Source organism: Mesoplodon bidens, assembly GCF_964165515.1.
Source record: "Mesoplodon bidens genome assembly, chromosome: 4".
Taxonomy (NCBI): Eukaryota; Metazoa; Chordata; class Mammalia; order Artiodactyla; family Ziphiidae; genus Mesoplodon; species Mesoplodon bidens.
This window is the reverse complement of record NC_138160.1, coordinates 61,566,578-62,143,293: the sequence shown is the minus strand read 5'-3', so window position 1 is coordinate 62,143,293 and position 576,716 is coordinate 61,566,578. Positions and strand designations below refer to the sequence as shown.

General features: G+C 42.0%; 6 protein-coding genes across 6 annotated transcripts; 1 reads left to right on the top strand and 5 right to left on the bottom strand.

Annotated features, from left to right (window-relative positions):
* Positions 1 to 39,902: 39,902 nt before the first annotated feature.
* On the bottom strand, positions 39,903 to 53,739 carry CRHBP (corticotropin releasing hormone binding protein). Its single transcript, XM_081232864.1, has 7 exons — positions 53,466 to 53,739; positions 53,010 to 53,103; positions 52,587 to 52,744; positions 50,930 to 51,140; positions 49,069 to 49,217; positions 44,353 to 44,470; positions 39,903 to 40,627 (listed from the first exon to the last, which is right to left on the bottom strand). The coding sequence occupies exons 1-7, from the start codon at positions 53,544 to 53,546 to the stop codon at positions 40,470 to 40,472; spliced, it is 969 nt and encodes a 322-aa protein (XP_081088990.1). The 5' UTR covers positions 53,547 to 53,739; the 3' UTR covers positions 39,903 to 40,469.
* A 38,495-nt stretch (positions 53,740 to 92,234) lies between these two features.
* On the bottom strand, positions 92,235 to 94,604 carry S100Z (S100 calcium binding protein Z; the record flags this gene model as incomplete). Its single annotated transcript, XM_081230816.1, has 2 exons — positions 92,235 to 92,406; positions 94,464 to 94,604. 2 exons carry the CDS (start codon positions 94,602 to 94,604, stop codon positions 92,236 to 92,238), a joined length of 312 nt encoding a protein of 103 aa, XP_081086942.1. The 3' UTR covers position 92,235.
* A 26,987-nt stretch (positions 94,605 to 121,591) lies between these two features.
* Positions 121,592 to 134,174, bottom strand: F2RL1 (F2R like trypsin receptor 1). Its single transcript, XM_081230587.1, has 2 exons — positions 133,967 to 134,174; positions 121,592 to 123,772 (listed from the first exon to the last, which is right to left on the bottom strand). Exons 1-2 carry the CDS (start codon positions 134,046 to 134,048, stop codon positions 122,661 to 122,663), a joined length of 1,194 nt encoding a protein of 397 aa, XP_081086713.1. The 5' UTR covers positions 134,049 to 134,174; the 3' UTR covers positions 121,592 to 122,660.
* A 66,986-nt stretch (positions 134,175 to 201,160) lies between these two features.
* On the bottom strand, positions 201,161 to 222,071 carry F2R (coagulation factor II thrombin receptor). The gene is made up of 2 exons (XM_081232752.1): positions 221,772 to 222,071; positions 201,161 to 203,259 (listed from the first exon to the last, which is right to left on the bottom strand). Exons 1-2 carry the CDS (start codon positions 221,857 to 221,859, stop codon positions 202,064 to 202,066), a joined length of 1,284 nt encoding a protein of 427 aa, XP_081088878.1. The 5' UTR covers positions 221,860 to 222,071; the 3' UTR covers positions 201,161 to 202,063.
* A 10,857-nt stretch (positions 222,072 to 232,928) lies between these two features.
* Positions 232,929 to 526,363, bottom strand: IQGAP2 (IQ motif containing GTPase activating protein 2). Its single transcript, XM_081233018.1, has 36 exons — positions 526,037 to 526,363; positions 478,027 to 478,126; positions 378,076 to 378,232; positions 369,454 to 369,531; positions 365,714 to 365,790; positions 351,994 to 352,061; positions 351,552 to 351,665; positions 350,584 to 350,762; positions 348,239 to 348,326; positions 336,478 to 336,641; positions 333,278 to 333,438; positions 328,407 to 328,531; positions 320,698 to 320,861; positions 306,803 to 306,893; positions 301,088 to 301,255; positions 295,812 to 295,954; positions 293,588 to 293,758; positions 287,464 to 287,547; positions 286,267 to 286,338; positions 285,527 to 285,596; positions 281,722 to 281,930; positions 273,658 to 273,807; positions 270,436 to 270,599; positions 267,800 to 268,024; positions 266,430 to 266,570; positions 265,994 to 266,078; positions 265,115 to 265,347; positions 262,945 to 263,077; positions 256,005 to 256,107; positions 255,336 to 255,477; positions 245,494 to 245,581; positions 243,341 to 243,553; positions 241,142 to 241,302; positions 239,430 to 239,567; positions 238,254 to 238,362; positions 232,929 to 233,973 (listed from the first exon to the last, which is right to left on the bottom strand). The coding sequence occupies exons 1-36, from the start codon at positions 526,080 to 526,082 to the stop codon at positions 233,860 to 233,862; spliced, it is 4,728 nt and encodes a 1,575-aa protein (XP_081089144.1). The 5' UTR covers positions 526,083 to 526,363; the 3' UTR covers positions 232,929 to 233,859.
* Positions 310,412 to 318,155, top strand: F2RL2 (coagulation factor II thrombin receptor like 2). The gene is made up of 2 exons (XM_081233019.1): positions 310,412 to 310,606; positions 315,086 to 318,155. The coding sequence occupies exons 1-2, from the start codon at positions 310,534 to 310,536 to the stop codon at positions 316,156 to 316,158; spliced, it is 1,146 nt and encodes a 381-aa protein (XP_081089145.1). The 5' UTR covers positions 310,412 to 310,533; the 3' UTR covers positions 316,159 to 318,155.
* Positions 526,364 to 576,716: the final 50,353 nt, after the last annotated feature.

The following is a 576,716-nucleotide window of genomic DNA, read 5'->3' as shown; positions in this document are numbered from 1 at the left end:
CTACATAATGATCAAGGGATCAATCTAAGAAGAAGATATAACAATTGTAAATATTTATGCGCCCAACTTAGGAGCACCTCAATATATAATGCAAATGCTAACAGCCATAAAAGGGGAAATTGACAGTAACACAATCATAGTAGGGGATTTTAACACCCCACTTTCACCAATGGACAGATCATCCAAAATGAAAATAAATAAGGAAACACAAGCTTTAAAGCACACATTAGACAAGATGGACTTAATTGATATTTATTGGACATTCTATCAAAAACAACAATACACTTTCTTCTCAAGAGCTCATGGAACATTCCCCCGGATGGATCATATCTTGGGTCACAAATCAAGCCCTAGTAAATTTAAGACAATTGAAATTGTATCAAGTATCTTTTCCAGCAACAGTGCTATGAGACTAGATAACAATTACAGGAAAAAAACTGTAAAAAATACAAACATATGGAGGCTAAATAATACACATTAAATAACCAAGAGATCACTGAAGAGGTCAAAGAGGAAATTAAAAAATACCTAGAAACAAATGACAATGAAAATACGACGACCCAAAACCTATGGGATGTAGCAAAAGCAGTCCTAAGAGGGAAGTTTATAGCAATACAATACTACCTCAAGAAACAAGAAACATCTCAAATAAACAACCTAACCTTACACCTAAAGCAATTGGAGAAAGAGGAAGAAAAAATCTAAAGTTAGCAGAAGGAAAGAAATCTTAAAGATCAAATCAGAAATAAATGAAAAAGAAGATGGCAGAGTAGAAGGCCGTACTCTCACTCCATCTCGTGAGAATACCAGAATCACAACTACCTGCTGGATAGTCATTGACAGGAAGACACTGGAACTCACCAAAAAAGATACCCCACATCCAAAGACAAAGGAGAAGCCACAATGAGATGGTAGGAGGGGTGCAATCACAGTAAAATCAAATCCCATAACTGCTGGGTGGGTGACTCATAGACTGGAGAACACTTATACCACAGAAGTCCACCCGCTGGAGTGAAGGTTCTGAGCCCCACGTCAGGCTTCCCAACCTGGGGGTCTGGCAACGGGAGGAGGAATTCATAGAGAACCAGACTTTCAAGCCTAGTGGGATTTGATTGCAGGACTTCGACAGGACTGGGGGAAACAGAGACTCCACTCTTGGAGGGCACACACAAAGTAATGTGCGCATTGGGACCCAGGGGAAGGAGCAGTGACCTCCGGGGAGACTGAACCAGACCTAGCTGTTGGTGTTGGAGGGTCTCCTGCAGAGGTCGGGGGTGGTTGTGGCTCACCGTGAGGACAAGGACACGGGTAGCAGAAGTTGTGGGAAGTACTCCTTGGCGAGAGCCCTCCCAGAGCCTGTCATTAGCCCCATCAAAGAGCCCAGGTAGGCTCCAGTGTTGGGTTGCCTCAGGCCTAACAACCAACAGGGAGGGAACCCAGCCCCACCCATCAACAGTCAAGCAGATTAAACTTTTACTGAGCTCTTCCCACCAGAGCAACAGTCAGCTCTACCCACCACCAGTCCCTCCCATCAGGAAACTTACACAAGCCTCTTAGAGAGCCTCATCCATCAGAGGGCACAACCAAGAAGAACAATAATCCTACAGCCTGTGGAACAAAAACCACATTCACAGAAAGATAGACAAGATGAAAAGGCAGAGGGCTATGTACCAGATGAAGGAACAAGATAAAACCCCAGAAAAACAACAAAATGAAGTGGAGATAGGCAATCATCGAGAAAAAGAATTCAGAATAATGATAGTGAAGATGATCCAGGACCTCGGAAAAACAATGGAGGAAAAGATCGAGAAGATGCAAGAAATGTTTAACAAAGACCTAGAAGAATTAAAGAACAAACAAACAGGGTTTCCCTGGTGGCACAGTGGTTGAAAGTCCGCCTGCCGATGCAGGGGACACGGGTTCAGGCCCCGGTCCAGGAAAATCCCACATGCCACGGAGCGGCTGGGCCCGTGAGCCATGGCCACTGAGCCTGCGCATCCAGAGCCTGTGCTCTGCAACGGGAGAGGCCACAACAGTGAGAGGCCTGCGTACTACAAAAAAAAAAAAAGAACAAACAAACAAAGATGAACAATACAGTAACTGAAATGAAAACTACACTAGAAGGACTCAATAGCAGAATAACTGAGGCAGAAGAACGGATAAGTGACCTGGAAGACAGATGGTGGAATTCACTCCTGCAGAACAGAATAAAGAAAAAAGAATGAAAAGAAATGAAGACAGCCTAAGAGACCTCTGGGACAACATTAAATGCAACAACATTCACATTATGGGGTCCCAGAAGGAGAAGAGAGAGAGAAAGGACCCGAGAAAATATTTGAAGAGATTATAGTCGAAAACTTCCCTAACACAGGAAAGGAAATAGCCAGCCAAGTCCAGGAAGTGCAGCAAGTCCCCTACAGGATAAATCCAAGGAGAAACACGCCGAGACATATAGTAATCAAATTGGCAAAAATTAAAGACAAAGAAAAATTATTGAAAGCAGCAAGGAAAAATGGCAAATAATATACAAGGGAATTTCCATAAGGTTAACAGCTGATTTCTTAGCAGAAACTCTACAAGCCAGAAGGGAGTGGCATGATGCACTTAAAGTGATGAAAGGGTAGAACCTACAACCAAGATTACTCTACCCAGCAAGGATCTCATTCAGATTTAATGGAGAAATCAAAAGCTTTACCGACAAGCAAAAGCTAAGAGAATTCAGCACCACCAAACCAGCTCTACAACAAATGCTAAAGGAAATTCTCTAAGTGGGAAACACTAGAGAAGCAAAGGACCTACAAAAGCAAACCCAAAACAAATAAGAAAATGATCATAGGAACATACATAACGATAATTACCTTAAATGTCAATGGATTAAATGCCCCAACCAAAAGACACAGGCTTGCTGAATGGATACAAAAACAAGACCCATCTATATGCTGTCTACAAGAGACCCACTTCAGACCCGAGGACACATACAGACTGAAAGTGAGGGGATGGAAAAAAGATATTCCATGCAAATGGAAATCAAAAGAAAGCTGGAGTAGCTATACTCATATCAGATAAGATAGACTTTAAAATAAAGAACGTTACAAGAGACAAGGAAGGACACTACATAATGATCAAGGGATCAATGCAAGAAGCAGATATAACAAATATAAATATATATGCACCAACAGAGGAGCACCTCAATACATAAGGCAACTGGTAACAGCTATAAAGGAGGAAATCGACAGTAACACAATTATAGTGGGGGACTTTAACACCTCACTGACACCAATGGACAGATCATCCAAAATGAAAATAAAGAAGAAAACTGAACCTTTAAATGACACAATAGACCAGGTAGATTTAATTGATATTTATAGGACATTCCATCCAAAAACAGCAGATTGCACTTTCTTCTCAAGTACGCATGGAACATTCTCCAGGATAGATCATATCTTGGGTCTCAAATCAAGCCACAGTAAATTTAAGAAAACTGAAATCATATCCAGCATCTTTTCTGACCACAACGCTATGAGATTAGAAATTAATTACAGGGGAAAAAATGTAAAAAACAGAAGCACATGGAGGCTAAACAATACATTACTAAATAACCAATAGATCACTGAAGAAATCAAAGAGGAAATCAAAAAATACCTAGAGACAAATGACAATGAAAACACGACAATCCAAAACCTATGGGATGCAGCAAAAGCAGTTCTAAGAGGGAAGTTTATAGCTATACAAGCCTACCTCAAGAAACAAGAAAAATCTCTAATAAAGAATCTAACCTTACACCTAAAGGAACTAGAGAAAAAAGAACAAACAACACCCAAAGTTACCAGAAGGAAAGAAATCAAAGATCAGAGCAGAAATAAATGAAATAGAAACAAAGAAAACAATAGCAAAGATGAATAAAACTAAAAGCTGGTTCTTTGAGAAGATAAAAACAATTGATAGACCGTTAGCCAGACTCATCAAGAAAAAGAGGGAGAGGACTCCAATCAATAAAATTAGAAATGAAAAAGGAGAAGTTACAACAGACACCACAGAAATACAAAGCATCCTAAGAGACTACTACAAGCAACTCTATGCCAACAAAATGGACAACCTGGAAGAAACGGACAAATTCTTAGAAAGGTACAACCTTCAAAGACTGAACCAGGAAGAAACAGAAAATATGAACAGACCAATCACAAGTAATGAACTTGAAACTGTGATTAAAAATCTTCCAACAAACAAGTCCAGGACCAGATGGCTTCACAGGTGAATTCTATCAAACATTTAGAGAAGAGCTAACAGCCATCCTTCTCAAACTCTTCCAAAAAATTGCAGAGGGAGGAACACTCCCAAACTCATTCTATGAGGCCACCATCACCCTGATACCAAAACCAGACAAAGATACTACAAAAAAAGAAAATTACAGATCAATATCACTGATGAATATACATGCAAAAATCCTCAATAAAATACTAGCAAACAGAATCCAACAACACATTAAAAGGATGATACACCATGATCAAGTGGGATTTATTCCAGGGATGCAAGGATTCTTCAATATACGCAAATCAATCAATGTGATAAACCCTGTTAACAAATTGAAGAATAAAAACCATATGATCATCTCAATAGATGCAGAAAAAGCTTTTGACAAAATTCAGCACCCATTTATGATAAAAACTCTCCAGAAAGTGGGCATACAGGGAACCTACCTCAACTTAATAAAGGCCATATATGACAAACCCACAGCAAACATCATTTTAATGGTGAAAAACTGAAAGCATTTCCTCTAAGATCAGGAAGAAGACAAGGTTGCCCATTCCCACCACTATTATTAAACATAGTTTTGGAAGTCCCAGCCATGGCAATCAGAGAAGAAAAAGAAATTAAAGGAATACAAATTGGAAAAGCAGAAGTAAAACTGTCACTGTTTGCTGATGACATGATACTATACATACAGAATCCTATAGATGCCACCAGAAAACTACTAGAGCTAATCAATGAATTTGGTAAAGTTGCAGGATACAAAATTAATGCACAGAAATCTCTTGCATTCCTGTACACTAATGATGAAAAATCTGAAAGAGAAATTAATGAAACACTCCCATTTACCACTGCAACAAAAAGAATTAAATACCTAGAAATAATCCTACCTAAGGAGACAAAAGACCTGTATGCAGAAAACTATAAGACACTGATGAAAGAAATTAAAGATGATACCAACAGATGGAAAGATATACCATGTTCTTGGATTGGAAGAATCAATATTTTGAAAATGACTATACTACCCAAAGCAATCTACAGATTCAATGCAATCCCTATCAAATTACCAATGGCATTGTTTATGGAACTAGAAGAAAAAATCTTAAAATTTGTATGGAGACACAAAAGACCCCGAATAGCCAAAGCAGTCTTGAGGGAATAAAACGGAGCTGGAGGAATCAGACTCCCTGACTTCAGACTATACTACAAAGCTACAGTAATCAAGACAATATGGTACTGGCACAAAAACAGAAACATAGGTCAATGGAACAAGATAGAAAGCCCAGAGATAAACCCACGCACCTATGGTCAACCAATCTCTGACAAAGGAGGCAAAGATATACAATGGAGAAAAGACAGTCTATTCAATAAGTGGTGCTGGGAAAACTGGACAGCTACATGTAAAAGAATGAAATTAGAACACTCCCTAAAACCATACACAAAAATAAACTCAAAATGGATTCAAGACCTAAATGTAAGATCGGACACTATAAAACTCTTAGAGGAAAACATAGGCAGAACACTCTTTGACATGAATCACAGCAAGATCTTTTTTGATCCACCTCCTAGAGTAATGGAAATAAAAACAAAAATAAACAAATGGGACCTAATGAAACTTCAAAGCTTTGGCACAGCAAACAAAACCATAAACAAGACGAAAAGACAATCCTTAGAATGGAAGAAAATATTTGGAAACAAAGCAACTGACAAAGGATTGATCTCCCAAATATACAAGCAGCTCATGCAGCTCAATATCAAAAAAACAAACAACCCAATCCAAAAATGGGCAGAAGACTTAAACAGACATTTCTCCAAAGAAGACATACAGATTGCCAACAAACACATGAAAGGATGCTCAACATCACTAATCATTAGAGATATGCAAATCAAAACTGCAATGAGGTATCACCTCACACGGGTCAGAATGGCCATCATCAAAAAATCTACTAATGATAAATGCTGGAGAGGGTGTGGAGAAAAGGGAACCCTCTTACACTGTTGGTAGGAATGTAAATTGATACAGCCACTATGGAGAACAGTATGGAGGTTCCTTAAAAAACTAAAAATAGAACTACCATATGATCCAGAAATCCCACTATGGGACATATACCCTGAGAAAACCATAATTCAAAAAGAGTCATGTACCACAATGTTCACTGCAGCACTATTTACAATAGCCAGGACATGGAAGCAACCTAAGTGTCCGTTGACAGATGAATGGATAAAGAAGATGTGGCACATATATACAATGGTATATTACTCAGGCATAAAAAGAAACAAAATTGAGTTATTTTTAGTGAGGTGGATGGACATAGAGTCTGTCATACAGAGTGAAGTAAGTCAGAAAGAGAAAAACAAATACCATATGCTAACACATATATATGGAATCTAAAAAAAAAAAAAAAGGTTCTGGAGAACGTAGGGGCAGGACAGGAATAAAGACACAGACATAGAGAATGGACCTGAGGACACGGGGAGGGGGAAGGATAAACTGGGACGAAGTGAGAGAGTGGCATGGACATATATACACTACCAAATGTAAAATAGATAGCTAGTGGGAAGCAGCTGCGGAGCACAGGGAGATCAGCTCGGTGCTGTGGGACCACCTAGAGGGGGGATAGGGAGGGTGGTAGGGAGACGCAAGAGGGAGGGGATATGGGGATATATGTATACATATAGCTGATTCATTTTGTTATACAGCAGAAACGAATACAACATTGTAAAGCAATTATACTCCAATAAAGATTAAAAAAAAAAGTTGGTATAGGAATTGGGATGGTTCTGTCCCAAGAAACAATGACATTCCATTTTATGGGCTTCTTTCAGCAAGAAATTGTAAAATATCAACACTTTTTTTTTTTTTACTACTGTAAAACACCTGATACTAGATTAACAGTTATATAAAGATTTTCTTCACTTACCAAGAGAAATCTTACACCTGAGTCATAAATAACAGATAATGCATTTATTTTATACAGTTCAGTCTGCTCTAATGGCAAAGGAATTGGCAACATATTTCCAGTATTCTAATTCATCCTTGGTCGGTGAATCACAGCATTTTCTATGACACACTTGTTAGAAGCCTTTTCACTTCCTTAGGTCTTAATTACAGTAGCAGTACATAGCACTGGATCAAATTGAGTGCTCATATCTGATCTCAAGGTCTGTAAAATGTCAGAAACACAAGGTAATCATAGACCCGGTACTTTTCTTTAATATATTATGTGCCTATAGAATTAAATTCATAAAGTATGAATCAATGACCTCTACAGTTTTACTAAATACTTTGTGTCATTTCCTAAATGTTCTCAATTACGTTTTGCCTTTGGCTATTTCTTTTATTTGGTTTAGTGTGACCTGATCTTATTTGACTCTTGGTAATTGGATATCAAAATCCAGAAGGCCTGGGGCAAGCCATGTTTCAAGTACATGACTGCCATAATCCTCAACTCTTGACCTTAACTGTGTCTACGGGAAGATTTCTCTGTAACAGGGAGGGGGATGTGTGTAAGGGCTTATTGATGGTCACCATCACCAGCTCCACCCTGGCCTGGCTGTGGACCTGCAGTGAGGAAAACCGGAAGAGTTTGATTCCATCAACCAATGACTCAAAATAAGGTTTTGAGAATGTGCTTTATGGTTTTCTATGTAAAATGCTACACAGGCTAACTGATGATCTCTTTCAAAGAGGGGGGAGAAAAGGAAAGAAAAGCTAGTATGGAGCCATTAACATTTTTGAGCATTCTACAGAACTCCCATGTAACAAGGTTATCTTCATTTTTTGTCTTACTCGTTTGGACTGATTTCAGTTTCATCAGTGTTTCTTTACTGGTGTTCACTGTTTCATGTTTCTTTACAATTAACCTGGAGTTTGAAGACACTGCTATAGACAATGAATTCTAGTCAAATACCAGATGATATAGGAAGTGCTTGGTCATTTTAAAGTTTTAAATATATTCTCAGATACATTTTCATCCATACAGCAAAAGAATGAAGCAGATTTAATAAGTACAGTTTTCTTTATTGTATCCCACACAATTTTGTTAAGGATACAGAAAAGGTCCTGTGCAACCAGCCACCAGGAAATACTCTCAGGTCATGATGGAGTTAAGGGTTGCTGCAACCACATAAGACATTGTGAGGCTTCCCTGGTGGTGCAGTGGATAAGAATCCGCCTGCCAATGCAGGGGACACAGGTTCGTTTTCTGATCCGGGAAGATCCCACATGCCACGGAGCAACTAAGCCCGTGCGCCACAACTACTGAGCCTGCGCTCTAGAGCCCACGTGCCACAACTTCTGAAGCCCACGTACCTAGAGCTCGTGCTCCGCAACAAGAGAAGCCACTGCAGTGAGAAGCCCACGCACCACAACGAAGAGTAGCCCCCGCTCACCGCAACTAGAGAAAGCCCGCGTGCAGCAGTGAAGACCCAACACAGCCAAAAAAAAAAAAAAAAAAAGACATTGTGGGTCTCTTTGATGGGTGGGCCCCAAGCTAACAAGACAGCGGAAGCCAAGAAACAAGATTTTAGCAGCTTTGTGAAGACAAAAATTGGGAAGTAATACAAATGTAGAACTACAAACTACATCCATACCATGAAATGCTCTGCAGCTGTCAAATGGTAATACAGAGATATAGTGATTGTATTTAAGTGCATTTAGATTACATATTTTTAGTTTAAAATACCACTTTTTAGTTTTTTAGGTTTTTAGTTTAAAAGAATTATGTAGTAGGATCCCATTTCTATATATGTTTACATATGTATAGAAAATAGCCTGGATAGATAAACAGCATCATATGTATGGGTGTTATACATGGTTAAGAGATAATGGGTAATTTTCCTTTTTATTTTCACTTGAGTATAGTTCCTAGGTTTTTTTAATTAGCTTATATTAGTTAATAAAACTTTAAAGAAAGAAATGAAAAGAACAAGTACGTGGTACTCTAGGAATCTGAAAACTAACACTTAGTTCAGCCACCATTACTCACTCAAAAAACACTCAGCAAGTGTTTATTATCTTTCTACTATGTACACAGATCATTGCTATGTCCTGAGAGAGATTTAAATATATATGCTACTTCTCTACTGTCAAAGACTTAATTTTAGTAGCGGTAGAAGCACACATATAAGCAACCAAAATTAACTCAGAGGCAGAATGAAAGATACAGGAAAAGAACAAACAAGGTTCTGTGGGTAAACAGGGGCAGGAGGCAGCGAGTGCTGGCGAGACACTGACAACCACAAAACAGAGGATCAGAATGAGAAGGTGACCCGTTCATCTGTCAGGAGATGCTCTGGAGTGTGGCCACAGCACCACACCCAAGCCAAGCTGAGGATCTCCAATAGCAGAGCTAAATCCTGTCTTCTACTTAAATCAACTACAAACTTTATGCTCTCACTCCTCAACAGTTTTAGGCGTAAATTTATCACAGAAGAGCTCTTGTATTGCAGATGTCTGCCATTATGCATTCATCAGGAAATATATGGATGTATTGTCATTTAATGGACGAAATATATTTCTCATCACATGAGCCAAAATGCCCAGCTTATCATAAACAGTGGGGAGATGGCTAGCAAACAAGCTGCAAAGATGCATGGAAGACTAATTCAGGGACAAGAGAGCATGGCCACCAGCCTTGGGGAAGAAGGAAGATGAACTTTTTCATCCTGGGGATTCCATCTGGGATGAAGTGACTAAGAGCAAGAGGCAGTGACAATGAAAGACCAGTGACTGTTGATGAGGCACGGATCTCGCCACCAAATCACACCACTGACATCCCATCAGTGGACTAGTTGTTACTTAGTGGCACACATGCTGCATTCTTTCCCCTGCTTATCCAATTGTTTCATATGGAGACAAACCTTTTCTGCTCGATTTCAGACTCTGCTGCAAATTTTCCTCTGTCCTAGAGCTCAACTGCATGGTGAAAAAGAAGATGCAAATGGAATAGATGATTACCAAAATCGTCAGAGTCCAAAGGATTGTGATAATGAATGTTCTCTTACAAATAAATAGCTACAGGGATTAGCAGATGAGTGTGTTGGAGTATCAACAATGTTATAAGAACATCCAGTAACCACATCCTCGGCTCACCCTATGCTTGCTTTATTGCTCATCCTGCTCTCCTCAGTTAAGAGGTTCAGTAATCCTCTTTATCATTTTGCCAATGCTAAATGAATACATGTTTTGTGGTAAAACATCAGGACTGGGATCATTTTCTGATATGCATAATACTGAGTGGGATGGCAACTCTAGCAATTTATTCAAGGTTGAATTTTCCTGTTCCAAGGAATGAAACTAAATGGAATGGAGGTATGAACAGAAGAGCAGCTAAGAGTTGTGAATGCAGCACACCTAGGGTTTATTCCACAGTGCTGAGTCCTTTTCAATCACTAACAATAAACCTGTCCATTCTACTTACTTGGTGATGGATGTTAACTAGACTTACTGTGGTGATCATTTCACAGTATATACAAATATTGAGTCATTATGTTGTACACCTAAAATGAATATAATGTCGTATATCAATTATATCACAATGAAAAAAACACAGTTGTACTGTCTTACAGTTCTGTAGGTTAGAAGTCCAACGTGGGTCTCACTGGACTAAAATAAAGGTGTCGACAGGGTTGTTCCTTTCCGGAGATCCACGAGTACAGTCTATATTTCCTTGCCTTTTCCAGCTTCTAGAGGCGTTCCACATTCCTTGGCTTGTAGCCCCCTTACTCCACCTTCAAAGCCTGCAAGATTGCAAGATTGCATCTCTCTGACCATTCTGCCATAGTTGTGTCTTCTTCGCTCCACAGCCAGGAAAACGTCTCTGTTTCTAAGGACTCGTTGATTACACTGGGCTCACCTGGATGACCCAAAATACTCTCCCATCTCAAAGTCCTTAACCTTAATCATATGTGCAAAGCCTGTTTTTCCATGTAAAGCACCAATTTTTTCCTCTAATCCCTTTCTTTGCATTCCCATAGATTTAGTCTAGGTTCTTATCCCTTGACTTGGGTTTACAGCAATAATGTGCTAACTGCTCTCCTTGAAGGAATTTCTCCTCCACTTCAATCCATCCCATGCGCCAATTTCATATAGATCCTCTTAAAGCACCGTTAAAAGACAAAATTCGGAGCTTCTCTCGTGGCTCAGTGGTTGAGAGTCTGCCTGCCGATGCAGGGGATACGGGTTCGTGCCCCGGTCCGGGAAGATCCCACATGCCGCAGAGCGGCTGGGCCCGTGAGCCATGGCCGCTGAGCCTGTGCATCCGGAGCCTGTGCTCCGCAATGGGAGAGGCCACAACAGTGAGAGGCCCGCGTACCGCAAAAAAAAAAAAAAAAAAAAAAATTCAACTGAGTACATTTTAAAGATCTTATTGGCTTTATTCAGTGATTCATGAATTGGGCAGTATCCAATCTAACAGCTAGAAAGGAGCTCCCAGGAGCTGTACAAAATGAAAGACTTTTACAGGCAGAAGGCAGCAGGAACAAGGAAGTTATACTAGGCAAAAAAATCAGGTTGGTTGTTGCACGGGTACTCTCTTAGGGGATGGCAGGGGTCTATCAAGCTGAGGACCTAACTAGTGCTGATTAGGCAATTCCTGATTGATTGGTTAAATTCCATTGCTGGAATTTTTGCAGCTTTTCATATATATTCTGAATACACATAAAACATTTCTGAAAGGATACCCAAGAAACTGTCAATGGGCTGAGAAATGGAATGCAGTGGTGGGGATGGGCACAGATTGACTAGATGGGTGGGTAGAAAGGAAACTTTAATTTTTCCTATTTTATGCTTTTCAATATTCTTTGAGTTCTGACCATATCGATGCACTTCTTTTAAAATTTAAAACACTAGCAAAATAACTTTTATTTAAAAGGATACAGATTTTTGAAGAAAACTTAGGTACGCAGAGCAAACCTCATTACCATTGTTCCTCCACCCAAATACAACCACGATTCAGAGTGAGTAGAATGTTAATGACAGCAAAAGTCACACTGCCACTCTCCAGAAAAGTCTCTGAAAGTAAAAATGGTTAGATGCACCCATAACATTGTCCTCTAAAGTGCTCCAAGTGCTGGACAAACAGCTCCCACTGTGGGGCAGCAGGGAGATGAATACTTTTAGGTAATCAAAGAGAAAGAGACCATGTAACCCACTAAGTGCCTGTCCTGCCAGCTGCTGGCTGAGAAGGAGCGGTAGCAAAGAGGAGCAAGTCAGTCCCTACCTCATGGAATTAACACATTGCTTATTATTGAAATTAAGAAAATTGAGGGCTTCCCTGGTGGCGCAGTGGTTGAGAGTCCACCTGCCGACGCAGGGGACACGGGTTCATGCCCTGGTCCGGGAGGATCCCACATGCGGCTGAGCAGCTGGGCCCGTGAGCCATGGCCGCTGAGCCTGCGCGTCCGGAGCCTGTGCTCTGCAACGGGAGAGGCCGCAACAGTGAGAGGCCCGCCTACCGCAAAAAAAAAAAAAAAAAGAAAAAGAAAAAAGAAAATTGAATGATCGTGGGAAGAATGTTACATTTATAACCTAAGTAACATTTAGAGATCAGAGTCATAATGAATCAGTGCTTTTTTTCTCCTGGAAAAACAATGTGTAGATACCAATGGAAAAAAGTACTGTAAGATTTTAATTAACATTAAATTAATTAAATCCCAGGATCTGACTCTGGATTCAGATAAACAAGATTTAAATACAAATTCGGCCATCTTCCAGATGCATGGAGAAGTTTAGAGAAGTTATTTGACTTTTCTAAGCCTCAGTTTTCTCATCTGTGAAATGGAGACACAAGAAGTACCTACCACCTAAGGTGTTTGTGGGGACTAAAGGAGATAAATGAGTACAGTGTGTTGGGTGGGTATTCCAGGGACCCCATTCACCTGGCTCCCCAGGAACACCCAGGACGGTGGCTGGCATGGGAAGACCTCATTCACATTCATCAGCAAATGAATTAGACGACTGATACAACTTCAAACAATTTTTTTTTAATGTTGCAAGAAGGAACAGATAATTACAAAAGTTTGGAAACAACCCAAATGTCCACTGTTATGGCTAAACAAAGTATGGAATACTAGTAAATACGGATGCTCTGTGACTAGAGAAATAATGGGAGGTTGTCTGATCTGATATGGAAGGAGCCCTAGGACATAATATTAAAATGTGAAAAGGAGAAAAACAAAAACATATGTATTTGTATTTATTTCCATAAAAAACAATTTTACAAGGAATCTACTAGAAACTAATAAAAGTGGTTAGCCATGAGGATGGAGGATAAGAATTCAGTCAAAAGGGTGGTGAGATTGGGAGGACACTTTTACTGTATCTGTTTTTATGTATTTTTAAAATGTTGAACCATGTGAATGGACTCCATATTCAAAAATAAATGAAAAACTTAAAGAAACACATGGAGCTGGATTACTGTTGCTTATTCCAGTCAGTGCTACGGTGCAATGTTAGAGGGGGTTTTTGGTTTTGTTGTTTTTTGAGATTTTTTTTTTTTTCTTTTGTGGTACGCAGGCCTCTCACTGTTGTGGCCTCTCCCGTTCCGGAGTACAGGCTCCGGACGCGCAGGCTCAGCGGCCATGGCTCACGGGCCCAGCCGCTCCGCAGCATGTGGGATCCTCCCGGACAGGGGCACGAACCCGTGACCCCTGCATTGGCAGGCGGACTCTCAACCACTGCGCCACCAGGGAAGCCCGAGATTTATCTTTTTAAGAGTTCATTCAAGTTCAGAATTCAAACCGTGAAAGAGGTTTTGGTGAAAAATTTCCTCCCCACCTTAGCTACAGAGTTCCCCTTCCCTCAGGCAACCAATGTTTAAAAGATTCTTGAATATAATGGGAGTTTTTGGATATTTAGAATTTTAAAACATATTTGCTGCTATGATTTCAAGCAGGATTATGCAATCGTGGTTTCAGCAAGTCAGGACTCTCATTAAAAGCTAACTCTTTCATTAAACCGTCTTTTCTTGTATTGCAAATCAGATACCGTTGAGAGCACCTGACAACTGTAGGCAACACAAATGTGATGATGTTGGTAACAGGCGGCAAAGAGTGACCCCCATGGAGGTCGGTGGAATAAAGGAAATTGGCAGAAAATGCTCAAACTACGACAGCTATGCTCCTACCTCAGCAGACTTTGCTTGGTTCAAAGCCTTCAGGGGAGGGATCTGTGGCAAGAGGGCCATGAAGTCCAGAAGTTGCTGTGGAGTGCATCTTTGAGATAAAGTACAACTCCTCACCTCCCGGACCACAAACAGTTCAACACCCACACCCACACCCCACAACCCGAGCCTCTTCCCACCGATCTACCGACCTACCAGAGCAGTAAAAGGGTTTTCAAAGCAAAGGATCCGCACAGAGAAACTGGGTTGTTTAAATCAGTGCTTCTCAAAATGTGGTCCCTGGACCAGCAGCATCAACGTCACCTGGGAACTTGTTAGAAGTGCAGATTGTCAAGCTCCACCAGGACCTCCCAAATCAGAAACTCTGGGGGTAGGGGTGTTTTAACAAGCCTTTTGGATCATTCTGGTGCAGGCTACAGTTTGATAACCACTGGTTTAAATCAACATTTTCTCTTGGACCTAGAGATGATCAGACCAAGCTAAGTCAGAAAGAAAAAGACAAATACCATATGATATCACTTATATGTAGAATCTAAAATATGACACAAATGAACTTATCTATGAAACAGAAACAGACTCACAGACATAGAGAACAGACTTGTGGTTGCCAAGGGGGAGAGGGTTGGGGGAGGAGTGGAGTGGGAGTTTGGGATTAGCAGATGCAAACTATATACATAGAATGGATAAACAGCAAGGTCCTACTGTACAGCACAGGGAACTATATTCAATAGCCTGTAATAAACCATAAAGGAAAAGAATATGAAAAAGAATATATATGTATAACTGAATCACTTTGCTGTACAGAAGAAATTAATACAACATTGTAAATCAACTATACTTCAATAAACAAACAAACACACAAACAACAACAAAAAATTTTCTCCACTTCCCTGGAGTCAGGGGGGAGGGAAGTGGGAAGCTTGTGAAAAATGCATACTCCCAGGCCCACCTCAGAATCACTGACTCAAAATATTCCATGGAGAAGCTTCAGAATCTACTTCCAGTGATGACTGAGATACTGGCTTAAATGATTCCTATTACCAGCTGCATGATGTTAGGATAACAAATCTGCCTTACTCCCTGAACATATCAGATGTTTCTTTTTCTCAAAAGCAAACATCGAGGCTGGCCTTACAGCTCAAACAAGATTCTTTCAGACTATCTAATAAATAGCAGCCTCTTCAGGGACACGTTTGGCATCTCTGACCCCCAGCTGCGTGGTCATCTACATCTCAGAATCCTAATTTGACAGTAATCAGAATAAGGAAGTACAGATCCTTTGTTTTTTTTGCTGACACCCACTCCCATGATAAACTCATAGGTGGTCACCTACGACCCGCTCCCCACTGCTGTTACACAGGCGGAGTCCTAAGGAATGAGAACCGAGACAATGAATTTACGTAAAGGTAAAGGAGGGATTTGAAAATAAGGTGCAGCTTATTGCCCTGGATAACAGCAGACAGCTCTGAGGAGAGAAGCATGGAAGGCAAGTGTCACAATTTCCTGCATTGAGTCATATCCTGCAGGTGGTTGAGTGGTTGTATCACTCGGTTGCTTTAAAAGGAAGACAACTTTCTTATGCCCAATCCTCCATCCCAAACTCCTTCGTCCCCTGCCCTAGGGTGTGGGGACAGGCAAGGGGAAGTGTTGTTGGATGCATATTTTCTAGATCCTAGAACTGGGTAAGCACCACACTTTGAAGCTCTTTCCCTGGCAAAGCCCAAAGGGCTCACACTTGCATAGGAAAGCAGCTGGGAGAGGATGATGAAGCCCCAGGGAGTCAAACTCATCCCAGTTGGTGGTTGCAGTGAGTTAGCTCAGCCACAAGCTCAGAGGCAGGGGCGACCCAGTCCAGATGGCTGGAATACAGCATATTCAGAAAAATGGAGGACAGTAATTATTTAAAGAATAACTGGAATAATCAAAGTCTCCAGCAGTTTTCTCCCGAGTTCAGCTACACTTAAGAAGTCAGGGGGCTTCCCTGGTGGCGCAGTGGTTGAGAGTCCACCTGCTGATGAAGGGGACACGGGTTCGTGCCCCGGTCTGGGAAAATCCCACATGCCGCGGAGCGGCTGAGCCCGTGAGCCATGGCCGCTGGGCCTGCGTGTCCGGAGCCTGTGCTCCACAACAGGCGAGGCCACAACAGTGAGAGGCCTGCGTACCGTAAAAAAAAAAAAAAAAGTCAGACCCCAGATTGCTGGTCTGGAGCATGTGACCAGAGAGAGTCCAAGGACAACACTGTAGTCCTTGACAAACACAGGCACAAGACCATCACTGTAGCAGGAGAAGGGTCCACAACTGTTAAAATCAGCCAGTGTTTCTGGACAGCAATTGCCATCCAGTGTTTCCTTTTCATTGCACTGCTGACCACCACTCTGCAGTTGGGAAGTCTGGAGGCCTACTTATTCTCTGCACATTCTAGTACAGTCGGCTCCATTTAATAGCAGAAAGGAAAAAAGACATGATGGGGAAGACAGGGCAAGAATGTAATGGCCGGGCTTCCCTGGTGGCGCGGTGGTTGAGAGTCTGCCTGCCGATGCAGGGGACACGGGTTCGTGCCCCGGTCCGGGAAGATCCCACATGTCTCAGAGTGGCTGGGCCCGTGAGCCATGGCCGCTGAGCCTGCGTGTCTGGAGCCTGTGCTCTGCAACAGGAGGGAAGGGAGGCAGATGATGTGCGATCACTTGAGAAGGAGAAAAACCAAGAAGAATCTCAGCCTGCACCTTCTGAGGTGGGTGGTGTTTTGGACTTAAGATATCTTAGACCATTGTTTTTTAAAAATTCATATTTCCACACCACTTCATTGTAGGAGGGAAAAGGCTTTCAAGCTGAACATGGAGCCATATCATTGCAGACGTTTACCTGTTATATGCCTCAGGACCTCACCTCAGGCACATCCCATCTCAGGTTTCTCCAGTGCCGTTAGATGGTCAGGGAATTGGAGCAACTTTTTGGTAATACTTTTGTTGCCTCATTCTGTGTGGCTTCCCACATGTTACCCCTAAGAGGACTGAAAAAGCAAAAAGCATCTGAACAAAAAGGACAAAGGGTAGCTCCTTCTAAAATTAACATAAACTCCATGAGGACAACAATCTTAGTTTTGTTTATTAGACTGCTGTGGACTGAATGTTTGTGTTCTCCACCCCCTAATTCATATGTTGAAATCCTAACCCCCAAGGTGATAGTAGTAGGAGGTGAGGCCTTTGGGAGGTAAGTAGCTTATAAGGGCAAAGTCCTCATGATCGGGATGAGTACCCTTAGAAAAGAGACCCCAGAGACCTAGTTCACCCCTTCGTCCATGTGAGGTCATAGTGAAAAACAGGCCATCTGTGAGCCAGGAATTGGGGCCTCACCAGACATGGAATCTGCCACTGTTTTGATCTTGGACTTCCAGCCTCCAGAACTGTGAGAAATAGATTTCTATTGTTTATAAGCTATAAACATATGTTTATGATATTTTTGTTTTAGCAGCCCAAATGAACAAAGACATACATGATCCTCTGTGCCTAGAACAGTCCCTGACACATATTAGATGCTCTACAGGTATTTATTGTATAGAAAATGTTGATACCCTGGTAAAGCGTAGAAGCCAGCACTCCTCAAGGTCATTGACAAAGGGCTACAACGGGCTTTGTCCTACCATACTGATACCCATTTCATTTGTCCCACCAAGGAGGACCAACAAATGCTTACATCATTCATCTATTTGCTTGGGTTTCATGAAGTTTCTTTGCATTATTTTTCATCAGTTGTGTCAGGCTTTGTCACTACATATATGTTTTGCTTTATTGGCATTTTTATCCTTCATACTCGCTTCAGGAGCTGCCCAGAATTGCAGATGAATATCATGGAGCCCTGGGGAGTCAGGTGCCCACTCACATGCCCAGGAAACAGTAATAAGCTGAGGTAGGTGGTGTAGGCCTGGAAGGAACATTGACCATCACATAATCCAAAATCCCTGTTATACAGACAGGGACACTGAGATCCAGAAAAGAGAAACCATCTGCCTGGGCACCCACGGAGCATCCCACTTGTTCAGAAACATCTTGGATCACCAATATCATGGTGATTAGCATCAATCTTTGGCCTTCCAGAGTCACAGCTAAAAATATACGCTATTTGGGAAAGCTAATTGGAACTGGAATCCCTTAAACTCTTTGCTTCCCATGATAACTTTAGGGTGGGGCTTTAATGATAGGTTTTATTAATAAGTTTATCCAGTGAATTGGGAATGGGATGCAGGACAAATTAGTCCTAATGGGGGGGGGTCTTAATTCATTGAATAAGAAAAGGAAAGGTTAACTATCATTTTGAAGAGGCAGCATAGCACAGAGAGTAATGACTTTGGAGTCAGATAGCCTGAGTTCCAATCCCAGCCCTGCCACTCACTAGCTTGAGAGGGCTACTCAGTAGTTCCATGTCACAGTTTCCTTTATCTGTAAATAGAAGGCAGTGATAGTAGAGCCTGTTATATATAAAGAATTCAGGGCAGCACCTTATACCTACAAGTTCTCAGTATATAGAAATGATTGTTTTTTCTCTCCAGGTCTCTTCAGGTAAAACTTTGTTTACATTTGTCACTTATTTCCAGAATAAAACACATCCAGATCTGTGGTGCATGACCCATTCACCATGTCCAAATTTATTGTCTTTCTACTTAGACCAAGAGGGGAGGGATGGGGAAAGCTCCAGGGGAAAAAATGGTGCTAGGATGTTATGTATGGTGTTCACTCTAAGGGCAGACTTTGCAGAAGTGAAATTTACAGTTTGATAATGCCCCATTTTAATCTATTTGAGGATAGTTTAAAGAATCTGGATTCAGTATAGTGTTTATCATTATTGCTGTAGGTTTTCTGGGGGGTCTTCATCTAGAGAATATAAATATGGGGTGTCACAATACAACTGAGTGATTCAATTAAACAACTTTGTGGAACTCATATCAAATGCAAAGCAATCAGGTACAAAATTCTGAGGGACGTAAAGACAACTATGAAACAGTTCTCACTGTTGGGTTTAAACAATAAAGTCTATTGAACAAGATAGCTGAATGCATCTAATGACATTCCTGTATAAAAATAGGTGAGGAAGGGATCATTTATAAGAGTTTATCACATTGTCATTAATTCCCTCCAAATGCCTCTTATCTACTTCACCTCTAATGTCAAACGTTATCCTAAACAACCATCTCTGAGGTTCACTTTGCTGCAAATATCCTCTGGTGAACTAAGAAGTAAATTACAGGATCAGAGATAATTCTGAATGCCATTGAAAAGAAATGAAGGCTTATTTTCTGATGCAAAAAATAAAGTGACAGTTCCATAAAATAGAATATGTTCTCCTTCCAAGCTCACAAAGATATAGAGCTATAAAAGGAAAAACAATTTCATGTTAGCTCTCTGATGAATACCCAGTAAGATTTTATTTTAAATTTTGTTTCAGGAAATCTTTAAAGGATTGTACTGTCAATATTCACTTGGGAGTTTTACTGTAAACGTTAATTAGTTAACTCAAAACAAAAAGTAGCAATGTATAAAACTAGGGGAAATGCCTTTAAATGAAAAAGTTGCATTACCCATTATTATAATTTTTTCATGTTCTTCCTGCAGTATCAGTATTACACAATGCTGAGTTCTAAGCCTTCAGTGGTTAGCCCGTAGACTAGGAACTTTGGGGTTTTGAGTGCAAATTCCAGTTTGGTATTAACTCACTATCAAGCCTTCTACAAACCTCTCAATCTTGTGTTTGCTCATGTACTAAGTGGAGATACCCTAATTCTCCTGATTCATAGAGTCAAGTCCTTATACACCGTAGAGATTAAATGAAATAAGTTACATGAGAGTCTTTTATGGAATGTTAAAATAAATACAAACAGCAGTAATAAGTTACTATACCTATTAAAGCACAGCATGTGTGCTAAGCAACCTAAATCATACTAATACAGCATACATAAATATCATGCTACATTGAATAAAATATATCCAGAATATGATTCTGCCTGGCATTATGGCACCCAAAGAAAGTCCTGTTGACCCATATTATATAACTCATATTATATAACATGTTTAACTTCCTTTAATAATGAAATTCATAATTCAACATATATTACTGCAAGTCCTTCCTGTGACAAGATAGACAAGGTCCCTGTCCTCCTGAAGCTTACACCCTGGTGGCAATTCCCTGTATATTCATCCTTCTCAAGCTTGAATGTGACTATGAGTCATCTGAAAATTTGATTTAAAGGCAGATTCTGATTCACTGGGCCTGGGGTGGGACCTAAGGGCCTGCTGGTCCAAACCCCACTTTGGGTTGTAAGGAATTAGGTAGCCGATGTACTACTCTTCCAAGCAACATGATGCCTTAGCTAAATGCAAATGCCCTACTTCTTAAGAGAACAGCCCTTAAGGACTGACGATAATACTCAGAATACCAGGCAGCTGGTGGTGGCAGGGGAGGAGGAGACACGTATGAACACATGGACTTTCTGTGACCTCTCAGTAAGAGGGCTGGTTCAGAAGAAGCCCAGGAAGGCAAGCTCACATGCAGTGCTCTGATCCAAGTTTTCCATGAGGGAATCTGTACCCACAAGAAGTCTACCTTGATCAACAGGACTGATGATATACATCAGAGGTTTCCAACCCTGGTTGCAGATCTCCAGAGAAATCCTTGGTGTGGGTAGGAACCAGACATCAGTACTTTTGAAAGTTCCCCAAATGATTCTAATGTGCAGCCAGGATTGAGAGCCATTATCTTATAGGTAGTGGTTTTCAGAACAGTTAGTTCAGGAATTTTTATTATTTTCTTTAAAGACAAATTATTATAACTTATTTTTATAGATTTTGGTAAATCCTTTTATATACATACTTTGTAAATCAGGTCAACATTCTTTACACAGCATTTATCCTAATTTTTATTTTTATTTTATTTTATTTATTTATTTTTTTGCGGTACGCAGGCCTCTCACTGTTGTGGCCTCTCCTGTTGCACAGCACAGGCTCCGGACACGCAGGCTTAGCGTCCATGGCTCACTGGCCCAGCCGCTCCGCAACATGTGGGATCTTCCCAGACCGGGGCATGAACCTGTGTCCCCTGCATCGGCAGGCGGACTCTCAACCACTGCGCCACCAGGGAAGCCCTATCCTAATTTTTAGTTTGGAAAATATGACAACTATAGGGAGGAATAATATCTACAATATGAATGTAAACATTTAGTGTCATTTGCATATAAAGCTTTCTTTAAAACCTTTAAGGGACTGCCCTAGAGGTCTAGCAGTTAAGACTCCACACTCCCAATGCAGGGGGCCTGAGTTCAATCCCTGGTCAGGGAACTAGATCCCGCATGCAGCAACTAAAAAAAAAAAAAAAGATCCTGCATGCTGCAACTAAAGATCCCGCATGCCCCAACTAAAGATCTCACATGCCGCAACTAAGACCTGGCACAGCTAAATAAATAAATAAATATTAAAGAAAATAAATAAAATAAAACCTTTAAGAAGAAGACAATCACTGCAATAGAAAAATGGGCAAAAGAAATGAACAGGCAATTCAAAAAGGAAAAAGAAATGCATGTGACCAATAAGCAGCTTTTAAAGGTTTAACCTTATTAATAATTAAAGAGATGTAAATTAAAATAATGAGACTTATGAAAGGGAGCAAACAAAAAATTTGGAGGAAACAAACTACGGAAGGAGCTGAGAACTAAAAAAATAGTATTATTAATATAGCCTTAGAGAAGGAAGAAAAGATATTATACTCTTGAAACAAAAATAAACTAAGTAATGGGGCTTCCCTGGCAGTCCAGTGGTTAAGACTCTGTGCTTCCAATGCAGGGGGCACAGGTTTGATCTCTGGTCAGGGAAAGATCCCACATGCCACACGGCCAAGAAAAATAAAAATAAAAAATAGGGCTTCCCTGGTGACTCAGTGGTTGAGAATCTGCCTGCCAATGCAGGGGACACGGGTTTGAGCCCTGGTCTTGGAAGATCCCACATGCCGCAGAGCAACTAGTGCCGTGAGCCACAAATACTGAGCCTGCGCGTCTGGAGCCTGTGCTCCGCAATGAGAGGCCGCGATAGTGAGAGGCCTGCGCACCGCAATGAGGAGTGGCCCCCACTTGCCGCAACTAGAGAAAGCCCTCACACAGAAACGAAGAGCCAACACAGCCATGAATAAATAAATAAATAAATAAATAAATAAATAAATAAATTTTAAAAAATAATAAATAAAATAAAATAAAAAATAAAATAAAATAAGTAATTAAAGGTGTGCCTTATTCACAGCGTTACTTGTTAAAGTCTTCAGCCTCCATAGAATGCCCTGAGGCTGCCATGCTGTGAGGGGGCCCACGGGGAGAGGCCCTGGGACTACAAGTGAAGAGAGAGATGCCTGGCCAGTCCCCAGCTGCTCCACCCCCTGCTGTTCTAGCTCCAACTATCATCTGACTGCCACCGTAGGAAGACGCTGAGCTGCAACCTGGCAGTTGAGTCCTTCCCAAATCCTTTACACACAGAAACTGTGGGAGATAATATAATGATTATTATTGTTTTGGGGTGATTTTTAAGCCAGTGATAGACAAACAGAGAATTCAGTGGCTGGAAATTGAATGCTGCCATAACAAAACCCTAAAGCAAGTGGCATTGGCTTTGGGACTGGGCTGTGGGTGGAACCAGAAGGGCCTTGAGAAAATTTTTAGCAGAAATCTAAAAGCAAGAACCAAACCAGACCCACCCCACTGGGTGCTTCCCCAATGCCCGACCCACAGCAAGGAGAGTTAACAATATGATTATAATTATTGTTTTCAGCCAGTAAACATTGGGATGTTTTGTTACACAGCAATAGGTAACAAGGACACCTCACATCTGGTACCAAATTCTGGACCGATTACTGTTCGATAGGAGAAACAGAACCACAGTAGGGATTAGACATCAGGCAACGTGGGAGGTGGCTAAGCAGTCTTAGATGGACAGATGGACAAACTGGAACCTGTGAGAATAACCCAAAATTCAAAGATGACAACCTGAACACCACATCTGTCTCTCAATCTTAAAGATGCAGATAACCGGGCTTCCCTGGTGGCGCAGTGGTTGAGAGTCCGCCTGCCGATGCAGGGGATATGGGTTCGGGCCCCAGTCTGGGAAGATCCCACATGCCGTGGAGCGGCTGGGCCCGTGAGCCATGGCCGCTAAGCCTGCGCGTCTGGAGCCTGTGCTCCGCAACGGGAAAGGCCACAACAGTGAGAGGCCCGCGTACCACAAAAGAAAAAAGAAAAGAAAAAAAAAAAGATGCAGATAACCTTCAGGGTAAGTTCCTGCCCTTCAACACGGAGCTGCACGTACAACTGTCTCAGGGTTCACAGACGCGAAAGGAGCCAAAGTTGCTGAAGGCCATGTGTCACTCCACACTAACAAGTGAACCAGCAGATTGGTGACAGTTTGTGGGACCTGTAGCAGCACCTGGTCCCAGATCACCTCACAATGTAACAAAACAGCTGTAGCTGCTTTTCCACCATCCATCAGTTTCCACTCACATAAATTTCTCCTGTGACCAACTCTAACCAGGGCCATATGGCGAAGGAAATTCTGGGAAATATAGTTCCAGCTCACTTGACGCTGTACAAATGTACTACAGGGTCGACTAAATCAATATGGAAGCACACTTACTGACAAGGGAGATATTTACAAAATATAGTTTAGGAACAAAAGCAGATTAGAAAACAGAAAATATAGTGTGATCCCATCTTTAACACATTAATAATATTTGTAAATAAAGAAAAAGCCTGGAAGAATATTAGCAATATTAGTAATAATATTCATAGTTATTCCTGCATCAATGCTGTTATATGCTTTTATTTTCCTTTATTTTGCACACCTATTTTTCTTATCTGTTGATAATCAACCTGCATTATTTATGCTAATAAAAAAAAGTTTTTAAAGTGGTTTAAGATTAGCACAGCAGGGCTTCCCTGGTGGCGCAGAGGTTGAGAGTCCGCCTGCTGATGCAGGGGACGCAGGTTCGTGCCCCGGTCCAGGAAGATCCCACGTGCTGCGGAGCGGCTGGGCCCGTGAGCCTTGGCTGCTGAGCCTGCGCGTCCGGAGCCTGTGCTCCACAACGGGAGAAGCCGCAACAGTGAGAGGTCCGCGTACCGCAAAAAAAAAAAAAAAAAAAAAAAGATTAGCACAGCAGAAAGACATACACTCAGGATTGTTTTTTTGGAGTCACTTTAATCAACTGAAAACTCTGAAAGTCTATTTGAATGAATTTTGAGCTCAAACAACACACAAAAAAACCTTGATTATAAATTAGGAGAATCAATCTTCCTCAACACCAATAGCAGGTCTTTCTTCCAAAAACCTCCCTTGTCAGAAGCCGTTCATTTTTTTGGAAGCAAGGAAACCCAGCTAAAGTGTCAGAATTCCAAAGAGAGAGAGGGAGAGAGACAGAGTGAGCAACTAGGCATTCTTTATAGTTTAGGTGCAATTTCTGCAGCCCAGAGCTCAGGTGTCAACGTTTTCTTTCGTTTCTGTTCCATTCAGTTCCTTTTTTTTTCCTTTTTTCTTCTTTTACGATCAGCCATAGTCGGTGCTGGCTTCATTCTTTGTGCCAGAACTCTCTTCTGTTGTTGTTGTTTCGTTGTTTTAATTAGAAGAAAATGGAAATGTTATGATTTTAAGAGACAGAGAATGGCCACAGGGATTTTCTCTCCCTTTCTTCAGTGCCAAAAATGCCCGATGAGGCTGATATTTTTATCCTCTGCTTGAAGGTGAAACACCCCCATTAGCTCCATCTACACAGTAATAGTAATGGTTCCACCATATAAAGTTCTAACCCCACCGCAGACGGGGGGCCTTGCTAAATATGAAGCAGTTATAAAACTTTCTTTCCTCCACTGGATTGTATTGTATTTGAGAATGGGTGTGTGTCCTAGGGAGGGATGTGTGTGTGCCCGCATACAGGCACACACACACACATTTGCAGTCCCAGAGTTACACATTGAACACTCAAAAGAAAGCAGGGGCAGGTCCACAGCTTCCACAGGAAGGAGAGCTTGAATAAGTTTAATGTACCATTGCTCATTCTAGACGGTCCTGCTGGAAGCCCTTCCCCTATAGTATGCTTCCGGGCTGGATAATTCAGAATTAGGAGAAAACACAGCTAGGGATTATTATCATAAACTGTGGGGGAAGGGAAATCAGTCCTAGGGTGAAACCAATCCCTAATGGTAGTGCATGAGATTTCACAAGAGCTGGATGGCAGAGTTGAACTGTGGAGGTTTGGAGAAGATGCTCCCATACAAAGCCCTGACCTGAACCTTGAGTAAGGTGGGGAAATGGTGGAGCCCTATGAAGGCCTTAATTCTCAGAGATTTTTTCTTTAGAGTGTAGAAGAAGTCATACTTTCCACAGTTTTAAATTCTTTCCAGCATACCTTTTAATTCCTTTAATTTCCCTCACTGTGTTAGTTGCCTAGGGCAGCCATAGCAAGTACCCCAAACTGGGGGGCTTCAAACAATAGAAATTTATTCTCTAACAGCTCTGGAGGCTCGAACTCTGAAATCAAGGTACTGATATGGCCATGCTCTCTCTGAAGGCTCTAGGAGGGGAATCCTTCCTTGTCTTTTCCTAGCTTCTGGTGGTTGCCAGCAATCTTTGGAACTCCTCGACTTGTGGCTGCATCACTCCAGTCTCTGTCTCCAGTGTCACATGGCCTTCTCCCTGTGTGTCCTTTGCTCTTATAAGGACACCAGTGATTGGATTTAGGGTTCATCCTAACCTAATGTGACCTTGTCTTAATTAATTACATCTGCAAAAACTCTATTTCCAAATAAGATCCCATTCTGAGCTTCCTGGTAGACATGAATTCGGGGGTGGGGGAGACAGTATTTAACCTGCTACATGCAGGAAAATGTTCAGCTCAGTGTGGTGATGTTATGGAAGGAAGTAACAGAGAGAAGCAAGAGGGGAAGTGAGAGCCGCACCGCCCTCCTCACACATATCCTGCCAGGTATCAGATGGGACAGGAGTCCATGAGTCCCCTGGGCCACAACCAAAAGTGAAGTGAACAGGCGTGCGAGGAGGGGAGAGTGGCAGCCGCCAAGGTCGGGAAGATGCCTCAGAGAGACCCTAAGACAACCTTCCTCCCTTCCCCCACGCGAGGCTTTACCCACAAGCATAAGACAAGTTGCTGAAAGGGAAGTTGTGTGCCCTTCTTATTTTTCCATCTATAGTCAAAAGTCACTGAAGCAGAACAAATAATGAGTAGTTTCAAACAATTCAGAACAGCTAAATGTAGAAGCTTTTGTGTGTCGTTTGGGCTGTGGCTGCTGCTGAGTAGAGATAACTGAGAGGGTGGGTCTCCTTCTCAGGGAAAGTATATCAGATGTTTGGTTATAAATGGTCAGAAAGCATCCTTAACAAGACAGGGGTATCGATCAGGAAATAATTGTTTGCTGGAAGCAGTGCAGTCTTTTCCATGAGTAATTAAGATGGTGTCACTTGATACCAGCTCCAGGGAGAATCACTCTTCCCTTGCGGTGTCATTAACCTGGTGTCATGGCAACAAGCTGGTCATGGGTTCTCCCTCTGGTGCTTTCTTTTATTAATGTGTCTGCTGTTCACAAGTTACAGCTTGCTCCTTCCGTTGTGTTTCTCCAAACACAAGTGACAAGGAGGAAAAAAAGGGAGGTAGATTTTATTATTTAGCACAGGCCTCAAGAAAAGCAAAAACAAATAAACCAACTATTGGTAACCTTCCCCCATATAGGTCCCTATACCCTCATAATTCATGGACCAGTAACATCAGCATCTCTCAGGGACTGTTAGAAATTCAGAGTCTCAGATCCTACCCCAGAATCAGAATTTGACTTTTGATGCCCAGGAGATTCATATTCATGTTATACTTTAAGAAGCACTGCCAAATTTAACTTCCCTTCAAATAATAACACAGCCAGCAGCTGTGTACAAGGCGTTTCTCTTTTGAAACAACATTTTTTTATTAGCCTTGGCGGCCTGATAAGATTTCACAAAAAAAGTGGAAGAGTCACTGTTTTCTGCAGTTAAGAATAAGGCTTGCAATTTAGGCTAAATTTATCATAAGAAAATGTCTCCAGGCTGTGCCAGGTATTTTGTCCCCAGGCTTCTCTGGTACTTTGTCTAGATTAGGAGACCTGTCCCTCTGATTCTGAGCTCACCCAGTCAGCTCAGAGACTGCAATCTGTGAATCAGGAGCCATGTTCCAGAAGCACCAAATGGAGGAGGCTTTTGGCCTAGAAATACCGCCTGGAAACATTGCCAAAGAAAAGGCCAAAAGCAAGCTTTGTCTCTTTTAGTCAGGACACAAGGTCATGCCGTTGCTTCCTATTCATCACAGCAATGAATTTGTTGTCTAAACCTTGACACAAGTATCATTACGAAAATGTTTAGATAGCCAGAACACCACGTTTGAAGGACTTTCCTTCATTCCTGACATATGAAATACAACAAGCCAGACCTTACATGTAATGAAATGAAAAATGAGGAAATGACCCAGTACTTCCATTGAAAAGCAAATAATAAAAACAAACCCATTGAATTATCTATATATTTTTTCCCAGACTTTGGACTTTTTTATTTGGGAGGAGGGAGGATAGAACAGGATGGGTCGTAATGAAAGAGGTGAGATGGGACCGTAAAACAGACAGTATTTTAAAAATGATTGATAATTAGGAATGAGATGGGTCATCGTTGCCAAGAGTTAATATTTTTTAAATTAATTAATTAATTTTATTTTTTGGCTGCATTGGGTCTTTGTTGCTGTGTGGGCTTTCTCTAGTTGCGGTGAGCGTGGGCTACTCTTCCTTGTGGTATGTGGGCTTCTCACTGTGGTGGCTTCTCTTGTTGTGGAGCGTGGACTCTAGTTGCACAGGCTTCAGCAGTTGTGGCACACAGGCTTCAGTAGTTGTGACATACGGGCTCAGTAGTTGTGGCTTGCAGGCTCTAGAGCGCAGGCTCAGTAGTTGTGGCACATGGGCTTAGTTGCTCTGCAGCATGTGGGATCTTCCCGGACCAGGGCTTGAACCTGTGTCCTCTGCATTGGCAGGCAGATTCTTAACGACTGCACCACCAGGGAAGTCCCACCGAGAATTAACCTTGACCAAGGAATGTGAATTTCTTTCCATTATGGATGAGTAGCTGTATGACCTTGGGTAAGTATCTTAACCTTGTTCCTCCTCAGTTCCTTAATTTGTAAAATAAAGATAATAATACTACCTACCTCTCTGGATTGTTGTCAGGTTAAATTAGATAATAGATGTAAACCATTTCACGATGGCCAGTAGTAGGTAATAAACACTGAATAAATATTAGATTTACTATTGTAGAAAGATGACATCAATTCTGGAACTAAAAGAATGTGTGAGGGCAACAATTTGAGAATCAGTTAAATTAAAATCTACATAATAAAGAAATAAAATGAGGAATTGAAGTACTTCACCAGATTACTTAAGAAAAAACAAAACAAAACAAAATGACTACAACAGGAATTAGCAGATGAATCAGGCCCGAGAGAGTGACTTAGTCTGTTTTGACTGCTATAACAAAAGTACCAGTGCTGTAACAAAAGTACCATAGAGTAGGTGGCTTAGAAATAGCAAACGTTTATTTCTCACAGTTCTATAGTCTGGGAAGTCCAAGATCATAGCACTGGCAGACTCAGTGTCTAGTGAGGTCCCACTTACCAGATGTCCATCTTTTCTCTGTAACCTCACATGGCAGAAAGGGTAAGGGGCTTTCTTGGTCTTCTTTTATGAGAGCATTAATCCCAATCATCTCCCAAAGGCCTTACCTCAAAGTACCATCACACTGGGGATTCATTTCAACATATGAATTTGGGGAGATCACAAACATTCAATCCATAGCAGAGGGGTTACCCTGAATTACTACTTTGTTCACCTACATTCATTTAATTAATAGAAGTGATCAGTTATTCACAGCATCTTTATGAGATCACTTTTTGAAACAGTAATTTTCACGAGAACTATTTTAAAAATCTACAAAGTTGACATGATACTATATATAGAAAACTCTAAAACTACTAGAACTGATACATGAATTCAGCAAGGTAGCAGGATACAAGATTAACATACAGAAATTAGTTGCATTTCTTTACACTAACAGTGAAATAGGAGAAAGGGAACATTAAAAAAGCAATACCTTTTAAAATCACACCAAAAAAACAAACTTAGGAATAAACCTGACCAAGGAGGTGAAAGACTTATATGCTGAGAACTATAAAACATTAATATGGGAAATTAAAGATGATTCAAAGAAATGGAAAGATATCCCATGCTCTTGGATTGGAAATGTTAATATTGTTAAAATAGCAATAGTACCCAAAGCAATCCACAGATTTAATGCAATCCCTTTCAAATTACCCATGACATTTTTCATAGAACTAAAACAAATCATCTTAAAATTTATAGGGAACCATAAAAGACCCAGAACTGCCAAAGCAATCCTGAGGAAAAAGAACAAAGCAGGAAGCATAACCCTCCCAGACTTCAGACAATACTACAAAGCTACAGTAATCAAAACAGTGGGGTATTGGCACTAAAACAGACATACGGATCAATGGAACAGGACAGAGAGCCCAGAAATAAACCCACACACCTATGGTCAGTTAATCTTCAATAAAGGAGGCAAGAATATACAATGGAGAAAAAGTCTTTTCAGCAAGTGGTGCTGAGAAAGTTGGACAGCTGCATGTAAATCAATGAAGTTAGAACACACTCTCACACCATACACAAAAATAAACTCAAAATGCCTTAAAGACTTAAATATAAGACAAGATACCATAAATCTCCTAGAAGAGATCATAGGCAAAACATTCTCTGACATAAATCATACCAATGTTTTCTTAGGTCAGTCTCCCAAGGCAATAGAAATAAAAACAAAAACAAACAAACAGGACCTAATCAAACTTACAAGTTTTTGCACAGCAAAGGGAACCATAAACAAAAGGAAAAGACAACCTATGGAATGGGAAAAAATATCTGCAAATGATGTGACCAACAAGGGCTTAATTTCCAAAATGTACAAATAGCTCATACAACTCAACAAGAAAAAGACAAACAATCCAGTCAAAAAATGGGCAGAAGGCCTAAACAGACATTTCTCCAAAGAAGACATACAGATGGCTAATAGGCAAATGAAAAGATGCTCAACATTGCTAATTATTAGAGAAATGCAACTTAAAACTACAATGAGGTACCACCTCACACTGGTCAGAATGGCCATCATTAAAAAGTCTGTAGACTTTTTAATGATAGCCATCATTAATAAAGTCTGTTAGTATAGTCTGTTATTTGTAAATAACAAATGCTAGAGAGGGTGTGGAGAAAAGGGAACCCTTGTACACTGTTGGTGGGAATGTAAGTTGGTGCAGTCACTATGGGAAATGGTGTAGAGGTTCCTTAGAAAAGTAAAAATAGAATTACCATATGATTCATCAATCCCACTCCTGGGCATATATCCAGACAAAACTATAATTCAAAAAAGATACACGCAGCCTTATGATCAGAGCAGCACTATTCATAATAGCCAAGACATGGAAACAATCTAAAGTCTGTCTACAGATAAATGGATAAAGAAAATGTGGTACATATATACAATGGAATACTACTCAGACATAAAAAAGAACAAAATAATGCCACTTGCAGCAACATGGATGCAACTAGAGATTATCATACTAAGTGAAGTAAGTCAAAAAGAGAAAGACAAATATGATATGATATCATTTATATGTGGAATCTAAAATATGATGCAAATGAACCTATCTACAAAACAGAAACAGACTCACGGACATAGAGAACCTACTTGTGGCTGCCAAGGGGGAGGGAGTTGGGGGAGGGATGGAGTGGGAGGTTGGGGTTAGCAGATGTAAGCTTTTATATATAGAATGGATAAACAACAAGGTCCTACTGTATAGCACAGAGAACTATTTTCAATACCCTATGATAAACCATAATGGAAAAGAGTATAAAAAAAAGAATGTGTGCATATATATAACTGAATCACTTTGCTGTACAGCAGAAATTAACACAACATTGTAAATCAGCTATACTTCAATTTAAAAATGATAGAAAATAACAAAAAATATCTGCAAGGTATCTGAGAAACTTCATCATTTATAATGAGGAGAAACAAAGTGCCTACCTACCATCCAATGACCCTCTCAGATGTACACCAGTGTCTCCTATTCTGTCCTTCACACTTCTTAACTTCTTTCAGAGCTGATTTTCTCAGCTTGCCCAACCTTTTGAACCCATCCATTGAGCTTTATATTTTACTGACTTCATTTTTAAAATTTATTATATTTTTAAAAAACAAATCTTCTGAGCTTTTCCCCCCATAATGTTCTGCTCTTGCCCTTTACACAGTTATATTCCAGATGTTTCTGCAGCCCTGGGTAGAGCACATTTTATCAGTGACATGAGGAAACACATTGTTCATCCATGCACAAGGGAGTGCTTTCCAATTAAAGATGTCACTTTGAAAGTTTTCCAAATTGGTTTCATTGAGAAAAAAATGAAGGAGGCTAAAAGCCTTTCACCTGAAATTTGACATTAGCTGGAAAACCTTTGTTAATCATGAAGGTTAAGTTATAATATTTAATTAGTGCTGGTTATAAATAGAATATTGCTTGGAATTTATGTAGTCAAAATCTTAAGTTTCTGTGTAACTGTTGGCTGTTCTTTCTACAGTTCCTCCTAAAAATGGGACAATGAAATCCAGGAGCCATTTTTATTTTGGACTTCTTTTCCAGACATAGTTTGTTTGGGTGAGGGCTGTGTTTTATTTTGGCCCTTGCTACCTTCAACACCTGGTTCTCTGGTAAGTAGACCAAAGTGATGTGGGGAAGGTGCTAATGAATCTGCTGGCACCCACTCCTTTGCCCTTTTGTGCCCCTGTATATGAAGTCAGTGTGACTGTGAGAGGACTATGTAAGAGAGAAAAGATATAAGCACCTCAGACCCTTCATTAGTAAACAGGGATTTAGCAATAGCTTTGCTTACAGTCATTATGGCTGGATACAAGGGAAAAATTTTCAGGGGAAAAAAAAGTACTATTTAGAGAAACCCATAATTAGAAAACATACTGCACCCCAATGTTCACTGTAGCACTATTTATAATAGCCAAGACATGAAAGTAACCTAAGTGTCCATCTGGATAAAGAAGATATGGTAGGGCTTCCCTGGTGGTGCAGTGGTTGAGAGTCCGCCTGCCGATGCAGGGGACGCGGGTTTGTGCCCTGGTCCAGGAGGATCCCACATGCCGCGGAGCGGCTGGGCCCGTGAGCCATGGCTGCTGAGCCTGCGTGTCCGGAGCCTGTGCTCCGCAATGGGAGAGGCCACAACAGTGAGAGGCCCATGTACCGCAAAAAAAAAAAAAAAAAGAAGAAGATATGGTATACACACACACACACACACACACACACACATATATGCAATGGAATACTACTCAGCCATAAAAAGGAATAAAATAATGCCATTTGCAGCAACATGGATGGACCTAGAGATAATCATACTAAGTGAAGTAAGTCAGACAAAGACAAATATCATATGATATCACTTATATGTGGAATCTAAAAAAATTATGCAAATGAACTTATTTACAAAACAGAAACAGACTCACAGACTTAGAAAACAAACTTATAGTTACCAAAGAGGAAAGGTGAGGGGGAGGGATAAATTAGGAAGTTGGGATTAACAGATACACACTACTATATATAAAATACATAATCAACAAGGACCTACTGTATAACACAGGGAACTCTACTCAATATTCTGTAATAACCTATATGGGAAAAGAATCTGAAAAAGAATAGATATATGTATATGTATAACTGAATAACTTTTCTGTACACCTGAAACTAACACAACATTGTAAATCAACTATACTCCAATATAAAATAAAAATTTTTTTAAATAAAATAAATGAAAAAAAAAGTAGTATTTAGTGTGTTAGGGCTCTCCAGAGAAACAGAACCAATAGGATGTTCCCCCTCCCTCAGGGGACCTCCATCTTTTTCTCTTAAGAACTTCAACTGACTGGATGAGGTCATCCATATTACAGAGGAGAATCTACTTTACTCAAAGTTTACTGATTTAAATGTTAATCTCATTTAAAAAATACCTTCACAGCCACATCCTGACAAGCATTTAACCAAATACGTAACAGGGTACCATGGTCTAGCCAAGTTGACACATAAAATTAGCCATCACATTTAGCCATTCTGAGAATTGGAATTGGGATTGGGATTGATTTGTTATAATATCCTCAAATGCCCTAAAGTCACTTTGAATGGTGTGTTCAAAAGGAATAAGGACCAAAAAGTTTTCAATGTCACTATGCTGGCAGAAACTCTCTGTGAAAGCAGTGTTTCATACTTTATTCTAGTAACGGTCTCCAGGAGGGTGGTGCAATAGTAAAGTGGGCACGCTCTAATGTCAGATCACTGGAGTCTGCATTCTGGCTCTACTGCTTTCAGTAGATTTGACACGACTCACTTTTACTTCTCTCTGCTTCAGTTTCTCCCTCCATCTATAAAACGGAGATAGGTTTAAATGTCCTAACTCATGAGAAGTGTGTAGAACAGTGCAAGGAACATATTAAGTATTCAATAAATATTACCTTTTATTATTACTTGAATTAAGAATAAAGCCAAACATTTTCTTAACGTCTGCCCGTCTTAGAGATAGGGGTTTTTTTGGGGGGTTTGGTTTATTTGTTTTGTTTTTAAACCTGTAGCTTTACAGAAAGTTATACCAGCCTCACCCCTTCCTACCCTTACCCTGAGGTTGGCATTTCAGTGTCCCTTAAGGGGCACTCAATGTAAGCAAGTTGCTTTTCACTAGCAAGTCCAGGAGCGGGAAGAATCGTAGAGGCTCTTGTTAATAAGCCTGGACACGATGGGTGGAAGACTGGCTTTCACTGAGCAGATGGCAAGGTGGTGCTACGATACTATGAAATTTGCAAATGGACCACCACATTTCAATGAACTGATGAGTAAATACTGTAGCAGTAAGGCCATTTCAAGGAAGAAATATATATCAATAACAATTTGATGTTACAAAAACAACCAGCTATTTTATTTTTACAAATAAATTCTTTTCACTTAAAAGAACCATCTCTTAGTTCCTTTAAGTAGCACTTCTTTACAGCATTTAAGATGAAATTATATTACCAAAGTCTTGACCAATAAACAACTTTTCCAGGAAAGGGACACACATATATATAGCATCTGCCATGTACCTAGAATAGTGTTTGCCACTTCATGGAAACTATCACATTAAAAAGGTAGGTGCTCCTGTTTATACTTTGCATGTGAGAGAGGTGATGCTCAGAGAGGTGTGGTGACTTGCTCAAGGGCTCACAAATGGTTAGTGGTTGATAAATAAATTCAGCAAGGTAGCAGGATACAAGATTAAGATACAGAAATCGATTGCATTTCTTTACATCAACAATGAAATATCAGAAAGGGAATGTAAAATGTAAACAAAACAATACCTTTTAAAATTGTACCAAAGAATAAATAAATAAATAAAAACTTAGGAATAAACCTGACCAAAGAGGTGAAAGGCTTACATGTTGAGAACTACAAAACATTAATAAAGGGAAATTAAAGATGATTCAAAGAAATGGAAAGATATTCCATGCTCTTGGATTGGAAACAGTAATATTGTTAAGATGGCCATACTACCCAAAGCAACCTACAGATTTTATGTGATCCCTATCAAATTACCCATGACATTTTTCACAGAACTAAAACAAATCATCTTAAAATTTATAGGGAATGATAAAAGACCCAGAACTGCCAAAGCAATCCTGAGGAAAAAGAACAAAGCAGGAGGCATAACCCTCCCAGATTTCAGACAATATTACAAAGCTACAGTAATCAAAACAGTGTGATATTGGCACAAAAACAGACATACAGACATATGGATTAATGGAGCAGAATAGAGAGCCCAGAAATAAACCCACACACCTACAGTCAATTAATCTTCAACAAAGGAGGCAAGACTATACAATGGGAAAAAGACAGTCTAGCCAGCAAGTAGGTTGAGAAAGCTGGACAGCCGCACATAAATCAATGAAGTTAGAACACTCCCTCACATCATACACAAAAATAAATTCAAAAATGGCTTAAAGACTTAATAAGACATGACACCATAAAACTCCTAGAAGAGGTCATAGGCAAAACATACTCTGACATAAATCATACCAGTGTTTTCTTAGGTCAGTCTCTCAAGGCAATAGAAATAAAAACAAAATAAACAAATGGGACCTAATCAAGGGCTCACAGGTGGTTAGTGGCTGAATCAGAACTCAACCCCATGTCTGGTTCCGAAGTCTGGCTTCCTCCCCCTCCATTGTGACGCCTGTATTCATAGGACTAGATCTTGTCTCTAAAGCTGTATCTCTGGTCCCATCCATGCTACACAAGCAAGAGTGACTCCTGAGCTGGTCGCAGGCAAAACTGAGGAAGTGCCACAAAGTTTATCTTTGACAACAGCCAACTCCATTGCAAGTTTTCTTTTTGCCTCCCCTGCAAACTCTCAGCAAGGTGGTGGTTTCATCAGTTCCTGGCTGGCCTTCCCAGTAGCCTCAATGGTACGTTCCTCTGAGTCTATCTTCTTCTCAGTACCTCATACTCTTGATTTCACCCACCACAGTCTCCTTTATTCAAAGCTCACCTACTAATTCTATGTCCTGTAATAACGATTAGCGAAACCTTGTATAGTCTCATTAATTACTGACTTGAAGTCACTTCATTAACTAGTTACCTCTGTATGGTCTGAATGTTTTAATGCAATAAAGTACTCATGAATTACTTGCTTAATTAAAAATACATCTTAAAGAAAAAAAGAACAAGGATTATGAGGGTGTGAATTTTGGTGCTATTTTCTGTCAAGTGGGTCTTTCACTGTCCCTCAAATCACACCACATAGGCAGCCATCTACTTTGCTTGGCTTGGCTGGCTTGATCACCTCTGAATCATTAATAGCACAGGACACATTTTTTATATTTCAGAAAACTGGAGAGAGGAGGGGAGTTGGGAGGGGGGAGTCCATCTTCTTACTAGGAAACCCCAATATCTGATAACTCATCTAGTTACAAAAATCACAGTTCTGTCTAACTCATCCAGCTGTATGTCCTAGTATTGATATTAAGTCTTCTCCTTAAAGCACAAAACACTTCTCATTTTCAGTTTTTCAGCACAGAGGGATTGAGTACACTGTTGTTACCAAGAGCAAAACCCAGAGTCCAATTTGAAGACCCTGATTTTCACAACAATTTCTAACCCTCTAACCAAGCCTTCTTTCTCTTATCCATTTTTTCTTTCTCTGTACAGTTTGTCTTAACACATGAAGAAAATACTTTTAAACACAAAGAGAAAAATGGATGGTAATCTATTACAAATGACCTATTAAAACTGAGACCATTCAGTCTGCTTCTTTGTACAAAATTGCTTCTCTCTTCTGAAATACTCCACAGCACAGAGATGAGCGTATTCAGATATAATTTCATGTGATTACCCCATAAGAAGAGCTCGTATCCACAACTCTCTATCAGGTCTTGTTAAGCACGTAAACGAACTGCCTTCAAGTAGACCCTGTCCATCAAACCTTTATTTTTCTTTCATGAAGAGTCTACCTTGCAGGCAAACTCTGGTAATGTTGCCTCCCTATTAAAATAGCAAGAAAGGAAAGTTTGAAGTTGGGAGAGATCTGGAAGAATCTTTGTCACAAAAATTTGTCCTATGTCAAATATATTTCCTGAGGGGGAAAAAAAAAACTACAAAGCAGGATCCAGGCTCCTTGCATCCGATGGCTCTGTCTCCTTGTATGAACTTGGAATCCTCTGTTAGAACTTCAGTATCTTACCAACAGATGGGGGAAGAGAAAGAAAGTACAGAGGATCATATGAGGGTTGGGCATCATTTCTACTCACATTCCTTCAGTCAAAATTCAGTCACAGAAAACCTAACTGTAAGGGAGGTTGGAAGATGTAGTCTAGCTGCATACTTAGGAGGTAGAAGTATAACTTGTGGTGAACAAAATGCATTTCTATCTTATTCTCTTAACTGAAAGCAGCAGTGCCAGAAAGAGGGTGGAGATGAAGAAGACATGATGATTTAGATACTGGGAGAAAGTCCAATATCATAGGCAAACCAATGTATTCCACACATAATAGGCTGGAAGACAGTGGCAGAAGAGGCAGGCTTAGAGGAGATAGAAAAGTGTCCAGAGGATGGGATGGGCACAGTGACATAAAACCTATGAGCAAACATACTCATAATTTCAGACACGGAAGCAGCAGGAATTTGGGAATTCAGTGATCAGTAGTAGAGCCACGTCACTCATTTAGTATTTAGAAGATGTGGGGTTTGGAGTGGAGGATAAGATTAGGGTCAGATAAGAGCTAGGATGAAATAACCAAGAGCTAGGAATATTATAGAGATGGGGCCTGGGCACAAGGGTAGACAGTCAAGGCAGATCATTTGTGAAGTGACTCCTTCGTAACCAGCATGGTGGACAAGAGCTGTTCAAGTTCCTCCTGTCCGAGGTCAGCATTGGTCCTGGAGCAGTTCAGAGACTACAGATAGGGTCAGTTGGGAGGAGAGGCACATGGGAACCTGCTAAGCCCTGCCATGATATACCCTCAAATGTTACCAGTAACCTTACTGTGCTTCTGGGTCCCAGAAAACAACCCTAACTAACCCTATCTTCCTCACAATGTCCTGGGATGAAACAGGACAATTGAAGCAGTACAAACCCTTCAGAGCATAAAGCAAATGGCCCTCTCAGAGTAGGGAGGACCTGGGACAGCATATTTGCTTACAAGTGAGAAATAATAATAAAAGTGACAGCTGACATATACAAGACAGAGTTCTGGGGCTTTAAATACATTTAACCACTTAATCTTGCCAAAAATCTTTTTTCCTCCAATTTTACAGATTAAAAACTGAGCAATACAGACTTAGGAGTGACTTGCTCAAGTAAGTGGCAGAGCTGGGATTCAAAGAGGTCTGGCTACAGAATCCATCACCTTAGTTACTATGCATACTGACTTTTTTAGAAAGTCCAATTTGGCCAAAATTTCATATCACATTTTGCTTGCTTAAAGGAGGTGTCAGCAAAGACACTTTCTTGCACTTCCCTCCAGAGATCTCATCTACCATTTTGTTTCCAGAAAGCTGTCCTATCCTTTTGGAATGAAGACTAAGTCATGGATCTCCAAAGAATAAGTCACAGACAGTTCACTTCCTCTCAAAGAATGTACACTAATATGCAATAACAAGCTCTGAAGTCTCGTATATTACAAATAAATGACTGCAGAAGAAGAAGAAACCTTAGGGACCAGAGTCCCACCCCTTTTAGTGCAGAGAGGCTAAGTAGCTTGCAAAATGTCCCTTAGGAACAAAAGCAAGTTGTCCTAACTTCCATGGTAAAAACACTTGCCTCCTGACCTCAGACCACTTATTTTCTCTACTCAGCATAAGGGGATCATAAGGGTTAAGAACCAGAAACTTCAGATTGTGATATGTGACTGCATTAATTCTTTGGTTGCTAAGAGACTATGAAAAAGATAAAAGGGTTCAACTACACAGAATTTATTTTCTATAAAAGAAGAAATCCAGCATCTTATGTAACTAGTCAGGAATTATACAGCCGTGTGTTCAGACATTTATTCATTCATCCCAGCCTTTATCCCAGCCATTTATCCATCTATGCATTCAGGCATTTATTCATTCATTTGCTGAAGTATCCACTCATTCCAAAATACCTACTGAAACAAAATTTGTGCTCAATCCTGGGTATTTTTAGCACTTTCAGTCAACTATTTTTCTTTCTGCTTGGTTTTCAGATTTTGTTAACAAGCCCAGTGTATGGGATTCCAGTACATTCCATTATAAAATTATATTAAATACGTTTGGGGAATCAGAATCAAGCCATTAATTATGGAACAGTTTGCAGCTTCCATCCATTAATTCAAAGTAAAGAGGACTATTCACTTAGGAGTATTTCCTTTGTTCCTCAGGACCTCATTTTTGACCCCAAGGTGTCTTTTACAGACCACGTGCTTGGTCTCAAGCCAAATGTGGACAAAGCTCAGTCAACAGTAAACTGCCTTTAGTACGAAAAAAGTACTCAGGTTTCTGCAAATTGTGTCTATGAGAGTTTAAGGCCTTTGTTGTCCCTGTTGAAAAGTACACTCTTTACTGTGACAAAGACATGTATTCTCAGTTTTCTTGGAGGGCAGTGGAAGAGGGATCCCCACATCCTGCTTCCCTATCACCACCAATTGGTTAGTGTTGTTTGTTCAAACACTGCAATTTTACCTTCTGCCCTAAATAATCCTACTTAACGACCCAGGGTTCTTGGAGGTCTAAGAAGTCTAAAATGATTTAGTTCAGCATTTGGTGCTGTACCACCTGAGAACATTATTTTCTGATGGTAATAAGGGAAGGAACTACTCAGGAAAACAAAGCAGGATGTTGAGGTGCCAACATTCTGAATATGTTTATTCATGTTTGGATTTACGGATGCAAAGTGTTTTACATGCTACAAATGTTTGTTAAAAACAAGTTGTTACAAATCAATAAATAATACTAGCTACAACTATTCTCTACTATAAACAGAATAATAAGCAGAAAATAAATAGATGCAACTACTTTGGTACACACAGACATGCGTTTTCTGTCATAAAACTGATACGAACACTAACATTTTTATTTCTTTGTAGTATTTTCCCTTGAGATACAAGTTTTTATTGCACATTTCTTTGCACTTGTCTTACCAGTTCAGGTTGGTAGCATATCAAAGAATTACTGGAAACTGGTTTTCTACTGGGGTTGGGGCGGGGCTTATTTTCTGCTATGTGGTCATTTATATCTTACAAATGAAAAAGAAGCAAGGTACAAAAATTAGTGTGTGTGATATGTGCTCAAGGTTGGGAATACTGACTGGTATGAAAGGTTGTTAACTAGCTGCTCATCAAAATCATATATAACAGCCATTAAAAACTCCCTTAGGTAGCAGCATGGAAATCATTGCTTGGTTATTCAAAGAGTAGACAAACAGAATTCCTGGATACTGTTTCCATTCGGGTTTTCCAGTTCGTATGGTTCCAGCTGGCGGTATTCAAAAGTCACACGATTTACATGTTTTCCACTGGAGACCATGCGCACCACCGTGTTGTCACAGCCAATTTTCATCTGGGCTATAATTCATGGAAAAAGTAAAAGTTTCCCAGCAGGTTAGAAACGACACAGTCAAACCATTTCTGTCCACGAGATCATTTAAACACGAAGAAAGCAAGGGGATGTAGCTTCCTCTCACGTACTCAAACCAAGCATCTGCCATCAGCTGAAACGTGTTTGTTCTCATTCTTATAATGTACAGCTGACCTTGAACGACGTGTGGGGTGCGTGGGGCGTTAGGGGTGAGGACCCTCCCCACAGGCGAAAATCTGCATACAATTTATAGTCTGCCCTCCAGATCCACGGTTCCACATTCTCGGGTTCGACCAACCTAGGATCGTGTAGTACTGTAGTATCTACTATTGAAAAGAATCCGCCTATAAGTGGGCCCCCGCAGTTCAAACCACTGTTGTTCAAGGGTCAACTGTATAATTAATTGTAGAATAGTGAAATTAATTTCAGCCTTTCTCCTCATGTGCAAGAACACTGTTAGTCAGACAAAACTGGCTGCGAAGAGGTAAGAAGATACCTCCTTGTGCTTTTTTTTTTTTTTTTTTTTTTTGGCGCTACACGTGCCTCTCACTGTTGTGGACTCTCCCGTTACAGAGCGCAGGCTCCGGACGCGCAGGCTCCACGGCCATGGCTTTTTACGTTCTCCTACCTGCAAAGCTTTGGTGGTGAAGGCAGATGAAGGCAAGCATCCGACCTGCTGCACCTTTGCTCTAGTTGTGTCCTCAGTGGAGGCAGTGCTGCCCTCTAGGGACAGGTTGGAAATTTGCAGAGGCAGTTTTTGGTTATATCTGGGGGTGCAAGTGGCATTTAGTGGTCAGGGCTGAAGGATGGAGTGTATTGCGGGACATTTATGAAGACCAAAAATATCACCTATTTATTATTTTCTGAGCCTCAGTAATAATTCTGTTTTACATATAAACAAAAATATCATTTGCATGGTTTAGACATACACTAAGTATACTCATTTTTGTTCTATTGTTCACCTGTACTTTTTATCTCTAATTTTTTTCTGTACTTCTTATATGGAATGGCTTTTGATATCCTTACTTCTCTTAAATCCAATCTTATTCATTATTTTTATAAGCATCTGGCAACACTTATGTATCTTCTAATACAGATGTGCCTGAGCAGTTATATACTGAAACTGTGTGTGTGTGTTTAAGGCATTCTTCAAAAAATTTTTTTCAGCTTTATTGAGGTATAGTTGACAGAAATTGTATATATTTAAGTTGTACAACATGATGGTTTTATATAAATATACATTGTGAAATGATCACCATAATCAAGCTAATCAACATTCATTACCTCACATAGTTACTTTTTTTTTTTCTTTTCATTCCCCACTCCCCTCCCTTCTGGCAACCATCTGTTTGTTCTCTGTACCTGTTTCTGTTTTGTGAAACTCAGCATTTTTATTAAAACTTACTTTTATTTTATTTCTTCAGCCTCAATCTGGTTCCTGAGGCAAGATTTATCTGCCCTACAATAATCTTTTCTGCTGTTTTAATTTTCTCAATCTTTTTTTCCCCACGTTGTCTCTATAAGGCCTAAATTCTGAGAAATGTTATTAACCTTGTATAACAGGTACTTCACAAACATGCACCTGGGTTTAAATGAAGTAAAACAGCCAGATAGAGTTATTTAGGTAAAAGTCAATTTGGAGACATAATAAATATAAACCCTATAATTATTTTAATATAAGCACCAGGGAGTCTAGGCTAAGCTTCTATGAGGAAGTCCAAAGTTAATTTTTTTAATTTTTTAAAATAAATTCATTTGTTTTTTATTTATTTTTGGCTGTGTTGGGTCTTCCTTGCAGTACACAGGCTTCTCACTGCGGTGGCTTCTCTTGTTGTGGAGCACAGCTCCAGGCATGCAGGCTTCAGTAGTTGTGGTTCCCTGGCTCTAGAGCGCAGGCTCAGTAGTTTTGGTGTACAGGCTTAGTTGCTCCGCGGCATGTGGGATCTTCCGGGATCAGGGCTCGAACCCATCCCCTGCATTGGCAGGCGGATTCTTAACCACTGCGCCACCAGGGAAGTCCCCAATTTTCTTTAAATTGTTTGCAAGGCCATTCTTTTCTGATCTTACTCTGAACTTTAATCTATATAATGTGCCTTATTTCCTTTAGTTAATGCGCATATCATTTATTATTTGACATAATTCCTAATACAATCCATTGTAAAGGGCAGGATACCTAAGAGTTCTTCATTGTCTGAACGACTTAAGAGGGGCTCATGAAAACATAGTGAATTAAAGAAAAAAGTGAAGTCTAAAATGAACCAGTGAGTCAGATAATTCAAGCCTTCACATTATCTTAAGACTGGTTTCAATTATCTAGATAATACAGTCAAAAGTGGTTTTCTGGCCTTAGTCACACCCTTTGAAATCAAGTCATATAATTCATGTACCAAAATTACTATGGCTTCAATTATCTAAATTCTAAGGCATGAGTGTGCTTCAGTTCTTAATCTAATCTTTTTACCCAGCTCAAAGGCAGCTCCTCACAGGTGCTCTCCATCAGCCTGGAAGGATCCAGTGCCTCTGAGAGCACACACAAAGGGAGAGAAGCCATGATGCACTGGTTTAAACCAGGGCTCAAGTGTAAATTAGCATAAACTAACCCCCAAGCTTTTAGCAAAGTGGGTTTTTAGAAATCTTTTCCCTTTACCTGTGTACATTAATTCTATTTCAGAGAGATTTTGTTTATTAAGTTCCCAGCATTAGCTCAGAGAGAGAAAATACTGGTTGGCAGACCTGGCTTTAATTAAAACTGGTAACAGCTGATCAAAAGGCTGTCTGATTTGCAGCTTCATTATTTAGTTGGTTAGTGATGTGTGCTTACAAAAGAGGAAGGGGGATATGGTAAGGGATGAAAGACTGTTCTTCTGTTTGACTTCTGTCTCTTAAAAGATAATCACTGGTTCCTGCATCAGAGGTACAGATACAGGAGTGACCTTTACAGAAATGTTTTATGTAACCCTCTCCCTCCCCACTTGGATTTCGTTAATTAATTTGGTCACTAGTCGGCAATTCCCACCCTTCTCACCCCACCTGAGCATAATCAAATGGAAAAGCTTCACTGATCTATAACAAAGACCTGATTCTGTTTGGCGAGAACCAGATCTTTTATTACCCGTGACCACTTTTAGATCTCAGAATTTACCTCTGTTTTGCAGTGGTCTTTCAGAGGCTGGTTTTGCTGCTAGAAGTTGGGGAAATTCAGCAGTTCTGAGAATTTCTAATAAAGCGCATCACCTTCTAATGTATCAATATTTACTATGAGTAATACACACACATATACATATGTATGGTAAAGTTATTTAGATATTACTTCATTTTTATACTATTACTAATTGACGATACATCCACTATTTGAACTACGGTTTTCAGTCAGTAAAATCTTTAGTCTCGAGAGGAGGAAAGCAGGGACCTTCAAGAAGGTGGACAGAGCACAGAACCAAAAAGCTTTGTCTTTTTCATAGTCGTATCTAGGGCAAACCTTAAACACGCAACCTTGTTACTTCATAAGTTTTTCTCCCAGTGTCAGATATTGTGGTCATGCATTCTTGATACTGTGTCTAGGCTCAAATGCAAAATCCTGACACTTGCTCAATGTGCAAAATCGAAGTTTTTTTGGTGGAACTTGCCCTCCCATGTATAAAAAATTTGAGGCATTTTATTTAAGGAAACAATCTTAATAGGCACATAAATAATAATCAAAGAAATATCTTACCAGGGCCGTGAAAAGGATAGCAGAGATCAGCTAAAGGCATCATCTTGGAAGGGTCCAGTCCAGTTCCTCCCAGCAGCTCCACAAAATCTCCTATTCCCACACAACCTGCTGAGGACTTCTAAGAGAATAAAGCAGCAGAGGAAGATGTATTTAAACCAATTATGGAAGTCAAACCATTGGACCAATGGCAAGTTGGTGAATTCAGTCAGCTGTAGACATCCTGCAGTGCCATTTAATTTAACATCCAGAACTCCGGGAAGTAAAACTTTTTTTTTCCCGGTACGCGGGCGTCTCACTGTTGTGGCCTCTCCTGTTGTGGAGCACAGGATCCGGACGCGCAGGCTCAGCAGCCATAGCTCACAGGCCCAGCCGCTCCGCGGCATGTGGGATCCTCCCGGACCGGAGCACGAACCCGTCCGTGTTCCCTGCATCGGCAGGCGGACTCTCAACCACTGCGCCACCAGGGAAGCCCGGAAGTAAGATTTTTAAAGAAAAAAAAAATCATAGGAATTGCTTTTCTAAATCGGTTGACTAATCATTTTTTTAAAATGTATGTGCGGGCTTCCCTGGTGGCGCAGTGGTTGGGAGTCCGCCTGCCGATGCAGGGGGACATGGGTTCGTGCCCCGGTCTAGGAGGATCCCAGGTGCCGCGGAGAGCCATGGCTGCTGAGCTTGCGCGTCTAGAGCCTGTGCTCCGCAACGGGAGAAGGCACAACAGTGAGAGGCCCGTGTACCGCAAAAAAAAAAAAAAAAAAAAAGTAGGTGCATTTAAAAAAACATTTTTTTATAAGCTCAAGGACTAGAATTATGAAATTGGAATCTGTAAACTCCATATACAATATATGAAAATTGAATCTGGAAATGCTTTGCTTTTTAAATCATTTGGACATACACAATGAATTATTTGAGTTTCTTAATGCATGCAGTCAGACTTTTTATAAATAGGGCTTCCACATCAATTTTTTCTTCAACTTACCTATTTTCCTCTTTTTCTCCTTTTTTTCTTTTTTTGCGGTACACGGGCCTCTCACTGTTGTGGCCTCTCCCGTTGCGGAGCACAGGCTCCGGACGCGCAGGCTCAGCGGCCATGGCCCAAGGGCCCTGTCACTCCGCGGCACGTGGGATCCTCCCGGACCAGGGCACGAACCCGTGTCCCCCGCATCAGCAGGCGGACTCTCAACCACTGCGCCACCAGGGAAGCCCTCCTCTTCTTTTATAAAAGACTATTTCTGCTATTGAGACAATTCTTATCCTTTCTACTGATAAGGATTTAGACTAGTTATAAGAATATTAAAAAAAAAAGAAGAGACCCCTCATTTGGGGCTCAAATTAGCTAGAGTTACCATCAACTTTCTCCTTCCAACTAAAATAAACTTATTTCAAGCTACTCAAAATAAGTATGTAGTCTTAAGACTTTGTGTGATGCACTGTAACCCCCTTTTTCTGCTTCCTTTCATCTTTTCCACACTGTGTCATCCACAGCAATTCCTGTGCTTCACTTTCCCACGCAAACAAAGCAGACCCCCTCTCAGCCCCAAATGTCACAGTTTGGGCCGCCCATTTCCCGTGATCAGGGCTGGCCTTGTGATCATGCCACCCATGCCCACAGGGCTCACGCTTACAGGGCCTAGTGCTTGGCTTAATGCTCTGCTGTCACCAGTTTGAAATTCCTAATAATCTTAAAATAAGGCCCCTGTATTTTCATTTTGTACTGTCCCCCCATAAATTATACAGCCAGTTTTGCCTGTGATCCTCTTCTTCATTGAGACATAGCCGTCAAGAGGTCTAGCGGAATGTGGCAAGGTGCTTAGAAGCTAAACAGATAGACCATGCTACATAGGGACCAAAATATAAAACAGAGAATGTAAAACACACACACATAAGCACACACAGTCCAACATTTGGAAGATATTGAAGTGCAACTGGAACTAAACAACCAATAGAAAATAATACAACAGCAACTCTTTGACTAATGAAAGGAAGCAGGTGTGGGTATATATATTTAAAGCACCTACTCTGTGCTGGGTTCTATGCTTAGGTATTTTACACGTAATTTCATCAATGATGAAATAGAGGGTTAGTTAGCCCCACTGTGTACAGGGCTCATTTTCTCGTATGAAGAGTTGAATAAGCCATTTAGAGGTAAAGGGAAAAAAATGTGATTGCCTTTCCCTTGAGTAGAGGGTGTCCAGGGGGAACAGGTCTTAAGACTAAACATTCCACCTGGTTCTATAGGTTCCAAATTTCACAGGAGGAGGTGAAGGGGAAAAGGCAGGCTCAGGAGAGAGAAATGGGAAATAAGAAGTTGGGAAGAAATGGAAGCTAAAATGAAGGGAACAAAACCAAGAAACAAGGAGGTTGGGAGCACGTACTTTTTGGCGTTCAGTGACTTTTCTCTCCTCTTTCCAAACCTCTCAGCTGTTCTTATAAACAACGGCAGAAGCTGAGTTGTGTAGGGACCTCTGGGGTTCAGCTCCTCAACAGTGACCCCCGAGATTTCTTTGTTGAGGTTCTATCTCCCTGGACCAAGTCACTCCCATCTGTTGCCCAGACTATGACAATGGCCTTTTAGGTGCACTGCTGCACCACTCTGGCCCCTACAGCCCATTCATCATCATTCATGGAAGCCAGAATGACCTTTAGGTAATCGTCTCCTTCCCTTCGTGGACTTTGTCAATTACTTTGGTCATGAGGCCAGCAATTCCCAATCACTCTCACCCCACCTGAGCATAATCAAATGGATTATGTCACTTTCCTGCCTGAACCCCTTCCGTGGTTTCCCACTGAGAATAAACTCAAACTCTTTAATATGACCTGCTGGGCTCTCCACCCCCTTGGCCCTGCCTGTCTGCCTGATGCTGTATGATACCACTCCCCCTCTACTTTTCCTTCTTTCCATTTCTAGAACTCAGCAAGCCCATTCCTGCCTCTGAGCCTCTGCACTACTGTTGCTCTGTCCCCAGCTCTTCCTGTGGCTGCTGGCTCCTTCTTACCTATCACTGAAATCTCACTTTAAATGTCTCCTTCTCAAAAGATTTCTTTCTTGACCATCTCATCTCAAGTAGCTGCCTGCCCCTCACTCTACCCCCTTGTCCCCAGCCACCACTCTGCTTCATTTGCTGTAGGGCACTCACCACTATTTGGAATACATTATACTTTCACCTGTCTCATCCCACTAGAATACAGGTTCCATGTGAGTAGGGCCTGTTTTGTTCGTTGCTAATTTCCTGCATCTAGAAGAATGCCTTACACATGGTAAGCACTCAAAAAATATTTTGTAAAGCAATAGATACCTAGAACACTGCAGACTTCACATTTTTTAAGTGGTAAGCACCAAGATTACTCCTCATAGCCAAAAATAACTAAAGTGCAGATCTCTCAATCTATCACACTTACCATCTTCTATATTAAACATCAAGAATGACATACAGGAGGGAGGGAGATGCATGAGGGAAGGGATGTGGGAACAGATGTATATGTATGACTGATTCACTTTGTTATAAAGCAGAAACTAATAAAAAAAATAATATTTAAACAAAAAAAAAAGAATGACATACAAAAAATCTCAAGCCTAGGGCTTCCCTGGTGGCGCAGTGGTTGGGAGTCCGCCTGCCGATGCAGGGGACACGGGTTCATGCCCCGGTCCAGGAAGATCCCACATGCCGCGGAGCGGCTGGGCCCGTGAGCCGTGGCCACTGAGCCTGCGCGTCTGGAGCCTGTGCTCCTTAACGGGAGAGGCCACAACAGTGAGAGGCCCGCGTACCGCAAAAAAAAAAAAAAAAAAAAAAAAAATTTCAAGCCTATACGGCTAAACCAAAGACATCCACTTATCCTGGCCTTTATCAAAGGATTATTCTTCCACTAAGGTTCAACTTTAAAAAATAGGCACTGGCCTATGAATTTAGGGCTTAAAGGAAATTGGATTTACTGCTTTTCTCAGCCCTAGTCCTATTTATTTGGTTTTCACTGCAATCTTTCTGATGAGGAACTATGACTATCTTTGATGCCAGCAAATGCAAGGGCTGTCTTAACCTAGGCATATGAGAACATAAAAGGAAATGAGGATGACTCAAAGGAAACAAGCTACCAGTGCAAATAAATGTGGTCAAGCTCAGCATTAATTGTAAAATCCATACAGAAGTTCACGGGGGAAAAAGTTGATGGGGAGTCTCAGCTAATGTTTTGTTGCAAAATGTATGGAATTAAATGTAATTGAAAAAAAAAACGCTTCAGAACTTTACTGTATTTTGCAATATAAAAATCCAGTTTTGTATTTTATGCTATGCTTAGCATTCCTTCATAACACAGTCTGTCAATGAGATACTTCCTTCGTGTCAAAAGAAAATTCCAATAATCAGAAAAACAGCTGTGTAGATGACTCACACTAGGTTCTGCTAGGAGAGAATTTTTGTAAAAGAGGCAAGTACAAGAGAGTTCAATTGTAATTATATGTCACAACTTTGCCAACTGAAAACATTTCTAACATCACAAGAAAAGTATTCAAGTAGTCAGAAGAGGCACCTGAGTATGCAACTTGCAGCATAACGGAAATAGAAGAGGAGTTTATTAAAGCAGCGAGGGCAGGCTCGTGTTGAGATCTAACTGCCAAACAGAAGGACATACTACACCAGTTCATCCACATTTGCCCTGTATAGTTACTTTTGCTGATAAAGCTGAGGTCTTAGGAAGTGACTGGGAAGCAAATAAGCAACTCACCTTTAATTGCAGACCATTTAAGTGTCCCAGGGTGAGATCAGATATTTTGATCACCACAGGATAAATTATGGAGAAGCTGCAGTTGCGATGCTTATGTGGCACGACCAGAGTAAACCTTCCATTTGGGGTCTGGGAGATGACATTGCAGGCTTTGTAGAAAAACAAAATCACATTTTCACTGCTTGGTATGCTGGGCTTTTATAGAAATTTATCTCATCCTTATTCTAAGCTCCTATTCGTGGTCTAGGGGCTTGTGGCCCTGAAGAGAGTACTTATAACAAAGGTGATTTGGAGAAAGGAAGCAGTTGGGGAATAAAAAGCACCAGTGACGTATGGACATTGTCAGGAGGCCCTGACTGCAAGGGGGCTTCTAATCGTAATCTCAGGGGGTCACGTTGTTTATAACACTCACAAGACATAAATTAATAACCAACCAAACAATACTAGCTGGTAGAAGCTCTAGGAATAATAGTTCATTAACTAGGGTCCAAGTTCAAGCTGGGAGTCTGGAAGAATCAAGGCTTAAAGGTAAGGCCAGAACTCAAACCCTGTCTGTCTGAAACCTTTATTAACTGAACTTGGAGCTATATGCTACTTTTGAGATAATAAAGTGAGGAAACATTAAACTAGTTACAAAATAGGCTGAGAAAAATACAAAGCAGGCTTATGTCTGATAAATATTTCCTGGGTGTTAAGTGATAAGTTGACTAATAGGTAAATTTTAAATGTTTATCTACTCCCAAGACTTTCTGAAATTTTGTTTTGTATCTCAAGACTAGACTTACAATAAATTTATTCTTCTAGCTATGAAACTAGAAGCATCAGAGTTTGTACTTTTTTTGGCCAGTTATGGGACAAAAGTTTCTGATTGATCAGACTATGTCAGAACTACCTTTTGCTTCCATCTTATATTTTTAATTACACTTAATTTCAAAAAGAACTGAAATTCCTTGATGACTCTAGAAGGTTTCTGATTTCTAACCAAACAGGATATAGGAGAAACAGTTCCTGTTGTCCTCTAGTGTTATTCTGCTCCAGTCCTCAGAAACAGCCTTTTTGGGGGGCTTCTTTCAAAAAAATTTTTTTTGTTTTTTAAAAACAAAATTTGGGAGATCAGTCAGTACATTATTTTTTGGCAGATTAGGTAGGCCCCATTCTTCAACCACATGAAGTGTTAGTAACACTATCGTATGCAACCAAAAATGAATGTTTTCCTGATTTTTTATAAACATTTTCCTCTTAATGGGGAAGAAATAATAAACAGATGAATGAACTCATTCTGATTAAGATAATGTGTTTTAGGCCTGGGCTATTCAGCTTTATAGCATCTATTTGTGTATCCACAGAAATGAACTAAATTAGAGCAATGGGTTCAGACTCAGAAGGCAATGTTGAGGTCCTCTGGTCCAACCCTCTGCTCAGGGCATGAAATCTGTCTACACATCCCAGATATGTAGTCTTTCAGCCTTCACCTAAATATCTGTAAGACTGCAACTTCATATCTGATCCCTCAAGCTTATCCAGATCAATGGAATGACTTGGAGAGATTAAAGTTTGTCACTGAATACATTGCAGTAGCTCAGGAGATCAGAATAAGACTGGAGAAAAAAATAGAATTCTAGCCACCATAAATTAGTATCTTACCTAGCCTGGTAAATAAATTAAAAACTGATTTGATTTTCATAATAATGAATTGGAAATATCCTTTAGGTCATTTCTAATTACAAAAGAATTTCCATTCAAATCCTTCCTCACTTCAAACGTCTAAGTCTGTGCAATGATGCTACCCTTGAAAAGCAGAACTGACACTCTCTCCCCCCAAGTCCTGCCTTCCAACTAAGAAGACATGAAGTCCACTTACGAAAGAGGTTAGGATCTGTCTTTATGGTTAATGTGAACCCATTTCCTGGTTCATGGACCCGGAAGAAGATCATGGCCACGTTCTGGGAGGATCTGATGCTCCTTCTGCTAAGACCACTCTCACAGAAATCTATGTACCGCTCACTCATGGGGAGAGGGTGATCCTGGGAACTGGGGAACTTCTCCCCCTTGAGAATCCAACCATCAAATACCTTCCAACAAAAAATACAGACAAAGATGATCACTTTCATCAACTCCTGAAGTCATAGGTGTGTTGAAAAGGGGGAAAAGGTTATCCAGCCATGGGTCTCCGGTCATAAGTGAGGAATAGACAGCCTACACCCCCCTGCACACGTGCTTTCTATTTGTATATATTTTGACTGTGAGGGTTGTTTGCAAGTCGCATTATTATTTAATTATTGCCTTTTTCCCCTTTATAAACTCTAACATTTCCAAAGTAAATAAACTTTCTTATACTTTATCATTTCAGCCACCTTGGTAAGTGAAACTACAGACGGTATACATTTTTGTGTTGGTCATATTTTCCACACATCCTACTTTCAGAAGAATTCCACAGGAACATAATTTGGGTTTCAGTTTTTCTCTTTCCTCATTAAAATATGAACAAAATTTCTCAAAAATAGCAAGAGGAAAAACTGGAGCAGCAACTTTACCTCCCTGTGGATGGTTATACACACCCATTTTCCTCATTTTTTTACTCTTATCACATATTAAAATATCAAGAGCTACTTTAACACTTAGACGATAATGGCTGGTATGCAAGTTCGGAATTTTTTCCTTCACTTGTTGAAGTTTGTAGTTGGCTGGACAAAAGGTCAGAGTCTATTATTGACTTTACTCTTAAAATCACCACAGGTCTCCAATTTAATGAGTCCAACCTAGTTCACGTTAGTAAAATTACCAGCTACAGATCATTTCACCAGATCACTCCTCTTCTATTGCGACTGACAGGTTCCAAAATAATTCTACTTTGGGATTTTAATCATATTCATTTTAACTGAACTGGAGAAGTCCAGCAGCCATCCCAAGCTGACCCGTTAGACTCATGGAGAACTGGGAGTGGGGATGTTGTGAGGCTGGGGGACTTATCCACGCCTCCCACCTGCCTCAGACTAGATTCCTGCTCAGCAACCTTCCCTGCAGCCAGTGCCCTTCTGCTCCAAAATCAGGTCACCCAGGCATTGAAGACAGCGTCTGGGAGCCTGAAACAGCTCCACAGAGAGAGGGACCGGGAGGAGCGAGGCGGGCTCAGATCTCAGACATGTGAGGTCGCCTTCTAATCAGGACCTTGGGTTCAGCGGACCCGAGGGCTCGTACTAGTTGCTTTGTACCCCTTTTCAGCTGCTCCAGATTGCAACACAGTGGTTCGCGCCACGAGTTCTAGTCTTTGGAAGCGCCGGGGACCGAGAGCGCACAGGGATGAATTTAAACCACTGCAAGACCAAGGCACTCGCCCTTCTGGGAGTGGGGCGAAGGTTCGCGCTGCGCGGGGGTCCCGGACTGCGCCTCTCCCACTCCTGCACCAGCGCAGCATCTAATTACGAGCGTCGCCGGCTCTCCACGCTAGGGCGCAGCGTCCCGGCCATGACCCCTCCCTTGCCCCGCGGCTGGGGCTGCGCCTGGCGGGGGCGCCTCACCTTCAGGAAGTCCCCGCTCTCACAGTCGATGGAGACCAGTTCGTAGTGGATGGTGATAAACTCCTCGGGCTCTGCGATGAAGAAGGCGGCGCAGTGCAGCTGCGGCCGATCGGCGGTGAAGGTGAACTGGCCCTGGAGGCTCAGCATGTCCAGGCACCCTGGGGGGGTGGGAGGGCAGCGGGGTTGGAGGTCCCGGGTTGCAGCCACTGCGGCGGCACCCGGGGCAGCCCCTCTCCGCTCGCGCCCTGACTCCCAGCCTCGGCTGCGCCCCGCTCCCGTGCTCCGGGTGCGTCACCCCATCTCGCCCCAGTGCGCCTCCTCGGACTGACCCTTAGCGATGGGAATTGCGCCCCCCGCGGTCCTCAACAATCCCCACCTCCCCGCTGCCCGCGGACGGACGCCAGCCAGGCAGCCCCGACTCACGCATAGCGCGACGGTACAGCTGCTCCCCCGGCAGCTCCCGCTTCAGGTTGGCGCTTAAGAGTAGGAAAGGGTCGTGGTCCACAGCTTCCCGCAGCTGGCCAGGAAAATAGGTCAGTCCGCAAAAGTTCAAGGAGGGGGAAAGGGGACCAGAAGCAAGGCACCCTCCCTGCCCCGCGGCAAAGAGAATAAAGTGACCGGGTCAATGTCTCCCGGGTCCGGAGAAGACGGGAAGGTTCAGACCTTTCCCATCAGACCAGGGTATGCCCAGGGACCAGAGGGAAGGAGGAAGAGGCAGGAAGGAAGACCCAGGGGAAACCAGAGGAGAGAGGGGGCACAGTAAATGCGGAAGAAAGAGCTAACCACAACATGTCTGAGAGCAGAGGCAGCCTGCCCACCCCCCAAGGCTGGACACTCACCACAGGAAGGTGTGATGGGGTCAACTGGGAAATCGCTCACCTCCAGGTACCGGCTCTCCCCTCTTAGAGCCAGCAGGCAGATCAGAATGAAGTGACACTGAAGTTTGAAAGTGGGAGCCATGCCGGCCTTGCCTCTGCAGCTGGAGCTTTCTGCTCCGCAGGTCTGGGCTTTGCTTCCCACGCGCTCCCGCAGGCTGAGAGCTAGGAGCTGGTAGGGTCCCTTTGCTGGGTCTCTTTTATAGAGCAGTGAGGAGGGGAGGCTCTCTGCCCCTTAACTGATCTGAGCTCAGTAACCATGGGTTACTCTGTCTCAGTGACAAAGTGCTTGGTGATGACGAGGGTCCAGCTCTCAGCCGCAAACTTTCCGAGTGGTCCAGCGTTATTCACCGAGAATGATTTCAGACACTTACAACTTAGTGAATTAAAGTGTGGGAGAAAGAATGAAGCAAGGATAGAAAATAAGGGATGGCATTTTACTTGGCCTGCCACATGCTGAATTATCCTCTCCCATGGACATGCAGGGAATTTTTGGTTTTGCAAAGCCAAGTGACAGTGTTACACACAGGCATAAAATACCCAAACACACACCACCTTATCATACTGACTTGTCACATAACCTTAAATGGAACCATGTTGGAAATTGTCAGAGAATATACTATTCATGCAATTGCTCACGCCTCTCAGGAAGAAACTTGAGGCATTTTCAGCTCCAAAGAGAAGCTGATTTCGCAGACTATTGCAATCATGTAATTCAAGCTTTCTTTCTGTCCCTTGATCTTTGCTTTATCCTGGTCCAGTTTCTTGTAAGCTTTTCCTTAATAGAAAGCTAGCTCTGGAGTCCATGGACTCCTGGATTTCAGCCGAGCTCTGTCACATAGCCTGAATGTATATAGGATGGAGGACACACTCCTGGGCCAGCTAACCGTGGCCATGACCTTAACATCCATCTGAACCACTGAAAGATGGAGTCATTCCATTTCACACCTTCGAATACCTGGATTACTTTCATACTCTGGTAGAAGGACCTGCTGAGAAGCTTTATTAAAACGGCTCATCAGCGAATTTACAGGGCTAAACAAATGACTTAGCGATACAGGAATAAGTTAACCTTATCTTTGCTGATTAGATGAGAAGAGAATTGCTTCTCCTTTATGTCCAAAACTGTGGGAAATATGAAGATCTCCACTTTCAGTTTTCCCACCCCTCTCCAATCTCTGTGCTGAGCAAGGCCGCTACAAATCCTTAAAAAATCATATTTTTACTTCTGCCTGACAGAAAACATGGTTACTACCCATAGCTTTCTTTGCTATTAAAATTATTCCAAATAATAAGACCATCATATAGGGTTTTGACTCAAGGAAATAGTTCTATATTTAGTTTATAAATACTCAGAATGAAGCAGCCATTTGTCTAGTGGTGTCAGAACTTGATATTTTCATATTTAAGACAATTCTGAGCTCTGAAGGAGCTGCCTCTTAATTGTTTAACCTGGAGGCCTTCCTACCATAGTCCAACTTTGTAAACAGTCCTCAGACCACAGACAGCATGAGAGGAGAGGGCACCCAAATGTCATAAACACTGGCCACGATGTCCTTCTCCCCGTCCTGGGACTCTTTAGATGTCTGAATTTTAGAGGGGGTATAAAGAAACCTGAGAGGAATAAAAAAAAGAGAAAAACAAATGGCTTAACCTCAACTGCACACATGCCAGGCCTGTCTCCAGAAAGAGCTGGGATAAACGAGGGGAAACACGATGACAGAGGGGTAACACCCTATTTTACGAAACAATCCACAAACTATGGTAGAAAAAGAATTGCATTCCTACCAAATCCTAGGTGGGGATATTCATGTGTTCTTTTCACCAGTTTGGCAAATATCTACTAAGTCAGTGGAAACCGTGTTTTGTTTTGTTTTGTTTAAATAAGAGTAACTAAAGGATGAAAATTAGAACCTATAGGGGAATAACAAGAAGATGGAGTTGGAGGACAAAGAGAAGAAGGTAGCCATTCTCTGTGAGCAGAAGTATTAAAAGTGGGTGAGAGCATGGAAGAGCCATTTGGATTAGAAGAAAAAGTTTCTGGACAGTAACTAGGTCTATGTCTGGAGAAAAATTATTTTCATGGACCAATTTAGTCATTCAAACAATTAGCTTAATATTTGTTTAAACAAACTGATTATTTTGAAATACGTTCTGAGTTAACTCAGAGTCCCCAAGCATGCTGGTTGGAAATTATTCATACATTCACCTCCATTCTCTGCACGCATTTTAGTTTTTCTCCATGTTTTTCTAGACAGCCTCTCCCATACTGATGTTAATACAATCCCTGATCAGTATATTTTAGATCTTAAATTATTGTTAGGAAGGGTTAAGACATCCTTTTCATTAGGTAAGACATTTTTCCTCTCACAAAGCCCCAGAGCAAATTGTCACTGTGTTAAGCCTGAAGGTCAAGGTGACCACATGATACAAAGCCATATTCAATCCATGAACATGGCAGGGGTGGGATTTTAAAATTTTGCTGAGACTGAAGAGGTGCACATAGCCAACTTCTAAGCAGCAATAAAGAGGGACTTTGTTGTCATCCACAGGGCCTATGACGTGATTATGAGAGCCAAGTGCAAGTTTGTGGAGTCTGCCAAGGCTTACACACTGCGGTGTCTGAAGCAGAAAGGGGACAATGTAACCCCAAGTCTCTTTCTGCTCTAGAGTCTGTCTTAAGATTCCCTTAAGTATTCCCTACATATAATAGTACAATTTTTCCTTTGTTAATCACTTGAACAGAGAACATTAGCAACACCTGCTCTAGAAGATCTTCCTTTTCCTTTTCCCGAGTGGTATGTTGAAATGTTGGAAATGGGACATATGAGTGAGTTCTTTAAGAAATAAAGATGACTGAATATAGCCCATTGTAGTTAACCACCACCACCAAAAACTAGTTTTCAGTAAAGGGTCAAATGACCCACCACAATGGCACTAAAAAAAACTAAAAAAAAAAACTAGTTTTCCATTTCTTTCAAGATGACTTGCTGTTTGAATGAATTTGACTATTTTTTCAACGTAGCTAATTTTTTTTGGTTGATTTAAAGTTTTAATTTCTTTCTTCTGTGGGGGAGAGTCATCATTTGGATTAATTTAGATAACCCACAGTATCTGGTAAAAGAGGGAGTTAGCCTAGGAGAGAAATTCTTACCGATCTTTTTCTTTGTGGCGCTGCTGATTTATTTCAGGATGTTCTGCCAAATTTTCTTCAGTCCGAAATGAGGTTAATAACACCTGCAGAAAGGCTCCCTAAGCTCAACAGAATTTTGTAGTAACATGAAATCCTAACACTGGAAATCAGATTAATAAAATATCTTTACTCCCAACTGTCCATGGAACAAATGGTTACTCACAAGCTCCCTGGGTAACTAGTTAAGGACAGCATCAATACAACTCATCTTTCTAGATGTTCGCAACCTTAAGGACTTTTCTTTCAGTAAAATACTCCTGAAGATGATTTCTGTACTATGTCCTAATCAGGTATGCCTCCCAAAACCCTTTTTATTTTTATTTATTTTTATTTTTTAACATCTTTATTGGAGTATAATTGCTTTACAATGGTGTGTTAGTTTCTGCTTTATAACAAAGTGAATCAGCTATACATATACATATATCCCCATATCTCCTCCCTCTTGTGTCTCCCTCACACCCTCCCTATCCCACCCCTCTAGGTGGTCACAAAGCACCGAGCTGATCTCCCTGTGCTATGTGGCTGCTTCCCACTAGCTATCTATTTGACGTTTGGTAGTGTATATACGTAAATGCTGCTCTCTCACTTCGTCCCAGCTTACCCTTCCCCCTCCCAGTGTCCTTAAGTCCATTCTCTTAACGTAGTTATTTTTAATACATAAGTTTTCTTTTTCTGATGTGTTTGAGATCAGGAAGGAAGAAACTAAACTAGTTCCTTGGGGGAACTAGTATAACTTGGCCTTTGAATGAAACTCTCACATGTCAGTGACTTTCAACTCATATCCATTATCTCCCTTTAGATGTGGTTAAGACGACCAGCAGTCAATAGAGTTTAGGACTTTTGGGGGTTGCAAGTGACTGATAGCGAACTGGAACTGAAGGGGAAGTTATTATCAGGATGGCTGGCAGAATGCTTGAGCAGAAAACAGGAGTCAGGAGCTATTTCCCAGTCTCTCTGTCTCAGGCTGCCTTCTCCCAACATCTGTAGCTTTTGTGGTGGTAAACCAGGCACCGGTAATGCCTTAGCTTTACAAGTTACCCTTAGACAAATAAAAATACTCTGATCCAATGTACTCATAATCCCCAGTCCACAAACTTAGTGGGAAAAGGCTCAGAGGCCAGAGGATTGGATCCAGTCATTACATGACTGTTATCATGACAGCCATATGAATGCAGAAGGGAGAAGCGGTTCCCAGAAAAAAAAAGGAATGCTGGATTCACAAAATAATAGGTGTCTTCAAAATAGAGAAACAAAATAAAAACAAAAACCCTGGTTCAATGACTTCTTTGATCATAAGTTTTCTCACCTGTAAAATGGTGATCTACACTGGGAATTATTGTAGGCATACCTCATTTAATTGCACTTCACTTTATTGCACTTCACAGATATTGTATTTTTTACAAATCAAAGGTTTGTGGCAACCCTGCATTGTCAGACAGTTATTAGCCTTTTTCAGCAAGAAAGTTTTTTGGTTTTTTTGGCTGTGTTGGGTCTTTGTTGCTGTACGTGGGCTTTCTCTAGTTTCAAGAGCAGGGGCTACTCTTCATTGTGGTGCGTGGACTTCTCACTGCGGTGGCTTCTCTTGTTGCAGAGCATGGGCTCTAGGCACGTGGGTTCAGTATTGTGGCGCACGGGTTAGTTGCTTTGCGGCATGTGGGATCTTCCCCAACCGGGGCTCGAACCCGTGTCCCCTGCATTGGCAGGTGGACTCTCAACCACTGCGCCACCAGGGAAGCCCAAAGAAAGTATTTTTTAACTAAGCTCTGTACATTGTTTTTCAGACATAGTGCTACTGCACAGTTAATAAACTACGGTATAGTATAAACGTAACTTTTATATGCACTGGGAAACCAAAAAATTTTTATGACTCAATTTACTGCAATATTCACTTTATTGCAGTGGTCTGGAACTGAACCCCAATATCTCCGAGGTATGCCTGTATAGGAATTAAATATTATGTGCCCTTCAGAAAGGATAACCTTAAGTGTAGATATTATTAAATTATACCAATGATATTATATGTCTTTATCACTAGGGCTTTCCTTCTAATGATAATTTTATAAGAATGCATGTGTAGGATATGTTTTTATATTATTATTACATTAGAATGAATGACTTCATGTTAGAACATTAACAGACTTTAAAAGCCATAGTTAGACAAAGAGAGAAATAAGTTGAAATATACTACAGAACTGCATTTCAAAAACTAGCTAGGAATGGGCCCCATTAAAGATGGTGCATTATACTGGATAGTGGCTTAGCTGCAACAGAGAGAAAAATTGAAAGGTAGAGGGTAGAGAAATTGAGAAGATTGAGGAAAGGGGAAGGTTGAAGTTATAAAGCAGAAACAGAAGGTAAGATAATTAGGAACTACCCAAAGAGAATAATATTTGATTCCATATCAGGGATTATTGAATGACGTCCTCTGTTAAGCCTTAGGGATACTGGGAATAAGAAAGCAATGATTTGGCAAGACTTCCAAACAAACAGTGATGATGGGAGGAGAGAAGAGAGATTAAATGATGTGCCCAGATTATCACAATGAGTCAGAAACAAAGTCTAGGCTAAAAAGACCTCTCTCTATCCAGCCAGGTAATCAATCCTGCTTCAAAGACAGCAACCCTGTACATTCACCCCCCAAATTATATTTTAGGTTTTAAAATTACGAGCAGCAGAAAGTGAGATGGCACAGGCCAGAGCAAGATGCTGGCAGATTAATAACTGCGAAGGAGATTTGGGGTTGCTCATGTTTGTGCAACGGCATCCTTGACTTTGGAGTGACATTGTTATCTCAGCTCCCTTTGGGCTTACTCTAAAATATGCCATGACTAACATCTAGCCAGTAGATCATAATGAAATGCCATTTAGTAATCCCTCACTGCCTGCATCAAAGGGAAAAGTACAGCCGGGTCCAGAACTGGTGTGTTTGTCATTAGGTAGTGGTGACGCGCATGGGCACATAACATCAGCCTCTTCTCTGATGGAAGACAAAGGAAGTGTAAAGAGGCTCATTTCTTAGTGCCTTAGAATAGATCTAAAGGAGAAAAGTCTGCCAGTTACGTGGAGTGACACCAGAGGTTCTAAATAAGGAAAGCAATAGAGAAAAATGCAAGTGAGCAACGCAGCAGTGAGCTATCTGCCGTGCCTTCTTAGCTGAGTTTTATCGGACCCCTGGCAGCAGCCAGCCTGGTCCTCCCCTCTGCCAACCCTTCCTCCCTCCCTCTCTCCCTTGTTTTCCCCCCTCCCCTGCGTCCTTCCTTCCACACACTCTGAGCAACAGATTTAGCTGCTCTAGACTCATAACGTTTTATACATATACCTGAAAGCCCTTACCGTATTTTGTCACGACTTTTAGTATGTCTGTCTTCAACCCTAAAGGTAGGCTCCTGAAAGCCTGCTTCTGCATCTCATCCATCTCTATCCTCAGCAAGAGCACACACACACCCACACCTGGCACTCCTGGCACTCCTGGCTGGTACCTAAAGGCAGATGGCAAAAGGGGCTTCTGCTCTTCCCATTTAGTTACAAATTAAAGAACTGTCACCACTCAAATGTTAGCTCTCAACATTCAGCGATGTGACATCAACCAGGGAATGTGAAACCTGAGGAAAGGGTAGGGAGGAAGGGCTGAAACAGTTCCTGGAGTCGGCTCTGAAGACCACGGCCAGCTGTGTGGAGTGGCAGTGAGAAAAGTGGGGAGGAGTAAAGGGACAGGGCTGGGACTCAGGCAGGGCAGTTAGGGCACTCTGGGGCACAAAAACTCATCATCATGATAAATAGTATGATGCGGTAAAACTTAAAAGGAAAACTGATGCCAAAAAAAAAACCCCAGGATAAACAAAATATCAAAGTCTTAGATAAAGACACCAGTGGTCTTAGTGATTCTTCCTTTTGCTTCAGGCTCAGCACAGCACTGTGAAGCTCCACATAAGCAACACCCTGTGGGAGTAATCAAGGATTTCAGGGGTTTTATTCCGGTTTCCATGTGCAGTAGCTATAGGGTGGAAACAAAACGGCTCTGGATTAGGTATCCCAAGCCCCAGACCACTGACTGGCAACTTGGGCAAGTCATCACCACATCTCTAAGAGGGAGATGGGTGTAACTGTCAATGTCAGAGCAGGAAACAGATGGCAGCTCATAAGGGGGTAATTTGCGGAGCGTTTAATACAAGGACGGTACAAAGGTGTGGTCAGCGTGCAGGGAAATCACCAGGGTGCACTGTCCCAGGACTAATAGCAGGGAGGAGCTGTCGCCCAGCTTCCTGGGCCACAGGACTGGGAGGGGATATGGCCCGAACTTAGTGACATGCTTCTAATAAATTGGCAAAGTGACCATGAAATTTCTGAGGCTAAATTAGAAAAAGGCAACATGCCTTCAGCATGTGTTCTCTCCCTCTCCTGGGGTAGCCCTGAGATACCATGTAAGAAGTCCAGCTCCCATGAAGCTGCCATGCTGGAGTGACCATGTAGAGAGACCACACAGAGACAGAGGGAGACACCTGGGAGCCCCAGCTGTTTTAGTCCGCAGAGGTTTTGATCATCCCAGCCCAGGTCGTGGACATGTGGCTGAAGAAGCCCTAGAGGCAACTCCAGTTCTCAACCACCATTTGACTGCAAATCAGGGGAGACTCCAAGCCAGAACCACCCCATTGAGTATTTCCCAAATACCCAACACATAGGAACCATGAGAGATAATAAATGACTGTTATTTTCAGTCACTAAGTTTGGGAGTGATGTGTTATATAGGAAAAATAACCAATACTGGCCTGTCTTAGTTTGTTCTGGCTGCTATAATAGAATACCACAGACTGGGTGGCTTATAAACAGCAGAAATTTTTTTTTCATGGTTCTGGAGGCTGGAACTCCAAGGTCAAGGTGCTGGCAGATTCAGTGTCTGGTGGGGACCTACGTCCTGGTTCATAGACAGCTGTCTTCTTCCTCTGTCATCACATGGTGGAAGAGGCAAGGGAGTTCTCTGCAGTCTCTTTTGTAAGGACACTAATCCCACTTATGAGGGTTCTATCCTCATGACCTAATTACCTCCCAAAGCCCCCATCTTCAAATACCATCACATTAGGGATTAGGTTTCAACATATGAATTTTGGAGGGACACTAACATTCAGTCTATAGCAAGGCCCTTTCCATTTATAATCTATCAATACATTTTTTTTTTTTTTCGGTATGCGGGCCTCTCACTGTTGCGGCCTCTCCCGTTGCGGAGCACAGGCTCCGGATGCGCAGGCTCAGCGGCCATGGCTCACGGGCCCAGCCGCTCCGCGGCATATGGGATCCTCCCAGACCGGGGCACGAACCCATATCCCCTGCATCGGCAGGCGGACTCTCAACCACTGCGCCACCAGGGAGGCCCTATCAATACATTTTTGAGGCCTTGACTTGGGATCCCCAAGTGTCCCAGCTCTGTGACAGCCTTTGTCTTTGAAGCCCTTGAGCTGAATCACTATCTTCAAGGCACGCCCTTGTGCCCAGCTACTTCTAGACTGAGTCAACATCTGTAAAACCAAGCTGGCTGGTGCCAAGCTCAGCTTGTAGGGCATAGTGAGTGGCTGGACAGTAGATGCTAATCAGCCTTGGAGAGACTGAACCCTGTGCCTCAGCCCTGAAACCAGCTTGCTCTTATCAGATGGCTGTTGGAATTATGTATGAAGGATCAACAAACACTGCTCCCTCTAAAATGCTGACATTTTCCATTTTTAATCATTACTAATGTGCAAAGAGAACAAGATTCCTCTAAGTCATTTAAAGGGAAGGAGGCCATCTAATATTGAAGAAATCAGTTTTTGCCAATATAATAATTATACTGTAGATCCCATTCCTGCTTTTAAATCTCATGGTATAAAAACCGAACTGAACAGCTTTAGGTTAGAAAGTAAACATGCAGAGTTAACTGGAAGAGCTTTCAATGGCTAAAACTGGAACAATTTGAGTAGCAAAACAAATAAAGTATTATTGGATTATAACAGTGTACAAAATAAAGTTCCCTGAGTCCATATTGATATAAATAAATGATTGAAAAATTAATAAATGGGAAGAAGGGACGAATCTCCCATGCAGAAGCATTCCAAATAGTTTATGTCCATATGCTGCCATCAAGGAGAGGGAGCATAACTCCCCACTCCTTAAGTGTGGGCGGTGCATAGTGACTTCCTTCCAAAGAGTACAGTGTAGAAAGGAGATGGATGGAGAGTAACTTTAAAGTGGAGAAACCTGATAAACACTACCTCAGCCAATTCAAGGTCAACATCAAGAGTCATTTCATAAATCACATTGCTAGTACGTACCCTTGATATGATGTGATAAAAATGGCACTTTACCTCTGTGATCTTCCTCTCATAAACCCATAACCCAGTCTAATCATGAGTAAAACATTAGACAAATTTCAATAGACAGACATCCTTTGATATACCTGATCAGTACTCCTTGTAACTGTCAAGGTCATCAAAAACAAGGGAAGTCTGAGAAACTGTCACAGCCAAGAGGAGCCTAAGGAGAAATGACAGTTAAATGTAATGTGGTATCTTGGATGGGATCCAGGAACAGAAAAAGGACATTAAGCGAAAACCAAGGAAATATGAAAAAACTATGGACTTCGGTTAATAATAATGTATCAGAATTGGTTCATTAATTGTAACAAAGGTACCATACTAATGTAAGATGTAAATAATATAAGAAACTGTATGTGGGATATATGGGAGCTGTACTACCTGCTCAATTTTTCTGTAAATCCAAAAATGTTCTTAAAATATTATCTACTAATAATAAAATAAAATTTCTTTTAAAAAGTAAGCATTCATATATGGGATTTCTAGCATCAGAATATATTTGATATTTGCCAGGCAAGACCCAAAGAAATTTTATCTCCAACATTTATTGGTTCCTCCTTTCTGTCTCTTAGAAAATTGCCTCTTAATTCTATTCATCCCTGTTAAGTCTTGTTTTTCCCTCAGCTTCCTGTGCTCCTCTTGTTTCCACCTCCACCATCCTGCAGAAAGTCCCCTCATTTAGGTCACTCCTAATTTTTACATCTAAAGGTCACTTCCATTGTTCCTTGACATCTCTGCATTATTTGACATTTTCCCCTATTTTTCTTTTTGGAACTTTATTTTCTTTTGGTTTTAGGTAAACTTGATTTTTTAAGAGACAGATACCAATTCTGAAGACTTTGAAAAAAATGAGTTAAACCACAATGTTGTTTCATATTATTTCACCCTTTATATGATAGATGTAAATTTGCAGCACCAAACTCAAGAGTTGATTTTCTTTGTATTGTGTTGGCCCAAATGTTCATTTCGGTTTTTCCATAAGATTTCATGGAAAAACCCAAACAAACTTTTGGGCCAACCCAATATCTTAACCATTGGAAAGGCAGAGTCAAAGAAAAACTAAAAAGATTTTTCCTTACAAAATCTTTTTTCTTGGGGCTTCCCTGGTGGTGCAGTGGTTAAGAATCTGTCTGCCAATACAGGGGACACAGGTTCGAGCCCTGGTCCTGGACCAGGAGCAACTTAGTTGCCGTGGAGCAACTAAGCCCATGAGTCACAACTACTGAGCCTATTCTCTAGAGTCTGCGAGCCACACCTACTGAAGCCCGCTCACCTAGAGCCCATGCTCCACAACAAGAGAAGCCACTGCAATGAGAAGCCCACACACCACAATGAAGAGTAGCCCCCGCTCACCGCGACTAGAGAAAGCCCATGCACAGCAATGAAGACCCAATGCAGCCAAAAATAAATAAATAAAAATAAATCTCAAAAAAATTAAAATAAAAATTTTTTTCTCCCTAAATCTGAAATATATGATTCTAAAGAAGGAAATAATTTGTAATTGTCTGGGGGACATAATAATTTGCACTTAAAGTTATTGGCTATGCACATAGCACAGGAAGATCGGCTCGGTGCTTTGTGATCACCTAGAGGGGTGGGATGGAGGGGGTGGGAGGGAGATGCATGAGGGAGGGGATATGGGGATATGTGTGTGCATATGGCTGATTCGCTTTGTTATACAGCAGGAACTAATCCAACAATGTAAAGCTCCAATAAAGATGTTTAAAAAAAAAGTTATTGGCTATGTTTTAGGGCAGCAGCAGGATGTGGGAGACAAAGATATGTATCACAAGATTTCAGGTTTGATTTAGAATTCTTTTTGCATGATAAGCAAAGAAAGGTATAAAGGCACATTCTGTCAGTTTAAAGACATGAGATGCTGGAACAACTGGATATCTATATGGAAAAAAAAAAAACAACTAACTTGATCCCTACCTCACACCACACACAAAAGTTAATTTGAGATGGATCACAGACATAGACAGGAAAGCTAAAACCCTAAAGCATATAGAAGAAAACATGGGAAAATATTCTCGCAACCTTGGGATAGGCAAATATTTCTTAGGTTATAGAAAGCACTAACCATAAGAGAAAAACTGATAAGTTGAACTTCATTAAAATTAAACATTTCTGCTCATCAAAAGATACCATTAAGGGACTTCCCTGGAAGTCCAGTGGTTAAGATTTCGCCTTCCAATGCAGGGGGTGAGGGTTTGATCCCTGGTTGGGAGCTAAGATCCCACATGCCTCATGGCCAAAAAAACAAAATATAAAACAGAAGCAATATTGTAACAAATTCAATAAAGACTTTTTAAATGGTCCACATCAAAAAAAATCTTTTAAAAAAAAAGATACCATTAAGAAAATGCAAAGACAAGCCACAGAATGGGATAAAGTATTAACTCAGATATCTGACAAACCAATAATACAAAGAAAACAATTCTATTTATAAAATGGTCAAATGACATGAATAGGCACCTCACAAAGGAAGATCTATGTCACAAACAAGTGAGTGGGAAGATGCTCAACATCATTACTCATCAGGAAATGTGAAATAAAACTACAGTGAGGTACCACTTCACATCCATTGAAGGACTAAAATTTTTTAAACCTGACAACAACATTTTTTAAAATTGTAAAGGCAAATTGTAACATATTTATGTAATAGAAAAGTGCTCAGCAATAAAAAGAAAAGCTAAAAAGCTGATTCATGTATCAACATAGATGAATCTAAAAAACATTATGTAGAGGAAAAAAAGCCAGACACAACAAGAGTATAGGCTATCAAGTTTAATATAGGCAAAACTATTTTATGGTGATAGAAATCAGAGTAGTGTTTGTCTCTAGGGGTGGGGGATTGACCAGGCATGAGGAAGTTTCTTGGAGGGAAGAAAACGTTCTATATTTTGATTGGGATGGCAGTTACATGGTGTATATGTTTTCTCAAAACTCATCAAATTGTACAGTTAAGATCTGTATGTTTTATCATATATAAATTCTTCCTCAATTTTAAAAGTATTAGGGAATAAAAATCATGGAGAAAAAATGTGTAATATCTTTTAAATTTTGTTGAGAGCTATCTACAAACTTTTGTTCCCAGAGGAAGGCTGTTGTGGTGTGACTATGAGATCTAAGGTAGAATGAGAGAAAATTAGAAAGAGGAAATGGGAGATTAGAGGAAACAAAATAGGAATGAAAAGAAGAAAGAGGAAAAACACAGGGAGGGAAGAGGTCATGCTTTGCTCCCCCTTAGTCTTCATCCTAGAACTACCTTCTCGGGTAGCACCAACTTTTTTGAATTGTAAAATATGTAATACATAGAGAAGAGTGTATAAAATGTACATAGAGAGTCTAAGTAAGAATAATAAAATGTATTACCACCCATATTTCTACCACTTGGTTTAAGAAATTAAAACTACGAGGATTCTACCCCAGTTGCAGCCCCTTCCTCCCAATCATAGGGAGCAAGAGTATTCATTCCCTTACTTCTCTTTTGGTGATATCACCTACATATGTAAGCCTAAGTGATACACTGTTTAATTTTGAAATTTTGAGGCGCAAGCATAAATGTAGCCTGTAAAGAAGCCTCTTCCAGTCTCTTATCTGGAAGGGTAGGAATCTGGTTGCTGGTGTTCTGGAGCCAAGTGAAAAGACCTGGAAGGGCTCTGCATTCAGCATTTGGTGAGTATAAGATCTCTTCTTGTTCTGTTTTTGGTATGGTGCTCAGACTTCCACCTGGTGTCCACAGTACAGAGACCCTCTCCAGATAATAAATGTCTAAACTTCTGTGAGAGTGATGGGTAACAGGCTCTAGGGCTGAGGAATGATAAATGATGAGAAACTGTATTTGGAGATTCAGCAGCCTCTCAAATGGCTTTTCCCAGTGCTCCTTACTTGGTGCTCTCATCACCCATCCCCTCTACACTCAGTCCCAGCAGCAATCCCTGGGAGGATTTTGCAGCATAAAGCAGGTTGGTCCATAGCTTTCCCCACTGCTTGCTTTGAGATTAGGCCTTCTCTAGCCAATCAAAGCAGTTACCGTTCTTACATCTGCCTTCTAGCTTCCAAAGTGTGTGTGTTTTATAGGAAACTTAATGGAGTTTTGGGAGACAGTGAAATTGGATGCTAAGTTCAATCTTCCATCCTCACCTCCCAATTATAAAAAAAAAATTAATTTTTTTTCTGTACTACACACAAAATACATGTTCATGGTAAAAAAAATGTTTTAATATAGATAAATAAAAAGGAAAACCCATAAATCACCCTGAATCCTACCATGTAGATATAACTATGATTAAAATTTTGGTATTTATATTTCCAGAGAGATGTATACATAATTTTCCTTATAAAAAATAAATTATAAGGGAGGGTGGGAGGGAGATGCAAGAGGGAGGGGATATGGGAACATATGTATATGTATAACTGATGAATTTTCTTATAAAGCAGAAACTAACACACCATTGTTAAGCAATTATACTCCAATAAAGATTTAAAAAATAAATAAAAAAAATAAATTATAGAGCATATACTATTTTATGATATGATCTGCTGATGTCATATCACAAACATGTTTTTATGTTATTAAATATACTTTTCCCATATCATTTGAATGGTTGTATACATTCAACTGGCATGATATTTTATTTAACCAATACCCTGTTGGTGAACATTTCTATTATTTCCAATAATTTACTATTGCAATCAAACCAATGCATCATCTTAACCCCTTATTTTGATTCTCTAGACTTAAAGACTTAAATTGATCCTCACCATGGATTCTCAAAGGTGACATCTCTTTAAGTCTGGGATCAAGGATACATCAACAGACCAGGGAGAAGATAGTACGATTTATAGTACTGGAGGAAAGATAAATCAATTGCTTTCCATGAACACTCTGATGTCTTCTACAATACTCACTCACTGCCTTCTTTTCAACTTAGAAGAGAGTTTGAAAGAAAAGGAGTAGAAGCATGAGGCCAGACTAAGCCAAGTGGTTGCTTTATTTCTGAGATTGGGGTGGTGGATTTCAGGTTGCTACACATGGCAGCTCACAGCACATTATTCCTGTCTGTAAAGACCTCTGGGTATTCTGAGAGCAAGAAAGGTCAAATTAATCTCAGTGATGTGTCAAATTAGCAATCATATTAATTCCATATTGTCACCTGCTCTTTGGCAGGTTTGATAAGCCACATGTTAAATTGATTATGCAAATTATCTTAGGTAAATTAAAATATCTGTTCCACACATCACCAGATTTCAAGGTGAAAGTCTTTCTGAAGGTGAGTTTTCAGTCCCACACTAAACATGATGTCTCTTTTGGCTACATTATGCTTTGGTTTGCTAGCCTCTTAACTCATCATTGGTATCTTCCTTTTCTTATGCCACACATCAGGATGCTACATTTTCACAGTACTGATGATAAGCTGGTTTGTTTTTCATACATAATATACGTTGACATGATCCATAAAAATGGGAATGAAAAATATGGAATAACTACAAGAGATTTATCTTTTTCCTTCTTGAAAGGATAAGTCATAAGGTCATGAAACAGATATGGGTGGACACAATGGAAATCACTCCAGGAGACCCCACAGAATATGTAGGCTTTCAGAACTCTGAGAGTCTTGTTTACTTATTTCTCCCTTTTAGTGAGATGACCTAGCCTTGAGTTCATTATTATGGCTTCTTTTTCTCCGCCACCATCGTTTCTCAGTTCTATTTTCAATAAGGAAGAATGAAGGAATTCTCAAACTTTAGTTTTACATAAGAATCAACTCAGGAGCTTAGTAAAAATACAAAGATTATCATTTTGTAGGACTCGGGGTGGAGGTGTGGCCAGAAAGCTACATTTTTTAAGTGTGCAAGGTGATTCTGATGTAGTGGTCTATGGTCTGCATTTGGAGAAACACTTGTGTCAAGGATGGTTAAGAGCGTGGATCTCAGAGTGTGACATCGGATTTGAATTCTTCCTCTGCCACCTATTCCCCCTATGGCCCTGGGCAAGTTATTTAATATAAGTCTCTGTTCCCCAGTCTATAAAATGGGGATACTGATTAGCACATTGTACACCTTAAATTTACACTGCTATGTTGATGATATCTCAATAAAAATAATAATAAATAATAAAATTAAATTAAATAGGAATACTACAACATGGATGAAACTTGAAAACACTATGCTAAGTGAAATAAACCAGACACAAAAAGACAAGTATTATATGATTCCACTTATATGAGGTTCCTAGAATAGGGAAATGATAGAGACAGAAAGTAGAATGGTGGTTGACAGGGGCTGGGGGGAGGGGGAGGGAGGAGTTTTTGTTTCATGTGTTCAGAGTTGCAGGTTGGGAAGATGAACAAGTTCTGCAAATGGTTGGTGGGGATGGTGGCACAACAATGTGAATGTATGTAATATACTAAATTGTACACTTAAAAATGAAAAACTTCACATTACGTATATCTCACCACAATGAAAAGAAAGGTGTGGTCATAAGAGAATGAGAATAAATAAACTGACAAGTTGTATTATTAAAAAATGGGGTGAATCATTCCTGCTCCCTAAGGTTGCCGTGAATCAAGAGTGAGATAATGTTATGAACAGTGCTTACTTAATACAGGGCCTAGCATGTAGCAAAAGCTCAGCAGAGGGCGGTACCACCTGAGTGCTCCTTCCCATACATAGCAACAGGTCATACAGTGGGCTGAGCGGGGTGGGAGATGGGGTCGTTATATATCAAGGCTTATCAGGTGTCGCCCAGGCTTGATCAGGTCAGCGACGTCTCTGTTCTCTGGGGTGCGTTCAAACTGTCCAGGGGCCACCCCCACCTGCCCCAGTTCTACAACTGCTTCTGGAAGAGCCTATCTCACACCCTGTAGGGGTCTCCCTGCTCTTTGCCAAAGGAAACACAGCATCAGAACCACATTCTCCTCTCCAAGCCGTCCCTGGGGGAGGTGAGAATGCTACCCAGCAACGCAGCAGAGAATAGGAGAGGGGAAGCCTCACCCTGGGGACCCCACTGCCACCCGGCTCCTCGCCTGGCTTCTCTGAGTCATCCCAACAACGGTGCTGGTCTTGAGCTGCTGTTTGTTTTTTTTTTTTTAAATAACATTTTTATTGGAGTATAATTGCTTTACAATGGTGTTAGTTTCTGCTTTATAACAAAGTGAGTCAGTTATACATATACATATATCCCCAAATCTCTTCCCTCTTCCGTCTCCCTCCCACCCTCCCTATCCCACCCTTCTAGCTGGTCACAAATCACCGAGCTGATCACCCTGTGCTATGCGACTGCTTCCCACTAGCTATCTATTTTACATTTGGTAGTGTATATATGTCCATATATACACTACCACTCTCTCACTTTGTCCCAGCTTACCCTTCCCCCTCCCCCTATCCTCAAGTCCATTCTCTAGTAGGTCTGCGTCTTTATTCCCGTCTTGCCCCTAGGTTCTTCATGACCTTTTTCTTTTTTATTTTAGATTCCATATGTATGTGTTAGCATACGGTATTTGTTTTTCTCTTTTTGAGTTACTTCACTCTGTCTGACAGTCTCTAGGTCCATCCACCTCACTACAAATAACTCAATTTCATTTCCTTTTATGGCTGAGTAATATTCCATTGTATATCTGTGCCACATCTTCTTTATCCATTCATCCGATGATGGACACTTAGGTTGCTTCCATGTCCTGGCTATTGTACATAGAGCTGCAGTGAACACGGGGGTACACGACTCTTTCTGAATTGTGGTTTTCTCAGGGTATATGCCCAGTAGTGGGGTTGCTCTCACTTCACCTGTCTGTTCTGAGGCCCTCTCTTCCCTTCCTCCCCTTTGAGTCATCTCACTTCTATACAAAACTTAGCAAATTGTTGATTTTTTACAAAATACATGCTTAGACTTTCTTTTAAAGTAAACTCCCACAGTTGCAAACAGCAAGAACTAAGATTGTTGCACAAAATTAAATTTAAAGACAAAAGTGCCTCTTTGTTTTCCCTTGGATTTATTTTAACATTGATGAAGCAAATATAATTTTGATTTCTAATTAGTTTTAGCTCCCCCTGATAATAAGCCATTTTGTTTAAGTTTTAAATGTTACAAAAAATAATTAAAGGCTTTTCTTTTCCTGTTTTTTTTTAATTTTAATCTTTCTTCACAAACCTTACTGGCAAAAAATAAGTCTAGTTTCATTTAAGTTTTATTTTTAAAATGTTGATGAATAAATAAATAACTTTTCTTTGAAACAGGTAATGAAGTCATTCTTCTGTGGGATGTGGATCAGTGGGCTCAGTTTTCCTAACTTTACATTTTCCATTTCATAAGCAGTTTTCCCTTCTGTCCTGTCACTATAAGTGCACAAAATCTCATGTTGTTGATAGCCTAGGGGAAAGCTCAGAAAAACATTTATTTTCCAACTGAACAAAAATTATATCACTTAGGTTGTGCCTATAAGATATCAAAACAACTAGTCAGTCTTGCACAAAAACCAAACCACCAACAATGCCAAATCTCATATCAATTTGGTGGGGAGAAAAACAAAAGTTAACATTAAATGCTTGAATTTACAACCTATTGTTTTGAAATACACAGATGCAACACAAGTGACCTTTGAAAAACAGCTGAAATTGTGAAAAGATATATTGGGAGGATTTGGGGTATAAATTTTATATATACACAAATAATAAACAGGTTATTTTAGAAAAGTAAACACTACAGATAAATGAAAAAAGATCAAATAACTTACAATTTCACCTTCCAGGATTAACTACTGTTGTAGACTCTAATCCTATTCTATTCCTCTGTATCTTGCTCCATAGATATGTGTGAATGTGAGTGTGTACATACTGGCATCAAATTTTACCCTACACTACAAGTTAGGTGTACAAAAGAAAAAGGAGGAAAAGAAATTTTCTTTCTTCCCTATAAGTGATCTGATCTCATTCTCAAGACTTGCCTCTGGGAACTAGGCTTCCACAATCAGTGGCCTCTTAATTGCAACCCCAGCGTTCTCAGATTCCCTACCCATCTGGTCCTTTTTGCAGCACTTCTCCAATCCCTGCCAAGGCTCATTAGGAGGCGGGAAGTGAGGACATTTCCTATTATGGACTGAATATGTCCCTTCCAAATTTATATGTTGAAGCCCTAACCCCCACTGAGTTGGTATTGGGAGGTGGGGCCTTTGGGAGATAATTAGGTTTAGATGAGGTCATGAGGATGGGACCCCCATGATGGGATTAGTGTTCTTATAAGAAGAGGAAGAGAGACCAGAACTCACTCTCTCTCCCAGGCATGTAAGGACACAGTCAGAAGACGGATGTCTAGGAACCAGGAAGTAGGCCCACACGGGGAACACAATCTGCTCTCACCTTGATCTTGGACTTCCATCCTCCAGAACCATGAGAAATAAATGTCTGTTGTTTAAGCCACCCAGTCTGTGGTATTTTGTCATAGCAGCCTGAGCTAACTAAGACAACTCCAGATTCTACCTGTGCAACTCAGGGAAATTTATTCACATCCTTGTGCCTGGGGATAATCTGTGAAGTAGTGATAATCCTACCTAATTTTTGAGTTGTTGAGAGGATTAACTGAGATCATATACCAGAAGCTTTATATCTCTACCAGGTACAAAATAGAATTCAACAAACTTTACTTCCTGCCTCCACTTTTTTTCTGCATGGAGAAATAGACTCAAGTGTAGTTACAGACTGTGTGTTCCCTCTCTCAGGAGTTCATTGAATTGCCAAGGAGAGGCTCAGCACTTAACCATAAAGAGAATGAATCACTTTGTCTGACTTTAAGGTATCAATTTGTGTTTGGAGGGCTTTTCAAGCTCCCCACAAATCACTCTTCAAGAAATGCCATTGTCCCTGCAAGAAGCAAAAGTACTGAGTAAACTGGAGGTTTAATGGGCTCTATTACCTTACTCTTTATTTACAATTAGCAAGCCCATAGGTTTCAAATCCACATGTTTTAAAACTCTGACTTCAGAACAGTCTCTTGACTCCACCTCAAAACAAATGCCACATATCTATGTGCAAAAATACGTTAACATCAATTGAGTTTTATAAGCTTGGGGATTCTTTTATGACTCTAGGATAAATGCAGAAACCATAGGTTTAAACAACAACAACAACAATAACAAAAAGGAATGAATGTCTCTACCTTAAATTAACATCTTAGGCAGAAAACACATTAATAGAACTCAGTCTACAAGGTTTCTCTATCACAGATTACAAATAATCATTGAGTGGACCCAAAGGGGTCCCTTCAAGGCTAGTTCAGACTTTCTTTGCTTTTTTGAAAAGTGTGCAGACCTGTTCAGCATTCCCCTGGCTCCCCAACTTCAGGCATGGAAGTTCTTCACCCCATCCTAACTCTTCTGGACTTCTCCCGAATTAATTGAGGTGTCAATTTCCACAAAAAGTCTGCCAGGCTGTATTTTAAAAATATATTCCCCAGTGGACTCCTCAACTATCTCCCAGATGGGTAATATTTGCCAGGAAATTGCAGGACCACAAACCCCTTCTTCTCCCTGGATCCCCCGTTTACCTGAAGTAATGGTCAATTGCTCAAAAATATCAGCGGTGAGTCAGACCCAGCGATCAATAGAACAGAGCCCAAGGTATTACACAGAGTGATGACCTAAAGGTAAAGTTTAAGTAGCTCCAGCAGACATGCTAATCAGGCATTTTCAGAGCCTTCAGAACCAGGTGATGGTATCTTTTCTAGGGTGTCAGGAGCTCAATAAAGAGCTTCCTGGTGCAGAATGAACAGGACAGTTGATCCAAATTGCCTCCTGCCCTAAACAACCAAATCTTCAACTCTGTGGCCCTGAGGCCCACACTGCAAGATCTGTGCCTACTCACCATGGAAATTCAGTTAGATTGGGTTTTGATGTGCTTCACAGCTGAGTTCAGTCCTGGATCTGCTGTGCCCAGAGGCCCTCGGGTGTGTCACTTGTGTGGACCTCAGTTTCCTCCTCGGTTAAATGCAGATTTGCACTAGTCATGTCCCCAGATGTGCCCAAGCTCAAGACCCAGCAGAGAGTTTGTTCAACAGAGAGATCCCAGCCAGTGCTGGAAGAGTCCAGGCTGGGCCTCACAGATGACTCCGCTCTGCCCAGAGTTTAGGAAACACTGGATTTGGAGCTCGCTGGGTCTTCTCCAGCTCTTAGATTTCTGATTTTAAAACATAAAACTACTCTGGGTAGTAGAATGATGTCTTTACCACAAATGCCTTGCCCTGTTATAGGAAAAGTAGGCCAGCAGCGGGTACCAGGAGCATCTTAGGATGCTGACGCCCAAGATGGTTTTATTACCATTTGCTTCTTCACATAAAGGTTGACACGTGTCTCCTTTCCTTTCATCTGTTCCTGATAGCTCTCATTAATCATTAATCGCACGTCCTTCCTTCAGCAGCGGGGCGGGGGGGGATTAGTAATGAGGTTTCCAGGTGAGGTGGGCTCACACACACACCCACACACACACACGTCAAAGCCTCACTTGTGAATTTTTTTCAGCAAAGAAAAGCACAATATGCACCTTTCTTCTCTCTGCCATGTAAAAGTCTGGGATGGATAGATAACTCAAAGACCAACCTTTTTCTATGTGTTGGGAGCATTGTTCAGCCAGGAACTTTCATTCCACATCTGACCCCCTGTAATTTTCTCTCTGCAACATCCATCAACAAGGTTGATAGTAAGTTCCTCCTACGGTGGCTCAGACTCTAACAGTGAAGTAAACACAAGAGCCAGCCAAATAGTCAACTTCCAGCCCAGTAAGTGATGCTGGGAGTTTGCAGAGGGTTACAGAGCTCCATCTGGATATGAAAAGAGCCCTTGTTTGCAACGCAGCCTGAGCTGCTTCCACCTGCAAATCATCTTCTAGAATTTTGATGGGGAAGTGGAAGCTGTGTGTGGCTTTGACAGCTCGCTACTCTCTGCAGCGTAATTTGGAAAGAAAGCAGAGGCTCTAAGTAGCTTCCCCCGCCTGGCTCACACTTCCCCCATAAAGCCTCTGTTATTACTGTGTAAAATGTGTCAGGAGGGACAAAGGATTCTCTCCCCCACCCTGAAGATGCATTATCATTTTCAAAATGGGCTCAGAAGGCACAAGCACAACAACACTTACATTTAATTCTGCCAAGTAAAAGATTACTCGGGAAACAATCAAGTTCTAAAATTTCAGGCATCTTTTTGCTGCTTATATGTCCACCTTCTCTGCACAGGGAGATTATTGATGGCCCAGTTATAGTCCTTGTTCCTTTGCAATTGAAGGGCCAAAATGTTATCATTTATAGAGGTCCCTATTGTGTAAAAATGACAGTGGATTAGACCCTTTGTTTCAAAACAGAGGAGGCAGTTCTGACTCAGGTGCTTCTAAAGGGTATTGGAAATCAGTATAGATGGTGAGAGCATGGGAGGTGTTCTTCAATCCAGTTTCCATGGATCTTCGAACATCTATGTAATGTCAGCACTCCCTCCGGTCCCCATGTCCTCAGAGCAGAGAGGGCAGGGGTGTGGGATGGGAAACACACACACACACACACACACACACACACACAAACAGGCTTGGAGTCAGCCTGACCTCAGCTTGAACCCTGGCTTTGCAATGTATTAGCTATTTGATCCTGAGAAAATTGCTTTAGCATTTTGAGCCTCAGTTTCCTCACCTGTAAAGTGGGGATACTAAATCTTACTTCATAAGCTTGTTGAGAAGCTTACCACCGCTTGGGTAAGTCAAGGGGACAAGGCCTGACCTGAATGAAGGTTAGTCCTCAACTCCCAATTTGCCCCTTTCTATGTGTGTCATTTCACATGTTGAAACTCAAATCCTTGTCTCATGTCTTCTTTCTCCAAAACGCTCTTTGGATTTTCTTTCATAGTTTTCCAGCAGTTTTCTTCAAGAACCTAAGCTACCATTGGGATGGTCATTAGCTTCCTGAGCCTTTGAGTTGAATGATTTTGCAGGCAGCCCAGTTGTGTCTGAGAGAGGTTGTGGAGGCCTAGTTTGTTGCCAGGAAGGATCAAAATGTAAAGGGAATGATGGGGCAGGCTGACCTTTCGAGACTTGGAACTTTTCACCATTCACAGTACATTCAATACATCATTTTTGAGTATTTACTACATTCCAGACAGTAAACAAGGCCTACTTGGGTCTGCTCTCCTGGGGCTTGTAAGCCAGTAAGGAGAGACCCTTGTAGTCAATTTGGGCTCTAACAAGTACCATAGACTGGGGGCCTACACAGCCGATATTTATTTCTCACAGTTCTGGAGGCCAGAAGTCTGAGGTCAGGGTGCCAGCATGGTTGGGTTCTGGTGAGGGCCTTCTTTCTGGTTTACAGACATCTACCTTACTGTGTCCTCAGACAGCACAGAGAAAAAGAGATAATCTCTCTCCTGTTTCTTCTTACAAGGGCACTAATCCCATTCATGAGGGCTCCACCCTCATGACCTAATTACCTCCCAAAGACCCCATCTCCAAATACCATCATATGGTATGAGAGTAGGGCTTCAACATATGAATTTTGAGAGGACACAAACATTTAATCCATAGCAGACACTTAATGATCAAACCCATAAACCAGATAATTTCAAATACTAGAAGTTCAATGAAAATAAAACAAGAAAAAAGAACCAAGAATGACTGAGGGAGGGGTCCTTTAGATAAGAGATCAGAACGGCCCTCCTGAGGAGGCAATATCTGAACAGAGATGAGAAAGATGAGAAGGAGCCATCTCCATGAGGACCTGGGGCAGAGGGAGAGCACAGTTTGGCACCCTTGACTGCACACTTGAACCCAGAAAGTGGCCAGTGGGCTGAAGCTTTGGAGAACACGGTGTGAGTTGAGGGTGGAGAGGTAGGTAGAATGCCAAATCCCAAGTGCTTTGTAGGCCAGGATGAGGAACTTGGGCTTTAGAATACATCTCACCCAGAACTTCAGAAAAGACCTGAGGGATTCAAACTCCACTGAAAAAGGGACACGTAATTGCACATTTCATTTCTTGTGGGTCAGCATCTTTGCTTTGAGTCCTATTGTCTTGCTCTTACTACTATTAGTGTAAGAAGGAAGCAGCAGAAGTCTTAAAGCCATACACTCCTAAGAGAATCATAAACAGACTGAATGGGGTGGTTGTCCCAGCCACTAAGTGGTAAAGATACTGTCTTAACCCACAGAAAATGAAATCAATAATAAAACATTCAGAGGAACAACAACAGGAGATTAAAGACAGGAAGATGGGAGAGAGAAAACCTAATCCTTGTATTTACTATGAAAATTTATAAGGAAAAGCACAAACCAGATAGCTTTGCATCTCTTCAGGGGGAATATTTTCCTTTCTATTTTGAAAAGCTGTCTCTACTACCTTGATATGAAGAGAATGTCAGTCTTGTTTCATCAGCCTACTCTCTCTCCAGGCCCCCTCATCCAGCCCCTTCATCTTTCTCTTGTCCTAGGACCTACTTTGTCCTTTCTCCATCTCTGGCATTTAGCCTGTTCCTCAAATTCGGGTGTTAAGCTTTCTGCTTAGTTTTCTCTGGCGTCTCTCTCCCCAGCTCCAGAGTCCCTGACCAGATCATACAAATGAACTTATCTATGAAACAGAAACAGACTCACAGACATAGAGAACAGACTTGTGGCTGCCAAGGAGTGGGTGGAGTGGGGGAGGGATAGATTGGGAGTTTGGGATTAGCAGATGCAAACTATTAAATACAGAATGGATAAACAAGGTCCTACTATATACCACAGGGAACTATATTGAATACCCTGTGACTAAACCACAATGGAAAAGGATATGAAAAAGAATGTATATATATATGTATAACTGAATCACTTTGCTGTACAGTAGAAATACAACATTGTAAATCAACTATACTTCAATAAAATAAATTTTAAAAAATACTGTTGTACACTTGAAATATTGTAAATCAACTATACTTTAATAAAAAATAATTTAAAAAAAGATATTCGGGGCTTCCCTGGTGGCGCAGTGGTTGAGAGTCCGCCTGCCAATGCAGGGGACGCAGGTTCGTGCCCCGGTCCGGGAAGATCCCACATGCCGCGGAGCGGCTGGGCCCGTGAGCTATGGCCGCTGAGCCTGCGCGTCCAGAGCCTGTGATCCGCAATGGGAGAGGCCACAACAGAGAGAGGCCCACGTACCGCAAAAAAAATAAAAATAAAAATAAATAATAATAATAAATTAAAAAAAGATATTCAATTCTGTAAAAGGCAGCTGTTAAAAATAAATTCAGGGACCTACCTGGCAGTCCAGTGGTTAAGACTCTGCACTTCCAGTGCAGGGTTCGATCCCTGTTCGGGGAACTGAGATCCCACAGGCCATGCAGCATGGTCAAAAAAATTTAATAAAATTCTTGGACAAAAAATACTTATTGTTAAAAAATGCTAACCATCATCTCAGCCTTCAGCAAATCATAATCTTTTTGCTGGTGGAGGATCTTGCCTTGATGTTGGTGGCTGATGACTGATCAGGGTGGTGATTGCTGAAGGTTGGGGTGAGTGTGGCCATTTCTTAAATAAGACAGCCATGAAGTTTGCCACATAGCTTGATGGACTCCTCCTTTCACTAACGATTTCTCCGTAGCATGCGATGCTGTTTGATAGCATTTTACCCGCAGCAGAACTTCTTTCAAAACTGGAGTCAGTCCTCTCAAACCCTGAAGCTGCTTTATCAACTAAGTTTATGTTTTATTCTAAATCCTTTGTTGTCATTTCAACAATCTTCACAGCATCTTCACCAGGAGTAGATTCCATCTCAAGAAACCACTTTCTTTGCTCATCCATAAGAAGCAACTCCTCATCCCTTAAAATTTTCTCATGAGAGTACAGCAACTCAGTCACATCTTCAGGCTTCACATCTAATTCTAGTTCTCTTGCTATTTCCATAATATCTGCAGTGACTTCCTCTACTGAAGTCTTGAACCTCTCAAAGGCGTCCATGAGGGTTTGAATCAACTTTTTCCAACTCCTGTTAATGTTTATATTTTGACCTCTTCCCATGAATCATGAATGGTCAGAGTGGCATCTAGAATAGTGAATCCTTTCCAGAAGGTTTTCAATTGACTTTATCCAGATCCATCAGAGGAATCACTGTCTATGGCAGCTATAGCCTTATGACATGTATTTCTTAAATAATAAGACTTAAAGGTCAAAATTACTCTTTGATCCATAGGCTGCAGAATGGATGTTGTGTTAGAAGGCATGAAAACAACATGAATCTCATTGTACATCTTCATCAGAGCTGTTGGGTGACCAGGTGCATTGTCAATTAACAGTAATATTTTAAAAGTAATCTTTTTTTCTGCGCAGCAGATCTCAAGAATGGGCTTAAAATATCAGTAAACCATGTTGTAAGCAGATGTGCAGTCATTCAGGCTTAGTTCCATTTCTAGAGAACAGGCAAAATAGATTTAGCCTAACTCTTAAGGGCCCTAGGATTTTCAAAATAGTAAATGAGCATTGGCTTCAATTTAACATCACGAGCTATCTTAGCCCCAAACAAGAGAGTCAGCCTATCCTTTGAAGCTTTAAAGCCAGGCATTGACTTCTCTCTAGCTATGGAAGTCCTAATGGCATCTTCTTCAGTAGAAAGCTACTTTGTCTACATTGAAAATCTGTTGTGTAGCATAGCCACCTTCATTAATGATGTTAGCTAGATCTTTGGGATAACATGCTGCAGCTTCTACAACACTTGCTGCTTCACCTTGAGCTGTGTTATAGAGACAGCTTATTTCCTTAAACCTCATGAACCAACCTCTGCTGGCTTCAAACTTTTCTTCTGCAGCTTCCTCACCTCTCTCAGCCTTCATAGAAGCAAAGAGAGTTAGGGCCTTGCTCTGAATTAGGCTTTGGCTTAAGGAAATATTGTTTCCTTAAGGCTGGTTTGATCTTCTATCCAGACCACTAAAACTTTCTCCATATCAGCAATAAGGATGTTTCACTTTCTTATCACCTGTGTGTTCACTGGAGTAGCATTTTTAACTTCCATCAAGAATTTATCCTTTAGGGGCTTCCCTGGTGGCGCAGTGGTTGAGAGTCCGCCTGCCGATGCAGGGGACACAGGTTCGTGCCCCGGTCCAGGAAGATCCCACATACGGTGGAGCGGCTGGGCCCATGAGCCATGGCCGCTGGGCCTGTGCGTCCGGAGCCTGTGCTCCACAACGGGAGAGGCCACAACAGTGAGAGGCCCGCATACAGCAAAAAAAAAAACCCAAAAACAAAAAAGAATTTATCCTTTGCATTCACAACTTGGTTAACTGTTTGGTGCAGGAGGCCTAACTTTTGGCATATCTCAGCTTTCAACAAGCCTTTCTCACTAAGCTTAGCGTTTCTAGCTTTTGATTTCGAGTGAGAGATGTATGACTCTTCCTTTTACTTGAACACTTAAGGCCACTGTAGGGTTATTAATTGGTCTAATTTCAATATTGTTGTGTCTCAGGGAACAAGGAGGCCCAAGGAGAGGGAGAGAGACAGGGGAACGGCCAGTTGGTGGAGCAATCAGTACACACACAACATTTATTAAGTTCACCATCTTATAGAGGCACAGTTTGTGGTGCCTCAAAGTAATTACAATAATAACATCAAAGATCACTGATCACAGATCACCATAACAAATATAATAATAATGAGAGAGTTTGAAATATTATGAGAATTACCAAAATGTGACAAAGGGACATGAAATGAGCAAATGCTGTTGGAAAAATGGTCCTGCTGATAGACTTGCTCCATGCAGTTGCCACAAACCTTCAATTTGTCAAAAACACAATATCTGTGAAGCACAATAAAGTGCAATAAAGAAGGTATGTATGTAAATATATATTTATATGTGTATTTTATGTATAATTAAACTTTTTATTTTGAGATAATTACAGATTTATACAAATTGTGAGAAACCGATTTGATGCTTCTCTTTTCTAATGTAAGGGTTTGGTGCTATAAATTTCTCTTTCAGGACTTCTTATTTGTGTCCTATAAATTTGATACATTGTACTTTCATTTTCATTCAGTTCAGTGTATATTTTTAATTTTCCTGAAGACCTCCTCTTGGCCACATAGATTATTTAGAAGTATGTTGATTCCTTTCTCAGTGTTTGGAGAGTTTCATGTTATCTTTATGTGATGGATTTCTAGTTTGTTTCCATTGTGCTCAGGGAACCCTTCTCAGGATTTCAATGTGTTTAATTTTTTTTAATGGCCCAGTATATGGTCTGCCTTCGTATATGTTCCATTGGCACTTGAAAAGAATGTATTGTCTACTCTTTATGAGCAGAGTGTTCTATAAATGTCAATTAGATCCAGTTGGTTGGTGGTAGTGTTGATTTCTTCTATATCTTTGCTAATTTTCTGTCTACTTCTTCTATCAATTATTGAGAGAGGTGTGTTGAAGTCTTCGACTATAACTGTGAATTTGTCTATTTCTCCTTTTAGTACTATGAGTGTTTACTTCATAGATTTTGTAATTCTTGTTAGTACATATATATTTAGGATCGCTACATCTTCATGATAGATTGACTTTTTATCATTATGTAATTTCTCTCTCCATCTCTGGTAATTTTGTTTGCTCTGAAGTCTATTTTATCTGATATTAACATAGCCAATCTTGCTTTCTTTTATTAATGTTTGTTTGATATAACATTTCTGTCCTTTTACTTCAATCTATCTATAACATTACATTTGAAATGAGTTTCTTGTAGACAATATAGTTGGGCTATGTTTTTAATCCATTATGCTAATCTCTATGTTTTTGTTGTCATATTTAGACCATTTACATTTAATGTAATTATTGATATTAGGGCTTAAGTCTATCATTTTATTTTTTGTTTTCTGTTTGTTCACTGTGTTTTTAATTTCTCTGTTTTTCTTCTTCCTATATTTTTTGTGAGTTACTTGAATATTTTTTAGATTTCCATCTTGATTAACCTACAGTTTTTTGAGTATATCTTTTTTTATAGCTTTTTCAGTGATTGCTCTCAGTAGTTTATTCACTGCAAGAGCAAATCTAACTGTGCAGAAAATTATTATCACTACAATATAATATCTAATTTGTAAAATATGACTATCAAAACTTTTAATAATAAAGTTGTGACAATAATAATTACATTTTAAAATAAAAGCTTGAATTTTTTCTTTTATATTGGAAGTTCTCTTTCTATGGTGGTATTATTTAACTTTAGTCTCATCTTTGGCCAAATATTGAATTTAATGGTTGGCCATTTGACAACTCAAATATGTATTCAGTGGACCTCTAAAAGCTGCTATCAAAAAGAATGTGATAAAATAGAATAGCAAAACAATTTTGAAAAAGAAGTATAAAATTATAAGACTCAGACCATCTCATTTCAAGGCTTAATATAAAGCAAGTTATCAAGACCATATAGTATTAGGGAAAAGATAAGCAATAGAGCAACAGAAGAAAGTCCAGAAATAGACCCATGCATATGTAATCAAAGGCAGTTCAATGGGAAAAGGATAGTCTTTTCAACAAATATTACTGAAATAATTGAACATCCATGCCAAAAAATAAAAAAGAACTTCAATCCATATCTTCCACCATGTACAAAACTTAACACAAAATTTGTCATAAACCTAAATGTAGAATCTAACATTACAAAAATTTCTTAAAAATAAAAAAGAAGTAAAAGAACAAAATCTTTTTGACCTTGAGTTAAGCCAGGGTTTCTCAGCCTGAGCACTATTTACATTTTGGATTGGATAATTCTTGTGTGAGGGGCTGTTCTGTGCATTGTAGGATGTTTAGCAGCATCCTTAGTTCCACTAGACACGAGTAGCACCCCCACCCCCAGTCATAACAATCAAAAAAGTCTTCAGACATTGCCAAATATTCAGGATAGGTGTGTTGTCTCCCATTTGAAAACTACTGGTTTATGCAAAGTCTTCTTTGATACAATATCAAAAGCATGATCCATTAAAAAACAATGCTAGGGCTTCCTTGGTGGTGCAGTGGTTAAGAATCTGCCTGCCAATGCAGAGGAAATGGGTTCGAGCCCTGGTCTGGGTAGATCCCAGAGGCCGCGGAGCAACTAAGCCCATGTGCCACAACTACTGAACCTGAGCTCTAGAACCCGTGAGCCACAACTACTGAAGCCTGTGCACCTAGAGCCTGTGCTCCACAACAAGAGAAGCCACCACAATGAGAAGTCCATGCACCGCAACAAAGAGTAGCCCCTGCTCGCCTCAACTAGAGAAAGCCCTCACACAGCAATGAAGACCTAATGCAGCCAAAAATAAAAATTAAAAAAAAAAAGATAAATCTGACTTCTTCAAAGTTAAAAATTTCTGCTCTGTGAAAGACAATGTCAAGAGAATGAAAAGGGAGAAAATATTTGCATAACACATATTTGAAAAAGGTCTTATATTTAGGAAGTATAAAAATGGGTGAAGGTGGTCAAAAGGTAAAAACTTCCAGTTATAAAGGGGCTTCCCTGGTGGTGCAGTGGTTGGGGGTCCACCTGCTGATGTGGGGGACATGGGTTCATGCCCCGGTCTGGGAGGATCCCACATGCCGTGGAGCGGCTGGGCCCGTGAGCCATGGTCGCTGAGCCTGCGCCTCCGGAGCCTGTGCTCCGCAGGGGGAGAGGCCGTGACAGTGAGGGGCCCATGTACCACAAAAAATAAAAAAATAAAATAAATAAAATAAATAAGCCATAGTGACTATAGTTAATAATATTGTATTGTATATTTGAAAATCGCTAAGACAATAGATCTTAAAAGTTCTCATCACAAGAAAAGAATTTTGTGTAACTATGTATGGTAATATATGTTAACTAGACTTATTGTGGTGATCATTTTGCAATACATACAAATACAAAATCATTATGCTATACACTTAAAACTAACATAATGTCATATGTAAATTATACCTTAATTTTTTAAATTAAAATTTAAAAAGAACTTTTAAAACTCAAAAACTTAGGGGACTTCCCTGGTGATCCAGTGGTAAAGAATCCGCCTTGCAATGCAGGGGACGTGGGTTCGATCCCTGGTCAGGGAACTAAGATCCCACATGTTGCGGGGCAACTAAGCCCATGTACTACAACTACAGAGCTCGTGCGCCTAAACTAGAGCCTGCATGCTGCAAACTACGGAGCCCACGTGCTCTGGAACCCGCGCACCACAACTACAGAGCCCACGCGCCCTGGAGCCTCGTGCCACAACTAGAGAAGAGAAAACACTCATGCCACAACAAAAGATCCCGCATGCCTCAACGAAGATCCTGCATGCCACAACTAAGACCCAATGCAGCCAAAAATAAATAAAATAAATAATAAATAAATCTTTAAAATAAATAAATAAATAAAAACATAAACAACCCAACTTTTTTCATGGGCCAAAGACTTGAACAGATACTTCACCAGAGAAGACATATAGATGGCAAATATGCATATAAAAAATGTTCAACATCATTAGTTAATAAGGAAATGCAAATTAAAACCACAGGAGATCCCACTTCACAACTATTAGAAAGGTTAAAAATTTAAATCTCATAATACCTCACTACCCAGGAATCCCACGCTTAGGTACAAGCAAAATGAAAATTTATGTCCATAGAAAAACCTGTTCACCAATATTTATAGCAGATTTATTCACAGTCACTCAAAATTGGAAACAATCCAAATATCCTTCAGTTGGTGAATGAATAAACAAATCATGGTAGATTCATACAATGAAATACTGCTCAGCAATAAAAAGGAATAAACTATTGGAAACACACAATATCAGGGATGAATCTCAAACGTATTACACTAAGTGAAAAAAGCCAGACTCAAAGGCTATATACCACATGATTCCATTTATATGACCTGCTGGAAAATGCAATACTATAGAAACAAAAAAACTAATCAGTGGCATCCAGGAGCTGGGAGGGAGTAGTGGTGGTTGGGGTGGCGGTATGAGAAAAAAACAGCCTTTTTTTTCTTTTTTAAGGAAAAATCCAGGGATGTTTCTTGTGTGTTTTTAATTTATCTTCCCCTGAAAAAAAAATCTTTAATACAACCTAATGAATGAAATGTCAGATGCATCTGTGGCCAATATCAGTACACTTATATAAGTATATGTTAATGTTGTATGGAAAGAGCACCTCTAAAGTTGAAACTGCTTAGGTACATTTCAGGGGTTTTAAAATGTTCTTGGGCCTTAACTTTCAACTGTTCTTTGCTCATACTACGTGATATTTGATGACCAAATTTCTGTCACTTGGGAATTGCTAGCAGGGATGCTTGTCAATAACCCCTTTAAAAAGCTTGTTTCTTGCTTATCCCTGTGGAACTCCAGGGTCCAGCACATGATAATTTGCTCTCTGTCAACAAGGGGGCTCTGTTATTTGGTCAGTGCTATAACTGTCCAGTGGAAAGTCTTTATAATGGTGATGATGTGAACAAAGAAAATCCTTGGCACTCTCAAGATAGGTTCATGTCAAAGATCATGTGCTTAACTCTCTGATATGTTGGTGCTATGCTAGGTGCTAGGGTTAGAAAGACAAGTAAGACAATACAAAAGAGGACATTGTAAAAGGAAAGCGGGGCTGAGGAAGTGGTCTCAGACAAAAAGACATTTTAGTTGGTAAGAGGCGCATAAGGGAGGAATAAAGCATGTAAAGCCGGAGTAGTGGGAATCCTCTCATAAAAATAAATAACATCACTTTCTTCTGATTATTGTTCATTGCTGAAACATCAGAAATTAGATAAAATTATAAAGAAAACATCAAAATCACCTATAACGCCACCATCCACAGTAAATATTTCGGTAGGTTTCCTTCCAGGCTCTTTTCTAGGCATATACCCGGATGTTAGAATATTGGCTGAAGCCTCAAGATAATAGACACTACATTCCAAAGGAAAGTTGGAGAAACCTATGTAAAACTTGCAAAAGGTGATGGTAGAAACCCCGAGTGCACCCTTAGGTGATCATGCTCCTCCAGTGGGTGATCTATATCAAAGAAGATGAGGAGATGGGAATCCTAGAAGAGGATTCCAGGGAGAGGCCATTCAATTGCTGAGGCCTGCACTACTCTGGGGACCAGAAACCGCCTTCTTTCCTCCAGAGCTCAGGGGAAATCCTTTCCTCTGGGATAATTCCCCTTCTCCTGACATTTTCCTTGGAGACCTCTCACATAATGACCTTAATGGCTCAAGCTCTGGAAAACAAAAATTAGAAAAGGAAGTGGTTTTCAGGCAACTTTTGATTTCCAGGCCATCATAGGCCTTCCCTTTGTAAGGAAGTCTTTCTCCTCTTGATTGGAATAAAGAAAAATAAAAATTGCAACTAGAAACAAAGCAGTATCTTAAAAACTCACGCTATAGCACTTTTTTAAACCAAATTGGGACCATATCAGACACTGTTATTTAAAGTAAATATTATATACTAGGCACTTTCCATTATAGTCAATGGTCTTTGAAAACACATGTGTAATGACTGCATAGTGTTCCATTTCTTGAAAAGAAACTCTGAGAAAGTGGGAGAACTCAAGGGGAACAGTAGCCTCTTCTGGTGGCAGGTAGCCGGAGGCACCGACTTGAGAGAGAAGGTTGGATAAAACCCATGAGCTGCAGAATGAGGCTGGACCAGAAGCGCTCACGTGTCACCATTACCACCATCTTCACCCACATGGTTACCACTTATTGAGCACTTATTATGTTCCAGGCACTTGCTATCTTATTTTAACCACCAGAGTTCTAGTTCTGCAAGTTGAGGGTACATAATATCCATCGAGAGAGCTTGCTATCAATGCAAATGCTCACCTACCCCTTTCCTCCTTTCTGGTTCATTTGGACAGGGGTGGGGCTTAGGGATCCCAAAGATCAATATGTTCCTTGTCGACTGATATAGGTGAGCCACTAGAGTTGAGACATGCCAGAAAAATGAGGCTTAAAGAAGTTAAATAACTTGTCCAAGACCTTTGACCTTGAATCTGAGCAGGATCCTGTGGGGCCCTCCTGGATACAAAAGCCTTTCTGTGTCTACCCCCCTGCCCCATTTCTTATTTGCAGAATAAGAAGTTATGAAGCAACAGGACCTGTTGGAGAGAATGCCAGTGGTTTGGGGCACCCTAGAGTATGAGGTGTAGGAGAGCAGATTCAAACAGTGGCTAATCAGGGAAGTGAAGGAATGCAAAAACAAAGTAGCAAAAATCAAGAAACTACCACAGGATCCTGGTTCCTCCTCAAGGAATATATGTAACAATATCTTTGAGTTCTTCTGCAGAGCTAAGGCCCCCACCCAGGTAGAGGATGGTAACTTCAGGCTGAGCACAAGATTCCTGGAGCAACACCCTGTTACCTCACCACCAACCAATCAGAAGAAAGTCACACACCCTGCAGCCCTCACTCTAAATTTTGCATATAAAAGCTTGTCCTCAAAACCATTGGGGAGGTCGGGGTTTTTTAGAGCACCAGACACCCATTCTCCTTGCTTGGCGCTGCAATAAACTTTTCTCTGCTCCAAATTCTGACGTTTCTGTTTGGCCTCACTGTGCTTTGGGCACGTGAACTTGTGTTCAGTAACAACACAAGGCAATCCAGTGGCAGACTGTTCCTCCCCCTCCCCTGGGGCCTTAGGGGATGTTCCTTCCTGGTTGCTTCCACCTCTCCCCCAGCCCTCTCTGTGCCTAATGCTTTGTGTTGTCTTATATTCTTCCAAAAGGAGTATTCCCCAGCAAGAACTATTCTACAGGTGCCTGCTTCCAAAACAGCACCTCCATACTTTTGTTCCGACCCTTTCCTCTTCATCCTAGAGCCTAGATCATTTCTATCAGCACTGTCAACATCTAGGAGTTTCTTGGAAATGCAGAACCTCAGGCCCCAGCCCAGACCTACTGATGCAGAATCGGATCACCAGATGGTTCACACACATTAAAGTTGGAGCAGCCATTGTCCTGCACACTTCTCAGCCAGAAGTTGATCTGATTACTTGATTAAGCAAGTCACCATAAAAAGGAGTGATTTTCGGGCTTCCCTGGTGGCGCAGTGGTTGGGAGTCCGCCTGCCGATGCAGGGGACATTGGTTCGTGCCCCAGTCTGGGAGGATCCCACATGCCGCGGAGCGGCTGGGCCCGTGAGCCATGGCCGCTGAGCCTGCGCGTCCGGAGCCTGTGCTCCGCAACGGGAGAGGCCACAGCAGTGAGAGGCACGCATACCACAAAGAAAAAAAAAAAGGAGTGATTTTCAACCCTGTTTGCATTTAGAATCACCTGGTGCTCTTTTAAAAATGCTGATTCCTGGGTCCTGTTCCCAGACCAATTGAATCAGAATCTTAGTGGGGGTGGAGTTTATATTCATCTGTATTTTTATGCAATACCTTGAGTGAATGTAATGTGAAGTTAGAGTTCAAAACCACTCTTTTAAAGATTCAAATATTTTAGGGGGACATTTAGAAACATAAAAACTGCTCTAAGTAATAAGAAAAAAATACATAAAATCCTACAATGGTTTCTCATAACATTCAGGATAAATTTCAAATTTCTCACATTAACACCCAAGGCCCTTTCTGATTCTGAGCCCTGTCTACCTCTCCAGCCCCATTTCCTGCTCTCCCATACCCTAGGGTGCCCCAAACAACAGCATTCCCCCCAACATGTCCTGTTCTTTCATACCTGTATGACTTTGCCCAAGTTCTCTCTTTAATATCCTTGCCCCATTTCTTTGTCTCTGTAAAGCCTTCCTTAACCCCATGATTCTTAAGGAAAAACAAAATCTGTTTTCAAAATTAAAACTTAAGGTTTTTGTTTTTCTTTAATGCTTTCTAGCTGTTTGTATTGTCAGCCATATCTCAAGCCCAGGGCCCCAAGCAGACGTAGGCTATTGTCTTCCATAAGCCTTGTCTTCCAATAACCACATTGAGAAAATGTTAAACAACAGAATATGCTAATTTAGAGATGGCCCTTGAATATTGTTTAAAGCTGATTTAAGCTCCAGCAAATGCAAGGCCAGTGCCTCTGGGCAGAAGAAATAATCAATTTTGCCTCCTACAAACTTATTGTAAGTACCTAACACATACACACAAAAGAAAGCCTCTCCTTTACTAGAAAAGAGCTTTTGGTACATCATGTAATTCTTACTCATTTGAAATCTAATTTGACACATAAATTGCTTTTCCTAACTTTTCATCAATTTTTAGAAACACCATGAAATGAACATTGCTTTTCCATTTATTTCTCTCTGTTGAGAATGTCCTTCCTTGAATAGAACATGAGGAAATTTTTGGATTTACTTCTCATGATTTAGTGGCCCATTTTTCAATATGTAAACTTTGGACCAAATTAAATGAAAAGTTTAAAGGTCCCTGAGAAATAGTCAGACCTTCTCTTCCATAATTAATATGCCTGCTTATAAGAAAAGAGCCTAAACATCTATGAAAAAAGTGTTCAATATTTTCTTCTCATTTTTTCTTCCAACATTTTGACAGATAGGAGTAAATAAATACCAAGGGTATACACTTCTCTAGAATGTTCTGACCTCTAAATTCTCTCTGTCCTATCTGCTCAGAATGGGCTTAAAGGAAACAAACAAACAAACAAAAATCCTATTTAAAGAACAAAATGACAGGTCTTAGCACTAGAAAGTCAACAATTGGCAGATCCTTTTATTTGTTTATTAAATATTTACTGAGCACCTACTATCAGCCAGATAGGGAGATAGGCACCTCTGTAAGCAGAATCACTTTGATCAGGGTCCTTGATGTTACTGATGATCTCTACCCTGGCAAATCTAAAGGTCAGGTCTCTGCTCTCAACTTACTCCTCCTCTCAGTGGATTTCACCTTCTTTCCTTCTCCAGAGACTTTCTCCCCTAGGCTTCTGAAGTACTGCGCTTACCTGGTTTTCCTTCTACTCCCTGACTATGCCTTTGGTGTATCATTTGTTGGCTCCTCTTTCTGCTGAAAGCTAACTGTTGGACCTTTCTTCTTCTCTATCCACATTCTCATCCTAAGTGAGCTCCTCTAGACCTGTGGCTTAATACCATCTAGATGCTAATGACTCCCAAATCTGTATCTCCAGTTCCCTGTTTACCCTGAGCTCTGGACTAGATCATATATCCAACTGCACATATGATATCTCCACTTAGATATTCAATAGAGATTTCAAACAGAGCTATTCCCCTCAATGTCCCCACATAAAGCCCCTCCTACCCCAGTCTTTCCCATTTAGTAAACTGCATCATTTGCTTGACCAAAAATCTAAACGTTAGGGATTGCATTCAGCTGCATGTTAACAGAATCCACCTTAACCAGAGAGCAGGGTTTTTTTGTTTGTTTATTTTCATATAATAAGAGGACCAGAGGCAGGCAGACCAGAGCTGTGCACTGGTCCCCCTAAGCTAACAATGTCCCGGCTCCTTCTGTCATTTTTCTTCACCGTCCTCATGGTCGCAAGATGGCAGCCCCACCTCCAGCCTCACATTCACATGCCAATGGAAAGAAAAGGAAGGAATTAACAAGGTGAAAGGCACAGAGCCTATAAGGAAAGAGCAAAACACTCTCAGAAATTCCTAATAGATTTCTGCTTATCTCTCATTGCCTGGAACTGTTACAAGCTCTACCTCGGATACAAGAGAAGCTGGGAAATACGGCTTTTTAGCTAAGCACATTGCCACCCTGCACAAATCAGGGCTCTGATATATGGAAGAAAGGTAGAATGGACTCAGATAGGCAATAGCAGTACCCGTTCTATCGTCCTGGACTGCTCTCTTTTCCTACACTTGGTTACCAGTCCCTCAGCAAGTCCTATCACTCCCACCTCCAAAAGACAGCAAATTCAACTGCTTCTTTTCATCTCCATTGCTCAGACCCCGGCCGGAGATACCATCGTCTCTCCCTCAGACCACAGCATTCAGCCTCCTAGCAGGTCACCCTCTTCCACACTTGCCCTCTCTCTAGCCCTTTGTTCACACGGTGGCTGGGATAAGCACTTAAAATTATAAATATAATCACACCATTCCCTTTCTTAAATTCTCCAAAGCAGGGCTCCCCAACCCCCGGGCCGCGGACGGGGACCAGTTCGTGGCCTGCTAGGAACTGGTCCGCATAGCAGGAGGTGGGCAGCGGGCAAGCGAGGGAAGCTTCATCTGCCGCTCCCCATCGCTCGCATTTCCGCCTGAACCATCCCCCACCCGCCCCCACGCGCATCCCGTCTGTCCGTGGAAAACCTGTCTTCCAAAGAAACTGGTGCCAAAAAGGTTGGGGACCGCTGCAAAGGATCTGTCACAGTTTGGGTTTCCTCCAAGCAGACCCTGACACAAGTAGTTTGAGAGATGCAGGACACATGGGTGGGGCTTCACAGCGAGACCAGGAAGGGAAGGCAGCCCAGAGCAGGTGCGAGACCAAGGCCTCCTCCCCCAGGGGAAGCCCTGGGAAATGGCGTTAAGACACTTGCCTCAGAATCACCTGACCCCAGGGACAAGGAGGTATTTCTACACCAGCCCCTAAGGGTTGCTGGCCGCACTCTCTTGGCTTGAGCACCTAGTCCTGGACTTACCCCTTCCCTGAGCTAACTCACTGCAAAAGCCAGCACTTCCTTCCACTTATCAGCCTTTCTGCTTACAGACCCTCACAGCTTCGTCTTGAAGCAGAATCACAAGAGGTTGCAAGAGCCACTTTATTTCTTTAATAAGATAATTTCAAAGTACAATTTAAGGATGATGAATGTCTGAGAAATTTGCTGAGTTCTAGTCTCATTTGAAAGAGCTAAATTTCTGTGATGCTCTCTCTTTGACAGACAAAAAAAGTATATAACATCTTTACTTGAGATGAATAGATACACAATACTATATATAAAATAGATGAACAACAAGGACCCACTGTATAGCACAGGGAACTACTGTGTTGGGCAGAATGTTCATTCAGGTTTTTCTGTAGGATGATACGGAAAAACCTGAACAAACTTTTTGGCCAACCCAATGTATTCAATATCATGTAATACATTATAATGGAAAAAAATCTGAAAAAGAATAGATACCGAATCACTTTGATGTACACCTCAAGCTAACCCAACATTGTAAGCCAACTATTCTTCAATTAAAAAATATATATATATAGGAAAATTTCAAGGGCATATAAAATTTGGAATATTTATTTAAAGTCCATATACTAAGGTATGCATCATTTACTAATACTAGCAACGAATTAGATGTATATTATAGCTATAAATGGCATTACTATGACTATGGATCTGGAGGGTATAGATGAACAGTCGGTAAATCACTGTGGATATATTTCTGCCTTTAGATTAGCTTACTACTTGTCTTTCCTTTCTTCTTCAATTGTTCTACAAAGTAATCATTACAAGCAACCGTCAGAGCTGCCACCGTGACCACGAATTCATTAAAATCCACTTCAGTGTCCTTATTGGCATCCAGGTCCTGCATTATCTTATCAACCAACTCCTTTTGACACTAAAAGGAAAAAGAAAATTTCTAACTCCCAGGCTCTGAGGTTCGTAATGACAACTGAAATCGTATTTTCCTTTTATCTACATTAACGTTTGCATTTCCATTTTTAGCATCTAAAGCAATTTCCAAGAGCCTATTTGCAGGGAGGTTTGAACCAGGCACACATTCTAAATGAGTCTAGGCTTCTGCCCCCCCCCCCATATAATCCTCAGACCTAAACACCAAGAGGAGCAAACAGCAGCACATCAAAGTGAGCTGCTGATGATGAAAATGCATTTACTGAACAGGCTGAGGGCCAGGACCTGGGGAGGAAATCAGGGGGACATGAAAAGAAGGAAGCCTTGAAGCCAAAGGGGGATAGTGAGTGACTCTGCCATTTACCAACAATGGGACTTGGAGCAAATCACTTGACATTTTTAAATGTCCTAATTTATCAAATGAGGAAAAAAATATCTCCCACAAATCTGGGGGCTACTTCAACACGCTTTTATAAGTGTTTAGCACCACGTTGTTAGATTTAGCAAATAAAAATTCAGGATGCCCAATTAAATGTGGATTTCAGATGAGCAATGAATACTTTTTTTAGTATAACTATGTCCCAAATATTGCATGGGTCATATAATATTTTAGCTGGCAACCTGTTTTGTGTGTCGCAAAACAAAACAGAGGCACCCAATAAAGGGTAGATCTTATAAGGATGATCCCATTTTTTAGGTGGAAAGGAAAGCAAGGAGCCCATTGAGGAGATCAGGGTTCAGAAGGGGTGGGGCGGTGAAGCACCTACCTTTCCTATGATAAGAAGCTGATGAGAAATGTTTCCAAAAGTATAATTCACTTCCTCCAAGAACTCCCCATTGTCCTCTCATTAGCTGCCAACCATTAAATGGTTGGAAATTGAAATTGAATTGATCAAAATCAACTCAATCAAAAACAATTATAGGGCTTCCCTGGTGGCGCAGTGGTTGAGAGTCTGCCTGCCGATGCAGGGGATGCGGGTTTGTGCCCCGGTCTGGGAAGATCCCACATGCCGCGGAGCGGCTGGGCCCGTGAGCCATGGCCGCTGAGCCTGCGCGTCCGGAGCCTGTGCTCCGCAACGGGAGAGGCCACAACAGTGAGACGCCCGCGTACCGCAAAAAAAACACTTATACATTTCACTTGAATAAATCAATGTGCCAAGTGTGGCCTACCAAGTTTTTTATCCTAAATGTTATGTAATACAGTAGCCAAACTGAATTTGAAAAAGAAAAATGTTCTCAGGGACTCTTAAAATTACTGAAAAGGTATTGTATGTTAAAAATTTTTACTTTAAGCTTTTCCCATAGAGCGTGGAGATAAAAGAGTGTCATAATTATAATTACTATCGTCTTAACACAGGGTTTGGGCAGAATAACATCATGCCAGGCTATTACACGTGCTAAAATCAATTCAGGGCAACTCCAGAAACACAAGAGCGAGCATTTTCTTGAGCAGGCTCCAAACACTCCATTGTAAGGTTTCACGTGTGGTTTTATTGAACTTCTGGCTGTTTTGAGACGTCAATCTATTTGCTACCCAACTGGTCACTGGCCAGACACACCCTTTTGGTCAATCCCAATCAGCTTGTTCTTGGCTGACAAACTCACCTGGTATTTGTTATTCACTAGAAAATTTGCCATCCCATCATAAAGTACCCCAGGCTTCATTTCTGACCCCAAACATAATATTTGTTCATTTATAGACAGCAGGACAGAGCTCCAGGTATAACTTGTGTCACTAATTATAACTATAACTCCTAGTATAACTAGCTATACCTTTGCTGTACTACGACACTGAATAATTGATAAAAGCCTCAAATATAATTTCCAACACTGAAAACCCTAACCCTAGGCACTACAGAAAAGCGCACACGCCTACAGACACAGAAGACAAAGGTCTCTAGTGTTTGCTTCCCTGTATTTAGAATCTCGATAGGAATTATACAATGTGTGGCAGGACACAGGAGCTGGTGGTGTACATGGAAGCTATCCCTGAATGCGCACCGCATCCACCCTCGACTGGATGGGGAGAAAAGCCAGACTCACCGAGAGGAATTCTGTGAGGTCTCGCTGCAGGAGCATTTTCAGCTCCCCCGTGTTGACCTTGAACCTGTCCCCCTCCTTGCAGGAGTAGCGGTGGAAGATTCTAATCATGGTGTCCATGGCAATCTCCAGCTGGGTGGGCATGTGGGCAGCAGAAGGGACCACCCAAGGGCAGGCCACCAAAGCCAGGGAAAGAACATTTGTGAAGGATAAGTGGGTGGGGAAACATCAACGCCTTCATTAAAACGGAATATTGCCATCCCCAGGTCAGCCCACGCCCCAGGTGATGGTTGTTAAACCATGATAATCGTCAATTAACCAAGCATTCTGCCCATCCAGAGCAAGCCGCAGAGATCTTTGTGGGTGAGTTTTTCTCCTCCCTAATCCCCACTCCCCAACGATGGAGCCGGTTCAAAGTGTTTGGAAGTTAGTAATCAGACAACAAATACAGAGTCATGATAAACACAGATTAAAAATAAACAAAAAGAGGAAGGAAATACGTAACTTCATACCTGTTCAGCCAGTGCAGGGCTCTGTCAACAGGTGTTTACAATTAAACTATAAGCATATATACCCGGGGGTTTCACCCCAGCACTTTTGTTCCCAAGAAGATGAAAATTGGCAGAGACAAGAGGTTCAAGTGGAAGTAACTCTGAGTCTGTTTTTAATCACAAGAAGGAACAGGTGTGAGCTGCTGCCCCATGGGCCATCAAGGAAGGGCTGGCCCCCACTGTGTGCCCTGGAAGAGAAGGCAAAGAGGGAAAGAGAAGGCTTCGGTTACCCCTCATTACGGAGAGTGTGGGTACAAATGCAGTCAGTTGCTAGGAAGCTGATGACTGGGAAGAACTCTAAAAATAGAGGAGCAGAGAAGAAACACTGGTTCAAACTTGGAGACTCCTCAGCAAAGCCAACAGCAAGGTCAAGGGAATATGCTCAGAGCAGACTCGCTAAACTAACCCAATGGACAGTGAGTTGTGTAGCTGTTAAAAAAAAAAAAAAAAAAAAGAGGAAGCTCTCCACGTGCCAATTTAAGAAGGAACAAAGCAGCGACCCTGGGGGTGTAGGAAAGAAATAAAGCTAAGAATATATATGTGTATATATACTTGAATTTGTCTAAGGAATCACTGAAAGGTTACCAAACAAAGTAAAAAAAAAAAAAGAGTAGTAGCTATAAGGGCCAAGGTGGAAACAGAGCGGTTGGGAGTAAGATTTCTCATTTACCCCTTTTAAACTGATTTTAACTTCTTCAGTTATAGGACTGTATTGCCTAGTCAAAAACTAAAAAAATTGAAATCCATGGAATGAAGCCCTAGAAGCCATGCATGTAGGAATCCACAGCGGGGGATTTCTAAGTGAGAGAAACTTAACAAAGAATAAGTCACTGGAAAAACCAAAGCCAGAAACTGGCCGCTGTGCTTTAAATGCTGGCTGTGCTCTCAGGGCTGAACTTTAATTATATGGAAAGCAAACCAGTATCTCCTTTGTATTTCCTTTCCACAAGCCTGTTGGGATGTGTCCTCGACCAGCCTGCCTCCTCCATCTTACCACGAGGCAGCCTACTGGACCCTCCAGAGAGGTCCCCAGGGATGTCCTCAGCTTATACCTTAAGCCCAATTCTCAAAAATATTTTTAAATTGGTTTTTTTTATGATTAAAGGAGTATAGTGTGCATGGTAAAATAATATTTTAAATACTCAAGAGTATGAAATAAAAGTAAAATTCTCTCTCCACCATTCCCCACCCTCGTCCTTCTAGGTGAACATTTTCCTGCGTGAGAAGCAGGTCACGGTGGTAGAAAGTACGGACTGCCTGGCTCCAGCTCTCCCCTCTGCCCCTGTGTGATCCTGGGCTAGTCACCTACACTCTGTGTCTTCATTTCCCAATCTGTATCAACGGGATCACAGTAGTAGCTACCCAACAGAAAAGATTAAATGAGTTAAAATATGTGCCAGGAACACACTGAGTGCTTTGTATGTACCAGCTATTATTATCCTTACAGAAAAAAAAGGTATGTTTATCATTTATATAATTATATATAACATTACATATATATATATATCCTTAAATATATATATATCTGTAACAGCATCAACATGTGTGCACCTAGTTTTTTTAACTTCATATGAATCTTACTATATCAGCATATAGATCTACCCCATTCTTCACTGAAGTTGCATATTATTCCACTGGATGCATGTCCCTACGTATAGTCACGAAATATTTGTCAGGCACTGATGTTATGCCAGGTCCTGTGTAAATACAGGAGAAGAACGTTGCCCTAGCAAATCTCATTGCTATTTGTATTGGGGTTGTGTTAAGTATAGAGAATGCAGGGAATGCTGACGTCTTTTTTATGTAGGGTCTTCCCTCCAAGAACACCCCTATAGCTTTGTGAACACACTTTCCTGAGTCTCCCATTTCTGAATGCACTTTCTTCAACTCCTAAACGCTGGCGATTTCAGCTACTCCTATAATTTCAATCACTCCCCAGACCATATCTTTTGGCCCAGAGTTCTCTATTAAGCTCCAAAACCACTATCCAACCACCTGCTGGACCCCATTCCTACCAGAGTGTCCCACAAGCTTCTCAAACTTGGTTAGAACCAAAGCAAAACCCATGCCCTCTCCACACCCACACCTGCTCCTCCTGCTGTATTGACCAGCTCTGTCATCCAGCTGCTCCCATCACCCGGCATCTGGCACTATTTTTAAATATCAGTTGAACTGGGCTTCCCTGGTGGCGCAGTGGTTGAGAGTCCACCTGCCGATGCAGGGGACACGGGTTCGTGCCCCGGTCCGGGAAGATCCCACATGCCGCGGAGCGGCTGGGCCCGTGAGCCATGGCCACTGAGCCTGCGTGTCCGGAGCCTGTGCTCCGCAACGGGAAAGGCCACAGCAGTGAGAGGCCCGCGTACCGAAAAAAAAAAAAAAAAAAAAAAATCAGTTGAACTTATCCATTTCTCTCCATTCTTCACCACCTTCAGGACTTGGTAATTTTTGGTATCTATTACTGTGGTAGCTTCCTTACTGCTCTCTCTACTCACTATTCTCCTCCATTCTGAGCTCCATTTTGCTGTCAGAGTAGTTTATCTAAAACACAAATCAATACCCGCACTCCTGGGCATTCAAAGGTCTGACCTGCCTACAAACTGACCAAAATGTTGTGCTCTCTCATTCTTCCCTGCCTTGGTTATTCTGGGCCCACTGCCTGGAAGGCTAATTCTGTCTATTCCTCAAGGCTCAGTTCAAATATCTCCTCTTGGAAGTTTTCCTGCAAGCTTCCCCACTCCCCAACCTTCACCCTGATAGGTGCCCACCTCTGTTCTCACTTGTCCCCCAGAGCATTTCTTTTTCTTTTTTATCATTGCACTTATCACACATTCCTGTAATCACTTTTTTATTTCATCTGCCCACATACTCCCCACTCTCTAGACTTTGAATGGGTCCCCTGATGGCAGAATTGATATCTCATTCATCCTTGCACTCCACAGCATTTAGCACAGGGTCAAGCATGTGATGGAAATGCTTAGAAATCTTTGCTGATGGATGGATTAATGAACAAATGCCTCAGAGAGGGAAACTAAGCTCGCCAAAGAGTTGAGCCTTGTCTGGTTTAACTCTCCAAAGAATTATTTGATTGCCGTTATTCCACATACAAAATTTGCTTCATGAAAGAAAAGGAGACAGACAGACAACAGTCATTTAAAAGAATAGAAAGAGTGTGAATTTGGAACTATTTTCAGGTTAAGCTGCTGAAGTTATAAATGCACTAAAATGGGTAAGTCTTACAGAGTATGTGGGTCTCAGCAGTATTATATTTAAATCATGTTCAACAACAAATTAACTTCTTGGAAAATTCAGTTGGCAAGCAAAACTCTTAATAGATATTTAAAACTGTAATGCTGTAATCTGATTCGAGAGATGAGAATATGGCCTCTGTGTGCTTTTGCTCTTGGGGTTTAAAAGCAAGGTGGTTTCTGCTTGGTTTCTGCTTGGCTTTAGCAGAGCTAGATGTTTCCTTTGGTATGTGCTGCCCCTTGGTGTCAGGCTGCAGGACTGCATCTGGAAGTCCTCTAATTCCCAGAGTGTGCTTGATACTGTAAATCGAGCATGGTCCTTCTTCAGGAACTTGTCTGTGTTGTAAGCCAGCCCCAGCCTCTGCCCTCCAGGAGACTTTCAGAAACAAAGATAATGTCAATAGTCTCAAGAGGACCCTGTCAGGCCAGTGACACAAATTTACAGGTGACAGGAAATCCCAGGGCGGGCAGGGGAGACTTACCTGTTCATAGCCCAGAGGGGTCCTCCAGCAGCACCTTATTTGCTCTATGAGTCATTAATTACAGTTTTACTTTTCAATTTCTGGTGTGTGTCATAATCCTTAGGACTAAAAGCTATAACTTCACATACAAGATAGCATGCAAAGAATGAGAGAAATGGAAATATCAGATATGGGAGAGTTTAAAAGTAAGGACTATTGTAGAGAAAAAAAAGCTATTGAAAATCCACAAGTGGGAGGCAAAAAGAGCAGAGCTGTTGGAAAGTGGGGCTTTGGCCATGGAGGCTGAAAAAAAGGAAATATGTGAAAAATAAGCCATCAATATTACCTGGGATATGACTGACACCCTAAAGGTGCTTGAGCCTGCCACAGATTCCTAGGAGGGTCTGCCTCTGAGGCCAGGCCAGAGTCATACAGGAGGCTAAGCTGTCTCCTTCCAACATTTCCAGTTTTGTCTTTTTAAGTAACCTGGTTCAAATGTTCTGTCACTTTCATAACAATGACATGGGTGAGTCTAAAATAATTATATGGGGTAAGAGGGAGAGATTACAAAAGGGCAGGAAGAATCTTTTGGGCGTGATGAATATGTTCATTATCTTGATTGTGGTGATGATTTTACAGGTATATACATGTCAGAACTTAAAGTTTGCATTTCAAATACATGCAGTTTATTGTATGTCAATTATAACTCAATAAAGCACTTCAAAAAAAGAAAGAAAAAACTTTCCCAGAATCACATAAGTAGATTATAGCAAACTGAGATTCAAATCCATGTTTGTCCGACAAAAAAATTAAACCATGTAGCCATTTAAAAGTAGAATTATAAAGACTACAGAAATGCAAAAGAAAAAAAGACTACAGAGATGCAAAAAGAATTTTTTAGCAAAACAAGTGAAAATAGTAAAATAAAAATCATATGTATGCTACAATGGAAAATTTGTGTACATATAGAAAGAAGGAAAATGAAAATAGTTTTAATAGTTATTTAATAGAATTATGGATGATTTAAAAATTCTTTCTCAATAGATGCAGGAAAAGCATTTGATAAAATTCAACATCCATTCATGATAAAAACTGTTAGCAAAGTGGGTGTAAAGGGACCATACCTCAACATAATAAAAACTATTTATGACAAACCCACAGTCAACATAATACTCAATGGTGAAAAGCTGAAAGCCTTCCCCCTAAAATCTGGAACAAGCCAAGGATGCCCATTCTCGCCACTTCTATTCAGCATAGTATTGGAAGTCCTAGCCACAACAATCAGACAAGAAAAAGAAATAAAACGTATCTGAATTGGAAGGGAAGAGGTAAAATTGTCATTATATACAGGTGACATGATACTATATATAGAAAACTCTAAAGACTCCACACAAAAACTACTAGAACTGATAAATGAATTAAGCAGGGTAGCAGGATATAAGAGTATATACAGATATTGGTTGCGTTTCTTTACACTAACAATGAAATATCAGAAAGGGAAAGTAAAAAAACAATCCCTTTAAAAAATCACATCAAAAAATAATTAAATAAAATACTTAGGAATAAACATGAACAAGGAGGTGAAAGACACATGCTGAGAATTATAAAGCATTAATATAGGAAATTGAAGATGATTCAAAGAAATGGAAAGATATCCCATGCTCCTGGGTTGGAAGATTATTGTTAAAATGGCCATACTACCCAAAGCAAACTACAGATTCAATGCAATCCTTATCAAATTACCATGGCATTTTTCATAGAACTAGAACAAATAATCCTAAAATGATTTGTATGGAACCATAAAAGACCCAGAATTGCCAAAGCAATCCTGAGGAAAAGAACAAAGCAGGAAGCATAACCCTCCCAGACTTCAGACAATACTACAAAGCTACAGTAATCAAAACAGCATGGTAGGGCTTCCCTGGTGGTACAGTGGTTGAGAGTCTGCCTGCTGATGCAGGGGACACGGGTTCGTACCCTGGTCCGGGAGGATCCCACATGCCATGGAGCAGCTGGGCCCATGAGCCATGGCCGCTGAGCCTGCGCGTCTGGAGCCTGTGCTCTGCAATGGGAGAGGCCACAGCAGTGAGAGGCCCACGTACCGCAAAACAAAAAAACAAAAAAAACCCAGTATGGTATTGGCACAAAAACAGACATATGGATCAATGGAACAGAACAGAGAGCCCAGAAATAAACCCACACACCTATGGTCAATTAACCTTTGACAAAAGAGGCAAGAATATACAGTGGAGAAAAACAGTCTCAGCAAGTGTTGTTGGGAAAGCTGGACAGCTGCATGTAAATCAATGAAGTTAGAACACACCCTCACTTCATACACAAAATAAACTCAAAATGGCTTAAAATATAAGACATGACACCATAAAATTCCTAGAAGAGATCATAGGCAAAATATTCTCTGACATAAATCATACCAATGTTTTCCTAGGTCAGTCTCCCAAGGCAATAGAAATAAGAGCAAAAACAAACAAATGGGACCTAATCAAACCTATAAGCTATTGCACAGCAAAGGAAGCCATAAACAAAACTAGAAGACAACCTACGGACTGGAGAAAATGTTTGCAAATGATGTGACTGACAAGAGCTTTATTTGCAAAATACAGTAAGTCCCCTACATACAAACCTTCAAGTTGCGAACTTTCAAAGATATGAACATGCGTTCGCATGTCCAATCACGTAAGTTAGTTCACGTGTCTGGCGTACATAGGCATGTGCGTGCATCCTCTACAAGTGGTTGTGCTTTTGTGTACTTTATAGTACTGTATAGAGTACAGTAGTACGGTATCTTTATTTCAAGCCCTGATGTCTGGAGCAAGCGTAAAAGCAGCAGTGATGTAGCTGGTACTGCTAAGAAGTACCAAGTGATAATGAAGGAAACAAAAGTGAAAATAATTGAGAGAGTAGAGAGACAAGAGGAAGTAGTAACTGAAGAACCGAAGATATTCATGATGTAGGAAATGGCAAGGGGATTTTCTTTATTTGAGAAGGTACTGTTAGTTTTTGAGGCACAGGACCCGAATGTAGAATGTATATGAACCTACAGCAGCCATTCAGAATGCAATCCAGTGCTACCATGTCATCTATGACGAGAAAAAAAGAGCTACCACCCAGACGTCACTGGATCGTTTTTTCAAGAGGGTAGATAGAATTGAATCCAGCAAGGAACCAGAACCTGTACATCAGCGTCAGGCGTGAGTGAAATTACAGCTTGCCCTCCTTCTCCTATTGCTGACCATCCTTTGGCTCTACCATCTCCCACCTCCTCTCCCTTCTCCAGTCAGTAACTCTTCTTGCCTGTTCCCTTGATGCCAGCCCCTGTATGCCAGCTGTTATACTGTACTACTGTACTTTTCAAGGTACTGTACTGTAAGATTAAAAATGTTTTCTTTATTTTTTGTGTTTGTTTTTTATGTGCTATTTGTGTGAAAAGTATTATAAACTTATTACCGTACAGTATTATATAGCTGATTGTGTTAGTTGGGTACCTAGACTAACTTTGTTGGACTTAACGAACAAATTGGACTTATGAATGTGCTCTCAAAACAGAACTCGTTTGTGTGTAGTTGTCTTACTGTATACAAGCAGCCCATACAACTCAATAACAAAAAAACACAAACAACCCAATCAAAAAATGGGCAGAAGACCTAAACAGACATTTCTCCAGATGGTTAATAGGCACATGAAAAGATGCTCAACATCACTAATTATTAGAGAAATGCAAATCAAAACTGCAATGAGGTACCACTTCACACCAGTCAGAACGGCCATTCATTAAAAAGTCCACAGACAATAAATGCTGGAGAGGATGTGGAGAAAAGGGAACCCTTCTACACCGTTGGTGTGAATGTAAATTGGTGCAGCTACTATAGAGAACAATGTGGAGGTTCCTCAAAAACTAAAAAGAAAGTTGCCATATGACACAGCAATCCCACTCTTGGGCATATATATGGACAAAACTACAATTCAAAGAGATACATGCACCCCTATGTTCATAGCAGCACTATTTACAATAGCCAAGACATGGAAACAACCTAAATGTCCATCAACAGATGAATGGATAAAGAAGATAAGGGGGCTTCCCTGGTGGCGCAGTGGTTGAGAGTCTGCCTGCCAATGCAGGGGACACGGGTTCGTGCCCCAGTCCGGGAAGATCCCACGTGCCACAGAGTGGCTGGGCCCGTGAGCCATGGCCGCTGAGCCTGTGCTCTGCGACGGGAGAGGCCACAACAGTGAGAGGCCCGCGTACCACAAAAAAAAAAGAAGAAGATAAGGTACATATATAAAATGGAATATTACTCAGCCATTAAAAAGAATGAAATAATGCCATTTGCAGCAACATGGATGGACCTGGACATTATCATACTAAGGGAAGTAAGTCAGACAAAGAAAGACAAAATATCATATGGTATTGCTTATATGTGGAATCTAAAAAACAAAATGAAACAAATGAACTTATTTACAAAACAGAAACAGACTCACAGACTTAGAGAATGAACTTATGGTTACCAGGGGGAAGGGTGGGGAGGAGGGATAGATTGGGAATTTGGGATTGACATGTATACACTACTATATTTAAAATAGATAACCAACAAGGACCTACTGTATAGCACAGAGAATGCTGCTCAATATTCTGTAATAACCTAGATGGGAAAAGAATTTGAAAAAGAATAGATACATGTATATGTATAACTGAATCACTTTGCCGTACACCTGAAACTAACACAACATTGTTAATCAACTATGCTCCAATAAAAAATAAAAAAATTTTTTAAAGATGTGGTATAGGGCTTCCCTGGGTACAGTGGTTGAGAGTCCGCCTACCGATGCATGGGACACGGGTTCGTGCCCTGGTCTGGGAAGATCCCAAATGCCGCAGAGTGGCTGGGCCACGTGAGCCATGGCCACTGAGCCTGCACGTCCGGAGCCTGTGCTCCGCAACGGGAGAGGCCACAGCAGTGAGAGGCCCGCGTACCGCAAAAAAAAAAAAAAAAAAAAAAAATGATGTGGTATATATACACAATGGAATACTACTCAGCCATAAAAAGAATGAAATAATGCCATTTGCAGCAACATGGATGGACCTAGAGATTATCATATTAAGTGAAGTAAGTCAGAAAGAGAAAGACAAATACCATATGATATCACTTATATGTAGAATCTAAAATATGACACAAATGAACTTATCTACAAAACAGAAACAGACTCACAGACATAGAGAACAGACTTGTGGTTGCCAAAGGAGAGGGGGGCTGGGGGAGGAATGGACTGGGAGTTTAGGATTAGCAGATGCAAACTATTATGTATAGGATCGATAAACAACAAGGTCCTCCTATATAGCACAGGGAAATATATTCAATATTCTGTAATAAACCATAATAGAAAAGAATATGAAAATATATATATGTGTATAACTGAATCACTTTGCTATACAGCAGAAACTAACACAGCATTGTAAATCAACTATACTTCAATAAAACAAATTTTTAAAAACTTTTAATGTTGCTGTTAAATTGCTTTTTCAATTAAAACATCAATTGTAATTATACAGTGTTTAAAATTATAATCTATCTTCATATTAGGCAAGTCTTTATTTTATTTCATTTTATTTTAATATTTTTTATTTATTTATTTTGGCTACTCCAGGTGTTAGTTGCGGCATTCAGGATATCTTTTTTTAGCTGTGGCATGAGAACTCGTAGTTGCAGCATGCATGCAGGGTCTAGTTTCCCCACCAGGGATCAAACCCGGGGCCCCTGCATTGGGAGCGTGGAGTCTTACCCACTGGACCACCAGGGAAGTCCCTAGGCAAGTCTTTAAAGGTAAAGTGTTGAATTGTAAAATTAGCATATAAAATTCTAGATTCAAAATTATCATGTTATGTTTTTATACATGCATAAGAAAAGATAAAGGAAATATGCAAAAATGTTAACAGGTTTTTTTTAAGGTTTTTTTTTCTTTCTGCTTGTGTTATTCTTGGTTTTGGTAATTTTAAATCTTCAGTAATAGCCATACTTTACTTTCATAACAAAAAAATGAAGTGTTTTAAAAATCATAGAGTTGACAAAGCATTTGAACCACCCAAATACTGACTTGGCTATAATAGTCACAGACTTTCCTAAGGCACTTTCCAGTTTATAAAGCCCTTTTCACACACACAATTAGGTAGCAAGTATTTACCCAGTGCTGGATAGAGTCTGTAAGAGATTATATAATTCAAGACAAATACTCAAAATATTACTGAAAAATACATTACAGATTATTAAATACTAAACCAAACCTAAGGTACATGACCTAACTGGGCCTCCTTCTGCACTGGAGGGATATGACAACCTTGGGCTAAATGGCTCTGAAGCTCCTTTTCCTTTTAAAACAATTTTTATTCCAAAACTAGTTTAAGGTTCAACAGTGAGTGTGAGTGGGCTGGTGTGGGATTCCCATCCTTCAGGAAACAAGGTGACAATAAGGTGAGAGCAGAGGTCCCTGGAGTCACTTCAAAGAGAGCCACACTTCCTCTCCTCACCCTTGCTATCCAGAAAAACAGGTTTAGATACTTGGTCACACATTCTCACCAGGAAAGTCAGATGTCTCTGCCCCAACAATTACAGAAAGGAGAATTTCCCTTCTCTCTCCCTTAAATGATGTCCTTACACCCCTGAGTTCTCCGCTGAATTAAAGGCATTTATCTTGCCTTTTACCCACAGACTAAAGCTGAGCATCAAAAAGAAGAAGAATTCTAAAGGCAAGAGTTTGAATGTTCATTTCCTTTTCACAAGTCAAACATCTATTTTCCTGGCTGAAACGAGAAGATTTCTGCTATTTGCTCAAAAGAATCCAGTGGGTGGGAGGTAGGTGATATGGTGAAGTGGGTAGAAAAGACATTAAACCAGATTGGCCATGAGTCAGGGAACTGTTGAAGGTGAGTGCTGGGTACATGGAAGTTCTTTAGAGTATTCTACTTTCCTATTTTCTATGCACTTGAAATTTTCCTTAATAAAAAGTGCACACACACACACACACACACACACACACAATCCCCATCCCTGTCAGCATGAGAAAAAGTTTAACCAAACTGGAATTATCTCACCAGAGGAAAAGAAGTAACTTCATGGGATTGAGTATATGGAGGAATTTTGTTAGAGAAGAAGCTGCCACTTGCTTTTTGTCACTGATGCAATCAACTGAAGAAAAGTAACTTAAACGATATTAAAAGAATATTAAAAAAAAAACCTAACATGAAGGCTATTAAACACTGAGATAAATTACAGGAGAAGATAGCTAAGGAAATTCTTTCACTGCAAATAGAAAGTGAAACTGAGTTATTTATACTGCTGGCAAACAAGGAGAACATGAATGCTTGTTAGTTGCCCAAATTTATTCTTGGGCCAAACAAGGCAGCCTGAACCTTAGGCAGTCATGGTGACTATACTGAAAGCAAGCAGGTAGAATGTGTTTGGGCAAGTAGCATGCATCCATGCCACAGGCCTGAACCTTAGCTCAAGTTTATTGTCAGGACTAGCTATTAACAAGTCCAACAACTATACTTCCCTTGTCAGATAAAACCATACCCATTCTCTGCAAAGTTACAGTGGTAGCCAGCCTTCAAGGATCCTTGTCTCCTGGTACACACCTTTGTGTAGACTCTCCCCACACTGAATGGAGCAGACCCGTGTTACCAGTAGGATATTGTGTGCGACTGACAAGGCTAGGGCATAAAAGACACCATGGCTTCCACTTTACTTGCTCTTGGATCATGGGCTCTGGGGGAAGTCAGCTGCCATGTTGTGAGGATACTCAAGAAGCCCTATGGAGAGACCCATGTGGCAAAGAACTGACCAAGAGCCAGGACCAACCTGTCAGACATGTGATGAGCCCCCTTAGAAATGGGCCATCCACACCATCACCCTATTACCAAAACCAGACAAAGATGTCACAAAGAAAGAAAACTACAGGCCAATATCACTGATAAACATAGATACAAAAATCCTCAACCAAATACTAGCAAACAGAATCCAACAGCACACTAAAAGGATCATACGGGCTTCCCTGGTGGCACAGTGGTTGAGAGTCCGCCTGACGATGCAGGGGACACGGGTTTGTGCCCCGGACCGGGAAGATCCCACATGCCGTGGAGCGGCTGGGCCCATGAGCCATGGCTGCTGAGCCTGTGCGTCCGGAGCCTGTGCTCCGCGACGGGAGAGGCCACAACAGTGAGAGGCCCACGTAACGAAAAAAATAAAAGGATCATACACCATGATCAAGTGGGATTTATTCCAGGAATGCAAGGATTCTTCAATATATGCAAGTCAATCAATGTGATACACCATATTAACAAATTGAAGGAGAAAAACCATATGATCATCTCAGTAGATGCAGAAAAAGCTTTCAACAAAATTCAACACCCATTTATGATTAAAAAAAAAAAAACCTCCAGAAAGTAGGTATAGAGGGAACCTACCTCAACATAATAAAGGCCATATGTGACATATCCACAGCCAACACTGTTCTCAATGGTATAAAGCTGAAACCATTTCCATTAAGATCAGGAACAAGACAAGGTTGCCCACTCTCACCACTCTTATTCAACATAGTTTTGGAAGTTTTAGCCACAGCAACCAGAGAAGAAAAAGAAAAAAAAGGAATCCAAGTCAGAAAAGAAGAAGTAAAGCTGTCACTGTTTGCAGATGACATGATACTATACATACAGAATCCTGAAGATGCTACAAAAAAACTACTAGAGCTAATCAATGAATTTGGTAGAGTAGCAGGATACAAAATTAATGCACAGAAATCTCTTGCATTCCTATACACTAATGATAAAAATCTGAAAGAGAAACTAAGGAAACACTCCCATTTACCACTGCAACAAAAAGAATAAAATACCTAGGAATAAACCTACCTAAGGAGACAAAAGACCTGTATGCAGAAAACTATAAGACACTGATGAAAGAAATTAAAGATGATACAAATGGATGGAGAGGTATACCATGTTCTTGGATTGGAAGAATCAACATTGTGAAAATGACTATACTACTCAAAGCAATCTACAGATTCAATGCAATCCCTATCAAACTACCAATGGCATTTTTCACAGAACTAGAACAAAAAATTTCACAATTTGATTGGAAACACAAAAGACCCCAAATAGCCAAAGCAATCGTGAGAAAGAAAAACGGAGCTGGAGGAATCAGGCTCCCTGACTTCAGACTATACTACAAAGCTACAGTAATCAAGACAGTACTAGCACAAAAACAGAAATATAGAACAATGGAACAGGATAGAAAGCCCAGAGATAAACCCATGAATATATGGTCACCTTATTTTTGATAAAGGAGGAAAGAATATACAATGGAGAAAAGACAGCCTCTTCAATAAGTGGTGCTGGAAAAACTGGACAGCTACATGTAAAAGAATGAAACTAGAACACTCCCTACCACCATACACAAAAATAAACTCAAAATGGATTAAGGACCTAAATGTAAGGACAGAAACTATAAAACTCTTAGTAGAAAATATAAGCAGAACAATCTATGACATAAATCACAGCAAGAACCTTTTTGACCCACCCCCTGAGAAATGGAAATAAAGACAAAAATAAACAAATGGGACCTAATGAAACTTAAAAGCTTTTGCACAGCAAAGGAAACCATAAACAAGACACAAAGACAACCCTCAGGATGGGAGAAAATATTTGTCAATTGAAGCAACTGACAAAGGGTTAATCTCCAAAATATACAAGCAGCTCATGCAGCTCAATATCAAAAAAACAAACAACCCGGGCTTCCCTGGTGGCGCAGTGGTTGAGAGTCCGCCTGCCGATGCGGGGGACACGGGTTCGTGCCCTGGTTCGGGAGGATCCCACGTGCCGCGGAGCGGCTGGGACCGTGAGCCGTGGCCGCTGAGCCTGCGCGCCCGGAGCCTGTGCTTCGCAACGGGAGAGGCCACAACAGTGAGAGGCCCGCGCACCGCAAAAAAAAAAAAAAAAAAAAAAAAACCCAATCCAAAAATGGGCAGAAGACCTAAATAGACATTTCTCCAAAGAAGACATACAGATTGCCAACAAACACATGAAAGGATGCTCAACATCACTAATCATTAGAGAAATGCAAATCAAAACTGCAATGAGGTATCACCTCACACCAGTCAGAATAGCCATCATCAAAAAATCTACAAACAGGGCTTCCCTGGTGGCGCAGTGGTTGGGAGTCCGCCTGCCGATGCAGGGGACGCGGATTCGTGCCCCGGTCCGGGAGGATCCCACATGCCGCGGAGCGGCTGGGCCCGTGAGCCATGGCCGCTGGGCCTGCACGTCCGGAGCCTGTGCTCCGCAATGGGAGAGGCCACAACAGTGAGAGGCCCACGTACAGCAAAAAAAAAAAAAAAAAAAAAAAAAAAAATCTACAAACAGGGGCTTCCCTGGTGGCGCAGTGGTTGAGAGTCCGCCTGCCGATGCAGGGGACACGGGTTCGTTCCCCGGTCTGGGAAGATCCCACATGCTGCGGAGCGGCTGGGTCCATGCACCATGGCCGCTGAGCCTGCGCATCCGGAGCCTGTGGTCTGCAACGGGAGAGTCCACAGCAGTGAGAAGCCCGCATACCGCAAAAAAAAAAAAAAAATCTACAAACAATAAATGTTGGAGAGGGTGTGGAGAAAAGGGAACCCTCTTGCACTGTTAGTGGGAATGTAAATTGATACAGCCACTACGGAGAACAGTATGGAAGTTCCTTTAAAAACTAAAAACAGGACTACCATACAACCCAGCAATCCCACTACTGGGCATATACCCTGAGAAAACCATAATTCAAAAAGAGTCATGCACCCCAATGTTCATTGCAGCACTGTTTACAATAGCCAGGTCATGGAAGCAACCTAAATGCCCACTGACAGACAAATGGATAAAGAAGTTGTGGTACATATATACAATGGAATATTATTCAGCCATAAAAAGGAAAGAAATTGAGTTATTTGTTGAGACGTGGATGGATCTAGAGACTGTCATACGGAGTGAAGTAAGTCAGAGAGAAAAACAAATATCACATATTAATGCATGTATGTGGAACCTAGAAAAATGGTACAGATGAGTTGGTTTGCAGGGCAGAAGTTGAGACACAGATGTAGAGAACAAACGTATGGACACCAAGGGGGGAAAACCGCTGGGGGGTTGGGGATGGTGGTGTGCTGAATTGGGCAACTGGGACTGATGTGTATAAAATTGATAACTAATAAGAACCTGCTGTATAAAAAACAAAAAGACAAAAAAGAAAGCTAATAAAAAAATTAAAAAAGAAAAGAACGGTGACTGCTCCTTAGATCCAAATAATTGTTGCCACATTAGAATATGGCTCAGAGCTCCGAGAACTTCCAATATTTTTAGACAAAGCCAGAAATCCTAATTTTGGGGAACTCCTGGATTTTAAGACTACACTCCAAAAAAGCAAAATTCAAAAAGCCTGACCAAAAATAAACAGAGAAACATTAGACTGCAGGACAACACAAACAGTAGAGTTCAGCTCAATCCAGTCAGCTTGTGACTTCTGCTTTCTGCTGTGTATTTTGTATCACCCTCCCTCCTTCCTCAGTTTTACATTCTACTCTTGTTTTTCTTCTTTCACTTCTACTTAATTGATAATATTTGCCTCTACTTTATGTATCCTTATATATCACTTTAAATTCTACCTGGGACAGAGCAGAGTATCAATAAACTGACTACAGTACATCTCCCCTTAGACAGCACATAGGCATCTCAGGTGCCTTAGTCACACCAGATTGAATTGAACATTTTCACTCCCTTACCCCCTCATTCCTCCTCTGGAGGATCCAGACGGCCCCTCCTTTGTTTACTGTCTCAGTCAGCAGCAACACCCCCATTCACCTAATAGCATGAGCCAGAAACTTGAGTGTCATGCTGTTTCTGGTCCCTCCTCCTCTCATTCATTCATTGTTAGGCTTTACCTCCTGAGTCTCCCATCCCCTCCTCTCCAACCCTAGCACGGAGATTCAGGCCCTTGCCATTTCTGGCCTGAATTACTGTAAGAGACCAGACTCACCTCCTGCACCCACTTTACCTTTCTTCAAACTCAGCCTTCACCAGCTGCTGGGAGGCACACCTGACCGTCTCCCTACCTTAACCTCATGGAGGGTCCCCACAATTTCCAGGTTAAGCCTAAGCTCTGTGAGGTGCTCCTACCCATCTCACCTGCCCATCTGCCCCACACATAACACGCTGCTCCTGGGATGCTCAGTTACCCAGCTCAAGCATTAGTCCTTCAAGGAAGCCTCCCTGACACCCCTCAGCTCCCTCGAATGTTCAAGCCCTCCTAGTGTTCCCATATCACCTCATGCTTTCCCCTGTCCCTGCACAGGAACTGGATTAAAGGAAAATAATAGTAGCTAATATTAGCACATACTCTGGCCAAGTACCATTCTAGACAGTTTAAATGTATTCATGCATTTCATGCTCAGAAATCATATGAAGAATCACTAGCCCTGTCTTACAGCTCATTAATCGGAAGCACTGAGAAATCAGTAATTTTCCCAAAGTCACTGTTGGTGAAGTGAGGATTTGAACCCAGTTCATCTGGCTCCAGAGTACTTGCTCTTCACCACTGGGGGGCGCTGGTGGGGTGGGTCTATCTCAAGCAGTTTCGTGGGAGACTCAGAGCCTTCGCATTCTGTTTACTCAGAGATGTATGGGCTCTAAGTCATAAATTACAGCTCTGCCTGCTTTGTCTCCTGATAACAAACAACATACCTGCCACACCCTGAGTATGGACTCCACAGCCACAAAGACTTCCTGAGACCTGGATGATTCCCAGCCAGGGCTCCAGAATTAGCTCTCTGGAGGAAGCTTGTCATCTCCACTCCCTGAAATCAAGATAAGAGCATTCTCCTTACCTCATCTCCCCAGAAGGCAGCTTTAAGGTTAAAAAAAGAAAGAAAGAAAGAAAGAAAAAAGTGGAAGATTCTGGTTTCTAACTCTAGAGGTTGAAGTTCGAGGAAGGAGAACTCTGGGCCATAACGCAGGGGTTGGGTAGGACAAAAAAAAGGTCAGAGGGTGGTTACCATGGGGCTTCCTGGGTAAAAGGTGTCCTGATTACCTTGGCCACAAGGAGAAAGAAAGAAAGAGAGAGAGAGAGAGAGAGAAACACGAGGGAGGGGCTGATAGTGGCTCAGAGCCCTGGGCTTCTGATGGGCCCCTTGCCCTGCACAGTTAGTTTCCTTCTGGCTCCTGTGACCATCCTGGTCTCCTGCTTCACTCCCACGTCACCTCGAGACACTCAGGTGTCATATTCCTGTCCAAGCTGAAAGATCCAGAAGAATCTTCAAGGTGTGGCTTGGCCTCCCTAGATCTGCTCAGGAGATTTTATTTAATTTTGCTCATGCCTTCCCAGATGCCAGTTGAATACCACTCCCAAAAAGACGCAGAAGCCATTCATGCTTCTCCTCAGACCAGCAGCCCTGGGCCTAAGATGGCTCTTGGCCTAGAGAATCACCACTTGAAAGAAAAGAGAGGGGCAGACACAGGTCGGAAAGGGTCCAACACACACAAGAGTATCTTGAAAGAAAAAACTCCAGGATAGGCTCTGGAGACTGAAACATCTCTCTTTCTAAAATAACTATTCCAGCCCACCTGAAAAAAGAAAATTAAAAGCTCCAAACTGTAGATTTAAAGAATGATGGACATTCTGGGGAGGCCAGAATGAATGTGTGGGAGCAGAAGGTACATGTGAAACATCCACACTGTCAGTTAATGATGGGTCCTGTCAGAGTGGAATTCCCAGGCACAGCCAACCAGACATGGACAGTGGCCTGGGGCCTGCTCTTCCCTGTCCTTAGGAGCACATTAAGATCCCTACGTAGGGGCTTCCCTCATGGCGCAGTGGTTGAGAGCCCGCCTGCCGATGCAGGGGACACGGGTTCGTGCCCCGGTCCGGGAAGATCCCACATGCCACAGAGCAGCTAGGCCCGTGAGCTACGGCCGCTGAGCCTGCGTGTCCGGAGCCTGCGCGTCCGGAGCCCGTGCTCCGCAACGGGACACACCACAACAGTGAGAGGCCTGCGTACAGCAAAAAATAAAAAAAAAAATCCCTACATAGAAGAGCGAAGTGATAAGGATTTTAGTATTCCTAGTTGCTTCCCATAAAGTGCAAAATGAACGGATGTATAATCAGAGTTCTTAGGTCAAAAGAGCCTTTTCTTTCCCGCAGTAGGCTTTTTAAATTGCCAATGGAGTGCAGTTAGCAAAATCCAGACTGTGGGAAAATCTCCCAACAAATAACCTGTTTTTTCTTCAACAAATAAATTGCAAGAAGGAAAAAAAAAAAAAAGATAAATTAAGAGGCTTAAAAGACATTAATCAGTTGCAACGTGTGACCTTTATTTGGATTCTAGGGTTTTTTTTTTTAACTAAAAAAAAAAAACGGGCTTCCCTGGTGGCACAGTGGTTGAGAACCTGCCTGCTAATGCCGGGGACATGGGTTCGAGCCCTGGTCTGGGAGGATCCCACATGCCGCGGAGCAACTAGGCCCGTGAGCCACAACTACTGAGCCTGCGCGTCTGGAGCCTGTGCTCCGCAACAAGAGAGGCCGCGATAGTGAGAGGCCCGCGCACCGTGATGAAGAGTGGCCCCGGCTTGCCACAACTAGAGAAAGCCCTCGCACAGAAACGAAGACCCAACACAGCAAAAATAAATAAATAAATTAATAAACTCTTACCCCCAACATCTTCTTTAAAAAAAAAAAAACAAACAAAATGCATACACCCTTTAAAAAAAAAAAAACCCAGTATGACATTTGAGACAAGTAGAAATTTGAACATTGACAGGATAGTTGATATTAAAGAATTGCTTATATTTAAGGTATGATTTTTAAACGTCTTTTCTTTTAGAATCACTGAAACATTTACAAGTGAAATAATATGATTTCTGAGACTTGCTTCAGAATAAATGGGGCGGTGCTGAATGGGGCAGAATTGAAGGGTTGATGGTTGTTGGGACTGAGTGATGGGTACATGGACCTAGAGCTTCCTTATACAATTCAGTTATCTTCTGTGTGGGTACAAAATTCTCCATAATTATTAAATTTTTAAAAAGCAAAGAAAAAAAAGGATTCTAGTTTTAATGAACAGAAACTATCATTGGAATAAATATTATCATTTCCCTCCTTGCCCTGCAATTCTTTTTAAACCATAAATTCTGATAAATCAGCTATATTTTAAACAAAACCTCCCACCTACAAAAATCTTTAGTTGGAGGGAAAATTTGTCTTGTCACCAATAAGAACTAGATACAGTCCCCTCCAAGTGCCCAGGTAGCTTCTGAAAGAGCTCAGAACACAAGATGTTGGCTAAACTACTCTCTCGGGATTAGGTAATTAAGTCTAGCCAGTGCTACATAGAAGCTCTAATTAAACTCTTTTATGCACTGAAGTCATTCACCCCAGGCTACATGCTGAAGCTGGAGTAAGGTACTCAGATGACAGCCAAGACCTGGCGATGCTGAGAATTAATCCCTCATCTGCAGGTGAGCTGGCCAGGGCCCAGGGCTCAGACTCCAAGCTATTAGGTACCAGGTGGATGGGCTGCAGCCATGCCCTCCTATTCTCTGTGAAGGAATGATACAGGACTTTCTAGAACAAAGGAGGTCCCAAATGGAACAGGAGTTTTCTGCAACCCACCCAGAAGAATATTTAGGTTTCCTCTCAGAGACAATACAAAGAGAAATGGGACCAAATTTCCCCAAAGCTAGCACCTTTCAAGTGGCACTGCTTTCGTGGTGAAGATTGGCAGAAGAATATGCCCAAAGTAAGTAAAGGAGGAAAGACACTTTCTTTTCTCCCAAGGTGCTCATAGCTCTGCATGACCATTACACTCAAAATTTGTGAAGTTTAGATAGGCAAATATTTAAGACTGTGAAAACTCTGTGTTTAAAACAGTGTGAGGCAAAGACATTCACACACTGTTGACAAGGGTGTAAACGGGTATGCCATCTCAATAGGGCAATTAATCATGATCAAAATGATACATACCCTTTGACCCAGGAATTCTACTTCTAGAAATACAGTATATCCAAAGTCTCTCCCACCATCAGTATCTCTCTGCTCTCTACTGAATCACTCCCATCACCACATTCTAAAGATAACAGAGGGACTTCCCTGGTGGTCCAGTGGTTAAAACTACCCACTTCCACTTCAGGGGGGTGCAGATTCGACCCCTGGTCAGGGAACTAAGATCCTGCACACCACGTGGCGTGGCCAAAAAGTGTTTAAAAAAAAAAAGATAACAGAATCACTCTCAGTGCCTCTCTTGCCCCACATTCCTCTGCACCCTTTTGCAATTAAACTTGCTGTACGGGATTGTCAGGATTGTCTATCATCACTGCATTCACTTCCTTACTTCTCATTCTTTCTTGAAACTTCTGGCTTCCTCTCCCCACCACACCATAGAGACTGATGGTCTTGTCAAGGTCACCAACGTTTTCCATGTGATCAGATCCAATAGTCACTTCTCTGTTCTTATCTCACTTGACCTCTAGTAATATTTCCTGTGATTGACCCCTCTCTCCTTCATGACCTTGGATTCCCCCAAAACAGATTCTCTGGACTTTCTTTCTGCTCCAGTGGCCAGTCCTTCTCAGTCTCTTTTATTGGCTCCTTCTCTGCTTGAAAAGTTTTAAGTGTCAAAGGCCTTTGTCCCAGGCCCCCTTCTCTTCATCTATTCTCTTGCCTAGAATATCTAAGTCCTTTACTTTAAAAGTGCCAGTGATATGGCAAAGACTCAAATCTGGATCTCTCACACTGATCACTGAAAATTCCAGACTCAGATATCCAAATGTCCTACTCAACGGTTCTACTTGGATGTCTGACAGGCATCTCAAACTCAAGATGTCCTGGCCAAAACAGAACTCTTGACTTTCAAACTCCAAACTTGCTCACGCCTAATTATTTCATCATTATCCACTGAGAAAAAATCTAAGTATGATCTTAGATTCCTAGATTTCTCTTTTCCTCACATCTGTTGACTTTACCTTCAAAACGCAGCCCAAATTAGTTCCCTTCTCTCTATCATCACCCGAATTCAAGCTGACATCATCTCTTGCTTGTATTGCTGGAATTCCCTAATTGTTCTTGCTTCCCTCTTGCCCTTCTATCATCCATATCCTGTGGTAGCGAGTGACTATCAGTAAGACAATCCTATGGCATCCCACCTAGAAGGAAAGTCAAGCTCCTTACTCCCTTACAAATCCCTTCAGTTACCCAGCACCTGCCTGTCTCTCCAACCTATTTGTTCATACTCTTATTCCCCTCACCCATTCCCATGAAGCCCTTGCTTGGGATCCTCCCAGGGCTGGCTTTTTTGTCCTTTATATTGCAACTTAAATTTCACCTTCTTTGAAACCTTCCCTGAAACCCTAGCATTCTTAGCATTTGCCCTCTCTTAAAATTTACTACTAGTAGATATTTTTCTTATTTCTGGTCTCTGCCCAATCAGAAAGTCAACTCGGTGAGAACAGGGATCTTGTCTATTTTGTTCTCCACAATATCCCTCACTGCCTTGAGCATGACTTGGCACATAGTACATGGTGGAAGAAATGAAATTGAATGAACAAGTATGCAAAGATATAAAAAGATATTCACCCAAAGATTGTCTGAATAGCAATACAAGTATAGCAAAAAACTAGAAACAACCTAAGAGCTGGAGGATTCCTTATATAGTATATCCATACAATGGATACAACCATTTAAAATAATGAGGTCAATCTCTAAATGCCGATATGGAAATAATGTCCAAGATGTGTTCATATAAAGTGTGGTAGCCAGTCTCCAATATGGCCCTCAGTGATCCTCGACTTCTGCTATTTATGCTCTTATGTAGTCCCCTTCCAAAGTGAATTGGAGTTAGTCTGTGTGACCAGTAGAGTAAGGTGGAGATGATGGTGTGACTTCTGAGGCTAGGTTCTAAAGGTCATTGCAGGTCCTCCTTGCTCTCTAGATCACTCATTTTGGGGGAGGCCAACCTTCGTGTTATGAGATGACTTGAGCAGGCCTGTGGAGAAGCTCTCATAAAGAGGAACAAAGGCTTCCTGCCACCAGCCAGCATCAACGTGCCAGCCCTGTGAGGAAGCCACACAGGAAGTGGATCCTCCAGCCCCAGTCAAGCCTTCAGATGACTGCCACCTCGTGAGATCCCAAGCAAGAACCACATGGCTAAACTGCTCCTCAGTTCATGACCCACAGAAACTGCGCCAATTAGCAAATGTTTATTGTTACTTTAAGCCACTAAGTTTTGAGGAAATTGATTATGCATAAATAACATACATAGTATAACTCTTTTACTTTTAAAAAGCATATAGGTACTTATACTTATTCATGCATAAAAAATACCTCAAAGGATGCACAAAGGGAGTAACTAGGTTCTGATGTGAATGGGTCCACTTTTCAGTATATGCTCTTATATTCTCAGATTTATTTACAAGAACCACTTATTACTTTTATAATTTTTAGGTTTATTTTTTGAAAGGTTTAAGCATCACAATATTAAGAGAGAAGCCACAATAATGGCCCTTCCTAAGCCTTCTTGTCCTTTTGTTTTCCTTGACTTTCTCCCACTCTCAAGACCTGGCTTTAGAATAGGCTCTTCTTTAAAGGCTTTCCATTAACCCAAATACTGGAGGATTTTTTCTTAATATTGATTAATTTCACCAAGAACATTAATCCCACCGTTAGAATGTTGCTAATGTGGGAATCCTGATTTAAATTTGCATTTAATAAGGCAATAATGTTGCAATAACTGTGGGATGAATGAATGAACCACTCACACTTGCTGGGTGCTGATGGCTTAACTAGAGTTCGTGGAGCCCACAGGCTAGGGCTGTATTTTCTGCAGGAGGCGGTGCAGAACTGGTTGTGCCTAACTTCTCACCAATAAAGACAGACACTGGGAAATATTCCACAGACTGACCAACAGGTAGAGGCAAAGGCAGCTCATACCCAAACCACAGAATTCGTCACACTCTTCCTCAAAAAAAGGCATTTCCAAAGTGTGACCTGAGTAACTCCAATTATTTACATTTAAACAACCATCTCAGTGACATTCCAAGGCTTTGGATAAAATGGAGGACCAGAGGGTCCTCAGGGTCTGGTTTTTCCCCCTTCAGAATGAGGAGTGGGAATGGACTAGACACATGCCTTTGACTAGTGTGAAATCAGAAAGTTCGCTTTTTAAGACAACATCCAAGCTCTTCAGCAGACCCATGATTTTAATCGATGAGACCAGGGAACAGTATGATGAACTGTACCTTTGATTTGATAATACATTCCAGTCCTCCAAGGGCCTCCAGACGGTTAAAGCTACAGGAACAAAGTTGTAATCAGTAAACTGTGCATACTGATGAGATTATAGCCCTAGGATTTATGAAATCTTGATAACTGGGAAATTAATTACCTCTGAAACTCCTGCTACAAACAACTGAAATGACATACAGAGAAATGCCCAAACAACTCCAATCAAGTCAGTTTAACATGTGTTCCGCACAGTGGGACAATCCACATTCACTTTCAAATTAGGAGAGCTCTCCTTCAGTCAATGGAGCCAAAGGAGTGCAACATTCAAGTATTCAGATAGTTTAGAAAAATCAGAGCCACTAAGACTGGGGGCACAGAGTAAAGACAAGAACATCCAGGGCACTTCCAAGCTCAGGTTCAGAGTTCCTCCTCCCTCCCGTCAGGGGCCTGATTCAGGTAGAACAAGACCTTTGTGAGCCACTCCTCAAAGGCAAAAGAAACAAACATGATTGGAAAAGAATTTGCTTTAGCAAACAAACACTCATGATTCTATTTCTCAAATCTTTTTTTTTTACGCTTTTTAATGTAGATTCACAGACTTGGTGAAAATGAACCAAGAAAAATACTTCTTCGATAGGTAGTGATTAAGTTATGATCACCTGTGCACGGAATACTACCTAGGCACTGAAAATAATGAGGAAGATCCATATGAACTGATTTAGAAGTTGACATATACATGCACATATATGTATTTACACACATATATATTATTTTAAGAGTATAACATACATATAACATACATATTACATATATTTTCTATACATTATAAAAATTAGTTCCCTCTGAGAAATAAGAATGGGCATGAGTAGCAAAGAAGTAAATTTTTTTTATTTTATATATTTTTATTCAGTTTGATTTTTTTAACCATCAGCATGTATTATAAAAATGACTAATTAAGAAATAGCAGGGGGCTTCACTGGTGGCACAGTGGTTGAGAGTCCGCCTGCCAATGCAGGGGACACGGGTTCGTGCCCCGGTCCGGGAAGATCCCACATGCTGCGGAGTGGCTGGGCCTGTGAGCCATGGCCGCTGAGCCTGCGCGTCCGGAGCCTATGCTCCGCAACGGGAGAGGCCACAACAGTGAGAGGCCCACGTACCGCAAAAAAAAATAATAAATAATAATAAATAAGTAGCAGGGACTTCCCTGGTGGCGCGTGGTTAAGAATCCGCCTGCCAGTGCAGGGGACATGGGTTCGATCCCTTGTCTGGGAAGATCCCACATGCTGCGGAGCAACTAAGCCCGTGCACCACAACTACTGAGCCTGCGCTTTAGAGCCCATGTGCCACAACTACTGAGCCCACGTGCCACAACTACTGAAGCCCACATGCCTAGAGCCCGTGCTCCGCAACGAGAAGCCTGCGTACTGCACCGAAGAGTAGCCCCCACTCACCTCAACTAGAGAAAGCCCGCGCGCAAAAACAAAGATCCAACACAGCCAAAATAATTAATTAATTAATTAATTTTTAAAAATCACTTAAAAAATAGCAAATACCAAAAAAATGTTTTCCATGGGATGAGCCCACAGACCACCTGCAGGGCCCCTGAGAGCCATTTGTTTCTTCTCCCTTTTATCCTGTGTCCACCATCTTTTGCTTTCCCACCTATAAAATGGGAACCCCACTATGAGGCAGCCTGCTATGAGACTGAAAGCAGAGCCTGCAAGGAAGGCAGGGAGGGTGTATCTGGCACTGAAGTGAAAGGGGGCAAATCAGGAATGAGATCACATCAGTGGTTAGGGAGTAACAGTAATAATGCTACATAAAATTTATGAGCATATATGTGCCAAACATTTAATCCTAATAACTCTATAAGATACTATTATCCTCATTTTACAAATGAGGAAACTGAAGCACAGAGAAGCATCTTCCCTAAGTTAAACAAACAAAGAAATAATGGAGTCAGAATTCAGCCCTGCCTGGCAGCCACTAAGCTGTGCTGCTTCAGTACAAACTAAAATAACAATGAGATTTTTTCCTATCAGATTGGTAACATTTCAAAAGATTGATGGGGCTTCCCTGGTGGCGCAGTGGTTAAGAGTCTGCCTGCCGAAGCAGGGGACACGGGTTCGTGCCCCGGTCTGGAAGGATCCCACATGCCATGGAGTGGCTGGGCCCATAAGCCATGGCCGCTGAGCCTGTGTGTCCAGAGCCTGTGCCCTGCAACAGGAGAGGCCGCAACAGCGAGAGGCCCATGCACCGCAAAAAAAAAAAAAAAAAAAAAAAAAGGAAGATTGATGGATGAGCATTTCAGGAAATAGGTGCAAACATACATTTTGGTAGAAGTATAAATTACTGAAGGCCATTTGGCAAGCGTTACCTAAATTTTAAATGGGCATCGATAACTTTTGACCTGGTCATTCTACTTTCAGGACCTCATCCTACAGAAATACTCACAAAGATGTCTACACACAGATGTTCAATGAGACACTTTTTTTTTTTTTTAACTAGTTAATTAATTAATTAATTTTATTTTTGGCTGCGTTGGGTCTTTGTTGCTGTGCGCGGGCTTTCTCTAGTTGTGGTGAGCGGGGGCTACTCTTCACTGTGCGTGCAGGCGTCTCATTGTGGTGGCTTCTCTTGTTGGGGAGCACAGGCTCTAGGTGCGAGGGCTTCAGTAGTTATGGCACTCGGGCTCAGCAGTTGTGGCTCATGGGCTCTAGAGTACAGGCTCAGTAGTTGTGGCACGTGGGCTCAGTTGTTCTGTGGCACGTGGGATCTTCTCAGACCAGGGCTCGAACCCGTGTCCCCTGTACTGGCAGGCGGATTCTAAACCACTGCATCACCAGGGAAGCCCAGCACTGTTTTAAAAGAGGAAGAAAAAAAAACAGGGAGAGAGAGAAACAATTTCAGGAGCCATAGGTAGGAAATAACTAAATGACTAAAACGTCACAATATATCCAAAATATTAAGTAGTCTGTATCCTTTAAAAATGGAGGTCAATTCATAGATGCAGACGTGGAAAGAATTCTAAAATGTGGTTAAAAGAAAAACACTTATCACAGAGCAATGTGTATAATATGGCCCTATTTACATAAAAAATAAGATGTGAGACTCACTTACATTTCTTCTTAGAAGAATGATGCCTTTGCTTCCCTTCTCTCACTCCCTCCCTCGAAAACAAAAATGAAGGCAAAAGCCACATAATTCAGATATAAGTTGTAAAAAATCAGTCATGTGTTATTTATAAATCAATCATACAATAAAACAATTATTTTAAAAGGTCACAAATACACCAGTTGTATAAAGTCAGCTTGGAGTCAAGTACCTCTTTAAACACATTGCAAATCACTTCTATTTCAGAAGTTCTTTTCCAAACAGATGTGGTTCAAATCCAGTGACAGTTTTATAATTTCATATTTAATAACAAGTCAACAAAACTGGCAATAAAGAGTCCAACAATAATTTTTTAAAATACTAAGTGGTAAACACTATTCCTAGTTGTGAAACAATCTATTATTCAGACAACCTGAAGATTTTATTGAAGTCAGTAAAGAGTTACACAAGGGCTTCCTGGTGGCGCAATGGTTGAGAGTCCACCTGCCGATGCAGGGGACACAGGTTCGTGCCCTGGTCCGGGATGATCCCACATGCCACGGAGCGGCTGGGCCCGTGAGCCATGGCCACTGAGCCTGCGCGTCCAGAGCCTGTTCTCTGCAACGGGAGAGGCCACAACAGTGAGAGGCCCGCGTTCCGCAAAAAAAAAGAGTTACACAAAATTTATTTTTCTACATTTAAAATCCTTGCTGTATTTTCCTTGAAGTGGTAATGATATGCACAAAAGCTCAAAGGATTGATAAATAATTGAAAGTCTCAATGAGTCAACAAACAGAATTCATTATAAGCTGAACATAAAAGAGACACACAACATTCTTTTTGCTTCTCTTTTCAAAAACTGCCATGGCCCCTTGTCAAGTCGAAGCAGTACCCAGACCAATAGTTCCCAAAGTTTGGAGTGCATGAAAATCTTGTTAAAATGAAGGTTCCTGGGCCCTGTCCCCAGATTCTGAGCTCTGATTCCTGAGTATAATGAATCTGCATTTTTCAACAAGATCCACAAGGATTTTGATGAGGTGGTACAAGAACCCCACTGACCATTCAAAACTGTCCAGTCCTAACTTATTGCCATTGGTTGGAAACCTGATTCTAGGCAGCACCCTCACCTCTTTAGTTTCCTTATCCTTAAAGCCGGTCAATTGGACCAATCATCTCTGAGGGCCCTGAAGCCCTAACATGGTTGTGACTGACCCCAGATGTAAAATGTAGTTTTAGCTAAGAACTTAGTCTTCACGCCAATACTAGTCTTTGCAAATCACTGGGTTTCTGTCTTTTCTCCACCTTCTGAAAAGTCTGCTTCCATCAGTTCCGTTTCCAGGAGCACCTGAGTAGAGGAATTCTGAAACTGACATCTATGTTAATTTGGGGGACTTATCCTTATGCAAACAGGGAAGCTCCCAGCAATCCTGAGAGGTGTTGCATATACATGGTATGTGGTGAAACCCACTTGGTTGGGAAACAACAGAAGCATCCCCATAATGTTAATCAGGTTCCAAATCCCCGTACATAACTTCCACCGGAGGAGCTAGAAAACTCAATTGGTGGTTTTAACACTGGTTGAACTTGAAGAGTAAGAGCTGGATTTCCTAGAGAATTTAAGTGATGTGAGGGATACTTGCATCTGCTTTACAGTACGGACGCTCCGACAAAGCACAGCATTCTTTGCATGATCCCTGAAGTCTTGTGAAATGAAGTAATAGACAAAGGGGTCAATGCAGCTGTTGAGGGTGGAGAGGCAGAGGGCTACGATGTACAGGGCATAGACGTGGCTCTGGCCCCAGTTTTTAATCAGGAAGTAATGCACCACGAGCAGAAGGTTACTAGGAGTGAAGCAGATCAGGTACATGGCCAGGACAGTGACAATGAGCTTGATGGCTCTCTGCCTCTTCTTTCCTGAGTTTTTATCCAAGGCAGAAGATTGGAGGGTCCGGATCATCAGCACATAGGCAAAGGCCGTAAGGAAGGCTGGGAACAGAAAGACTCCGATGGCCAGAGAGAGGAAATAATTGAACATGTCCCCCACCAACACCTCCTTTGGCAAAACATCATGACAGGTCGTGATGTTAAGGGCTGGAATGTAGATGGCCTGCTTCACAGTGTATAAGGGGATAGTAACCAGCAGAATCAGCAGCCATATTCCCAGGGAGACACTGAGGGCAATGCTTGCCTTCTTCATGGGGTACACCATGGGGTTCACGATGACCCAGTATCTCTGCACACTGAGACAGGTCATGAAGAGGATGGAGCAGTACATGTTGCCATAGAAAAAGCCAATGAGTACCTTGCAGAGAGATTCCCCGTAAATCCAGTTGTTGCCATGGATGTGATAGGCAATCTTCAAAGGGAACCAGATAACAGAGAGGAGGTCCGCCAAGGCCAGGTTGGCCATGTAAATCACAGCAGGGTGCTTCTTCTTCGTTCGGAAAAGAAAGACCCACAGGGCCATGCCATTACTTGGTAAACCAACCGCAAATACGATCGTGTAGACAGTTGGAAGAAAGACAGTAGTCAGTTTTCCAGTGAGGACAGAGGCAGAAAACTCATCCACAGAAACGCCTGGTTCCACTGTTGCTCCTCTCCCAGTGATCTGAGGTGAGTTATCAACGTAACCAATGAGACTTCTTCCTTTAGAGGGTCTACTGGTTCCTGCGCAAGAAAGGCAAGGCAGACAAGGGTCATTACAGCAATCAATGTTTCCACAGAAATGCTGGTTTGTCCAAGTAAAATCACTTTAAAGAAAGACAGAAGGGCTGGTGGGAAGGTCACGGACAAGATGGTGCTGCTAAGCGCTACAGTTACCTGAACATTTGGGCAAAAGAGGAAAGGAGGAGAGCAGCTGAGGAGAAAAAGAAGCAGAATGAACTGAAAGGGATGGAGAGAGAACTGGCATGGATAGCACAGCATGTTATGGCAGCCCTGCCTTTCTCCAGAGCAGTGTAGTTGAAGAAAGCTTCCTGTGCTGTGCGAAAGAAGAGAAAGGAAAAAGACAGGAGGAGGAGTACACAAAATACTTATGGGTGCTTTCTTTGGGTGATGGAAATACTGGGATTTCTATGGTCTGGATTTGTTTGCTTGCTGCTTTTTTTTTTTTTTTTTACAGTAGGTATTTTTTATGGGAGGGCTGTGAAGTATGTGTAGAATATAACATTGATTTCTATGAATCTCAAAAAAAGTGACAGTATTTCCATTTATTTTTACAAACTGTCCACACTCATTAGTTCCTACCTGTTCTCATCATGGCCATCTATCTCCCTTGGGGCTATAAGACAGGATCCAGCCTGGCCTGTCACTCCCTAGCCCAAAGTCCAACACGGTGAGATTCCCAGGAGCACAGAGATAGTCCCTCTCCAGCCACAAGGACAGCCTCCGCCGTGGGCAGGGATCCCCCACTTCTGTGTGGGCTTCCTGGAGACCTTCCCATGGAAGCCAGAGGGCAGGCAAGCCTTCCGGCCTCAAGGTCACTGGACGGATAGGTACATGATTTCTGTTCAGACAAATCTGTATTCTGACTTTTAAGCAAGTAACATGGCAAGCTTTAACAATTTCCACTCTCATCCCCATATTATGAATTAAACTTTACAAATCACAAACCAATGGCATAGCCAGCCTATGCCAATGAAGTGCTCATGGACCTGCAGATGAACGTGAGGGACAACGTGAGGACATGGAAGGATCTGACTTTAATTCTGGGGAAGAGCAGTCCTTCACCATGGCACTACAGTATGCCAGGGAGGATGTTCAAACTACTCACAAGTTTATCTGATAATTTGTAGGTTTAGTCATCATTTTTTCCTCTCCTACCTTTGTGCCCGTGTTCAGCAGGATTATTCACTTCTCTTAAGGCTTCCCTACTAAGAAGTGACAGTGATTAGGGTAGGTGGAGGATGAAAGGGTGTAGAGATCAATACTTCACTTTTCATTTAGCAGAGTGGGTATCCCCCCAAAAGAGATGTCCGTGTCCTAATCCCTAGAATCTGTGATCCTTACCTTATTTAGAAAAAAGGGCTTTGTAGATGCAATTAGGATCTTGAGATGGGAAGATCATCCTGGATTATCCAGGTGGGCCCTAAATCCAATGACAATTGTCTTTATAAGAGAAAGGCAGAGGGAGATTTGAGAGAGAAAGAAGACAGAAAGGAGAAAGCAATGTGAAAATGGAGGCCGAGATTGGAGTAAAGCCAAGGAACAAGCTAAGGAATGCCAAGGAATACCAACAGCCACCAGTAGCTGGAGGAGGCATGGAACGGAGTCTCCCCTAGAGCCTTGAGAGGTGCCCACACTTGATTTCAGACTCTTGACCTCCAGAACTGTGAGAAAATAAGTTCTTACTAACTGAAAACAACAGCTCGTGGCAATTTGTTATGGCAGCCACAGGAAGTTAGTACACTTAGGAACAGACTCATCTCTTCTTCCAATTTCTTTTATAAGTTTTTCAAAAGAGCATGAATTATTTTTAAATTTAAAAATTAAAATAATATTCCTACATATTACAGTGTTCTTCAAAGCTTGACCATAACCCACAGTAAGAAACATATTCTATATGGTAACCCAGTTCTGATACATATAACCATAATGGAAAAAAAGTTTCACAAAATAATAATTAGCCTTATTGTGCAGGGTACACTCTAATACTTTCTGTTGTATTCTGTTCCGTTCTTATAAAATCCAGTCACCACCTTCTACATTGATTTCATGACCCACTTATACATGTTTTTCGCAACCAGTTTAGCAGAGTGACCGATGTTACACACCACAAGAGAATAGTAACGACATATTTATAGACTGGTAATGTCTGTGGAACTCGCTCCAGGAGCCAAAATGGCCAGAGTCGCTGTGTGAGATTACAGGTTTAATTCCAGGACTGTCCTAATTCCTTTACCCTTAATTCCTAATTTCCTTATCCCCATGGTCCCTGGCAGAGCCCTGGACCTAGCACCTGGGGTGGATTGAAAAGCTCAGCTAGCCCTACCGATGAAGGAAAGGAAGGAGAATCAAGAGCCCAGCTCATGTCTTTAGAACAGCTCTAGCCTGGCCCAGTTAGTACCCAAACCACACAGACGCCGGCAGGGGATTCCAGGAGTGCCCTGCAACAACCCTACAACCCCTTTTTTTTTTTTTTTTTTTTACTAAGCAAAGAACTTTATTAATCTTTGTTTCAAACTTTATTCCCAGGCTTCCTCAGCTTAATTAGCTGCAAAGAATGAATTGTATATAAGCAAAAACTGAAAAGAGCTGCAGTGTCCAGGGGCTTGGGCTTAAAAATATTAGAGATCTAGATTTTATCAGATCCATAAACAAAATTTTAAAAAGCAGTCACAATATAAAATAGCAGCTCCCAGTAACTTCTTCAAGATTTATCTTCTTCAGAAGTTGACTCAACTCAGTTTGCTTCATTTTTGGAAGCCTCATCAAAATTCTCCACAAGATCTGGAACTCCATCATCATCATCCTCTCCAGTAGCAAGTGGTGCTTTTCCATCCACAGATTGTTTGGGCAGAGCTTCAGCCAGTCTCCTTAAACTGGTCAGACTGTCTGCGCCAAGCTGGTTTAAGATGCTGGGTAGCATTTCTGTCAGCTGCTTTGTCTCAGCATGGCCTGTAATGGTGAAAGTGTTTGCTGCCAGAGATGCCTGAACTTTAGGGTTGCAAAATAAAACCACCTTAATACCAACAAGCACCCGCGTGTGTCCAGCGTTGCTTTCAACACTTCACGTGTATTAGCTTACTTCACTTTCACAACACCTTATGAGGAGGTACTATTATTAGAGCTGCATTTTCTAGATGCATAAACTGAAGCTTGAAAAAACGGAGTAACTTTTCCAAGGCTGAACAGTTGTTAGGTAGGGGAGTCAGGATTCAACCCAAGGCAGTCCGTTTCTAGACTCCCTGGTTCTAACCCCTAGATCACACTGAGCCTCGGAGACCGACGTGAGGTTACGCGCTGGAGTCTATTGAGACCAACCTAACCTGTGCGGATTCCACACGTTTGTTCTCAAACAGAATTTTTTTTTTTTTTTGCGGTACGCGGGCCTCTCACTGCTGTGGCCTCTCCCGTTGCGGAGCACAGGCTCCGGACGCGCAGGCTCAGCGGCCATGGATCACCGGCCCAGCCGCTACGCGGCATGTGGGATATTCCCGGACCGGGGTACGAACCCGTGTCCCCTGCATCGGCAGGCGGACTCTCAACCACTGCGCCACCAGGGAAGCCCCGAAAAGAAAATTTTAAATGTAAAACTTTACCATTTTAACACCCCCGCTTTGAACTAGCCCTTCCTCTAATAATTTATATATTTATTGGTATTAATATTAACATGTTCTGGAAGACTTTCAGAGGTGTAAGAGAATCCTATAAATTCTCCATTGGTTTGAAAAGCGGTTACCGGCTCTCTGGAGAGGCAGGTGTGGCAAAGATGGTGACTGGACAGTGGACCCCTGTTCTGAGGACTCTTCCATTCAGAGAGCTGGGACACCCAACCCAGAAACAGCCCACCAGAGACCAAGTCAATGAGTCAGACTGCGTTTCTGCAGAATGGAGCCACCAAGATTTTCTAATTACCACAAAAAGACTCAATTTTTTCCCTTGGTACCAAAACAAACCAAAAAAATTACATAACTTGCTTTATAAAAGGGAAGAAAATCTAAGCATTGATTGTCCGGAGTTACCCACATCACAAACATGATAACCAGACGTTATTTGCCTCCGAAGGGAAGAAGTACCTATGAAGTAATCTTGCAACAAACAAACGAACGAACGAACCCTCATCTGAACAAGCCCCTGGATTCAACTGCCAAATTAATAGAAATAAAGGGGACAATAGGACATGTTAAATAACATAAGAATGTCATCAGCAAAATCCAGGCTGTGGAAACTGCTGCAGGATAAGGACCTTATTTCTTCAAAATATAAATTACAAGGCAAAAACCAAGAAAGAGGTGTGGAGGTAGGGCTCATAAATTAAAAGGCTTATAAGACAATATTAACCTTATATAATGTGTGGACCCTATTTGGATCCTGATTCAAACAAACTATTAATATAGTATTTATGACACTTATGAAACAATTAGAAATATGAACACTGACTCAGTATTTGATTATATTACCCAATTTTTGTCAGTGGTTATTATGTGGTGATGTTTGAAAAGGAAATTGCCATCTTTTATGAATACATACTGAAATATTTTAAGATGAAATTATATGTGGATTTATTTCCAAATAACACAAGGAGGGGAACCCTCAGGTGCTGCTGGTGGGAATGTAAAGTGATGCAGTCACTGTGCAAAATAATTTGGCAGTTCCTGAAACGGCTCACCATAGAGTTGCCATATGACTCATCAATTCTTACTCCTAAGTATACACCCAGGACAAATTAAAACACGTGTTCATACAGAAACTTATACAGGAATGTTTGTAACAGCATTATTCATAAAAGCCCCAAAGAAGAAATAACAGAATGTCCATCAACTGATGAATGGGTAGACAAAATGTGGTATATGTATACAATGGAACATTATTTAGCAATAAAAGGAAATGAAGAACTGATACATGCTACAATACAGATGCACCTTGAAAAGGTTATGCTTTTGAAAGAAGTCAGTCACAAAGGAATATGTATTGTATGATTCCATTTATAATAAATGTCCTGAATAGGAAATCCATAGACAAAAAGTAGATTAGTGGTTGCCAGGAGCTGGGGAATGGGGCAAATTGGGGGGTGATGGCTAAGAGCGGGGGGGTGGGGAGTGGGATGTTCTTATGGGGTAATCAAAATATTCTAAAGTTGATTGTGGTAATGGATAGACAACTGTGAATACTCTAAAATGCACTGAATTGTAGACCTGGAATAGGTGAATTGTATGGTCTGCAAATTATATCTTAAAGCTGTTAAAGAATAACACAGGAAGGAGGGCAGGAAGGAGGCTGGGGCATCATTATTGAAGCTGAGTGAGAGGTACCTGGGATTCAGTGTAATATTCTACTTTCACATGTCTAAAGTTTTCCATAAAAATAAACTCATGCCAGGTCAGGAAGGTTCATGTAAAGACAGATAAAAATCTATTTTAAATTAGAGTACTAAAATAAAGGGGAGGCGGGGGAGAGCCAAGAAATACTACAAAAAGTTAGGGAAGGGTTCAAAGAGAGAGAGAGAGAAAGAAAAATTTCCTGAGAACATTCCAACATACGACCTTGAATGATCTCAATTTGAAATACCAGTCGTATTAGCTATGTTCATTGTACCAGTGACAGAGCACACGAGCAGCATGCTGCTTGGTATAACACTGGGCAGTTCTAACACTGGTAAAGGTCAAGATGCTGCTCAAAGTTCCCTGAAGCCCTTTCAGTACAGTGCACAGACTTTTACCTCATACAGCATCCTATCCCAGTCACCCCAACTCACAGAACTTGTCTACAACTGATGCTACTCCAGCTTCCGACTCTATAACCCATCTGTACACCAGACAAAATCATTTCTATTTTAGAGAGTGAAGATGAAGTTAAATGTACATATGAAGTTTAAACACATGTAAAAGGTTTAAACATACAAAAGCATTCTCCATTTGGGACCTGCAATCAACAATACTTGCCCAAGTACACAAGAATATGCACCCGCTGATGCTCAAGGCAGCATGCCCCCACCCCAATTACAAACAAACAGGAAATAAGCAACATTCATCAACCACCATTCCTAACTTACCATATCCTCAGCACAGTCCCTAGCATTAATAGCAGACACTACACTACTTAATAAGCATTGAAATGGAAAGATAGTCACAATATGTCCATTGAAAAAAAACAACTGGCAGAATAATATGCTTCCATCTATATAACAAAATTATAATTTGTTTGCAAATCTGAAGTCTAGAAAAATACCCACTAAACTATAAACAACAACCATCTCTATAGAGTAAAATGGATGGGGAGGGAAACTTACTTTTTTTACTTCACACCCCTCTATGTTGTTTGGATTACTTTTTCAAAGGAGTATAAATTGGTACAATCTATTTGGAGGGCAATTTGGCAAAAATATCAAAATTTTCAGTGGGCTTGCCCTATGACTCATCAATTTATTGCTAGGAATTTGTCCTGCACATATACTAGCTAAAGTGCACAAAAACACTATGTACGAGAATATTTACTAGAATATTGTTTACCATGGTAGAACAAAAATGGTAGTTTCAATGACCATCGAAAAACAAAAACGGCTAGTTCAATAATTTATGGCATTTATACAATGAATAATATTCCCTCTACACAAGTAAGGACAGATTTTTTTTTTATACTGACCATGAATAGATCTACTAGGTTAAAAAAAAAATAACTGTAGGACAGAATGTACTACAGTTAGCAAATGAAGAATGAAGTGAAGGGACTTGCCCAGAGTGACCTGGTGGTTGACGGCAGTTCAGCATTTAAGTCTGCTTAAGTAGACTTAATGTATGATCCTTCTATTGTTACAAAATACATATATTTCTGCATAGAGAAGTCTGTTGAGAGTGAAGAGGGGAGAGAAGGGGAGAGAAGAGGGGATGTTTCGCTTTCTTTTTAACTCTTCTGATTTGTACAATTTCGGGGACAAAATGCATGGAAAACTTCTAACTTTAAAAACGCTACCTGTTCTTTGTTATATTAAGCATCCACCTGTTGCCCACCCTCCCAACCAAAGCAAGTACAGAGCAGCTACTTTATTTGTTTAAACTCTCCTCTTGTGTTCTTTCCCCTACTATCCTGCTCACCCCGAATCTTCTTTTGCTCCGACCTTTGGGAGCACAGATCAAAAAAAATAAAAGCTTCAGTTGCTCGGTACCCCTTCTCGAGGTAAACTTTAGTCAACTTTCTCGTGTTCTTTCAGGATGAACTGTTTTCCTCTCAACACTTGTCCAGCTAATAAAACCATAAGAAACACAAACACAGACTTCACTAAAACATTGCCTATCAAGGTTAATTAGTAACTACAATGCCAGGAAGGTGACCAAACACAAATTTAAAGTCCCATCTTCATGTTCTATGTGTTCTCTCTTATTACAAAACACTGGAAATAGCCCATGTGTCTATCAATAGAGGACCAATTAAAAATTATGATACATCCATTGACAACATTTTAGAGTCATTAAAAATGTTTTATATTTACTGATATGCTACTGATGTTTATATAAACACATACTTGTACAAAAAAAATTTCTCTGTGAATATGTATTTTATGCACGGATGTATGAAAGCATGAGAAAGGCTAGAAACCAAAATGTCAGCAGTGCTTTGGATACTGAGGGTGATTTAATTAATACAACCCCTTTTTTGGACTCATTTTTCCTTTACAGTGATCACATACAGCTTGTATAATTAAAAACCAATTACAAAAAAAACACACGTTTCAGTCTCCAAAAGAAAAATGGAATGACTGCATTACAGGGGACTTCTCAGGTTCGTGACATGGTGGAAAGAAGTAAGTGCCTGAAAGAAGCAGACTTAAATGCTGAACTGCCATCAACCACCAGGTCACTCTGGGCAAGTCCCTTCACTTCATTCTTCATTTGCTATTTACTGAGGTCCTTTAGGGAATGAGACTGTGCTGGACCGTGGTGATGGAGGTGCCGCTAGGGGTCCCTGGCCTCCTGGAGTACGTGATCTGGTGGGGAGACAGATGAAACATATTTACAGAAATAACTATCGATTACTGTTGTGATCAGAAAGAAAGCAGAGGCTGATGGACAGTTTTCCTTGCCCCTCACTCAATTCAGTGGCCCGTATCTGTAAAACGAGAAGGTTACACTCTAGGCTGAGTTCCCTTCCATAAGGCAGTCTTTTGGGGAAAAACCTTGGGGAAGAAAAATCAAACCTAGGATGTGTCCTGCTGCAAACTGAGGGGCACACCTTAGGGTCGAACCGAAGAGGGTAAGCAAAGACAGTTGCTAAAGGGCAGAAACACTGGTGATGCCCTGTTTCTTAATCAAAATCAATCTAGCTTCAAGTTGTGAGGAAAGCTCCTAAAGTCTACCTAAAGTCTCGCTGTTACTTAACTGACCCTTTAGGACAGTTACCCTGCAAAGGAGTAAAAATATGTGGAGGGGAAAAAAAGTGCAATATTACATACTTCAGGTTAACAAGTAACTTGATTTTTGTTGTTGTTGTTAAGTCCCCCTTATACTTCAGGAATCCCCCCAGCTCCAGCCCCTCACTTTGTAAACAAGAACAAGCCAGACACTCGGGCAAGCTTCCTATAGGAACCATTTGAATCATAAAACAGATGAATCATCAACATCCACATATTTTTTTTAAAAAAATGTTTGCACATACTAAGCTTTGCTCCTAAATTTTAAGTTTATGTTTAAAACATAAGGGTAAACGGACATGCGTGCATCACAGTTTCAGTACTTTCTGTAAATAAATAAATGCCTTTATTCTTGTTTTTTTTAATTTTTAATACATCTTTATTGGAATATAATTGCTTCACAATACTGTGTTAGTTTCTGTTGCACAACAAAGAGAATCAGCCATATGCATACACATGTCCCCATATCCCCTCCCTCTTAAGCCTCCCTCCCACCGTCCCTATCCCATCCCTCTAGGTCATCGCAAAGCACCGAGCCGATCTCCCTGTGCTATGCGGCTGCTTCCCGCCAGCCAACTATTTTACATTCGGTAATGCTGTCAATAAAATGTGTACCAGGGGTGCAGTTTCCAAGTATCCACCAAAATACCCTTTGCTGTAACTCCAAAGGGAAAAGAATCACATTCTTCCGTCTAATTCAAATTCACAGTGACTTGCTCTTTTACAATGTCTTTATGAAGAGGATAAAAGTGAGAACCTGCCTTTTACAACAGGTCTGCAAATTTCGCAGGGAAATTAAAACTTCCCTTTTAAGGCTACCCTGGCTGCCCCAAACAGCGGGGCGTCCTTTAGCATCACAGCAGTGCCATACCAGGCTTAACAGCGCCTACGCCCTCGGAGGCCTGCTCAGCCCGGGAGGCTTCACCCGCAGCCGAACAAGTTCGAGCACACCCAGGGCAGCACACCCGTGGAACCCGGCTGCGGCGTACAAACTGGCACCTGAGCGCCGCCAGGGACGGCTCCCGTGCTGTTCCCTTCCTGGGGCGGGCAGCCTCCGGCCTACAGACCTGAGCCGCAGCCAGCATGGCACTGAAGGCCGGGGAAAACCAGGGCCGTAAGGTCACTTGGTCGAATTTTACAGGGTCGAAGAAGTTCCATTCACTTAATCCGCCCAACTGGCCTAAACCTCGGGGTGAGCGCTCGTCACCCCAAGAACCCAGCAGGGTCCGGCCCTGACTTCCACACCCCGGCTGTGCCCTGTGCCAGAGGAGCTGCAGGCCCCGGGGGCGTCTGGAACGCCGTGGGCCGACCCCAAAGAGTGGCCTCCAAAAGTTGAAGGAGGCTGCAAAAAGCGAGGCAGAAAGTTCCCAGGCCGCGGGCTCCCATCCACGCCACCCCGCTCTGAGCCATCAACTCGCTAACTCCGCGGGTCCCGCAGGACCAGCCCGGAAGAGTCTCAAGGGTGTGCGAAATGTTCCTTAAGGATTTTCGTGTTTGCGAAGAAACTCACCGGCGCCCGAGAGGCTAAGCCCTCTGGGTACTCCGTAGAAGCGAGCACTCCGCTCCCTCCCTTTCCCCTCCGTAGACTTCATTCTCTCCCGCTGGTCCCAGCCGGTTGCTCCCCGGGCGCAGGGATCCCCCTTCAAAGCCGCCGAGAGGAAACTGCGGGATGTCGGGAGGAGTTGGCGGCGGCGGCAGAACACCCTTCGCGCACCTGCCCCTCTTCCCCCACCTGCCCATGGTGCCCAGGACCCCCGCTCCATAGCCGCACGAGCTCTCCTTGGCCAATTTCTCACCTAGGACGGTGCGATTGCAGGAGGCAGAGGTCCCCATCAGGATGACGCCCCCCAGCAGCCACGCCGCGCTCAGGCTTCGCATCCTTCCAGCAGCCCTGACACCCGGCGGGCGGGGAATTCGCTGCCACCGATTCGAAACTCAGAGTCCCACTCACCGCTAGGAGAGAAAGCCACCCTCCCACCTGCCCCTAATTGGAGCCTCTGCGCACGCCTCCCCGGAGCTGGAAATGTTTCAGTGAAACTCGAGAAGCTCGACATACCTGCGCGACGCCACGCCCCGGGGCCGGAACGCAACGCTCGGCTCTGCGGTTCGAAGACCGGGCGTCCCGGCCCCGCCCCCGGCCGCCGCCCGCACGCTGTGGCCCCGCCTCCGCCGCCCCAGGTGCGCCAGCCGCTAAGGAGCTGTATCGGAATGCAAACGGCTGGAACGCTCAGATCGCAAGGCCGAAAACTACCGTTAACCTTTAATTCCTCCTAGGGAGCCAGCCAGCGTTGTTCATCCCTATCCCTCCCCTTTCCTAAATGGCAAAAAGCCAAGACCCGAGCTCGCTGCAGTTATCGTCGGTACTTGGTAGAGACTTCCCAGTGTCGTGGGCACTGTGGGATGAGGGGTGAGTTTCTAATCTGCATTGGCAGGATGGACATCTGCGGACACCCGCGAACGCGATGGGGAGCAGGAAGGGGTCCCGGCCAACCGGAGTAATCAGGGATCTGGGTTTAGGTTTCCACTCTGATGTTAACTAGCTGTGACCCCTAGTAATACTCTCACCCCCTTCTAGGCCCCTTTCCCAGTCTGTGAGGTGGTGAGGGAGAAAACATTTGTAACAGCTACTTGAAGTACCGCGTATAAATGATTTAGGAGCACAGTCTAGATTAATCCCAAAACAACCCGCGCAATAAGTTTAACTATTATTACCATTTTACAGATGAGGAAATGGAACTGAGAAAGGTTGGATAAATTGCCCACAGTCACACAGTTGGTAGACACAGTTTGTAAATGTTCATCACAAGAAAACTTTAGTCTGTGACTTCTGCTTTCTTCTATTAATCACTGCACTATAAATGCTCCCACCAGCATCTTTTCTGCATTGGGATCCCACAGTCCAAAGAAATATATAAGCAGTGTGTACACCTGTATGTATGTATGTATGCAGAAATATATAAGAGGGGGTGTGGGGAGAAGAAGTGGGAGACAGGATCGCTGCACAGGTCCTTCATTATATTGGTAATGTCTTTTTACTTGCTTTAAAAAGATAAAATAAAGTGTACTGTAATTCATTTAAACTCTTGGGTAGTGGAGGAGCAGAGAAGAGAAACGTGAGTGCTGTCCTGAGATACTTGAAGAGTTAGCATGTAGAAGAGGATTAGACATGTTTTGAGTAGCTCCAGAGAGCAGAACTAGGTAGTAGCCACAGTGGGGGGCTGGTTTCAGCTCAATGTAGAAAGAGATTTTTAACAGGGCTCGCTGGGGGAGTTCCCTGGTGGTCCAATGGTTAGGACTCGGCTCTTTCACTTCCGTGGCCCAGGTACAATCCCCGGTGGGGAAACTAAGATCCCCGAAAGCCACCAGGCATGGCCGTAAACAAACAAACAGCCCCCTGCTGTAAATAAATAAATAAGTAAAAAAATAAATAAAAACAGGGCCCCCTGGTCCCAGTCCTGGGGGCTGCCTGGTGAGGTTAAGGGCTGGGTCACTGCAGGGCTTACAGCAAAGGACCAGGGCATCCGTCCTGCAGGTTGGAGAGGGAATTCCCTCCCAGGATCAGGGGTCAGATTGGGTGAGTCCAGGTAGCCTCTTGAGGGGCTTGAGTCCTGGGAGTCCATGATTCTTCCTTGAAGACCAAAGTTTGCTGAGTCAGTTGCCAGTGACCATGATTATTTATTGAACAGCCATAAACTGAATGGCCACCATCTTGGCCCTGTGAGTTTCTAGGATGGAGCTTACCTCTGATAAAGGCCCTGTGTCATGTGTGTGACCTCTTGCTGAACCTACCATGGGACCAATTAACAAACCAATGGGGGTCCCAGATAATTCAGGCAGACAAAATTGTATAAAATGTCATGTTAGCCAGTTGTTTCAACCATATCCCCAATAAGATATTTCCCCAAATTAACGTAAGTGGAGGGTTAGCATTCTGCCTCTTCCCTCTGCCCTGACAGAGCTCACAGGAGCAGGAAAGTAAATGGTTGAAAAGGAAGAGAAGCAAATGGCTCTGGATGTGCCATGAGTGTGGAATAATTGCTCCCTGAATAAGAGGAGTGGACTGCTTCCACAGAAAAGAGGGGCCAGGGAAAAGCTGTCCAGTGAATGAGATCATTCTTTTTAACGGGTGCCTTTCAGTAGCCCCATCTCTTAAGAATCTCTCATTGCTATGTCTGGAGTTCTTTTGGAAATGTGGTAAGAGTGTAGCTTTTGAGATTGTATAACCCTGTGGGCAAATTCTGGCCTTCCCCCTTCCTAACATCTGTGTGACTTGAGAGAAATTACTACTTACCCTCTCGAAGCTTTAAGTTCCTTACCTATAAAATGGAGTCAAGGGAATTTCCTGGTGGTCCAGTGGTTAGGACTCCGTGCTCTCACTGCCGAGGGCCCAGGTTCAATCCCTGGTCAGGGAACTAAGATCCCACAAGCCTTGTGGTGCGAAAAAGAAAAAAAATGGAGTCGATATTTTTTTAGTTGAGATGTGCCTGAGGATAAAATAAACTGTGATTGTGTTTTTGTTTCCTTCCTTTCTCTCAGGAGTCTTCTTTACACCCCCTACCTGCACCTCAGCTCTCAGGATGCTGTGTCCCAGAATCACACCCCTGGGCCCTCTTTTTCTCCCTGGAAAAGTTGCCTTCTAGAAGCAGCACCAGGGCCTTCCTCATCCTGTCCAGGAGACAGTTCTCCTGACGGGGATCAGGTCACTACTGAGGGTCCTTCAATAGGGAAGATACTCAATCCCAAGACATCCCTTCAATCTTTCCAAGCCTCCATTTCATCAGCTGTTATATGTAACTATTACGTCTATAATCTGGGGATGATAATAGTACCTTTCTTATAGGCTGGTTATGAAGATTCAGTTTGCTAAATGTCCATAAAGTACTTCTTAGCACAGTTCCTCACATATAGTAAATAAGAAATGGTAGCAACTATAGAATGACTGCCCCAAGGGGCAATCTTCCTCTTTCCAGAGAACAATGCATCAACATCCAGCTGTTTTCACTTAAATTTTTATTAGTATTTTATGGAACTATGCCTTGAATCATCAAAATTTCCAAGAAAATATTTTATTGAACAATGCCATGAGTTAATGATCTCAAGAATGCGGTTTCTCCCAGTGGCCTGACTACATTCATTTGAGTCAGTTTGCAGATGTTTTCTTGTGACTTTGGGACTAGAGTATTTGTTTTTTAGATCTTGACTCCTTTGCCCTGAAGGGCTTGGGGTGTTTTATGGCCCTGTGGAACAGTACAGAGAAATAACCACAGGCAATTCCAGATAGTCTGGCTTTCAGGGATTGGGAACTTTGTGCAGTTTCTCACCCTCTACCGCTCTAAGGAAAATAAAGTAGGAACTGTGGGAGGCCAGACCCTGAGGGAAAAGCCATTTCATTCAATCCTTCCTACAGTCATTTATCAAACTCATCAAACTCTTTCTGGAGAAACACAGACTTAGTCCCCATGTCTGAGTAAAAAAAAAAGACTTAGTCCCTGAACTCTTGGGTCCCAGGCAAATATAGATGGAGGAAAAGTGACATTCATTTACTCATTCTGGACAAGGTTAGGAATGACCTTCACACGGTAAATCCTTTGATCAGTTCTCAGTCTTCATGTTACTCAACCCGACTGTGGAATTTGGCATAATTGACCTCACTCCCTTCTTGAATGCTATGTTCACCTGGCTTCCTGGACCACTCTTGTCCTGATTCTCCTCCTGATTCTCCTCCTGTCTCCCTGGCAACTCAGAAGGGGTTGGTTCTTTTCTGGTTCTCATTTACTGTCCTGAATTCTACACTCTAGGGTGCCTGTGGGTTTGTCCTTGGACTGCTTTTCAATATACACTCATTTCCTTTGGTCATCTAATCCAATCCTGTGGTTTTAAATACCATATTTGTGCTGACAACGTCCAAATTTGTATTTCTATCCCAGATTTCTCCTTTCCAGACACAACATATCCATTCAGCTACTCAACATCTCCACTTAGACATGACTGTAGGCATATCAAGCATAAGTTCAAAACTACATTTCTGACCCGCCCTGCCCCTCTCATAGTCTTCCCATCTCCTTAAATTGCAATTCCATCCCTCCAGTTGCTCAGATCAAAAATCTTGGAGTCAAAAACAAAACAAACAAACAAACAAAAAAAAATCTTGGAGACATCTGTGACTTCTTTCTCTTATATTCCACATCTGATCCATCAGCGAATCCGCCCTTGAAAATAGATCCAAAATACCACCCTGGTTCAAGTTACCATTATCTTTTGCCTAGATTATTGCAATAGCCTTGTGACTTGTCTCTCTCCTTTTACCCATAAGCCTCTACCCAGTCTTCTCTCAACATAGCAGTGAGACTGAACCTGTTAAGCTGTGCATCAGTTCAGGTCGCTTCCTCACTTAAAATACTGAAGTAACTCCCCACTTCCCTCTGCAGAGAAGCCAAAGCCTGTCAAAGGCTTACACATCCTGCCCTCCCCCACCTCCCATACACAACCCCCTTGACTTCATCTTTTCTGTTCCCCTCACTCATTCTGCTCCAGCCACACACACACCCTTGCCATACCTTTGCCTGGAATGCTTTTCCCTCGAACACCTACATAGTTTCAGTCTTCACTTCCTTCAGGTTTTTGCTAAAATGCTATCTTCCCAGTGGGGCCTTCTAAGACCTTATTTAAAATTATATTCCCATCCTACACTGTCCATCCTCCCTCTATGTTTTATTTTCCTCCATGGCATGGATTGCCAGATTGATATTCTACATGTATTTATTTATTATCTAGTTCCTCCACTGCAATGTAAGCTCCATGAGTACAGAGTTTTTTGGTTTTTTACTTTGTGGCATTTTTAAAAGTATTTAGAGAGTAACAGTATCTAGCACTGGCAACTGCCTCTGATATACTTATCTCTATAAGGTCTTAAATGTTATTATTTAAGTCCCAGTTTAAATCACTTTTCTGTGTGTGTGTGTTTTCTTGTATTTTTTTAATATAAATTTTATTTATTATCTAAGTCCCAGTTTAAATCACTTTTCTTTGTGTGTGTGTGTGTGTGTGTGTGTGTGTGTTTTCTTCAGCTGTTTCTTTAAATAAATTTTATTTATTTTATTTTGGGCTGCACTGGGTCTTTGTTCCTGCGTGTGGGCTTTCCTCTGGTTGCAGCAAGCAGGGGCTACTCTTTGTTGCGGTGCACAGGCTTCTCATTGCAGTGGCTTCTCTTGTTGCAGAGCACGGGCTCTAGGTGCACAGGCTTCAGTAGTCGTGGCATGCGGGCTCAGTAGTTGTGGCTCGCGGGCTCTACAGTGCAGGCTCAGTAGTTGTGGCGCACGGGCTTAGTTGCTCCGCGGCATGTGGGATCTTCCTGGACCAGGGCTCGAACCCATGGCCCCTGAATTGGCAGGTGGATTCTTAACCACTGCACCACCAGGGAAGCCCTAAATCACTTTTCTTAAAATGCAGAAAGGCAAATGTCTAAAGCACTGCAAAAGCCAACCTATAAAATGTAGAGGACAGATATTTTTATCTGTTTTGTCCACTGCTGTGTTCTCAGTGCTAGAACAATGCCTAGTCCATAGAACGAGATCAACAAATACTTGTGAATGAATTAATTCTTACATATTGTCCACCTACTATCTTTCACTCACTCTGCTAGAAGCTAGGATCACAAAGGTCCGTATCTCTACCTCCACTGTGTCATTGGTCAAATGTGAAGTGAGATGCGTAAGTCAAGTATTGAGGGGGAGGAGTCGGTGAGTGAAGCATCTTTGAAGGGCTACGCACACATGGAGAAAGGATGACGCTTACCTGGGGGAATCAGAAAAGGCTTCCTGAAGGAGGGGGCATCTGAAGAGGGCTTTGAAGGATGAATAGTTCGCCAGGTGATAAATAAATCTCCAGATAAATCTCCAAATCTTAGTTGCTTCACTGAAATAGATGTTTCTTTCTTACTCAAAGCCAAATCCAAGTATAAGTTTGGTGGAAGGTTCTCCTCCAGGTGGGGATAAATGAGCCAGGCTTCTCCCAACTTGGGGCTCTGCCATCTTCACCTCATGGCTTTCAAGGGCGCTACAGAAGGAAAGAGCAGGAAGGATTCTGCATATACGGTTTCCACAGCTCTGGCCTGAAAGTGGCGCACAATCATTTCTATATTCCATTGACCAGAACTCAGGCACATGGTCACAGCTCACTGCAAGGGAGACTACGTGCCCAGAAGGAAGGGGGAAAAAAGGAGTTCAGTGGACAGCTAGACAGTTTCTGTTATCCCAGGCATAATGGGGTAGAGACAGGCCCCCAAGAGAAAGCACGTTATGAAAGTGTGGTATGTTTGGGGAACACTGTGGTGGAAACCAAGAGAGTGTGAAGGAAAGTGGCCAGCGATAAAATTAGAAAGTAGGCAGAACTCACCTAGGAAGGGCCTCTGTTTACCATGAAAAAGCCCTTGGACTTTGGTCCTGAGGGCGTTGAAGGTTAAACCATCCTTTCTCAGCCCTATCTTCACATCACTGAAACTGACAGGGTGGCTTTGCTGGGGCCAAGAGAAAAGACTATATCAGGTAGGAGTCATAGGAGGAAGAAACAGGGAGAAGAAAATGGGAGGAGACGAGAGTCACTCCCACCACAAATGCCGCCGACATGAGCATCTCAGCCCACCAGTCAACCCGTCCCCATCTTTTTAATCACCATGTGGCATAATCATGGCTCTCATGCCTCAGCCCCGTCATGTGCTTGTTTCATTAAGTAATCACTGGCACAGATGCCATCACCGAGCTCTTCGTGAGGTATGGATGCCAGTTCTGCCCCCCCTCGAGTAACCCCTTTTCAGAACGTGAGGTAGGGCCGCCTTTCTCTGTTTACACTCTTCCCAGCAATGCATGGCCTAACGCCCCCTGCAGCCCTGTTTGAAAGCCTTGTAACATTTTTCCTTAAAGTTATTTCCCCCAATTGTTTGAATGGCAGAAACAAAAAAATCTAAAAAAAAAAAAAACCCGAAGATCATAAGCCTAAACAGTAGTTGGTGGCTAATGCCTAAAAATACTATCATTTGAAATTATTCCTTTGGGTCTGGCAAGCCTCTGGGAAGCCGAGACACCTGCATTACGGTTCCAATCTTTTGTCTCCTATCCCCCAGACACCCCCGTTTCACTGCCGCCGAGCTGAGAGATGCTGGGTGAGTGGGACACCCCTGGGGGCCTCCCTTCCTCATGCCCCAGGGCTTGTAAGGGCCCCTCCAGCTCTAATTGATGAGTTGAAGTAAACTAATGCTTCTGAGATGAGTGGAGAGAGTGGGGAGCGAGGGAGTCCAGCATGGGGCGACTCCAGGCTGATTGGGGGACCAGAGGGCAGTGCCAAGGACACACCTGCCACCTCAGCTCCTCTCCAGAGAGGCTCTTAGTGTCGGAAGGAGCCAGAGCTCCCCTGGTCTAACCACGAGGAGTGAAAACCACCAGCCCAATTTTAAAGAAGCCTAACTGCTGACTTTTCTTCTTACACTATCCTCTTTAGATAAGTGGCCAAAAAAAGAAAGAAAAAGACATTCAATCCCAGAATAGAGTTGTTTTCCAATTTGGTTGCTCATAGACTAGTTAGTTGTTCCCTCTTCTTTGTTTCCAGTCTCTACCACAAGCTCCACCCGCCACTTGCAGGGGCTCATTCTTAGAGCCTCATCTAAAGAAGAAATGCTTCTCTTTCCTGATTACGCATGCAACACATACTTATTAAGTTTATTGTAAAAAAGACTGGAAAATACAAAAAGAAGGGAGGAGAGGGAGGGAGGGAGGGGAAGAAGAAGGAAGGAAGGATCCAGAGATAACTGCTCTTAACAGCTGGACCTACGTCTTCCTAGTTAGAGCTATCTTTTGAAAAACCAGATTAAGATTACATTGCCTAACTGTTTTTTTAGTTTTCCCCACTTGACAACATAGGAACACCTTCCCAAAGTCTTAAATATTCTTCCACAGCACCATTTTTGGTTACCGTAGAATATTTCATCTTCTCAGTAGATCCTTATTTACCCTGTTATAGACTACCCATATTATTTTAGGGTTTTGTTGTTGTGTTTTAAATAACAGAGATAAACATATTCTGATACATACATTTTTTCCCTGCAGTCTCAGACTATTCTTTTGAGGCAAAATATTTTTATAGATGGGTGGATTTCCTACATCAAAAAAATTCTTTTGGGACTTCCCTGGTGGCACAGTGCTTAAGAATCCACCTGCCAATGCAGGGGACACGGGTTCGAGCCCTGGTCCGGGAAGATCCCACATGCCACGGAGCAACTAAGCCTGTGAGCCACAACTACTGAGCCTGCACTCTAGAGCCTGCGAGCCACAACCACTGAGCCCGCATGCTGTAACTACTGAAGCCCACGCACTTCAAGCCCGTGCTCCTCAACAAGAGAAGCCACTGCAATGAGAAGCCCCACGCACCACAATGAAGAGTAGCCCCTGCTCGCCACAATTAGAGAAAGCCTGCATGCAGCAACGAAGACCCAGTGCAGCCAAAAATAAATTAATAAATTTATTTTTTTTTAAATTCTGTTTATTTTAAAAGCTTTTAATGATTATTATCAGATTACCCTTCAGAAACAATGTACCAATTCATAGTCCCATCAGCACTGTATCTGTGTGTCCATCTCTTCACATCTTCACTGGAAGTGAGTGTTACTTTTTTAAAAATCTCTATTAATCTGGTCATCCTGCCCTGATTTTAATATTTATTCACTCAAGGAGCAGAGTAGGGGAAAGGATTGTTCATGGAGGTGAGAAGAACCTGAGAGATGGGGAGCTGTGATCCTAAAGCATAATCTAAGCACACAACCAGTCAATATTTGTACAAATTCTACGTAGATGCTTGTTTAGCAGAGTTACTTTACTATAATGAGTATATTGGCTGCAGTAGGAGACTTGCCTCAAAGTCCTTTGTACTTATTGGCTACAGGACAGAAAGTAAGCAAACAGTGAGGCCTCTCAGTCTCAGGTTTCTCTTATATGAAATAGCTGTTCAACCCACAGGGCGTTTGTGACAATGAAATAAGAAAATGTGCATAAAAGTCCTTTGGAAACCATGACAGCAGTAAACCTAGGCTGGGGATTCTTACTGTTGTTACCTCTAACCACAGTGAAAGATCATATTATACCTGACCTTAAATAAGTCATGTTGTTTTTAGACAAATCATCCCATAATCCCTAGCCAACTAAAGGTCTTGCCTCTACAACCCAGCAGGATTAGACCTTCGTCCTGGAGATGTGGCAGACTATACAGGTGAGAGGAAGAGACCTCAGAGCCACTTCCTAACAGCCCAGGATGTTACAGTTTCACAAAGTAACCAGGCGCATGAGACAGATGCACCTACAAAACCAGTCAGGGATGTTGGAGAAGGAACTGAGACCAGCGTGTGCCCTCATTCGGGGCTGTGAAAACGTGTGGTGGTACGAGGGGCCAAGCCCCACCAGCTAAGAAGAAGTTGTAGCCCTCAAGCAGGGCTAGACTGGAGGTCTATATGCTTGGTAGAGGCTGGTAGGAAGCTGCTGTTTGCCTGGGATCCCTGGCGAAACTGCAGAGACCCAAAGGCCTGTGGGAAGCTGGTGAGGAGAGCAAGGGGTTTGGAGAGCCAGGGGTGTTTGGATTTTCTATGAAAGACAAATGGCGGGACAGAGGCCCAGAGAGCCTGTGAGCCCAGAAAGTTATTTCCTGGCAGTTTAAGCACAGTTGGTGGGAACGTAGAGGGAGGAGGGCCTGGGAAATCTGGGGTTAGAGTGAGGCCATAATTCTCAGCTACTCGGGGAAGCAGAAACTAGTTTGGTCCTGCTGTTTAGCATTTGTGAGCTTGTCATTAGCATCTGAAGGTAGTGCCAGCAGAACACCCACAGAGCCTTTAGAGCTGTGCTCAGCCTGCTGGGCTGGACGGGGGCGGGGAGCCTAATTGCTCTGACGTCAGCCTGACTTCAAGAATCCAGTTACCTCCTGGACCCTAAGAAGGGGCTGAATCCAGTTGCTATCCCAGCTAAAGCCCAAAGTCATCCTATTTATAAAACTTCCCAAGTTCTTAGCTACTTCTATCTTTGGCCCAGTATACTGGGTTGGCCCAAAAGTTCGTTCGGGTGTTTCCATAACATCTTACGGAAACCCTGAACGAACATTTTGGCCAACTCAATAGAAAGCATAATAATTCGGGGAAGAAAAAAATTACTGTCATAGGAAATGTTCAATTATTACCTCACTTAACCCTCACTCCATCTTACAAAATAGAGACTAGTGTTGTCTTCTTGTCAGAAATAGGATGTTTCAGAAGCAGTTTCAGAAACAGATGCCAAACTCATAATCTGATAGCAGAGGCATCCCTAGTAACACTACACACTTGAGTTTCCAGAAGCTTCCCTGAGTTTTTTGCACTCTAATTAGAAATTAGGTGTTTATTTCTTAGGGGAAAAATCAGGCCAATTTTTGGCTTTGGAGCCCAAGGATGGCACGTAGGTGTGTCCAGGGATTCAGGTTTTGGTTCTCGAAGAACTGCAACCAGGCACTGAATGTGCAACTGTCTTGTCCTGCTCTTCCGAGAGGGAAAAAGATGGAGTGGACGAATATGGAGTTTAAAGCACAAAGAATCCCAGCTCCGTCCTGTCAGCTCTACAGACCCCAGTTATTTTGAAATGAAACTCACTTTAGAAATGCAAATGACTCACCATTTGGAGTTGGGGTTTCAGCGTCCACCAAGCTAACTGTGGCTTTGAAGACCTTTTGGGAGCTGGCTGTGTTCGCCCGGGAATACCTCCCTCCCGGGGATACCTCCCTCCCGGGGTTGCTGCTGGAGCCAGAGGAGATCGGGACAGTAAAAGGGCTTTTGGTAAAGTGTGAAGGAACATTCAATTTTATAGTGATAGTGTCGAGTCCTGACTATCTCGCAGCCCCTTGAACTAGCCAATGGAAGAGACAAGATTTTGCAAGGACTCTATGCCACTGCCCCTGGGTAGACAAAGTCTTGGTCTAGCGCTGCTTCTATTCTTTTTTTTTTTTTTTAGATTTTTTTGATGTGGACCATTTTTAAAGTCTTTATTGAATTTGTTGCAATATTGCTTCTGTTTTATGCTTTGGCTTTTTGGCCACGAGGCATGTGGGATCCTAGCTCCCTGACCAGGGATAAAACCTGCACGCCCTGCATTGGAAGGCGAAGTCTTAACCACTGGAGCGCCAGGGCGTCCCCTAGAACTGCTTCTGTTCTTAAAATCTATCTGATTTCCCATTTCTCCCTGCCCCTCCTCCCCGACAGCACCACAAAGACCGGGGCCTCTCTTGGGCAGGGTTCTCTGCTAGATTGAGTTAGCCCATGACACTGCAGCTGAACGGGTCGAAGAAAAAACATACCTGGGGCCCCCAACAGTAAAGCCATGTGAAAGCATCTGAGATGCTGTGCGGGGAGGAGGTGGAGAAGGCAACAGAGGAGAGAGCTGGGAGAGGAAGACGGGAAGAGAAGCCCAGAGTTCAAGATATCCTACAAGGGCCTGATGCAAACTGCTTACTGCTCCATGCCCAGCAGGCTCCCCAAACAGGCCTCAAGGAAGGTTTATCAGATGCTAAAATCCCTCATTTCCATTTCCAGAGGGAGTTTCATTTCTGAGTAACTGAGCTAGATAAAATAACTGAAAGGCAGCAGGGCCTCACCGGTTAAGAGCTAGGATTTCTGGGCAAAACTGCTTGGGTTTGAATCTTGACTTCACCTCTTATGAGCTGTGTGACCTTGGGCAAGGTAATTAACCTCTCTGTGCCTGAGTTTTTCTTATCTGTAAAGCAGGACTAATAGTAATAGCACTGGGTTCTTACATTACTGTACAAACTATGGGAGTTAATCTTTATCAAATAATTAGAACAGGTCCTGGCACATAGTTTCTTTAACGTTTTAAAATAGATATTATTATTATTATTATATTATTATTTTGGCCATGCCTAGTGGCTTGCAGGATCTGAGTTTCCTGACCAGGGATCGAACCCGTGCCCCACGCAGTGGAAGCGTGGAGTCCTAACCATTGGACCACCAGGCAAGTCCCCAAATAGATATTATTATTTTTTTATTTTTTTGCGGTACGCGGGCCTCTCACTGCTGTGGCCTCTCCCATTGCAGAGCACAGGCTCTGGATGCGCAGGCTCAGCAGCCATGGCTCATGGGCCCAGCCACTCCGTGGCATGTGGGATCTTCCTGGACTGGGGCACGAACCCGTGTCTCCTGCATCGGCAGGTGGACTCTCAACCACTGCGCCACCAGGGAAGCCCCCCAAATACATATTATTTTATTAATGGATCTCCCTGACTAGATATATGCTTTGAGAGGAAGGCCCTGTCTGGATTTGCTTATTGTACATCCAGTGCTTAGCGCAGCACATAGTAAACAGTCAACTCTCTGGATAAAGGGACCCTCTCAAACCCTTCCTAGACTCCCCACTACAGAGAAGGAAGGCTGCAGCTCCGGCTCCACCCACGCAAGCAATAAAAGGCACAGCTGCTAACAGTCAACGAAACCATAGTAACCCCTGGAGCTATGCCATGACACAGTTCCCTGTTCTCAGACCCCCGGACTTCTCCTTGTCTTCACCGCACAGGATGTAGGGCCCCGAACTTATTTACTTGGAGGAAGTGTTTGGTCTCTGAGTCGGGAGTGTCTGCCCAGGTTCAGGTGTGGGCCAAGTGTCCTCGGTCTCCCACACTCCCCTGGGGAAAACAGTCAGCATCCCAGATAGCACTGTGGCTTGTGGGCAGAGAGCCAGCCTCCTTCCCCTGCTCTCCAGGCACCTGATCCTTCTGCAGAGGCTTGGGCTGGACGCATGTGTAACAGAGAGCTGGCTCCAGCCCAAAGTTTCTTCCTGAAAATGCCGACATCTCCCCCTCAACTCACAAGGCAATCAGCATTTGCGGGACCCTGCTTGGCCCTCCCCAATGCAGAACTCTGGTGGGGACCAAAGTATAGTGATGTCAGTGATGTTCACTGAATCTAAGTCATCTATATCATATGTAGCGCCGAGAAAGAATAAAAACCAACAATGAAACACTCCATTGATTTTAAGATATACTCCAAGATATACTTCATAGAAGCTACAATATGAAAAAATTGCATTTTAGAATTGATGAAAACAGAGCACCATTACTACATGCAAACAGCAGGAAGAAAAGAGAAGCGATCAAAGAACATTCACATGTTCCACCAATGCATCTACGTGCCATGTTCTCTGCCCTCCCTCTTCTGACAGTGGGTGAACTGCCCATGCCCCCATCTACACCAACCCCTGCACCTATGAACTGGGTCCCATCCCCTCTCAACAACTTCAGGACACATCGCTCCAGCAATCCCCACTCCTCTCCTCTGCATATGGTTAATTTTTCCTCTCATTTGTTTCCACTGCCTAAAACTATGAAATAATGTCTTCCTTCTTGATCTCTCTCCAATTCCATTCTTGGCTGCATTCTACACAAAATTCTTTAAAAGAGATGTGCACTCTTACCTTGTCCTCTCCTCCCACGTGTTTCCTTGAACCCTGATGGGAACACCAGGCTTCCATCCCCATTGCTCCATCTAAACAGGTTTCTGTCTAGGTCCCCAGTGACCTTCCATTGCCAAATCCAAGGGCTGACCCTAGTCCTTAGCTTCCTCCTCTCTCAGCAGCAATTGGCTTCCAAGATGCTACTCTCTCCTGGTTCCCCTCCTCCCCTCCCTGGTCCTCCTCCATACACTGGCATTCCCTGAGGACCACACTTCTTTTCTACCTGCCCTCAATGCCCTGGTGATCTCACCCAGTCCCATGGCTTTAATTACCATCCTCACTTTAATAACTACGGTCCCCAGCTCTGGCCTCTCTTCTGAACTCAGGGCTTGAATCTCCTGATAGGCATCTCAAACTAATATGTCCAAAACCAAACTTTCGAATTCTAACCTCAAGAAATCTTCTCCATCTTAATTAGTAATTCTTTCCAGTTATTCTGGCCAAAAACCTTAGAATTCAAATCATCCTTGACTATTCATCCAATCCATCAACAAATCCTTTTGGATTTCAAAATCTCCAGAATAAGATCGCATCTCACAACTTCCGCTTGCTGCCACCCTAGCCCAAATCCCCATCCTCTTTTACCTGGGCTGTCGCAATAGTCTTCTACTGGTTTCCCTTTGGCCACTCTGTCTCCAGCATTCTATGTCCCACTCAAAAGCCAGAGTGATCCTTTAAAAGGACACCAGACCCTGAACTGTCTTTGTTCAAACTCTCCAAGGCTCCCGTCTCAGGCAGAGGAAAGCCCCTCCCGCGGGGTCTAGCTCCTGGCCTCTCCCCTCTCTTGGTTGGCTCCAGCCGCATGGGCCTCCTTGCTATTTCTAGCATACATTGAGCACTCTCCCACTTGGGTTTCTTCTTCCCCCACCATGATTGAGCCATGTACTCACCGCCTCACCCGCTGCAGGTCTTTGATCCACTGTCACTTTGTCATTGTGGCCTCCCCTGATGTCCTCCTCACAATGGCCCTCCCCAATGTCACCCTGTCCCCTACCCTGCTTTCTTTTCCTGTACATGTCACGCCCTCACATATCTATGTGTTGTTTGGGGGCTGTGACTGTGGCCCCCACTTGCACGTCAGCTCCATGAAGTCAGGAATTTTGTTCACCGCTGTATCCTCAGCACCTCGGACACCACGTGGCACATGGAGACGCTCCAAGAAGATTTACGGAGCGACTTCTGATGTTGAAGAAAACTTTCTTTATGCAGAAATGTTAGGAGCATGACTAGTTTTCCTATTTCTTTCTACAACTAGGTCACTGGGAGTTAAAAGAAAAGCGTATACAGAAGTGTTTCCTGGAAGTCGCCTGAAAACACAGAAAACAGCTGCCCTGTTAATCTTACAAAAGGATCATGTCTGAAAGCATCTGTTCATGGCCTGAGTGTGCTTGTGCAACAGAGGAGTCCGGCCAGGCTTCAGGGGGTCACTGAAATGACCAGAGGATATTGCAGCCAAGGATCTTCTTACCCTCCCCCGCCTACCCCCCCGACCCTTGCCCTCTTCGTCTCTGCCTATAGGGGCCTGACCATCCTTGCTCAACTTCTCTCTCCCTTTCCCCACCGGGTCTCCCTCTTTGCAACCTTGGCTCTTTACCAGACCCTTCTTAAGCCATTTATAAGCTTATGTGGCCCCATCTGGACCTGTCTGTCTCCTCCCCAACAAGCCCCTCCCCCCAACCAAGACTGTGAAGCATTTGAAGGCTGGGGTTGTGTCTGACTTATCTTTGTACCCCTAACACCTAACACAGTGCCTGGCATATTGTAGGTACTCGAGAAATGTTTGCTGAATGACTGAATGAACTCTCCACTGTTGACAGGCTGGCTTTTTCACAATTTCCCAGAGACAGGCTGAGCTTATTCTTGGCAAAGCTTTGCTCATGCCATGCTCTCCAACCAGTATTCCCTACCCTCTCATTTCTACACACACACACACACAGCTATCCTTTGATAGCTAACTCTTAGTTAAACAGAATATTTCAGCTCAAAAAGTATTCATTGTCTATTTACAACATTCTAATACTGTACTCAATGGTTGATAAATGTAAGTTGTGCTTGATTTATCGGCACAAGTTTCATCAAATACTATTTTCTTCATGAGGCCTTTCTTTATAATTCCAAGCAATGCACATCTGTCCCCTGTTGGCAGACACACTGCATGGAGGGTTGGTTTGAGAGAGGGGTCGTAAAGCACTGCCATGTGGTGATGCAGTGGAGTGTAAGGGCTGGGGTCAGACTTCCTGGTTCAAACCCAGGTTTCCTACTTACTAGCTGTCTGGCCTTGGCCCAATAACTGTCTATCTGAGCATCTGTTCCCTCATCTATAAAATAGGGATAATAATAAGCTCCTTCAGAGGGCTGTTGGGAAGATTTAATGAAAGCACACAGAAGAAAAGAAAAAAGAAAGCACATAGATCATGATCAATGAACAACAGCTGTTATTATCTCACAGTTTAAGCCTTTGATATGATTTACAACTTTATGTGGTGCTGTGTTTTATTTTCTAATTCCGTCATATATGTAAATTCTCTCTTAAATGACAGTTCAAGTTCCTGGAAGGCACGGATCATAAACAAATAGGCCTAGAATGAACAGAGAGGCATTAAGTTGTTCTAATTACGAGTTAATTCATGGTTCCCAAAGCTGTATCTTTTTTACTACTTGGCAGGTCATTTTCTCAGACTAGGGTTAGGGAAGAGACGTAGGCATTTCATATACGGTTTCATAAACAATTAGGTATTTGTAAGTCATCATAGCTGATGGGAGTGTGTTGTATGGGAGAGTGTAAAGGAACCCTTTGGCCCAGAGCTGCCTTCTTTTCCTAATCAGCTGGTATGATTAATTAGAAGCAACGCTACATAAGGCATAAGCCTACAAAAAGGCTCGGCCTTGGTTCTCCATGCTGGTTCTGCCTTTGTCTAGCTGTGTTACTTCGGGTAAGTTATTTAACCTCTGTTTCCTTATTTGCAGAGTGAAGATGATGATAATAGTCTCACCTCCTAGGGTTATGGTAAGAATTAAATATTAAGTGCCAGACACACAGTTAAGGGCTCAATATGTGATTATTTTTATGACAACTTCTTTGTTCATTTGCTCCAGTTCTGGGGCAGGTCTTAGGGCCGGGCCACCAGTGGATGTGTTTTAACACTTCCAGGCCACAGAAGGGACCTGTTTGAGTGTCACACAGGTGACAGAAGCTTGCTTTGTGCCAGGAGTATCCCCTTCCCTGAGGGAGTGCCCAGACATCCCCAACTACTCCTCCGTTGGGGGGTAGCTGGGGCACAAGAAAAAGCCAAACTTCTATTGCTATTATTTTATTTGCATTTCTCAAACTAACCTCGCATGGGAATCAGAATTTTATTTTTAATTTTTTTAATTATTTTTTTTTAGTTTCTTTTTTTTTTTTGAATTTATTTTCTATTATTTATTTTTGGATGCGTTGAGTCTTTGTTCCTGTGCACAGGCTTTCTCTAGTTGCTGTGAGCGGGGGCTACTCTTTGCTGCAGTGCTCGGGCTTCTCATTGCAGTGGCTTCTCTTGTTGCAGAGCACGGGCTCTAGGCTCACGGGCTTAGAAGTTGTGGCTTGTGGGCTCTAGAGCGCAGGCTCAGTAGTTGTGGCACACGGGCTTAGTTGCCCCATGGCACGTGGGATCTTCCTGGACCAGGGCTCGAACCTGTGTCCCCTGCATTGGCAGGCGGACTCTTAACCACTATGCCACCGGGGAAGTCCCGGGAATCAGAATTTTAGAGCAGCAAGAGCTCTTGGGGCATGATCTATGAGAGGTGATAAAGGCACAGGCATTGGGGTCAGACTGAAGCTAAGCTGGGAACCTGGCACTGACCATCCCCAGGGGGCGACCTTAGGTGAGGACCCAAGCTCTCTGGCTCCTGCTGTTCAGAGTGGGAGCTTGTTAGACATGCAGAATCTCAGATCTGCTGAATCAGGACCTGAATTTTAGCAAGATCCAAAGGCAGTTCATAGAACTTTAAGGTTTGCAAAGCTGTGATCTAACCCCTCACTCTTCTCTTCTATAAGACTGGGTGAACAGTTATTTGAGAAATGAATACCTTAGCACAATGCCTGTCAGAGTTATTAGCTATCTCTCTTTTATCCATAACATCCTTCAATTTCCCTTTTATAACATGCATCTTAATGGTTTATAATTGCCTGCTTAGCTGTCTCCTTCATCAGAATGGGGATTGTCAGATCAGAGAATGTATTTATTATGTTCACTGCTGTATGCTCAATGTCTGTCACTGAGTAAGAGCCATGCATTAAGGGACTGACTGACCAACTGAATGAATGAATGAGGTCCAGGACTATCTCCTGCCCATTCTCTGTGACACACCCAACTCAGGCACATTGCTTTACACTGTATGCTCAGTGACAATAAGCCAATGACCTTATCCAACCTCCTCATTTTATAGATGAAGAAACTGATGCTCAAAGTATGGGTTAAGTAACTTGCCTAGGGCACCCATATCTGTATGTTATCCCCCTCTGGGCACTAGCAAGTGCAGTCTTCTCTGTGACATCTTTATTTTAAACATCTCCCATATGTAACAGCTATCTAGATGACTATCCTTCTGACTTGGAGGGGGAGTGACTGCCTTCTTTTTTAGAACTAACATATTTAGAACTAATCCACTTGACAGATGGGTTGCTTTCTGTGGTTAAGAGAGGGATTTTATTAGGGCTGCCTACTTATTTATTTTCTATGTATTTATTCTAGATATATATGTATATATTGCTGTCTAGTGCAACAGCATTTCTATCATTTCTTTTCTTTTTTTTTTTTTTTTTGGCCAAGCCACACAGCTTTCAGGATCTTAGGTCCCTAACCAGGGATTGAATCTGGGCCTCCAGCAGTGGAAGCGCAGAGTCTTAACCACTGGACCACCAGGGAATTCCCCATCATTACTGTTTCTAAAACAGCAGAATATTGGATTGATATTGACTCAGCTTTGCTAAGCTGCTATCATTGCTTTCTCCTAATTTGCCTTTACGTTACTGTTATGCATTTACCCTCAGGTCTACCTTTGTAGAACAGTATTAATTCACCTATTAACTCACAAAATAAGGAAAACCCAACAACCAACGGTGGTAATACTGGTAAGCCCACTGCCCACTTAACCTTGAAATGTGGCACCAGAAGAATGTAGTTCTTCTACTTGCCGGTTATACACCAGATATTTAGGAGATCTCTACTATTTTGCCAGCATGTTATTGAATTCAGTGATCAGATTTCTTACATTATCCTTCTAAATTAAAAATAAATCAGTTCCTTGATTTTTTCATTTGTTTTTCCATTCACTAGGGGACCCAGGGGGAGAATAAAATATGGGGGCTCCAGGAAGGGAAGCTTCAGGGCAAGGGAAGGAGGAAGCAGATGGGAAAGAGGAAGAAGACAGGTGGGAATGAAGAAGATGAACCTGAAAGAGGAAGTTGAGGAGAATACAGGGAAAAGGCGATGAATGCAAAAGGTATAAGATTATTTTTATATAATTACTTAACCATGTACAGTATGCATAAAAAAGCCTGGAAGGAAATACACCAGTATGATAACCGTAGATCTCCACTCTTACCTGCTGTGTAACGTACAGTGTTCTAGGGCAGGCAAGGTGCCGTTCTCTACCCCATCCGCATCGGCTCGACCACATGGCTTGCTCTGGCCAATGGAGTGTGAGTGGCAGTTCCACTACACTAGCTTCAAGTGAAGACCTCAAGAGGCATCATGTTTTTCTTCTTACCCTCTTGCATTCTTGTGATCTCCCATGGGGAAAAAAATATCTCCTGGTAGGTGCTGGTCTGAGGAAAATGAGGAGACACATGCAGGTGATCAGACTTAAACCAACTCAGCCTGACCCCAAGCCCAGCCCAGCTCAGCTGAGAACCCAGAGCCTCACTGGACCCAGGAAAGAGAAAATTAATGTTTTTGCTGTTGACTGTTTAGATTGTGAAGTTGGCTGTTGTGTGGCAAAAACAGATTCATTCTGATCATCTCTGAATGATGGAATAGTTGATGGTTATTTTCTTCCTTATTATTTTCCGTATTTTCCAAGTATATTTGAATGAGCTTGCTTTACTTTTAGAGGAAAAGAATAAATAAAGCATGAGGAAACATGCATTTCCTACTAAGTCCTTCACTATTATAATACAAGATCAAACTTATCTGAACTGTACACACAAAGAACATAATTTATAAGACTGTTAAGGCAGCTTCAAAAACACCAGTATACTGATTCATATGCATTTTTCTCTCACATTCCTCTCTGCACAGTTAACAATGAAGTTCACATGTCTATTGTCTTAACATATATTCTTCGTGTTTTGAAAAGAGCAGCTGTTTCCGAGGTTGTGTTTTAGGATCTGATTACATCACACACAAAGGCAAGCTCAGGGGCCTGGGAGATCCTATTCGGTTTGAGAGAATTAACACAAAGCTAATTCTCTGTCAAGGGTTGAACCAACCCCTTCCTTTCCCATCATTCTTTTTTTTTTTTTTTTTTTTTTTTTTAAGTTTTGGCTGCACTGGGGCTTCACTGCTACTGGCAGACTTTCTCTAGTTGCGGCGAGCAGGGGCTACTTTTTGTTGTGGTGCGCAGGCTTCTCACTGCGGTGGCTTCTCTTGTTGCGGAGCACGGGCTCTATGTGCATGGGCTTTAGTAGTTGTGGCATGTGGGCTCAGTAGCTGTGGCTCGTGGGCTCTAGAGCGCAGGCTCAGTAGTTGTGGTGCACAGGCTTAATTGCTCTGCGGTATGCAGGATCTTCCTGGACCAGGGCTCAAACCCGTGTCCCCTGCATTGGCAGGTGGATTCTTAACCACTGTGCCACCAGGGAAGTCTCTCCCATCATTGCTTGGTCAGAATAATTTTTTTGCTTTACTGATTTTTCTCATTCATTATGGGATGTAGGGAGGCAAGAATAAAATAAAAGGGGCAAGGGGACTTCCCTGACGGTCCAGTGGTTAAGACTCTGCACTTCCACTGCAGGGGGTGTGTGTTCGATTCCTGGTCGGGTAACTAAGATCCTGCATGCCGGGCAGTGTGGCCAAAAATAAAAAATAAAATAAAAGAGTTGCTTTATAAGTGGTTTAAAAATAAATAAACAAATAAATAAAAAGGGGCAGGAAAGGAACCTCAAAGAACGTATGGAGGGGAAAGAGGAAGAAGACTGATGGGGATGAATAAAATGAATCAGAAAGAGGAAACTGATGAAAAGCAGAGAAGTGGGGAAACAAGGCAGTGGGTGAAATGGGAGGGGCTGGGGCTGCTGGAGGAGAACTAGTCAAAGTGGCTTCAGAAACTTGGTGTTGCTTGGTTCCTCACTGTCCATACCTGCACTCACTGTCCACATTTGCGCTAAGCCAGTGCCACAAAACCAAACTCTCCCTGACCTTCCAGCCCTCCCCAGCCTGACCCTCCCCTCTTTCCTCCAACAACTCACCTCTCCCACCTCTGGCCCCTGCATCCTGACTCAGTCATTCTGTGTCTGCCTTCCTGTGTTCTCGGTCACTTTGTTCTGCTTCCAAAATTCTCTCCAGTTCCTCTTGGTCCTTCCAAATTCTCACCATCCTTCAAGGCCCCATGCAAGCCACCTGCTCCCTGAAGCATTCCCAGCCCACACTGAGGTCACCCTTCTCTGAACTCTGGCCCAGGTCTCTCCCCTGAGCTCCAGCCTCATAAATCTGATCTCCCCCTCGGTGTCTAGTAGTATCTCAAATGTGTCTGACTTTTCCAAACCCTACATTAGGATGTAAGCTCTATGAGGCAGAGATTGGGTTTGGTTTGTTCATTGCTGTATCCCAGTGCCCAGAAGAGTGCTTGGCACCGAACAGGCACTCAATAACTATTAGTTGAATGCACCCTAGTGTTCATAGCAGCATTATTTACAATAGCCAAGATATGGAAGCAACCTAAGTGTCCATCAACAGATGAATGGGTAAAGAACATGTGGTATATACGTATACAATGGAATACTACTCAGCCATAAAAAAGAACAAAATTTTGCCATTTGCAGCATGGATGGACTTGGAGGGCATTATGCTAAGAGAAATAAGTCAGACAAAGAAAGACAAATACTGTATGATTTCACTTATATGTGGAATCTAAAAAATACAACAAACTATCGAATTTAACAAAAAAAGCATCAGACTCAGATATAGAGAAAAAATTAATGGTTAGCAGTGGGGAAAGGGAAGGGGAGGGGGCAATACAGGGATGGGGGAGTGGAAGGTAGAAACTATTGGGTGTAAGATAGGCTCAAAGATGTATTGTACAACACAGGGAATATAGCCAGTATTTTGTAATAACTGTAAATGGAAAGTAAGCTTTAAAAATTATATAAACATTTTTAAAAAATAAAAATAACTATTAGTTGAATAAATAAATGAACTCCTACAGCAGCAACAGCCAGGAGGACATAATTTGCTTCTATTGCATTGCATACTGATGTCGCTTGGCTGTCTAATTTTCCCAGCTGGCCTTTAGGATCAGGGATTCTATAGATTTCCTCTGGGTCTTTAGCACAAAGCTGTGCACATAGGTGATTTATTCACTGATTAAACAGCCAAGTCCCACAGCAGAACAAGCCCATGTCTAAAGCCACCTTTCTCAAAGCCTGGGAACCACATGCTAACTCATGAAAAGAATATATTTATTCCTATCCACAGATTTTTTAAAAAATTAATTACTTTATTTATTTATTTGGCTGTGTTGGATCTTCGTTGCTGTGCGCGGGCTTTCTTTAGTTGTGGCGAGCGGGGGCTACCCTTCACTGCAGTGCGCAGGCTTCTCATTGCAGTGGCTTCTCTTGTTGCGGAGCTTGGGCTCTAGGCGCATGGGCTTCAGTAGTTGTGGCGCACAGGATTAGTTGCTCCGCAGCATGTGGGATCTTCCCAGACCAGGGCTCGAACCCATGTCCCCTGCACTGGCAAGTGGATTCTTAACCACTGAGCCACCAGGCAAGTCCCTCCTATCTGCAGATTTTTAAGCACGTGGGGTTGAGCCCTGTATCAGGTCAGTATAATACTTTTTCATGTGTTTCATTCTCATCACTCTTTAATTGGGTATGTTTTATCTGTACATCTGGATGGGGAGCAGGCTCTGAGTCTTTTCCGACTCCTTTGCCCCCTGCAGTGGCCTGCCAGCACCACCTGAGCACGCAGAGGGAGCTCAATCCAGGCTGACCTTGATTGGAGACAAAGGCCTTTCAGTGCTTGAGTCCTGTTGCCTTGTAAGTCCCTGTGAGGCTGAAAGCAGGGGTTCTGATTGGCTGCCAGTGACATCACACTCCTGGCACCCTTCCTCCCCAGATGCACGTCTGCTTTACCTTAGTGCCCCATTTCACAACAGCAGAAAGACACAACAGGAAGCAAATGTCTAGAGCTGTTCCATCCACTCCAATTTCAGGGTTTTTCACAGCATCACTCTGACAAAAAAGCAGATCCACATCAGTTCCGTGGGCTACATGGGGAACTTTTTCCCACCAGAGTTATCGCTGTGGGTGGAGCAGACTTTGTGTTCTACCTTATTTGCTGTCTATATGGAACTGCTATTGGAATGACTAATAGTCACATCATCGTTATGTTAGGAAGCAATTATCGGGGGAAACCAAATTCATTTCCTGAGTCATCCAGTTTATTTAGCCTGCATCCCTCTCTCTCTCTCTCTTTTTAAAAAAATTATCTCAGCCGGAGAGAAGTACAAACTTCCTGGAGTACCTCCTGCTGTATTTGTCAGGAGATTATAATCCTGTTTAGATGGATTAGCAGACGTATTACTTCTGCCTGTGTTACTCAGTCTGTCCCATTCTAATCCTGAATTTATTTTCAAAAGACAAATGGTTTGCAGGATTAATTTCTTTGCCTTTCACTCCTTTGTGTGATAGATGACTAACGCTGCTGCATTCATTAGCTCACCAACGGCCTGGCTTGGTTTTTGCCTTTTTCTTTCCTTCGTTTCTTTTTTCTGTTTTCCTTCCTTCCTTCCTCCCTCCCTCCTTTCCTTCTTTCTTTTCTCCTTTCCTTCTTTTTCTTTTCCTCTCCTTTTCTTTTCTTTTCTCTCTCCTTTTCTTCCATTTTCTTTTAAAGAGATGAATATTTGTTTTAGAGATACGAATACTTTCATATCTTCTTCAAATCCTATATGAGTTTCCTGTGGCTGCTATAACAAATTACCACAAACTCGGAGGCTTAAAACAACAGAAATACATTCTCTCACAGTTGTGAAGGGCAAAAGCCTGAAATCAGTACCCCTTGCTGGAGATGAAGGTGTCGGCAGGACGGTTCCCCCTGAGGACGCTCTAGGAGAGAATCTGTTCCTTGTCTCCTCCAGCCCGTGGTGGCCAGTGGCATTCCCTGGTCTGTGCGCTCATCACTCCAGCCTCTGCCTCCATGGTCACATCACTGGCTCCTCTTCTGTAAGAGTCTCATCTCTCTCTGCCTCTCTTGTGTAAGGACACCTGTGATGGCATTGAGGGCCCACCTGGATAAAACGCAGGATAACTTCTCCATGGCAAGAACATTAACTTAATCACATCTGCCAAGACTCCCTTTCCTTAGAAAGTAACATTTACAAGTGTCAGGGGTTAAGGTCTGATATCTTGGGGGCCATTATTCAGCCCACCACACTTTCTGTTCCCTGCTTCCCACAACGCACAGAATAGTTTGTATCTACGTGAAAAGGTTGGTGGAGAAAGATAAGAAAGAGCAAATCTAGAGGAAGGAGAAGAGAGTTCAGTGTTTCCTTGCTTGCTAATTCCTTCCCGCGGTGCGGTGGCCCTCCTGGCATGGGTTCCAGCTTCCTACGGAAATGTGGGACAGTGGGAGGTACTCTACCCTGCGAGCTGGTGGGCGGAATGGTGGGAGGCCCAGCTAGTCCCTTTTCTTCTTCCTTGGCAGCCAGGGCACTGACGTATGACACAGGTTCATCCATCCAATCAGTTATTCTCACTCAGGGGCTCTGACTTTTGAGGGTGCGGCACAGGGATGTCTGGAGAACTGGAAATTCTTTTTTTTTTTTTTTAATTTTATTTATTTATTTATTTATGGCTGTGTTGGGTCTTCGTTTCTGTGCGAGGGCTTTCTCTAGTTGCGGCGAGCGGGGGCCACTCTTCATCACGGTGCGCGGGCCTCTCACTATCGCAGCCTCTCTTGTCACGGAGCACAGGCTCCAGGCGCGCAGGCTCAGTAGTTGTGGCTCACGGGCCTAGTTGCTCCGCGGCATGTGGGATCTTCCCAGACCAGGGCTCGAACCCGTGTGCCCTGCATTGGCAGGCAGATTCTCAACCACTGCGCCACCAGGGAAGCCCCTGGAGATTATTTCCAAGGCAGCAGCGTCAAGGGTCAGGAGCAGCGCCCACCAGCGTCCAGTGGCAGCAGTCTCCCTCCGGGCCTCCTGCTGCGGCAGGATCTGGCTGAGTTCTCCCTCCGCCTTTCACCTCCTGGGGTTCCTGCTCAGTTTTCCATCCGGGTTCTCCCACGGTCCTATCCATTCTGTGAGCTACTACTGAACACCCTGCATTTCTTTTCTGCTGAAGTGAGCCCAAGTTGGTCTCTGTTATTTGTAACCACATGCCCTCCCTGACTTAGAAACAGCCAGCTCCAAAGCTCTCTTTTTATAAAGGGTGGCAGCTCTTTCACTCAAGGGGAGGATTCTCACTTGAGGACAATGCAGGCAATGAGGGTAAGGGTCTGCGATGTCCATGGCAGGACTGTTGGGAGACACCCAAATGTCTGTGTGATAAAAAAAAAAGTGCCTTCATGTTATGAATTACTGTGCAGAATTTAAAAAGAAGGAAATGTGTACAGTTCTCAACTATTGGATTATGACCCTTTTAAAAAATATTGTAATGCCCTTTTTCCTATCCTGAAATGAAATTCATCAATAACTTACCTACTTATATAATTTTAAAAGGCCAATACAATATAAAGGGGGAATTATATATAATTATTTGTGTATAAAATAATATAAATTATTAAAGGAAATAACTTGTATATATAAATGTGGACTTCAACATGTAAATACATACGTATGACTACATCAGAGGACCCCACAAATTTACAACACAGAGAACTACATTCCAGTGAATGACAAATGCAGATTGCAGAAGGAGGCATAGAATACAATTAAATGCCTTCCAAAAAACAAGCTACAGATGCATATCTACCTACATGTCTATGTATGTACAGAAAGGGAACCAAGAAGAATAGAGTGCTGGGGGACTGGTGAGGAGGAATGAGGGACTTTCACATTTGTCCTCTATCTTTTTGTATCCTTTGTGTCTTTAATAAAATTAATGTGTTACTTTTGTCATTAAAAAAAAAAACAGAAAAGGAAAGAAGGTGATTAGAGTGGCATTGTGTGCCTCAAGCAGTGTGGAAAAGAGCCAGATCAGAGCAAGTGGAGAAGGGAAGGGCTGGGCTAGTTTGCAATGGAGATTCTGCAGCTCCAGGGAGGAGAACACTTTGATTGTTTTCTGTCGTGGTCATTAGAATGAGGTAGGCGATTAGTGGCCATGTGATCTTGTGCAAGGTCACCTGCCAGGTGTGCTATCCTGGGGTCACGGAGCTTCCTTCTTTATAGCGTCACAGCGTTGTGTTGCCGTTACTGCATACCTGGGTGGAAACACCTTACCTGTGGGGCTGGCAGCTGATGCCAAATAGCCAAGTATCCAGGTCGTCCTGCCGCCATCGCCCAGGGCTCTTTGACTGTAATTCACTTGCACTGTGGCAATCTTCGAGCCCAATACCTGGAGGGCCTTTATTCTTTGGTTTCTTCAACTGACATTAATTGGCTGCAAAGGTAAGTAGAACACTTAACTTGTTTGCTGAAATCCAAAAGCATTAGAAAAAGCATTGGGTTTAAATTCCTGCTCTACAACTTAACAAATATTCTCTGAGCTTTCCTTTCCTTGTCGGTAAAATGAGGAAAATATATTTACTTCCTAAGGTTTGTTAGGAGTAACAAAAAAGATAGTGTATGTCAAGCACAAATTTTAAAAATTGAAGAGGAATTTCAGCTGCTGGCCACCATGAGGAAGACAGAATCTGGAGCTTGAGTTCAGCCAGGTTAACTGCCCGCTAAACCAAACATCCAGAACCTCAGAGGAACATAACAGATCCGGAATCTTTACAATTCACAGTTGTATGGGTCTGGGTTCTCCAGAGAAACAGAACCAAGAGGATATGTAATGAGGAAATGGCTCACACAGTTATGGAGGCTGAGACGTCCCAAGATCTGCAGTCAACAAACTGAAGACCCAAGAAACCTGATGGTGGGAATTCCCTGGAGGTCCAGTGGTTAGGACTCGGCGCTTTCACTGCTGTGGCCCGGGTTCATTCCCTGGTCAGGGACTAAGAATACTGCAAGACATGTGGTGTGGCAAAAAAAAAAAAAAAAAAAAAAAAGTGCTGACGGTGTAGTTCCAGTCTGAGTGAGTCTGAAGGGCTGAGAATCAGGAGAGCTGATGGTGTCAGTTCGAATCTGAGTTTTGGGTCCAGAGGAGAAGACTGATGTCCCAGCTAGAAGACAATCATGGAGTGAATTCTGCCTTCCTCTGCCTTTTTGTTGTATTCACGCCTTCAATGAATTGCATGAGGGTCACTTACGCTGGGGAGGGCAATCTCCTGTACTCAGTCTATCCATTCAAATGTTAAACTCTTCCACAAACACCCTCAATAATGTTTAACCAAATATCTGGAACTCTGTGGCCCAGTCGAGCTGACACATAAAATTAACCATCACCACACTGCCTAGGATAAAATCCAGAATCTTTCAGCAGATGGGGGAGGGCAGGTAGGGGAGGTTTGTTACAATGAAGATCTTGGGTTTCACCTGTGACCTACTGAATCAGAATCGTTGTTTAAAGAAATCTGTGTTTTTAAGAAGTTCCCCAAAGGCTTCTGATTTACATTATAGTCAAAGTACTGCTGCTTTAGATTCTGACAAGATTTGGCAATATGGACCTAGCACCCAATCTGAAGGATGTTAGAATCACAGTAATAATCACAAGTGGTATATGGACCATTTTCAAGTGGGAACTGGGAGTATATGTGGGATATAAGTGTTGATCTACCACAGGGAAGAAACCAACCTGAGAGAGTAATGTTCCAGGGCACACTCCCTCACTCTCCTGCACTGTAGAGTAATTTCACAGACTTCTGTTCAGAGTCCAGATGACAAAGGACACTGCTGGATTGTCAGTGTTCTTGGGTGAGTCATTCTTGCTTGCAAATTCCTCTTCCTCCTCAAACCTGCTTCCTTCCACTTTCCTGAGGGTTGAGGGTGGTTTGTTTTTGTTTTTTGTTTAAATCATACTCACATTCCACAAATGGGGACCTTTTAATCTATTTTACTACCAAGATTTCCCTCTCCCCACCCACTTGTGTGTGTGTGTGTGTGTGTGTGTGTGTGTGTGTGTTTCTGAACTTTGGAAAGCTTTTATAAAATTCTCTGTGATGTAATAATCTTTTTTATTTCCCATAGTGAGTCCCGCCTTTAACTGTATACATATACTTATTTTTTTAAATGTATGTAAAACTGTTGATGTGTTATTTACCTATAAAAAATGCACATATGCAGTGTCATGAATTTTTACGAAGTGAGATTACACATATAACCAGAGTCCAAATCAAAAAGAGAACACCGTGGAATCTTGGAAGACCCCACCCCCAGGGTCTCTTCCAGTCATTGGTCTCCACAAGGGTAACAACTGTTTTAACTTCTAGGAGGAATGATTTGTTTTGTCTGTTTCTAACTTGCGAATTTTGTGTAAGTGGAATCATAGTCTCTGGCTTCTTCTGCTCCTTGTTTTGTTGGGAGACTCCCCCATGTGGTCGCTTGCAGTTATAGTTCCTTCCTTCTCACTGCCGTATACCATTCCATTTTGTGTATATACCACCAGTTATTTCTCCATCCTATTTTTAGTGGGCATTTGAGTTTCCAGTTTTTGGCTACTGCAAATAGTGGGAAGCATAGCTTTTATACTAAGTTGGGGTTTTAAGAGAGAGTTAGATTTTCAAGTTTAAAAAACAAATTCTGGGGCCTCCCTGGTGGCGCAGTGGTTGAGAGTCCGCCTGCCGATGCAGGGGATACGGGTTTGTGCCCCGGTCTGGGAGGATCCCATATGCCGCGGAGCGGCTGGGCCCGTGAGCCATGGCCTCTGGGCCTGCGCGTCCGGAGCCTGTGCTCCGCAACGGGAGAGGCCACAACAGTGAGAGGCCCGCATACCGCAAAAAGAAAAAAATAAATAAATAAATAAATTCTGCTTGTGGCAAATCATAGAAACAAATGAACATTCCACAGATTCCTCTGCTCACCCTGAAAATGGCTCCCAGCGTTGGAAGTCATGAAAGGAGAGGGAAAAAGAAAAGAAGTCCAGAGGAGAGAACGATTTACAGTTCCACCTGCCACCCCTATTTGCTTCTCCAAGGCAACTCCTTGCCCATCCTCCTAATTTAGCCTAAATCAGTAGCTTTTCAAAGCACCTGCTGGGCATCCAAATTGACCCATCTAGGGGCTCCATTGTTATCTGGCCAGCAGACCAAGAGAGGGGTGGGTCGTTGGCCACGTGTGAATGTTTTTAATCAGGTTGATGGAATTATGGGTATTTTAATTTTCTTCTTTTAGAATTCTCGAATTTTTTCAATCAGGAAAAAACTGATAAAGGTAACAAAAACAAAATAATGCTTTTCAAATGACACTCTCCACATTAGAGCCTGTAAGCCTGTAAGCACCAACTTACAGTTGCTCTGGAGTACAATTTTAGTGGCTAGATTGGAAAAACAAACAAGCCAACGCTTTTATTAAAACTATAAAGTGGGTACTGTGTGCCATTTAACTGCTAGGAGTCTGGGAAGTGTAGTCCTGGGCTGAGCAGCTACTTCCCAACCACAAATCAATCATTACGGAAGGTGAGAATGGATTTCAGCGGAAAAATGGCCTTGTAGGGCTTTGGCTTTAACTCTGAATGAGAGAAAAAGCCATTTGAGAATTGGTTGCAGACATTATATTTCACCCCTAAATACTTCAGCATGCATCTCCTAAAATAAGGACACTGTACATAACCACAGTATCATTATTAGAACATTAGCAATAATATTCAAATATCATTTAGTATCCAGTCCACATTCAAATTTTACCCAAATTGCTATATAAATAATTTTGGAAATCATATTTATTGATTAAAATATGTAAACAAATACACATGGTGATCCAAGTGGAGTCCCCTTTCTCCAGCCACTACCTTCACCTAGAGCCTTTTTAAAATTTTTCCCTTTGGAGTGCAGCCCAGGAAGATGCAGTTTGCCAGCAGGACAGTAGGGGGCCCCACATGCTCATTCTGCTCTTTGCCCACTCTGGTGATTTCCCTAGCTGGGAGTGGGTGTCCAGGAGTCTGGGTAATTCCCACTGTGTCACATGTGCATGGGTGACTTCAGGGTACACTCAGGACCCCACAATGTCACCAGTTTCCTTATGGGAAGTTATAAAGAATTCAAAGCAAAATTTATTTTTATTCCATTAAGAAGCCAGCACAAGCTATGCATCACTTTTTCTGGGTGATTTTCATAACTGTGCTGTGAAATCAAATAAGCAGAAAGCTATAATTTATTGACCTAAATACTTAAAGGCAATGACCATAGTAATTTCGAAGTTGGACATACAAGTCAAATTGCCAGTAGTTAGCCATAATTCAACCATTATATACAAATTTTCAAAGTAGGGAGGGGTGTGGCCAAGATGGTAGAATAGGAAGACCCTGAGCCCACCTACCCCCAGGACCACACAAAAATTACAACTGTTTACAGAGCAACTATCTATGAGAGCAACCTGAAGACTAGCAGAAAAGATTTTCCACAACTAAAGATAAAAAGGAGACACAACAAGACGGGTAGGAGGGGCAGAGACGTAGCATAGTCAAGACCCACACCTTCAAGTAGGCAACCCACAAACAGGAGGAAAATCACAACTTCAGAGGTTCTCTCCAAGGAGTGAAGGGTCCAAGCCCCACATTGGGCTCCCCAGTCTGGAGGTCCTGCACTGAAACGATGAGCCCCTAGAACATCTGGCTTTGAACGCCATCAGGGCTTATGTATGGGAGAGCCAGAGGAGTGTAGAAAACAGAAACTTTGCTCCTAAAGGGCATGTGCAAAATCTCACACACTCCAAGTCCCAGTGCAAAGGCAGTAGTTTGAAAGGACCCTGGGTCAGGCACACTTGCTTATCTTAGAGAGCCTCCCAGAGAGGCAGAAGGCAACAGGAACTTGCCATGAGGACACAGATGCTGGTGGCAGCAATCTGGGGAGCTTGTTCTACTACGAGGACACTGGTGCTGACAAGCAGTATTTTGGAGTCCCCCCTCCAGGGGCTTACCTGCCCACCAGTGGGCTGGTACCAGTCCCAGGACTCGCCGGGCCATGAAGCCAGCCATCCTGGGACCCAGCCCCACCCACCAAAGAGCGAGCAGCCACCTCATGAGGCAGGGCTACACAGCCAGCCCCACCTACTAGTGTCCCCACTGTAGTCAGCCCCACCATAACAGAAGGCCCACAGAGACCACATAGGGGACACTCTTGGAGCATTTAACTCTGGTGACCAGAGGAACGTGTGTTGATGGGCCCCATAGGATGTCTCTTACACAAGGCCACTTCTCCAAGTGGTTACATCTCCTGGAGATGTAACCAACCTACCTAATATATAAAAGTCAACACAGAGAATTGGCAAAATGAGGAGACAAAGGTGTATGTTCCAAAAGAAGGAACAAGACAAAATCACAGAAGAAGAACTAAGTGAAGTGGAAATAAGGAATCTAACTGATAAAGAGCTCAGGGTAATGGTCATAAAGATGCTCAATGAATTCGAGAGAAGAATGGATGAAGCACAGTGGGACTTTTAACCAAGAGTTAGAAAATATAAAGAAGAACCAAATAGAGGTGAAGAATACAATAACTGAAATAAAAAATACACGAGAAGGAATCAACAGTAGATCAAATGATACAGAGGAATGGATCAGCAAATTGGAAGATAGAGTAGTGGAAATCACCCAAGCTGAACAGAAGAAAGAAAAAAGAATTTTTAGAAATGAGGATAGTTTAAGAGACCTCTAGGACAACATCAAGCATACTAACATTCACATTATAGGTGTTGCAGAAGGAGAATAGAGAAGGAAAGGGGAAGAGAAATTATTTGGAGATGCAATAGCTGAAAATTTCCCTAACCTGTGGAAGGAAACAGACATCCAGGACCAGGAACCACAGAGAGTCCCAAATAAGAAAAACCTTAAGAGATACACACCAACACACATTATAATTAAAAGGCAAAAAATTAAAGATAAAGCGAGAGTATTAAAAGCAGCAAGAGCAAAGCAACTAGTTACATACAATGGAGTTCCTATAAGGCTATCAGTTGGCTTTTCAGCAGAACTTTGCAGGCCAGAAGGGAGTGAGTGGCATCATATATTCATAGTGATGAAAGGAAAAAACCTACTACCAAGAATATTCTACCTGGCAAGACTATCCTTCAGATTGGAAGGCGAGATAAAGAGTTTTATAGACAAGCAAAAGCTAAAAGAGTTCAGCACCATTAAAACAGCTTTACAAGGGCTTCCCTGGTGGCACAGTGGTTGAGAGTCTGCCTGCCATTGCAGGGGACACGGGTTCGTGCCCCGGTCTGGGAGGGTCCCACATGCCGCGGAGCAGCTGGGCCCGTGAGCCATGGCCGTTGGGCCTGCTCATCCGGAGCACAGGGAGAGGCCACAGCAGTGAGAGGCCCACATACCACAACAAAACAAAACACACACACACACACACAAAAACAGCTTTACAAGAAATGTTAAAGGGAGTTTTCCAAGTGGAAAAGACTCAAAACTAAAAATATAAAAATTATGAAAGGAAAAATCTCATTGGTAAAGGCAAACATACAGTAAAGGTAACAGATTGACCACTTATAAAGCCAGTAGGAAGGTTAAAATGCAAAAGTAATAAAAATCATCTATATCCACAATAAGTAGCTAAGGGATACATAAAACAAAGAGGTATAAAATATAATGAAAAACATTAAATGTTGGAGGGGGTGTAAAAATGCAGGGCTGGTAGAATGTATTCTAACTTAAAAGACCATCAACTTAAAATAATCATGTATATACATAGATTGCTTTATACAAGCCTCATGGTAACCACAAACCAAAAATCTATAATGGATACACACACAAAAAAGAGAAAGGAATTGAAACATAATACTAGAGATGGTCATCAAATTGAATGGGAAGAGAGCAAAAGAAGAAAGAAACAAAAAAGAACTACAGAAGCAACCCAAAAAACAATTAACAGAATGGCAATAAGTACATACCTATCAATAATTACTTTCAATGTAAATGACTAAATGTTCCAATCAAAAGCCACAGAGTGGCTGAATGGATTAAAAATATAAAACCCATATATATGCTGCCTACAAAAGACTCACTTCAGATCTTAAGACACAGCCTGAAAGTGAGAGGATAGAAAAAGGTATTCTATGCAAATGGAAACAAAAAGAAAGCTGAGTTGGCAATACTTATTTCAGACAAAATAGACTTTAAAACAAAGACTATAATAAGGGACAAATTAGGACATTACATAAGGATAAAGGGATCAATTCAACAAGAAGATATAACAATTGTAAATACCTATGCACCTAACATAGGAACATCTAAATATATAAAGCAAATATTAACAAACATAAAGGGAAAAACTGACAGTAACACAATAATAGTAGGGGAATTTAGCACCCTACTTATATCAATGGACAGAACATCCAGACAGAAAATCAATAAGGAAACACTGGCCTTAAATGACACATTAGACCAAATGGACTGTGTGTATGTGTGTGTGTGTGTGTGTGTGCATACATTCCACCCACAGGCAGGAGAATACACACCCATTTCAAGTGCACATGCAAGTATCTCCAGGGTAAAGGTAAACCACATGCTAGGCCACAAAACAAGTCTCAATAAATTTAAGAAGATTGAAATCATATCAAACATCTTTTTCAACCACAATGCTATGAGACTAAAAATCAACTACAGGGACTTCCCTGGTGGTCCAGTGGTAAAGAATCTGCTTTCTGATGCAAGGGATGAGGGTTCAATCCCTGGTCAGGGTACTAAGATCCCACATGCAGCGGGGCAACTAAGCCTGCGTGCTACAACTACTGAGCTTGCGTGCCTCAATGGGAGAGGCCGTGTGCCACAACTACAGAGCCCACATACCCTGGAGCCTGTGCGCCACAACTAGAGAGAGAAAATCTGCATGCCACAAATAGAGAGAAGCCAGCGTGCCACAATGAAGAGCCCGTGCCTCAATGAAAGATCCCCTGTGCCTCAATGAAGACCCCACATGCCACAACTAAGTCCCAATGCAGTCCCCCACAAAAAAAAATTATTAAAAAAAATCAACTACAGTTGACCCTTAAACAATGCAGGTTTGAACTGCATGATCCACTTACACATGTAGATATTTTTCAATAGTATATAGCACAGTGCTCCATGATCTGTGGTTGGTTGAATCTGCAGATGCAGAGGAACTGCAGATATGGAGGACTGACTATAAATTATACATGAATTAACTCCCATGTTGCTCAAGGGTCAACTGTACAAAAAAATAACTACAAAAAAACCACAAACATGAGGATGCTAACAATATGCTACTAAACAAACAATGGGCCACAGAGGGAATCAAAGAAGAAATTTTAAAATACCTGGAGACAAACAAAAATGGAAACACAATGATCCAATACCTATGGGACACAGCAAAAGCAGTTTTAAGAGGGAAGTTTATAGCGCTACAAGTCTACCTCAGGAAACAACAAAGATCTCAAATAAACAATCTAATCTTACATCTAAAGGAACTAGAAAAAGAAGAACAAACAAAACCCAAAGTTAGGAGAAGAAAAGAAATAATAAAGATCAGAGCAGAAATAAATGAAATAGGGCTTCCCTGGTGGTTCAGTGGTTAAGAATCCACCTGCTAATGCAGGGGACATGGGTTCAAGCCCTGGTCTGGGAAGATCCCACATGCCATGGAGCAACTAAGCCTGTGAACCACAACTACTGAGTCCATGTGCCACAGCTACTGAGCCTGCGCTCTAGAGCCCATGCTCCGCAACAAGAGAAGCCTCCACAATGAGAAGCCTGTGCACCGCAACAAAGAGTAGCCCCCACTCTCCGCAACTAGAGGAAGCCCACACACAGTAACAGAGACCCAATGCAGCCAAAAATAAATAAGTAAAATAAATAAATTTAAAAAAAGAAAGAAATGAAATAGAGACCAAAAAAATAGAAAAGATCAATGAAACTAAAAGCTGGTTCTTTGAAAAGATAAAGAAAATTGATAAACCTTTAGCCAGACTCATCTGTTTTTTAGCCAGAAAAAAAGAGAGGGCCCAAAGTAATAAAATCAGAAATGAAAGTGGAGAAGTTACAACCGATATCACAGAGATACAAAGGATCACAAGAGATTACTATGAACAATTATACACCTATAAAATGGACAACCTACTAGAAATTAATAAATCTCTAGAAACACACAATCTTCTAAGACTTAATCAGGAAGATATAGAAAATATGAGAAGACCAATTACCAATAATGAAATTGTATCAGTAACAAAAAATTTCCCAAGAACAAAAGTCCAGGACCAGATGGCTTCAAGGTAAATTCTACCAAACATTTAGAGAGGAGTTAATGCCTATCCTTCTCAAACTATTCAAAAAATTGCAGAGGAAGAACACTTCAAAATGCATTAAAAAAAATGCATTCTATGAGGCCAGCACCACCCTGATATCAAAACCAAAGATATCCTAAAAACACAAAAAATTATAGGCCAGTATCACTGATGAACATAGATGCAAAAACTCTCAACAAAATATTAGCAAACCAAATTCAACAGTACATTAAAAGAATCATACACCAACATCAGGTGGGATTTATACCAGAGATGCAAGAAGGATTCAATATCTGTAAATCAACAAGTGTGATACATCATATTAACAAACTGAAGAACAGAAATCATATGATCATCTCAATAGATGCAGAAAAAGCATTTGACAAAATTCCACATCCATTTATGATAAGAGTTCTCAACAAAGTGCATATAGAGGGAACATAACTCAACATAATATAGGTCATATATGACAAACCTACAGCCAACATCATACTCAATGGTGAAAAACTGAAATGATTTCCTATAAGATCAGGAAGAAGACAAGGATGCCCACTCTCGCCACATTTATTCAATATAGTACTGGAAGTAAGCCACAACTATCAGACAGGAAAAAGAAACAAAGGCATCAAAACTGGAAAAGAAGTAAAACTGTCAGTCTGGAAGGTGACATGATACTAAATACAGAAAATCCTAAAGATGCTACCAAAAAACTATTAGAATTAATATATACATTTAATGAAGTTGTAGGATACAAAATTAATAAGCAGAAATATGTTGCATTGCTATACACTAACAGTGAACTATCAGAGAAATTAAGAAAACAATCTCATTTAGAATTGCATCAAAAAAAAAAAAAAAGAAATACCTAGGAATAAATCTAACCAAGGAATTAAAAGACTTGTACTCAGGAAACTGTAAGACAGTGATAAAAGAAATTGAAGATGACACTAAAAAATCGAAAGATATACTGTGCTCATGGATTGGAAGAATTAATATTGTTAAAATGACCATACTCCCCAAGGCAAGCTACAGATTGAATGCAATCCCTATCAAAATGTGAATGGCATTTTTCACAGAACTAGAATAATTCTAAAATTTGTAAGGAAACACACACACACACACACACACACACACACACACACACACACACACACCCCTGAATAGCCAAAACAATCTTGAGAAAGAAAAACAAAGCTGGAAGTATCATGCTCCCTGATTTCAAACTATACTACAAAGCTACAGTAATCAAATCAGAATGGTACTGGCAGCCCATACTGCCACACACAGACACACAGATCAATGGAACAGAATAGACAGCTCAGAAATATATCCACACTTATATGGTCAATTAATCTATGACAAAGGAAGCAAGACTAATGGGGAAAAACCAGCCTCTTTAATAAATGGTGATGGGAAAACTGGAAAGCTGCATGCAAAAGAATCAAACTGGACTACTTTCTCATACCATAATCAAAAATAAAGTCAAAATAGATTAAAGACTTAAATGTAAGGCCTGAAACCATAAAACTCCTAGAAGAAAACATAGGCAGTATGCTCTTTGACATTAATCTTAGCAATATTTTTTTGGATATGTCTCCTCAGGCAAGGGAAACAAAAGCAAAAATAAACAAACGGGCCTACATTCAACTAAAAGGCTTTTGCACCATGAAGGAAACTATCAACAAGATGAAAGGCAACTTACAGAATTAGAGAAGATATCTGCAAATGATATGGCTGATAAGGGGTTAATATCCAAAATATACCAAGAGCATATACAAATCAACATCAAAAAAATAAACAACCTGATTTAAAAAATGGGCAGAGGACCTGAATAGACATTTTCCCAAAAGACTATAGATGGCCAACAAACACAGGAAAAAATACTCAATATCACTAATCATCAGGGAAATGCAAATCAAAACCACAATGAGATATCACCTCACATCTGTCACAATGGTTAGTATCAAAAAGACTGCAAATAGGGCTTCCCTGGTGGCACAGTGGTTGAGAATTCACCTGCCAATATAGGGGACATGGTTTTGATCCCTGGTACAGGAAGGTCCTACATGCCACGGAACAACTAAGCTCGCACACCACAACTACTGAGCCTGCACTCTAGAGCCCATGAGCCACAACTACTGAGCCCACAAACCAGAATTGCTGAAGCCCGAGAGCCTAGAGCCCATGCTCTGTAACAAGAGAAGCCACCACATGATAAGCCCGCACACCACAATGAAGAGCAGCCCCTGCTCGCTGCAACTAGAGAAAGCCTGGGCACAGCAACAAAGACCCAATGCAGCCAAAAATAAATAAATAAAATAAATAAAATTTTTAAAAAAGACTGCAAGTAACAAGTGTTAAGGAGGATGTTGAGAAAGGGATCCCTTGTGGACTGTTGGTGGGAATGTAAACTGGTGCAGCCACTATGGAAACAGTATGGAGTTTAAAAATAGAACTACCATATAATCTAGCAATTCCACTTCTGGGTATTTTTCTACAGAAAACAAAAATGCTAATTTAAAAAGATATATATACCCCTATGTTTATTTCAGCATTATTTACAATAGCCAAGATATGGATGTAATCTAAGTGTCCATCCATAGGTGAATGGATGAAAATGTGGTATATACACAATGGGATACTACTCAGCCATAAAAAAAAGAATGAAATCTTGTCATGTGTGACAACATGAATGGACCTAGAGGATATTATGCTAAGTGAAATAAGTCAGACACAGAAAGACAATACTGTATGATTTCACTTATATGTGGAATCTAAAAAACAAAACAAACAAACATAAAACAGAAACAGACTCATAGATACAGAGAACAAACTGGTAGTTTCTATAGGGGAAGTGGGTGGAGGGATGAGTGAAATAGGTGAGGGAGATTATGAAGTACAAACTTCCAGTTATAAAATAAGTCATGGGAATGTAATGTACATCATAGGGAATACAGTCAATAATATTGTGATAACTTTGTATGGTGACAGATGGTAACTAGACTTATTGTGGTGATCATTCTGTGATGTATACAAATGCCAAATCATTATGTAATACACCTGAAACTAATATAATATTGTAAGTCAATTATACTTCAAAGAAAATCAAAGTATACATGGACACAGTTAAAAGGGAAAAAACCCAAATACTAGTTAGAAAAGGTTTTAAGAAAAAGCAATTATTTTCCCTCTTTCCTATCTTTCCTCAGAGATGATCACTTTTTAACAATATCTGGTCTTAGTTTTTCTGGATGTTACCGCCATAAACTTCTATTTCTTGATTCTTCACTTTAGAAAGTCTCTACTGATTTCTAACAATGAGAGATTAGAATTTCATTCACTTATACTAAATTCACCTTTCCTTTCCCTCTCCTCAAATTTCATTGATAGCCATATTACTGTTTCAGATGATTTTAACTGGTTATTTTTATAATTCTAAATAATACACTTTAACTTCTATTTCTTATTCCATCCATTTAAGACTCAAACTCTAGACTCTCTACAATGTAGAATAAGAATATTAGCATCTCCACTCTCCCTCATCTTTCCACCTCTCAAACTCTGCCAGATGTATCTTCACTTTAACATGATCAAAGCTAATCACATTTTAATTCTGTTCTATAATCATCAAGTTATCCCTGTTAGGTAGCATTTAAAAACTGAGAATCAGTAAACCAATTATATTATTATGACTATGTATATATTGTTCACAGAAAAGCCAAGTTTCTTTGCTTTCAGCAATGATTGTTTCCTTCTCTCTAGATGCAATGGCATATTCCCTATGCCACTATGAGAGAATATATCTAGCATTGAGGCATAAATATTTTTTTGTTATACTCCATTATTGCTCAAGATCATGTTACAATTTAGTTTGCTTCATATTAGAATTATTAATCTCTTGTGCAGATTTTTTTTTTTGGAGTTTCTAACTGCATCTCTATGAAAGAAAAAAACATGTTTTTGCCACGAGTTTTTTTCCCTTAGCTTATTTTTATATATTGCTTGGAATCCACTCTTTTCTTCTTCTTCTTTTTTTTTTTTTTTTGTGGTACGCGGGCCTCTCACTGTTGTGGCCTCTCCCATTGCGGAGCACAGGCTCTGGATGCGTAGGCTCAGCGGCCATGGCTCATGGGCCTAGCCGCTCCGCGGCATATGGGATCTTCCCAGACCGGGGCACGAACCTGTGTCCCCTGCATCGGCAGGCGGACTCTCAACCACTGCGCCACCAGGGAAGCCCCAGTCTTTTCTTCTTGATGGTATTCTTGCAGCCCAAAGACTTTAAGAATTTGCATATCTCTAATCCTGGCTTGGTTCCTCCACTGCTTGTATCTCCTACATATTTTCCTATTTATTACTCCCCTTTTGCTGGAGAACATCCTCAAGTAACTTCTTAAGAAAGTGTAGGTAGTAAGTAAACTTAATCTGTCTTCTGAAAATGTCTTTATTTGCCTTAATTTTTAATATTTTTAAAAATTGATTAATTTATTATTTTATTTTTGGTTGCATTGGGTCTGTTGCTGTGCGCAGGCTTTCTCTAGTTGTGGCGAGCAGGGGCTACTCTTCATTGTGGTGCACGGGCTTTTCACTGTGGTGGCTTCTCTTGTTGTGGAGCACAGGCTCTAGGCTTGCAGGCTTCAGTAGTTGTGACACGCAGGCTCAGTAGTTGTGGCTCATGGGCTCTAGAGTGCAGGCTCAGTAGTTGTGGTGCACGGGCTAAGTTGCTCTGCGGCACGTGGGATCTTCCTGGACCAGGGCTCAAACCAGTGTCCCCTGCATTGGCAGGTGGATTCTTAACCACTGTGCCAGCAGGGAAGTCCAACTCTGTTTTGCTAAATACACAGAAACAAATGACGCCATATTTATACAGCAGTTTTGCAAACCTGACTAGGTCCTTTGGATATTTCAGAATTACGGAAGCATTAACTGATGATTAAGGCTGAAAAAGAAGTATACGAGGAGGGAGTGCCTCCCACAAGTCAGAGGATACACCCCTGATTATTTCTCAGAACAAGCATTTATTAATCTATAAGCTTCCTGGAATGGCACTATTTATAGAAAAACCATTGTTCCCCTTCCTGATAAGTCCATAATTTCCAAGAGTAAAACAGACACAAGCATTTATACTTACTACCAATAAACTGCAAAGCCAGTGAGGAATAAATAATGCCATAAATTAGCAAGGTCTTTACAAATCACAGGACCCTTTTATCCTTAATTCTAATAATTTGTTCGTTTGAACAGAAGTCTGTTTTAGTAAGGTAATCATGACTATAAAAAAGTGGCAATGTTTAGTCTCTCACAGAGACTACCTTTCTTGCAAGGACTGAGGATTGTTAGAATTTTCGTATTATTTAGGCATGGAATCTTATTTGAGATCAACGATTTTTGGCCATCATGTAACAGCTACAAATAATAGTATAAGAACTACAGATATTATAAAAGGTACGGAATAATAGTAGTCTGATGTCTTTAATATTAGCGAAGTCCACAGATGAATTACTTTTCTGTAAGAATACCTGAATATCATATTTTCATATTGATAATAATCTTTTAAAAATAATATAATACATGCATATTGAGGATGGTTGGAAGGACCACATTAATTGAGTTTGAGGCAAAGGCCACTGGGCCCACATTTCTCTGTTTTGTTTTTTTTTTAATATCTTTACTGGAGTATAATTGCTTTACAATGGTGTGTTAGTTTCTGCTGTATAACAAAGTGAATCAGCTATACATATACACTTATCCCCAAATCCCCTCCCTCTTGCGTCTCCCTCGCACCCTCCCTATTCCACCCCTCTAGGTAGTCACAAAGCACCGAGCTGATCTCCCTGTGCTATGCAGCTGCTTCCCACTAGCTAGCTATTTTACGTTTGGTAGTGTATATATGTCCATGCCACTCTCTCACTTCATCCGAGCTTACCTTTCCCCCTCCCCGTGTCCTCAAGTCCATTCTCTACGTCTGCGTCTTTATTCCTGTCCTGCCCCTAGGTTCTTCAGAACCTTTTTTTTTTTTTTTTTTTTAGATTCCATATATATGTGTTAGCATATGGTATTTGTTTTTCTCTTTCTGACTTACTTCACTCTGTATGACAGATTCTAGGTCCATCCAGCTCACTACAAGTAACTCAATTTCGTTTCTTTTTATGGGTGAGTAATATTCCATTGTATATATGTGCCACATCTTCTTTATCCATTCATCTGTCAGTGGACCCTTAGGTTGCTCCCATGTCCTGTGTATCGTAAATAGTACTGCCATGAACACTGTAGTACATGACTCTTTTTGAATTATGGTTTTTTCAGGGTATATGTCCAGTAGTGGGATTGATGGGTCATATAGTAGTTCTATTTGTAGTTTTTTAAGGAACCTCCATACTGTTCTACATAGTGGCTGTATCAATTTACATTCCCACCAACAGGGCAAGAGAGTTCATTTTTCTCCACACCCTCTACAGCATTTATTGTTTGTAGATTTTTTGATGATGGCCATTCTGACTGGTGCGAGGTAATACCTCATTGTAGTTCTTTTTTTTTTTTTTTTTTTTTTGCAGTATGCGGGCCTATCACTGTTGTGGCCTCTCCTGTTGCAGAGCACAGGCTCCAGACGCGCAGGCTCAGCAGCCATGGCTCATGGACCCAGTCGCTCCGCGGCACGTGGGATCTTCCCAGACCAAGGCACGAACCCGCGTCCCCTGCATTGGCAGGCGGACTCTCAACCACTGTGCCACCAGGGAAGCCCCCTCATTGCAGTTTTGATTTGTGCTTCTCTAATGATTAGTGATGTTGAGCATCTTTTCACGTGTTTGTTGGCAATCTGTATATCTTCTTTGGAGAAATGTCTATTTAGGTCTTCTGCCCATTTTTGGATTGGGTTTGTTCTTTTGATATTGAGCTGCACGAGCTCCCTGTATATTTTGGAGATTAATCCTTTGTCAGTTGCTTCATTGGCAAATATTTTCTCCCATCCTGAGGGTTGTCTTTTCATCTTGTTTATGGTTTCCTTTGCCATGTAAAAGATTTTAAGTTTCACTAGGTCCCATTTGTTTATTTTTATTTCCATTTCTCTAGGAGGTGGGTCAAAAAGGATGTTGCTGTGATTTATGTCATAGAGTGTTCTGCCTAGGTTTTCCTCTAAGAATTTTATAGTGTCTGGCCTTACATTTAGGTCTTTAGTCCATTTTGAGTTTATTTCTGTGTATGGTGTTAGGCAGTGTTCTAATTTCATTCTTTTACATGTAGCCGTCAGTTTACCCAGCACAACTTATTGAAGAGGCTGTCTTTTCTCCATTGTATATTCTTGCATCCTTTATCAAAGATAAGGTGACCATATGTGTGTGGGTATATCTCTGGGCTTTCTATCCTGTTCCATTGATCTATCTTTCTGTTTTTGTGCCAGTACCATACTGTCTTGATTACTGTAGCTTTGTAGTATAGTATGAAGTCAGGGAGCCTGATTCCTCCAGCTCCATTTTTCTTTCTCAAGATTGCTTTGGCGGGCTTCCCTGGTGGCGCAGTGGTTGAGAGTCCGCCTGCTAATGCAGGGGACACGGGTTCGTGCCCCGGTCCGGGAAGATCCCACGTGCCGCGGAGCGGCTTGGCCCGTGAGCCATGGCCGCTGAGCCCGCGCGTCCGGGGCCTGTGCTCCGCAACGGGAGAGGCCACAGCAGTGAGAGGCCCGCCTACCACAAAAAAAAAAAAAAAAAAAAAAAAAAAAAAAAGATTGCTTTGGCTATGCGGGGTCCTTTGTGTTTTCATACGAATTGTGAAATTTTTTGTTCTAATTCTGTGAAAAATGCCATTGGTAGTTTGATAGGGATTGCACTGAATCTGTAGATTGCTTTGGGTAGTATAGTCATTTTCACAATGTTGATTCTTCCAATCCAAGAACATGGTATACCTCTCCATCTGTTTGTATCATCTTTAATTTCTTTCATCAGTGTCTTATAGTTTTCTACATACAGGTCTTTTGTCTCCTTAGGTAGGTTTATTCCTAGGTATTTTATTCTTTTTGTTGCAATGGTAAATGGGAGTGTTTCCATAATTTCTCTTTCAGATTTTTCATCATTAGTGTATAGGAATTCAAGAGATTTCTGTGCATTAATTTTGTATCCTGCAACTTTACCAAATTAATTGATTAGCTCTAGTAGTTTTCTGGTAGCACCTTCAGGATTCTCTATGTATAGTGACATGTCATCTGCAAACAGTGACAGCTTTACTTCTTCTTTTCCGATTTGGATTCCTTTTATGTCTTTTTCTTCTCTCATTGCTGTGGCTAAAACTTTCAAAACTATGTTGAATAATAGCAGTGAGAGTGGGCAACCTTGTCTTGTTCCTGATCTTAGAGGAAATGGTTTTAGTTTTTCACTATTGAGAATGATGTTGGCTGTGGGTTTGTCATATATGGCCTTTATTATGTTGAATACCCTCTATACCTACTATACCTACTTTCTGGAAGGTTTTTATCATAAATGGGTGTTGAATTTTGTCAAAAGCTTTTTCTGCATCTATTGAGATGATCATATGGGTTTTATCCTTCAATTTGTTAATATGGTGTATCACATTGATTGATTTGCATGTATTGAAGAATCTTTCTATTCCTGGGATAAACCTCACTTGATCATGGTGTAAAATCCTTTCAATGTGCTGTTGGATTCTGTTTACTAGTATTTTGTTGAGGACTTTTGCAACTATGTTCATCAGTGGTATTGGTCTGTAGTTTTGTTTTTTTCTGTGACGTCTTTGTCTGGTTTTGGTATCAGGGTGATGGTGGCCTCATCGAATGAGTTTGGGAGTGTTTCTCCCTCTGCTATATTTTGGTAGAGTTTGAGAAGGATAGGTGTTAGCTGTTCTCTAAATGTTTGCTAGAATTCACCTGTGAAGCCATCTGGTCCTGGGCTTTTGTTTGTTGGAAGATTTTTAATCACAGTCTCAATTTCAGGGTTTGTGACTTGTCTCTTTATATTTTCTATTCTTCCTGGTTCAGTCTCAGAAGGTTGTGCTTTTCTAAGAATTTGTCCATTTCTTCCAGGTTGTCCATTTTATTGGCATAGAGTTGCTTGTAGTAATCTCTCATGATCCTTTGTATTTCTGCAGTGTCAGTTGTTACTTCTCCTTTTTCATTTCTAATTCTATTGATTTGAGTCTTCTCCCTTTTTTTGTTGATGAGTCTGGCTAAAGGTTTATCAATTTTGTTTATCTTCTCAAAGAACCAGCTTCTAGTTTTATTGATCTTTGTTATTGTTTCCTTCATTTCTTTTTCATTTATTTCTGATCTGATCTTTATGATTTCTTTCCTTCTGCTAATTTTGTGGGGTTTTCGTTCTTCTTTCTCTAATTGCTTTAGGTGTAAGGTTAGGTTGTTTGAGATGTTTCTTGTTTCTTAGGGTAGGATTTTATTACTATAAACTTCCCTCTTAGAACTGCTTTCACTGCATCCCATAGGTTTTGGGTCATCGTGTTTTCATTGTCATTTGTTTCTAGGTATTTTTTGATTTCCTCTTTGATTTCTTCAGTGATCTCTTCGTTATTTAGTAGTGTATTGTTTAGCCTCCATGTTTGTATTTTTTACAGTGTTTTTCCTGTAATTGATATCTAGTCTCACAGCGTTGTGGTCAGAAAAGATACTTGATATGATTTCAATTTTCTTAAATTTACCAAGGCTTGATTTGTGACCCAAGATATGGTCTATCCTGGAGAATGTTCCATGAGCACTTGAGAGGAAAGTGTATTCTGTTGTTTTTGGATGGAATGTCCTATAAATATCAATTAAGTCATCTTGTCTAATGTGTCATTTAAAGCTTGTGTTTCCTTATTTATTTTCATTTTGGATGATCTGTCCATTGGTGAAAGTGGGTTGTTAAAGTCTCCTACTATTATTGTGTTACTGTCCATTTCCTCTTTTATGGCTGTCAGCATTTGCCTTATGTATTGAGGTGCTCCTATGTTGGGCGCATAAATATTTACAATTGTTATATCTTCTTCTTGGATTGATCCCTTGATCATTATGTTGTGTCCTTCTTTGTCTCTTGTTCTAGTCTTTATCTTAAAGTCTATTTTGTCTGATATGAGAATTGATACTCCAGCTTTCTTTTTTTTTTTTTTTAGGTTGCTTCTCCCATTTACACTTGCCATTTTTTAAATTAGTTTCTGCTTTATAACAAAGTGAATCAGTTATACATATACATCTGTTCCCATATTCCTTCCCTCTTGTGTCTCCCTCCCTCCCACCCTCCCTATCCCACCCCTCCAGGCAGTCACAACTCCAGCTTTCTTTTGATTTCCATTTACATGGAATATCTTTTTCCATCCCCTCACTTTCAGTCTGTATGTGTCCCTGAAGTGGAGTTTCTTGTAGACAGCATATATACAGGTCTTGTTTTTGTATCCATTCGGCCAGTTTATGTCTTTTGGCTGGAGCATTTAATGCATTTATATTTAAGGTAATTATTGATATGTATGTTCCTATTAGCATTTTCTTAATTGTTTTGGGTTTGTTTTTGTAGGTCTTTTCATTCTCTTGTGTTTCCTGCCTAGAGAAGTTTCTTTAGCATTTGTTATAAAGCTGGTTTGGTGGTGCTGAATTCTCTTAGCTTTTGCTTGTCTGTAAGGGTTTTAATTTCTCTGTTGAATCTGAATGAGATCCTTGCTGTGTAGAGTAATCTTGGTTGTAGGTTTTTCCCTTTTATCACTTTAAATATGTCCTGCCACTCACTTCTGGCTTGCAGAGTTTCTCTTGAAAGATCAGCTGTTAACCTTATGGGGATTCCCTTGTATGTTATTTGTTGCTTTTCCCTCGCTGCTTTTAATATTTTTTCTTTGTACTTAATTTTTGATAGTTTGATTAATATGTGTTTGTTTTGTGTGTTGGTGTGTTTCTCCTTGGATTTATCCTGTATGGGATACTCTGCACTTCCTGGACTTGATTGAATATTTCCTTTCCCATATTAGGGAAGTTTTCAACTATAATCTTTTCAAATATTTTCTCAGTCCCTTTCTTTTTCTCTTCTTCTTCTGGAACCCCTATAATTCGAGGGTTGGTACATTTAATGTTGTCCCAGAGATCTCTGAGACTGTCCTCAATTCTTTTCATTCCTTTTTTGTTTTTACAGTACGTGGGCCTCTCACTGTCGTGGCCTCTCCCATTGCGGAACACAGGCTCTGGACGCGCAGGCTCAGCAGCAATGGCTCACGGGCCCAGCCGCTCCGCGGCATGTGGGATCTTCCCAGACTGGGGCACGAACCCACAGTCCCCTGCATCAGCAGGCAGACTCTCAACCACTGTGCCACCAGGGAAGACCCATTCTTTTTCTTTATTCTGCTCTGCAGTAGTTATTTCCACTATTTTATCTTCCAGGTCACTTATCCATTCTTCTGCCTCAGTTATTCTGCTATTGATCCCTTCTAGAGAATTTTTAACTTCATTTAATGTGCTGTTCATCATTGTTTGTTTGCTCTTTAGTTCTTCTAGGTCCTGGTTAAACCTTTCTTGTATTTCTCCATTCTATTTCCAAGACTTTGGATCATCTTTACTATCATTACTCTGAATTCTTTTTCAGGTAGACTGCCTATTTCCTCTTCGTTTGGTCTGGTGGGCTTTTACCTTGCTCCTTCATCTGCTACATATTTCTGTCTGCTCATTTTGCTTAACTTACTGTGTTTGGGGTCTCCTTTTTGCAGGCTGCAGGTTCGTAGTTCCCGTTGTTTTCGGTGTCTGCCCCCAGTGGGTAAGGTTGGTTCAGTGGGTTGTGTAGGCTTCCTGGTGGAGGGGACAGGTGCCTGTGTTCTGGTGGATGAGGCTGGATCTTGTCTTTCTGGTGGGCAGAACTGCATCCAGTGGTGTGTTTTGGGGTGTCTGTTAACTTAGTATGATTTTAGGCAGCCTCTCTGCTAATGGGTGGGGTTGTGTTCTTGTCTTGCTAGTTGTTTGGCATGGGGTGTCCAGCACTGGAGCTTGCTGGTCATTGAGTGGAGCTGGGTCTCAGCATTGAGATGGAGGCCTCTGGGAGAGTTCTCACCAACTGATATTATGTGGGGCCGGGAGGTTTCTGGTGGACCAATGTCCTGAACTCGGCTCTCCCACCTCAGATGCTCAGGCCTGATACCAGGCCAGAGCACCAAGACCCTGTCAGCCATACGGCCAGGTACGTGGGGAGTTTCTTGCCTTTTGGGAAGTCTGAGGTCTTCTGCCAGCGTTCAGAAGGTGTTCTGTAGGAGTTGTTCCACGTGTAGATGCGTTTTTGATGTATTTGTGGGGAGGAAGGTGATCTCATGTCTTACTCCTCTGCCATCTTGAAGGTCCTCCCTCTCTCTGTGTTTTGATTTGAGGCTCCAAACTGATTTTGGAGTCAATGAGAGAAGATCCAAGGGGAACTTAATGTGTAGATGATGAGATTACGCCAAATGATGCCAGGGCAAGCTGCATGAATGAAAGCTCTGACATGGTTCCAATAGAGGGCATGTTGGAGCCATGAGAGAGAACAGACTCACCACATGGCCCATGGCAATAGAGATGGGCTGAGCTCCAACAAGAACCTGTGCCATGGCAGCCAATACCCAGAACACTAGAGTTTGTCAAGAGTAGAGGCCCTGGGTCAGACATCCTGGGTTCAAAGCTTGACTCTGCCCCCTCTTACATGAATCTCCTCAGGAAATTAATCTAACCTCTCTGGGCCCATTGTCTGTCTCAGTAATATGGGAAAAATAGTAGTACTGTCTGCTGGAGCTATTGTGGGGTTCAATGAACAAAGTCATTTCAAGTACTTTGGCCAGGAACTTGCTCAGAAGATGTCGGCAATTATTATAATTACTACTCAAAGTGGAATTTTAGTTTCAATTAAAATCCACATCATCTGACACGTTACATCAATACTGTTAAATTGAATTTGGCTGTTTTAGTTTTATGTTTAATTTTTTTTATCATTGGATAACCATGAGATATTTATACTTACTTTTGTGAAAGTATTATTGTAATAAAAATAATTCCAGCCAACATTTTAGGTGCATGCTTTCCTCAAGGTTTTCTAGAAACTCTGGTCTATATGTATAACGTATTTTGTATATAGAAGAGACCTTGTTATTCTTTTCCTTTAAAATGTTTTTAGCAAGGAATTAGCCATTGCTGGGTTGTTATTTGAGGGAGCTTGTTTAGGGGATCAGGAAGTCGAGGGTAGTTCTGGGCATGGTGGGCAGCTGATGCTTGAAGCTCCCCTGATCCTGTCCCTGGTTGCATTTAACGGGGAGCAGGGAGAGCCACGGGGAATGGGGCCCTTGGTAGAAGACCAGACTTTGCATTGACAGTGACTGGGGTTGACCCCTTAGGACTGAGTGGGCACCCCTGAGATTCCTGGACCTATCCAGGGGAGGGACTGGGGAGGAAAGACAGACTTTCTCACTCCAAGTAGGGTGGGGCCACCAGGTCATATTAATTTAATTAGTAAATAAACACAGTGAAGTTGGACATAAATTATACATCCACTACGTTTTCTGTTGATGACCTTTCTTCCTTAGGAAGCTGAGTTGGAGAAAGGAAGGGGAGTTGTCCCAGAGGCTTAGCTGCACGACCACTACAACAGCGAGGACCCCTTCTGCACCTGGTGCTGCTACCTGGTGACGGAGGCGACACTGGTCCCATTCGCAAGTTCAAAGGCAGCAGTGCAGCCTCAGCCCTGCCCTGACCCAGCAGGGAACCCCGCCCTCTGTTATCCTTGCTAGACCCTTGTAACACTTCGCAATGTCACCATAAGTTAATTGGGACTGGCACCCATAAGGAAATTAGGATCGACACCCACAGGGGGTTCAAGTGAAATGGAAAAGCATGTTGCTTCTTTAAGAATGTGAAACATTGCATTGTCAAGAGGGGGAAAAATTGGGCTGAGTGATGAAGAAATTCTTTGAATTGTCTGGGGGAAAGACTCCTCTTTGTCAGTGGAAGGTAAAGCCCTATCAGATGCAGGTCAAGGAAGACAAGTGATATCAGCTTTGCTAAAGCTTGCTGGGTTTGGTGTGAAAAAACTGAACAACTGAAAATGGGCTGCGGTGCCCAGGTTTTAATACCTCGGGGTCACGTGCGTGTCTTTCTCCCTTTGGAGAATTCTGCTCTGCCCCGTGAGTGGATGAGCCGCTCCTTGGACAGTCAGTCACTCTTGTATTTCGTGTGGTGGCATCTTGGGTACTGCTTAGGTCTTAATAATGGAATGAGTGGCAATTTTGAAAGCTCATGTTCACTACGGCAGTCCTCAAGCAAGACTCACCCCTCCACACACACCCAGTGTGGCTCCAGAGCAACTCTAGAAAGGTCCTTTGTATGAGGAAAGAAAACCAAGTAGGTGAACATCAATCTCCCTGTCACCCTAGACGCACAAAATGAACAAACCCAGATTCTGGGTTTGAGAGAAAGCCAAGTGGCAGTTTGTGGGACAGAAATTCATGGCTTTAAAAGTAAATCTTGGCAGAGCTTTCTGTGTTAGCACTATCTTCCCTTGGCCTGAGACCGTCAGATGTGCAACTTGAAACTCTGCCCTTATCCTGTCACAAATCAGGTGGAGAGGGACTAAAAGCTCTGGTGATCAGTTTCAACAAAAGCTGCATAATAGTGGGAGATAGAGCTCTTCGGGGGTGTCACAAAGGAGATCGGATCTTGGGTTCTTTAGAGGCTTTGTCATTTGTTTCCCAGAGGAATAGACACCTTGAGAGTTTACCAAGTGCAAAGCGTGTGAAGTGTTTTATAAAACAAAACCTCCAGGCCCAGGTCTCATCTGTCAGGAGCTTAGTCTCACCTCACAAAGGTTGCTATCTTGCTCTCTTCCTCTCTCCCTTCCTTCTGTCTTTCTTTCCTTCCTGCCTCTCTTCCTTCCTTCCAGGTGGTTTTACAAGTCTTAGTGGAAGCGAGGAGGAGGATGAAATAAATCATATCCTTGAGTGGCTGGTTCTTGATCTGACCCTAAACCCTTTGCCTCTGAACTGGAGTGAGATGCAACCGACTTCTGGGTCATTCTGACACCAGTCATCTCATGGCCTCAATCATGGGCCTTTACAGAGATCCTCAGGCAGATAGATAGCACTTTAATTTAGTGTGCATATGCATGCACATACCAGCATTTAAGTGGTCGTCTCGTTCTATAGGCAGAAGGTAGTCTTCTTACTAGTGGGGTCTAAAAATTCAAATCACTAAGCTTTATCTGAAAACATAAAAACATGTAAGCCCAGGATTATTCTATTTGCTCAATTTTTTGTATTTTACTTTTTTTAAAAAATGTTGAAAGTGTAGTTTTAAAATGCCAGTTTAAAAAAGGCTTTGAAAACACAATTCTGGGGAGCTCCTGCTGCCAGTGGGAAGGTGGGTTAGCTTCTTTGAACATGGGCCCAGTTTTGTTTACAGGACAAGCATGGAATAGCGTGAACAACACTGGCCGAGAGCCAGCAGACCTGTCATGGCGGTGTATCTATCAATGATTGGTTACATGTGGCCTTGAATTGTCAAAACTCCCTATTAAAGGGGACTCTGCCCTAGTTGGTCTCTGAGGTCAGTCCTCTATCCTGAAAGAGGCAGGATTCTGGGAGAGGCTGACCACCTGCCATCTGGTGGACACTCATTACTACCACTGCTATGCTCAGTTGCTGCTGGGGAAGAATGAAGAGAGCAGGGGTGGACGGCGGTGCTCACCTCCAGACACCCACAAAACTGAATCCACATCCGACCTTGGCCCTCACACTTCACCTTCTTTTTCTGTTTGAAATGTATGGAAATGCCTGTTTGTGTAGTCATTCGACACAGCTCCTGTCTCTATCCTTGGCTTTGTGGGGCAGCAGCGTATTGGAAATCCTTGGCCTCCTTTTGTGCTTCTTTAAAGCTTGAAAACAATCACGACTGAAGCTCTATTTAGTCTTTCAAAGATGAAACTGGAAGAAAGCTACCAAAGTACAGCCTTTACATCTATTCAGTGCAACATCTAGAAGAACAGAGGACACCTCTTCTTTTTTCAAATCCAGGAAACTTCTTTCCCAGAAGTTTTTTGAATACCTCCCCTTGTGTGTCATTGGTCCAAATCAGGGCATGTATCCATTCCTGAATAACCTCAGGGTCCAGGGTACTGGATGACTTTTAGACTTATCAGGCCCACTCCAGGGGCTGGGGGTGGGGTCAGACTTCCTTGAAACACACAGGCTGCATGGGGCGGATACAGCTTCATAAAACAAGATAAAAATCAGAGAACTGTTAGGAAGAAAAAAAAGAAGAATGCATGTTGGGCTGGTGACCAAAAATATCCACTGTAATTTTCTTAGATCTCCTTGGAGAATTTTTTTTTTTTTTCATTATGCGGGCCTCTCACTGTTGTGGCCTCTCCCGTTGCGGAGCACAGGCTCTGGACGTGCAGGCTCAGCGGCCATGGCTCACGGGCCCAGGTGCTCCGCGGCATGTGGGATCTTCCCAGACCGGGGCACGAACCCGTGTCCCCTGCATCAGCAGGCTGACTCTCAACCACTGCACCACCAGGGAAGCCCCCTTGGAGAAAATTTTAACTGCTGTTTCTTATTCTATTGGGCACTAACAGTACTAAGTACTATTGTATCTTACTGTCTGCCAGGTGCTGTGTTTTACAGATATCTTCTTCTTTTAGTCCTCAAGACAGTGTGGTGAGTGCTGGGATTATGTTCCCTGTTTCATAAATTAGGATGTCAAGGCTCAATGACCTTCAGTGACTTGCCCCAAAACACTGGACTAGTCAAGATGGAGGTGAACATCAAAGTGTGGTTCCTGGGTGTGTGAAGAACGTTAACCGCTGCCCACACCGCTTCCCACGCGCACCTACAACCTGCCGAGCCTCCCAGCTCGTTGATTCTTCCCTGCTGTTTGGCCTTTACCTCAATTCCCCTTCAACACCCGCCCTCCTGTGGCCACGATGCCACGCTGTCATGTCCCCAAGCAGCTCCACCTCTGGAATTTGGAACTCTTGCCTTCTTTGTTCACATTCTCAGGTGTTTGGCTTTTTCCTTCCTGCTTCCTCATCAGAGCTCCTCTCTGACCCCGCTTTACCACCCATATCCCTTGTCTCCTGCCCATCTTCCTGGCCTGTCAGCCCCTCCTGCTTCTTTTCCTTCTCTAACTTGCTTGCACTCTATGGCGACCATCTCACTTAATGCTCTCATCAACCCCTCCATTTCCTCATACCCAGTCCACCCAGGGCCCCGGCCTGGCTAGTCCCCACTCAGGACTCCATCCTACCCCACATTCCCATGCTGGAGTTTCCTTCCTTTTTTTTTTTCGATACGCGGGCCTCTCACCGTTGTGGCCTCTCCCGTTGCGGAGCACAGGCTCCAGATGCGCAGGCTCAGCGGCCATGGCTCACGGGCCCAGCCGCTCCGCGGCATGTGGGATCTTCCCGGACCGGGGCACAAACCCACGTCCCCTGCATCGGCAGGTGGACTCTCAACCACTGCGCCACCAGGGAAGCCCTGGAGTTTCCTTCTTAATGCATTGGAAGAAAACTCCTAATTACTGTTTCCAGCCCCAGCTGGGCGCTTGGGGCCCTTTGTCAAGGAAGCCTGGTCCCCAGGCTCTCCACGGGCCCCTCCCCTGCCGCCGTCCCTCTCATAGATACATGACTACAGGAGGGTCCTCCTGTCCCACTGAGGAAGGGGCCCTCACGGGTAAGTCACCACCGAGCAGATGTGCCCCAGCCCCACACTCACACCGGGCAGGAGCTAGGCGGCAGCGTGACTGAGGAAAGGCCCGAGCCCGTGACGTTCGGGTGCTGCCCACTCAGGAACGTGGCAAGCAGATTCCGCGGTGGCGTGAAGGTGGAGTTTCCAGGAGAAACGACAAAACTAAAAACGAGGGGCTCCCCTGGTGGCGCAGTGGTTGAGAGTCCGCCTGCCGATGCAGGGGACACGGGTTCGTGCCCTGGTCCGGGACGATCCCACATGCCACGGAGCGGCTGGGCCCGTGAGCCATGGCCGCTGAGCCCGCGCGTCCAGAGCCTGTGCTCCGCAGCGGGAGAGACCACAGCAGTGAGAGGCCCACGTACCGCAAAAAAAAAAAAAAAACTAAAAACGAGGGGAGCCACCCCTACATTAGGTTACGAATCCCTGTGGCTGAGCTGATGGTGAAAGCTGTGAGGCTTGGAGCCAAAATGGGGCCCTGGGAGAGTCAGGAAACCAGAACAACCAGGAGTGAGGAGACCCGGAAGGGGAGGGAGGCGGTGGAGGCCCAGAGAAACTCTTGGAAGCAGAGCGGGACGCCTGCGGCATCTTCCCGGGCCGGGCCTGTGTGGGCGGATGCATTGGAGGGCAGGAGCAGACATATACTCCTTCCTCAGATCCCCTCTGTACTTCCTCAGGGCTTAACCTTTCCTCCTGCAGTCCTGCTATTTCCTCATTCCTTCAATCTTCCCTGCTTTCCTGGGTCTTCATTCCTTTTCTTTTCACAAACTGGTTGGGACCTTTTCCGTCCTAAAATACATTATAGTCTAAATTAGACTCTTTTTTTTTTTTTTTCGGGTACGTGGGCCTCTCACTGTTGTGGCCTCTCCCGTTGTGGAGCACAGGCTCCAGATGCACAGGCTCCAGACGCACAGGCTCAGCGGCCATGGCTCACGGGCCCAGCCGCTCCGCGGCATGTGGGATCTTCCCGGACCGGGGAACGAACCCATGTCCCCTGCATCGGCAGGCAGACTCTCAACCACTGCGCCACCAGGGAAGCCCAGACTCTGTCTCTTTTTCCAGTACCTCCTGTCCGTCCTTTCAGACGGGTCACCTTTTCTCCACCCTCACCTCCCCATTCCTACCTCCCATGCCCTGCTCTCATAGGTCCTGGGGGCATCATAACCCACGTTCCCTGGCCCAATGCATTGCCTTTTCCTGGATGGCATCCTGTCTGAGCCCTTAGAGCATTTGACACCCTCCCTTGAAACCTGTCTCCCTAGTCTTTATAACACTAGTGTCTTCTGGTTTGCCTGCTTCCTCACTGGCTATTGGTCTCCTCTATGGATTCTCCTTTTTCTTCTACTGGCCCTTAAATGCAAATGTCCCCCCACCCCCAATTCTGGCCCTGAAATTGTCTCTTTTTGCTCCACATTCTCCCCCAGTGCAATCTCATTCACGTCCATGGTTTTAACTCACCCATATGCAAATGACCCATGTGCTAATGAGATCCGTGTTTAAATTTCTTACATAAATAAAGAGTGTAAGAGTCTAGGTCTCATTTAAATGAATTCTTCTTGTGGCTGCCTGTGGAGTCTGCTCCCAGAGCCCACAGTCCCATCACTTGCTTTTCAGAGTTACCTCTAAAAACATATACACACTACTATATAGAAAATAGGTAAACAACAAGGACCTACCGGATAGCACAGGGAACTATATTCAATATCTTGTAATAACCTATAATGGAAAAGAATCTGGGAATTCCCTGGTGGTTCAGTGGTTAGGACTCTGTGCTTTCACTGCCAGGGCCTGGTTTCAATCCCTGGTTGGGGAACTAAGATTCCGCAAGCCACACAGCACAGCCAAAAAACCAAAACCAAAATCTGAAAAAATCAGTTATGTATATATAACTGAATCACTTTGCTATACACTTGAAACCAACACAACATTGTAAATTAACTATACTTCAATTAAAAAAAATTTTCAGGAGGGCTAAAATGAGTGTGGGGATTAATACAATGCAGCTGATGTTGTCAGTGCCCTGCTCACATTCCTTGAAGCTCACTGATTCATTATCCTCCTCTGGCTGACTTTCAACTGTCCACATCTGCACTGAGGATTTTTTCTGAAACCAGAAGGCCACTTTCCTGAATGTGGTCCTGCTCAGAAGTCAAAAAGTGACAGGGAATAAACACGCCCCCACCCTGGGAGCAGCGCTTAACAAATAACCCTCAGATGCTGGTATATGAATACATCAGCTCCCTTACCCCTCAAGCAGGATCATTTACACAGTCTCCCAGAGTTTCCCCAATGGTTTAAGCTCCAGGCACCCTCTGTGGTAACTAGGTTCACAGCGTGCCCTTCGGTGGCTGTTGTCTCATCCTCATCATTTCCCCACCTCCCTAGAGGTGCTCCCTGGACTTGCCAGATAAACCATTTGTACTTGCACCCTGTCTCAGGATCTGCCTCCGGAAAAATCTACACTAACGTAGAAAGGTAAGCTTCAATTATGTGAGCGTTCATGTATTTGAAACAAGACTTCTGCTCCAATATTGCTCAGAAATGAGGTGTACATCAAAAAACCACCCACCTTTTCCCTGGGTGTTCACATTCATTCACACACACACACGTATTTCTTCCCCTTCCCTTTCTCCTTCCCTCTTTCTTCCAGCAATTCAGCTCATAGACTACTTAGGGACAACCAGGCATTTTCCCTTGAATTCTCACAGCCCCCAAATCAAACAATATTTTTAAAAAAACAGTTAGGTCCACAGCATTCAGGTGTCTCCTAAGGCTTAGCAAACTGCCCTAAAAGCCTCAAGCTCCCTTTAAAAGAAAGCCTGCACAAACCTTCTCTGTGCGGAGTCTTCTTCTCCCGGCTCTGTGGATCCCGGCTTTCAGGTGTCAGCTGGATGGAGGTGAGAACCCCACGGCCCCTGCTGCTGAGCTGCCGGCTGCCCATCCCGGGGGTGGTGGGGCAGGGGGAGGGGAAGATGGGCAGCAGGAAGCTGCCAGGGATGAGCGCCCTTTAGGCCTGGGTCTGGTTCAGTGCTGCGGAAGCCTGGCTGGGCCCACTTGTCCCGTCTCAGGGACACGCAGCCGGTTACCATTCTGGAGAGAGGCTCGGGCATCTGCTGTGCTATGAATCTCTTCTTCCTCTCAGGGTGGCAGCCACAGTTGCCAGCAGAACAGGCAGTCTTCACAGCCTTTCCCAAACGTGCCTGGTCCTAAGAATCACCTGGAGCACGAGCTAAGCAGACAGCTTCCAGGTGCTGGCTCTGATTCCTGATTCAGCATCTCCAGAGTGATGCCCGGGGCTCTCCGTGCTTCACACGCCCCCCAGGTGATTCTCATGGGCGGGCACACTAGGGAAACAATGGAGAGGAGAGAGGCAGGGGCAGCTTCAAAGCAGATAGAACTCAGCTGGTCGGGTATGTATGTTCCCTAAGCTGACAGCCATTATATCCAGAAGGAATGGAAGTCATTGCTAGCATGGGGGCTTGCCAGGGCCTGCGACAGTTCTGAGAGCCCAAGAAAGCTCTAGTCCAAACAAGACATGCCTAAAGTGACCCTCATAGCCCAGGTGACCTTTTAAGTGGCATTTCCTCTTAGGTTTGCTGTAGAATAATGATTCCCAGTTGGCTAGGTAGTAGGAGTAAGAAGGCAGGAAGGACAGTCTATCAGAGACTGGAAAGGGTAGAGTTGAAGAGATATTCTTTTTTTTTTTTTTTTTTTTTGCGGTACGCGGGCCTCTCACTACTGTTGCCTCTCCCGTTGCGGAGCACAGGCTCCAGACGCGCAGGCTCAGCGGCCATGGCTCATGGGCCCAGCCACCCTGCAGCATGTGGGATCTTCCCAGACTGGGGCACGAACCCGTGTCCCCTGCATCGGCAGGCGGACTCTCAACCACTGCGCCACCAGGGAAGCCAGGGTTGTTTCCAGTTTTAAGGCTGCTATGAAAGAAGCTATTATAAACATTCTTGTTTAAGTCTTTGTGTGGAATATGTTTTCATTTTTCTTGAGCAAATACCTAGGAGTAGGATTGCAAGGTCATAAGGTAGGTGTGTGTTTAACTTTATTAAGAAACTGCTAAACTTTTTCCCAAAGAGATGGTGCCATTTTATATACATTTGCCACCAGCAAAATGTAGGAGAGTTTCAGCTGCTGCATACCCTTGTCAGGGCATCCTTCTTTCCATCTGAAAATTTCTCTGACGTCCTCCGGCTGAGTTCAGAGGGCCACCAGTGATGGATCCTAAACTATGCCTATACGCATCAGGGGCAAATATACAGGGAAAGGACAAAGTGGAGAGGAAAGATTTATACAGCATTATCTGTGTACGTTTATATGTATCTTAGAATATGGAGAGTGCTGGGAACCGCAACCTGATGTCAGTGGGCAACAATTTATAAAGAAAAGACCTGTCCCATCAAGTCCTAGTATATGGCCAAATCTTATCCTGTCCCGTCAAGTCCTAGTATATGGCCAAATCTTATCCTGTCCCGTCAAGTCCTAGTATATGGCCAAATCTTATCCTGTCCCGTCAAGTCCTAGTTTATGGCCAAATCTTATCCTGTCCCGTCAAGTCCTAGTATATGGCCAAATCTTATCTCCACACCTATAAAACAGGTTCCAACCTGTTACGTGCATAGCTAGACTCCATGAACTATAGCCTAGTCATGAAGTATCACCAAGTACTACCTCTCTTTTCCTATCAGAGAGAACTACTTCATTCTTCTGGTTACTACATGCCACCAGTGGGACTAAATGTGGTTAGGCCAAGAAATGTTAAATGTCTAAATAATTCCATATGCATATTTAAAGTGTTTGAAAATTCTAGTTAAAAGGTTATATATATTTTTTACATCTGAATGAGGCTACTGATAGCATCTGAGGCAGCTTTATCCTAAGAAAAAAAAAGTTTATTTATTAAAATAAGCAAAATAACAACTGAAATTAAGTTAAATGGGAAGGAGAAGCCAGTGTCACCCCTGACATTTTCTTCATAAATCTTTCTTAAGGGTCACTTTGCAAGCATGACTTCTCTGATTTTAAAAATCCAAAGATTAAAATCAGTACTGAAACACTAAAAATAATCTCAAAAAACATGTTGACACAGAAGGGTAAAAACCATACTTAATCACACGCTTTTCCTGAAGTGGCTTGTTGGTACCTCAGCACCCTTACTGGAGGAAGTCAGGTATTTAAGAGCATATCTTCAGTTGAAATGCTGCTCTTCCTTGGTAGGACTTGAAGCGTTATATTTCATGTTTCCTTAAACATTCCCCTAGGGTCAGTATTCATCTTTTCCACATTTCATGTATGACAGTGGTAAGACACACGCTGATGGAGCTGAGTCTAGGACCCAGGCCTTTGAGATATTTTTATAATCCTTCTGTTGACATTAAAAAAACATTTAAACAACTGAAAACCCTCAGAAATCATGGCTATGTTGTTATAAAAGTACAGTACTTGGATACTAAGCCATTTCTTTAAGGATCATTATTATAATGAGCTTTTGGACACTCAGTGCAGCAGATTACAATCACGGCCTCTATTCTTCATCATTTCCTACAGTTACGCCTTTGCCACGTGATGCTGAAATTCCTCTCACTAAAGAAACAGTGCATATTTCTCCATCCCCTTGAGTCTAGGATGGCCTTGTGTCTTGCTTTGGATGTGACTATTGTGTGAATGTACCAGTTCCGATCCTAGACCTCGAGATGTTCTTTGTGTTCTCTTGCTCCTCCGACATTGCCATGAGAATATGCCAGGACCATCATGCTTGAAGGTGAGAGACAGTGGAGCACATTAACTCACCCCAGTCAACCCAGTCGAGGCCTTCCTACATCAGCTAAGAGATGCCCAGACATGTCAGCAGAACTATCTGAGTACCCCAGAGCATGAGCAATAAATGTTTATTATTATGTGCCTCTGGGGTCTTGTGTGGTTTGTTACCAGTACCTGACTGGTATCTCTAAATCAACAGCAGTTTTTAAAACCCACAGATACAATTTAAAAATAAAATGGTCTCTTGGGACTTTCCTGGTGGTGCAGTGGTTAAGAATCCTCCTGCCAATGCAGGGGACACGGGTTCGATCCCTGGTCTGGGAAGATCCCACATGCCACGGAGCAACTAAGCCCGTGCGCCGCAACTACTGAGCCTGTGCTCTAGAGCCTGCAAGCCACAACTATGAGCCCACGCGTCGCAACTACTGAAGCCTGCGCGCTCTAGGGCTCACATGCCGCAACTACTGAGCCCGTGTGCTGCAACTACTGACGCCTGTGCACCTAGAACCTGTGCTCCGCAACAAGAGAAGCCACCGCAATGAGAAGCCCACACACCGCAATGAAGAGTAGCCCCCGTTCGCTGCAACTAGAGAAAGCCTGCGCGCAGCAATGAAGACCCAACATAGCCAAAATAAATAAATAAATAATTTTTAAAAATAAAAATAAAATGGCCTCCTGTATACTCTCCTTTTGCCCCCTAAAACAGAGAATAGGTTTCTAAATTAGTTTGTAAATATATCCAACACCACACTTAAGAAGCTGTTAACTGTGGTTACCTCTGAGGCAATGACAGGGGTTTGAGGGGAATTTTCCCTGGACCTCCTCTTGTTCTTTGGAAATGTGAACTACATGAGTGTTACCTATTCAAAAAAATGCACTAAAAATCCTACATGAACACAGAGCATTGAGTATCTCTACAGGAAGAGGCACACATTTCTGTACATACAGGCAAAGTTAATGACAGGGAAAATTATTTGTAAGGCTAAATCTTTTACCGGATATAGTCAGATACTTAGAGCCAATTATCTAGGGGGAAATATCTAGAGAATCTTGACATTCCAATAACTCTGTAGATAGATGTGCTAAGCTACAGTGTAATTCTGAAAAACGTTAGCATTTTAACAGCTACACTGGGGTTTCCTGCTTGCTGACCACAAAATATACTAGGTCAGAGATTATTTTAACCACTAGTTCTGTGGTTCTCAAAGTTTGTTGTGCATAAGGATCAACCCTGCCTCTTCTTTAAAATGTAAATGGTCCAGGTCCCATCACAGAGATTCTGATTGTAGGCGTGGGAGGGGGCCCAAAAATCTATATTATTACAAGCAGTTCAAATAATTTTCATGGACTTCATTTTGAGAAACACTCAGCATATTCACTACTGTGTGATTCTCATGCTGCCTTCATTGTACAAAAATAATGAGCCTGTGGGTGCCTGATTCATTCTCCATAAGTAGGTGGTCATTTAATTCAATAGCTATTAAAAAAAAAGGAATAAGTGAAATTCAGGACCCAAAAACTTGGGTCAAGGAAAGCAGAAGTAAGTTAAATAAATAAAGTCCCAATTGTTTAAAGGGAGCTTATGGAAGAATTAATCAAATTGTTCAAATAATAATAATATGTGGGTTACATACATAAATTCATTTTAAGAATAAGAAGACTAACATAATTATGCAACAAAATAAGTCAAAATAAAGTTATCGATGAGGAAAGATAAATTCCAGAGGAAAATAAATGTGCAGCCTCTTTTGGTGTAAATATAGTCTATCAGAGGAAAAAGTCCAGCTCTGGTTATGTGTGTTAACAAAATGCTGCAATGAACATTCTGGTAGCTTTGGGGGACAAATAAAGACATTGCTGGCTTCAGAGTCTGGCTAAAGACATTTTTATGTTTTCAAGTTTTGGAGAATTCTAGGGTTCCACAAGATAAGTATGGAAGAATTGTGAACATGTCAAATGTAGGTGTAGAATCATAGAATTTTCTAACACTTTCATCTCCTTCTTGAATAACATATTGAGGTGTGAAATACTAATTGTGGCTAGGAGATGGTCAAGAGTATTTGCTCGAAAATTATAGTAGATAAAAAAAAAAAGAAAGAAAGAAAAGTATAGTTGAGGAAGCTCTGTACACTTTTACACCTTGGGAAGAGAATAAAGAATGTGGTTATCGGGTTTGTTTTTCTGTTTGTTTGATTATCTGATTTTTGTTTTGTTTTAATGTGGATTGCTTTTTTGTTAGAGAAGTAGTACATACTCAGGAAAGAGGAAATCCATAAAAGGAAAAAAGTAGCCCAACTCTCCAAACACAAGTTTAAATGTTTGGTCATCAGCTTTTGCTAATAGATCTCACATGAATCTGTTTTTTCCTCCGATAGTGCTGGTTTCATACTGCATGTACATCACTGCATCTTGCTTTTAAAAAAATTAAGTATTATAAGCACTTCTCCGTGCCATTATATACAATTAATACGTATCATTTTAAATGGGTGTAATAGTCTTGGGAAAGCAGTCCTCTAGGGTTCAGCATCTAGAAGGTTTCCAGCCTTTAACTGATATGCAAATAAGGATGCTATTATAAACTAGAAGTCTATTATTTTTTTGTTACTTATAATTATTTCTTAAGGATAGCTTCCCAGAAGCAAACAACTGGGTCCAAGTTTGTGTACATTTTAAGGGTGACGACATTTTGTCAAATTGCTCTCCTAAAGCATGTCCATCAGAATTCTCTTACCCTTGCTGGTATTTATATTTTCCTTCCTTCCATGCTTCCTTTTATGGCTGTTTATGGCTATCATAGAAAAAAAAATCACTGCTAATTAGATAGGTGCCAGTGCTATCTTGTTTTAAATTGTAGCTATTTGATTACTGATGAGACCCAACATTTTTCCCATACAAATTATAATTCCTCTTTCACCATTTAGTATTTTTTTTAATCAACTTGTAAGAGGGCTTCTATAATGGAGAATTTACCCCAGATTTATTGTATGTGCCACAAATATACATTCTCAGAGTTGGCTTCCTAAATCTTTGTTTTCTCCTTTCTTCTTTGTTTTTCGTGACAGAGTCACGACTCCCCTCAGGATGACTCCTGGGCTGACTCATTTGCCTGAGGATTTCCAAAGCTGCTCATTCCAGCACCATCAAGATTGAAGTTCCTGATGCTGACTAGCACCCTTAGCATGTCCCTGAGGTCACTGTTTTTCAGCCAGACACAGAGATAAGAAACATATGCACATCTGCTTTCTGGTAGCCAGGCGCTGCTGCTATCTGCGGGGCACTATCTTTACAAAGGAGAGTTGGGTGGGGGGGAAGGTGTCGCCACTCTAAACGCCCAGCCTCTTATGAGATGGTTTTATGTATGAGATTAGAAACTTTTAAGCTATCTTTCCTCTTAGAAAAAAGCCCACGAGGAATGAGAATATACAGCAAGATAGATATCACCTAAGGCAAATTTTGATTAAGCACTTATCCTACTGCTACATTAAAAATTGCCCCAGAGAGTGATTTTAAGGATATGAGAATTGAATTTTCTGAGTGTCTGGACCTCTGAGCTGGCCCAGTTTTGCCTCAGGGTCATGTCTCAGGGCCCTGCTACTTAAAGTGTTCCAAGGACTGGCAATGTCAACATGGCCTGGGAACTTGTTAGACTCACAGCCCCATCCTAGACCTACTGCAACAGTCTGGAGTCTATCAAGACGCCCAGATAATCTGAATGCATGTTAAATTTGAGAGGCACTCTTAAAGCAGTGGTATCAACTCTGGCGTACACATCAGAATCTCATAAAGGGCTTGAATACAATATGGATGTCCAGGCCCAGCCCCCAAAGATTCTGATTCAGAGAGCAGGGACTGGGCATTAGAATTGTTTAGAAGCCCTCCTGTGATTCTATGTGCAGCCAGAGATGAGAACTGACTTAAAGTTTCCAAAAGTTCCTTCTAACAAGGCAGAATTGATAAACTCTCTAAAATTTGAAGTCTTCAAATTTCATGCTTCCTAACCATTACATTTTATGTTTAAACCCCAAAATCAGCTCCTGGAGGAGAGAGAAACACTGAAAAAAAATTTTTTTCTTTTACTTTGTTTTGGCCAGTTCCAAGAGTAACTAGGTATCTCATGATAAGAAATGAAACATCAAAAACACACAAAACAGGGACTTCCCTGGTGGTCCAGTGGTTAAGATTCCACACTTCCATTGCAGGGGGCATGGGTTCAATCCCTGGTTGGGGAACTAAGATCCTGCATGCCACGGCATGACCAAAAAAAAAAAAGTAAAGATTTGGGGCTTCCCTGGTGGTCCAGTGGTTAAGACACCGTGCTTCTACTGCAGGGGGCACGGGTTCGATCCTTGGCCTGGGAACTAAGATCCCACATGCTGCAGAGCCGAAAAACAGAAACAAAACAAAACAAAAACCACACACACACACAACTGAAGTTCTGCTGTTCAATGAATCTCAGTATTGACAATCCCCGCCTTAGTCATGTTCTCACTCCCCAGCATGGGTCGCACAGCAGCACACTAAAATGGCCCAATTCTGTGGTTATTAAGATGAGCACAACAGCCTGACTGGCTCTGCCACCCACCCCAACATCGTCAGGCTACTATAAATGCAGCTTTCAAAGCTAACTCTCTAGTGTTCATGAATCATTTCCTGACGTGATGACAAGCCAGCTGGGTAGAAACATACTATGTTATCTGAATTCAAGATGCTGCTGAATCTGACGTCTAGTTTTCTGTTTCCAGAAGACCAATGTGCAGTTCCCATGACAAGAAGCATGGCGTTTGCTGTTCTCTTAATAGAGATGCCACCACAGGTGGGTTGTAGCAGCTGGCTGAAAGCCAGGCCTCATGCAAAACTTTCCATTCACCAGGCCACACTGGACCTGCTGCCTGAAATCAACTTCTGTTACTCCAAGATAATGATCCCCTCAGCTGTGAGGCTGCCAGAAACCCAATACGGTGGCCCATAGCTGTGAACCAACTGTTTACCTCTTTGTTCTTTATCATATGACCAGTTTCCATGCTTCTTGAAGGTGACAAAGTTGAGAAATCTTGCATAAGACCAGTGTTCTCAAATTTTCTTGAGACCTTAATACACTTAAAAATGATTGAGAACACCTTAATACACTTAAAAATTATGAGGACCCCAAAGAGTTTTTGTTTATGCAGGTTATATCCAGTGGTGTGCTGGAATCAGCTTGTACCAGCTCATGAGAATTCAATATTCAGGAATTTTTCAAGCCAACTGTTAAACCATCAGAAGCTTGAAATTGGCAGCAGAGGTAATATTTACACCGTGGAAATTAGTAAATGCTACATATCAGAGCCTTTTTTCTTTTTCTGGAGATTGGGTTTAGCAGCAAACCCCTGCTTCTATTTACCATATTAGACATTAAAATGGAGAATATCTGAAAATATTTCTTTCAGTTAAAAATAACAATAAACCCATTACTCAGCCATAAAAATGAATGAAATCATACCATTTGCAGCAACGTGGATGAACCTAGAGATTATCATACCAAGTGAAGTCGGCCAAAGACAAATATATGATATCACTTACATGTGAAATCTAAAAAAAATGATACAAATGAACTTATTTACAAAACAGAAACAGACTCACAGACATAGAAAACAAACTTGTGGTTACCAAAGGGGAAGGAAGTTGGCGGGGTATAAATTAGGAGTTTGGGATTAGCAGATACAAGCTATTATACATAAAATAAATAACAAGGTCCTACTGTATAGCACAAGAAACTATATTCAATATCTTGTAATAACCTCTAGTGGAAAAAATCTGAAAAAGAATATATTAATATAAATATATGTATCAATATAACTGAATCACTTTGCTGTACACCAGAAACTAACACAACGTTGTTGATCAACTATACTTCAATAAAAAAACAAAAAATAATTAAAAAAAATGACAAATCCATTACATGTTAACAAAAATACCATATTTTTCACAAAGAAAAATTTCCCCCCAAACAGTGATTTCGTGAAGAGAATTACCTTGGTTTTTATTTTGGCAAATCTCTTTAATGGCTGGCTAAATGGAAGAGTCAGATTTTCATATCTGCTCCCGCATTCAGTCTGTTGTGCTACCACATGTCACTCGGCCTCTGGAAAACGCAGTTGTATACTCGTGAGAGAATCAGACCAAAACACTATCTTAGTCTTAAGAGAGTTCTGACCCCGTGCATCTCCTGAAAGGGTCTCAAGGACTCTGGGGATCATGGAATTGGAGCATTTCTCGTCTCTGCTCAGATCACAGCTTCCTTAACTGCACCTTCTCCACAAATCACACTCAGCTCATCCTGCAGTTCATTATTCTCCATGCACATTTGGTCTAGCAATTTTGAAAGGAACAGCCACACAGCTGGGCCAGTTCTGCCAGGAAACTACTATTGGTTACTTTCCCAGTAAATTTCATTATGGCACCTAGGTGAGAAGCTACTAGCGGAAGGAAGGTCCAGGCCTCAGGAAAAAAGCTTCATCATAAACGTTGCTTAAGTTTTTCCATTTGCTCTCAGAGCTCAAGACTTCCTGAAGGACATGCCAACATTTCTCTTAATTTCTTAAATTCAAAAGTATAACTTCAGGGCTTCCCTGGTGGCGCAGTGGTTGAGAGTCCGCCTGCCAATGCAGGGGACACGGGTTCGTGCCCCGGTCCGGGAAGATCCCACATGCTGTGGAGCGGCTGGGCCCGTGAGCCATGGCCGTTGAGCCTGCGCGTCCGGAGCCTGTGCTCCGCAACGGGAGAGGCCACAACAGTGAGAGGCCCACATACCGCCAAAACAAAACAAAAAAACAAAAAAAAAAAAACAAAAAAAGTATAACTTCAAATTTTCCATGTGTGTATTTAAGTCAAGAATTCCATTTCCTTTAAAATCCTATTTTTGACTTGGTGGAAAAAACATGGTTTTTTGTGTTAAGAAAATTTGTTTCTTGCTTTCAAACATATTTTGAAAAATAACAACAAAAGAGCTTAAAGGTCACTTTCTGTTTAGAGTGGGAATCCTATTTTTCTGGTGGTCATGAGCTGCGCTGACTTCATTCAATACATCCATTTCTGAAATACTGTGGAGACTCCAGGCCTCAGAAACTTAAGCTTGTGTGTTAACTTAAAAGTTCTGTGTGCTAACAGAATTCTTGTTCAGTTGAAATAACTTTTCTGCTGACTATGAACTTAGAAGAACATTATCAGAATTTTGGGTTGCTTTTCAGCTCTCAGAGGTACTTGTAACTTTGCTTTTAATTCCCCAACCTCTCTCTGCCCCAGGTAGTGTTAGATGGCAAAGAACTGTCACTCAAGGGTGGCCCTTCCTTGAGTTTCGACATATGTATCCTCTGACATTTAATTTGTTTCTCTTCACTAGGAAAGAACTGCAGAGTCAGAGATATAGAAAACAAACGTATAGTCACCAGAAGACGTGGGGGAGGAGGGATAAATTGGGAGATTGGGATTGACATATACACACGACTATATATAAAATAGGTAACTAATAAGGACCCACTGTATAGCACAAGGAACTCTACTCAATACTCTGTAATGGCCTATATGGGAAAAGAATCTAAAAAAGATAGGAACTTCCCTGGCAGTCCAGCGGTTAAGACTGTGGGCTTCCACTGCAGTGGGCACAGGTTCGAGCCCTGGCTGGGGAACTAAGGATCCCCCATGCCGCACAGTGTGGCCCAAAAAATAATAATAAATAAATAAATAAATAAATAAAGAGTAGATATATGTATATGTATAACTGATTCACTTCGCTGTACACTTGAAACAAACACAACATTGTAAATCAACTACTCTCCAATAAAACAAAAAACAAACAAAAAAACAACTGCAGACTCTATCCACGACACTCATAACCCAGGAATCTGAGCATGTTCTCAGTGACATAACCTTGAATTTTCCTAAGAAGGGATTTTTTAAAAAAGACACAGAAATCTAATCACCCAATGCCTTTGGTAGAGATTGTGCTTTTTTTTTTCTTCGAGTTTCATTCTCTGTGCCCCAAGAAGCTGACCTTTATGGGCTCCATCACCCAGGTTCCCTTGACCTCTGGGGGTAAGTTAAAACCAGGAGCAATGGGGAGGCACCAGCAAGAGATCAGAGGGTGGGGGGAGAGGAGGTCTGTGTATTCCCTCCTCCACTCATTTTAGGCCTGGGGTGGTAACAGCTTTCCCTAATTGCTAGTCCCTGGGGTGCTTCACCAGCTCCTGTTGGTTCCCTTAAGCCTGGCCATGCCTCTGCAAATCACCTCTTCATTAACCACTGTTCAGTTAAATCCTTAGACTGGCCTTCCTGACAGGCTCTAAAGATACAATAAAATCTTATTCCAAACAGATACCAAGCAAACTTTCAGGTTTATTAATAGAGGTTACATACAGTTTTTTAAAAAAGAACATAAAAACAGTGATGTAATATTTTATAAGTACATACTGATAATACAGTAATGAGTCTTATTAAGTCAGAGGTATTTTAATATAAACAGAATGAATGAACAATGACAGTATATCTCCACTAAGTTGGATAAAATGAATATCATAACTAAATTAATAAAAACAATGTTAGCTTCTACTTACAAGACATACTTTTATGTAAATCATTCTATGGCATTTGGAAACAATTTGCTCTTTTAAATAGGTAAGCACTTGCCTTACAACTTTCTACTCTTTTTGTTTGTTTAAAATGCCAACATTTTTTCATAAGGAAAAAAAGATATAATTCAATCTAATTTTCAAATTATTTTCTCAAATACATGAGGATATTCTGTACTTGATACTCATCATAGCTTGTAAAATCATCTCATTAACTCTTAAGAAAAGTGAATGGAAAATAGAGAATAATTTTCCTGGATTTCAAAGTCAATTCCATTTTCTTCTGCCATTTCTAATCCGACTGACATAATTAATGTTTAAAAAATCTGATTTGAGTAATTTATTGAACAAAACATTTGTAAATAGGGTCCAATTAAGACAGACTGAAGGACTTAATATTTTTTTATCCTTAGTTGACATTTTGGTTTATTTTTTTCAATCTCTTTTATGTAAAACTTTGTTTTCATGTTGATACATAGTCAGATTGGCGATCATATTACGCACCTTAATGGCTCTCATAAGGAGGCATGTAAATCATACATTTGTTGTTGTAGATGGTAAGGTAAATACTTTTTTGTCAGGGACTAAGTAGAATCCTCGGGTTATTTGCTTTTTTAACATTTTCTTTTTAACTCACTGTCGGTCCCTTTTCCTAAGTTAACAGCTTTTTGTATATGCTGCTATTCAGGTTACTAGAGCAGGTGTCCATTTTACTTGCCATCAACTGACCGCTGCTGTTATAACTGCTGGGATCTGCACTTTCTTTACAGCATAAGATACTGTAGAGGTACCTCTGGCACTCAGAGGAAGCATAGTAGTAAATCAAGGGGTCAATGCAACAGCTTATGCTGCTGACACAGACACACAGGAGGTAGGCAAAGTAGGCAGCCTCTGGCATGGAATTATGGGAAAGGAATGCGTAATGTAGAATCAGCAGGACGTTTGTGGGTCCAAAGCAAAGGACAAAGATGCAGAAAACAACAGCTGACAAGAACAAAGCCCGGGACTTCTTGCTCTGGTTGGCAACCGCAGAAGAGCTAAGAGACCGGATGATAGACACGTAACAGACTGTGGAAATGATCAACGGCACAAAAAAGAAGACTGCAGAGAAGGCCGAGAAGTAATATGAGTAGTAGCCTTCGAGCAGCGTTTGGTTGAGCACATCGTGACAGGTGGTTATGTTGAGCCCCGGGACCTGGGTGGCCTGCTCCTTGAGGAGCAGAGGTATCACCCCCGCGATGGCCATGGCCCAGATGGCCAGACAGGTAAAGGAAGCCCTCCCCAGAGTACGCCAGGAGAGTGACTGCATGGGGTATACCACAGCCAGGAACCGATCAATGCTGATGACCGTCATGAGCATGATAGAGGCATACATGTTACAGTAGAACGCAGCGGTGATGAAGCGGCACATGGCAGACCCAAATCTCCAGTCACTTCCGGAGAAGTAGTAGCTGATCTTAAATGGGAGCACAGACACAAAGAGCACGTCTGCCATGGCCAGGTGCAGCATGTACACCACGGCGGGCTTCTTGATCTTCATCTTCAAGACGAACACGATGATGGCCATGATGTTTAGAGGAAGGCTTACGAGGAACACGCCGGTGTAGATGGAGGGGATAAAGACAGTCAACCAGGTGCCGGTCAGATATCCTGAGGCATCTTTTGAGATGAACACGGGGGGTAATTTTTGAGGAGGACTGCTTCTATTGCCGGAGCTTAATCTGTCTTCTGTGAATTCACTTTCATTTTGGTCCTCATCCTCCTTCAGTGGGATTGGTTCAAATATATCATTGGGATTCCTGAGAAAAAATGTCCGGGGACCCAGAGTATCATTTGTTGCTTCTGACTCTGAAAAGTAAAAATTTTTAAATGAATTAAAAAGGCAAAAGAGACAAGGAGAGAGTACACTTTACTTTTGCTTTTTGTCTTCTTCCTAGGAGAGTGGGTGGTACAGAGCAGGTGATACACAAGGGGATCACAGACTTTATCAGGGAATTAGCTAACTCAAAGTAGTGTACCACATTTTGTTCTGGCACAGCAAACCCTTTTCAAACGCTGCTCCTCAGAGATATGGGGCGAACGATACGCTTTCAGAGATCTGCAGACATCAGGAAAGGCTGAGGACGCGATGTGAAAGAAAAGAGCCGTGACTTCTTTTCTATACGAGCCACTGTCTATATAAACAAATCACTCCCAGGCTATGTGACTTCTCTTTCGTCCGTATGTCTGCATGTATACATTTTCTCCATTTAGCTTGTGGCCACCCCTTGAAATCCATTCTTCCTTGTGGAAAAATCCACATGGAAAGTTGAGGGAACATCTTAAAGGTTACGGAGCTACAGGTGAACTTGAGTAGGACCGAGGGCACCCATTTCCATGACCGTTATCCACGTGACAGTAGCTTTCCTTTACTAGCTTCAGTTTGTTTACACAGTAGAACATCCCAAATCTCCCGTCATGTTTGGGTCCAAGCCACAGTCTCAGGTTATCGTCCAATGTAACCACAAGGTACCTACCACACCGTCATCTTCCTGTCTCCTTCCTTAGCGGGCCAGTGGAGCAGATGTCCTAGGCCAGTGGCCTTCCTCAGCTCAGTTCCAAAATGCCACATGCATGCAGGCAGATGCCAGGCCAACCAGGCTCTTTTGAGTATCAACCAGAAGTCAGTTGCAAACGTCCTTCTTTTACTACCCTCCTCCACCAAAAACATCCATTTGAAATGTTCATCAAAGAAATGCAGCACTTAGATGCTGGAACTCAACCAGCTTTTCCTTCGCAGGAGCTTTGCTAACGTTCTGTCACTGAGGAGACTCAGACAGAGAGCTTTTGCTAGGCCTTGGCAAGCTGAGGAGCGGGGAGAGAAACCACAGGGGGAAAAGGATGAGGTTTCTATCCCTGGAGGCATTGGCCACAAAGGCTGGATACACACGTCACTCAGAAGTGATGTTAGAGGAATGAAAACTGGCTGGAAATTGGGTAAGTACAGTGGATTTTTAAGCTTTCAGTTTTATTTTTCAGTAGTGGAACCTTCCTACCAACAAAAACTTACACAGAGAGGCATAATGCAATAAAAGAGATAGTTCTGCTTCTGTAACGTCCTACCAGACCGTAGACAAAAATTACAAAAAATTACAAACTCTGGATCCCTTTCCTCCCCCAAATCAATGACCTGAAGTTATTTAGGCTCACAGGGTCATGTCAGGGAGGAGAGGGATGGATCTTCAAGGAAAGGATGGCAACCGGTGGGTTTCTTGTTTTCAGTGGCTTTTAGCTTGAGAGAAGGCCAAAGTCAGTGCCACAAAAGATGGTTGAAACTCAGATAGAAAACCCATAGTCTCTATTGCCTGAAGAACCAGAGGACAGAGTTCAGGGCAACTACAATCACTGGAAAGTGAGGAGAGAATCCCAGAAAAGAAAAATTCGGAGAGGGATGGAGAGCGCAACAAATTCCAGTGGAAATTCTGCCCCAGGCTTGGGTTGACTATAGAACCTGCGCACTAAAGGAAGATGTGAAGCAGCTCGGCTAGAGTTAACACATTTTTGACTGGAGATGTATTTTGGCCACAGGTGTTAGTTTCTGCAAAAATCCCCGGGTCAATAATGTGTTAAAAGAACGGAAGTGTTATTTGAACTTCTTGCTCAAGAGGAAACGTTTGCAGTTTGAGTTCAACCAAATTAACTGCCTGTTAAAGCAAAAACACCAACATTCTTTGGAGAAATAAAACAAAATCTTGAGTCTTTACAGTAGGATAATGTCCAGCAAACAATTCAAAATCATTCGATATAAAGGGAATCAGGAAAGTGTGACCCAGTCTCAAGAGAAAAGGACAATCAATGGAAACCAATCCCAAGATGACCCGTATGTTGGAATTAGCAGATAAGGATTTTAAAGGGTATGTTGCAACTATGCTCAATGAAGGGAAGAAAAAGATTTCATTGAAATGAATGAAAAAATAGAAGATAGCAACGAAACCAACCAATGGAAATTCTAGAGCTAGAAAATAAAATACAATAAATTGGCATCTATTTCCAAAATGAAAAGCAAACCTAGAGTAGCACCAACCGATACACAGTAGAACAGGGCCTGACTGTGAAAGCTTGAGGTCAGATGACCTCAGCAAGAGCATGAGTGGGTCCCCTGAGGGTAAAGGGGTAATCTGGCAGATTTGTCACAGGGGAAGAACAAAAAATCTTCAGTGATCTGTATCACTTTCACAGACGTAAAGAACAAATGTATGGGGCTTCCCTGGTGGCGCAGTGGTTGAGAGTCCACCTGCCGATGCAGGGGGACACGGGTTCGTGCCCTGGTCCGGGAAGATCCCGCATGCCGCGCAGCGGCTGGGCCCGTGAGCCATGGCCGCTAAGCCTGCGCTCCGCAACGGGAGAGGCCACAACAGTGAGAGGCCCACATACCACAAAAAAAAAAAAAAAAAGAACAAATGTATGAATACCAAGGGGGGAAGGCAGGGATGGGATGAATTGGGAGATTGGGATTGACATATATACACTATTGATACTATGTATAAAATAGATAACTAATGAGAACCTGCTGTATAGCACAGGGAACTCTACTCAATGCTCTGTGGTGTCCTAAATGGGAAGGAAATCCAAAACAGTGGGAATATATGTATACATATAGCTGATTCACTTTGCTGTACAGCAGAAACTAACACAACATTGTAAAGCAACTATACTCCAATAAAAATTAATAAAAAACAAATCTGCAGTGATGAGCCTCTGAGTACACATATACAGCTAGATTGTTCCCCAAGGGTAGGAAACTGTTCCTATTTAACTCTGAGTGTCCAGTACCCTGCCCCAAATGTGGTAGGTATGGACCTTAAGTTGGCTTTTAATCACAGATTTGCATTCTAATACTGGCTCTACCAGGAGTCACTTAACTGCTCTGAACTCAGTCTCAGAATCATTAAAATGGGATCCCAATACCTGTCTGGCCTACAAATCTGGCAGCCAGGAGTATCACATGTTAAATAGGATATATGTTCACTTTGTAAACTTCAAAAATTAATCAGTGTAAGAAATTATTATTCTTCCCCTATCACTTCAATGTGGTTTGCTTTTTGCTCATCCTCAATCATTTTAAATTATAATGGAATCTGCTCCTCTTCCCTTCCTAAACATTTAGCACTGTTTGGTTTATCAACCTTTTCCCGAAGTATCGCTTCCTTCCCCTTTCGAAGCATCTATTTCACTCTGTGCACCTTGATACAGTCACATGAGGGCCTGACCCTGGTACAACGGCCCCTGTGGGAAGTGAGGCTACCCTCGAGGTCAAGAATGTGTGGGAAGCGGAAGAAAAGAATGAATGAGTTCTGGCATTTTAAGGCCACAAAGATATGTGTCCTCAAAAATGCCGACCCACAGGAACCTTAAAACAACATGACTTTCTGCTGTAGCTTGGGGACCTGGCCAGAATGAGGACTCCTGTCACGCATGGAAGGGAGAAAAGTGCAGGCACGCATGTGTGCACACACACGTGAGCATCAGGGCATGACCTAGAGTAGTGACACCTCTTGAAAACTACTGAACACTCATAACTAAGCTCTTAGATGCCATCACTTGGTCTGAAAATTAAACTCTCATTAGGCTTTACTCTGTATTTAGTACTTTGGGAATGAGTATTTGTTTTCAAAAATTGCTTCCCTGGCTAGGCCTTCTTGGGCAGTATGGTGTTTATGACAGAAACATTATACCCACTGGAACATGACATTTTATAGGCTGGAGCCCAAGAGGAATGTATAATCCCTTGATTAAATATCATTACCTAAGGTATCACATTTTCTTGCCACCATAGGTTTGATATTTTGGCTTTTATGGGATTACAGAATGTCAGCAAATTTTGTTTGTTTGTTTAACTATATACCAACATCAAAGAAAGAACGAAACCAATTCCAGGTGACTAGATAAATCCAACTAGCTCAAGCCCCTTAGGTTGAAATTTGAGTTTGGGTATCTTGCTTTTCCTTTAGTCCTAGCCCAACTCATAGGTCAAGGAGAAAGGGCCTGTCAGCATACAAAAAGCTCTTGTAACCCATCTGTGTTTTTATTCTTAAGTTATGGTTAAAAAAAAAAAAAACAACAACTAAGTCAGGTCCTAAAATTGGTTCTCATACTTGTTGCTAAGTTTCACTTAATTTAGGTTTCTCTAAAATGGCTCTAGAGTAATTTTGTTGTTGACCATAGCGTATTGCTAATGAGCTTAAATGTGGACTCTAACTCTGAAGATTTTAAAAAATTAGTTAGTCAGGCACAGTGCTTTTTCTGACTTTGACGAGATCTGGCCTTGGAAGCAGAGTGGTGACCAGATACTCTCTTAAGGTCCCATGTGATCCTGGAAGTTATACCATTTCATCCTCCCACAACATGCCAGCCTTGGTTCTGACTCAGAGCACTGGCCTATAAGGCTCATGCTTTTTGGGAATTAAGAAAGCAGAAGTCCCAGGACCTCACCTACATTCACACACAGAGCAGGAGAGATGTACCCTGCATTTCTCCACGAGTAACTCAACACTACAGGTTAAAGAGAAATAAAGAGGACGATGGAAAAATGATGGAAACATACTAACTCCAAGCAGAAAACAGCAACATTACAGGAATACTCCACTGTCTCAAATGCAGTCGCACACCATGAAAAGAAATGCTCCTTAAAGAAATGGCTGGTTCCAGATCTGGGGGGAAGAAAGACACAAGAGGAGTCTTGAACGTCTTCAAAGAATATTCGGGTCAGGTCAGAAAGACTCTGAAGTTGATCCAAAGAGAGCTCCCCATTGGCCAAAAATCATTAAAAGAATAATGATGGAAATGAATGGAAACACTGGAAATATGTCATATTTGTTAAGATCTATGAGTTCATAACGATGCTCAAAGGAAAATAAAACCTTTTTTGTCACTTTTGGAGGAAATGTGGGGACCCAGTCTGAAAATTGGTAAATAAAGGCAAGATTCAAGCATTTATCTTGCCTTTTCTATAAACAAAATATTTCAGGGAAACCAAATAGTCAATGAAGGAAATTTCTATTTTACAAAATAATTCCAGCTCATAAACACAGAAACAGTAACAGATGTAGAAACGCATCTTAAAGCTCTTAGTGAAATAAGATTTAGTACAATGGTCATCAGTTGTTGCTAAAAACGTTAGGTGAAAGGATAGGTGATAGGGAACTTTCTAAAAACTGGATCACCTGACAACACCTGAGTCCAATGAGTAACCTTAAAATCTCAAAAAGAGAGACAATCTTGAGGTGATGAAACAGGTGTGTACACAGCACCACTGCTCAGGTCATCTTGCAGAAAAACAAACTTGGCTCAGGTTAAGCCTCCAGATGGACCACATTACAGAAACACAGAGGACAGAAAGGTATGTTGAACACCCCTACAAGATGCAGCTGGCCAGATCCAGAAAAGTCTAGAAGACGAATGACCTTGTTTCTCTGACAAACAGCCTTGAAAATGGAGGAGAGGGAAAACCATTACAGACTAAAAGATTTAAGAGACACATCTACCTAATGCAACAGTGGGCCTCGTTTGATCCTGATTCAAATAAATCAACTGCAAAAAGCATTTATGAGACAACCAGTAAAATGTGAACACCGACTGAATAGTACGATATTAAGAAATTGTCCATTTTTTAGGTGTTATAATGGTATTGTGGTTATGAGAAGAAAAGAGTTCTTATTTCTAAGATACATACTGATGCATTTATGGATAAAATGATACAATATCTTGGATTTGCTTTAAAATTGTCCACTTGGGGAGATGGAAAGTGAGGGTACAGATAAAACAACATATGGGGGTAATTATACTGTCCACTTTTGGTATGTTTGAAAATTTCCATAATGAAAAGTAAAAAAAAAAAAGAGAGAAAAAGAAGAAAAAGAAAAGCAAATATTTTATGCACATTTACTTGCCACTAAAAACTAAGGAAAACAGATCCACCAGAGGGGAGACAGCAGAAGCAAGAAGAACTACAATCCTGCAGCCTGTGGAACAAAAACCGCATTCACAGAAAGATAGACAAGATGAAAAGGCAGAGGGCTATAGACCAGATGAAGGAACAAGATAAAACCCCAGAAAAACAACTCAGTGAAGTGGAGATAGGCAACCTTCCAGAAAAAGAATTCAGAATAATGATAGTGAAGATGATCCAGGACCTCGGAAAAACAATGGAGGAAAAGATCGAGAAGGTGCAAGAAATGTTTAACAAAGACCTAGAAGAATTAAAGAACAAACAAACAGAGATAAACAATACAATAACTGAAATGAAAACTACACTAGAAGGAATCAATAGCAGAATAATTGAGGCACAAGAACAGATAAGTGACCTGGAAGACAGAATGGTGGAATTCACTGCTGCGGAAGAGAATAAAGAAAAAAGAATGAAAAGAAATGAAGACAGCCTAAGAGACCTCTGGGACAACATTAAACACAACAACATTCACATTATAGGGGTCCCAGAAGGAGAAGAGAGAGAGAAAGGACCAGAGAAAATATTTGAAGAGATTATGGTCGAAAACTTCCCTAACATGGGAAAGGAAATAGCCACCCAAGTCCAAGAAGTGCAGCGAGTCCCATACAGGATAAACCCTAGGAGAAACATGCCGAGACACATAGTAATCAAATTGACAAAAATTAAAGACAAAGAAAAATTATTGAAAGCAGCAAGGGAAAAACGACAAATAACATACAAGGGAACTCCCATAAGGTTAACAGCTGATTCCTCAGCAAAAATTCTACAAGCCAGAAGGGAGCGCCATGATATACTTAAAGTGATGAAAGGAAAGAACCTACAACCAAGATTACTCTACCTGGCAAGGATCTCATTCAGATTCGATGGAGAAATCAAAAGCTTTACAGACAAGCAAAAGCTAAGAGAATTCAGCACCACAAAACCAGCTCTACAACAAATGCTAAAGGAACTGCTCTAACTGGGAAACACAACAGAAGAAAAGGACCTACAACAACAAACCCAAAACAATTAAGAAAATGGTCATAGGAACATGCATATCGATAATTACCTTCAACGTGAATGGATTAAATGCTCCAACCAAAAGACACAGGCTTGCTGAATGGCTACAAAAACAAGACCCATATATATGCTGTGTACAAGAGACCCACCTCAGACTTAGGGACACATTCAGACTGAAAGTGAGAGGATGGAAAAAGATATTCCATGCAAATGGAAATCAAAAGAAAGCTGGAGTAGCAATACTCATATCCGATAAAATAGACTTTAAAATAAAGAATGTTACAAGAGACAAGGAAGGACACTACATAATGATCAAGGGATCAATCCAAGAAGAAGATATAAAAATTATAAATATATACGCACCCAACATAGGAGCACCTCAATACATAAGGCAACTGCTAACAGCTATAAAAGAGGAATTCGGGCTTCCCTGGTGGCGCAGTGGTTGAGAATCCGTCTGCGGATGCAGGGGATACGGGTTCGTGCCCCGGTCCGGGAAGATCCCACATGCCGCGGAGCGGCTGGGCCCGTGAGCCATGGCTGCTGAGCCTGAGCGTCCGGAGCCTGTGCTCCACAACGGGAGAGGCCACAGCAGTGAGAGGCCCGCGTACCGCAAAAAAAAAAAAAAAAAAAAAAAAAAAAGAGGAATTCGACAGTAACACAATAATACTGGGGGACTTTAACACCTCACTTACACCAATGGACAGATGATCCAAACAGAAAATTAATAAGGAAGCAGAAGCTTTAAATGACACAATAGACTAAATAGATTTAATTGATATTTAAAGGACATTCCACCCAAAAACAGCAGATTACACTTTCTTCTCAAGTGCGCACGGAGCATTCTCCAGGATAGATCACATCTTGGGTCACAAATCAAGCCTCAGTAAATTTATGAAAATTGAAATCATATCAAGCATCTTTTCTGACCACAACGCTATGAGATTAGAAATGAATTACAGGGAAAAAAAGTAAAAAACACAAACACATGGAGGCTAAGCAATACGTTACTAAATAACCAAGAGATCACTGAAGAAATCAAAAAATACCTAGAGACAAATGACAATGAAAGCACGACAATCCAAAACCTATGGGATGCAGCAAAAGCAGTTCTAAGAGGGAAGTTTAGAGCTATAAAAGCCTACCTTAAGAAAAAGAAAAATTTCAAATAAACAATCTAACCTTACACCTAAAGGAACTAGAGAAAGAAGAACAAACAAAACCCAAAGTTAGCAGAAAGAAAGAAATCATAAAGATCAGAGCAGAAATAAATGAAATAGAAACAAAGAAAACAATAGCAAAGATCAGTAAAACTAAACGCTGTTTTTTTTTTTTTTTTGCGTTACGTGGGCCTCTCACTGTTGTGGCCTCTCCCGTTGCGGAGCACAGGCTCCGGACACGCAGGCCCAGCGGCCATGGCTCACAGGCCCAGCCGCTCCGCGGCATGTGGGATCTCCCCGGACCAGGGCACGAACCCGTGTCCCCTGCATCGGCAGGCGGACTCTCAACCACTGCGCCACCAGGGAAGCCCCTACACGCTGTTTTTTTGAGAAGATAAACATAATTGATAAACCATTAGCCAGACTCATCAAGAAAAAGAAGGAGGGGACTCAAATCAATAAAATTAGAAATGCAAAAGGAGAAGTTACAACAGACACCGCAGAAATACAAAGCATCCTAAGAGACTACTACAAGCAACACTATGCCAATAAAATGGACAACCTGGAAGAAATGGACAAATTCTTAGAAAGGTATAACCTTCCAAGACTGAACCAGGAAGTAATAGAAAATATGAACAGACTAAACAGAAGTAATGAAATTGAAACTGTAATTAAAAACCTCCCAACAAACAAAAGTCCAGGACCAGATGGCTTCACAGGTGAATTCTATCAAACACTTAGAGAAGAGCTAACACCCATCTTTCTCAAACTCTTCCCAAAAACTGCAGAGGAAGAAGCACTCCCAAACTCATTCTATGAGGCCACCATCACCCTGATACCAAAACCAGACAAAGGTACTACAAAAAAAGAAAATTATGGATCAGTATCACTGATGAATATAGATGCAAAAATCCTCAACAAAATACTAGCAAACAGAATCCAACAACACATTAAAAGGATCATACACCATGATCAAGTGGGATTTTTCCCAGGGATGCAAGGATTCTTCAATATATGCAAATCAATCAATGTGATACACCATACTAACAAATTGAAGAAAAAAACCCATATGATCATCTCAAAAGATGCAGAGAAAGCTTTTGACAAAATTCAACACCCATTTATGATAAAAACTCTTGAGAAAGTGGACAGAGAGGGAACCTACCTCAACATAATAAAGGTCATATACGACAAACCCACAGCAAACATCAGTCTCAATGGTGAAAAACTGAAAGCATTTCCTCTAACATCAGGAACAAGACAAGGTTGTCCACTCTCAACCATTATTATTCAACATAGTTTTGGAAGTCCTAGCCATGGCAATCAGAGAAGAAAAACAAGTAAAAGGAATACAAACTGGAAAAGAAGAAGTAAAACTGTCACTGTTTGCAGATGACATGATACTATACATACAGAATCCTAAAGATGCCAACAGAAAACTACTAGAGCTGATCAATGAATTTGGTAAAGTTGCAGGATACAAAATTAATGCACAGAAATCTCTTGTATTCCTACACACTAATGATGAAAAATCTGAAAGAGAAATTAAGGAAACACTCCCATTTATCATTGCAACAAAAAGAATAAAATACCTAGGAATAAGCCTACCTAAGGAGACAAAAGACCTGTATGCAGAAAACTATAAGACACTGATGAAATAAATTAAGGATGATACCAACAGATGGAGATATATACCATGTTCTTGGATTGGAAGAATCAACATTGTGAAAATGACTATACTACCCAAAGCAATCTACAGATTCAATGCAATGCCCATCAAATTACCAATGGCATTTTTTATGGAACTAGAACAAAAAATCTTAAAATCTGTATGGAGACACAAAAGACCCCGAATAGCCAAAGCAGCCTTGAAGGAAAAAAACAGAGCTGGAGGAATCAGACTCCCAGTCTTCAGACTATACTACAAAGCTACAGTAATCAAGACAATATGGTACTGGCACAAAAACAGAAACATAGATCAATAGAGCAAGATAGAAATCCCAGAGATAAACCCACGCACCTATGGTCAACTAATCTATGACAAAGGAGGCAAGGATATACAATGGAGAAAAGACAGTCTCTTCAATAAGTGGTGCTGGGAAAACTGGACAGCTACATGTAAAAGAATGCAATTAGAACACTCCCTAACACCATACACAAAAATAAACTCAAAATGGATTAGAGAGGGCTTCCATGGTGGTGCAGGGGTTGGGAGTCTGCCTGCTGGTGCAGGGGGTGCAGGTTCGTTCCCCGGTCTGGGAGGATCCCACATGCCGTGGAGCGGCTGGGCCCGTGAGCCATGGCCGCTGAGCCTGCGCGTCCGGAGCCTGTGCTCTGCAGCGGGAGAGGCCGCGACAGTGAGAGGCCTGCGTACCACAAAAAAAAAAAAAAAAAAAAAAAATGGATTAGAGACCTAAATGTAAGACGGGACACTATAAAACTCCTAGAGGAAAACAGGAAGAACACTCTTTGACATAAATCACAGCAAGATCTTTTTTCATCCATCTCCTAGAGTAATGGAAATAAAAAGAAAAATAAATGGTACCTAATGAAACTTAAAAGCTTTTGCACAGCAAACGAAACCATAAATAAGATGAAAAGATAACCCTCACAATGGGAGAAAATATTTGCAAACAAATCAACAGACAAAGGATTAATCTCCAAAATACATAAACAGCTCATGCAGCTCAATATTAAAAAAACAAACAACCCAATCCAAAAATGGGCAGAAGACCTAAATAGACATTTCTCGAAAGAAGACATACAGATGGCCAAGAAGCACATGAAAAGCTGCTCAACATCACTACTTATTAGAGAAATGCAAATCAAAACTACAATGAGATATCACCTCACACCAGTTAGAATGGGCTTCATCAGAAAATCTACAAACAAGAAATGCTGGAGAGGGTGTGGAGAAAAGGGAACCCTCTTGCACTGTTGGTGGGAATGTAAATTAATACAGCTACTATGGAGAACAGTATGGAGGTTCCTTAAAAAACTAAATCTAGAATTACCATATGATCCTGCAATCCCACTACTGGGCATATACCCAGAGAAAACCACAATTCAAAAAGACACATGTGCCCCAACGTTCATTGCAGCACTATTTACAATAGTCAGGTCATGGAAGAAACCTAAATGCCCGTCGACAGATGAATGGGTAAAGAAGATGTGGTACATATATAAAAGGGAATATTACTCAGCCATAAAAAGGAACGAAATTGGGTCATTTGTAGAGATGTGGATGGATCTAGAGACTGTCATACAGAGTGAAGTATGTCAGAAAGAGAAAAACAGATATCGTATATTAACGCATATATGTGGAACCTAGAAAAATGGTACAGGTGAAGCAGTTTGCAGGGCCGAAAATAGAGACACAGATGTAGAGAACAAACGTATGAACACCAAGTGGGTAAAGCAGCAGGGGGGTGGGGATTGTGGTGTGATGAATTGGGAGATTGGTATTGACATGTATACACTGACATGTATAAAATTGATGACTAATAAGAACCTGCTGTATAAAAAATAAGTAAAATAAAATTCAAAAATTAAAAAGAAAAAAAGATTGAACGTAGAACAATTGGAGGGATAAAAAACAAACAAAACAAGGAAACAAAAAAAACTAAGGACAACAGTTTTTGCTTTTGTTTTTCCTTTGTCTTAGTTTTGAGGGGGAAAAAGTTCTTGAATGTTTGTGTGAACGTAGTTTTACACTGAGAGAATTCATTTGATACCAACTCCTCCAAGGTTTTTCTGGAATATGGAGGAGTTGGTGTATGAAGAACACTTAACATTTGTTGACCACCTACTATGTGCCAGGTACTTCGCTTAACTTACCTCATGTAACTGTAACATTTTTACGAGATAAGCATTATAACCCCCATTTTATGGACAACATGGAGGCACAGAGAGGCTAAGTAACTAATCCAACGTCACACAGCTAGGAAGTGAAGGAGCTGGGATCTGAATCCAGATCTGCCTGGTTCTAAAGCTCATACCCTTTGAACCACACCACCTTACCCTGTCTCTTTAAAAAAGTTGTGAATTCAGGACCTCCTCCTAAAAGAGTACTACTTTTTTTTCTCTAAGCATTTCACCAAACGAATCTACCCACCCTTTTGAACTATAGCAGGCAGGACATGGCCATGTGAATGTATAAGTTCAGTTGATGATGTGAACAGCTGTTGCTTGGGAATCAGGAGTCCTGCTGACCTTGGTGACACACCAGCCACATGCCAACAACCCAGTCCTCACAGGACAGATGTAGTAAAGAGATGTTCAAAGACTAAACAGAGAAACAAATTTCTAAAATATTGTCCCAGTTGCAGCAGAGTAAGAGCAAGTAAGTGAACAAAAACCTCTTACGGAAAAGCCAGAATTAAAGGTAGAATAAGGTAAACACTGGCTGCAGAGTGAAGAAGAGATCGCCAGTATCTGAGGTTGCTTCTCCTCCCATCCCACCTTCTGGAGCAGGGACTCCACAGGGAGCATAGGAAAGCAAACCGGGGGGTAAGCTGGGAGAGCAGAGGTTACAGGAAGTAAAGGCTACCAGAAAATGTAAATGTCAGTGCACCCAAGGCCATTGCAGGCACTCAGAAGTGTGTGGGTCCCCTCCTGAAGGCCAGGGCCTGACTCGTGGGGTCAGAACACTAGCAGGCCTCTCTGGGAAGGACTCTGATTCCCTGGCTCTCCCGCTTCCTCCAGGCCTGTTCTCCAGCCAGAGTTACAGGCCCTGAGCCCAGTGTCCTGGGAACACTGCTCTCTACTCTCCAAGACGCGCTGAAAGGAAAACTAATTCACAGTAAAGGATGTTTTTAATCACCAATTCTCCCGGAACCAAGCTGTCTCCACGCTCCAACCCCACCCAAGTTCTACTGAGGTTTGTAAACCTGAACTCAAACAAATTATGTTCTAGATATGATAGAAACCATCATAAACAGCACTTCCTGGAAAGCAGCTCTTCTTGTAAAGCCAAAAAGTACTTCAGTTCTGCTAACTGCAGAACAGTGCACTGCACCTGCTGCACTAGGTGTTTTTTTTTTTTTTTTTTTTTTTTTTTTTTTGCGGTACGCGGGCCTCTCACTGTTGTGGCCTCTCCCGTTGCGGAGCACAGGCTCCGGACGCGCAGGCTCAGCGGCCATGGCTCACGGGCCCAGCCGCTCCGCGGCATGTGGGATCTTCCCGGACCGGGGCACAAACCCGTGTCCCCTGCATCGGCAGGCGGACTCTCAACCACTGTGCCACCAGGGAAGCCCTGCACTAGGTTTTAAATGATGGCAGAGAATTGACAGTGCTTATGAAATCAATTTACTGTAATAAGATTTTTAAAAGATAGAATAGTGTAGAAAATATTGGCATGCATAGCATGTGGTAAAGGTGAGTACTGGCTGGTAAAACTTTTGTTTCTATACACTATACACTATGATTGCCCACGGATATTTATTGCACACATAAGCAGCAACTGTGTCATCATGTAAAGCGTATTTCTTACAGTTCTTACTGCTGGTTAGCAAAAAAGAAAATACTGGAAAGCACTCCTTTAATATACCATAATACCTGACTTCTAATCCACCACAGACTTGAAATATAAATAGATGAGATTAGATTATGTCCTTTCCTAAAGTTCAATACATGTGTTTTGAAGTGCAAATTTCATATTATTCCTGTTATTTCCAACAGCAGGTTCTTTTGAAAGCAAATAAACGTATAAAGGCCGGTAATGGCCTTTTACGTGGCAAAACATCATTGGATGCCTTGGGATGGAGGAAAAGGAGGCGTAACTTAGTGGGTTTTTCCAAGCCTCATCCCAAGGTCAATGTGGGAGAGAGTGTCTGGGGGAGGCTCAATCTAGAGAGTTATCTACTCTGACAGTTTTAGGCATAAGCATGAGAGGGTGAAAGGCAGCATGAAAGAAATCACAAAATAGGGAAACAAACAGAAAATGCTCAGTGTTGAAACTGTGAGCCCTTGATACTAGCAACACAGTCAAAAGTAAACCAAGGCCGTGGTTCCTAATGATGCTTCTGGGGTTTCTGTGAGTATCCCATAGTAAAGGGGATATAGTTCCCCAGATACAAAAGACCACACATTGTATGATTCCATTCATATGAAATATGGAGAAGAGGTAAACCCAGAGAAACAATAAGCAAATTGGTAGCTGCCAGGGGTTGTGGGTAGGGAGGATGAGGGCTGAGTGCTTGATGGGGACCGGGTTTCCTTTTGAGGTGATGAAAATGTTTTGGAACTAGATAGAGGTGGTAGGTGTACAACATTGTAAATGTATTAAATACCACTAAATTGTATACTTAAAAATGGTTAATTTGGGCTTCCCTGGTTGAGAGTCCGCCTGCCGATGCAGGGGACACAGGTTCGTGCCCCAGTCCGGGAAGATCCCACATGCCGCGGAGCGGCTGGGCCCGTGAGCCATGGCTGCTGAGCTTGCGCGTCCAGAGCCTGTGCTCCACAACGGGAGAGGCCACAACAGTGAGAGGCCCACGTACCGCAGGAAAAAAAAAAAAAAAAGGTTAATTTTATGCTATGTAGATTTCACCTCAGTTTTAATTAATTGAGTTTTATATTTATAGAGTTTATTTTGATATTAATTTTATTTCCCATTTTGATTCTCTTCATTTCTTTCTGTGGATTCAAACTGCCATCTAGTGTCAATTCCTAACTCCAACATAGCTTCCTTCTATGCCCCTCCTTTGCACTGTTATTGTCAAATATGTTACATTTCTAGGTCATATGCTCAATAGTACAATTTTATATTGTTTTATACAATTATTTTTCTTTAATTCTTTTTGTCACAATTTAATCTTTTTACTTTTTCATACCATTTTTAAAGGTTACTTTCCATTTACAATTATTATAAAATATTGGCTATATGCCCTGTGTAGAAAAGTACTTGCTGATTCATAAGAAATTTGACTTTCAGAGGTTTTTGATTGGCTTAAAGCAGCATCACTGTCCAGTTTTGTGTCTTTTGTTGGGCTGAAGACCACAACCTCTCAGTAACAGCCAATTAGTTGGCACATCCATGATAGGGATCAAATTCGTAGACTGCCTTATCATCTGCTTCAGAAAGTAAATGGCAGGATACCACAATCCATGCATCCATGTTTACTAAACACCTCTGTGCATGAGCTCCCAAGCCACGGGGGCACAGACTTTGCCTTCCAAGGGTTCTGGGAAGCACAGCAGGATTACTTCTCTGCTGTCGGCCAGGGTGCGGGGGTGGGGGGGTGTCTGGATGGCTTCCTCTCTACATTGGGTGGTAGAGAAAGCTTGCACTTAGGAAAGAAAGGCCTGTGATCAAATCCCAGTTCCACTTAATTGCACTTGTGACTTAACCTCAGTTTCCTTACGTGTAGAATGGGGATGACATCTACTCAAAGGGTGGCTAGAGGAATAAGTATAGTAGTGTATGTCGTGTACCTAAGCAGGGTGTTGGCTGTAGTAGGTTCTTGATATCAGGTGGCTGTTTTTAATTAAATGTGAACACGTGGGGTGTGGGAAGGGCATTTTGGCCAGAGGGAGTGGCCAGGGGACAGAAGCCAGAGAAAGTTCTACCTTGGAAGTTGAACTAGAGGATGGGGGCCGGGTGAAGTACAGGTTATGTAACAGGTTATGTAATAGGGGAGGCTCTGTAATAAGGGAGGCTGGACAAGGCTAGGGACCCAACCTGCAAGGGAAGGGGCACCTCCCTCTATGCTAGGGAATTGAGCTTGACCCTGTGGGTAGGAAGGCAGTACACAGAATCTCCCATCCAACCCCCTCTGCCACAGTCACCGTCAGCTGTTCTGGTACCTTTCACTCTCCAGATCTTTATAGAATTTATGAACATCACCTCTAGGACACTGACGCTCTTTGATGAAAGCATCTCACTTAAATTGCCTGGACAAAGGAATGTAAACTGGTTAATGAACTTAGGAATTTCTCAACAAGTATCTGCTGAGTGAACATCTGTTCTAGACTACACAGGGATAAACGGAGGTTTATAACCTTAGCCTGGGAGATGACATACTCACAAAGTGACAATGCAGGAAATGCCAAAATGAGTGGGGGGACAAAAAGCCCGAGAGTGCTTCAAGAAAGCTCACACTGGTGGGCAGGGCCAGTCCTGGAGGCATTTCCTACAGCTGGGGTCTCTCAGCTCCTCACATCGCATAGAGCTGGTTAAGACAGACATTGTTTAGAATTGCGGGTGCTAATAAAAATTGCGGTGATAATAAAAAGCAGACCTATTTTTGGTTGATTTTATTAGTGATTTAAAACTCCAAAGACAAAGCCCCACTTATTCCTTGCATCCAGGACCCCCTCCTCCATTTGGAATTTAGGTGCATCATCTCTGAGACTTAATTTCAGAATCAGCAAAAGGGGGTAAACATTTGAGAGGGTGAAATGAGATAACGTGAACTGAAAATGCCTCCGGGCCCAGGGTTTGACCCAGAATATGGCACTTTTTTTTTTTCTCAGAATATGACACAACATGAGTTCCTTTTCTTCTCTCATCCTCTTTTCTTCTCTCCCTCCCAAAGTGGTCCCAGAACCCAGTGTAGATAAACCAGCCAATGTCATTCAGTTCTCTTTCTGCCTGTGCCAGCTCTGTGCAGCCTAGCACGCCCCACTCGGGGTGACGAAAAAGTAAGAAGTGTGGCAGAAACAGCAGTCTTGACTTCTCTAGCTAACACAGGCCAAAAATCTTTGGGTTCCTATGTGGGCCTCTTAGTGTTCCTAAAAGCATCACCTCAAAACTCACCCTGAGCAAACATGGAGAGCAGGGAAAATGCTGTCTCTTGTCACCTCTTAATCTCCATACGCCTACACTCCTTCTGGTGTGAAAACAATAGAGTACACAGTCTTTCACAGATAATAAGAAAAACAGCTAGAATTTGTTTCTAAGTGAAAAAAAGGGGGCTGAAAGCTTACAAAGTACTATTGCTACAAAGAACTAAAAACATTCCCCCCCCCCTTTTTTTTTTTTTTTTGCGGTACGCAGGCCTCTCACTGTTGTGGCCTCTCCCGTTGCAGAGCACAGGCTCCGGACGCGCAGGCTCAGCGGCCATGGCTCACGGGCCCAGCCGCTCCGCAGCATGTGGAATCCTCCCGGACCAGGGCACGAACCCGTATCCCCTGCATCGGCAGGCGGACTCTCAACCACTGCGCCACCAGGGAAGCGCCCCCGGCCCTTTTTAACTAGGGTTTTTACAGGCTAAAAGCAACTTCTCCGCCCTGCCTTTTTAAGAGCAAGAGGTTGGAAAATATACTTATTTGCTCAAGCAGTCCGATACTTAAAAATACACACTATTAGTAATGAATGTATTCCAGGTGAGAAACCTCCTGCTCCCAGCAGATCAGAAACTGAAATGGTTTCATCCCATAGTGTCTGAGGGAGCCGGATTCTGAGGAGGGGATCTCTTTCCTCAACTCACTTGGAAGCTTGGAAGACTGGGTTCTAGAGAACAAACAAACAAAGCCAGCTTGGAAGACTGGGTTCTAGAGAACAAACAAACAAAGCCAGCTTGGAAGACTGGGTTCTAGAGAACAAACAAACAAAGCCTCCCAAGCGCTGCCACCGCCTCGTGGCTAGCCTGTTAGCACCCAACATCCCGCACCATGACCGCCTCCTGCACACAAGGCCTGTGGTTTTCTACTAAGCGGGCCAAGGCACTAAGCTTTTCTCTACACCACTTTCCTGGCCTGCAAACTGTGCAAGAAAAACAATTCCAACAAGACAAAACTTCAGCGGGAGCGGTTCTCGACCGTGTCTTGAAAAACCCGGAACGTTTATTGGTGAAGCAACGTGAAACCCTTTCTTTATGGGGTGGTCCTGGGAGAAACAGGCCACACAATGACAACAAATACAACGAGGTCCCGCAGGCTTCCCCAAGAAAATCCGACCCCGCTCCTCCTCCATATCCAAAACCCTGCCGCGGGGCCGGCTGCATCCTCCAAAACCCAGTGCAAAGGGGCATCAGCTGAGCCCGCAGCGGGGTGGGACGGGCACCCCACCTGGATATGAGTTGGGGAGACTCCGATCTCAGCCCGAACGCCCGTCTGGCTCCCGAGGGACGCTGTGGCAGAAGGCGCAGTCAGGGGCACCCACTAGGTCCCGGAGCAGCAGCGTCCCTCCTCCTCCCGCCCCATCCCCGAGGAGGCCCGGGCTGCGGGGCTGGGGGTGGGGACAGGGAGGGAATGCCGGGGGCAACTCTCACCTGGTTTGGGGCCTCGGGCGCGGGCCGACAGCAAGGGGCCGCATAGACTGAGCCCCGCGGCGACGAGCAGCAGCCACCGCGGCCCCATTGTCCGGAGGCTCGGGGCGCTCGGCGCGGTCGGTGCGGCGCTGCTCCGGGAGACGGGCCCCGCCGCCGGGAGGCTCGGGCTGCACGCTCTGTCCCTCCACGCCCTCCTCGCGCAGAGCCTTGAGGGCGGCAGGGGCGGGCAGACACAGCGCTAGCCGCTGGGCAGGAGGAGGCTGCTCGGCGTGTCTGCCGGCGCTGGTCAGGACAAGGGGCGCTGGGCGCGGGCGGGGGCGGGCTGCGCGGCCGCCGGGCCGGAAAGGGCGCCCCCTGGCGGCGAGTGTGCGCCTCGACGCGGCCGCCCCCCGCCAGTCAGTCTGCTGTCGCCAGGCCACCCACGGGGCTCGGCGACCTAGCCGGCTCTCTCTCCCAGTACTCCGCCCGCCCCGCGCGCGCCCCGGCTGCTAGACACTGCCCCGCACCTGAGACGTTGTTTCCTTGGCCTTCGCCTTGGACCCGCGAAGCTACCAGTAACTTAGTCTGTTGGGAACCTTTGCTCTCAGGGAGCAAAGACTTTGGCAGAGAACCTCCGATCAGGGATGCGCCCCTCCCTGCCCTCGGGCCGGACCTCAGGCCGAGCAATGCGCCGCATTTGAAAATTCGGCGTTCAGCTACAAGTTTGAAAGTGACTTGTGTTTTTGTAATTTGGGGATAGTGGATTTAAAAGTTTATACTGTAGAGACAGGGTTTCCTGCTGAAGAGAAGGGGCTCTTAGCTTTCAACAGAATTCTTGATGTTTCTTACTCGCTTCCCTTTGTTTCGCTACTTAGATATTTCATACGTCGGGCACTTATTTCTTCGACACAATGACTGCGAGTGGATACAATCATCCGGTACCAAGAACAGGTTCTCCGCGTTCGCACTCGGGCACGGCTGCAACTTTCTCCCTCTATCTAGAGCTCTCAGCCGCGCTGCGCATCCACCTGCGCGGCCTTTTCCGGAAGGCGGGCGGGCTGGGCTTTCCCCGCGCGCCGGGCAGTACTCGGGCGCCTCCTGCGAGCGGGATGCCCGGAGGGCGAAGTGCCCAGGTAACTCACACTTTCTGGACGCTACGACCCGAGTTTAATGGAGTTCGGCCAAATTCAAGTCAAGAGGGGGAGGGCACTCGAGCCTCTGGCTGAGGGCCCCCTGGGGGACAGCGCGGCTGAGGCTCCGCGGGGAGGAGCCCGCAGATTATTTTGTTTAGAGAGAATATCTAGTGAGCGCGTCTTTCAGACCGCAAAGGGAAATGGGTCCCCTCAACGGGCCGTTTCTGGGAAAGTTTACCCGCAGCCCCTTCTCCTCCCAGATGTCGGGGTGTGTTCTGCACCCTGGGTCTGATAAACTGCTATTGAGAGTCACTGGTCAGGTTTCTAAGCTTTTTAAAAAGGGAATTTCGCGCAGTATCATTTCCCAAGGAGAGCCCTGACACTTAAACCAGTGGAGAAAATACAGCAGAGACCATCTCGTTCATCCCTGTATTCCCCCTCATCATCCTCAGAGCACAGCATCTTGTTGTACATAGAAGTTGCTCAGTAAATTACCGAATAACCCAATTCATTAACGCTATTTAAAAAAAAATTTCTTATTCAATTCTCGGAGGAAAACATATCCAAGAGTAGATGTGAATCATTAAAATTAGATAGTTCTCCATTCTCTATCAACATACTATTTATTTTTTTATCAACCCTAAGACGCCATTGATTTCAAAACGTCACTTTGATTTATGTACCACAAGCAAGAAAAACAATGGTGCCAATTAAACTGTGACATACCATTGCTTGTAAGATGCATCTCAATTGCAGGACTGTTTAAACACGAAGAAAGGCCATCTCAGAATCCATCAAATACAGGGGAAAATATAAAAGTAATTAATATATGTGGCAAAATATTGTAACAGTTCAAGGATATAAAATGAAAAGTAAAAGTATCTTCAGCCTTCCCTTCTAAGAACCACATCTGCTTGATGACCACTGTTAAAATTTTCTGTCCATCATTCAAGAAATTGTAATCACATACAAGTATATATGTATGTATAGCCTTAAGAATGGAGTACTCTGACTATACTTTTAAATTTTATCTGTTTCATTGCTGGAAAATGTTTTAACCATTTTCTAAAACTGTGAAGTGTAAAAGGAATTTTTTTTTTTGCTTCATTATTAGAACAGAATGTACCTCTAGTGACAAAAAGAGGGCTGCTGAAAGAATGAAATGCTTAAATTCTTTGTACACATTAACTAAAGTATCCATTATAGTGGGGCTGCAATACACAGAACAAAGGAGGAGAGTGGAACAGAATGAGGTATTTCTTCCTCACTTTAGTGTTCTCTAAAGTTTGTGGATTGCTAGTTGAGCAGCCACTAGAAAGTGAACTTACCTTCAAAAACAGTGGTGTTACATGAAAGGATGCTCAACATCACTAATCATTAGAGAAATGCAAATAAAAACTACAATGAGGTATCACCTCACACCAGTCAGAATGGCCATCATCAGAAAATCTACAAACAATAAATGCTGGAGAGGTATGGAGAAAAGGGAACCCTCTTGCCCTATTGGTGGGAATGTAAAATGATACAGCCACTGTGAAAAACAGTATGGAGGTTCCTTAAAAAACTAAAAATAGAACTACCATACGACCCAGCAATCCCACTACTGGGCATATACCCTGAGAAAACCATAATTCAAAAAGAGTCATGTACCACAATGTTCATTGCAGCTCTATTTACAACAGCCAGGACACGGAAGCAACCTAAGTGTCCATCAACAGATGAATGGATAAAGAAGATGTGGCACATATATACAATGGAATATTACTCAGCCATAAAAAGAAATGAAATTTAGTTATTTGTAGTGAGGTGGAGGGACCTAGAGACTGTCATACAGAGTGAAGTAAGTCAGAAAGAGAAAGACAAATACCGTATGCTAACACATATATATGGAATTGGAAAAAAAAAAGTTTCTGAAGAACCTAGGGGCAGGACAGGAATAAAGACGCAGATGTAGAAAATGGACTTGAGGACAGGGGGAGGGGGAAGGGTAAGCTGGGATGAAGTGAGAGAGTGGCATGGACTTATATACTACCAAATATAAAATAGATAGCTAGTGGGAAGCAGCCGCATATCACAGGGAAATCAGCTCAGTGCTTTGTGACCACCTAGAGGGGTGGGATAGGGAGGGTGGAAAGGAGAGGCAAGAGGGAGGAGATATGCGGATATATGTATATGTATAGCTGATTCACTTTGTTATACAGCAGAAACGAACACACCATTGTAAAGCAATTATACTCTAATAAAGGTGTTATAAAACAAAAAAACAAAACAGTGGTTTTGACTTTTAACATGCACAAGTGCAGATTCCCGGGCTCCATCCAAGACCTATAACATCAGATTCTACACTTTTACAAGCACCCTCAGGTGATGGTAATGTCTGAGGGTTTCCAGACCAAAGTTTTGAGTAACAATATTCTAAGACAGGGTTCTCAAACTTTAGCATGGATCAGAATCCCTGGGAAGACTTGTTAAATCCCAGTGCTAAGCTCCATTTCCGGAGTTCCTGATTCAGTGGGTCTGGGAAATGGACTGAAAATTTGCATTTTTAACCAGATCCCAGGTGATGCTGAGGCTGCTGGGGACACATTTTGAAAACCACTGCTTTGAGAGGGAAAAAGAACTGGATTCCATATAGTTTGTATTGCTTTTCTTTAAATGACACAATATTTCAAGCATAGAAAACTACAGAGCCTAATATAACACCCATGGCATTTAATTATATATATATATATATATAAATTTTTAAGCTTTTTCATTTCCCTTTTCTGATTCCATTCTTTTTACCTGCCTGGAAGAGTAACTTTCTCATCCATGTTTTTGTACTTTTAGTTTAGTACATTTGTGTTTCCCTCAATTTTTTTTTCTTAGTATTGTTTTGTGTGTTTTAAATATTTACACAAAGAGTAATATACTCTAAGAATACTTTTGCAGTTTGCATTTTTTTAGATTTACCTGTTTGATACCTGTATATCTAAAATTTTTAAACTATAGTATTGATATTTCTTTGTATTATATAACCACATTTTATTCTTCTAAAGGTATCTATTTTATCTGTAGTTTTGGCCTCACTCTTATTCCTAATATACCTTATTTTTACTTTTTTTCCCCTTTGATGAATCTGGCCAAAGGTTGGAAATGACCTTTTTTTTTTTTTTTTGCGGTACGTGGGCCTCTCACCGCTGCAGCCTCTCCCGCCGCGGAGCCCAGGCTCCGGACGCACAGGCTCAGCGGCCACAGCTCACAGGCCCAGCCGCTCCACTGCATGTGGGATCCTCCCGGACCGGGTCACGAACCCGTGTCCCCTGCATCAGCAGGCAGACCCTCATCCACTGCGCCACCAGGGAATCTCTGGAAATGACCATTTTTTAATGCTCACCTTTTTGTTTTGTTGCTTTTATTGCTTAATTTTAGTGTCCTTAATTTTCACACAGGTTTTTAAAATTTTCCTTCTTTCTACTTTCTTTGGATTTACTCTTAATTATCCTAACCTTTTGAACTGATTGCTTAGCTTAATTTTCACTTCTTCTCCCTGAAATGACCACTTTGGCTACATTTTGCAAGTTTTGATATGTTCAGATATGCAATTCAGGCCTAAATATTTTGTCAACTTCATTCTATCTTCTTCCATCTGTAAGTTATTGGAAGTTTTGACTGGCTTTTTTGTGATTAATTTCCAATGTTGTGTTATGGTCTGTTGGTGATGTTCTGTTTTCTCTACAAAAGTTCCTGTAATATTTGTGTGCTCTTTAGGGCTTCTTGAAAAAGATATCAATCTCTCTACTTCTTTTGTTCCATGTTACCCATACCAAAACCTTTTTTGTTGCTGGTTTTAAAGCAAATACGTGCAGGTTCCCTGGAGTAGAAAATTGACCCAACCAGAGATGGCTACCTAACATGTCAATATCCCTTGGAAATGAAATCTCATCATTGCAGTGTCATTCATATTGGAACCACTTAATAACTGGTTCCCAGTTTTCATTTCCCCTGTTTGAACTTGTCTGGCACCAAAATGAGTCACTAGCTATCCTCTCATAGTGTTTTTGGTATTTAGTAGTGTTTTAAAACAAATGTACTAACCAAATGGTGAAAGTTTTAATCCCAAGATCCTATGAAAGCAGTTTTGTTTAAACCCATTAGATGACTTACCTGCTTCAGCTATTCCAGTTACTCCTACCCTGATTGGAGCCCTCTGAGGACAACACTATATCCCAAAAACTTGCCTTAGTAATTTCCTTTTGGAAGCTAACGGTGGTGATATCCAGGCTTCTATGAAATGAAATCAAGTTGTATTCAAATTAGGTGTGCTATTCTCCAGATTTTGTGCAGATATCTCTATAGTTTTTTTTAAATAAATTTTATTTATTTATTTATTTATTGGCCACGTTGGGTCTTCGTTGCTGCGCTTTCTCTAATTGCGGTGAGCGGGGTCTACCCTTTGTTGCGGTGCAGGGGCTTCTCATTGCGGTGGATTCTCTTTGTTTCAGAGCACAGGCTCTAGGCGCACAGGCTCAGTAGTTGTGGCTTGCGGACTCTAGAGCGCAGGCTCAGTAGTTGTGGTGCATGGGCTTAGTTGCTCCGTGGCATGTGGGATCTTCCCGGACCAGGGCTTGAACCCGTGTCCCCTGCACTAGCAGGCAGAGTCTTAACCACTGTGCCACCAGGGAAGCCCCTCTACATTTGTTTTTAAAGCAAACAGTAGATCTGTAATCACAGTACAAGCTAACCAACAAAAGTCCTGTTTCCACCTTTTGTTGATACAAACCTGCATCGGTATTTTGGGTTTAGAAGTAAAGTTAAACTTTTATAATAGGTCAACAATGCTTTTCCACTAATTATACCATGGACAGAATGGTAGACTATCCCTGTGTTTTGGTGTGCTAGTAAAAGGTCAAATCCAGTATCTGTTAAAAAGCAAACAATAGAAACTTGTTCAAGTTATATAAGGTGAACTCAATATCTTTCACTTCTCATATCTTTTCATTTCCCTTTTGTATTAGTGAGGATTCTCTAGAGAAACAGAACCAATAGGATACAGAGAGACGTATGTAAGAGGAGACATTATTGAAACTGGCTCACATGGTTATGGAAGCCAAGAAGTCCCAACATGATCTGCTGTCTGCAAGCTGGTGACCAGGAAAGCAGTGGTATAATTCAATGAGTCCAAAGGCTTGAGAACCAGGGCAAGTGATGGTATAGCTCCCAGTCTGAGACTGAAGGCCTGAGAACTGGGGGACTACTGGTGTTAAGTCCCAGAGTCTGAAGGCTTGAGAATCAGAAGTTCTGATGTCACAGAGTAGGAGAAGACAGATGTTCCAGCTCAAGAAGAGAGAAAGAGAATTCCCCCTGCCTACACCTTTTTGTTCTTTTTGGGCCCTCAACAGATTGGATTATGCTTGTCCACACTGGTAAGGTTAATCTTTACTCAGTCTGCAGATTCAAATGCTTATCTACTCTGGAAATACCCTCACAGATATACTCAGAAATAGTATCTTATTAGCTATCTGGGCATCCCTTTGCCAGGTCATGTTGACACATAAAATTAACCATCACACCTTCCAATATATTTTAGCTAAGAGATGTTATACTCTGAGGAAACAACAGTGAGGCAACCTAGACAATCTGTACGAGCTATTTTATTTGAAGAGAGCATATGCACTGTTAAACTGAGACAATCAGTAACTGTCCCATTTATACAAGGGCCAAAAGCCATACTGGGACTCCTGAGAGGTGGTGGTGGTCTCTCTCCTTCTCAACCCCCTGGCAGGATCCAATGCTGGGTTTCTACCTCCCCACCATTTTCAAGTCACTGCCAGGCTCTGGACATACAGCAGTGACTGTAACAGTCTCTGTCCTCTGGAGCTTAGAGGATGACTTAGAAGGCTCTATTTTAACCTGTTACTAAGTCCTGGTTTCAGTAATAGAGGCAATGGATTTTTCAAAAAGCTGATCAGCAGTTAGACCACCCAGTACTCACCAGAATTTCTCAAAATAGAGACAACTTCCACCATTCAGAGTTCTGTGGTTTGCCTCTTGGAATGTTGAGGAGTACCACAAACCCCTACTTAACCACCGTCCAAGTTGTAAAAATTATGTCATGAACAGCACCTCTAATTAGTGCTGACCACACACACATACACCAACATATACATCATGGTTCTGGTCTTTCAGTGACATAAGGGAGATGTGTGTTAAAAATCAAAATTCAGTTGAGTAAATTTGAAGATCTAATTGGCTTTATTGAAAGATGCAAGAATCAGGCATCATCCCACGTAACAACTAGAAAGGCACACTGAGGGGGTTTTTATAGGCTGGTGGAGGGTGGGGAAAGAAGCCCTAAGCAAAAGAAAAGAAAGGATTTGTTTCAAGCCAGGCCATCTTCTTTTGGGGGAAGGGAACTGCAGGGGTCTTTATAATGCAGATTAGCTCAATAGTGTTGATCCAGAAATTTAAGAGTGACTGTTTTAAAGGTCACATTTCTGGGCGGGGTTAAAACTACAATCAAGTCTTGCTTTGCTGTGATTGGGGTGGAGAGCGAGAATGAGTCCATTTTGGGCTTGTAATTTTTTTTTTTTTAACGTATGTCATGTCAGACAGTGATCTCACTGATTTGGTCTCTTTCTTCATCACAAACTTCCAGAATATTAAAGTATGCAAAGGCTTGCTTTCTCTTGGAAATCACTAGAGCACGTTCTTTGAGAGTAGTTAGAGCCCTGTTAAGTCCTTTTTGCCTTTTTAAGTTCCAGGTGCTAAAAAGTGGAGTTTGGGGCAGGCATGGACCCCCTCAGCGTTCCAGACCAAAAATCATTTTTGTTACAGTGGAAACATGATCAAACATACATCAAAATACAGGAGTCAGCTATGCAAAAATGAAGTTAGTGTTTCAATTGCTACGTGTTTTAAAAAGCAAAACCATTTTTTCCCCTTCTTCCTATGAGTAAGAAAAGCTACGAGCCCTGGGGAGGAAGCTGGTGAACGGTAGCAGAATATGCCACCCCAAAATATGCCTCCTTCTCTGGGTCACTCATTCATCCATGTCCGTTAAAGATCCCAAAAAAGAAGCGGTTGGTAATATCTTCAACAATAACCTCATCTTGGGGGTCAACAGAGAGAAAACATTTCACAGCTTTCCTTGAGGATGATAGATCTTTCTCCATAAAAATAACACTCAAGCATGTCACTCAGTGTTGGAGTAAGTTAAGACGAGCCCCCCCCTTTTTTTCCAGATAAACAAAAACTGAGACAATTTATTGTTAGCCATCTTACATACTAAAGAAGTTCTTCAGTCTGAAAGAGAGTGACCCTAGACAGAATCCAAAAAAAGACAAAGTATCAGTAAAGGTAATTTAAGACAAGCCCCTTTTTGAGAGGCTGTGAAAGGTTGGCTTTTACCTCCAAACATCTTTCTGTAATTTTGGCTCTTCCTGTACACTTCCACTAAAAGTCTTTCCTAGAGCATGAAGAAGGAAGCTTAATGTAACTCCTACCTCGTACCAGTTCCTGTTCCTCACCTAATGCTAGCTGTAGGGTACAGGGAGGTTTATTCTCAAGGTGAAGCTTTACTGTATGTTTATTTGATTCCTTTTACAGAAGCCTGTAGTAAGGGTAATGCATTAAGAAAAAAAACCACACACACACACACACAACCCCCCCATCTACAAACTGCTGAGAAGACAACACTATTTCAAGGTATTTACTTCTGTCAAAAATCTGTATAAGCCTGAAACAATCATTAAAGTATCAGATTCTACTCTTTTAAAATTTGAATTTTCCAAATTCTGTCGGGCTTACCTTCAAGTTTAGTGTGCCAGGTGAGCATAAGCGAACTGTTTCTGAATACTGGGTAACCTCCATGGAAAATAAAGCCTGTTGAATGAATGAACAGAATACAAAGTGTTGGGGTGAGGGGGTTCCAGCCCGAGAGTCTGGATTACTGTTGTGGCAGAGACAGCTGATTGGTCCCCAGGTATCACTGTTCCCTTTCTTTACAAATAGAACCACCTCCCTCTCTACCCCTGGGTTTTAATTGGGCGCATGACTTAGCTAGGAACTTTACTTCCCAGCCTCTCTTGAAGCTAGTCATGGCCATGTAACTACGTTTTTTTTTTTTTTAATTTACGTATTTTATTTTTGGCTGTGTTGGGTCTTCGTTGCTGTGCGTGGGCTTTCTCTAGTTGTGGCGAGCGGGGGCTACTCTTCTTTGCGGTGCATGGGCTTCTCACTGCAGTGGCTTCTCTTGTTGAGGAGAACGGCCTCTAGGCGTGTGGGCTTCAGTAGTTGTGGCACATGGGCTCAGCAGTTGTGGCTCATGGGCTCTAGAGCACAGGCTTAGCAGTTGTGGCACACGGTCTTAGTTGCTCGGCGGCATGTGGGATCTTCCTGGACCAGGGCTTGAACCCGTGTCCCATTGGCAGATGGATTCTTAACCACTGTGCCACCAGGGAAGCCCCATGGACCTAAGTTTTGACCAAAGGACTGTAAGCAGAAATAACATATGGAGCTTGAAACAAAACGACTTGCCCCGGACTTCTTTCCCCCTTCCTGCCAGCCAGGAATCAGTGACAAGGACAGAGCCAACTGGCCAGCTTGGATCCCTGGTAACTTGTGGGATTGCTCACCTACCTTTGAGAAAACAGACTTCTACCTTGTGTCAGCCACAGGGTTTTGGATCTCTTGGTCCCAGCAGCTCACTCTTGAAGGGGAAAATTTGCCATCCCCACAACATGCCTCTCTGGTAGAAGGATTACTTTGAGCTGGTTATTTTTGAAAAACAGCAGATATAGAAGCTCTGAAAACCAAGTAAAGTTACACTCTTTTAAAAGACATGTACGTTTATAAGGGAAATCTCCATTCGTTAAGCGTGTTTCCTTCTCTGAACAAGGAAGAGAAGAGTGACTAAATCTCTAGAAACTCTTATCAGTGGAAAAGGCAGAGACTGAAATCGGCATAACTATACCCGCATTTACTCTGCTTTGCCTGATTACCTCCCCTAACTGCTCCCCCCATCGTCTTTTGCCTTTAGCTGGAGATGGTATTTAATAAGGTGGTGGCCTGGGCCATTTGGGTGAGCAGGCAAAGCACAGTAAGTGAGGGTATAGTTAGGCAGATAGTTCCTGTGTGTCTCCCATGTATATAGGAGGTATATGTGTTATTAAACCTCTGTTTTTCTCCTGTTAATCTATCTTTTATTATGGGGGGGGGAGGTCTCAGCCAAGAACTTAGAAGGGTAGAGGGAAAATTACTTTTCCTCCCCATAAACTATACGCTAGTGGCATAGCTGTAGATGTTGACCCTTAAACAGTGTGAGGGTTAGAAGTGCCACCCCACACACACAGTCAAAAATCTGAGTATAATTTTTTTTTAAAGAATTTATTTTTTATTTATTTTTGGCTGTGTTGGGTCTTCCTTGCTGCGCACGGGCTTTCTCTAGTTGCGGCGAGCGGGGGCTACTCTTCGTTGCAGTGTGCAGGCTTCTCACTGCGGTGGCTTCTCTTGCTGCAGAGCATGGGCTTAGTTGCTCCGCAGCATGTGGGATCTTCCCCGACCAGGGCTAGAACCCGTGTCCCCTGCACTGGCAGGTGGATTCTTAACCACCACGCCACCAGGGAAGTCCTGATTGTAACTTTTGACTCTCCTAAAACTTAACTACTAATAGCTTACTGTTGACCTAAAGTCTTAACCAATAACAAACTCTTAACATATATTTTGTATGTTATATGTACTATGTACTGTATTCTTACAATAAAGTAAGCTACAGAAAAGAAAAGGTTATTAAGAAAATCATAAGAATACATTTACAGTACTGCACTGTATTTATCAATACTGTAAGTTCATGTCATCTGTTTATAAAACAAATCTGCCAGTACCTACATTAATACTGTCTTATATGATATAAAACACTGTAGATCTTATACATATTATTAATGCCAGATATCAAAAATAAAAAGATGTGGAAAAGAAATTCATGTTTTTTTTACAGTTATTTATTGAAAAAAATTCATGTGTAAGTAGACCCATACAGATCAAACCCATGTTGTTCAAGGGTCAACTGTACTTCTTTTCCCCAAAAGTCCCACTAAGAACCTTCTCCTACCCACTAAATGATTTGGAGTTATTCAGACAGAAGTCAAATTAATGTAATTCAGTAATATTTATTTTACATAAAACAATTTTCAAAGAATACATTTAAAAACCATCCAGATACTGATTTTATTGCATTACAAAAAATTGAGAGGCACAATTGAAATATTCAAATAAATTGTGAGGGGTGGAGGTGGGGTGAGGCCTATGATCTCTATCCACCTTGTTCCTTAGTCACTGAGAGGCTCTGGGTCCAAGAGTCTCTACCATGAGGCAGTAGTGCACTTCATTTACCAGGAATAAATCACATAAAATATATACTTTTATACAGAAAGTGTTATTGTACGGTCACTTTCAATTACTTATAAAAACTTCACTTTGAATTGCACAAAAGTTTTCTTTAAAATCGATAACTCCCAGAAGGTGGGGCTTAGAACCAAGTATCTCTCTAAATAACTCATTACAAATAATTCAGGTTCCATTTCTCCACAGATCAAAAAAAAAAAAAAAAAAAAACCTATGAAGACTTACAGTATTCAAATGGGACATTTAAAAAAAATTTTATAGGAAAATAGGTTTACACATTTGTCCCTAATCAGCTAAAGTTATTTTCTCCCTACTTTAAAACAAATCACAGAATATCCAAAGTTTTAAATCAGAGTACCTGCACCACAGTATAATGTGGCAGTGTTTACGTTAATTCATTTTGTGTATCATTCTACTGCAGTATCGGATTATCAAAAAGGCACATGGGTACATTCTTCGCAACAGTTTTGGTCTTTAAAAAAAAATCACACGTTTATAAGCAGTGATTTCAATCATGTTTAAAAACAAAAATACTAAACAGATTCACTTCCTAATCCAGATGATACAGAATCCATGAGATTTCTTCAGGCACTTCACTTCCCATAGAATTTCTTGTTCAGCAGGTATATGAGAAGGTTTACATTCACTTTAACCTTATCAAACATTTTCATCACAGCTACTCCTTCATACTGCATCTGAAGTAAATCCTGAAATTGTAAGGAACATCAATCACATCTCCAATTTGACATTTCCCACATTTAAAACACATTCTAGAAGACTGTTGACAACAATAAGATTCGGTTGACCTAAGGACCTCGGTGGGGATTCTTATACTTCAGTGTGAATTAGAATCACCTGGTTTAAAAACACAGGCCAGGGCTTCCCTGATGGCGCAGTGGTTGAACGTCCGCCTGCCGATGCAGGGGGCAGGGGTTCGTGCCCCGGTCCGGGAAGATCCCACATGCCGCAGAGCGGCTGGGCCCGTGAGCCATGGCCGCTGAGCCTGCGCGTCCGGAGCCTGTGTTCCGCAACGGGAGAGGCCCCAACAGTGAGAGGCCCGCATACCGCAAACAAAAAAAACAAAAAAAAAAAACACAGGCCAGTTAAAACAGATTGCTGGGCCCTACCCCCAGGAATCTCTGATTCTGGATCTCTGGGGTGGGTCCCAAGAACTGGCATTTTAACAAGTTCCCAAGGGATGATGATATGGTTGGTCTGGGTGCCATAGTTTGAGAATCACTCACCTTGATGAAAGAAAACAGATTTTTAGAATTGATAAGGACTTTATGAGAGAAAACCATTACCGTTAATATTAGACATATAATTAAAAATTTAATTATAATTGAAAAACTCAAGACACAAATGTTACAGCAAGATGAGGTATATCCTTTAGAAGAGCCAGGGTTTTCTAAAGTGGATGAAAAAGAATATTAGAACTCCTATTTTTATTTTTTCCTCATTTCTTAAGCATGTACATTTTCCATGTATTTTATAAAGTAGATTTTGAGTAAAGTGCCAAGAGCATGTATACTTTATAAATAAATAAATATAGAGAAATACGGAGAAATGATCTATTTACTGAGGAAAACTATGAGATTGAAATTTGGAGACCAGTGTACAAAGCAACTCCTTCCGATCTAGACTACTTCTGTTCCTGTATTCTGTTCCTCATTCTCAAGTAAGTTTATCATTCTGTTTCATTGCTGCTGTATAAACAAAGAAAAATTAATAAAATTTCCTTTGTTTATAAATTAATAACTGGCTCACACCAGCCAAATGCATGAGACTAAGCAGTAACATTTTACAACAACACAGGACAGGGGGGCTTCCCAGATAGAAGATATCATTCCTGAACTGCCCTAGACTCATACCCAGGTCGCATTTTCCTGTTTCTAGCTCTGGAAATTTCTTGCTTCTCGATGATAATGCCTTGTGTCTATAACAAGCAAGGCCACCTGCAGAAGTTGGAGTCTTCTTTGAGAGAACTTGGGCTCTTGCCAGCTTCCTGCTCTACTTTCTCAATTATCTCCAACTGCACTCAACTAAACCCCTCCATTATTTAGATATGCTTCTGGGATGGAAATTCCACAGGGAAGTGAAGTTCTTTCATCAAGAATGGTTTTGCCTATTAAAGCGTAGTGGAGATTCACTTTTCCTTTGGGAAAGGCAACATCTGTCAAAGACTCTTGGAAAAGAATGAAGCCAATATGGTTCAATTGAGGAGGAATCATGTATGGAGGGGAATTAGCTGGGTCCCCCATGGGGAACAGAGGAACTCTGATTGCACCTGCGGTTGAAAGACCAGATTTTAGTCTTATCTCCACTATTTGCTATCTTACAACCTTGCAACATCATATAACTTCTCTGAGGTTCTGTTTCCTTGTGTGTAAATTGGGGCTGACACTGCCAACCCCATAGGCGTGTTACTGGGCATATGAGATCAAGAAGTCTGCAAACACTTTGTAAGCCACTCGTGTCTGGTCAGGAACAACTGGAATCCTGTGAGAGAGGCAGTAGTGTAGAGAGATGAAGAGTTTGGATCCCAGCGGCCCTTCCGTAACATGCTCTCTGAATCCCAGTTCTTCATCTGGGAAAGGAAGAATACCGAGACTGCAGCCCTCCATAAACACTGGCCATTATTTATATAAGCAGCACATCTTCACGTAACTCACACCTTCCTGTTATGTATATGGCTACAGGATATAATTAGGATATCATCTTCAGGAACTGAGCAAAGAGTGGCCTGAAGAAAACCTAGAAGCATAATGTTAGAAGAAATCTCCCTTTTTGTCCTCTTAGAAACAAAGTCCTTGGCTCACACTAAAGACCTGGCCGTCACATTTCTCTTTGGTAATTTGCTTCATATTAGGACTGTCTGAAAGCCATAAATTGTGTGAAAAGATAAGTCTGACTTTATGTCTGACAGCTATTATATGCAGGGCTGGCTCTGTGGGCATTCGACCTGTGCATGGTCCCATGATTAGAAGAAGGGCCCTGCACTTAGTTTAATGCTCTGCTGTCATCATCTTGAAATTCTCACCAATTTCGAGTAAGGGGCTCTGCATTTTCATTTTGCACTGAGCCCTGCAAATTATGTAGCTGGTCCTGATGATATGTCAATGACTGAAAAAAATCTGGAGCATAAGAGCCACCTGCATACAGCTAAGGAGTAACATTTTACAATTGTGTGTCTAAATGAATGGTGTGAACAGCTAATCCTACTATGAAACTTTTAACAAAGGAGCAAGTGAAGCTTGGTGTTTGCATAGTGTTAAAAGGAAGCCCTGTGGAATTCCTGAGGCCTCTCTAAACAGGTGTCTCCTGGTCACTTGTGATTCATCTGTTGTTCAGTTGCTGTTTATTGGGCTTGGATCATTTCCTTCTTGGCAATCACATGATATGTTTTTGCTACAGAAGAATCACTAACCAAGGCATATCACCACAAGCACACTCTTTTCTCTTCCCATATTTATCTAAGTATTCCACAGAGTAACTCAAGACTTTCAGTTAAATTTTTAGATGGATACATTTAGTGACAGTTAAAATAAACAAGAAAATAATACCGTTAAGTATACTTTTCATAATTACATAATATCTTCAATTTTCTCTTTTAACTCTAATTTACTCCATTATCTCAGTGTCTTTATAAAACCCATTTAGCTCTCTCTCTTTTTTTTTTAGGCTTATAAGGAATGCTACACAGAAAAGAAGGGCCCTGGTATTTTATCCCATGGGTTAGGGGTGGAGGTGTAACTGCACTGATCTCAGCCACAGGCTAGGGAGGCAGTGAGGCTGGAACTTACACCATTCCCAGTGGCTTATCATGATGTTCCATGTAGATACATGCAGAATACCTGGGAACAGTTTTACAAGTAGTTGGGGGCCCAGGTAAATAGGTGTTATTTCCATTTAAAAACTCAATCATATCAAAAAAGAAAACTCAATCACATCTCTAAATTGATTCTGTGCAAGGATTAACTTGGGAGTAGATAAACATTTACTTGCACCCTCCCTCCTTTTTTTTGGTGGCACGTAAACTGTTTTCTCAGTTTCTGCTCAAGTATATTTGGCTTAAATGTGGTTCTTATGAGAAAATAGCAGTAATTCTGACTACAAACACCATTTTTCTATTTACAGATATCTGTTTTGCACAATGTCTTTCTTTCTTGTGATCCCAAATAGTTAACAAAGAAATTTAAGAAACTGATGCAAAAATAATTCTAGGAAGGAGAAAGGGAAGAAGGAGAAATGAGATCCAGAAAGTTCCAACCCTGGGTATATGCTATCTTAGGAAGAAATGCAATTTCCTAAGAAAAGGAAACTTTCCAACCTTTACTTAATAGCTCTGAATACTTTTACATATACTATTCTTTTCTCTAAGCTTCAAAATGAAAACATAGCTTAGAAAAACTCACTGCTATGGTTTACCATTTAAAAGCAGTTTAAGTTCCAATAATTTGGAAAATCATAGCTTTAAAAAAATCATCAACACTTAAAGTAATACTGGCAAATAAGGCTGGCACGGTTCTCCTGTTAAATTTCATTGTTGTCATGAAGAATGCAAGCCAGGGGCTTCCCTGGTGGCACAGTGGTTAAGAATCTGCCTGCCAACGCAGGGGACATGGGTTCGAGTCCTGGTGCGGGAAGATGCCACATGCCGCGGAGCAACTAACGTCGTGTGCCACAACTGTGCTCTAGGGCCTGTGAGCCACAAGTACTGAGCCCATGTGCCACAACTACTGAAGCCTGAACGCCTAGAGTCCATGCTCTGCAGCAAGAAAAGCCACCGCAATGAGAAGCCTGCACACTGCAACAAAGAGTAGCCCCCGCTCACCGCAACTAGAGAAAGCCCGCGCGCAGCAACGAAGACCCAATGCAGCCAAATAAAAATAAATTAAAAAAAAAAAAAAAAAAGAATGCAGGCCAGGGAAGCCAAGAAGGACCCCCACTATAAAACTCACCCCAATCTGCAGGAATCCCAGCTTACCTGAATATTGAGCTGCACCTTTTCCATCTCAACACCCAGGAATTTTGATCTGACATCGAAGATGCCCACATCTTCAGTAGATGAGATATCAAATGTAACATTTTTAAACCTAGTGGAGAAAGGACCATTCACACATGTGGAACTGCAAATATACGCTTAAAGCTGAAACAAATTAATGGACTCCTAAGTTACCATTCCTAGTGAACAGCCTGCTGGGAAAATTCTAAGGAAGTTACCCCAAATCTCCCACCATCAGTCCCCAGTTTGGCTCCCTGGAAATAGGTTTGATGGCTCGTGTTGAGATCTGCAGCCCACAGAGCACTGAAGTAGGTGCTTTGTTCCAAAAGAAATGCAAAATATTGTCCTTGCTCTTAAACAGCATCATATACAGTTGAAATTATGTGAGATTCACAGAACTATAAATGTTGACTTATACTGCTGACAGGCCAGTTGAGCATTTTAGACGATTAGTTTTACAGCAACTTCAAAGGGGAAGAAGCATTTTCTCTGAGTTGGTCTCCGTCAAGAGAAGGTTGGATGGGATAAATGCAAGAGAAGCCAGGCCTTGGAGGAGGCCGGAGTTACAGAGGAGTACACGCAGTGAGTCTGGCTTCCTCCAACGGAAAAGGGAGGGATGGAGCACAGGACTTACAGTCCTTTTAAAATGGCGAACCCATTTAGTGCCTGGTGTGGGGCTCAGAGGAGGGTTTCTCCTCCACCTCAAATACACACAGTAGTAGCACACTGCTGGAGTGGCTCTGACCCAGGCATCAGCACACAGTCCGTGGCTTTCAAATCGGAGAGGTACCGTTTTGCAACTGTAAACAACTCTCACTGAGCAAGACCAAAAGGCAGCTTTTCTTTCTCACTGCCATGACTCAGTTCTTTTGGAGGGAGAGGCGAGGCTGGCAAATCCCAACATGCTGGCTAAGCCACGGGAAGTACAATCACTCGGTCAGCACTTAGTCTGACCAGCAACACCAGATGCTCCAGGCCTTATGGGAAGACTAGAGATTACAATACATGTGTTTTCTCCTGTCATCTGTAAGCAAGGGGAAGCCCTGACAGACCAAGTGAAGCCTCCTTCAAAGGCCACAGGAAACTGAGTGGGAGTCAGATTTGATGGGAGGGATTAGAGGGCGGGTGTGCTTTGTGCAGATTTTCGGTGCCACTCACTGGTTTATCTGAAGATCGTCTACGCCCAGGAGGACACCCTTCTCATGCAGCTTTGCTGCGGTGTACCTCACCGGCTTCGCTCGCTTTGTCCCTTTGGGTTCTCCTTTTCCATCAAGTTTAATTGATCTCCGAGTATTTCTGACAAAACAAGAACAGACCATCCGTCGTGAAGATGGCAAACTCAGACGTTCCTGGCCGTGCAATCACCAGCACAGAGGGCACACCACTGTCCACACCTGGCCCCCACTATATGGAACTTGGGCAACTTTATATTGTGTGATAGTCGGCGACAACCTTCCCGGTGCAGTGCAATCTCACTACTGAACTGTTTAAGGAAAAGCTATTTTCGATGCGACTCAAGTTTGAATTACAGACTAATATGTTTCATAAAACTTGTACTTTGCTGTCTCAGGCATACTGAACCATGTGGCTCGATTAAGTCATTTCACAAGCAGCTTAGGTGTCATAACATAAACTGCGTACACACTCCTAAAGAAAGGTATCACTAGGAGTGCTTTAATTGATTTAACAAATAGTACGTGGCCATCCCTGTTCCAAGTGCTTTCTAAATACTGCCTCACATTTACAAAATTAACCTTGCCATAGTGTTTTGAAATAAATTCCTTTCTTCTGTATCATTTCATTTAGCTCCCATAACAACACTTGTAAGGCTGGTACTCCCAATTCCCTCTTAAAGATGAGAAAATTGAGGCTTCAGAGATCACTGGACTGGTTCAAGATCACACAATGTAAGAGAGAATCCCAATCTAGCTCACCTGACTGCAGAGGTTGTAAAATGCCTTGTCGGAGTTGCAATAAATACGTAAAGAAAACCCCTGACAAGCTTATTTCTACTAAATATTAGCTTTACCAACTTTTTTCCTCCCAGGAATAGCATAAAGGTAATTTACAGGCTGCAAGCAAATGAATTAAAATTCAGAACTAGTGCAGCACAGATAAATGAGATTTAAATTTGGTTATATTCCTTCATCAAATCTATGATTAATGCAATTGATTTTTCCATATAGCACCATTTCCTAGTGTCAATTTGACACTACAAGGGTTACATAAAAATACTGAATTATGTATTTAAATGGGTAATTAAAATTTGATTAGTATTGACCTTAGTCTATTGATAAGAGTAATTATGAGCAAAGAATACTCATTAAAAGTAGCTATATTGTGAAAAAAAAATCTATGATATGTATGCTAATGGATAATAGAGAACTGACAAATTTTGTCTTTTGTGTAAGTAATTTTTAAAACAAGTAATTTAAAATCATTAAGCTGTGCTGTGCAATAGCAAATACCTGGTGTTACCTAACATTTTCAAGTATATAGAAACTGTTTATTGTTAACATCCCCAAGGGTAGCTTTTTCTTTTTTTTTTTAATAATAGTGTTTAAAACACACCTTTGACTAAAAAAGAAGGAATAATGAAAGTGCTTCCCCAAGTGTTTAAAGCTACTTGTTTGAAACACAACAGGGTAAACTACTTTAATGCCAATGTTAACAGAGAACTAACATGTTTCTAAATTCACTCCTGACTTCTTAGCTCACAGTGGCAAACCATAAAATTGAGATTCTAGCTTTTGGTTATATAATAAAGCAAAAGTTTGCTACCACACCCAACCCGACAGCCCAGGATTGGAAAAGACTGGATACCCCATATATATCATGACATTACAAAAGAATATATGACTTCAACTTACTTTCTCTTTAAGTTGTCTAAACAAGTCTTTATGTAGGTGTCGTAATAGTTAATTTGCTCTTCATAAAATGCTGCCTTCTTGTTAAGTGCATTCAGGGTCTGTTGAAGTTTTTCCAATTCAGCTTTTCGAAGCTGACGATGGATTCTTTGATTTCGAATATCCTAAAATAACAAGGAAAGGCCATGGTATGAAATTTAAGCAGGAGTTTGCTTTATGATATTGCCCATTTGGGACAAGAGGAGTATCTAGTACTAAATCACTATTTGTGACTGCTGGAGTTTACTTTAGTCACCTCATTTTAAACCCTCAACACCAAAGTGTTCCCCTTTTCCTTTAGATCTGGGAGTGTCTGTATTTCATTTTAAGAGAGGTGCTAAGGTGGATGGAAAAGCAGAGAAGCAATTTGAGATTAATCGTACAAGGAGAAATAGTGTTTTTAAAAGGGCACAAGGAAGACTTTAGCAGGAGAAAATTTCTTCAGAATAGTTTAAACATTCTACTTTGAAGAATACTTTACCCTGAAAAGGGTTACATTTCATCATTACGTTCATTTTCTTTTTTTTTTTTTTGGCAGCCCCATACGGCTTGTGGGAATCTCAGTTTCCCAACCAGGGATCAAACCTGGGCCCTCGGCAATGAAAGTGCAGAATGCCTAACCACTGGACTGCCAGAGAATCCCCTATTTTAGAAATTAAAAAAACAAAACACTTTTTAATCTGAAAAATATTTCTCAAGATTTGCAAAAACAACTGGGGTCTCAAGGCTCATTGAAAAAATTCAACATGGATAACTATTACTTGGATTTAAATAGAGTTCCTAGAACATAAAGTTGACCAAGCTGCTTACAGCTTATAAGAGATATGTTATATTTAAACTTACAGACACACAATTCTTTTTTTTTGTAATTCTAATTGGTAAATTAAAAAAATGTTTCATTTAAGAAAATGGTGCCTGTTTAATATTAGTTTTCCTTTGTGGACAGTTAAAAAACATTCCTCTAGGAATCCAAAGACAGACAAAGACATCCTTCTTAAGTAAAAATTCTTCATTAAGTAGAATCTTTGGGGGGATGCCTTCATGATAGCTTTTTTCTTTTTCCAGACAAAAGCATCAATTTCTCTACTACACATTCCCTAAGAGATATCTTTTCCACCCCAGAGCTATAGAAAAAAACGTTACTTCCCTTGAGTCACTCAGGCTGGGAGGAATAAGCCTACTGCCAAAACTGACCATAACTTTCTGTGGAAGAATGAAGCTGAGCGCATTTCCCTCCGAGAAGTTAAGAAAATTTATTTTTTTCTGATCATGTAACTGTCCTTAACCTCCAGACCCATTTTAATTTGCATGTTTGGATAAAAAGAATGAAAAAAAAATTTTTTTTAACCCAAAATATATACTTCCTTATCTTTGGCAAACAGATCTAGCCTTTTCCTGTGATGTTTCCTTGCACTAATTTGATATCCTTTTCTCAGGAAGTTTCTCAACTGTCAAAATACAGGAGGAGAAAACAGAAACTAACTTTTAAGTCTGAACTGCATTCAGGCTAAACTGCTTAGAGGAAAATTCTCAGGGACACAGAGGTACCATCTCAGTGGCAGGTCCCATGGGCAACTGGGTTATATGACAACTAACAACTCAAGAGAGAACTCTCCTAAAAGGGTCACTTTTTTTTTTTTTTTCTTTTTGCGGTACGCGGGCCTCTCACTGTTGTGTCCTCTCCCGTTGCGGAGCACAGGCTCCGGATGCGCAGGCTCAGTGGCCATGGCTCACGGGCCCAGCCGCGCCACGGGCCCAGCCGCTCCGCGGCATATGGGATCCTCCCAGACCGGGGCACGAACCCGTATCCCCTGCATCGGCAGGCGGACTCTCAACCACTGCGCCACCAGGGAGGCCCAAGGGTCACTTTTAAAACTAGTAGGTATTGTTTAAAGCAATAGATGAAACTTGTCTATTACATTTCCTAAGCATTTATGGCTGGTGTGTTTCAACTCTTCTAATGACTTGGGGGAGTTGTGATTATTCTCTATGAAAAGTCATCAACTTCTCTGAAACCTAAAAAATCTGTAATATTGAGGAGGACAGGAACCATATGTGTATAACTATGAATTCCTCATGTCACCTCAGAGTCCCAGCATGTGTGTGACCAATGATTAACACATGTCTGCTAAGCAAAGGAGAAAGAATACTCTTTCCAACAACCTTGGCAATCTCATTGAGAATGTCTTGGTATTTATTTTTGGATGACACGTGTCCAGTCTGTTCCAATGTCCGAAGATTCCTCTGGATTTTCCTCTTCTTCTGCTCAAGGGGCAGCTGTGCATCTTCAACCATAGCCTGGCTATGCTTCATGTCTTCGGGAGTCCTGGAATCTAAAACTGCACGGTTCACCATGTCTGCGGCATGATCTAACTCCTGGAAAGGGAATATCAAGATGTTGATTTATCTCTGATGCCCTAATCTCAGATTCAGAAGCTGTACAAGGCAAGTTAATATCAAAATGAAAGAGGTCCTCGAGCCAAGGTCCAGAGACAGAATTACAATACGTTCTTCATGGGTTTTGAAGTAGGTCTTTGGGAAGTAATTACTTTGTTTTTCTGAGAAACATAGCAGTGGTGGCAGGCCTACTTTGAGCGAAATTCTAAATAGCTACTTTATTGCTAAGATGACAAGTTACCTTAGTAATGGACATATTATCAGGGATAACTGATACTTTATAATTCTCTGGATGGAAAGATATCAGTTTTGGATAGGAGAGTCCAGATGAGGAAACTAAAACTACATTATCCATTAAAACGTGGCCATGAGAACCCTGAACTAAACTCTAACATCAGCCATATTTACAGAGATTCATAAGCTGTAAAGGCTTTGTTCTGGTAAGGGAATCATTCTCAAACCTCCGACTCTGAAAAACCTGCAGGGTTTCTTTGAACCAAAGGAAATTAAGAGTATTCTAGCACAAAATAGTTTCCAAATAAATGATAAGTAAATAAATGAATCAAGACAGTTTGGATAGTTTGTTCAAAAAACCAGTAATAACAAGAGACTGGTGATCTTCCCATGTCACAGTGCCAGACAACTGATTGACACTGTAGACAAAGTCTAAGAATATAAATGACAGATCAACTTTATGGACACAGTAACAGTAAACCAGGTCAGCAGTAAACAGTAACAGTAGCAGCCAATATTGTTGAGAACTTAATATGTATCAGATATTATTCTACCCACTTAACATGTTTTAACTGAGTTATTCCTGAATTGGGTACTATTATTATTATTCCCTTTTTGCAGTTGAGGAAATCAAGGCATGGAAATATTTCTAAGTGCCTAGAGTTACAGAGCTAGGAGTTACAGAGCTATACTTGATCTCGGAAGTCTGCACTCTTAGTGATTAAGCTACATTTGGGGAAAAATAAAATATTCATTAAGAATTAAAATTCTCATACTCAGTTAGTAAAATATTCTACCCACCTTGTTTAAAAATATTCACACATTAACATCAGATAACTTGACATTATATATATATATATATATATATATATATATATATATATATACTTTTATTAAAAACTGTGACAGAATGATTTCTTGGCAACTAATTAAATTAAGAATGATTCAGGAAATTACATGTAGCCCAGCTAAGAGTAACTAAATAGATAATTTTTTTAGCGTTTGTTTAGGGAGTGGCAATTATTGAAACTAAAGCAATGTCATTGAAATTAATTCAGAACGAACTAAATAATGATGCACTTTCAAGGAAGCTGATAAAAAGATTATTGCAAGATTGTTATTAAAGTTTAATAAACTTTAGTTATTTACACCAGGATAATGGTGCTCTGACCTAATGGACTCAAGACGTTTGCTTCCGAAGCATTTGGAAAACAGTTTTAATGTGTGGGACATTTCTTCATTTCTTCAAGTTAGCAAAAACATAAAATATGAAAGGTATTTTTCTATATCCTGTCGACCAGAACAATCTCTTAAGTGACTTATCTGCCCATCCACTGCAATGAATACAGTCTTCATTTTTAAGTAGTCCATTCTTCTTTTCCTTTGTTTCCTACACTCACTGTTCAAAGTTTACAATGAACATTCAGAGGCTTTGAAAGACCCAGAACTATCTTCCTAGTCTAGGACAAAATTATTCAGCATAAATTCAGTGCTGCATTTTTCTATTTCATTACATTGATATTCCATGGATTTTACATATAGCTGAACTCGGTTGAATTCCTTACTTCCAAACCGTGTCAGATACAGTTTCTCTGAGATAACAGTAAACATGTGGCACAAAGATTTGTTAACAAAATCAATTCATATCAAAGGTACTTATTATTTTACACTTTGAGGCCAATTACCTGTTTTGTACTTGCTGGTGTCTCTAAGATTTCTGACAGTGTGCTCCCTGGTTGGTTCCGGATCACATCAATGATCAGCTTTTTGGTCCTTACAAAATATAGAAAGGAGAGACAGGCTTTCAGACAGCAGTCCTAATGCACAAAAATCTGCGTCTCCCAAGGGAGTGAACGAGCACCTACAGAGATGAAGCCTCAAAGAGAATCCCTTAAAATAAAGCCATCTCACAGAACTTCACCACGTCTGCTTTAAGGCTCCCCAAAGTTTGTGAATGCTTCATAATCAAAGTCTGGGTTTTATATGCTTGATGTTGTCAGATTATAGTGTCAGTATCATGGGCACAAGTATGTCATAAGATTCCTTATCTAAGTACCTGTTCTTCTTTTTTAGACTGAGACTACTTTTTGACGAGAAGGAAGGATAATTTGGCCCGTGACTGTGGAGGGTGTAGGAAAGGTCCCCCTTTCGTAACTTTAGTAACATTTAAACTTCTGAGCCTGTTGAAAACATCATAAGCCTTTAGGAGCCAGAGAAGCTGTTGGCTTTCCTGCTCTGAGAAGGTTATGAAACACTGTGAAGGCCAGTGGGAGCCCAAGTCCTGTGTGGGCTGTGGAGGCTTTGGTTGCTGGATGACACAGCAGCCAGGAGGATGGGTGTTTGGGACGAACCCATCGGGTGGAAGAGAACTGAAGAGCTGCTCGGTAACAAGAGCTGGAAAACCCCTCTGTTAGTGCTAAAACCATCTATTTTTTTTCATATGTGTTCTTTAGGGTAATCAGCCACCCTTTACTAATTAAAGATCAGGTTATGGAACTATGTAAAAAGATTTTAACATAAAAGGCAAATGGTCAAGTGTGCTCCCTTTTACATAAGCGGGAACATTATTGGACATTGAGTCCCTTCAAAAAAAAAAAAAGTGGGGGGGGGAACATAAACAGAAGTTGCCTTAAATTACAAACAGGTCTAACCAACAACCTCTGAAGTTTCAGTCTCATTGCGTTGAACCTCAGTTCTTTCCAAGGCATTACATGTTATCACTGGATGATGAACTTCTTCCTCAACTACAGCAGAAAATGTTCACATGGCATGAAAATTGGAAAATGAAAATAAAACATTGCTTATGTTTTGAAGCATTGGGGTGACTGCTCCCAAAGGACAAGAGGAAAGAAACTTTCAAAGAGAATTCCAGATATATTATTTTTGCAAACAGGATAAAATCCAATAAACCATCTGTAACCATTCTTTTTCTCCTTTCTGATTTATTTCAGGTCTGTATGAGAAGAATGATCACAACCATTTCCTCTGGCCCATGACCCTTCGCTGCTGGGGATTTACAGGCTGTCTGGGAATGCACAGAGAAATGCTCCCCCAAGAGTCAGAGGTGGGCACACAGCTCATTACAGCCACGTGGGAGACGGCCCTGTTCCTGAGGCTTAGAGAGCCAAGTATCTATCGTTTCTGTCCCACACATCTCCCTCCTCCAATCATCATTATAAATGCATTAAGCTGGAACATCGAGTTAAAAATAAAAGCTCTGGGTGATTTTAACAAATGTAAATACAGTGACTGTCTCTTATTTGAACTAATATTCTAGGAATGACTGACGATATATGCTTCCAGGAAACTCCCAGCTCGACTCTTTAGAGACGCTATCTGATGACCAAAATGACCAAGGTCACTCAAGTATGCCCTGTTAGGGACAAAGAATGTTTATTTGTTCAGGAGTGGCTGGAGGACAAACTGCTCACACAGCCTTTCTCTTGAAATTCTACTTTATGTCAGGCCTCCGCTGGAACCCACTGCCAAAGTTCTACCCCAGACATCTTACATGTAAATAACCATCCAGTTTCATGACAGGGAATTCAGTACCTCACCCTGTGGCATGCCTAATGGTTAAGAGCACTGAGTTAGACAGATCTAAGGTTGAATCAGGGTTCCTGTTGCTTACTAGGTGTGTGGACTTGTGCAAATTATAAAGTCCCTAGAGTGGGTTTCTTTTTTTTTTTTTTTTTTTTCCATTTAGGTAATGGGAATCTCTCAGGACTGAATGAAAGATGCATGTAAAGCCTCTCTCTAGGGTCTGACATGTGGTCAGCACTCCCATGGTCACTAAAGCTGTGTTGCCCAAGATGGCATCCACTGGTCAGTAGGTGGCCAGTGGGCACTTGAGACATGGCTGGTTCAAACTGAGATAAGCATTAAGGGCAAAACACACACCAGAATTGGAAGGCTCAGTATAAAAAAAGGAAAGTACCATGTATCATTAACAATTTTTTTACACTGATTCCATATTGAAATGACAACATTTGGGATACATTGGGGTAAATAAATACATTAGAATTAATTTCACCTGTTTCTTTTAAAAATGTGACTTCCAGAAAATCTTAAAGTAACTGTGTGGCTGACGTTTAATCTCTTTTGGCGAGCATAGCACTGGAACAGCCCATTCTTAAATGGGAAGCCCACTCTGAGAGGCCTGCCTTCCAGTACGGCCCACTCACTGGACCCAGTGAATCACAGGACATCAGCACTGAGGGGGACCTTGGGCAACAGTCCAATCCCTGATTTTACAAATGAGTCAGCTAAGACCTAAGAGGTTCAATCGTTATAGAAGGTCACATCCTATTTTCTAGAGTTGCAGGAAACAAGTCGATTTCCCCTTCCTCATCATCAGCCCCTCATCAACCTGCAGAGTGCCAGAATTGTGTCTCCATCCCCTCTTCTCTTTTTTCCAAGTGAAACCCCTCAGTTCCTGAAACCTCTTCACAATAGGAGTTAAAGAGAGTTTCCAGTCCTGCCCACATTTCAGTTTGCCAATGACTTTAAGACATGTCCCCTCCCCCACCTTAATGCAAACACAATAGTCTAGATATGGTCTGACCAGCATAAATCAACTGGTTCAAGTTTTGGCCCCATGGCTGTTCATATAATAGGTAAGACAGGCTGGCCAAACTCTGCCACCCTCCCTGAATTAGGAAAGTTAAGAAAAAAAGAAATACACCAGGGAGTTTCTTCATCATAGCTCTGCTCAAATCCCATGGCCAATGAATGAGACCGCCTGGTGCTTGTAAACTGGTGTGGTCCCTCAGGTTTGGCCATTGTACTCAAAGGGTGTCTGTTATCACATTCTGACCAGGACCATTCCTGAGCCTCCCCCTCTGCCATCTGCCTTACAGTGTGCCCAAGGTTGAAAAGGAATTGGTGTTTGTGGAAGCTAAAAAATATTTCCAGGGCTTCCCTGGTGGCGCAGTGGTTGAGAGTCCGCCTGCCGATGCAGGGGACACGGGTTCGTGCCCCGGTCCGGGAAGATCCCACATGCCGCGGAGCGGCTGGGCCCGTGAGCCATGGCTGCTGAGCCTGCGCGTCTGGAGCCTGTGCTCCGCAACGGGAGAGGCCACAGCAGTGAGAGGCCCGTGTACCACACACACACACACACAAATATATATATATATTTCCAATTGTTTAAAATTCTAATAACATGATTATACATTTTTATCACCAGACCTCGAATATCTCCTTAGCCATTTACTGCTCAGACCAGCTTGGACTAAAAGCAAGAAAATCTTGCAACTGGGATGATAGGTGCCTAAACTGAATTATGTGATAGGAAAAAAATTCTTAAGAGATGACGACTTAAGCACTCAGGCAGCTAAGTATGAATAAAAGCCATCTATAATGCCGTCTACTTACACACATACTTTCATAGAAAAGCAAGCTTAATAAAGGCCAAAAGGATCACATACTATAAGTTGAATCATAAGTTATAATGAGATTTTCTTTTCTTTTTTTTTAGTTTATTTATTATTTTTGGCTGCATTGGGTCTTTGTTGCTGTGCGCGGGCTTTCTCTAGTTGCGGCAAGTGGGGACTACTCTTCTTTGTGGTGCACGGGCTTCTCATTGCAGTGGCTTCGCTTGTTGCAGAGCACGGGCTCTAGGCATGCGGGCTCCAGTAGCTGTGGCTCGCAGGCTTCAGTAGTTGTGGCTCGCGGGCTCTAGAGCGCAGGCTCAGTAGTTGTGGCACACGGGCTTATTTGCTCCACGGCATGTGGGATCTTCCCGGACCAGGGCTCGAACCCGTGTCCCCTGCATTGGCAGGCGGATTCTTAACCACTGCACCATCAGGGAAGCCCAAGAGAGATTTTCAATTGTACAGTTCTTTATAATTTATAAGGTGTCACTGTGTGACTTCATCATTTACTCACCAGAGTCCTCCCTTTCCCATCATCTCCCCTCGTCTCCATTTGATGGATGAGGAAACAAATGGGGAAGTGATTTGCTCAGAGTCCAATGGCTAATGTGTGAGATTGGGGCTGTAATCCCAGGTCTCCCTAGGACTCCTCAACCAGGCTTTTTTGTTCATTTGCCCTTTTAGTACCACCATGCTTGGTAGAATTAGCAAAATGGCAATAGCCCAAACCAAGGCTCCCTATTCCATAAAGATATGGAAAGGAAACAGAAATAGAATGTTTCTTCCTATTCCACCATGTGCCTTCATGTCCCTTACTCTATGTCATTCCTTCTCTGTGGCCTGGGAAGCAATGCCCCAGCATCAGGTATACAATAACTGCTCTGCTATCATTCTTATTGTTTATTCTATGATCCCTAAGAGTGCAAAGGACAGTGACCTTGCCCTCAAGTTGTAAAACCTTGTGATCAAGAGTGTAGGCCCGGAAAGGTTTAAGACTGTCTGGATTTGAACCTATGCCCCACTTACTAGCTATACTACCAGGAAAGGGTTTTGTCTGTTCTGTGCCTAGTTTCCTCTTACATAAAACCCAGGTAATAACCTCTACCTCTTGGAATTGCTGAGAGTATTACATGACTCACGCCTGTTGTTATGTTATACATGTTGTTATCTGTTATTATCTATATCCATATCCGTAGGACAGTCCCTGGTACATGGTAAGCACTACATAGGTGTTTGGTATTATTATCATCTTCATCCTCATCTAATTATTAAGAATTATGACACTAGCATGGAATTAAGTTTACAAGCATAAGGATTAACAGTGCCTTATTCAGGGACCCTCATGAAGATGAATTACTCATCCCTGGAAAGCTAGTGATTTTGCAATTAATAATAAGGGGGGCATTTTGAAAGTTAAAAACACAACCTATTTAACAAGGAGGCAAAATAGTTTTTTGATAGAGAAAAGCCAGTTATTTTTATCTCCAACAGCTCTGCATTCCATGACTGTCCACTTCTTAGTAACTTTTGAAAGGCACTGTCTGATTTCAGTTAAATTTGGTTCTCTAATGAAGAGTCTCAAGAACTATATTTTATGTTTGAGTTAGGAATTTGGTTTATTAGCTTGGAAGAAAGTCACCCCCATAAGTTCCAAGCATCTATCAATGGAATATCAATGGCCTATGAATTTAAAGCATGTCAGTGCCCATCTACTTGCTTTCCATAATTTTAGAATTTAATTTCCTCACCTCAGAGATAAAGACTCAGACTAGATGGTCTCCAAGCTCCTTGTCAATGACACATTTTATAATTATCTGTTAGTATCAAGATTTTGAAATATATACTTAGGGTATAATGTATTTGGAAGGAAGGCTAGCCTAACATCATGGAGCGAACTCTACTGACTGTTTTGGGCAATACCCAAATTCCACTTTTGGAGAAGGCTACTTGGTCAGTCTTCATTTCAAGTTGTTATCCACGATGATCCGCTGGGCTGCTTAGTGAAGGGCTCTGCTAACAGCAGGATATCGAAGTATGCCCAGAGGAAGGCTTTCTAGACCCCAGAGGGCTATGAAAGTGGTAAATTATTGAATCTATTAAAACATTGGCCCAATAGCCTTTTTTATATAAATGGAAAAGTTGATCCTACAGTTCACATGGAATTGCAAGGAGCCCCAAGTAGCCAAAAGAATCTTGAAAAAGAACAACTTGGAAGACTCATACTTCCCAATTTCAAAACTTACTACAAAGCTACAGTGATAAATGCAGTGTGGTACTAGCATAAGGATAGGCATATAATCAATGGAATAGAATTTAGAGTCTAGTAAACCATACATGTATGGTAGATTGGCTTTTGACAAGAGTGTCTAGACCATCTAATGGAGAAAGAATAGTCTCTTTAAGAAATGGTGGTGGAAAACTGGGCACCCACATGCAAAAGAATAACGTTGGACCCCGACCTTCCACCATACACAAAAATTAGCTCAAAAGGGATCACAGACCTAAACATAAAAGCTGAAACTATAGAACACTTTAGAAAAAAAACACAGGAGTAAATCCTCATGATCTTGGATTGAGCAATGAATTCTTATATATGACACCAAAAGCATAAGAAACAACAGCAAAAAATAGATAAACTGCATTTCATTAAGTTAAAAAACGTTTCTACAGAAAAGGATATTACCAAGAGAATAAAAAGACAGCCCTGAAATAATGTCATTTGCAGCAACATGGATACAACTAGAGAGTATCATACTAAGTGACATAGAAAGAGAAAGACAAATACCATATGATATCACATATTTGGAATCTAAAACATGACACAAATGAACCTATCTATGAAACAGAAACAGAATCACAGACATAGAGAACAGACTGGTGGTTGCCGGAGCAGGGGGGTGGGGGGGCTGGGGGAGGGATGGAGTGGGAGGTTGGGAGCAGATATAAGCTTTAATATATAGAATGGATAAACAACAAGGTCCTACTGTATAGCATAAAGAACTATATTCAATAGCCTATGATAAACCATAATGGAAAAATATATTAAAAAGAAGAATGTACATATATAACTGAATTACTTTGCTGTACAGAAGTAATTAACACAACATTGTAAATCAACTATACTTCAATAATAAAAAGACAACCCATAGAAGGGGTGAAAATATTTGCAAATCATATATATGATAGGGGTTTGCCATCCAGAACATATAAAGAACTCTTACAACTCTGCAACAAAAAGACAAACAATCCAACTAAAAAATGGGCAGAAGACTTGAATAGACATTTCTACAAAGAAGACAGGCTGACAAGCACATGGAAACATTATTAATTATTAATCATTAGGGAAACATTATTAATCATTAGGGAAATGCAAATCAAAACCACAATGAGATACTACTTCATACTACTAGGATGGCTATAACAACAAAATAAACAAAACAGAAAATAAATTTTGGTGAATTATGGAAAAATTGAAACTCTCATACTTTGTTGGTAGGAATATAAAATGGTGCAGCCACTGTGGAAAAAGGTCTGGCAGTTCCTCAAAACAGAATTACCATATGACCCAGCAATTCCACTCCTAGGTGTATACCCCAAAGAACTGAAAACAGTATTCAAATAAAAAGATGTATATAAATGCTTACAGTAGTACTATTCACTACAGCCAAAAGGTAGCAACAACCCAAATGTCCATGATAAATGTGGCATGTCCATACAATGGAATGTTATTCAGTCAAAAATATGCTGAATAAGAGAAGCCAGACACAAAAGGCCACATATTGTATGATTGCATTATATGAAATTTCCAGAATAGGCAAGTTCATAGAGGGTCATTGGGGAATGACTGCTTAATGGATACAGGGTTACTTTTGGGGTGATAACAATGTTCTGGAACTAGATAGTTGTGATGCTTGCACAACATTCTGGATGTACTAAGTGCCACTGAATTGTATACTTTATTATTTTATTTATTTATTTATTTATTTATTTATTTATTTATTTATTTATTTATTTATTTTGCGGTACGCGGGCCTCTCACTGTTGTGGCCTCTCCCGTTGAGGAGCACAGGCTCCACACAGGCAGGCTCAGCGGCCATGGCTCACGGGCCCAGCCGCTCCGCGGCATGTGGGATCTTCCCGGACCTGGGCACGAACCTGTGTCCCCTGCATCAGCAAGCGGACTCTCAACCACTGCGCCACCAGGGAAGCCCTGCATTGTATACTTTAAAAGGTTAGATTGGTAAATTTTATGTTGTGTGTATTTTACTACAAAATACAAGAGTAAGTAAATAAATAAATAAAACCACTGGCTGGCTCTACTTGGAATGGTGATTAAAGAAGTAGACAGTACTTTTTTCTAGCATACAGTGGGGAGGGAGCCACACAAGGGCTGAGGCAAGTAGGACAATGCACCAGGCCTTCCTGGCTAAGAGGCATTCATTGCTGCCCAACACACCTGACTTTCATGGTTTTGCTTTTGAAATGTGCACTCCAAAAATTCACAGAACCATGGAGATTCAGATTCAGAAATAAGTATAAATATACACGATGTTCAGACTATTTGATATTTTAGACTACCCAAATCATGATCTCCATTCATTAATGCAGACATTTGAGCTGACTGCATTTAGAAAATGGTGTTCAAGTAACAGACAAAATTAATTATGAAAACATTTCCTCCTCTTACTTCTAAAGGACAAAGCTTATGAGATCACAGGATAACTGGCCTAATTTAATTTGCATGGTGGAGCCACAGGATCTGTATTTCCAGTTACCTTTGTAATTGGCGCATGCTCAGAGGAACCCAGGGAGCAGCTTCCACAGTTTTTCCCCTTTTTTCTGTTGCCCTGTCCTGAGCTCAGTCTCTGCAAGATCAATCTGACTTCATCATCAGTAGTTTAAAGGAACTGCCCTCAACTCTTATGAAGTCACATTTGTGTAGGAGTCCTGCAGCTTGTCTTGGGTCCCTCAGGTGAGCTGTGCTCTCCATCAGACTGCAGACCCCCAGAAGGCAGGGACCCTTAATGGCTTGCTCACCACTGTGTCCTCAGCCTCAAGACAAGTGCCATGGACACAGAGTAGATACTCAAGTATTCGGCTACGTGAACAAACAGATCCTTAGAGATAATCGGAGCACAAAATAAACAAGCCTAGTAGACGAAGCACATATGTACATACTGCAACATAGCACACTAAGTTTTTTTTTTTTTTTTTTGCCATTTTCATGGGATTGAGTATCTTGAAAAAATCAACTAGAAATGAGTACTGTCTAAAGCATGTCAGTGGCAGAACAGAAAGCTTCTGTCGCAAATGAAAACAACCTCAGAGTTCAGGGCCTGTACCTTGGAAGTCATGTGTGAAGTATTGTTTAAATATTTATTTATTTTCTTTTCTCCCCATTTCCCATTTCCATTCTCCACCTCACCCCAATGTACAACTGTTCTAATGTGCTAATACGAATCCTTTTGGTTATATTAGTTCTTAAAAACTGTATTGTTTGGTGAGCACCTGCCTTTAGTTTATGGCGTTTCAATTTATGGTGATGGATCATTCTTTCTTACCCTGTATATAAAGGACCGATGTGGAATGTCCACGAGGCCTTGACAGAAAAAGTACAGTATTAACTAAAAGTTGGAAAGCTTCGTTTGAAATCTTTGAGAACAAGAAATTGAGTATAAATAAAATCAAAGTTGGTCAAGATATCCAGGCTTAGTTTAGTAGGCAAGGTGTCTAATAAATCAGATGATAGCATTATGTCTTATCGTGTGTGCCTTTTACGTTAACATTTTATACCAGAAAATAAATTAGGTTCAAGGTATTTCCTTGACTATTCTTTTGACCACTGAAACAGATATTTCCTTTCAGCTACCTGAGGTCTTTCACCAGCTGCGTTAATCATTTCTTAAAGGAAAGGAATCAAATTACTACAAGGAAAACTACAAAACAAGATAGGCTTTAAGAAAGTATCATGATATTTAGTTCCCTCTTAAATTACAAAGAGTCTACTATTCTTTAGTTAGATGTTTGATGGATAAACATAATGTATTTCAATATTTAGATATTTTTAAATGGATTATTTGAGGAATTCGCCTTATTTGAATTTGCATGGTTTAAGATGCAGAATTGGAGACATGCTCTTTAAGCCCCAGACTTACTTGATCATGAGGCTTTGGCCATCTATAGCTTCACCATCCCCTAGGTCGTACTTGCTGGTCAGGAAAAGGGAAATCTCAGTCTTTGCAAGCTGATTTAGTGTGTTTACCTTGTCAGGGTCACTGGGGTCAACAGCTCCTTCCCCTGTAGAATAAAATATTGTTATTTTTCCAATTCACTGCTTGTGACAGTGGCATCAACAATGTAAGATAAAGGTTCTGTAGGAAACATGGGCTCAGTAGCTGAACAGGAGATCATGGTCCTCAGAAGAAAACACATTCCAATACACTTTAAAAAATCTCTGAATTAAACATTAAAATAGCATAGGACATCAATATTCAAAATTTGAAAAAAATTACTAAAAGAGAGAACTGTTAATAAAAGACACCACTGGAGAACATAGCAAGGAACGTCTAATAAATTTCGCTCTTTTTCTTTCTTTATGGTTGACAAATCCTTTTTGATGTATCTAGAGCTTCAAGAGTATCAAATTGTTTGATAATCTAGCACACTAAGAATTACAGAATCCTTCATGTAGGAAGGGGCTAGTGTAGTTATCCTTTAAATAAACTTAAGTATTAAATTAAAAAGATTTTTTGATCTAGGATAGGAAAACCAACCAACCATCCAACCAACCAATCAAATACAAACCAGAGGGAAGAAGCCCTTACCAAGAAAAGATTCCACATTAGGTACCTCTCCCAGCAATTCCAAAAGTTCATTCAGTAAGTCATTTTTTTCAGGGGCAATCGCATCCTGGTGTTCCAACAGGAGCTTTATATAGAAAGCAACACACATACAAAAATAAAAGTCAGTTCTCAATGGCTACCATATTTACATAGTTCCCTTCCCAGTTTTTCATGATAACTTTTTCCTGATATTGTTTGAACCTTAAATACAAGTCTGACATATATTAAAATTAGAGACCACAGAGAGACACAGCTTGCATTTTATCTTAGAGGCAAGTGTCCACTCTTCATCAAGAAACTGTAGTTTTGTGAAAGGTGTTCATAAACACTCTTTCAGCAAGATCTTGCAAGATCTGCCAAGAGGCAGCCTTCTTCCACCTAAATCCTGTGCTCCCTCCATTTTATACAAAAGTCAAAGTTGAGGGATAAATTAGGAGTTTGGGATTAACATATACACGCTACTATATATAAAATAGATAACCAACAAGGACCTACTGTACAGCACAGGGAACTATACTCAATATTTTGTAATAACCTATAAGGGAAAAGAATCTGAAAGACTACATATATAGTAGTCTGAATCACTTTTCTGTACACCTGAAACTAACACAGCATTGTAAATCAACGACATCAATAAAAAAGCAAAAAAAAAGTCAAAGTTGGCGAAAGAGTCTAAAACAACACAGAAGTCTCTTGGTTAATACAGTAGCAAACTATAAGGGCATTTCCATATCTCTTCAGAGAAAAATTATTCAGTAATCAAACACTGTATATTTTTTCAAATCACCACTATTAGCTATTTCAATCTGTCTGGCATTGAAGATCTTTCATGGGTATGGATGGCAGAAATGCCCATATGATTCCTTGGCCTGAGACCTAGATGTACCAGCTGGTTCTTCCTTTCAGAATTCCAAAAATGGATTAAGGGGAACACTGCTGGGTGTTTGCCAGGTCTTAGAGGAAACATAGTAACTCTGGGGGCACAGCTATGAAAACACAGCTGCTCTTGTTTTCATTTAGAGTTAAATTAAAACAATGTTTCCAATGTGTGGGACTGGTATCCCTGGTGATGGGAAATCTAATTTTAGTTGTTTTGAGTAACTAACTTACAAAACACTGAATCATATAATAAAATTAGTCTTTTCCATTTTTAATCTCTTTTTTCTCAACAGCTTTATTGAGATACAATTAACACACCATCAAATCCACGCATTTAAAACCTATGATAATGACGGTTTTTAGTATATTCAAAACTTGTGTAACCATCACCACTATCTAATTTCAGGATATTTTCATCACCTTAAAAGAAACTGTGTACCCATTAGCTGTCACTCCCCAGTATTACCCCTTCCTCCTGGAAGCCATTAATGTCCTTTCTGTCTCTATAGATTTAGCTGTTCTGGATGCTTCACATGAGTGGACTCATACAATGTGTGTCCTTTTGTGACTGGTTTCTCTCACTGAGCATGATGGTTTCAAGGTTCATCCATGTTGTAGTATGCATTTGTTCCTCTTTATCCCCCAAAAATGTTTCCATTATATGGATATATCGCACTTCATTCATCTTTTGATGGACATTTGTTTCCAGTTTTTGGCTATTATGAATATGCTGCTGTGAACAGTCATGGACCAGTTTTTTTGTGCACATGTTTTCATTTTTCTTGAGCCCATATCTAGGAATTGCTTCATCACATAGTAACTCTGTTTAACATTTAGGATTGCCAAACTGATTTCCTAAGTGGCTGGACCATTTTGCATCTCCACCAGCAGTATATGAGAGTTTCAGTCATTCTACATCCTTGCCAACATTTATTATTACATGACTTTTTAATTCTAGCTATCCTAGTGGGCGTGAAGTTATCTCATTTTGGTTTTGATTTGCATTCCCTGATGACTAATAATGATGAGCATCTTTTCATGTGCTTATTGGCTATTGTATATTTTCCTTGGAGAAATCTCTATTCAGATCGCTTGCCCATTTAAAAATTTTATTTTTATGTTTTTATTTTTAATTGTAGTAAAATACACATCATAAAACCTACCATCTTAACCATTTTTTTTTTTTTTTTGTGGTACGCAGGCCTCTCACTGTTGTGGCCTCTCCTGTTGCAGAGCACAGGCTCCGGACGCGCAGGCTCAGTGGCCATGGCTCACGGACCCAGCCGCTCCGCGGCATGTGGGATCTTCGCAGACCGGGGCACGAACCCGTGTCCCCTGCATCGGCAGGCGGACTCTCAACCACTGTGCCACCAGGGAAGCCCCATCTTAACCATTTTTAAGTGTATAGTTCAGTAGTGTTAAGTACATTAACATTATTGTGCAACCAATCTATATAACTCTTCCATTTGGCAAAACGAAAACTCTGTATCCATTCTGCAACAACTCCTCATTCCACCATTGTACTTTCTTCTCTCTGAATCTGACTACTCTGGGTACCTCATATAAGTGGAATCATACAGTATTTGTCTTTCTGCGTCTGGTTTATTTCACTTGGCATAAGATCCTCAAGGATCAGCCATGTTGTAGCATGTATCAGAATTTCCTTCCTGTTTAAGGCTGAATAATATTCCATTGTATGTCTGTACCACATTTTGTTTATCCAATCATCTGTCGAGGGACACTTGGTTATTTCCACCTTTCGGCTACTGTACGATGAATGCTGAAATGAACAGGAGGGTACAAATGTCTCTTTGACTCTTTTTATTGAGTATATACCCTGAAGTGAATCTGTTTTTAATTTTTTTGAGAAACTATCATACTGTTTTCCATAGCAGCTGTACCATTTAACATTCCCACTAATAGTATAAAAGGGTTCTAACTTCTCTATATCTTTGCTAACACATTTTCCGGTTTTTGTTTTTGTTTTTATAGTAGCCGCCATAATGGGTGTAAGGTGGTATCTCGTGTTTTTATTTTTTTATTTTTCCAAACCAAATGATAGATTTATAGGCTGTCTCTATTATACAATGAGGCAAAATCATTGTGGTTTTGATTTGGATTTCCCTAGTCATTAGTGATATTGAGCATCTTTTCATGTGCTTGTCAGCCATTTCTAAATCTTCTTTGGAGAAATGTCTATTCAGGTCTGTAGCTCACTTTAAAATTGGGCTGCTTTTTGTTGTTGTCAAATTGTGAGAATTCTTTACATATTCTGGATATTAACCCTTTATCAGATACAGTATATGATTTGCAAATATTTCTTCCATTCTGTAGGTTGCCTTTTCACTGTGTTCACTGTGTCATTTGATGTACAGTTGTCCATTTTTAAATCGGATTATTTATCTCACCATGGAGTTGTAGGTTTTCTTTATGTATTCTGGATCCAAGTCCTTTAACAGATACATTATCTGCAATTATTCTCTCTCATTCCCTTGGTTGTCTTTTCTTGATGGCAATGTCTACAGCACAAAAATTTCCAACTTTGAGGAGGTTCAATTTATCTGTTTTTTTGTTTTGGTTTTTTTTCCTTTTGTGGCTTGTACATTTGGTGTCATATCTAAGAAACCATTGCCTAATCCAAGGTCACAGAGATTTACTCCTATGTTTTCTTCTAAGAGTTTTATAATTTTAGCTCTTATATTTAGGTCTCTGATCCATTTTGAGTTCATTTTTGTATAGGGTGGAAGGAAAGGGTACAACTTCATTCTTGGCATGTGGATTTCCAGTTGTCCCAGAACCATTTGTTGAAGAGACTATTCTTTGCCCACTGAACTGTTTTGGTTCCTTGTCAAAAACAAATTGACCACAGATTTGAAGGTTTCTAGACTCTCAGTTCTATCTCATTGACTGGTATGTCTATCCTTATGCCAGTACAACACTGCCTTGATTACTTCCTTTTCCATTCTCTTTTTTTTTTCTTCGATACGCAGGCTTCTCACTGTTGTGGCCTCTTCCATTGCGGAGCACAGGGTCCGGACGCGCAGGCTCAGCGGCCATGGCATACGGGCCCAGCCGCTCCGTGGCATGTGGGATCTTCCCAGACCAGGGCACGAACCCGTGTCCCCTGCATCGGCAGGCGGACTCTCAACCACTGTGCCACCAGGGAAGCCCTCCATTCTCTTTTAATCTTTAAGATTAGTGAAGGAGAGAGTTATCTGTTTAATGCTGAATTTTCCCTAACATTCCCTGATACTTACAAATTGGGTTTTTAAGAGAGGGAGAGGGGGCCTCAGATGCATAGCTTCAAGGAAGCAACTATATTCAACTACTTTTAAAGTTCTGTCCATTGTAAGACATGCTAGTTTTTCTACTATGGTTAGATTTAAAGAAAGATGTTATATAAATAACACAGATGACAGAAAGACACGGTGAAATCTGGAAGTAGTACACAGGATATTTTGGGGTAAGGTAAGTCAGAGACAAGAACAAAATAAGCAAGATGGATAAATTTATGTTCCAGTTCTCTGAAGAGATGGGACAGCTGATGGGCTGCTGTCTCTGGAAGGGATGATTTAGGCAGCCAGCTTCTACTCTTTATTCCGATAATGACAGAACATCAAAATTTCCTGAAACTGTCTCCTTAAAGAGCTAATGTTCTACATGTTCCTTAGAGAACAAGGGACAAGTATGCGGCCACAGGAGTGGCAAGTCGTGGTGCTGCCGTGCTTGTGTCTGCATGTAGACACCTCCTCACTTGAGACAGACAGTAAACAAGGACAGTCTTTCCCTGCAATTACATTTCTCCCATGTTATTACATCTGCTTCCAACATCACACATGATGGAATTCCAAACGGGTTACAAGTTATGTTTCCCAGGATTGGATTCTGTTTTCAACTCTTGTTAACAAAAGGAACAGACTATTTCTCCTTGAAGAGTAACAGTCTAAATTAATACAGTAACATTGTCTCTCAGCTCTCCTTGGGAAAGAATCCCTCACTTTTCCTGCATGTGGCTATTGCCCTCAGCACATGTGCAGCCAATGTGTGGACATCTTTTTGAAATGAAAAATGTGCCATAAAAAATAGATAAATGGGTTGTGGCTCAACTATGAATGAGTCTACTTGTTCATTAGAAAATTATTTTTGCAAGTGGTGCATATACTGGATGTGATTGCTTGGTGATTTGGGGTGTTTATATATAGGGAAAACAAGTATAGCCTCTTTATTTAATCAACACACTCACTCCCCCCTCAGCTGGTCATTCAGATCTGCTTTTGTTTAGGGTCACTCAAAACACTGACGGAGGGCTTCCCTGGTGGCGCAGTGGTTGAGAGTCCGCCTGCCGATGCAGGGGACACAGGTTCATGCCCCGGTCCGGGAAGATCCCATGTGCTGCGGAGAGGCTGGGCCCGTGAGCCGTGGCCGCTGAGTCTGTGCGTCCGGAGCCTGTGCTCCGCAACGGGAGAGGCCACAACAGTGAGAGGCCCGCGTACCTCAAAAAAAAAAAAAAAAAAAAAAAAAAAAGAAAACACTGATGGAGATCTTGTTGCAAATGTCAAGGAGGTTCCCTGTCCCAACCCTGAAAGAGGGAAATCAAAAGTAGATCCAATCTTTCTTTCCAACTCATATTTAAAGTTTAGTTACTTAGGGGCTTCCCTGGTGGCGCAGTGGTTGAGAATCTGCCTGCCAATGCAGGGGACACGGGTTCGAGCCCTGCTCTGGGAGGATCCCACATGCCGTGAGGCGGCTGGCCCTGTGAGCCACAATTACTGAGCCTGCGCTCCACAATAAGAGAGGCCGTGATAGTGAGAGACCCTTGCACTGCGATGAAGAGTGGCCCCCACTTGCCGCAACTAGAGAAAGCCCTCGCACAGAAACGAAGACCCAACACAGCCATAAATAAATAAATAAATAAATAAATAAATAAAATTTAAAAATAAAATAAAATAAAGTTTAGTTACTTAAAAGAGTTTAATAATGAAGACTGAAATTTTGAGCAGCCAATTTTGCCGCTTGTTAGTATATCTGGTTTGGTGGGGGGAGGAGCTGGCCCTTTAAGAGCTGTGTATTTGCCGTGCTTTCCGCCAGTTGTGTGTATCATTTGAAGCTGGGTCCATCCTTAACCAGGGCTTCTTGAGCGTCAGTGTGTATCTGAGTCACCTGGGATCTTGTGAGAATGCAGGTTCTGATTTTGGAGGTCTTGGGCGGATTTCTCGCATGTCCTCAGGACTTAGCTTGGAGTAGTCATGTCCAGAAGTGTTCTTGAGAAGGTTATGCTTTAAGAACCTAGCTGGTTCGGGAAATAAGCTCTGGTCTTAAGCAAACAAACAAAGACCCTCACCATGCCGAGAAAACTGCCCTGCCCTCAAAATGCACCTAATACAGGCTAATGGTTGATGGTGGTGATGTCTGCACGTGAACCAGAGGGAGACATTATGACATAGCAGACTGACAGTGCCTGGTTCTAAGAAATGGGGTTTTCCAGAACAACAGAAGCGATTCTTTGTAGGCGGCTATTGCTGGGGTGTGGGGTGTATGTCTTCTTTTCCCCAACCTGGAGCAGCCTGTTAATCCCGTCCCTCTTTATGTCCCAACATTAGAAGAGAGGGAGCATTCTCATTTTCCCAGAAAATTACGAGAAATGCGAAGAGAATTCTTGAAAGGGGGAGAGACCGACTCTGGGGTCCAGGCAGTGTGACCCTGGTGGGTGGAGAAAATAGCAGGGCTGCCCGGGTTCGGGACTTAAACTGCACATTCACCACCTGACTGTAACTGGATCACGGAAGAAATAAACTTTCCTTGCTTGAGAGACGGAGTTTTCCTAAGGCACAAGAGTCAGGGAATACATGTATCATGTCAAAAGTAAACTTTTCCTGTTCGGGAAAAGGAGATTAGTCAATGAATAAGGGTCAAATTTTTTTTAGGTTGAGAACATAAGTAGGAGCACATGCTTACAGTAACACCCTGTAGAAACTAAACATTTTCAAGAGCAGACGTTTGAACCCCGTGTCCATTGCTAAGACCCTCCTCCAACCTCTCTTACTGAATGTGTGCTGATGATTTCTTCAATTGAAATATAAATGACTGGTTTGCTGACTGTCACCACATCTGTGTATTTATCCATATTAAACTTTTCTTCTGGTTCAGGGACATTACATGCTTCTTTGAAATATTTCCTAAAAAAGGAAAAAAAACCAAAAGTCTTAAGACAGAGTCAAATTTGTGAATAAAATGACTTTATCAAAATGGTGAGGAAATCTTCAGTGATGGCTAGTGCTTTGTTTTCTACTGCACACCTCAGGGGACCTGTTCCAGCACCTTCCAAGGCAGGCTCTGGACCTCGAAGCCGAGTCCATGTTTCCGGATGTTGGACCCAGGTCCTCAGAAAGGAACAGACAGAGCATTTAGGGCCTCAGGCCCTGTGACTGACCCAAGGTAATCAAACTATGGGCAAGTCATTTAAAAAATATGATTTTAAAAATGCCCCCTGAAATCTACACAAAAATGTCAGTACTGATGTTCCCTGATCTAAGAATCAAGTCTTCGTAGAGAAAACAATCCAAAAAGCAATTAGTCAAATTTGCTACTTTAATTGGCACAAACTCCTGGGGATTTCAACACCCTTTCAGAGTTTCTGTTACCAATTTGACAAAAATTCAAGTTAAGCCTACTCTACTCTTAGTTGATCCAGACAGCAGTTGCTGGCTGGAAAGGCTGTTAAGACCAGACACACAGATACATACAAGGCTCCCTTCCACCAGTGCTCAGACTCTAAAAAGTCTGCTATTTTAAGCTACAGCAGATTTCAACAGAGAGATGGAGAAATGCCAGGTGTGCTGCGATCATGGTTTAGGAGGGATTCTTTGCACAGGTAGAGTGGATATTTTATTCTATAAATTTGCAAATGTTTCATATGCCTGAAATCATCCTTGGTGTATCTCCTAAGGGCACCCAAGGCTTGTACACCAGAAAGACCTGTGCCTTCCCACCCCAAGGCCGGGGCAGGGTAAATGGCAGGCAGCCATGTTCCAACATGACAACTGGCCTTCCTGCACTTTTTTAGTTATAATTTTTCATGGTTGCTGAGGAACACAAAGGATTAATATGAGTGGAAGAGAAAAAAAATAGATGAATATAAGAGATGAGGGGAGGCTTTTGGTTTTATTTCCTTTTAAATGAAGAAGAGTTGGAAACTTAGATGTTTGGTAGGAATAATCTGAGAAAAAAGGAAGTAAAAAGAGGCTCTAATAGCAGATAAGGATTTGTGAGAAATGGACGTAACTTTTTTAGTCAGTGAGGAGACCTAAAATTAGCAGCTTGAGAAAATCAAGAGTTCCCATAGTAAGAGGCTTTGGGGAAAATTTCTCACAAGAGGCCACAAATTCCAGAAAGAGATTAATGATCATGAACTATCTTTGTCAACAGATAAATCACTAATCTAGAGGAAAACTGAGGAATGGGAAATTATCATTTTCCAAGTGAGGCGTGAAAGAGGCCACATAGATGTCATACTTGTATGACTGGCTGAATGGCAGAAAAGAGAAAGCGAACGCCAAGATGAACGTGCTTCCTCAGAGAGCTTCAGGGTGAGTGAATCTTCCTGCTAGATTCATCCTCCTCCCGTATCCCCGTGGAATGATTAATGATACAATTTGGAGAGCTTATAAAGTCAATAGACTTTAAGTCTTACATGTATATTTAAGAGATGTTCGAGAACAGAACAGAACATATTCACACACAATCCTCAACAAACATAGAAGCTGGATTCTCCCAACCATCCCAAACCAAATACTCAGTTTCCTACTATTGTTTGATGCAGACAAGGCAAGTTTTTCCTGAAGGGACAAAATGATACTCTCTTTTTAAGTTCAGAAAAGCAGAAGTTAGTTATTTTGATTTCTTTAATTCTAAGTACTACAAGCCTATAGCGTACCAAGAAGATTAAATATTTCTTCTTGTCAATAGCAGAAATCATACACATGGGGATGACTCAATGTAACAGGGGCACTGGGGGTGGTGGGGGGATGGGGAACACCAGACAGAAGTAACCGGCCTGCTCGGCCTCCCTCCTCTTTTCCCACAGCAACAAGCAGTACAAGAAATGCATGCAGCCCCCTGAGGTTCCTGCCCCTAAGCCCAGCTCTGGGCACTGAACACACATTCCTCTTGCCCATCATCCTGCAAGTTTCTCCAAAGGTAACGATACCTCTCACCTGAACTCCTGATACGTCTCTGATAAATAAGTGTTCATAGATGAGAGATGCTCATTTTCTCCTTCAAAGAGCTTGTTGGAGGCTGCATGCTGAAGGACCTTGGCCACTGATCCCAAGTTTCTCCTCTGGTCGGAATTTATCTGACCTCCGGCTGTCATGTCGATGATATCAAAGCCATCTGGGGCGACGATGGCTGGGTTCATGTACCGATAGTACAGGAGATTTCCAACAATCTGGAGGGATGTAGAAGAAAAGACTATTTTTGAGAGAGAAAACTCAAAAGAGTTTGGAGGGTTTTTTAAAAGTTAATATTAACTGACATTTCCTGAGACAGCAAATCATTCTCCGACCTGAATCTTAACAAGGAGTTAAGTAAAGGTAGTAAATATAATCACACATTACTAATATAGTTAAAATTATTTTTGGTGAAAATATGCTACTGTCCCCCCCAAATTCTCTAATATAAAGAGCCTCAATAATGTATAAGAGCTCCCAATTAACCTCATAACAATAATCTTGAGAGCCATTAGAACAGAAGAATTGTAGCTTATTATAAAAAGTCATACAGGGCTTCCCTGGTGGTGCAGTGGTTGAGAGTCCACCTGCCGATGCAGGGGACACAGGTTCGTGCCCCGGTCTGGGAAGATCCCACATGCCGTGGAGCGGCTGGGCCTGTGAGCCATGGCCGATGGGCCTGCAGGTCCGGAGCCTGTGCTCCGTGATGGGAGAGGCCACGACAGTGAGAGGCCCGCGTACCGCAAAAAAAAAAAAAAAAAAAAAAAAGTCATACAAGGGGAAAAATTTTACAAAATGGTGTGTTGGTAATTTTGGCTCCTACCCCCAAGAGAAGCTATGGTGAGATCACCCTTGAAAATCTACCTTTAATAGCTCATCTTCTGTTGCATCGGGAAATTTCTCACGGATCGAATTCTTCAGTACTTTGGCTATATACCTCAATCCATAACTACATGGAAAACAGATGACAAAAGAAAATAATGGAAAAAGGCTAAGTGAGGAAGAAACACACAGCAATTGTTCCAGTCAACTAAAGCCAAGCAGTTTTCCTAAAAATTAAACACAAAATGAGATGGTAACGGAATCACAGGACTGCCACGGATGATCATACCTGAGCGCTGTTTTGTACTGTTCCCTCTTTGGAGAACAGTTATGAAGTTAAAGTGCAAATGTTGGCAAACTTTTAAACTAGTAAATGCAATATGAGGAAAACTCCTATCTTCACTACAGGGGTTTATTTTACATAGTATTTCAAGAACTTCTAGCGAAGAAAGTTAAAGCTGCTACATATACAACTTACGGCAGTAGATCAAGGGAAGAAATGATAGAATTCAGGACTTTGTCGGTGACCCTTCTCAGGTTCTCGATGGATGCCTCCAGTTTGTTTTTCACTTCTGGGTATGTCAGAGCTTGTTCTGTGGTCACATCGTAAGGCAGGTTGCTGAAACCACAATGAGGGCTTCTGATTAATTGGGGGCTTAGGTACAAGCATGTGTATCCTTGCCACATTGGTTCTACCATCAAGCTTTGTATCGTGAAGTAGAGTTTGCCCACCAACTCCAATGATAAAATGTTTGCTTGGGGCAGGGGAGAACCCACATGGAACCTTCTGCCACCAGGACAGTAGGGTGACTCCAGGCTCTCCATTTGGGCTCTTCTGGCAAACTAACAGGCAGACCCAGGTAATGTAGACCCAGCTAACTTTCTCTCTCTCCCCCTCTCTCTTTTAAATTATAAAGAGCAGTATGTTCTTTACAGAAAAATTTGCATATAAGCCAACAAGAAAACAATACTGACCCCAGAGACAACTACTTTTCCTTATTTTAGTGTATAACTTTCTGGTTCTCTGCTACGCATGTGTGTATATGGGTGTAATGCAGTTCGTGTCTATACACATCCTGTATAGATCCTACGTGTGTGTATATACATGCATTTTTTTTGATGCAGAAAATGAGTCACTGTACCAAACTACAACCAAGAACTATGTTATGAACAGTTTACCCAGGCAACAAATATATTTCTATACCACCATTCCAAATAGTTACTTACTACTCGATTATGTTATATAAACATTTATTTAACAGATTCCCCAAAGCTAAATATTTTGACCTTCCCCAACTTTTGTGATTACAAACAGTGCTGTGATAACCACCCATGTAATTCTCTGTGCATATCTTAATGATTTCACATGGCGTCCTTTTGCAGGAAATTAAAAGCTGGGATTGCTTGGATCAACAGACCGCTACCTAGAATAAGCCAATCCCACCTGGCTTGTTGAGGCTTACATGTTCAAGTTACTCACTTGGTAATTGTAAAAAAAAAAAAATGTAGGTATTATCAGGTGAAGAGGTCTATGTCTAGGTCTAGGCCTAGGTTTAGAAATAGCAAAGAAAAACGAAGGGAGAGAACTACAGAAATTGTGGCTTTGGGAATCAACTGGTACCGAAATCTGAAAATACCATGTACTGCTTAAGATGAGCAAGAGTCCAAGAATGTGGCCTGCATGGGTATGTTAAGGGAGGTAACAACATCTTAGATTGAAAACTGACTGTGCACAGTGAATTTTGTTCTTTTAACAGAGCTTAACAGAGTTTAAGAGTATGTATAAATATACACATAAAAATGATTGTAAAACATGACTGAAAACCAGCATCGCCCAGGCTTTGCTACCTGGCTTCTCCAGTCTGTGTTTCTAGTTGGTTCACCCAGGCCTTGTACACGTCGACGGGGCTTGTGTTGATGATCAGGGATTTGTCATCAATGATCTCTTTCACCACCGGAGCCAGAAGCTGGCGCAGTGTGTTCTGTCCACGGGCACCTCTGTTGAAGCTGACGACCATCTTGATGACTGTAGGGTTCCCAGTAACTATGTCCTGGACCTGGTCCACCTTTGACCTAAAAAAGGCCCAGACCAAACAAAATGGTTTGCCTCTATGGATAGAGTTTTAAACAGTGTATATTCTCTCTGGCGGGCAAGGGCTTTGGGGGGCTGTATTTTTCTCCATTGAAGATCAAAGACGGTGTGATTTAAATGGAAGCTATCTCCCATCTCTATTTGGTGAGCACACCTGAGCCAAAGGAGACTTCTGGTGGACATGGCCCACATGCTGTCTTTTGTAATACAACCTCTGAGTCTGAAACTTGTGGGAAGTTAAGGCAAAGCTTTCTCTCTAAGTATGACCATTCTATCTGCCTCCATCACTAGACAACATGCCTGACCTATTTGGCCAAAGGTTTGCAGTGGTAACAGGGCCTGTAGAGCAGGAGCTACAATGCATGTCCTGATTCTAATTTATCAGGGCTATTGGAAGACTGACTGTCCATTAATAAAGTGGGTCTCAGAATCCCCCATTTATTATTTTTATTTTAAAAAAAAGGAAGCTATCATTTGTAAGATGACTTATTCAAGAAATTTAAGAATCTAAAAATAATTTCTCAGCTTTAATTCCAATCTAGAAGGCAGGAATGAACTAAAAATGGACCTAGACTAATAGTAATACCGGGTGACGGTATACAAGTTAGGATGCTCCCTGTCTCTTTCCTTGGAGTTAGCCTTGAATTTCCAATATTCTGCTGGATATTGGAAATATTTCACCCACATGTTCTACACCTAAAACTCAAACTCAGTGTTGAAAATCGAATCTGTGCCTTTTTCCTATGCATGCCCCCGCCCCCCACCATTTCCCTGAACTGTGTAGCTCCAATTCACCCTGCTCATATGTGGCTAACAGATCAATCTTCTAAAATCTCAATGTGGTCACGTCAAAAACCTTGCACACCTTCCCAGAAAGTAAAAAGAGCCTCAGCACTTGGGCCTATACTCAATGTCTCCCATGATCTGGCCCAACCTTACTTTCCTGGTGGTCACTAATTAAGTCACCTCTTGGCTAGACTAATCTCCTATCTTTCTTGCCCCTTGGCCCATACTGTTTCTATCACCATAGTGCCTTATTTCCCTTTTCCATTTCTTTTTATAAAAACTGTAGATAGGGCTTCCCTGGTGGCGCAGTGGTTGAGAGTCCGCCTGCCGATGCAGGGGACACGGGTTCGTGCCCCGGTCCGGGAGGAACCCACATGCCACGGAGCAGCTGGGCCTGTGAGCCATGGCCACTGAGCCTGCACGTCCGGAGCCTGTACTCCGCAACGGGAGAGGCCACAACAGTGAGAGGCCGGTGTACCGCAAACAAAACAAAAGAAAACAAAAAAAAGCCAAAAAAAAAAAAACAAACCTGCAGATATTCTTCAAGGTTTCGGGTCAACTCCTTTCTCTTCCATACAATCTTTATCGATTGACTGTATTGGCACTTTTCTTTCCATCCCTCTGCTCTGTTACACTGTGCTTATCATTCACTTAGTACTTACCTTATTCTACTGCATAGCATTGCTATTTCTCATGAATCCTATTTCTCATGCTGCCTTATAGACAGCATGAGGGCAGAGGTGCCTGGCTAATAGCTTCAGAGACCTATAGGATTAGCATCGTTTAAGGGATCCAGAAGTAAGGAAGGCAGTTAAGATCCATCTAGTTGGCTAAAGGCATTTCTCATGGGTTCCCCCTCCCCAATTCATTATAGCTGCCTACATATTTTTTACATTAACTGAGTAAAAAATAAATTAGCAGCGGCTTAAATTCCAGTAAGAAGGAAAAACTATTTAGCAGAGATCATTATCCTCATCTGTTTATGGCTTTACTACTCACATAATTTTAATTAGGTTTTTTCACTGACTTTTTCTTAATATAAATTTATTTATTTTATTCATTTTTGGCTGCATTGGGTCTTTGTTGCTGTGCACGAGGTTTCTCTAGTTGCAGTGAGCGGGAGCTACTCTTCGTTGCTGTGCACGGGCTTCTCATTGCGGTGGCTTCTCTTGTCGCAGAGCACGAGGTGCATGGGCTTCAGTAGTTGTGGCATGCAGGCTCTAGAGCACAGGCTCAGCAGTTGTGGTGCACAGGCGTAGCTGCTCCACGGTATGCAGGATCCCGGACCAGGGCTCGAACCCGTGTCCCCTGCATTGGCAGGAGGATTCTTAACCACTGCGCCACCAGGGAAGCCCTCACTGACTTTCAAAGAGCTTTGTACACTTGCAAAATCAAGAGTGAATTTAGCATTAGAAAACATATCACTGCTGGGAGAAAGCTGTACCTGAATATATCTATGATGATGTGGCAATTTCTCAAGAAATTTGATAATTTTAATATGTATAAATAACTTATAAGAATAACTTTAAAATTATTTTAGTAAATCAGAGATAGCCACCACTAACAAAAGGTATTGGTATTTTTACATATATACTTATATACATACTTTATTTCTTCCTCCAGAGCAGTTTTAAAAAGCTTGAGGAGTAGATATTCTTCCCGTTGATTGGAAGCATAATTGTATAGGGTGAAAATAACAGTATCCATAAATTTAGTTGACTTGTTCTGTGGCATCTGGAAAATCAGCTTAGCGAGGTACAGAGGATTTGTCTGAAGGAAAGTGAGAAGAAGAAACACCCCCCCCCCACAAAACTATATGTTAATATATTATTAAAAGCAGAGAGGAGTCCCCAGTTCCTTGCACTTTAATGACTTATTATGTATAAAGCATATAGAAGAGTATCTGGCACATATTAAGACTTTAAAAGGTAGCAGGTAATACCAATACTAAACTATAGGAAGTTATACTAGAAAGTTACGGTAGGATTTAAATTTTATATACTATATCATGACATATTTAATGGAGTATAATTGTATTATGTACACTCTACACCATTTGGAGCCACACAGTAATATTTATTGCAGAAACACAGGAGGCGGGGGGTGGCTGATAGATCTGGTATCCGAAGAGACTGGCAAGAAGGGACCAAGGGCTGAGCCAGATAGACTGTCCTAGAAGGACTGATGAATGAATAGAAGGAAACACATCCCATATTCTGAGACAAGAAAGAAAAAGAAAAGGATACATTTATATGTGGAGACAGTGGGATGGCCATGATGTTTTAGAAAGCACGAGAAGGTAGGAGTGAGGCAGGGAGGCTGAACAGAGGGGTGAAGGTCAGGATAGTTCATGGGGGAAGTGCCAGAAGAACCTGACAAGAAGCCCATATGCTTAGTGTGGGAAAAGAATCACCCCAGAAGGCTAAGATAAAAAGAAGAGAAGAGAGAGGGGGGTGGCTGTTAGACCTCGTATCTGAAGAGAGAATCTCTTTATGTTAAAAAAGAATTTAAAGATGGACAAGAATTTTTAAAAATTGACATGTAGCTCAGCTTAGGATGGAGTTCAAGAGATGTAGCACCAGTCTTCGTGGTAATGTGGTTTTTCTGAAGGAGTTACACCAGATGGAGGTTAGAAGAAAAAATATAAGATTAAGGTGACAGAGAAATTTGATAGTCCTACTCTTCGTCTTCCTTCCGATGAGAAAAGAAAATTTTCCATACATGGAAACCAGTATTTAAGAGTCTCAAGCAGTTTGGCTTTAAAAATTTTAAGAAAACCCTAATTCTAGTTTAGTTTACCACTTAGATTTAACTTTCAAGCTCATAATGACTGGCTGAAATTTTATGAATAAGCAGCTCAGGACAACCTTTTTCTTAGCATTCTGGGGTGATTCTTTTCCCACACTAAGCATATTGGCTTTTGAGAAAGGAAAATTACTCTAAAGCCGAAGAAGCCTCATTCCTCTCAGATGACCTAAAAACTTTAAATTTAGGCTCATACAGAAGAGAAAAGCCCATAGCAAAACCTATACTAGCTGACCTGCTACTTTGGCTAAGAATTTCCAAAGGCGAAAGGGATCCACGCCGTTTGCTTTTCTATAGCTTCCTCATTGGTCTTGGGTTAATGTCTCCAAAGCAGACAGGAGAAAAGGTGAAGAAAAATAAATGATTTTTTTGACACTTCACTCAGTACAACTGATATATTCGGTCATGATCTGGTTCTATCAGTTTTGGATCGTTTAGGGAATAAACCTTGTGGAATTATTCTAAACACGCTCCTATGCTTTTTCTCCTTCCCATTAATGAGCCTCCACTTACGTAACAGGGTAAACTATACAAATCTTAGGCCAGTGACTAAATTTTCACCTTCCTAAATGACACAAATTCTATCAAAATCCAACAAAAGAAAACTAAATCCTAAAGAAGCTTCATACACTTGGAAGTTCATGGATGTCAAAAATGATAAATGTGAGAACCTACTGTGTAGCACAGGGAACTCTACTCAATGCTCTGTGGTGACCTAAATGGGAAGGAAATCCAAAAAAGAGGGGATATATGTATACGTATAGCTGATTCACTTTGCTGTACAGTAGAAACTAACAACGTTGTAAAGTAGCTATACTCCAATAAAAATTAATTAAAAAAAAGATAAATGCTTAAAATTAAATTTCTAACTGGTGGATGCCTATTAACCTAATTTCAGCAGACAAAAAACCTTCCCTGCCTAGCGCGAGCCCCCTTTCTTTCTGGAAAGGAAGCTGTTGTTAAGCATTGGATTCCATGGACAATTCTGTTTTAACATTCTTCCTTCTATGCTGCCACATGGTGGACATCTGGAGTACTACACCTGTTCTCCACTCTTAAGTAGAGAATTCTCAACTCCACCAAAATTAACATCTCTTCTCTCAACGGGGCTAGCCACACCTCATTTATATTTTGGGTAATGTGTTCTCTGTGCACCTAATGCCAGCGACGTCCTCAAGCAAAGATTCAAGCATCTCCACGCCTTGACGGATTCACGGCCACCAGCAGCGGCCCCAGGGTCACCTGACTTTCAAGGAAGAACTGCTGATCCGCCTTTTTTGGGAAAGTTTTCCTGCCGAGGGGAGGCTTTGTTTCAATCTCTCACTATCGCTCACTGTTTCCTCTGGGACTAATTGTACGTGCTGGTGGGCGGATGAGGTTGATCAATGGTCAAACAAACAAAAAACTAGTCCACCAGACAGAATCCAGCCGTAACCAGTTCAGCTTAGTTCTCACCCACACTATTGAAGCAATGGAAAATTACTGTTCACTTAGATCACAGTCATGCCATGGAAATAATGAAATAAAAAAGGCATCCCATTTCCCTAATCCAAACTCTCTGGCTCCTTCCTCAAAAGAAAGGCAGTCTGGTTCTGGTACAGATCTGTTTTTCATACAGTTACTTTAATTTTTTCATGTTTGACAGCATCTGCTTATGTTATTATTAGATTTATACTGTTTCTGCCGATAACTGCAGTATAATGTAGTCATGAAGAGCGTGGCTGAAGTTTTAAGTCAAACTGCCAGGGTCCCGATACCCTTGCTTTACCATTTACTGGCTGTGTCTCAGTTTTCTCACATGTAATACAGGAATATCAGTAAATTATTTTTTGATGGTTCCCAGGGTTGTACTAAGAATTAAAATGAGATAATGTATATAAAGCACCTAGAATAGCACTTGGTACTTAACAGTGCTCAGAACATGTAAACTATTATAGCCTTAGCATGGAACAAGATCTACTGTAAAACACCAACAGGGACACAGCATTTACCTAAAACTCACAGTGAAAGAAATTGTTCTCACCTGTAAAAGATAAAAAAGCTGCTGATATGTTTCCAGTGTTTTTCTTCTCTCCTTACTCAAACTTTTGATCCCTTGGTTGTCAGTGTTATTCAGTATTTGCATTTCTCCACCTTTTTTCTTATTCAGTTTCGTTCTGTGTGAAATTACATCCTGGAAAAAATTTTTATGAAATTACTACTTTTTATGCTGGTACTCTTTACCTCCTTCCTTCTCAGACACCCTGACACACACAGTTGGAAAGATTAATTTTCCACATTTCCTTCACGAAGAAACAAACGGACAGAGAATGTTAAAGAAATTAAGAAAATCCAAATTGCAGGTGAGTTTGGCTTTTGTAATATTTGTTCTCCAAAGCTGTACGCATTTGTTCTTAGGATGTAATGTAGGTCCGAAGACAATTCAATAGGGAGAGGATAATCTTTTCAAAAAATGATGCTGGGACAACTGGATATCCAGGTTCAAAAGAAAGAAGTCAGACCTCATCCCATAAACAAAAATTAACTCAAAAGAGATCAAAGAACTAAATGTAGGAGCTAAAACTATAAAACTCTTGTAAGAAAACCTAGGCAAAAATATCTGTTACCCTGGATTAAGCAATGGTTTCTTTTAGGGTTGTGTGTGTGATAATTTATTTAATCATATTCCTTTTGATAGACAGTTAGTTTCTTTAAATTTTATTACTATTTCAGAGTGTGTAGGGAGCCTTCTTGTACATACATCTTTGTGCATGTAGATAATGGTTTCTTACATACGACACCAAAAGCACTAGCAACAAAAGAAAAAAATAAAGTGGACTTCATAAAAATTAAAACCTTTGTGCTTCAAAGTACATTATCAATAAAGAAAACCCATAGAATGAGAGAAAATATTTGCAAATCATTCATTAGATAAGGGACTTGTATCCACAATACACTATAAAGAACTCCTACATCTCAAAAATAAAAAGACAAATAACCCAATTAAAAAATGGGCAAAGGATGTGAACAGACATTTTCCCAAAGAAGACCTACAAATGGCTAATAAGCACATAAAGAGATGCTCAACATTAACAGTTATTTGGCAGTTCCTCAGAAGTTAAACACAGGACCCTGCAACTTCACTGTTAGGTAAATACTGAAGAGAACTGAAAACATATGTCCACAGAAAAACATGTACATGAATGCTCATAGCAGAATTACTCATAACAGCTGAAAAGAGGGAACAACTCAAGTGTCCATCAACTGATAAATGGGCAAACAAAATGTGGTGTATCCACACAATGGAATGTTATTTATCAGTAAAGAGGAATGAAGTACTGATTTATGCTACTCCAAAATAGTGAGCTTTAAAAACACTACACTAAGTGAAAGAAGCTGGTCACAACAGATGACATATTGTGTGACTCTATTAATATGAAATATCCAGAACAGGCAAATCTATCAAGATAGAAAGTATACCAAAGGTTGCTGTGGCTGGGGGTTGGAGTGAATAGGTAATGACTGTTCATGAATATGGCTATTTTTTCCACTGAAATATTATTCATTTACTATACAGTTCATCCTTTTAAAGAGTACAATTCCGTGGTGTCCTATCTAGTCACAAGGTTGTGCAACTGTCACCACAATCTAATTCCAGAACAGTTTCTTTGGGGTTTCTTTTTGGGGTGATGAAATGTTCTAGAGTCAGACAGAAGTGGTAGTTGTACAATTTGGGGAATATACTAAACACGACTAAACTGTAACTTTTAAAAGAATGAATTATACCTTTTGAAACTACAGAAGCACTTGCAAAAAATATGCAATGTAGAAATTAGAAATGGAAGCGCAAGAGGGAGGGGATATGGGAACGTATGTATATGTATAACTGATTCACTTTGTTATACAGCAGAAAAAAAAAAAAGAAAGAAAGAAATGGAAGCGAAGAGAAGCCTCTAAATATTTAACAAAGTTAAGGGTTTTTCCTCCCAATCATGCTCCTTTAACTATTTACAGGGAAATGTGGAAAACGTGTGGCTGGAAACATTGTCAAGAGGTCACTGAGGCTGCTGTGTCCCCTTCAGGGGCTTAAAGGCTCATGAACCAGAGTAGATCGTTTAGATAAGGATCTACCAAACATTTTTACGGAAACCCACAGTAAAAAATACATTTTATGTCTTTTATTGGCAAACTTACCCACACACACTATACGAAAGGATGCTTATTCTTACTACTGGGACACACTCTGATCGCTTCAACTTGCTTTTATTCTATTCCATTTTTAAAATCTGCTGAAGTGATACACTAAATTGATTTCATGACTCACTAATGGCACGTGACTTACATGAAAGCCACAGCTCTAGAATGCCTCCTTTGCCACCGAACACTGGGTCACTGTCCCAGAGCATAGGTGGCAAGAAAGCTGTTTTTCCTAAAACTTCTTCCATCTGCTTCCCTGAGCTCTTAGCCCAGCCTCCACATGAGGACTCTGTTTGCAGCCAGTATCAGGATTCTCCACCACCAGTCCCGAGGGGGGCCCTCCGGGCATCTCAGGCACTACCATGCTTTGCTGTGCATGCACTGCTACCCATCTTGCATCCTGGGCCCTTCTCCACCAAATGCCAGTAGGGACTCCTGTCATTTTGACAACAAAAAATGTGCCTGTCCCCATTTCCAATTATCCCTGTGGATGAGAACCACTGTACAGGACAAGCTCCAAATCTATTCACCCCCCAGCACCCCCTTCTCCGATAGCTGGGGTCAGCTCATAGGTAGGGGAAAAAAAACCCCAAACAACCCTTGGAGCGTTGAGATTAGATAGTTCTATGTGGTTACATCCATTGCCTTCAAGGTCTATGAATTTATTCTTCTTTATTCTCAGCTTAGAGAGGGGTAACTTGACTTAATCCTTTACTTCTGTTCCCCTAATTGTTTATGTGGGGAAAGAGGAGGAATTTGATTTTCATTTCTACAAAAATTTTAAGAAGGCGACACTTCCCCCCTTATTTCACAAATATATAAATCACATTCAAGATGAAGAAAGGAAGCGTAGTTACCTCCAGACGGAGGTTCAGGAGAAGTCTAGGCAGGCGGTGGCCTGATACCTGTATCTTCTATAAGAAGTCCTAAGACATCACTAGACTAACTGGCTTACGGTTCCATTTAACCCAGGTTTCTCCTCTTCAGATAACTGGTGATGTGTAGAGATTCAATTCCCCCAAATACATGGAATAAATTAATTATCTTGATTTTAAATATACGGAAGAAAAAAAAATCTTGGTACTTAACCTCCCCATCACTGGCCCCCCTCACCCCCGATGTCCCCCAACTACTTGCAATGGAAATAGCTCTGGAAACTGGAGACTATTCCTTTGTTATGCTGCAGACTTCATCTTTAGGGTAATGTTTTTGACATATACAGAAGAGAACAGAGGGTGGGGTGGTAAGCAAACTCTAGGGCAGAACCAAGTTCCTTCGCATTATTAACAGATTTGGTGAAGACAGCACAGGAAGAGCACTGGAGGAAGGGAAAGAGCGGAGTCAAATGCTGAGCCCTGGAGGGGAAGTGGGAGGGAGAGGAGAGCCAGCAGCTGTGCCACGGGAACCGTCTGTCTGCTGGAGATCCAAGTACAGAGCAGCACGCTTCAACGGGATAAGCCCTTCTTCTGTCTTCCCTGTGAAATTACACCTGGCTCACAAAAGCTCTGGTGTGAATGGAGGTTTGCCTTGGAAAGCTTGAAGAAGGGGACAAAGGCCAACCCAGACAGGGGTTCCAAAGAGAGGCATATGCTTTTTACTAATAGAAATCTCATGTCCTCTATTCTTTTTTTTTTTTGCGGTACGCAGGCCTCTCACTCTTGTGGCCTCTCCCGTTGCGGAGCACAGGCTCCGGACGTGCAGGCTCAGCGGCCATGGCTCACGGGCCCAGCCGCTCCGCGGTATGTGGGATCTTCCCAGACCGGGGCATGAACCCGTGTCCCCTGCATCGTCAGGCGGACTCTCAACCACTGCGCCACCAGGGAAGCCCCAAGAGGCATATGCTTTTTATTAATAGAAATCTCATGTCCTCTATTCTTTTTTTTGTTTTGTTTTTGCGGTACGCAGGCCTCTCACTCTTGTGGCCTCTCCCGTTGCAGAGCACAGGCTCTGGACGCGCAAGCCCAGCGGCCATGGCTCACGGGACCAGCCGCTCCGCGGCATGTGGGATCTTTCCCGACCGGGGCACGAACCCGTGTCCCCGGCATCAGCAGGCGGACTCTCAACCACTGCGCCACCAGGGAAGCCCATGTCCTCTATTCTTATCAATAAATATTGAACATTTGAGGAATACTGGTTCGAAGGAGCAACAGTATTTAACTTGTTCATAATATTCCCACATCTCAATGTTGCCTTAGTTGCCACCATCTTTTCCCTCCCCCTGGTAACAGAATATCCGCATGCAGGTAATATGCTAGAGTATACGCACTTTTGTAGAAGATGTGGACTACGACAAAGGGCTTGGGCTTTGGAGTCATAAAAATACGAGTATCTGCAAAGCACAGTTAGTTTTGTGACCTTGCTCAGGTTAACCTCTCTAAGACTCAGTTTCCTTAAATCTATAAAATGGGCTTAATGATAGCAATCTTACTGAGCTTCTGTGAAGATAAAAACAATCCATGTAAGGCACTTAGCACATTTTCCAGTGAAGAAAACAAGGCTTAGAGAGGTTAAGGAAGGAAATATGCTCATAAAGCAGCAAAGAAGTTTAATTAAGCAATACAATAAATTTCAATCCTGGGTTACAGATAGCCCTGGCCTACAAGTCTGCACTCACATGATATGACACACCCATCAATAGGAATTTTAGCAATTCAAGATTATTTTCAATTTCTACTTTGGTTTTCCTTCAAGCTACTTTGAATCTAGACCTTTCTTCCTCCCTATGCCTCCCAGAAACTTCTACTTCAGCTGTCTGTCTCCATTTCCAAACCTCTTCTTTTGCTTAAAACCAATATTAGCTACTTCACTCACTCGCCCACTGACTTTCTGAGGTTTCCAGAAGGAATGCCAATTTTAAAAGAATTGTAAGACACATGGTTACTAGAGAGAGCTAGAGTTGCTCTGCAAGAACTAAGCCACTTCCCTTTAAACCTTTTTCTCAACATATGCTCATTGTTAAAAAAAAATTAAAAACTATATATACCAGGACATGGAAGCAACCTAAGGGTCCATTGACAGATGAATGGATAAAGAAGATGTGGCACAGGGCCTCCCTGGTGGCGCAGTGGTTGAGAGTCCGCCTGCTGATGCAGGGGACACGGGTTCGTGCCCTGGTCTGGGAAGATCCCACATGCCGTGGAGTGGCTGGGCCCGTGGGCCATGGCCGCTGAGCCTGTGCATCCGGAGCCTGTGCTCCGCAACGGGAGAGGCCACAACAGTGAGAGGCCCGCGTACCGCAAAAAAAAAAAAAAAAAAAAGAAGATGTGGCACATATATACAATGGAATATTACTCAGCCATAAAAAGAAACAAAACTGAGTTATTTGTAGTGAGTTGGATGGACCTAGAGTCTGTCACACAGAGTGAAGTAAGTCAGAAAGACAAGAACAAATACCGTATGCTAACACATATATATGGAATCTAAAAAAAAAAAAAGGTTCTGATGAACCTAGGGGCGGGACAGGAATAAAGACGTAGACGTAGAGAATGGACTTGAGGACACGGGGAGAGGGAAGGGTAAGCTGGGACGAAGTGAGAGAGTGGCATGGACATATATACACTACCAAATGTAAAACAGATAGCTAGTGGGAAGCAGCTGCATAGCACAGGGAGATCAGCTTGGTGCTTTGTGACCACCTAGAGGGGTGGGATAGGGAGGGTGGGAGGGAGACACAAGAGGGAGGGGATATGGGGATATATGTATACATATAGCTGATTCACTTTGTTATACAGCAGAAACTAACACAACACTGTAAAGCAATTTTACTCCAATAAAGATGTTAAATATATATATATATATATATATATATATGGTTAATTCTACCATGCAAAGAAAAAGAGCTTAATTTTTTTCTTTTAGCTTAAGTGTATATCTATTTTTTACAACAAATGAAATCATAGTGTTTTAGGTACTATTTTCTTCTCCATTATATTGCAACCCTTTCCCCTGCCCTTAAATATTCTTCAGAAACGTTATTTTTAGTGGCCGTGTAATATACATGTCGGACTGGTTCTCCTGTCCTCTGTTTGTTGTTTTCGGGTTTGGGTTGTTCCCCATTATTTCGCTACTGTAAATAAAACTTCAACTGCACTATTCTTATGATCAAACCAAAAATGCTACTATTAATAAGATAAAAGAGTACCTCCTTGAGAATCATTAGTTTAACTTCTAATCAGTGTTTGATAAATATTTGGTGTTTGAAAATATAAGCCGAAAAATTAACTTTGTTTCACAATGCTAACAATTAGTAATGCTTTAAAAAATTTTAAACACTCATGAAGATCTGAAAATCTGCCATGTTTGTATTTCCACAAGCTACATATTTCTACTACTCTTTTGCAACTAAGCCTTTATTTTAAAAGGCAAGGCATTTCCTGTTTACAACTTTATGGGAGTAGGGTAAAACAGCAGTGTAAAGCTATAAAAGGCATTCTCTGAAGGACCTTCTGGAATATATTATACTTTAAAAGTTTTCATATGTATCAAACAATACAAACACATTATTTTTTTTTAAAGACTAAAGTACTATTGTTTTTCTGGATAAAACAATGAAAATAGAGTTAAAAGCAGAACTTTTAAATTTGTAGTTTTTTCCCTTAATATTTAGAAAAGATGATCATTTCCTGTCTTACGAGTTGCTCTCGTTTCCTTATTTTCTTGGCACTATTTTGCTGGTATCTCTGTGAGGGCCGGAGACAAGAGTGAGGCGTTCCCATGTCCACTTAGCTGGTAGCCTCCCGTGCCTGTTCACCTGGTAGTTTTCCAGAACCACACCAGAAGCTGGCTCTCTACCTCTGACCCACTGTAGCCTTCTCAGGGCATCCAGAAGGTCAACTTCCCCTGCCTTGCCCTGTTGGTTTTCTGAAAACTGACGTGGCATGGGAACAGGGACATGGAGAGAGGTCTTACCCTGGAAATCTCCTTTTCTTGGGTAAAAATGACACTTTTCACATAGTTTTGGGGAGCTTTGACACTGGCAGGTTTCTCACAGATACAGAACTACAGCATTATTTATTTGGAGGCTATTATTAGGGAAATGCCACTCTGTAGGGGGTCATTTTGGAAATGTGCAGGGGGGAGGGCTAACATCTGATGGATTGGAGACACCACTGGCTTCCAGTGAGCGGGGCCTGGGGAGGACAGATGCTCTGCTGTCCTGCAGTTTGTAGGATGGTCCTGTGTAAATAACTGTCCACATCTCGCATGGCTGGATTTTTTAATGTCCCACTGGTCACTCACGTAGTTCAAAATTCTGTGCGTAGTTGCTTGAGCCTAGAATCTAATCATTTTACATATAAGCACAACATAGATCCTCACAATTTTAATATAAACTTAATTTTCTAGGACGGCAATTCCATGTCAAGTGGTGGGGGGTGGAGGAAGACCACACTTTGCTGTTCAAGGGCTTATTACAAAGAGTTGTTCTCCACTTTGGAAAAAAGAACTCATGGCCAGTTCCACCACTCACCTGACCAGTCTCATCTGTAGCTCTCTCAATCTGTGGTTATTCTGTGAAGAGGCCCAAGTCTCTGGTAACTTTATCACATCTAATGGCATCAGGCCCATGTATTTTCATATTGAAATATGTATTTTTACTATAAATTAATTTCTTTGAATTTCTCTTTTATATTTATAGAAAGGCCTTAGCCTTGCTATGAAGGTACATATGTAAGTTGGTTTTATTTCACATAAATTTCCTTTCAGAATGGTATAGAAGTCTTACCAAATGTCATAAAAGGGGGGCACAGAATTTTGCAGGTCTAAGACCATAAAGTGGTCATGAAAATGGTAAATAAACTTTGGGCCACTCCTTCTGGACTCCAAAGGAACTTAGCTGGACCAGAGAGTTGTGGGCAAATATACGACTGTCTTCTCTCTTCTGGGAACCAACAGTCCCACAAACCCCACTGACCTCCAGTGTGATCCTGTTCTTCACCAGAAGCCCAATCTTAATGTCCATCAGGTTCAGGTCTTTCTCGAGCTGTTGAGTGCCTCTGATCTTGGTCACCACTTCTTCCCTTAATCGTGCTACCTCCAGCGCCTCCTGGAAATCCAAGTCACTCTGGTCCAACAGGTGTACAAATTTGCGGATTACTGTTAACGGTGGGTTTTCGGAGCCAACTGCAAGGAAAGGAAAGGTGTGCTTTAACTGGGCATGCTTGAACGGATCATCAGTAGGAAAGAAATCAGGTCTTTAAATAAAGCATTGACAGAAAAGTAGAGCGATGGACGTGCTTGGTCTCCAGAGTGAATCATCCTGCCTCATGTCAAATCTGGACGAGGAAAGGGATCATATAAATAAATGCACGCCACTGATAAGGTTGGGCCTCACTAATTCCTCGTCTAGCACCCGTTTATCAGCCCTCTCTCATGCTGTTCCCAGGACCACGCACTGAGGAGATAGTTCTATCTATCAGTGTCTTATTGATGAGGAACCTGGGAAAGAATGCTAACGTGAGTTGCCCCGGCTCTAAGAGCTTGTGGCTGAGCCAGATAAGAGATTTCTGTTCTTGCTGCAGGAAGCAGAAAGAGGATTTTTTGTTTCTTGTTTTTTGTTTTCCCAGCCCAAAAGACCTTGGGGAAGGAGCAGGAATTAGGTGAAAGGTGAATTAGAAAAGGTGAGTCAAGGGAGAACTGTAAGGTCTAACAGGAGCCAACAGAATGACAACTGGAACACATGTTCTACTTGGCAGAAATGAAGCAATTTTAGAAACTGAATTGGGTCCCTGTCCTTTCAGCATGGACCAGGGAGGGCATTCAGCACCTAAGAGACCAGGCTCAGTTGTTGAGAGGAATATCTATATAAATTCTACAAGGGCTTTCCCTTAGTGCCTTGAACCTTAATTGTGCTTTAATTCTCTTGCACTGCGACTTTGAAAAAGAAAATTTTTTTAAGGTGTGTAATGAGATCTGCTCTGGGTAAACTCTAAGAAGAAACTACCTGGACCTTCAATGCTGAATGATTAGACACAGCAACAAAAAGATGACTTGAGAGAGCCCAGTCCAGTTGTGGTGGCCTCAGTAACCATCCTCTCTTCTACTTCCAAGGCCCTACTCAAGCTTCCTTATACTTCTGTTTAGTTGTGTGGCATTTTGACACTTAAGGAATACAGAGTTCAACCAACAACACAATTAACAGCCTGAACTCATCATGAACAACCAAATCTAGAGTCATCTGTATTACTGTTGTCCCCCATCTGATGGTCTTTATTGGTACTTGTCAAAGAAAAGCCTTAGGAAGCTTCAGAGGTCCAATTCTGCTTCCAGGCTCAGAATCTACTGGATAATAATGCCTCATATTCCACTAGATTCCAAGTTACCTTGGATTAGGGACCCTTTTCTTCCTGATCACTGAAGCATACGTGAATTTATTTTCCTTCTATTTCAGCAAAGATGTTGCTGATGACATGACCATTTCAGAAACAGCCTGAGGCACACACCAGAGCTCATTCACGTAGCTGAGAGAACATAAGCCAACGCATTTGTGTCTAAAGTTCTCTCTCCTGGCTCTGAAGAACTGTGTATCAGTTTATGTGCTAACAGGCCTGGTAGAAACAAATTAATATTCTAGTCTTACTAATTATTATGGCTCAAATGTAATAGTTCCTCTATCAACAGTTGGCTTTTTGGCATCTTCATGATATCTTCATACCACTTTGTGGTACTTTCATTTCAGGAAACCACACAACTTAACAGTCAGCACTTACAAGTGGCCACATTATGGTTCCAGCAACTTCTAAACCTGAATGCATTCAGCGCCTCTCTGGGGGGAATGGGTGAAAATGAATCATGACAGACTAATAAAAGTGATCTGTTTTTCAGCTTAAAAAAATGCCTTTGTTTTATGAAGATGCTGAATTGAGAAAGAAATGAAAATTTACAGTTCAGTTACCACAAAGCCACCCTATTTGCCAAAACCCAGAGCAGTTTTGATCTGATCTATCCACTAACATATTTTCCATCTGCCTTCTATGCTTTAACAGGAAATCACCTAGATTTTTAAACTGGAATTTCTTTTATCTTTGTAACTTAAAAAAAAAAAAAAGTAAGCAAGTAACAAGCATCATCACAACCACCCACAAAAACATGTTCCCCAGAAGGAAACGAAAAGCAGCCTGTGTTTGTTTGGAAAACTTATCCTTAAATTACCTACTTTAGTGTGTTAGTGCTCAGAAAACAAACCCCCTATTCAGCTTCCTTATAAAAAATTAAAGATTATCTACCAACTAAGAGACGAATCTCATCAATTCCAAAGTGGAGCAGTATGGCATTGGAAAGACTGGGGACCCTTCCTCCCTCAGTTTGCATGCCGGCTTCTGGAATCTAGTAGAATGAGGTAGTATCCAGAAGATTCCACGGGCTTGAGGCAGAACCTGGCCTCTGAGGCTGCCGGATACTTTTCCTTAACAAGTACCAGGGAAGCATCTTTCTTAGGCCATACACTTCACTCCATAATTCAGACAGATTTTAACAATAAAGGGTGTTGGTGAAACTACTTAGTAGCACTGTGCTAGGAACATTACTGAACAGTTCTTTATTTCCTCCAAAAAAAAGAAAAAAAGTAAGAAACAAGGCAGTTAGAACATAATGGCCATTTTCATTACTAAAATACACACTGATTTGTTTTGCCCTCTCAAAACTAATCTTGAATGACCTGAATATTTGAAGAATTTAGGCAGTACTAATAAACTTATCAGCAAGCCCTTCTATACTTAATCTAGGACACGCTCTTTATCACATGTTCTTGTGATAGTAAGGATGTTAAAAATTTAGCATATAAAGAATGATCTTCACTATGTAAAAACAACAACAACAACAGAATGACAAACGTATGCAGAGCTGAAACTGAAAAAGACAGCACAAAATGTAAAGGCTATTTCTGGGTGATTTTTATTTTATTTTGCTGTTTTCAAACTTTCTACAAATGGCATATACTATTAGTATAAGGAAGACGATTTAAGAAACCATAGGTACTGTGAGAAGTCCAGAATGAAATTATAGGAAGATGTTTGTAGTTATCTTTGGGAGGTGAAACTGTGTGCTTTTTCCCTTCTTATTCATATTTCCAAATTTCTCATACGACTATGTTTCATAATTAAAATGAGAGGAAAAAAAATCACAGGCCAGGTAATAAACAGTATTCAAATTTAAGTTTATCTTCTGGCTTTTTGCATTAGATTCCTGCCTCTAGCTCAAATTTAACATAAAAAATCAGCATTTATGCCAACTCCATTTTTAAAAAATTGTAGTTGATTTACAATGTGTTAGTTTCAGGTGTACAGTGAAGTGATTCAGATGTATATGTATATACATTTTTTTAATATTCTTTTTCATTATAGGTTATTAGAAGATATGGAGTATAGTTCCCTGTGCTATACGGTAGGTCCCTGTTGATTATCTATTTTATATATAGTAGTGTGTATCTGTTAATCCCAAACTCCTACTTTATCCCCCCACCCCATGCAGCCCATTCCTTTTGAAGAAGAAATCACATCCACTGCATTTACCCCACTCCATTTAGATAGAAAGGCCCACTTCCTGTCATCACATCTTCCTCTGTGTACTGGTTCAGAACCTGGGGCCTGAGATGGTCAAAATCTACTGGAAATAACGGGCATCCTCTGTTTTTGAAGCAGCCACTGAAGTGACTCAGATGGAAATAACTTGTCCTTGCCTGGTTGATAAGGGATACTTTGTCTCAGAATGCTCCCACTTACCCAATGTTTTGTAGTCATCTCTAGCTTTGTTTGCTCTCAAGAGAGACTGTATTTTCACAATTTCATTGTTCTGCGAAAAGAATAAGACCAGTCACAACCTCCCAGAGTCCCACCTACTCCGCGATTTTAGAATTTAGAACTATTTAAGAAGTGACAACGTCTTCAGAAGGGACACTATTTAGACTGCTAGTATTTAGCTGTGGTGTAGTCGATGTTTCTTTTTGCATTCTCTTTGAAGAAAGGGGCAGATAAGTTAGCTAAAATATATAAACAAACAAGATGGCAAAGCGACCGTTTAAATAGAGAGATCTAACAAGGGCAAAGAATTTTACCACCAAATTTAGTTGGTCCAATCTATGTTCACATATCTATTCTTCAAAGATCCTAAAAACATTCCTCCTGTGGGTGTTTATTTAAATTACTCGGTTAGCAGTAATAAGCACTTTACAAGTAATGTTGGAAAGTTGAATCTTTTCTCCCTGGCATTACTAGCCCACATCAGTTTTCTCTCACCCATTTCCTTTCCAGTTCTGAATGGTGAAGTCTCACTCTGAACCTGAGTTCTGAATAAAAAAATGTAAGAAGTGTCCAAATAGTATCACATTGAGTTCTAAAACCTATTTTTTCCTCCTAGTGTTCATTTCCACCATTTAATAAAAATCATTCAATGCCAACATTCAACAAAGTATTCATTTAGTTCATTCTCAGCCAGGATAAAAATCCACATGCGTGTCTCTTACATGATCTCTGAAATACTGCAGTCGTGAGAGGTAATTCTTTCGTGCTGTTACCATCCGGAACCAGGACTGAATCTAAAAATAAGTTAAAAAGAGAAATCCAGGCAATTACCAGATAACCTTTCATATCTCTTTATGGAGTCTTTTAAAAATAATATTGATAGATAATTTGATAAAAAAGTAAAAATTAGCAGCCTACCAACTAATAAACATCTAAAGCCTAATCTTCATCTTCTACTTGCTTCGTTGCTTTTTCTCCTAGGGGTTCAGAACATGTTACACGTTATGGTGGGGAAGGTAATGTAGCTCTTTGTACTATTTTGCTTTAATCTCAGTAAGTAAAAGCCAAGCGGGCAAGGCATTTTGCTGAGAGTTGCCACGGGTCAGGGGATCAAATGAAACTAAGTTCAGGGTTGCTTCCCACATCTCTTAAACGCAGCGAATATTCTTTAGGTCTTTACAGGAAAACATCTCAAGAGGTCTCACGAGGGACCAACTGTGACCCATGGTTTTCTGAGCAAATAAGCATGTGTCCCAGGGTGTGCAAAGGACATTTCATTCAGGAGCTAGTAATGCACAAGGGGTCTAGACCATGTCATTCTTTGTCCTCACAGTTTAAAAAGTCTTAACAAATCTCATCTGATTCCCATCTCGCTCCAGTCCCACTCTTGTGACTCTGATCTGGATTTCCAAGTTTCTACATGTTCACTGCCATACAGTTCTTTAGTTTTCAGCTCTGAGACAGTGGGCACTCCAATGCGTGTTCTTTCTCTAAGCTCGGAGCAACCAGTCTTGGTGGGAAGCTGGGTTAGACCAGCCCACCACCTAAATACAGGCCCTAACTTAGCTCTACTTTCTCTTGTCATTGGCTTTGCATTTGCGTTACAACTAAGGTTTGCACTGTTAAATTTTGAGCATTCTAAACATTATTAGCGAAGACCATAAAATAATACTGGGTTTCCTCCAGAATTTAAATAATTAATTTGGACTTGTTAGAGCATATATTATAAAGGACCAGAGACAATAGAGTGTTTTGATGGACTTGCTTGAAGATGATCAGCTAAGTGAGTAGTGGAGGTATGACTCAAACCCAGGACTTGCTTCTAATGTCAAGGCTCAAACATAGTCTGTCTTCTAGAAGCAAAACGAAAATGAAGGGAAAAGTTTAAGTCAAGCACTAAGGTAGGAAAGGATGTTTACCTTCACAACAGAAGGAATATTATCAATGAACATTTGTCGCCTGTGCATATAGGAAGCCCGCTGTTTATGTCCCTTCCAAAAAGCCTGTGGAAAATAATGAGTTACAGAATTACTTACATGTAACAGTTTATTTTAGAAAGTGCAAGGACGGAGTACATCTCAGGAGACACTGAGTTGGGACAATGTCAGGGATCCTCCCTTCCAAATCTCATCTGGACACCATCTCTAGGGGTGGGCATAAAACTGGGCAGAGCATACCAGCTCACACCTGAGGCTTGCCCCAAGTTTGGGAAATTACCAGGTGGAAGCCCAGTTTCCGGTTTGAAAGTTTAATTTTACCAAGGCCCTGGGTGATAAGAAGTGATAATAATCTGGAATTGCCCTGAAACATACAAACAGATCAATTGGGTGCTGGTATTATTTGGTAACAATATAAGGTGCTTCAAAATAATGACTAGTAATTAGCTTTCCTCCAACAAGTGGGCCACTGTGATGCAGAGTGAAAAGGAAGATGACTCTGGATCCCTGAAAATAGGAGTACTGTGATTGATCTCTTATTATTGCATCTATTTTTACATAAAGTTTAATGAGGCTTCATCAACATAGCTTTACAAGGTTATCGCCATCAAAGAGAACTTTTACAGGAAACATTTGCAAGAAGTGGACACAAACTGGTATCTTTAGAATGATAAATCCATAGCTGTTATAAAGTTTATTCCAATTCATTTTTGAGAATCTTTTTATTGAAACATATCTTTGTAATTCACTCCAATTCTCTGATTTTGTTTTTCAGATTAGAAATGAAATACAAGTTCTGTGTTAAAAAGGACAAATACAAAAAAAATCAAGTTTTTTTTTTGGCCTCGCAGTGCAGCTTGCGGGATCTTAGCTCCCTGACCAGGGACCGAACCCGGGCCACAGCAATGAAAGCGCCGAGTTCTAACCACTGGGACACCAGGGAATTCCCCAAAATCAAGTGTTTTTTTCTGTTTGTTTGTTCAAGTTATTTTTTATAAATTTCTTTTCACATCTGCATATGTCAATCTACCTCATTCCTTCTTTTTAAAAAGGTATGCGGAATTTTATTGCCATTTAAAAAATAATATACTTTTTGGTAATGATTCAAAACAAAACAGTCATGATGGAATAAGTACCCAACTGAGTATTTGCTCCAGACTTTCCCTCTCAATTTAAATCCCTAGAAATGATAAATATGCTCTTTAAAAAAACTTAATTTTGAAATAATTATCGACTCATAGGAAGCTGCAACAGTAATACATTGAGTTCCATGTACCCTTTATCCAGCTTCCCCCAATGGAAACATCTTACAAATACGCTTTTAAAGCAATCCACCATAGTGCTAGAAAACAAGAAGGCATATGGGTCAAAAACTATGAGGGATCTTGGAAGAGAGAAGGTAGCTTGAATTGGCTGAAAGAGGGAACCACAGAACACAATTCTACTAATATTGGGAACCTCTACAAAAGATGTGAGATGGCTCTAAGCTTGAGAGAGCCTTGAATGTCAGTCTGAGAAATTTTGGGAAAGTTGTCACGTCACTCATTGCCAAGCAGTGAGGGGAATAAAAGCATAGATGGGGAGTAGGGGTTGGGAAAAGTACAAAAAAGTATAGCCTTTCTGGAGGGAATTTAGCAGTATCAAATTTAAAATTATTTAGCGTTTCACCCAGTGTTTCTAATTTTCAATATACCTAGCCTAAGGAAATATAAGTACCTGTGTAGAAAAACAATATATAAGGATATTTGTTGCAGCATTGTTTGTAATACCGAAAATATGTAGAGAACAGGATATTGACAAATAAATGGTGATAAACTGTGATTGCATTCATACTAATGGCAATCTAACTAGTAACTTATTTGTCATGATGGGTCTCAATGGTGACTCGTGTTTTTGTGGCTAACACTGTTTTAAAGCACAGAGGTGCAGATGTGCCAATAATATTATACATCCCATTCCTTGATCCAAATTGAAAGGCAACCAAGATACTGCGATTAGCTCAATTTCTCATTCTGCTTTTTTGGAATTATCTCAATTCCAGAAACACTATTAATCTCTATTAGCTCAGATTCTCAAAGATTCTGGATAAGGAATCTGTTGTAGTAACAGAAGATCTAATATCGAAGCATGTTTGCACGGGTGGAATGAACCCACTTGTCCATTTGGTACTGTTTTTAATGTCCTAAGGATTCAATGCTCACCAACAGTACTTTCCTGAAGATTTCATTTTGTATTTCATCCCTTTAATGATTATGTAGATTTTTCTGGAATCTACATTTATATTTTTATTGCTACCTTTCCAAACCAAGGCAACTTGGCTGGGTATTGAAGTTTTGGTAGATAGAAGCAGAGTACTACAGGCTTCCTATTTTATGTCAAAATTTAACATTCTTCTTCTTTAGTTTGTAAGTTTTAGTTTCATCAGGATTGGCTTTTCTCATTCTGTGCTAACAGCACAACTCCTGTGCAAGGCCCAGAGACTGCAGGCTCTTCTAATTAGAGGCTCTTTATTAAAAACAATTATAGGTATAAAGTTGGGAGGAAGGAGCTATTGATAAAAATGCAAAAGGAGACAAAATTCTAAACCATAAAGCCATTTAGAAGCAGCTTTTTATAAACAGAGACAAGGCGTTTACAAAAACATCAATCTCTCTCGACTGGTATGAGAACTTGCGTAAAAATTTATAATAGCCATGTTTTTTTGTTTTTTGTTACCATAAATATATTTTCTGTGCAATTCAGCTGTAACAAAGGAGTTTCCCAAGATACCTAGACCTCAGAAGTTACTGCTCTATTTTATAGATTCTAATTGTCAATCTCTAGAAAATCTGGCTTGCTACATTGGTTGCCTCGCTTGATAATTGGGCACTCAGGATAGTAATATTCAAATTACCAACTTCTGAAGCACAAATTCTGTGATCTCTCTGTTAGCCAAGAAAACCCTAAATATTTACCTCTTTTCCCACTCTGCTTAAAGGTACAATCCCGCAACCTGCAAGAGTAGTCAGTTACATTCAAACAATGTAATGAAGGACTGTCCCATCAGGTCAACCCTTTCCTCCCAGCCCCAGATTCTGCCACAGCTCCTGACAACCTGCACTTGCTTCAGAGAAGCTTGTTTCTTTTTCTTTGCCCCAATGCTTGTGGCACTCTCTGACCTGAAGTTCAATAATTTAGTAATTCTCAGGGCTAAGTTTTGGTATTTCACTATTATGCTTTTTCCTACAAAGTAGCATTTCAGCTTTCTTCAGTTCAAGGAAAAAAATATTGTAGCTAACTCTTTTATCCTGTCTTGATTTTTCTGATCTCTTCCTGGGCCATCCAACCACCTGGATGTTGGGTCCCCACTACCTGCCCTCTGAGTCACAATCTCTACCGCCTCATCACTTCGAACACTTGCTGAGCACTTAATAGCTGCATACTGGGCAAAGTCTGTTATGTGTATTATCCCACTTAATCCCTACAACCCTGCGATAAAATGGGTATTATCATCTTCAGATGAGAAAATGTATTTTAAGGCATCTATTCTTAGCTTTTTCTGTGATTTTTCTCAAGTTCTCCACGTGTTTCAATCATTTTCAGTGTCTGTTCTACATTCTGCAGTTATAAGTTCATTCACATTCTAGGATGCCATTTTTCTTCCTCTCTGTAGCTATGGGTTATCTTTTCATTTTATCATGCTGTCTTGTTTCATTAAGTCCATGCATCTTATTAAATTTCTTAAAAGCATAAAGCAGTTTCAGTATAAAAATTTCTTCTGCCTCCTGGAATATGAGAATCCTTAGATGTTAACCTATGGTTTACAACTTATATCCATTTTTCTTTTTTTTTTTGCTACAAAATTTTCATTTTTGTTTGGAATTTTTTTCCAGCTCTCTTCTTAAATGTTGGCCATTTTATCAGGGCTTTCTTACTGTTCAAATATAATATGGTTATAATAGATTCTCATTACCTTCCTCTGTGTTTACTTGGCCACCTTCTGAATTGTCCCCTAAGCACTTGAGACAAAGGATTGGCTACTGATGACATATACTCTCTGTACCATATCTAGTTCCTTGGGAGGAGACTGTCGGTGGTAGCACAGTGGAGCTGGGGTGTGGTTGCCCTCAGCCTGGGAGCTTTTTCTCTGAATTTATTGAGACTACTCTGTCTGGGGTTGATGCAACCAGCTAAGAAGTTTGAGCTGTTCCACAGAGGGGAAATCTTCAGATTTGACATCATTCCCCCAATTTGGAATGAATCAGCCACTTCGGCAAAAAATGAGATTAGCATGATGCCCTTTGGTTCATGGTCTTCTGGTTTTCTGGGTCAGACCATATTCATCTCCAGGCTATAGCCTGACTTTAGACCTCATGCCCTCCTTGTTAGAAAACTGTCAGAAGCAGGGGGAAAGAAGTCATCACGGGGTGACTTCATAGTGTAATGGCTTCTTCTTCAATACTGCTGCTTCCACTGAGGTGGGGAGGAAAGGCTCCAGGTGACTGTTTCTGTCTTTTCCCCAGCTCTCTCATGATTTTAGCCCTAGGTCCTAATATCGGGCGGATTTTATACTAGAGGGCTCTTTAGAGTGTCTTGCAACTATAACACAGCTCTGGGCAGACTGGAGAGCTTGAGGTTGGTCCAAATTGTGTCACACTGGCTAACACTCTTCGAATTTTGTGCAAAAATAGAGCCTCAGCATCAGTGTAGATGATGTTATACTTAAGATTTTGTTCACTTCCTGTGTGTTCTGTCTACCATTTATTTAAAGAAGGAATAAACTGGAAAACTTACGGGTTCACCTAGAAAAATCCTTTGAGTATCAAGTATTTTTTTTTTATTTAGTTATTTTATTTATTTGATTTTTGGCTGCATTGGGTCTCCATTGCTGTGCACGGGCTTTCTCTAGTTGCAGCAAGCAGGGGCTACTCTTTGTTGCAGTGCATGGGCTTCTCATTAGGGTGGCTTCTCTTGTTGCAGAGCATGGGCTCTAGGTGCGCAGGCTTCAGTAGTTGTGGCTCGCGGGCTCTAGAGTGCAGGCTCAGCAGCCATGGCTCACGGGCCTAGCCGCTCCGCGGCATGTGGGATCCTCCCGGACCAGGGCTCGAACCCGTGTCCCCTGCATTGGCAGGCAGATTCTTAACCACTGCACCACCAGTGAAGCCTGAGTATCAAGCTTATAGAAGAAATTTCTTTAAAAAAATTAATCATTCCTGCCTTCTAACATCTTAAGCTCTGAGCAAACTCAGATATTTGAGCACCTATCATATGCAAGACACAAGAATACAAAAGTTTTAAAACTCATCTTCTGCCCTGCACAATATTATAGTTAGGTGGGGAAGCAGATCAGTACGCCAATGATCACCAAAGAGAAGCCCTTCAACTTACAACCTTTCAGTTTCGGAAATTTAATAGTTACTGGCCAAAGCAAAAAGCCACCAAACTCTGCCCATCAATAACAGTATCACTTTGGATACAGAAAAAGGAACAAACACACGGCCTTTTGGAAACCAGTGTGGTGGCTGAGAGAGGATGCTAGGGGAACACAGAATAGAAACATCTAAATCTAGCAAGTTCCTCTCCTGCCAACCAGAACATTCGGACAAGTCATGCAAGCTTAAGAAGAAAAAGGTTGGCAATGAGGATGCCTCTTGCAGGCCTGAATGAAGAAGGAGATTATATAAGAGGGAAGATAGCTTCAGAGATGCTACATCTATTTCATGAGCTATTCTGTTCTTTAGGCTACAAGAGCATAGAAATTCAGACGCCACTCAACATCCACTAGCCCCTAAGAAACCAATTCAAAAGCGCCTGAGGTCAGACAGTAGGTGACACAAGGATATCCGCCTTTTTAGAGAAACAGGATTTCAACTCTGATCTCAGGTATTCCCCTGACTCTGACTATTCACAGTGTCCTGAATACTTTCCAGAAGACCACAGGTGAAAAATCATCCAACATTCTTCCCATCTCGGAGTCTTCAATAAGGTAGACTCAGGGGCACTGATTAAGGACAAAATCTGCAGTCACATTTGTTTATTAGAATGCTGGTAGTTGACTGTCCTATTATCAAATAACATTTTCATGGAATGACAGTTTTCTGTAACGAGTGGAAGGTGACTCACATACCTGTACTTTGGTCACATGCTCTTCTTGTTCATACAAAAATGATTTTCTAGCTTCATACTCTTTCCTAAGGAGGGGTCCTGAGGTTGTGGCTTGAAAGCGCAGAAGCATATCTTCGGTAGCGGACCACATCTTCTCACGAATGTAACCTGCTGTAACTTCCTCAATAATGTCCTGGAAAGAGATATTTCTCATGGTTACACTTCACACATCAGATGAAAGGAGCATAGAGAACAGCTTCTGGAAATTTTATCTTTCAGAAAATGATCTGCATAGCTCTTTCTGGCTTGGTGTAAAAAAGATCTGGGGGCTACCCTGGTGGTGCAGTGGTTGAGAGTCCGCCTGCCGATGCAGAGGACACAGGTTCGTGCCCCGGTCCGGGAAAATCCCACATGCCGCGGAGCGGCTGGGCCCGTGAGCCTGCGCGTCCGGAGCCTGTGCTCCACAACGGGAGAGGCCACAACAGTGAGAGGCCCGCATACCGCAAAAAAAAAAAAAAAAAAGATCTGACCAGAGCCGAGGGATGAACTGGCTCAGCTTCTCTCTAGTGATACAGTTCTGGAATCCTCTGAACTTTGTGCTAAGATGGTATGAGAATGAGGTTGAATGGTCTCAGGATTTGGAGGTAGAGGTGTATAGATGATGCTGGCAGGGACCAGGCAAGAGGCCTGGTCTCCTCAGAGTGTAAAAGAGACAAGGATGATTACAGGAAGAGTATGCATCACCTCCTCCCTCTCCTGAGGAAAGACTGCAGTGCCCATGAAGTCCTTGGGCTTTTCTTGCCCAGGCCAGAGGAAGCAGATCCCTGAAATGAGTAGGGGAAAACTCAAAATAAACTCGGGAGAAAATAAAAGACTTGGAGCAGAAGAAAAGGCGGTGGGAGAGGAAAGATAAGTGCTATTGAGGGCAGACAGGGAAACCTAGATGAATGAGAAAAAAAAGGAAGAAGGGGGATTGTGAGAAGTCTTCATGTGGATGATGAACTGGGTTTACTTTTATGTTCTTTGAGAGACGCAAGCAAAGACTGGACTCGCTTCTATGGCAGACGACTCTTATCCAGTGTGACTGGACTCAGTGGATGGTTAATTTAAACAATTAAAAGTGAAATCATATAAAAGATGCATAAATATTTTTAAGAAGACATATGTACATTCTTGAATAAATTCAGTAATTTCAGATTGACTAGAATTCTTTTTTTTTTTAACAGCATAGACCCTCCACCTTTTATTAATCCTGATACTCCACTTCACAAAGTTATACCTAGGGCATCTTTGGATGCCACACGAGCAGTTCTGGCTCTGAGTTTAACCCTTCAATGCTGCTTCTTCACAGTTTGACATATCCTTTCAATGAGAGCATATGGTTTTTAAATACTGGCCATAATTTCATTTTTCAACAAAGCAGCACTAATAGTTCATTTCCACAATGCCATTTTCCTATAAACTCTGGGAACTTTACACATTTGAAATTAGTTAATAAATATGTTTTTCACTATCTTCTTGTCATTCAGGATTTCTGTGGCATTGTCATCCCCAAGCCACAGTTTTTTCTCCGAGTTTTGGCAAATACCGCACCCGTGATTCTGTCCACAATACTGCTACCCTGCAGTATCTTTGATGCTGGTGACTGTGAACAGTTCTATAAGATCTACATTTGTGAGTTCTATTTTTTTCAAGACGGAACTCAATTATTAGAAGTATTTTCTCTTTAAACACACTACAATGCCTGGATCAAAGAGCAATTTTCACATCTTCCAGGTCCAACCTTTGGTCTCAAGTCCAAAGCAATCTTGGTGAACATTCCTTCAAGAGTATTTCTCCTGGGGAAGCATTATTCACTTTAATGGACCTATGTATCTTTGTTAGGGGTTGAGGTTGGGGGGAAAGAAATAAGACATTTTGAATACTTACAACCAAGGAATTACCACTAATTGAGCTTTGATGTCAAGGAAAACCTGGAGATTGATTTCTTAGGATAATCTGTCATCCTAAAGAAGCTGCAAGAGTTTTATTCCCCTAGTTCTGTTTGGTGTTGCTCTGACATATGGAAAACGTTCTAAAAGTTAGTAACCATGCAGCCACATCCAACTGTAGTTCATGAAGACTTGACTCCCTATCCAGTCTTTAAATAAATTAGTTCTTCCCATCAATTCCATGATTCAAAAGTAGAAAAGCCATCACACTTATCTTTATATAGTACACCTTCCCATCAAACACCAACCTCCTACCTCAATTTCTTTTCCCATGAGCCATGATTCTTTAAGCAAGCAGGAGTCAGGTGTGACCCAGGAACTCTCTTTTGAATCGATGTTGTAGTAGTAATCATATTTCTCTTGCAGGTTGAGTTTGAGCCACGAACCTTCAGTAGACACTAAAGAAAAAGGTTTGTTAAATTCCAGAGAGGAACATGGAAACTTTCAACATTAATGTAGTTTCTTCAATAAGTAAATTAATTGAATGAATATGTTTTTCACCAAACATTCAGATAGTGTGTTAAAATCATTAGCAAGGACTCATTAAAATGGAATGAATTCTATGTATTCAATGGCAGCTCCCTGCTAAGCCAAAGAAAAAGGAGGAGAGAGTAATGTCTAATGCTGGCTCTGCATACCAAATTTTTCATGAGGATGAAAAGGGTTGCAAATGGCCAACAAGAAGGAAAAGCAAACAAGGATGGATACCCCAGGTAGATGTGAATAGCAACACAAGGAGACAGGGGAGACTGATGAGGAAGAACTGTCTTTGTTTAGAAAGGCTTCCAGCAACTTCTTTGAAAACGAGTGACCTACAAGGGCTATGACCCATTATTTAAGGAGAATCCATTATTATTATTTAAAAAAATTAATTAACTAAGTAATTTTTGGCTGTGTTGGGTCTTCGTTGCTGCACGCAGGCTTTCTCTAGTTGCGGTGACCGGGGGCTACTCTTTGTTGTGGTGCATGGGCTTCTTATTGCAGTGGCTTCTCTTGTTGTGGAGTACGGGCTCCAGGCGCACGGGCTTCAGTAGTTGTGGCTCGCGGACTCAGTAGTTGTGGCTCCTGAGCTCTAGAGCACAGGCTCAGTAGTTGTGGCGCACGGGCTTAGTTGTTCTGCAGCATGTGGGATCTTCCTGGACCAGGGATGCAACCCATGTCCCCTGCACTGGCAGGCGGATTCTTAACCACTGCACCACCAGGGAAGTCCCGAGAACCCATTATTTAATGATCTGCATTAAACCAAAGCAGAAGTGACTCATCTTTGCAGACAACTTTATTCAAAGCACAAAATGGCATACACAACCTCTGAGGTCACTAAGCAGGGAAAAGGAAAATTCCTGGTCCCTCTGACTCATCTTGCTCTACACAACCACACAAAAGCAGAAAAAAAATGTTGAAAGAACTTAATTTTGGGGGTGGGGCGTGGGATGGATACTAGAAAAAAATAAAACACAACTATGGCAGTCACGGCTTAAACTGGCCAAGAAGAATATCTCCTCACGAATTTATGGGCTATACTTCCTATTTAGCAATCTTTATTTTGTTGAATGGTTATGATTCTTGTCCCAGATCAGAGAGCTAAAAACAACAATAAAAATAAAAACAGAAACTTCTGACCAAGCTAAGCCAACTGCTGCCAAGTGGGCATTAGACCAATTGCCTTTACAGGTAAATCAAAATTTGACTGAATTTCCTCAAAGAATAATTAAATGGATTCAAATATCTAAGCAGAGATAACTTTAAGGCGTGTTGATTTAATGTGTGTTGAATCTTTGTTTGGTTTTGTGTGTTGATTCTTTACTTGGTTTTTAATGCCCCTCAACTGTTCTGTCAATGCCCAGGAACAGAGATATATCTCTCTTCAAATGGGCAGTCAGGCAGTTGTTATCTGTTTAGAAATGCTGGTCTACTAGAAAATATATTGTATAGTCAAATTAGGATGATCACAAGTAATCATTTTATTTTCAATCACCAACAGTTGTCAGATTCACAAGTGCTTTCAGAAGAATGAAAACCCTTTTTAAGGCAACTCTCTCAGTGGGAAGGAAAGAAAGCAAATAAAGATGGTGAAAATGGGTATGTTTTATTTTCATAAGAACTGAGAAGTAAAAAGTTCTTAGTTGGTTAAAAGCCAACCACATTGGGATTTCCCTGGTGGCACAGTGGTTAAGAATCTGCCTGCCAATGCAGGGGGACACGGGTTTGAGCCCTGGTCCAGAAAGATCCCACATGCCACGGAGCAACTAAGCTGTGAGCCACAACTACTGAGCCCCCGTGCCACAACTACTGAAGCCTGCACGCCTAGAGCCTGTGCTCTCCAACAAGAGAAGCCACCGCAATGAGAAGCCCACACACCACTGCAATGAAGAATAGCCCCTGCTTGCCGCAACTAGAGAAAGCCCGTATTCAGCAACGAAGACCCAATGCAGCCAAAAATAAAGATAATAAATAAATAAATAAATAAAAGACAACCACATTGGCACTGTAAGGGTTATTTGAGTTGGGATGTCAGTGGATAATAGAAAAAGAGAATTTTATCATTTTCACATCAAGTATGAGTTTAGAGTCAGATCAAAGGCTGAGGAGGGCATCTCCAGAATAGGAGAAATGCAGTTGGTTTGTTACTTAGGGAAAAGACTAATTACGGGCCTTTGAGGAACCATACAAGAGAAAGATACCCGTGACTTAAGAGGTGGAGAGCATTCTATAAGGAAGCATACTTTCTAGATGCCTTCCAGACAAAATCATACCTATATAAGACCTAAACTGAACGATAAGGCTGAGTGATCTACCAAAGAGTGAACGCTTGTTTGGGAAAAAATAGACATCCTAGAGTCAGAGGTGAAAGAGTAAGAATAAGTCAACCTGTTCACTCCCCCAAACAATGTTCACAGTTCTATTGGGAATGAAAGTTAGTCTTTAATTGGCTAGAAAGTTTTTCCTCTTCCTTCTAGAACAGGGGTTGGCAATCTTTTTCTATAAAGGGCCAGAGAGTAAATATTTTCAGTCTTGTGTGCTACAGGTCTCTCATACAACTACTTGACTCTGCCACTGTAGCATGAAAGCAGGCAGAGATGATATGTAAATTAATGAGTGTGGCTGAATTACAATAAAACTTTATTTATAACAACAGGTGGCAGCCCAAGAATCCACTAAAAAACTATTAGAATAAATGAGTCCAGGAAGGTTGCAGGATACAAAATCAATATACACAAATCAATTTTATGAAAATATGCCCACACAAAAGTTTGTATACAAATGTTCACAGAAGTATTATTCAGGATAGCCAAAACTGGAGGAAAAAAATCTAAATTCTATCAACTGATGAATGGATAAACAAAATGTGGCATACACATACAATGGAATATGATCAGCCATAAAAAGAAATGAGGAGCTGATACGTGCTACAACATGGTTGAACTTTGAAAACATTACACTATGTGAAAGAAGCCAAACACAGTATGATTTAATTTATATGAAATGTCCAGAAGAGGCAAAATCAGAGAAACAGAGAGTAGATTAGCAATAGCCTGGGGCTGAAAGTTGGGGGTGGGGAGCAATGGGTAATTGGTAAGGGCTTTGTTTATTATAAGGAAACATATCCTTTATTAAAAGGCAAATTAACTACTGGTGGTGTTTTTAGTGTTAACTAAAAACTTCTGAATTTCACACCTTAAAAGAGTGAATTTTATGGTATGTGATATATCTCAATAAAAAAATCAATTATATTTCTATATGTGAGCAATAAACAACCCCAAAGTGAAATTAAGAAAACAACATTTACAATGGCATCAAAATTAATAAAATACATAGGAATAAATGCAACTAAAGAAATGCAAGCCCTATACATTGAAAACTGCAAAACATTGTTGAAAGAATTAAAGACCTAATTAAAAGCAAAGACATACCATGTACATGGATCAGAAGACTTAATATTTTTAAGATGGCAATATGCTTCAAATTGATCTACAGCTTCAACACAATCTCTAACAAAGTCCCAACTCTCTTTTTGTTTCCAGAAAAAAATTAATCTAAGGTATCTCCTAGGTTTCTAAATTGGCTACCTCGGGACACTTTTTCTTTACTGACCAGGACATGGCACTTGGGAAGAGGAGTAGGCAAGTTTAGGGAAAAGAAGATAAAAAACTAAGTTTGGGCCAGGATGATTTTGAAATTATGATGGGTCATCTCTAGAAACTCACCCCTGCATAAATACAGTTGTACAATTCTTTCCTCATAAAGGATGAGGTAGGGGCACTACAGTAACTCCTGATGAAGGGTTGTGAAGGGAACAGAGAGAGGCTCAAGGGTGATCAGGAGCCAAGTGGGAGAGGATGGCCAGTAGTCCCATTTCCATTTCATTAACAGAAAATTTGCGGAATTGGAGGGTAGAATTCCCAAGTTAGAAATACATCAGACTAATTTACAAGGAAGTACATAGGGTACTTTTGGACAGACTTCCAGTGAACTAAAAAAAAAAAAAAATTTTTTTTTTGTTCCTTAAGTTCCACTTCTAAGGCCATATATTGTCACAGCAGTTTCCTAAAGATGAAAAGTACTATGTACATGACCCATCATGTGGTACAAGTAAATACCAGCCTAAGAGTCAGGAGACACCTTGATCCTTGACACTAGGACATAGCAAGTGCTCAACAAAAATCTACTAAAGAGATGATGGATTATCTCTGCCAAAACTTAATCTCCTTGGATTTGTCATTTTCTCCCTCTGTCCAAAATGTCATTAAGGTGATTTTCTAAATCTGAAAAATGAGTCTTAAACTCATGATCTAAAACACAGTTTCCACAGCTAATATTTCATGATCTGCCATTGGATTGTACAGGCATAAATATATGCCAAGGCTCTTCAAGACCAATTTGCTGCTTATTTTGTACTTTCAAAATTACTTTTTACTTCCACTTAATATTGTATAATAATGTGTCATTTGTTTCAAAAAGGATGGAGAGAAATATTAGTGTAAAAATCAGTTTGTACCACTAGAGGGATGGCTCAACAGCAAGATCTATAGGAAGCAAAGTCTTCTTCTTCTTTTTTTTTTTTTTTTTGAGAAGCGATTCCAGTATTTATTTCCAAGATCCATACACTTGGATATGACTCTTTCATTATGACAGACACTATCAGAACTCCACTTTAGAAGCATGGGGACTCTGGGGCAAAAGGACAAGGATTAAGGTTTGAGAGAAAGACAATAACTCTTTTAAAGGAAAGCAGGAGATGTCTTTGAGGAGGTTACCCTATATCTGCCCTACTTTCTGTAAAGTCTCCTTTAATACTGTATTTTCTCAAGTATATGGCACCCACACACAGCCATCAAGTTAATCACAGCTTTCCAAGAGACAAAAAAGGAAAAGCAACACCTAAAAAATTTCCTTTGCCAGAGATGATAAACATTTCAGAAACGTTCATTTGAAAGCGATTATCTGTCTTAAAATTAAGGTAACACAATACCACAGAAACCATCATATTCAAAATGCCAATTTAATTTGTGCTAAATGATGAAGAAGCTTACCACTTTTAGATTTTTGCTCTTTTGCCTTCGCAAGGGTGTCATAGTACCTGTCAGCACATTCGGGCACTATATCGTTTGTATTACCAACAGCAGACTTCAAAACAGACAAAATATCACTTTGCTTTCCCTTCTCCAAAAACTGATTAACATCAACGACCAGTGTAACCCCTGCAAAATGAAAAATAAATGTTTCTGTTAATCGTTATCTTCTACTCACCCTAGAGGCATGCAAAGATATAATTCAACCTTTTAGGAATGCACTGGTATTAAACCTGTTTACCCTTTGAGAGTATGCACTACATATGCCCCAGAGAGTCACCAACTGCTCAGGTTGTTAAGAGGAATAAAATCCCATAGGAGCACTGTTTATCAAAAATCGCAGTATTTCCTGGTTACTCTTGTGTGATATCAAGGTACTAGGTTCTGCTCACCATGGTGATCTGTGAAATGGGGGGGGGGGACACACACATATTGACAGTAGATATGCAGCCCTTAGGCAGGTCACTAATCTGTATTTGAGAACTAGCTTTATGAAGACATATATTTATTTTAGAATAAGTAAAATGCTATCCAAGCCACAGAAATCCTGAAATTCTCTGGTATAGTGAAAGTATACTTTTAAGATTGTCCTTAGCAACCTGAATGAATGTTCTAGAAAGGCAACAGGCACAGCTCGTGGATATGTGCAGTGGAGTCCAGAAACTTAATTCTGGAACCAATTTAGACCTAGAAAGCATGTTATCCCATTTCATATTTCTGCCTCTCCCCACAAATAAAACCTCACTGGACTCTTGGTTGCCTCAAGAAAGCTAACACGGTGAATCCTTTATCATCTATTTTAGTTCCAGGTAAGGATATTCTGGCCCAACCAATGGACCTACTGTCTTCACAACCTATAAATGTACTGAGTTAGCAAGGCAGAACAAAAAAAATGGAAGAAACCAGGTTAAACACTCTCTAGATGAAAAAACATCTTGATGAAAAGAGAGGAGAGAGATGGATTTTCTTTCTTTCTTTCTTTTTAAACACACGTCAAACTCTGCCATACAAATGCTAAATGGTGTATTGCTGTCATCAAAGTATGTTCACACGTGCATAGAACTGTGAAGGCTGACGTGGTAAGAAAAACAGAGTCTGACTTTCGACAGCCATGAGTCCACGTCATGCAAATCTCAAGGAGCACGTGAAGAATAAAGACCTCCCACAGCCAACTCCAGTCGTTGCTGAACTAAAGCTACAGCAGTAGGTTCTTTCACATATAAAGTTAATGGGAACGGGTAAGGTGCCCCCCTTTCCTCTTCTGCAGGAAAGCTTTGCAGAACAAGAAGAAGGCCGTACTGGTGTTGGAGATGTCTGTGGTCTGAGAGATGTGGAAAGAACAAGGAAATGACAAAGGATCCTCACGTGAATTACATCCGACAGCTTCATCGAAGCCAGTGAAATGCTGATTTCCTTAAAAGGTGGATATTACGTGGGCATACATTTCTTGCAGATGTATGTATTGATGTGTAAGCAGTGGGTCCCTGGGTTAATCTTCCAGATAACTGAAGCTGACTCCTTTAGGTGCCAACCTCCATCTTAACAGAATCATGCGCCACGAAAATCTAAAGCCCCTGTAAAAACCCTAACAGAACAGTTTCTATCCTGCTCATCACTGTACCAACAGTCCCTGGTACGTATCAGGCGCTTAACATTTGCCGAGAGCTGCCAGAAGAGTCCTTCATGTCATTAAAATTATACTGCGCTGTAATACGGTGAGTGGTAACTTCAATGACTTATGGAGGTGTTGGGGTTGCTTTGCTCCTGCACTAAATGGCCTCAAATTCCTCTTCTTTTTAGTTTTCCTCTAATGTCACTGTCAGTTATCACCTCTTGCTCCTGTCTGAGTGCCTGCATGGGGCAGCCCAAACACCTAATGGTAGGTCCTGGCTTCTGAGCTGGGAAGAGATACAACCAAGAGATTAGCTTTATGCCGAAGATAAGAATAAACAGGTTCGGGCTTCCCTGGTGGTGCAGTGGTTGAGAGTCTGCCTGCCGATGCAGGGAACACGGGTTCGTGCCCTGGTCCAGGAAGATCCCACATGCCGCGGAGCGGCTGGGCCCGTGAGCCATGGCCGCTGAGCCTGTGCGTCCGGAGCCTGTGCTCCGCAACAGGAGAGGCCACAACAGTGAGAGGCCCGCGTACCACAATAAATAAATAAATAAATAAATAAATAAATAAACAAACAAACAGGCTCAAAGTAGCTGTCCAGGTGGTCCCCACTGAGTTGAGAAAATCAGTTGTAGTACACAGGCTTTGAGACAGCCATTTTGCTTGCTTTTTTCTTAATCTATGCGTTGTAATTAAGTTCCAGATAGTTGAGAATGACAGATAAATGGTATCTGGAAAGTCAGGTATGTTTCTGCTATGGAACAAATGAAGAAAACCTCCCCCAAATCTCCTAAGAGATCCAAAAATATGTTTGCTTTACGTGGGTTCTTAGGAGGAGAAAGTAAAAAATCTTTTTATGTATAAAAGCACAGATCTACACATGGCACATAAAGAGGTAGACAATATATCTGTGGTATTAAAATGTCATGGTAAAGAGCACCATCGAAAAAAAAAGGCTAGAAAGATTCCTTAGGGTGCAGTAATGGAAAAAGGCTGAAAAACATTGCTCTAAGGAGTCAAAAATGGAGAAAAACCTACTTTAAGAAAGCAGGATGCTCCAGTGAAAATGGACATTGGGCCAAAACGAAGGAGTCTTGAGTTACTATGCCCTTTTAAATCTTGCCTGTGGTAAAATACATGGGTCAGCACATTTTCTTTTATCAAATTATCTGGGAGTGGGTTTGATAATTGCAACATGTGATCAGAATCTGTTTTTAAGTCTTCACACAAAGGATGAAGAATGCTTTTAAAAGTAAGATTAAATTCCTTGTTGATAAAACTGGAAAATTCTCAACTCAGTATAAGAATATAGATGGTTTTATCTTCAGAACATCTATTTGTTGTTATATATCATAGAAGACACTGTATCAACTCTTTCAAGGGATAAGACAGAAGTAGAAGAAAGGATTTTAAATATGCAAGTGTGGAGTAAAGAATCACACGTTCGAGAAAATTTCTTATATTCGTAGTAAATAGAAACGTTGAGTCTCAAGAGGATCAACTTAACATTCGCAGGTCAAATATAAGCAGAACACAGAATAAAAAGGAATAAAATAACTTCCAAACTGGTTTGATCTTTAAGAGAAAAATCATAACCCTTTTAGGCTATTTGAGTGCCTGTATGATAATCTAATTTCTTTAAAGTGTTTCTTCAAACTACGGCTGCCTTCCTTCTTATATATAAATTTAAATCTCTTGTGTACACAACTCAATTTTATTTTGTTTCTTAAGGACTAGAGTGCTAGATGGGACTTGCCTGGTGGCACAGTGGTTAAGAATCCGCCTGCCAGTGCAGGGGACACGGTTCGATCCTTGGTCTGGGAAGATCCCACATGCCGCGGAGCAACTAAGCCCGTGCGCCACAGCTACTGAGCCTGCGCTCTAGAGCCCGCGAGCCACAACTACTGAGCCCATGTGCCACAACTACTGAAGCCTGCGCACCTAGAGCCCATGCTCCGCAACAAGAAAAGCCACCACAATGAGAAGCCTGCACACTGCCATGAAGAGTAGCCCCCGCTCACCACGACTAGAGAAAGCCCACGGGGAAGCAATGAAGACACAGCGCAACCAGGAATTAAAAAATAAATAAATAAATAAAAAAGCAAGAAGCTCACATGACGATTTATTAAAAAAAAAAAAAGGATTAGAGTGCTAGAATGGAAAGACTTCAAAGATCCTAAGGGTATAAAAATTCATGTTGGAGAAATACACATATTTTTCCAGGCTAAGGAAATAAAAACCAGATGTTCCTTACAGATGCCTGTGATGTTTAAAAGCACATCTCTGGAGCAAGACTATGACTTGATATAACAGGATGGATTCTAATTATGTCATGAATGGAGAGGTTAATGAACTGCACCTTTAGGATCTTAATTTATGTAGGTTATTTATATATGTAGAGTGTTAGCATATCAATATTTTAAAAAAATAAATCTATTATTTATTTACTTATGTATTTTTGGCTGTGTTGGGTCTTCGTTGCTGCATGGGCAACTCTTCATTGCAGTGGCTTCTCTTGTTGCAGAGCACAGGCTCTAGGCACATGGGCTTCAGTAGTTGTGGATCACGGGCTCTAGAGCGCAGGCTCAGTAGTTGTGGCGCATGGGCTTAGTTGCTCTGGGGCATGTGGGATCTTCCTGGACCAGGGCTTGAACCCGTTTCCCCTGCATTGGCAGGCAGATTCTTAACCATTATGCCACCAGGGAAGTCCCTAGCATATCAATCTTGATGCTATTTTAGATTGCCATGTGAATTTTCTTATTATTCTTCTGTGAAAATAGATGCTTAAAAAAAAGGACAACTATCATTTGAGCTAATGTGGGTTCTGCCAATTGCTGAGTATGTCTACTCCATTTATGCATTTTGGACCTGGGGAAATAATCCTAGGGTGGGTTTGAGGCCCCACTAGACCCACTATGAGATGGACCTTAGCAATACCTCAGTGATCATCTGACCTCCATAAGCCCCTCCCCTGACTGGTGGACCACAGTGAAATTTTAGGTCTTCTGGAATTAGTGTCAGTTCAGAGTCAGTGTCCAGTAATCTCTGAAACGTCTGATTATGTCCTTTCCTCCCAGCACAGTCACCACAGTAGGGTATAACATGTTGGTAATGTAGCAGGGTCCTTTCCCAAGGGGACCCAGCCCATCCTTCATTCAGGGGGTTCTGGGTCTGTAAATAGCTCAAGTCTGGGAACTAATGGAGGGACCATGACTTTCTGTTTTTTTACTTACATTCACCTGACCTAGAACTCTTCTTCCACTTGTGCAGATCAAGTAAGAGCTTAGTAGACTCTCTGTCTATTTCAATTCTAGGAACACCATGATCAATTAGCAAATTCTATAGGTCTCTGTGAGTCACATTTTCCTAATTACTGCTTCGACTCGGCCGTCCATTATAATAACCACACCCACTTGTCTTTGGCGATTAAGTGCTGTCCCCTGGCCTCTGCCAGCCTGACCTACAGATTTCGGACTTGCCAGCCTCTCCACAATTGCATGAGGCTATTTCTTAAAATAAATCTATTTCTTTCTATATATATGTGTGTGCATAGATAAGTAGATAGTACACATACTATATACTTTCCAGAGAAACAGAATTATATATATATATATATATATATATATATATATATATATATATAATTCTGTTTTTTCTAGAGAAAAAAATATATGTTGCTCTATTTTTGGAAAACCCTGACTACTGCAATGGAAGGCATTTAATAAGCAGAAACGGCCTAGTTTTCTAAGGATCAAGATAAAAAAGGACTTGATTACACTACAAATTTAAGAGTTGAGAAATTATTTTTTGCTTTCTGGATTTTGTTCAGCAACAATCTCAGATTTTGCTGGAGATAGTACCTAACCGCTAAAAACAGTGCAACAGATCAATCTTATTTTTGTATAAATATGCATTCAAGAATTAAAATTGGTAAGAGAGTCCATATCTTTTCAGAAATTAAAAATGGTCCACTTAAAAAAAATTAGGAATTAAAATAAAAATTGAGGGGCATAACCAGACGCAAGCAAGGCAAGTTCGGCCAGCAGAAGGAGGTGAGGGCTTACATCGTTTTGCTTTGTCCATGTCCTTGTTGGCCTCATTGACCGCATGCTGTATCTCATCCAGCCAAAGAATTTTAGAAGCACTTTGAGGGTCCTGAGAATATGGTCACAGAATAAAAGAAAGAACAGTGAATGATGATGAAACAAAATTAATAACGGCTTTTTAGGAGCCACTTTATTAAAATCTCCACAAACTCTTACTTAGCAACTACCCAGCACAGCCACAAACTGTACAAGCTACAGATGAAACAGACTCCCAATTGGACCACTTCTCCCTTCTCCACGGCCACCCCTTTAGTCCAGTCCCCCATCATCTTTCACTGGACAGCTGCTTCGATCTCCTACTTGCTTTCATTGTTTCCAAGCTTGCCTTTCACCACAGTGGTCCCCTACAGAGAACCAGAAGATCTCTCCAAAAGGGACGGATCATCACACCATTCCTCTATTTAAACTCCTTTAGAAGGTTTTCCCCAGCAGTTTGAAGGAAACAACACTCCCTTCCCATGAACTGTGGGGATCTGATGATCTGGCCCTGCCGACCCCTCTGGCTTTACCTCACTCTTCTCTACTCACTGTTTCAGATTTTCACACCAGCCTCCTTCAGATCACATCATTCTACCTCAGCTGCATGGCTGTTGGTTTCTTCTTATCATTCAGGCCTTAATTCAAATGGCACCTCTTCCAAAAAAGCCTTCTCTGGCTACCTTAGTCAATCAAATACTCTCTCTCCCAATCACTCAGTAACTGTGGTTTCCAAGGTGGCCCAGGGTGCCATGGAAATACTTTCAATTTGTGGGAAACAATGATACTTGAATTTTTATCAGACACAGGGACAAATATAAGAACAAAAATATCCAAACAGAAACATGGTGATGGGCTTCAAGGAGCCAACAGTTTAGCAGGAGAGAAAGATGCATCAACAAATTATAATTATTGGATAAACAACAAGGTCCTACTGTATAGCACAGGGAACTATATTCAATATCCTGTAATAAACCATAATGGAAAAGAAAAAATATATAATTATAATACAATGTGATCAGAGCAATATTACCTGTAGATACACAATCTAGCAAGAGCCAAGAAGAGATTAATTTATATTAGGAGTGTTGAGTTGCAGGCGGAGAAAAGACCAAGTAGTTAAGGATCGCTTCAGGAAGGCAGTGGTAGCAGCAATAAAAAGGTATCGAGTTATCTTGACTGGTTTTTACTTTTGGGTTGATTCTGATGATCTTACTCCAAATGTGGTGCTGATAGAATGTAATTAAATAGGACTTTCAGACAGCAACTGCGTTTCATATAAACTTGTCTAAGATTACAAGTAAATTCTGTTAGCAGTAGAAATTAAATATTTTCAGAGAAGACGAGACATTTCATTTTAAAAAGTGGGAGCATTAACCTATTTGTAGGAGTAAGTGTCATGTACTAGAGCCTGAAGCAAGACTGTGAATAAACAGAAGGTAGGTCATGGGACCCATGGAGAACCAGCTCCATCATTTAGGACTCAAGAAGGATGGGGGGCAGGAAGGAGGAATAACATTCACCAGCTTCTTTGGCAGGTTTCAACCCTATTTCCCGCAGAGGCTAACAGGAGATGATATATGTGGAAAGGGCTCTGAAAATGAGACAAAATATCTGCTATTTCATCCTGTAACCTCCAGACTAATGAAGACCATTGAGGAAGGCTTGGTTCCTGCTTCCACAATCACTTTTAGCTAGATCTGCCACATGGGAACCATCAGCTAATAAGAGTTTCCACTTTTGGGGAGAATGGATGTGGAAGGTTCAAACAAGAAGTAAGATGGGAAGTTGAAAACTAGAAGAGGAATGAAGAGACAGGAATAGAAAGTATTTTTTTTTTCTCTGCTTCTGAGCCAAAGAGAACCCAACCACTCCCCAAGGTATAGCCTAAAAACTAAGCTCCACACAAGTTCATTTCTGTTTTTCTCAGGTTTTTTTTGAAGGGTATTTACCAAATTCCTTCATAACTTATCAGTGTTGAAGATGTACCGTACAAAATTATACCCAGATGCGAAGGAAGTTACAATCCCACTTCAAAGCTGAAAGTATCAGTTTTGTAAGCTAAACCCAAGAGAGACTTGGCAAATCAAAAGAATTTAAGTCAACAGTTTAAATCATGACCCACAGACGTAAAGGTTGCTAGAATTAAATGTAAAACCAAGAGTAAAAATTGAATCCTACAAGTGTAAGGTCTCCCTTTCAACTGCTCACTAGAAGACTGGAAATAGGATATTTACAGGATGGCCGTGACTCTATCTCCAGCTAAACATCCAGGTTCAACATGTGGGTTACAGACTGTTTAAGTCAACAGAAAGTAGGCCATCTGAAAATCAAGTAATAAATTCCTGAATTTAGATGATTCCTAGAAAATTTTAAATAAAAAAGTAACTTCTCTTCAATATTTTGTGGTTTTTCGTTATTATTTCTGCAATAAAATAGCATTCTATCTCAGTTTGTGCTACCATATATTATTTGGTTGAAGTATTAAACACTGAGTTTTGATTGTAAAATTCTTGGTGTGATAACATTCAACCAAGATGTGAAAAGTTTACACAGATCCATTTTCTCCCACCTTATTCCTTAACCTTAAGTCTTGTGAAATTTGCATTTTCTGATTCTTGCTGCATTTTTATAGTCAACAGGCTATTGGGTTGTCTGGCTTAGCATTTAAGTTTTGTTAATTATAGGAAAATTTGTTATAATGCAGTTTTTTTTGCTACATATTAAATTATATCCTGCAGAACATAACTACACATAAAAGCTTATATGTTAAACAACTATGTGAATGTGTTTAACATTACTAAGTTGAACACTTCATAAGTGTTACGATGATAAATTTTATGTTATGTACATTTTACCACAGTTAAGAAAAAAAGCTTACTGTAAAGCTGCTCACCAATACCCATGGGATAAAGGGAGTCCTCTGTGCTTTAATGTTGTACTACGATTTTAGTTTAATCAAACAGTATTTTTGGACGGGGGTCCCTAGTTATCTGACCCTATAGAATTATTGAATGGCTTAGAATATGTTTAGCTGTGGCAAAACAAAACACAATGAAACCAAGTTTTGGCCAAGCACTGATGACAAATTCAGACTAATGTGACACTGAAGGAGAATTTTCAAAGTAATCAAGAGCTTAAAACAATGTTAACTTCCTAAAAAAAGTTTGCTTTCCATGATTCATTTAGCTTACCATTATGTCATGAGTTTAAGAATTAAGATCTAAAATAGCTGGAAGGATAAAGGAAAGGATAATTTCTGACAGCTCAATCACTAAGTAGAAATGACACTCTAGAACTTCATTTTTAAACTGGGTAAAAATGAGATATGGGACAGATTCAAATCTAACTGCTGCTCAGCATCTGTTTCCAGCTTACTTCTGTCAAGGACTGTTCTTAAGGGCATTCATTCAATGCATATAAATTCACTGGGTGGGAATTACAGCTTCTCTCCAGAATGGACTAGGAGGGAGAGGGAGGAATTCAGTGACTTTCTCTGGGGATAACGTAACGTGCTCAGAGGCTCAGGCTGAGTCATGCACACTGAAACATGAGTGCTGTTACACCCTTTCCCTGCAGAGGACCCTGGCAGGCTTCCTGTCTGCAGAGCACAAGAGAACACGCTTCTACAGAGAGAACCAGGTTTCCAACGGGTGCCAACACCCGAAGTGAAACCATACTCCCTAATTAAACATTTGAGAAACGGGGCTCAGATGATCAAGATGAAAGCTGTCATCTTTGTAGCTGTTGGAGCACTGCTTCTGTCACCTGCTTCCTGTCAAAGTGGTAAGCTCTTTTCTTATGGGGTAGAGTGGGAATGCTGGTTTGTGTCCCAAGAGTCAACTGAATCTAATCTCTTTTACATTTCACTCAAATTGCACCCCCAAATCTTAGTTATTAAAAGGTGGAATTATGGACTTGAAGAGATGTAGTCTGTTCACTATTCCAAACTTGTCAAAGACTAAGTGTTCTCTGCTGATATTTAAAATTTTGTGGCATAGTCAAGATGTTAGATCTCTACAATGAAGTCAAGAATCAGTTTTCTTTAAAAGTTTTTGATTTTCTAAGAATTTCCTCTGATTTGGAAAAGATAACATTTTTTAAAGAGATTTAAAAAATCCTATGTTTATACCTCCTGGTGAGCCACAAATGCGGGAAACAAGAATACTCCCTGATAGATGGAGCGGTCTGCTTTCAGTAATCAGTTATGCTAAGGAATTTGTGTTTCCCAAAAGAAATATGTGTTTCCTGTTTCACTCAATACAATGTTAGCCTGTAACCTCCTGCTTGCTCTAAAAGTAATCAATTTGGGATAGGGGTATCCACAACCCCCTTACTGTTGGGGTCCTACCCCAGCCAACGTTTTAGGAACAGGAAAGCTGAAGGGAAGAAATGACAATGGGGGGGGAGGGTGGGATAAAAATTTTAAAAAACCAAGGCTCTATAAAGGAATGCTGCTTACACTGATTGTTGGAATCACTGAGGTGGCTGAAGGACAGCGCTGAGAGAACCAGCAGAGAGCAGTAGCTCGTTTGAGATTTACAGATGAGTGGGTGCTCTTTCTGTGAGTGGATGAACCAAAATGAAGCTGAAGAGCAAATGAAAAGAGGTTTGGGGAGGTGGTTCCTTCAAGGTGCTGGTGGGGTTTGGTGGACGTGAAAAGGGGGGAATTTAAAAGGTGACAAAGTGGGCTTCCCTGGTGGCGCAGTGGTTGAGAGTCCGCCTGCCGATGCAGGGGACACGGGTTCGTGCCCCGGTCTGGGAGGATCCCACATGCCGCAGAGCGGCTAGGCCCGTGAGCCATGGCTGCTGAGCCTGCGCGTCCGGAGCCTGTGCTCTGCAAGGGGAGAGGCCACAACAGTGAGAGGCCCGCCTACCGCAAAAAAAAAAAAAAAAAAAAAAAAAGGTGACAAAGTAATGGGATAGCGGGGTAGTGGGGGAGATACATTTGGAGTTTGGGATTAACATATACACACTCCTATATATAATATAGGTAAACAACAAGGACCTACTGTAGAGCATGGGGAACTATACTCAGTATCTTATAACAACCTATAATGGACAAGAATCTGAAAGAGAATATATATAAAATATCTATTTTATGTATATAAAACAATCACTTTGCTGTACACTTGAAACTAACACAACACTGTAAATTAACTATACTTCAGTTTAAAAAATTATTTTTAAGAAAAGGTGACAAAGTGAAAGGCAGTGAATTTGCTTTCGTCAGTAGGGGTTGGGGAGAAATGTGAAGGAAAACCCCGTTATTTAGTGGCTGAAGTCTGTTCCCTTTGGGCATCAGTCCCTCTCCAAGGCCTTTTCTCAGGTTGAAAAACATTTCAGAAACATCATGCCATATAAACCTGTATAAAAAACTCAAATAAATTACAAAATATATATGTAATTTAACAAGTACTATTTCTTAAGGAAAACTAGGCCCTAAGGAATAAAAGAGCCAGAATTCTCATGGAAATGGAATCAAGGCTTGTTCACAGAGTCACTGTTTAGCATGTTTTCAGGTATGATGTCTTGCTCAAACACTGGAATTTTCTGAAAAGTGACAAACACTATGGTTTCAACAGCTCTCTTCTCAGATCTTGAAGGGACATAACTCGTATAGCATGTTTTTCAGCCCACATTTTTCAGCTTTGTGCCTGTCTGGAAAGGTGCTTCTCTTTGGGTGATGTCAGATGCAAGAATTTTCCAAAATACCAAAGTAAGCAGCAGGATTTGAGTGGCTGTGCTCAAGTGTCACACAACATGCCTTCTAAGTCCACAACTACACACTGGCACAGAAGAATGCCACTTCCCCGTTTTCTTTCCTTTTCTCTAATCTTTCTTCCCTTAAGGACACCTGAACACCTCCTCATCCTTGCTTGTTCAGCAACACTCTCCCTCTGCGTTACATCCCAGATTCAGTTTGTGCAATCTCCAGGTTCTGAGGGAGGTTTCAATTTCACCCGGGGGTGAACTGGTAGAGATTAAAGCAGGAAGAGAAACTGGCTTTGAACGACAGCCAGGTTACTAAATACTAACCTCAAGGATTCAACATGTAGGAATTCAGAGCTCGCGTGAAAAGAGGTAACTGGCAGAGCAATGGCATTTTAAATCGATGTAAGTAGTAGGTTTATATTCAGCATAAAAGCTCATCTTAAGGTAACAATAGAAATGTGAGAGAATCTACTTTCTCTACATGTCAAGGATTAACTTATGGAAAATTACCCAGTGAAAAGCAGGTTTGAGTGTTAAGGTTTATTTTGTCTTTGAAATTGCTCTTTCATGAATTACGATTATTAGTATCAACATGCCAGTAAGAGCCAAATATTTATAGTATGTAATTTGTTTCTATCCTCTTTTTCTCTTTTCTCATTTCCAACTTCTGGAATCATTTTATCAATTTCCCCTTCTGATTTTTCTTCCTTTGTCTCCTTTCCCCTTAAAATCTGGCATTTCCCCTCAAGTCTGCCTTTGGGTTCTTTCTTTTCACATCTCTCCCTAGGGCATTCAAGCACTAAATCAAAGTATGGTCTCCACGCAGACTAAAAAACCCATAACTCTCATTTGGGCTCCTGAGATTTTGGACTCCACATTTAAGTCTTCTAACCTGTCATGGGACATTTTACATTCTAATATTGCACCAGCAATTCAAACTCAGGAATACTCAAAACTATGATCTTAGCTTCTCCCTGTGTTGCACCCTCAGTCCCCCTGCCCCATCCCATGCTCCAACCGCCTCTCCTCCAAGACATCCAGAGTACAAACCTCCCAGTCACTTTTGCTTCCTGCTTCTCCTGCACCGTTTCCAGAGCCAGTCAGAGCCAAGTCCCTCTGAGCCTCTGTTAGAGTCTCACGTGTTCATCTTTACCTCTCCAATGCCATTGCTCTAGCTCTGTAACCCACCAACTTGAGTTTAAAATGACTACAGTAGCCTCCAAATCAGACCCCCTTGTCTCTAATTTCTTACCTTTTTAGTCTATTCTCTACGCTGTCATCAAAGTCATCTTAAACACAAATCAAATCATGATTATATTAGTTTCCTATTGTTGCTGTAACAAATTGCCACTACCTTAGTGGCTTAAAACACAGATTTTTTGTATTTCTGAAGGTCACAGGTCCTAAAATCGAGGTGTCAGCAATGAGTTTCATGGGGAGAATCTGTTTTCTTGCTCTGGTCAGCCTCTAGAAGCATGTGCATTCTTTGGCTCGTGGCTCCTTCTTCGACCTTCAAAGCCGGCAGCATAGCATTTTCCAGTATCTCCAACTTTGACCCTTTTCCTCCTCCTCTTATAAGGAGTCTTATGATTACATTTGGCCCACTGACCAATCCAGGATACTCACTCCATCTCAAGACCCTGAAGCACATCTGCAAAAGGCCCTTTTGCCATAGAAGGTAACATATTTACAGGTTCTAGGCATTAGCAGATGGAAACTTTGGGGAGCCATCATGCTGCCTACCTCAAAGGCCATTCCTCTGTTCATCATTTTGTCTGTGTACAACTCCAGCATCTGTGAATGGGCACATGATTTCTTAGTACAGTTTACGGGCCCTTCAGAGATTTGGCTGTAACCTACTCTTTCAACTTCATCTGTCAGGTGCACCTTACTTGCATAAGAATGTGTTTTTGTGCATCTTCTCCATTAGTCTGAGAATTGAAGACAGGGATGGCGTTGATTTAAAACTGGGTATCACTGGCATATAAATATGCAATAAACATTTGTTGAATCAACTCATCTGATATTTCCAGACCCCATGTCAGCCTACACAATGTCTTTGCCCATTCATCACCCACCAGAATTTTATTCTTCTATTAAATTCCACCTCTTTATGAACCTTGCTCATCTTTGCTCATGTTCATCTTTTCCTTGACATTTTGCTCCAACATCTAAATCTATTAACTCTCGCCTGAAAAGTTTATAATCTATACAGTCTATACAGTTTATAATCAATATGATGTTAGCCTATAATGGTCTGATGTGCTATTTTTGTTTCCTCTTATAGTATCAATATTACAAACTCCTTACATACAAGGAGTTGTCATCTAGTTTGGGTTCCTGCATGGGTTAGCATGCTGCTGGGGCATATGATATACATTAAATGCATTCCTGTTGATTACCTGATCTATAATGATTTTTTAAAATAAAAATGACCCTAAATTCTATCATTACAGAAATTATGTAGCATAAGACATCTAGTTTTATTGTCTCCTGAACCATAGATATGACTCAGCAACAAATCATGTTAATACTTCTTTTCAATTACAGGCATGGAATGTGATGCAGACAACTTGGCAAAGCCAACCTTACCTATTAAGACCTTCCGTGGAGCTCCCCCGAATTCTTTTGAAGAGTTCCCCCTTTCTGCCATAGAAGGCTGGACAGGAACCACCACAACTGTAAAAATTAAGTGCCCTGAAGAAAGTGTTCCAAATCTCCATGTGAATAATGCTACCATGAGGTACCTGAGCAGCTCTTTAAGTACCAGACTGATACCTGCCATCTACATCCTGGTGTTTGTAGTAGGTGTGCCAGCCAACGTGGTGACCCTGTGGATGCTCTTCTTCAGGACCAGATCCATCCGTATGAACGTCTTCTACGCCAACCTGGCCATTGCAGACTTTCTTCTTTGTGTTACACTGCCCTTTAGAATAGCATACCATCTCAATGGGAACAACTGGGTATTTGGAGAGGTCATGTGCCGGGCCACCACAGTCGTCTTCTATGGCAACATGTACTGTTCCATTCTGCTCCTCACCTGCATCAGTATCAACCGCTACCTGGCCATTGTCCATCCTTTCACTTACCGGGGGCTGCCCAAACGCACCTATGCCTTGCTAACGTGTGGATTGGTGTGGACAACGGTTTTCTTATATATGCTGCCATTTTTCATTCTGAAGCAGGAGTACTATCTTGTCCAGCAGGACATCACCACCTGCCATGATGTCCACAACACATGCGAGTCCTCATCTCCCTTCCAACTCTACTACTTCATCTCCTTGGCATTCTTTGGATTCTTAATTCCATTTTTGGTCATTATCTACTGCTACACAGCCATCATTTGGACGCTTAATGCAAAAGATCGTAGGTGGTTGTGGTATGTTAAGGCGAGTCTCCTCATTCTTGTGGTGTTTACCATTTGCTTTGCTCCAAGCAACATCTTACTCATTATTCACCACGCAAACTACTACTACAACAATGCCGATGGCTTATACTTCACCTATCTCATAGCTTTGTGCCTTGGTAGCTTGAATAGTTGCCTAGATCCATTCCTTTATTTTCTCATGTCAAAAGTCAAGAATCACTCCACGGCTTACCTTACAATGGTGAAATCATCTTAGAGAACAAGGAAAGTTATGTGTGAAAACATACACTCTTGGGATAACATATGTATATTGCAAGGACCTCTATTCTCTAGCTCCATTTGTGAGCCCCTAAGAAATGGTGTTTCAAAATAAAACATTATATAAACAGTAACTTAAAAAAACCCTATCAGTATTTTAAGAATGAAAATTCAGGAGAAAAGATCTCTCTACCTGCCTGACTGGTACTTCAAGTTCTTTAAATCTCCATCTTCCCTACTTCTAAGAGGTTTCTATTCTAGATGATCTGGAGGAGAAGGATGGAACGGGGGGCGAGGGTGCAGCATGGGGGGAGCTAAGATCTCAGTTTTAGTGTCTGGGGTCATTTGTAATTCTTCTGCCTCCTTCAGCTCTCATGCTGGTGGCTGTCTCATCAGCTGATTCTATGTGTGTAATGTCTCTCAGTAGGGTCCGTTATCCTAGCCCCACCTTTGCTTTCTAACCATTCGTCACTGCCAGCCTATCCTCCACTTCTCAGGCCACTGCCAGATTAATCTTCCTCAAATACCAGTTTGAATACATCACTCAAAGCCCCCAGTTCAGAAACTTCCATTGACCGTTCACTGCTTTGGAATTATAAATCTTTAGCTTAGCATTCAGGCTAACACTAACTTTATTTCCCCAAAAACCTGGCATGTGATATAGGCACCTGACGAGCTTCTTGCTTTGCTGTGATCTAGACTTCTCCTTATTTGGCCCCTGCCACTAACCGGAAAGCTATTTCTAATATGTTTGCCTTAATTCTTTCCATCCCTCAAAGTCCTCAAAGGACCATTCTTCCCTGACTCTCTAGCCAGAGTTCATTTTTCTCACCTGAACCTTCAAAGCATTTTTTTGTATGTTTATTATGGCATTTATATAGGGCTCATTTATATACAAATATTAATTCCATAAGCACTTATTAAGCACCATGTGTAGTAGAGAAGGGGCTTGTCCTCTTCCTTAAGCTTCTTGTAGCAATGCCAGGCCCAAGTCTTCCCAGGGTCTGTGGAGCCAGGCTCCATGCTTTGCACATCATGTGGCTGAATGAATGAAAGAATAAAATCCCAAAGCATCTAAACAGCATGAAAGCCAATTAAATTCATACTGAGAAGACAAGGTATTCTGTATGACATGGCACATTATTTTTGGTTGGCTATATTTTAAAAAAAGAGAGAGAAAGCTAAGGATATATTCATGAGGTCATTTATAAATTAAAAAAAAATGACTCCATTATTTTTGTCCTTATACCTAGTTTTTAATGGGGAAATGATATTTTGTTATAAATGCCCAGTACATTCCTGTAGGGAAATGACTATATTTCCCTTAGTTTAGAGATTAGACAGAAGGTGGAATATCAGTGGTTAAGGGCATGAAGGATTGTGAGATGAATTTTCAAGTCTGTAGGAATGTGCATTGACCATATACTTTGTAGTGCCCATCAAAACAATAAAAAAACATTTTAAATGCCTATTTTTGAGTGTGCAGAGTTTCCTATTTCATTGGACTCAGATTAAAAAAATGCAAAAATGCACATGAAGGCCATTTACAGTATCTGTGTGGTTATGTGAAGAGTAAAAATAAACACTAAAGCAAAGCAAGAAAAACTATTCAAGTAAGTTTCAAGATGCCCAAAACTTCAATGGAAGAAACTGGTTTCTGCAAACAAAGTCATAAACTGTAAGACAGTTTTACCTAAAGAAAAAATACAACACTATTCACTTGTTAAAAGCACACTTAATTTTTATGCAGTAAATATGCATGCAGGAAAAGAGAACCTTGGGGGTGTATAATTCATATACCTTCTAAAATTCTAAAGCAAAGCCTTCAATTTAAAAATAGTTCAAATGTAGAGAATGGACTTGAGAACACGGGGATGGGGAAAGGTAAGCTGGGACGAAGTGAGAGAGTGGCACGGACATATATACACTACCAAGTGTAAAATAGATAGCTAGTGGGAAGCAGCCACATAGCACAGTGAGATCAGCTCGGTGCTTTGTAACCACCTAGAGGGGTGGGATAGGGAGGGTGGGAGGGAGACGCAAGAGGGAGGAGATATGGGGATGTATGTATATGTATGGCTGATTCACTTTGTTATACAACAGAAACTAACACACTATTGTAAAGCAATTATACCCCAAAAAAGATGTTAAAAAAATGAAAAAATAAAAAAACTAAAAATTGCTGACAATTCACTGCCTCTAGTGAATACACCCAGAAAGTGTGTTCTCTGTTAAGTGTATGCCAACATGCCCACTACTCAGCCTTTCCTCTCAAGAGATGGAAGGAATTTGGTGCCTACACAAGGTTATACTTGAAATACTGTTAACGAGGACCAAGAATTCTCACCAACTTACACCACTGTCCTCAATCTTTGATAAAACTGAGCATTCTATTAAGATGTTATCCATCGTGACTTTTAATGGCTGTATACTTTGGCACAAGCTTTACTCTATATTGACAAAACCAATAATGTAATTTTCTTCTATTATTTTCCAAGGCTAGACCTTTGGAAAGCAAAGCACAGAAACAGCCCCATAAAAACAACTGAAAATTTCTAGGTATCACAACAGCAGAGGTTAAAAAGCAAACAGAGACCCCACCAAATAACAGAATCAGATTTTTTTTCCAGGGAAAGAGAATGGGCTGAGAAAACAAAGTTTCAAAATGAATGGGTAGAGAAAGAGAAGTGTGTTTAAAATCGGCAACTTAACCAAACCAGACTCATTGCTTACTGCAATGTTTTTAATCCCTTAATTATTGTCAATGTAGTTCATGCTAATTTTATAGGCCCAAAGTGGTTTAATGCCTGAGCTCTAACTCAGATCCCTACGCTCATATTCCCTGTTCTAATTACACTATTAAAAAACTTCTTTCACACTTAGGAAGGATGCCCAATAGAGAGGAGGCACAGCATGGACACCAGCAAGGCTTCTGAGTGCCCTGGAGAGGTGCTGTGGAATTCCATCTTGACCTAGAGCCCTTAGATTGGGATGCTCAGGAGGGGACCTCCACTGCTTGCCTATAAAAGGTTTGTGGAGTTAGTTTCACCTTAACGACAAACACCCATGTGGCTCTTCGCAGAGAGAAACCCAGGTCTGTCTCTATCCTGCACCCAGAAGATCTCAACTAGTGAACAGAGTAAAGTAAACCTGTGTCGAGTAAAGACCTTGTGACAAAGACATCACTCACCACCCACTGACCTGTGTGGCAGCCAGAAGTGCCCACAAAAAATACTAGCTACATTATTTCAGCACTTTTTGGGGGTGACATGCTCCATGTCAAATGCTCTACACTTATACATACACACGCTATAATCAATGTAATTATATGTTAATATGTAAAAATATAAATATATATTACTCATTTATTATATTACATAATCATTTAAGCCTCACCGTAATCCTATAAGGTAGGTACTATTATTCTCATTTTACACATGCGAAAACTGAAGCACAGAGACTTTTGGTGACTTGACTAAAATCTCTACCTAATTTGTGGCAAAGCTGAGGTTTGAACGGTGCCTGTCTCCAAAGCTAATACCTTTAGCTTTCAATGCTGTGTCACGTGCTACAGCCACAGCTACATCAGTGGAAACAGCAGGGGGCGGCCCAGTCCTCCTTGCTGACAGGGTCCACTCTCCTCCCCAGGGGTTTGGAGACATGAGGTCAGGTTTGAGTCTCATTCTCCCAGTCACTGGCCTGGCATTCACGCCACAGGTGGTTACGTCCCAGGTAGCATCAGGTGACAGGTCTTCCTCTCCACTCAGTTCTTCCAATAGTGGCTAGTATCTGTGGGATGTCTCACAACAACAGTACAAGCTCTGCCGCCAGATAAAGCCCTCTGCTCTTCAGTGGGACCTGGCCAGGTCAGTTTCTTCCTGTGCCTAGAACAAACCAAGCTGGTACCCATCTAGCCCTGCCATTACCTGCCTGCATCATCCTGCTTCCCACTCACCAAACCAACTCTTCCTTACCCTTCAGGAGCAGCTCCTGTTCTATCTCCACACCAACCTACCTTAGGGCTCCAGTTCACAGAAATCCCAACCAACTCTGAATCACTCTGGGCATTCCTCGTTTTGACATTTGGCCACATACCCACCTCTACTGCTATTTAACTATTCTATATGAGAATGCCCACTGTCTTAGTAACTTTCTAAGCATCTTGAGGATAAGGACAGAATATTCAAAATGGTATCATGTGTGCCTCGGATCCCCCTTTCCCCTACCAGATGCCATATACTGCACCATGAATACAGTGTGTGCTCAGTAAATATCCAATAACTTGGACTGTGAACAAGAACTCACCCACAAGTGCATTTTTAGTGAAAGAGTAGAAGCAGTCAGCAGCTCTGGAGCTAGTTTCCCCCTCATGTTTGACACCAGGAAAATAACAGCCCTATTAACTTGTAATCTGATCCATACATAGATAAGCAAATTATGAGCTTTAGGAAAAATGGGTAAAAAAAATCCTCCCTCTTGCCCCTCTGTCCCCAACCTGGTCTGTAAATTTAAAAGAAACACACCTACTAAGACTTACCACGAATTTCTGTGTTTTAGCCTGGTATAAAACATCCTGGTAGTGCTGGGCAGAGTCTGGGTCCACATCCTTAATCCTAGCGGTGGGTAACAGCAGACTATCTAAGGTTTTCAAAGGATCCCTTTCATCAATGGCTTCATTGATGTACCCCACAGCTACAACTCCTAGAAAATGAAGGAAAAAAGTTTCCTTTTAAGTCATAGTACATTATAAGTTTTCTCAAATCACCTATAGCAAAGATTGAGTTAGAAACGGGGTCTGAAGAAACCACACACACACACACACACACACAAACTGCAAGAGCTAATAAACAAGTACAGCTAAGGCTTACATAGTAGGTCAATGTACAGAAGTGAATTGTATCTTTCTATACTTGCAATGTGCAATCTGAAAATGAAGTTAAGGAAAAATTCTGTAATAGACTCCAATTACAAATACATTAAAATTACAAAAAGAATAAACACTTAGGAATAAATTTAATAAAACAAGGATGAGACACAGACACTGAAAATTATGAAACACCATTGGAAAAAAAGACCTAAATAAAGGGAAAAATCATCCCATGTTCATGGATCAAAAGACTTAGTATTAATAAGATGGCAGTACTCCTCAAATTGATCTACAGAGTCAGTGTAACCCCTATCAAAATTCCAGCTGCCTTTTTTTTTTTAAACAGAAATTGACCAGCTGATTCTAAAATTCACATGGAAATGCAAGGGATCAATAAATAACCAATGCAATGTTGGAAAAAAAAAAAAAGAGTTGGAGGACTCTTCCCAGTTTCAAATTTACTACAAAGCTACAGTTAATACTGCATGGTACTGACATAAAGACAGACTTAAAGATTAATGGAATAGAATTTAGAGTTCAGAAATAAACCTTTACACATATAGTCAATTGATTTTTAACCAAGGGTGCCAAGACAATGCAACAGGTAAATAACAGTCTTTATAACAAATGGCACAGACAACTGAATGTCCACTGCATAAGAATAAAGTTGGACTCCCTACATCACATCATACATAAAAAGTAACTCAATATGGATCATAAACCTACACATAAAAGCTTAAAATATAACTTTTTAATCTTTTAGAAGAAATTTAAGAGTAAACCTTTGTGGTCTTGTGTTAGGCAATACTTTTTACCTGTGACCACTAAAAACATAAATTAAAAAAAGAAACGAATACATGGGATGTTGTAAAAATTAAACCTTTAAGAGGTACAAACTATTATGTATAAAATAAGCTATAAGGATATATTGTACAACATAGGCAATATAGCCAATCTCATAAAGTAACTAAAAACAGAATATAACCTTTAAAAATTGTGAATCATTGTATTAAACATCTGTAACGTATACAGTAAATCAACTACACTTCAAAAAAAAAATTAAACCTTTTGGGCTTCTCTGGTGGTGCAGTGGTTAAGAATCCGTCTGACAGTGCAGGGAACATGGGTTCGAGCCCTGGTCCAGGAAGATCCCACATGCCACGAAGCAACTAAGCCTGTGCACCACAACTACTGAGCCTGTGCTCTAGAGCCCGCGAGCTACAACTACTGAGCGCGCGTGACACAACTACTGAAGCCCGTGAGCCTAGAGCACATGCTCCACAACAAGAGAAGCCACAGCCATAAGCCCGGGCACCACAACGAAGAGTAGCCCCCGCTCGCTGCAACTAGAGAAAAGCCCTCATGCAGCAACAAAGACCCAATGCAGCCAAAAATAAATAAAAATTAAACCTTTTATGTTTCCAAGGACACCCTCAAAAAAAGTGAAGATGATCTATAGAATGGGAGGAAATACTTCCAAGTCCTGTATCTGATTAAAAAAACCTTATATACCTGACATACAAGCATAATAACTATATAAGGAACTCTTAACAACTCAACAGAAAGAGAAAAAAAAATTAAAACAGGTAAAGGACTTGATCAGGTATTTCTTTAAAGAAGATATACAAATGGCTAATAAGCACATGAAAAGGTGCTCAGTATCACCAGTTATTAGGAAAATGCAAATCCAAATCACAACGAAATACCACTTCATAACCACTAGGATGGCTATATTAAAAAAGACAATAACAAGTGTTGTGAAGATGGGGTGAAATTGGAACTCTCATACGTTGTTGGTGGGAATGGAAAATGGTAGTCACCTTGGTAAATAGGCAGTTCTTTAACATATTAAACATACACTGCCATGTGATCCAGCAGTTCCACTCCTAGGTATATACTCAAGAGAACTGAAACCATATAGTCACACAAAAGCTTATACTTGAATCTTTATAGAAGCAATATTTATAATAGCTAAAAAGTAGAAACTACCCAAATATCCATCAACTGATGACTGGATAAACAAAATGTATATCCCTAGAATGGAATATTACTTGACCTAGAAAGGAATATGAAGTATAATGATACATGATACAACATGGATGAACCTTGAAAACATTATGCTAAGAGAAAGAAGCCAGACACAAAAGGCCCCATATTACATGACTCTATTTATATGAAATATCCAGAATCGGAAAATCCATAGAAAAAAAGTAGATGAGTGGTTGCCAGGGGCTGGGGGGAGGGGGGAAAGGGAGTAACTGCTAACGGGTATAAAGTTTCTTTTTGGGGTGATGAAGATGTTCTGAATTTAGATACTAGTGATGGTTGCACAATTTTTTAAATACATAAAAAACTACCATAAAAACACAATAAAAGTGACTTTTATGGTATATGAATTATATCTCAATAAAGCTGTTATAAAAAGGGGAGATAATCTGACATACAAGTAGCAGCAGAGATGCTCATTTCTAGTGTAACCCTCACTTACATAATAATGCCAAAGTACTGCATGATGGAACCATAGCATGGCAGAGCTGGAAGAAGTTAATGTAGAGATGTACAGAAAAGAAAACGGAAGTGCAAAGAGATTTGGATATACACTATTATTTGGTTTACTCTACTTCACCACTCTTTAAAGAACACCAAAGAGACAGTTCAAAACCAAACAATTCCCTATAGTTTTAGCAGAGTGACTTTCAAGGTCAGTATAGTCCAGTGTTGTCCAGTGGAATGTTCTGTGATGATGAAAATGTTCTGGGCCATCCAATATGGTAGCCAGTAGCCACATGCAGCTAATGAGCATTTAAAATGTGGCTAGTATGAGCCACTATGGAGAACAGTATGGAGGTTCCTTAAAAAACTAAAAATAGAACTACCATATGACCTAGCAATCCCACTACTGGGCATATACCTTGAGAAAACCATAATTCAAAAAGAGTCATGTACCACCATGTTCACTGCAGCACTATTTACAATAGCCAGGACATGGAAGCAACCTAAGTGTCCATTGACAGATGAATGGATAAAGAAGATGTGGCACATATATACAATGGAATATTACTCAGCCATAAAAAGAAATGAAATTGAGTTATTTGTAGCGAGGTGGATGGACCTAGAGTCTGTCACACAGAGTGAAGGAAGTCAGAAAGAGAAAAACAAATACCGTATGCTAACACATATATATGGAATCTAAAAAAAAAATGGTTCTGAAGAACCTAGGGGCAGGACAGGAATAAAGATGTAGATGTAGAGAATGGACTTGAGGACACGGGGAGGGGGAAGGGTAAGCTGGGATTAAGTGAGAGAGTGGCATGGACATATATACACTACCAAATGTAAAATAGATAGCTAGTGGGAAGCAGCTGCAGAGCACAGGGAGATCACCTGGGTGCTTTGTGACCACCTAGAGGGGTGGGATAGGGAGGGTGGGAGGGAGACACAAGAGGGAGGAGATATGGGGATATATGTATATGTATAGCTGATTCACTTTGTTATACAGCAGAAACGAACACACTATTGTAAAGCAATTATACTCCAATAAAGATGTTAAAAAAATGTGGCTAGTATGACTGAAGAACTTCATTTTACATTGTATTTAATTTTAATTAGTTAAAATCGCCACATGTGGCTGTCAAGTGTAGGTCGGCTCCATAGAAATTAACAAAGTCATGCATGTTTGGGGATATTTTTAAGGTTCAAGTGTGGATAATTAATGTCACAAATTCTTTAATGTGGGCTGGTAAAATTACATCTGGAACCCTAATTCATGGATGTATACCGAAGCATGAATAAGCATATCCACCAGTTTAACCTTCTACTATCTCTACTACATACAGGATCTTAGGACATAGACTGTAAGGTCCAGGAATGAAAAGCACAGAAGCCAAGCCATGCAGTTGGAAAAGTTTTTCAAAGTCTAGTACAAGGGATCTATTTGGAGGTCACTCCTCAATATTACCTTACTCTTAAAAATAAACTATCATCCAGTCATAAAATACTATAGTGTATGTATGTATGGGTGCATTATTCATGGATATATGTACACATGTGTACACATACACACACACATACATTCACATACTAACAGAGGGCTTCCGCTTCCCAAGTGAGTGCTCATGGACAAGAATTAATAAAGAAACTAAACATTAATGAGCAGTAAGCTTAGAAAATAAACATACTTAAAGCCAAACATTATCTCATTTTGTCAGTTATTTTTCTTCAAAAACAATCAGAAGCCACTCTACAAATGTGATATGCTATGAAACAGAATACATACTTCTAATTTTTAAGAGGTATCTTAATTTTGACATTCAAATTAAAGTAAAATATTTAGCTAAGTATCTCCTGAATGAATGACCCCATAAAGACCATTGCTAAGAATGAAAAAATCTGTAGGAGAAAAGGGACAATCTAAAATGTCTAGAAATTATTTCAGACTATAATACTCCAATATGGTGGAAGAAGCAGCAAAAATACTTCTCTAACGTGCAAGTTAGGTTATCCCAAAACATTGGAAGAACTTGAGAAAGTCTAAGTACTACCCACATACAAGGTATTATCATTTCACCCCGTAATATTTATACACTGGAGAGCATGGAATACTTATATCATTCTCTGGAAATGACAGTTGACCCCTTATATCAGTTGACCTCCTTGGGTTAACTGTTCTAAATACTTTTAAACATCCCATCCCAAAATGATCTTTACAGAACTACATCTAAGAAAGAGAATGTGTTCCTAACAGCTGATCACCTGGGAATGAGTGCATTCCTGCTGACTTGATTGAAATCACCTGCTTAAGCTTTTGGTGTGTTTCTAAGAACACAAGCTGCTGATGTCATAGTAAATGACTTCATAGGAGCTGAAAAACCTTCCCATAAGTCCCCTGGGTCCATCTGCATCACTTTCTCTGTTTAAAAATAAAGAGAAAATCCCATTTGAGCAAAGATTGCTGAGCCTCAGTTCATGGCCCACTGATTTAAATCATCATGTGATACTATAACATTCTAGTCCAAGGAGAGAGTGGGCATTGCCTTAGAGGTCTTGTATCTGAGACAGAAGATGAGGTAACTCACAAAGAATGGTACCTACCAAATTTAAAAAGCAAAAATTCACAGGAAGAAAACTTCCTTGCCTAAGTTACCTGGTTAAAATAATACTCCTCTAAGGCTCAACTGGGAAAAGTAAACTTTCCACTAACAAATCAGCAAAGCATCCAAATCTGAGGAAAGGCATTTAGCAGCTTCTCCATTCAATTCACCTTCCACGTTTATCATTTCCCATTAGCTACATACCTCATCCACACCACAATTCAGACATAGGATTAGATTCTGGAGTGTGTGGCAGGGGTGGGATGGGGAGAGTAATGCACTTTCAAGATGACCATGAAAAGTTCTCAGCTCTTTCAGATGATTTAATTTCTATATTGTGCTATTTGGGCCAACCCGCAATGGTATATTTATTTTAATTTAGCTGTTAAAGCAATTACCTAAACAGATGATATCAAACTCAACAATTCAAGAACTTTCAACAAAAATACCCCATTTTGACAAAACAACAAACCAAAACAGAGAGAAGTTAAATCTTTTATATTAAGTCCCCCGAATTCTAGAAAGGAAATATTAGCCTCTAAAATTACTATTTAGAGGCTAAAATATTAGCCTCTAAAATATTAGCCTCTAAAATTAGCCTCTAAAAGCATACATGGTTATGGCATATATGCTTCATGCTGAGATGGTTAAAATAAATGTGACAATGGCCGTGTGAAATGTCCCATGGAGAACAACTTAGTAGTACAGTTACCTAGAAAAATGCCATACAAATCCAAAGAGATTTTTGCTTAAAAATATTCACCTACAGGGGCTTCCCTGGTGGCGCAGTGGTTGAGAGTCCGCCTGCTGATGCAGGGGACACGGGTTCGTGACCCGGTCCAGGAAGATCCCACATGCCGCGGAGCGGCTGGGCCCGTGAGCCATGGCCACTGAGCCTGCGCGTTCGGAGCCTGTGCTCCACAACGGGAGAGGCCACGACAGTGAGAGGCCTGCGTACCGTAAAAAAAAAAAAAAAAAAAAAAAAAAAGTAAATATTTAAAAAATAAATAAAGTCACTTATTTGCTTAAAAAAAAAATTCACCTACAAAAGACTACTTTATTTCAGAGTTATACACATGATACTGTTTTTCTTTTCCTGGTAAAAGCAAAGGCTCTATGTGATAATCTGGGACAAAAAATGGCAGGTCCTTCCTCGTACCCCTTTGTCAATGTCAAGAATGAGAGTAAAACTACACTTGTTCAGTACTGAGAATTAACGCACTTTCACCTGTATAAGCAGGACATACATAAATCACCAAAGCAAACCTGGATTGTGCACGCTGTCACAAAGAATAAGGGAAAAGTTAGAAAAAAAAGATGGAACATGATTTTGTGTTTTGCCAACCCTTGAGTGGCATTAGCCAAAGCACCCAAACCATCGCTGGAGACTGAGAGTGTGGAGCTGGGGAGGATCAAGGAGGAAGGCAGGATGGCAGGAGGCTGGGGACCTGAGCTTTGTAAGCGGACACACACACCAGTGTCGTCCGCCACGCCACCCCCACTGATGATGTTGAACATCTGCTTAAATCAGTGCTTCCCTCGTGACTAACATCTGCCACGAACTGCCAGCTTCCAAGCCAACATGCCAGAAAAGAGCCAAGTGGGTGATGTGTCAGACATCTGAGGCAGGGACCCCCAAATGCCTCACTGAAAGAAAAGGCAGAGAGGCAGCAGAAGGTCGTGTGGGCACAAAGCAGCAATTATACTCATCGCCTAAGTTACAGAGCTTCCCATTCATCACCCTGTTTTTATAAGTAAGAGGCAGGACAGGGAAGCAAGCTGACGTTCAAGAAAGCACGTCTCAGCGCACATCTTCTTGGATTGTCCACTTTCATGCTCAGACCTCCTGAGTTCTAGAAACACAGCAAATCACCATGATTTGAGATCATAAAACAACAGTCAGACTGTGTTGCAATTTCTTCGTAGGGCAGGAACATGTGTCATATTTCAGAAAAACGCCCATGTACGTGAAAGGTCAAAATAAAGTTGAGTGTTTAAAAAGCTGAGTTATTTACAGCAGTCATCTTTCAAGTACCAATGAATAGAAAGATATTAGGACTTGTATCTATGTACTTTTATTCTATCCTTTTATGTCTTCTGTTTGCTTTGTAATGTTTATAACATGTTGGGACAGTAGTGCAAACATAACATTTACATATAAATACAGACAGACTTGTCAGGGCAGAGTGTTCTCACAGGGCTCTAGGGCAGCCCTGATGTACAGGACCGTTTTGTCCAGCTACCTTATTCTCCCACTATAACTAGAGAAGGAAACTGTTCCATACTTACGGTCATTTTCTTCTTGAATTTCAATATTAACCATATCAATACAATTCTGAATTTCATTCCAGCTTAAGCTATCTTGCCCTTGGGATAAGGCCTCCAGTTTAATGGAGAGTAGTGCATTTGCGTAACTGTAGAAGAGAAAACAAGCATGATACTAATCAGAGACATTCATTCTTTGTTCATGTTATGCACCTTAAATTGGACATGCATCTTAAGTTTGACACATGTGGCTCAATGTGATGTTATGAGGTTAGACCAACAGGATAAAGGCAAGTAAAATTGTCTTGTGCAGCTTTGTCAACATACACCAAGCTCACTTAGACTAAGGGTGTTCTTTTTTCCTTAAAACTACTTTTAGGTACCAATGCTTTTTAATGAAAGTTCTTCAAATTCCAATCTTGCACTTAACTCAAGCAAAAAAAACCTCAACGTTCTTAACTCTGTGAAATTACTTGCTTTTTTTAGTAACTATTTTTCCTTCCCTTTGTATGTCTTAGTTCTGCTTAGTCTCCAGATGAGTATTATGGGCTAAAATTCGGAATTACCACGGTTCCTAATCTGTCCATCAACGGTCCCTTTTTTTTTTTCTCGTTCATTCCCTAAATCCAAGCCTTGAGAGGCCTTTTTTTTTTTTTTTTAACTGTAACCCTAACACAGCTGGGTTACCTTGTGGCCTAATACCTCCAGTGACAAATCAAATAAAAAGTAAATGCAGTTCCAGAAACCTTGCTGAATAACACACATCTTCACTGCCTGTTTTCTTGAAGAGGTGGTGCCTCAGTGGACCCAGAACATCCTAGTTTCCTCTTCACCTGCCCGTTCCTCAGGCTTCACAGCAGCTCCTCTCCACCTCTCTCCTGGGTCCACTCACCGCCATTACATTCTCTCCCCTCATTCTGATCCCTGACCCTTCTCACTCTGTGCAGCCCTCTGGAAAATAGAGTTTGGTCAACACTCTGATTATTTTTCCTGTCTTGAGAAATTTTAGGAAAAAAAGATGATCCACCTTGACACATGACTAAGAAACTTTCATTTGTCAATCATCAATTTCCCCATTTAAAAACTACAGAACCAATGTTACAACCATAAGCTAACATGAGCGAGCTATTCCAGCCCGAAGTATAGAAACTCAATAGTTTAATTTGCTTGTGCATCTTTACACCAGGGAAATAAAGAGCAATCCTCTACGTACATATTGATTCACTCTGCAGTATGACTTCTGAATAGAACCTACGGATTTGCTAACAGTAGAGGTTCCAAGAAGTAAGATCACATTGAGTCTATAATTGTTTTCTCATTGCGACAGATTTTCTCAAAGTTCTGCCTGCTCCAAGATGACACTAAGGTGTCTTCTACTGAGTGTAGCTTGGGAGAGAAAAACATCATTCAGAATGGGAAGTGGGGGAGATGATTCATTCTCTGTGCCTGAACAAGGCATCACCAAACACAGGCTTGAAATTGTTTCAGTGTCCTGTGTGAGATTTTCATCGTACCAAGAGTTATAAACCTAAGAAAATACTCTTCTATACTTACTAGTAGCAATATATACTAAATAATACTGACCACAGTGACAATATGGATAAATGGCAACTTGCACTCGTTAGCATCCCTTATAGATGGGGACCATTCTATAAGAAAGTGCAAAATCCTTACAGGCATTTCACGTCTGACATTTAATGATGACCCAATGGGAATAAAATGAAAAAGCTTAAGGATGAACACAGAAAAAAAAACAAAACCCACCATCACCCATCATTTCTTCAGAAATGAATAAATACTAGCCAAAGGGAAAAATTTTATGAATAACACAACATAGTTCCATAGGCAGATGCAGAGTAGGTGTTTTTGTTGTGTGTGTTTGTTTTGTGCTTTATAGATGAACAGAAAGGGGCCCGGCTAGGAAGAGTCAAACTTAGATATTCTGGGCTCCAAGGTTATGTTCCTTTAACCACATCATGCTAGTTCTCAGAACAGATGACATTAGCTGGGGTGGGAGAAGCATGCAAATAGTTCACGGAAGCATCCTCTATGGCAGGAAGGGCTTGGAAGCTCCAGTACTGTGCCAGGAGGAGATGGGTGATAGGCACCATGTTCCTGGTGGTGAGAGGAGCATGCGTAGGAGCAGATAAGCCAGAATGAACAGTGTGTTCAGATCCATCTTGGCTGAAGTGTAAAATACAAGGAGGGGTGTAGCTGGAGCAAAGGGCAGAACACCACGTTGAGGGTTAATTCAGATAAGAACAGAGGACAATCAAACAGAGGAGCATTATAAACAGAGCTACATTTTAGAACAATTAATCTGGGAACAGTGCACGCCTAGAACCAATGCCAACCCTATGTCACTCTTGTGAGGACTGGACAAAAGAACCTTTCTGGGAAAACACAGCCCCAAGGGCAGAAGCCATGGTAAACTGGTAGAGACTTCGTAAGAATTCATCCAGGTGGCCCTGCCCAGCACCTGTGTACTATGAAGAAGTTGTACAAACATAAGGGAGAGGCCCAGTGTTCCTTAAACCTGAACACCTGGCAACTTGGGCTTCCAAGAACTGGGTTAAAAGCTGACATGGAAATTGAAATGCTGAGGCTGTGAAAAATCACTTGGGGCCATTGGAATGTTCAATACAAGAACCAAAGGGGGCCCTGGAATCTCATGTAGGTATTGGGTCACCCAGGTGACCCAGAAAGTACTTAAATGAAATTTTTAAAAGACTATTTAAACAAACACAATTTTTAAAAGTGTTTCATACAGAATACTTGCACTCTGAAGCTGTATCTGTGGCCCCAGCTGAAAATCACAGGTATAAAACTGGTTCTCAAATGGGGTTTGGGACTATTTCCTTAATGGGTTATTTGTAAATTGGGATGGGAAAAGAGAGGATTTTTGATAATCAAAATGGGTGATTTGGAGGGAGGGGGGTACTATCATTTAGAGGGAAGTGGCCAGGGATGCTCCATATGTGTCTTGATAATTATTTTATCAACAAGCCTCATTAGACTATTAGGCTTCATAAGGGAGTGACCAACTCTGCCGTCTCCAGCACTGAGAGAGCAGCAAAGCCTAGTTATAGGGCTTCCCTGGTGGCGCAGTGGTTGAGAGTCCGCCTGCTGATGCAGGGGACACGGGTTCGTGCCCCGGTCCGGGAGGATCCCACATGCCGGGGAGTGGCTGGGCCCGTGAGCCGTGGCCGCTGAGCCTGCACGTCCGGAGCCTGTGCTCCGCAACGGGAGAGGCCACAACAGTGAGAGGCCCGCGTACCGCAAAAAAAAAAAAAAAAAATCCTAGTTACGTAAGAATGAATGAGAAGAGAAAAGACAGGGTAAGACCAATTTGGAGGTTATTACAGAAGCAAAGGTAAAATGTCTAAATGAGATGGTTGCTGGGAAAGGGAAACATTATGCAGAGGTATTGTGCACACATACTGGCTACTGTCAGGGAGAAAAGTGAGCAGGCTATTCACAGCACAAGGGTGCCTCACAGAGGGTCAGAGGGAAACTCAAGTTAACTCGAGTTTCTAAGCTTGGAGGAGAGGATGGTGCCATTAATATAAACAGTGGAGGTAGGAATAAATTACCTTGGAAATAAACTCTGAGGAGTTATAGGAACAGGTGGTCAAATTTAAGTAGTGTAAGAGCATCAGTTTTTCCAAGATGACTAAAAACAAGGAAAAGCCACTGTTCTACTACTTTTGGGCCATTCTCTACACAGACAAGTGGTCAAACACCATTTAAAAAAAAAGTCTTACAAGTCTTTTTAATTTTTCCTGTACAACTGTACGTGACCCATGAGAATTACCTATTTCAGCAGTTCCAGAACCAGTATCTTGACAACAGTGCTTTTGTCAAGATCTATGCAGACATCTCCCCCTGGTGGTCACAAGAATCCAAGATGGAAATTCACTCATTTTAACTTGGGCTTTTGTCTTACTTAATCTCTAATGGGCTCCTTATTCCCGCCCCTTAATTTTCTCTCTAGATCTGCTATAGTGTTTTATAATTCTATCAACAATACTATCTAGTAGTTTATTTCAGGAACATGAAATAAAAGACACTAAGTTGAGATCGTTACCCACGTCTGTGATCCACTGTGGTCTCAGGATTCCTTTGGTTTAATCGTCAAAAGAATGTAGAGAATGGACTTGAGGACATGGGCAGGGGGAAGGGTAAGCTGGGACGAAGTGAGAGAGTGGCATGGACATATATACACTACCAAGTATAAAATAGATAGCTAGTGGGAAGCAGCCGCATAGCACAGGGAGAACAGCTCGCTGCTTTGTGACCACCTAGAGGGGTGGGATGCGGAGGGTGGGAGGGAGACACAAGAGGCAGGGGATATGGGGATATATGTATACATATAGCTGATTCACTTTGTTATACAGCATAAAATAACACAATATTGTAAAGCAATTATACTCCAGTAAAGTTGTTAAAAAAAAAAAAGAATGGGGTTTGGGGCCCAACTGCCCTACTTTGGGTCCACAAATCCAGATCCAGTTTCCTCATCAGTAAAACAAGAAAATTGGACTGGATGATTATTAAAGTTGTTTCCAACTCTTCTACATTCTGTCGTTTCCAAAAGAAGCCCAAGGGAAGGTATGCTTTCAACATGTATTTTTAGCCTATGAAATAATTTTTGCTAATGACAAAGACAGTCAGTAACCACCATAGGATGATCCTCCTTAGACTCTTTGTTCCTTTAAAAGGAACACTGTGAAGAAGGATTTGAATATTAGGACTCTCAGAACAAAGTAGACTGGCTTTCAAGAAAATAAGCATGGGTATATAGATTGCTTCAGGAAGGAACAAATCCTTCATTTGTGAGACCTACCAAATACATATTTCTGCATTGAAAGGAGTTTTGGAAAATGTTCCCTTACCGTTCCACGTATGTCTCGTCCAGATTGTTGAAGCCCATTGTTGGGCTTCTGAGTTGATTCTGCACAGACACAAGATCGTTGCTCTCCAAGGCCTGGTTTAGTAAAGCTACAGCAGATAGCATTTCCACTGCAATCAAGAGCTCCTCATGGGCCAAGTAGTTCTGTTGGAAAACATATGGCAGTATAAGATCCCCAAATCTACACAGCCCGTGTACGTGATGGGGGTTCAGAATGTACACTTCAAAGAATAAAGAAAAGTCAAAGATTGTAAGAACCCAGGACAAAGAGGGCTCCCTGGTCACCTATCTTTCACTGGCTTTAAAGAACAGGTCAATGGCTTCTGGGTTTTCCTGAGATGATCATTTTGGGCACTGAGTTAATTACAATCCTCAGTTATGATTCCACAAACATCTGCATTGCCATAGCTGATTCCTACTCACAGCTCTTATATTGGCTGCTAACAGGCTCAATCTTACCAAATAATGAAGCCAAAGATTAGATAACATTGTTACTGTCTGCAAGTGCAAGGTAAGATATTAGTATAGCTAATGATTTTCAGTTTGAACTAAGGGTAAGGAAAAGGGGAGAATTTCACCTAAAGATGATAATCCCAAAAAAGTAAATCAAAGTCTTTAAGCCAAGAATATTGATTCTAATTCCAAAAAGTTAGTCTAAGTCACGTTTTTATAAATGGGTAGAAAATTTTAAACATACCCTAAGGTCTAGATATTTGAAGAAATGTGAGGTAAATCTTAGTGAAAAGCAAGTAAGGATTGGGTTTACTTAAAAAGTACATCTCAGATTACAGAACACTTTTCCCCTTCAATGTTGTCTTCCTTTAACCATTTTATACTGACTTGGCCCAACTTCAAAAGGGTTATTTCTTCCATCATACTGAAGGAACATAGAGGGAGCATGAAAACAAATTTTTAAAAACCCTGATATCTATCTTTACATTTAGAATATTATATATTTCATATATATAATATAATGTTTATATTAAAATGCATTATAGCTGATTCTCCACAGAAATCTCTCAGCAAATTGGTTTTAGACTAACAAAGCACAATTTTACGTTTCAAAGCAAATGGGAAGAAGGGTTTTTATAGGGAACATGTAAATTTTATCCACATACCTTACATTAACTATGAGTTTAACATATAAGGAAGGTATCAAATTACAGGTAAAGAGCAGAATGGAATCACTGGAGATTCACCACAAATATCTAAAGTGGTACACAGCCAAAAAGATAAGGACAAATAAAGCAAAAAGGGGTGAATGTGCTAGAGTGTAAGTAGCCTTGGGCTTCAAAGCTAGAGAAACAGGGACAATAATATCAAGACAACCTACGTGCAGCTTAAGGAAATAACTTATTTTTATTTTATTACAAAATACAGTTGACCGCTGAGCAACACCGGGGTTAGGAGCGCTGAACCTCCACGCAGTTCAAAATCTGCATATAATTAATCCTCCATATACCTGTCCCTCTGTATCTGAGGTACTGCATCCCTGGATTCAACCAACTGCGTATCATTTGGTAATATAGTACTTACTATTGAAAAATATCCACATATAAGTGGTATGCACAGTTCATACCCATTTAAGGGTCAACTCTAGTATCTTTCTATTTATAGAATCATGTCTTAATAAGCAGGATAAGAAAACAAACCTTACTACCCAAGCCCTTTAGTGACATACACTTTATTAATTTTTTTTTAAATAAAGAATGCCACTTTTTTTTAATTTTAAGTTTTTTGGTTGCATTGGGTCTTTGTTGCTGCGCGTGGGCTTTCTCTAGTTGCGGTGAGCGGGGGTTACTCTTTGTTGCAGTGTGCAGGATTCTCATTGCAGTGGCTTCTCTTATTGTGGATCATGGGCTCTAGGTGCACAGGCTGCAGTAGTTGCAGCATGTGAGCTCAGTAGTTGTGGCACGTGCGCCCTAGAGCACATGGGCTTCAGTAGTTGAGGCATGTGGGCTCAGTAGTTATGGCTCATGAGCTCTAGAGTGCAGGCTCAGTAGCTGTGGCACACGGGCTTAGTTGCTCCGCAGCATGTGGGATCTTCCCGGACCAGGGATCGAACCCGTGTCTCCTGCACTGGCAGGCGGATTCTTAACCACTAAGCCACCAAGGAAGCCCCTACTTTTATTAATTTTTAATTCATGCAAACATTTATAGAGATTTTCATTTTTTAATTATTTTTCTTTTCTTATAAAAAACAAGATAATGCTATATATTTCAATCTCATTTTTTCCACTTAACAGTAGGGTGTGTAATCTGTTATTAGTTAAACGTGGTTTATCTTCTATATAGATATAGAAGATATCTGTAGTATCTTCTCAGAACTATAGATAATACTGTGAAACATCCCGGTATACTTGTGAATTGCCTGTTTATGCTTTTGGCCTCCTCCTCTTTTGTTTTTTTTGGTGGAGCAGTACTGTTTTTGCTTTTCAGATTCATTGTCCTTCCATGTTTCCTTAGAATTTTAATTTTTAAATTATTTTTTACGCTTAACCTTTCATACCAGCAATTTATTCTGTTATGTGTAGTGAGGTAATGTTTTCTTTCCCACATGGTTAAATACTTCTAAGGATTTCATTGTTTTCCCCATGTCTTTGAAATATTAGCTCTTTCATATAGGAAATTCTTGGTGCTGCTTCTAGTACTGTTCATTCTGTTGCATTGTTTGGCTTAATCCTGTACTAGTGCATATGTTCTTATTTACTGTGACCTTATATGATTATTACTGCTTAATACTATTAGCATTGCAAGGAGCACACAATGACAAAAATCAAACCATGGTGCTAATGTTCTTGGTTGCAGATTTCTAGAAATGAAGATTCAGAGCTTATTTTTCTATATCAAAAAACATTAGATATTTAAAAATATTTCAATACAGTTATTAACTTATCCCAAGTTCTTCAAAAATCACACAGAGAATGAGAACAACTAGTTTTCAATGTGTATTTGTGTAGAGCCCTGCCTACATTTCCCACCTATGCTCTCAGATTCTTTAAGGAGATGAAAAGCAGGAGTTAAAGGGGAAGGTGGCTGTGGAATTGGTACAGGGAGGCCAATGAGACCAGGGATTTGTACAAGTTAAAGACACTACACTCCCACTCACCTTTCCTCAACAGCACTCCTCATTGCTAGGACTCAGAATTAACATCTCCGTACCTGGAGTCTCCTCTGACTTACCATGGCGTTCTGTTTCTGGAGGTTGAAAAGTTCATTCTGATACATTGCACCAGCAAAGGGATAAACAGTGGGCAGCTGGGCCTCTGGTTTCTGCAGTGCAAGCAGTGTGGATTCAGGGTCACCTTCCCGAATAACAGCGTTGATGTGGTCCACTGCAGCCAGCCCTGAGGGTCAGAGTGACATTCTGTCAGAACCTGTGCCTTTCCCACTGCAGCCTGACCCAACCAGCCCATATATCCAAGGATTAGAACCTAAGTAGTTACTTTCCATGAACTCTGAAAAGCTGTCGTTGGATGGTAAGCAAAGCCTTGGAAATGGTAGCTTGTAATTGGAAGTCACTCTAATCCTTGCAGCTAGTCCCTAAAAGAACCTCAGCGTTGATAGAGCTGGAGTTATGAGGTCATTCCTGCCTAGCGTGACTTCCCTACAAAATCCTTCCTTTCAGGACCAGCTTTGGAACCATCTCTTCACGAAGCCTTCACAGTGCTCCAGTTCCTGAGGACTTCACACTTTGGGAATTGCCACAGTATTTAGAGCTGGGCCATGTGCATCCTGCAGGCATTGCTCTTTACGGCTCTTTGTGTGTAAGCACTGCCTCCCCAAGGAGATTAAAGACACGTGAAGACTAGAGAAGCAAGGACTTGCCCTATGGCTCTATCCTCCCTCTGAATCAGCACCATGGGAAACCCACAGGAGGCACTCGGACACACTGCTGCTTGATATGGAATGGTTATTAGTTCTCCAAATATTAGTTCTCCAAACATGCTCTCATCTCTTGTGTTCTGTAAAGTGTGATTCTTAGGGAAAAATAATTTCAGATTATGTTTTAAAAAATATTACAACCAGAATTCATATGATTACATAATTCTGTGTTAGCACAGTAGTCCCACGTGTTAGTATGGTTCTAAGAACCCCAGTGGATGCCTGAAACCATGGATAGTATCAAACCCTTTATGTACTGGTTTTTTTCTGTATATACACACCTGTGATAAAGTTTAATTTATAAGTTAGGTAAAAAGATTAACAACAATAACTAATAATAAAAAGAATTAGAATAACATAAGTGGTCTCTCGAAATATCTTTTTTTTATTGAGGTATAGTTGACTTACAATATCATATTATTTATAGGTGTACAACATAGTGATTCAATATTTTTACAGATTATATACCATACAAAGTTATTATAATATTATTAACTATATTCCCTGTGCTGTACATTACATTCTTATGACTTCTTTATTTTATACTGGTAGTTTGTACCTCTTAGTGCCCTTTACCTATTTCTCCCATCCCATCCACCTCCCTTCTGGCAACAACTAGTTTGTTCTCTGTGTCTATGATTTTGTTTCTGTTTTATTTATACATTTGTTTTGTTTTTCAGATTCCACACATACATGAAAACATATAGCATTTGTCTTTTTCGGTATGACTTATTTCACTTAGCATAATACACTCCAGGTCCACCATGTTGTCACAAATGGCAAGATTTCATTCTTTTTTTTTTTATGGCTGAGTAATATTCTATTGTATATATATATATACACCACATCTTTATCCACTCATCTGTTGATGGATACTTAGGTTGCTTCCATATCTTGGCTATTTAAAATAATACTACAATAACATTGGGGTATATGTATCTTTTTGAATTAGTGTTTTCATTTTCTTTGTATAAATATCCAGGAGTGCAATTGTGTAGGTTCCATTTTTAATTCTTTGAGGAAGCTCCATATTGTTTTCCATAGCAGCTGTGCCAATTTATATTTACCAACAGTGCACAGAGTTTCCTTTTCTCCACATCCTCACAACTTGTTATTTCTTGTTTTTTGATGATAGCCATTCTGACAGATGTGAGTTGATCCCTGATCATGGTTTTGATCTGCATTTCCCTTTTCATTAGTAATGCTGAGTATTTTTTCATGTACCTGTTGGTATCTGTACGTCTTCTCTGAAAAAATGCCTATTCAGGTCCTCTGCCCATTTTTAAATTAGATTGCTGTTTTATGAGACTGAGTTGTATGAGTTCGTTATGTATTTTGGTATTATCCTCTTACTGGTCATATCATTTGCAACTATATTCTCCCATTCAGTAGAATGCCATTTCGTTTTGTTAATGGTTTCCTTTTCTGTGCCAAAGCTTTTAGTTTGATATGGTTCCATTTGTTTATTTTTGCTTTTGTTTCCCTTGTCTCAGGGGATAGATCCAAAAAAATATTGCTAAGACCAATGTCAAAGAGTGTACTGCCTATGTTTTCTTCTAGAAGTTTCATGGTTTCAGCTCTTACATTTAAGTTTTAATCAATTTTGAATTTATTTTTGTATAAGGCATGAGAAAATGGCCTGGTTTCATCCTTTGACATGTAGCCGTCCAGTTTTCCCAACACCACTGTCTTTCTCTGTTGTATATTCTTGCCTCCTTGGTCATAGATTAATTGACCATATGTATATGGGTTTATTTCTGGGTTCTCTATTCTGTCCCATTGATCTGTGTGTCTGTTTTTGTGCCAATACCGTACTGTTTTGATTATTATAGTAGTAGAGTTTGAAGCCAGGGAGGATGACACAGCTTTGCTGTTTTTCTCAAGATTGCTTTGGCAATTTGGGGTCTTTTGTAGGTCCATACAAACTTTAGTATTATTTTTTCTAGTTCAGTGAAAAATGCCACGGGTATTCTGATAGGGATTGCATTGAATCTGTAGATTGCTTTGGGTAGAATGGACATTTTAACAATATTAATTCTTCCAATTCATGAGAATGAAATATATTTCCATTTATTTGTGCATTATTTCTTTCATTAATGTCTTCTAGTTTACAGAGTACAGGTCTTTCACCTCCTTGGTTCAATTTATTCCTAGGTATTAGATTTTTTTGATACAACTGTAAATTGTTTTCTTGTTTTCTCTTTCTGATGGTTCATTATTAGTGCATAGAAATGCAACAGATTCTGTATATTAATGTATCCCGCAACTTTATTGAATTCATGTATTAGTTCTAATGGTTTTTTGGTGGAGTCTTTAGAGTATTACATATGTAGAATCATTTCACCTGCAAATAGTGACAGTTTTACTTCTTCCCTTCCAATTTGGATGCCTTTTATTTCTTTTTCTTATCTGGTGTTGTGGCTAAGGCTTCCAATACATGTTGAATAAAAGTGGTGAGATGGGCATCCTTGTCTTGTTCCTGATCTTAGAGGAAAAGCTTTCAGCTTTTCGCCACTGAGTATGATGTTAGCTGTGGGTTTGTCATAAATGGCCTTTATTATGTTGAGGTATGTTCCCTCCCCACCCATTTTGTTGAGAGATTTTGCCAAATGCTTTTTCTGCATATCATCATGTGATTTTTAGCCTTCATTTTGTTAATATGGTATATCATGTTGATTGGCTTGTGCATATTGAACCATCCTCACATCCCTGGAATAAACTCCACTTGATCATCATGTATGATCCTTTTAATGTACTGATGAATTCAGTTTGCTAATATTTTGTTGAGGGTTTTTACATCTATGTTCATCAAGAATACTGACCTGTAATCTTCTCTTTTTTTGCAGTGTCTTTGTCAGGTTTTGGTATCAGAGTAATGCTGCCCTCATAGAATGAATCTGTAGTGTTTCCTCCTCTTCAATTTTTTGGAATAATTTGAGAAGGACAGGTATTAACTCTTCTTTAAATGTTCAGTAGAATTCACCTGTGAAGCTGTCTGATCCTGGACTTTTGTTTGTTGGGAGTTTTTGTTTTTGTTTAAATTACTGACTCAGTTGCATTACTAGTGATCAGTCTGTTCAGATTTTCTTTTTCTTCCTAATTTAGTCTTGGAAGATTTTATGTTTCTAGGAATTTATACATTTCTTCTGGGTTGTCCACTTTGGCTTATAATTCTTTGTAGTATTCTCTTATGATTCTTTGTATATCTGTGATATTGGTTGTAACTTCTCTTTTACTTCTAATTTTATTGATTTGGGCCTTTTTTTCTTGATTGAGTCTAAGGGTTTATTAATTTTGTTTATCTTTTGAAAAAAACAGTTCTTAGTTTCACTGATCTTTTCTATTGCATTTTTTTTGTTTTGTTTTAGTCTCTATTTCATTTATTTCTACTCTGATTGTTGTTATTTCTTTCCTTCTACTAACTTTGGGCTTTGTTTATTCTTCTTTTTCTAATTCCTTTAGGTGTAAACTTAGGTTGTTAATTTGAGATTTTTCTTCTTTCTTGAAATAGCCCTGTATTCCTATATACTCCCCTCTTAGATCTGCTTTTGCTATGACCCATAAATTTTGGCAAGTTGTATTTCTATTTTCATTCATCTCAAGCTATTTTTTGATCTCCTTACTGACCCATTGGTTTTTTTAGTAGCATGTTGTTTACTATCCACATGTTTGTGTTTTTTCCAGTTTTCTTCCTGGAATTGATTTCTAGTTTTATACCATTATGGTCAGAAAAGATGCTTGATATAATTTCTATCCTCTTAAATTTGCTGAGACTTGCTTTGTGGCCTAGGATGTGATCTGTCCTGGAGAATGTTTCCTGTGCACTTGAAAAGAATGCATATTCTGCAGTTTGGGGATAGAATGTTCTGTAGGTATCTATTAAGTCCATCTGGTCTAATGAGTCATTTAAAGCCACTGTTTCCTTATTGATTTTTGGTCTAGATGTTCTGTCCATTGATGTATGTAGGGTGTTAAAGTTTCCTACTATTATTGTATTATTGTCAATTTATCTCTTTATGTCTGTTAATATTTGCTTTATATATTTAGATGCTCCTATGTTAGATGTATATATGTTTAAATCTTATATCCTCCTCTTGGATTGACCACTTTATCATTATGTAACATCCTTCCTTATCTCTTGTTATAATCTCTGTTTTAAAGTTTATTTTGTTTTACATTTGGCAGGGTATATATGTACATGCCACTCTCACTTTGTCCCAGATTACCCTTCCCCCTGCCCGTGTGGAAAGGGAGGGTGGGAGGGAGGGAGACAAAAGAGGGAAGAGATATGGGGATATGTGTACATGTATAGCTGATACACTTTGTTATAAAGCAGAAACTAACACACCAGTGTAAAGCAATTATACTCCAATAAAGATGTAAAATAAATAAATAAATAAAGTCTATTTTGTCTGATATGTGTATTGCTACCCCTGCTTTTTTTTCCATTTACATTTGCATGGAATATCTTTTTCCTTCCCTTCACTTAGTCTCTGTTGTCTTTATCTCTGAAGTGAGTCTGTTGTAGGCAGCAAATAGATGGGGATTTTTTTTTTTTAATCAATTCAGCCACCTTATGTCTTTTGATCGGGGCATTTAGTTCATTTACATTTAAAGTGATTATAGATAGGTATGTCCTTATTGCCATTTTGTTATTTGTTTTCTGGTGGTTTTTGTAGTTCTTCTCTATTCTTTTAAACTCTGTGGTTTGATGATTTTGTTTAGTGTTATGTTTGGGTTCCTTTCTCTTCTTTCTTTATCTTTTTTTTTGGTTTGTGGTTACTATGAAGTTTGTATACATACATATATATAGATCTCAATGTATCTCTAGCTCTAGTCATTTAAATTCAAATACATTGTAAAAGCTCTACATGTTTTACTCCCCTCCACATTTTGTTTTTGATGTCATATTTTACATCTTTTTGTGTATCCCTTAAAAACTTATTGTAGTTATAGTTGATTTTATGACTTTGGCCTTTTAACCCTCAACTAGCTTTTTAAGTGGTTGATCCACTGCCTTTACCATATACAGTTGTCCCTTGGTATCCATGGGAGAAGGCTCCAGGGCCTGCCGTGGATACAGAAATCTGCAGACACTCAAGTCCCATAGTCGGCCCTCTGTATCCACAGTTCCACATCTGTGCATTCAACCAACCTCGGATCATGTAGTACTGAATGTACTTATTGAAAAAAAAATTCATGTATAAGTGGACCCACACAGTTTAATCCTGTGTTGTTCAAGGGTCAAATGTATTTGCCTTTACTAGTGAGATTTTTCCCTTCATGTATTTTCTTATTTCTTATTATTGCCTTTGTTTGGTTTTGTTTTTGCTGGGTTTTTTGTTTGGTTTTGTTTTTTGTTTGTTTTGTTAAAGAAGATCCTTTAACATTTCTTGTGAGTTTAGTGGTGATGACCTCTTTTAGTTTTTGCTTATTGGGGAAACTCTTTCTCTCTCCTTCAGTTCTGAAGGATAACTTTGCCTGGTATAGTATTCTTGGTTGTAGGTTTTTGTTTGTTTTGTTTTTGTTTGTTTTTCCTTTCAGCAGTTTAAATATATCATGCAACTCCATTCTGGCCTGCAAAGTTTCTGCTGAAGTATCAGCTGATAGCCTCATGGAAGTTCCCTCAAATGTGACTCTTTGTTTTCCCTTGTTGCCTTTAAAATTCTCTATCTTTAAATTTTTCCATTTTAATTATGACATGTTTTGGTGTGGATCTCTTTGGGTTCATTTTGTTTGGGACTCTCTGGGCTTCTTAGACCTGGATATGTTTCTTTTCCCAGGTTATGGAAGTTTTCAGCCATTATTTCATCAAACACATTGTCCCTTTCTTTCTCTTCTTCTAAACCCCTATAATGCTAATGTTAGTACACTTGATGTTGTCCCAAAGGTCGCCTAAACGATTCCTATTTTTAAAAACTTTGTCTTATGGATATTCTGATTGGGTGATTTCCACTATTCTGTCTTCTAGGATGCTTATGCGTTCTTCTGTATGACCTAATCTGCTGTTGATTCCCTTTAATGTAGTTTTCATTTCAGTAATTATATTCTTCAGCTTGATTGGTTCTTTTTATATTTTCTAATTCTTTGTTGAAGCTTCACTGTGTTCCTCTATTTTTCTCCAAAGTTCAGTGAGCATTTTAATGACTGTTACTTTGAACTGTTTATCATAAAAGTTACTTATGTCCACTTCATTAGGGTTCTCCCACCCTGGAGGTTCTACCTTGTTCTTTAATTTGGAACATTTTCCTCATTTTCTTTGGCTTTCTGTGTTTGTCTCTATGAATTAGGCAAAACAGGTACCTCTCCTGGTCTTCAAGGTGTGCCCTTATGTAGGAGTGCTCCAATGCAGTCTGTATATGTTGAAGCCAGAGTTAGATTAGGGGGCATGCTGGTGCAGCCTTGGTAGGCTGGACAGAGCACCAGGCACTTTTCAATATGCTGTTCCTGTGCTGGCACTCAGAGCGAGTAAGTATGTGCATGAACCCTTGAAGAGGGCGTCTGGGTTTCCAACAGCCCTCTGGCTCTCCTGGTAGTAAGCCCCACTGGTTTTCAAAAAGCAGTTAAGTAGGCTCATCTTCCTGGTGCTGGTCCCCAAGGCTGGAGTACCCAATGTGGGGCTTGAAGCCCTTGCTCATTAGGGAGGACCTCCATGTTTGTGACCTTCCTTTCCATCTGTGGGTCACACACTGGGGGTATGGGTGCAGACTAGATCACTTCTCTTTCCCTCCTCGTCTTGATGTGGTTTTTCCCTTATATCCTTTTTTAAAGGATTTTATTTTATTGAACTAAAACTGACTTACAATGTTGTGTTAGTTTCTGCTGTACAGCAAAGTGATTCAGTTATATATGTATGTACATACGTATACATACATATATATATATTCTTTTTCATATTCTTTTCCATATTCTTTTCCATTATGGTTTATTACAGGATACTGAATGTAGTTCCCTGTGTTATACAGTAGGACCTTGTTGTTTATCCATTTTTCCTTTATATCCTTAATTTTTTTTTTTTTTTTTTTGCAGTATGCGGGCCTCTCACTGTTGTGGCCTCTCCCATTGCGGAGCACAGGCTCCGGACGCGCAGGCTCAGCGGCCATGGCACACGGGCCCAGCCACTCCGCGGCATGTGGGATCTTCCCAGACCGGGGCACGAACCCGCGTCCCCTGCCTCGGCAGGCGGACTCTCAACCACTGCGCCACCAGGGAAGCCCCTATCCTTAATTTTATAAGAGCTGTTCTGCTAGTCCTCAGGTTATTCTCAGAGAGAGTTGTTCTATACGTTGTTGTAGTCTTGGTGTGTCCTTGGCAGGAAGTGAGCTCAGGGTCTTCCTACTCCGCCATCTTGATGCTGCCTACTCAAAATGTTTTATTGTACAAATTTAATGCCTTTTCCAACTTAACTAAGCACTTGTCATACACAGTGGCCTTAAATTTTACAGTTGAAGGTCCACCAGCAAAATTAGCACAGATTTTTTTCCTTCTTCACAATGCCCCAGAAGATTCATTCTTACTCTAGATCTTAGCAACTTCGCCATACAATTTTTTCCTTTCTTTATTAAGTTGTGAACTTTCAGCTTTTCACTTAAAGGAAGCACTTTACAGCTTCTCTTTGGCATATCTGAACTGCTAGCATCACTACTCTTGAGCTTTTGGGCCATATTATTATTAAGTAAAATCAGAGTGACTTGAACACAAACACTATGGTACCAGACAATCTGGTAACTGAGATGGCTACTAAGTGACTAAAGGGCAGGCTATACTGGACAAAGTGATGATTCACATGCCAGGTGGAATGGTGCAAGATTTCATCATGCTACTCAGAACAGCATGTAACTTAAAAGTTATGAATTATTTCTGGAATTCTCCATTTAATATTTTCAGACTGCAGTTGACTACAGGTAACTGAAATTGCAAAAAACGAAACTGTGGATAAGGGGGAGACTACCGTATCATTTAACCTTAAAAAAAAAAAAAAAAAAAGGCCCTGATCACAGAAATGCCTTGGTTTACATCATCTGATCCAACCAGAAGCTCTGTGATGTCTCTACCAGTTATAACGTTTAGATTACAAAGACCCAAATTTTAGTGACCAAATGCAGGGTGCTTGGAACAGTAAATTCAGCATAGTTTCCAGAAAACAGAAATGGAATTGCTGACCAAATAGAAGAATGAGCGATGAACTCTGGCACCAGGCAAGAGCAAACTGGACAGAACCAGCAGGATTTTGCCCTATAAAGAAGGCTTCAGGGTAGTAGAAATAACACAGACCCATAGATTTGTAGATCTTTTCAAGGATTAGTCTGTCTCCCTAATAAATGACTAGACTACAGCTAAGGTTATTCTAACCCTTTTTAACATATGACAATTTATCTTCTCTAACTATATTCACAAGGAGCTATGCTCAATAACTTTTCTACTGAGACACATCATTTAATAGCAGGAAATACAACTAATGCAACCTTTCATGCCACACCCCAGAAAATTTACACTTTTAGAAAAAGTTAGAATAAGACCCTAAGGACCCAAACACTTTTTTCTATTCTTTTTTTTTTTTTTTTTTTTTTGGTGGTACGCGGGCCTCTCACTGTTGTGGCCTCTCCCGTTGCGGAGCATAGGCTCCGGACACGCAGGCTCAGCGGCCATGGCTCACAGGCCCAGCCGCTCCGCGGCATGTGGGATCTTCCCGGACCGGGGCACGAACCCGTGTCCCCTGCATTGGCAGGTGGACTCTCAACCACTGTGCCACCAGGGGAGCCCTCTATTCTTAGAACTAGTATGATAAATGAAAGAATTCCAGAAAGGAAGGTCAGCGATTGTTTATCGTGTTTGCTGCTCTGTTAAAGCTATCCAAGGCCTTGCAGTTGTGTCTCTGATTACTCTGAATAGGATCTTGCTTCACCTTTGAAAACTCTATTATATGAGTTTGGAAAACTGGATGGTAAAATATTATGAGAGAAAATTATATCCTTTAAAACACTCTTAAGGAACCATTTCTTCTAAAAAAATAAAGTAAGCTTAACCACTCTTTTACACTCTGCATTTAACAAAATTTCAAGCCCTAATCTTAACAGAATATATAAAATGAATGAAATGCATGTACCAAACCCCAAAGTTAAATGATTGCAGTTCAAACAAACCTGAAGCCCCTGACAACAGATTTCGTGATATTACCATCGAAGTTTTCACCTCTGTCATTACCATGGTTGCTACAAGTGTAGACATCTTAACATTTTAATATAATAAGCTCTATGGTTGAGGAAAGCTTGTCAAGTAGTTACACTGACATATTTTAAAGCATACAATTGTCTCATTGTCATGTCACTGGCTAAAATATGCTTTAGAGGATTTTTTTCAAGACTAATTTTGGTATTACTGGACCATAAATTTTCCAATGGGGAGAGATCAAAACCTTCAGAATAATCATGTTCTAAGCATGTAAAGCCATTAAACACTGCAACGCCCTTCATAATTTTAGCTGGTTATGCATTAGGGCAGATCATCTCATGACTCTTACTTAAAAGTGGAAAAAAAAAGTATAGTCTATTTGGCATCAAATTTGTGGTCAGGAAATTATGTCATTTAGTAGAGTATTGAAACAGTTATATAAGGCATTTTATTTAACATGAAAAAGAAATCGATTTTAGTGGTTATAAACACTTCAAAAACAAAGGTTGGCACAAAGCTATGGAACCATTTCCCCACTAAGCTTATGAACCTCAGAGGTATTGCTGGCAATATTAGTTTCTTCCTGTAATTCATTTCTGCCAAGCATAATGAAATTCTCACTTTTCAAACAGAGCAGAAAGAGAAACTTGAAACTGTGCTTCATGTATCATCACCAACATGTTCAAAATTTAATAAGAATAAAAGAATAGGAACACACATCTCAAAACGTCAAGGTGTTCCCTTAAAAAAAAGTTATCCTAGCACTCTCCACAGCTGTAAATGGAGGTAAATTCTCAAACCCACTCAGTTGTTAACTCCTAGACCTTTCTATCAATTTTCTCTGGGCCTCCTTGATCACTGTTTGAAGCCTTTAAAATATGTCTCTACCAGCAACTTAGGAGTGAACTCCTGGGTAACACCTATAGGTGTGCGTTTCCTTGAAGGTGGTAAGAGCCATAAAGAACATTCAAAGCTTATCTAAGAGGTTACGATGAGGGTTTAGGACTACTGGAATTAGTGGACACCCCAGATTTAAACTTGGCAGATGGTTCAGATGTTTTATTAAATTACATGGGCTAACTGGCCTTTGATGTATTTGTTCTTTGGGTATATATGGGTTATTTAGGTTGACCTAGGGGACGTAAATGCCAAAGAGAATTCCTTACTGCCTCAAGTAAAAATAAATTTTATTAGAGAGAGGAAAAAGACTAATAAAGAAATTAATGTATCTAAACTTGCATATACTTATTTTAATTACCCAAGTTTTCTGTTCTTTATAGTCACACAACTAGGTACCAAGGAGAATTGTCCTGTGTGACTCCATACAGTCTCAGGGATGTGGGATTCAAACCTGCCATTATGTGATTTATAGGCCTGTCAAGTCTTATTCACTTGTACCAAAGCTACAAAAGCTGTAAGAAAACAATTCTTATGAACTACAGACTAATGATTGGGAAGTAATAAAAAGCAGAGGTGTCAATAATAGCTTTTATGGTTCCAATCGAATGCCATAACATGACCATGGGCAAGGAATGACAATCTTTAACTCATAATCTTTACTAAATAACCTTTAAGATTAGCCCAATAAGGGACAGGTCCAAAATATGATATATGCTGTACCTATGATGAAACAGGAAGGTACAGTCAAACTAGCTTCAAGATGCTTTGAGATACTTTGCATGGACTGGGGACAAGACAGCCAGAAAAGCTCCATGGAAAACTGGCAGATGATAACACCAGAATTAAGAGCAACACTGACTTTTAGTGGATTTTTCATCATATCAGGCACTTTTACAAGGATGGAAGTTAAGAGTTTTGCTGAGATTTGGATAAGGAAAATTTGCATCTTCTAGAAGTATCCATTTCCTTCATATGATCTGTTACTCACTGTTGACTTTATTGATATTGCCTTGGATTTCTGCTTGTGTCAGCAATTCTTCATATGCATCTCTTTCTTCTTCTGAAATACAGTTATTCTGCAAAACAAAGGCTTCATTGATTCCTGAAGTTAAATATTTCCAAAGCTCGATATTCAAAAGCAAAAACTTAAAGAGTGCTAAAAACCATTTGCTAATATTCATGTGAACTCAATACAAGCATTTAAGAGTGCCTGGTCTGTGCAGGGCACTAGGGTTAGCTATGCCGGCAAGGGTTACAAAGATGAACAACAGACCCAGTGACTCTCTGTAAAAGCCTAATTGTCTAATGTGCAAAACATTAGGTTGGACCACTTGATACTGCCATTTTTTTGTAGATCAAAACCAGATGATTATTGGCAATTTCATCTGATTCAGTCTAACAAAATCAAGAACACAAATAACAAATATACACAGCAGAACAAAATATATTCTAGGGAAGTACATACTTGGTTGGAAAGAAAGTTTTAAGAAGAGACAACAGTTGAGGAGGGCCTGAAGGAAGAGAGTAATATTCAAGGCGGAGAGGAGAGAGCAGGATGTAGACAACAGGATTTGGTCACAAAGGTGGGAAACTTGGCATGTCGGGCTAGAGCACAGAGTGTGTGTCCAGGGTTAGCCAAAAAGATGGGGAGGTAGGTTGGGAATCCTGGAGCCTTTAAATGCCAACAGAAGGACCTGTACCTGCAGTAGGGAATCAGGGGAGGTTTCTGGTGGGATGACATCAGATCTGTAGCTAAAGATTAATTTTGCAACCTTAGCTCTGAGAGGGGTTGGCCTGGAGAATGATAGGAAGCAGGGAGACCCATGGGGAAGGTGCTGAGAGAGCCCTGAGACAAGGTCAGGAGGGGCAGGGCCGAGGCAAGGGCGGTGAAACTAGAAGGTAGGTGATGGAGGTCAGCCTGTCAAGAAAAGGCAGAAGACAGTGATGGATGGGACATGGGGGACATAAAAAGAGTTCTGAAACAATGTGGGAGTCATTCCAACGGGAAGTCAGCAAGAGGCATGCATAGGAGAAAGGCAGGGTGAAGATGAGCACCCTTCTGATGCGGTGGGGAGCAAAGCCAGTGGAACACAGAGATGAAGGTATCTGGAGGAGCTTTAGTGGGGCCTGGTATCAAGCTGACGGCTGATTTCTTCAACAAGTGCATGAGCTCAATGGAGGAAGAACAGAGAGAGGAGTGATTCAATGACAGACTTGGAAGAATCCCTATATTTGGAGGGAGGAATAGGCAGAGACATTAAAAGATGCAGAAGAGAACCACAAGCATAGAAGGCAGGCGGGGCAGCGTGAGGCAAGTGTGCCAATGCTGGCAGAAGCCACCCACTGAGAAAAGGTTAGGATAAATGGGTTACTTTGGGTAATAGAGCTGAAGCTGATATGGCAAGAGTTGAAGGAGAGGAAAGTTGGCGAGGAAGTGGAATCTCAGAGTGCAAAGTTTTTAATAAGACAGGAGGCGGGATATATGAAGTGAGGATCAGGAGCCGGCTGCCTTGTCGAGGAGAGAAACCACTTACTCAAATGTGAGGGGAAGCTATGGGGAAAATATGAGGAAAGTAGATTCAAAAACATCTTCTCTAAACTTCACCACACCCAATTGTTAGCCTCTAGTAATAAATCTGAAGGTAAGTCGGCTAATACAAGGTTGGTGACACCCAACAAGGGAAGATCTTTATCTGCTCCTTCTACACCTTCTAGGTAAGTTTTCAACATGACCTTCCATCCTTGTGACCTGTAATATTCATCATAAAAAGAAACCTAATTTCCTTATGGAGTGCATGGTCTTCTTTAACCCTTACATTTCACCCAAACCAGTGGCCCGTGGCTAGAGAGACCACAGCCAGCGAATTTAAAAATATCCCTTGCTGGGAGTTCCCTACTGGCGCGGTGCAGTGGTTAAGAATCCACCTGCCAATGCAGGGGACACGGGTTTGATCCCTGGTCTGGGAAGATCCCACATGCTGCAGAGGTACTGAGCCCGTGTGCCACAACTACTGAGCCCACGTGCCGCAACTACTGAAGCCCACGTGCTCTAGGGCCCGCGTGCTGCAACTACTGAGCCCGTGTGCTGCTACTACTGAAGCCCATGCTCCGCAACAAGAGAAGCCACTGCAATGAGAAGCCCGCGCACCGCAACAGAGTAGCCCCCACTTGTCACAACTAGAGAAAGCCCGCATGCAGCAACGAAGACCCAACGCAGCCAAAAATAAATAAAATTAAAAAAATAAAATCTCTTGTAACATTACAGCTTTTTCAAACTAGCAATGCATAACTATGCTTATTACTGTATTGCTCACTCAGAATCTCATTGAATACCTTCAGCCTTGCATTTTCCTCTTTTCTCTTCTTGGCTTCCCAGAGTTCCTTCTGATATTCCTGTGCAAGGTTGTCATCCACTAAAGTCAAAACTGCATTTGGGTTTCTTAGTGTTATAATGGTTTGCTCGGTTATTCCTTTTTCAATAGCTTCATTAATGGCTATAACTGCAGCATGCACTGCAAAGTAAAGAGAAAAAAAGAACTTTATCAACAAAAGACAACATGGGCAGGTGTACTGGCCCTGCAGAACTTAAGCAGTTTTACTTTCTTTCTTGGGGTCCGATAAAGCATTCAAAAAAGAGACCTCAGACACATCACAGAGCATCCCCCTGACAACCTCCCCACCTGCCCATCTATCTTGGGTCCCGTCTCGGTGTCTGTTATGTAATGCCTATTCATTTATTCGACTTGCACTGAACGTCTAAAATGAATCAAGTACTATGGGTTGACATGGAAAGACTCACAGCAGTGAGTACCCTGCCACTGAAATTTAAGGACATAGCAGAGAAATGTTTTGGAGAATGAAGACATTTCTGTAATATCTTAAATCACATTATACAAGTGGATGTCTAGAGTCCAAAGTTAATTACTTGGTTATGTTCTGATGTGCTCAAATTAACCATCTATAATACATATAATAAAAAATTTTAGGGTGCTTATAATATCTTCTAAATATTCTATTTCTTATAACCAAAATCAAGAATAGGTAAGTCTTGGGCTTCCCTGGTGGCGCAGTGGTTGAGAGTCTGCCTGCCGATGCAGGGGACGCGGGTTCGTGCCCCGGTCCGGGAAGATCCCACATGCCGCAGAGCGGCTGGGCCCGTGAGCCGTGGCCGCTGAGCCTGTGCTCCGCAGCGGGAGAGGCCACAATGGTGAGAGGCCCGCGTACCGCAAAAAAAAAAAAAAAAAAAAAAAGAATAGGTAAGTCTCACGTCATTGGCAAGTTTGAATTTTAAGTAGACTTACGTGCAGCTTCATCCACGGACAGTTCATTAGCCAGAATACCACCTATTTTGCTGAAAGATGGCATCTGTATTCCATATTTCTCAAGCTCCTTTCTCATATTACTGATTTCCTCCTCTGAAAAAGAACAACAACAAAAAAATCAATGAAAGCCACAGAAATGGAGGCAGGAATGAATATATTTGTGTTAAGAAATGTCTTCATCGAGAACATGGGGTCAGTTCTAAACAAGAACCTTAGGAAGAAGCCAGCCTTGGTTTCTCATTTCACAAATGTGGGGAAACAGAAACCCAATAGAGTATAAACAAGATAATAAGCAAGTTTTCTCCTCTGATCAATATAAGGAAAAAAAAAAGGGAATCAATAATATCGAAATGAAAAAAAAATATTGCTACATTTTCTTCATAACCATATTGTAAAAAATTATCAAGATAAGGAATAGTACCTGTGAAGTCTACTTTGCCCAACAAATCCTGGATCTGGGGTGCAATTCCTAGTTTGAACAGATACAAACTGAAAGAGAAACCATAAAACTGTCAGAAACTTTATCATGTAGATCTTAGAGCTAGAAGTTACATAAATCTTAAGGGCTTTTTTAGTTGAGAAACACCGAAGAGATCATCTCATCTAATCCATTCATCTTACAGATGAGGAAACTGAGTCCCGAGGTAACACAGTCTCTAGTGGAACCAGGACTAGAACCCCAGTCAGTGTCCCAAAGACTGGCCCTCTGTAGTACACAGCACTTCCACAGGGCCAACTAACCTAATCACCCAGTTGTAGGGAGAAAAAGAAACACAATTAACACAAAACAGCAAGTAACAAACGCAGTAAACATTTCTTTGGATATTATCAACACATGATTTTATTTTGTTTAGAGTATAGCTCAAATTATATTTTCCTTTTCACTTCTATATAAGCCTCCAAGTACCATATAACCCTTGAGGAAACATTTATTTTATACATTCTGAAACAGTAAATAGAGTAGCAAGACTACTAGTGGATGGAATGATGTTAAAGACAAATCACGATGTGGATATATTAATAAATGGAAGATGCAGAGCAAAGTGTACATATTTAAAAAAAATTCAATAGGAAGCAATGATGGTCCCCAACGTGCCCATAATTTGACAAAAGAAGCTGGAGTCTGACATCTAAATTCTATCAAAAAAGATGAAAATATATGTTTATTTGACTTTTCACTTCATCACTGAGCCATTGTTTCTGATCCATATTTGTCTTAACCTTCCCAGCCCCCAAGATTAATTCTACAGCCCAACTAAAAAGTTCTGTATTTACTTAATATCAGTTCTGACAGATTTATAACTTAGGAGATTTAATAAGAAGTTAGAATTACACATAACATATATGGGAAAATGAACGGAGAATGATTCTGATGGTTTGAAGTACTTCAAGACTCACTTCAGATGTTGATGTGAGATAGATCTTAGTTTATAAAATATAAAATTTCATTAAAGGAGTTGAAGATCAAGCCTTCTTAATGGAATGAAAACTCTTAAAATGAATGATTAATCAGTGTAAGCAGCATGCACTGAAATTAAATTTTTTGACCATCTGTAAATAATAATCACTTAGAAAAGCAATATGTGATCAAAGTTAAAAATCAGTGATCCATGGTTAAAAAAATACAGAGGAAATCATCACCTGGAGTTAAACACTAAATATTTTGATATAAATCTTTTAATGTTGTTTCTAAAAATATCTATCCCATAAACTCATAGTATTCTATAATATGAATGTACTATAATTTACTTAACCAATTGCTGAGCATTTAGATGGTCACTAATTATCCACTATAACAAATAATGTTGCAGTGAACCTACATATATAGATACACCTTTGTGCATATATCTTATTCATCACATAAATCCCTATAAACAAAATTGTCAAATTGAAAGGATATATGCACAAAGCTTTCAATATATTTTATCAAATTGTGTTCTTGGAAAGAGATTATACTCATTTATTCTCTGTGAGTAAAGGATTAACAAAACCCCTTTCCCTTCTGCAATAGAAGGTGACATTTAACTTTCTAGCTCTGTTCCCCCAAGAACGCAATAAAGGTATACTGACAACCATGCTACCAGGCACCATGGCTTAGGAGAAAAACAACCCCTGACTGGGAAATTTCATCTTGACTAGAAGGAATCATAAATAGGCTTTATACATTTCAGGTGTTCGTAAGTTCAGTGACTCTTATAACTGGCACACTTCTTGCAGGAAACTTGGAAGCCATGCTATGGAGCTGTTGCAATAGGTACTGGCTCCTGGGGACTGAGGCTTACAGCCAGGGAGCCTTCTGCAACTACCAATATAAGTCTCACTCCTTCGCACCCAAGTTATCACCTGGGGTACCAAAGAGAACAGCTTCTAGATGGCTGTGTGGACAACTACATGGGGTGTTGGGAAGCCTCCCACTGAAGAGCAAATACTTGATGTTGTCCTGCTGGCAGGTTGTATTTCCTGGCTGGCTCTATCCTTCTGAGCATCTGCTACCCAACGTGACATAAGGCAGGCAGTCATGAGAGTCTGAATGTTTAATTGAACCTAAGACCCAGGTGACGGGCACGGCCCCACTCTACCACCAATCCATGAAAACGCCATTTTCTTTGTCCCCTTAACAGCACCTGACTCTATCAATGAAAACCTTACCTATCTGTAGCCAAAAAATGTCATTTAAGTCTACATTACATTTTGTTCATTGTGAGGGTAAGCATTTTTCATTCTCGTATTTGGCCATTTCCATTTCTTCCAGGAAATGCATATTAATGAATTTTTGAATTTTCAAGATTGTTTTCTGGGGGGATTTACCTTTCTCTGGTTTTCCCCTCTTCTCCCTCAAAACCACAACCAAAGGACAATGAACAAATGACATTTTAAACATATGGTAATTTTAATTTTACTACTAAATTCCACTATGATATTCATATCTTATTCACAAGGGAAAAACATATTAGACTCTGAAAGTCATTCAATGTAAAACAGACATTATGTATTCATCATTCAAAGCTAGAAAGACAGGATGCATTCTTTAGTTTATTTTTATTTTTTAAAAAATTTATTGGGGCTTCCCTGGTGGCGCAGTGGTTGAGAGTCCGCCTGCCAATGCAGGGAACACGGGTTCGTGCCCCGGTCCGGGAAGATCCCACATGCCGCAGAGCGTCTGGGCCCGTGAGCCATGGCCGCGGAGCCTGTGCTCCGCAACGAGAGAGGCCACAACAGTGAGAGGCCGGCGTGCCGCAAAAAAAAAAAAATTTTTGGCTGCGTTAGGTCTTCATTGCTGCGTGCAGGCTTTCTCTAGTTGTGACAAGCGGGGGCCACTCTTCGTTGCGGTGCGCGGGCTTCTCCTTGTGGTGGCTTCTCTTGTTGCGGAGCACGGGCTCTAGGCGCGCAGGCTTTAGTTGTGGCTCGTGGGCTCTAGAGCGCAGGCTCAGTGGTTGTGGTGAATGGGCTGAGGTGCTCTGTGGCATGTTGGATCTTCCCGGACCAGGGCTTGAACCCGTGTCCCCTGCCTTGGCAGGTGGATTCTTAACCACTGCGGTACCAGGGAAGCCCCCATTCCTTAGTTCAAATTCTAGGTCTTTAGAGATTGTCAAGGATATAAAACTATACAGCCGCTAAAGACTTTACTACCAAAGGTTCATGCCAAACAAGTCATTGTAATTAAAACTAGTATGCTGACATTTCCAAGACCATAATATTTTATGAACCAATTCACTATTTATCACATGGGAAAAATATTCCAGGTAAAAGGGAGCTCATGTCATGTGGAACAAATAAAATGTCAAGCTAGACACACGTTCCTTTCTAGTAACAGGAATGACAAAATTCAACAGAATTAAACAGATAGGTATGGCAAAGCTACAAAAGAATTCTAGGAAAATAAAATCAAGCCATACTTGAAAAAATAAAAATAGATCCATAAATTATCAAAAATGTATCATTTTATTACTTCCATTCTTTCACAGTACCTGTAGTTTGTAGTTTCTTCTTCCCTTTTACAACTAAATTAAAAAAAACAACTGAACTGACAAAAAATAAATAAATTCAATGGGAAAAACTTTGAAAATGCGACAGTAAAATTTAATTAGGAGACACCCATAAAATGTCTTCTGACAATTTTTTTTTTTTTTTTTTTTTTTTTTTTGCGGTATGTGGGCCTCTCACTGCTGTGGCCCCTCCCGTCGCGGAGCACAGGCTCCGGACGCGCAGGCTCAGCGGCCATGACTCACGGGCCCAGCCGCTCCGCGGCACGTGGGATCCTCCCGGACCGGGGCACAAACCCGCGTCCCCTGCATCGGCAGGCGAACTCCCAACCACTGCGCCACCAGGGATGCCCTGACAAATTTTATATATGTGTGTATTTATGATGTATATTGCATTAATATTCTGCTAGTTTTAACATTCTTGCATCAAAGCCTAAGCTAATGAATACTTACTATCCTTAATATATTTCTACTTCTATTTCTCCACCTATGTAATGTTGAGATAACCTAGAATTTTAGATGCATTTATTTTTTAATAAATTTATTTATTTTATTTATTTATTTTTGGCTGCATTGGGTCTTCATTGCTGCACGTGGGCTTTCTGTAGTTGCAGCGAGCAGGGGCTACTCTTCGTTGCCATGCGTGGGTTTCTCACTGTGGTGGCTTCTCTTGTTGCAGAGCACAGGCTCTAGAGCGCAGGCTCAGTAGTTGTGGCGCACAGGCTTAGTTGCTCCGTGGCATGTGGGATGTTCCCAGACCAGGGCTCAAACCCGTGTTCCCTGCATTGGCAGGTGGATTCTCAACCACTGCACCACCAGGTAAGTCCCCTAGATGCATTTTTAAATTTTCATATTATGCACCAAAAGTTTAGATAACTAAACTTTATTAGTTTCTTTTCTAAATTAATCTATATCCAATTTTCCCCCTTCTTAGTTTTATCTTTGGTTTTGCTATATATAAGCATATTTGCTAAATAGGTAAAATGAATGACTCACTAAATGCACATATTTTACTATTTTCATTTGTTCCTTGGGTGTTGGTTCTGTTTGTTGAATGTAATTCCTCTTTCATAGCATTGGTTTCCTTCAAATGTCTGGTATTTCCTGATTTGGGGAAATCTTAAGGTTTGACTTGTTGCTTGTCACTGTTGATTGCAGGTCCCCATGACAGAAGCCAGCCTTAGGGAGATGGTAGGGGAACAACGGGGCTGATGCCCAGAGGGTGCCCGGTGTCTTGTCTTCTTAGATTGGGGTTCCCTGTGTCTTCCTGCAGTCATTAGCTACCTTGGGTACTCGTGTGCTACCCTGCCATCAGCAACTACACTTGCTGCCTTAGGGAAGGATCAGAGGGCTCAGCGAGTCTAAGCCCAATTATGCTAGCTTAGGGGCTCTCCTTTTCCATCTCTGCTTGGAGCAAACCCCACAGCAGCTCCGAGCTCTGCTGCAATGGCTCAGTGGTTTCTGGGCTGTGGTCTTCTGTCTTATTTCTCAGTCAATCCAAACCTATCTGTTTGCTTTCTGTCAAGGGTTATCTAATTTTCTGATCAATGGATAGCATTCTTTCTTACTGCAGATGATTAAAAAAACAAAACAAAACCTACTTCTTTAGTCATTTCATGTCAGTTTTGTAAAGAGAAAGACAATCATGCTCAAATATCTTGACAAAACTGTTTCCACTGCATCTCCTTTGTTTACCGGGTCATTCATTTAATTATTATTTATGGAATATCTACTGTACAAAAAATATTTTACTCTACTGTGCTGTCCCTAAAATAAAGGTATTTAGTCTTCCACAAAACATAGGTTTGTTGGTAATATGAACTAAATTAATTACACTAACAAAAGTGTTAATGTTCCCCTATGGGACTAAAGAAATTAGAAGACTATTTCTGATTATACTTTTTACTTCTCCATTGTATGCTGTATAATTGTATGCTGTATAATGTAAATCTCACAATAAGCAAACATCCTGGTTTAACTAAAAGTTACCACAAGGTGGAGCTGAGAAGTTAGTTACCTTTTGAATAGAAAAATTGAGTTCGATTTACCTCAAATCAGCTTTTCCTAAGCTAGTCAGGATCAGGTAGAAATCTCATTTGCCTTTACACAGTTTCACCAAAAATGTTTTTTTAAATGTTAATGTGTATTTTTTATTTGGCTTAAGATTTCAACATTTTCTTTATCTCTGAGGTTGAAGTTTGAAAAGATGACTTTTCATAGTGTGGGAGTTGCATACTGAATCTGTGTGGGAGGTGCTCCCAAGCAAGTTAGTCTAAGGGGCAAATGTTTACTTAGGAAACTGAACTTATTCAGTATTCCCATGATGAAAAGAATCAGCAATAGCAGCCCACTCCTTCCCAAGCATTTAAATTCAAATGAGGGAATTCATTACCTGAAGTATATAGGAAATCCAGAATCTTAGTCGTAAAAATAAAAAAGAAGCCTGCCCAATCACCAATTCTTGGAGCTCTTCAATGCTGAATTTATTCAGCAGCTTTAGTGCCTAATGGGCAACACAAAGAAGCTGACAGCATTCTAAAGGAAGCTGAGGAATTAATGTCACCACTGCTTCCCATGTATAAGAAAGCACTTGGTGTGAAATAGCTAGCTTTTTATCACACTAAAGGTACAGTACATTTGTGTTGCTGAGAGAGGCCAGTTACAGAGGGGTTGCCCTAAGGCAGCAAAAGCCTCATTGGCCCATGTGCTTCCATTTGTACGGATAATATCAGTTCAAGTATGGGAAGCAATAAAGAAAGTAAAACACACACACATATACACAAACCTATTAGAGTTTTTTTCTACTACTTTCAATATATACATTAAGAGGTGCTACAGTAATAAAATACAAACTTAAAAGGCAGAGGCTGAATTTATTTCAACTTTTCTGGAGCACATCATACGTAGTTCATTTTATGCTATCACATGGGAGATGAATGTTTGTAAATCAAAGCCTCATGGCTGACCAGAAAGAAGACGGAACTGGAGTCAAGCCCTGTATCCTGGCCACAGACTGGCAAGGTCTCAATGTGTGACTCTGAGCAAGTCACATAACCTAATCCTTCAGTTCTCTCATCTGTGAAATGAAGGATCTGGACTCAACATCCCAAGGTCCCTCCAGTTCTGAAGTTCTGGGATTCTTCCTTTATAAATATCCTAAATATAACAGTTTAGAGACCTGTGCTGAAGTTCAAGTATGATGCCACTGTTCTTTTCATTTTCTAAGTAGTCTGGAAATATTGGACTCCCTTTTGAGGCCAATGACTGGCGGCCTCAGTAACAGTGCAGGTTCTGGCGCCACACAGCCTGGGTGTGAATCCCAACTCTGCCACTAGCTGTGTGACCTTGGCCAGCCACTCTGTGCCTCACCTGCTGTGGTTATAAAATGAGACTAATAGCAGTGTGTACAGAAAACGTATGTCGTGAGGATTAAATGAGATTATACCCGTAAAGTACTTGGAACAGTGCCAGGCACGTAATTAAAAGCTCAGTAAGTGTTAGTCTTTGTTTTTATTATTGCTATTATCCTGGTACTTAAGTCTTCATACAAACCACTTATTAATAACCTATCACAGTGGTTTCCCCACTTTCAACACTAAGAATCTTTTACTATTTCCCCTTACTGACTCCATGTTTTAAATGGTTTTACCCACAGAACAAAATTATGTTTCCATCTTACAGTCACATGTGTCCCTATTAATATGTCAAAATCCAGCGTTCTATACCTAACTTTTAATAAAAAGTAAAGGGAACCTTGAGGCAGTCTTATCATAGAAAAATAAGTCCAGTTAAACCAAGTGAAAGGTTAAAAACACAAACTCCAGAGACTTCAAGTTGGAATCAATGGTGCATGTGCTGTGTTAGGTGACAAGACATGGTGTACAGCCTCAAAGAGTTTAGAATTTAGTAGGATGGAAAGGTAGAGCCATAATACTAAATTGGGGTAGGAAGAGGGAGAGAGAAGATGGTACAAACAGTGGAGAGAATTTTGAAAGATATGGCAGGTACAGCTGCCCTCCCTCACCTTAATCCCAAATCCTGCCACCTCTAGATCTCCCTCCTGAGAAAACAGGATTACAGTCTGTCCTTGGGGTTAAGGAACTATCTCTACGAAGCTATTCATAAAGGCAAATATGTTCTCTGTCTGAGATGCAAGCAATCTGGTATAATGCATCAACTGGTTTCTTAACAGGAAAAGGGTCCCAAGGGAAGGGAGTATAAGACAAGAAAACATACGTGTTAACTTTGTACCTGAGGAACTGGTTCAAAGGCAACCTGGTTAGCAAAGCAGCCACCTGACCTTGTGGGAGACCTGGTAGAGGAGGCCTTCTTCACAAAACAGTCAGGGTACTTGGAACAGCTGGCCAACCAGAAGTGGGGCTGCCACAGCCATTTTCACAAAGTCAAGCCTCGAAGGTGTGCTATTTGGGTATCTTCGCTGCATTTGAAAACATGACCACTGGACAGCAGCCACATAATCTGCAGCAGAAACAGTCATCCTTACCCAGAGGGGAGGCAGGCATGCCTTTACCTTGTTGCTGTCAGTGTAGCAGAATCTTAACCGTCAAACTTTATTCAGTAAGAAAGCAGAATCCAGAACCCTCATCCGTTAAGCTAGGAAAATTGTTAGAAACACATGACCTTAAAAGGAATCCTTGAAGGGTAGCTGATTCTATAGCTTAAGGCAGGAATAATCAGGGCAGGATTGGAACATCCTCTTGTGACCACAAAGCAAGGATATTTCAAAGAAATGTAAGGGACAGAGCTACAAGGACCAAGGAGCTGGCCAGAAAGAGGTCCTAGGACAAAACGGAAGCAATCTGGTTCATCAAAAAGAGAAGACACTAATCTTGGTTAGATCTGAGAAAGGCTTGGAGTTCAAAACTGTGTTCAAAGGAGAATGGTGTGAAGTATACAAAAAGGAAGTTGCAATACAGAGATAAAATAAGACACACATAGTATTTGTATGGATTTTAATAAGTTGGGAAGTGTCATTAAAATACAGGTGCTTTGTTTTTTCTATGTCTGTCTATAGTGTATAAATATGTGCTTGTTTTTGTACTATTTATACTACAAGAAAGAATAAAGACCAGGAACTCTGAGTAAGCCAAACAGTCGGGAAAACCACGGAAGTGTCCCAAGATAAGAACAGACTGAGGAGCACAGGTGGTGACAAAAATAGCCAGATGAAAAGAGGGTTCAGCACTGATGGTCACACTCAATAGCCAAGCAGAGAGAGGATCTAGAAACAGGATCCCAAATGCTATCAGCCAAATGGTCCCAGAGAGCATCAAGCAGAGTCCATCCCTCATCTCCTGGGGGAGGAACCTCTAGAATACCCAACTAATTTCAAGAAAATATTCAAAAGGCATGCATCAATTTTTAATAATGTTAACACACCAGGCCAATACATCATGATGACAGGACAATGGGTTATGTAACACTGGCCAAGTAAGACATGGAAGAAAATCATTTCTGGATGACAGGGGGTGGAGACTGGATGGTAAATAAAAACCTACCCGAGGGCTTCCCTGGTGGCGCAATGGTTGAGAGTCCGCCTGCCGATGCAGGGGACACGGGTTCGTGCCCCGGTCCGGGAAGATCCCACATGCTGTGGAGTGGCTGGGCCCGTGAGCCATGGCCGCTGAGCCTGCGCGTCCGGAGCCTATGCTCCGCAATGGGAGAGGCCACAACAGTGAGAGGCCCGCGTACCGCAAAACAAAAACAAAAACAAAAACAAAAACCTACCTGAAAGCCATATACAGAAAAATGACAAGGTCTGGCTGATTTCACAAATCAAGTTGAGTCTGATGCCTGGTGACCAAGGCTGTACTCACCTTAGGAGAAGAACCCAAACTGGCACCATGTTCTGACTGGCAATTGATTGGTTAGAAACCAGATCTGTAACCTGGGTAGGTCTGAAGAGGTATTCTGTTTCTGGTAACCATGTGAACTCTGGGTAGGTATCAAAATATTATAGCCCTAGGATGAGTCAAAATTAGTGGAGGGACTTCCCTGGTGGTCCAGTGGTTAAGAATCTGCCTTAGAATGCAGGGGATGTGGGTTCAATCCCCGGTTGGGGAACTGAGATCCCGCATGCTGCAGGGCAACTTAGTCCACATGCTGCAACTACTAAGCCCGCACGCCACAACTAGAGAGAAGCCCGTGCACTGCAACGAAAGATCCTGCATGCCGCAACTAAGACCTGAGCAGCCAAAAATAAATAAATAAAAATAACAATAAAATGAGAGGTTAGCAAGCTTCCTGTTTAAAAAAAATTAGTGGATAAATAACAAAAATACGAGTGAAACCTGTAGTATGGATCTTTTAGGATAGGTTTAAGTGTAGTAAGTTTGTAATAATGTATCTGGGCATTTTACTTGTGTTTTAAGGTATTTGAGGTGTTCAAAAAAGCAGTCTACTGGGACTTTCCTGGCAGTCCAGTGGTTAAGACTTTGCCTTCCAACGCAGGGGGTGTAGTTTCAATCCCTGGTCAGGGAGCTAAGATCCCATATGGCTCGTGACCAAAAAACCAAAAAACATAACACAGAAGCAATATTGTAACAAATTCAATAAAGACTTTAAAAAAATGATCCACATCAAAAAAATTTTTTTAAAGAAAGCAATCTACTAAATTTAATAATTTAAAGGAATTCAATTATATAATGTTTAAACATTTAACAGTTGCTTAATACATTGAGCAATAAATAACAGGCAAAAAGTGTTCTTTTCCATGGCTTCCAGACAGAAAAAAATTAGCAGTAACTCGTTAGCAAGGCTCTCACTCCATGAGGTGGCTCCTTTTATTGTGAATGCTTTAAATATTCCAAATAAAGCCACAAAAGAAAAACATGCCATATATATTTTTTTAAGTCCAGAACACCAAAATAGTTACAAACAGTCGTTGTCACTTGGTACTGAAATGTCAGTGTCTGGAGCAGAGAAAGGTTTATTGCAGGGCCAAGCAAGGAGAATGGGCAGCTTGTGCTCAAAAGACCCGAACTCTCTGATGGCTTTCAGGCAAGGGTTTTAAAGACAATGTTTGGGGAGAGGGTCCTAGAATGCAGGATCTGCTCAGATTGGTTGGTGGTGAGGTAACAGGGTGATGCTCTGGGAATCTCAGCCTTCTGGTTCCAACCAGTCTGAGGTCTACCTGCTCGTGCTCAGCATGTAGTCACCATCCTCTACCTGGGTGAGGGTCTTAGTTTCTGCAGAACTCAGAGATATGCATCAGATTGTTATCTATATCCCTTCAGGAGGAACTAGGAGTCCCCTGTCCTAATCATTTACTACTTGAGCCTGCTCTTTGGAACTGGGGGAAGGCCTAGGAAACTAAAGTCTTTTTTTTCTGTCCACAAGAGACAGGGGACATGGAGGGGGTTCTGTACCCAGGAAGGCCCCAGAGGGTCCTGCTCAGCTTTAATCCACCCTTTTCTTTGAGACTCCTCAATCTTGAGGGGGAACACGTGCAGAATAAGAAAGGAAATAAAGTTTTAGACAGAGAGGTTAATCACAAACTTGCCAGAAGAACTCGGTTTTAGGGGGACTCAGTTTCAAATTTTCCAATGTTTTCTACAATGAACATATTTTTTACCTTAAATAAGGAAAAGATGATAAACATTTCTTTGAAAAGAGCATGAGGCCACTCATTTCTGAGGTGAGTCTCTACATTAGGCAGAGCTTCAGGATTCCCAGCGGGGCCGCTGTGCTAACACTGGCTGGAGTCTGGGCTTGAGAACACCCAGCTGAACTGACAGAGAGAGTGATGAATGGCAGGCCTGGGCACGGGGGTTAGAAATCAAGTGAAAAGGTGAGGCAGGCAGGAAAAGGGAAAAGTAGACACAAGCAAGAAGCAAGGGCAAGAACCCAGGGCATCTTAATGAGGTTGTTAAGGCCAAATCAAGAAGACAGGGAACACTAACACACCACTGTAGAGCAATTATACTCCAATAAAGGTGTTAAAAAAAAAAAAAAAAAAAGAAGACGACAGGGAACAGAAGACCAGCTGGCAGGGCCAGGCGTGAACTCTGTAGATCAAGTCAGGCCCATAGGTTGGGGCAGGAGGAAGGCAGAGGATCTTCCTGCCTGGCTCCTGATCTATAATCAGAACTTCTGACCTGCTTAATTCCCTGGCAGGTAATGCCAGCTCTCTACACCACCAACACTGCTGTATCTGCAGCCAGGATATAACGGCTGAGGATGTCTTTGTTCATTTTCAGCACCACTTCTAATCATGCAGTGAGGCCAAACCCACTGTACTTATGAAATGGCTCTGCTACCCAGCTTCCAAATGTGTCTGGCCCAACAGAGCAGAATATCAGCCTCGTCTGAGTAACTGACTGAATAGGTAAACGTTTTGATAGAAAAAACGTTAGATACACCTGAGACTTCTCCGTTCCCTATCAAGGAGCAGCCATACAGTAAGTTTAGAACAGAGAAAAGTGAAGGAGAGTCTCCCAGAGAATGCCGTTCATTAAGAGACTATTGCTTTTCAAGATCCTACTTTTAAAATTCCTACTTAAGTTCGGATCTGGTGAATAACATTCAGCAGGAATCTGCTCCAGTAACAGAGACTTCCAGGATGAGTAACGAAATACCTGAGAAAAACTGTCAGAGAAAGCAGGAAGTTGCCTTTTCTTTGTTTACCAAGCTGTTCAAGCCATTGTTAAAACTATGGCAGGCATACATTTGTAAGCCTCAGTGCTGTTCTCTGTAACTTCTTTACAACAGTGACATCACCAGAAAGGAACTTAGCGCACCATTTCTTTATAAACTGCTTACATTAACACCCCAGGTGTCCACTGCAGGAAATCAATTTTAGCTTACAGAAGACACCCATGAGCAGGCTACGGATTTGGAGATTAGCACCCTGATGCATGGATACCATAATGATTAACTAATGGCTGGCTTAGCAGGTCACAAAGTGTCAAGTGATGATTCTAGGCACTGAAAAGCATTGACCAAGCATGTTGGGCAACACATTTGATAATATTCCTCAAAATGAGCACTTGTGCACAAAAAGCTTTTAGAAAACCTGCTGGAATAATGATATACTAGCCACATATGAGGGGGCAGGCATAGAAGCGTTTTTTCCCCAGTTGTCCTAAATTACTAGAGTAAAAGGAAATCACAGAATAGGCACCTACATTTGGTCTGAATTTCAAGCAACTGTCGTCTTCCAAAGAAATCTCGTAAGGACTGATGGGGTGGGAGAGTCAAATTATTTAACATAATCGAAATTCTTTAGTAAGCCAGCATTGTAATGAATTATTATAAAAATCTTCTCCTTTGGAGAGGAAGAAAGCCAGGAAGAAGTTAATATAAACCTCTAGGCTGAAGACAGTGCCAGGAAAATGACTTCTAGTGATATAAACACAAGGCAGATGTTCTAAAAGAAATTTAAAATTTAATTAGACATGAAGCCTTCCAGCCATTACCTGTGTACACACAAGACAACAGCCACAAACTGGATTTTTAGGATCATTTTTGTTACCATCTAAAAATCACATTGCTCCCAGGCCAATAAAGAAGAAACAATCTGTGACTGGTAGAATTTCAATATTTAAAAAAATTAAGATATCAAACAATTGCTTTAAAAAAATGAATGTATCGCGATTTGACTAATTTAAAGCAACTTCTAAGTTTCTTCTTTACCCTTACGGTACAAGTTCTAGTGAACGAAAGTTCAAAAGACTTTTTTATAGTGATTTTCATTAATCTATGCTAAGAATTGAGCCAAGCTAATGATTTTAAGAGTATGAAAACCAAATGTATGACTATTAAAGCTGTTCATTTGATGCATTTTGGCTATATTTGTAAAGTAGATCATAACTGAAGAATATGGTAGCACATTATTATCAGATTCCTAGAAATTTCAATTAAAATTTTCTCCTTACTATACTCACAGGTCTTTCATTCATTTTCTGGTTTTCTATTTTGAAATGGATTAAAAAAACAGAAAAATATTTTTCAAGTTCAAGTATTGTTTTTATGTGACAATTACCTTAATTTTATACCAGCAAATTTATAACAACTCAATTTAAAAAGAAGTTCAGATTATTAAAAAAACTTGAAAAAAAAAAGACCTCTCTTTCAAAACTGAAATTGTGGTTTTATTTAAATTTACTTCCTAGACTTCAAATGTATTTTTTTTCCCACCTCAGTGCATGAATGCAATATATCATTCTTGGTATGTTTTTCCGGTCATAGACATCTGTTGTTTCTGGGTAAAATATCTGGAAAACAAAAGGGAAAAATGTGTTTATTATGTATTGCTTTTCACAATTACTTTAACTCTCCCAAATGACCCTACTCTGATTGTCCTTGCTGTTCTATATTTATTTAAATGAAGAGGAAACTCCAGTTGTGCCTCATCTTGTTCTTCATGCAGACCAATCACTGCATCTGGTCCCCTGCCTGACAGCGCCTTCTAGTGGCTCAGGAGAGTGGGGGATTCACAGTCAGCCACTCCAAGAAGGCTTTGTCCACAGGGCTGGGTAGCAGTTTCATTGCACAAGGCATGAGCCCGTGTAGGCTTTGCTTTCTGTATCAGAGTCACTCTTGTGACTGCCCAGAGAAGGGTGTCCTCTTGAAAGCATTTTATTATGTTGTTAAGAACTTGGCTACACAGTTCTGTAAACATGCGTGTACACACATACAATGCACACATATGCATGTATTACTTTAAGCAGAAAAAAAAAAGTATCCATTTTCGCTGAATAAAATCTGGAAGGTAGATAAAGTATGAAAGAAAAATACCTATAATCCCACCTCCAGATCGTCACTATTAGCATTTTGGTATATTTTCTTCTAGTCTTTTTTCTGTATGTCTCTGATTTTTTATGTTTATGTATGTGAGTGTTTAAAAACCAAACTGCATGTATTATAAACCTATTTAACACTTAATAGAACATGACTGTTTTCCATTCCTTTCATTACTCTGTAAGAACATTATTTCTAAATAGATGCATATGATTCTTTGATATTTTTGAACCATAATTATAACCAGTTCTCCAGGGTTGAACAGTTTTTTACCCTCAATTTTGTCCCTATTATAAGTCACTACAATAAATATCCCTGCATTTTCTGAGCACCTGATTGCTTCTTTTGGATAACCATCTATGTATGGAGTTAGTAGACTGAAAAGTCTGAACACTAAAACTTTTAATACACCTTTATTCTCTTCTTGAGCTTGAAACTAAAAGCCTAATAAGAAACAGCTTTCAGAATGGGGCACCAAAAATGAGTAATTAGGATTGAAGCTTCTGAGATTAAGATAAGCTTGTTGGCATTACTTGCTTTCAGTAAATATTTTATAAAATTTAACATAAAAACTAAAATTAAAACATGTACCATATGGTACTACTTGATACTCAAGCACAATTTTCTACTGGACATTGAAAAAAGCTAAGAAAAGAGAAAAGCAAAGCTTCTTGAGCTACAAATGTACAGTCACTGAGTGCTTACAGAAATACCTGTAGCTTATGAAATTTCAAAGGTCTTTCCAACTTTCCTTTAATACATTTGCTGTTACAGTATCAATGAGAAGAGGATTCCCAATTCAGAAGAATATGACTAGGTTTAAAATTCTACTATGTAAGCAGAGGACCACTATAACTCTCCCTCTCTTCTTTAAACAAGAACCTTTTACATTGATATTTCTCCTGGAAAATCATTATGAATATGTCTTCTTCTTCAATTTATAGAAGATGGGATCAATTTATAGTTTACCGAAATGTTTTCTTCAACATTGTAACTCCAATGTGTAACATGACACTGAGCACACGGTAGGCAGTTCATATTGATAAATGAATTAATTAATATATCAAAGTCAATTCAGTATACTGTTAGCCTCTCATTTCCTGCAATGTAATGTATCACTGACTTCATAATAAACATCAGGGTTAAAATAGAATCTGTTACATGGATCACTTGTTTGGCTTAAAATCAAAAAAATGTGGTCCAACATACACACAATTTGAGAAGGTTTAAATCATAATGAAACTATCCTAATCTAACATATGCTGCCTCATACAGAAAAACTGCATTTGAATGTCTGTCTTTATTAATCTGTTTACCACTCAACACCCTGTTAGTACTTACTAAATTGCAGTTTAGAAATAAACATGAACTCTCTATTATAACTATTGCCCAGAAAGGAACACTATTCAATGTTTTCAACATTTTAGAAGGGAAAGTAGTTTGATTAAAAAAGGCAAAATAAAATAGATCAACATTGACTATTGCAAGAAAAAAGGAACTGAGTTAAAACAGGTATTAGCACAAATGTATTTTAAAAAGGCATTCATAATTTACATGAAGGAGTCCTTTGTTTTCGTTGTGGGGTGTGTTTTTAATTGCAAACCTGGATTACTAATACGAACAACAACATAGGTCTAAATAAGTCAGTGGCTGATACCCTTGCTGGACCACTCTTAAATCATTTCTTTAAAGTAGCTGTACATATTAAGCAATTCAAAAAAGGGAACTATTGGTACATATAGAAACCTGATGGATCCCAAGTGAATTATGCTTAGTGAAAAAAGTCAATCTCAAAAGGTTACCTACTGTATGGTTCCATTTCTATAACATTCTCAAAATGACAAAACTATAGAGATGAAGAATAGATTAGTGGCTGCCAGGAGACAGGGCTGGGGAAGGGATGCTATATATAATGAATGGCCAATCTCTCTGCAGTATCTGCATCTTGATTGTGGTGGTGATCACACAAATCTAGTCATGCACAGAACTACACACACACACACACACACACAAATGAATGCATATAAAAATGGTGAACACTGAATAAAATCTGGAGTCTAGTTAACATTAATACACCAATGTCAATTTAATTCTGTACTACAGTTATGAGATGTCACCATTAGGGGAAGCTGAATGAAGTTTACACAAAGATGTACTATTTTTGCAACTTCCTGTGATTCTAAAATTATTTCAAAATAAGAAGTTTAAGAAATAGCTCTACAATTTCTATCACATGTAATTATTTCTTCATTTCCTCCACTTGTCTATATATCTCACAGGTGTAAGGGTGCCTGCTCTTTGAATTTAACAAGTTCTGAATATTTGCTGAATGAGTTTTATTTGGGAGATCTATTTCAAGAGTAAGAGCTCTAACCCCCTAGCCAGTAAAATTTAAAGTGATACTATGATTTATAATAATACTTTATCAAAATAAATTTATAATGATGATTTATAGTGATACAATATATACGGATACAATGAGACTTGGAATCTTAAGTATAAAAAGCAACAAAAAAAGGGAGGTGGCTCTTCTTTTTTTTTTTTTTTTTTTGCGGTACGCAGGCCTCTCGCTGTTGTGGCCTCTCCCGTTGCAGAGCACAGGCTCCGGACGCGCAGGCTCAGCGGCCATGGCTCACGGGCCCAGCCGCTCCGCGGCATGTGGGATCCTCCCGGACCGGGGCACGAATCCGTGTCCCCTGCATCGGCAGGAGGACTCTCAACCACTGCGCCACCAGGGAAGCCCCAAGGTGGCTCTTCTAAATCAACTATCTACCAGCCAAAGCCTGCTCTGACCTTGTTTAATTTATTTTTTTAATTAATTAATTAATTTATTTTTATATTAAGTGGGTTTTTTCTCTTTTTTAACATCTTTATTAGAGTATAATTGCTTTACAATGGTGTGTCCGTTTCTGCTTTATACCTTGTTTAATTTATACACACGTTCACCTGGCTGCTCTCAATCTGAGTTCTTGCCATATGTTACTTTTTATAGGCCTTTCCATATTTCTGTTAGTTCTCACATTTCTCATTTCTGAGGCAATAGGACATTTGCTGCATTAACGTACCCCAGTCTGCTAAATTCCTTTCCACAGTGAGGTGTTTGCATTACCCCTTTTGTCTTCCCAGTTCAGGCTTACCTTGGGTAGACCAATAGACTCCATTGCTCTTAACCACTGGACGGTGTTATCCGTGTGTCGAAAATGAAGGCCCGACTTCTAATGTGAGGATGGGTGATGGTTGGGGGAGGGGGAGTGGAAAGAAGGGAACGCACAAACAGTGAGTCAAAAAAGTAATAACTTTTTTCATTAGCAGGATGCTTTCAATTGTCTTTCTCCTAGAATCGTGTTATGAACACTCACATAAAACAACCAGAGATCCAATAAAGGAGATGACACTATCTCAGCAACACTCCAACCATTTGGGATGGACCGTCCCAGTTCCCAGAATGCACACATTTGAGGTAATTCTGAACTAGAATCTCAAAGACCATTTTCTGTCTAGCGTGCCTTAGGATGTTTAATGAGACACATGTGCACATACATGAGCATGTGCACACGTGCGCACACACACACACACCATGTCAAGACTGTGGCAACCATAGCTGAGAGGACTGTAACTTCAGGAAAAAAAGGATTTTTAGAAGACTAAATGCCTTTTTTTGGTGGTTTCTGGCTCTGCCAAACCATTTTTTCTGATCATGAATGTAGTACGATTTGTGTAAAAAGCCTGAAAAATGTAGAAAAATGCAAAGATGAAAACAAAAAGCACCCCACGATTCAGAGCTAATTTTAGTATTTATTCCTTCTATAATCTAATTCTAATCTTGGCCTTGTACAAGAAATCAACTTTCACTGGAAATATTTTACAAGACCTTTTTCTACTCATATAATAAAAATAGGCTATGTTTTCCATTCCTAACAGTCCTGATCAGCCAGCCATTATTTTCTGCATAAATAAAGTATTCTTGTTGCCATCTCATGAAGTTTAATCAGGCAATGAACCACTGTGAGCTTTAAAATGATCTTATATATTTCATTAGTTAAATGTGTACCGTAATGTTATGTATTTTATTTTCATTTCAAATAAAATAAGAAGTAACGACAGCAAGTTTCATCATAACTAACACCCAGTGGTAGATCATCTCATTCAGAAAGTCTAGCTCTTCTCTTTTGTGAAGGGAAAAAGGGTCATCTTTCGTGACCTTTTACAATCTAATAGTTGATTTAACAGAAAGTATTTTTGTTGCTGTAAGGAATTATGAAGTATAAGCTAATTAACATTTGACAAATATTTACGTGCTTTTGACAGTGGCCACTATTTATTAAGATTGGACTGTGTGTGTCAAGCACTTTACATAAATTATCTCTGATTTTCAAAACACCCTGCAAGGTAGTTATCATTCTCATTTTTTTAGAGATGAGGAAATCTAGGCCAAAAAGATGAAGTGACTTGCCTAAAGTCAAACAGCTGTTAAGGGGCTGAGCTGGGATTCAACACTAGGTCTCTGTGGATCTTAAAAGCTTTCCTGTGATAACACTCCCCAGGGAAGAGGGCAGGACATAATGACCAGGGGATTATTCTTCACAGGGAAGAGATTAGTTAATTACTATGAAATAACTCGAGGGAGGGGGAAGTGTATGGAAAGAGAGGAAGGATGGAAAAGAATAAAGAGAGAGAAAGCACCCGGACAGTTAACAGCCAGGTGGTAGTGTCTGAGGGTAACTACGCATCAACTTTTGCAGAATACAAACACTTCTCAGACACGGCCACTCTGCGACCTCAGACACGGACACTCTGCAACCGTGGAGGGACAAAGTGGAGATAATCCTCAATCATGTCAGGGCAGAGGACCTCAACACCACAAAGTAACTAAGCATTACCCTCTTCCAACTAAGACGGGCGGATTATTTCTTGACTGATGACAATCTGGTCCCTATTCAATATTCTCACCTCCTAGATAAAAATTACCAAGACACCAAACCGATCGCGCTTCCTGACAACACTGCAACGATCCTTGCTTCCCTAAATCCTTATTAGAATCACTCAGGACAAGCTCAAATCTCCACTAAGCTCCTATTTTCTCTTCCTTATAGCTCCGTGGGTATGCATTTTTTCTTGGCACATCATATTTAAATAAATATAATTTTGTGTTGGTTTCTGAGAGTCTTTGGCTGATAGCCTTCAACAATCCAAATTATATAACAAAAACATCCCATCCGTTTAGTGGTTTCATTAGCTAGGTAACCTCAGGAAAGTTACAAATCTCTTTGAACCTTGGTTCCTCAGCTACAAAAGGGAGCGGTATGCTTCTTTGGGTTGAGGATTTAATGACATTTATACATATTAACACTTAGTTGCAAAGTACACCTAAAATGCAATAAATGTTAGTTATTGTAATTGTAAGACTGGGCTTGAAACTTTTATTCACCTGTAAGGTCAGAAAAAGGTTTAGCGCTTCATGTAAGAGGCACTGAAGGAAAGGGTGGTTATGAGTCATATTTCTACGGTAAACGAGTGATAGATTTTAAATCCTTCGTCCGCTTTAAACACCTGAGGAATGCTGACTTCAGAACCTTATGGTCCATGCCTGCATATTTAAGAAGTAAGCTTCAGTGAGCGAACTGCATTAACATCTTCAATCTACCAGGTTTACTTCAATTAAAACAAAAACAATCTTCCAAACAGGCTCAAAATAATCTTAGTCCACTATAACCATTTATAGCTTGTCTATTTTTTCACCAGTCCTATACTAATATTAATATATTAGGCTAGGTGGTATGTCTATAGTCATAACTTGGCCAAGGGCTGTTACTGTACATCTACCTAATTTCTTTCATGTATTAGACCAGAGAGTATATGCTGATTTTCTACTGCTGAGCTACTACAGCACCAGCAAAAAAGATTACTGCAGTTTAAATTGAATAGATGAGGTATTATGTAAGTCTTCTTTGGATGATAACTTCTTACATATTAGGATCAAAGCATTTTAGAACTATGAGGTAGTTTACAACCAGTAATTATTCTAATTTGCTCATTTTATAGATGAGGCAACTGATGCCCTAAGTATTTAAGACACTCGAGTTGACCTAACTTGTTGAGCTCTGGGTCAAGACTAGCTTGCAGAATTCCCTGACTTCAAGTCCAAATATTCTGGTCAATTTACTGCTCATGGAGCCTCAGAACAAACACCTGTAACACTTACAGTGTGCTTACCTCTGTCAGGCAGGCACTGGGCCAAGCGCCTTGTATAGATCACATTTGTTCTTCACAATTTCTCAACAAGGTTGATATTGTTACTAATTTCCCACTTTACATTGGAGGAAACTGAAGCTCACAGAGGCAAAGTTACTGGCGAAGCCAGATTCTGAGGTGTTTTGGTTCTACAGCTCATACTGCTGACCACTATGTATATGCTTTCCCTATCTAAGGCCCACCTAAATGTTCAATGCGCGTTTATTGTACATCTGCAACTGTCAATGCACTGTCCAGAGTACTAGTGTTCTTTGGCTTTGAGCCTTATCAGACTGAATCCTCTCCAAGGAATGCCCCTCCTACCTCCTCCTCCTCTTTCTCTTGGTCATCCTAGTTGGCTTGGGAACATTCATCCTTCAAGCCCCACCATGGAAACCTTCCTGGCTTCTTTACCAGCCCAACCCCCTTTAGAACTGACCACACTATTCTTGGTTGGCTCCTACCATCTACCCAGCTGTCTTCTCTTCACTGCCCTCCACCCATTTCCAGCCCCTTTCCAGGATTAACCCTTTGTTTTCCCTCTTGAATCCACTCACGTCTTGTCTCTGCAGGCCACTGTCACCTGTCACCTGGACTGAGTAATCCCCTCATGCACTCTGCCTGCACGTCCACCCTCCCTCCAATGTGTTCTCCACATAGCAGCAGAGAAATCTTTCTAAAGCACATACTGTACCATGATGTCTCTGCCAACACTGAAACAGCTTCCCCCGTACTTAGTATGAAGTCACTCATTGTACTTAGGTCCTCCATGTGTCACTGAGTAATCTGTCTCTGCTTCCCTCCTGGTCTCATTTCTTACCACTGTCCCTTGCTGTAAACTTTCAGCTACTCAACTTGGCCAAGCTCTTTTCTTCCTTGAGCTTCTCACAAATGGGTCCCTTCTCTCTGGACCATCCTCCCCATTCCCTACCCTTAACTCTCCACACGGACGAGTTTCCTCTCATTCTTCCAGCCTCAGAGTAAATGTCTCCTCAGAGAAGCCCATGGCTATCTGTCAATAATTCTGGCTTTCATTTCTTCCTTCATACACTTATCACAATTCACAACTGTCTATTTTACTCACAGTCTGTCTCTCCAACTGACCATGAAATCATGTCTCTCCTGCTGCCCACTCTGCCTTTGGTGCCTGGAACAGTGGCTGCCACATGGTCGGTACTAATAAGTACTGTATGGATAATTGAGTTCTATCCTTTATGTATTTCTATCTTAGGACAATTTTACCTGCTTTCTGTATAACTTTATTAAAATGTATTATATTAATGTGTGTCTGCCTATTAGAGCAGTGGTTCTCAAACCTTTGTAGACTATAAGAAAAAAACTGCCTGGGGTGATTTTTTTTTTTTTTTTGCGGTACGTGGGCCTCTCACTGTTGTGGCCTCTCCCGTTGCGGAGCACAGGCTCCGGACGCGCAGGCTCAGCGGCCATGGCTCACGGGCCCAGCCGCTCCGTGGCACGTAGGATCCTCCCGGACCGGGGCACGAACCCGTGTCCCCTGCATCGGCAGGTGGACTCTCAACCACTGCGCCACCAGGGAAGCCCTGGGGTGATTATTAAGAATGCAGCTTCCTGGGTCCCTGGCTAAGATTCTGCCTGACTCAGTAGTCTGGGATGGGGCCCCAAAGTTGACATTTTTACACACACCCATCAGGGGGTCCCACAGGAAGTTTGAGCATCACACTTAGAGGAAGAGTTTCAGTAAATATTGAATGAAGTATTGAATAAAGCATAGAAGACAAGAAACAGGGCACTTTGGCTTACTACGAACTACTGTCGTTCGTTCCTTCACCCAACAGCTATTTCCCTAGCACACCCTATGGGCCAGAACCTGCACCATTCACTGAGGATATGACAGAGGAGACACACACAGTTCGTGCCTTCATGACAAAATAATCATTACAGTACACCGTGGTGTGTCCCTGTGTGCATGGCATGATCATGCAACTCAGACCTGGAAGGGGGGTGGTGGGAATGGTCAGGGAAACAATACTCATCATTGGAAGATTTAACGCTAATACCTAGCATATCTTTCTAAACCTAAGTTAATGAAGGGCCAAGGCTGTACATAAGCTGGCAGACAAACAGGATGGGGCAGCATGAAAGCTCCCGTCTACTTAGCTCAAAGCCATCATCAGTGCCACAGCTGAGGCCTTGAGATTTGGGACAGAGCTTCTGCCTCGGGGACACCCTGCCCAACAGGTGGGTCATATTTTATGGCTGCAGTCCAGGCAGACCCTTCAGCGAGCACCCAGGCTCACTGAACTCATGGTTTCCAGATGGTACATCGAGAGACGGGCCTAAGTTAGCAAGTGTTCCCTTGTGTTTCAAAGTCTCTGCCGCAGTCCCGTGATTTAGTGCTCCTTAGAAAGGACCATGTGACGGGCTTTAGACCTGAAGAACACATGAACGGGAAGCTAAGTCTCCTGCCCACTAATACTGGTCCCCTTTCATTTCTGTAGAAGAAATGAAATGGCCTTAAAATAAAAACTTATGATTACATGGCAAATCACTGACAATTTCCATTCAAGGACACTTTCAAGGATTTAATAAAAGGAGAAAAAGAAAAGCCTCTTTTTTTTTTTTTTTTTTTAGAAAAGCCTCTTTTCTCCAGTGAATTAACAGAGGGGTAGTTTCCATTTGTCCCATGTTTCTCCCACATCACAGCTGGCATCTACCACCCTCCATCCACCACCTCCCTTCTTTCCATGCCTCTCCTAGCATCCTTTCTTCTGTGCACCCCAGTGGGGGCCTGATGGCACGGGCGACAGCAACATAGAACACTTCCCTCTGTCACGATGTTTTGCTCAGGGATGTCATCATCTGCTTAGGCGCCACAGGTATTTTATTTTTTAACAAGAAATTGGAATCACTTCCCCATCCCCATCCCAAAGAGAAGCTGCTACTGATTCAAATAATAGGATCTCTGATGCCAGGAGGAAACAGTACCTGTTTAAGGTGCCATGAGGGGGTCCACAGCTGAACTGGGAAGAGACACTTATATTCAAGGTGTATAATGTGCCAGGAGAGGGAAGAATCAGCCCACCCGCTGCTCTGAGTCTCACCTTCACTAAAGGTCTGTCTTTCTGGCCTGATTCTCACTATCCACACATCAAAACAAAATACCCACAATCCCTTTCCAGGGAGGCCTGGTGCCAACTACACTTCAACTCTATCATCAAATCTACATGGCTGGGGCTTCCCTGGTGGTGCAGTGGTTGAGAGTCCGCCTGCCGATGCAGGGGACATGGGTTCGTGCCCCAGTCTGGGAAGATCCCACATGCCGCGGAGGGGTTGGACCCGTGAGCCATCTCCGCTGAGCCTGCGCGTCCGGAGCCTGTGCTCCACAACGGGAGAGGCCACAGCAGGGAGAGGCCCGCGTACCGCAAAAAAAAAAAAAAAAAAATCTACATGGCTATTATTATCTTGGTAACTACCATTACAGTAATGAAAATAAAACAAAAATCGTGCTCTAAAATGTGGATAAATGTTCATTTATTTTGTGACAAGGGGGATACAAATTATTTTTTACTGTGCTTTTCTGAACTTTTAAAGTATTCCTCAAAAAAAAAAAAACAAAAAAAACTTTAATTTTGGCCGGCTAAGTCATTTGTTTCACTTAAATCTTACAAAAGGCCAAAAACTTACTCTAGAGAGAAACATGTAGAGTTAATAAACACATGACTTAATAAACTCAAACTTATTTTAAGATATGCAAACACTTTTATTCATAATGTTATTCAAGGTAGAAACTTTTGCTCAATTCCCTTTTAGGCTAGATGATGAAAAGAGAGTTGTCAAAAAAGATGTCAATTCATCTTGTCTACTGTTAGCATAAACCATTACTCAAACATTTGCTCTGAATTCAATATACACATTTTAGAAATAAATTTTGTCTCAATAACAACTGAAGGGTAGTGTGACATGCAATAGATGGAAAATCATTCCATTTTCAACTCTACTTAATGTTACCCTTGAAATTTTAAGAGAAATAACTTTTAAGGATACTTGAAAACCTGCAGATAAAAAATACTGATATAAAAAACCAAATACAATATATTAAGAAAATAAAGAATCAAGTTTCAAAGAAGCTTTAGAAACCCTGACCCGAAGTGGAGAACGGATCACATGTTCCAGGAGGGAACAGCAAATATATATATATATATTTTTTTTTTTTGCGGTACGCGGGCCTCTCACTGTTGTGGCCTCTCCCATTGCGGAGCACAGGCTCCGGACGCGCAGGCTCAGCGGCCATGGCTCACGGGCCCAGCCACTCTGCGGCATGTGGGATCTTCCCGGACCGGGGCACGAACTCGTGTCCCCTGCATCAACAGGCGGACTCCCAACCACTGCGCCATCAGGGAAGCCCCAACAGCACAAATTTTAAAATTCCCTTTTGAAGACACATATAATGAAGGGGTCTTTCAGGCTGGTGTTTACTTTTCCCTCCTTTACTTTTTAATGGAAAATTTCAACCATAAAAATTGGACAGAATAGTATAATGAACTCATTTGCATGCCTCATCTAATCTCAACAACTATGAACTCATGGCCAGTCTTGAATCATCTGTCCACCCTCCTCCCAGTTATTTTGAAGCAAATCATAGTTGTATCACTTTATCTGAAAATACTTAAACATGTGTCTGTAAAATATCAGAACTTTTTTTTTATTAATACAAGATTGGCATTTATTTTGGTTTGGTTTTCTCACCCACATGCCTTCCCAAATTAGCCATGAACTAATTCTTAAAACTAGTTGCATACAAAAAGGGTAGTCTTGGGCCTCCCTGGTGGCGCAGTGGTTGAGAGTCCGCCTGCGGATGCAGGGGATACGCGTTCGTGCCCCGGTCTGGGAGGATCCCATATGCCGCGGAGCGGCTGGGCCCGTGAGCCATGGCTGCTGGGCCTGCGCGTCCGGAGCCTGTGCTCCGCAACGGGAGAGGCCACGACAGTGAGAGGCCTGCATACCGCAAAAAGAAAGAAAAAAAAAAAAAAAAAAAAAAAAAAAAAGGGTAGTCTTAATTTGTTTCAAACACCAAAGGGAAAGGAGTTCCTGACTATTCAATATCAGAATTTTTTTTTAAATCACTTGGGGCCTAACTCTGTAGGGCCACAAGTTCAAGTCCCAGTTGGGTACTTTATTCCTTGATGAGAACAAGGGGAGTAATAAACTGTGTTGATGGTGAAAAAAGGAGGGGTAGAGGCGCCCCCACTCTTACAGTTACTAGCGCTAATAAAATGACCTCCATGAAGGCACAACGGGGGTGGGAGTTGGGAAGCCCCACAAAGCAGAGGTCTCTTGGCCTCAGACCAGAAACAGAAAAATGCTTTGCTTTGAAAATTGCTGCTGCCACAGGAATGATTATTTACAGGCTTAAAAGACCAAGGACATCCCCTTTCCCCACACCTCATCTCCCACAAAATCCTTATAGAAACACTGAAAGAAAGGAAAGGAAGGGAAAGACTGAACTTTCACTTTGAGCTGGAGGCCAGAACCAATTAGATCTCAGTTACCTTATAACGTGTTTGTTCCACATCATAGATCTTTTTGTCCGATACCATTTTGGGGGCAAAGAACTTGGCTAACTTTGCAAGGTAAACTCCGTTCCGGAGCCCTTCTTCCAGTTCAGTGGTTGGTGGCAATTCTTCAACTAAGCAGACTTCCATCCACCTAAAGGGATTAAAAAAACCTTAAGGTGACTCCAGTTCAGTAACTTTCTGTAACTGAAGAGATGCAGTATCTTACTACCTGTGATGGAGACATTAACAAAGGGAGCAGGATGTGAAACATCTTTAGGTATCACAGATGGGAAGAGAGAACTTTCTGGGTGGGACAAGAATTCAGAACACACAAGAACAAGGGGGATGACAAGCCCAGAGGCACTGAACTCACTTCCAAGCCAGAGCTTGTCAACTTCACTTTTATCAGAGTCTCTGCCAATTCTCTTTTGTGCCAAAGAGGAAAAAGGCCAAACCATATTTGTATGGGTGGAATGAGTCTTGCTGACATTACAGAAAAAAACAGTTCCAAGTTTATGAGCCCTTAGTGGAGGACATTCTTGTAGGGGTTATGCTGTGGGGAGAGTGTAGTCCCAGGTGCAGTAAAATTTGCAGTTGCCTCAGTCTGGAAATGACTACCAGGAAAGGTAGGAAGCATGGAAAAGGGACAGTGAAATTCGGAAAGCAGACGCTGTCTTCTTTAAATAAGACACATTCCTTTTTCCAATACCAGGAACTTATTACAGCATGCATACCTTTTTGGGGGAAGCTATTTACTGGATTCTGAAAAAGATGAGATTAAATCTTAGGACATTGTGTCAGTATTGTAGAAAAGAGAGCACCAAGGTCATTACTGGCTCAAAAACACACAGTGGGAGGGGAGCCAGGCCAGTTCCCATTTCACACTGGTGTGCTGAGAATCTGTGGAGCTCAGAGAATAATGCGCTTCCTTATCCATTCTTGAAGAACCCTTCCCTACTGTAAGACCCAAGAGGCAGGGGTGCAAGCTCTCACCTCCCTGCCACGAACCCACCGCCCAATCACCAACTATGAGTGTGAGCTCCACACCTATATAACCAGTCCCAGCAGAAGATCATTAACAGCAACAGCGCCGATCCCATCAACACTTGGCAGTTGGGAGAGGGCTGTTCTGCAGTATTAACAACTGATCCTGATCCAAGCAGTGAACACTGTAAAACGTCTCAGCTGCTTGCAGCTCTGGCCAACATCTTTTAAAAGCTCAGAGTCCCTAATAAGCAAGGAGTATTTACTGACCACTTATTCAGGCAATGCAAAACGTGGAGTATATGCGAAAAACATAAACATAAGCCCTGCCTTCAAAGAGCATTAAACATAATTGAGAAGGCAACACAATTGTGGGGAAAAACCAGAGAGCCATGTAAGAGAGGCGATGCTGCCCAATGCTACATGTTAGTGCATAAGAAGAAAAAGTTGGGGAATAAAGGGGATCACTGGATTATCACTGGAGTAATAGAGAAAACAATGAGAAGGTGGTGGGATCTGGATTTGGCCTAGAAAAGGGGAGTATTTGGAAAGGCAGGGGAAGCGCTTAGGAGCTGGGGAACAGGACATACTAAAGCCATAAAGGAAACATGGCTGATTCACGGAGCAAACCCAGAGAAGACTCTGGGCCTTTGGGGTTCATGGGAAGAAAGGAATAAAGCTGAGCACACATAGTGAAGTGAGGTTCTGAAGGAGCTGGCGTAAGAGAAGTGATGACGTTTGTTGCCACAGGAAGCAGGGAGCTCTTGGCAGCTTCCCAGCAGAGGAGTGACAGGCTGACACTGGTAATTAGAGAAAAGTAATCTTGTATGATGGATGCTCCAAAGATAAAGCGCTCTGTCAGCCTTTCCCATTGTGAGGAGTTGAGGGACTGGATGAGACAGGAAGAAATGGAAAGGGAGGAAAACAAGAGGCATTTCAAGGAAACGGTAACAAGACTTGGTGACAGCTTAGAAAGTGCAGGAGGGGGTCAAAGGAAAGAGAAAAATCCCAGCCAGGGGAGGGGCCCCGTGTGGAGGGAGGACTCAGCTCCACATCCACTGTGTGACCCCAGGCATGTCCCCTAACCTCTCTGGGCCGCATTTTTCTCCTCTGCTAAAGGGGCAGGAGATGAGAAGGATGGGATGTTAAGGTCTCTCCCAGGTCTAACATCCTAGGGGGACTGGGGGGACTGGGGAAACTGGGAGAACAAGGAACTGATAAAATGAGATGACAAGTTTGCTTTTACATAACCAACAAGGGCTTCAAAAAACGTAAGAGTACCAAAGTCTTGATGAATTTTTTTTTTTTTTTTTTTTTTTTTTTTGCTGTACACGGGCCTCTCACCGCTGCGGCCTCTCCCGTTGCCGAGCACAGGCTCCGGACGCGCAGGCTCAGTGGCCATGGCTCACGGGCCCAGCCACTCCGTGGCACGTGGGATCCTCCCAGACCGGGGCACGAACCCGTGTCCCCTAAATCGGTGGGCGGACTCTCAACCACTGCACCACCAGGGAAACCCCTTTGATGAATTTTTTAAAATGTAAGAAATCAATAACAACATTGCCTTTTTGATAAAAATCTGGCCAAGTTAAAAGCCACTGCACTAGACCAAGTTTCTAATCTAAATAAACTACAAATTACAGCATTATGCTACTTCACATTAAAACAAACCTGTTTTCAAATAATTATCTTGAAAAAACGTACAAAATTGTTTTTAACACAACAGTATATAACTGCTTTATAATAATCCCTTAATCAGGGGTAGATGTATGAAGGGTGGCAGAGAGGTAAACTGACAATTTGTAGTAGGAGTGGGGGAGATAAATTGACATTTGGGACCAAGGGGCAGGAAGCTAAAATAAAAACAACTCTGAAGTGTGATATTTTAGACTTGGGCTTGCTTTTTAAAAAGATAATCACCTTAATTTTTGTCTGTGTTAGAATATATGTGTAGTTGGCTGAAAACACTAACTATTCTAAAAACTTAGGTTAACTATAGCCTACTTAAAATGTAGCCATTGCGAATGCATATGACATCATGAAGTACTCAAAGGCAAAAGCCATCTCTCCTTCCTTTTCATAATCCCTTTGTCCTGGAAATGTATTTACAGATACTGGGTACCCAACAGATTGTTATTAAACGAAAGATTCTGACTGCTTAAGAAAAACGTTTTCCAAGCATCACAGTTACATCATAACATCTTCTAGGACACTGCCAATGACTTGTAACTGTAGCATTTTTGCAACATTAGGCATCAATGTTTCACTACCTTGAAAGTCAAAAGAAAATGCTATTACCATCGATGGTAACTAGTGGTTATTAGCACTATTTTATTCTAGAACCTGGATTTAATACTTGATGGGGATTATCATTTAATCCTCGAGCCCACCCCATAAGGAAAGGTGCTATTAGGATCACCACTTGCAGATGCTAATTTGAGGCCCAGAAAAGCCAAGGCCATAGAGCTACTAATTGAAAGACATCAAAACGCTCCTCTAGGAACCCTCCTACACTGTGGGTGGGAATGTAAATTGGTGCAGCTCCTATGGAAAACAGTATGGAGGTTCCTCAAAAAACTAAAAATAGAGTTGCCATATCATCCAGCAATCCCACTTCTGCATATATATCTGGAAAAAACTTTAATTCAATAAGATACATGTACCCCTATGTTCATAACAGCATTATTTACAACAGCCAAGACATGGAAGCAACCTAAATGTCCATTGACAGATGAGCAGATAAAGAATATGTATGTGGTACATATATACAATGGAATATTACTCGGCCATAAAAAATAATGAAATAATGCCATTTGCAGCGACAGTGGTGGACCTAGAGATTATAATTTTTACTAAATTGAAGTAAGTCAGAAAGAGAAAGACAAATACCATATGATATCACTTATATGTGGAATCTAAAGTATGACACAAATGAACTTATCTACGAAACAGAAACAGACTCATAGATATAGAGAATAGGCTTGTGATGCCGCGGAGCAACAAAGCCCGTGCGCCACAACTACTGAGCCTGCGTGCTGCAACTACTGAAGCCCGTGTGCCTAGAGCCCGTGCTCCGCAACAAGAACAGACACCGCAATGAGAAGCCCGTGCAGTGCAAGGAAGAGTAGCCCCTGCTCATCGCAACTAGAGAAAGCCCACGCACAGCAACGGAGACCCAGTGCAGCCCAAAATAAACAAATAAAAATAAATACATAAATTTATTTTTTAAAAAAGAGAGAGAGAATAGGCTTGTGGTTCCCAAGGTAGAGGGGTGTGGGGGAGGGATGGATTGGGAGTTTGGGATTAGCAGATGCAAACTATTACATACAGAATGAATAAACCACAATGAATAAATGAATAAATCCTGTGTGTATAGCACAGGATATTCAATATCCTATGATAAACCATAATGGAAAAGAATATGAAAAAGAATATGTATATGTATAACTGAATCACTTTGCTGCACCGCAGAAATTAACACTGTAAATCATTTGTGCTTCAATAAAATTTTTTTCAAAAAGCCCCTCAAATTCCAATTTTTAACTCTCACGACTCAAACAAAAGAAGGCAGTCTCACAGCCTAGTGTAAAATAAAAGTGGTAACAGGACACTCCAGGCTTTTTCCAGAGTAGGAGTAAAGGCCCCATGGTTTGGAGATGCAGACGCTTTCACTCTTCAGTTTAAGGTCAGAGCATAGTACATTCGCCGTCAAAGTTGAGTAAACATCCTAGGGTTACATTTATTCCCTTGGAACTCCCTCTGTCAGTCACCTACCTCACAACTGTAAGTGATAGACAGCCTCGGCTGCGTCTTGCGGGTGCTGTTGTAAATGGATGCTGGGTATAGCAAATTTAGAGTCTGTCTAAATGGGGTCACCTCCTCGAGAACTCTGGCAAGGCAGGATCTCTAAGAGTCTCCTCATAATATACAGCTTGGAAACTTATCAATTATTAGTCAGTATATGATCAATGAAGATTGACTGATGATAGCAAGACCATTCTTCTGGAACAGTCAGTAAGCTCTGCCCCAGAATAACCAGCTAGGCTGGCTCCCTAACACTGCTCTCAGGGTATTAAACTACCTCACAGGGAAGCAGGGACCATGATATGCAAGCTTCTAAACTAGTACCCAGTCATCACGTGGGCTGAATATCCTTTGGATCTATGTCTCAAAAGCCTCCACTCTCCCCTCCCCCCGCCTGCTAGCAGGATGCTAAAGCCCAGGGCAACCTTGAAAGAGAAGATGGAAGATCTCCCATCAGCCTGGGTCCCTGAGTAACCCAGGGACCTGGGTTATCTGTGTGGTAAAGAGCCTCCTGTACCCCCTCATCCTTGCCTTAAGCTACTGAATCTTACCTGAAAAAGAATTAAATTTCTACTGCTAACCTCAGCCTCAGTGGCTTATCTGTTACAAAGCTAGTGTTACCCAGGCAAACCAATAAAATTCATTAAGTGTGATTTTTATGGTCTGTTGGGGTCAAACTCCCTGTCGCAATCACAATACAGAAAACAACTGGCCTGATGTTCAGGAAGTCTGGATTTCCAATCACTAGCTGGACACCCTGGAACAGGTCACTTAAAACTCTGAGCTGAGTTTTAGTCCAAGAGTCTAAAATTATAAATGGAATTCTGTACGACACTAATTATATGATTTTGTTGTGTTTAATAACAGCTTTATGGAGAGAGAATTCACACACCATACACTCTTTTAAGATGTATAATGCAGTGACTTTTAGCAGAGTCACAGGGTTGTGAGACCATCACTTAACAATTTTAGAACGTTTTCATCACTCCGAAAAGAAGCCCTATAGCTCATTTACAATATTCCCCGTTTACTCCTAATTGTCCAACCCACTAATCTACTCTCTGTTTATAGATCTGCTTATTCTGGACATTTCATATAAATCGAACCATAAAATACATGGCCATCTGTGACTAGCTTCTTTCGCTTACCATAATGTTTTCAAGGTTCATCTATTGTGTAGGATATATTAGTGCTGCATTCCTTTTCATTGCTGAATAATATTCTGCTGTATAGATATATATCATATTTTATTTATCAGTTCAGGGACATTTGGGTTTTTCCTACTATTTGGCTACTGTGAATAATGCTGCTGTAAACATTAGTATGTAAGTTTTTGCAAGGACATATGTTCTGCTTTTTCTTGTGTATATACCTAGGAGTAGAATTGCTGGGTCATAAGGTAACTCTATGTTTAATCTTTTTTGGAACTTCCAGACTTTTCCAAAGCAGCTGCAACATTTTACATTCCCATCAGTGCTGTGTGAGGATTCTAATTTCCCCAGCTCCTTGCCAACACTCAGCTGTCTTTTTGATTATAGCCATCCTAAGTAGATGCAAAGTGGCATCTCATTATGGTTTTGATTTTCATTTCTCTGATGGCTAATGATATTGAGTATCTTTTTATGTGCTTATTGCCCATTTGCATATCTTATTTAGAGAAATGTCTTTTCAAATCCATTGCCCATGTTTTAGCTGGGTTTTTTTTTTTAAATAATTGAGTTATAAGAGTTCTTTATATATTTGGTATACAAATCCCTTATCAAGTACATGATTTGAAAATATTTCTTCATTCTGTGGGTTTTTTTGCTTTCTTGATGGTGTCTTTTGAAGCACAAAAAGGTTGTAATTTTGATGAAGTCCCATTTATCTATTCTTTTTTTTTTTTAAGTCTTTACTGAATTTGTTACAATATTGCTTCTGTTTTATGCTTTGGTTTTTTGGCTGCAAGGCATGTGGGATCTTAGCTCCCCAACCAGGAATTGAACTGGCACCCCCTGCATTGGAAGGTGAAGTCTTAACCACTGGACCACCAGGGAAGTCCCCCATCTATCCATTCTTTTTTTGCTTGTACTTTGATGTCATATTTAAGAAACCACTGCTTAACTGAAGGTCACAAATATCTATGATTTCTTCTAAGAGCCTTATAGTTTTAACTCTTATATTTATTATATCTTTTATCCATTTTGAGTTAATTTTTTGTACTGGTGAGAGGTAAGGGTCCAAATTCTTTCTTTCTTTCTTTCTTTCTTTCTTTATTGATTGATTGATTGCGGTATGCGGGCCTTTCACTGTTGTGGCCTCTCCCGTTGCGGAGCACAGGCTCCAGACGCACAGGCTCAGCGGCCATGGCTCATGGGCCCAGCCGCTCCACAGCATGTGGGATCTTCCCGGACCGGGGCACGAACCCGTGTCCCCTGCATCGGCAGGCGGACTCTCAACCACTGTGCCTCCAGGGAAGTCCTCAAATTCATTCTTTTGAATGTGGACATCCAGTTGTCTCAGCACCATTGGTTAAAAAGACTGTCTTTAATTTGACCTGAAAACCCGCAGAAAACCAGAATTGGCCTGTGTCTCCTCCTGCTGCCCTCGCATTTACTGCTTCTTCCCTGTTCCTTCCATTGATTGCTCGTACTGAACCTCAACACCAATATGTGAACATCTCATCCCAAACCAGAGGTGAAGCTATTCCTTATGAGCATCTTCAAGGTTGTTGCAGAACCTCATTTTCCTTTTGGGGGGCGGGAAATGGGACTGTTTTGTATTAGTATTGCTTGCGTTCTCTCTGCAGAAGGAAAATCTGAATCACTTATCAGGCACAACAAAATGGAGGTAAAAGGAATTTCCTTTCTATCATTCAAGCAGACTGTCTTCAAATTTGTTTTTTGTGTTTTGTTTTTTGAGTTGAGATGGTTTTCGTAAGTAGCTCTGTGTGGAAAAGTACCAGGTCCGTTCCAAGTGAGACTGGGAGAAGGAGGGGTGTGTGGCAGGGGAGGATACTGGGAGAAGGATGAAGGGGAGAGAAGGGTAAAATTTTTCCAATTTTAGGTTAAAGCCAAAAAGAAAAATAATTAATGTCATTTTGTCTTGCAAGAGAACCGAAAACAAACAAACAAAACAAAACAAAACCCAAACCCAAAATACCACCCCACAGAAATCTGGAGACAAACCATCCATTCTATTGTGCTACTTTTTGCTTTGCAGAGCACAGGAAAGTTGTTTCACTGAGGCATTTGCTATCTGAGTTGTTATTCAGGCAACCTCCAACTATAAATCTTGGTCTCTATCATACAGCACTGTATGAAATAAATGTCCCCAAAGTAGAGCTGCTGGCCTAGAAACAGAAAGTGTGTTTTTTTCTGCACAAACCCTGTTTTAATATAGTGCCCTAATCCGTGAACTTTCAAGTACTACAGGTCAATTTCTCTCCTGAAACATTTCGAAAATCAGCATATGAAATATTTTACAAAAGAATAAAAACAACGACCAGATATTTTTATGTGTACAGTGTAACTGGTCACCTTTTGTGCCAATAAGAAGTAAAATGTCAGAAGTCAGGGTTAGATTAAGTTCTCATGGTAAACCTTTCCATTCACTGGAGGCTGAGGCAAAACTGTCACAACGAGGAGGGGAGGGAATAAATTAGGAATTTGGGATTAATAGATACATGCTACTATACATAAAATAAACAACAAGGACCTATTGTATAGAACGGGGAACTACATTCAATATCTTGTAATCTATAATGGAAAATAATCTGAAAAAGTATACACACACACATATTAAAAAACTGGATCACTTTGCTATACACCTAAAACACTGTAAATCAACTATATTCAATTAAAAAAACAAAAACAAACTGTCACCACAATTCTATCAGCCTAATTAGCTCAGGGGAACAGGGATGTAGAAAAACACACACTGTACAACTGAGGCAGGCATCCATGGGCCCCCATCCTTCTCTCATATAAAATTTATTTGGTTCACTATGAGAAAATGATGTGAAATATTAAAATAATGCTAATTATTTTCTTTAAAACACAGACTTACAATACCATGAAAAGAAGCAATATATGACTCCAAGACTAACAGGCACGGAGCAGGCTCTTGAGGACCTCTTTCTCATTCTCCTCTTTAGGAAGGAGATGATACAGCAACCCTCTGTCGAGTTTGGCAAGCATTTCACGAACTGTGTTCCACAGAATACTGGCTCAGTGAGATGCTAATACTGTCCTGGTGGGAAAGAGGGCCAAATGAACTTAGAAAATGTTGCATTCTATGTCTTCTCTTGAGGATTCATAAGTTGCATTAGCATCCTGAAAGCTCAGAGAATTCCTGAAGTCAGGAACCAAGTTTACTTTTTGATGCAATGTTTCCCCCCAATTTTTTTTGACCATGGAACTCCTTTTTCCCAAATCACTTGGTAATATTTCATATGATGAAATGACAGGTAACTGATAAAAGCAGTACAATTTGGCGACTAAAATCATGGCGTTTGGGCTCACACTTTCTGAGTTCAAATCCTAGTTCTAGCATAATACCAGTGACTTCTCTGTAAAATAAAGATACTTAAACTATCTACCCTTGGAGGGCTTTTTTAAGGAGTAAATGAGAATCTGTATAATATATTTAGCATGTGCCCAGCACACAGTAAGAGCCTGGCAAACATTAACCACAATTATTATTAGCATGTCCCCAAGTTTGAATCTGTGCTATTTAATCACCAGATGTGTAACCTTGACAGATTAATTAATCCAATTAATATTTTTGAGCATCAAGTACTTTCCAGACCTGGTTCCACGTGGTGAATCAGGCAAAGTCCCTCAGTTTCCTAAGCAGTAAGTCTCATATTCTCACCGATGTTAGGATGCCACTAGTTCAGGAGTTATGGAGGATTAAATGAAACAGCACCAGTATGGAACCTAGCAGATAGCTGGTGCCCAGATGTCACTCACATGGTTGCCTTCTCTTTTATCTATCTATCTGTTTTTAAAAATAAATTTATTTATTTATTTTTGGCTGCACTGGGTCTTCGTTGCTGCGTGCAGGCTTTCTCTAGTTGCAGTGAGCAGGGGCTACTCTTTGTGGTGTGCGGGCTTCTCATTGTGGTGGCTTCTCTTGCTGCGGAGTAAGGGCTCTAGGTGCGCGGGCTTCAGTAGGTGTGGCACGTGGGCTCAGTAGCTGTGGCTTGCAGGCTCAGTAGTTGTGGCACATGGGCTTAGTTGCTCCATGGCATGTGGGATCTTCCCGGACCAGGGATTGAACCCGTGTTCCCTGCATTGGCAGGTGGATTCCTAACCACTGCAATACCAGGGAAGTCCCTCCCTTCTCTTTAAACAAATTTTTCCAAGAATCTCTTCGGTGAGTTATTTCTTAGAAAATGACATTTAATGCATTATTTTAACCCTTCTTCCTCTATGTTTCTTAAACATAGGACAAGGAAAATAGAAATAAGTGGAATGGCCTGAGGCATTTATGGATATAAGAATGCCTGCAAACTTTGTAGCCCAATCTGTGATATGTCTGATTAACTTCTGAAAATTATTTTGAAAGAAATTTTGAAAAAAATTTGTTAATTACTTCACAGACTACACTGTTGCTTAAATATATGCTCTTCATAATTCTTCCTAACTCCGGCACCAATCAGATATTTACTGTACTTCTATTTAGGTTTGGACCAATTAATCATCTACCTAGGAGGTATCATACTGATATTAGAATATACCTAGAGAGACAGCTGGCTTGGCATATACAGAAACACAAATACAAAAAATATATATATATGTAGATATATATATATATATCTACATATATATATGTACGTGTATTAAAATTTCTAGATAGGCAGACATTGAATAAAGCCTATAAAATAAAAAATTTAAAACCCAAAACATGGGCGTGGTGGTTAAGAATCTGCCTGCCAATGCAGGGGACAAGGGTTCCATCCCTGGTCCGGGAAGATCCCACACACCGCGGAGCAACTAAGCCCGTGCGCCACAACTACTGAGCCTGCGCTCTAGAGCCCGTGAGCCACAACTACTTAGCCTGTGTGCCACAACTACTGAAGCCCGCGCACCTAGAGCCCGTGCCCCCCAAGAGAAGCCACCGCAGTGAGAAGCCCACGTACCGCAATGAAGAGAAGCCCGTGCTCGCTGCAACTAGAGAAAACCCATGCGCAGCAACGAAGACCCAATGCAGCCAAAAAAATACATACATACATACATACATACATAAATGAGAAAAAGAAAGAAACCCAAAACATGTACTTATTTTTAACATTACTCTGCACATTAGGCAAAAGGCTGGTCATAAGCTTCATCTTTTGGTTGGGAGGGGAGAGAGAGAGAAACAACAGCTAATATGTTCAGTATTACGGTTTTTGGCTGATACCTTAGTTCAAGTGGTTCAAGTGTTAAATATTTAATAGTGCTTTAACAGTACTTTGACTTAAAGCTTTTTCTGGAATAATACTCATATACTGGAAAAAACAAAAAGCTAAAGGTATTCAGGATAGCCAATACCTAAGTGGGGATTACAGAATTATATATGCTTTAAAAGAAATGTTTAAGCAGGAAAATGTAGAGCCGTGGAGACTTTGGTATCCAGGGACCAAGGGTGAACGTGAGAGGAGCCATAAGTCACACCTCCCTGGAATCTTCCAATGTTTTATGCCCTCCACTGGTGTCTAGAATCCGGCCTGTAGGTTGTCAGCTATACAATCTTCTCCCCAGTATGTGTGAACAGTTGTAAACTACTGGTACAAACTTTCTGGAAAGCGATCGGAGATATAATAATAAATAATTACTGCACATCTATTAGTTTAGGGAATGGAACTTTAAAAAGTTTTATTTATTCTTCCCATAACCCAATGAGTTATTATCTTTAAAAAAAAACCGAGTCAGATATCAAGAAAGATGAAATATCTTGCCCAAGATCATATATAAGTAGAAAGAATTTGAACGCCCCTCCAAATTTGAACCCAAATGTCACTCTGAAATCTGCACATTAACCAACTCATTATACTGCTTCTTGAAAGACTACATGAGGAAACTTAGAATACAGCCCAGATATTTTACTTTGTGAATATAAATTACTAAATACAGCTATGGTCCAAGACTTGTGTGCAATGCAAAAACTGTAAACAATGTAAGCGTCTAAAAAGAATGCTTATCCACTGCACAGAATATTATATAGCCACTTGAGATATTTTCATAGAATATTTAAGAAAATGGAAAAATAGTGGGGGTAAATTAAGAGAAAAGTAGAGGATGCAAAATTGTATAGTAAGATAATTTTATTTCTAAAATTATATATATATTTAAATAAATATACACAGACTGGAAACATATAGCAAAATATTAACAGTGGTTTTCCCTGTGGGTTGTAAGGTTCTTCATCTTTTCTTGTATCCTAATTTTTTATCATAAACATGTATTTTCAATAATAGAAAACAATGAAATCCAGTGTGTTCTAAAGTTTCTGTCTCTTTCCAGTGTATAGAAAGCAAGAGGCTGTTTGCTGATTACACCGAGCACTTGAGCCAAAATGGAGTCTTGTGGTAGCAAACATTAAAAGAACACTGATGAAGACAGGGGTATGGCTATAGGCGGGGAAATGGTAGTTTGTCATGAGGGGTGGAAGCAGGAAAAGACAAAAAGGCACTCTAAATTTTTTATTTTTTTTAAAGCATATGGGTTGAGACACATAACCAATAAAATTCCCCCTTAAGGAAAATGTTAAGTATATTTATCTTTTACACGTACCTCTAACCATGTTAACACCCTGGCTTTAAGGCTTGGAAAGTAAAGGAGGAATCCTCATTAATGAATAAATGAAACATTAACAAATCAAGAATGCAGCCTAGATCATCCCATGCTGCTGACAGTAAAATACAAAAGTAGAGAGAGAAATTGAAGAAGAACTTAAGCAAAACACACACACACACACAAACACCACCACCACCAAAACAGAAAAAAACCCCAGAACTTGAAGATTTCGAAAATTCACAGGCTATCAATACTGCAAAAAATAAGAAACCATGTTGTGGAGAGAACACAGAGGGTGTAGCTAGACAATCACTGAATAAAGAATGTGACTCATCGATTTAATCAGCCATCTCAGCGAAAGTCAGGAATAGGGATGGGGTTATGCTCATTTAGACTAAAGGGGACAAAGACAGGGCAACAGTGAAGGAAGGCTGTCAGACCTCTGGGATTCTAGGGGATGGGACAATAGAGCTTTCTGGCTGTGTTATCCATCAGGATAAGGGAAGAATGACCCCGAAGGAGATTCAGAGATTGAGAGCGCTGCCACTCCCACCACAGGCCCAGACTGGCTCCTTCTTAAAGGGCAAGGCTGTCTCTTCCTGGGTTCCTGTGGTTCTGGAAGGCAGGGTCACCAGCCTGGTGAGCCCAAAGGACAGACCACCAAGCGGATTGTTCTGGAGCCTTAAAATCAGAATTTGCCCCGCTACTTTCTAGACTCGCTTGGGATCCATCACCCCCTTTCTTCTTTCGAATTTCTCGCTTTTAGAATGGGAATGTCTATTGTATGGCTGTCCCTCCTTTGTAATTTGGAAGCACAAAACTTCTGGGTTGCATAGCTTCACAGCCGGAGAGGCATTTTTGCCTCAGGACGAATTACATCTCAAGTTTCACCCACACCTGATTTAGATACTTTGGTGAGACTTGGGACTCAGAGTTGATGCTAGAATGGGTTAAGATTTGGGGGCTTCTGGGATGTAGATGAATGCATTTTGTCTCTGAGAAGGACAGAAATTTGGGGGGAAAAGGGGCAGAATGCTGTGGTCAGAACTGTGTCCCCTCCAAATTCACATGTTGAAGTCCTAACCCACACAGTACAAGAGAATGTGACTGTATCCAGAGAAGGGGCCTTTAAGAGGTGATTAAGTTTAAATGAGGCCATTTGGAGAGGACTTAATCCAATGACTGGTATAAGAAGAGGAGATTAGGACAAAGAGAGACACCAGGGCTGGGCACACACAGAAGGAAACCCAGTGAGGACACAGCAAGAAGGCAGCCATTGGCAAGTCAAGGAGAGAAGCCTCAGAAGAAACCAATTCCACAGACACCTTGATCTTGGACGTCCAGAACCATGAGGAAATAAATTGTTGTGTAAGCTACTCAGTCTGTGGTATTTTGTTACGGCAGCCCAAACAAATAATACACTAGCTAAACCATCAACCCCCGTCATCCTCTAAAACTCCTCACCCAATTTTATTTCTCTTCATTGTATTTCTTACTACCTGGCAGATTATATCATATTTATTTGTTTGACAGACTCACCTACTTAGAATGTAAGCGCCGTAAGAGCAAGGACCTTGCCTGTCTTTTGAGAGGCATATAGTGCAATGGTTCAAAGCACAAACTCTGCAGGCAGAGGCCTGAGACTGAACCCAAGCTCTGCCACTTACCAGCTGTGTGCCTTGGGGAACGGACTTAACTTGTCTGTGTCTCAGTTTCCTAATCTGTACGCTGGGGATAGTCATAGTCCTGCTTCAGAGGGCTGTTGTGAGTTGATGGAAGAAAGCACAACAACAGTGCCTGGCACATAATAAACACCTTGAGAAGTAGACGTCATAGCTTTTACTGCTCAGTGCTATATCCCAGGACCACTCTGCCCAACTGCCAACACAAGTCACTGTTCCCATCTGTCCTTCAGCACTATTTGTCTGCCACGCACACTTCCATGGGGCTGCAACTAAGCCAGCATTTTGCTACTTCCAACATGCCTTCTCTCCTCGTGGCAGTCTGCAACATCCCCCTGTGGCTAATCCAAGCCATCCTCCACTCCCACCACCCCACCAGCCCCTGTCAACACACACACACATTCTATTATTGTCTTACACAAGTTAGGGGTTTAAATGGTATTTTGTAGGGGCTCTACAAAGATTTATACATGTTCCCAAGCCAGGTTTCCACTCTAATGGAGCACCCTTGATCCTGATAATGCCAACCACAAAGGACGGCAGCTCCCATGTGATTAGCATGCTGCTCGGCACTTAGTTGACACTTGGCACTTACATGAATGTATTCTCACACTAACCTGACGGGATCGGTATGATTCCCGTTTATCAGGGAAGGAGAGAGGCTCAGAGAGTTAAGCAACTTGCTCACAGCTACACAGCTCATAGGCTGAGATTCCAATCCAGATTGTCACCTCCATAGCACACGTGTCTGCCACACTCTTCTCTGCTCTGACAAATTGTCTAAGATGAACTCAGTGAACAGGGCTTAAGCTACCTGCCTAGGAAGGTTCATTTCTTAAGAGGAAACTCACAGTGGAGGCTTCTCTAAAACCAAAACAGGCCAATTCAGATCTTCATAGACTCTGTTTTCCCAAAGCGAGGTGCTATAGAACAAGATGAAGGTGAACATCTTTTTTTGGGATGGCTGAAGAGGCCGCTGTCACTTTCAGAGGTGTCTATGGGGTGCAGCTGTGCACTGGACTTTGGGTTCTCAAAAATCTGGCTTCAAACTTGGTTCTGCAATTTATTAGTCGTGATTACCTTAGTGTGCAACCATTTCCCTGGGCCACAGTTTCCCCTTTTCAAAGATTAGGTACAACACCAGCTACCTCACAGAGATGTCATGAGAACTAAAACAGATACCATCTGTGGAGTCACCTGGTAGAAAAGTACCTAGCGTGCAATGGGTGTTCAAAAAACAAATGTTGATCAAAAGGAAGAAAAAGGAGTTAGGCAGGTGAGCGTCAGTTTAAAATGTACTGTTCCAAAGGATCCACCAGATACCACATGTTCTCCAAAGAGCATCTTTCCTAAGCACCTAAGCACCCTGGCTGTGCTGATATGAACGTGTAAGATGCATAGTTCGCTGGATGGAGACCTGAACTCAAAAGTTGGACTCTGTCTACCTGGCTTCCTTAGAACGTGCTACAGGGCAGACGAGGCTGTCATGGTCATTTGCAGTGCAAAGCACCTTCCATTTTGGAAGGTAACCATGAGCTGGGAGCAAAGTAAAGAAGAAAGAACCAGAAGGACTGGGCAGGAGTTTCCTGCCAAATCAACACTCACTGGAGGCTTCCACACAAATTTTGGCCTAACAAACAACTGAAGACTTGATGAAGCAGATTCTCCTTCCTGGGTTTGGCTGCATTGTGCTCATGATCTAACCACAAAATAATCACTGTTCTTGCACTTTTAGACATTTTTTGCCTCAACGTAGGCAGGAAAATGCAAGCAACAAGCTTAATAAGATCACTGTAAACTTAGCTAATTTACCACATCCCTTGCCTTTTTACAGCCTTTTCCTACTTCCTAACCAAATATTCAATAGGGGATCTTTTTTTTTTTTTTTGCGGTACGCGGGCCTGTCACTGTTGTGGCCTCTCCCGTTGTGGAGCACAGGCTCCGGACGCGCAGGCTCAGCGGCCATGGCTCACGGGCCCAGCCGCTCCGCGGCATGTGGGATCTTCCTGGACCGGGGCACGAACCCGCGTCCCCTGCATCGGCAGGCGGACTCTCAACCACTGCGCCACCAGGGAAGCCCTATATATGTTGGGTTCTTTTCATTCTCCTCTTAGTGACAATGATTGATGGCATCTAGTGGGTCCCTGTTTGTCACTTCCTTGGTACAGCTGCTAGTGGGGGTGGGAGAAATCAGGAAGGGCTGGGCAGAGGACACAGCTAGGGGAGGAAGGGGCTCTTGATTAGGTACTAAAATGACGTTTCTCACAGTTAAACTTACCAGTAGTGTCTTCTCCTGCTGTACTCGACTACTACTAAGAGCTACTCTTTTTTGATCTTTTAGTCTCTAGAAGAACCAGCCTTCATATCTCTGTCTTATTCCCCATTGCCAGAAAAGGGTTAACTTTGAGCACAAGATACCTGTAGTTTAAAGGGAATCGGAGAAGGAGGGAAATTCATCCTGGATGCTGTTTTGACCGATTATGTGTCTTATATTTTGAAATTTGACCTGGCTTTAGCTATGGAATTCTCTTGGTGTTCTAAAATGTTCATTATTTAATGATCCCCTGGGCTTCCCTGGTAAGGCCCCTGAGCCATGGCCGCTGAGCCTGCGCGTCCGGAGCCTGTGCTCCGCAACGGGAGAGGCCACAACAGTGAGAGGCCCGCATACCGCAAAAAAAAATTTTTTTAAAAAAAGAGAGAATCCAACATATGTTCTCACAAATGCCTCCCCCCCTCTCCACTCCCACTCCTCCTCACTGGTACACAATCTTTATAAGCAGCCAGTCACTTTTTCACAGCCCTTCAGTGGAAATGGATGAGGAGTAGTTAGCAGAAGCATCTCAAGCACTACTCTTTTCCTATGTGTGTCTGTATTTACAGTTCACACACTTCCCAGGCAATACTGAAGCAGGGCTTCACACCAACTGGCTATGGACAATCCCGACCACAGAGAGAGGAAGGACCGATGATCAAAGCAAGGCTGCGTTCAGTGCCAGGAGGGATGGCGGGATAGAAAGGATGCGCTACACAGGTAGCAGATGGTGCTTTCCCCAACGTGTTCTCAAGTCAGAAAATCTGGAGTTCCTTATTTCTCTGACCACTGTGGCACTTGATAAATCAATTCCTATGGCAACAGCTCTAAGTATGACACTCTAAAAATAAAAGGATGTTGTAAATGGAAGACAGACACTTGCATTCATTCCTGGGAATAGAGTGAGAGGCAGAATGTGGCAACTTGCATCATAAGTCATAGAACAAGTTTTCTCTTTGACTCCATAATCCCCTACTGGGCATCTATCATGGCTAAATAATATATGAGAACTAAAGCAACAATAAAAGACCAATTGTATGCATGAGGATATTAACTGCAGTGATATTAAAAAATAAACAATTAAAACACTGTTTCACAGAAGAGATTGTGACGTTATGGTACATAATACAGATGAAACACGTAGCCAGTAAAATGTATGACAACTTAGCAAAAGGGAGGGAATGTTGCTGTAGTAAAGTGAATCAAGCAATGATACAAAAATATGTGCTTTTTGTTATAACTATATCAGGTATGTCTGCATATGAAAAATTTGGAAAAGTTGATATACTAGGTTGGTGGAATTTTAAGGTTCCCTAATTTTTTTTGAAATTTTTGTAATAAAAATTAAGACAAAAGAAAAATCAGGCTAAAAGTCACCACAATTAATTCAACTATTTTCCAAACCTCAGTTGTGCCACACGAGAATAGGTAGCAACAGACCAGATGCACATCTACCAACAAGGATGGAACTTTCAGAGCCTAGGGGAAAAAATTCAAACAGAAGGAGACAGCCATAGCATTTCCATTTATTAAAAATAGGTACCCACAAGATGAGATACATTACAAGACTACATACAGGCCTAAATGATGCATTTTATACATATTCGAATGGTTGCCCATGGGAGGGAGGGAACTAGGGAAAAAAGGAAGTAACTCGTAGGGGCCCAGGACAAACCAGTGGCCACCCTGTGACCAGTAAGACCACTGCAGAGTGTGATTGGCTCAACCTTTGCACCTGATGTCCTCAAGCAGGGCCAGTCACACAGTTTGAAGATATTGGAATAAACTGCTACAATTTTAGGCTACTAGACATTTCCTCTCCAGGACATGTCCCACGCTCCAAAACAGTAGTTTCTTTATATGACAGCCATTCTTTTCCACCCCAGGTTCTAATTTTCCTTCTATTTAAAACAAAATTAAAAGGCTGCAGGGGGCTTCCCTGGTGGCGCAGTGGTTGAGAGTCCGCCTGCCGATGCAGGGGACACGGGTTCGTGCCCCTATCCCGGAGGATCCCACATGCCGCGCAGCGGCTGGGCCCGCGAGCCATGGCCGCGGAGCCTGTGTGTCCGGAGCCTGTGCTCCGCAACGGGAGAGGCCACAGCAGTGAGAGGCCCGCGTACAGCAAAAAAAAAAAAAAAAAAAAAAAAAAAAAAAAAAAAAAAAAGGCTGCAGGAAATCATCATTACTGAAAAAGATTTAATCATGTTGCCAATTGTGCAAATAATTTTGTTATAAAATTGTATAACAATTGTATAGTAATATATGCCTGTATAATTATAAATGTAGTCATATAACCATATGTAACTACTCAGAAATGATCCCTTATAAACTACAAAAGAAACTGGCAAGAGTGGCTACAACTGGAGAGTAGAACCGGTTAGAAAAAGGATGTAATGTCCACTATGTTCTCTCTTTTCAGACCTTTAGAATTTTGTACTGTTCATGTCTTTTCCTCATTTATCTACTAGGTGGCTCCTTCTGCCCCTCAGGTTTTAAGAGTCCTTTGTATATTAGAGATGTTGGTGCTTTGTGATATAATTTTTCTAGTGGTTTTTGTCTTTTATATTTTCTGGTTTTGCCTTTACCTTGACCAAATAAAATATTTAAAGCACCTACTTAAGCGAGCGCTCACTCTGTACATATCGTATTACAAAATAAGCTTAAGGAGAAAATGCTCCAGTTATACCAGAACCAGTAAGAAGCCAACCGAGCCCTCTTCTCTAAGCTCGATCCCAGTTTCCGGGAGCTAGATACCTTTCCTCCCAAAGCCTGTTGACCCGGCGAAGCCCGAAGCAGCTCAGCAGGTGGCAGCATTGCCTGGGGTGCTGGCTGTATTTCCTTGATTTTATATGTAGCTTAATAATGAATTAGAGCCCTGCCACTCAGAATATCTTCTCGGGACCAGAGGCAGCCGGGGACTGCTGTCTCTGTCAAATTGTCCCCACCCTTGAGTCTCTACATTTCTTGGCTACGAGAAGTAGAGATGCACCTTTGATCCAAAGGTAGGACTGGGGGCTCCAGAATCCTTACACCTTAACAAGGCATGTTAAAAAGTTGTTTTCAACTAACGTTCTTTTCTTAGAAGTCAGCTTCTTTACTGTTTGCTAGCTCCTGAGTCAGAACAGCGGCTACCTGGGGCAGAGTGGCCTTCAAAGCAGGAAGTGGGAGGAGAGGGTCCACCAGGCCAGCACTGCCTTGGACCTGCCAGAAAGCAGTGCCTGCAGGAACCACCCCTACAGCATGTTCTGGAACTGAGCACCCTAAGTGCTGTCCACAATGAGTTCTCACTGAGAAAGCCTTTGAGAAGTGTAAGAGTTTCCAGACAGATAATTAAGTACCATTTCGCTCGTCTAACAATTTCATCATTGTTCTCTATTAAAACTGACATCCGAAATAGACAACTTCTTTCTGTGGCAAACCCTTACGGGAGGGGCAATGCAAGTCTACAGGAATAATAAACAATCTTGTCCCACCCACCTTGGGGAAAAAGCAACAGACAAGTGGAACTTTTAAGGGGAAAGGGCAAGAAGAAGCCAAAAAATGAACTTCTATGTAGTAAGAAAATCAAAACTCCAACTCTATAGCTGAATATTATGTCCATGTAGGAAAAAGTAGACAGACAGGTAAGGAGTGATGGACACAAAGAGAAACTGGCTGAGGGCTTCCCTGGTGGCGCAGTGGTTGAGAGTCCGCCTGCCAATGCAGGGAACACGGGTTCGCGCCCCGGTCTGGGAAGATCCCACATGCCGCGGAGCGGCTGGGCCCGTGAGCCATGGCCGCTGAGCCTGCGCGTCCGGAGCCTGTGCTCCGCAATGGGAGAGGCCACAACAGTGAGAGGCCACGTACCGCAAAAAAAAAAAAAAAAAAGAAACTGGCTGAAAAGCAGGAAGCACACACACCACTGTCTCCCCCCTCTGGTGGGAAGCACAAATCACAGGGACTAACTGAGTGACCAACAACAAGGTTTCCAGCTCGGCTGCCTGGAGAAATGGCCAAGAGAGCTACAGAGAAAACTCAGAAAGTGGCGGCTGGGAGGCAAGTCAGCGCACCCAGACATATTCTCTTCTTCTACCACCAAGTTCACTTAAATGTTTCACCTTCAATGCAGTCATTAGTGACCACACAGGGAGACAGAGAGACAGGATGAAAACCACCAGGAGAGTCACGCAAAGGGTTTCGGGGACAGGACCTGGTTACAAGAGAACACTATAACACCCTGGCATTCTTAGGTTTCAGGAAATGTGGCTTGACGGACAGTATAGCCAGCTCTGTGCAATCACAAATCATGCAGCCAGGGGGTTCTGGGGCTGGCTTGGGTTTCACAATGCCTCCCTCTCATGGCAGCCTCATCTAGCACCTTCCAATACCGACTATCTGTGAGACACAGTATCTGAAGCCGACTGGCTATCATCTTTACAATCTAATATTTACCGGCATTGCTAACTGTATTTCCAGAACACAGACATAAACTATATTTATGTCTTGAGCCATAATTCTAGCATATCATAGAATACTACTACACACTCACACACACGCAAATATAAATCGAGCCCCTGCATAGGTGAAAAGCAGATTTCTTGGTAGGATCACCAGTGGGCAAGAACAGTAAGTGGGAACTCAGAACGAGGTGGAAACACACGGAAGGAGAAAGCGCGTGTGCCTTCTGCACACACAGAAACACGTGTGCCTCCTGCACACACAGAAACACAATTTCAAATAGCTGCAGCTAAGAAGAAACACTCAAATGTAAAGTGACAGTTAACTAATAGGGACCAATCTGTTGGCAGGACTTATCCCCATGGGGCTGGAGGCATGCAAGGACAGACAACAAGGAGATTGCCGAACTTACCCGGAGAGAAAGCATCAGTGGAGGTATTAAGTAGCTAGTCAGAGCAGAAGTATTAGTCACTTCTAATCACCTAAATTATTAACATAAACTGGAATAAATCCAGGCTAACTTTAGCCTCAGAAAATCCACTCTAGCAGGGCTTGCAAACAGATGCCTGTAGGGATGAGGAAGGTACTGCCAAGGGGCAAGCTGGAGCTACTCTAAAGCTACTCTGCTGCTTTGTGGGAACTTGGATCGCGGGCGCCCTGCCTGCAGGATCTCCTCATAAGTGGGAAATTCAGGTTTTTATGAGCTCTTGATTTTTTTTTTTTTTTTGCAGTTCGCGGGCCTCTCACTGCTGTGGCCTCTCCCATTGCGGAGCACAGGCTCCGGACACGCAGGCTCAGTGGCCATGGCTCACGGGCCCAGCCGCTCCGCGGCATGTGGGATCTTCCCGGACCGGGGCACGAACCCGTGTCCCCTGCATCGGCAGGCATACTCTCAACCACTGTGCCACCAGGGAAGCCCGAGCTCTTGATTTTTAAACGCTCAGAACTAATTAAAAAATAAGCCCTGCATGTCTAATGAAAAGCATCTTAAACTTTTGTAACACTTCAAAGGGAAGTGAAAATAGGCCCCGTATGTTTTCAGATGGGTAAGGTTGGGCATGAATTTATAGGGTTAACAGCTGCTCTTTCTCAGCATCGTCTTGAAAAGTAGAACATTAAAAAAGCAAAAAAAGAAGGCAAGGCCCTATGTTTACGTAATAATTAAATTTATGATAAAAATACAGTAGAAGAAGTGCATAAAAGTAAAATAGGGACATTAGGGAAATGCAACTAAAAACCACAATGCTATATCACCTCGCACCCATTAGGGTGGCCATTTAAAAAAAAAAAGAATTAAAAAAAAACCCCACAGAAAATAACGAATGTTGGTGAAGATACAGATAAAGTGAAACCCTCAAGTATTACTGGTGGGAATGTAACATGGTGCAGCCACTGTGGAAGCCAGTTCTGTGGTTTCTCAAAATGTTAAACAGAAGTATGTATGATCCAACAATTTCACTTTTGGATTAATAGCCCAAAGAATGGAAAACAGGAACTCAGATACCTGTCTACCAATGTTCATAGCAGCAACCTTCACAACAGCCCAAAGGTAGAAACAACTCAAGTGTGCATCAACAAATGAGTAAATAAAATGTGGTATGTATCCATACAAGGGATTATTATTCCCCCTTAAATATACAATTCTGATATAAGCCACAACATGGATGAACCTTGAAGACACTGTGCTAAGTGAGATAAACCAAACATAAAAGGACAAATACGGTATCCTTCCACTTACAGGAGGTACCCAGAATACTCAAATTCATAGACACAGAAAGAAGACTGGTGGCTGCCAGGGTTGGGTAGGGCAGGAATGGGGAGTTCGTGTTTAATGGGTGGAGATTCAAGATTGTGAGATAAAACAGTTCTGGAGGCGGATGGTGGTGATGGTTGTACCACACTGTAAATGGACTTAATGCCACTGAGCTGTTCATTTAAACATGGTTAAAACGGTAAATTTTCTGTCATATATATATTTTACCACAATTTTTAAAAAAGAAAGAATAATAGGAATATACATAGAGAAGAAAGTCAAGAGGAGGGGCCTTGCTTATCTGCTGGCTTTCTCAGCAACCAATTCAGGGACAAGCATCTCCCTCTACTCCCAACCACCAACCCCTTCTATGGCCCTAAGGGAGGGTTGTGACTATCAGAATCTCCTTGCTCTTCGGGGATCTTCCACAGGGCCACAGCATATGGTTGCACAGGTGCCACACTGAGCGAAGGATCCTGGCCCAGGGGACCAGCCTGTGCTCCACTGGCCAGGCCCTGTGTCTGGAGGAGGGGACGCCTTTTCCTTCTCACACAAGCAGTATAGGCTAGTGGTGGCCCTGATCTTCCCCACCCTCAGGTTGGTCTTCTCTATCTAACTCCCTATTTCTGTGCAGGATACCCTCTCTTCTCGCGGATCCCAGATCGAGACTGTAGCGTCCCTTCCTGTTCCCGTCCTAATCAGCTATGGGCTTCCATCAACTCTCCATCTCTCCTCTCCACTCCTACTGCCACCTACCCTATTCAGGCCCTTTGACCTCTGATCTAGGGGCTCCATACCTCCAGCACCCGCTCCCCAGATGATCCAGCGTACATGCTGTCGTCAGATTAATTTTCCCCAAATAGGGCTCACCATTTCACTCACACACCTCCGGTGGTTGCCCTTCTCTCTCTTGCGTGTGTTGAACAAATATACAAGGAAGGCGCTTGGTCACCCCTAACTGTCAGCTCTACTGTGTAAAGTGAGACTGTCAGATTATTTTGACGGTCCCTTGGTTAGGTGAGTGTGAAGCAGCAGCAGTGATTCAAATAATCTCTCCAGCAGAACACACCTTTATATATCCCAGTTGCTAGCAAGGAGTCAGTAGATTGAAACCGAAGAAAACCTGGAGAACCTTGAACTTCCTATCCCTATAGCTAATTAAAACGATGTGTCTCTCAGTTCTGGAGGCTGGCAAGTCCAAAACCAGGGCACCAGCATGGTCGGGTGAGGATCCTCTTCCTGGATCATAGCCGGCACCTGCTTGCTGTGTCCTCACATGACAGAAGGGGCCAGGGAGGTTTATGGGGTCTCTTTTGTAACAACACTAATCCCCTGTTCACGAAGGCTCCACTCTTGTGAATGAATCCTCTCCCAAATCCATCTCCTAATACCATCACCTCGGCCTTAGGATTTCAATGTATGAATTTGGGAAACATTTACACCATAGCAATGCCCATGGAGACCCCCTACAGCACCTTCCTCAAGTGAGATATATTTAAGCCTACAACTCAAACCTTCTACAAGCACCAGTAAGCATGAACCTGGCTCTGCAGGAAAGGATGCATGGGAGGAACATCCCAGGCACTAGGTGGCAGGTGTTTACAGAAAGAGAACATTACTAATATAAAGATATAGTTGAGTGGGTTTTCCCCCTTATTCTTAGAATTACAGCCAAGGCCCACAGCTGAGGACAATGGGGTGAAGTACCCTACTTAGAAAGCCATGAACATGTATATACAGACACTGCCCCCCCTGCTGCTTACCGAGAGGTCACAGGACCAGTCCTACTAGCTGACCACAGCCTTTCCTTCCACCCAGCCCCCAAAGAATGGAAGAATAATTGATGGGGAGTGCAAGTTTCTAGTGCAGGCTCCTACCTGCTTCCCCTACAAGTTAGGGAGACGAGAGAGGTTCTAAGAGAATCTCTAGGAGAGACTAAGGTAACTGTTCCTTGTCTGGCTGCTTGCTGAGCTACAGAAGAACCCACAGGCTCACCCTGGGCTGGCACTGCGGCAGAATGGAGCATGTTAGGGAGTTGGGAGAACTTGGCATCCATAACCCGGACTGAGGGGACACCCGTCAACACAGACACAGGCACAGAGATTCTGGAAGATGGGAGGCCGACAAGAGGAGCCCCACACAAGCAGAGCTTAAAGGGATCCAGGTGCAGTACACCAGGAAACAAGGTAGGATGTGCCCTCTCCATTCCAGTTCTTTAAGACACCTGGACTGGGTGGGCGGGGACCCTCGTGGTTTGCACAGTTCCTTCTGCAGGAGTGTTGAGGTTAGCAGGGCGGGAGCCCTAGGGCTGCCAGGCAGCTGCTGGGCCAGACAGCAGGACACTGGACTCCAAGGAGGAGCTGGGAGTGCAAACAGGGCAAGAGCACCTAGCAATGACAGAGGGAGAGCCTGCGCCCCTCTGGACAGGTCCTGTGCAGAGAAGGCTGGGGTGAAGCTAAGCACAGACCCGGAAAGCCCCACGCGCGATCCACGCAGAGACTCCCTGCACCAGAACGAACCAGAGGGACACACCTTTTCAACAGCTGCTAGACCCTTGCTCCCTGTTCCCTGTCACAGGGAGGAGCCAGAGCTCCGAAGAGAGCAGGGAGCTAGAATCAGATAGGAGAGAGATTAGGTGTTGTTTTGTTTTGTTTGTTTTTGGCCACAGCGCATGGCATGTGGGATCCTAGTTCCCCGACCAGGGATTGAACCCGTGCCCCCTTGAGTTGGAAGCACAGAGTCTTAACCACTGGACCGCCAGGGAAGTCCCTGGGTGGTTTAGAAAGACTAAGGAATGAAAGCATAAGCCCAGTATATCATCCAGGGAGGGGAAGGGGGTTTTGACAAGAGTAGAGGTGGAAGCAGTGCCTGGAGAAAATGAAAGCCATTTCATGCTGTTACCCCCAACGAACTGAGTGAGGCTCCTGAAGAGACCAGCCACACTAACAGTAGGGTTAAATACACACAACTTCTAAGCTCTCCCTAAATACACTGTGTGCAGTTGAAAAACAGTACAGTAGGACTGTACTCCAGCTCGAGGCAGGCACGAGTCAGCTGTGGGCTCCGCGCTGTCACTCTCCAAGCAATGGGCTTCAACTAAAGGCCTCTGTCGACCCCTGCTGCCCTGGGAAGAGAAGGGCAATGCGCTCAACCTTACCCTTTCTCCTAGGTGTTGCACCAGGTGAATTACCGTGTATGCAACCACCATTATGTGGCAGGCGATACGCCAGGTACTCTACCCACCAGGTCTGCCAGGCAGTGGTGGGACCCCTGTATTACAGAGGTTACTTAATCTGAGTGTTACATCAATGGTCCAAATGATGGGACCCGGATTCTAACTAAGCCTGACGCTAAACAGACTCATGCTAGTTGTGCCCCACTCGACCAAAGCACCAAGAGGAGAGCTACAAACGTCCCATTGGTAGCAGCTCACCAGCAGTTTAAAAATGCAAACATTTTAATTTACATTTTTGAATCTATAAAATTTGATGTTGTGATAGGTTATTATAAATATAAAAACTAAGTCAATATGTCCACCCCCTTCCCTACGAACGCTCACAAAGGAACACCAGTACTAGACAAGGGCAGTCTGACCTTTAGCAGAAAGACAAAAGCACTATTGAAAAAAAAACAAAAACAAAAAACCCTAGTTCTGAACAGAATGCACCAGAACTCAAACTTGCCAAGCTGTCTGCACTTTGGAATTTTGCAGTGTTTAATGTCAACTGTCCAGAACTGGCGTTATGGGACTCTCTGAGAGAATACTTTAATACCCGCCTTAATACCCACCTCTACAGGTAGCATTTTAGATCATCCAAAGTCCTTAGAAACCACTGCACTGTACACTACTCAGGAAAGGCCTTTATTAACCTTTTAAAGGCATTAACTGGAGGACTTACCAGAACCAAATTATCTCAGCAGCCAATCTTCTTGCTGATTGAATCACTATGCAAATATCAGGGCTCTGAGTCACTGAAAATTGCTGAAAGGGACTTGGTTGAGTCAGCATAAGCTCTTTTTCCTAGCTATGCTTTAAAGGTGTTCTCAAACTTTGCTCTCAAGATATCTCCAGTACACAGCTCAGCAAGTCAACAGAATACAAATAAAAATGACAGCACCCAATTTCAGAATATCTCAAATTATCAAATTCCACAGCCACTATTCTTCCTTCTGTGATATCAGCAGGTAAACGTATATATATGTATATGCATTATGCTTTCAATTTTCATAGTTCAAGAACTATAAAAATTTGATACCTCTAATGAAAAGTTTAGCTAGTTTTTCAAACCATTTATTAATTTACGTAATAAATGAAGAAGGGTCCTAATGTTTAAAATTGACATTAGAAGCTGTATCCCACCAATTCCTAATATTAAAAAATTAAAAAAAAAAATTTTAAACCACAGTTTGGCAGGAAACGTTCTGCCCAAACCAGTGGCCCCCAAAACTATTAAAGAGAAAGCCAGTTAAAGGGATATATATGGGTAAGAAATAGTTCTAAGGAACAGATTTAAAGCTAGCATTTTTCACTTTTCTTAGTTAGGTCTTCATCAACCACAGCCAATAAAAATAATAAAACAAAGATTCTTAATTTCTACCACCTTTCCTATTTACCTCATCTAGTCATAGTACTTATCCATTTGTCTTCCAACAGTCTCTGCAGTTTATCAGTCACCACTAGTTAGGATTAACAAGGACTTTGAGCTACACAAGCTTGCCCTGCTTTCCGTACCACAGGAGCCACCAGCCTTTTACTGGAACAGGCCAGGAGAGAAGCTTCTTGGGCACTGACTCAAGCCTTACTATCTCACAGACCCAAGACAGTCAAAAGACAAGGGCCCTACATTTGGTTTAATGCTCTCTGTCACCATTTTGAAATTCTTAATTTTTGAACAAGGGGTCCACATTACCATTCTGTGGTAGGCCCTGCTAACCAAATAACTGGTCCTGCACAAATCTGTTTTTTTTTTTTTTAACGGCACTGAGATTTGAACCAAAGGAAAAAAAAATAAAAAAAAAATACTTGTAGCTTACAGGGCTTTTATTCTACTTTAAAAAACAAAGATGGCAATATTTTTATGTTTCCAAACCCAATTAAGGTAAAGTATTCAAGTATCCTTCACCTGGATCACTGCAAAAGCTGCCTAAACTGTTCTTTTTTTTTTCCCCCGGGTCCATTCTTGCCCACCACTACTCTGTCTCCACACAGCCAAAGATCTTGTCTAGAACAAGCTTGATCTTGTCACTGTGCTGAAAACCCTTCAGTGGCATCCACTGCCTTGAGCTCCAGGCCCAAAGCCTTCACGTGGCCACAAGGCCCTGAGCTCCAGCCCCTGACTGCTGCTTAGCCTCACCCCACTCCTTGCCTTCCGGGCCTTGTTCTAGCTTCTAGCATGTTCCATCCTCCACTCCCTCTCCTAACCTTTGCACCTGCTGTCCTCTCTGCCCTAGGGACAAATATTTCAATCTCTCTATGTCCAAGGATTTAGATAAAATCAGGCAAAAATTCTGGATTCAAACCAACAATCATTACTGGCTTTGATACTGTGAAAGAAACACAAGAGGGATTTATGAAGGCTTAGGATTCTTAGGAAATACGGTTTTTACTCACACTATGCTTTCAGCTACTTTCCCGATGCCAAGGACAATGAGCCTCAATGTAACTAGGAAACCAGGGACAATGATGGGGAGACCTAGGGAAGGTCAATTTTAAAGTTCTTCCTATCAGGTTAATTGAGCCTTAAAGGCATCTTTTTGATCATCCTTGACCTCTTAAATACAGTGTTCACAAACAACTTCAAAGGGTTTTGGGAAAACAAACTGAAAAGTATTAATGGGACCTCATCAAAGAAGACTTAGAGATGGCAAATAAGCGTATGAAAAGATGCTCCACATCACATGTTATCAAGGAAATGCTCATTAAACCAACAGTAAGTACCATTACACATGTATTAGACTGGCCAAAATCCAGAACATTGACAACAACAAATGCTAGCAAAGATGTGGAGCAACAGGGACTCTCATTCTTTCCTGGTGGAAATGCAAAATGGTACAGCCTCTTTGGGAGACAATTTGGCAGTTTCTGACAAAACTAAATATACTCTTACCACACAATCAACAACTGCACCCCTTTGGTACGTACCCAAAGGAGTTGAAAACTTATGTCCGCACAAAAACCTATACACAAAAATTTATAGCAGCTTTATTCATAATTGCCAAAACTCTGAAACAACCAAGATGTCCTCCGGGAAGTCAATGGATAAACAGTCTGTGGTACATCTAGAAAGTGGAATATTATTCAGTGCTAAAAAGACATGAGCTCTCAAGCCATGAGGAGGCATAGAGGAACCTTAAATTCATAGTACAAAGTGAAAGGAAGCCAGTCTGAAAAGGCTACATACTGCATGTTTCCAACTACATGATATTCTGGAAAAGGCAAAACTATGGAGACAATAAAAAGATTGGTGGTTGCCAGGGGTTGGGGGTGGGAGTGAGGGGAGGCACGAATGGGTGGAGCACAGAGGAGTTTTAAAGGCACTGAGACTATGCTGAATGATACTCCAATAGGAGTACTCTGTACTCATAATAATGGATACATGTCATTATATACTTGTCCAAATCCATAAAATGTGCAATACCAAGAACGAATCGTAGTGTAAACTATGGACTTTGGGGGATTATGATGAGTCAGTGTAGGTTCACACATTGTAACAAATGTTCCATGCTGGTGGGGGGGGTTGATAAGGAGGGAGGCTGTGCATCTGTGGGAGCAGGGGGTACATGGGAAACCTCTGCCTTCTGCTCAATTTTGCTGTGAACCTGAAACTGCTTCCCAAAAAATAAAATCATAAATTTTTTATAAGTATTAATGGGGGTGAAGTAAGGCCTCACTTAAAAAAAAAAGAATATCTAATATACATTCTTTGAAGAAAGTTAACTATTAGAGCTGATAAAAGATTCACACAGGGCTTCCCTGGTGGCACAGTGGTTGAGAGTCCGCCTGCTGATGCAGGGGACACGGGTTCGTGCCCCGGTCCGGGAAGATCCCACATGCCGCAGAGCGGCTGGGCCCGTGAGCCATGGCGGCTGAGCCTGCACGTCCGGAGCCTGTGCTCCGCAACGGGAGAGGCCACAACAGTGAGAGGCCCGTGTACCGCAAAAAAAAAAAAAAAAAAAGATTCACACAGAACATGTTTAAATAAAAACTGCCCTTGCTTAAAAAGAAATGGACAATTATGAACAAGGTGCCTGCAGTGGTTTTTCTCATGAGCTATAAATGTCCAGAGGCTCTCAGATTTTAGTTCTATCTTTATTTAAATGTTCTGGCAGTACACTAGTCACAGGATCTTGGGCGTCTACTGCTACAAGGAGTTTTTCCAGAAAAGTAGTATCTTCTGGACTGAAAAGCCACCTAATCTTGACCTTTAGGATGTTTAGCAAGAACCTGTCATTCTCCCCCACCCCATCGTCTTTAACTAGCTCTTTGAAGACTCTTAATCCAATGGCCACAGAACCTGCTGCTGGCTCTTCACAAAAAGAGTGTTGAGGGAACTGGCTCTCTGTTGGGGGGAAAGAAATTAAGTTAGAGTCCTACTGCTCACAACAATATCCCAGATGGATTAAGGCTCTAACACTAAAAAATTTCAACTATGAAAGCATTCTGTAGAAGAACATATAGGGGACTATGCTTATAACCTTGGAGAAGGAAGGCCTTCTTAAGCCAGACACAACCAAAAACAGTCTTCCAGAGGAAAATTATTTATGGTGCCTTCAATGTACTCCAATTTCCCAAAGTTAAAAGACAAGGCCAGGCTTAGAGAAGATATTTGCCAAATAACAAAGGATTAGTATTCTGAAAATACAGAGAACTACCAATCAATTTTTTACAGAAAGACATGTTTTTTAATTGAGCAAAGGATATTAAGAGGCAATTCATAGAAAAGAAGAATAAAAATGCCTAATAAACATAAGAAGAGCCGCCTAGTAAAGAAAAAGATTAAAATAGTGAGATAGGTTTTTTTCTTTATGAGATTGTCAGAAACTTAGAAAACAAACTTACGGCTACCAAAGCGGAAAAGGGGGGTGGGAGGGATAAATTAAGAGTTTGAGATTAATAGATACACACTACTGTATATAAAATAAACAACAAGGACCTACTGTATAGCACAGGAAACTATATTCAGTATCTTGTAATAACATATAATGGAAAAGAATCTGAAAAAGAATATATATATATATCTCTGAATCACTTTGCTGTGCACCTGAAACTAAGACAATATTGTAAATCAACTATACTTCAATGTTTTAAAAAGTTAAAAAAAAATATTGTCAGGGACTTCCCTGGTGGTCCAGTGGTTGAGAATCCACCTTCCAATGCAGGGGACGTGGGTTCTATCCCTGGTTGGGGAACTAAGATCCCACATGCCGTGGGGCAACGAAGCCCATGTGTGGCCACTACTGAGCCCACAAGCTCTGGAGCCTGCCTGCCACAATGAAAGATCCTGCGTGCCGCAACTAAGACCCGACGCAGCCAAAATAAATAAATATTTTTAAAAATATTGTCAAAAAATTTAAAGATCAATTTAATGAAGTGTTGGCCAGTGTGTGGCAGGTACCTGAGACCCTACTGGTGAGCAATTTGACGGCCTCCCATCACACAACCACTATGATCCAACGACGGCCCTCGTCTCTAGGGAAGAAGCGGATCCATGTAATCGGGATGCTCACTGGAAGTTCTGACTATACCACCAGACACTAGTAATATCAGATAGCAAAGTGGGGTATCAAACAGAGGTAACAAAAAAACAGACTTGAGTCTCTCTCCCATAATGAGAGCCCAGAGAGAGATCTGAGGGAGGGTTTCTTTGGAAAGAGCTGCTGTGAAACCCCCCATTCAGCCCCATCTGCCCACCAGAACAAGGGTGGGAATATCACCTCGTGGCCTCACAAGAGGGTTTTCAATGAGACCAGCTGGTGAGTTTCATGGGAGTCATCCATCCACAGTTAAGGGAGCACGCGGAGCTGGTGTCTGACTCCTACCCAGGGCACCTAGAACATGACAGATGGGGGCTGGCTGTCTTGGTGGCCAGGGCAGGAAGGAAAGTTGTGCCTGCATTAGGACTGGCTCATCCTCTCAGAGTCTGTCGGAGCAGAGTGTGACATGTTTCCATGGGCCAGGGGAGGGGGGACCACAGGCAAGAATGAGCCAGTCTGGGGCTTGTCTTCGGTCCAGACCTCTAGGGCTGCCCGGAGGGGCAACGTAACCTCAGGAGGCAGGACTGGATGGGGGACCACTGGTGCCCAGGGCTGAGAGGGAGAAAGGGATGGGGCCCTTGAAGAGCACCCCACGAGTCAGCTCTAACCCAGGCCTACAGAATGGAGGTCCTCTCACTACATAAAGATGTTACTGTCCCCTTGGCCATCTTCCCACCCCCATCCTAAGTAAAGCGTGGCAAAAGAAAGATGCTCCTCAGTGTTCTCCAAGACATTTAAAGAAAAAGCAATTTTGATTACAATCCACATGGATTTAGTACATTAAGAAACAGTTTATGAACAATTATGTACATAAACACGTACAAAATAGTTTAGAAAGACACAAAAATTGATAACAGTGGCTGCCTCTAGGGAGAGAAGTAGTATGGGGCGGGCAGTGTCAAATGGAAAATTCAATTTATTCCTATTATTTTAAAAGACAAAGGACATATTCATATATTCCTTGAATAATTAAATGCATTTTAAAAAAGACACGGTTCCCAGGAATAAAGTCCATCTGTCAGTCTTAATCTACTAACCCTGGATCAGCAATAATTCTGGTTATCAGGACACAAGCACACCCTTGGGCTCTTTTGTAAATGTCCGGATGTCATTCTTTGGCTTTCTCTACCGCATGCTCCCATTTGAGCGAATTCTGCGCCTGGGATTTGTATGTCAACCATGGACCTCAAACTCTGATTCTTCTCAAAGCAGACAAGAATCACAGTTCAAGTTACATTGTTTTCTTAATTTTATTTTAAGAAATCCTTTTTGTGGTTTCCTCTGGCAGTGAGAATAGGAAGAAACAGGACTTCATCAGAAAAACTAAGAAAACTAAGATGTACATCCAGAAATAAACTAACACCTAGAGAATGAAGAACCCCAAGAGTGGTGAATGAAAAAGGAGATTAGAAGAACTTGAAGTTGTTCCGGTAAAGAGTGCTCCAATGTGGGTGTGGTTGTGTGGTTGTGTGTGTGTGTGTGTGGGGGGGGGCGCACCCACAAATAAACATATTTGTGTACATACACAGTTTGTTTTGAAACAGGAGAAACCTAGTACTAAACCACAGCCTGTGAAATCCCCTGAGAAAAACAGTACTTTGATTACAGATCAAACACCTTAGCAAAGCTGACAATCACTTTGAAGAAACCAGCTAAGAAAATCATGGGTTTTGAAAATGACTTTTGTTTTCAAGACTATCAATTGCCAAAAGGGTGGATGAAGTTCCCTTTCACCCTATTGCAAACCTATAGCAGCCTGTATTTTGTATCATTTCTCTCCTAAACGCATATCCTATGTTATACACCAGATACTGGTACATTACAAGCCCGTGGGTCAAGGCTATTTTTTATATTTTCAAATGGTTGGAAAACTTCGAAAAAAGAACAGTATTTCATAGTTTACATGAAAATCAAATTTCAGTATCCATAAATAAAATTTGATTGGAACCCTGCTACGTGCATTTGTTTTCATATTGTCTACAACTGCTTTCACACTACAGGGCAGAGTTGAGTCATTTAAACAGACTCAATGGCCCTCAAAACCATCTGACACTTTACAGAAAAGGTGTGCCAGTCTCTGTTCTAGACCAGTTGACCTCTCTATCCTCCCATGTGCACCAGGCAAACATCATTGCTGATAGTAGCAAAGAGCTACCATTCAGCTTCTTTTGTACGTTTGAGTGATTATCAGCTGCTCAGAGATGGCAAACCCTTCTATATCAGCCCATCAATTAGTGTTTATTCAACCAGACTTCCCAGGCTCACACCACTTCAAAACACCCCTTTACATTGTCCATGGAACAAAGAAGCTCCTAATAAATACATAGTTCTCAGCTCGTTAAAATAGTCACCAATGGTAAAAGGACAATCAGCAGTATCCTGGGAATTAATCCCTCACAGCTTCTACTGGTTTAGATTATTATGAATTTCATATTAAATCATACTTTAAAAATAAGCATTTTAGGGACTTCCCTGGTGGCACAGTGGTTAAGACTCCACACTCCCAGTGCAGGGGGCCCAGGTTCGATCCCCGGTCAGGGAACTAGATCTCACATGCATGTTGTAACTAACAGTTTGCATACCGCAACTAAGGAGCCCAAGAGCCGCAACTAAGACCCGGAGCAACTAAATAAATATTAAAAAAAAAAAAAAGATTAAATAAGAATTTTAAAAAATAAGCATTTTATGCCTATACATTATTCTGTATACTGTACAGTCCCATGTAGAAATTATTCAATTAATTTAGTTTGAAGACTTCTTATTCACAACAACCCTTATTCATATGTAAATTATCAGCCAAATCAGCTTCAGGAACAACAAAATAAAGAAACTAATCAGGCATCAGTCATACTTTGCTTTTAACATTCCGATTCCCCCTCAGCATCAATCAACACTCCCATCTGCCACCTCGGAACTGTCCTCTCCCTTGCTCTCAGAATCATGCATTCTCTCAGCTCAGTGATACCATTCATCTGATCCTTGCATCTCATCGCGTCACATCCCCAGTTACATCTTGGGCAATTCTGTTCCAAAGCCTCTCGATGGTGCTTTTGCTTGTGTCTAAATTACCTTCCCTTTGCTTCTCCAGCAAATCAAATCTGGCCTTGAGAACGTCACATGACCAGGCTTTACTCCCAAGTCTACAGATCAGCCCTTAAATTCCTGAAAGCAAAGAGTCTTCTATAGGAAGACAGGAAACTGAAAAACAGGAACACGGCACTGTGTCCCTCGAGTCTAGAGAGCACACACCAGGGCCTCGGAGCTGCTTCAAACGCGTTATCCATGGCCCTAGAGCAACCTTTTGGAAACTTTGCCACAAGGGAAAGGATGTGCTGAGCAGCTGACACAGACACTCCAGTGGCCCAGAAGTTAGATTTCTCATTGTGAATGAATACATGGCCAATAAATAACTTGAGCTTGATTTTTATGAATCAGTTCCCTGAACCAGGATCAGCGCTGAGTAAGGTAGGGAAAAATTTAGTTTCTGCTTCTGTAAAACAAACACACAATGCTGGTGACCACATCAAGGCTCTATCACCTAACAACTAACAGTTCACATGCTACAAAAATGTCTAACTTGTGGCACCTTTTGCCTGCTTCTAAATATTTAATGAACACTTACTGTGTGCTGGTGATTTGCTAGGAATTGTAATATATAAACTAAATAGCGCAGAGTCCACTCTGTTGAGGAGCTTTAACTTTTTGGGAAAATAAGCCATATGTGAAAAAACACAAGACCAATATAAAACCAAATCTACCAAATAACCCAAATGCGTGGGAGAGGCAGTGAGAGAGGGATGCAAGGATGCTGGTGAAGCAGTATGGGCCAAGATCTCATGGCTCCAGGAAGAAAAAAACACCAGAACTGAGACTGCGAGAATGGACAGAATTTGGCTGAGAGAAAATCCCCCAAGTGAAAGGACAGAAAGGAACAAGGGGTACCTGACACTAAAAAAAAAAACACCACCTTAATGAGGACAACGATCTACACTGGTGATCAGAGAACAAGGTGACTAAGATAAAAGGACATCACCTGAGGGCCAAGAGAAGCTGAAACTTGATAGGGAAGCAACAGGAAGGTTTTTAAACAAGAGGATGACATCATGAACGCAGCCTTTGGGGAACATACCATCTTCCTTCTGATTGGACAGGTTTGGGTCAGAAGAAAACCATGAGACAAGGAGTTAGCAAATTACTACATGATAAAGCATGAGCCCAGGTACTTTGAAGTTTAGAGTAACACAAGACAAGAGTAAAAAAGATATGGGCTGCTTCCTCCCCTCCCTTGCCCAGAATGCTAACCACCCATAATGCAGTCAGGAAACTGGTTAGTAATAAGAAATGACCACCATGATAGCCAATGCCTTGGGGCCTCCTAAAGTCCTATTTATACCTTCAGAGATTAACATGAGAATTGGGGTGTTCAGCTTGGTGATTTAATAAATTACTATATGTTGAAAATCAGTATTCTATGCACAATGTATTTGCTAATTGTCTATAAACTGCAAACCTTGTTTTTCTCAACATACCAGGTAAAGTTGACTGTATTTGCTCGTTATACCTCACTCCTGCTTCTGCATAAGGAAGGCTACAGAAGAGCAGGAGAGGTCAACTGCAGGCATCCAGGGTCAGAAGGGCTGGGCGGATGGAGGGTCCCTGGCGGGGACAGGGAAGGCCTCGGGTTCCTGCAGCTCTTCTGATCCCAACAGTCCTCGGGAGACAAGATGCGCCTGTGAGACAAGCAAGCGCACACCTTCTCGAAGCCGTTTAGACACTGTCTCCATCTGTTCCCTTTAACAGCTTCCTTCTGCGGAGGCGAAGCTATCCCCTCTTATCTGGCTTGAGTTACTGCCAGTTTGTTTTCATAAAGATCACTATCTTGGCCAGACACTGGGAAATAAGTGAGACGACAAATCTGGTTTTGATGAAAAAGAGACATTAAATGGGGTGTTAGTATTACCCAAGGGACAGGGAAACTCAAACGGCCTTGCCTCACAGACCTCACGCCCCAGCTGAAGGGAGAGATCAAACGCTATGGTCTCCTGCCTTTAAAGCCATCAGAGAAAAAGGAGGCTTACCCGGCACTGGGACCATGCATAGACTGGCTTGTGGCCTGCCAGAAAAAGAACTCACCCTTGTGCCCTAGAGGTACGTTTGCTTAAGAAAATGGTCATACAAAACCAGGGTGTCCACGCTTCTGAGTTTCTCCTCAAGTAATAAAGCTAGACCATACCTCATGTATGAAACCAGAATCTAATAGAGTAACCAGACTTTGGGGGGCTCTGCAGGTATAGGTATGATTCAAGAAGGAAGTAGACCTCCCCTTTCTAGAAGCAGCCAAGACATGCTCATACCCTCAGCCAATCAGTCATCAGGGGTAGTGGTGCCTAAATGGGCTGGGTGGCAAGGCCACTTCTAGTTAAAATCTTTACAACCAGCAAAAAGCTATTTCTTTGTAAGCAAAGACTTCGGGTCACAAGACAAGGGCGACACTTCCTAATAGAATCCTTCTCAAATATTTTATAATGCCTTCTCTCCTTCACCTTTTACCATAACTCACCCCTTAAGGGTCAAGAACCCTTAAGAAATCTAAAGGTAAAAAAGGAGTTTTCTGCTCTTGATATCATCTGTGTTTCTAGCTTCCTTCCCTAGTGGAAAGTCTGCCCCAACCTGTCAGCAGGTGTAGCAAATTCATTTTATAATATAACTGCTAAAAGAAAGCCAGTTCGTCATGCCTCAAGTCACCATCTTTCCACAAGGAGCTGGGCTAGCCATGTTCTTCTGAAGCCTGCCACTGACTCTACAAAGTAGGTATTATCCACCCTTTACAGATGAGGAAACACACTGTGTGAGGTTACGTTAACTTGGCCAAGGTCACACAGACAGTAAATGGCCAAGTTAATATTGGAGCCAAGTTCCTCTAACCAGGGGGATCTTAATCTGAGCACTGGCTTCTGGTCTGGGGACTGGGACAGGAAAAGAATTACATTTTACTTTTCATTCACTTCTACCTGAAATTTAGCATTTTCCTTCAATTATGAATACAAGCAACCAACCACAGTAGTTACTGGCAGAACTTGACTTTGTCACCAATAAATATATTTTCATATCACTTTACAGTTGTGGTTAATTTCAAAATATTATTTATGCTCATCACAACTTAAAAATTCGAGAAGTCATTAGATCCACCACTAGAGTTCTTTGTGCATTAGTAAAGAAGCACATACTACTCTATCACATATTTGTTTTCTCAAATATTTTGATAACTGTTTTTCAGTACAGTTGGCTTCCTTTGTAGTCCTATGTATCTCAAGTAAAACATAATCCTGAGAGGAGTTCCGCAGACTTCTCAGACTGCTAAAGGAGCTCCTCGCATACAGAAACCCTAAGAACCCCTGCTCTGACCCCAGAGCCTACATCTCTCTTCATTTCCCCACCCTGCCTGCCTCACTCTGTTTTCTCCCCTGGTTCCCTCCTTTCCCAGACAGTCTTGAAATGGTTTTCCACACAGAATTTTTTAAAAAAATCTTTCACTGAAGATTCAGCCATTAAATCAACTAAGGCACTGTCTCCTATTAAGTAGTATGAATATTTATAAATTTGCATGGCTTCAAATTTTTAGTCCCAAATTAGCTTTAAGTATCATGGGCCAAAAGCCAACTTATTTTGCTGACATGAAGAATGACACAAGTACTCCATGTATCAGAAATCCTAGAACTGCCGAACAATCACCTGCCAGCATGAAACCATTTCCATCAGCAAACAATGGAACAATTGGTTAAAACCAAAAAAAGCAGTATTATGGAACAACAGTAAACGAATCCAGAGACGGCTTTGACAGCCGCCAAGATTCTCTAAGGATCAGGTAACATCTCTCTCATACTTGAAAATGCAAAGAAAGACACAGTCCTCCCCCAGATCCAGACTTCAGGGTAGTCTCACGAAACAACACACCAGACTCACACACATAATGGACAGGCGTGGGTTTCCTCGATGGAAATAAGGAGGGAGGAAAAGAGAGCTTCCTTGCTGACTATGTTTGCACAAGGCATGCATTTGTGATAGGTTAGTGTGCAATCACAGGGCGTCATTGTCCTGATGTTACCATAGACCTGAGAAGATGAGGAGGAAAGAATAACATATCTCACACTTTTAATAGTGAGTCTTATATTGCAAAATTGTCCCTACCGCTTCAATGAGGCCGTTTATGTTAACTTTCTTTTCAAATGAATCTTCCACTCAACACACACAAGAATGTGAATGCCGCAGTTACAAGGGTAAAGAATCTTTAATAAAAAAATATTTCTTAGTTGATTCAACTGGGCCATGATATCATTTCTTCCTCTAGCTTGTTTAACTGTGTTTTCTGATTCTTAACAAAGAGATTCTTTGTGGTTCCGTGTTAAAAGCAGAGTGAGAAATGGTGGCCTCCATTCTGCCCGGACATGTGGGCTTGACTGGTCAACACTGCCTTCAGTTCTGCTTTTCCATAATCACAGAGTTGTGGTTTGTACGTCATTGGATCGGTATTAATCAATTCCCCAAAACAGGATGCCTTTGGAGAACGGCACCAACAAGGAGCCCTTGCAGGGACTCTAGATTTGTTATGAAGAGACTGTCAGATGGCTTTACCAATTAGCCCAACTTTGTGAGTTTTGAAAAAAATGTTTAGGACACATAGCATAGATAATAACAAAGTTGGGTACAGGCTGGGAGTCAGGCTTTCAGCTAAGGTGCTGTGTTTCATCCAACTCCAAAGGCTATTTAATTCCCCCACTTTATCAAGACCAGAATTCTGCTGGACTCCAAGGTGCATCTGAGAGCAGGCCGGCTATCCTATGCCTTATAGCCCCCCCGCCACCCCCCAGAGTAAATGACCCAACGAGGCTCACACCCACCTCAGAGCAGGTGCCCCAATCTACAGACTCCTAAAGAGATGGTGTGGTGTGCAGGTTCCTGCTTGAGTTGAATATTACTTAAATCTATAGGTAAAAAAAAATCACTGGGCAAAGGGCACTCGGGATCTATCTAATCTTGTTTGCCTCAAAAAGCAGGTAAATAGGCCCACTGAAGGTATAACTATCTGAATCAGGATGTATGTAACAAAGTCTCTAAAATCCTGAGTCTTTGCCCCACCTTTGTTTCCTCCTAATCATACCAATTTAAGCCAATTAAAAGAAATGCAATTACTAATCAGGAGCTCTTCACTACTTACTAGATGAACATTTTTCTCTTCAAAGCACTTTAGAAAAGTAGGTTCCAGAATAGATTGCTGGTGATTCTTCCATTCTATTCAGGGCTCCATGATGAAAGCTGAGCTATTATTGCAGAGCTGATTGGACAGAAAGTGATTAGAAACTCCCCTATGTATTATACTTGCAGCAAGCTACACTTTCACCTCTCATTCAGCTGCGCCTGGTCTATTTGACATCTGCAGACAAAAGTGTATGCTTTTTAGAAAGATGTGCAAATTCTCTATTTCAACACAAAATAGCAAAAATTTGATATGGCAAGAACTCTAATGAACAGAGCACAGAGTATGGTTCAAATAATCTCCTCCTTTGAAAATTAATACTGAAAGGAAATTCATGAGTTTGCTAATTACATTTCCTCTCCTTTTTATGTCAGGGTATTACAGTTCTCAGACAGGCATTCAACTTATAATGGGAATGGATGGTGGCACAAGGAAAAAAAGGCATCATTTCTTTAGTTGGAAGTAAATAGAAACAATAAAAACATACACTCTCAAGGCCAGAAAGGAACTTAAGAGATCACTTGCTCCCCAAATTCCTGTTTCCTGACCAAAGACTCAAATAAGTTAAATGACTTATCCAAGGCACATAGGAACACAGATTTATTTTTATTGATGTCTAAGTTTATTGATGTCTAAGGCACATAGGAACACAGATTTCCTTGGTTAATGACTGCTTTTTCCACTCTACCCTACTATCGACGCTCTATCAAGGCACGTAGTAGTCAACCTTTCAGGCAATGATAAACATTTTAGAATGAATCACAGGTTTACCTTGCAAATTCCTTTGAATACTGCTGAATTCTTCTCCCTATATCCAAACTAAGTTTGCTTCCAACCTACAAAATTTAGCATAACATTCTTTGACGAAGTCAAAGAAACAAATTCAAACATCTTACACTTCCTACAGGCAAGAGCACCTGAGACCGAATCTTAAGGTATTAAGTTGTTAAATTTCTAGGGCTCTATCCCATCCTGGGTTGATAAAAGAAGAGAGCAAAACGCACCAGGACGCAGCCTTCTTTCTCGCCTCCGTGTTTGTGACAGACGAAGCTAAGTGGAGGAGTTCCTGTTCCCATTAATAACCCAAGATGCCTGAGAACAAATCCATGCCATCACATGGGAGAACGATTTCATTGTAAACATGGAAGATCTTAGGGAGATTCAGTCGGCTGCATTTTTTTAAATTATCAATTCTTTTTAGTGACTCAGACAGATAAACCAGAGGAATGGTTTTCAAAGCGGTCTCCAAACCAGCAGCCTTCGCAACTCCTAGAACTTGTTAGAAATGTAAATTCTCCAGCCCATCCCAGAGCAGAATCAGAAACTCTGGGGGTGGGACACAACAATCTCTATTTTAATAAGCTCTCCAGGTGATTCTGAAGCAATGTTTGAGAAAAACTGAACTAGAACATTCCTAATGCTCCATTGACTTGTGTTGATGGACTAACAACCCTGGCACACAGACGTGCATATGACGGTCTCTAGTTCTTAATGCTCTCTCTAAAGGGGCCCTGAAGCTTGTACAAAGCATCAAGCTTATCCAAGTTAGATCACTTTCTGGCAACTATCTATGGCAGACTCTGCCTAAAAATGAGTCATTTTCCAAAAGTATGGAGGAGTTTTATGAAGACAGAATTTATGACTCAGTTTTCTATTGTTTAAGTGGACAACTAGTCCTAACCATTACAAATTAGATTTTGCCTGCTTTTCCCCAAAAATAGAAACTGTAACTTTAAATGAAGAGGAGAGAAAGAGAACATAGTTACACAAGGACACTGCTCTGCTGTAACTTATAAGAAGCAGGCTTGATCCATGTGAATGGTACACGCGGTCTCTGCCCTGGCAAGGGGGACATTCTATCATTAAGGGCCCAGGTCCAGCACTAAATAAGATGGAAATCTGGAATAATGATTGAGTTTCCTGGTGTTCCTTCTGCAGCAAAGGAAAATCAAATTTAAAAAAAAAATTTTTTATTAGTAAGAAAGATAAGAAATGCCTTTAAAAAAAGCCATCAGAATCAATGAATGCTTCTACTTTAAAAATAGGTATGAACTGCAAAACACTGATGAAAGAACCCAAAGATGACCTAGATAAATGGAGAGAGACCTATCATGTTCATAGACTGGAAGACTTAATATAGTTAAGATGTCAATTCTCAAATTGATCTATAGATCTAACACAATCCCAATCAAAATTCCATAATTTTTTTGAGGTATAGACAAGTCAATAATAAACTTCATATGAAAAGGCAAAGGGGTTCAAATAGCTAAAACAATTTTGGGAAAAAAAAAAAAAAAAAGCCGGCTAGGGGACTCAGACCACGCAATGTCAAGACTTACTGTAGTACTGGCAAAGGGAGAGACACACAGATCAATGGAACTGAGTATAGTCCAGGATATAAGCATGCAAATGTGATCAACTGAGTTTTGACAGAAGTACAAAGACAATTCAATGGGTAAAGAGTAGCCTTTTCAACAAATGATGCTGGAACAATTGGAAATCCATAAGCAAACAGATGAGCTTCAACCTGTACTTCATATCTTATGCAAAAGTTAACTTAAAATGTATCACAGACCTAAATGTAAAACATCAAAGTACAAAACTATTAGGGAAAAGAACACAGAGAGAATCTTTGTGACCTTGGGTTAAGCAAAGAGTTTTTTTGTTGTTGTTTCTTTTTTTTTTTTTTGCGGTACACGGGCCTCTCACTGCTGTGGCCTCTCCCACTGCGGAGCACAGGCTCCGGACGCGCAGGATCAGTGGTCATGGCTCACGGGCCCAGCCGCTCCGCGGCACGTGGGATCTTCCCGGACCGGGGCACGAACCCGCGTCCCCTGCAAACATCGGCAGGCGGACTCTCAACCGCTGCGCCACCAGGGAAGCCCCAAGCAAAGAGTTTTGGGGGGGCTTCCCTGATGGTGCAGTGGCTAAGAATCCACCTGCCATTGCAGGGGACGTGGGTTCCAGCCCCGGTCCGCGAAGATCCCACATGCCGCGGAGCAACTAAGCCCACGAGCCACAACTACTGAGCCTGTGCTCTAGAGCCCGTGAGCCACAACTACTGAGCCCAAGTGCCACAACCACTGAGGCCTGCACGCCTAGAGCCCATGCTCCGAAACAAGAGAAGCCACCGCAATGAGAAGCCCACACACCTCAATGAAGAGCTGCCCCCGCTTGCTGCAACTAGAGAAGGCCCACACACAGCAATGAAGACCCAACACAGCCAAAAATAATAAATAAATAAAATATATAAATTAAAAAAAAAAGTTTTTAGGTAGGACACCAAAAAGACAAACCATAAAATGAAAAAAAAATTGATAAACTGGACTCCATCAAAATGAAAAACTTTTACTCTATGAATGACTCTGTTAAAGAGAGTGAAAAGATATGTTACCGACTCAAAAAATTTTGTTAATCATATGTCCAACAAATGACTGGTATCAAAATGTATAAAGACGTCACAAAACTCAACAAGAAGAAGCCTAATTTTTAATATGGGCAAAAGATTTGAGCAGATACTTCACCAAAGAGCACCTGATAAGATTAGGCAGCAGAAAAATGCAGAACAGTTAACCACACCAATACGCTACCACTCACAGCAGCTCTATACATAATACCAACAACCAAAAACATCCCACGTGTTCTCCAAATTGTGGTACCTTCCTACCACGGAGTACTCCTCAGCAATAAAAAGGTATGAACTGGGCCTCCCTGGTGGCGCAGTGGTTGAGAGTCCGCCTGCCGATGCAGGGGATACGGGTTCGTGCCCCGGTCTGGGAGGATCCCATGTGCCGCGGAGCGGCTGGGCCCGTGAGCCGTGGCCGCTGGGCCTGCGCGTCCGGAGCCTGTGCTCCGCAACGGGAGAGGCCACAGCAGTGAGAGGCCCGCATACCACAAAAAGAAAAAAAAAAAAAAAAGGTATGAACTATCATTACACACAACAACATGAATGAATTTCAAACACAGTATGCCAGGGCTTCCCTGGTGGCGCAGTGGTTGAGAGTCCACCTGCCGATGCAGGGGACACGGGTTCGTGCCCCAGTCCGGGAAGATCCCACATGCCGCGGAGTGGCTGGGCCCGTGAGCCATGGCCGCTGAGCCTGCGCTCCACAACGGGACAGGCCACAACAGTGAGAGAGGCCCGCGTACCGAAAAAAAAAAAAAAAAAAAAAAAAAAATATATATATATATATATAGTATGCCAATTAAAAGAAAGTAAAAGAAAGCCAGTCTCCATAGACTACTTAATGATTTCATTCATATGGTATCCTGGAAAAAGCAAAACTATGAGTCAGTGGCTGTAAATGGTTAGGAGTAGGGGGAGGGTTTGATTCCAAAGGAGCAGCACAAGGGAGACTTTTGGGATAATGTAACTAACTGTTCTGTACCCTTATTGTGGTGGTGGCTACACAAACATATACAATTATTATTAAAACTTATAGAACTTTACACTGAAAAAGTGAATTTTAATATATGTAAATTTAAGATATAATAAACGGGTTTCTTGGGATAGTAGACTCATTATCTTATGTCTTCTGGTATGTGAGTAGATCCTAGTTTTAAAATATTAAATTTCTAACAGGAATTTCCTGCTTCACAAAGTTTTAAACATGTGTAAACCAAGAAGCTGAAACTCAATCATTTTAATCTACTAAAATTAACACTGGACCCAAATGTCATTTGGTTAACTAAATTCAAAGGTAAAATTTAAAAACTCTCCCAAAGAACTTTTATTATTCTCGTAAAAACTGAGAATCAGATGGAAATATTCTAAGTGAATCTTTTCTGTGGTTCCCCCAACTCCATCAATAGTTTCTGACAGGTAGCTGACAAATTCAAGATGAGTTTGGCCAAATAACTTCTGTCCAATGACTACTAAGCATTAGCAGGCAGAATCACCCTGTGTGAACCTATGTCCAAGTCGAAATGCCAAACTCTATTTATATCATTGCTTCCGCTTGTGTAGCACTACCATTTTAGTGAGTTTCCACTATGAACTAGAAACTTTAGATAGGTTTCCAATTTAACCCTTACAACAGCTCACTTTCCAGTTGAGGGACAATTCTATGATCACACAATTTAGTAAACGATAGATCTAACTTCTGGTTATTGCAACCCAACTCGCTTCCCCAATCCTCAACGCCTCCAGTGAAGTAAAAAGAAATGAAAACCTCTGCTTTAAGTTGTCCTCCTTATAACCGAGTAAATCCAAGTAAATTGATTACTGTTGTTTGCAAGTTTTAACTTGTATCAAATAATTATGAAATGAAGAGTTGACTCCAGTTAGAGGGCACTAAATTTGGGGCAACAGTGAGCAAGTTCAAAAGGAATATGTGAGCGTGTACCCACCTCCCTGAAATCACATCTCATGGATGACACATATCTGTGCATGCTTCCAGCGATATATAAAATAAAAAAACACTCTGGAATAAAGGCATATGAGATTCCTAATGAATTTCCTATATCCTTCAAGCATTAACCTGCCTCAGGGGAAAAAACTTACTTTATCTTCCTTGGTAGATTAAACAGACCACTGAAATTATGACTGATCACCATTACTTGGTCTTTGGCTACCATTTTCTTGACTAGCTGTCTTATCAACTGTTCCCTCTCTCTTCAGCTGCTCAGGAATCCCACATTCACAGAAAAGGGAGCCACTATCTTGCCTTCTGTATGTTTTTCTTCTTCTTTTAAAGAAAAAAACAAGCATTTACAAATGGAAGCATCTTTGCCTATTTTTAAAATACAATGTTTTCTGGCACTGGAAACAAAATTTCAAGGTAAGACAGCAACTCTTCTTGGGAAAGCAACCAGGCAAACAAAAGGGACCACATAATTTTCTTCTCTATAGAGTACTACCACTGGCAAAGTAAGTCCATTTGAAAATGTTCTAAGATCTAATTCACAGATGTCAAACACTCACTTAACATCTTCTATGGCTATTTTCTGCTCTGTTTTAAAGCACTAAGAATGCTTTGGACAACTTTCCATCTCACATATGTCCTCCCTTCCCCTAATAACCGTTTCTACAATGAATGTTTCTATCATCCTAGAGAATTAAGAAATAACTTTTAATTCAACTATAATCCAGTACAGACCTGAAATTTGAAGAGAGACAAATATCTTAAGTTACTTTTTTGTTAAAGTTATGATTTTTGTGAGTCAAACAAATGCAAAAGCTTAAAAAGTAGGTAACACCTGAAACCCTAACAACCTAACCCTATCTTTCCTCAAAACAATAAAACATCTATTAAGACAACCTAATATTTTAGTAACTTTTTGGGCAGCCAAATTGCATTATTGATTTATATTAACAGTCAACTAAAATCTTAAGCCCATTTCCTACATACTTTTATTAAACGGTATCTCTTTTAGAAAAGATTACCCCCTCTTGCTCCTCAGTGAGAATACTTCTATCTCTAAATCCACTTCTTGTTCTGACTTTCCTGCTGATATCTCTCTTGACCTTTATTTAAAAAAAAAAAAAAAAGAAAACAAGACAAAAAAAGGCTCTATTTTTCTAAAAGCACAGCACATTCACTCTCTGGAGACCTGCCATCTAACATCTGGACAGCTCTCAAGTTGAAATTCAGCTTGCTGAAATGTGTTTTGCTTAAACAACTTTGAAAGCAAGTAACAAACAAATCTGGTCCTATAAGTGCCTACTTCTTTATCTGCTTCTCATCTCTGCCCTCAAGCTATTTTCTTCAAGCTGAACTCTTAAATGTTGAGGCAATAACTGAGCTACTAAGTCTTTCTAGCTCACACTACCTTTTGCTTGGGATAAAGAAAAAGACCTATGAGACATAGACTATTCATTTTCACTCAGTTGAAAATCTTTTACTGGACGTAAGCCATAAAAGGTAAAAAAATCTTTTTTTAATTTTAGAAGAGTTACTTGGCAAATAGTCACAAGACTCCTCAATTCTCAAAGAATGCAAACAGTTATCAAAGCATTGTTTAAATACCATTTTCAATCTTCTAATAGGAAAGATAGCAAAGGCACTCATTTATTATAGAACAAGGATTTCTTTTGGAAAGGCATGTGGGTAAATTTTTGATTGGTTCAAAATGTGCTGGTTAAAAATCATGAACGCCAATTGAAGCTCTTCATTTAAGACACAGTACGGCAGCCAAAGAAGTGGCTATAAACCCCAAATAAGTGTGTCAGTGATCTAACACACTTAATACATACAACACTCTCATGTCAGAAACATCTCCGCTGTTGCACTGTGTATCACACTGCCTGTCAAATGGGCAATGGGTTTCTCTTTCATTTCACCTAACAGCGGGGCTCTGGATAAAGAGACTGGGAACACAGATACACTGAATTCAGCTGAATGCATTCTTCCAGGGCCTACTATACTCAAAGCACTGCAGTGACTCACAAACAATGGTGGAGGCAAAACATCGTCTTTACCATCAAATAATGTGGTCCATTTGGGTGGGGAGAGAGGCAGGTACAACACAATGTTTAGTACCAGATCATTAGAACAAATGTCAACAAAACATTATAAACAAGGTGCTGCCAGAGATCACTTTTGATTTCAAAAAACAAGCAATGAAGCTGTGACAAAGCGAGAGAGTGGCATGGACATATATACACTACCAAACATAAAATAGCTAATGGGAAGCAGCCACATAGCACAGGGAGATCAGCTCGGTGCTTTGTGACCACCTAGAGGGGTGGGATAGGGAGGGTGGGAGGGAGGGAGACACAAGAGGGAAGAGATATGGGAACATATGTACATGTATAACTGATTCACTTTGTTATAAAGCAGAAACTAACACACCATTGTAAAGCAATTATACTCCAATAAAGATGTAAAAAACAACAACAACAAAAAAACCCAAACAATGGCTTCTAACAAGATTTCATGGCGTACAGGCCACCTGATGCAGATGATGGGGAAACTGAAGTGGGAGAGGGGCACAGAAAAAGGTTTGAGGCTAGGGAAGGGATACAGTCAGGGCTGCATTTCAGGAAGATTCATCTGATGGCAGCATGTAGGACAGGCTGAGAGTGGGTAGACCACATGCAAGCAGCTAGCAGACTGGCAGTTGGACAAAAAGAAAGTATATATGGAAAAGTTCATCCTCAGAGCTAGCAAAAAGATCAGGTGCAGGGTGAGGGACAGTGGAACTTCAAATATGACTGATCTTTTAGGACTTAGGTCAGTAATTTTAAAAATGAAGAAAATCCTGAGACTGGAGGGAAAGGCTTGAGGATTAGCTTTAAAAAAAAAATAAGAAGACGACTATTTTGGGGAGTGGTTTTAGGTTTACAGAAAAATTAAGGGAACAGAACAGAGATTTCCCACCCCACTTCCTAGTTTCCCCTATTATTAACATTTTGCCTTACAGTGCCACATTTATTATATTTGATGAGCCAACACGGTGACATTATTATCAACTAAAGGCAACAGTTTACACTAGGGTTCACTCTTGGTGTTGTACATTTTACGGGTTTTGATAAATGTATAATGACACATATCCTCTCCTAACAGTATCATGCAGAATAGTTTCACTGCCCTAAAAATCCTCCCTCCCTCCCCCGAGCCCCTGGCAACACTGATCTCACTGTCTCCATAGTTCTGCCTTTTCCAGAATGCCGTCTAGCTGGAATATGCAGCCTTTTCAGGCTTAGCTTTTTTCGACACCAGCCAGCTCAACAGCTTCCACTAACTTCCACTGTGCAGATAATCCTTCTGTGGCTTATTTGAAAGATGGAAAATAAGTGAACTTGAGTATCACAAATCTATTTTATAAGGATTCCTAGAATTCCCACATTACACATACCCACCAATGTAAGCATCTTAATATGCTAGATTTTACCTTGTTCCAGACCATCATCCCTATTAAGAGTGATGCTTTGATGGCAGACAGACCCGGGTAGCAGAGCTTTCCCTTTCTGCTCTGACCTTGAGCAAGCTAATCTCTGGTAACCCAGGGGTTCTTAAAAATATATTTTGGGAACAATACCATGTTCCTCAAAAGACTGCTAAAAGGACTGAGATAATATATCTAAAATATTTAACACAGTGCCTGACACAGAGGAAGCATTCAATAAACAGTAACTATTAATTGTTTCATGATCTCTGTAAATTTTCTACCAATGAAGGAGCATCAGAACTAGCCAAGGCTATGAGAGTTCAAAGGTAACATTTTATAAAACTCATATACATAGTAAATAGCTATTAAAGGCAAAACACTGCAATCATTAGGAAAAACATTTTTTAATGAAAATTATGATTTACAGATTCTTGGTGAGTCTAAAAATCTGTGAATGACCATACCCTCAGTCCAGGTTATAACATCTGAGAAGCGCCTAAGTCTCACTGCAGTTCTAATGAGCTTTTTTCCTGCCCAATTCAATAGATGATATCACATACCTTAGAGTTTGGTTTCTTTAGAGACTGACACCAAGAAGCCCAAGTTATCTCTTAAAGGTCACCAATAAAGAAAGCAATGAAAAGATTTCGATTTCATGGAATGGAAGGTTAGCTTCTACAGCAGAAAGATTAGCATGTGTTTGCTCGGCAGGGAGGAGAGATGGGGAACCTGGAAGCCCCAGGGTTGCCTAGGGGTTTGTAAGTTTCCGCTTGATAATATAAAAGCCTTGTACAAAGTGTGAGTTCCATACTTTGAACCTGTCTTAAGCTCTCTATGTTGTGGGTAACCCAGCAACTATCTCGGGATAGGATTCAAGACCCTCTGCTATAATAGCAAATTTTATCTATTGGCTAATGGTCAAGTTCCACTAAAGTTTGTCTTCAAATGATTTGTCTTTCTAACTCTGACAGACAATGGGAATGAGAATTAGAAGAATGCATCCCCAAAGTTCCCTAGAGATGATCTGAAATGTATTATGCTCTTGCCCTAAGCATTTCTATAAAAGAACCATACGCCAATCATCTCTATACATTCCCTTAAGGCAGACACTTTATTACAGTTACCAACACTACATTGGGAAAAAATTTTTTATCAATGATTTCATTTAACATTCAATCAGGTAAAGATACATAATGAATAATTTAAGTCTCTTCAGTGTAAACGTGGAGCTCTCTAAATACCGTTTTCCATAATTTTAAGATAGGAAAAATTGTTAGCAGCTCTTAATGGGGAGAAAGCTTATTATTTGTTGTGCATTGAGTATCTACAATAGATACAATTCTCACGTACTGTAGTATGAATTAGCCCATCTCTGCCCTGAGCATTCCCAAGTCTAAGTAGAAAGACAGTCAAGTAAGGACAAGGAATTTCAACACCAGGTGACAAGTACTATAATAGAGGTAGTCGATAAGGTGCAATTGTGTCTTGTTTTTCTCACTCAGCCTTATAATCATACACATTTTCTGGTGTTATTATATAGTCCTTCTAAGCATCATTTGTAATATCTGCCTGGCTATTTTAAATATGGTCAACATCTGTATCATTTCTAAACCTTCACTATAATAAATGATGTTAAGACAGGCATGTGGCATTTATTCAATCTGAGACTGCTTTCTGTAAAAGAGTGTAAGGAGAGTTTAAAGAGAAACACTGGGACTTCCTTGGTGGTCCAGTGGGTTAACTCTTCGACTTCCAAGGCAGGGGGTGCTGGTTCCATCCCTGGTCAGGGAGCTAAGATCCCACATGCCACACGGCCAAAAAAACAGAACATAAAACAGAAGCAATATTGTAACAAATTCAATAAAGACTTTTAAAAAAAAGGTCCACATCAAAAAAAAAAAAAAAGAAACATTAAGGCGTTTTACATATATTTTAAAATACACATGTGTATATACACACGCAACTAAACTGTTTATCAAAAGAGTTCCCCACAACTGCAAGGGGATCGGGACACTTAAAGCAGAGGTGCAGGTGGAGGCTTTCTGTTTGTGTTTTGTTTTATTAAATTAACAGGTACAAAAGGCATCTTACTGGCTTGACGTCATTTTGTAGATCTAAGCATGTTGGAAGCTTATTAATTTGCTGTGAACTGGCCTGTTCTTTGTCCATGTAACTAAGAAGCTTTTAGTTTCTTTCCTGTGAATTTGTATGTATCCCACTTGATCTTTCTTCAGTTCTAGGACTTGGTCTGTAGCTTTTGGAGGAGCTCTGAAGTCCACCCTGCATCAGCACACAATGCAGTCTTCCCTTTCTTCAATCCCTGTCCTGTTTCCATCCTAATACAAACTGGTGCTCAGGGTACCCCTTCCCTTGTGTGCTCTGCCATTCTTCCTTCATTCCTTCTCCAGGTCAGTTTGGACCTTTGTGTGATTTCTCAAACACCAGACACATCCAAGGTTTATTTTGATAATATCTTACATGTATAATCGAACCTGTTTTTTTCTCCATTCTCCTCCCTACCTCTCTTTGTCTCCTAATAATCCAGTAATGGTTAAGACCCTTCCTCTAAAAAAGAAGAGCCTACCCCCTTCCCAAATCCTGTTCACAGGCAAACCCCACTGTTTGGTGATGCTTGTCAGTAGCAATGAAGAAAGGTCACTATTCATTCTGCATCTGACCTCCTCAAACAATGGTCTCTAAACTTTCCTGATCATATACTCTTACTAGTAAAAGTATACTTAGTACCCTTACTTACAAATTATATATGTACACTACAGCTTAGCAAAGTGATTTACAGCACAGCTCTAGCCCCTGGGTTTGACTGCATACCGCTTAACAGCTGCTTTAGCAAGTAATTAAACATCTCTCCACCTGTTTCCATATCTGTAAAATGGAGATCATAAGGCTTTTATTAGGATTAACTAATATATGTAAAGAGCTCAGAACAGTGCCTGACACACAGAAAGAACAATATAAGTGTTTGCTCTTGTTGCTGTATACTAATATTGTCTTGATTAAAAAAAAAAGACTATTTTTAGAGCAGCACAGAAGACACAGAGATTTCCTATATATATCTCCCCTGTTCCAACACGTGCAGTCTCCCCCAGTACAAACATTCCCCCACCAAAGTGGTACATTTGTTACAATCAATAACCTTACGTTGGCACAACACTATCACCAAAAATCCACAGTTTACATTAGGGTTCATTCTAGGTATTGTACATTCTATGGGTTTGGATAAATGTATAATGACAGGCACCCACCACTATAGTATCATATAAAGTATTTTCACCGCCCTAAAAATCCTCTGTGCTCCATCTATTCACCTCTCCTTACCTGCCCTAACTCCTGGCAATCACACTGATCTTTTCAGTGCCTCCAGAATTTTGCCTTCACCAGAATGTCATATAGTTGGAATCGTACAGTATGTAGCCTTTTCAGACTGGTTTCCTTCACTTAGTAATATGTAAGTTTTAAGTTTCTTCCATGTCTTTTTCTTTTTTTCTTCCATGTATTTTCATAGCTTGATAGCTAATTTCTTTTCAGCATTAAAAAATATTCCATTGTTTGGAAGTACTACACTTCATTTACACATTCACCTACTGACATCTTGGTTGCTTCCAAGTCTTGGCAGTTATGAATAAAGCTCTGTAAATATCTGCGTGAAAGTTTCTGTGTAGACATAAGCTGTTAACTCCTTTAGGTAAATATACCAAGGAGTGGAACAGCTGGATTGTATGGTAAATGTACGTTTAGTTTTGTAAGAAACTGTCAAAGTGTCTTCTAAAGTGGCTGAACCATTTTGACGTCCCACCAGCAATGAATGATAGTTCCTGTTGCTCCACATCCCTGCCAGCATTTAGTGTTGTCCGTGTTCTCGATTTGGGCCCTTCTAATATGTGTGTAGTGTTATCTCCTTGTTTTAATGTGTAATTCCCTGATGACATATAATGTGGAATATCTGTTCATATCTTTATTTGCTTTCTATATATCTTCTTTGATGAGGTGTTTGTTAAGGTCTTTGGCCTGTTTATGGCATTTTCTTATTGCTGGGTCTAAAGAGTTCTTTATATATTTTGGATGACAGTCCTTTATCAGGTATGTCTTTTGCAAACATTTTCCCCCAGTCTACGGCTTGTTTTCTCACTCTTTTGCCATTGTCTTTCGCAGAGTAGAAACTTTTAATTTTAATGAAGTCCAGCTTATTATTTTTTCCATGAATCATGCCTTTGGTGCTGTGTCTAAAATGTCATCACCAAACCCAAGGTCATCTAGATTTTTTCCCGTTATTTTCTAGGAGTTTTATCATTTTACATATAAGTGTGATGCACTGGAGTTAATTTTTGTGAGGGGTGTAAGGTCTGTGTCTAGATTCATTTTTTGCATGTGGATGTTCGGTTGTCCCAGCATCATTTATAGAAAAGACCATGTTTGCTCCATTGTATTGCATTGCTCTTTTATCAGAGATCAGTTGACTATGTTTATGGGGGTCTATTTCTGGGCTCTCTGCTCTGGTTCCATTGATTTATCTGTCTGTTCTTTCACCAGTGCCACACTGTCTCGATTACTGTAGCTTTACAGTAAGTGTGAAGTTGGGTAGTGTCAGTCCTCCAACTTTGTTCTCCTTCAGTATTGTGTTTTGGCTATTCTAGGTCTTTTGCTTCTCCGTATAAACTTTAGAATTCGGCTGACGATACCCACAAAATAACTTTCTTGGACTTGATTTGGATTGCACTGACTCTATGTAGATCAAGTTGGGAAGAACTGACATCTTGACGATATTGAGTCTCCCTGTCCATGAACGTGCAATCTCTCTCCATTTATTTAGTTCTTTGATTTAGTTCATCAGAGTTTTGTAGTTTTCCTCATATAGATCTTGAACATATTGTTAGATTTATACCTAAGTACTTCATTTGAGGGGATGCTAATGTAAATGATACTGTGTTTTTAATTTCAAATCCCACTTGTTCATTGCTGGTATATAAGGAAAGCAATTGACTTTCGTATATTAACCTTGTATGCTACAGCCTTGCTATAATCATTTATCAGTTCCAAAATATTGTCTATGTTTTTGTCTAAAAGAAACTTTTAAGAAGCAATAAATTTTAAAGAGATGTTCTAATATTTTCTCTTCACTTTTCATTCTGGAGACCACTGTTTGTGTCTATTGTAGAATCCAGAGGTCTTAACTACTGGGTCAAATCCAAATAGGGCAGATAGATGTGTGCTTGATGGTCAATGTTTTTTCCACTAACTTCATGCTTGAGCTAAATACCTGCCACTACTTTCTGGGGAAAGATAGTAGCATTTTTTTTTTTTTTGATAGTAGTAATTTTAAATCGCTAAGTGCTAAATGCTTTCACATGTTGGGAACAAGAAATTTACCGGCAGTCAATTAGATGTACTTAGATAAGGGGTAAGGTGAAAAAGTGACTGAGAAAGAGGAAATAAACCAGTCCTTCCTCCTGCCCAAACACTAGGTCTCTTAGTTTATTTCCTTAGGGACAAGAATATATGAAGACCTCAGACGTGTCCAGGAACCTGAAAACCTGTAGCACTTTAGCAGATCACAGAAAACTTTGGATACTTGCTGACTTCACACCAGTAATCTGCCCACTCCTGTCTGGTTGCTGGTAGTATAAACAGACCTCAAGGCACTGAATGTGTCTATTCTTAAACTTCCCAGCCTAGTACATTGCTTGTGCTGTGCTCACTTCATGTTTAACTGAATAATAAGGATCTGCACATAGTCAAGACCACATTACATAACTAATGACAGGTCCTGGCAAAAGTGTGAGGGCTGCTGAACAGAGGGGCAAGGGTGAGGAAATGTTTACAAGAGATGGAAACAAAATTGGGTCCAGCACAGTGCTTGGAACATAACAGGTGGTCCATAAATATTTCCTGAGTGACTACACAGGGTCTAAAAAGCTAAAAACTAAAATGGTACAGAGGAAAGAAACTGAAAGCACTTTGACCAAAAGTTACAAGTCCAGAGATCAGGAATAAACCAGTGTGACTCTGGAGGACGGACCACCTCAGGAAGCAACTGAAGATGAACTTGGAATGTCACTTAGAGGTCTGACAGCAAAATATGCTGATCCAATTCTACAGTTTCACAAGCTTATTATTTAAGTGGAATTTTTTTTTCTATCTCTTAAACTTGTTATTCTTCTTTTGTGCCTTCTCAGTGAAAGATAACATCCTCTTCACCTGGTTCAAGCCACAAATCTGGCTCCCTTTCTCTCATACCCACATGTAGACAAACCCCAAGCCTTGACCTGCCTTTATACTGTTGCTCAGATACCTGTACTTCTGTACGGCTGCTCTCACGCCAGCCCTGACCATTCTGCACCCTTAGCTCACAGCAGCAGCTTCTCAACGCCTCTCCATGACTTCCATGTTGCCTTCCCTTCGGGACATAGTCCAGTCAGAGGGACCTTCCGGCATCAGCTTCTGCAGCTCCTTCTCGGGAGATGTCTGCCTGCCACCACATGATGGTGGGCCTCCGTGGCCCTATGTTTCTCACCTCTTACAACAACAAAAATCAAATAGGACGGACACCTGGGCTAATCTGATGCTCTTTCATGGGAACCTGGGGTTAACGCTAAGAGCTGTCAATCTAGCTTTATTAAATATTTTAACTTGGAAGAACTTGCACACACGGTGGTTATGAGGCAGTATCATCTGCCATGTGCGCAAGGAAGCAAGACTTTAGCTCGTGAAGGAAGAAGTCTGTATACAGAAAGGTTCAATCCCTGGTCAGGGAACTAAGATCCCACAAGCTGTGCAGTGTCGCCAAAACAAAAACAAAAACAAAACCCAACAAACTGCCCTAAGGAAATCAGCACATCTCTTCAACCCACTCCCCTCAGTTTCCCTGTGAGAAAAAGCCCTGCTACTTTGTCCTTTTATCATCACAAATCTGTTATTAATAAAATCTAACAGCGGTACCTACCATTTCCTCCTCAAGAAAGCCAGTGATGGGAGCACAAAGAGCTTGTACTTGGGTGACTCCCCACTGTGTCTTGCTTCCAGAGTGGCCTTGGCAAGCTCCTTAAGCTATTTGAGCACTGTTTTGAGGACAAAATGAGATGACGTATGTAAATTGTTTGGCACAGGGGCGGGCATTCATTCATTCCCTAACCAAGTACTTGTCAAGTGCTTACCTTTAGCCAGGCCCTGCTCTAGGCACTGAGCATATGCCTTAAGCAAGGACACGGTCCTTATTCTTATGGGACTAAATCTCTTTTGAGGGAGCCACGCAGACCCTAAGAACTCACACTGTGGAGGCGGGCCTCAGGTGAGTGTCAAGGGAAGGTTCCTCTAAGGACCCGGCCCTTAACGTGCAATCAGAAGGATGGTGGGCAGTAGCCAGGAAGAGGGCACTTTAGCGACTGGGGGCTTGTGTGAGGTCTCTAAGGTGGGATGGGTCCACCCAAGGGACAGAGCCAGACCAGTATGGCTGGAGGGGCGGGGGGAGGGTATGCTGGAGATGAGTGAGGGGGGCAAGAAACAGATCACAATGGGTCTTTAGAGCCATATTAAGGATAGGGATTTATGAGTCAGAACTGATAGAACGTGGACACTACTGAAGAGATAAGGGTGAGGGAGACAGAGAGGTGGGGACTCCCGGCTGTGCAGTGGAGTGGACGACGGTGGTTTTCCATGTGAAGCTGACACGGAGGAGACCAAACCTGTGACTTTGTTGCTGGAAGGTTTTAGTGGGGGCTGTTACAAAGCCATGGGTTTCGATCCGAACATTTGAAACAGTACCCGGAGGCCCAGAGTGCTGACTGTTCAGTGACAGATCCGGGTCTGAGAAGTGGCCTGGGCTGGAGATTTACATTTAAGAGTCATCAGGAAATCTCACCCACAACCATTTATACCACAAAGAGAAAGTACAGGTTGAGGAAAGAGGCAAGCCTAGCACTGAGGCTTGAGAATTTCAATATTTAAATGTTGACTACACAGAGTAGCGTGCAAATGGGGGCAGAGTGGCAGTATAACAGTAGTAGTAACGAAGATTAGGACGGCAAAAAGGACCTCAGGAGTGGGTGACCCAAGCAATGGAGAGATACAGTAACTAGTTCCCTCGCCCTTGCACACTTCGAAGGCACGCAGCTGAGCCTGCCCCCATCACCAGGATAAGACTTGTCCAACGGAAGACAGTGGCACAGGCTGAGGGGAGGGGAGGGGAGGGGAGGGAAGGATGGGGAGGACGGGCTGGGAGGAACGCACTCAGCCTGACGCCTGAACATTATGCTGACGTGGTTTTGGTGAGGCACGCTCCTCTGTCGGCACACCACGCTCTAAATGTCAAGGCCACTGCCGAAGTCAGTGCCAGCCCCGATCGATCGTTCAGGGAGTCAGCAGCGTTGGGAGGGCATTTAGAAAGAACCTGGCAATTGAATCACACCTGTGGGACGCAAGATTCTAGGCAATTATCTCCAACAAGCACCAATCAACAGAAGAATGCCTGCCCCCCCATGAAAGAATACCAGTCTAGCTAGAAACAAAAGCAACCCTTGAGACGCTCCTCACTTACTAAGACTCCATGCCGACATAGGAAGGTATGGCATCAAAAGTTAACCTGTACCACAATAAAATTAAGGAAAAACTTTTAATAAGAAAATAAAAAAGTTTCACAAAGTAAGCAATAGAAGTCAATCTGAACTTCACATTAGGTTTATCCTATTTGAGTAACCTCTCCTAAGAAAGTGTTCTGAAATTCTCCAACTTTTTAAAATAAGACAAATTACTTCCTACTTAGACACGAAGTCAGGGCCTAATAAACTATTTTTATGTCTCAAAGTTTTGAAAAAGCCTGTTTTAATTCAAGCATGATTAACTGAACGAAACCTGATTACAGCATCACTTAGGTTGGACACCTACAGTGTGAGAATTCAAACATATATACAAGTGGTGACTGCCTTCCCCCAATTCTTTGTTGTTCTCAGCAAGTGATGGTGGCTGTCGGCATTAACGGCCACTTGAAAAAATCCTAATAGTGTTTTGCTGTTCACTGGTCCCAGGCAGTGAATTTCCATACCTCAAAAAGACACTGTACCAAACCTGAAGGCAATGTTTACATAAATGACCGCTTTGTTGAGCTGAACCACAGCTGCCTCACTAAATGTAGCAAGAGCCACACTGCCAAGCCAAGAACTAAGTAATTTACTGGGAAAAATGCTTTTTTGCCTACACACACACACAGCCTTTTATTCACGTTCTGTTTCTATACCCATCTTAAGAGTTCGCGGCATACAACCAAGGATGGCACAGCGGCTGCACCTACAGAGTATAATAAGCAACTGGATCTCTGCCAAATTGGGCCTCTGCTCTTTCTACCCAGAAGCAGCCCGACTTTCGAGTCGACTTTGAGACTTCGAGCTCGACACTGTCGCTGCCACAGCAACCATAGCAACCACTGCATCCTTTGAGACTTGACAGGGCGACGTCTCCATGGGCAAAGCAAAGGAGGCGAGCTCCCTCACAGGTCACGCCATAATTACAGATACACGCTGGAGAAAACGTAGCAGGAGGGTACTCAGCACATAAAAGCTCCGCTGCAGCGTGGGGGGTGGCATGGGAGGAGGGGCGATGACCAGACAACCCAACACCACAGGCACCTCCAAAGAAAAGCAGACCTTTTACATGCACTACCGTTCAGATTATCAAGAAGTTCTCCTCTTTTATCCACCTTTCTTGTTGAAGTTTGCCCTGGTTTCTTTTTTTTTTTTTTCTGGCACCACACCATCTAAAATCTAGAGCCTAGTCATCTGTGTTATTCCTGCTTAGAATCAGGCAGAAATACTACGCTTAATGACCAATTCCTTAAACATGCATTGCACTTCCAATATAGAGCCCAGAAGGCAGCCTGGCAGGGCTGGAAATGGCAAGGAACCTGGCAATAGACTTGGGCTCAGTTCCGTTGATTCTATTACCTTGGGATTTACTTAAACATTCTGAAACTCAGTTTCCCCCATCAGTAAAATGAGGAACTACGGCAGCTCATAGGGTGCTGTAAAATTAAATAAGATGAATATTTAAGGCAGGGTGCCTGGCATATATTAGCCAGTAGCAATTATCATTAGGGTAAGGCTAGTCCATGATCTCTGATAACTTTAAGCTCCAAAGAGAAGAAAGCAACCTAAAATGATAACAACGTAGGAAAATGCTTACGATAAAGCAGGAACAAGAACACAATATGAAACTACATGAATAGAATTTACTTGATTTTGGAAAATGAAATAAATCAAGATTCAGGCACAGAGGGGTTCAAAGTTACTGGCAGTGTCCTAGCTCTTCAACTGGGTGATGGGCACCCACATATTTAATATTCCTTAAGCTGTGCACGTATGTTCTATGTACTTTTGTGGGCAAGATGTGTTTCACACAAAAATACCTAGTTAAAAAAAAAAGAGGCGGCGAAGACATCAAAATGTATTATTTCTATAAGGTAAGGTTGTAAATGAAATTTCTTTTGTATGCATGTCTACATTTTCTAAGCTTTCTATAATAAGAAAAAATGTTTTGTTATGACAATGCTACACTGACAAGTCCTCGGCTAGAGACACCGTGGAGCTACTTGAAGAAGGCACGTCATTTCTCAGGCCACTGCTCACCAGGTGAGCGAATGCAGCCACTCTAACCAGCATCTGCAGTCACCTTCAATTAATTAGAAGCTGTCCACATTTAGCAAGTGGGGGCATGCAACAGAAGAAAGTAAAGCAAGGGCGCCTGGCTTTTTTTTTTTTTTTTTTTAAGGAAATTAACATTTGAGTTGTTACTGTGAGCTTAATGTCTCAGTAACAATTCTGTGAGGCAGCTCTTCTTATTCCCATGTTACAGGTAACTTAGAAAGTTTAATCAACTTGTCCATGAGTTCAGATACCTTAGAAAGCAGACTGTTTTGTATATCTTGATACTGTCTTATCTTGAAATTGTAGCCTTTCATCAAATGCCGGTGAGCGTGTGTACATGTGTGATGCCATGCTTTTAAAAGACAGCACAGATAACATACTATGGTATTAAAATTTAAAAGAGCTCAAGAGAATTTTATTTTCTGCAACATGTCTCAGATCTCATGCAAGAAGGGAAAGGGATCTTTCCTCTTAAAGGGGTTGTTTTGTTTTTGAATGAGGAAAACAAGAGAAGATCCAGATACAGGGCAATGACGCTTTTAATGTGGTTTAAGAGTACATCTGCTTAGAAATCAAGGGGTAAAGCTTCTCTCTGATTCAAAGACAGAGGGCCAAGGTGAGGGCCCAGATGCTTAAGTTCCAAGAGAAATGTTCCTGTGCATACACAGAAAAGGCTACGGCCTTCATCACAGTGGGATATTTGTCGGTGTCACGAGATGGATTTTGAGAGTGGGTAAGGAGAGATGCCTTCTTGTGTTAGCACAATAATGACTGTGCTACCCATACTAGTGGCAAATTAGAATCTAAGTTCCCTGGCACATGGTCAGAATTCACATCTTTTTTTTGATGCCACACTAAAACCCATTCCTACTCCATTTTTCTTTAAACAAATTGCTAATATATCTAAACAGCAAATCCGAGAGTTTGCCCAAAAGCCACCCCCTAGTTATGTATAAGACTACTATGTATAAAAGAGATAAGCAACAAGGATATATTGCACAGCACAGGGAATATAGCCATTACTGTGTAGTAACTTTAAATGGAGTATCATGTATAAAAATATGAAATCACTAAGTTGTACACTTGAAGCTAATATGTTATTATATCTATTATATTTCAACCTAATAATAAAAAAAAAGCCACCATCCTCTTTTTCTGCTCTTCTCTGCTCATCATCTTGCCTTCAGAGCTTCTCATCCCATATCACAGCAACTCTCCTGTTTGGGGGTATGACCTAGGACCCCAGAGATCAAGCAACTCCCAGTGTAACCTTCAGAATTCACCAACGTTCTCTCTTTCACTGATTTCAAATACCCAGATCCAGGGGGCTTGAAGGAGGTACACCAGGTAAGCCCAACAAACATCAAAATTGTGAGAATAAGAGGAGTGTGTCAAATCCAACATAAATATCAATAACTGCCACTTACTGAGTGCTTACTAGGTTTCAGGACAATGCATAAATTGTCATTTAACCCTAAAAAAAACCTATGAGATGGTGGTCCTACCTTCATGAGAAAACGGAGGCTTTGAAGTTTAGTAATAGCCCAAGGTTACAAAGTCAGAATGTGGAAGAGCTGGGATTCAAACTGTGCTCTTTACCACTGTTGGTTAATAAAAGGTGTCTGAGGTTTGGAACAAGGAAGCCTTGGCTCTTCCTGTAACACCATCCTGGCAAATCAAGTCCTTGGGCCTTAGTTTCCTCATCTGTCAAATGGATCGACCATTTGCTTCATCTCCACAACTTGGATGCATTCATTCAATCAAGAAGAGATACGAAAACACTCAGAAAAGTTATTAAGCAAATATGTGGCATTAAGAGAAATGGGAATGTATAGATACCTGTTTATCCAATCCACGGTTCTTCTGGCAAACAGCTGGCCCAAGAGAATGCTGAAGCATCTCTCCATTCTGAATTCGAATACGTACACCACGTACAACCAGAATGTGTATGGTCAGGACTACACGGTCTCTTTTTTTTTTTTTTTTTTTTTTTTTTTTTTTTTTTTTTTTTTTTTTTTTTTTTTTTTTTTTTTTTTTGCGTTACATGGGCCTCTCACTGTTGTGGCCTCTCCCGTTGCGGAGCACAGGCTCCGGACGCACAGGCTCAACAGCCATGGCTCACGGGCCCAGCCGCTCCGCGGCATGTGGGATCTTCCCAGACCGGGGCACGAACCCGTGTCCCCTGCATCGGCAGGCGGACTCTCAACCACTGCGCCACCAGGGAAGCCCTACACGGTCTCTTTGATAAGAGTTGCGAGGTTTGGTTTTTCCTCATACAGGAGGTCCACACTGTGAGATGGCCCATGACTTAACAATGCCTCGCTAAGGTTGGTCAGTCAGCAACTCAGGATATGCTGAGTAAGTAGAAGTTATAAAATATTCCAGAGTCTCCAACTTGCAGCCACTAGAAGTACTGTCATATGGGGGTTGGCATGTCTGCTCACAGCAAGAAAAAAGTTCCGATATTCATCAGAGCTTCTTATCTCTTGGTCAAGGGTGTGATCAATCACCCTTCCTTGTCTTCGGGATTACGAGTGTACCTCCAAAACATTACAATCTTGCATTTGAGTATACTCATCTCTAACAGCAATCTCACTGGCATTAGGGCTTTTCTTTTTTTTTTTTTTTGCGGTACACGGGCCTCTCACTGCTGTGGCCTCTCCCGTTGTGGAGCACAGGCTCCGGATGCGCAGGCTCAGCGGCCACGGCTCACGGGCCCAGCCGCTCCGTGGCATGTGGGATCCTCCCAGACCGGGGCACGAACCCATGTCCCCTGCATTGGCAGGCGGACTCTCAACCACTGCACCACCAGGGAAGCCCAGGGCTTTTATGATACCCATAAAATTCTCAGCATTATTCATCAACATTTTTCTATATAGAGGAGAGCTGACTAATCATAGAAACTCTGAGGTAGTATAAGGAGGGGGGCCCAGCAGAGAACAGAGCGACACGCTTCTCATATGAAAATGCCAAGTTAAAGCAAAACAAATGGCTTTTTTCAATCTAAGAACAAACGAAATTTGAAAGCTCAACAATGAATCTGGGTGAGACAAAGCGATGTTTATTTTCACTGAAATGAGTACTTCTTATGAAGACTGCACAAATAATAAAAGAAAGAAGTACTACATTTTAGAAGAGATGAAAAAAAATCACCTTTGAAGTGATATTTCCATTACCCATTACTTACAAAATAGTGAGTCTTGAGTCCCCGAAAAGCTTCCCAGGTTGGAAGATCTCAGATAACCAGGTTTACAAGGAAGAGAGCCGTGTCCTCAAGCTCCAAACTGCAGAAGGCAGCACTATCGGCTTTTAACAGTTCATCTTAAACAAGCACAGTGTAACCTCATCTTGCTTTCCAATCAATGTTATTAAGATAGAAGCCAGTATCTTCCTGAACCAAACCATTTCCTAAACTAGTACATTTGTTTCTGAGTTTGAAACACAACACACATGAATGTGAATACCATTCATAGCCAACAGACCCCTCCACATGATCCCCCCTCCTGGTGTTCATACTTTAGAGTAATCTCCCCATGAGCACAAGCAGGACCTGTGATTTGCTTCTAACCAATAGAATAAGGCAAAGGTGACAGACTGTCATCCCCGTGATTATACTGCATTATAAAAGACTGCATCTTGGGGCTTCCCTGGTGGCGCAGTGTTTGAGGGTCCTCCTGCCGATGCAGGGGACGCAGGTTTGTGCCCTGGTCCGGGAGGATCCCACATGCCGCAGAGCGGCTGGGCCTGTGAGCCATGGCCTCTGAGCCTGCGCGTCCGGAGCCTGTGCTCCGCGGCGGGAGAGGCCACAACAGTGAGAGGCCCGCGTACCGCCAAAAAAAAAAAAAAAAAAAAAAAGACTGCATCTTGGGACTTGCCTGGTGGTCCAGTGTTAAAGAATCCGCCTTCCGATGCACAGGACGCGGGTTAGATCCCTGGTTGGGGAACTAAGATGTCACATGCCGCACGTCAACTAAGCCCGTGTGCCAACACCACTGAGCTTGCGCACCTCAACGAGAGAGCCCGTGTGCTGCAAACTACAGAGCCCACGTGCTCTGGAGCCCACATGCCACAGCTAGAGAGAGAAAACCTACACGCCACAACTAGAGAGAAGCCCGAGCGCCGCAGTGAAGAGCGAAGAGCTGGCGCGTCACAATGAAAGATCCCTCATGCCTCAATGAAGATCCTGTGTGCGCAACTAAGACACGACGCAGCCAAAAAAAAAAAAAAAAAAAAAGAGTGCATCTTGCTAGCATATTTGTGCTTATCTTCCTTTCTCTCCCCTCTGCTGGCTTTAAAGAAGCAAGCTGCCATGAATCCCACATCCCCAGGAGATTGAATGCTGCCAACAACCACATGAGCAGGGAAGTAGATGCTTCCCTAGTTGAGCGCCCCTATGAGAACCCGGCCTCAGTCACCATCTTGATGGCAGCCTCCAGAAACCCTAAGTAGAGGACCCAGTTAAGCCACAGCTGGACTTCCGACCCACAGAAACTGTTAAATGATAAATGAGTGCTATTTTAAGCCGTTAACTCTGGATAATAGAAAACTAATACACCATTACAATAGTCATTCTTTCTAGAGTGAGTAAGCACTTTCTAATTAGTGGTTTTCAAATCTGGTTCTCTTAAAGCAAACACTATCCCCCTCCTGAGAGGTTTCTCCTCCTAACAAGTGCCAACCGTGCACTGAGTCACACGCGGTGCTAAGTGCTTCATACACACTACCCTCACTGTTCCCCACAGCAGTCCTAGGAGGACAGGGACAGTTAAGATACTCATTTCATAGGTGAGAAAACTTCAGGTCCAACACCCAAGGTCCTGCAGCTATACGGCCATGATCCCAACCCAGGACAATCTAACTGAGAAGTCCTTGCTTCTTCTAATGTTCCATGCTGCCTCTATTTGTTTATGTTTTAATAACCTGTAAAACAGTGTATGTTAACATTAAGGGCATTTTATCAAACTGCTTTTCCTTGTTTAGTCACTGGGCAGGACCTTTAAAAGAAAAGTCATCAGTAAGGCATTTTAGTGATGCATATTCTATTAAGTAACTAAGACTTCCATATACTATGCTTTGTATTATTAAATATTTTTTCCGATTATGGAAGTGATACTGACTTATAAAAGTTCAATAACTTTTGAAAAGTATAAAGAACTATAACTTGATACAGCAATAAATATAATTAAGAAAATTCATATACATTTTTCTGAATACAACACATATGCTGAAGATATTATTTGGTATGATTCTATTTCAGTTACACAATATCATTAGACTTCACAAACTTAATTTTTAATGACCCAAAATCCAGAAATCCCTCATTTCTGTTTACAACACTTAATCAGTCACTTATTCCAAGTCATGCAGGTTGCTTATAATTTCTCACTTTTGTAAACAATGTGGCAATAAACATTCTTGTGAAGGAATTTGCTGACTCATAAAAATATTTGTCGCCAAAACATCCTCCCAAAAGATTATATATTATTTATACTCCTACATAAGAGGTATGATTGTCTGTTTCCCTTAACCCTAGCAGTGGTGATGAATGTTTTAATTCTTGTCAGTCTGATAGGTAAAACAGGATGCTTTTATAATTTGCCTTTCTTTGATTAATGAATTTTAAAATGTTTCATATGCTTACTTTTTTTAGAATGTGAAATATCTATTAAAGTAGGCCAAAAAGAATGCTCCAATGAATGTTCTTTCCTTATTTATTTGAAAAAGGCTCTTTATATTATATATTAAGGAGATTAATATTTGTCTTATATGTGGCAATTTTCCCTCTACTCTATCTTTTCTTTCATAATTGATGCTCAGAAATTAAAACAACCACAACAACAACATTTTCTTAAAAAGCAACCCCATAGGGCTTCCCTGGTGGCACAGTGGTTGGGAGTCCGCCTGCCGATGCGGGGGACACGGATTCGTGCCCCGGTCCAGGAGGATCCCACATGCCGCGGAGTGGCTGGGCCCGTGAGTCATGGCCGCTGAGCCTGCGCGTCCGGAGCCTGTCCTCTGCAACGGGAGAGGCCACAGCGGTGAGAGGCCCGCGTACCGCAAAAAAAAAAAAAAAAAAAAGCAACCCCATAAATATCAAGGTGCAGAACTAAAGTTTAAGATAAGGACTCTCCTGACCTGAGATAAAACAGAAGCTTGTGGCATTTGCTCTTTGATGATTTTGAATTTTCAGATTTACCAATCATCTCTTCCATGTGCAAGACCACCTGACAGGTCACGCAGTTTACTGGAAATTTCCCATGTGTCAGACACTGTTAAGTGCTGAAAAAACAGAGGTGAAGACAATGGCCTCTTCCCTCAAGGTTCACACAACCATCCATCTCACGAGACAGAGACCATTTGAGCTGTCAGTGTCATCTCTGAGACTGAAAGTCTGGGCAAAGTTTTCCTTTCTTGATGTTAAGCCATTAGACAAGCTTTCAGAAGACAAGCTTTAAAATTCTGTGTCCAAGTAGATGCTGAAAGGAACCCCAGTGGAAAATCTTTAGTGATGATCACTTAGGTTAAACACTCAACGCCAGTTACTTAAGCCTAGTATCAGGCAGGCGAAGCCTTAGGATGCCTACCTCACCCTCCAGAAGCTGTGTTCACAGGGAATTCTCACCACAGCCCTCAGAGAAGTGGCCTCAGGAAATTCCTCAGGCACAGGCAGCTGTGGCCGAATCACGTGTGACACCCTCCAGTACCTAACAACGGCTGACACAGCAGCTGCCCCAGGGCTGCCTTCAACTCTGCTCAAATGAGGATGCAGGATTTAGTTGTCTAGACTCTCTCCCAGGACTCTGAAATGGCAATGGGGAGAACACCGGTGAGTAAGAAGAAGAAACCAAAAGGGGAAGAATCATAAGAGATCAAAGGGAGCTGAATTAAGGCCTAGAGTAAAAAACAAAGAACGTGCTGCTCCTAGGGAACGTAACTCACGCCACACATTTCCAATACCTTTCACATCCCCAACTCTGCTCCTGCTTACTAGTCCTTGGGACCTCAGCAAATCCTCCCCTCAGTCCTCCAGGATGCAAGGTAACCTGAGCAATTCAGTCCCTTCAACCATAAAGCGCCTGATAGATCAAATGGATCAGCGTGTGCTCCGCCTAACAGACTCAGGCCCTTGGACACAGCTCACTACTCAACTATGAAAACAACTTTTTTTCTCCCCATGCAAAAGCACGAAGTCCAGAACAGAACATTCAGGCCCTAGGCTGGTGCCTCTGAGGATAGGTTAGCCCAGTGTAACAACAACCATATTTTCATTGCTGCACCTACCCCCAGAAGTTTTATAGATTTTTCCTCCTCATTGCCCTCCCATGAAATTTTAATACCATAGCTAGACTGCATATTTATTTACATACTGCGTGTATATCTGTTCTTTATATATAAAAAGATTTTTTGACCTCCCCAAAACCAATCTTTGCCCCTGGATATACATTATCCCTTTGAGAAATGAGTTATACAATAAAAAGGTATAAAAACAGCACTTAGAAACAAGAAACACTCCAATTTATGAGGGAAAAAAACCCCACTTTTACCATCTTCATGGAACCTTTCCAGCTGGCAATCTAAAGAGGTCTCAACTCACCTTTGGAAGTTAACTGTCAGACTATCTAATTAAAAGCTTTCCAAAGTTTTGCACATCTCCAAGTTCTCTATTATGATTTCTTGAATTTCCTTCAATAGGTTTTTTTTTTTTAAAGCTGTGAATATTTTAATTTTTATTTATTTACTTATGGCTGTGTTGCGTCTTCATTTCTGTGCGAGGGCTTTCTCTAGTTGCGGCAAGTGGGGGCCACTCCTCATCACGGTGCGCGGGCCTCTCTCTATCGCGGCCTCTCTTGTTGCGGAGCACAGGCTCCAGACACGCAGGCTCAGTAATTGTGGCTCACGGGGCTAGTTGCTCCGCGGCATGTGGGATCTTCCCAGACCAGGGCTCGAACCCGTGTCCCCTGCACTGGCAGGCAGATTCTCAACCACTGCACCACCAGGGAAGCCCCCTTTCAATAGGTTTTTTTTGGATGGAGGAGGAGAGTAAGTATGTATGAGTGTGTCAATATGTGTGTGCATAGGAGAAAAACAGGTTAGGCGACCAAAACAAAACAAAAACCCTACAACTCTTGTGGTCCTTTTATGCAATTATTATTTCCCCATCATGTATGCTAGTATGTATTTATTTTTCATTTGTATGTGTGTGTGTGTGTGTGTGTGTGTGTGTGTTTAGTTCCAGAATTAAGAGGTTTAAAAAAAAGAAAAAGAGGTGATGAAATGAATGTTAAGGGGCATACACAATTGTAGGGGTAAGTGAAATATTCCCTAAAACGTATGAGGGAGAACTCATCACTGGTGTCAGGAATCACTGAAATGCAACCAGGGAACGTACGCCAGAGGAATGGAGGAGCTTATTTGCTAGCACTGCTGGATTTTTCTAGTGAAGTTCATTTCAGCCTGGCCGATCACAAATCCTCTGTGGTACAACATGATTTTGTGGAGTAAATTTCTTTTGTCTGAGAAGATGCTTTCAAATTTTCTTCTCGAATTATTGTATGTATTTCATAGAACTTTGCTCTACAAATCTCAGAGAAAATGGGTCACTTGAAGACAAACAAAAATTGGGTAAAACATCTAGAGAATTTAGACTGTGACAGCGTCAACTATTCCTCCCCATAGCCAAAACCCATTTAATAGGAAAAAGAAAGTTAACTAGGCCTATGAGTAACAGCAGATAGAGCACAATGCATTCTACAAATATTTACTAGCTTCTACTTTGTACCAGGCACTGTTCTAAGCATTTGCGATATATCAGTTAACAAAACAGATGAAGATCCCTGCCTTTAAAGGGGGGCAGAGTGGAGAAGGGTCTGACAAGAAACAATGAATAATAAAAACAATAATAAATGATGTATCGTCTTTGAAGGCAGTTCGTGTCATGGACAGAAGAAGGTAGGGTAGGGTCAGGGGGATAGAGAGAGCCAAGGGTGGGGTTTGGGGATAGGCTGCACCTTTCAGTGGGATGGTCAGGTGACCTCTGAGCAGACTTCAAGAGGGTGAGAGGTTAGCCTTGGAGACATGCAGGGGCAAGGCCTCAAGGGGAGCATCTGGGCGGCAAGGAAGCCAGTGTGGCCAGAGGGGAAGGAGCAGCGTAGGCGGCGATGAGACCAGAGGGGTAATGGATGGGCTGCCATGTGGACAACTGTAAGGACTCTGGCTTTTATCTGAGTGAGATGGGAGCCACTGTGGGTTTTGGGGGCAGAGAATAACAGGATCTGACTTGTAATTGCAAAGGATCATCGTGGCTGCCAGGTTGAGAACATAGTATGGGGGCGGGGGTGGCAAGAGATGAAGAAGAGGAGAGACCAGCTAAAAGGGACCACAGCTGATACCACCAGGAAGACTTCTGGCAGAAGATACTACGGCAGCACACAGAGGGTATTATTTTTATTTTGTAGTGAACAAAGGGCAAGTCTGCCATTGGTGATCTTAGCATCCTGCAGCCTGGCTGCAGCTCCTGTCGGTTAACTGAAACCGAATCACCTCCCATGCATTCTCCTTTAGGCTGCCATTTTCTCACTACCCACGTGACAACTAAGACGGTTTGGTTTTTACACCCTTTTCATGGGAAGGGACCCTACTTTACTTACCTTTGAATCCCCATTGCCCGCCACACAGGACTCAGTTTTGTGGACTGAGTGGAGAGTGGACGGGTGTTTTCTTGGGCTGGGATGCCTCCTGCCTAGACTATTTTAAGAGCCTCCTTCCCTGCCCACAGTCTCCCTCCCCTTTCATCACTAAAACTGCAAAATCCAAAACCTTCACACACACACCTCTGTGCAGCAGGATAACCCGGAAACGTGTCAGCCTAGCAGTCAAGGCTCTCTAGAACTGCCTTCTTGCAAACCTTGCCACCTTCCCTCCCACTACTAATTCCAGAACAGGAAATCTCTGCTGCAACCTTTGGCCCAAATACCTTGCCCTTTCTCAATGCTAATCTTTTCCTTGTGCACCTCCCTCTCCTCCCCCACCCCCCAGCTTAAAAAAGTCCTATTCATCCAAGGCAATATCCCAGTACCACCCTTTCACACTCAGACCTCTGCCACAAGGTGACAGCTCCCACCCTGCCCCCTGGGGACAAGACAGGAGGCAGGAGCCACTCCCAAGCCTCACACGCAGGTGAGAGCAAGCCTGAACACAGTCCCCAGGGTCACACTACCCTGACCCCTGACTTTAGAGGCCCGATGCTCACAGCACAGCAAAGGCCTTACTCCCAAACACATTTCAGATTTCTCTGAATCCCTTTTCGCAGCCTCAACAGATTCCCACGGTGGGTATTTATCAACAACCTGCTCTTGTGAGGTTGTTACTAAGGGGATGAATGGGGCTGCGTCTTATTGCAGACTTTGCTCTGTGTGTGTTTGCGGGGCCACGGGAGTGGGGAAGGATGGCCGGGGACAAGCTGACAGCGACTGCCCAGGTCAGGGAGGATGACAAAAGTGCATCGGGGGCTTCCCTGGCGGCGCAGTGGTTGAGAACCTGCCTGCTAATGCAGGGGACACGGGTTCGAGCCCTTGTCTGGGAAGATCCCACAAGCCGCGGGGCAACTGGGCCCGTGAGCCGCAACTACTGAGCCTGCGCGTCTGGAGCCTGTGCTCCGCAACAAGAGAGGCCGCGATAGTGACAGGCCCGCGCACCGCGATGAAGAGTAGCCCCCGCTCGTCGCAACTAGAGAAAGCCCTCGCACAGAGACGAAGACCCAACACAGCCAAAAATAAATATAAAAATAAATAAATAAAAGATTACTATTAATTAAAAGAAAAAAAAAGTGCATCGGGTGTTCTAGGGGTCGAAGAGGAGGTGGGAAGGGAAAACCAGGGTGAACTTCTGGAGGCCAGGGCCCAGCTCAAATGTCCTAAGGGACATGTCAGAGTTAGTGTTATAAGAAGGCACAGGAGGGATATTCCAAGCACAGGGAAGAGTGCATTCAGAGGCACACAACTTAGGCAGAGAACACCAGGAGCTGGCTCACTTCGCCTGAAGGTAGGAGGCATGGAGAGAGTAGGAAAGGGACGGAATAAATGACGGACTCATCCAGGCTCAAGTGCCTGTCAGGAAACAAGGAGCCCAGTTAAGGAAAGATGAACGACACTGTAAGACACGATCACGCACATCCTGTCAAAGAGATGAAAAGCTCTAGAAAACTGTAACATTTCACACAACTCACAGAAACTGTATTGTTTCAAACTTTTTCACAAAGGAAATATGAAAAAAACCCTCATCTTTCCTAGTCTCTCCCATTATATACCATCTAACAAAACTTTTCGAGATTTAGCAAACAATTAAAACACACATACAGATTCAGTGCTGACCATTCAGGGAAGCAGCAAAACAACATGAATGGTTTCCTCATGTCTATACAAATATGACATGCTACACGGAAAGAACAACACACGAGAGAGAAGGCAAACTTGGCGCAAGTAAAGGAAGTGAGACCATTTTAAAGCACATACTAATCACGCCATACTCACTACTACATAAATATGTGATAATGCCATCAAAACTTTCCAATGGAGAAACCCAAGGTCTGAAAACGTAAAAGATAAAAATCTCAAATGCTATGTATTCTAAATGTCATATTCCTTTTACTGGATTTTTTCCTTTCAGGGCTGCTAAGGAATATACTTCTAACATATTTAAAGAAAAATGCCCCAGGCTGTTCAGTCCTTGGTCCCAGAGCCTTCTTAATGTAATCCATGCATCTTAAATATTTTCTGCCACACAGATCCGATACTATTTTTAAAACGGAATGGCCAGTTTGAAAGTCAGAAGAGGAATAAAGTAGTATTCAGTAGGAAAGTTTTAAAAGGACATAAAATATATACAGTGCCTGTTGGCTATTATAACAACAACAACAAAACAGCTTTTATCTTACAGCCTTTTTTATGCTTGAGGCCAGATTTTTGGTCACTTGAGCGGTGCTTTGCCGTCTTATGCAGTTATTATTGAACCTTTCATGTCCACCTCACTGCTTACAAATCCTAATGCTCCCTAAAAGCACTCCAAATGCAGGACATTAAGTCCCACAGCATTTATGTTATTTTAAGAGTTAAATCACTATTTGATCGATGTTTTCATGTAGTTCACAGGTGGATACTGAAAAGAAGATTGGCATTCCAGGGTGATGGTAGCTTATTAATTCAGGAATTAAAGCCAGATACAAAGTCATCTTTCCTCCCTTAAATTACTAACAATCCCATAACGGTAAAATTCCTGACAATATTTTATATTGTCGTTAGAGATACAAAACTTTATAGTGGACCAGAGCTGCCTAAATCAATCATCTTCAATCTCTTATATATTTAAAAAAAGAGATGTGAGGAGAAAATTTTTCTCCTCAACGCTTGTAACATAAAACCTGTTTTCTTCCTGGGAATTCTACAAGAGAGAGAATGGGTGTAAGGGAATTTACATTTCAATGAAAAACACTGCTTAGAGTGCATTGTTACTTCCAAGCAGCCCTCTCAAGTCTGAGGCGCACAGTTGAAAGACCAAGGTGGGATGCCAACAAAGCTGCCTTCACATGGGATGTGAAGAGCTAAGAAGTGTCCCTGCAGCCCGGTTAACCAAGTCTCGTTCCACCGTGACTCATCTTGAAGGTGGCGTGGCAGAGCATTGGGTATATGTGTGGTGCGTCTGTGGACTGTGTGCATGTGGATGGGAGCGGGGGTGATAAGAGCCATGAGATATAGGGCTGAGAAATAATCCTTCTGGAAACAGTAGCTTGATTCAACCCCTAACGGGCTCAACCAAATTTTCTCAAGGCAGAGTGTTATCTTCAGAAATTGTACACGGAAGAGGCCAGAGAGAAAGGTGAAAGGACATCTCAACTGGCAAAAGACATTTTCCTACTAAAAGTTACTTCCTGACCTGGAAAGTGGCAGAAAACAAGAGTGAGGGCTAGTAGATAAAACTGTACAGTTTAAACCAGCAAACACAGAAGCAGGTGCCACTCCCAGGGAGGACTGTGTATGATGTTTGGAACGAAGGCGCCTTTCTTCTCCAGGACAGCTTATCCAGAGGTCAAACTGTTCAGACGTGGGTTTCTTGCAAGTCTGCCACTAAGAAGCAAAGATGGAGCGGGGATGAAGCTGTATCAGTCAGGCCCAAGCTGTAAAGGAGCTTAGGACACCGTGGAAGAGCAAGGAGATGGAAGCACGGCCTCACGTCTCAGGGGTCACTCTTGTCTAGTCATGTGACCCTGAATGATTACAGAACCTCTTAACATCAGTTCCTAACTGAAGTGTGGAATGACGCCTACGTCACAGGACTGCTGGGACTGGATGTCACAGTGGCTGTAAAAGCCTAGCTGAGTGCCTGGCCTTGTGAGGTATGTGCTATTTATTAGTTCCCGGCTGTCCTTCCCAAACCCACACACCAAGAGAATCTGGAGGGGCTTCCCTGGTGGCACAGTGGTTGAGAATCCACCTGCCAATGCAGGGGAAACGGGTTCGATTCCTGGTCCGGGAAGATCCCACATGCCGCAGAGCATCTAAGCCCATGCGCCACAACTACTGAGCCTGCGCTCTAGAGCCTGCGAGCCACAACTATTGAGCCTGTATGCCGCAACTACTGAAGCCTGCATGCCTACAGCCCGTGCTCCACAAGGGAAGCCACCGCAATGAGAAGCCCACCCGCGCACTGCAACAAAGAGTGTAAACCCCGCTCGCCGCAATTAGAGAAAGCCCACGCACAGCAACGAAGACCCAACACAGCCAAAAATAAATAAATTAAATGAATAAATTTATTGAAGAAAAGAGAATATGGAAGCAGAGACTTCTGCCTCTGCTTTTGAAGCTAACAGATGGCTAATCTTACTAATATAGGCTGACGGATTAGTCTGACACAACAGGGAAAGGGCAAACCTACAACCTCTTCCTCTGAGGCAACCTGTACCTTGTCCCTTCACACCTCCCTTATGGAGGTAAAACCTCATCACACTGTTCCCCAGAATGACTTTTATACAAATAGGATGAATCCCAGAAAGATGAATTACTGAATCTGTTTCTCTTCCCTTTCCCTAAATTGGAATGTTTTCAGACCAGCAAAATTTTCTTCCAGAAAGCTGACCTTTTAGTTTATTGTGATTCAGAATCAGAGATTCCTTTGTAGGGCGATTATTAAGTTAGATCCTACTCTACCACCTTAGGCCAATCTTAAGAGATAGGCACTCCTTTAGATTCCCTCCCTTCCTTCCCCACACCCCAGAGGTTATCAGTCATTAATTCTTAAAAAGAATGCTCCGTCTATAGAAGAGTAAAGGGTTGACCTTAGCTGTGATTGATAGACACCAGTGACTAGCCTCATGGATAGCTTGATACTGAAGAGTCAACTCATTACTCACAAGAATTTCTCCTTCCTTTCACCTCACATTTGTAACAATTTAAATGGGATTAGGAACTGACAAGCATTAGACACCAAGTCCCTGGGGAAACCGTGTGCAAACTGTGAGCACAGCCTTCATACCCATGGTTACTTCCAGTCCTCACAGCAGTCCTGTGACATGGGCACTATTCCCCACCTCAGTTAGGAAACGGATTAGAGGTTTGGTCATCATTCAAGGGCGTGTGGCTAGAGAAGGGTGACCCCCGATGTGAGGCTGGACTCCTGCCTCCTTGTAACTCCACCGAACCCTGAATTCCCGGTACAGTTTTCACCCCTCTCGACTCGGGACTCCCCAGTATGGCGCCATCATTTTGAAGTTTGAAAGTGTTGGACACGTTCCATGTGATGGAGTGTTTGAACATGTTTTCTAAACCACTGTTTCAGTTCAGCTTCGGGTTTTCTGTTCTCGAGGAAGTCACATGATGCAGCCCCCTCAACAGGACAGAGTAGGGAACAGACGGACCCAGTGACTGGCAAACATGCCCCCCGCCAGAACCCCAACCCAGGTGTTCCCCATTCCCAGCCCTCATATACAAGGGACAATCCTGAACTTTCTGAGAGCTCCAAGTCAAATACATTTAATTCTGGAAAAGAAGGGAACTATGAATAACCAAGATTCTTATGACCACATCACCTGAGTCCCCTCCTCTGTGCATGGCTGCCATCTCCTCTTTCTGTCTCCCTTATAGGATACTTGTGATTGCATTTAGGGCTGACCCAAATAATCCAGGAAAATCTCTCGTCTCAACATCCTTAATTTAATCATGTTTAGTCACAGCCAAGACCCTTCTTCTGAATATCAGGACATGTATAGGTTCCAGGAATTAGGACCTGATATCTTTGAGAGCCATTATTCAGCCTACTGTGCACCCATACTGGTTTATAACATTATTTACAACATTACAATGATTTACAACATTATTCAAAAAAATTTTTTAAACAAGTTTAAAGTAAAATTCACCCCAAAGATACACAGTGAAGTTAATAAATAGTTGTAAATTATTGTCATCTCTAGCACACGTCTTCCCTAAATTCTCTCTTTACCTTCCCAATATCTCCATGAAGGCAAATTTTATGCTTGTTTCACAGATCAGCAGCCAAGTGAATGCTGACGGCTCAGGGATCACGTAGCACACTCATGTCTATATTTCCAGCTGATGACTGTTTTGACTGACATATTTGACAGACATATGAGAAGGCTGGATTGGTAATACTTTAACAGAGAACAAAGTCAGGCATATAAACCAGTGCTGGGGAGCTAGATGATCCCTCTTTTGTTGTAAGAACATAAACTAACTCAAGAGTCACTTGTATTACCCCACGGGGTTCTCTAAGGACTAAATGAACCATAAAGCTCTTTACAACCAGCAGTTATTACATCCAAGAGTCTGGGCATGCTCCGTTTTTCCATTATAAGGAAGCCAGCTGTGAGGGTGACTGTAACATGCAAGGGAGTTGCTTAATGAGTATCTCACTGTCTTGTCTCTTTCTCAGTTATGTGAATGGCTCACCAAGTATGTCCCTACGCTTACTGGCCATTAATTTTTAAACTACCGAGTACTAGTCAGATTTCAAAAACACACACTTTTCAATGAAAACACGCTGCTCTTGTTAGTCTTCAGACTAGTTTAGGCCTCGCTTTACATGCTAACTTAGCACCTTCGACCTTCCCTTCTTTTTTTTTTTTTTTTTTTTTTGGTGGTACGCGGGCCTCTCACTGCCACGGCCTCTCCCGTTGCGGAGCACAGGCTCCGGACGCGCAGGCCCAGCGGCCACGGCTTACGGGCCCAGCCGCCCCGCGGCATATGGGATCTTCCCGGACCGGGGCACGAGCCCGTGTCCCCTGTATCAGTAGGCGGACCCTCAACCACTGCGCCACCAGGGAAGCCCGACCTTCCCTTCATTTAAATAATCTGGTCAACTGTTCACAGTGAGATGGGCTGTGTGTGCTATGCACAGAACACCCAGCATCTGCCTGGAGGTACAGCGCAGTCAGGCAGAGCTAACTGCCTCCCTAATATCTCTTTGTCCCCTTGTTCAGTAACAATACTCTAGTTTTCAGATGAGCATGACGCTACTCAGAATCAAGGACACAGTTTCCAGCCAAGATAGCTGTAAGGTTTCCAGCCATCACAGGTACATACCATATAACCGCAAAATGTTCATTATTGTAAAAATATCCTCACTGCCCCATCCCCATTCTAAGCTGCTTCCTTATCTCCTGGCTTACCTCAACAAAACTCACAAAGAGGAGGAGGAAATCAAGATTTTCACTGAATTTCCCTTCAACTAGTCTGCAATCGTATACAGAGTATACTAAGAACATGAGATTCTTTCTGACACTACAGAAGGGAGAGATCCCGTCCTCCACTCTCCAACCCCGCTGCACAGAAAGAGCACCCACTTGCCTGAGTGCCACACGCAGTGCCATGTGGGCGGCCGGAGTGGGCGTGGAGAAGTGGGAGGTGGGAAACTGCCACGTGATAGAGTCTAGCAATTCTAACCCTTCAACGGCCCATGCACAACATCCTCACATTCAGATTTACCTACATGTATATAAATAAAAGACCACCCTAATTAATAAATGATATTAAAAAGTTAAACCTTTGTCTTCGAGACAGACTAACTGCCCCGCCTTCCACCTGACAATACTATATACCAATACACACAGACACACACACACATACCAGTCATGGTAAATAAGAATAGCACCACTGTATTCATGGTGCCTGGAACAGTGTTTTATCAGTAAGATAAAAATCTGGTGACTAATTAAAAAATTAAACATCTTATATTCCAGACAGCTTCCAGGTTAAATGATTATTAGCCTGATAGTGAGAAAATGTGCTTAAGACAGGTATGAGAAGGAAAAACAATTAACAGCAGGCAACAGCTCACTTATCACTTATAACAGCTTGTAAGGGTGGTTACACTGGCCAAATAGTAAACTTTGGAGGAAGTTTAAATTCAGTCATCTTTTATATGATATTCAAATATATCATCAGCTTCTTTTAAATGGGTGTTTGTCACTTTTGAGGCTGTGATAACATTCATTCTACTAAGGGAATGCCTGTTTAAAAACAAAAATAACTGAATTGTAATACTTCTCTGTGCTGCAAGACCAGTAACCCATCAAAATTTCAGATATTTGGCAAATATTCATTTAGGAAAATTCCACCTAATCACTTGATAGGTGTTCAGCAAAAGCTAGTCAAAGATAAACAGAAGCATCTAATATTCTGAAAATTGAGCCACAGGGGCTGCAATTGATGTTTCAGGGGGGAAAATATGAGTTTATCTCAACATAAAGCAGTATATTGATATAAGCCTGAAACATAACTAAGGTAAGCTAGTCTTTTATGGGTAAAATCCTACGGAGGGAGGGGGATAAATTGGGCAGAATTGTAAATCCATGTTTTAGGGACCTGAGCAGAATCTAAATTGATGCTATCCCTGTATCGGACGAACATGTCATAACCATGAGATTTATTTTATTTAAAAGATGGCTAAAAATTCCCATGATAAGCTATTCAAACCACAGACCTTTTGTATTTTTAGTTTGTGTCAACTTTTTCCATGAAGATTCAGCTGAATATCTTTATTCCAAAGCTAATTCTTCCTCTACATTTAAAAGCAATGTACCCTTCAAGCATATCGGTCTTTGCATTAGTACACATTCTCAACTTCTCCAAAGTTACCATAGCAACCCTCACTAATTTGGCCTTGGCTAGATTTTTAAGGGGAGAAAAAAAGGTGAGTCTAAATATTAAGGACCAAATTGTCACAAAAATACTGTATCACCAAAGATTAAAACCAGAAAAAGTGTATATCCTGGGAGAATCACGGACAATCTTCCTGCTAGGCTGTGAGAAACTCAAAATTAAGATTCAAGGTTAAAATGTACTTTAAGTATGTCGAATATCTAAAACGCAACTGGAAAAGATCAGCCCCTCGCACACCCCAATCCAGAAGCTACAGAGAACAGGAGGTGCCCGATAGTATACACTTGCTGTCTCACCGGAGACACGTCCAGGGCCGAGCAGGAGCGCCTGGCCGAAGAGGACAGGTAGGTGCTCAGTGTTAAGGGACCGCCCAGAGCTGCTCTGACACCCAACTCTGCCCATTTCTCCTATGACTAGAAACACATTCAACCCACAGTGGGCGCTTGTACTACACAGAGAATTGATTTCTATAAAAACCCCAAACACTAGGACCCTACTAAGGGCTTTAAGAATTAACCCATGCAAATGCTAATACTAGGCAGTTTTCACTAAAAAACAGGGAAAACTCGAATATTTGCTTACTCCCCAATGCAACTAAAATGTAGCAAAAAGAAGAGTCTTTCCTTACCACACCACAGGGAATCAGAACCTATCACTCACGTAAAAGCATTTCAAAGTTATTACAGATAGGGTTTTGCTGTACGTGTCTATGTGTGTATGTTATTTAATAAATCTTTACATATCAAAAGAGCTCAAAATGTTCTACAAAAAGATACTTACATAGGAAACATCATCATCTGGAGAACTGGGTTCTGAACTGGGCTCTGAAAGTTACTTTGGTTTTCTTGCCCCTTTGACCATCAGCACCCTACCTTAGAAGGCTAAAGGGAAAGCAGAGATCAAAACAATTTTTAAAAATTAAGAGTACTTTGGGGCTTCCCTGGTGGCACAGTGGTTGGGAGTCAGCCTGCTGATGCAGGGGACATGGGTTTGTGCCCTGGGAAGATCCCATGTGCCACGGAGCGGCTGGGCCCGTGAGCCATGGCTGCTGAGCCCACGCGTCCGGAGCCTGTGCTTCGCAACGGGAGAGGCCACAACAGTGAGAGGCCCGCGTATTGCAAAAAAAAATGAAGAGTACTTTATAAGCCTGACACATTGAGCCACTGCTTCACAGGGTGGGGCAGAAGAGAATTCCCTACCTCTTCTGATGCCTGCCCGTACCCGGACATGGGGGAATGCTCTGGAAGGGAATGAACGTGCAGAGATCAGAACTGGGAAGGAAAGCATCAAACAAATGGACAGAGACCAGTTAGCGCTCTAGACACCCCTCCCCACCTGAGGGGATTTCCAGAGCGACCTTCACACCTGCCCCTCCCATATCTGTAATGGCAGCTGGGCTAGATTATTCCTATAAACCAAGGACAATGTTGGCACCTGGGTGACGCAACCCCCTTAAGCCTTTATAGCACATGAAATTACATGTTCCATTTTGGGTTGTTTGAAGTTTTAGTTTGCTTCTTTTGAGGCTTGGCTGAAACTTAGGTTTTAAACCAAGAAAGCAACCAACAGAACACCTGGAGTCCGAGCTGGGAGTCATTTTAACCACCACACCTTTGACAAGAACCTGCTGGAAACCAGGTGTCCAATGGAGCGACAGGAGAAGTAACCATGACCAGTGAGACAGCCTCTGCCCTCAAAGAACTTGCACCCCTAACACCCCAGAGTCAGGCAGGCTTCTCCCCTCTATCTACACTGCAGCCCTCAGTTACTTTAAGGACATAACCACCACACCTAGTTCTAGAAGGTTTCTCAGGAGAATAGAAGAGCTTTTATTATTTTCCCCTTGATCCTTGTCCATCCTGTGGCTCCTCCCAGTGGGCCTCTGAGGGGCTAAGGAGTTACCTATTTGGAGTCCTCTGTTCAACCCCTCAATTCTGCTTGGCTGGTGTGGGGTAGGGGTCGGGAGTGGGGAGAAGAGGCATTAGGACAAGCATAAGGGGACAGGATATTAAGACCGGGGCCCGGGAAGAGAGGTGCACACGTATCATTGATCTACAGGGGAGTGGGCGAGCGGAGGTGAGCCTAAATGAGCTTGATTTCAGAAGAGGTACCGTCCTGCTGCAGTGCTCTGGGTGACAAGGAGAAAACATGCAGCCTTTCATATGCACCTGACCTGAAGAAGTCCAGTTTCTCTGCTGCCCGTTACCTATAAGAGATGGCGGCTAACTCCCAGCCCTGCCCGAGGTGGCAGGTGAAAGGCTCAACACTTTCTAACCACCTTATTTTTCCAGCTGAAGGAGATGATATTTCTGCTAAGGATGATGTTTAAAAACTGGATTTGTTGGGCTTCCCTGGTGGCGCAGTGGTTGAGAGTCCGCCTGCCAATGCAGGGGACACGGGTTCGTGCCCCGGTCCGGGAAGATCCCACATGCCGTGGAGCGGCTGGGCCCATGAGCCATGGCCGCTGAGCCTGTGTGTCCGGAGCCTGTGCTCCGCAACGGGAGAGGCCACAACAGTGAGAGGCCCGCGTACCGCAAAAAAAAAAAACAAAACAAACAAAAAAAAACTGGATTTGCTCTGCCAACATTGGTCAAAGTATTTTCCTCAATGGGTGCTTTACTGTGAAAAGGTGTCATTCACCAGATGTGCATTTCCAGGTTTAAAAAGCAATTTCCTAGTCTCCCTCTGATATAAAAGAGGGGCCTGTATGTTATACTGAAAATACTGTTTACAGAAGGAAGATTCCACGGCGAGGCTGTCCAGACATATTCATTCTTCCCCACATAAACCTACTCCACCTCTATTTATGCTAGACAGGAAATAAATGTGCAAACAACATCAATAAAAAGCAGCTGAAGGCACACATTCTTTGACTAAGTTGGTATGCCTGATTCACAGCTGTTCCTACTCCTGAAAATGTTTTTGTAATAAACAATGGCGTTTAAGCAGTATTTTGTTCCATGTTCCAACACTTTATGATTTACACCAATACAGTGCTTGACTCTCAGCCTGCTTTTCCCTTTGTAACACTATGATGTAGGTGTGACCGGTATCCTGGACCCATTTCACAAATAAGGAAGCTGAGACATTGAGACTGTGCTTTGCTCAAGGTCACTCAGATGCTACGACAACCAGGACTAGGGAAAAGCAATCAACTCTGGTTTATACACCGTTTGAAAAGAACAAAGTCAGCATGTCACCGCCACACCTGACTTTCAGTCAAGGCCAAATTAAACACTGAGCCTGCTAATTTTATTTAGATAATGCTGCTCTGACAGCTAAGAGACTGCATTTTCTGTTGCTTCCGCAGCTGTACACAATGAATTGTCCTGTTAGAAAAAAAATTCAGAAAATGTTGGCCTGGATAGAGAGAGAGCATCCTTCCTGGCCTTTGCAACAGTAGAGACTTTGTTTCTAGTCCCAGGTACTAAAGTGTCCATATTGGGCCTATTTCCTTCTTCCGAGTGCTTGTTTTACTCTCCACCTCCTCCCTCCATCACCACCCGTGTAATATTAAGCACTGTGGACAGGTCTTAATTTAACTCTTGAGTCTAAAAATAAGGTGGCCAATTTTGTTACAGTCCATCATTAAGTCCTTCATTAAGTAAGAGACCAGGACAAAAGTACCATGGATTTGCTTCCCCCAGAGAGGCCTGCTGACCCACAGGTGACTTTCCAATCACCACCTTATCAGCATCCATCTTAACATCATGGACAAAATAAGAGACCATCAGAGGCAGAAGATGAAATCACCCTTCTCCCTCCACAACCTCTCCCCACCACAGGTGTCATGGTATTATCCACTCATCCTGGGCAAAGGTGAGGCAGGTGCACTGGGGCTAAAAACACAAGAAAGGGAGAATTCATTGCACGCCACTTGGTATTCCTATAAGTATCTTAGCAAGTTCGTTTCTGTTCTAAATGTGAATATGGGCTTGCAACAACATGGAGGGACTTGGAGGATATTATGCTGAGTGAAATAAGTCAGACAGAGGAAGACAAATACTGTATGATCTCACTTACATGTGGAACCTAAAAAATACAATGAAAGAGAACAAACTAGCGGTCACCAGTGGGGATGGGGAAGGGGGGAGAGGCAAGAGAAGGGTAGGGGATTAAGAAGTACAATCCGTTTATGTATAAAATAAGTTACAAGGATATACTGTACAACACAGGGAATATAGCCAATATTTTGTAATAACTATAAATGGAATATAACCATTAAAAATTGTGAATCACTATATTGTACACCTGTAACTTATATTTTACAGCAACTATACTTCAATTAAAAAAATAAATGTGAATTTGGGAAGGAAATTAAGGGAGAAAAATGTCAAGTCTGCTTCACTGGTGAATTCTCCGTTTCTACCCTCTGAAACCTTTACTTTGCTTCCAGTGTACACAAAACACATCTCTGCACCCTTGTTCATCTTCGCTTGGCATAGTCAGAAGTTCCTTCAGAGCCCCCAGCTCCGTGGACTAAAGCACCAAGCGAAGAGAGCCTGTCCTGTCCAATGCGGTGGCCCCCAGGCCATGTGTCCACTGAACATGTAATGTGCAGCTAGTCTGAATTGAGATGTGGGGAAAAAAAAAAAAGACAATAATATACTTCAGTATTGGTTGTACATTGATTAATATATTGAAATGATATTTTATATATACTTGGGTTAAATAAAATATAGTAAAGTTATTTTCACCTGTTTCTGTCGATTTTTTTTTTTTTTTTGCGGTACGCGGGCCTCTCACTGTTGTGGCCTCTCCCGTTGCGGAGCACAGGATCAGCCGCCATGCCTCACGGGCCCAGCCGCTCCGCGGCATGTGGGATCCTCCCGGACCGGGGCACGAACCCCTGTCCCCTCCATTGGCAGGCGGACTCTCAACCACTGCGCCACCAGGGAAGCCGTCTGTCGATTTTTTAATGTGGCTACTAGAAACCCTGCCACTCCTGCACCCCTCCCCCTCCCAGCCCCAACTGAGCCTGCTTCCCCTTTGTTCTGCCTATATCCAGCCTGGCAGGCACGTCAGGAATAAGACAATAACGCTCCAACTAGTCCTTATTTCATCTATCAGTTTCTCAAAACCAACACACAGCTCCACACCACATAAATGAATTTATGTTATTGTCTGACACAGCTGCTGGACTTCCGAGCCTCCCCATCTATCATTTATGTTTGCTGAACCTTTGCTAATTCATCCTCGAGTCTGCCCTGTTGGTGTGTTTTAGACTGTAGGCAGTGCTGATCCACAAAAAGCCTATTTCAATCCATTTGTGCAGAATGCATTGTTAGGAGTGGGGGCGGGGGGCTCTATCTACACAGAGGGCCTTTAAAACTCCTATTCCATTATCCGACGTGCACAGCAGCCACTAGAAAAACTGCCCCATGGAAATGGAAGGGTGAGCAGCACCCAGTCCTAGAGAATCCAGAACGGTGAGCGGTGTGGCACGTGCACCACTGAACAACTGTGGATAACAGTGTATATCGCACATGAGTGCCACCATGTGGGGACCACCATCTCCACAATAAAATGCCCAAGCACGGTCAGCTAGTCTGTGTTCCCCAAAGGGACCCATACAATTCAGAAGTGAAAATCATCAATTACCAGCAAGAGCTATTTAACGGAGAGAATCAGCGCCCCTCACAAGGCTCCTCTATGCCAAATCACACTGGATAAGAATCCCAACGTGGGACTCCTGAGATGACTACATCATTCACACAGATAAACCAACCTCACCCGCTCTGTGCCAGGCCCTGTACAAAGCACTAGGGCTACTGAGAGCAAGAACATCTTCTTCAAGGAGCTTCCTGATGGCTAGCAAAGGACAACAGGTGGTAAAAGTCGCCATCAACTATAATGAGTGCAATGGGAGCAGAACGAGGACCCAAGGCAAAACCCAGGAGGGAAGGACTCACCACGGGAAGGTCTCCAAAGGGTCAGACAAGTGTGGGCCACTGAGCCAGCCTAAGGAGGTACCCATCGACTCCATGGGTACTACAGAGCCAGGAAAGGTTTGAAGCAGGAAAGACTTTCATCAAATATGACTTCCTGGCTTCTCCCTAATCATATTAATACAATAAGCTGTAGGTGTGATCTACACAAAGAAGATCAGTGTTCTTCATCCAAGAGATGCCCATAGTTACCAAACCTCATAGTTACCAAACCAGGCTCAAGATAAGTGTAAGCATGTTGGTCCAGCTGCAGGGTGAACCCTGCTCGTGTCATGAGACAAACACAGTGGATCATAATCAGCATTTTCTGAAAAAATGAATTAGAACAGAACAGTAAATGTCAAGGTGTGTTGTATATACCAATGGTTAAGTGTTGCTCTGTGATCTCTGTTGTTTAGTTAGACAGACATGCACACTTCTGCACATCATCTCACACGGGTATCTGGGGTCATGATGTAAAACTGTTTTACTCCGGGTCACAAGGTGTTAAAGTCATTTCTTAAAGTGTATGTCACAAGTAGTGAATTATTAATAAATCAGTAACAGAGGATCTCTAATGGGACCCTACCATAGTTAAATAAAGCTGAACTTGTTTTTGTGTTGGTTTCAGTCTCCTGCTTAATGCCAACAGAAACGTTGACCCATAAGCACTGTTTCAGGTAAGTCATTTGTCTCACTGAGTCCTACGAAGCAGTCCTCTTTATACACACCCCCCTAATCTATTCTAATCTAATTTATACACATTCCTTCGGATGTGTCTCTGGAACTCTTGACCTGTTATAAAAATGTAATTCTCCTCCAGTCTCAACTTTTTGTTTACACTTTCCCCACCTACTTGTTTTAACGGCAATCTGGCTTTTCCTTCACAATACCACTTCTCATAAACCAGGGATGATGGTTCCCCAAATTTCCTTAACTCACAGGACCAAAGAAGGGAGGGTCATTCATCACCATTCCCACTGAACTTTCTTCCAGGCCATGTCCGGTCACCTCCATTCCAACATCTCTCCCCACACCTCACTCCTGTCTCATGCCCCAACCGTGTCACTCTTCTCCACCCTGATCCACGACTTTCCTTTCTTGCCATAATCACTGTGTACCTCCCATGCCCACCTCTGTTTGGAGGCTTCAAGAAGGTGGATGAGGGCTTCCCTGGTGGCACAGTGGTTAAGAATCCGCCTGCCAATGCAGGAGACACAGGTTCGAACCCTGGTCTGGGAAGATCCCAAATGCCGCGGAGAAACTAAGCCTGTGCGCCACAACTACTGAGCCTGTGCTCTAGAGCCTGCGAGCCACAACTACTGAGCCCGTGTGCCACAACTACTGAAGCCTACGTGCCTAGAGCCTGTGCTCCACAGCAAGAGAAGCCACCGCAATGAGAAGCCTGCGCACTGAAATGAAGACCCCAACACAGCCAAAAATAAAAACTAATTAATTAATTTTTTAAAAAAAAGGTGGACAATCTTGGGAATACCCAAAAGCACAGTTCAGAGATTTCCTCCTCCACCTAAAGATTTCACCTCCGTTCTACTCACACTGCACACAAGCCCCACCACACCTTGGAGCTTATCACTACCCAGGAATACTCCACCTTTAAGATCTAGGCTTCCAAACCTCTGGCTGTAGCTTTCTGTTTACCTACTTCTCCACTTCTTGATTCTTTTAGGTCCTGCTCTTTACCCTCATCAGAGCTAGTTCCTTGACTCTTGCTACTGCCCTCCATCTTACCCATACTGGCTTCACGAGCCTCCTTGTTGCACTGGGACCTCAAGGCCACCCAATGTCAATGATGCTCACATGAACACCCTGGGGTCCCTGTTTCTTTCTTTCTTCTTCTTTTTTTTTGGGGGGGGGCCATACCTCATAGCATGCAGGATCTTAGTTCCCTGACAGGGGCTCAAACCCATGCCCCCTGCAATGGAAGCACGGAGTCCTAACCACTGGACCGCCAAGGAAGTCCCTGGGGTCCCTGTTTCTATGACTTTCTCAGAACCAACGTGCCAATCCCTGAGCCTAGTTACCCCGTTCATCTTCTCTCAGCTTGGAAAAATTCACAGGAACATGCTGATTGGCTCTGTGAGGAAAACTGAGAACTTTAGTTGGCTCTTCAAAACTGCCCAAGCTTTCTATCCAACCCTGGCTGATGCATGATCACTTTCTCTATAGCAGCTGTTTTCATTTCTCCATTCTCCTATCCTTCTCCTTCTTATATCAGCAGATGACTACCCTCAATACCCTTCCTCTTCCCATCTCATCACAGTGGAAGAGATGTCCATGTTCTTTTCATCTGAGCAGGGGTGGGAAAGCTGGAGCTGCTGAGGTGGCATCAGTCAGAGATGAGAGTGTAACTCTCAAACCTCAGTGTGCATCAACCTTTACCTGAGTGATGTGGTTTTTATAATCTGTGGTGGAGAATTTTATTTATTTGTTTGTTTATTTATTTATTGAAGGATAGTTGGTTTACAATGTTTCAGGTGTACCGCAAAGTGATTCAGTTATATATACACACATCTATATGTACATATATTCTTTTTCAGATCCTTTTCCATTATAGGTTACCTGAGTGATGTGTTAAAATGCAGACTCCAGGGCCCTAGAGATGGATTTGCAGGGTCTGGAGCAAACCCCAGAAGCCTGCATTTACACACGCACCCCTGTGACCCTTATGCAGGTGGTAACTGAATTTGAGAATCACTGTCCAAAGTCATCCTCTCACTCAGATGATGGAGCTGCCTCAACTTTTGCCCTGTGGAATACCAGAGACAGGAACAGCTGGATATTACAAATTATTTGAAGAAAAAAAAAAAATCAATGAACATTTAAGCCAAGCAAGACTGAATGAGGAGAGTATGGAAATGACAAGAACTGTGTATTCTTGAATTCTTCTTCTAGCACCAAATGGGTTCAAATTTCTTAGCAAAAATGAAAGATACATGACAAAAATGTACAAATGGCTAACTCCCCCACCCTAAGAATTCAATGTTTCACTAAAAGCAAACAAAATGAATTTACCAAACAATAAGCTTAATATTCATTTTTATTTCTGTGTATTTTCACCACTGCGCTTTCTACTAATAATTTTTCTGATCAGCATGACTTAGAACCATGGGAGAAAAGAGTTATCAACAGCCAGGCGACCTTTATCCTAATCCCAAATCTGCCACTAACTCTACCATTGAATGAAGTTGATGAACTTCTCTGTGCCTCAATGTCCCCATATACAAAGTAAGGATTTGCACTCTTAGAGGAAAACAAAAATGTTCAGACCAAAAAGCCAGTGAAAGACCATCCTACAAATGAGAGACAAGAAAAAAATTCACTGTGTAACAAGCTTGTACCAATATTTTCCTCCACCAGCCTTGCTTGGAGTCCCTCTATGCCTTGAATGATGACACTGTTCTATGACTTTTAAGCATCACAGCATGAGGCAGCATCTGGTGGCGAGATTCATACAGGAAGGAAGAGACCTCAGCAGTGTTTGCTCTTCATACCTTTTGATGTTTCAACAAAAAAGCAAAGCATTCTTTCAAACCAGTCATAACAGTGGCAGAACCAAAAAGACAAGCGATGAGTTGCATGTAGAATCCAGTCACAACCCAGAAGAAAGATGCACCAAAACTATCTTGAGTGAGAAGAGAATAAAATCTACATCACTGAAAAGTGCAAATTCCTACTAAAACTTTAAGAAGACTGATAGAAAAGAGACGGAGAGAAGAAAGCGAGGGAGGGAGGGAGAATACAAGGTAAATTCCTCCCAGAACAAACTGTTAGTAGAAGTCACAGTTAAAACAAAACAAACAAGTAAGCAACAGAAAAAGGAAAAAAAGAGACAGAAAAAGAGAAACAGAAAGACAATGTATGGCTATATTTTGCTAATTCTACCAAAACTCAAGAACTGAGAACTGATCAAGAATAAGAACAATGCTGTGCGGCATGACCAAAAACGAAAAAAAAAGAATGAGAACAAAGCTAGTCCACATAGAACCTAGAAACCAAGACAACCCAAGCCAAGGTTTTGAACTTAAGATATGACCAAAACACATGAAGAAATAAAGAAGTCAGACAGTGTTAGCCTTTAAGCACACAGGTTTTGAAGTCAGACAGACTGAGTTGGAATACAGTTTATGTTACCAGTTAACCGTGACCTTAGAAAAGTTACTTAAGTTTTTCCAGGACTCAGTTTCTCCACCTATAAAATGGGGATAAGCCTGTGTACGTTGATTGCTCCGGGCACCACGCCTGGTGACTGGACACTCAGCGTGATAACCCCTGTAGTAAAGAATGTTGGAGACCATGGAAAATTCCAAACACCTCCCAGCTCTCCAGCTTCAAAAAGCCTGAGAAACAAATGTGAACTCTGGGATCAAATGTCAGTTGCTCAACTTCTCCTTGGCTAGAAAAGATTCATATTGATTATTTGTATTTAAAAATATCAGCGCTCTGAGAAGTTATGCTTTCATATGTCAGATCACACCTGACTGGCACTTATCCAACATAAACCCAAGGTTAGAACTCAAAATCTGTGAAATTAAAAACAGAAGTCTCCCAACCCTGTGTCCCAACCCCCCAGGCTTGGCTGATAATCCCGCTGAGTCTAGATCTGCCCCAAGGCATTTGACCTCCCAGTGTCCTCTGTTCCCTAAATCCAGTCCCTTGTCAAACCCTATGGCTTCTCCCTTTATAACCTTCATGTCTGTGCCTCCCACTCCCGCTCCACAATCCCAGGTCACTGCCCAGCTGGATGGCAGCCCCTGAGGCTCCAGCCACAAGCACCACACCCTGGCAGGCAGGGCTGGCTGGTACCCTATCTCCTCTGGTTCCACTGAGACAGCCTACTGAGCCTCACCCTCACCCAGGCTACGCCCATAACCTTCTTCTCACAGGTTACTCCCTCTCCCTACCGTGGGGATGTGCCTTGCTGGGTCGAGCCCTGGCCTGCCAAAAAAGGTCCTGTGTCTCTCTGGCCTATGACTCCCGAGGCCAGCCGGTTAGAAGGCAGCCCCAAACAGACCAGTCCTCGGCGGCAGGCCCTCCCCTTGGAGGAGCCAGACCCTGAGAAGGGCCCCTGCTCTCAACTCAGCTGCGCCCCCTGCCCCACCAGCCTGCCAGCAGCTGCACGGAGCAATCCCGCCCTTCATCTTGTCCCCCTGGATGGCAGAAGTGAGGGCAGAGTCAGAGAGAGAACAAGGAAGAAGGGGGAAATGAAGAATTACCATAGAAACATGAAAGCTATTTATGGTTTGAAAATGCAGTTAGGAATTCCTTAAAACTTCATTAATGTTCTGTATACAGCAGCGACATGTCTCTCAGTAAATTGATTACCAAGAAAGATATTTCCCTCCCAATTCCAAATTTCTATTAGCATTGTACATGAACACAGCCATGGGCAGCATCCCTAGGAATAAAGACAGTGAGGTCCAAAAGTGCAGAGGAAATCCAGAGGATTCTCTAAAGCATTCTCCAGTCCATAGATTCTTTTTCTTAAAGTATGTAATCATAAATATTCAGAGTTAAGCAATCCTACACACCAGGCTCTCCCTTGCTTAAACATCTGTAACATTTCTCCTTTCAAAGCTGATTCTCTAACTCACTACTGGGTAAGGCCAGAGCTTGAGGCTTGATCTAATCAATGAGGTGTCCTTTTGGTATCTGAGTTGTAAGCATTGACACAAAAGGAATCACACCCGTGTTTTGTTTCCTTTCCAGGGCACATACAAAACTGTCCCAGACTCGCTAATACAAAGAACAGCTTGGCTCACATAAAGAGCTCTTTGAAGATAATATTTCTAAATAAGCCCATCACCAAGGGAAGGCTTTTTCGCTTTGTTTATTTTCAGAGGTAAGACAGAAAAAGTAAGCACAGCAAAAGATCTGTATGCATTTTCTCTTTCCTTAAAAAACGAATATCATATTTCAGGAACTTTCCTTGGGAAACACAATAGCAACCCCATTCATAACTATTTGCTCAACTGCAATTTGCAAACTCCCTCTCCATTTCTTGCCAAGATTCCCTCTCCCATTCCCTGACCTTCATAACAGCTCCAGCTGGATTTCCTTCCTCAATCCCCAAAGAGAACCCACTTTCTTCAATTCTGCACAGTGGTCCTAAAAAACTGAAGAACTGAAGTTCTTAAAATAGACTTATTTTCAATATTTAAATATATTTTGCAGAGATTAATATGAAATCTACTCAGCAGTATTAATTCTTTTGGAAAGGCAACTCCTTTCATTTAAACAGCGAGATTTCCGGCATCAGAGAGAACTTTCAAAGTCCATATAAATAGCAGACTTGTTTGCCTCATTTCAGCAAAATTCGCACTGCAAAGAAGCTATCAAGTTAGCTTTCAGGGCCTACCTGAAAAGAAAACTTAATCCATTTAGTATTATTTAATATGGTAGAGGAAGGAACAACTTAGTTTAAAATGGCTCACAATTCAAAAACATCAAGGCATAAATAACTCTTAGTACCATCATCATTTAGACCAAGTCATCATCTAATTCCTGGTTTGGTTTTTGACAGTAATAAAGTCTATACCCCCCAAACACACACAAACTGACCCTTTCTGGGGTCAATTTCAAAAGGCTATGTACACACCCTGCAGAAGGCAGCTTCTAAGGTGGCCCTCAGTGAGCCTCACCTTCTTAAATTCATCCCTTTGTGTAATCCTTTCCCCTTGAACACAAGACAGATTTAGTAACTTGATTCTAATGAATAAAATACAGCAAACTACGGGATGTCGTTTTTGAGAACAGGCTACAACAAGACTGGCTTCTGCCGTACATGCCCTTTCTTGCTCTTGGGCTTGCTCACCCTGATGGAAGCCAGCTGCCACGGTGTGAGCTGCCCTAGGGAGGGCCCATATGTCAAAGGAAGCCTCTGGCCAACTGCCGAGGAGGACTAGGTCCTCAGTCCCAAAGTCTAGCTGCCAACACCAAGTGAGCTTCCGGAAGCAGATCTGCCCTGCCTGAATCTCGAGAGGACCGCAGCTTTGTGAGAGACCCAGAACCGGGGGACCCAGGAAGCTCTGCACAGATTTCTGACCCTCAGAAGGGAGATCGGCTCGGTGCTTTGTGACCACCTAGAGGGGTGGGATAGGGGAGGGTTGGAGGGAGACACAAGAGGGAGGAGATATGGGGATATATGTATATGTACAGCTGATTCACTTTGTTGTAAAGCAGAAACTAACACACCATTGTAAAGCAATTATACTCCAATAAAGATGTTAAAAAAATAAAATAAAAACAAAGAAAAATAAAACAAACAAACAAAAAATTTGTCGCTTAAGTCACTAAGTTTGAGAGTAAACACAGTCATGGATAACGAATACATATGCCAGACATCCTCTGCCCTCCTGCCACCATTATGATTAGCTCTCCATGACATCATCTAAACCCTTTAGCCTGTAGAGAAACACACCTCCTAGGGTGAAGAGCCACTTTGTAAAGCAGTTATCTCTCTTTTTTGAGATATGTCCTAAAAATATGCGTTTTTCATTTTTCCTTCATTGCCATTAATATTAGTGTTTTGAGACTTAATTAAGAAGTCTTTATGCACAGACTTCATCATTTTATAAACTGTGAGCAATAATTTCAGCCACAGCTGAAATACATAAGCTACCTCTTCCTCTCTTCATTCACTGAAAAATACTCCATACTCTTTTCTGGGTATCTTCTAGTTTATTGTAGTGGCATTAAGTTGTCTAGAACTACTAGACAGTGGGTCAGTGGGTCACATCTGACTATAATATAGAATCTTCCATCAAGACAAATATCAAATTTGACATCCAGGCTGACAGTCTAACCAAATCATCTAGAATCCTGTCTACCATGAATCTAATTCATATCCTACTTGTTAACTCCAGGAGAACTAAAACATACAGGAAACAGAATACAACCAATCCTCATTAGTAACAAAAATTCAATGCTGGGCATTAAGTAATTCATTCAAATATGGGGGAGACACGATGTCATGGATACCTTATAATTGGGGTATTTGACCCAGATGGTGATGTCAGAGAAGGATTCTCTGAAAAAAGTGAGCTTCCATCTGAAGACAGAGCAGAGTCTCACTCAATAATGAGGAAAGGGAAGCAGCACATGCAAACATCCCGTGTAGGAGAAAACATGGAAATGAAAAGGGGTCAACGTGGCTGGAAGACAGAGCAATAGGGAATGGGGCACATGATGCAACTGGAGAGGCTGGAAGGACTGGACTATGCAAAACCTATGAGTCCCTAAAGCAGTTTGGTTTTTATCCTGAGTATTGAGAAACCACTGGAAGATTCTGAACCAATCAGAATTTTGAAAAGATTCATCTGATAAAGGACTAAAGCAACCAGAGGTGTGGGGAAACCAGTCAGAGACCACTATAGCAATCTAGCAAGTGATGTTGGAAGCCTGCAGTAGATTGATGGTGGAATAGAGAGGTGAATACACGAGAGAGATTTAGGAGGATGGTGGGTTAGATACAGGGAGATACCCATGCACACACATACAGAGAGATTAATAAAGCAAACAAAAGTGAAGGAAGGAATTTTAAACTCATGAGTAAAAGCTTTAACCTCATAGCAGTGAGCTTTTTTGAGCCCAGAATTATTAGTTGTATGGTCTCCATCTCCCAAAGTGACCCTATTGTGCCTGTATCCACACGGTGGATGCTCACAAAAAAATTGGTAAACGGTGTTTAGACATCTCATGTATGTTTGGAGTACCTTCTATATGCATTTTATCTGCTAAACACCATTTAATCATATTCAACAGCTTTACGAAGGACCTCTCCAAGCCAGGCTGAGCAAAGGAACTTCTCTTTAATAACAGCTTTAATGAGATATATATACAACTGACTCTTTCAAGTGTACAATTCAGTGGTTTTTAGTATATTCAGAGAGTTGTGCAATCATCACCATAATCAATTTTAGAAGATTTTGGTCCCAGCAAAAAGAAACTCATACCATTAGCATCACTTCCCAACCCCCCAATCCCACCAGCCCTAGGCAACCACAAATCTACTTCTGTCTCTATGGATTTGCCTATTCTGGGCATTTCATATAAATGGAATCATAACAATATGTGTGGCCTTTTGTGTCTAGCTTCCTTCATTCAGCATATTTTCAAGATCCACCCATGTTGTAAGTATGTATCAGTACTTCATCCTTTGTTTTTAAAGATTATTTTTTTTTAGAGCAGTTTTAGGTTCACAACAAAATTGAGGGGAAGGTACTGAGGCTTCCCATATACTTCCTGCCCCCAAAGACATGCACAGTCTCTCCCATTATCAACATCCCGCACCAGTGTGGAACATTTGTTTTAACTGATGAACCTACATTGATGTATCAATCACCCAAAGTCCACAGTTGCATTATAGTTCACTCTTGTTTCTATATATTCTATGGGTTTGGACAAATATATCATGACATTTATCTATCACTGTGGTATCTTACAGAGTATTCTTACTGCCCTAAAAAATTCTCTGTGCCTCTATACTCATCCATCTCCCAGCAACCACTGATACTTTTACTGTCTCCACAGTTTTACCTTTTCCAGAATACCAAATACTTGGAATCATAAAATATGTAGCTTTTTCAGATAGGCTCTTTTCACATCATAATATGAATTTAAGGTTCCTCTGTGGCTTTTTATGGCTTGATAGTTTATTTCTTTTTAGTGCTGAATAATATTCCATTGTCTGGATGTACCAAAGTTCATTTATTCATTCATCTACTGAAGGACATCTTGATTGCTTCCAAGTTTTGGCTGTTATGAAAAAAAGTTTCTATAAACATCCATATGTAGCTTTTTGTGTGGACATAGCCTTCACTCCACTGGGTAAATAGAAGGAGCACAATTGCTGGGTCATATGGTAAGAATGCGTTTAGTTTTGTAATAAACTGTAGAACTATATCCCAAAGTGACTGTACAATTTTGCATTTCCACAAGCAACAAATGAGAATTCTCTTGCTCCACATCCTCGTCAGCATTTGGTGTTGTCAGTGTTCAGATTTTGGCCATTCTGGTGGGTGTGTAGTGGTGTTTTGTTGTTGTTTTATTTTGCATGTCCCTGATGACCTATGATGTGGAGCATCTTTTCCTATGCTTATTTGCCATCTATATATCTTCTTTGGTGAGGTGTCTGTTAAGGTCTTTGGCCCATATATTAATCAGGTTGTTTTCTGACTGTTGGGTCTTAAGAGTTCTTCATGTATCTTGGATAACATTCCTTTATCAGTGTGCCTTTTGCAAATACTTTCTCCCAGTCTGTGGCTTGTCTTCTCATTCTCTTGACATTGTCTATTGCAGAGCAGAAACTTTTAAACGTAATGAAGTCCAGCTCACCAATTCTTTCTTTCATGGATCATGACATTGGTGCTATATCTTAAAAGCCATTGCCAGGGACTTCCCTGGTGGTCCAGTGGGTAAGACTCCGTGCTCCCAATGCAGGGGGCCAGGGTTCGATCCCTGGTCGGGGATCTAGATCCCACATTCATGCTGCAACTAAAAGTTCACATGCCACAACTAAAGATCCTACACATCACAACTAAGACCCTGTGCAGCATGCATGCATGAATGAATTAATGAATAAATAAATAAATAAAGCCATTGCCATACTCAAGTTCATCTAGGGTTTTCTCCTTTATCATTAGCCTCTGGGAGTTTTATAGTTGTGAATTTTACATGTTGATCTGATCCACTTGAGTCAATTTTTGTGAAGGGTGTAAAGTCTGTGTCTAGATTTCATTGCATGTGGATGCCCAGTTGTTCCAGCACCATTTGTTGAAAAAGACCATCTTTGCTCTATTGTATTGCTTTGCTCCTTTGTCAAAGTTCAACTGACTGTATCTACAGGGGTCTATTTCTATGCTCTCTATTCTGTCCCACTCATCTATTTGTCCATTTTTTCACCAGTACCACAATGTCTTGATTACTGTAGCTTTATATTAAGTTTGAAGTTGGGTAGTGTCATTCCTCCAACTTTGTTCTCCTTCAATATTGTGTTGGCTATTATAGGTCTTTTGCTTCTCCATATAAACTTTAAAATCCAGTTGTTAATATCCGCAAAATAACTTTCTGGAATTTTGATTGGGATTGCATTGAGGCAACAGATCAAGCTGGGAAGAATTATCTTGACAATATTTAGTCTTCCTATCCATGAATATGGAATATGTTTATTTAGTTCTTTGATTTCATTCATCAGAGTTTTGTAGTTTTCCTCATATAGATCTTGTATACATTTTGTTAAATTTATACCTAAGTATTTCATTTTGCGGGATGCTAATGTAAATGGTAATGTATTTTACTTTTAAATTCCACTTGTTCGTTGCTGGTACATAGGAAAGCAATTGACTTGTATGTTAACCTTGTATCCTGCAAGCATGTTATAATTGCTTATTAGTTCCAGGGTTTTTTTTTTTTTAATTCTTTCAGGTTTTCTATATTGTCGATCATGTCATCTGCAAACAAAGATAGATTTTATCTTCCTTTCCAATCTGTATATCTTCTATTTCCCTTTCTTGTTTTATTGCATTAGCTAAAACTTCCACTATAATATTGAAAAGGAGTGATGAGGGGGAATACCTTTGGCTTGTACCTGATCTTAGTGGGAACGTTTCAAGTTTCTCACCAGGAAGTATGATGTTAGCTGTAGGGTTTTTGTAAATAGTCTTTCTCAAGTTCAGGATGTTTCCCTATATTCCTACTTTACTAAGAATTTTTATCATGAATAGGTATTGAATTTTGTCAAATGCTTTTTCTGCACCTAATGATATAATCACGATTTTTTCTTATTTAGACTGTTGATGTGATGAAGCACATTAACTGATTTTCAAATGTTGAACCAGCCTTGCAAACCTGCGATAAATTCCACTTGGTTGTGATTTATATAGTTCTTTTTATACATTATTAAATCTGATTTGCTAATACTTTTTTATAGCTGAATAATGTTTCATTATATGGCTATATCACACACTGTTTATCCATTCATCAGTAGGCGGACATTTGAGTTGTTTCCACTTTTTGCTCTAATGAATAACACTTCAATGAACATTTGTGTGCAGATTTTTGTGTGGACATAGGTTTTCAATTTTCTTGGGGATATACCTAGTGGTGGAATTGTTGGATCATATAGTAACTCTGTATTTAATTTTTTGAGGAGCTACCAGACTGTTTTACAAAGTAGCTCCACCATTTTACAATCCAACCAGCAATGTACGAGGGTTCCAATCTCTCTACATCCTTAAAAACTTGTGATTGTCATTCTTTTTGATTATAGCTATCCTAGCATGAAACGGTATCTCACTGTGGTTTTGATTTGTATTTCCCTAATGACTGATGTTAAGCAACCTCTCCTGTTCTTATGGTTCATTTGTGTATCTTATTTGGAAAAATGTCTATTTAGAAACTTTACCCATTTTTTTTTTCGTTACGCGGGCCTCTCACTGCTGTGACCTCTCCCGTTGCGGAGCACAGGCTCCGGACGCGCAGGCTCAGTGGCCATGGCTCACGGGCCCGGCCACTCCGCGGCATGTGGGATCTTCCCGGACCGGGGCACGAACCCGTGTCCCCTGCATCGGCAGGCGGATTCTCAACCACTGCGCCACCAGGGAAGCCCTGAAACTTTGCCCATTTTTAAATTAGGCTATTTACTTTTTATGGTGCGTTGTAAGAGTTCTTTATATATTCTGAATACAAGTCTCTTATCAAATATATGATTTGCAAATATTTTCCCCCATTACATGAGCTGTCTTTTCAATTTCTTGATGGCATCCCTTTGAATAAAAAAGGTTTAATGTTCATGATGTCTAATTTATCTAGTTTTCTTTTTTTGGCTTGTGCTTCTGGTGTCAAGTCTCAAAAACACTGCCTAACCCAAGGTCACAAAGATTTACTGCTGTGTTTTCTTCTAAGAGATTTACAGTTGTGATTCATACATTTAGATTAACAAAACCATTTTAAGATAATTTTTGTATATGGTATGAGGTAGGGATCCAAATTCATTTTTATGCATGTATATATCCAGTTGTCTCAGCATCATTTGTTGAAAAGACTTTTTCTTCCCCACTGAATTGTCTCGATTGAATGATTTTTAGATTAAACTAAGCTTGCATGGCTGGGATAAATCCCACTTGATGGTATACAAACCTTTTTAGATGTTGCTGAACTCAGTTTGAGTTTGTTGAGGATTTTTGTATTTGTATTCATAAGGGATACTGGTCTGTAGTTTTCTTGAGGTACCTTTAGTTTTGGTATCAGAGTAATACTGGTCTCAACAGAATGAGTTAGGAAGTGTTCTCTCCTCTTACATTTTTTGGAAGAGTGGGAAGTTTTTTGAGTATTGACTCAATCTTTTTTACTTGTTTTACATCTATTCAGTTTTTTAAATTTCTTCTTGAGTCAGTTTTAGTAGTTTGTGTCTTTCTAGGAATCTGTACATTTCATCTAGGTTAACTAATCTGTTGGCATATAACTGTTCATAGCATTCCATCAACATCCTTTTTATTTCTATAGTGTTGGTACTGATATCCTCCTCTGAATGAAGCAACCTTTAAATGGTCTGAGATTAATGATCACAGAATCTTGAAAGTAATAAAACCAAAATTAAAGATACACTGTACTCTTACAATTCTGAATTTTAAAAAATTTTGAGTTACAGGACATATAGGCTAGGAATCCTTCCAGTTCTCACCCTTGGAAAGAAAAAATAGAGGCACAAAGACAGACCCAATACATCTCTACTTGAAGTGCACCAAAGTCAGTTCAACTGACTTTGATCAGTTTAAACAAGAAACTTTAAACAAGAAACAGTTCCTAGCTAAACTTTCACATTCTAAGTGTACCATTCAGTAGAAATTCAATATTCTAAGGCAACTACACTCACATGAACACACACGTGCATGCACTATAATAAACCCGGTATGATAAATTCCTAAGGCATTAACATTGTAAAAGAATCAGGCAATAAACCCTTTCAAATAAATAACTTTTTGAATACTAACTCCCCCCTTCATTTATTTCCTGAGTTCAGGACCATCGAATTCTGTATACTATGCTTTCTGAAATCATAGCAAACATATCTATTAATAGCCACGCAATTTTTAAATACTCCATAACCAAAAAACAGCTTCCCTGAAAGTCATAACAAGTGTTCAGATATTAATAAAAGATTCATAAATACATATTACATTTAACCTCTCCTTGTAAGATAAATTTATGAAAACAATCCTAGAGGAAAAGCTGTGTATTTTACAATCTATTCTTTCAACAAAACTATTCCTAAGGAAACTTTCTTCAAAGAACTTGGGCTAATTGTTACGTTGACTTTTTTTTCCTTTAAACTTTGTCTTTTTAAAAAATAAATAAATTTATTTATTTATTTTTGGCTGCATTGGGTCTTTGTTGCTGTGTGCGGGCTTTCTCTAGTTGCTGTGAGCAGAGGCTACTCTTCGTGGCGGTGCATGGGCTTCTCACTGCGGTGGCTTCTCTTGTTGTAGAGCACGGGCTCTAGCACGCGAGCTTCAGTAGTTGTGGCACGCAGGCTTAGTTGCTCCGCGGCATGCGGGATCTTCACAGACCAGGGCTCGAACCCATGTCCCCTGCATTGGCAGGCAGATTCTTAACCACTGCACCACCAGGGAAGTCCATTACGTTGACTTTTTGAAATCAAAATTTAACTACAGAATTCTTGATGACAAGCTTCAAAGCTATCTTGATACATTCAGAAGAAAACTATGACTTATGTTATCACCATACAGTTGACTGGTACTATAGTTCACAGAACACTTACACCTTCTTAGTTGATTTTTAGAAGAAAAAACAAAAAAAAATCCATGAAGTAAGTAGGGCAGGTAGTGGTAATATCTTTATCATCCCTTACAGGGGAGACAAAACTGAAGTTCTGACAAGTTAAGTGACCTGTCCAAGGTCACAGAGCTCAGAATTGGTGGACCTAAGGCCAGGAAATTCAGTCTACTAACTCCCGCTCACACCTCTTCCCCTCCGTGTGACACTGATCCCCACTTGTAGAACCCAGGAGGCAAAAACTTAGAACGCAAAGTGCGTGTCAGGAGGAAGTTTCCACTAACTCTCCTTAAACTTTTTCATTGAAAGCATGTTTATTTTGATTTTTTTAAAGTAAACTTATTTATTTATTTATTTTTGGCTGCATTGGGTCTTCGTTGCTGCACGTGGGCTTTCTCTAGTTGCAGAGAATGGGGCCATTCTTCGTTGCAGTGCGCAGGCTTCTCATTGCGGTGGCTTGTCTTGTGGAGCACAGGGTCTAGGTGTGCGGGCTCAATAGTTGTGGCACGTGGGCTCCGTAGTTGTGGCTTGTGGGCTCTAGAGCACAGGCTCAGTAGTTGTGGTGCACGGGCTTAGTTGCTCCACGGCATGTGGGATCTTCCCGGACCAGGGCTCGAACCTGTGTCTCCTGCATTGGCAGGTGGATTCCCAACCACTGCGCCACCAGGGAAGTCCAGCATGTCTATTTTGAATGTCTGTGAATCCCTCTCCCTATCTAACTTTAGCCACAATTTGACTAAAAGCATGTTTTTAATAATCTTAGACTGACAGTGAGTCTTCAGTGGCTTGCAACCTAACTGTCAACTTCCAGACACATTAAATAACCTTAAAAACTGAGCTTTTAGAGCTTAGAGCTACAAGGCTCTGTTAAAACATTAAACAACCTTGGAAAACCCCCTTTTAAGCAATTTTGAGGCCAAATTAGTGCATGTGTCACTGAATGTTCTTCTACAAAACAGTGATTAGAAACCTCATTCTTCTAGCTCTGTAGGTAGCTATTTATCAGTGATCAGAGATAATTAACACCAATGACCATTAACTCAATGTTTATTTTCTACAGAGATGAAAGAGCTGGAACATATCTGTCCATGAAACAATACTGTTGCTTGATCACAGCACAAAGCATTAAATCAGAATCTAACCCATGGCATATGGGCACTGCAGTATGCACCCAGCAAAGGACAAAGTTCTGATTCCCCTGATACTGAGGCCTAAGTGCAAATACTTTATCTCCACTTTCTCCTTGGAGAACCCAACACTGACTTGTAATCTACAAAGTCTGAAAGAGTCAGTGTGATTTTAGAGACAACATATCCTAAGTGGTCACACAACCATGAGTTGAAAAGGAGATTGCTGTCATAAACCAGTTTAGTGAACGATGGACTTCAGTCTGAAATGTTATTTTTCTACTGGGTATATAGGAATATATAATTATACATGAATTAATAAGAGTAGTAATAATTATAATCATTGGGGTAGAGTTGGGGAAAAGGTATGAGGAGGCTCTGGAGGAAAAGGAAGTTGATTTAAGTCTCTGCTGCTTCCCCACATCCGTGCCAGAGAGATGAGAAATTCTGAAATAATCTGCAATTTGCCTAGAGATTTCCTAGGAGGCTCTAAGGAAGAAAAAGGAACAGTTGCCTCCCTAGTGCCTTGACCATGGCCGTGGTAGCCACTTTTTCTCAGTTCTGCCATTTACAAAACACAGGTGGTTCTTCTCCCATTACCTTACTACCAAAAAGGCTGCAAATGAGTTATTAAAAATACAGTACTCCAAAGCTCATCTCCAAGAGAAGGTGCACAAATAGACTAAGTTTGAATCTTACCTTTTGGCTTCCTCCAGGTGGCACAAATATTCATACGCGATATTCTGCCGCCTCCTCTCATCCATCTCCTCTGCCGAGAGTCTTTCATCGTCCACAATAGCTAGAAATAGAGGATAACATCACATGACTTGTTAAGGGCAGTGTTCATCAAATAATGAGACGACCAAGTAGGAAAAACGCATATGCAGCTCAACACCAAATAATGAGAGATGGAGGTATTGAAACATCAAGCGCAGAAAGAGATTTGCTGTTGGATTTTACAATATTATATTATTTCTAACAGAAAATGCAATACTGAAGTACAAGTTGACATGAAATAATAGAAGGAGAATAGCAATCAGACTTCACAGACATGATGCCACAGGATTCAGACAGCCTCAAGTCAATTAGAGGACAGTCTACCAGCAACAACTTTGCTCAATAAGCTTGTAGAATTGGTCCAATGGCTCAGCTTGGACCATCCTAGAAATTCTGGGGTTGAACAAAGAATCTACAAGGACCTGTGTTTTAACACTCCTAGAAGGAATTAAGGTTTCTCATCGAACCCAAATCCTACTTTACAGATGACAAAGTCACTAAAGTTCCTCCCTCATTTATCTCTTGGTCTTTACAAGGCTAACTTTCCCTGGTCAACAGTTATCCAAAAGAAAAAAGCCATGGGGACAGCCAGTGAGCAGAGTCTCCAAGCCCACACCTTTATTCCAACACAAGCCTAGTTTATAAACTGCCATGCTTCAGCCTTGCTTTTCTGTAGAGTACAGCTTCCCCGTTTCCTGATTGCACTTCCTCTGCCTGCGGGCTCAACAGTACCCTGCAGCCGCCAACAGTCACATCAGCCAACTCTCAGCTGCCTATTTACACGACAACACTCCTCTCTCATGCAAAGGCCCCCTTTTTCCTGTTCAGTTCTGAACTTTCATTCTGATGGTCGTAAAATGAATGTGGTTTCTCATTTGTTAGATTACTCATCTAACGAAGACAATGTGTGCAGGCAGCAAGGCTGTGGTCATGAGGGGCAGGACCGTCCGTGTTTGCTCTTTTGTTCCCCAGCCGCCAGCTCCAGTCAGCCATTCCATAAATGGGACCCCTGGTCCCAAGCAGAGGAGAAAAGGATGTGAAGGTCATCCATCCATCCCTAGGAAAGGCCAACCCCATGCCCTACTGATGAGGAATATGAAATATCCATCTGGCAGACAAAAGGAAGTAACATTTTGAACTCTTACTGGGCAAGTACAGTGCTCGACACTTAAGATCGAAAAAAAAAATACCAAACCCTCAAAGAACTCAAAAGAAAGGGGAGATTAAATTTATGTCAATATAAAAAATGACGGAATACCGTAAGCATGGAAATATGTACTAGATGCTTATTTATTGAGTAGTTACTTTCCTTCAAGGGTTAGGCAGCGTTTTCTATGCAGTGTTTCATTCAAGTCTCACAACTCTCTCTGAGGCAGGTGCATAATCTATCCCACTTTACCCTCTGAGCAAACAGGCTGAGACGCCATTTGCCCAAGTGAAGAGCAGAAACATTAAAGCTAGCAGTATTGGGATGGGATGGAAAAAGCAAGTACAGCACTTTGGGAAATGTCTTTGTTTATGGGGGAGGAAGAAAAAGAAGCAGCAGGAGAGGCTGGAAGAGCACTAGGACAGGCTGGTATACAACAAAAGCAGGGCCAAAGGAGCAGGAGTTTCCACACGGATCACTATCCTTTTCCCTATTCCCACCCCGCCCAACGACTCCCAAGTTTCCTTGTGGCTCAATTCCTTAAAACGGGGAGACCTCAGCCTACACCAATGACACCAAGAGGGCTCAACAAAGATTTGTATTTGTCAAAAGCATCTTTCTTTCTTTCTTTTTTTTTTTTTTTTAACAAATTGAATCTGATTTAACTTTAGAAGAGAGCTTTCAGATTTAGGAAAAGTACTGAAGGTCTCGAACAACCCTCCTCTGCACCTCCACTCGGAGACCCCAGGCCTTTGGCATCTCTCCCCTGGACTCTTGCGACAGCCCTCAAACAGCCCTCCAGTTGCCACCCCTCCTCCACCCATTCTCCTCACTGTCCCCAGAAGCATCTTTCTAACATACAGTCCTACTGATGCTATTCTTCCTCTCCAAACCTTCGATGGATCCCCACGTCTTACAGAACAAAGTTCAGGAAGAAAACACGTTCTCTCCCCTCCCCTACCTGAAGCCTACAGTTCAGCCACCCTTCCTGGCAGCACCACGTTCCAGGCCCAAACCACTCCCTTTTAAGTTGGAGTTCTTCTGCTCTCCACCATCTCTCTGTCTAGAAAGCCACTGTCTCGCCTGTGTGTGACACCTCTGTATCTTCTTGAGCAAACTTCTGTGGATCTCGAAGTCCGAATCCATCCCTAGTCCTCAGCGCCTTGGTCCACATTTCTATTATATCACTCATCGTGGAAGCCCCCACTGTAACTGGGTCACATCTCCCTCTCCAGACTGGGGATTCTTTAGAGGAAACGACTCTTTTGCTTCATCTTTTATGTGGTTCCTTGCATGGAGAGGGCACTCAAATATTTGCTCAACAATTATCTTCCAGTGAATCTTTAGTAATGAGCTAACCATCATCCTGCCATGAATATACTTTGAAATTATGATCTTCTCATCCTGGGTTTTCTTAGAAGATTCCCAGCATGCCTGCATAGCATCAGCTAATCCTCCATCTCCATTGTTCCTAACAGTTAACCCCCAGGACCCCCCATGACTACCAGCTTCTCATTTTAATTTCAGTCTAAAGACTGCCTCCCATTTCTGACAGAATATTTTCATTTTATGGTGCCTTCAGCATGTTAAAGCTTGCAAGCAATAGAAAACCCTTAGTCGGAGTCCAACTGGTCATTTTGCCCTCCTCAGAGGTAAAGGTGGGGTCACTCTCACTGCCACCTTCCTTCTTGGCTGCTGCTTCCTTCCAGCCTCAACCAGCCCACCCAGAAGGAGATGGAAGCACCAGCAGCACTGGCCCCCAGGCCTCTGCCCCCCAACTGCCTCCACAAGCCATGCAGCATCCTACCAGCCCAGAGCTGCTGGGGGCTCTCAAACTCTGACATCACCCTGTCCAAAGAGAAGATCTGACTTAACATTTGAACTAAAACACACTCTCCCCACAAAGCTTTATATCGCCACTGCAACGTTTTGGCCATAGCTGATGGAATTCTGTCTTGTTTTTTTATAAATTTATTTATTTAATTAATTTACTTATTTCTGGCTTCATTGGTTGCTCGCAGGCTTTCTCTAGTTGCGGCGAGCGGGGGCTACTCTTCGTTGCAGTGTGCGGGCTTCTCATTGTGGTGGCCTCTCTTGTTGCGGAGCACGGGCTCTAGGCGCGCACGCTTCAGTAGTTGTGGCATGCAGGCTCAGTAGTTGTGGCTCGTGGGCTTAGTTGCTCCGTGGCATGTGGGATCTTCCCGGACCAGGGCTTGAATCCATGTCCCCTGCATTGGCAGGCAGATTCTTAACCACTGTGCCACCAGGGAAGCCCCTCTACCTATCTTTAAGGCTCAACTCAAGGGCCACTTCCTTCCCAAAGTCTCCCCTGACTATTCCTGTTCACACTGTCCTCTCTCCTGGTACTGAAACCGGACAGGACCCTGTGGGAGCCTCCCGGGTACAAATCCTTTCTGGGTCCCCTGTTCCTTGTTTGCAGGAAAAAAATTTTAGCCTCCTAGACCTTCCCTGAGTACCAAAGGACAGACTCAAACAGTTACTAATAAGGGAAGGGACGGAATGCAGAAACAAAGAAGGAGCAGAAAAGAAACTCTAGTGCAGCGATGGGCAGGGTCCCGGTTCCTCCTCAAGGAATATATATAACAATATCTTTGAGTTCACTGAGCCTGGCTCTACAGTCTGTGAGCCACAACTACTGAGCCCACATGCCACAACTACTGAAGCCCGTGCCTAGAGCCTGTGCTCCACAACAAGAGAAGCCACTGCAATGAGAAACCCACGCACCGCAACGAAGAGTAGCCCCCACTCGCCTCAACTAGAGAAAGCCCACACGCAGCAACGGAGACCCAACGCAGCCAGAAACAATAAATAAATAAAATTAAAAAATAAAATAAATAAATTAAAAAACATATATATCTTTGAGTTCTTCTACAGGAACTAAGGCCCCCACCCAGGTGGAGGATGGTAACTTCAGGCTGAGCACAAGATTCCTAGAGCACCACCCTGTTACCTCACCACCAGAAGAAGAAGAAAGCCACACACTCTGCAGCCCTCACCCCCAATTCTGCCTATAAGAACTTCTCCCCGAAAACCATCAGAGAGTTTGGGGGTTGTGAGCACGAGCCACCTGTTCTCCTTGCTTGGTCCTGCAATAAACCTTTCTCTGCTCCAAACTCCCACGTTTCGGTTTGTTTGGCCTCACTGTGCGTGGGGCACACAAACCTTGAGTTTGGTACCAGTACCTCCTATACTTCTTCGTTTAACAGTAAACTCCTAGAAGACATATCTGTGTCCTCACGGTGTGCAGCACACTTCCCTGCACAGGCTGCATGCTCCATTCAAATATGTGATGAACATATAATCTTTTATCAGGAAAGAGTAATAAATGGGCTTTAAAGTATCTATGGGGGGGTAGTTTTATTTGCCTATTTACACTGAATAAAGGATGTGGTCATTGATGGAGCAAATACAGCGCCATTCTGTAGACTTTACTCGACTCAGATTCTATGAGCCAGGCATGAGTCAAAGCACCAGGGACGGGGCAGTGAACAAAACAAAAAATGTTTTCCCTCATGGGGCTTCTTTTTACATATCCCTTCCTTCCCTCCTGACCCAGCCCACTGGACCACATACCTGGCTACTGCCCTTGAGACCACACACACTTCAGTCTCACCTTCCTTCCTTCATAACCTATTGTCAAAGCGTAAGCCAAGGTTCCAAGTGTGAGAATGTCTTAACCATGACAAAAGCAGATACCTCTGGGCCACAGAGGTTGCCTGCAAATATTTCTGCGTTACTCAATATTTACTAATTATCAACTTCTAATAAGAGCCACTGGCATGGATGACACTGCCATTTAAAAAGCCATCATGGAGCTGATAAAAGAATACACTTAAGCATGACTTTATCGCCTATGAAGCACTTTTCCATGTTATTGTGTGCTTTTCATCATCTCCCTGGAAGATAGCAACTAACTCTTTCTTACAGTTGAGGAGAAGGGGGTCATACAAGGGGAAGGGACCGCCTACAGTTACTGCTGGGTCAATGGCAGAGCCAGGGCTGGAACTGAGGTCCCTCAGCACCTCAGCCCCTGCTCTTTGCCCGGTGCCATGCTGCTGCTGAATCTGAATGAGCTGCGGAAGGTGCTTGTCACTGCCAAGCCCAAGGGAAGATCACTGAAGTGCCTTCAGAGTTGCTTTTATTTTAAAGCAAATTGATTAACTGAGACTTCCTCTAAAGTTCATCTTTACTTGCTGCCTTGAACCCTAAGAAACACGAGGACGTTCGTTGTGGAGAACAACTTCCTGAAGTATTAGCAACTCACAAAACACTTTCTGTTATGTTAGCTGACATTGGCTAAAAGATGGTAAAGCAATCACATTCTGTGGAAATTGCATTATAGGGTTTATTCAGAGGTTTAAGGAACAGAATGAGTCTGTAGAAAAGGTTTTGAAATAGAACTATAAGGTTAGAGACAGAAGGAACCTAAGGAGATCATTTTTCAAAGGACACCCACAAAATCCACCAGGAAAATAGCCCAAGACCTACCTTATTCATGAAGGAGTTGGCATGGTCACTTGTTCACTTCAGCTACTCTACTTGCTCCCTTCACACAAGGACACCAAGGCCACCATCTCCTTTGTATTAAAATTTATTCATTTGTTCAACAAATATTACAGTGGCTGCTTTGTGCCAGTCTGTTCTAGGGACTGGACACAAGTGACAAGTATGACACACTAAGTCCCTCATGAAGTTTTTATTAGAGTTAAACAACTAAAACATTGGCATACTTACAGGATGCTTAGATAAGTAGGGATATACTGGAGGGAAGGTTGGCAAGAATCACAAAACCAGGGTTGGGAATCTCCATTTTATAAAACGGTATTATTTAAGAAAAAGCAGGTTAAGAATATAACATGAATCATCAATTCATAGAAACATGCCATAGTTTAGCATTTTATGGACACATTGTTGTTTTGTGTAACTCAAAATTTCTGTAAGGAACCCTGAATATCCTCAGGTAGGTCATTCAATTCAAACATGTACTGAACCATCTTGTAAGAGTTCAGACTGCCTTTACACCTAAATGGGTATCTCCTCCCTCTCAGAACTTATGGTAACCAGAGATGTATATCCCAAGGAAGAGAGCTGATTCCAAAACCCTAAAACTGGGGCAGGTTACAGGGGTAGGATACAAAAAATGAGAGAACCCCAAGTCCAAGATTTCCAGTAAGCTGATACTCAGTAAACTGACCCGTGATATATTCTGGCTTCCTACCAGCTTCCTGAAGCATTTCGCAGCTACTTAATCTTAAGCCTTAAAGGACCACATGATCAAACTTCCCTAAACTGAATTTTCTTTTGAAAAATAGGCAAACCTGGGGTTGAAGTCCTTAGCAACCCGAAACGTATTCCCAGGCACCCTAAAGAATATGAAACAACAATAGAGATTGCATTCCACCTGTTAAAGACATTGAAGGTTTCATCAAGCCATGGAAATTATAAGACACTGAGTGCATGGGCTCACAGCTCATCCATCTCCACATCCCTACGAAGTGCCAGGTAAATCAGTAGGTGCTCAGTAAAGTCTGCTGATTGGCGTGCTCATCTTTGTGCTTGACGGGCAGAGATGCTATGTCCTTCCTAAATTTAGTCCAACTAATTCTAAGCCCTGATGGTAATACAGCCATACTGTCCAGATGCCAAGGGAAGGAGAACTGAATTTGAAGCTTGCCCTCCACACCTTTCCTGGAAATTCTCCCCCATCATACATTTCTAAGAACTCCCCAGAGTTATCAACACACAACTTCAGAGGATATTCAGGTTACATATGGCATTAAGGGACTGTGGCCACCTCCTCTAAAGCCCTAAATCTTCAAGTTCAGCATCAGAAAGAGAATTTCCTAGGTGGGGAAAGAAGGGTAACCAACCAACTACACAGCTTCCTTACAAGCATTAGCTACCAATGTCCTTTTTCAAGTGAGGTTATTAAGGACAAGAAGAGTTAGATAGCTTCTTTGTCGTAACTACTCAGAAAAACGAGAAACATTTCAGGCTTTGTGAAAAGTTTACCCCTTTCTGCAAACATGATTTAAATGTACATAGCTTTAAGATCCACATATGAAAAGGAGTTCTTTGATCCCACTTTGATACAAAAGGTCCCAAACTTTTCCCCCCAAGAATGTGATCATACTTGAGCGCCTAAGATGCCATCTGTTTCTAACAAGGCTGGATCTCAAAACCCAGGACACCTTTTCAGAACAGGACCTCACTTCTACATCTCACACATGGGGGTAAAATTAATTTGGGGCCACTGGGCAAATGTGAACAAGAATGTCTTTTTTTTTTTTAAATAATCTGGAAACTCAAAGCAGACCATGTAGATGTTAAGGCCCATATACAAAGGTGGGCCAACCTGAAGTCTGGGAGGGGAGGGAGGGGTCTGTCAGGGACTTTGCTCAATTTGGGAGAAGAATTAAAAGGAATGATTCTCAGATTTGGGATTCTGTAGTCAATTATAATTGCAAATAAAACATTTTGGGGACAAAAACCATCTCTTTTGCTACCAAGTCGGCACAGGGAAAATTCCATTTGCTCACTGCCTGCTCCTACACACTTTGTCACCCCACACAGATCTCAGTAAGGAAGAATGGAGTGTCAAGTTTCCCAGGCCAATTTAAGACTTTTTAACCCCAAGAGTTAAAATTACAGAAGGAATTATAAAAATCTTTAGTCTGGATGAGCTTCTACTATTTTTAAAGGAAGGGAAAGAAATTCAACTCATCTCACTTGGATATCAACTTTTTGTGCTTAAGATGCTCAGTGCAAAAATGCTCCAAATTATTTACAACCAGTCCTAAAATGATTCTCCCTGTTTTCTACAGATAATGAATATTTTAAGGACATAGATGTTTATCTAAACTTTAACACTTCATGGGAATGATGCTATTTTACAACTGTTAAACAGACTTAGCAGGTTATGTAATGACAGTTCCTGGGCTGTTCTCAAGAAGTAGCAAGTCACTGGTAATACCCTGTCCCTGTCCCCTGAAACTACTCCAAATAACCCAGAATATCAGAGGGTACTGCCACAAAGCTAGGAGTCTTAGAAGACAATAGAATAGGGCAGCTTGGCCTAAGTTTTCCTTGACTATTAGGAGAAAAGAAATAGTAACCCACAAACAGTTCAAAGGTAAGTGCAAGAAAACAGAACAGCCTCTTGGTTGTGAGTCTTCTCTGCGTTTCAGATGCCTATGTTGTCTTTCTCTCATTCACACGAGCACGTTGTGATAGTGCATGAAACGTAGCAGACAGAAAGGATTAACAGATAATGATCACTTACTACCTGCCAGATACTTTACATCTATTATCGCTTATCCCCCTTTAAGATAGGAATTTGAATCTCCCCTTTTCTGGTGGGAAAGAAACTCAGAGAGGTTCGGTCATTTAGGTTTAGGCAATTCTAAGATCTTAATGGCCATTCAGGGGCAGAATTGGGATCTGAAAGAACTCTGACTCCAAAGGTCTGATCTTTCCACCCTCCCCAAGTCCTGCTGCCTCCCTGCATGCAAATGTCTGATGACTGGCCCCGCGGCCATTGGGCTCTTCTGGGGGTGTTGTTAATGGTACCACTCATATCTCATTAATCAGCAGATAGATTTCTGTGACTTTATGTTTCCTACTGGACACCACATCAATTAGTGCTATTATCTTGAGAAAGTATAGACAGTAAAATTACAGGCTTATTTCTTAGAGATGCAGAAACGTCAAATGTAGTCCAACGAAGGAAAAAATATTAAGATAATATTCAGTACTGCCAAGTTAGACCGTAATCAGGAATGCAAGAGTTGAAACAAGATCAAAACAAAAAACTAAATGATGCTACTTACAGGATACATCACGTCATACACAAAGTCATATGGTCAATAAATGCTGAGAACGCATTTGAGAAAATTTACCATACTTTATCTGAGGCACCCTCCCCCATTCTACTTCCTCTCTTTTCCCCCCAAAGGTGAATTTCTGCCTAAACTGACAAAGATACCTGATTTTTAAAAAAGGGAAAGGGGCGCTGAGACGAAAGAGCAGTGGTTTTGGGTGCCTATAACACTGTCACATTCAGTTATGAAAGAGTTAACTAGGCACTTCCCTGGTGGTCCAGTGGTGAAGAATCTGCCTTCCAATGCAGGGCACACGGTTCGATCCCTGGTTGGGGAACTAAGGTCCCACATGCTGTGGGGCAACTAAGCCCGCACTCTAGAGCCTGCATGTCACAACTAGAGAGCCCGTGAGCTGCAACTACTGAGCCCATGCACTCCGGAGCCTGTGCACCACAATTACTAAGCCTGCATGCCACAAATAGAGAGAAAGAGAGAAGCCCACGTGCCGCAACTAAGACCCAATGCAGCCAAATAAATAAATAAATAAATAAATATTTATAAAAGAGTTAACTAGACAGTTTCCTCATCTGAAAAATGGGAATAATGCCATCTACCCTATGAAGCTGTTGTATGATTTTTTTTTTAAATATTTTAAAATCATATATATTTCTAATTATTTAATAAATTCTAATATAATCATTAAATTAGTTATAAGATATAAAACATAAACATGTATAGTAAAGACAATAATCAGCTAGTTTTTCCAAGGATAATTGATTATACTCAATTTTTCCCTCACTTAGCTGCTTTAGCATCTATCTCCCATATAATTTGCAAATTGAATGTATTTGAAGCTATATAAATTTTAAAAAGCACCACAATTTTAATTCCACACACGTATACATATTATATATATATATGTGTGTATATTGCTATAATAATTATCTAAGAGTATATCATATGCACTCTAATCAAGGGGAAAAAAAGCCTAAAAGGAAATGCTAGAATGTTAAAGCACTTGTTTCCAAAAGGAGGGCTCTGGAGTTTTTTCCTTAACTTTGATTCCTACACATTTTCCAAATATCTATACCAGGGGTCCCCAACTCCTGGGCTGTGCACCAGTACCGGTCTGCGGCCTGTTAGGAACCAGGCCACACATAAGGAGGTGAGCAGCCGGCAAGCAAGCGAAGCTTCATCTGCTGCTCCCCATCGCTCACATTACCACCTGAACCATCCCCCGCACCCCTCCCCCGCACCCCTCCCCCCCCACCCCTGTCCGTGGAAAAACTGTCTTCCGTGAAACCGGTCCCTGGTGCCAAAAAGGTTGGGGACCGCTGCTCTATACCACTGATATGTACTACTGTAATTATATCAGAAATAAGAAAGGATTAAATTTGTTTTTATGTTCAGTTACAGAAAGATGTTTAAAATATGATGAGGAATAAACCTTAATGTCAGTTTCATTGAGAAAGATACCTTTCATGCAACTAATTGACCCATTTGAACTTCTAGAAAAGAATCACAGGCATTAAAATTCATGATATTTAGTCAGTTTTATTGTGTAAAACACACACACACACACACACACAGAGAAGTTCAAAGACAGCGGAGAGGAAGATGATTAATGGCACCACACTCTGTTGGAAGGTGTGCTAAGCTCACGAGAGAGAAGAGGTAGGGATGGAGGTCAGTGAAAGGGAATGAACAGAAGAGGACCTAAGCTGGAGAACAAAGAGGAGGTTGCGGCAGACCTATGTGACATGAAACCTTACAAGGCTGAACTAGAAGAAAAACACGGGTATGCTTTACAAGAGCACAATTTGGCAACAGAACGAAAAGGATGAAGAAGAGCCTGGTACAGGGGAAGAAAAAGGAAGCCAACAGAGAGCAGCCAACTCATTTTGTGACTTCAGATGGTGGACGTGGAAACTGCACATGGCTCTGCGCCAGAAGGGCAACCCCCGGGCCAATGTCCATAAAGACAAGTTTGTGTAATTAACGAGGAAACAACATGGAGGCATCCCACTATTGTAGGGGTACACGAGGAGCTGACTTTAAACGTGTATTTAGAAGAGGACTTTAATAAAACAGACTCGGAAGGCTAGGATGTAGAACAGAAGGGTACTATTAATGCAAGCATATGCTGTTTGTTAGCGAGTGTGAATGAACACATGATTCAGGACAGTCAGTTTTTTTAAAAATAAATTTATTTATTTATTTATTTGTTTGTTTATGGCCGCGTTGGGTCTTCGTTGCTGTGCGCGGGCTTTCTCTAGTTGCGGTGAGCGGGGGCTACTCTTTCGTTGTGGCGTGAAGGCTTCTCATTGTGGTGGCTTCTCTTGTTGCAGAAAACAGGCTCTAGGCGCACGGGCTTCAGTAGTTGTGGCACGCGGGCTCAGCAGTTGTGGCACATGGGCTCTAGAGCGCAGGCTCAGTCGTTGTGGCGCATGGACTTAGCTGCTCCGTGGCACGTGGGATCTTCCCAGACCAGGGCTCAAACCCGTGTCCCCTGCACTGGCAGGCGGATTCTTAACCACTGAGCCACGAGGGAAGCCCAGGACAGTCAATTTTTAAAGCATGCCCAAAATTCAGCTCTCCGATGGATCATGCTATGCAAATGGAGGTATGTTGGCAATATAGTCATGGCTACAGAATTCATTTCAACTTGACTTTGGACTAAAGCAGTTTAGGCTAGTTTTAATGAGCAAGAAGCGTCTCTGGCTTTTAAACAGAGTATGAAAATCAGTGTCAGCTGATTTAGGGTTTGTGGGATACTGGATTTGTGAGAAATCATAAAATGCTGCAGATGACACCAACATCAAAGAGCAGGACTCCAACCAGCTTTTGGCCTCATAGAATTCATCGACATTTATACAGTGCTACGACATCAATTAGATCATATGGCTGCCACAGCCCCATCAGAGAGAGGGACAAGTATTATCACCTCCACTTGACCAAGGCTACAATAGGGTAAGTGTTTTGCTCAAGGTCCCAGAGCGCATAGATGACAGAGCTGGTTTGTATTTAAAACCAACTCTTGGCTTCTGTTTAGTTTTTACTGAACTTTTGGAGGTACCCTATTATATTAGAGCAAACATATTTTTATTCTTCTAGGTCAACAATACAGGGAGCGGCAGGAGGAACTGGAATGGCCGATGCGGGAAGGGTGTTGAGTTGGCAAGAGTGGGCGAAGCGAACATCGAGTCTGCAGGCTGAAGAGAATGTATACTAACTGTGATTTTGTAAACTACTTGGAAAGTGGATAAAATACCCTGGGAACGGCTCTCTTGTGGGAAAGAATTCACCCCACTTGGGCAACAAAGCTGAAAACATTTTGGTTTTGGCTTGTTGTGTGCTTTTTGTTCTAACACGCAGAACTACTGCTCATAGAAAGTACAGGGTCCCAAATTTAGAAAAATGGATGCATTTATAAACACAATGAAAAACACCAAAGTTTTCAGAAATTAGAATTCTTTAGTCCAAAGCTCAAAACACTTTATAGAGCAGCCAGGACAGCAGCCACCTTAAACATAATTCATGCTCTTCTGCTTTGGACTTAGATGAATAACTGATCTCCCCTGGCATTTCTTTTCTGCCTGGGGACTGGACCATGGTACTATATGTAAATCCCCTGGCACCACTGGTCCGATGTAGATGAGAGGAGAAAGCCAAACTGGGTATCAGCACTAGTTCCTTAGAAGACCTGAATACAATTTCAGAACTAAGCCATTGTTTCTACTCCAGAGAGGAGAGCCCTGCTAGCATCTGTGCAGCAGACACACCCACGTTTATGAAGCCAAGTGAGGATGGAAACTTATTCATACAATTGATCTGTTAGGTGCAAAATGCTGGCAGACAATTATGGAGATGCAGAGTCCTAAAATGCCTTCCAAGTGGCTTATAATTAAAACCAATAAATACAACAACAACAGAATGTGTTTCTTTTGGTAAGTAGCAAAATCTCTAACTAGCAGTTAAATAGTCACAGCACACGTCAGGGGTGGAGGGAAGAGATGGGATGAGGCGGGAGAAAGGATTCTGTGCCCTTAACAGTTTATGATCTAACAGAAAACATTTAACATTGGAGAAAATTTTAGAAAACCTTTGGAAAAAGGGCCAACTAATGACAGGACAAAGGACAAAAAAGCCAAGGGGAAGAGAAGAGAGTATTCAATGATAGGATTACTCAGAGACAGTTTTCTAGATTGAGTTTGAAGTCAGGTTTTGAGGGAGGGGAGAGAAAGTTGGGTGGGAAACACAACTAGAGAAGGCAAGAAGCATGAAGAAGTTGCATGTGCACTTTCTTTTTTTTTTTTTTTTTTTGCGGTACATGGGCCTCTCACTGTTGTGGCCTCTCCCGTTGTGGAGCACAGGCTCCGGACGCGCAGGCCCAGCGGCCATGGCTCACGGGCCCAGCCACTCCGCGGCATGTGGGATCTTCCCGGACCGGGGCACGAACCCATGTCCCCTGCATCGGCAGGCAGACTCTCAACCACTGCGCCGCCAGGGAAGCCCCAGATGAGATTTTTTTTTTTCTGCATGTGCACTTTCAAGATGCACCTTTGCACTCTGTCTCCTGTCCCATTCCTCAGCCCTCCAAGTCTCCACTCCTCCCCTCCCCACCCTTCCAAGTCTCTGAACTTCTTGAGAGGAACCAGGACGTTGTATAGCTGTTTCTGAGCCGTGTAGTTGATGTGATGACAGTGGGAAGATCAGATGATAGCTCATCATTAAGGAGCTGGGCAGAGTTTGATCCTATTAATAAAAGCTCTTTCAACAAAGTTAACCTGGCACATCTACCTGATAACACACATAATCTCCTATGTCGTTCCATATATAGTGCATTTGGCATCAGTTGTTAAATCAGGGACATAAATTACTGTACTTACTATTAATTTAAATACTCAAACCAAGTTCCTTATTTTACCATTCATCAGGATTCAGAGTCAACAAGGATTTGTTTTTTCTTGGAACATGTGCAAAGTTGCATCCACGGGGATGGAGATTCAAGAAACAGCCCTATGTGGAGAAAAGGGAACCCTCCTACACTGTTGGTGGGAATGTAAGTTGGTGCAGCCACTGTGGAAAACAATACAGAGGTTCCTCAGAAAACTAAAAATAGAATTATCATATGATCCAGCAATCCCACTCCTGGGCATATATCCAGACAAAACTATAATTCAAAAAGATACATGCACCCCTATGTTCATAGCAGCACTATTCACAATAGGCAAGTCATGGTAACAACCTAAATGTCCACTGACAGATGAATGGATGAAGAAGATGTGATACATATATACAATGGAACACTACTCAGCCATAAAAAAAGAATGAAATAATGCCATTTGCAGCCATATGGATGCAACTAGAGATCATCATACTAAGTGAAGTAAGTCAGAGAAAGACAAATACCATATGCTATCACTTATATGTGGAATCTAAAGTATTTCACAAATGAACCTATCTATGAAACAGAAACAGAATCACAGACATAGAGAACAGACTGGTGGCTGCCAAGGGGGAGGGAGTTGGGGGAGGGATGGAGTGGGAGGTAGGGGTTAGCAGAGGTAAGCTATTTTATAGAGAACGGATACACAACAAGATCCTTCTGTATAGCCCAGGGAGCTATATTCAATATCCTGTGATACACCATAATGGAAAAAAATAGTAAAGAAAAGAATGTGTATATATATATATATATATATATATATATATATGTATGTATGTATGTATAACTGAATCACTCTGCTGTATAGCAGTAATTAACACAACATTGTAAATCAACTATACTTCAATTTAAAAAAAAGAAAGAAAGAAACAGCCGTAGATCTGCTCTTCAAAATCCTTGCTGCCCCATGCCCTCTCCTAGGGCTCCATCCACTGCCATCCCGATGCCTCCACGCGTCAGAGCCTTAAGCAGCACACCACATGGCTGTTTGCCCTCCGAGGTGGGCTCCTTTGGAATGGTCTTGGGCAGCTCCAGACCCGCCCCTAACCCAGCCTTCCCTCCCGCTTGATATCACATTGGGAAGAAAAAGAGGCATCTGAAAGGGGAGCAGGGGTGGTGGTGGATGAAGGGCAGAGAGAAGAGGTCCAGAAGGAAAAGAAAGAAGCCTGAGAGTCACAGCACACAGAAGCCTTGCTACACAAATGACTTGGGAGAGGGACAAGCAGAGGGTCTGGGAGAAGCCGCTGTGAGGCTTTGGCTTCTAAACACCCACATTTCCGTGGCCACCAGAGTACTTCCACGACACAGTTTTCCCCGGCACTAGTATTACTGTGTTTAACCCACAGCGATCCTGTGACACTGGTATTGTTCCCATTTTACAGATGTGGAAATGGAAACTTGGGACAGCTAAATCACGTGTCCCAGATCACAGCTGACAGATGGAGAACACAGCTTTGCAGGAGAGGCAAGCCCGCCCTTCTGAGCCCTCTCTTGACCTCCACACAAACCTAAGCTTCCCACACTGCATATTTAATGAGTTCTTCTGTAGAAAAATAACCCTAAATGCAGAAGAGAGTAAACACACAGAAAGAATTGGGGGTGAAGAGAAGCATGTAGGGGCACAACTCAAAGCCCAATAAGCATGAATTGTCTAATTTCAGATTCACTCTTAAAAAGAATCATCCATGTTGCATTCTACTCCACATCTGATCTGTGGTTCAGTATTAAAATATAAGGAGTCCCCGCCTCCAAACTTGTAAAACTGGCATTCCAGGCAGATGTGCCATGTGTATCCTGAGGGCGCCGGGTGTCACAGCGCGAAGGGCTCAGGCAGCAGGACAGCCTCCCCGGACAGCTCCCCGTGTCGACGCCAGCTCAGCTCACGCTTGGCTGCACGTGTGCAGCTGGCTTTGAGAACCAGCTGGGAGGTGTCATTCCCAGGAAGCATCTCGTCCAAGGCCCTCCACCCGCTATTCCCGCAGCGCTGGAGTCTGGCTAAGCCCCGTATCACCACCCCTCGCTGTAATCCACAGTGACCTGACCCCCTTAACGCATCGGTGCGCACAGCACCCACTGTCATTGTGCTCACGAAGTAGGGAAGCACGTCAAGAGGAAAAAATGCTGGGCAAAGAGAAACCAGAACTTTCTCATTCCATCTTGTTTCCCACATCTCGTGTTCATCTGGATGCTCCAAGCCTGTTCTACATTCAAGCTGTATAGTATAGCTCTTGGAAGGTAGGTTTACACCAATTTTCTATATAAAACTGAGCAAACCTGTTCTGTACACACTCCAGCGTGTAAACCCCAAAGTTCTTTGGTTCTTAATAAGTACTTGGCATGAGCCAAGGTATCTAGAGTAGAGGTAGATAGAGTAGGTACCAAAGTCATAGAGACGAGAAGTGGAATGGTGACTGTCAGGGGCTGCAGAGAGGGGAGAAAGCAGAGCTAGTGGTGAACGGGGACAGTGTTTCCCAAACTGAATGGGAAGCTGAAAAAGGTCTGGAGATGGGTGGTGGCAATGGCTGCACAACAATATGAATGTGCTTAATAACAGAACTGTACACTTACAAATGGTTAAAATGGTAGATTTATGTTATGTATATTTTATCACATTTGAAAACAAATGCTTACACAGCACTTTCTATATGCCAGGCACTGTTCTCACTTCTTTGCAAAGGTTAACTCATTTAATATCCACAGCCCTATGAGGTAGGTTCTGTTATTATTATTGTCATCATCATTACCCTTGCCCAGCGTCCACAGCTGGCAAGCAGCAGAGCTGAGACACACAGGCTGGCATTCCAGCTCCCTCACCTCACCCTTAAGCAGCGCTCCGCTGCTTCTCAGCAAGACAGACAGCTGGGCTCGGGGGACTCACCCATCAATTCACACGGGCACAGAACAGCAGACCCTATTGGTCACAGACCGTTGGGAGAGTCCTAAAGACACGAGACCCCTTAGGCCTCTCAGTGATGAATTCAGAAATATCTAGAGGGCTCACCAGACACAGATCTTGAATCGAATTGAGCCTCTTCAACCCATTTCATAGAACCAAAGCATTTCAAATTAGAAAAGGTATCTCTCGGGTCTAATTTTCTTTTCAAGACAAGAACTACTGCTAAACTAGAGCAGAGAAGAGATGTTTTCTTTCTTGTATTTCTTGTATTTATACTTTCTTTTATTTCTAGAAAGTACATAGAACTGATGATCTATGAAAAAACCCACTTCCAGGAGGTCATACAGTTGAAGGTTCAAGGTCTGGGAGAAACCACCTTGAGCAAGTCACTTAATCCTCTCTGGGTTTTACTTCCTTATCTGCCCAATAGGAGTACTTTAAAATCTATCTTCTCCTTAACAGTATTAATGGTTTAGGATTAGCTTAATTTATAGAAAAACACTTTCAAAAATTTAAAACGCTCTTGTCCTAATTGCATCCACTTGGACGTTGTTTAAAAAAAAAAATAAAGATCTAAATAAAGTACTTAATAAGGTCAATAACAATCACATCCAGGTCTCAAACACTGCTCCTAGAGTTCCCACCAGGTTTTTTTTTGTTTTTTTTTTTTGGCTGTGCTGGGTCTTCACTGCTGCACGCGGGCTTTCTCTAGTTGCGGCGAGCGGAGGCTACTCTTCTTTGCGGTGCGTGGACTTCTCGTTGCAGTGGCTTCTCTTGTGGAGCACGGGCTCTAGGTGCGCGGGCTTCAGTAGCTGTGGCACGTAGGCTCAGTAGTTGTGGCTTGCAGGCTCTAGAGCGCAGGCTCAGTAGTTGTGGCGCACGGGCTTAGTTGCTCCGTGGCATGTGGGATCTTCCCGGACCCCGGCTCGAACCCAAGTCCCCTGCATTGGCAGGCGGATTCTTAACCACTGTGCCACCAGGGAAGTCCCCCCACCAGTTCTTCACACACTGTTACTCATCCATCCAAAGGTAATGAAGTATGAGACGTTCACAATGTACGCAGTATTTCACCTCTGCTCAAGGAAAATGCCTTTCCCTTACTGTCAGCATTCTGCACACCTCTCTCAACACCACAGTGGGACAAGAGTAAAGCAGACCAGAGAGCTGAGGACGTCATGTCAAACATGAACCCCTCTGGCCTAGGGCTACAGCTTCTCTACCTTCCTTCTCAGTATATTTAATTCTGTGTATAGTTCTTAAGAACAAGGGCATTCTATTACATGAACTTGGTATACCTATCTGAATCCGGAAATTTAATATTGATACACTACTGTCCAATCCCCAGTCTATATTCAAGTCTCACCACCTGTCCCAATAATGTCTTTTACAGCTTTCTCTTTGTCCCATGCATTTTGCTGCCATGTCTCTCTAGCCCCCTTTAATCTGGAACTGTTATCAGCCCTTGTCTTTGTTGATCTCATGTTTGGGGGGATTACAGACCATTAATTCTGTAGAATGTCCACCAGTTTAGATTCATCTGATGTTTCCTCATGATTCAATTCAGGTTATGCACCTTTTGCACTTAAACACACAGCAAAACAAGTTGTACGCTTTTCACAGCCTCAAATCAGGAGGCATGTGAGGTTGGTTTGTCTCAATATGGGTGATGTTACCTTCAGTCACTTGGTGAAGATGATGTATGCCAGCTTTCTCCACTAAACACTTACTGTTTTTTCCTTTGTAATAAGTAAGTGATTTGGGGGCAGACACTTTGTGACTATGTACTGATAAATATCCTTTCCTCATAAAACTTTCTCCACCAGTGTTAGCATCTGTTGAGGATTTTCTAACTCCATTATTCCTGCTATCAATAATTTTTTTTTTTTTTTTTTTTTTTTTTTTTTTTTTTTGCCTTACGCAGGCCTCTCACTGTTGTGGCCTCTCCCGTTACAGAGCACAGGCTCCGGTCGTGCAGACTCAGCGACCATGGCTCACGGGCCCAGCCACTCCACGGCATGTGGGATCCTCCCAGACCGGGGCACGAACCCACGTCCCCTGCATCGGCAGGCGGACCCTCAACCACTGCGCCACCAGGGAAGCCCTGCTATCAATATTTTGAGGTCGTCTACTGTAAGAGAGAGCCTCCTTTCTCATTTGTTTATATCTGTTTGTGGATTTTATATTCAATCCCACACCTATATTTGATAAACCAACATATAAGCGAAAAAAAACATCAAAGTGACCAGAAAAAAATTTTTTTAACATGTCAAGAAAGGATTAAAATTTTATACAAGCAACTTCTAAAACTAGAGTTTGCCCAAAGTGCTAAACCTCCAGCCATCGAGTCTACAGCTGATCACCTGCTCTATGACAAAGCCCTGGGTGTATTTCAGATATGGAATACTGAGTCCTGCAGTGATTTACCAGGCTTTGTGCTAGTAGCCTGACATGTAGTTACTGATCTTAACAACTCTGTTAGACAGAGGACCTAATTTACATGGAAGGAAAACAAGGCTCAGAGAGCTGGGGACTTGCCCAAGGCCCTGGGGCCAGGCAAGCCAGATTCAGGTGTGTGGTTCTAGAACCCATGCTCTTCCACATACGGTTCTGTCCCCTCGTATATACACAATAGGACAAAGCTGAACTTTAGAGTTCTTTACCACAGAAACCTCTGCTTCCAGTCATATAACTATTATACTGAAATGAGGTTCTATAACGAGATGATTTAAAACTCTGGAAATGATTAACTTGTGTATGTTTTCTCACTATAAATGGTGACACACTCGTTGTACAGCCCCTTCCAGAAAAAAAGTTCAGCCAGGACATGGTTTATTTAATCTTCCATTGTATGTCTCTTTAGATTCAAGTAGCATGAATTTGGTCTTTATTCCTGTAATCATATTGTTAGACGATTTTAAGTTTGGGAGAAAGAAGAAAGAGGGGCTACAGTTCAGTAGTGACTTGGGTAGGGAGATGTTTACACACAACGTTAAAACTCTTCATCTTAAGTGAAGGTAGCAGGAGTGGCCAGGTGTGTTCTCAGACTTGCCCTGTGATGCAAAAATTGCACCACTCGGTCCGTTTACTTTGTGTGAGAAAGGATTCACATTCCTTCCCCTCCCCATTACACACATACAGCATGCACACAGTTTACTTACTCACTACTAGAGCTATTCAGGGGGTTAAGTCAATCCATAGGTCTGTATTATGACAAAGACTATAAATGTTATAGCCCAGTTTTACTGTTATACCATTTTCATTCAAGGAAGTGAGGTCAGACTGTTGGATGTTAAGAAAGACTTCTTCTAATAAATCATACCATAGGTTTTTATTTTCACCAGAAGGGTGGGATGAAGACAATTAATAACTGCCCCTAGAGAAAATGTGAGAAACAGAGTACATATATCATCAAGGAAAGCCTTACAGTCCAATCCCTTTTATAGCTCCCTTAATCTTCTCCACTGGCTTTAGACGACTTTGTGTCCATGGCTCAACCGGAGGGGCTCAGATCACACAGATAAGAATTCAACAACCTCATCTATGAGTAATGCAGGCTTTGGGGTCCAGTTTTTTGCCAGTTCCTTCCCTTCCTCCCCTGGCCATTCCCTAGCCAACGGGTAGGGTTTTTCTACTCCCTATTTCATGGGTAGAACCGCTCTTCTGGATTCCTGGCGTTAATGCAGGGAGAGCTGGGTGCCATTTCCCTACTTCTCCTAGGCCTGAACTTCATTCCACATGTACCACCCTTCAACACTCAGGCTCTGAATGCCCTCCGTCTTTCTGGCACACAGGGGATTCTCATTCTTGCTTTCTTTCAGTGAGGTGCAAGAGGGATGCAACAGTTCACTTGCATCTGTCTGAAACAGTTCGGTCCACAAAGTTAACCAGAAGGTAGGGAAGCAACAAGTATTAACCACACTTTGCAAGTGAAGACACAGAGGCACAAAAGTTAGTGACTGAAGGGCAAAGGGTACCTGGCTAGTTAACAACTGAACCAGTAGAAACCAACCCAAACATGCATCTGAGACCCACCGGGTCCCAAGTACTGGCTTTGTAAGAAGTGGCATTCTTAGAGTGGTACCTTCTCTTCCCAGCATGCTCCCTTTCCCACCAGGTTTTTAATCCCTTCTTCCTCCTTTGGGTCTTTTCCTCATATTCCATGACTTGGACACAACCCTGTCAAAAGTAGGCACTTCAGGGAATTAATTTCTGTATTCTTTCCAGGAAAAAACAAGTTTACTGAAATGTGCCGGACAAGACCTACAGAAGAATGATTACACAAAGGGAGGAAGAAATCAATGAGAGTCCCAGACTGTGAAGATGAAGATGAAGATGATGATGATGATGACCACAGTGATAAAAACATACTAACCACGACTGAACTCATATAATTGTGCTAGACATTCTCCTAAGCCCTTCACAGAATTTAACCCTCACAAGAGCTGTGAGAGGTAGGTACTACCATTTCCACTCATCAGTGAGAAAACCAAGGCACAGAGTGGTCATTTGTGGAACTTGGATTGGCACCAATGAGTCTGGCTCGAGGACCCAGCTCGTAACCATTAGGCTGTGCTGCCTCAAAGACAGCTCTGGTTTAAGGCAATAAAGGGGGGCTTGCCCTTGAGCCTGGTCATCCTAGTCAGCCTCGAGGTCCTCTGCAGGTCAAGGAAATGAATACAGAGTCAGGACACACCGAGATGAGACTCAGGTAACATGATTATGTTCTGGTATTTGTGAGTCAAGGGATCACACACAGAATCAATACTCTGTCCTTCAAAACAACCACCTGAGAAGCTCTATGTTCATTCCAACTTGGCTGTCATTACTGAGCACATTTTTAGATGCCTCTTTAGGAATGTCCTTCAACTCAACTCCCTATTTCTTTGAAATACCCTGAAACTTGGTCCTCAAAGATGTTTGCAAACAACTGGTAGTCAACTTGAGCCAAGCTACAGAAATAAGGTGGCAAATTGAAGGTTTTACTGCTTCCATTAAATTATTTTTCCTTCCTGAGTGAGAACATGACTCTGATGGCAATTCCAAAGGAAAGTAATGAGAAACTATGAACTAAAGATGTCATTTATTTAAATGTGTAAGAGTTAGATTTTTAACCTCATAACTCCATAGTTTTATCTAACAGACTTTTTTCCCCTCAGGTTTCTCCTCAATTTGAGGGTGACAATAAGAATCTCCTAGTCACTGTAGGCAAACAGTAAAGCACTGAGTTTAAGAATCAGGATTTGACGTAAAATAGACTGGATTCTGATCATCACTTATCTCTAAGCTCCAACTTCCTCATTTGCAAAGTGGGATGTTATCTAATTAGTCAGGCTACAGGAAGGAAGACATGGTCCTCAAACAGGTAGCTGAAAAGAGTTTAATAAAAACATTATTTGCAAAGGCATGAACAAGTTACAGGAAACTAGCAAGGATTGCAGGGTACCTGGGATCTAGCAACAGCAGAGAGCCATCACCGCCCCTGTGTATGAAGGGGCAAGAGGAGGGAGTAGGGCTTCCCTGGTGGCGCAGTGGTTGAGAATCTGCCTGCCGATGCAGGGGACACAGGTTCGTGTCCCGGTTTGGGAAGATCCCACATGCCGTGGAGCGGCTGGGCCCGTGAGCCATGGTCACTGAGCTTGTGCGTCCGGAGCCTGTGCTCCGCAACAGGAGAGGCCACAACAGTGAGAGGCCCGCGTACCGCAAAAAAAAAAAAGAGGAGGGAGTAATTGTAGCAAGAAATTAGCTGCAACAACAGCAGTAGGAGAGGGCCACCCAACAGGAACTGTGGCTTTCAGCAGAGGAACCTGGCACCACCTCTAATCCACAGCCTAGGGAAGGAGAGAGCGCAAAGCAAATAAACACCTTAACTTATCTCCCCAAAGCCAGAGGGCAAGGGAGCCTACATGGCTGCCATAATAGTCTGCTTCCCAGGGTACTGAGCATGATGGATCAACACCCGGCCCAAAGGTGTTGTGAGCCAATCCTTTCCTAATCACTTCTTTGATGTCTCTATCAGTGGTAAATGCCGTAAGGGCAGGAAGGATCCACATAATTCACCGCCAGGCCAGAGCACAGCTCAGTCACTGGCACAGGGTAAGTCACTCTTACTAGCTCTCATTATGATACTATTTGAAATAATACCATTGTTGAGGTATGACTGGGTTGCTGTACAACACAGGAAATAAGTAGAGGGCGTATCCCTTTAAAATATAGACCTGGCTCTCCATCCTTGTTCTATTAGCTTGAGAGGTGTGGGATGCTCCAAAAACACCCAGCTCAGAATATTGGCTCAGATATAGATCGGTTTAAATCCCATTAAAGCCATAAATCTTTTCTAATGCTACTGAATTTCCCCAATTTGATTATATGAATATAGTTAATTCCATTTGGTAGATAATAGAAGCTTAAATGTTTCAACTCAACATGAGTATGTCTACTCTTAATTTCTACTAAAGCCATTATACAAAGGTCACTTGGAATCACTACACATTTCAGGAACTGTGCAGTAACCGAGGAGACTTCTCAGTCAAGAGAAAAGAAAAAAAGCAAAACAAATCAACAATGAAAAGACTGGTTTTCTCAAACCTCTCTAGTAACTACAGTGCATGCTAAGCAGACTAGTGCCCACTTGTGCAAATACCACACCTGCTGTAGCTGTTCAGATAATAAAACATCAATATAAGGAAGGTAAGAAAGCAGGTCCAGGAAGAAAGCAATTCCCTCTCCCAACTTACAGATGTTTACCAAGTAAAGTTTCATATAGCTTAAAAGTTAAAGCCTCACATAGCAACCCCTAAGAATATAGGAATATTTATTTAAGATTTTAAACATCATAGAATTATAGAGAGTAACAAGTGAGTTCTCCTTCCTGCTAACACCCAACTAAGTCCTACTCTCATCCCCATTAGAAACCCCCATCAACAGTTTGGTGCAATTCCTGTAAGACTGTTTCCTAAATTTTTACATATATATATATGTTATATTAAAATATCAATGGATCATTGAATACATGTTTTTCTGTAAATAATTTTCACTTAATAGATGGACATATTGCCATGTCATTCCATAGAGAGCTACCTTGTTCTTTTTAAAAGCTGCACAGTATTTCTAATACAAATAGTTTTTAGTTTATTTAAGCCACTCCCCAATTGCCAGGTACTTAGGTTAATTTCAATTTTTCTACTCCACTTATTTTCTTTAATTCTTCACAATATACACAGTTCATCTTTTTTTTTCCCGTTTACAATGAACCCATTTTTTTATACAGATTTGCTGACTCCTACTGAAGTTAATTTTCTATTAATCAGTGCCATGGTGTAGTGCTGGCTAAATAGTTGATGTGGTTTTTAATTGGCTATACATTCTGATTTCTTCAGTTAAGAGGTGGGGTCTGTGTTCCATCCCCTTGAATCTGGGCAGGCTCGCAACGGCTTTGACCAATAGAGGCAGGCAGAAGTGATGCTGTCCGACTTGCAACTCTGGGTTATACAAGTCCACGCAGTTTCCTCTCCATCTCATGGAACCCTCCCTCTTGCAAGCCAGCCACCATGCTGGGAGCAGCTCAAGCCACTCCCAGGAGAGTCTACCTGTAGGTGCTGAGTCCAGCCTTGCAGTCATCCCAGCCCAGGTACCATAGATGTGAAGGAAGAAACTTCCAGGTGGTTCTTGCCCCCAGAAGGTTGAGACTTTCACTGAAGCTCATTGATTGGTCTAGTAAATGGAGCTGAGACAAGACATCCCCACTGTTCCCTGTCTGAATTCCCATCTCAGAGAATCTGTAAGTATAATAAGATGGTGGTGGTTTTACTCTACAAAGTTTTGGGGTGATTTGTTATTGAGCACTATATAAATATGTCAGTGTACGTAGGTCTGTCTGTCTAACTCAGGTGGGTGACCCTTCTCTCATCCCAAATCTTATTATTCCATTACTGCTTGCTATAAAGACAAGTGCAAAGACACTGAGGTCTGGACTAGGGCCTTGAATTACTCTTTAAATCACTGTAACTCTCCTGTCCTCACATATAAACTAGAGAAAGTTACTCTCTCTTCCTAGAGCGATGCTGTGAAAGAACTAAAAAATGTGTTAAAAACGCTATACCACCAAAATTGTGGGGGTTGGGGGGAGGGAGACAGAGAAAGAGAGAGAGAGAGAGACTGTTCATTCAGCTGGAGCAAAGATATTCAGATGCAAATCCCCAGTAAACTTGGGGTTTAAGATTTAGTCAGGATCTCTGGACTTCTGGAGAGCATAAGAACTCATTTAATTAAATTCTCCTACAAAGACTTTCATAGATTGGCATTCTTCTAGTTTTAAAAAATTATGAATAGCACAAATTTACTTTAATACCCTTCAGCAGAAATGTTAACTGATTTTAATATCACATCAAATAACATAATTCTTATTTTAACAAATAAAAAATAAACACAGATACAGAAGGGGAATAAAAACTAGAAAGAGGGCTCCCCTGGTGGCGCAGTGGTTGGGAGTCCGCCTGCCGATGCAGGGGACACGGGTTCGTGCCCTGGTCCAGGAAGATCCCACGTGCCGTGGAGTGGCTAGGCCCGTGAGCCATGGCCGCTGAACCTGCGCGTCCGGAGCCTGTGCTCCGCAACGGGAGAGGCCACAACAGCGAGAGGCCCGCGTACAGCAAAAAAAAAAAAAAAAAAAAAAAAAAAAAAACTAGAAAGAAAAATGCCTAAGTGCTCTCACAATGGTTGTATTTGGGTAATGAGATTAAAGATTATTTTGCCTTTTTCTTTACGTTTCAGGTTTCTTTGCTAGGATAATTTATTACTTCTATAATTTTTTAAAGTCACTTGGATTAATAAGCCATGTAAAGATAGTCTGTACTTGCAGACTGATAGCCAAATCCCACTCCTGACACAGAACAGCGGGTGGCCTGGGCTCTGTACCTGCTTTTGCATCACCAGTTTGAAATGCTTTACTCACTTCCCAGAGTGTCCAATACCACCTCCCACTCCCACTGCCTTGCCTGGTCCCAGCAGACCTGCAGAAACAATGGTTTCAGGGTAACACGAGCAGCACCAACTGCACTTCACGTCGCCCAATACCCCAGGAGAGCCTCCCGTGCTAGGAGAGCATGTGCCTGGCTGCCGGTCCTCCCTGCCGAGCTGAGCACCTGGGAAGTTATGGCAAAGCCCTTCTGAGGGGCTGTTCTCCTGTGCGACTCTCTCTGCTCAATCCAAATTCAGGGAGCCAGCAAAGAGCTCAGAGTCTACCGCAGCCCCACCTGCTCCCTTTCTGGATCTGGCTTGCCCCTCCAGTGTGGATTCAGGGGGTGCAGCCATCTGTCTCGGGCTGTCCTGTTAAATTGCTTCTTACAGCATCAGGTAAGAGGCTGCAAGGCTTGGTCCTCCTGCTGGCTGATAGCCTGTAAGGCTACAGATGGGCTCAGGCAATCACATCTCTTGCACAAAAAGGTCTGTGGGCAGCCCCTCGATAACAGTTCGCCAAAAGCCTTAGGCTGCCCCCGCTCAGAGTGTTCTGTCATCTTCCTGGACCTATCTGCCCATCCTTCTTTAACTGTCAAGAGTTGGTGCTCAGTAGAGCCTCACTACTCAGTGTGGTCTGCAGACCAGCCATGAGGGCATCACCTGGGAGCTTGTGAGACCGCAGAATCTCAGGCCCAGCCCGGCCCGCCTGAATCCCCAGTTTACTCCATCCTCAGAGGACGCACATGCACAGAAGAGTGTGAGAAGTGCTGAGCTGGAGAACCCTCATTTAAAACGTAATGTTTTCGCCAGTATAAAAACCTGTTACACTAGTCATGGTAGAAATTTTGGAAAAAAATTGTTTTAAATGGTGGGAAAAAAGCATAATCCCATTTCCAACAGAAAGACCTCATTATTCATGAACTCGTGAAAGGGGTTGGAGGGGGGAGAGCTCAGCTCACTTTATTTCAGAGCCAAATCTGGGAGCATGGAAGTGAGGCTATTTCGTTTAAATCACTACCTATCATCACAAACACTAATTGGGCCAGTAAATGGTATTACAAAAGCTTAAGTTGGAGCTTGGCCAGAACAAAACGCAGCAACGCAAAAAGAAACATCCATAAAACAGTTCCGTTTCTTTACCTATGGTAATGATTCTCAACGGGGGACATCTGGCAATGTCTGGAGACATCTGGGGTTGTCATAAGTGACTGGGAACACTCCTGGCATATAGCGTGTGGGGGATGCCACTAAACATCCTACAATGCACAGAACAGCTCCCCACAACCAAGAATTATCAAGTCAAAAATGTTGGAAGTAGGGCTTCCCTGGCGGCGCCATGGTTGAGAGTCCGCCTGCCGATGCAGGGGACACGGGTTCGTGCCCCGGTCTGGGAAGATCCCACATGCCGCGGAGCGGCTGGGCCCGTGAGCCATGGCCGCTGAGCCTGCGCGTCCGGAGCCTGTGCTCCGCAACGGGAGAGCCCACAACAGTGAGAGGCCCGCGTACCGCAAAAAAGAAAAAAAAAAAAAATGTTGGAAGTACTGAGGCTGAGAAGCCCTGACCTATCGAATTATCTACAGTGTCGTTTCCTCTTCCCTCTCAGTGCCCCCATCACCTACTGTTCACCCCACCAAGAAACCCACTCCCCAGTCAAAGGCCTGTACTCCCCTCACTCAATGGTTTTCCACCCCTGCCTCCAACAGGAGCTGGCCTGAGTGTGTGACAGCCAGGGACGAGGAGCCGGGCCCTGTGCCTGTCCCCTGCTCATTACCCATGCAGTGCAGGCCTGAGATCACCTATTATAAAATCACAGGCTGTGAGAGCAGGAAGGGGCTTAGTGATCTTCTGGTCCAGCTCCTCCGTGGATTAAAGGGGCTGCATCCCAGACGAGTCAGCACACAGACTGGTTCCTTTATAACAGAGGAAAAGGAGCCAGGACTCACCAGGAATGCAAAGAAAAGAAACAATGGCACGGACCCCAGCATTTGAAGCACCCAAGCCACTGCTGAATGGCAGGGCTCTATTTTTAGCTCAACTTTCCTGAAAAGGAACACTGCTTCCCCTTTTCTAGAATGCCCCGGCATCCTCTCCAACAGTTTTGTCTTCCCCTCTCCTCCAAAGGTTGCTGTGAAGACTCTGTCTAGGAAACCGAAGTTCATTTCACAGAACAGAGAAAGAGCCATCCTACTGGGCAGGGGACCATACGTCCCCGTGTGCCCAGAAATGGCCCAGCTGACATGGTTGCCTTGGCCTAATTACTAGAATTCCTCTTCTCCCATAAAGGTATCTAGGTTTGGATGATGAATTATACTGTAACCTTTCTTCTGCGCATGCTATTCCCAGGGAGAACAAAGCTCCAGGCCTGGCATGCTTCTGCAGAGCACAGTAAGCCACAGACCTGAAAGTTAAGCTCATGTGCAATTATGCTTAATTTGGCCCTTGCTGGTGATGCGCCAGCTGACCGAAATTCTGCCCCCTGGAAATGACTGGACGCCGATGAAGGGAAACTCAGAACTGGGCACACACACTCTCATCTTGTGACTCGAGGGTCTCAACAGTGAGTTTATTGGCACAGACCATGGGAAAACCTGCTCTCAACCTGACCCATGAAGTGAGTTACACAACAACTTCTAATTCCAATTCATTCCATCCTCCAACTCCTGACACCAGCACACGTTTCCATGTGGCACACAAGCACTGACCCACAAGGTCTAAATGGCTGGATGAAGCCCATAGGCTTGGGAAAAAGGGACCAGAAAAGCCAGGCCAGCAAGCTGATTCACTGGCAATTCATTTCATCACACCAACAGTTTCTACGTGGGGAAGAATTTCTTATCTCACAAACAGAAGCAGTAATATGAAAACTAATGTGGGTGGGGTCCCCCCCATTTTTAATGATTACAGGTCTCTCTAAGAGAAATGAAAACTACGGAGTAGGAAACATAGTTCTACTTAAAACAACTGTTAACAGTGTGATGTACCTCCTGCCAGTCCTTTCCCCCACAAGAGTTAAGTTCTAAATTCACCACAGTGTATCCTGCTTTCTCACTTTATTTATTTATTTTTTGCGGTACGCGGGCCTCTCACTGTTGTGGCCTCTCCCGTTACGGAGCACAGGCTCCGGACGCACAGGCTCAGTGGCCATGGCTCACGGGACCAGCTGCTCCACGGACTGTGGGATCTTCCCAGACCAGGGCACGAACCCGTGTCCCCTGCATCGGCAGGCGGACTCTCAACCACTGTGCCACCAGGGAAGCCCTCTCACTTTATTTTATAAGCACTTCTCCACATCATTCAAAACTAGTTTAAGTTTTCTGTGGTTCTCCAATGGCAACATTAACAGCTGTCTGCTATTCAGACTTCAAAAGTTTATGTGTAACAGAAGGTAGTAAATAAAGAGGATGGAGAAGAAAAAGGAAACTGAAGCAATAAAATTTTAATGAAGGATCCATCTCTCAAAATAGTCTTGGTCACCAGGGTTATGAGTTTCAAACCTCTCCTGGAATTCTGCTGGAATCAGTCAAGAGGCTTGCCCTAAGCTAGGACAAGTTCCAGATGGATCAAATACAGGGGAAGAAATAGCAAGGCAGGCACGGGCTTGGAGTCACTGCAGATGAGAAGGAATGCTCAGGAGGAAGAAGCGAAAACGGTCCGAATGTCGGTGCCTCTTCAGTGTCTAAGAATCCTTGCCTTCGTGGCTGTCAAGACACGCCATCCACTCTGCTCTCCTTCCCTCTAATCAGCCCTGCATGCATGGGATTGAGGCATATCAATCCGGGGCCTCAGTTCACACTATCTCCTCTTCTGGAATGCTCCTTTCTCCACCCACTGAGCACGCTCTACGTGCCAGGTACTGTGCTAAGTGCTTTACATTTGCATCCCATTTCGTTCTCATGATGCCATCAGATAGGTACCACTACTTCATCCCTTCATTCTGCAGGAGGGGAAACCAGAGCTGAATGGTAGTAAGTGAGAGAACCAGGGCTCTGAGACACTGTGCCATCTCCCCCATCAGAAGGTCAGCTCTCTGAGAGCAGAGACCAGCCCAAGGGGCTCATTTGTCAACTGACCACTTCACTTACATCTCATTTTCTTCCTAAAAGTATTTGAGCAGGTTAACAAAGATAGATATGTGGGGGGCGGGGGGGGGGAATGTATAAATACAAAGAAATGAAATTAGGTAAAGGAAACATAAAAGCGGACAAGAACGATGAAGGCAGAGGGATATAAATACACCAAAAACAATGTGTAAGCCCTTCACGAAGTCTACAGATAAGCTCCACATTTGTACTTCTGACCTTTTATCAGTCACAGCAAAAAACAGAAAGTGGATATTTGTAAACTTGTTACGGGTTTATGGCAGAAAGTCCTGTTGCCATAAAAATTATGTTGGAAACAATGTATGTTTCAGCCATCCAGCCTGATCAAAGGACTTCTAAACGAGCCTATTTTCTGCTTAACTGTTGGCTAAACCTGCATGCACCGCCAAGTGAACTTGACAGAAACATCTCTAAGAAGAACCACACACTTCCCAGTTCTCTTATTCACAATGCGCTGAATAGATTTTAAGTCACTGAGAGAGAATTTAAATTATCATCATGTGGTGCTGGCTCCTAACAGTGCTGTGATTACTGCTGTCTTTTTCTCACTAGGTAGTGCCCATCCAGGCACCACCGCCTTCCGAGGCTCCCAAATCCTTTCTTTGATCTCCGCTGCTTCTACACTTTTCCTTCTTTCATCTGTTTTCGTGATGATACCTCAGCTTTGGTGATGACCAAGCACGGGCTTGACAGCAGGCACTAGCCAACCCCACTAACTCACTGCCTCTCCCTGGCCATATGCATCACTGTTTTTTTTGTTTGTTTACTTTTCTGTTTGCTTTGTTTTGTTTTGGCTATGCCATGCTTGTGGGATCTTAGTTCCCCGACCAGGGACTGAACCTGGGACCACAGCAGTGAATCCTAACCATTAAACCGCCAGGGAATTCCCTACACATCACTGTTCATGGCTAGCTAAAGTCACTGTGCTAAAAAATTCAGATGTCTGAAATTCTTCCTTTGCCCACATTTAATGGCTCTACTGCATTGCACAGTATCCCCCCCCAAATTCACGTCTGCCCGGAATCTCACAATGTGAACTTATTTGGAAATGGGGTCTTCGCAGATGCAATAAATTAAAATGAAGTCACAACAGATTAGGGTGGCCCCTAACCCAATGACTTATAAGAAGAAAAAACACCCAGGGATAACACCATGTGACCACGGAGGCAGATAGTGGACTGATACACCTAAAAGCCAAGGAGCTCTAAGGACTATCAGCAACAAGCATAAGCCAGGAAGAGGCAGGGAAGGACCTCCCAGCAGAGCCTTCAGAGAGAGTGTAGTCCAGCCAACACCTTGATTTTGGACTTCTAGCCTAAAGAATGTGAGAGAATAAATGTCTCTTACATTAAGCCACACAGCTTGTTTTAATTTGTTACAAAAGGAAACTAGTACAATGGCTAAAATGCTTTACCCAGAAGCCATAGTACCACGTACACAAAACTGACTTTTTAACTTGTATCCAACAGGTACAGCAGGCACGATGTCTGCAGTTACACTGCCTGGGTTCAAATCCTAACGCTGCCACTTACTAGCTGTAGGCCCTTGGGCAGTTACTTAACCTCTCTGTACCTCAGTTTTCCCATCTGTAAAATGGGGATAATATTACCAACCTCAGAACGTTGTCATAAGGATTAAACTGGGTGATTCATAGAAAGTGCTCAGAGCTGCGCCTGGCACCTATAAGCACTATATGTTTGTTATTATCAGCATCATCAGAGGTTAAACTGACAGAAAAAGGTAGACACCAGTCCCTTCTTCTTAGAATTGTGTGCACAATGCCCACCTCTCGTGGTCCTGTCCCCTCAGAGCAGGCATGAAAAACCATGGGATGTCTCTCCCAGGGCTGTGCACAGCAACCAGAGACCAGGGTTAAGATCAGGATCCTCCAGTGAAATAGGACTGTCCCAGTTTCAATACTTCTAGGCTATTCTGCAGAGCCTAACCCTAACCCTCTTGTTAAATAATCCTAGGAACTCCACAAGTGATACTCAGCACGCATTCCAAACTAATCATTAAGAGACAACAACCTGGTCACACGGAACTAGACTGCTGATCTTGTAATGCTCATTTCCAACCAGGGAGCCGAAGGATGACCAGCCTTCCAAAACAGCAGGCTGTCTAGTCCTGGCTCCACTTAAGCCAGGGACAGTGAAGCCAGAATCCTCCAAACACACTTTCTTACTCTGGACTCCATGGCCCCAGCAGTGTATAAAAATGACCAACACTCACCCTTAGGAAATGGCTTCCCCTTACTTTCAGTCCACAGTTGTTCTAGAGCCCTTGCTCTCACAGGGTCCTGCCACCTTCTGCTCTGGGTAAAAGTCACCATGTTAGAAGCCTCTGTCTGCCAGCCACAAGACAGCCAGATGGAGACACCAAGTCTAGTACAACTCAATAACTCATTTTAAAAATATCAGCATTCCAAATAATACTTCCAAGGATGATTGGAATTATCTAACTAGCATCATTGAAATTGATGAGAGATATATTAATAGCTTGCACTGAGTGCCTTCTCGGTACTAAACACAGCACTTTTATGTAGATTAATTCATTCAGTTCTAACTACTATTATTATCCCCATTTTACAGTTGAACAGCATGAATTAGGGAAGTTATGATTTTGCCCCAGGTCACACAGCTAATACAGTTGATCCTTGAACATGGGAGTCAGAGGCATCGACCCTCTGCAGTCAAAAATCCATATGTAACTTACAGGCGGTCCCTCCATTTCCATGGAGTCAACCAACCGAGGATAACGTAGTACTGTAATATTTACTACTGAAAAACATACAAGTGGACCTGAGCAGTTCAAACACACGTTTTCAAGGGTTAACTGTATTTGGAGAAGCCAGCTTAACAAATGAAAACAATACTCTATTTTTAAAATCCTATATACCCAGGACTTCCCTGGTGGCACAGTGGTTAAGAATCTGCCTGTCAATGCAGGGGACATGGGTTTGATCCCTGGTCCGGGAAGATCCCACATGCCACGGAGCAACTAAGCCCATGAGTCACAACTACTGAGCCTGCGCTCTAGAGCCCGCGAGCCACAACTACTGAGCCCACGCGCCACAACTACTGAAGCCTGTGAGCCTACAGCCCGTGCTCCGCAACAAGAGAAGCCACCGCAATGAGAAGCCCGTGCACAACAACGAAGAGTAGACCCGGCTCGCCACAACTAGAGAAAGCCTGCGAGCAGCAACAAAGACCCAATGCAGCCAAAAGTAAATAAATAAAATAAATAAATTTATATATATATATAAATCCTATACACCCCAGAGAGGCAACCAGTTACCTCCCTCTGCACTACTTACAGAGTCCAAAGGCAACCTCTTGTCTATGGAGTAATACTATATAGGACACTATATAGGATTGTATGGCATAATGTAAATGAAATGCTACATGCTAACCCTTGTCTGCATCCCACCCGGGGTTGCAAAGAAGTAAATCTTGCCACATCTAGACATTGGTCTTTATCCCCTATGAAGAAGAGATGGATCCACACATACCCTTGGGGTGGTAATCTGAACAGGAGCCCAGAGGCCTGCATTCTGAGTTCTCCCTTGAACTCAAAGATATTTTACTCTTCTGAGGCTTCAATTCACTTAATTGAAAAGGGAGAGATGTGGGGCAATTCCCTCCAAATTAAACATAGAATTACCATACAATCGAGCAATCCCATGTCTGGGTATACATGCAAAAGAAGTAAACTTTTGTTCATAGGTATATACTTGTACACCTATGTTCATAGCAGTATTATTTGCAAGAGCCCAAAGGGAAACTACCCAGGCTGTCCATCAACAGACGAATAAACAAAATATGGTATATATGTACAAGAGAATATTATTCAGCCTTAAAATGGAAGGAAATTCTAATATATGGTACAACTTGGATGAATCTTGAGGACACTGAGCTAAGTGAAACAAGCCAGTCACAAAAGGACAAATACCGTATGACTCCACTCATATGATGTATCTAGGGTAGTCAAAATCAGAGAAAGTCAGAGAAAGAAGGGTGGGTTGCAGGCAATGGCAGGAGGGGGGAATGGGGAGTTACTGTTGAATGGATACAGTGTCAGTTCGAGAAGATGAAAAAGTTCCGGAGATGGATGGTGGTGATGGTTGCACAAAAATGTGAACGCACTTAACGCTACTGCACTTACACTTAAGAATGGTTAAAATAGGGCTTCCCCGGTGGTGCAGTGGTTGAGAGTCCACCTGCCGATGCAGGGGACACAGGTTCGTGCCCCGGTCCGGGAAGATCCCACATGCTGTGGAGCGGCTGGGCCCGTGAGCCACGGCCGCTGAGCCTGCGAGTCCGGAGCCTGTGCTCCGCAATGGGAGAGGCCACAACAGTGAGAGGCCCACGTACCGCAAAAAAAAAAAAAGAATGGTTAAAATGGTAAACTTTATGTTCTGTACTTTATGACAAACATATGTACACACAGAGAAAGGGGTTTTAATTAATTCAGTGAATTTCAAACCTTGGCTGCACACTGGAATCTCCTATGGAGATTTTAAAAAATATCTATTCATCTCTGGTAGTACCACGTTGGACATGGTGGACTTCTGATGTGATGTAGTGAGAGGAAACGTTGTCACTCATGAGGCTTTCATGCCAAGAAATGCACCTGGGCTTCTTAGGGGATTCAATGTCACTGAATTAAAAGGGAGTGGAAGCACTGTTCCAGCCTGGGCAAGACTGAGGGGGGCATAACAGCCAAAGGCAATGTGAGAAGCTTGACTGGACGCTGGATTCAAAAAAATGGCTATAAAGTACAGCTGAGGAAAATCTTAGTGTAGAATTTAAAAGTGGATGGTAGACCTGAATGCATGGTACCAGTGGTACGGAAGATGGGGTTGTGGAGGAGAATATCCTTGTTGTTGGCCTGTGAGACGCGTGAAGTATTTAGGGCTAAGCTGTCAGAGTCTCTGCAGATGCAACGGTGCAGCAGGATGTTAACAGCTGGTGAAGCTAAGTGAAAGGCATGGACATTCAAAGTATCATTCTTTGTGGTTTTGAGGGCTCCAAAATATTTTAAGTAAAAAAAAATAAAAATAAAACAAAATAAAAATGTTTATGCCAGAGCTCTACCCCAAAACAAATAAACAGAACATCTGGAGGCTGGGATCCAGGGAATCAAGTGTTTTCCTTGTGAAGCTCCCCTGGAGATTATAATGGGTGGTCAGGTTGACAACTAGGAATTAAAAGAGCTCTAAACCGAGATGTGATATTACGGCGTGTATAACAGCCAAAGATGTGCAATTAACCTAAGAGGGTGGCCCACTGTTGATACCCAGCGGCCCTGGGAAATTTCTTCAGTCCCAAATGATCCCAGCTGCCCTACCTTCCACCCTTCCCTTACTTTTCTTAAAAATAAGCCACAACATTTCAACTTTGTAAGGAAATGAGCTCTATCAACAGACTAGGAAACAAGTGGGTCCCAAGCTTTATGCCCCCCCATTGTAGATTTCCCATGTCTCATAAAAGAGTTTCCCTTTAAGAAATATTCTCCTATAGCAGAGGTCTCAAAGACACTCTTGAAATGTCTTTTCAACTTTGAGGCACCTACTATTCCCTTATGTTTTCATTATTTACACTGCCTAGTAAGACAAATGTTCAGACAGATAAGGAAGAATCTGGCCAAAGATTATACACTAAGATTTAGAAAATTTATATCTCAAACATATTGCTACCCAAAGCGAAAATTTTGCTTTTCAAACTGGAGAAGGAAGGGGGGGTGGGGGAAAGCCTCATTTCAAACATGGGTCCAAAAACAGCCTAGGTCATAAAACTGAAGTGGCACTGCCTTTGAGGTAGGCGATGGAGTGATGAGCCCTTTTCAACACTAATAAGACTACCTGAAAGAGGTATTCACGTAAGCAGCTAAATTACCCCACACCCCCCATATATAACACTTGAACAGTTTTCAGAGCATCTCCCGTACCTCACACCCCTTTTGAGGTAAACATAAACCCACTTGTCAAATGTGTAGACGGAAGCTCAGAGAAGCCACACCCCATGCCATACAGTTAGTGGCACCTCCACCTAAGCCCTCAGACGCTAGCCACTGCCCTTGCCATCACAGTGCCCCATGACTCTCATCCCTCCAGGGTGACAATACTTCCATTCCAGCTACCTCAGTTTTACAACATAACTCAAGGGATGATGGCAGCTTCCAAGGAGGAGACTCATCTTGCTCTGTCTGTGCACTGTTCACAAATGTTTTCCTCCCAATTTGAGAGGTGAAAGTGGCAAATGCCATCTCCAGCTCAGGAACACTCCGAAGCTTCTTATCCATCTTATATGAGGCTCTGCTCACACTTTACCCGAAGGCATTTAGTCTGCCAGCCCCGGGTAACTTCCATCATACACACAGCACCCAGCACGTCTTGTTGAATAAAAAAAATAATGAGTGGTCTACCTCGGTGAGGCTCTTGAGAGTTCTCCTGAGTCAGGAGAATAATTCCCTGCTTTTATGTCAACCACCTTTATTTCACTGTGAACACTATTTCTTTTTTTTTTTTTTTTTTTGCGGTACACGGGCCTCTCACTGTTGTGGCCTCTCCCGTTGCGGAGCACAGGCTCCGGACGCACAGGCTAAGTGGCCATGGCTCACGGGCCCAGCCGCTCCGCGGCATGTGGGATCTTCCCGGACCAGGGCACGAACCTGTGTCCCCTGCATCGGCAGGCGGACTCTCAACCACTGTGCCACCAGGGAAGCCCTGAACACTATTTCTTGATTCATTGCCTTTTACAAGTCGGCTTCCACACACTTTCCCTTCACAAATTTTAAAAACTTTGATTAGCTACTGCCCACCTGGGATTTTTGCCTATCACCGCTCCCTACTTCACCTTGCTTATCTTTATGGTTTTCATCCAACCTCTCATCATCTCGATCCCAACTACAACAGCTTAACAACTAGAGCATCCTGGACCTCTCAACACTTTAGGCTTTCAATCTCTGTCTCGCACACAAGCATGTGCGCATGTATACACACACACACACACACACACACCCCCTAGAAAATTAGATCTCCACTGAATCCTTCCCATAATAACAGACCTGTTTTTCAGACTCTAATTTTTTCAAGGCAAAGTTCATAGCTAACAATAACTTTGTATCTTGAGTAGCAAAGGGTAACTGTTCTAACTTTTCTAAGTATAAAAACATTTTTGAAGCAACGGACAAAGGATTGATCTCCAAAATTTACAAGCCCCTCAGGCAGCTCAATATCAAAAAAACAAACAACCTAATCCAAAAATGGGCAGAAGACCTAAATAGACATTTCCCCAAAGAAGATATACAGATTGCCAACAAACACATGAGACGGTGCTCAACATCACTAATCTTTAGAGAAATGCAAATCAAAACTACAATGAGATATCATCTCACACCGGTCAGAATGGCCATCATCAAAAAATCTACAAACAATAAATGCTGGAGAGGGTGTGGAGAAAAGGGAACCCCCTTGCACTGTTGGTGGGAATGAAATTGATACAGCCACTATGAAGAACAGTATGGAGGTTCCTTAAAAAACTAAAAATAGAACTACCATACGATGCAGCAATCCCACTACTGGGTATATATCCTGAGAAAACCATAATACAAAAAGAGTCATGTACCAAAATGTTCACTGCAGCTCTATTTACGATAGCCAGGACATGGAAGCAACCTAAGTGTCCATCAACAGATGAATGGATAAAGAAGATGCGGCACATATATACAATGGAGTATTACTCAGCCATAAAAAGAAACGAAATTGAGTTATCTGTAGTGAGGTGGATGGACCTAGAGTCTGTCATACAGAGTGAAGGAAGTCAGAAAGGGAAAAACAAATACCGTATGCTAACACACATATATAGAATATAAAAAGAAAAAAAAAAGTTCTGAAGAACCTAGGGGCTAGATGGGAATAAAGATATAGACCTACTAGAGAAGGGACCTGAGGATACGGGAAGGGGGAAGGGTAAGCTGGGACGAAGTGAGAGAGTGGCATGGACACATATATACACTACCAAATGTAAAATAGATAGCTAGTAGGAAGCAGCCGCATAGCACAGGGAGATTAGCTCGGTGTTTTGTGACCACCTAGAGGGGTGGGATAGGGAGGGTGGGAGGGAGACGCAAGAGGGAGGAGATGTGGGGATATATGTATATGTATAGCTGATTCACTTTGTTATACAGCAGAAACTAACACACCATTGTAAAGCAATTATACTCCAATAAAGATGTTTTTAAAAAAATAACTGAAGAATGTATTATGCACATAAAGTTAATAAAGTGTCTTTTTTCTTTGTCTGAAAAAACAAAAACATTTTTATAGTAGAAACTTTGGAGAAGAAAACACACTTTTTGTTTAAGTTCACCCATTATCTCATTACCTAGAAAGAACTACTGCTGACATGTTGAATGACTTATATGCCAGACACTGGGGATACAGCAGTGACCAAAAGACACAGTTGTGACCCTCGTGGATTTTATTGCTGTTCTATTTTATCCATGTTATTCTCAGAGTCACCAATGTAGTACAATCTTTAATAAATTTATTTTTATTATTTATTTATTTATTTTTGGCTGTGTTGGGTCTTTGCTGCTGTGCGTGGGCTTTCTCTAGTTGCGGTGAGTGGGGGGCTACTCTTCATTGCGGTGCACAGGCTTCTTGTTGGGGTGGCTTCACTTGTTGCAGAGCGCAGGCTCTAGGAGCACGGGCTTTAGTAGTTGTGGAACATGGGCTCAGGAGTTGTGGCACGTGGGCTCAGCAGTTGTGGCTCGCAAGCTCTAGAGTGCAGGCTCAGTAGTTGCAGTGCGTGGGCTTTGCTGCTCCACGGCATGTGGGATCTTCCTGGACCAGGGCTCGAACCCATGTCCCCGGCATTGGCAGGCAGATTCTTAACCACTGCACCACCAGGGAAGTCCCAATGTAGTACAATATTTGTTTTTTTTAATTAATTTATTTTTGGCTGCATTGGGTCTTTGTTGCTGCACACAGGCTTTCTCTAGTTGTGGTGAGTGGGGGTTACTCTTTGTTGTGGTGCGCAGGTTTCTCATTGCAGTGGCTTCTCTTGTTGCAGAGCACGGGCTCTAGGCGCATGGGCTTCAGTAGTTGTGGCACGTGAGCTCAGTAGTTGTGGCTCACGGGCTCTAGAGCACAGGCTCTGTAGTTGTGGCGCACGGGCTTAGTTGCTCCGCGGTACAGGGGATCTTTTCAGACCAGGGGTCAAACCCACGTCCCCTGCATTGGCAGGCAGATTCTTAACCACTGTGCCACCAGGGAAGTCCCAATGTAGTACAATATTTTTCAAAACACATTTGCTTTATTTTTTGAAAGGTAATACGTGGTAAAAACAATTCAAATAATATTCTCACCCTTGCCCTCAGTCTCTCTCCCCAAAGGTAACCTCTAAAAAGATGTTTGCATAACCTTCTAGAGATATTCATGAGTACATAGGTTAAGTCTATCTTCCCTGTTTGGTTGCTGGATTTTGTCTGTCCTACTCAACAGATCAAAGGTACACATTTTCAGAGATTTCAAAACTACTACACAGAAGCACATTATAAGTTCCATTTCTTTCTCAGAGTTCACCTAATCAAACGTGCAAAGTTAACAACCAGAGTCTACTTTGAAGAATAATACGTAAGCACAATCCTCCAAACTGTTGGCCAATTCAGACTGACAACAGCATATATTCTATTGCAGAACTGAGGAGGAAAGCTCTGAAACTGTCCCCAGAATCAGTGCCAAAGCAAGGAAAGGACTCATGTGTCCCTGGTTCTCATGGACAGATAACTGTATCTTTATTCATTCTCTTTATTTTTTTTTATATTTTAAATTTTATGACTTTAAATATTACAACTCAATCTTTAAAAAAAAAACTGAGGGAGGGAGGGGGAAGAGGCCTAAAAAAAGCATAAAGGAAATAAAAATGGACAAGGATTAAGGCAGTATGGTATAGATTTCAGGTAATTTTAAGCACTGGATAATTTTAATCTAGAAAGAAGGCCTCATTCTTTTTAAATGAATAATTTTTCCTTTGGAAAATAAAAATCATTAGTAGAAACAGAACGAAAGTGAGAGCCTATTTGTGTTAGCTATGTAATGGCCATTTCTCGGAAAAACTTCCTAAGAGTGCAATATGAGCAAGGCTCTGGATTTGATACGGGGCGAGCAGAGTTTAGGGGGTAGGTGAACGGAGAACTCATATTCCGTGAGGCTGATGATGTGACTGACATCTCGCCGGGTCCCTTACCCCAACCCTGCGAAGCCTGCCTGGTCAGCCCAGGGCCGAGGCAAAGAATGTGGAAGCGACCGACATACCCAGGGACCCAGGTAGGAACCAGCCAAGTCTGGCTGATCCCAATGCTCCCTTCTGGGGGAGACGAGGAGGAGAAGGGTCGATAGGAAACATCTGTATGAAACTTGCTGGAACAAACTAAACAAAACAAAACAAAACCCGGGTAGAAGAAAGGGGGAAGAGCAGAATGGATGAGTACTGAACATGGGGACACAAGAAGCAGCCAAGATTCTCTACATCCAATGGCTCCAATATCCCAATTATTCCTCTAAGTTGAGCTTCACTGGCCCATGAACCTAAAGTTTCACTATCTTTCTAGAGGCAGTAAGGCCTGAGGGATGTCAAATGAACCCAGCACACTTCCTCCTCCTCTTGCTCAACCCCCTTCTAAATCCCCACAATACTAGGTTAACCAGAAGGCTGGACGACCCTCTCATCGAAGCCAAACCCCACAATCCGAATTAGGCATGAAGATTAACACTTATTTCAAGCAGCTCCTTCCTATCTCGATAGTGTCATGAACCCTTGGGCTTTCAAACCAGCCGCAGCAGCTATGATCAACTTAATCCCGAAATGAGACAACAGGTTGCTTAGTAACTGCAGAATAATTCCTCACTCGGGTATGCTAGTGACAATTCCGCAACCACTTTTAAGATGATAAAACAATGCAGCGCAGAAATCCAACCCACCATCCAACTTTATTTGTTAACAGCCAGCAAAAGAACACGTTAGTTTTGTTTTTTTTTAAGTATACATGAACAAGAATTTGATCTCCACCCAAACTGATAGACTGACTCCACTTCCATATAGAAAGCTATTTTCCCGTTGAGTATATACGTTCAAGAAAGCATGGGATGTTTATGTCAATTATATCTCAACTTAAAAAACAAAAAATATATATATGGGGCCAAGATTTTTTTTTTTTTTTTTTTTTTTTTTTTGCGGTACGCGGGCCTCTCACTGTTGTGGCCTCTCCCGTTGCGGAGCACAGGCTCCGGACGTGCAGGCTCAGCGGCCGTGGCTCACGGGCCCAGCCGCTCCGCGGCATGTGGGATCCTCCCAGACCGGGGCACGAACCCGTGTCCCCTGCAACGGCAGGCGGATTCCCAACCACTGCGCCACCAGGGAAGCCCGGGCCAAGATTTTAAATCCACTTTCTGTTAAAGTGAGAAGAGGGCAAGGAGGTGGGGAGACAAGCAAGGGGCAGCAGAGATGAGGGCAATACTACTGCCACCCCTCCCCCACCAGTCACGTGCGGGCACTGTGGAGACTCATTCTGAATGTGCATTGAATCATTTAACCCTCTGAGCATGCACTCTCATCTGCACTTTAGAGGGGTGGCAACGGAGGCACAGAGAAATTAAAATAACTTGCCTAGGTTCCACAGAAGGTGAAATCAAATTTAACTCAACATTAAATATTTGCCTGGCAGTCAAACTCTTGAGATTATCTTTAATTTAACAGATAATAGAAACAAGTTCCTCATTCAGACCAACAGTGCGGTGCTGACACTTTAAGCAAAATCTGTCACAACAGCAAATATTGACTGAGTGTCTTCTAGGTACCTGGGTTCCAGGTTACCAGCTAGGTACTGAACCTAAGCATTACTTATGTATTTCAAACATCTGTTGCTTCAATCACATGCAAATCAAGTCCATTTATATGAAGATGACTAAGGATCTGCCCTAACGTTATGTAAGATTGCGTTCATATTGGCAATAAAATGAGAAGTGAGCCAAAATTATCAGGAACTAATCTGCCTTAATGTGCAAAAAATGATATAAAAATGTCTTTCTTTAGAGATTCAGGAGTAATGGAAAAAGCAGAACAATTAGAAGTCCTCTTTGGGGATCCTAAGTGGAAAAAAAAATCAGAGGAATGTCCTCCTATCTTTAATCAACAGAAAAACAAACAGATCAGTAGTTTTCTGTAATGTGGGCATGACCTAGGTGCACTAATTCCTATCAAATAGTATCTCTGCTAACATACTCAACTGCTCTCAAAGTTGTGAATGAATGAAGAACACTTTAAGTTGTCCTGGATAAAAAAAATGGAGGGAAGAGACAACTTTCAACCTTTATTGTCCAGGCCCCGCCCTGCAAGGATTAAAGTCCAGAATGGCCAGGATTGGGACCTTCCTTATTCCACAAACAGGTTCCCCAGCTCACTCAGCCTTCCCAGTGGCTCCAAAGAGCACCACCTCCCCCTAGAGATCCTTGGGGAGTTGATGTCACTTAACCCCTAGTTAGTGGAGATTTGGCACTTTATCTTCTAAATCACATTTGTTTCCCAGAAGGGAGAAAAGCAACCTTAATGCCATACCAAAACAGATCCTATAAAATAAACACAAACCTGTACAGAAATCAATGCCGGGGTTTGTATGCCATGCATGTGTGTGCTCAAATCAAACACACAAGGCATACTGTAAATAAAGCATTTGGTAACGTGCTCACGTGTTTTTACTTACATGACAAAAACTTGCAAGCACTGTGGAGAGGGTAATCTGTGTATTAGGAATGCTTTTTCACCCTTGCACTAGGGCAGTGCATCAGAAGCCCTTGTAGGACCCCACCCCCACACACCGCCAGTCTCAGGAGGTCTGGGTGGGGCAGGGAATTCGCCTTTCCAACAGGTTCCCAGGTGATGCTCTACAGCCCTTGCTGCTCCAGGAAAGCCACTGCACTGACCGGAGAAACAGCTGTCAGTGCCTTTGGTCACCTTGGAAAAAAGGGCCATGCACAACTCATGATTGTAAAGTTAAGGGAGTGTCCAGTGAGAATGTAGTCAAATCTGAGGACTGCTAATGAACTGGAAACTCGGCATTAGCCACTTTCAACCAAACTGAGATGTTCTCCTGTGACTGCCCTAAATCTCCAGTGAAATTTGAGAAGTCAAAATTGCCATTAAGTAATGGAGAGTATGAGGGAAAAAAGAGGGAGAGGAAACCCTACCCTCCAGATAATTTCGTTGTCAAGATCCTTGCCCTGCTGTAACTACACCTTTTTTTTTTTTTAACCTGTTTTCAGAGAATTTATGTTCTGAAATGGTTTGGAGTTAGCTGTCTGTCTCCCTGGCTGGAGTCTGTTAGGATCTGGTGAGGGTCCAGACCTACCTCTCTTTGTATTTGTTGGATGCCACCAGTTCCAGAAGCATCATCATGATTTACTTCTAGCCTATCCCAAGTGGAACTATCTGACCAACCTGGCAGTAAAAATAATTCCCCAACCTAGAAGCATGGTGAAGGGTCCTCTGAGCAGTGAGAGAGAGGGCACCCCCCGATGCACACATCCCCAAACCTCACCCACCCTCCTGCCCTTTTCAACCCCATGCATTCCAAGCACACCCACTCTTCCCACTTCATCAGGTCACTTGCCAATAAAATCTAATGAAAAGTTTAAAAAAAGAAAAAGCCCTCTCAAAGAGCAAGATACTTCAGTGAGAGACTAGATTAAGCTACTCTTAGGACAGCTCTGCCTTTTGTTGCCTACAAATAAAGGATTCCATGATAAATTCCCCTCTGGCTACACCTCCCTTCCACAGCACCTATCCACACCTCCTAAGCATCATCCCCACCAAAATACCCATGCAACAAATACACGGGAACGCCTTTCAGTTTTCCCTCTGACCTCCCTCCAGGCCGTGGTCACAACCTTCATGAAGCCTTCACATTTCCCCACCCAAATCCGTCACTCTCATGTCTTCACTTCCCCAGAACTTGGAAGTACACTAGTAAAAGTATAGGCATTACTCTTCATCTTCCAGATTCTCTCATAAGCTGTAAAGCTGTAACCATCTCAGTCATTTTTCCTTCATCCGCAATGTGCTGTACATGTTAGGTGCTCAATTGATTGACGTCACTACAATGTGTTTAGCACTGTGCCAGGAACCACACCAGCCAGTCACAGAAATGGAAAACACCATCCTTCAAGGTATAAGAGAAAACCCCAAGGCTACTCAGGCAGTTAATGGCCAAGTCAGGATTTAAACTAGGATCTACTCAACACCAAAGCCTTTGCCACTTCACTGACGCCATTCTGCCTTTCAAGGGAGAAAAATGAAATGGAACACTAAAGTGAAAAAGCCTCGGCTCACTGGTCAGTCAACCCACCGCAAACTTCCGCTTGATTTCTCATCAACCCTAGACTTTAAGGCATGGCCAGTATATGTAATAAAGTGTGTTTTACAAATTATCCTCTTTGGAATCATTGGAGCATGCAGCTATATTATGGAAAAGCCTTTCTTTCATTTCAGTGCCTCACAATGAGATGGGATGTCTCTACATACACACAGAATGTTTTAATGAAGCCTCGATGTACTCTATAAAAAGTCCATGTATTCTTTGATACTTTTCCTTAGGGGTAAAAAAGCAAAATAAACTCGAGAGAATACCACCCATCTTCTTTTAAAAGAGCACACTATCCAAACAGCTACAGGTTTCTGCGGTTTGATAAGATCAGGACAAACACCTGAAACAGAGAGAAAGGAGGAGCGAAGCCCCGTTTGATGAGTCAAGAGATGCAAATGGCAACAGCCGGTGAGAAAAGGCTTCAGGGTCTGACAGCACTGGCTTCCAAACGCCCTCTGTCACCAGCTCTGTGGTTTTGAGACAGTATCGGGGGTTTCAGCTTTGGGAAAACCCCTGGCCCTCTCAGAGGTCATAACAAGCAGGTGATAACAACAGCACATGAAACACACAAGCACTTGGTAAATTCACCAACTTCTATTCCACACCCCATGCTTAAGTGCCTAACCTGTAGGACTTACCTGACTCAGATCAGAAGTTGAGCGGCCTTTGTTTCTCTTTTGATTACCATGAAGACTTGGTAAGCATTAGATCCGCCTGGATACTAGCCTTTTAAATAAAATGAGCTGCTGAAAAGCTTATGGAGTGGAAGGTGGGCGGCAAAAGCAAACCAATGTTTCCCTAGAGGAAAAAAGGGGTTCGCTAACACCTTAAACAACACTCAACTCTCCAACAAACTGGATATTACAAGCTTAAACTCTCCCAAACAAGTCATCTGGGCTAAGGGCATGTGTAATTAAAATAAAAAGCATACTAAAATAACACTTTAGCTGGTGACCGGAAAGAACCTTTTGAAAAGCTCAACCAAAACATTCCTACATGTAGGAGGGACTTGACTCTGTCTATTACAGACAGCATTGCAGGGCAACACTGCATACATCCCTCTGCCTTCAAAGGAAAGCACTGATAGACCATTAGAGCCAAGCTGCCCTAAACACAGATGTATTCAATCCTGTTTTACACACCTGAATTTAACAGTTCAGAACTTAAATTTCTAGTACTGGGAAAGGGATAAGAGGCTTAGTCGTGTTGACCACCGAAACACACCAGTTACCAGGTGATTCAGAAATCTCACCATGCAGACCAGAGCATCAGTCAAAAGCTCTGAGCATCAGCCAGAACCTTCCCCTGCAACACACACATAAACACACCCATGCTGGGCTTATGCTACACTTTTAAAGAGAAGCAAATAGTGAAACACATCATTTACAACGTTTCTCATGAAAGGAAAGAAGTTTTGCAGAGGGTAGAAAACCACAATTCCTGCCACAGGCATATTGATTACTGACCCACAGGAGCCACTTAAATGCTGACTGGATCATCAGTGATGAGTGAAATCATCCGAGTCTCCTCACAAAGCCCCTCTTTGCTATCGCTGGTCTTTTTAACTCTCAAGTAACTGGAACAAAACTTTTGACAGATGATGGTGGCAACGTGTTTTCAGAATTCCTTTGGCAAATACATCACAGTCTGTTACAACAGCACAAAAATGATTTTGCAAATCATACCTATGCATAACTTTCAATTAAATTTAGTTTCGATTGTAGAAAGATACTCTGGTTGTAATATAATATTCTACTCACGTCTAAATTAGTATAGCAGCTTCACCCTTTTCCTTTCTCCATATCTTCTCTGCAGAATTACATTAGTGAGCTAATATTTCACCTTTGTTCTATAGTAACATCTCACAAAATAACTTCCAACAAGATGGCACATCACCTATTACACCAGACTCGTGAGAAAAGTTGGACGAGAATTTCCAAAAAAAAGTGGCTATGTGCCGATGTGCAATGCTCTTCATGTTTGTGGGATCTGAATCTCCTAGACTGCCGCTTCTAAGAGCGCTCTAAAACTACAGGTGCATTCAATGAAAACCAAGCGCCATCACAGATGCTCATGCAGGGAAACAGATGGAAATGCCACATTAATGCACTGCATGCACTGTAAGTTTGCCCAGCACACTGAACTAGTGAGGGACGACACACCAAACAGATCATGGTTTAAAATGTGATATCAAAACGCATTTTTAAACTCATACTCGCCTAGTTTCTACACATTGTGGCCATCTTATAATTTGACACAGTGAAGCTACCATACATTCTGGGAGCCTGACACATAAAGGACTTTCACCTATCTGAAGATGGTTGACACCACTCTGGATGAGCACATCCCACCGCAGGGAACCCTGTCCTCTGTGTGGTTAGGCAAAGTGCAAACTAAGGCTGCAAAGGGCAGGGCCGGGTTACGTGTTAAACGCATTTCCCTAGAGTACAGAGGCTGCAGCTGACTCCTCAGGCTGCCTCCTCACTGGCTGACACAGAAAAGGTCACCTGGGAAAACTAACTTCTCATCTCTGATGCTTCATTCCAAGACTTGCGGAGAGGAAAGGGAGGGTGAGCACGTTGACTACTCCCCTTTATTAGGCAAGCCTGTGGCCCTCACAACCAGCCAAAACCACAAAACATGCAGCAGCGTTCACCATCTTAACCCAAACCTGGTACCCCTGCCACCAAGGCCAGCCTGGGCAAAAGATTAACCTGTGATCCGCCACAGGGATCACTGACAGGGCCAAATCTGTTGAGAGAGCGTGCCAACTTTCTGTTTGTTTTAAAGGAAATACTTCCTGACACATGTTTGGTAAAGACTCTGAACTCTGCACATGAAGCCACGTGGTTGGTTCTAATCTGGCTCTATCCACTCAAGATCCGCCAAAGCAACCTCTTTCCGAGGGTAGACCCTGGCTGGGTAATCGACACTACCTCATTCAAGTCACGCGGCTCCAACCGGATCCCGGGGAGCCCAGCGCCGCGTCCTGTCCCGGCTGCAATCCTCCCGCGCGCCGCACGGGGGGGATGGGCGAGGTGCCCCTTTCAGCTGCAGCCGGAAAGGACTCCCACCTGTGGGGCCCGAACTGGCTCTTGCGACCCAGGTGAAGCCCGAGGGAGCGGGGTAGGAGGAGACGCCACCCCTTCCAGGAAAGCCGACGTTGCTACTAGCAGAATGCGCGGGCACACTACTTGCGGAGCCCACCTGCAGCCGCAGCAAACAAACTTTCCTCCCCTTCTGAGTTGGAAGAAAAGGGTCCCTTACGCCACCCCCTGGCCCGAGCCGGCAACGTCCAGGAGCTCCGAGGGCTCCTCACCTGATACCCTTAAACACCCAACTTGGTGTGTCCCAGGGCGCAGACCCAGCTCTGCCTCGCGCCACGGTGGGGTGTGCGGGGTAGAGGATAGGGGTGCCAGCTGGGGATTAGGAATTTGTGGGGAGAGCGGGAGGACGCCGCTCACTAGCCTTTGCAACTCCAGCTCCCAACTTTGCCAGCCACCCAGCCGCTGCCCTCCGGTTCCTCCGCGGCGCGCACCCGGCTCCCTCGGTTTCTCCAACCCTCCCTTAGCGAGAGAGCTCCCCAAGGCCGGTGGAACCCCGCGCGCCCGGCGCACTTACAGCCGTAGTGGGGTCTCTGCCGGGACGGCTGCTCCTCGTGGGGCATCCTGCGCGGTTCCGGGGGCCCGCACGCGGCGCGCCCCCCGCGGCTCCCCTCGCTGGCCAGGCTCGCCGCTCCGCGCCCAGCCGGCGCGCTCGTATCCGGCCTCTCGCGGCCCTCCCCTGGCCGCCCCGAGATGGGCGCCCCGCTCGCTCGGTGCTCCCTCGTCAGCGCCCGCTGCCGCCGCCGCGCGCTGACACCGGAGCAAAAGTGAACTCTCCTCCGTCGCTCGCTCCGGGCCGCCGCCGCCGCCTCCCGGGCAGGTTTCCTTTCTCCTACAGCCCGGCCCCGTTATCCACCGCGGTGAGAGCGCGCGCCGCGGCGCAGCGCCCTCTACCGCGCGCGGGGCGCAGCGCCCGGCCGCCTGGACCCGCCCCTGTCCGGCCCCGCGGCTGGAGGAAAGGGCTGCACGGGCCCTGGGCCGGGATCCCCTGCCACTGGGGCCCGCGGCCGCCCCGCCTGCTTTTTCACTTGTGGAGCGTTTAGAGGGTGGAAGTGAACCTCTGCGGAGAAGAGCAAGAAAAACCGCAGAAGACACAGCCAGCCCCAGCCGCCCAGGGTGTTGCTCAGTTACAGAAGGACAAACAGCGCGGTTCCTTTTCCTCTGGGGAGATTCGCCTTGACTTTTTTTTTTCCCTTTTTTCTTTTTTTTCACCTCGAACGTTGCTTCTGTGACTCCTCGTCTACAAAATACAGGGTTCCCCTTTCATGACCAGAAACTGAGAGTGTGTGTTTGCTGGAGGGACAAGATAAACACTCGCCGAGCAACCACTCAAAACACAACTGCGAGTCATCCTCGATCACCTTGGGCCCGCTCCCCTCCCCCAAGTACAGAACCGTCGCCCAGCCCAGCTGGGGTCGCACACCACAAAAACCTTTTCCGGCTTAGCTTTTAAGGAAATTAAACTACCTGTGGCAGTTTTTAAAGATTTCGGGGCGGGGGGGGGGGTTGTTTTGTTTTCATGCAGTCACCTGGAGCTATTTTTTGCTTTGTGCCTCAGAGTGATAAGATCTGGAGGAATGTGGGCTCTTCTAAACCCGTGTCCTCACCTGCTTGTCAAATGTGGAATGTGTGGGTTGCTAAATAAAATAATTGGCTGGCTAAATAAAATAATTGGAGTTATAAGAGATGATTTCGTTGGAGAAAAGGCGGCGTGGTGACACTAACCATTTTGTAGTCGGCAAAGATAGAGGGTGGCCAGCTGGTTTCCATTTCACGTGGGAGCTGCAGTCCTTCTCAAACTTGTTGAAACTCAGATTTTGGGGGCCCACCCTCAGAGTTTCCAGTTCAGTTGGGTCTGGACTGGGGCTCACGAATCTGCATTTCTAACAAGTTCCCCTGTAATGTTAGAAAATAAGCACGAGGCATCTCAGCTGGACTCAGGGAAGTGTCTTCCGATGGGAGAGCAAGGAGTTTCTATCCCACTCCCCTGGTTGGAATGGGCTGAGTGGGGCTTTTCTCCCTTAAAAATCAGATGCCTCGGGCTTCCCTGGTGGCGCAGTGGTTAAGAATCCGCCTGCCAATGCAGGGGACACGGGTTTGAGCCCTGGTCTGGGAAGATTCCCCCATGCCGCGGAGCAGCTAAGCCCATGCGCCACAACAATTGAGCCTGCGCACTAGAGCCCGCGAGCCACAGCTACTGAGCCCACGTGCCACAACTACTAAAGCTCGTGCACCTAGAGCCCATGCTCTTCAACAAGAGAAGCCACAGCAATGAGAAGCTCGCTCACCGCAAGGAAGAGTAGCCCCCGCTCGCCACAACTAGAGAAAGCCCGCGCGCAGCAGCAAAGACCCAACGCAGCCAAAAATAAATAAGCAGATGCCTCTTTTTATAAGAGCAGTTCAAAGGTGAAATGGCCACATTTTGAGGCACAGCACACTGTCAGTCAGTGTTCACCCAGACAGGGGCATGTTCAAGGGGAATTTCCTGTGTTTCCGGACATGTTGAATCAGATATCTCAAGTTCATTTCACCTCGATGATTCCATGTATTAAGTACTACAATTAAGGCTCACACATATCAATCTTCAGTATGAGTGTACGATTTAGGACCCAAATAAGTGGGTAGTCTAGGGAATTCTCTAGTGGTCCAGTGGTTAGGACTCTGAGCTTCCACTGCAGGGGCCAGGGTTTGATCCCTGGTGAGGGAACTAAGATCCCACATGCTGCACGGTGTAGACAAAAAAAAAAAGAAAAAAGAAAAAGTGCGTAGTCTATATATTTAGAGGTGTTAGGAAAGTCACTGTAAACTGGAATGGTCAAGGAAGGTGATAGGGTTTGAACATACGGTTTGAGGTAGACCTTGAAGAAGAGTTGGAAGGAGAATGTACTCCTGGAGGCCAGGCAAGGACAAGGGACAATGGGGTGGGGCATGAGGTTGGCTGAGGGTGGGAGATTTGAAGCTGGTATCAGATCATGGAGGACACTGAATATGGGCAAAGAGGACGGGATATTATCACTGAAGCATTTGAGAGCTCAAAGGCTTGGGGTACGGGAGCTGCATGATGCAAGGGAGTGTAGGGAAGGGGACTCGCAGCAGGTTATAGGATGGATTTGAGTGGGGCAGCTGGGAGGTGCTGATACCTGGTGGAAGGGGCTCTGGCAGAAGCAGAAGAGGGAAGTAAGGAGAGCTTCAGTGAGGTTGATTGACGCCAGTGTGATAAAGGGGTAGTTTTACTACAAACAAGTTGGTGCCATCAACACATATAGATATCACCAAATGTAATAAATAGAGTAAATATCTGTTAATGGTAGAAAGTGAAGGTTAAAGCAAAAATAGGTGGTCTGCAGGAGAGTAGTTCTAAGTTCATGTTCCAGCCGGAGCTCTTCTCTGAAGGCTCTGGGGAGGTTTTAAAGCTCTGTCATGGCTAATGTTTCTATGGAGAACTTAACGCTAAGAAGAAATTGTAAAAGCAAATGCTCCTGATTTATTTTGCAAGTGCTGAAATGAATCTTTGGGATTTCAGTCTGCATTCACTGGGTAACTACTATCTCACAGATCACTTCTTTGCAGAATCTCAGAAAAGAAACTTGTCTGCAGAATTTTGGGCTATTTTTCTCTTAGGGTTGGACATTGGAGGGTGATTCAAATAAATACAAGGCAATGTGCCAGCTTACTTTGCCATCTGACTGTGCTTGCAGGAATATTAAAACAAAAACTGACACCATCTAGTGAAAAATGTCTTTTTAATAAAGCAAGAAGTGTTTTTTGGTTAATGTAAAACAAAAGATGACACTGGAAAACTACTAGACCTGGTAAAACAATTTTTAAAGCAGTATTATTTAAAAAATGATTGTTTTCAGAGGTCTCTCTCCTTCTAACTACTTGAAATGAGGTGTTTGACAAAACACAATTTTGTTTTTATAACAATAACAGATTATTCATATCAAGAGCATCAAACAGGATTTTAAAAGTATGTTTGAGTAAAGATCTTGGCATGCACCATTCCATTCACCTTTGAAATGATTTGGTCATTTTCCAATAATATCATGTTATTGATCATTTTAACATTTTTACCACAATAGTGACCAATGTGCTTTCAAAGCATCACCCAAAGAAGTGAGGCGTGAAGAAATGAAAGGAGGGGCTTTCCTGGTGGCGCAGTGGTTGAGAGTCCGCCTGCCGATGCAGGGGACACGGGTTCGTGCCCCGGTCCGGGAAGATCCCACATGCCGCGGAGCGGCTGGGCCCGTGAGCCATGGTCGCTGAGCCTGAGCCTGCGCGTCCGGAGCCCATGCTCCGCAACGGGAGAGGCCACAACAGTGAGAGGCCCGCGTACCGCAGAAAAAAGAAAGGAAAGAAATCATTAAAGCCTTTTTCAAAGTCCTAGGAGACTTTGGGTTGTTAACATTTTCTAACTCATTCCCTGTCCCAGAAAAAGAGTGATGCTGAGCAGGAGTGGGATCTGCATTTTATTGCCAAGGAGAACTCTGTACCTAAAAAGGGAATCCTTACAGTCCAACCTCAGCTTAAAAAACAAAAAAGAATCAGCAGAAAGAAATGTAACAGTCAGTGTTTCAGTTCTCAAAAACAAAAGTCAGGTAGTAATGTCAGGGTGGAGGATAACTGTAGAACTGGTGGCCTCTACACATCATTTTATGGCCAGGGAAACAAAGAGGCACAGAGAAGTTGCATGATTTCCACAGCTAAGGAAGAATAGAGCCTTAGCGACATTCCATGTCTCCTGAGTGCCTCTGCCCATTGCTTTTTCTATGGTACATGTTTTTGTTTTTATATACATAAATTTTTTTTTCAGTGAAGTCCTTTTCCACTTCACTAAAGCCTATAGTTTTGGACAACTTTCAAATATTTTGTCAATGTTAAATCGGCAAGCCTTCTTGGCAATCTTGCCTTTTTCTCTTTGCTCTAAAGTTCTAAACAAATCAAAGTTTGGAGAGACTGAACTTTAATTCTATTAAAAAAATAAAGCTATGCACAGTTCCACTATTATTTTTTCCATTTCACAGTTTAAGAAAGTTAGAACTTCAGTAATTCTGAGAAGATGATCCCCAGGGTAGCCTGGAAATGAGGAGGAAGAGAAAGCAGCATTGATTCTAGGTGGCCCCCTTCACTTTTTATCCCCTTTACTCTGCATTAACTTTCTCAATTGCATTTATCATCTAACATAACACACACTGGATTATTTGTTTATTGTTTGTCATCTCCCTCTAGAACATGAGCTTTCTGAGAGCTGGGACTTGGTCTAAATCTTCACTGCTGTGTGCCAGGACTTGCAGCAATGCCTGGAATATAGTAGCTGCTTAATTATTTTGTTATAATCACGAATTTACTAAATACAGGTATATACGAGGCACTATACTAGGAATAGTTGCAACTTTCAATCTGTAACAACTCTGTGAAGAACTTCTAGTTATTCTTTTTTTTTTTTTTTTTGCGGTACACGGGCCTCTCACTGCTGTGGCCTCTCCCATTGCAGAGCACAGACTCCGGATGCACGGGCTCAGCGGCCATGGCTCACGGGCCCAGCCGCTCCGCAGCATGTGGGATCTTCTCGGACCGGGGCACGAACCCATGTCCCCTGCATCGGCAGGCAGACTCTCAACCACTGTGCCACCAGGGAAGCCCCTGGTTATTCTTATTTAACAGTGAAGAAACCGACTCAAAAAGTCTCATAGGTAGTACAGTAAAGGGCAGCGCTGAATTTACCTGAATCCAAACTTTTCTCCCAGCACAAAAACCCATCTCCTGTTTCAGGCTAATAAGTTGAACTGCACATTTCAACATGTCACCTTCTACTAAATGCATGTTCCCTTTTCCCAGGCGAATGCTAAAGGAACTGCTATAAATGCCCCCAAATTACCATCATCTATTTGACATCACAAAGAACTAGGGACCTGGGGGTCCAGTTTGCGTCCAGGCAGTATTTCTGCTTATAGTTTTCCTAATAATCCCCTGCATTTCCCTGTTGGTTTTCAGATAAGATCTGAAAGGGCTAAGGGCTCTACCACATATCTGTAAAGTTGTCTTGAATCCATTTTTTAAAAATTCTTCATGATTTCCCATTAACTATGACTTCAAATATGCTTTATCTTATCTCAGATTGATCTGTCTTTAGCAGTAGCGCTTAATCCTAGCTTTAATTTTCTTTGCCTGACTCCTATACCCCCTTCTGGAACATTGTCTTAACTGGCAGATGAGAGGCAAATAAATTTCTAGCTGACCTTGGAGAGGTTGGATATTTTGAAAGAAGCTTGACTATCAGAGAATGAAAATGAAGACACCCATTATGTTACCGACATGGGCTCTTGGATTATTTAATCAATAGAAATTGATAAGAAGCAATATGAGAAATTCAGGCAAGGTTTTGCTGGGACCTGGTGCTGCAGCAGGAGAGAGCGAGAACGACAAACCGGTGCCCTTGCTCGCTCTCTGAGGAAGGTGGTCTAGTTCCTTTAAATGGGGTGAGAGTAGGGGAGGATTGGTGGGTCAGGTGAAAAAGGGTGGCTTGGGTGATCTGCCCACCCCCTCGGTGGTGCAGCGTGCAGGGATCATGCACAGTACCCTGCTTTTGCTCATGGCACCTCAGAAACGGCTGTTGGGGACTTCCCTGATGGCACAGTGGTTAAGAATCCGCCTGCCAATGCAGGGCACACGGGTTCGAGCCCTGGTCCGGGAAGATCCCACATGCTGCGGAGCAACTAAGCCCGTGCGCCACAACTACTGAAGCCTGCGCTCTAGAGCCCATGAGCCACAACTACTGAGCCTGCGTGCCACAACTACCGAAGCCCACCAGCCTAGAGCCCATGCTCTGCAACGAGAAAAGCCAGTGCAATGAGAAGCCCGCGCACTGCAACAAAGAGTAGCCCCTGCTTGCCGCAACTAGAGAAAGCCTGCACACAGCAACAAAGACCTGATGCAGCCATAAATAAATTAATTAAAACGTTAAAATCTCTCTCTCTCTGGAATGCTTTTCAAAATGTTTTTTAAAAAGAAACAAGCATTCTGTTATTATAGTCAAATAGAAGTAATATTTTTGTTGGTTTACCAGTTGTTTATTTATTTATTTATTTATTTATTTATTTTTATTTATTTATTTATTTTTGCGGTACGCAGGCCTCTCAATGTTGTGGCCTCTCCCGTTGCGGAGCACAAGCTCCGGACGCGCAGGCTCAGCGGCCATGGCTCACAGGCCCAGCCACTCCGCGGCATGTGGGATCTTCCCGGACCAGGGCACGAACCCGTGTCCCCTGCATCGGCAGGCGGACTGTCAACCACTGCGCCACCAGGGAAGCCCTACCAGTTTTCTAAATTCAGATTCATTTAATTTTCTTGACTAAGGCAAATCTACATTATTTCAAAACAAAGTCTCAGTGAGATAAACACACTGTTGGTGGCAATCTGAATATGCAAACATACAAATCTTTCTAGAAAGATGCTTACTATCCGGGGAAGGGATTGTGGCTTCTACCCCCAAACTCAGCTGCCCCCTAAGGGGCCGTTGGGACCCATTTCCTGATGACCAGCTTCTCTATTTGGGGACTGGTTAGTGACTCCTGGCTCTCCTGTTAAAACTCAACAAGGGATAGCTCTTCACTTCATGAATAGGGGGAGGGTAGCCCCTAGGTCTGGTCTGTTGTGTCAACAGAAATTGCCACACTTTCACAAAGCACTGCTTAAATATTTTGGTGGGGCCCCCTCCATTTAAAAACATTTTTTTTTGGGGGGGTAGCCAACCAGCTGCTAAAGGTCAGTTGCTCAGCTTGTTACGGGTTAACTTTACATCTGGATCTGGTCAGCCTGAGGCCAAGTGTAAAAACCAATAGAGAACCACGGAATACCATAACAAGGGAGGCAATATCACCAGTGCCTGCCTTTTGTCATACTGTAAATACAGCTGTCACCTCGAACTCAACAGGTAAAAACTCAGAACCCACCAATTCCACATCTCTCCCATCTACCAATGGATCTTTCCTCTGACTGCCATACTCTGTTAATACAAACATTTCCAATCACTTAGACTTTTTTAAAAAAATACATTTCTTTATTTTATTTATTTATTTTTGGCTGCATTGGGTCTTCGTTGCTGCGCGCAGGCTTTCTCTAGCTGCAGTGAGCCAGGGCTACTCTTCGTTGCTGCGCGCAGGCTTCTAGTTGCGGTGCTTCTCTTGTTGCAGAGCACAAGCTCTAGGCACAAGAGCTTCCGTAGTTGTGGCACACGGGCTTAGTTGCTCCGTGGAATGTGGGAACTTCCCGGACTAGGGATCGAACCCGTGTCCCTGCATTGGCAGGTGGATTCTCAGCCAGTGCGCCACCAGGGAAGCCCCTCACTTAGAATTTTGAGGTTTCGATCTCAATCTTTCTGGATTCCTCCAGGATCATGCCTCAGCATCCAGTCAGCCACTAAGATTTGGTGGTTGGTTTTTTGTTGTTTTGTGTGTGTGTGTGTGTGAATATCTCTGTTGTTTGTTAATGTCTCTTCATTCTTCTTTGTTCTCATCATCACCAGTACCACTCCACTCCTGTGCAATCTCTCACCTGGGCTGTGTCAATGGCTAGTCCTGCGCTGATTTTTCACTTCTTGCAATTTAGCTTCATTTTTTCCTCCTCTAAATTCCTGTGTCAAATATCCTGTATCAAAGGCTCCTTTGAGCCTTTAGCAAATACTACTTTAGTTGCTATTTATGTTTCTATTGTTCTCCTGACTAAAAAAAAAAAAATGTTAGCACTTGGAGTACCCAGATTTCTACTTTAGTTCCCAGATAGTAAATAAAAGAAGTAACCCCAGAGGGTCGAAGATAGCAGTGTGGAAAGTTATAGCTGTTGAAAGTCTGCTGATTTTTCATGTGTTTAATTCCAAGCTAGGATTTTCTTCCTAGAGACTTTGAAAGTCTAAAAATTGAGCGCTTTCACGGAGTTGGAATTTGACCTTTGTCTAACATACAATAGGTGTTCAATGAAGACAATCACAGTAGAAATCTACTTGGGTCTGGGCAAGTGATGACATCAACAAATAGGGTCTGCCTACTACACATGAAGATTATCATTTGATCTCTACAGTTTCTAAGCCATGTCAGTAAAACCAGCTGGCTTGTGAAGGCTTCTGAAATCAGTCAGCTCTGGCTGCTCTAATAAAATACCATAGACTGGGAGGTTTAAACAACAGACATCTGTTTCTCACGATTCTGGAGGCTGGGGAAGTTCAAGATCAAGGTGCCAGCTGATTCGGTTCCTGATGACTACGGCCCTCTTGCTGGTTGACAGATGGCCATCTTCTTATTAGGTCCTCATGTGGCCCTCCCTTGATGCATGCATGCTGGGAAGGGGAGGGAGAGGCAGGGATGGGGAGAGGGAGGGAGAAGGGGGAGAGGAGGGGGGGGAGAGAGAGAGAGAGAGAGAGAGAGAGAGAGAGAGAGAGAGAGAGATTTCCTGTGGTTTTGCTTTCTTTTCTTTTCATAAGGGCATTAATCCCATCATGAGAGCCCCACCTAATCTAACCCTAATTTCCTCCTAAAGGCCCTGCCTCCAGATAGTGTCACACCATCACACTGGGCTCCAACTAATGAATTTGGGGTGTTGGAGGGGAAGGACACAGTCAGCTCATTGCACCTTCTTTTCATTTCCCTAAAATGTCTGTAATCTAAGCATGTTGGAGTGTCACAGTAGTTATTTTACCAGATCACATCTTCTGTAGTGTGGGGAGAATTTACTGTGAACAAAGACCACATATGCAGAGTAAGGATGGTGTTGTTAAAGCTTAAGGCAGGAACCTCCCGCTGATCAGCCACAGGGTCCAGTGGGGGAGGGCGGGAAGGCAGGACAGTCACTACAAAAAACGCTGCTTAATGTTCTGTCATTTTAAACCCTTAATGTTTATTGTGAGGTTTCACAAAACTCTCAGCTCTTCTTCCCACTCCAAGTGTTACACGTTGTCTAGTAATGTTTATTTAAATTATCTTAAAATGAACTTAAATTGTTTTCACTTTGCGAGTGGATTCTGCAGTCTCTAGAAAGAACTGAGGACATTCCAGGAATTAAAATTAAACAAAATAGACAGAGGTAGGAATTTATCTTCTGCAAACTATAAGGTTAAGTTCAAGTGTCTTTTAAATGTGGTGAATTAAACTCTTCTGAATGTCTGGAGTTTATATCTGCTTGGAAAATCTGTTAATTAGTATAAACTGGAGCCTTAAAATAATGTTTCATTGAAATTATATGAGGTGCTCTTGCAAAAAAGAAGGAAAGCATTTAGCTGTAAATGCTATACAGAGGATCTGTCCATTAGGTGAAGAGTCCTTTTCAATAAGCAACAAAACCTTTCACCAAAATTTTGAAAATCTACCCCCAATTCACATGCAAATCCATTTCAAGATTACCAAAGAGGTACCTAGGATGCTAAACTTCCCATGGGCCAGAAAATCCTAGCTGATTTTGATTTTATTTCTGATTTTTACACTAATTGGTTTGTAAACAAATTTACAAATAACACTTTTAAACCTCAATGACTTTTTCATTCTGTGGCAGGCTCTCAGTCAGTTTTATAGTATTAATATTTGGCCTCAAAAATTAGGTTTTGGAATTTTACTCTTGTTGACGTCCCTTGATTAAGTTGTTCAGTCCCTTAAAAATATCCCCAGGATTTAGTGGCCAAGGGCCCACAAAGGGAAGAGGTCACACTTCCCCTCTCCTCCTCCTCTGTAATCTACACCAGGAGGGCACTGGCGTTGATTCTTCTCCTATGATGCCTCTATCAGGCTTCACTGATGCCTGTGATAAGAGTTCTATTTTAAAACATAAAAAAAAAAAAAAAGGAAAAGGAAAGAGAAGAGCTGTTATATAAAAGTAATATTTTCAGGTAATTTTCATACTTTCCTCAAAAACTTTTTGGGTCTCTAAGACTTGGAGCTCTTTAAAAAAAAATCATCTGTTCTAGTTTAACAGCTCTCCAGTTTTATTCACTGCTCGTACACCCAGTGCTTTGCACATAGTAGGAACCCAATATACGTGTGTCATATCAATGGATGATTAACTTCAATCTCCATTCTCTCCAAAATTAATTTCTTGGTGCATCCTCATCACTTGCCTCCCTCGAACTGGGGTCCTAAAATCAATTTCTTGCCTCCCTCTGGGTCTTTGATGCCAACAAACCCTATTGTGAAGGGAAAGTTAAGTAAAATCCCGTATTTGACAAATGACCATACATTTAAACAGCACCTGGTTTTGGCAGAGAGCTAAACCTTGGCAGAGGACCTATATGTAAATTAATAAGTACTTGCATTGCGATATCTCTCATTCAGAGCAGCAGCACCACAGAAGTATATATAACATTAGCATGGAATTCAGAGAGAGAGAGAGAGAGGCAACCGTGACATCTCTGAGAAGGAAAAACCCTGTGGAGCCTCTTGGCTTTCAATGCAAGGTCATTCATTCCAACCAACCAACCAGTTCAACGGCCAGAAATAGTCTCATGAAACAAAGCAAAATTATGGATTTGTCTTTCCTAAGAGCTGCCCGTTGTGGACAGGACCTGGTGGTGAGAATCCAGCTGGAGAAAAGCCTTGTGGTAACAGCGGGTCATCATGCAATGGCTCCAGCTCCAGGAACTACAATAGGGGGCAAAAGTTACAACAACAACGTTCTAATGGCTCCAATGTCTAGGGACCAGGGCAAAAGAGAGGGGTCAGGAAAAACGCAAGCTGCATAAATAAAGGTAGAAGAATGATGGGTTGTGCCCCAGAAGAGGAAAACTAAATAAATAAATAAAATTTTAAAACATAGGCATCATGGGAGTCGTTGAGATGAGTGGAGCATCAACAAAACACTCTCTCAGGGCAGAGTGTGATGCTTACTGGCTTCCTTCTTTCTGCTTTACACTTACTGGCCTAGAAGAAGAGAGCTCTGATGGAATTCACTGTGCGACGTCCTTCCTCCATTAACAGCTTCTAAGTGATTTCTGCAAAGCTGTAAGTATTAGGGGAGAATCCAAAGAGAAGCGATCAGCATGGTTACCTGTTTTGGGGAACACATGTCAGGATGGGAACTTTAAGAGATTCATTCAGCTTCTTAGCACAGGAGCAGGAGAGCCCGATACTCACTTAGAGAGGGGAAAATGAGTTGGGAACCATGACAAAACTGTGCCTTGGCAATAGTATCTGTGAAAGGAGCCCTACTGCAGCAAATGAAACTTGGGTGAGAGGCAGGAAGGACTCACCCAGAGCTGGACTAGCTGGGGGTTCAGCTCACAGACAGCCTGTCAGCTCGCCTGTTGTTTGATTCTAATTCTCATGTATCCCGTACTTAAAGCAGTTGCCAGACTTTTCTCTTGTTCATTTCTCCAGCATACTTGACAATCTCTCTGACACGTCTTTTGTGGCAGATACCATGCTAAACATTGAGGAGGGATAGAAAGGAATAGAAACCATATGCTGTGATCATCAGCAACGTACAGTTCCATTTGCCTCTCGCTATAATTTTTATGCAAATCTGTCATTCCAAAAGGCCAGCTAGGTCTAAATAACCCAGGCAAAGCACTAAGAATGGGATGGGGAAAGTTATTCTATCCACCCAGGCAAAATTGTGATATTCATAAAAACGTTGTTTACATGTTTTGTTTCACAAAAGAATGCTTCAAAACTAAATAGCTGGGACTTCCCTGGTGGCGCAGTGGTTAAGAATCTGCCTACCAATGCAGGGGACACGGGTTCGAGCCCTGGTCTGGGAAGATCCCACATGCTGCGGAGCAACTAAGCCTGTGAGCCACAACTACTGAAGCCCGCACGCCTAGAGCCCGTGCTCTGCAACAAGAGAAGCCACCACAATGAGAAGCCTGCACACCGCACCGAAGAGTAGACCCCGCTCGCCGCAACTAGAGAAAGCCCGTGTGCAGCAAACGAAGACCCAATGTGGCCAAAAAAAAAAAAAAAAAAAACCAATCAGAAAAAACGTCCCCAAAACACAACTAAATAGCTGAAGGAAGAAGGGAATTTTAGGCAAGAAAAGGCTCATTTTTATCATCTAAATATATTACCCATATTAGCTAAAATTCATGTCCTTTTTATTGTTGAGCTCCTATATAGCTAGACTTGTCTAGTTAAGAGAGCAAAGGGGTATTCAGAACAGAGAAATATGTCTTATTATCCTAAAAGTTGTCTATCCAGTCTTGCTGCTTTGAAAAGTTTCAGGGAATCACACTCTGTGAGTTCAAATACTTCCTTTTATGCTGAATAAATAAACTTGCTTCCAAGTCAGGATGAGCACAGAGTTCCAAACACTGAACACTTAATGACATTCAGCATGAAGTGCTGGATGTGGTCTGTAAAGTCAAGGGTTAGTACATTCTGAACCTTTACAGAAAGACAGAAGGGCAAAAATTCCTCATGTAGTTTGGTATAAGTGATGTCCATATGTCCATAATATTCTCTAGCTTTTTATGTATATAGACACATACCTTGCTGTATCGCATAGTAAAATACCAGGATTTTTTACTCAAGTGTCCCTGGGCATCCAGAGTTCAACTACAGTGCATCAGGTAACTGGAGGTGCCATGAAGCCTGAGGAATTCAAATGTTACCCATTTCACCTTGTTGCCAGAGGGCCTGCCTGAGCTCCACAGAGGAAAGTGCTCTAAGTAGGAGGCTGTTAGGAGACCTTGGCCTCGCCACCGCCAGTCCACTGCCAGTGCCTGAGGCCTGTTCCACTAATATTATGGATGAGGAAACGGAGGCACAAGGTGTCTGGAAGATGAATGATCTGACATTCTTGGTTTTGCGCATACCACTCCCCCCAACACCCCCCCTCGCCCCTCCCAGTATAATAGTTTTTCTTAATGACCAAAAGAAGGAAATCAGTTAGGCTAGATACTTTGCCTAGGCTCATTCAGGGCTTTCGTCCAAGTTCAAAACACTGCTGGCTTGGGGATCCGCCTGGAACATTCTTGACTATCTGGGAGGCAAAGGTCTCCTCCAGAATTAAGTGCTGCCTCTCCAGAGAAACTTTCCTGGGGAAGCTTTGTGGTTTAGTTTTGTTTGAGCTGGAAGAAGAGGGAAAAGAGAAAAGAATGGATTGAATTGTTTTCAAGGTCAGGCTATGGAGCTGAGGTGTAAAGAGGCTGACAGTACTGTGCGTGGCTCTCAGCTTGAAAGGGTTTGATTATTAAGAAAGGCTGGTTAAATAATATGTATCAGAGCTGGCAAGCAGTGGGGTTTTAGCAGCCGTGGAAGCAGATATGGCCCGGGGCAGTCTCCTCCTTCACTTTTCCCTGGTAGCCAAACGGGGCCCACAGATATTTCATTTAGCTTGTACGGTACAGGCCCACGAGTGTTTAAAAATTATTAAATTAGTTGCTGACATATAAAAAAGCCAGTCGGTTTCTCCCATGTCCTAAAATAAAAATTCAAAACCCCCAAATCTGGCCAGTGGGGCCCATATTCCCATGCAGCAGCCATGGGCTGGCGGCAGCCAGCCACTGCCTCTTCACCTGGGGCACAAACCCCCAGCTGAGCCAGAGCTACGGCCCTGCTTGTTCCAGCCTCACCACCTCTTCCTCCCCTCTCTTTCTTCCCACCACAGTGTCGTGAGTACTTGGTGCTGAAGAATCTCCTGACCCACCCCTGCATTCAGACTCACCCTGCCGATCCTGCTCCGTCTCTCAAAGCCCTGCCTGCTCCCAGGTGGCATCAGCAAACTGGACAGTCTTACAGGCCAGTTAATGCAATGCTTACATCTCACATTCTCCAGCAGCACTCGTTCATTTTCTCATCATCTGTTTTTCCTGGACCTACTGGAAAGAGTACATAGTGTGAAATTTAGGCTGGGGGACAGGCCAGGTGGAGAGATTTGTGTACAGGTGAGCTGCCTGTCGTGTCAGCCTAGGGGTTTGCTGTCCTTTCTTGAGAGTGGGACCCACCCAAGACTGGAACGCTGTAATTAGGTGGTAGGGTGGTGGAGCAGTTACATCCCCCCAGAAAAGGAGAGGAGGCCTCCCCACCCCCATATCCATCTCTAGAGGTTCTCGCCAAGGACCCTCCCTCTAGGTCTGCCTCGGCTGGGAATTGGGCACTGAGCCCATCAGAGCCACCTGTGAGGCCAGTGGGGTGCTGGGCCTCCTGGCAAAGTGCCAGGCACTGCTTAGGGAAACACACAGCCTCCTTGTCCTGCAGGTACAGTGCCAAGGTCACACGAGGCTGGAGGGTGGCCGAGGTGAGGACAGGCAGGGTCTCCGCTCCCACAGCCCGGCGAGGAAGAGGAGCTGCTTTATTTACAGTTTTGCCCCAGCCTTTCCCCCTCCCCCGTGGCTGGCCCTAGATTGGCTCTGTACTATGATCATCAGACGGGCAGCTCGTCTAGTTCCGACAGATTTTCCTTCTCCGTCTCCAAACGTCTAGCTTTAGGAAGTACTTAACAAGTCTTGGGTTTAAACAAGAACATGGCAGTGGCCTGGGAACGCTCAGGAACAAGAGGCAGGGGGCAATGACCGCCCTCAGAGTCCCCCAGTCTTTGTTCACAGCCCAGAGGGCACTGTATGAACTTGGAGAAATCACACCGCGATGTGGGAGACTGCAAGAGAAGGAAGTGCGGGAGGCAAGTGAGGGAGAGAAAATGAACACAGAATTTGGAAGCAAGTTCCTAAAGCTAATGCGTCCCTGGCAAACATCTGTAATGTCCCTAGGCCTACGGGAGCAGGGAACTTAAAGAGCTTAATTTCAAGTTTTATCATTTGTTATCACTCACACACGTGGATCCACGGTCCGGATTTAGATCCAGGAGAAAACACGTGATAGGAGAACTGACAGTATGTGACTCGTTGCTTCAAATAAAGTTGAGGATTTGCTTAAGCGTGAGCTTTTGTTTTTTTTTTCTGGCTGCGTTGGGCCTTCGTTGCTGCGGGCGGGCTTTCTCTAGTTGCGGCGAGCGGGGGTTACTCTTTGTTGCGGAGCGCAGACTTCTCATTGCGGTGGCTTCTCTTGTTGCAGAGCACGGGCTCTAGGCGCACGGGATTCCGTAGTTGTGGCACACGGGCTCAGGACTTGTGGCTCGCAGGCTCTAGAGCTCAGGCTCAGTAGTTGTGACGCCGGGCTTAGTTGCTCCGCGGCATGCGGGATCTTCCTGGACCAGGGATTAAACCCGTGTACCCTGCGTTGGCAGGTGGATTCTTAACCACTGCGCCACCAGGGAAGTCCACGTGTGAACATTTTGATTCTATAGGGAAATTATTAGGTGTCAGAAATGATTTGCAGGACATCAGAGCCTATTTACTGAGTGGCTAAGGGCAGTACCTCTGCTCTCAAAGAGTTTGCAGTCTACCTGGGTTAAGAAGGCGTGGGTTTTGGAAAGGATTGATAACAAAATAAATGTTTGCCAAGCAAGGCCAGAAAATGGTAGGAATAAGGACCAGTGCTATGAGTTTCTATGACGAAGAGAAAATGAAATCCATCAGGGAAGGTTTTGCTGAATCTGGCATTTATAACGTTTTAGCTTCTACACAATGTCAGTCTAGTGTTTGGCCTGACAGGAGCTACATCTTATTTCTAACATCTAGAACATGCTGACACATAGTGTAAGCGCTCAATTCATACTTGTTGAATGAATGAGTGAATAAATGAATTCAGGTAAAGAAAGCAGATAGTTTCCACTGTTCTGAGGCATTCCTTTTAGGCACATTTCCCAGCAGAAGCGGATGCTTATCAGAGTCACAAGCCTTCCCCATATTTGCCAAGATAGCACAAGTCTGGAAAAACAGTTAAGCGAGTGTAGCCTTGTGACACTGGGCAAGTCCCTGCACCATCATCTGTCAAGCAAAACCCACCTCACAGGAGATAGTGCAGGCAAAGCTCTTAGCAAGCTGTATGAGGACCTATATGTAAACGAACCTGCTTTTGTACAACTCATCCTAATTTGCACATAAGAAAATTGCACATTTACCTGCCCTAAGAGGCTTTTCTAATTACTTTGTTTTTATTTTTATTTTACTCTTTTTCCTTTAATATGTAGCCCAAATTTTTACAAAAAATAAACTAAATAAAATAAATTCCATACTTAGTAATGAAGTAATCTTTTTTTTTTTAATTGAAGTATAGTTGATTTACAATGTTTCAGGCGTACAGCAAAGTGATTCGGTTATACATAGATGTATCTGTTCTTTTTCAGATTCTTTTCTGTTATAGGTTATTACAAGACTTGAATATAGCTAATTACTTTGTAAAAACTTTATTTGGTTCTTCTCCTTTCAACTTAAAAAAATAGTTTTTTTTCATGGATAAAGGGAAATTTCTGGGGCAGCATCCACCAGCATGGTGAGCCAGGAGAGAACCATCACAGAGGACTTCTGGCTCTGGCTGAGGGGCTCTTTTTCCAGGGCAGGCCAAGTGGCTCCTGCTACACCTTGGCATCAGGGCGGAGAGGGTTAAACCTTGAGGTCAATGTTGAGCAGCATTTCTCTGGCAGCCGCCCCATGGCCACTGCACCCTGCAGCCCAGCTCCCCCCCACCTTCTGCTTTGCTGGAAGCAGGCCATTGGAGCGGCTTGCTTCAGTGCATGTGCTTATCAGTAAAAAGAGATTTAAGTGGACAGGTTCAAAATGGGACTGTACAAAGTCCGGGTGGCTGGGCACGTCCCCATCTCTTTCCTCCATGAGCTCCACCATCAAGCCAGTTTGCTCCCCTGTGAAGCCAGGGCACTGAGAAATTTTGCAGCCACGAAAGATGACATTGCTTACTGGAGGGTGTTTGATTTCCAGGAAGTTCTCCTAGGTTGAGGAGCAGGCCTTGCGGATGGAGGCGGGAAGCTGAAGGGGCTCTGCTGGGCAGGCAGACATGGGCCCCACGTTGTGTGTGTGTGTCGGGTGGTCTGAGGCATGTAGTCAGACCCTCCTGCCCCAGTCCCTCTCCTGAAAGCTCCTGGGAATCAGATGATGCGAAAAGCAAAGCAATCCAGCCCCTGGCCCCCACCTAAATCCCTCTGTTTAAAAGTCAACTACATGAGCTTCCCTGGTGGCGCAGTGGTTGAGAGTCCGCCTGCCGATGCAGGGGATGCGGGTTTGTGCCCCGGTCTGGGAAGATCCCACATGCCGCGGAGCGGCTGGGCCCGTGAGCCATGGCCGCTGAGCCTGCGCGTCCGGAGCCTGTGCTCCGCAACGGGAGAGGCCACAACAGTGAGATGCCCATGTACCGCAAAAAAAAAGTCAACTACGTGAGAGAAGTGAATGCACGCGTTTCAGTTATTTTGGGGTGGGGTGGGATAGAACAGGGGCTGGGCTAGAGGAACACCCATTAGGTACTCATCTGGGAGCTAGTGAGGCTGGTGGTTAAAATTCACACTGTGATTCCAGCCTTCACTGTGAGTAATTTCAGTCTCAGTATCTGTTTTCTCACGTACACAGGGGATAATAACAGTACCAGCTCATAAGGTGGTGGTGAGGATTAAATGCGATAATGTGTGGATAAACCCTAGCAAGGTGGGTGGCACACCGTGAGCGCCTAACAGGAGCAATTATTAGTAATAATAGCATTATTAATAATATATGGTAGAAAAACTAATAATATGTGTTAGAACATTCTTGTTTGTCATGTCAAGCTGTTATGGTGGCAGATTCTGGGAAACCATCTCCCTGGGGGCTTCTGAGGGCTCAGTCATCAAATCGCACCTGGGCTGGCAGCTCCCAGTTCAGACAAGGAGACCATCATACACACCCACATAGCACTGGACGGCTCTCTGAGGGCTTTATGCTAGCTTATATGATCTTTATAGCAACTCTATGAACAGGTTTTACTTTTTGCACTTTATAGAGGAGGAAATGAAAGCTCAGAGAGGTGCCCAAGGTCGCCCTCTTACATACAGAGCCAGGACTAAAATCTAGTTTTACTCACTACAAATTTTGTGCTCTTTTCATCAGACCAGTGTTCAAAATACAAATTCCATGGCCCTAAATCCCTAAATCCCAGAGATTCTGATTATTGGCCAGGAATTTTTTTTTAAGTTCTGAGCAGCTTGGAGAATTCCCACACTAGACCACACAGCTTCTTTGTTTTCTTTGATTTTGCAAATGAACCAAAAATTGGAAATAGGAATTTAATGGAGAGGGGAGAGGGGAGGAAACAGGAAGCCGGCCTCTGACCAGAAGGATGCCTGGAACACTCCAGGTAAACCCCGGGTCTGTCAGCACACATCCAAAGCCTGGGAGGACTGGCTTCCATTGTGAAGAGCATCCTATAGGCTGGGCGCTATTCTGAGCACCCAAGCACGTTCACACACAGTTTCATGCAATCCTCACGACCACCCTCTGAGGTTGTCCAGCTCCATTTTACAGACGAGAAACCTGAAGCACAGAGAGTCACTTATGCAAGGCCACCTATTTGCTCAAGGTGGTTCATGAAGTACTGTTGGCCCCACTCATAAAACCACTTCACGAGCTGGCTGAGGGACACAGTGAGGACCAACTGAACGCGTCAGAGACCACTGGGCGAGAGGAAGAGCAGGACTCCCAGGGGCCTGGAGCACCCCTGTGGCTGCCTCCTTCCTTCCATCCCAAGAGCTGAGGTGGGCCTCACTCCTGTCTAAGGCTCATCCTCCCACCACGCACGAGGTTGCATGCCTTTCGGTCTCTTCCAGAGCTTTCTGGAAGCACTGATCACTGGCCCTTTTTCTTCCCCGTCCTTAACCTTTTCCTCTAGTAGTTCTTTCTCAGTGATCTGTGAATAGGGTCAGGTAAGCCCCACCTTTAACAGTTCTTCCGCTCAGCTTCACATGCCCTAAGTCTCCTAAAACTGATTTCATCCCTCACCCCACCCCAAATCTGCCCCTTCTGTCCTGTGTCCACCATCTCAGTAATGACAACAGCATCCATTTGGGTGCCCAGGCCAGAAATGTAGGCATCATTTTTTTTTTTGCGGTACGCGGGCCTCTCACTGTTGTGGCCTCTCCCGTTGCGGAGCACAGGCTCCAGACACGCAGGCTCAGCGGCCATGGCTCGTGGGCCCAGCCGCTCCGTGGCATGTGGGATCTTCCCGGACCGGGGCATGAACCCGTGTCCCCTGCATCAGCAGGCGGACTCTCAACCACTGTGCCACCAGGGAAGCCCTGTAGGCATCATTTTTGATCCCTCCTTCTCTGTCAATTTGTCATCCAATTCATTGCCATGCTGTACATGGCACACTGTGAACACCTCTCAAATTCCTCCACACCTCTCCTCTGTCACCACCTTCAGCCATCATCCTGTGGGATCAGGGCAGTGATGTCTGGATGGTTCTCTACTTTTCTAGTTTTGTCACCCTCCCCCACCTTCCACTCATCAGTTCTCTACATGACAGCCAGCGTGATCTTTACAAATAGAAAGCTTCTCCTGCCATTCCCCTGCATAAACCCTGCAGTGCCTCGGCTAAGTCCTAAGTTTAAGACTAAAGTCCATACGGTGGGACACAGACCTTTGGTGACACGATCCTGCTCACTTTTCCAGACTCATTTCCCTCTCTCCCCAGAATCGTCATCTCTTCCACCACCCAGCTGGGCCAATTCTTCTTGCCTTTCAAGAAAAGCTCACTTGGGGAAAGCTCAATAAATATAAGTTGAATGAATGAGTGACCCAGCAAGGCCATGAGGAGTAACCAGAAGCTCATCAGAAGGACGTTGGGGTGAGTGAGGTGGCTCGTCGGCCGCAGAGCAACTGCAAGATGCGGGAGGGGCCTTGGGCTTGCCGAGAACCGGGTCCCGGATCCGGGTGCGCCCTGGTTCTTCCTGGGCTACTGGCACCAGAGTGCACCGTGTTTCTTTTCCTCAAGGGGCGCGGAACCTCGTGCACGTGACTGGTGGCCGGCCCCTCTCTGATCGCGCTTGTGTCGCAGCCCCGTTCCCCAGCCCCCGGGTGGGCCCTCAGCTCCCCTCCTTCCGTGTTCCTGCACTTTCGTGGCTTCTTGGGGTGACTCTTCACATTATTCCCAGTCTTTACTCTTGTGGCGTTCTGTGTTTCCCACCGTCAGCCGGCACCGAATACTCGGGGCATTCTGTTGTTGCTCTTCCCACCCTTCCCTGTTGTGAAATCTTTAAGGTTTCTCCCTCTCTGAACCCCTGCTGGATCGCTTCCTTCAGGAAAAGACTCCTCCAAGCTGCGAGCACTGCAGAGCCTTGGGAGAACTGGAGGCAGCTGTACTGGAGATCCCTGGCTCTTCCCCTGCTTGGTTTTTATTTTTCTCCCTCATTCTCTTCCTTTTTTCTTTCTATTTTTAAGCAGTATCTTATCACTGAATAGTGACATGGGCACATGGTTTAAAAAACAGCAGACTTACAATGTAAAGTAAGCTTCCCTCCCATTCCAGGCTCCAGTATGCATCCTTCCAGAAATACTCTGTTAATATCTGCACACAAACCTATGACTGTTACATCTTCTTTTTTATACAAATGGTAGCTTGTAAAGCACACTCTTCTGTACTGTGTATCTTGAAAATCGTTCCATATCTCTCTACTTCAGTCTTTTTCACGCCTCCTGTGTACTAATGCTGTAATTTACTTAATCAGCCCACTATTGGTAGGCATTTAGGCCATTTCCAATCTATTGTTTTCAATACTGCAACCAATACTTAAAACGAATATAAAAAGAAGAAAAAAAAAAAAAGAAGGACGTTGGGGTTTAGAACACACAATATTTTCCCCATTTAGGGGCCAAACTGACAGCAGAGATGGACTGAAACAATCCAGAGGAAGCCCCTGAGAGCTAATACCTGCTGACCTAGCCTCTGTGCAAACCTTGCTGTTAATTATTTTCTCTTAATTCCCATAGTAATCCTAAGGTGGATACTGTTTTTGCTCTCTTTTTACAGGTGAGGAAACCGAGGCTCAGAGAAGTTAAAGAATTGGCTGAAAGTCGCACAGTGGTGATGCTAAGATTTAAACCCCCATCTATGTACATTTCTCTGTGTTACAATTTAGTTCCACAGCTTGCTCCTGCACCTACCTTGATCTGTCTGTCACGTGGAATCTTTAGGGAGTTCCTATGACTCCACATGCAGAGATAAAACTACAAAACAGCTTGTAAGAAGGACAAATTTCCCAACAGACTTGGCACTCTCTTGCTGGAAGTCTGGCTATCTTTGCTTAACATCTAGACGAACTCAGATTCTGTAATCTCGGAATTTGAGAGCTGGAAAGGACCCGAGAAATCATTCAATCCAGCTCCCTCCTTTGACACATGAAGGGGCCAGTGATCTGCCCAAGGTCACTCACTGAGTATCCCAACCCTCTGGCCAAGCTGTGCGTACTTTGCCATTCTGGTGCCTGATTGTGTGTATTTGAGTCTCTGAATAAAACAGCCCTCTTAAAACTTCAAACTGCATTTGTCAGAGAAAGAATTTCAACTTCCTTGATGGCCAGATGTCGTTTCAACAGCGGGCCTGGACCAGCTGGAACCAGGAAGTTCAGGGCAAAGAGGGAGCTCGGGTGAGACGGGGTTTCGATGGTGAGGGAAGCCCGGGCGGGGCGGCAGGAGCAAGTTGGAATTATTTCCCGGCACAGCCTTCCTTTCATAAACATCAGGGAAAAACATGACGGGACTTTAGAAAGTTTTGTTGAACACATACCTGGTAGTAGGAATGGAGAAGTTGTCCTCAGGTGCTTACAGTCCAAAAGGTGTGAGTGCAGTAATTAGACACGAAAACCTAAGGGGAAAATACTCAGAGGAGGGCACCAAGGGCTTTGCCTTGGGACGTCAGGGAAGGTTTCCTCCAGGAAGTGGCTCTAAGCTGGGTTTTGAAGGAAAAATAGAAGAGGAGGCAGGCCACTGGCAAAATTGCCGGGGCTGAGAGTAGGTAATAAGAGTGTAATTGAGAGCAGAGGCGCTCAAAGCCTGGAACATGGACCAGCAGCATCAGGATCACCTGGGAAAGTGGTAGAAATGCAGTCATTGGGTCCCTCGCCTGAACCTACTGAATAAGAACCACTAGGGATGGGCCCTGCAACCTGAACGTTTTAACAAGCCCTGCAGGTGATTCTGATGCACCCTAAAGGTTAAGGCCCATTGAATTAGACCATTCTTAATTGGAAGTCCACGGCATCCTTTCTCCCTTGGTAAGGCTTTGGGACAGCAGGGACAGGTGCAGACAGAGCATGGGTGCCAGCACTCAGGTTCCCTTCTGAAATACCCCCTGGGCTCTGGTCCTTCTTGGACTCAATCAAGCATCATACATTTGCACTATGTACCTTAAGGAGGCTTCTCCCTCTCATCTGTGAGGTCCTAGAGGGCCTGGTTTCCCTGCGATTCTAGGTGCTGACCATGCCAATACCAAGTGTCACAGCCATGTCTGCGGAAGGCTTGTCACGTCTGCCAGGGTCCTGCCTGGGTTCCTTCTTGGAATCCTCATTTTCTTTGTGTCCTTAATGACACAAACGTCACTCTCTCATGTGGACCTTCGCAAACATCTGATTTGAAATCAGCACACATACCCCTGCTCCAGGAACTCCGTGTACCCCTATCTTGCTGTGTTCTTCTCCATCACATTAATCACCATATCCTACGTTTTCCTTTTTGTTTCTTATCTGTCCTCCCAGCTTCCAATCAAATGTGTGGTTCGTGAAGACAGAGGCTTGTGTTGTTTTTATTTCATTGCTAGAGTCTCCAGGCTAAGACATAGCCCGGCATAGAAGGGGTACCCTATTTGTCCAAGGAATGAATGGTTTACGCCATGTGATTCTGCATGTGTGGCCTCAGTTATAATTGATTAAGCCAGGAACTGGTCCCTAACCCAGGCGCAGCTTCCCATTGGTTGGCCAATGGCCTTTGAGGGGGTCTGGCATGAGAGCCATAGTGACAGGCTGAACCCATCAGACCCCATTGTTAAGGAGACACAGAGAGGGAAGCTGACAGTAGGCTGGGACTAAAGAAAAGAGCCACAGAGAAAAGGCAGCAGAAGCTTGAGGCAGAGAAGTAATGGAAGTGGAGATAGAGAAGAGCTGAGTCATCTTCACGGTAGAGAAACTCCAGCCCGATAATCTCAGAGAAGTACTCTGGAAACCGTGGGTGAGATAGGGGAGCTGCTGGGGGTGGCGAGAGCTGCTCTTCTCTCCCGGATGATGTCCTGGGTGGCCTCACAGCCCAGTTATGTGCAGAGTCCTTCTCCTTTTGTTCTCTGCACATCCTAAAAACAACTTTCTATCAGCTGAGATAACCAGCAGGGTCCCGGGTCCCTCCAACAAAGGTGCCTGAGGACCAGCCTAGCCCCGTGCCCAGGCAGGGGCTCCCAGTGACTGCGCTGCGCTTTCACTCCCCATGGAAGGCACTGGCACTGGAGCAAAAGCGCCGAGGCGGGGCTGTGGTGGGTGTCCTCGCCCATCCCAGGCAGCAATGCTCAGCCGAGCTGGTGCCTCTAAAACGTGGCAATATGGAGGGGAAACTTGGGCAATTCCACATTAAACGGGCCCTTTCCCTTTATGACCGTGCAGGGAGAAGGTCAGGGGGAGGCCTTGTTGCTCAGCCAAGTCGGCAAACAAAATCCCATGTTTGCTGTTCCAGCGTGGCCTTGGAGCGGCTCCTGTGAGGCAGGCTGGGGGTGAGGCGTGTGTCAGAGGTGGATGGTGTGTGTGTGTGGGCGGGGCGTCACCCCTGCCCCCCATCCCCACTCCTGTGTTACCTGATCCACCACAGGGCCCGGCCCCTCCCCACCCTGCCTGCCTGCTGTTTACTGTCCTGTGCCATCTCCCAAGGACATATGTGGAAATCTTCCCACCTGCCCGTTGTGAGCCCAATTTTTCCAGAGTTGCTAGGACACCTCTAAAACATTTTATGTTGGCCCTGCTCAACATTGAGATTGTCGGGGTTCATATCTTTTTCTTAAATGAAAAACATTCTGTCCAGATGGCATGATAGCAAAGGCTCATTTGTCTGTGAATATGTATGAAGTTCCACTAAGTGTTAAGAGCTGGACCAGTTGTTGAGGAAACAGCAGTGACAAGACAGAAACTCCTGCCCTCATTGAGCTTCTGTCAACAGGAAAGACAGATAATAAACAAATAATGATAAACATGAGGAATATTATGAAAGAAGTACAAGGTACTACTGGAGGTTATCACAGGAGGAACAGGACCTAGTCTGGGAGTCTGAAGAAGCTTTACTGAGGAATGAGTAGGTATTTTAGCCTTCTAAAGAGGGTGTAGAAAGGGTTCCACGTGGAGGAAACTATGTATTTGTAGGCTCAGGGGAGAGACAGACAGTCAGAAAGACAGAGGAGAGAGAGACTGGTGTAAAAAAAAAAAAAAATAGAAGTCCAGTATGGCTGAACTGAAGAGAGGAAGATGGAACCAGTGAAAGATGTTAAATACATCTGAGGAGAAACAGAACAAGCTTTGCTCTTCACACCCTCTAGAATCTGTCATTTAACAGTCAAATGACCTTCTCTTCCCCCAACTCTGCATGACAAATGGTTTTACCAGTTCAGATCAAACAGACAAACAAATGATCATACTCTGAGTGTCTTTCATTGACCACAGTACATTTAGAAAAGTTGGCCACATAGCCTATCATCCAGGCCAATTCCATTGGTCCAAGGGGATGGGGGTGCTTGACCCCAGAGAAGCCAGTCTATAAGCTGGTCAGTGGCCTATGAAATGGCCTGTTAAAAAAGCTTTGTGAGGGCTTCCCTGGTGGCACAGTGGTTGAGAGTCCGCCTGACGATGCAGGGGATGTGGGTTCGTGCCCCGGTCTGGGAAGATCCCACATGCCGTGGAGCGGCTGGGCCCGTGAACCATGGCCGCTGAGCCTGTGCGTCCGGAGCCTGTGCTCCACAACGGGAGAGGCCACAACAGTGAGAGGCCTGCGTACCGCAAAAAAACCCCAAAAAACAAAAAAAAGTTTTTCTGGTTTTCCCATTTCCTATTAGTTTTCTTTTTATTCATGATTTTAGTATTAAAAGTAACTCAGCAGTTAAGTAACTATAATGTATTTTCTCAATATGGAGAAAAGAAAGCTGTGTTTGAAGGATTCTAGCCCTCACTTTCCTTAAGTGGGTATTCACTTCCCTATTTGTTGAGAGGCAGCATCTCCCGGGCGTGATGTTTGGGTCTTAACAGCACTTCTCCTTGCTGAGCTGGGAAGGTCATCAATGTTGACATTGATGTTTCCCGTGAATACCGGCCCTGCACCCTCTAATAACAGTCAGTAACAGCTGGAGGGAAAAATGATACTCATACTGCTGAGTACCCACTGTGTGCAGGCAACATATCAGTTGTCTCTAGAACAATCCTAAGAGGAAGTTACAATTGACTTCATTTTACAGCTGCTAGGAGACAGACTCAGCACCCAAACCCAGGTCTGTCTCCCACTTCCCTGATCATTTTTGCTACACTGAGCTACCTTGTTCATTCATTTAATATATATCATACAGTGCCTACTGTGGGGCGGTATACAATTTTAAAGTTGAAATTGTTCTCAAGAGGTTTGTGGTCGAGGTGAGGAATCAGATAAGAGCATTAATGATGATAAACTGAGTGACAAGTGTTATTCTAGAGGCGTGCCCTGGTGTCCTGAGAGCTCAGAGGAGGGACAGCTAAATCAGACTTTAGGGGCTGCCTGGTGATAGTCAAGGACAATTTCTTAGAAAAGGTAACCCTTGACCTGAGTTCGAAGGGTAAGCTGGAATTCAGCAGATAAAGGAGCAGGGAAGGACTTCCCTGATGGCACAGTGGTTAAGAATCCACCTGCCAATGCAGGGGACACGGGTTCAAGCCCTGTTCCGGGAAGATCCCACATGCCGTGGAGCAACTAAGCCTGTGTGCCACAACTACTGAGCCTGCGTGCCACAACTACTGAAGCCTGTGTGCCTAGAGCCCGTGCTCCACAATAAGAGAAGCCACCGCAATGAGAAGCCCATGCACTGCAACGAAGAGTAGCCCCCGCTCGCCACAACTAGAGAAAGCCCGTGCACAGCAACGAAGACCCAACACTGCCTAAATAAATAAATAAATAAATAAATTTTAAAAACTTTATTAAAAAAGGAGCATTATGACTAAAGTAACTTTGAATGTTGTGAAGGGTTGCCAGATAAAAACACAGGTCACCACCCAGTTAACTTGAATTTCAGATAAACAATAAATTATTTTTGAGCATAAGTATGTGCCATGCAAATTTAACTTGTGTCTATGTGTTTATTTGCTAACTCTGGCAGCCCTTACGTTAAGGAAGAGCAGAAAATAAGGCCAAGCTGGTAGGCAGAGGCCAGCCATGAAGGAGCTTGTGCTTTCAGCCAAGGACTTGAACTTTTTCCTGAAGGCCATCAAGTGCTATCCAGGAACCTGATATACAGGAGTGTTATGACCAGACTTGAATTTTAGAAAAGTGCAGAGACTGGATTGGAATGGGCCAGGTAGGAGGCAGAAAACCAGTTAGATGGTGTGGAAGCTTGCTGGTTTTCCCCTTAAACACATTTCTTCTTCTTTCTAGTAAGACCATGGCTCCCCAGCTAAAGACCACTTTCACAATCTCCTTTCATGCCATACCTGTTCCGTAGTTCTGAACGCAAGTGCCATGTGCTACTTCTGAGTTTTGCCATTAAAACAACTGGGCATGTGCCTTCTTCTTTCCCGCTCCCTCAAGCTAGAACTTGGATGTGTGGGAATTCAGCCTTCCTGAGTGGACAGCGACCACACCCTCGGGTCTGGGGAGGATGGAACAAGGAGGTAAAAGGAACCAGGGACCCAGCATGACTGTGCGAAGCCCAATGGCTATTCCACCCTGGACCACCCACCCTCCTCGGCACTGTCATTTGAGAGAGAATACACTTCTCCTTCATCTGAATCTCTGCAGTTTTGTGTCTCTTTGTTTTGGCAATTTTGTTTGTATCCTGACTCTTATAGAAGGTAAGTTTGAAGAATCAAGTAAGAAAGAAAGCATTTTCATTTAGATTTAATAACTTTGCAAAGATTCTAAAAGTCTGCTAACATTTTAGTTTTTTTTTTTTTTTTTTTTTTTTTTTTTTTTTTTGCTGTACGCGGGCCTCTCACTGCTGTGGCCTCTCCCGTTGCGGAGCACAGGCTCCGGACACACAGGCTCCACGGCCATGGCTCGCGGGCCCAGCCGCTGCGCGGCATGTGGGATCTTCCGGGATAGGGGCACGAACCCGTGTCCCCTGCATCGGCAGGCGGACTCTCAACCACTGCGCCACCAGGGAAGCCCTAACATTTTAGTTTTGTGTCACCATTTTTTTTTTTTTTTCTGGCTGTGCCACACACCTTGTGGGATCTTAGTTTCCTGACCGGGGACTGAACCCCGGGTCATGGCAGTGAAAGTGCCGAGTCCTAATCACTGGACCACCAGGGAATTCCTTTGCTTCACTGTATTTTAATTATCTACATTTGTTATTATATTGTGAGATTCTATTAGCTTTAATACTTCATGAGTATAATTAAAACTGGTAATTTAGAAATGGTGGGACAGATGGAAAGTACTTCAAAACTTTTCACTTTGGAAGGGAGAGCAATGTATTTAATCAAACCATTTAAGAACATGGTATTAGCATTACCCAGTGATGACCACCTGTGTGGAAGAGTGGTCTACCTTTCCCTTTTGGAATTCCAGAGTGAAAAATGCCAGGATCAGAGCTTAACACGTTCACAGTAAGCATAAGAGATGATGAGTCTGTGGCAGCTTGCAGCTCACAGGCATAGAAATAGTGGTTCTCTATCACTCCTAGAGCATGTTTAAACAAAAAAATCAGAAAATAAATAACAAGTAAATAAAGACCCCTTGGGCCATGTTTTAGCTTCCAAATCACTCCAGTAGGGTAGGTTTTTTTTGTTTTTGTTTTTGATTTTTTTTTGCGGTACGCGGGCCTCTCATTGTTTTGGCCTCTCCCGTTGCGGAGCACAGGTTCCAGATGCGCAGGCTCAGCGTCCATGGCTCACGGGCCCAGCCGCTCTGCAGCACGTGGGATCCTCCCGGACCGGGGCATGAACCCGTGTCCCCTGCATCGGCAGGAGGACTCTCAACCACTGTGCCACCAGGGAAGCCCAAGGGTAGGGTTTTTTATTTAAAGAGTATGAAGAATGTATATTTTAACCATGTATTAAAAATTGCTATACACCCAAAGCAATCTCTAGCTTCAGTGCAATCCCTATCAAAATCCCAATGGCATTTTTCACAGAAATAGAACAAACAATCCTAAAGTTTGTATGCAACTACAGAAGATTGCAAATAGTGAAAGCAATTTTGAGAAGAAAGATCAAAGCTAGAGGCATCATGCTCCTTGACTTCAAACTATATTACAAATGTATACTCATCAAAACAATAGGTAAAAACAGACGCATAAGTCAGTGGAATAGACTAGAGAGCACAGAAATAAATCCACACATATATGATACATTAATTTATGACAAATGAGCCACAAATATACAGTGGGGGAAAATGATATTGGGGAAACCAGGCAGCCACATGTAAAAGAATGGAACTGGGCCTCAATCTTACACCATACATAATATATATATAATGAAATATCGTTCAGCCATAAAAAGGAGTCAATCTTGCCATTTGCAACAACATGGATGTACTTTGACAGCATTATGCCAAGTGAAGTTACACAGAAAGATAGATACCATATGATTTCACTTATATGTGGAATCTGAAACAAAAAACCCCCAAACAAACAAACAATAAACAAGTAAGCTCATAGACACAGAGAACAGATTAGTAGTTACCAGAGTTGGGGGTTGGTGAAATGGGTGAAGGGGGTCAAAAGTTACAAACTTCCAGTTATGAAATAACTAACTCATGAGGATGTAATGTACAGCATAGTGACAATAGTTAACAATCCTATACTGCAAATTGAAAGTTGCTAAGAGAGTAGATCTTAAAAGTTCTCATCAAAAGAAAAAATATTTTGTAACTGTGTATGGTGACAGATGTTAACTAAACTTACTGTGGTGATCATTTTGCAATATATACAAATATTGAATCATTATATTGCACACCTAAAACTAATATAATGGTATATGTCAATTATACCTCAATAAAAAGAGAAATAAAAATTGCTACAAAAATTCTTAAGCATTTGTTTGTTTACATATAAAGAAAGGGAAATGGGAGGGAGGCTCAAGAGGGGGGCGATATGGGGATATATGTATGCATATGGCTGATTCACTTTGTTGTACAAGAGAAACGAACACAGCATTGTCAAGCAATTATACTCCAATAAAGATGTATAAAAAAAAAGGGAGGGGCTTCCCTGGTGGCGCAGTGTTTGGGAGTCCGCCTGCCGATGCAGGGGACACGGGTTCGGGCCCCGGTCCAGGAGGATCCCACATGCCGCGGAGCGGCTGGGCCCGTGAGCCATGGCCGCTGAGCCTGCGCGTCCGGAGCCTGTGCTCCACAACGGGAGAGGCCACAACGGTGAGAGGCCCGCGTACCGCAAAAAAAAAAAAAGGGAAAGATTATTTTCACATATCCATAATGCAGAAGTGAGAGTGTCACATTGGAAATGGTGAAAAGTGGTTTTATGCACCAATTTTTAATTAAACATAATTAACGGCCTACTCACCAAAAAGGGCTTTCAGTCTTCTTGACCAACTTTTAGTCACTTTAATTAGCATCATACTCAGCTGAAAATGACGGAAAACTTTATCATCATTAGGAAGTCAAGTAACTTCTATCCTCTTGCTATGCCATCCTCGATTTGGCTTCAACCCCATGATCTGAAATGACTGCTTGAGAGCCAGCCATCACGTCAACGTTCCAAGCAGGCCGACCTTTCTGGAAATTATACACAACACTTCCACTTACATCCCCTTGGCTAGAACTTAGACATACAGCTACCTTTGTCTACAAGGGAAGTTGGGAAATGTGGCATTAATTCTGTGCCTATGTATCTAGCTAAAAGCAGGACATCTATAGCTAAAAAAAGAAGAAAACCAATATAGGGGCCACTAGGAGTGGCAGTTAGGGACCTCAGGGGCTAGATGATATAAATATTCAGGAGGAAATGCTTTTTTAAATTATGCTATAATAATGATAATGATTCTCCTAAAAAGGTCAAGTGACTTTCATTTATTACTACAGGGCAGAACATTGCTGCTGGTCTTAATGGAGAAAAATTTCCCAAAGAGAGGCAATGCTAGCAGGAGACAGGGAGAATGGACTTTCAGAAGAGAATCGGGGCCCCGTCTAGCCTGGTTAGTGTCAGTAGGCAGAGAGAAGAAACGCAGCTTCCTCTACAGCAGTTCCCAGCACAAGCCGCTCAGGTCACCTGATGCTTATCTCTTGGAATCAGGACAAATCATGAGTTTTGATGACTTGAAACTTGAGCTCTGGGGAATTTAAAGGAGCCTGCAGTTTAAAATCAAATGAGCACATTGGGGTAATGAAACACATTTGCGTCCTCCAGAGACTAATCCCTACTCAGTTTGCTGGGCTCCCACCTCATTGTGGTGGGTCAGAGCTGTGTATTTCATACAATAGAATTATTCCATTGAAAATAAAGATGAGTGGTCAAAAAATAAAATGAAGCCTTCAGTCGTTAGTGGAAAGTGGCTTTTATTTATTTTATTTTTTAATTTTAATTTAAAAATTTTTTTGAATTTTATTTTATTTATTTTTTTATACAGTAGGTTCTTATTAGTTATCCATTTTATACAGACTAGTGTGTATATGTCAATTCTAATCTCCCAATTCATCCGTCTCCCAGGTGATGATGATGGAAAGTAGCTTTTAAATGAAGCTTACATTTCCCCAGATTAAAATGTAATTTGAAAACTGCTTCATTCATTTGCTCGTTCATTCTCTAGGTCAAGCATTGTTTGGATGTCTCTGAGCACCTGGCAGGTCTACAGAGATGACCTTTAAAAGCTTGGGCAATTCTGATAGATTTGCATGTGTCCATGGTTCCAGTGGGCTCTATACGTTTCTTGGCTTTTCATTCCGTTGAGAAAGAGCGTTGAGTTAGGAAGCCGGAGTTCAAATAAGTCCCTATGTACTCGTGGGCAAATCTCTTAAACATTTTGGGGCCTAGTTTGCTCAACTGTATGCATTATGGTTAAGTTAGATAAGGGGTCTTAAGTCAAATTCCTGCAGTGGCTAGGCATGTAACACAAGTAAGTGAAGTGGACCTTGGCTTAAGAAAAACAGAGGCAGAAGTCTGTTTTGCTTTCCTCTGAACTCAGGTTTAAGAAAAACAACAATGGAAGCCCAATGATCAACGGTCACCAACACTCAGCTTCAAAGCCAGAGAAGCTTCAGGGAGCAGTGGGGACTGGGGTCATCTGCAGAGGACAGGCCCCTCCCAGGTATTGCTGCTATTGCTTGTCTTCAGTGAGGGATGTGAGCTAAGAGCTGCCAGGTCTTCTGAATTTTCAAGAGACTTGAGAAATATGGATTGCTTTTCCTTTGTGAAATTTTCTATTTTCTGATTTGGGGGCAACTCATTCAAACTTTAAAAAAAATCTGATGCCAGTCAATCTTGTACAGGCCAAACTCAACAAGCTTGGTTTGCAGGGCTGCCCACTTACAGTTTCTGGGTTACACTGTAGTCCCTGGAGCAGTAATTGTAAAGTTGAGATCTCTGACCCACCAAGAGCTTCAGCATGTCAAAATCCCCAGAAATTACATACCGCTTTGTGACTGTACATTTTTGCGGGGAGAGGACTTACAGGTTCCGGTAAAGTTAAGAACCCATGACCAGCAAACTTTTAAGATCCACCAATCAGCTTAGCACAGGTTTCCAGCACTTATTTTCAGAACGCCAAGCAGTTCATGATAATGTAATCAGACGCTTGGTTCACTCATTCATTCAACAAGAGTTATCGAACATTTACTATGTACGAGGCATCTTCTAGGCACTGGGAATACAGAAGCAAATAAAAGAGACCAAGCCTTTGTTCTCATGAAATGTATGTTCTAGTGGAGGGACACGGATGATATCTATAGAAGCAAAAAAGGTACCTATTATGTCAGATAGTAATGAGGGCCATGCAAATTAAGAGGAGAGAGAGTGACAGGGTGGGGCGGAGGTCTATTTTAGGGGGAGTGAACTGGAAAGTCCTCTCTTAAGATTTTACCTGAGCAGAGAGCTGGTTGAAATAAGGAAGCAAGCCGTGCACTTTTCAGGAAAGAGCATTTCTCAGAAGGATGAAGTGAGAGGACAAAGCCCCGAGGCAGGTGCAAACAGCAGTCTGTTGCTGCAGCAGCAGGGTTAACTATACCTACTAGTGTGGTTTAAAAAAGGCTTTGAGAATTCTTTTTTAATAAAGTAATTCCTTCAAATCATTTGCAACGATTTTATCGCTTTATATTGATAAAGCCCAGTTTTAAAAGCAGATCTAAGAAAAGAGGCACACACCCACTAACTGGCTGGTGCCATAAATTGGCTCCGTCTTTCCTGAGAACTGGCTAGTAAATTTAACAAGTGCTATAAAACTGTTCACACCTGTGACTTTGTCACTTCACTTTGTGGAATATTTCTGCAAGGCAAAAGGGGGAAAAAAAGATCCGAATCTACCAAAATGTCCTTAGCAGGGCCCTGTATAATACAGTGAAAAATGTCAAACAATCTTAATCCTCAAAAACGGGATGGGGCTTCCCCGGTGGCGCAGTGGTTGAGAGTCCGCCTGCCAATGCAGGGGACACGGGTTCATGCCCCGGTCTGGGAAGATCCCACATGCCGTGGAGCAGCTAGGCCCGTGAGCCATGGCCGGTGAGCCTGAGCATCCGGAGCCTGTGCTCCACAACGGGAGAGGCCACAACAGTGAGAGGCCCACGTACCGCAAAAAAAAAAAAAAAAAAAAAAAAAAAAAAAAAAAAACGGGATGAAAAGAAGCAAAAATAAACAAATAATGAATTTCACCATGCTTGGATTCTATAAAGCTATTAAATGACATGTGGGAACAATATTGAGTGGAAACGTATATGGAAATGTAAAGTGGAAAAAACAAGCCACAGACCTGTGTATTTATGTTCATCAAAATTATGGAAAAGGTATTGCTACACATTAACAAAGACCAAAAGAGAATTTGGAGGGGTACAAAAAAATCTATCTTTCAGTCAGCTCTCTTTCTGGGTGGCGTTGCTAAGGCTCATAATGGATCTTTAACTTTTTTCTGTTGTTGGGTTACACGTCAAGATTTTTTTAAGCTGAGGTTTACCACCTGTGAAGTACCACCCCTTTCTCATGACGCTGAAAGGGACAGGGCTGTCCCACCGGAACCGAACTCATCGTGTCATGCTGAGAAATATGCAAGTGGGGTCCACAGGGGCACAGTCTGGTTGACACCATAACTGGAGCTATGAGACAACAGTGAGCTTTTTACTGTGGTTTTAACATCTGCTCTACAGAGATTCACCTAATAGGACAGAAAACCAACAGCAGCTCCCATGGAGGCAGCTGGAACCGTAAGCTGCTGTTTCCACTGTGGCAGGGTATAGAAGAGCAGAAAGTTCTCTTTGCTGTGACCCTTCCTGAGGCAGCCCAGCATCTAACTTTGTAGTTGTCTCTTCGTGGGGAGAGGGGGTGCCCGGCTGATAGAGTTCCAAAGAAAAGTGCTATCTGGTCCACACTGAGCTTTGAGACTTGTTCTCATCATTCAGGTCAATGGTCATCTCTTCAGAGAGGGCTTCCCTGACCACCTGATCTAAAGTAGCTCCTGCCCAGTGATGGAGGACACACACCCCTCTGTTGGGTTCTGTGTGTGAGTCCAAGAATCTTGTTAATTTACTTGTACATTTCTGTATTGCCTGTCTTTCCCCATTACAATGTAGGCTCCTTGAGGACAGGGAGGACTGTCTCTGTCTTATTTCGTATTGGTGCTTACAATGATTTCCAGTGCACAGTAAGTTCCTCAGTATTTATCTTTTTAGTGAATTAATAAACAGACTTGAAGCAATCAGCAATTCGGCATCACTGGACCTCATCTGGCTGTCATTTCTCAAGCCACACTGGATGAAGGGGTTTACACTGGAAAATGAAAAGAAACTTGGCTGCTGTTTTCATTAGCATCTCAGCAGGCGTAGCAAATTATCTGGGGCCCCAAGACGTGTTGCTCTGGGGAAGGAGGAGGGCCTGTTTCCCTTTCCCTCCTTGAAAAGCTCCCTGTATTTTCATATCCCCACTCTTCCTTCTCTTCCTTCTTCCTTTCCTGTCCTTTGCTTCTTCCGGAGAATGAAGGCTAGCAGTCAGGTACACAGGTACACAGTGGTGGACAGGAGGGAAATTTCTCTCTGTATCTTTCCTCCAGCAGCTGCAGGGCCCTTAGAGAGGAGAAGGGCATCCATGGAGGCTGGGATTGGGGAAGTGGTCACTCACGACATGCAGATTTGTGGTTGCTTAATTCTTGTATCATTTTAAACAAAGAGCTCACAAAAGAGCTCACAGGGATGATGTCTCCTTCATTCCACAAAATGGGAACTTAGTGTCGGAATGTCAGTGTGAAGTAAAGGCTATCGAGTGGCTACCATCAACATGAAGGTGACTTCTGTCAGGTGGGCAAGGAAATGCTGTCTTATTCTCACACATGAAAGCAAGTCTTCAACAGGGTACCTGGGGTTATTGCTCTGGAATGTCTGATACACCGCTTCATAGTGTGTAAAGAAAAAAATGCAGCGGTTGAAATGAAGGCTAAAAATCCATCTCTTTCTACGTGTTCTTGTCAAGAGCCAAGACTTTCAAAGATTTTTTTTCTACTCAGTCATTTTCTGACAATTTAAACTGAACTGCTGAAAATATGCATACCCTTGGTAATCACTGCTTATGTTTATTGAAAGCTTAGTATATGTCTGGCATTGTGTTAAGCACTTTACATGAACTCCCAATCTGAAGAGGTAGTTACTATCCTTTTTTATTGATGAAACAACGGAGGCACAGAGAAGTTAAGCAACTTGTCTGAGGTCATCCAGCTAGAAGTGCCAGAGCCAGGAAATAGATCCAGAAAATGACTCCAGCATCTATGCTTTTATTTATTTATTTAAAATTTTTATTTATTTATTTATTTTATTGAAGTGTAGTTGATTTACAATATTGTGTTACTTTCAGGTGCACAGCGATTCAGCTATATATATATAAAATTCCTTTTCAGATTCTTTTCTCTCCCCTTATAGGTTATTAAAAATATTGAGTATAGTTTCCTGTGCTATAGAGTAGGTCATTGTTGGTTAACTATTTTACTGTATATGTTAATCCCAACCTTTTAATTTATCTCTCCCCCCACCCCCCTTTCCCCTTTGGTAACCATAAGTTTGTTTTCTATGTCTGTGAGTCTCTTTCTGTTTTGCAAGTAAGTTCATTTGTTTCATTTTTTAAGATTCCACATATAAGCAATATCATATGATATTTGTCTCTGTCTGGCTTACTTCACTTAGTATGATAATCTCTAGGTCCATCCATGTCAGCATCTATACTTTTAACCTTTAGAGAGAGGGCTTTAGAGGGAGAATCCAATTTTCAATTATGTTGGCTTTTTATAAGACTTGAGTTATGTAAGATTTCAATAAAAGTTTGCTACCAAGAAAAAAATTAATGAAAATAATGTATATAAAGCACCAACTACCATAGATGGAGCTCAACCAATGGTAGCCATTGTACTATAAGGAAGTCTTAGAAAGGAGAATGTCCTTCTCCCATAGAGATTAATTTTCTTTGTAACCAGTTAAAAGTAAGTTGCCTTTTCTGAATTGTCTTAAGTGACCTTGGCATTTAAAGTCATACTTGCTTAGGAAACTGGGGTGAAATCCAATTTAGATCATAAAAATGCTGGCAAATAGGGAGAAGTCAGAAAATAGGGAGTTCAGGAGGATGTGTGAATGCCAGGAAGAAGATTGGGAGTGGGAATAATCGTTGTGATAATCAGTGACTGAGTATAGGGTGATTTTCTGGAGAACTTCCCTAGCCTGTCCCTAATTTGGCATTGGTTGCTATAAACATTATTATACATGTCTTTTGGTGCACATATGTAAACATTTCTATCAGGCATATACCAAGGAGAGGAATTCCATACCATATGATATGTATATCTTCAGCTTTAGCAGACATTTCCAAATACTTTTCCCAAGTGGTCATACCAATTTACCTTCCCACCAGCAGTTCTTCAATGAGAACTCCTTGTCAATACTTGGTATTATCAGTCTTTTAAATTTTAACCATCCTGGGGCTGGGGGATATCTAGTGGTATTGTGATATGGTTTTTTTTTTTTTTTTTTTTTTTTTTTTTTTTCTTTTTGCGGTATGCGGGCCTCTCACTGTTGTGGCCTCTCCCGTTGTGGAGCACAGGCTCCGGACGCGCAGGCTCAGCGGCCATGGCTCACGGGCCCAGCCGCTCCGCGGCATATGGGATCCTCCCAGACCGGGGCACGAACCCGTATCCCCTGCATCGGCAGGCGGACTCTCAACCACTGCGCTACCAGGGAGGCCCTGTGATATGGTTTTATTTGCATGTCCCTGAAGACTCATGGGATTGTTTTCATATGTTAAATAGCCATGTTCTTCTGGACATATTTTGTGAAGTTTCTGTTTAAGTCTTTGCTCCTTTTCTATTGAGTTACATGTTTTTTTCGAATTGACTTGTAGGAGTTCTTCACCCATTCTGGATAAAAGTATTTTGTAGGTTATTCAAATCGCCAATATCTTCTCTGTGGATTGACCTTTCACTCCTTCATTGATGTCTTTTGATCTTCTGATGACTACTAAAGATACAGAAAAATGAATTCTAGCTGAATAGAGATCTAAATGTGAAATGAAAAACAACAGAATATGTAGGTGAGGAGAAAATCTTAATGACCTTGGGAAAGACAAAGATTTCTTTTATATGATTCTCAAAGCACCAACCTAAAATGGAAAGGTTGATAAATTAGACTACATTAAAATTAGGAACTTCTGGGGGCTTCCCTGGTGGCGCAGTGGTTGAGAGTCCACCTGCCGATGCAGGGGACACGGGTTTGTGCCCCGGTCCGGGAAGATCCCACATGCCACTGAGCGGCTGGGCCTGTGAGCCATGGCCGCTGAGCCTGCGCGTCTGGAGCCTGTGCTCCACAACGGGAGAGGCCACAACAGTGAGAGGCCCGCGTACCGCAAAAAAAAAAAAAAAAAAAAAAAAAAAAAATCGGAACTTCTGGGCTTTCCTGGTGGCACAGTGGTTAAGAATCCGCCTGCCAATGCAGGGGACATGGGTTCAAGCCCTGGTCTGGGAAGATCCCACATACCGCGGAGCAACTAAGCCCACGTGCCACAACTACTGAAGCCTGCGCACCTAGAGCCTGTGCTCCGCAACAACAGAAGCCACTGCAGTGGGAAGCCCATGCACCCAACGAAGGGTAGCCCCCACTTGACGCAACTGAAGAAAGCCCACGTGCAGCAACAAAGACCCAATGCAACCAAAAAAAAAAAAAAAATTAGGAACTTCTGATGGGCAGAGTCAAGATGGCATACTAGGAGGATGTGGAATTCGTGTCTCCTCACAACTAGGGCACCTACCAAGTGTCGGTGGGGAACCATGTACACCTAAGGGGATGGGAGGAACCCCCAGTGACCAGCTTGCAAGATCCTGGCTCCCAGGCCGGAGGTTGGGCCCAAGCTCCTGTGGTGGGAGCTCTGAGCCCAAACCGCTGGCCTAACAGAGAACCTCAGACTCCAGGGAATATTCATTGGAGTGAAGCCTCCTGGAGGTCCTCATCTCAGCACCAAGACCCAGTTCTATCCAACTGCCTGAAAACTCCAGTGCTGGACATCTCAGGCCAAACAACCAGTAAGACAAGAATACAGCACCACACACCAAAAAATAAAAAATAAAAAGAAACGACCAAAAAATATGTAACAGACGAAGAAGCAAGGTTAAAAAAGTAAAAGACCAAATAAATGAAGACAAAATAGGCAACCTACCTGAAAAAGAATTCAGAGTAATGATAGTAAAGATGATCCAAAATCTCGGAAACAGAATGGAGAAAATACAAGAAACATTTAACAAGGATCTAGAAGGACTAAAGAGGAAACAAACAGTGATGAACAACACAATTACTGAAATTAAAAATACTCTAGAAGGAATCAGTAGCAGAATAACTGAGGTAGAAGAACGGATAAGTGAGCTGGAAAATAAATTGGTGGAAATAACTACCACAGAGCAGAATAAAGAAAACAGAATGAAAAGAATTGAGCACAGTCTCAGAGACCTCTGGGATAACATTAAAAGCACCAACATTCAAATTATAGGGGTCCCACAAGAAGAAGAGAAAAAGAAATGATCTGATAAAATATTTGAAGAGATTATAGTCGAAAACTTCCCTAACATGGGAAAGGAAATAATCAAGTCCAGGAAGCACAGACAGTACCATACAGGATAAACCCAAAGAGAAACACGCTGAGACACATATTAATCAAACTATCAAAAATTAAATACAAAGAAAAAATATTAAAAGCAGCAAGGAAAAAGCAACAAATAACATACAAGGGAATCCCTATAAGGTTAACAGCTGATTTTTCAGCAGAAACTCTGTAAGCCAGAAGAGAGTGGCAGGACATATTTAAATATGATTTAAATTTATTTAAAGTGATGAAGGGGAAAAACCGACAACCAAGATTACTCTACCCAGCAAGGATCTCATTCAGATTCCACAGAGAAATTAAAACCTTTACAGATAGCAAAAGTTATTAAGAGAATTCAGCATCACCAAACCAGCTTTACAGCAAATGCTAAAGGAACTTCTCTAGGCAGGAAACACAAGAGAAGGAAAAGACTTACAAAAACAAACCAAAAACAATTAAGAAAATGGTAATAGGAACACACATATCGATAATTACCTTAAATGTAAATGGACTAAATGCTCCAACCAAAACACACAGACAGGCTGAATGGATACAAAAACTAGACCCATAGATATGCTGCCTACAAGAGACCCACTTCAGACCTAAGGACACATACAGACTGAAAGTGAGGGGACGGAAATAGATATTCCATGCAAATAGAAATCAGAAGAAAGCTGGAGTAGCAATTCTCATATCAGACAAAATAGACTTTAAAATAAAGACTATTACAAGGGACAATGAAGGACACTACATAATCATCAAGGAATCAGTCCAAGAAGATATAACAGTTGTAAATATTTATGCACCCAACATAGAAGCACCTCAGTACATAAGGCAAATGCTAACAGCCATAAAAGGGGAAATTGACAGTAACACCATCATAGTAGGGGACTTTAACACCCCACTTTCACCACTGGACAGATCATCCAAAATGAAAATAAATAAGGAAACACAAGCTTTAAATGACACATTAAACAAGATGGACTTCATTGATATTTATAGAACATTCCATCCAAGAAAAACAGAATATATTTTCTTCTCAAGTGCTCATGGAACATTCCCCAGGACAGATCGTATCTTGGGTTACAAATCAAGCCTTGGTAAATTTAAGAAAATTGAAATTGTATCAGGTATCTTTTCTGACCACAATGCCATAAGACTAGATATCAATTAAAGGAAAAAAACTATAAAAAATACAAACACATGGAGGCTAAACAATACACTACTAAATAACCAAGAGATCACTGAAGAAATCAAAGATGAAATCAAAAAATACCTGGAAACAAATGACAATAAAAACACGATGACCAAAACCTATGGGATGCTGCAAAAGCAGCTCTAAGAGGGAAGTTTACAGCAATGCAATCCTACCTCAAGAAATAAGAAAAATCTCAAATAAACAACCTAACCTTACACCTAAAGCAATTCAAGAAAGAAGAACAAAAAAAACCCCCAAAGTTAGCAGAAGGAAAGAAATCATAAAGATCAGATCAGAAATAAATGAAAAAGAAATGAAGGAAATGATAGCAAAGATCAATAAAACTAAAAGCTAGTTTTTTGAGAGGTTAAAAAAAATTGATAAACCATTAGCCAGACTCATCAAGAAAAAAAGGGAAAAGACTCAAACCAATCGAATTATGAATGAAAAAGGAGAAGTAACAACTGACACTGTAGAAATACAAAGGATCATGAGAGATTACTATAAGCAAATATATGCCAATAAAATGGACAACCTGGAAGAAATGGACAAATTCTTAGAAAAGCACAACCTTCCAAAGCAGAACCAGGAAGGAATAGAAAATATAAACAGACCAATCACAAGCACTGAAATTGAAACTGTGATTAAAAATCCTCCAGCAAACAAAAGTTCAGGACTAGATGGCTTCACAGGCGAATTCTATCAAACATTTTGAGAAGAGTTAACACCCATCCTTCTGAAACTCTTCCAAAATATAGCAGAGGGAGGAACACTCCCAAACTCATTCTACAAGGCCACCATCACCCTGATACCAAGACCAGAGAAAGATGTCACAAAAAAAGAAAACTACAGGCTAGTGTCACTGATGAACATAGATGAAAAAATTCTCAACAAAATACTGGCAAACAGAATCCAACAGCACATTAAAAGGATCATACACCATGGTCAAGTGGAGTTAATCCCTGGAATGCAAGGATTCTTCAGTGTACGCAAATCAATCAATGTGATAAACTATATTAACAAATTGAAGGAGAAAAACCATATGATCATCTCAATAGATGCAGAAAAAGCTTTCGACAAAATTCAACAAGCATTTATCATAAAAACCCTCCAGAAAGTAGGCATAGAGGGAACTTACCTCAACATAATAAAGGCCATATATGACAAACCCACAGCCAACATCGTTCTCAATAGTGAAAAACTGAAAGCATTTCCACTAAGATCAGGAACAAGACAAGGTTGCCCACTCTCACCACTATTATTCAACATAGTTTTGGAAGTTTTAGCCACAGCAATCAGAGAAGAAAAAGAAATAAAAGGAATCCAAATCAGAAAAGAAGAAATAAAACTGTCACTGTTTGCAGATGACATGATCCTATACATAGAGAATCCTAAAGATGCTACCAGAAAACTACTAGAGCAAATCAATGAATTTGGTAGAGTAGCAGGATACAAAATTAATGCACAGAAATCTCTTGAATCCCTATACACTAACAACAAAATATCAGAAAGAGAAATTAAGGAAACAATCCCATTCCCATTGCAACAAAAAGATAAAATACATAGGAATAAACCTACCTAAGGAGATAAAAGACCTGTGTGCAGAAAACTATAAGACACTGATGAAAGAAATTAAAGATGTTACAAACAGATGGAGAGACATACCATGTTCTTGGATTGGAAGAATCAACATTGTGAAAATTACTATACTACCCAAAGTCAATTTACAGATTCAGTGCAATCCCTATCAAACTACCACTGGCATTTTTCACAGAACTAGAACAAAAAATGTCACAATTTGTATGGAAACACAAAAGACCCCGAATAGCCAAAGCAATCGTGAGAAAGAAAAACAGAGCTGGAGGAATCAGGCTCTTGACTTCAGACTATACTACAAAGCTACAGTCATCAAGACAGTATGGTACTGGCACAAAAACAGAAAGATAGATCAATGGAACAGGATAGAAAGCCCAGAGATAAACCCATGCACATATGGTCACCTTATCTTTGATAAAGGAGGCAAGAATATACAATGAAGAAAAGACAGCCTCTTCAATAAGTGGTGCTGGGAAAACTGGACAGCTACATGTAAAAGAATGAAATTAGAACACTTCCTCACACCATACCCAAAAATAAACTCAAATGGATTAAAAACCTAAATGTAAGGCCAGACAGTATAAAACTCTTACAGGAAAACATAGACAGAACACTCTATGACATAAATCACAGCAAGATCCTTTTTGACCCACCTCCTAGAGAAGTGGAAATAAAAACAAAAATAAACAAATGGGACCTAATGAAACTTAAAAGCTTTTGCACAGCAAAGGAAACCATAACAAGGTGGAAAGACAACCCTCAGAATGGGAGAAAATATTTGCTAATGAAGCAAATGACCAAGGGTTAATCGCCAAAATATACAAACACGTCATGGAGCTCAATATCAAAAAGACATACAACCCAATCCAAAAATGGGTGGAAGACCTAAATAGACATTTCACCAAAGAAGACATACAGATGGCCAAGAGGCACAGGAAAAGATCCTCAATATCACTAATTATCAGAAAAATGCAAATCAAAACTACAATGAGGTATCACCTCACACCAGTCAGAATGGCCATCATCATAAAATCTACAAACAATAAATGCTGGAGAGGGTGTGGAGAAAAGGGAACTCCTAGAGGGGTGGGATAGGGAAGGCGGGAGGGAGACGCAAGAGGGAGGGGATATGGGGATATATGTATACATATAACTGATTCACTTTGTTATAAAGCAGCAACTAACACAACACTCTAAAGCAATTATACTCTAATAAAGATGTTAAAAAAAATTAGGAACTTCTGTGCACCAAAAGACAGAATTTGGAAAGTGTACTAAGCACTTGCATTATATCCTTCAATCTTTTCAAACAGGGATGTAAGTATCCCTGTATTACAGATGAGGCATTGAGGCCCAGAGAGGTTAAAGAGCTTGCCCTGGACCACAGAGCTTACTAGTGGAGGAGCTGGGATTTGAACTCAGGTCTCACTGAGTCTAGAGACCAAGTAACTGCTGGTGGTGCTGTCTTTCCTCTTCTTCCTCCAAAATGTCCCCTGTGGGGCCTGGCACAGTGTTGGGCTCCAGACATGTGTCGCTGTTGGCTTCCTGTGGCGCCTTCCTGTGTGCATTCCTCCCTGTCAATTATTCTTTTCCTCCACCACCGTTTTGTTAGCTTGGCCTGCTGGGAACAGTTGCTCGTTGATCTTTTTTCTGAGTTCCAAGGAAGCAAGATTCCTCTGGGCACGATTCACCACAGCTGCACCTGGGAGAGAGTTGGACAGCCATCCTGTGTCTGGAGCATCTCTGATCCAGCAGGATGAATGGCAGAGCCCTGGCAAAGAGGGGAAGTGGTGGCTCTCGTGGGGTAGTGCCAGGACCACCAAGCCCCACTCTGTGTACTCAGGGGCTGCGGGAGTCCCTGTGGCCCAGCCTCCTGGTGTGTGGTCCACCGCTTCTGCGTCCTTCCCTTCCTGGCTGCCAGAGGCCGGCCCCTGGAGCTGGGTATCTGGACACTCAAGCAGGGCCCTGCGCAGGCTGCCTCTGTGGGAAGCGAAAGCAGAGCTGGGTTTGGGGGCTGTGGGTGAGTCACTTGGAGTTGCTGCCAGGGTCACCACAGACCCAGGTACCTGCCATGCATGTTGATGACACTGGAAGGTAGAGGTTGCGTGTCTTGTGAGAAGTCTTGTGAGAATTAGGCAATGCCTGGACTCCACCCCATCTGAGCCTGCTCAGGGCATCTGGATTCCAGGACCCCTGCCTCTCAAGAGGGTCCTGTGAAGGGAATTGCAGGCCTGCCTCCAGATCAGATTTGAGCCAATCATGCTCATCATAGTGGTACCATTTACTGAGGACTTAGGTGCCAGGCGCTTCGCCTTAGCAAAAATGTACATAAAAAGCTTACTTTTTATATACACTTTCTCAATACTTACAAACCTCAGTGAAATACAAATTTTCATTATTTCTAATGTACAGCTGTGGCATGAACACTAAGACTAACCTCCGCCGTGCCCTCATAGCTGCTAAGTGGCGGAGTCCGGATTCAAACCCACATCTGTGTGATGTCAAAACTCAGAGGAGTGTTCACCATAAACTAATGAAGCTTCAGCCTCAGAGCCCCCCATTTGCATGGGTCCCTTCCAAGGCATAGGAGGGCCCTAGCAATGTGTTCACATGGTCATATGTTCTTTAAAAATTTGCAAAACAAAAAAATAAATAGCAAAATAATAGATTATTTCCTTAGTTACCATTTCCTTCCACTTCGTCTTCCCTCCCTCAAGCTTGCCCTGGTTTGGTGCAGAGCCAGGCAGTGTGGGGATGTGGCTGAGAGGAATTCGAGTTGGGATATATTCAGTTAGGGTTTGGTGGGTTACTCTTTTTTTAAAATGTTATTGGCGTAGAGTTGATTTACACTGTTGTGTTAGTTTCAAGTGTACAGCGTAGTGATTCAGTTACACATGTACATGTATTCATTCTTTTTCGATTCGCTTCCCATATAGGTTATGGTGGGTTATTCTGACTTGGCTCGCAAACACTTCTGTGATTGTCTGATTATCCCTAGCTGTCCCACTGAAGGGACGGCTTCCAGGAATACTCCTGTGCCCTGCGCCCACTCACCTGGCCTCATGAACGTACTGGCAGAGATTGGATTGCGACTATGAATGTTGCCTGTGTCTTCAGCACAGGAATTATGCAGAAATGGAGAAGAAACATGAAACTTTTGAGAAAAACTATTAGTAATCAAAACTAATTTTTATCTTTCTATTCCCTCTAGGTAATGATATTGCAAAACTGTTGTCATATAAAGAGGTAATCAAAGAGAATGCAGCCAAAAATATAGACAAAAATTAGAGAGGTGTGTCAGGCAGTGAATTAATATAAGCTGTTATATTATTTTTCTGGATTTTGTGTCTGGAGCATCTCTGATCCAGCAGGATGAACGGCAGAGCCCTGGCTAAGGCCATTCAAAAACATGACTGAAGGCAGGTGGCGGCCGGTGCACTTGGGGTCAGGGTTGAAGCATTTGGAGATAAGGTCTTTAAAGAGGTAACTAAGTTAAAATGAGGTTATTTGGGCGAGTCCTAATCCAATATGACTGGTGCCCTTATTAGGAGAGGAGATTAAGACACACATGTATCAATGATTGTACAGAAAGAGCAAGGTCTCATTTGGAATATCAGTCTGTGATATTTGTCAGTTTTTAAAAATTTGTAAATTGTGGGCGTTTGTCTCATTCTCAACAGTTACTTTTGTAGCTAGTTTTTTGTTTAAAATTGGGTATCATCTTAAAGAGGACCCAAACCCAACACTGGAACTGACTCTGCCCAAACTCATCATGCTCTTAGCATAGGAAGGTCCCCCAGTCCTCAGTGTGGATGGGGACATGGGGCCTCTTTTCTGGAAAAGTCAGCTGCCAGCACTTTAGAAAGTGCTACAGGCATCCTGTAATGGGGATGGGAGGCTGCAGGTGTCCTCCAAGGCAGGCCGCGGAGGCTGAAGAGGGTGCAACAGCACAGCAAAGTCCCTGAGAGAGGGTGGCCACCAGCTTGCAGTGGGATTCGTCCAATGTTTACACTGAGCAAAAGAGGGCTGGGGGCAACTTACGAATCACTTAGCCTTTTGCACTGTGCAGTAGCTTTCCGTACAGCCCCATCCCAAATTGAATTTGCTGATGAGATTTCCTTGGACATCTCGGTCCAAAGGGAATTCTGGTGCCACCTTAGGAGTGAGGATGCAGAGGTGAGCAGGTGTGAGAGCGAGGCTGCTGCACAGGTGGCCTGTTCTGCCGCCCCACGGGCTTTTGAGCAGTGGACACAGAAACATGACTGAAGGCAGGTGGCGGCCGGTGCACTTGGGGTCAGGGTTGAAGCGCACTGTGTCCTCTGTGATCCCAGGTCACACCAGCTCATTCACTCTGGCCCCAGGGAGTTGCAGCAGCTGCAGGGCTGGAGCTTGCCTTCCTTTCAGGAACTTGCCTCCTTTATGATTTTCACTTCTCCATCTGGTGTCCAGACTGCAAATTACAGGAGGTGACGATGCATCTCTTCTCCCGCTGAACAAAGGGACTGCAGTGACAATAGGCTGAGTGGGCTACCCCAGCTCCAGGAATGTTCCTCCTTCTGCGTCCTCTGGCAGCCAACCAGCGCACAGGCTGAAGGACGCTTCACCAGGGACAGGCCCCCAGTGCGGGTGCTTTGCTCAGAGGCTGCCCTGCGGGGCGGGAAGGATGTGCCCATGGACTCTGGGATTAGAGAAAACGATTGTACAGAGAGAGCAAGGTCTCATTTGGAATTCTAAGAAGCAGAGAGGCTGAAGGAGGTGAAGAGTCACTGGTCTAAGAACAGCCTGACATAGCCCGTCCTGGGTGTCCCTCAGAGCTAGCTGTTTTCTGGCTTATGGGTGTGGGGATCAAGGGGTATTCCTCAACCTCTGTCTTTATGTCCCCCTCTGCATGAACAGCACCCAAAAGAGTGAACATGTCCACACAGCTATGCTCCCCTGTGACTACAGGTGCATTCAATTACATTCTGTACCCGTATATACGTATAATACAATTCTTCACACAATACACACACACTCAGTAAAATAAGTAGCATTTGGGATAATGTTATGGGCTGAATTGTGTCCCCCATGAAATTCACATGTTGAAGTCCTAACCCCTGGTACCTCAGAATGCAACTGCATTTGGAGATAAGGTCTTTAAAGAGGTAACTAAGTTAAAATGAGGTTATTTGGGTGAGTCCTAATCCAATATGACTGGTGCCCTTATTAGAAGAGGAGATTAAGACACACATGTATCAAGAGAAGACCATAGGATGACACAGAAAGACAGCCATCTAGGGCTTCCCTGGTGGCGCAGTGGTTGAGAGTCCGCCTGCCAATGCAGGGGACACGGGTTCATGCCCCGGTCCGGGAAGATCCCACATGCCGCAGAGCGGCTGGGCCCGTGAGCCATGGCCGCTGAGCCTGCGCGTCTGGAGCCTGTGCTCCGCAACGGGAGAGGCCACAGCGGTGAGAGGCCCAAGTACCACAAAAAGAAAAAAAAAAAAAAAAGAAGAAGAAGAAAGACAGCCATCTAAAACCAAGGAGAGAGGCCTCAGAAGAAACCAACCCTGTGCACACCTTGATCTTAGACTTTCAGCCTTAAACACTGTGAGAAAATAAATTCATGTTGTGTGAGCCTGTACCAGTCTGTGGTATTTTGTTATGGCAGCCCTAGCAAATTGATACAGATAATGATGGTGACTTCACTGCAATGGACGTCAATAAGCAGGAAAAGATACTCCTTCACGATGGAGGTTGCCTTGTTTTAACACACTGACTGCTAGGCATTTCACATGTGGGATTTCGCAGCCACTGGTCCAGGCCAGGCCTGTGGATGCTCCCCTCAGATACCTCACGATGATCCTTGCCAAGCTCATCTGCAACCCAGCATCTTCTGGTGAGTTCCTGTGCTTGCCATCATCCCTGAGATCACTAGGGGTTTTTAGCCTCTGGAGTCTTCTTCCCCCCGCCCCCCCGTACTATCCTTATCATGAAACAGGAAAGAAAGGAAAGGGGGGCGGAGGGCAACTTTTCTTAAATACTGAATAGGTTCTAGATCAGGTGGGCTAGGGGCCTAGAGAAAGGGTGAAGACCTGTGTGGGATGATGGGCTAGGGATTTCCAGTCTGCTGGGGGGAAGGAAAAGGGGAAACAAAGTTGTTAGAGCAAAAAGAGAGGATCTAGCCTGGGGGAGAGAACTTGGGAGAGGCGCAAGCAGGGCCCAGGAGAAGGAATAGCCCGCAGAGGGGAGTGAGTGCACAACCTTGATGAAGCGTTCTATATTCATGCTGTCCAATATGGCAGCCACTAGTCCTGTGGTCGTTGAGCTCCTGACATGTGGCTAAGTGTGACTGACTGAGAAACTGAATTCTTTTTAATTTTAGTCATTTCAAGTTTAAGTATAAATAGCTACATGTGGCTGCAGTGTTGGGTAGCACAGTTCGGTTCTAGAGATCATGGCCTTGCTGCTCGCCTACTCAGCAGCAACCTTCCTTCTCCCTTGCTCACTGAGCCCCAGTTTTGTTCAGTCATGTGCTTTAGGGAAGAGTGAGCTCCTTCCAAGCTCTCTGGGGGCAGGTAAGTCTTGATTAGTCTAAGCCAGTTATGGTAATTATATTCCCCTTGTTAGTGATTAGTTTAGGAGTAGGCAAATGATGCAAATCCAACCAGAGACAGAGGGGCACGTCTGCTGGAGGATTCTGAGAATGTTCTCCTTGGTCTTAGAAAGGATCATAAAGAGGGGATGGTCCCTCTTCTGGCCCTTGGATTTTTCTGTGAAAATGTGATGTTTAGAATGGCTGGAACCACCTCATGCCCACAAGGGGACAAAAGCCAGTATGCTGAGGATGGCTGACCTAAAAGATGCAGAGAACCTGGGTCTTCAGTGATGTTGCCAAGCCATACCATAACCAATCTTGTAATTGTTATGTGAAATAACAATTCCCTTTATTAGTAAAGATATTTGAAGCTGGTCTTCTGTTAAATGCCGTCAAAAGTATTCTTTGGGGATTAGCAAGTCCACGGCAGGCAGTTTGTGTTTCTGCCTCCAGTGCCAATGCTATAAAATACAGCACTTTTTCTCATCATGTTCCTCAAACTAACGTTCCAAGCAGACACTACCAGTCAGTTGGAGTCAATATGCTAGATGAAAATCAGTTTGCCGTTCCTGCTCTGGGGCAGAAGAACACAGCATCTCCTCTGCCACAAACTCCCCAGCAAACACTTTCTTCCCATTGGTCCTGGCTTAACAAGTGGAAAGTACGTCTGTGAAATCAAACAATACATCAATACCCATGACACCAGTCCACAGAAACAATTCAAATAAGCCTGAAGCAAGGGAAAGAGGTTTTCCTTATGCCCAAGGACGTTTAAAAAAAAGTACTTATTTTTTTAAGGGTCAATTCATGCTTGCAAGGGAAGTCAGTCACACAGCAACCTTTATTTGAATATAATGGAGCAAAAATGCTCTTTTATTCATCTGATGTCCATTAAATATCTTTGCAGCTGTTACATGAATGGTAGGTGTCTGGCACATAAATGTATACACATGTCCACGGCTGATAGATTTATGCTGTACACGAGTCATCCCACATGGAGCATGCCCTCACTCACACAAGGATACGCATGGCTGTCTCGGGCATTTGTTAAAACACACTTGGTCAAACATTTTGGCAATACGGGAATTAGACACAGAGAGGCATACCAGAAAGGTGAGTTCACAACAGGACCAGCTGTACTTAAGAGAAAAACTCTAGAAACCCGAAACAGAATTTATTGGGGTCCACACATGCAGCACATATATACGGTACACTTGGGGTAACGGGAATATTCATAGCAGGAGGGCTTACAGAGCAGTAAAAACAGAAGAGAAACAAGACAAAACAAAACGCCCAATTGCCAAAACCAAGGAGAGGACCACTGCCAATATCTCATTGCAAAGGAGAGTGGATTGTTGGTTTAACATGTGTCCAAAATGGAGGTTCACCTGAAAGAACAAACTCTTCCAGGACTTTATTTACAGTATGTAGACATTAGTGAAGGATGTATGGTCTATTCAGTGTGTTCCTGGATCAGGACAAGGATACAGAACCGCATTTTGGACAGTATGAAAGCACATATCAAGAAAGAACATTTCTTTTTGCTTTTATTTGATTTAGGACATAGACTCAGTCCAATAAACGTATAAGATAGCAGAGGAGACGAGATTAAGCCAATCTGTCCAGTTCTATCTAGGTAGGCCTGGTGAATGTCAAAGGCAAGGAAGGAGTTTCCTTCTTCAACGACTACCAGGGTGTGAGAGGGGAGACACTTTGTAACTTCGAACGAATTTACTTTTGTTTGCACAGCATATAATAGCCAATTTGCTGTACATCCTTCCTGAAGGAACAATACCTATAGAGAGTGGTGGATTCTCTGCACTGTGGGTCTTATTCTGAATCAATACAAATGCAGAAAGAAACCCTTTGTGTACCACAGGAGATTGAAATTGCTGTCTTTTCCTCCCTTGGGTTTATGGGCAGTGCTGAGCCGCAAACCCATGGAACCCAATTTGGTGTGGCCTGGGTCTATGCAATGGGTGGCCATGTACTGGTCAGGGCCCTAGGTAGCGGCATGTAGGCACATGATGAACCACTGTCTCAGAGGAGGAGTCTGATTTGTAGCATTTGTCAATATCCGTGGTGTGAATATTCCCACCATGGCTGATTTCAAGCTACAAAGGTGATGTCACTGACCTGCAGCTGGGAAGCAGTGCTCAGTAGCCCAGCATCACGGGGTTTTTCTCCCATACAGACACAATAGGTGTCGATTACCTCAAGGGCATAGATAATACTAAAATGGAGTAAAATAATTAGAAAGTGATGAGTTTAGAATCTTTATTACCTTTGTTTCTAAATATAATTTAATTGTACTTTCACATATTTTAATCTTTTATAATGGCTGTTTCTCAACCATTTTTGGCTCACAGAATTCCTGAAATGATGGGCTCTGAGGAACTGGTTTGTACCTGCTCTAGCCCATCCCTGGCTTTCGACGACTTGGCCCCTGTGAGCTGCTCGGCCAGTCACTCTCCAGGCACCTGAAAGCTGCTTAGGACCCAGCAGCTGCTTAGAAGCACCCCAGCTTCTAGGGTGGGCCACTAGCCGGTGTTAAACCCTGTGCGGGTCTGAACAG

Coding starts and splice junctions, on each gene's coding strand:
- F2RL1 (XM_081230587.1), bottom strand. CDS start 134,048: ATGCGAAGCCTGAGCGCGGCGTGGCTGCTGGGGGGCGTCATCCTGATG. Junction 123,773..133,966: donor CTGCAATCGCACCGTCCTAG/GTGAGAAATTGG, acceptor TTTCTTGCGCAG/GAACCAGTAGACCCTCTAAA.
- CRHBP (XM_081232864.1), bottom strand. CDS start 53,546: ATGGCTCCCACTTTCAAACTTCAGTGTCACTTCATTCTGATCTGCCTG. Junction 51,141..52,586: donor AGAGCGGGGACTTCCTGAAG/GTGAGGCGCCCC, acceptor TTTTGTTGGAAG/GTATTTGATGGTTGGATTCT. Junction 44,471..49,068: donor TAAATGGTCTGCAATTAAAG/GTGAGTTGCTTA, acceptor TTATTCTCTTAG/AAGTCCTCAGCAGGTTGTGT.
- F2R (XM_081232752.1), bottom strand. CDS start 221,859: ATGGGGCCGCGGTGGCTGCTGCTCGTCGCCGCGGGGCTCAGTCTATGC. Junction 203,260..221,771: donor CGCCCGAGGCCCCAAACCAG/GTGAGAGTTGCC, acceptor TTTACTTTTCAG/AGTCAGAAGCAACAAATGAT.
- F2RL2 (XM_081233019.1), top strand. CDS start 310,534: ATGATCAAGATGAAAGCTGTCATCTTTGTAGCTGTTGGAGCACTGCTT. Junction 310,607..315,085: donor ACCTGCTTCCTGTCAAAGTG/GTAAGCTCTTTT, acceptor TTTCAATTACAG/GCATGGAATGTGATGCAGAC.
- IQGAP2 (XM_081233018.1), bottom strand. CDS start 526,082: ATGCCCCACGAGGAGCAGCCGTCCCGGCAGAGACCCCACTACGGCT. Junction 287,548..293,587: donor AGCATGTGACCAAAGTACAG/GTATGTGAGTCA, acceptor TATTTTCCACAG/GCTTTTTGGAAGGGACATAA. Junction 243,554..245,493: donor CACCAGCAAGTACAAAACAG/GTAATTGGCCTC, acceptor TTCCCTTTCCAG/GAGTTAGATCATGCCGCAGA.